At 46.1% G+C, this 576716-nt stretch overlaps 1 protein-coding gene across 1 annotated transcript; it reads right to left on the minus strand.

Annotated features, from left to right (window-relative positions):
* Nucleotides 1-57696: 57696 nt before the first annotated feature.
* FGFRL1 (fibroblast growth factor receptor like 1) lies at nucleotides 57697-371756 on the minus strand. Its single transcript, XM_086964243.1, has 7 exons — nucleotides 371382-371756; nucleotides 357642-357760; nucleotides 224037-224309; nucleotides 83721-83801; nucleotides 76787-77071; nucleotides 70449-70802; nucleotides 57697-59002 (listed from the first exon to the last, which is right to left on the minus strand). The coding sequence occupies exons 2-7, from the start codon at nucleotides 357700-357702 to the stop codon at nucleotides 58596-58598; spliced, it is 1461 nt and encodes a 486-aa protein (XP_086820369.1). The 5' UTR covers nucleotides 357703-357760; nucleotides 371382-371756; the 3' UTR covers nucleotides 57697-58595.
* Nucleotides 371757-576716: the final 204960 nt, after the last annotated feature.

A 576716-nucleotide genomic window follows, 5' to 3' on the forward strand; every position in this document is an offset into this window, starting at 1 on the left:
ATAAACCTCCCTCTTGGTTGGATAACTTTGAGACTAAAGTTTACACATTTTTTCCACCTACTTTTCTGTTGCTTTGTCAATCTCTGAGTGGACTATTTTAGCATATTTAGAGCATCTGTGTTCAAGAGGCAATAAGTGCAAATGTTCCAATTCCCTTCGACACTGAAACAGTTGTTAAGTTCGATTAAAAACTAAAGTTCACACAACTCATTTCAGGGCATATTGATGAAGGTCTGCACATCAGCACACTGTGCCTTTTATTGCTGTTTGCACGTAATTGCAGAGGTGCGCCTGCTGCCTGGCGCCTGCCGCTCCCACGGGACACCACCGTGGAGCATTAGTGTGAATTATATCACTTTAAATGTTGGTCCCGGTGCCACAATGTCATGTAAAAGCTTCCAGGAGCTCTACTGTTATGCGCTATAATTGCAAGCACCACATAAACCATTCTGAAAATCCGTTCACGGGCCCAACTCCAGCATAAGAACCGTATCATTTGGAGGTCGCACGCTGCCCGCTGAATGTGGCTTTTCTGGAGAGCCCGTAAAATGTCACTGGCCCGCTGTCAAGAAGCCGTAAAACCCGGCGTGCAATTGTCAGGAGAGTGTGCTAAAAGCAGGAGCTGAGACTCTTTCCACATTTTCAGACTACCGGAAAAATATGTTTTTTAAATCTTTTCTCACTTCTCGATGCTGCTATTTTAAAGAAGGTGGCGGGAGTGGAAAATAATGTCTTCTACCTTAGGGCCAGATATGGGCCGTTTGGGTTTGCATTTTTCCATGCACTAATCCTATTTTGCGAGTCTGTAATCTATTATCGACTCGCAAGATAGGGTTTGCGAGTCGCTGTTAGGAAGGGGTGTACCAAGGGCCTCCCGTCCTAATAGCGAACCGCTAGGGCATGTACAATAGTTTTTCAACCAGAATGCAGTTGCAAAACAATCGCAGCTTACCACCTGTTTTCAGTAGGTGGTAAGTCTGTCGCAAACAGGAAGGGGTTTGCAGGAGTCCCCTTTCTCTTTGTGACTGGGAGCTAAAACGTTTTTTAAGAGCAGGTAGTATTCCTATGGACCACTGCCTGCTCTTAAAAAATTCAACAGAAACGTGGGATCTAAGCTGAAAACAGTTTAGTAAAAACATTTTTTGGTTATTGCAGTGATTTTTAAGGAATATAAATGTATTTTCAAAGTTGAAACTAAGAAACTTTTCAGTAAAAAACTAGCAATGTTATCCTATGGAAGGAAATTAAAGTCACAGGTAAAGTAGGTTCTCGTTACTTTTGTAATCCAGTACTGGACTCCTAGGTTTAGCACTGGGGTCTCTACCTAAGACAGGTAAGTAATTACGTTTTAGTAGTTGGTACGATTTTTAAGGAATATTTGTAGTTTGCAAAAATAGACAAGAAATTTCACAGAAAAACAGTCAAATGGCTTCCTATGGAAGAAAATTCAGGTTACTAGTACACATGGTTAGGATTACTTTTGCAGTTCAGTACTGGGCTAAAAGGTACAGTACTGGCTTTTATCCTGATCACAGGTGAGTAATTCAGAATTCGTTATTCGGCTGATTTATGTGAATATTTTAAAGTTTCAAAACTTCACACTTGGAAGATTTTTTGAGTCAAACCAGTCAATGTTATCCAACAGAAGGAAAGTGAGTTATCGGTTTTCAGGTGAGTACTCGACTGGTGAAGTTAAGGATCTGGGCATAGACTCAGGGGTCCCCCAGGGTCAGGTCGGTACAATTGGAACACCCTCAGCGGCACAGGGACAGCCGGGTGCAGAGGTAGTTAGGCCCAATTTATCCAATGAGAGACAGGGGGCCTTCGGTTGGTGGCTGCTGGCTAGCAGGCCACGCGGCTGTAGGAGCTGGGCTCCTGGTCACTTGCTCAGGGCAAATGGGGAAGTAGTATAGGACAATGATTGCACTGCCAGAGGCACTCGGGTGGCTGGGTACACAGTGCTTTTGAGCCGTTGAGCGCTCAATGTTATTCAATGGAGATCTTGAAAAGGAAACAAAGGCTGCAGGCTCGGGATGAAGGATCTTCTGGAGAGACCAACACTTCGAGGGGTAAGTTAGGGTCTTGAAGGATAGGTAGGCACCCAGGAGTTGGGCTCATGGGGCCGTGGTGCGCTGGGTGCAGGGGTGTCTTTTGAGGTCGGAAAATCTGGGCACAGTTGGAGGGGTCCCTTGTCCTGAGGGTGCAGGCATTGTCGGGGTCGTGAAGGAGGGTGCTTGGGCACTGGATTCCAGGTCAGAATCGCAGGGGGGACGTCCTCAGGGTCTTGATTCACTCCAGTACAGGCCAGGCTTGGCGGGTGCAGAGTGTGCAGGGTTTGCGGTTCCGGGTTGATGCCAGGGCTTGTTACTTGCTTTGAGCACTACCACTGCTTGTGGGAGACCCAGGTAGTCAGAGTCACAAGGCAGTCAGGTCCTCCGGGGTTTTTGAGGTTGCTGACCACTGGAGACGCCGGGGTTTGGAAGAGGCAGGTTCGAGGGTCAACAGGCCGGTAGGGCTGGGGCCAAATCAGTTGGTGTCTTCCTCTTTTTAGCAGCTGCACGGCATGTCTTCTTGTTCCTTGTTCTTCTTTCTTGTTTCGGAATCTGGATTAAATTTAAGGGCGTTACAGGTAGGGCAAGGGCAGGGAACAATGGGTTACTACTGATTACACACAGAACAAGCAGCACACACACATAAACATACACAGAATAGCAGCCCAGACACACCAACTCACACTAGGTGCACACAGAACAGCAGCACAAACACACACACACTTGGTGCACACAGAACAGCAGCAGCACAGATACACACACACACTAGGTGCACATAGAATAGCAGCACAGAGACGCCAACCCCCACTATGTGCACATAAAAGAGCAGCACAGACATACAACACTTGGTATACATAGCACTGATAGTGGCACTGCTGCCTGTTCCTACAGGATACACCCCAGCGCCAGGCCTCCTGTCGCTGTTACTCACGTTGCCCAGTGCTGCTGCTAGAGCACTGTTACCCCCGTGGTGAGAGTTACCAGATCCGAAGAGCAGCACGCACCATTTGCCTAAGATAAACAGTGCGAAAGCGAGGCACACTCGGCTGCTGTTTCCCTCAAAGAGTGCAATGATCTCTGGGTGTGCCTCGCCACCAGCCGCTACACAGTGCTAAGAATTGGAACACTGCTCACCCCCATAGCCCCAGTTTGGTGCAGAGACAACAGTGGACTGTCCAAATAGGGCTCCGAGGGGCGGGGACAATGACTGGGCGGAGGGGTGTGCACCGTGTGTGAGAGCACACAAATAAGGGAACAGCTCTGTGAGAGGGGGAGGGGTGGGAATTATACATAACACTGGAAACATTATTAAGTATGCAGTACTCTTTATGTCGAACCCACAAAAAAATAAACGTCTGAGTTAATTATAAATAAATAAAGTTAGCGCGGTGTCCCTAGCGGGTGCTGCGCTCATAACTTGTTGGGACGGGTGACTGTGTCCTTACAGATCCTCGTCTCTCAAACCCCAGATCAGCTCCTGCCTTGACTGTGTCCGGTGGATCTCCCTCCTGTGTCTACCATAGACCCTGACCCTTTCCCATCTCCACCCCCGCGCTGGGCCGCACCTCAAGGTAAACATAGGAGCCTGTAGCCTCCGTTCTGCATCTTGTTTTGTTGTGGAATCACCGCCGACCAGCTCACCACCGCCCTCAGCCATAACCCTCCCACCAACACGACAGACCCCAACGTAGCAGCCCGCAACCTCACACAGTGGCTCACCAACTGCGCCGACAAACTCGCACCACTGAAGAATCCTCCCAGCAGACCCGGCAGCAGGAAAGCCTCGTGGTTTACCAACAACCTCAAAAACTTCAAGAAAACCTGCCGCACCCTCGAGAAAGCCTGGCACCACGACCAGACATCAGAACACATGAGCGCCCTCAAGAACGCCACCCGCAAACACCACCAGCTGATCCGCACCACCAAGAAGACAACATTCAAAGAACGACTGGCAACAACACCCACAACAGCAAGGAACTCTTCAGCATCGTTAAAGAGCTCTCCAACCCCAGCATCTGCAACAGCGGCATCACACCCTCGCAAGACCTCTGCGACTCACTCGCCTCGTTCTTCCACCGCAAGATCGCCGACATACACAACAGCTTCGGCGCGCTGACCACGCACCCAACCACCGAACCAGCGCCCCCCACTACCACCCTTTGCACCTCGACCCCTGTCAGCACCGAAGACACCACCCACCTGATGAACACCATCCAATCCGGCTCCCCTACTGACCCCTGCCCACACCACATCTTCGACAAAGCCGACTCCATCACCGCACCCCAACTCCGGAACACCATCAACAGCTCCTTCGCATCCGCCACCTTCCCAGAGAGTTGGAAACATGCCGAGCTGAGCGCCCTCCGGAAGAAACCCATCGCGGACCCCACGGACCTGAAGAACTTCCGCCCCATCTCGCTACTCCCCTTTCCAGCCAAAGTCATCGAGAAGACCATCAACAGACACCTCTCCGCCTTCCTCGAGACCAACGGATCCCTCGACCCCTCACAGTCCGGTTTCCGAGCAAACCACAGCACCGAGACCGCCCTCATCGCAGCCACCGACGACATCAGGTCCCTGCTCGACAACGAGGAAACTGCTGCCCTCATCCTCATGGACCTGTCAGCAGCCTTCGACACCATATGCCACCGCACCCTGATACAGCGCCTCAGCAACACCGGAATCCAAGGAGCGGCCCTGGAGTGGATCATCTCGTTCCTCGACGGAAGAACCCAGAGAGTCCGCCTCCCCCCGTTCCGATCCGCGGCCACCGAAGTCATCTGCGGCGTTCCGCAGGGATCCTCACTCAGCTCCACCGTCTTCATCGTCTACATGAGCCCTCTCGCAGCCATCGCACGCCAACACATCCTCAACATCATTTCCTACGCCGACGACACCCAGCTGATCCTCTCCCTCACCAACGACCCCGCCACCGCCAAAGCCAACCTTCAGGAAGGAATGAAATACGTCGTGGAATGGATGAAGATCAGCCGTCTGAAACTGAACTCAGACAAGACGGAAGTCCTCATCCTCGGACCATCTCCCTCCGCCTGGGGCGACTCTTGGTGGCCCCCTACCCTGGGCATCGCACCCAAGCCAACGGACCAGGCACGCAACCTGGGCTTCATCCTAGACTCCTCCCTCACGATGACCAAGCAAGTCAACGTCGTCTCGTCATCCTGCTTCAACACTCTGCCCATGCTCCGAAAGATCTTCCGATGGATCCCCACCGAAACCAGGAAGACGGTCGCCCAGGCCCTTGTCACCAGCCGTCTGGACTACGGGAACACCCTCTACGCTGGACCCACAGCCAAACTCCAAAAAAGACTCCAGCGCATTCAGAACACCTCAGCATGACTCATCTTGGACATCCCTCGCCACAGCCACATCTCTGCCCACCTGAAAGACCTGCACTGGCTCCCCGTCAACAAGAGGATCACGTTCAGACTCCCCACCCACGCACACAAGGCTCTCCAGGACACAGGCCCGAAGTACCTCAACAGCTGCCTCCCATTCTACACACCCACCCGCCAGCTCTGATCCGCCAGCCTCGCCCTCGCCTCCGTCCCACGAATCCGCAAATCCACCGTCGGATCAGATCCTTCTCCTACCTGGCAGCCAAGACATGGAACTCCCTCCCCACTCACCTGACCCTGGAAAATCTCTCCTTCAGGAAACAACTCAAGACCTGGCTGTTCGAGCAGTAGCGACCCCCCCCCTCAGCGCATGAGACCCTATGGGTGAGTAGCGCCCTATACAAATTCTGTTGATTGATTGATTGATTGATTGAATTTAAATATGCTGGAGTTAGAGAGCAAACAGCTGCATCTCGTATTATCAGCAGAGAGATGCCCCCCACAACGTTTACATTTGGAAGCCGCTTGTAAACTGCGTGGGTTATAGTCAGTGCGCAGTTGCCCCTCGGTTGCTTATGTAAACCATTAAGAAGCCAGTGCCTTCAGTGAATGTCTGCTTATTTAGAAACACCACTGCAATTCGATAGATTTTAGCATTGGCTAGTTGGATGCACAGAGCTGCGTGTTTTCTGCGATGTCAACAAAATGTAATGGTCTGGGACAAAGCACTGGAGGTAAACAGGCAATATGACCGTAATTAGGACGGTCGGCATGCCTCGTGAAAAACTCCTCACAAACGGCTCACAGACTAATAAATGAGGCTTTGTGGCCGAATGAAACACAGTGAAAGAACAAGTCACAGGGGCAGTCTGAGCTGGGGAGAAGCGTGCTCAGTGTGCCACCGCTGCTGAAAGTTGTACACATCACAATTGTCAATGAAGTGCGCTTATCACATTACAATGAAGGAAAACTATGAATAACCAGCACCGCCTCTCCCCTACCTCCTCAACCGCCGAGGAACGCGCAATGACTGCAAAAATGCTAACAAAAAAAAAAAAATTGGCCGGAAACGCGAGAATGAATCCCGCCCCTCCCGGACTGGTGACCTGACTCATGGTTGCCATGGCGATATTTCAGAGAATACGCTTGCGGCACCGTAAGTCATGTCAAGTCAAGTCAAGTCAAGAGATTTATATAGCGCGCTACATACCCGTAGGGTCTTAAGGCGCTTGAGGAAGGGTGGGGGAATTACTTGTCGAATATCCAAGTTTTAAGTTGCTTTCTGAAAGCTAGGTGGTTCTGAGTAAGGCGAAGGTGAGTGGGAAGAGAGTTCCAAGTTTTAGCTGCCAGGTAGGAGAAGGATCTACCTCCCATGGTGGTTTTGTTGATGCGAGGTACAGTGGCAAGGGCTTGGTTGGAGGATCGTAGCTGACGTGAGGGGGTGTAGAAGGACAGTCGTGTGTTGAGGCATTCGGGTCCAAGTTCGTAAAGTGCTTTGTGTGCGTGGGTTAGGAGGCGGAAAGTAATCCTCTTATTTACGGGGAGCCAGTGGAGGTTTTTCAGGTGACCAGAGATGTGTTCTTTACGCGGGATGTCTAGTATGAGCCTGGCTGAAGCGTTCTGGATGCGTTGGAGTTTTTTCTGGAGTTTTGCGGTGGTACCGGCGTATAGGGTGTTTCCGTAGTCCAGGCGGCTCGTGACCAGTGCGTAGGTGACCGTTTTACGAGTTTCGGTGGGGATCCAGCGAAATGTTTTTTTGAGCATGCGAAGAATGTTGAAGCAAGATGATGAAACGGCGTTGACTTGTCTGGTCATCGAGAGTGAGGAGTCCAGGATGACGCCCAGGTTCCGTGCGTGGTCTGTCGGGATTGGTGCTTTTCCAAGGGCCTCTGGCCACCAAGAGTCATCCCAGGCGGTGCCTAAGATGAGGACTTCTGTTTTGTCTGAGTTCAGTTTCAGACGGCTGTGCTTCATCCACTCGGCTACTTCTTTCATTCCTTCGTGTAAGTTGGTTTTGGCGGTGTTAGGGTCTTTGGTGAGTGAGAGGATCAGTTGAGTGTCGTCAGCGTAGGAGATGATGTTGAGGTTGTGTTGGCGAGCGATGGCCGCAAGGGGGCTCATGTATACGTTGAAGAGGGTGGGGCTGAGAGAAGATCCTTGTGGCACGCCACAGATTACTTCAGTGGCCTCTGACTTGAATGGTGGGAGGCGGACTCTCTGGGTTCTTCCGGTGAGGAACGAGGTGATCCATTCCAGTGCTTTTCCTTGGATTCCGACGTTTCTGAGGCGCTGAAGAAGGGTGCTATGGCATACTGTGTCGAAGGCAGCGGAGAGGTCGAGGAGGATGAGGACGACTGTGTCTCCGTTGTCCAGTAGAGTTCGAATGTCGTCTGTTGCAGCGATGAGTGCGGTCTCTGTGCTGTGTTTGGCTCGGAATCCGGACTGTGAGGAGTCGAGGGATTTGTTGGTTTTGAGGAAGGCGGCAAGCTGGTTGTTGAAAGCTTTCTCGATGACTTTGGCCGGGAATGGAAGAAGCGAGATGGGGCGGTAGTTTTTGAGTTCGGTGGGGTCAGCTGTGGGTTTTTTCAGAAGGGCGCTGAGTTCTGCGTGTTTCCAGCTTTCCGGGAAGGTGGCGGAGTTGAGGGAGCAGTTGATGACGTCTCGGAGGTGTGGTGATATGATGGAGTCTGCTTTGTTGAAGATGTGGTGAGGGCATGGGTCAGTTGGGGATCCTGAGTGGATGGAGTTCATCAGGCGGATGGTGTCCTCAGTGGAGATTGGGTTCCAGTCGTTAAGGATGTTCAAGGGGGGTGAAGGTCCTGCAGAAGGTTGGGTGGGTTGGTCTCCGGGTCGGTTGTCGAAGCTGTTGTGGATGTCTGCGATTTTGTTGTGGAAGAACGAAGCTAGGGAGTCGCAGAGGGCTTGGGAGGGGGTGATGTCGTTGGAGTTGGCTGATGGGTTGGTAAATTCTTTGACGATGTTGAATAATTCCTTGCTGTTGTGGGCGTTGTTGTCTAGTCGGTCTTTGAATGCGGCTTTCTTGGCAGACCGGATTAGTTGGTGGTGTATGCGGGTAGCGTTTTTGAAGGCGTCCCTGGTGCTACATGCCTCGGTGTCCCCCCTCCTCCTAAAGACCAAATAAAGAGCCTAGGAATCTGGCTTGATAGAGCGCTGGATTTCTCAGTCCAAGCTACCAAAACTGCCTCCATTTGTGTGGGGCTAATGAAAATGCTCCGCAAAGTGCTCCCCCTACTTCCATTTCAGGCGAGAAGGGTCATGGTCCAGGCCCTGATACTCTCTTGCCTGGACTATGGAAATGTTCTATATCTAGGAGCCCCGGCAGCAGTGACTAAAAGACTCCAAGTTACCCAAAACCGTGCCGCCCGTCTATTGTTTAACATCCCCCGTTGGCAATCAGCAAGGAATGCCTTAAAAGAACTCCATTGGCTCCCAGTGGCTGCCAGAACACAGTTTAAGGCCATGTGCATTTGGCACAAATCTTTCCATCGAACTGGCCCGGCAGTTCTGTACCCCCTAGTGTTACCTTACTCACCATCCAGAGCTCTTCGCTCGGCCTCCTTGCATCTGGCTACCATGTCAAAAATCAAGAAAGCCCGCTGGGGCGGCCGCTCTTTCACTCATACAGCGGCGAAACTATGGAACTCCCTGCCTCTAACCCTTAGACAAAATAACAACCGAATGTCATTTAGGAGAGATTTAAAAACCTACCTGTTTTCAAAAGCGTACTAATTCACCCAGTAGCCCGACACAATAATCAGTCTAAAGCGCTGCGAGGCCTCCGGGTGGTTATGCGCTATATAAATGGAATTTTTCATTTCATTTCATTGGTGCTGGTGTTTGTGTCTTTTTTCCAGGTCTTCTCGAGGGAGCGACAGAGTTTCTTCAATTTCTTAAGATCATCGTTGAACAAGGAGGCGTTTTTGCTGCCTAGTTTGATTTGACGTTTTTTCAACGGTGCTAGGATGTCGGCGCTGTTGGATAGCCATTGAGTGAGGTTAATGGCTGCTTGGTCGGGGTTTGAGGAGTGGGCGGGGGGGGTTTAGAAGAAGTGATGAGGAGATCTGGTCGGTGGTGATTTTGTTCCAATTTCTTCGCAGGGTGGGTAGAGGATGGTTGTGGATTGTGGTCTTATTGTAGATAAAGTGAACGCAGCTGTGGTCCGTCCAATGAAGAGCTGTGGTGTGACTGAATGAGACATGTTTGCTGGAGGTGAAGATAGGGTCGAGTGTGTGACCTGCAATGTGGGTGGGGGTAGTGACAAGTTGTTTGAGTCCGAGGTCGGCGAGATTGTCCAGAAGGGTGGTGGCGCTGCTGTCATTGCTCTTTTCCAGGTGAAAATTGAGGTCTCCCAATAGAATGTAGTCCTCGGAGGGGAGGGCGTGTGGGGTGATAAAGTCAATGATGTCATCACTGAATTGTGCACGGGGTCCTGGGGGCCGGTAGAGGAGGGTGCCTCTGAGTGTGGTCTTGGGGTCGGTGTGGATCTGGAAGTGGAGGTGTTCGGCGCTGGCAAGGTTGGTGTCTGAGCTGGTTGAGATGCGGATGGAGTTCTTATGGACGATAGCGATGCCTCCTCCTGTTTGCTTGATGCGGTCCTTACGGATTATCTTGTATCCTTCCGGGATGGCAATGGTGATGTCTGGGGCTGAAGACGCGTTCATCCATGTTTCTGTTAGGAAGGCGACGTCCAGAGAGATGGTGTCTAGTAGGTTCCAGAGGTCGATGGCGTGTCTGTGGACCGAGCGGGTGTTGAGCAGGATGCATTTTAGGTGGTTGGTGTCAGGTCTCTGTTTGGTGTTGGTGGATGAGGAGTTGGTTTTGGTGCTGTCGAACTTGCAGGAGTTGCAAGAGAAGGGTGCATGGGTGTGTCCAGGAGCGGCTTGGGAGCAGTTGGAGAGTCGGCCGGGGTTAAGAGCTAGGAGGGTGGAGGCGTCGTAGGTAATGCGGGAGGGCTGGGCATTGCGTGGACCAGGGGGACTGGCGCTGGGCGCGGTCCAGGCGCGGACGGGCGTAGACGGGCTTACCTTTGGCGCACCTTCGGCGCGTCCGCAGCGCGTGGACACTGCGCGTTGGGACATCAGGCATTAATGGATAGTGGATGGGGCGGAGCGTGGGAGGGGGATCTGGGAGGCGGGAGCGAGGGGGAGGGACGGGCTGCAGGCACAACAAAATGGCTGGGGAGATAAACAACAACAGGACCGGGAAATGCGAGCTGGCGCCGGAACACGGGCACAATAGCAGTTTCAGTTAAGTGAAAGCAGTGCGCAGCTTTCCTAGATGCTATATGCAAATCAGGCTAAACAATGCGTATTAAAACACAATTCACGTAGTAATCACACTTTAAGCAGGGTAATGCTGAGCGCTACGCAGACAGAGCGGGTGCAGATCTAATTAGTGCAAAATCAATAATGCCAGAGGTGGGGGAGCAGCGCTACGATACCACAATCAGCGCTATGGTTCCAGGAGGGAGGGTGGAGCGGCCGCCTCACACGGAGTCAGGCAAGTCACGGAGGTTCCTCAGCTGAGACGAACCTGGTATCTCGTGGGTGGGAGGGGGATCTGGGAGGCGGGAGCGAAGGGAGTCCTCAAGAGGCGGGACCACAACCGGACAAATCACCCAAAGAGGGGCATTGTCCAATGGCAGGCCTCCGTTCTGCGAGGCCGGCCAATGGCAGAAGGGGCGTGGTTTCATGCCCCCTCTTGTTTACAAGAACTCTTGCCTGCAGCAGCGCATGCGCTGCAATACAGGCTTCGACCTAAAAAGGTTAAAGTGATGTTTTAGTTTGTTGCAATAATTTGCTACCTTACATTAAAAAACTATAAATTCACTGAAGAAAAACAAAGGTGAAAGTAACAATATAAATAGGTGAAAATGTCAGTTATAACATCCCATTTTAAACAAAAAAAAACACTGAAATTCACCAGTTATAGTTTTCTGAGCCAACTATGATTTGCGCTCCGCCATGCACTGCTCAATACCTCATATATTACATCACTCATGACATGTTCTATGAGATCATTGATGACAATTTCCTTGTGGAATCATAATTCTGAACATCCATATTCGACGTATGAACACACTGTGACTGACTTAATTACTTGCCGTTTGTGGAGGTAAGGCCAGCAAGAACAGCGCTAATTAAAAAAAGTGAGGTAGCTACATTCTGTATGCGTGAGTTTTGATTAGCTGTTCATGCGGTGACATGGCTTAACAGATTGGCAACCTTGGTATACTTTTATATGTATTATTACAGCAACCTGCCAACAGAGAGAAAGCCAGTGGGACCACAAATGGCCACAGTTTCTCGAGGCAAGCAAGTAAAGAAACAGACACCCAGCTTTTAATCGGATTCAGATATGTGAATCACTGCTAGACAAACATATTCAAACACATTTGTCTGTTTCCACTGGCTTGAACTGGGAACTTTTTTTTTTAATGAAATTGGAAGCGAGTGCAAGAAAAACTGAATATTACTTTTTGAGGTTTATTTTTACAGCTCCGACTAATTTTAGCTGACTAATTTGAAAACATTACTTTCATTTTTGTGCACACATAATAATAATAATCCACATTTGTAAAGCGCGCACAATCACCCGTAAGGATCTCTAGGCGCTGGGGGCCATCAGGAAGATTAAGCAAGCTGGTGCTGGGCTAATCTGCCGCCGGAGCCGGGGATCGAACCGTGATCCGCGTCTGTCGCCGAGGCCGCGGCGCCACACCTCTCCCACACATAATACATTCCATTAATACTGGGTACCCAATAAAAGGTTGTTGAAGTTGGTGTAGCATTCTTCTGTTTATACACTGCTTATAAATTACAAATGGTTTCAAATTAATCCAGTGGCCAGTATGTGGGATGGGGAAAGCTGATGTTATCTCACAGGTTTTATAAAGCGCACAGCTGCCCCAGCAAAGTGGCGTCTCAGCGCTGAACCTTAGCAGAAGTTGGAGGGATACTGAAGGATAGCAGGCCGTATAGCATAGGGAAAAGATGAGTTTTAAGGGCTTTGCGAAAAGCCATGTAGTTGTTAATGCTACGGGTGTGCACCGGGGGAGAGTTTCTGAGTTTTGCAGCCAGGAAGTGGAAGGAGCGTCCTCCCGCTTGCTCTTTTCTGACCTGAGGGACAAACGCCACATGCTGGCCCATAGATCGTAGTTGGTGGGTAGGTGTATAGGATGAGAGCAGGTACGCCAGGATACCTGGGGAGGAGAGGTTCAAGATTTTATGGGCAATGCAGAGGGACTTGAACCCAATGCATTTCGCCACCGGCAGCCAATGTAGTCTGCGGATTGCGTTGGTCGTAGGGCAGGTTTTTGGGGAAAGGTTCGGGCGGCTGCATTTAAGCCCTTTGTAGACGTAGAATTTCAGCCTTATTAGCCCCCAGGTAAAGTGAACTGGTGTAATCCAGCCTAGATAGAATGGAAGCCTGGATGATGATTTGACGGACTGTGGGATTAAAAAAAGAAACAGCAACTGTTTGAGCCCTCGCAGGAGTCCAAAGCAGGTCCCAGCTACTTTTTGAGTTTGGACCTGGAAGCTAAGGGCCGAATCCACCCATTCTCCCAGGTTTTTGACCATATGTTGAGGGACAGGTGCACAGCCCAATGTCACAGGCCAACAGCTCTCACTCCACAGCTCTGTGTCACTCTCCACTAGCAGAATCTCGGATTTGCTAGGATTTAGCTGGAGGCACTTGGCAGTCATCCACTATGCAATGGCAGTGAGATCACTCCTGAACTTAAGTGCATCCTGTGTGGAGTCATCAAAGAGTGCTACTACCAGCTGGGTATCATCCGCATATGATTCACCGTTAGTCCTCTACTACTAGCAACTGCTGCTAGAGGTTGAACATAAAGATTGAATAGAGTTGGGCTCATCGCTGAGCCCTGTGGAACCCCTTGTTTGATAGTATGTGTCAGGAACTTAGGGGGGCGGGTGGCAGACACCTGAAAGGTTCTCTCATAGAGAAAACAGACAAACCAGCCCAGGGCCGGACCCTCAATGCCGGCCTCCTCCAGACGTTGCAACAGAATCTGATGGGATACCGTGTCGAACGTGGCGCTGAGATCTAAAAGTATCAGCGCCGAGGTAAGACCAGCATCTAAAGCCTCCCTCAGATGTTAGGTTACAGCAAGTAGAGCAGTCTCTGTGCTGTGACCCGGGGGGAAGCCATTCTGAGAAGGGTCAAGCATGTTGTTGTTTTCCAGGAATCCTGTCAGAATGGAATTGATGTGGGCATCGCCAATCTTGGACACCAAAGGCAGGAGAGAGATAGGGCGAAAGCTCTCTGGTCTAGCAGTGTCCAGTGTGGGTTTCTTTAATAGAGGAACCACCAAGGCTCGTTTCCAAGCCCTGGGGACAACCGCCAAGGAACGGGACATATTAATCAACTGACAAAGGGGTGGAAGGAGCAGAGGCAGAGATTGAAGGAACTGCTCGGGCTTAAGAGAGTCTGCAAGGGAACCCAACTTAACTCTCCTGCATAGTGTACACAACTCATCTCAAGAGATCGATGGGAAAACAGAGAGTGTGGGGGTGACGAGAGGCCTGTGAAGAGGGCCTGGACTGACCGCAGAGTGGGGGAAGGCTCTATAGATATTCTCAACTTTCTTAATAAAGAAGGTGTCAAGGCCCTCGCATTGCTGGTCAGTACTGGTATTGATAAAATTCCCTCTGATTACACTTGCCTCTTAGAAATAATTATTATATGTAATATAATCTTCTAGTTTGTAGTAAATCTGTTTGTATGATCAATACATGTCTTGGACCATGTAGTGGTACTGGATCTAGTAGAAATTGTTTATAACTGGTCAAAGTGAATTTTTACCAGTAGAACTTTGAGCTAGTCAGTTGACACAGCTGTCTAATTTTCAAGACTGTTGATCGCCAGAAACCAAGGAAACCCCCACCCAATCCCTTTCGAGATTTCCCAGAAGGTAGCGAAGACAGGAACCCAGAAGAAACTAAAGGATTGACTTCCTGCTGCCTGTAGGTTCCCACAAAAAGGGATAAAATAATACATGTGAAAGGGTGTCAGTGGTGCAAATGCATTTACTCTCACTTTTCAGAAGCAGTGCCAAGACGCCTTATGGTATTCGAGGGCTTTATAAAATTAAAATCAAATTTAGGCCTGGAGAAGGTTTTTATTACAATGCATAAGAAATGTTGTTGTGAAGTTTGCTTATACGCATAAAGAGCCACCGACTAGTCAGCTTGCCACCAGCACTGGAATGGATGACCTCTGACATTTCCATGGAGATCATGACATTCCAGGATCAAGCTGGCATTCTTTAAAGACATAGTTTAGCAACACATTAATAAGGGTGATTACAACACAACCCTTATACAACAAAATGAAAAGGAAAAGAACAAAACACAAAGAAAGAGGAAGAACTGACATAAAATAAACTATGGCTACATAAAATGTGACTAGCAAAGATTTGAGTCTTAAATTTGGCAGGAACTCTCCTGCATCTACTCACGGAAAACCATAAGGATGGGACTAGTAAAGAACATAATCCTTAAATGTAATAGGTACTCTCCTGCATCTATTTGAGGAAGACCTACACATACCACCATCCCAGTAACCAATGTCCCTAGGAACATTGGCATCCGAAAACTTGGTAACAATGGCACCAGAAGACCCTCCAGCAAATCTAACAGGTCTAGACATGCTCCAAGTACTATGTGTTGACTGGCACAATATTGTTCTCGATGGCTGTGATGGAGTAGGGACCCATAAGGCCAGAAGTCCCTTTACAGCTGTGTCTTGCCTTTTTCACAAGAACTTGATCCCCAACACACCACTTCTTCCTTCTAACAGATATTTTAGCATCAGATCTCAATTTATACTTTTGCACACAGGTGACCACACTGGATTTAACTTAAAATGAGCCATTCTTCCCCTCAACGCCTCAAAAGGAGACCTCAGTGTGACCATATTGGGAACAGTCTGATGAGTCCACCACGTTTCCCTCAAATCACTTCCAAAGGACAGCCTGGAGTCAAGCACCCACTGTGAAAAGCTTTTAACCACCCTGTTCATTCTTTCCGTTAAGCCATTGGCTTGAGGTGCAATCAAAGCTGTCTTCTGATGAACAATCCCAAAATATTTGAGAAAGGCATGCATCTCCTGGGACGTAAATTGCACTCCATTGTCAGTGACCAAATATTTTGGTACACCCTCACACACAAAAACATCCTTCAAAAATTAAATCACAGCTATGGTATTAACAACACTCACACATTTAGTCACAACCCACTTGGAGGTGTAGTCCACAAGTAAGAGTACAAATCGTTTGTAACAAGTCAAAAGCGCAAACGGACCAATTATGTTCATGATTGGACCATACCATCTTCGGAACTTCAACTGGAGACAAAGGAGCATGATTGGTAACATGAGATTTATCATTGGTGGCACACAGCTGACAATCCTGTTTCCAGTTATGGAGCACTGAGAAGAAAGAAGTTGGGAGCTTTAAACCCATAGCCTAGACAGCTCCGGAAATGATTGCACCCAGCTGCTCTTGTGTGGTTCTGCCCAGTTCGCTTCTACTGTTTTCAGGTGCTGGCCCAAAACGCAAGCTCCTTTTCCAAGTAACCATCTGCCATACTCTCCACTGGAATGGGTGAACGGTTAACTTTCCCATCGATGGATGACTGCAACCTTTGCTGCCAAACATTTGAGGTGACAGACTGCGGAGGCTCCTGTCAAAAGCCTCGTAAGAAAGATTGTTTAACAAACAGAGACAAGCACACAGCACTACGCAGCATTTCCTGTTCCTAAGGAAAATGCCTTGCTGACATAAATTGAATCAGAACTGCAGCCTGATATATGAACGTTTTTGCACTCGTAAGGCCACAGTGAGAAAAACATGTTGGGTCACCAATGGATTTGTGACTAGCAATCTGTACAATGGCAGTACTTGCAAATCATATAGAGAAGGTAGTGTGAAAAAGGCATTCTTCTTCCTGACAACCAACAAGTATATGTATGAATGTTATGGTATGAGATCTTATGGAGCACAACTGTTGCTCACTGCAGGCGTCCTTGCACTAGTATTGTTTGAAACGGTTACTGTTGTCCCATGCCACTGATGGGATACGTACACCGAGATGAGGGTAGAATCCATTCAGAAAGGGGAAGCTGTGAGCGAGTGACAACAGTGGCGTAATATTAACCCATGCAGTGCGGGGTTCCTGGGGGTGCCCTTCGGCACTGTGCATGGGCACCGGGCCATGGCCAGAGAGCTCCTGACTGGGTCTGACCCCTCCGCCCTCATGACTGGGTCCGGGTCACCCCACACCCCTGATCCCAATCCGGACCTCTCTGGCCAAGGGCCCAGTATCCATGCACAGCGCCAAAAGCACCCCCAGGGCACCCCTTACTGCTGGGACTAATGTCACGTCACTTTTGTCACTCGCCGATGGCTTCCCCTTTCTTAATGGATACTACCCTCATCTGGGTGTCAATATCCCATCAATGGCATGGGACAAAAGTATTTTACAGGAGGGGGTTCCTCAAGTTTCGTTACGCCACTGAGTAAACAACTGAGGATCTGTTCAGTCCCCTCCCAGTGAGGGCAGCTCCTTTTAGAGCAATCCACCTCCCCATCGTTGTAGCATGATACTGCAGCTTTGGCACTGCCCTCTTGTTCTAGACTTAGATATAGCATCAACGGAATCAGCAAAGTAGTTCTGTCCCTCACACGTTGCCTTCTCTCAGCTGAAGCTAAAAGTTCCTTCTAAACGTTCAAAACGTTTGGAAATTGCTTGCTCCTGATCACCTGTACTTATCTGAACCTGGGCGTTCAGGTGGAAGCCAGGGTCCAACGAGAAGGTATGCCAACTTCAGACTATCTAGTTAACCGGTGAAGGGAGCAATTTTTCTGGCTCCCTATCTAACTTTGAGGGCCGGCAAGCAGTAGATATGAATTGTGGGATAAAAAAAGATATCCTAATTGCAGCTAAGTTATTGCAGGAGGAATGGGGCCTGTGTGCATACAGGTCACATCAACAGTTGTAGTTGGTCAAATCATAGGATGGAAGTATATTTACGTCCATAAACAGATTGGGGTGACACTGATGGTGGGCTGCTCCCAAGACAAAGGATGGGAGGCTGGTCTCTAATCTCATATAGGGAATACATACTGTCCTCCAAGACAAAATGACCCAACAGTACACATCACACCCTCTCTGAGTAGGACAACTGTAAATGTGTGTGTCTTGTAAAGCACACTGCTACCCGGAGGCGTCCTAGTTCTATAGACCGCTGGGGAACCCGTCCTGGCTTTCCCTGTGAGATGTTCCCTCCTGGGTATCTCCAAGGTGAAACCAGGCATCCCCGGCGTTTGTGGGGGGCCGTTGTGGAGATGAGGCAAGCTAATGCCCAGAGTTGCCGAGTGTGATCCCTGGTTAGAGTAGGCACCGAGGCGAGAATTATCGAGTCCGCTGACCCTGGTTCAAGACCCCCCCGCGTCTGGAATTGAACCCTGGTCCCGGGCCGTCCTCTGCTTCTGGGTCTGCCGCCTCTAACCAGTGAGCCACACCACTCCATACTGTCGACATGAAGGTGAAGGTTAAGAACCCAAGTTATGGGGGACGGGACTTTTTTCCACGCAAAGTAGCAGAATCCTTCCCAGGAGTGCAGGCAAAAATTTGAGCAAGTAATCTCCATATATCATTAGCGACCCTCTAGTCTGCATGGAATTTAGAAGTCGAGATAGGAAAACACAGTGGAGGGTCTCAAGGATTCGGAAGTCACTGGGGGAAAACAGAAGAGGGCAGGAAAGTTAAGAAAGACGAGGTTTCGCTTCTTTCTGCACAGTACCAGGACTTTTATCACTAGAACACACAATCATCCCAGGCCTCTGCATACACAACTAGATTAGTGTGAGGCTAGGACCAACATAATAAACACTGATACCAAATATTTGCAAGCAGGCACCCAAGCCACAGAAACATTACTGAACACCATACAAGGGACATACCCAAACCATTATCTTGTTTCTGCCCAAATCGGAATTAGAACGGGATCCGTAAAGGAGCCATACGAAGCCAGTCTGAGGAGGGTATATTCTCCATAAAGAATGGTCTGTGAGCATGCATGATATTTTGGGTGAGTTAGATATTGATCTTCAGAATGTAATTTCCATCTACCCTTAAAGCATGGGCACTAGAAAAAGAACAGAGGGAAATAGCCCCTGCTTACTTTAGAATCCAGATATGGCTAAGGGAGGCCAATATCCAATAGAATACAGGGCAGCATAGGGCTCGGAAGCCGAGAGTGCTTGAAGATCACATGTGAAAAGCTGAAACAGGCCATTAGTTGAAAGTATCTATCTGCATCTTGCCAATTTGGTCCAAATTATTGGGACACTTCCCTTGACTAACTCACAGCAGCAAAGGTGCATTAGACAATAAAATTGTTATCTTTCGGCTTTGTTTTGTTTTGAGGAAAACCTGCGGCTCAGAATACCAACTAAATAACTTCACCAAGAAAACATGTAAAAAAAAACTAAAAAACTTATCATCAGAGTAAGTTAGTTCTCTTTGAGGTAATTGCTGTCTTTATTTACTAAAAAGAGGTTACTTTGCAGGGCCTCAGAGGTTGAATATCCTGAGGTGTTCAGCTTCCACATGTGTGCAGAATCACAGCCACTAGTCTCTCCACCTTCCTGACTGTCCTCATATCCTCAGGTGGATAAGGACAAGTGGGCTAACTTTATGGGCCATGCAACACACAATTAGGTGTATACTGAGTGCCCCTTGCTTGTTATAACACAGTACCAATTTGGTGTTGCACTAGAAAATTCCTTCTTTGGAGAAATTATACAAAAAATGTGTGAAGGAGATTGTTTCCTACATTGACATTGATGTTGCACAGCTGGACTTCCTTTAACTGAGATCCATGTGTTAATAGAGATGTTGCTTTGATCGTTACTTTTGCACTCCATGAAGACAGCATTGAGGTGAACATAAAGGCATGATTCAGATCAGAAACACCCTTCGATGGATTTGATTCTGTGTCCCAACTACTTAAGACTAATGAAGGAGTTGGGGCCTTGCTGAGATCTTTTGAAAGCAAATTCATTTATTGAACCCATTCCAGGTGGTGTACTGACTTGGTGAACCTTTCCTGACAATTACTATTGCAATACAAGTGAGAATCAGTTGAACCACATGTACTGGACCAGTATTATGATGCCTTCTGTGATACATGTGAAAGCCAGCGGATATACAAACTGGGTACAAGTTGGTCAACATAATCAGCCAGCCAGGTAAATACATGATAGTCTACTAGATTTCAAACATTCTTCCCAAATACCTCAAGAAAAAATAAGATATCATACTTTTCTAATGGTTGGAATTGTTTAACTTAAAGAGGACTGGGACAGGAAATGTTCTTTTCCACAACTATGCACCAGAACAGGATGCAGAGAGCTTCATCTTGTGACACCCTGTATTAGAAAATATCAAATAAGAACTTGGCTTGGCAGGGTGTTCAGGGGTATTACCAATCTGGTTACAGGGTACTACTTACTAGACAGTGCATGCACTGTGTACTCCTGGTTCGGGAAGCATTTGCTAGGACAATGTGACTTCAAATTAATCCGAGGCTCTGTCCTTACAGGTATGGAAAGTCATGGCAGATGCTAGTCGTCGTTCTCGTTGAACACTTTCTGTTCATTTTATGAGTCCGGTAGTCATTGACTTTGAAGGCTATCCTCCTCTTACACCAAACCTGTGTGACCATAGGCTTTGATTTCTTGAGAGCCCATCAGCTGTTTTCAGACAGTGAGGTATGAAGGTGGAGAACATTATGGTATCAGTTTGTTGTTTTCATGTTATAGAACCAAAGGCCCCACCAGATGGGTATACTCGGAGGTCAATTCTGATGAGAGAAGCCTCTGGGTCACACTGGGGTGGAATGGTTTCTAATGCATGTTATCGGAGAGGACACTCATCCTTTATGGACGCCAATCCAACTTTTTGTGCTTTGCCTTGAGTTCACCAAAGGTTTCTGACAATACCCCTTACATTTTTTCCTACCTTCAATAGATACTGTGTGTGATCCAGTGCTTTTGGTAGATTCAGTCTATTTGAAAAACTCTTAATAGATTCGTGTGAAATAACAAAGATGCATTGTGTTAACGCCATCTCCATCCGACAATGTCTCAGAAAACATTTAGACTAGAAGAGGATGGGTCCACCAAACAGATAATATTATTTGGATTTATTTTTTGCAGGAAGGATATGCAGTTGGTGCATGTGCTTGCTACATCAAATTACTGATTCAGCTGCTCATGTTCCAGTGGTGAACCCTATAAACTTCCAAATCCTTCAAGATGCTAAGACACAGCACTTTAGGAGGTTATACACAGCTGCTTATTGCGTCTATTAAAATAGATGAGGGGTTCGTTTGCTTTGAGATTTGGCTTTTGCTTTGATACATTTCTTCCCAATAATTTTAAGATATCTTACAACTCAGACACAACTGCTTTGAGGGTTGAGAGGACGCAACATCAACGTTGCTCCCTTTAAATGCTAACAGGAGGTTGGTTTCCTTTATATCTGGTTCTGTTTCCATGATGTTTCGTTTTACTGCCAATAGGGATCACAAGTAAGATGGGAGAATTCGGCAGACAGTGACAATACAACATCTTTATTTCTGGATCACCGCTTTATTTTTTTTTACTTAAAACGTTCGGGAACACAGCAGCTTCACTAATGGTTTTCTTGCCAGAGAGACACACTTCATTTTTAATTTGAACTTTCAGCTGCAAGGACAAGTGGCAAAGTAGGTGACTCCACATTGTAAGATCTTATCTGCAGTATTCTGCATAAGTAAAACTATCAGTGACCTTCCTGATCTGGAGACATTATTAGAGCATTGAGAAAGCGGAGTACCATTATCAGTTATGTGATGTAACCACAGCAGGAGATCCATTGCTTCAGTTAGAGATGCTCAGTGTGGCTACTCAAGAAAGAGCTCTGCTGCTCCCATACCTTCCCTTAATCTATTCTGTCTAGGTGCCTTGTGATCTTGGTAGGTTGTCCTACTTTGTAAATGATGACTTCATCAAGTTTAGGTGGGAGACTCGAAATAATGCTTGCTAAATCTAAATATTCAATTAATCTTGCGTTAAATTTCACAACTCTCTTTTGGAAGGAGGATTGATTCAGGTTACAAGCTACAGCAGTATTTATAAGCTGTACCATAGAATTTATAAAGGGAGGGCAAAGCTTGCCCTCATGGTGATGTACTTTCGATCTATTAATATGCTTCAGTGCTTAGTACAGAATTCAGAAGCTACAGGAGGTAAGGCGTACCATAACGTATTTGCTAAGGATTTTATCACCTAATCCATAACATCACTTTAAATATAGTAAATGAGCAACACGAGGTGGAATACCTGACTTACATGGAAACTTTTAGGGGCAATTGGAGCCACTTTTCACCAGAGAAGAAGACTATCAGGGTCTTGGTTCAAATTCTTTGGTGACAGATGATACCAGGCAGCAAAATCATGATATTGTTTTTAGACAAAGCATTTGAGTGGGTTAAGGTAGCAGATGTGCTACATAGCTCCTTGCTTTGATCAATCAATGTTTTCCCAGGACTGGCTGTGGATCTAAACTTAGTGATGTAAGGCATACTCTCACTACATTTGAATGAATCTTAAATTCAGTCCAACTTATGTAGTACTAGACATGTGAATGATTCTGTTTAAGAGCTTGATTACAAATTATCAGAAATGTGATCCAATCAATATGGTGAATGCCAGTGCTGATGAAGGATGCCTGAACCACTATCTGTGTCTCATTTTCATGGATCGTCATCTAGGGAATTTACCAGTTATAATAGCAGACTTTGGGAGAAATGTTCTGGTAGCTTCTGCAGACAATGATCAACACAATCCAATTTTTGAAAGGAAATGGAAAGCCAATTATTTCTCCCATAGTAAAAAACATAAAATCCACCAAAAGCAATGTTTTTCAGTTATGGTAATATGAAGGGGAAAAACCAATGTAGGTACTGTCATATGTTTTATGCATGGCCCATTGTCATTTTCCCTAATTGTACATGTTGTAGGCTACATTTTCTTTTGTACACGTTACGATATAAGCATGCTTGCTTTTGTGCCACATTGTACTTCCATATGGAATCCACATATGTTTTCGTGTTCTGTTCTTTTACTGGGATTTAGTTTGAACACCACAGACATGGTCATACAACAATGCCCCTTGTTATTCTCTCTGGTCAGGCACTAGCACCTAGACATAACACAAGCATGCATCTACTGTTTATGAGCACAAGTTTTGTCATATAACCAAGCACAGGAGTTGAAGTAGACACGCTGACACGGAGCGAGGGTTTTGGACAAGATTGCCAAATCAGCTGAGATGTAGAACGTCAATCTGTGTATGCTACGGTACAGGGTCCACCACTTATCCCAGAGATCTTTGATAAATAATCATCTAGCTTCAGCAGAAGAGAGGGGGTTTAGGATATTCTGTGTTTTAACATGGCATCGCTTTTTATAATATATGGTTTATTAGAACATTGGAATGTTGGGAACTCCATTGCAGACAATAGAGTGCTCCCTGCTTATACGGGCCGGTAAAGGCCCGCAGAGCAACATTCCAATGTTCTACAAAAGCTTCTCGAAGTTCGATGGCATTTATATCCCCTCGAGCTTCAAGAACCCTTTGTTTAATTTGTTAGAACATTCTGCCCTCTAGTGGCAGAATGTTCTAATAGCCTTATAGCCCTTCGTAGCAGGGCTATACGGCTATTAAAGTCCCGCTGTTTTGTTAAAGTCCCTCGCCTTCGGCTCGGGCCTTTAACGATTCAGCGGGCCTTTAATAGCCAGTATAGCCCGCTACGGCGGGCTATAAGGCTATATTGACCATGCTAACAGTATTTTTAGTATGCATTTGTTTTCTAATTATGGCACGAGTACTGCATTTTAGGACACAATAGCTTGAATAAATGTTCTAAGCTTGCTTTGTGTCTGTTATTTATTTTATTGTGGAAAAGTACGATTGAGTGTGAAGGGGTGTGCCCTGTTACTGCAATCCCTGAGGGAATCGAGTGTGTTGTGTTCAAGGGTGCCAATTCACTTGTTTCTCTGGTAAGGGTAGGAGGGCAAGTGAGGCACTATACCTAGTCGGGCTCATAGGTATTGACTCAGTCCCTGCATGCCAATGTTATATGATCCCAAGCATAGTTCTGTTCCAGAGAAGAATCCCTGCAACAGTACCTATTCACCAGCCTGGAAAGGTGAAAGGGCTGATTTGGAGGAGAATGTAGTTAATGGCAAATCCCCCCCCCCCAAAAAAACAGATATTTTGTCCATGTCGTTATGCTGCCCTGTTTATAGGGTTGTTGAAAGTGGTGCTCTCAAGAGTAGAGCCAGTCAGTTCTAGCAATAGTAAGTATGCCAGTGTTATCTGGTTTGAAGGTTCTAGTAACAGACCACAATTTGGGGCTTCATTTCCAGCATCCACATTTCTGACGACAGTTCCATCATGTCGCCATGGTCATAATTTCCATGAAACTGCTCCTGTCATGCAGGCAGGACAAGTTTTAGAGGAAAAATACCCACATCGGACAGGCATCTCTATATGGCAGCTGCTGGGGAAGTGCCTAGACTACACTGGGTTTTTGATAGGTGGGCTATCAAAACATAAATTATGCTATATATGTCCTTGAAAGCAGTTCTGGATTATTATTGATGAATAGTGGGATCTCGAGTATGCTATTTGCAATCATTCCTCCTCCCACGCATTTTATGATAAAATCACACTCCCATGAAGATTGAAGCTAAAATAAGCCATACCCCTTCCTCTGTTTTCCAAACCCATATTTATTTTGATGTCCAACCAGGTGCCACTTTACCATAAGCTAATTCAGTTCAGCCACAAGTCATATGATGAACTCACCAACTTGATCCAGTTCATTAAGTCTTTTAGTGCTACTTAGAATGTTTTGGACTTCAGTTATAATTTCTGTGAATAATATTCACTTCTTTGAACTGGTGGAGTTTTTCCCATTATAAAGACATCAGCAGTCTATGGATGTACTCTCAGTGTCTTCTTAAGCTCTAGGCAAGGACGAGCCGGAACTATCTAAAGCTCATCCCGACAAATGCAGAGGTCACAGCAGTTGATGAGGAGGAATCTCCCTCGAACCAATAAATATCTAGCGTCTTCAAATGAAAAGAACATCCACACCAGCTTCAAATGTAAAAATAAATCTAGATATGGTGCTGTGGGCACTGCTTTCCTTGACTACCCTGAGTCTCAGTGTAGTCAAGACTTTATTCATGCACCTTCATTTGTTGAAAAAAAGAAACATTTTCTTAAATTCATTCTCACAGTAAAGGCTGTAATAGCCTTGGTGCTGTCCTGCATCACGGGAAACATATCCTGAACAAAAACAAAGAGGGATACTGTTGGTCAGGCAGTGTAATGTCTGAGAGTGAACCTGGGCTCCAGAACTGTTAAAGGAGGAACTTTCTCCTCACAACTATAGTTAAGTCACTTCCCAAAAAATTTCATTTTTTTTTATTTTAAGGCAAATGTTACTTACTCTGTAAGTATTTGTTCTTGGCATGTAGTGTTGTAGATTCACATGCTGTTCATATTCCTGCCATCTAGTACTGGCCCAGATGTGTGCAAGTTGTTTTTCTTCAAAGAAGTCTTTCGAGTCACGAGGTAGTGTGACTCCTCCTCTTGCTGGTAATGCGTATGGTCATTGGATCCATTGTTAGACTGTTTTCCCACACTGCAGGTGAGGATAGAATGTAAAGCAAAGTATTGTATACGGAGATCTCCATGCAAAAGAAGGAAAAGAGATAGTAAGAGAGACTGCAAGGAGGAGGGTGGGTGCATCTGAATCTACAGCACAACATGCAATGAATAGATGCTTACAGGATAACTAACATTTTCTGTTCGAGGCATGTGTCGCTGTGGATACACATGCTGTGCATAGACAGTAAAGCAGTCCTCCAAAAAAGTAGTGGCTTGGCTGTTGGTGTTGCAGCAGACTAAAAGAGTGTTCAGAGCACTGCCTGACCAACATTAGCTTGTTGGAATACTAGCACATCCAAACAGTAATATTTTGTGGAAGTGTGTTGAGGTTCCGTGAATTCTGAACCTGGGTCATAAAGGTCGTGGTTCTGTTACGATTTTGGTAACAGCGAACCGTAAACAGTGAGTTCAGCAAGTATGAGTGTTTTCATCATGTTACACCGATGGATTCACTGTGTATTTGAAGATTTCGTTCTGAACCATGGGTTCCATTTTGTGCATGGCAGCCATTTTGTAGTTGCCCTCACATAGGCTGATGACTTTAGCTGACTGCTGGATGACCTGAGTGAACTGACCCTGTTGCCTGAAGCTGACCTTGTTAGACCAGTTTCTTGCCCAGTAGCTGATCAAGATTAAGGATCAGAGCACAGGAGATTGTAAAGTTTGGTATGCACATACACACCCCTTATCCTACCTCTCATCTGTTTCTGTTCCCTCTTTTTATGACCTGTTTACGATATGGGTTGTGGTGTTCTATTATGGGTTTGTCCAGCATTGTGTAAGAAGGAATATTGTTTTTTTTGCATGCTTGCATAAGCTAGGACTGCCCCTTACTTTTGTGCTGAGTCATGTTACCCAAAACATATATAAGGCCTCTGTTCTCTGTATTCCGCAGACTGCCTCATTCAATTGCTAAGGCAGCTGGGTGACGTAGCCTCACTTAATTAAGTTTAATAAAGATGTCTTTTTCATATTTCAGCTTCTGTGCCAAGTTCTTTATTGATATTAGTAAGACCCCTGAGAATGAAGATTTTCTTTTCCTCAAATGGTGCAGCCAACGCGGGGCTCATCAGAGAAGTGACTTTCTGTGGGAGTGATCTTGTCGGGAGACTGAAATCTACTGAGGAGGACAGAACAGGATTCTACTAAGAAGGTACTCTGTGCACAGGGATTCTGGAGATTCTTTGTTTCTGCAGCCCAGTATATTTCTGATCTTCCTGATTTTGATCCTCCACATGATGTCACTCCTGACTAAGAACCTTTTTGGCGTGAGTATTATAAAAAGACCGTTAGGTCATGCAGAACTTGACAGTTAGAATTTGGATAATGTTTTGATTAGTAAAAGTAAGAGTTAAGTATAAGTGGGTCGCTCCCAGTCCTTTGTTCTTTGGTTCTGTGGTTCTTTGCTTAGTTTGTTTGGTCCTTAGTTTTATTTGAAGATTGCATTTTTCAAAAACCGAGGGTCTTGTATATTTACGAGTGTATCGATAGAGATAGCCCCTTGAAGTTTAAAGCTAGATTATTGAGCTATAAGATGCCTGATCTTAGCAAATTTGAAGCTTTGTGTTGGCCAACTTTGTATACGTTTGGATTAGCCGGCTTCCCCTAAAGGGAATATCTAAATAGGTTAGATTTAAAAACATATTTCTTCCTTGGTGATTTTGTATCCCCAGGGAATTAAAATATGACATAATACAAAACAAGGATCCTTTGTTCTGCGCAGTTTTATGAACGAAGATATGCAGAACGATTTTGTTTGGTGTTCTGCTAGCCAAAGCTAGTGAATTGAGTGCATTTTCACTTCTTGGACATACATCAGTCTGTTGGGCTGTTTTTGCAGTCTTTTGGAACACTATTGAGAAACGTTTCTTGTAAATATGACTTACAACTAGTATTTGCAAATGGTTATTGATTTGTGGGTCAAATATGTGTTTAAATGTCTATGTGGTTTTTCCATTAGTGCAACTTCTGTAAGTGAATAGCGATGACGCTATTCACGAAATGCATGGCGCGCCGTATTGTGTGTCCTGAGTGTTTGACCCCTTTCTGTTTATGTCTGAAATGAGCTCAAATGTGTGTTTGTGTTTCTTTTTGATGTTTTCAGTCTATTAAGCAAAATGTCTAAATGCTTAAAAACTAAAATGTAAATCCACATTCACTAGGAATAAAAAGCCCCCAAAAACGAACTTGGGTGTTTTGCGAAAAATAAATAAACCTACAGTATTTTTCTTAGATACATTGTAGTAGATATTAACAGGCAAATATATCATCTGAATACATTGGACCTTGCTGTATTGCACTTGCATTTTGAAACTTGAAATGTCTTAGTTTTAGTTTTAAATAGACAGCCACCGTGCTTACGTTACAAACATTAAGAGACAAGCTAAATAAATAGGAATATTTATTCAGCCATGACTTTGCCCTCAGTTGCACAGGTACATTTTACCATTTCAGAATGTCATTTTAAAAAGGTTCCAAAACTAAGGTTCATTATTTTGTATTACAGGAAGGCATTTCAGTTAAGGGTTTTCTCTCTTTAAGCATTTTTTGTAAGCATATTCGTGGGTCTGTTGCTAAATAAAATTGTCCTTTTTAGAAAGACAGATAAAAAGTAGCGCAAACATTTTGTCATGTTATAAGTTAGGCTTCTGTGCTTAGGCTTATAAATGAATACGTCTAAAATGATAGGCAAGGGATGCAGCTCGCTTTTATATGTGGAATTATCAAAAATGATTGGGTTTATTAAAAATAATTAATACATTTTGAAAAATAATTATTAAAAATAAGTGCTACAAACTTCGTTTTTTACTATTCATGAAGCTTAATGCTCATACTGTGACCTCCTAGCATTATAATTTAATTTAAGTTGTGTTGCACTGCATAATGAGAACATTAGCATATGGAATTTCACTTAGCGCAGGCGTACAAAACTCATTTTTATAAGGATTTACATGGGATATGTCTAATGTCCAATATCTGCAATTTGTAGAGAACATTCTGAGGATGATTAATATGTAAAACAATTATAGGATATTTATTTTTAAGTGCCCCTAACATCAAAGTCGAATTTGGGTAAAATAGACCATTTAAAACAGCATTCTTGCCATTTATAATAGCTTTAAAGTGCTTTAGGTTTCAGTAAATGCATACATGTAGGTATAATACAAATTTGCAGGTTGTCCCCATTTTGGGGTTTTCCTTTTAAATGACCCAGTGAGATCCATTTAAGGTAGATGAAATGAGTATCACTGCAACAAGCATTTGTTCTAAAAACTGGTATGTGTGTTATTAAGGTTCTGTGAAGTCACACTAAGATGCTATCTTTAGTTTCCCTGTAAACAATGGAAGAGGCTGTCATGTTGACATTTGTGACCTTTTAAATTAGGGCCTTGTCTCTGTGGAATGCAGAATGACCTTGCTAAACAGGCCTCTGAAAGGTGGGATTTCTGGTTTCTCCACAAGAACATCAATACAATTAAAGAACTTAATTCCAAAGGGAAAATATAAAACAAGGTTTCTTTGAAAATCCCAACATCATGTTAAATGCTCTGCAGAACTGATACATTTGTATCTCTGCTCTAAAAAATAATGTCTGCTAGTTGCTTTTATTTGACAAAAAAATGAAGGACTGCATTAAGTCTTAGACAGAAAATAAGACGAAGTCTTTTATTGAAATTTTGAAGGCTACATGCCCAAGTGAGAACAAATTGTGGCGCAAAGATAACATGGAGTGTCAGTGAAAAAATTTCACTTTTGGAAAGTTAAAATGGCTTAATGTTGCAAGCTGACTAACAAGATGGTAACAGTTAAGTAATGGAAATTTATTTTTGTGTCTGTTAATGTGTATCATGTTTTGTCTTCTGATTACAAGTTATAAAGGATATTTGTTTGTTATGAGAAATGTCTCTCTTTTGTGTGTTGTGTATTTCTTTTTCCTTTTGCTTCTGCTCACAGATCATTCATGGATTGTTCTGGGTGATTTTAAGGCTGACAAGACACGTGAGTTTGGTTGGTTGAAAAGAGATGTGTTTTTGAGTAATTTCTTTGAAAAGAAATGTTTGTGCATTTTACATATTCTTGCATTTTATCCTTTTATGAATTGTTCCTGCTGGTCCTGTGTGTCAGAAGTGACACACAGTAAGTTGCATTTGACAGCCAAATCTCCACTACCTGTTGATCTGCTGTCAAAAAGGAGGGTGAGGATTTTAAACCGGACAAATTAAGAAGGCCCGAATGGCCCGAATATTGGGTTTTGGGACATGGTATTGTGCGTCACCGCTCATTTACATATGTTATTGTTTTGTCTATGCTTTTTGTGCTTGATGCTTGATATACAGCAAGTATATCTGATGGCTTGACATGTGCGTTATGCATGTTTTAGTTTTATGTTGCTGCTTTTGATACTATTACAAGTTTACCTGTGTTGTGAAGGGATATACATGACGATGTGTATCGCTACACTACAGTTGGGTTGATTTGCTAAATTTCACAAATATGATATTTTCATTTTTGTGAACACGACACAGACAACACTTCACCAGTGTATGTCAAATTTGGCTATAAATAGTATTCAAGAAAAATAAAAGAGATATACAGGATCAAAATGTGTCACTTGCTCCCTCTTCCCTTAAAGGAACAGGCAGCCCTAAATGTATGTATCCTGATTGGACGTAAGGATAAAATTATAGATCTGTGACTCTTGTACGTGGTGACCTAATTTCTATATTACATTACTCAGTTTTGTTCTGCTTCCTAAGTAGTGTATGGCTTTGTACCATAAAGGAAACCAGGTTTCATTTTTTTCCCTGAAGAAGGAACTGGAACATTAGCTGAGGTTACCGTATATGGTGTAGCGGCCAGCGGTAGAGTTAAAATTTTAAACTATTGTGATTTTGTTGTGTATCACTCACACTCTTGGTATTGTGTCACATGCTTGACTATCACCCAAGTAATTTCTTGTTCTTCCTATACATTTTTCTTTTGTCACTACTCCCCTGACCAATGTCGCATCATGCCTAGTTATTGGGGATTTTAGCTGTGACCTAGTCCCATTTCTCTTTTCCATATTTCTTTCAGTAGTCAGCTTTTTTATTATTATTGATGTATTGTTCAGGTTCACACTTCTAGATTGCAGTAATATACCAGAGACCCCCATATTATATATAATTCCCTTTTGTATGACCAGACTTTTTTAAAGAATTTTCTTTAGACTTAATCATGTCGCTATCTACCCTTAGATGATGGAGGATATACTTTCACACGGAAAAACCAATTGAAAAGCCTAGAGGCACTGTTTTGCCTACTGCCTTTTTATTTGTATTGCTTTTTGAAAATGACAGTGTATTCTAGACCAAAATTGTCCCATGGCGTGTGGCCATTCCTTTGAAGATCGCAGGCCACCTGTTTGCAGTCCCCTTGTTATACAATGAACTGTTTAAAGCATTGCACTTGCTCCATCAGACGGCATCGGACATCACAGAACCAGAATTTCAGTGCAAAAGAGCGCCTGTCATGTACTGGTAACCTCTGACAGTGTGCAGTCCCTTGAGCCCCTTAATTTCAGTACAAAAGAGCGCCTGTCATGTGCTGGTAACCTCTGACAGTGTGCAGTCCCTAGAGCCCCTTGGCCTGAGTTTTGGCCACACCCCCCTTTTTCCTTTGCTCCAATGGAAGTGCAGTGCACCGGCGGATCCAAGATTGGCAAAAGGCACTACATTCTGGTGCCCATGAAAGAGCAGCCTGAGCGACCTCTGACACTGAATGATGAGTGTTGGAGCCTGAGAATGGTCCCGGGTCTGCACGAGATGATCTGTGCCCTTGATCAATGGAGAGCACACTACCTGTAGTGCCTGCCGCAAAGGAGAGATACTGGTGCACTGCCTTGAGACATTGAGACTTTTGAATGAGCTATGAGTGTTTGCCAGGAGGGCACTCCAACGGAAAGGCTTGAATGAAGAGGCCCATGCGGAAGAAAACAACAAAAGAAGATTTGATGGACAATAGAAGCCTGCCAGAGAGGCTTTTTGAACGGACTCTGTGCATAGTTGGTTTCACAAGAGGTTTCCGTGTGATTGTATAGACTAGGTGTTAGGAGACTGATACTTATTGTTTGGCTGGCATTGTTTTAAAGTAGTATTCTGTTAAGTAAAAGCAGAATAAAGTCCATTCTCTGTGGAAGAGTATCCCCTTTTCACCTCAGAGCATTAATGAGGGTCACCACTGTTTCACCTGAACATACAAAAATTACTGAAATGCATAGGCGCCCTAGAAATGTTGCTTGATAGTTTTGGGATTTGCTTTCTGCTTGGGGTTGTGAAAGATTATAGTTTCGTTTGTAATAGTGGTCACTACTTTCCCCTGTTGTCTATATGTTCTTAATAACGTGTTTTCTAGTGTTTTTTTAAACATGACGTTGTCTTTTATGGGTGGGATCGTTTTTTCTACTCAATTGACTTCTGTACCCACCTCCCAACCTGTGTCTCTTCCTACTATTACTCCTTTGCATTCTTTCCATACTTTACCTGACCATGAACTGGTTAGGAGGTCAGAGTTCACTAATAATTCCTTTGTACAGCTTCTGCACCAACACCAGTTAGTAGTGAACATCACTAATTGTTGGGTGTGTGGTCTTATGCCACATACTACAGATAGAGGTATTCCCTATTTGGTCCTGCCATATGTGGCCTTTGTGCTACTACGTGTGTAAGGAGACCTGTCCCGAGAGAGTTGCTATGTAATAGGATTATGCTCCAGCAACATCTTGATGATCTGATGAATATAGACCTGGATTCAGATTGACGCGAGTTTAGGTTATTGCCTATGCAAGGGCAAAAGGAGGGTCTGAGGTTCCGTGAATTCTGAACCTGGGTCATAAAGGTCGTGGTTCTGTTACGATTTTGGTAACAGCGAACCGTAAACAGTGAGTTCAGCAAGTATGAGTGTTTTCATCATGTTACACCGATGGATTCACTGTGTATTTGAAGATTTCGTTCTGAACCATGGGTTCCATTTTGTGCATGGCAGCCATTTTGTAGTTGCCCTCACATAGGCTGATGACTTTAGCTGACTGCTGGATGACCTGAATGAACTGACCCTATTGCCTGAAGCTGACCTTGTTAGACCAGTTTCTTGCCCAGTAGCTGATCAAGATTAAGGATCAGAGCACAGGAGATTGTAAAGTTTGGTATGCACATACACACCCCTTATCCTACCTCTCATCTGTTTCTGTTCCCTCTTTTTATGACCTGTTTACGATATGGGTTGTGGTGTTCTATTATGGGTTTGTCCAGCATTGTGTAAGAAGGAATGTTGTTTTTTTTTTGCATGCTTGCAAAAGCTAGTACTGCCCCTTACTTTTGTGCTGAGTCATGTCACCCAAAACATACATAAGGCCTCTGTTCTCTGTATTCTGCAGACTACCTCATTCAATTGCTAAGGCAGCTGGGTGACGTAGCCTCACTTAATTAAGTTTAATAAAGATGTCTTTTTCATATTTCAGCTTCTGTGCCAAGTTCTTTATTGATATTAGTAAGACCCCTGAGAATGAAGATTTTCTTTTCCTCAGTGTGCAGACCAAGTAGCTGCTTTACATAACTGAGCTATTGAGATGTTTTCCAGGAAGGCCAGGGGCTCCTTTCTTCCGAGTGTTTTTGGCTCTAGGGAGGAGTAGGCATAGTCCTCTTAGCTTTAGCATAGCATGTCTGGATGCATCTAACGATCCATCAGGAAATGTCTAAATTGGATAGTCTTCCCTTTATGGGGTTTTGAGAAAGTAACAAAAAGTTGTTCTGTCTTCTTAAATGGTTTGGTTCTGTCAACATAGTACATGAGGACTCGTTTTACATCCGAAGTATTGATAGCCCGTTCTGCAACTGAATCAGGTTGTGTGAAAACGACAGGAAGTTCAATGGACTGTTTAAACTGGAAGTGAGAAACCTCCTTAAGGAAGAAATAGTGGTTGGTGCAGAGGACAAACCTATCCCTATGAACTTGGAAGAAGGGTTCCTCAAGGGTTAATGTCTGTAGCTTACTAACATGCCTGAGTGAAGTGATAGCAACCAGAAATGCCACCTTCTGAGAGGAACTGAAGGGGACAGGATTGGAGGGGTTCAAACGGAGGGCCCTTGACTCTTGTGAGTACAATGTTGAGATTCCATGCTGGGGCCGGTCAGACCAAGGTAGGAATCACCCTCTTGAGACCCTCCATGAAAGCTTTAATGACCGGAGTCCTGAAGAGAAGAAGTGTTATCTATTCTGACTTTAGGCAGCCACAGCGGCTAGGAGTAGTCATATGGAGGTAAATGCTAAACCAGAAACCTGCAATTGGAGTAAGTAGCAGACAATGTCCTGCACTGTGGCTTTAAAAGGATCAATATCTTCTGAGGGCCAACAGTACACAAATCTCTTCTATTTGGCCGCATATCAGGCCTGAGTAGTGGGTCTGCACACTTCCTTGAGCATGCTCATGCATCGGCTATATGATTTCTTCGTTTTCTAAATTGATTGGCCATATAAGCAATCATTTACCCCCGGACTGCTGCCTTAAAGCCTCCCCAAACTGCAAAAACACCTGCAGTTCCCTCATTGACCCTAAAATATTCTTGTATCCATTCCCTTGTATCTGCAACCCATTGTTGATTTGAGAGGCGGAGTCGATCCATCTGCCACCTGGATCTTGTTCCTCTCTCTCCTTCAATTTATAGGTCCAACTTAACCAAGGAGTGTTCTGAAAAAGAGTTTGCCCCGATTTCTGAGCTAATATGTTTCAGGACACGAGAAATTAGAAATAAATCAATTCGAGAATCTGTTTGAAATTGACTGGAACAGCAAGTATATTCAAGTACTTCCTGATTAACTTTTCACCACGGATCGATTAACTGACAGTTTTGTATTATTGTATCTAAAACAAAATTTTGTCTTGGGTTTTAATTGTTTCTTATTTTTGTTGGAAGTATGCTTTATCAAATCTTGAATATAATATAGTAGTTGACCAAATTCAACATTACCCCATTCAATTTCACTGTGACCCATAACCATCGTCCATGAAGATCCCTCTGGACTTGAAGAAACTCCCAGTCCAATCCCCTACCAAAATATAAAGCCACCCCTCTCATTGCCAACCCTGCAGAGGCAAAGAACACTTTCGAGAAAGCTGTTGGTACAAACAGTTTCGGTGAATTTACTTTTACATTTGCAAATGAGGCCAATCATCTTATTAATGCTCCATATTTTTGTTTGTTCAAAATTCCATTGACATTAACCGAGATAATTTGACATTTAATACCCATCTCTATGATTTAATCCTTAAAATCATAGTACTTATTTCAAGACCCTGTTTTCCTTCAACCTCAACATTGTGCTTCTGCTTTTTTTTCCCTACAATCGCCCCCCCAGCACCCTCCCTTTGACCCAATCTCCCCCTTCCCAAGAGATGTGGCAGAGCCCGCGGGCCACATCCCCCACCACTAAAGCCGTCCCGTCTAAAGTAACCTGTGTGGTAGTCTGAACTTCTATTCTATTCTATCATCCAGAAGAAATTTCACTCAGCAAATCCTGTGCTTCCTCTATGTTAGTGAACATGTGAAATTTGCCTTTGACTATTACTCGTAGCTTCGATTGCGGAGCTATTGAGGCCTACGCGCCCTCAGCCTCAAAATGATAAAGCATTTTAACAAACTCTTTGCGCCTACGTCCGGCTGCTACCGACAATCAGCCAAAACACCGGCAGCTAGAGAGTTTGTTACTAGCAAATTGTCTCTGCTACATTGCCTTGGTTAGAATCTTTTCTTTGATCCGATAATCTGCAAAGTTAAACAAAATAGTGCGTGCAACCTTTGAATTTGGTAACGGGTGAGCGGGGACTCGATGAGCCCTTGTTATGATGAGGTCTCCAGTAAAGTCAGGCAAAACATTTTTCTTAATGAAAGTCTCAACCCATTGAAGTGTTTTGGACCGTTCACTCCCATCTGGCACCCCAACTATACTTAGATTTGTACACCGGGAATGTTTTTTTTGTTTCTCAAGCTTATTCTCTAGGGCAACTTTTTACTTTTATGCTTCGCTCACTCTCTGATACATCGTGGTCATTTGATCTTCCAAATGTGCAATCCTAGACTCCGCTTCTTGAATTCTAGCTGAGAACCCGGCCACTGCTTCCTCAATTTTTCCAAGGCGCTGGTGAAGGGAGGCTATTTCATTCATTTGAGATATCTTCATCTCCTGTATTTCTTCAAAAATGCAATTCACCATGTCCTTTATATCCATTTGACGAGTACTCTCTTTTCTGGCGCTTGTTCCTGTGAATTATATCGAGTTCTCAAATTTTTCTTTCGGTTGTTGATTTGGGGTCCTATCATTTCTAATCCTCCTTTGACTGGCGACTGAGTCTGGGCCGGAGACTGACTCGGACACTGTATTGTTTGTTGTGGCAGACTTGTGTCTTGTAATGCTATCTGGAGCTGGGCCTGGGGCTGAGAATCCATCAGGGTGGTCTTACCTTCAGGAAGGAAGCCTTTAATGCCTTTTCTTCCGGAATAATTGAATGGCGTTGAGGAAATTGCGCATTTCTGATAGGGCTGACTAATGCATCCTCTGTCAACGCCTCCAGGAGTTCTTGCGGATTAACTGGTACTTTTCCCGGTAGACTGCATTGCTTTTCCTTTTACAAATAATGGGAAGTCTTTAACGTTTGTTTGACCTTCCTAGTTACCTCGGGAGTTGCATTCAAAACCTGCTCAGCCTCTGAATTTATTTGCTCTTCCAGGCCTCCCTCCTTCGCCTTCTCAACACCTAGATCTTTCACTCTCAAATCCTGCTGGAGTTCTGGCAGGTCTTCTTCCGAGCTTTCAAAACTTGAATTTATGCCAGATCGCTTTAAATTATACTCAGCTTTAGCTGCGGATGATGAGCCTTTGATTGAGCCAGTCGTGTGCTGGCCTAAAGTCCTGCAGCAGAGTCCACTTTAACTGTTAGATTTAATTGTTTCAAGTGTTTTCCCATTTTTACTTTTTTTTTCTCTCCGTGTCTGGGAGCCTCTCCCGGTTATCGTGCTTCTAACAGCTTTTCAAGCCCAGCCTTGTATTCAAATTGTTTACTCAGATTTTATCCCTCTCTTTGGCCTCACTCAGCCTAGCCCCTTTCTAAACAAGCAAAAAATCCAGAGAGAAAAAAACAGTCCCCAGCACACGAATACAGTCTAGCCGCACAGTCAACCAGATATCAGCCCTTATTAACAGCGCCTCTTCTGCCTCTGCAATTACAGGAAATTAAGCTGGCTCATCTCCGCAGCGAAACGATCTTTACTAAAAAATGCAGGCGTAAAGATTACAGAAAGCTGTTGGTCCGTGGCCTCCCTCCACTCCTTTGTCTCTCCATTCAATAGTCCCCCAGGCACACCCAGCCTTAACCTCCAGCTACAAGCCGCAATCAAAGGCGTCAGCAGAGACGGACTCCAGCAAACTGGCAGAGAGCAATTATCTCCGGACGCTGCATACGCCGCACATGTCAAGACCAGCCTCCTGATATTCCAAGGGCAGTTGCATCCACACATCCGCGGTTGTGTCTACCACCAAATCGCCGCTGTACTCTTTAGAAGGTGAGAAACCATTCCAGTTTCTACCTCGATTCTCCTCCTGTCCACTCCACGCTCCAGTCGGTAACTCAAACTCCATTACAGGGGGGAGGGGCAGGCGAACACCTGTGGCTACGCGTCAGCGGGAGTCGCCTTAGCCCATCTTCCTCAATACTGACCTTGTACAGAAGAATGCCTCTTTGCGGGGTGGGGGCTAGCGGGAAGTATGCTTGAAAAAGCAAAAAAAGAATTGAGAGACTTTTTTTGCTGTAAGAAATCAATTGTTCAAGCACTTTTTTACAACGAACGTATGAAGAAAGTCAAATAGTTGGCAAATTGTTAGCCTGGTCAACCAAGGCTAAACAGGAAGCGGCCTTAACTACCGAGATTATAGATCCCAGGACTGGAGCGATGGTGACAGAAAAGGAGAAGATTGCCCAGGTATTTGTGGAGCATTATGATCAGCTGTATGCCACTAACTACGGGGTCAGCCAAGAGGCAATACAGCACTGTTTTGAGGTTGTAAATCTCCTGCTCCTGCCAATTATTCAGGCTAAGAAACTTCAAAATGATATATCAGGAATGGAAATCATGGCATTCCTGGATAGTATGGCGGGAGCAAAAGCCGGCGGTAATGATGGGATACTGACTGAATTTTATAAGGTTTTTTGTAAGGAATTAACACCCTTTTTGATAAAGCTTTTTAATTATGTAAAGGCAGGAGGCAGTATTCCCTCCACTTTTAAAGAATGCATTATTGTAAGCTTTGTGAAAAAAGGGAAAAATCCCAAGGATATCAATCCCTACAAGCCGATTAGTCTACTTAACACAGATTATACATTTTAATGAAAATCTGGGCACACCGCTTTATCCCGATAGCACAAGAAGTGATCCACAGAGACCAGACAGGGTTTATTGCAGGGAGGTTAATGTCGGCCAATACAGGCTCTCGACTTTTTTAATAGTAACTGAACCCCTGCACTTGTCATGATGGTAGACGCAGAAAAAGCGTTCGACCTGGTTAATTGGGATGTGCTTTTTTACAGTCTGGGCAAGTATGGGGTTCCCCCCAGGTCATTAAAATGCTGTGGAATATTTATCAGATGGCTCAGGCTCTGGTATTTATTAATACTAACTTAGCAGGGGCAATAAATGTAAATTTTGGGGACTAGACAAGAGTGCCCTCTATCACCTATCTTGTTCACCTTTTTTATTGTACCTTTGGCCACTAAGATTCGAAACAATTTGATAATTAGAACTCCAATAGAGGGAATAGCAAAATTAAAGTGGTTTGCTGATGACATCATCCTTTACCTTAAACCTGAGAGCCAGAACATTGGGCAGGTACAAGCATAATTTGCACAGTTTCAACAGATTGGGGGATACAAAATTAATCAAAATAAGACTGAGATCTTAATTATGAGCATGGAGAGTGATTTTCTTCCTGAAAATTATGAAAAATAGGACATTGGTACCATCTTTTATGCTCCCAGCAAGATTCAATGTTGGTAAAAAAAAAAATTGGAAAAGGTCACTCAGGGGACATATTGTACGTTTTTAGATTGGGATTGGCAAGCCATTTCACAGAGCTGCTAATTTTAAAAGAATGGCCTTTTTGTCTCGAGGGATGGCTTATTATACTCCCAAAGCACTCCATAAAATCTACCCAGAAGTGGAGAATAGATGCTTCCGTTGTCAGGGAAAAGGGTGGGAGATTGGCTGCATATTTTGTTTTACATGCCCCAGGCTAGTACAATTTTAGGAAAAGATCTTCTTAGCAGTCAGCCATGGGATCCAGAAAAGGCTAGTTCCTGAAATTGATGTAGCCCTCTTTGGAATTGCTATACAAAGGGGGACCTTAGCAACGACAAGAGCTGAGGAGACATTTACAGCATTCACCTCCCTCGTAGAATGTTCCTTGATACTACAGAATTGGAGATCTGCAAAAGTACCTACCTATGTGGATTGGCTAAATAAAATGAAACGCATAAGGAAATTCGAAGAAGCATATGCTAACAGAGTAGGTGCTTTTAAAAAGTTTACTGCCGTATGGAAACACATGGTGAAGATAGAAAATACAGAGGAAGAAGGATCTGACACTTGAGTACAACTCCTGCTTAAAATATAAGGGGGTGGCTTCACATAAGAACTTTTAAAAGGGATAAGCGAGAAAAAGGGGACAAAAAAAAGTATTACTTTGGAGAAAGAGAATTCACTTTAATGTAGTTCAGTAGGATGAGTAACTAAGGTCGATGAAGGAAATTTGCACTAGATGCACTTAAGCACCGCACTTTTTCACCAAGTCGGGGTATGAATTTTCGAATTTTATACAAATGTGTATTTAATATGGTTTTATCTGGACTATGTTAATATGCACTTTATAGTATCCATTTTATCCATTTGTTTCTGAATACCGATCAATTTTTCTTAAAATGCCCTGTTTTTATCAATCGTTGTTTTTCTTCTTAAGCTTCTGCTTAATAAAAAGTTTTTTGTTTTTTTTTAAATGAGAATGCTCTCGCATTCAGGTGGAAGATTACGGTACCAAAGTTCTAGGACCTCAGGCTTCAGAGCGCAGGGTTGAGAGACCTGGGGTCTGGGTGCCTGATTTCTCCATGATTCTGTTTGAGAAGGTTTGGCCTGTTGAGGAGCCTCCTGTGCGGACCTAGAGATAGTTCGAGCAGAGTTATGAACCAGGGCAGGCGGGCTCATGTGGGAGCGCCCAGGATGAGAGTGAGGGACGTCTGCCGAAGCCTTCAAACCACAAACAAATATCCCTGACCAGTTCATCCATAGAGCATTGCAGCTTGACTGTGGATGCCAGGAAGTGAAGTTTGGGAAGCTGTTGCAAACAGGTCTATTTGTAGGAAACCCTATTTCTAGAATAAGCAGAGGAGGACTTGTGGATAGAGTTCAGTTTCAGATTCATCAACTTTTATACAATTATCAATTGAATAATCATAAAAAGTACATGTTAAGAAGTTTTAAACACATAAGTGAAAAAACGATAAAATCGCAGAGAAATTAAGTCACAGTGAAAAAGGCATTTTAAAATAGTGAAAAAGTTTTTACAATTTTTAACAGTTCTAATTTAGCTAGAAATATTGCGACGTAATGTTATGACTGCTTTAAGAAAAGTCACTGTAAGTTTGGCTTCGTGTGGCGATTTTAAAGATTGCAAATAAAAGAATGCTGGGTAGGATTGTCTGAGTCCACTAATTCGAAGAATAGGGATAATCCATGTTATCCTTGGTAGTTTATAATATTTGCAGAAGAGGACTACATGGATCGTGGATTGTAGGGAGATTCCGTCACAGGGACACCTCGTCAAGTTACGGGACCAATTTTGCATTTCCGGAAATGAAACCAAACGGAAGAAAACGTTAAAGCGTAGTCTTGTAAGTAAAAACTTTTCATAGTTGGATAAAAAGTACGTCAGGTAGGACTGGATACATTTTCCAGACTGTTGTGCACAGATTATTTCGTTTTGTGGTTTAATAATCTCTGCCTGGTTTCGAAGGTCCCTCAGATGGTCCAAACACATTAGCTTTAGTTGCTTCCTGGAAATATCTTCCACTGAGGGAGGTTCTTTGAAGTATTGTTCACGGTCCAGATCTTTAAAGAAATTATATATGTAGTTTAGCCACGGGATATTTCGCCAGTTTGTCAGGCCTAAGCAGTCAGTGATGAGGGAGCGAGTAAGATGGCTTTCGGGATTGCACCATATTCGATGCCACAGTAAGATGGGCTGGCATCGAATGGTGTCAATGATGTATTCCATACCGAGCTCCCGGTGTGAGGCTAATATCGGGGAACTTTGAGGGAGGGCTAGGATGTACTTTATAAAAGCGTTTTCAGTGATCTGTAGCTGGTCGATACGTCCATAGCCCCAAATTCCAGCTCCGTAGGTGGCCACACTATGGCATTTTGCATAGTATATGGTCAGGAGTTCAGGTGGAGCTGGTTTTCCCAATTTCCTCGAGAAGGAGGTTAGTGCTGAGGTTGCACGGCGAAAATGAAGATTTCTGGCTTTGATTGCCTTTTTCCAGTTCATTGCGTCATCCACTAGGATGGCCAGGTATGGATAGACCGGGGTTTTTTCCAATTTGTTGTTATTAACCGTTATGGGTTTGGAGTTTTTGATCCTAGGGCCGATGTTCATTGTGAAGGTTTTCTTGATATTGATTTTGAGACCGAGTGAATCCATAAATGTTGTGTATTTGTTAAGTTGTAGCTGGAGTTGATTTAATGTCCGTGCTAAGATTACTGAATCGTCAGCATACAGGAGGGTGGGTATCGGACGATGGTTTATCTGGGGCAGATCCTGGCTCCCTTCCAGCATGGCCTGTTCAAGCCCATTTGTGTAAAGGTTGAACAGGAAGGCAGCCAGTACACAACCCTGCCTTACTCCCTTCGTTATTTGAAAAGGTCGTGACAGTTCGCCGCTGGTACCAAATCTTACTCTGCCTTCAGCGTTTGAATAGAGTTCTCTCAGGAAAGTTAATATCGGGGGATCCACACCAAGGTCAGTTAATATTTGCCAAAGTTTCGCATGCTGGACGCAGTCAAATGCCGCACTTAGGTCGACATAGACGAGGAAGATGTTACCTCCTTTGGCGTGAGCATATTTGCCAGCTAGAAGAACAAGGTTGAGGGCCTGCTCCACGGTCCCGAGCCCCTTCTGGAAACCGTATTGCAGGTCGGTTATGATGTTATTCTCCCGGGCCCAAGATTGTAGTCGGCCCAGGAGTAATCGACCTGCAATCTTACCCATGGAGTCCAGAAGGGAGATTGGTCTATAGCAGACGGGATCGTTGCGGTCACCTTTTTTGAAGATGGGTAGTAAAATTGAGGTTGACCACGAGTGAAAAAGGCCGGTTGAAACTACTGCTGACATGACCCGTGTGATGATTTTTGACCAAAAGTCTACGTCGTGGAGGAACAGGTCCATTGGAACCCCATCGGGGCCAGGGGCCTTACCCGTTTTTGAGGCCCTAATTGCTTTTATGATTTCGTTAAGGGAAAAATGAATCTTAATTGGATAGATGTTATTTTCCGCCAGCCGGGCTTCCCGTGTTGGATTGTTTACTACGGGGTCTGATGATGTTCCAAAGATTTTTGCGAAGTGGGAGACCCAATCGTCCTCAGTTATTGCCACGTCAAGATGTTCAGGGTCTGTGCTATTGTCCAAAAAAGGAGATCTAATGGTTTGCCAGAATGCAGTGCTGTCTTTCTTTCGGGCACTATCGTGTAAACGTAACCAAAGATCTTGTTTGATTTGTTTTTTGCGGTCTTGCCGAGCAGAGTTATAGCTTTTCCTCAGGTGAGAGATTTCCTGGGGGTCTCTCGTAGGCTTACGCAGAGCTTCTTTGAGGGATGTGAGTGCCTTCCGACAGGCGGTGTCGAACCATCTCGTGGTGGGGGACTTGATCTTGTTTTTTAGGTTGACGAATAACTCATCCCTTATTGCTTCCTGGATGCTTTGGAAGCAACTTACAATTATTTGAGGCGGTGTCTCCAGAGACATACATTTGGATAGCCATTGGTCTGTTTTTTCGAGGACCCTCTGCGTCATCTCTTCCGGGTCAATCTTTGCCCATTTGATTGTGTACCCGTTCAGTTTGTTCATGGACAATAGATGTTGATTTAGCAAGCTGGGCTTTGCAGGGTGTGATCCTGACCGTTTGATGTTGATTTTCATGCTGAGAGGATAGTGGTCGCTTATTGGGTTTGACCCAATTTCAAAGTTTGTCAATTGCCCTTTGAGTGAGTTTGAGGCTATTATATAGTCTATGATTGTGGAATAGCCTCGCCCATGGAAGGTGGGTAAGTAGTCCTGCTGCGGGTCAACCAGTTCATTGACATAGTCCATATCTAGGGAGAATAGGATTTCATTAAGTTTGTTACCGCATGTCGAGTGGGCGAAGTGAGGAGTAGGATTCCCAAGTTCATTCTGGAGACCACAGTTTCCATTTTTGTGGTTTGGGCATAAAGGGAAGTTGAAGTCGCCGCCCCAAATGAATTGGATTGAAGATATGGGGTTATCGATTTGATGTGCGGTTAGGAAAGAAGCTATCTCTTCTAAGTTTGACCAGCATTCAGGGGTACCAGAGTTATTGTAATAGTTTATGAGTATATAGTTATTGTCTTTGGGTGATGTTATCTGCATGATTTGTAGAATTTGGAAGGTAGATGATTCCTTTAATAGTTTCACGCTGAGGGGAAGAGTATTAGCAACGTAGGTCGTGAGCTCCCCTTTGGTCTGCCCATGTTTCCAGGTACTGCAGGGGTGAAAAAAGTTTTATAACCCGCAAGATGTAATGGGATTGTGCACCAGGTTTCTTGCAGACACAGTATCTGATGTTGCTTTGCTGTGTCGAGCCATGGGGCCAGTGTTATTTTTTAGGTCAAGCCTGCAATGTTCCAATATGCAATGGAGAAGCTCAGGTTTGTGGTGTCTGCCGAGACATGTGGTGAAGTTGACGGGATGTTTGCGATCTGGGTTTCAGGCAGTTGTTGTGGTTGGACCTGTGAAAGTTTGACGGAAGCTTTAGAAGCTACAATTGGCCGGTGGAACAAAGCGGAGGTATTTCCGTCTTCATCTGGGAAGATTGGGTAGGTAGCTTTGTTGAGAGTACTTGGGAAAGTAGTTGGTAGTTCCTGGAATGGGTTTTTATGGTTGTCAGGAGAGGGCTCTAATGGTTCTAGCTGCTGTATTAAATTAGTTGGTTGTGGTGTGGTAGTGGTGTTTGTATGTCTAGGTTCGGCCCTGGGTGGTCAATCGACCATCTCTAGACAATCGAAACGGTTTTGTGTTGGAAAGCCCTGCCATCCTTCATACGATTGAAAGGGTCTGTCTTGCCGATATTGCCTTGGCCGTTCTCTCGGGCCATATCTGCCACCGAGGTCGTATGCATTTCTGCCTCCATGGTCGTATGTATACTCCGTCTGGTTCCATGGCTCTTGATTCCATGGTTCTTTGGGGATCTGGTGCCAGGACCAGGGTGGGGTATTACGATGTTGTCTCGCTGGAGGGTAGAAGAAAGAGAGATGTCGAGCATCGATCCCCCCCTTTTTTTCCAGCGAGGGCCAAGTGCAAATGTAGTCCACTGCGGAGGGGTCTCTACAGGTTACTATGATACAATCTCCGCGGGTTGATTTTTTTGTTTTGCCTACCCAGACTACCCTGCGGACTGTGGAGATCCCTCCAGAAAGATGGGGTTCTAGAGGTCTGTTAATGCTTAACCATTGCATGGCCTTGTTTTTGAGTGACCATGCAGTTTCAGGTGCGTCATCGGTTAGCTCTGGTACGCCTGTGAGTACTATTGTGTAGGGGGTGGCTTCCGGAGGCAAGTGGGCTGGACGTCTAGTAGCTGGTGTTTTATTGGTGGTGTTTTTAGGAGATGGCTGGGGGGGCCGCTGGTTTCGGTGAAAGAGGTACAGGCTTTTTGCGGGATGAGCTTTGCTAAAATTGTTTGTGGCTGGTCCTGGAGTATCTACGGTGGCCGGATCTATGCTTTGAGTTTGTTGGTTTGATACATCAGTGGTTTTGCTCCACTGTAGTTGAGGCGTTGTAATTTGCGGATTTTGATTCGTAGTGTTTTGTTTGTGACTTTTTGGGGGTAGGGTAGTTTGATTTGGGCGTTTTGATGCCTTGGGTGCTCGCGCTTGAAAGTGTGTTTAAGGGGGCTGCGGAGGATTTCGCTTGCCCTGTGTTTCTATGCGCGTATTGGTGTCGAGGAGTGTTGCAGAGATTATGGTCAACTGGGCTTCTAAGTTTCTAATGCTGAGTTGAATGGGTTTCAGGTATTGAAACAGAAGGTCTTTTGTTGTGGTCAGAACTTGCGAGGTGACTTTGCATGTTTTGCAGAGGTTGTCGGTAGCCTCATTTGAAATTGTCAAGTGAGTGGGGTTAGGTACGGGAGGGGGTAGTATGTTTTGTTGCGTTGTGAAGTTTGGGTGGGTTGTAGCATGGTCTGTACAGGGAGCTATGGTTGCTGGATTGGCTGCGATTTTCGTGGTATATTGTTTTGGGATAGCTCCTTCCCTTTCTCCTTGAAGGTGCAGGTTAGTGTTTGTCTGGGCTTCCTCCTGAGTTTGACAGGCCGCCAGATCGGGGGTTGCCTCCAAGTTGTCCGAAGTTAGTGAGAGGTCAGACTCAGACTGTGTTACTGAGAGATCTACTATAGATGGAACTGTGTTTATATCGGGAGCTGACAAAGTCACAGGAAGGGAACAGTTTTGGGAGTTGAGATGAATAGGAGAGGTGGCATTTGCTATGGCGCCCAAGGAAGATCGTTTCGCATTCGCGTTCATGAGGTCTAGTGACACTCTCTTTTCCATGAGGGCAATACTCTGATTGATTACCTCATGGGTCCGTGAGATGAATAAGTCAATGGGTCCTGTTATTTGAGCTACCTCCTGAGCGTGTTTGGATTTGGTCTTTGAGGTGCTCCTGGTTTTTGGCGGCATGATGAGGTCTGCTGGGTAAGGTTTCAGTGATGAAAGGGAGGTGGCCCGGTCCGGTCGCTACCGGGCACTAACGGGCAACAACGGGCCCGCCCTTGGCCCGGGCTTCGCCCCGGGCTACGACCCGCGCGCGTCCCGCGATGCGCGTTACTGGCCTTGATTAAATCAGTGAAGGGAGAGAAAGGGGGCGTGGCACTGGGAGGGGGCGCGGCTCACGCGGGAAGAGGAAACAGCTGATGGACTTGACGCTGTTCCTCGCAGTCCCGGGGCCGCGCCTCTCACCTCCTCTGCGGCCTCGCGGTGGCTTTCTCCTCCCTCTGGCAATGCGGTGATTTTTGGCAAAACGAACAGCTACTCCTGTAGCGAGATGCAGGTAACAGACACTGGATCACTGGGTCACAACCTCAAGGCGAGCGGCTCCCGCGCAGCGGGGGCCGCGAGAGGTTTTGAAGGCCTTGATGGGGTCGGGCACTGGGAGGGGGCGCGGCTCACGCGGGAAGAGGAAACAGCTGATGGACTTGACGCTGTTCCTCGCAGTCCCGGGGCCGCGCCTCTCACCTTCTCTGCGGCCTCGCGGTGGCTTTCTCCTCCCTCTGGCAATGCGGAGATTTTTGGCAAAACGAACAGCTACTCCTGTAGCGAGATGCAGGTAACAGACACTGGATCACTGGGTCACAACCTCAAGGCGAGCGGCTCCCGCGCAGCGGGGGCCGCGAGAGGTTTTGAAGGCCTTGATGGGGGCGGGCACTGGGAGGGGGCGCGGCTCACGCGGGAAGAGGAAACAGCTGATGGACTTGACGCTGTTCCTCGCAGTCCCGGGGCCGCGCCTCTCACCTCCTCTGCGGCCCCGCGGTGGCTTTCTCCTCCCTCTGGCAATGCGGTGATTTTTGGCAAAACGAACAGCTACTCCTGTAGCGAGATGCAGGTAACAGACACTGGATCACTGGGTCACAACCTCAAGGCGAGCGGCTCCCGCGCAGCGGGGGCCGCGAGAGGTTTTGAAGGCCTTGATGGGGGCGGGCACTGGGAGGGGGCGCGGCTCACGCGGGAAGAGGAAACAGCTGATGGACTTGACGCTGTTCCTCGCAGTCCCGGGGCCGCGCCTCTCACCTCCTCTGCGGCCCCGCGGTGGCTTTCTCCTCCCTCTGGCAATGCGGTGATTTTTGGCAAAACGAACAGCTACTCCTGTAGCGAGATGCAGGTAACAGACACTGGATCACTGGGTCACAACCTCAAGGCGAGCGGCATAGTCAGATTTTCTGCCATCCATTCTCATACCTTTCCAGTTTCTCCTATCATAGCAGAGCTAACCAGTTTCATGACGGAATCTTGATGGTGATGAGGGAGAAATCAAAATGTGGTGCAATTTCCACTGCCAGTGTGGGAAAACACCTAGATCAGCCAGAGTGAAATATCAAAATTCTGCCTGCAAAATGTTTTCAGCTTCTAGAAAAGCTTGCACGATCTGCTCTGATTGCCAATTTTAGTAAGCTCTCACCTAGCAACCAGTGTACGCCGGAAGTCCCACCCGTGGCATGCCGGGAAAACGGAGCACTGTGGTTGGTGGGATTTCGTATCGGTTGCCTGGAGACGGCGAAGCTTACCCGGTAGAAGGCGGAGGCAAAGGAACGCGGCGAAGAGGAATCTTTTAGCGGGTTGGGATTTAGACTCGAGTGCTCACTCATGGAATTGTTGCCGCATTCTGCTGCGGTCAGGCAAATTCGTTGTCCATCCTCAGAAGGTACTCCCTAGGAAATGGATTTTGTTGCGAAGAGCCCACTGCCAAATGCTCTGGGATAGCTGTGAGAGTTGTGGTAGGCGTGGCCCCCCGGTTTATGAAGATAATACATGGCTGTCTGTAGGACTTGGCCCTTTACCCAGAATTTTTCGCTTTTTATTCCTTTAATTTAGGGTGCCCCCTATTTTAACAAAAGGGTATAGGCCTTGTGTAATGGAGAAAGCCCTGTGTAATGTTAAACTAATGTTAAGGTGCAGGTGCTTTCTTCCCCTAACATGGCTGCCACTGACCCCTGCTACTGCAGCGCGGTCTTTGTGGGCGCATTCTAGTGGCCAGGAGCTGGCTGGAACCCTCAAACAATGTATCTATACCAGCCTGCCCATAGCCAGAATGGTGGAACCTCCTAGAACCTCCTGGAACCTTCTGGAACAGGTGAGGTGACACCAACTGCCACTACCAACTGTCAACTAGCACTATAGAAGGAAAGGGAGGGAAACGTTCCTGTCAGATTGAGGGAACACTGACCTGGGGCAGAACCTACGCAGGAGTTCTAGGCAGTGGGGCCTAGACAGGGACCTATGACACTGGGAGTGACAGGGCCTAGGTGCTGCCTTCCAAGTGTTGAGGGATCCTGAACTTGCCCCCTGATCTGGCCCGGCGGAAGGGGAACCCAGGGACCACTTGAAGGGAACTGGCTGAAGAGATTTGATATCAGCCAACAACTCAAACACCCCCCCCCCCCTTCTAGGAACCCAGAGACTGCTATTTACAATGGCGCAAGAAAGATAAAGTGCCAAGATGAAACCAAACCACCACAGGACTATTGAGAAATCAACCAGGTATTGGCGCTGTGTCGCTCCCCGCGCTCCCTGACGCCACCTGGGACCCCTTTTGCTGGTTTGCCACTGTTGTGTGGCCTGCCCTGTTGGTCCTACTGATCTGATTCCAACTTAAATGAACTGTCTGCTGGCTAAGCGCCCCTATTCCCTAGCGCTAGCATCCTGGACTACCTGTCCTGCCGGTGCTGTCTGAACTGTCTTATCTATGGGAAGGGCCCCTGCGAAGCACTGTACCAGAGAAGCGCTATCTCCAGGACTGCCATATTCCCTTACCCTACAACTGACACCAGAAATCCATTACCAGCGCTGTGAATGGGTCGCACTGTGTACCTGATCCCTGAAACCCACTACCAGCGCTGTGACTGCGAAGCGTTGTGACCCTGTGAGCTCTGCTGCTGCCTGGGGACCCTTGAGGTACTGTGAAGTGCTGTACATCCAGCATCTGGCATTAATTTCAAGCGCTGCATAAGCGAGGCGCTGTGGGCCCAGGACCTGAATTTGCTGCCTGGCGCTGTGTCAGAAAGCGCCCTGTACCCAAGATCATTGCCGCTAGTGTGAGCGCTGAGGCTGTGGAGAGCACTGTGAGGAAGAGTGCTGTTATGCCCCCAGAACACCTCAGCCAGTGCGAGCGCTGTGGAAGTGTAGAGTGCTATGAGGAGAAACTGTAGTTGGACCCTGTTGGCCCTGATCAGGCCCATAAAAGCATCTGAACTGGGCCTGGTCCCATTTAAGAATTAACTCCCGGTTAGGGGTCTATTATGGCCCTGGTGATTCTTGCCACTGAGAAGGGTTAACAAGTTAAGGGGCTGCTGGGCCACTAAGGTTAACCCCGGCCTGGGAGTAAAGTTAAGTGCTCATTTTGGCCTTATACCGGGTTAGTGCTGGCTAATGCAATGGTTATCTTTGATGCCAGGTTTATTCTTGATGCAATATCTCCTTGCTGTAATGATTATTCCTGATGAATTGGTTATTGATGCTACAGTGATTAATAACTTGCTCCCTTTGCTCACATAATGAAATGTTGACCCCCAGTTAAATGCAAAGGTTATCCTGGCCTAATGAAATGTGGGTTTTTGCATAATGACATGTTGCCTGATCTTTAAGGAAGTGTTTTCTACTCCTGCCTGATTTCAGGGTCTCTGAAACATCTACATTTATATAATAAAATGTGTCTGCATAGGGAAGGGTTATATGCCAAGTGCAATGTTCCTTAAGTACAACTCCAGGAAATGTTTAATGCTGGGTAATGTAACGTTTTAACCTTTATTGAAATAAGTTATTGCTAATGAGAGTATGGATGGCTCTACATGAAATGTTGTTCTCACCTGCGAACAGGATACTTCCTAATGAAAGGTCCCTACTAGATTAAGGGGGTGTTTACCCTGGTATTGGACTGTTTTAGAGGTCCCAAGGCCCACAGTTTATAGGCCTCAATTCATAAAAGGTTAACCCCCGATTAGAGGATGTAATGGAATGCCTACAGTACCATGATGAAGAGTATTAGCGAGGGCTAGGCCCAAACCCAGGGATTATCCCTATTTCGCCTAGTGTCCTGCTCAGCCTAGGCCTTATGCATGGTTTACCTGTTATTAAATGTTTACTTCTGCTCAGAGAAGTGTCTACCTCCTGGATGAAATGTTGGTGCATAACTAATGAAAAGTTCTACTTCAACTATGGAACTGCTTAATGCTCATTCCTGCAGGGAGTGATTCTTAAAATGGTTAAACCCGCACAAGGGGATGTTTATTCTTAATGAAATATTTTCTCCCATCTAGTGCCATATTTACTGGAAGCCTACAGTTATTTGTTTACATGTTTTCTGCTGTAAAACACTCATCCTTGCTTGGTGAAAAGTGGGTAATATGCCTACAGAACTAATATGATGCAATGTCATTTGGTTGCCTTTGTGATGTATTCCTTACAGGTGCTGATAAGAAGCAAGGCTAAGGTCAGGCCTGTGGTTATTTATTGCTGAATATGTAATATTTAATATTCATCTTATATTGCATATCTATTTATCTAGTCTCCAGTGACAAGTGTTGAAACATATGTAATTTGAAGAAAAACTAACAAGTAATTGATACTGTAATTTTTGTTTACCCTGACTCTGCTCTAGATAAAAGTTATCTAATTTTTATACAAACTAACTGGAGTGGTGTCACTCATTGCGTGCCCATTTTACTGTCTCAGTGGTTGCGTGTGCTGTATGGTCGCTTTACACATAAGCTTTCGGATGCCTACCCGCTCGTGCCATGCTACCCTTGGGGAGCTGGTGACCCCAGTTTCAACACTGTCATATTGTCTGTCTGGACAAGAACAACCTTGCCTATCAGGTGATGTAGGAAAGGCTTTAATGTTAGATGAATGGCAATAAGTTCTAGGTAGCTGATGTGGAGAACCCGGTGTTTGGGTTCCCACTTTCCCTGGACAATGAAATTCTGTAAGCGTGCACTCCAACTCATAAGGAAGACCTTCATTGTAATGGTCCCCTGCCGAATTGGGCCAAGGAATGTTCCACAATTTCAGAGAGAGACAAGTGCAGCAGCCAATCAATATTAGATCATCCCAATGACCTGTCGCCTGACACCACTGTTGTGCTAGGCATTCCTGCAACTGACGCATTTGTAACCTGACATGTGATACTTTGGCAATGCAGTAGTCCATGATGCCTAGGAGGCACATGTTCTGACTGTGACTTGTTGATTTGGTTGAAAAAGAGGGAGCAGTGTCTGAAAAGAGTGGATCCTGGCAGAGTTGGCATAGGCTATGCCTACCTCTGAGTTGAGAATAAGCCCCAGGTAGCATTGTATCTGAAGGGGTTGGAAGTGAGATTTTGTTGCATTGACTGTAAACCTTACCTGGTGAAGAAGGTCTATTGTGATCTGTGTGTGTTCACAGCATTGCTGGTGGGTAGCACTCTTGATTATCCAACCATCCAGATAAGGGAAGATGTGGACGCCATGTCTGCGCAGGTGTGCGGCCACCACTGCGAGGTGAACACTCGAGGTGCAGCAGTAACCCCAATGGGGAGGACATTGAATTGGTAATGTTTTCCACTAAAAGAAACCTGAGATATCGGCAATAAGCTGAATGTATTGGTATGTGGAAATAGGTGTCCTTCAGATAGAACAATGTTGTGAATCACTTTGCTGGAGAAGCAGAATGACATCCTGGCGAGTGACCAAATAAAAGTGCTCTGAAAGGATGTATTTTGTTAAGTGGTCTGAGGTCCAGAAAGGGTCAAAGGACCTGTCCTTTTCGGGTATTAGGAAATACTGGAAGTACACTCCCTTGCCCTGCTGATGGTAGGGGACAGGTTCTACAGCCCCTTTGAGAAAGAACACTTTGACCTCTTCTCTGAGGAGCCTTTGGTGTTCTGTGGAGATGTGTTTGCAAGGTGGAATGGAGGGAGGCACGGAAGTGAGCTCCAGCTCCTCCATCTTTTTCCAGTTGGAACAATCATGTCTTGAAAAAATCAATCAATCAATCAATCAATCATAACACTTGTATAGCGCGCTACTCACCCGGAAGGGTCTCAAGGCGCTTGGGGGAAGGGGTCCGCTACTGCTCGAACAGCCAGGTCTTGAGTTGTCTCCTGAAGGCAAGGTGGTCCTGGGTCAGCCGAAGGTGGATGGGGAGGGAGTTCCATGTCTTGGCCGCCAGGTAGGAGAAGGATCTGCCTCCGGAGGTGGCTCTTCGGATGCGTGGTACGGCGGCGAGGGCGAGGCTAGTAGACCGTAGCTGGCGGGTGGGCGTGTAGAAGGTCAGGCGGTCGTTGAGGTACTTGGGGCCCAGGTCGTGGAGAGACTTGTGTGCGTGGGTGAGGAGCCTGAATGTGATCCTCTTGTTGACGGGGAGCCAGTGTAGGTCCCTCAGGTGGCCGGAGATGTGGCTGCGTCGGGGGATGTGTCGGGCGGAGGCGTTCTGGATGCGTTGGAGTCTTTTCCTAGTAGAAAAAAGGCTGATTGAATTGGCGATACGCCATTGGTTGGCCGACTGCTTGGCCACCCTATAGCATGCAGCATCTCTGCGCTTACTCTCTTTTTCCAGTGGTGTGGCATCCCACTGGCCTGGGAGTTGGTTCACTTACAAGCAGTAGGGACCACCAGAGAGTCGGGCGGGAGCTGTTCAAGAATGTAAATAGTACAGTATGGGAAACTTTATATTTTTTATCCACCCTAGAAGTTATGACCATGACCCTGGCTTGGACTGGCTCCTTAACGATGTCGGGTGTGTGTGGCACAGCATGCCCTTTAGCATGGGAAGGTACTGAATAGAGTGGTGAGTGGAGGACACGGTCTTGAAAAAGAAGTATTCCTCTAGTCGCTCTGAATGAAGATCCACCTTATGAAATAAGGCGGCCCTACTTATGAGTTCCTGGTACGACGTGGAATCATCCGGAGAGGAGGGACTAGCAGGGTAATGGTCTGTGTCCCCCAGTGGGTCTGGGTCAATGGAGTTCCATGGATCACCCCGCGCAGGTGGTGTCAAATGTGTTGTACCCTCCCCCATGCTCTTCCCATGTCAGTGTGAGGAAACCCCGAGGTGATATTAAAGGAGTCCTCAGGAGAAGTAGTAGCAGATGGGGAAGGTGATGGCTGAGAAACGGGGGGAGGGAATGGTTGGGCATGGGATAAGGGACTGGTTGCCTTATCCCCTTTATTGTTCTGCTTTGGTGGAATTGGAATGTCCAAGGTGTCCTCGGAAGACAGCTGGTATTTTGAGAATGGAACAGCAGGCACAGAAGTGCGGGAAAGGATTCGGCCCATATGAGGTGGATGACCTGATATTTCTGCCTTGAGTCAATTTCCACCTGCAGGTTGTGGAGAATCAGTGTGACTGCGCTGATGTGGGTCTTGCTGGTCGATGCATAAGTCTTCGTCTCAGAGAGTGACTTAGATTTGGGCGCTTAGGTTCTGGTCAGTGTCAAGACAGGTGTGGTTGGGGCAGTGTCATTGCAGGAATAGCTGGTGCAGAAGTAACCAGTCTCAAAGGCTTCTTCGGCACTGAGCCATAGCTAGGCGGAGCGTCCAAAGTGGTTTTTTGGTGCCGACCATGGCCTGATGGCAGTGGTGGTACGAAAGCCTGTCTCTGGTGCTCCAGAGTGGCTGCGTGTCCTTTGGCAGAGGCAGTGCTTAATTTGTAAAATATTATGTTTTCGAGCGAGACAGCTTCTTCATCTGCAACTGATGGTGGTGGATGGTGCTTCCATCGACAGCCTCAGGACCAAAGAGGACTTTGGTATCGTAGCCACTCCTAAGAGACAAGTCAAGTCGATGTGTCCAACGGCTGCAAGGAGTCTTCTTGGAACGAAAGGGGAGCAGGCAACATAGGCGGTCTCCTGTTCAGGTGAGAGACACAAATTGCAGGTCTGATGGTGATTTGTCAGAGGATATTTTACATGGCAGCAAGGACAATATTGAAAGGTATCCGTCCCATCATTGTTGCGACATGGTGGAGAGAAGCGACCGAGAGACTGGAGTAGGTCCAAAAGGGCGAGGACCGAGAGGGGCCTTGGTCGACCCCGAACGAGCGAAGTAAACAAACGTTGACCCGAGACAGGGAGTATAGTAGACGTGATCGATATACAATACCAACGGAGGGAACAAAATGGTATCAACTGAAATACAGCACCGCAACGGTGCTGACCCACAGCACACGTCCAAATCCAACAGTGGAAAGAATACAATCTAACAATGGAGCCAATGACCAGGCACATATCCCGCAAGAGGAGGAGTCACACTACCTTGTGCTTGAAAGTCTCCTTCGAAGGAAAACAACTTGCACACATAAAGGCTCAGCATCTACAGCCACACATGCCTCGTACATAAATGTGTATTTTTATTCAATGCAGTAACTCTACTATTTGCTGTTGGTAATGTGGTATAGCATGTGACGGTCTGGAGCATCTCTTTCTTTGCAGGCTCTCTGGCAAGACCTCCTTCCCTCTCGCATTGTCCTTTTATTTGAGGTTCACCTAGCAGACCAAGTTGATAAATGTTTGCACTTTCTATATAGTACCCTAGGACAAGGATCTCCAAGACAAATCTTCCCTAGAGGACCTATTGATTCATTCATTCTAGGCTGTTGCTGGACTCAACCACGCCCATTTCATAATACTGAGAGGATAGGTAGGGAGGGTTCTCCTGCATGACGCCAAGTCATACCAGAAAGAGAAAGCAGCCCCTACCTATCCAAAGGTTAAACTAATTCCTACTAGCGGCAGGTACCTTTCCTGACCCTGCCTGGCCGTCCAACTGCTAGAAGGATGGTGCATTCTGGAGTCCACTTGGCCTTCCACTGTACAATAAAGCCGACATTCGAAGTGTTATTCCTCACTTTGCACCTTCAGCAAACAAACAGCATGAGGTCTTTTTAAATTCTGAGAACTCTTGGCCTGACATCCTAAACCCCTGGCCCCGATCACAACCGGCCTGCCCCGCCGCTCGCAGTCCCAGTGGTTAGAGCTTAGCTGACAGGCTGCTGAGAAATAGTACCTTAGTGAAAACAAAAGGACGCCAAACAATACGCAAGTTGCATGAATATTTATTTTTCCAACAAAAAAAGTAGCATGTTTACCTAACAAATGTGCCAACAGATTGTCTGCAGAGCGTGGGTTTTACGAACTCGAGCAGCGGTGACCCATCGCGGTGCTCGGACTGTGGCCTGCTGAGCGTAACTGCGCCAGCCTCATTAACAAGCATAACAAGGACTGCACAGAACCAGGCAAACACAGACAGAGCTGTGCTCAGAACAGTCTGAGAAGGTATTGTTACACGGGCTCCCCTCGGCGCGGTAACAAAACACGGGCAAAACCGCCGCTATGGAGCCGACATTACTTGCAGGCTCGGAGGTGTCCAAACACTGCTGAGGAGTCATTCTCACTCAAATCTGTATTGCTTTACTTGGTGCCCTAATGCAATAAAATCGTGGCTCGAGCGGTTTTCTCACCAAATGGTATCAGCGGTGAGAGTGAGATGGATTGCCTCTGCGCCTTCTAGCTTCCCCCGCCCCAGGGCTACCTACAATCCAGGTGGGCTGCAGCTTGTGTGCGTCCACGTTCATGTACTTCCAGGCGACCTTGCTATGCTTTTCTAGCCAATGGAAGAGCCAGCAGTTGGACAAAGCTGGTGACAAACTTTCCACGTCTACACTAAATATGCTCTAATGGTTTACGGCAGGCTCATCTATTGAAGGATTATACAAAACTGACTCCCCGTTATTTCTGTTTGGGATTCTGGAAGTAAGGGCAGCTGAGCTTTGACTTTTAAATGTGGGCTTGACTTGTACATGCCAACTCTGCCCACATTCATTGGGTACAGGCAGTGCTTAATTTGAGCCGGTGGGGCACAACACATTTTTCTGCGTCAGACTTTTGAGAGCAAGAAAGGGAAAGACAGAGCTGAAAGACAGAGAAAGAGAAAGATGGAAAACCCATCTTAAAGGAGGAAAGCAGGAACCAGCAGGAGTGAGATAAAGGAGCAGGGTGGTACCTGTTGGCGGATTAAAGAGGCTTGAGGTGGATTAAAGATTACGCATCCTAGGTATTGGGGCACTGACATTTAATTGCACGGGCTTCTGATCAGAACCTTCGGCACCGGCACTCATTCTTTTACAAATTAAGCAGTGGTAGGGAAATCAGAAATAAGACTTGAGAGCCACACCGACTGACCTCCATCTGGGCTAGCACTTGTGCAAAGGCAGACACCGAACAGAACATTTTTAAAATGATACAAAGGCAGGGACTTTAATGCAGGCAAAGAAGTATCAACTTAAATGATGACAAAAAGAAGCTTCAGAACACTTTATAGTTTCCAAAATAAAACTAAATATGGCAATATTTCATTTACAACGCTCTATGCAGGAACGAGTGATAATATACAGGTGTACACAGCTAGATGCAAAGGGAAACACAATGCAGTTAAAGTGGAAGAATTATCTGGCATTTGGTGCCACACGGTAACCAAAACTGCTTAAACATGTACAAAAGTTTTTTTCTCAGAAATCTTTAGCAAAAATAAAATCTTATAAACAGTTTCTCAGCCCATGTTTGGAATTTAATTGGTAAAAGATGGCAGAAAAATGACATTCTAAATGTGTGTGGAAATGGCCCGCCGTTGTTTGATGACCACGGCTGATCAAAATAGTGATAGTGAAAGTGGGGGTGTCCACCCCTGAGTGTGACGGGAATGCCCAATCGCTGCAGCTCTATGGCGTCCACAAGGAATGAGCTGCGGCTTAAATAATGTGTCCGAAGAACCTGGTAAAGCAATCCATTCAGCAGATACTACAGGTGGGCTAAGATTTCACATATTCATAGATGCTCGAGTACAAAGAATGCAGATCGGGCAGCTGCCTAAATATATATATAATATATATATATATCCTGTATATATACATATGCATGTACAAATTTGTGTATGTGTGTTGAGGACTTCTACACAAAGCTAAATGCATACTCATTCATACATAAACACTCTCACGCATACACACTTAAGTACAACTCAACAATTTTCTCATACAACACATATACAAATTCTCCTTTTTTATACTTCTAATGACCATGTGTATCTGAGGTTATACAATGTGTTGAGACATTTGCTATTCTTTTGTAAATGTTAGATAAAGCTTTCACCTTAACAGTAAGTGGGCGGCTGTACAAGATTGTCAACACAGAGAATACAATAATTACGTAAGTATATCTTAACAATGTATACATATAGATGACTTTCCTGTTGAAACAATAAAGATTTGATGAGTATGGTACAGTGCTCAGATCTGGAGCTCAACACGTAGAAGAACCTATCTTTATTTTTTCATCAAAAAATATTTATAGAAATGCTTGTTGTGGTGAAAATATTATATATTTCTTCTGTTTATCAAAATAAATTAAATATACTTGGCTTTCCTTTAAAATCTATATAGATCTATTACACTTTTATACTTGAAATTCTTTCAGTCTTGTCAGCAGAGGCACTGTTGTGGTGGACTAGCAAAGAAGGAACTGTGTCAGAGGTGCTCATTGTGTGCCTAGTAGGGCCGGATCCAGGTGAGATCTCCAGGGTAACCGCGGATTAACTAGTTGAGCTCCAATCAGATACTGAAAGTCTGGCATGGTTTTCCGCCCTCCTGGACCTGCATTGGACAATCTTTAACATCACCTGTGAAGATAATATCATATACTGAAGAGAGCACAGTGGACGCTGCTAAACTGTGATGTCACCTAGTGTGGCTTCCGCATATGTCCTTCGTGCATCCCACAGTGACCCTGGATGGACAACCCGCATGAAGGGTGCCGGGCCGCTGGAATCACTGGGCACAGGGGTACGGCAAAGTTTGCTAAAGAGGCTGTCCGTAGTCTTTGTTAGTCCTCATGGCAGATTGGATTTTTCCATCATCCGAGTATACCCAGCAGTCGGTGATGGGAATTCTGCAAAATCACTGGAAATTGCAAATATTCGTAACCAGGAAAAACACCAGCGGGTGAACAGAATGCATTTGTGTATAAAACATTAAGTCTACAATATTTAATGCCATTGATCGAAAGGGCTCAGGCAGACTGATAAATCACACAAGACTGGAGGTTGGTGGGTTTGTAAATGTCACTTCAACCTGTATTGTGTGTGTGTGTGTGTGTGTGTGTATGTATATATATATATATGTATATATATATATATATATATATATATATATATATATATATATATATATATATATATATATATATATATATATATATATATATATATATATATATATATATATATATATATATATATATATATATATATATATATATATATATATATATATATATATATATATATATTTTTTTTTTTTATTTTTATTTTTTTTTTTCAAATATTATACATATATATTTATCTCATGGGAGAACAACTTAAGTCAAATGGGACCGGATTCATGTCAGATTTAATGGTATAACACGAAGAAAATTAATTCTATTTAGGTTCATCACATGTAAATTTATCTCATGTGGTTGCCCTAAAAATCTGTCATGGACCCATCCCTCCTAGTCACACATGGTACACCCCTGAGATATAAGGACTGTTTTCTTCTGTCCTTGAGCGATACAGCTATCTTTTAAAAACATGCACCTTTAGGCCTTAGAAAAACGCCCTTTGTGGCAGGACAGGTTCATCCATTTTAAAAAATAGCAATAAAAATGGATAAAAAGAATCAGCAGTTAATAAGTAAATGACCTCTTTGTAGGTCCAATGTCCCTACTTTCAGCAAACTTTCATCCCTTTCAAAAGAGTAGACCAAAGAAAATTTGTTCCTCCAAATTTTCTATTGAACTTGTACCGCCGGTAATTTACATGGGATGAACGTATCCTTTGTAGGGGGCAGAGGGTTGATGTCCAGTCGATAGGCTGTAAACAGAGGGGGCAAGAAGAGACGCATCTATCTGGATGAAACCACAGTGGCCAGTCTGGTTCTCTATTGGCTACGGTAAGGGTAGAAGGCCGGAGCAGGGGCTTGGCCTTAAGTCTTGGCCTGCGGTCTTTCCCATTACTATCCTGACTTTACAATAATAACAGACAGAAACAGAGTCTAATCTCTTCCGTGTACCAGTCTGGACCTCAGCATTCCTTCATATTTCCACTCCAATGGGCTGGTATCTTGTTGGCGCTCTCAAATGGCAGTGTAAGCTGAACCAAGCAGTCTCTGAGGTACCATTGACAAACACAAGAACTAGGAACATGGCTGCTTCTCAGCACTGGTAGTGGATGTGCTGGTGCTGATGAACTTTGCCCTCCACATGCGAGTGTGTGTGAGTGTGAATGTCTGTATATAGCTTAGGGTACATTTTTGAAACAATGCCAGGTGCAAGAGCAGTTCCTTGGGCTAGCAGATGCTGCTGCTGGGCCACGTACTCCTCATAGTTTATGGAAGAGACGCAGTCTTTGTCGGGGGCCTGCGGTAGGCAGACCCGCTCCCTGGGCGGCGGCCGGTGTATGGTGGCGGTGGCAGGCGGGGAGCATGGCTTCTTCTTGGTCTGACACAGCCACAGCAGGATGGTTCCGAAGATGAAGACGGCTCCGGCGGGGATTCCGATGATAACCGGCCAAGGTAGGCTGCTGTTGGAGGTCGTCACTGTTTCACTCGGGGGCTTGGGATCTGCAGGTCATGTTTTCAAGACATTTAAAAAAAAAGAAAAAAAAAAGTTAGATAAAATCAGGCAAGTATGATTAGAAACAGATGCCATGCACAAGATTGTCTTTGTTCAGGCTTTTGCAGGTTAGATCCCTGCCAGGTGTGAAAGAAGCGGGAATGCAGCTAAACCTTTAGTTGTTTCAGCAGGCCCCTGAAGGATAGTTTCATATGTGAAAGGCCTGCTAATGTTGGTCTTTTCCTGCTACATAGGCCCAACAATGTTTGGGCACATACAGCCACATGCATCATTGTAGAAATTTGCGATTCCTAAATTGCGAAAATTAAGGAATCGCAATTTAGGAATCGCAAATTCCTATGCATCAAAAAATCGCATATTTATTTGAGATTCCCTAATTTTCCTTATTTGCGATTCCTTAATTGCGAATCACAAATGAGGAAAACGCTCTACATTGATTCCTATGGGCCTAGAGGCCCATAGGAATCAATGGGAAGGCATTCTCATTTTGCGAATTCGCAATTAAGGAATCGCAAAATGAGAATGCAATTTTAAGGGTGCAGGGGGGGGTCCAACGGACCCCTCCTGCACCCCTTGAATGTCATGTAAGTACATTTTACTCACACACATGTCCCAAGGGCATGTGTGTGTGTAAAATGTAAGTTTCAAAACTGCATTTATTTGCATTTTTGAAACTTTTCGCAAATTACCATGAAGGTGTACTTCATGGTAATTTTTCCCTTTAAAATTGCGAATTCGCAAAAAAAAAAATCATGCATAGCATTTAAGTAATCGCAAAATTTACGATTTCTTAAATGCTATCGCAATTTGAGAAATCGCAAAAAACTTGCGATTTCTTAAATTGCGCTTAATGGGAAATGATTGATGCATCCCAAAAAGTGATTTTGGAATCGCAAACGGCCGAATTTTGCGATTCGCACTGTTTGCGATTCCAAAATCGCTTGATGCATGTGCCCAATTGGGTTTATTAATTCTATCACTGGCCAGCGAGTCTAGCTTCTTAAACTAGGCTGCCACCAATACACCCCTCAAAGCCAACAACTTGGAGATCCGTGCTTGCTGCTTCCCTTGTGCACACCTACTGAGCCTATATCTAACATAATAATAATAATAATAATAATAATAATTATAATAAGGCATTTATTAAGCGCACAGGGTAAAAGCGTTCACCGGCAGTTTTTGATAGGATGGCAACCTGGACTAGTATCGATTCCAAACATGGAAATAGCCTTTCTGCGAGCAAGAACTGAAACAAAGAATAGTAACAAAGAGAAATATTGTATAGGTCACAAACCATCTGCAAAGAACTGTGGGTGGTGGAGTTTACTGTTTTATGGAAGCAAAACACTGCTGTGAGCAAGCAATGGGGAGTCTACTACAAGCCTGCAACTCAATCTTACGTAAAGAACAGCTGTTGCTGGGCCATGGCATTCAGCCACGCAGATAGGCTGCATATCTCCACTCAGAAGTATGTCAGTCCTCCCTGCACTAATACTCTTGGGTCATTCCATACATGGGGATCCCGCACATTCCTCTGTCAGCAGCAATAGACCTTACAACTACCTGTATAGAAACTGAAATTATTATTCTGAGAATGAAGCACTAGGAATAACAGGCCCAGTGGAAGGAAGCCTTGATCTACCTGGTTGAGGAGCACTAGATTCATTGGCGGCTTCTCCGTTAAGGCAGAGGAGCCTCGCCCTACTGCTCTCTGAGCAGTGCAAAAAGGAAAATTAAAATGCTAATAACACAATATTATTATTTTATTTTTAAGTACTGTACCAGTTTTGGGCGAGACTGTCATCATGGAGCAGGGAGGAGGAGTTGTGAGCACCATAAATGTGCATGACGGTTTGGCTGGCCGTCCTAGGATGGCCAAACCGACATGCGCACTTAGCATTTCTCCACCTGGCTGTGTTGTACAGCCGAGTGGAGAACAGTCCCAGGCTCTCAGGCACTGTCTGAGCGCAAACCAGGCCACTCAAACCAATCACGACACTGCTGCCATGCTGGTAATGCTATTACCAGTGTTAAACAATGTCCGGATAGACCATTCGTGGTAAATTAATATTGAAACAAAACCTTGGATGGCACTTCCAAAGTACGTGTGATTTATTTCACTTGTCTTTAGAAATTTTTAAGAAACGGTATGTCCTAAGATTCTTTTCATATCATATGTCGGACAACACTTTTTGTTTTGACACATAAAATCACATGTTGTAATATTCAAAGAATCATAGCTTCAGTCCACGAATAATTAAATGTCCGACTAGTGGTAGTTCAAGCCAGGACTGGTCGCTCAGTTCACATTGTATATTTTGTATGTTAAATGTAAATGTGTCTCAATGTGTTTCACTGTGTTGTTTCACTATTTAATCTATGTATGATGCTTTGAATATTACACCATATGATTTTGTTTATGTGTCAAAACTAAAATGTAGTCCGACATATGACAGGAAAAGAAGGTTAGGACATGCTGTTCCAAGAGAAAAGTGAAATAAATCACACATACTTTGGAAGTGCCATCCAAGGTTTTGTTTCAATATTCATTTACCACGAATGGTCTGTCTGGACACTATGTTAGTTTAACACTAGCTGTGGGGTCTAGTCTAGGTAGTATAAGGACCCAAGCCTGTTTTGCTAAGCAAAGTAATGCTATTACCAGCATGGCAGCAGCGTCCTGATTGGCTTAGGGGAACGTGGGAGCCTGTGTTCTGCCAGGAGTCAACAGGAACAGATGAGGATGGAGGAAAGGCGGCGGCTGGCAGGTAAGGGATTTCCCCCCCTTCCCCTTCCCCCACCCCCACCACCTGTTCCCCAGCAGCCACAACTTAATATAGTACCAAACACACGTAGGATATTAAGGCAAAGTGATTGCACTCTGGAACTCTCACAACAGAAGTGGAAGTCAACAGAAAGGGTTTTCGTTACATAGAAAAATATTCCTAGTGAGCAACTATACAATAGGCGCAATTATTGATAAGCAAATGGCTTCACATGGTTCTATGTTGCATTTCGCAAAAGAATTTCAGGAGTATGCGTGGAAGGTTTCCAGGTTTTAAAAACATTTTGGAGACTCTCGTTGATAGAGGTACTAGTACAGAATCCTTAATGTCTGTATTAATATACTGTTTCACTCGCTGGACACTTACTGTATGGCCTGGGACACTAGAAAGCAAAGTCCTCAATCAGACATTTAAAAACACTGAATAATGCATATGAACACAAAACCTTGGCTGGGATCTGAATCAGAGACAAAATATGAGCTATCTGAAAAGCAACAGTAACTACTGACCTTCAAATTCCAAGGCGATGCAAAAAGAAGCCTTTCAGAAAAATGTCATTGTGGCTCACTGTAAATAATGATTTCAGAAATGTCGTGATTTAGATACTACATGGTGTATTTTCTGGCACGGGGAGTGATTTATACGTCAGAAAGAGTCTTGCATGGAGCGAGGAAGGTCACGGGGAGATTATACAAATATTTTGTATGCCGCAAGGCGGCCACATGACATTGACTCTACTGAAATAATTTACTTTAACATTTACATTAGAACTACACTGTTGAGTCCTTAGCTGTCGGGAAAGTTTGATTTGATTTGATCAAAAGTCACCATGAAAGTATTAGGAAACATTAAAGAAGAATCTGCATATTCAAAAGGGGTCAGGTTGCTCTAGATTCACCCAGTTTAGTAAGGTACAGTCTTACACCACCCTTCACTCAGAAGGAATAGTTATTTGCTGCTCAGACTGTTTCCTGATAAACAATGGATTCTCTCGAAATTATGCGGCAAGAAAGGACAGTTATGCCAAGAAACGCAGCGCATTCTGTGGCAGTATTATTTCACGTTTAGTACAAGTTAATACTGTCTAGGCAGAAGTTTCACCATATTAGTACCAGTTTAGCACCTTACTGCGGGACTGCAAATCTAAACTGACAAGAAATTCTAATGGTCGTTCACTACAATGCAGTATTGCTATTATTTTTTTAATACATTTGTATCCTCTTGAACTAAAAACAAAACTTCCTTTTGCTGAATTTTGAAAAGTATGCAGCAGGTGGAATATGTGGCAAGTGTGGTAAATCCATAATTAGGCAGCAAGAGCTGCAGCCATAGACTGGAGTGCTTACGGTGACCCTCGAGGATCTACAAGGCTGTGAAACTTCTGTGCTGGAGAGTTATGCAAAGTGTCATTTCTCATTGCCTTGCTGAGGAGTGGGCGAAGACATCACACGCAACATGCTATTCCAGGTTGCATGATATACATCGCCGGCAGAGGGAGAGAGCGCCATCGGATACTCCAACTGCGATACATCTTTACTTTTGTGGTACTCCTCGAGTACTGAACATTAGCGGTGGGCGGAATTTGCGTAGTCGCGCTATGCAAAGCTCTGCGAAACGGTAAAAAATCACCGCGAGCACGCGAAAGTTCCGGAAACACGCGGAATTGCTTGTTCCGCGCATTGGCAATGCTTTTTTCCTGTCCGCAAACGCTGTTTACGTGCTCGGGGAGAATTATCTCGCGAACACCCCTTTTGAAAGCACGAACAAACAAAAAATTATGCAAAGCCGTGGAATGCGGAATTTTTGGCAATTCTGCGTTCTCCGCAGAACGCCAAATTACCCAAGTTCCGCGAGCGGAACGGAATTTACCGCCTAGGCCTACTGAACATCCTGTCCTAACGTTGCAATGCTTGCTGGGAGCTGGGGATCGCATGCTCGCAGAATATTGTTATCTCCAGAAGGAGAATGAAAATAATTGAGATCACGTACAGCCACTTCCTCCTGTTTTAGCATTTTCATTTTCATATTTCTTACAAGAAGCGGATACGTTTGCAGAAGGGTTCGTTAACCTGTGTCATAAATAAAGTTTGTATGTGTTTTTCACTGTTACAAAAACAGATTTAGAAGAGGAAACATCATTCGTCCAACTCCCCCCTCTAAGACGTGGTGTAGTCTGTCTCCCCATACTTACATGAGGAGTGGAGAGGGAGCACGCATGTCCCTCTGGCGTAGCCACAGATCTGAGAAATCCCTAGGAGACAGAATTCTAGCAGGTCTCAAGCCACATGCTGGAAGTCATTCACCAGACGTCAACCATCTTGTGCCTAGTACAGGGGGGCAGGAAGGAGAGAGAGAGAAAGAGAGCGAGAGAGAGAGACAGAGACAGAGACAGAGAGACCGAGACCACGACATAAGCCATCCCAACCAAGCAGCCATTAACCTCACTCAATGGCTAACCAACAGCGCCGATCACCTAGCACCTCTGAAAAAACGTCAAATCAAACTAGGCAGCAAAAACGCTCCCTGGTTCAACGATGATCTTAAGAAATCCAAGAAACTCTGTCGCTCCTTCGAGAAGGCCTGGAAAAAAGACCCAAACTCCAGCACCAGGGACGCCTTCAAAAACGCCACCCGCAGACACCACCAACTGATCCGGACTGCCAAGAAAGCCGCATTCAAAGACGACTAGACAACAACGCCCACAACAGCAAGGAATTATTCAACATCGTCAAAGAGTTTACCAACCCTACCGCCAACTCCAACGACATCACTCCCTCGCAAACCCTTTGCGACTCCCTAGCCTCATTCTTCCACGACAAAATCGCAGACATCCACAACAGCTTCGACAACCAACCCGGAGACCAACCCACCCGACCTGCTGCCGTACCGTCTCCCCCCTTGAACATCCTTAATGACTGGAACCCAATCTCCACTGAGGACACCATCCGCCTGATGAACTCCATCCACTCAGGATCCCCAACAGACCCATGCCCTCACCACATCTTCAACAAAGCAGATTCCATCATAGCACCACACCTCCGAGACGTCATCAACTGCTCCCTCAACTCCGCCACCTTCCCGGAAAGCTGGAAACACACCGAACTCAGCGCCCTTCTGAAAAAACCCACAGCTGACCCCACCGAACTAAAAAACTACCGCCCCATCTCGCTCCTTCCATTCCCGGCCAAAGTCATCGAGAAAGCTGTCAACAACCAGCTCGCCGCCTTCCTCGAAACCAACAAATCCCTCGACTCCTCACAGTCCGGCTTCCGAGCCAAACACAGCACTGAGATCGCACTCATCGCAGCAACAGACGACATTCGAACTTTACTGGACAATGGAGACACAGTCGCCCTCATCCTCCTCGACCTCTCCGCAGCCTTCGACACAGTCTGTCATAGCACCCTTATACAACGCCTCAGAAACATTGGAATCCAAGGAAAAGCACTGGAATGGATCACCTCGTTCCTTTCCGGTAGAACTCAGAGAGTCCGCCTCCCACCATTCAAGTCAGAGGCCACTGAAGTCATCTGCGGAGTACCACAAGGATCATCTCTCAGCCCCACCCTCTTCAACGTATACATGAGCCCCCTCGCGGCCATTGCACGCCAACACAACCTGAACATCATCTCCTACGCGGATGACACTCAACTGATCCTCTCACTCACCAAAGACCCTAACACCGCCAAAACCAACCTACATGAAGGGATGAAAGAAATAGCCAAGTGGATGAAGCACAGCCGTCTGAAACTGAACTCAGACAAAACAGAAGTCCTTATCCTGGGTACCTCCCCCTCCGCCTGGGACGACTCTTGGTGGCCAGAGGCCCTTGGAAAAGCACCCATCCCGACGGACCACGCACGGAACCTGGGCGTCATCCTGGACTCCTCACTTTCGATGACCAGACAAGTCAACGCCGTTTCATCATCTTGCTTCAACATTCTTCGCATGCTCAAAAAAACATTCCGCTGGATCCCCACCGAAACTAGGAAAACAGTCACCCACGCACTGGTTACAAGCCGACTGGACTACGGAAACACCCTATACGCCGGTACCACCGCAAAACTTCAGAAAAAACTCCAACGCATCCAGAACGCATCAGCCAGACTCATACTAGACATCCCGCGTAAAGACCACATTTCTGATCACCTGAAAAACCTCCACTGGCTCCCCGTCAATAAGAGGATAACATTCCGCCTCCTAACCCACGCACACAAAGCACTCTACGAACTTGGTCCTGAATGCCTCAACACACGACTTTCCTTCTACACCCCCTCCCGCCAGCTACGCTCTTCCAACCAAGCCCTTGCGGCTGTACCTCGCATCAACAAAACCACCATGGGAGGAAGATCCTTCTCCTACCTGGCAGCTAAAACCTGGAACTCACTTCCCATTCACCTTCGCCTCACTCAGAACCACCTAGCATTCAGAAAGCAACTTAAAACATGGATTTTCGACCTGTAATTCCCCACCCTTCTCTAAGCGCCTTGAGACCCTCTGGGTATGTAGCGCGCTATATAAATCAACTGAATTGAATTGAATTGAATTCACCAGACCATTTTGTGCCTAATAAAGGCAGAGACAGAGAGAGAGAGGAGAACCATGGCATAAGACAGTCATTAGACGACAAACTATCCTGTGCCTAATACAGAGGGAGAGAGAGAGGAACCACAGCATAAGCCATTCATCCGACAATAACCATCTTTTGCCTAGTAAAGGGAGGGAATAAGGGAGGGAGGGAGCACCATGGCATAAGTCATTCATCAGACAACCATCATGTTCCTAGTAAAGGCAGAGAGGAGAACCACAACAAAAGCCATTCATATAACGACAACCATCTAGTAAAGTCAGAGAGAGAGAAGAACAATGGCATAAGCCATTCATTCGACAACAACCATGTTTTACCTAATAAAGGGAGGGAGCACCATGGCATAAGTCATTCATCAGACAACCATTTCATGCTAAGTAAAGGCAGAGAGAGAGGAGAACCACGGCATAAGGCATTCATCTGACAACAACCATCTTGTGCCTAGTAAACATAGAGAGACAGAGAGGAGAACCATGGCATAAGCCATTGAGACAACCATTTTGTGCCTAGTAAAAGCAGAGAGCGAGAGGAGAACCATGGCATAAGAAGATGGCAGTGTCTTCTGCTCAGATATGGAGCTGCTGGTGAACGTCCGCAGCACGAGTTTGTAAGTCCATGCATTTATGAGCACAGCTGTACACGGGTATCAAACTTCCAAAGCTAAGAGGAAGGATGGCTGCAGCCTCTCGCTGGAAGGACTTCTTAAACATTGAGGACAGCTGATCCCAAGTCTGCACAACTGGGCTACTGGAAGGCTTGCAGTAACCTCATAAAATGCCAATTAATCTACCACAGAGGACCTGCGCGTTGTCTCTACACCATATGTATTTATTGGAAACAAGTGAAATGTACATAAACCAAGTACACTTAGCTGGCTCCAGGCACATCACAGCTGCAATCTGTTCTGCTCTGCTGCTGGTATATGCACAGCGCCAGTCTATGAACAGTATGGCCTTGTGCTCTCAACAGCCTGTGGCAACCTTTATTAGATGGATTCATGTAGACTGTCATGGTGTGCTCAGGTAGGTGCCCTGGTGTTGCACTTGGGTTTCATTCAGTTCTAAGTGCATGATGCCGGTGTCGGATAGGCATGGCTAGAGGGCATTACTGACTGGTTACACCCTCCTTGCCCAGCCTATGAACTAGCAGGAGATATTCTGAGCATTTGATTGCTGGCCACATGGAATTCTTAAGCTAAATTGCATGTGCATGCAGAGTTCTATCTAATGTATGCTTTGAGATGTGTATGTCTTCATAATGGGGACTGATGTTACAGTACCATGTGTTAAAATGACACAGCATGTGTAGGGGTAGACTCAAAAACTGCTTCGATGTGTCAAGCTAATGCCTTATAAGGACATGATACGACTGTGTGTATACACACATATGCATTTGTATATGTTACATGCAGAATAAAAGTAGAAGACTTGTCTGTAAATGCTTCTTCCAGTACTTTGTGATTAGAATGGCATTACATGTTTTAAATAGGGATGCCTATGGAAGAAGTATATTGGAGCAAAGTGACAAAACACACCATGGCAACTTCGGTGCCCTTGTGACAGCACAACTGTGTTAAATCTTGCAACTCAATACAATCTGTAACATTTAGTGTTTTAGGTCAAATTGGATAAAGATATCAATTATAATCAGAGCTCCCGGTTTTATGGTATTTAATTTTTAACATTTCCGTCTGTAATTATCCATATTTATTTTATGGCCATTTTATCTGTATTTATACATATTTATTTTGTATTTTGTCTATAAATGAAGTTGTAAAACAGTACATTTCCATATTTATTTAACTGATAGGGCACACACTCAAACTTTGGTGTCTGCCGGGATTTAGCTATGTAAGCTGCTAAATATTACGTAACAATACATCCACTAAATATTAGCATTATACACGAATGTATGTTGACATATGCCATGATTTAAAGAAATGTCATCCTGTTTTTTAATTTGCCATGCTGTACATTTGCTCAGCTTTTAGACTACAATTAAAGAAAGATAGCAGGGAGAGTCCCTTAAAAGATGCACTATTTTCTGTATTTATCCACTTTTAAAAATAAATGCAGATAGAAAACATATTTTTTCTGTCTCTATTTATCTGTAAAAATGGAAAACAGGGAGCCTTAACTATAATGGAGATATAGTACATAAGGGTTAGAGGACATCAACTGCAGCCCAACGTCTGTAAATTAAGAGGTCCAAGAAAGTAGGAAAAATTATGGTGGTGGTTTGTGCTTTATTATAATATAGGCTTTACAAGTGCAGTATAGATCGGCACTGCGTGAACTAGATCTGCACCATTCACAATATGTTTGCTCCACCTGGATTATTTTTGCACAGAGGCAGAAAGCTGAACTGATACAATTTAGTTTTGAAAAGTGATAGTATGAACTCTACAGGACTAAAAACATAATATATTACTCATTGCATATTACTGTTTTGTACAGGTTGTTCGCTACAAAATGGCAGATTTCTTCAAGTACTTGATCACAATATCAAAGAGAGATTTCTTTATGGTTTAGGGAAGGAAATGCCTTGTCACCTTTTCATATGTAGAAAACATACTTTAGTAAGAAATTTTAGGGACCATTTTGCTCTAATTTCGTGCATTAAATTAAGAAAAATGACGTATAACTTTAAGAGCATTTTGAGGCAGATACCTATCCTGCATGGCTCCTCCCTCTTGAAGTATCTTTCACTGCATCTCTGTCTTGACCCCAACTGCTGCAAGCTGGTAGTGTTGTGTGTTTCCAGCATGGCGCCTTGTAGTTTTCACTATTTTAGCCAAACTGTGCACGTTATAGGCCTCATTTTTCCTTTGCACGTTAGTAGATAAACACGCTCGCTTTTGTGCCACATTGTACTTTCACACAGATTTAGTCTGAACACCACCAACAAGGTCAAAACAATGTCCATTGTTATTCTCTCTAACAAGACACTAGCACCTAGACATAACACAAGAATGCAGCTGTTTACGTGTACACATGTCCTATTATATAGATGAGGATATGAGCCAGGAACACACACATGGAGCAAGAGTTCTGAGACAAGAGCACTGCGTCTGCGGAGATTTAGAGTGTCCATCTGTGTATGCTAAGGTAAGGGGTCTGCCAGTAATCTCAGAGATCCTTCATATATAATCATTTAGCTTTAGTAGGAGGGGAAGGGGGCTAGGTCAATCTGTCATATAAAATGACAGGGCTTTTCATGGAATATGGATTAATAACCATGTTAACACAATTTTTATTATGCATTTGCTTTTTTAATTGTGGCACGTATACGACAAATCAGAGAACACATCTGTTTATGCTAAGGTACAGGGCCTGCCAGTAATCCCGAACATCATTCATATATTATCGTTTAGCTTTAGTAGCAGGGGAATGGGGGCTAGGTCAATCTGTCCTATAAAATGAAAGGGCTTTTCATGGTATTTTGATTATTACCCATGTTAGCACAATTTTTATTATGCATTTGCTTTTTAATTGTGGCACGTATACTGCATTTTAGAGAACAATCGTTTAAATAAATATTCTAAACTTCCTTCGCGTCTCCTGGTTATCTTTTTGTGGACAAGTACGAGTGAGAGAGCGAAAGGATGTGTCCTGCTTATCATGATCCCGGAGATGGTTGAGTGTTGTGTTTTGGGATGCCAGTTTACTTGTTTCTCTGGTAAGGTTATGAGGGCAAGTGAGGCACTATAGCTAGTCGGACTTGGGACAGAGAGATATTGAGGTGGCATGGTTACACAGTCCCTACATGCTGATGTTCTATGGTTCCAAGCATAGTTCTGTTCAAGAGCAGAATCCCTGCAACATGAGTAGTGCATACAGAGCCTAAAACGGTGCTCCCCTACACAATTACAAGACCCTTTGTACTCTCATTCTTCGTTTCCCTGTCTCTTCCAGCACTCTCCACAGCCCATTTAGTGGCCCACTTTCTATACAATATAGTACAACTAATAAACAATAACAAAAACCCACTGGAGAACGATGTCCGATCTTATAAATGTTGTGCTAATAGATACAACAACGAAAGGGGAGTGATGCTCACCTGGCAGCACTGTCAAGAAGGCACTTCTGAAGCTGTAGCCCATGGTGTTAGCCCCAAGGCAGATGTACATGCCAGCGTCTTCTTCTTTTGCCCTGGTTATCATGAGTTTATTTAGGTAGGAACCGTCAGGCCGAGACCAGACCTCGCCTGTGGGTAGCACAACAAACTTTTGTCCGCCAACGTCGATGGTGGAATTGTACTTATTTTCTGTGCCATACTCCACTCGCTTGAGCCATTGGATAACGGGCTTCACGTCGCTGCGGACCTTGCACTGGAACGATGTTGTCCCGCCATAATCTACTGTTGTGTTGACAGGGTGGGTGCCCGTAAGAATGGGCTTGGATCTCGTCCTCTCTAAAAATAAAATATACATACAGTTGCTTTATTAAATTGTTAAGCAAAGGAGCATTGCTTCTTTGAGGATCTGTACTCTATGGCACAAATTTGTAACATACTAATTAATCTCCTCCATAAAAACAACTTATGGAAAAAATACAACACTTTGATGGAAGTGTTGTGAAGATCAGAGAAAAACAGACCTGGTAATTCCAGACAGCATCAAATAGAAAATGATACAAGATACACCATATAAGGACATACCATTGTCACACACTTCCTCAGGAAATTAGGGAGGGGTTCTGACATCCTTCCCAACTACAGACCGTACAGTGCCTACCCTGAACAGCCAATGTTTTTAAGGCACTCATCATCAGGAAATGTCTTCCCAAGAGGAATCTTTTACTACCATGCTATCAGATGGACCCCACACTAATTAATGCAATGGAAAAATGTCTTGGATTTATGGACCAAAACATGTGTGCTGCCTAATGCTTGCTTTCAAGGTAGTGGCCAGATAATTTAGTACTCCTACTTGAACATACAACCAATCTCAAAAAAAAAAAAGTGAGTAAACCTGTTGCTGTCACCTGTTCATCCTCCTTTCAAGCATTGTTCTCCCTTCTAACTAGACATCCGTTCAATTGCCCGTCTCTTCTCGTTCCCATCCCAAATCCATCCATTTCACCATTATATAGATATCCCTTTCATCCTTTCATTCAACTGGCCATCAATATCTCCATGTATCCATCCTTTTGCCCTTCCATCCATTCACTCCTTCACCCATCAATAGTTTCACTCTTCCATCCATTCATTCTGTTACCCTTCCTTTCCCCCTGCCTTTCTACCTTTTACTTTTTCTTCCTCATTCCTTTCACTAGTCAATCCATCCACTCTTCCTTCCTTCCTTTCTCCTCCTGTGCTTCACTCATCTTTTGCCTCTCAATTTAATTTTACTTTCCTTTCTCTTTTGGGCACTTTTTATATTTGACATTCTCTGTAAATTCCACTAATGTCATCATTTCCTTACTTCTCTTTCCCCATTTTCTTTCCTCTACAAGTTAGTCCATCCCCTACACCCATCTTTCATCGTTTTCCCTAACAGTGGTGCTTTCGAGCACTTTGTCTGCAGACCGAAGGGGCCCACTAACACACAAAAGCACAACCTATTATGACGCATGCATGTAGCCTATTCTCTATTATTGTATTTCTTCATATTTCCCACAACTCATTTACAAGTTCGCAATCTCTCCTCCTTCCTCTGAAAGTCATACTTATGCAACCGAACAATACCTGTTTTCTCTAACTCATCTATTAATCCCACCAACCATGTGGATGAGCACATTCACTCCCACTAATGGCTGCACCTTACCACCATTAATGTCGTCCACCATAAAGAAACTGGAATAACTGCATGGAATGGTTGGCTTTGAGGACACAAAACTAATCCCAATAACTAACAGTCACCAATAACACTGGACTAACACTAACCTTGGGTTCCAGAGCAGCGTGCTGCCCCAGTAAGGCACTTCGCCGCCTCGTCTAGGATAGAAAGAGCTATAAAAATTAAATTACACTAGAAATGCTTTAGCAGAATTACGTACAGTGCTTAGAAACTGCAGAAGTGTGGTATGAAGCACTATGTAAAAGAAGTGATTATAATAAATGCTGTTTTGCTAGATGTTCTCTGGCAGAGGGCGGGCTGATGAATACATGGAGGGCTGGCCCCAAAGCCCCCACAGACATGGCCCCCACAGCAAGGCAGCTGTCTCCCTGGCATTAGCACAGAGAGCACACAAGCTACTGCAGCCAGGAGAAGAGCCCAGGGATTAGGAGACAAGTCAGAAGATGGGACTGACGCGGGGAGCTTGAGGCAGTGGCTCAGGAAAGATCAGGATGAGGAAATTGAATAAAACTTGGACAAGCTCGAGCCCAAGGATAGATTGTGAAAGGAGGCCGGGATGGGGTTTTCCTACTATTATGTTCTTTTTCCACCCATTTCAAGCGATGGTTCCGATTTTACCGGGCAGATGGTAATGGGGAGCAAAGGCCCCAAGCATGGACTGGATCTTAAAAAGCCAGCTAAGCCTGGTCTGTGCAAACTGCGCTCCTCGGTACTGTCTGCTGTGGAAGAGGTGAAAATGCCACATCTGACATTAGGATGAGGGCTGATTCATGCTGCTGTCCCTGCTCCTGTTTTTAGTGTAAACACATGTTCCCAGTATCTCCCCACAGCTGCCTCTCTATGGGTACCAGATGTTGAACAGGTTTAGGGATACTACAGACCGCAGCATTAGTGACATGCGCTTTCAGTTTGTGTTCTCCAAGAGGCATGCTCCGTCCAATCTGAAGATGTCCAGGTATACTGGTCCAATCGACCCATCGCAAGGTCTATCCATCCCGTCTGACCAATTCCTATCTTATCCCTCCAGAGCTACCAGTTCAGTCTACTCATTCCTGAGCTTACACATCCAGTATGCGTATCTTCCCACCTACCTTACAGATGGCTCATCCTTGAGTGTACCAACCCAGTTTACCAATCTTCGGGTCTACCTATGGTTGCAACCAAAAAATTTAAAATGTAACTATAACTCTAGTTAGACAAGGTGAGACCTACTGGCTTCGCCAATGCTTGTTTTTAATTGCTCTTCTTCTGCAGGTCTCCTGAGAATGCCCTTTACCTCGGTTCTCTCCTCTGTTTGACTGGTTACCCTCCCTTCTAACCACTAATTCTTTTTCATTCCATTTCTTAGGTCTGGGTTTGAATGTGTAGCTATCAAACCGCCCTAGTGTTAACTATATCAACACAAACTGGGCTTTGGATCTACCCTTTTAAACCACTGGCATTCTTCGACCAGTCTCTTTCAGTCATTAGCAGGTAACTTTGTCAATCCCGTCCTGGTCACTCCCTATCTTACCAGTGCTATTGGTTGCTTGAATTTATCTTTCCATCTTGACTCCAGGAGGGTATAGTTAGCAACTAGAGCCCTTTCTGTCCATTCTTGCTGGCTCTATCTCGAGTGTCTCACTTTAATATTCTGACACTGCATGTGTTACCATACTAAACCAATCCCTATGGGCTTTGAAATATAGACACATCCATTGTGTGAAACGCTCATACTCATAAAACCTGGATGAGAGAAGACATCATCCTTCTCAACGCCCTCAAGACAACATTCGTAGTCCTATCCAATTTCAGCAAAAATATAATTGAACCATTCATTCTCAATGCATGCAATATAGATGACTTCTCTCCCATTCTTTCTCCCTTTGTGAAATGCTTAGGATTCACACTGGACCAGAATCTCACGCTCACCATACACATAAATAAAATTACTAAAACTGCCAATTTTCATGGACATAACCGAAAGTAAATTCGGCACCTGATATTACCTGAGGTCTTATGACCTCAAGACTTGTTATGTTATATTTATTTATAGTGTGCACGGCTACTCACCAGAGTGTCCCGGCGCATGCATTGGAAAAGGAAGCTGAGGCCTAGCAGTAACTAGAAGAGAAGGGTTTTTAGTTTCTTCTTGAAAATTATTCAATCCTGGAGGCCGCGCAATGTCAACGGCAGTGCATTCCAGCCAAACCAGCTATCCGGACAAAAGAGCTCCCGCCCAGCCTTTGGCGGTTAAACCTGGGGGTCTGCATCAATAACTGAGAGGAGGAACGCAGCTGTCTCCCTTGGTTGTAAAAAGCAAATCTCTCTGTAAGTAGATGGGGTCAAGACCATAGAGGGCCTTATGAGCAATGGTCAGCATTTTGAATTTTATCCTAGACTCCATTGGGAGCCAGTGCAGGGTGTGCGCGCACACTACACCTATTTGACAGACCCAGTAGGAGTCTGGCTGCCGAGTATTGGACTACTTGCAGTTTCTTTAGGAGGTAGCCAGGAATACCCACAAATAGTGCGTTAGCATAGTCCAGACAGGACAAAATCAACGCACGGACCACCATTTCTTTGGCAGATCTAGGGAGAAAAGGAAGAACCTTCCTCAGTGCCTTCAAGGTGCCAAAACAGGTCCCCACCAGCTTCTTAACCTGTGTTGAGTAGTTCAAATTTTAATTGAACCAGACGGACAGATTTTTTGTGGCGTTTCTCTCTGCACTAGGCAGGGGGAAGCCAGGGGGCCACAGTCCCTCTCTGAAGTTGGCAGGAAACAAACCGTATAAGAGGACCTCAGACTTCTCCTCACTGCACTTCAGCTGCACTTCAGCGAGCCAATGAAACACAGAGGATAAGCAATGTTGTGCAGCAAGGACTGAGTCATCGTCCCTGCCCCAAGTGAACAAAAGCAGAGTGTCATCAGCATAAGCCATCACCTTAGCTCCTAGTGATTCCGCTAGATGAACCAGGGGAGTGACATTGATGTTAAAGAGAAGGAGACTAAGGGAAGACCCCTGCGGGACACCAGTGTCCACCTGCTGAAGCACCGAAGCAAACGGAGGAAGCCAGACCAGCTGAGACCGGCCCTCCAGGAGGGATCTGATCCAGCGCAGCACAGACTAATAAACACCCATCTCCGAGAGGCGGTCAAGAAGTAGGGAGTAGGGCACCGTGTCGATTGCCGCCGAGAGGTCTAGCATAACTAGAGCTGCTCTCCCGCCGGCGTCCAGGCACTCCTGGATCGCCTCCGACACCTCCAGCAATGCCGACTCTGTGCTGTGAAAAGGCCGGAAACCAGATTGTGCCGGGTGCAGCAGACCCGAAACCTCCACATGATTGGTAAGTTGATTCGTAACCACCTTTTCGCAAACCTTAGCCAGGCTAGGCAGGAGCAAGATGGGACGATAGTTACCGGGAAGCAGCGGGTCAGGAGAAGGCTTCTTAAGAACAGGAAGAATTTGTGTCTGCTTCCAAGACGATGGAACCACGGCCTCCCGGAGAGACATGTTAATCATTACATTTACTTCGGGATTAATGACATCCGCAGCGGCAGCCAAGAGTCTAGCAGCGCAAGGGTCGTTTGGAGAACCTGACTTCAAGCCCTTAAGAATTTTGAGTGAGCAGGCCGGATCGATTGGCCACTGCAGACCCCCTAGAAGGGGCCGCAAGAGTATCTTGGATACTGCGTATTTTATCCAGGAAAAACTTAGAAAGTGTTGCACCAGGACCCCAAAGCTGGCGTGGCATAAGCCTGAGCAGTGGGGGACATGAAACTTTGCACGATCGCAAAGATTTCTTTTGAATTATTGTTGGCCAGGTCGATACGTGACGTATAGTATGGGCCTTTAGCGACCACAATGGCAGCATAATAACTTTTTTGTTAGGCTCTAAGAGCGAGATTAGCTTTAGAGCAGTAACCACTGGAGCGCCACACCCTCTCCAATACTTTGCAGTCGTTACTTCGTGATGTCATTTTGTCTTGGGTGCCAGCTACTTTGTCTGTCTAACTCAAAACTGTCTTTTATTTGGCTGATCCATTCATCAAGGGAATATGATCACATCTCTGCCATACCGATAGACTTCCATTGCAATTAGAACACAATTCAAAATCTGCTGCCTAGTTCACTAAGCATCCGTAATACCAGCCCACCACAATTCAACAAATTACTAAACATTTTTTAGACAAACAAGAAAACTAGGGAGTCGAAGTTCTCGAATATTGGAAGTTCCAAGATGCAGAAAACCAATACCTCAAAAACTATTTTTCCCTGGCAGAACCACCAAGGCATGGAACTCTTTACTCTCAAAACTCAGAAAAAAAAGCATACCTGTTCAAACAATTCTTGTCCTTGATTTAATTCACAGAACAATAACAAGTGCATTTCTACCCGAAAAGGCACTGTTTACTATGGTTATATTTACAACTTGTTTGACTCGTTTGATCATTTGCCACAGGAGCTGATGTAGCCTTTCTCTTTGATGTACGAGGCCCTAACGCCTATTGGTCAAGGTGTGCTATATTAGAGGGAAAATAAACTTCTAATTTCAGAAAACTTTGCCTTCTGTACTGTGTTTGCCAAATCTCTGAAAAGACCATGCCCATACTTACGGATGACTTCCACTTTGTAAGTAGCGTTGATTTCTCCCACTTTGTTGGAGACACGGCAGGTGTATTTTCCGCTGTCCTCAGGCTTCAGGTTCTTAAGGTTCAAGGTCCACTTTTTCTTCTTATTTTCACCAATTTCTTGTGGTGTGAGGGGTTTGCTGTCTTTTAACCAGGTGATGTCTGGTCGTGGATTCCCACTTGCAACACATTTTAGGCGGACCGAGCTTCCCACTGGTCGAGCGATGACCCTCCGTCGCATCTTAGTTGGCTGCGTAAACCTAGGCCGGGCTAGAAAGAACAATAAAAATGCATAATGGTCAAAACTGACAACAATATAGACTGTTAAGAGGATTATTAGCATGCCTTACTAGTTGTACAATATAGGTCTATAATGTCATTCAGCATTTCCCAAAAATTAATGGCTTAGATTTGCAACAAAATACCAAATGCCAGTTATCTTCCCTAGTAGGTCATATTGCATGAACCTATCATCTGAGTGCAGACGCTTCTTAACATCAGTAACTGTAATGCAGCAGACATGAAGCGTGGCGTACAAGCATCTTTCAAAGACTGGTGTTGCACTTCAGGAACACCTCGCTCATATTACTTCTTATTAAGTATGTTTACATCCCGGAAACTAACCAGGGTGTCAGTATTACATGGGATACATTTCAGAGGGTGAAGTGGACTCACACATGGTAGCAGACTAGGACTGTGAAACAGGAAGTGATGTAATTCACACAGGCTGACCTCAACGCCTTATGATGCCAGGAACAATATATAGCGAAAACGAGTTGAACATCAAGTTTGGCTGGATTACATATGAATATCCAGCTATCACTCGTGCACTGATATGCCTCCGACTTGTGCAGATCATGGCCTATTCCATGTCCGAGTGCTCCATTAACTTCAAGGCAACCCACTACTATCAGTGCCTCCCAAAAGCCCTTGCTCTTCCTCCTTCCACACTCATCCTCAACAGCAAGTGATGAACTGCTTTATCACAATGTGCCAATAGTAGTGTGCCATCTTATGCTAAACAATGCCATAAGAGAAACTTCCTACTTTCCATTAGCAGCCACAAGCACAAGCGTTGACTCCCAGTTCCCCAACATTCTCCACTTGTCCTGAGTGACAAGCCGAGGTCTAATTCAATGACAATATGCAGCCAATCCATCTGCCTATTTCATCATCTTGAATACCACTTCCGTCGATCAAGGCAAGATTTCTCTTTAAGAGCATGTGTCTCGACCATCGCACTATCCATCCAAAAAGCCATTACTTCTCTAAGCATCTTTATGTTCCTTCCATAGTCGTGAAATCAGCTTTGCGACATCTCAAATTTGTAAAGCCAGGATGGTCAGCCACACGTTTTGTCTGTTTCAGCAACGAAACACTGGAAACGTCTCCCTCCGAGTCTTTTTGATAATCATTTTTTAATCCATAAATATTTTAAGATTTGACTTTACATCTCTAGTTGCTCCATATAAAGAGTCTGGTGGCTCTTCTCAGCTTTCCTCCTCAGCACTAGGACATCATTCAGGGTACCCGAGTGCTCTAGGAATACCTTCATCATCACCATCAGCACTACACTATCTAGAGCAACCCATCTCCCTATGCTGGCTAACACGATAAGGCTTACCTTAAACCCTGATTGCACCACTTCCACTTACACGCGCGTTGCCAAGTTTACTATACAAGTAAGTAATAGAAATATCCCTCCCTTGACGCAGTTTCAACCCTCAATATGCATAGCATTCGGCCTTCTAGAAGCTCCAAAATGACAACTTATCCAACCACACTACTTAACACCAACCCCATCTAACCTGGCATCTCTTTATAGTAGTGTTCGACTGGCCTTTTCCCATTCTTTCTTTTTTGCTGGTATAGTTTGGATTGATGTTATGGCTTTCGTTTACTTCTTTTAATAATTGCCTACAGTATTTTTGTAAGACTGCTAACAGACAAATAAATGTAAAGGCACAAAAAATTTTCATTTTATTTGTTCATGCATTTAAGTGAGTAAAAGGATATTCATAACTCACAAGATCTTGTGATTTTTTGAACTTTCTACATTTCCTCATACACAAAATTCCCACACAAGAGCACAGGACGACCTGTTGCATAGGACATAATTGCCACATTGTCTTTACTAACTTCAGTCTCTATTACGATTTGGATAATAAAATTGCAATAGATCCCTCCAGTTCACTACATTGTTTCAGGGGGGCTCCCCAAGTTCTGAAAAGATACTATGAGTACAGAGTTCTCTCCTTTTTGCTGCTAAAAGCCAAGTGACATCTTATATTCAGAGAAACTTTGCCAACATTTTGATTCAGGACATTTCCTACCACAAGGCACCCAGAGCCCACGTCTCGAGGCCTTGGCTGATGACAACAGCACTGTAGCAAATCCCCTTGGACATAAAATGAAGGTTTGTTTTAATTTAAAATCCATAAACCAATATCTGTAGATTACCGACTGCCCCTCTCCTGCTGTTTACAAGTGCAGTCATTCTCATGAAACCAGGCTCCTTGTAAGAGGGACCCGAACCTGTGTAGGCCCGTGGCCATTGGGCTAGAACCCAATGTCCCTTCCGCTGAACTCACTGTGCTCCAGCATCACAGAAGGAACATCCCATTACCTCCCTACGCTCTTCCATACGCTGGCACTTGGGACCCTGCTTGCTTCATATCATATCAAGTGCTTGGTGGCCACAGCGCAATGCGCGTCCCGCCTCTCGTGTGTAACCTAATGAAACCGGGGGGTCGAGGAACGGCTGTAAGAAGAGCAGCAGCTGAGGTGGCAAGTGCGAGAAGCGACCCATTCCACAGGGGCTTGATATGCCGATGAACGGGCGAGCCCTGGATCGGGTCCAAGGCAGCGTCCCTGTCTTCAAAGCGCGCCGCTCATTCCCTTGGGAGCGTGGAACTGCATTACCCATTAGCACCTCCAGCACCAGCCACAGGGCCAAACTCCAGCACCCTGAATTCATCAATCACAAAAAACTAAAAAAAGACCCCACTCCCTGCATGACCCCAACAGAAGCTGTTCCAGCTGGGCCTTTTCAGAGTGTGCTACATGGCCCAGCTCCTGGTAATGTCACCATCTGAATTCGACCAGCAAGTCTAAGAGAGCTTTGCCCCTATCCGCTCTGGTAAACAGATAAAATAATCTTTTTCTCACATTTGTGACTTTTGCGCTATTGAAAGCATAGGTGAATATGAAGAGACAATGTTTTGAGCACTGCAGTTCTGCAGCTTGAAAGGTCAATGATAGGAGTCATGTTTGCAGGCCAGATATGTGTCCACACTGGCATGCATATTTTGGTGGTCGGTATCCTAACAAAGGCATCCTCTCACACGGCCTGTCCTTCCTGTGCCCCCTTTTTCCCTCCCAGAGCCCAAAACTCACAGAATCACCTTAGCTCCAACATGTTTTGCAAGTAGAAAGCCATAAAAATTGTTCTCAATGCTTAAGGCCTTTTCCTAATATCTTAAGCTACCAGTTTCCGGTAAAAAATTGCAAAAAGGCTATCATCTTCGACAGTCAATTGCATAGCAGCTATATACATTTAGTCCAAGTCCTTGCCTGCCCACTGTATGAAAAGTGGGATTTGCACCAGTAAAACCACTTATTTCACATATTTAGATGACTCGGAGTGCTGCTCAGAGATGAATCACAAAGAGGCAGATCAAAAATTGTTGCTTACCGTTATCTGGAAAGCCAGAACGTAACCTTCGTGACATTAGCAAGGAATACAACGCTAACCATACTTTCCATTAAAAGAAAGAAATGCAAACATTATTTTCCAGCCCCAGCAGCAAACTTTGATATATTTTGAGAATGAGACAAGATGTTTCTCAAAGTGATAATCAAGTGTGGAACAACATGTCAGACCTAAGCATCTCACTGTGAAACCTAGGTCTGAAAGAACTACTCAGATGGGGAACCCATGTATGAAAAACTTCTCACTTGTGTGCAAGGACTGCTCACTGTGGACTCAACCCTCTTACTGGCAGACCTAAAGAGGACAGAACTTCTGACTGAGATCCTGGTGCAGACGGTATTCCACCGAAGACAGAAAATCTGACTTTGATTCTTGCAAGGCGGGCACACCGCCAGTATGGCAGTCGTGCCGAGCCCCCACACCCGGGGAGGCTGGGCGCGCCACGCACAAGAGTAACGTGGCACCCTGACCTCTCCTGAGCCCCACACGCGATTGGCTGACCATGCGTGAACCGGAAGCACTTACAAGTGCTTCCAGTTCCGCGTCCGGCCAACGTCGACCAAGCCGGTCAAAACTGGCTTGCCTGACCGTGCATTTAAAAGGCTGGGGAGCAGAGCGGACAATCTCTTTTTCGCCGCTCCCCAGCTTGCAGGTCACATGATGAGTCAGGGCCTCAGTCGGAGGCCCCAACAATTCTTTTTCCCCACCCACTATCCCCTAAAGCAAATGTATTGTGTGATCAATATGTTTTCTATTTACAAGAAGAGTAATTTAAGAGAGTGTACTTGATTAATGCTTTGTCGCAATGTTGATATTAAAAAATTTGTTCTTTTTCTTAGCTAAATTGTTTCAATTTTCAGAATAATGAATTGTGTCATATTTTGTATGTGTTTTCTTTGGTCAAGCTGTAAGGTCATGATTGATGAGCATAGTTTTCAGTCCTTAGCGGGCATAACCATTGTCAAATGGGAACACCCGAGGGGGAGACAGAGGGTCTCTCATGGAACTCCAGGGGCGGTTACAGCCGGTAGGCTGGAAGAGTGCGGGGGTAAGGGAAGTTTCGCTTCCAGTAGGCTGGTTGGCAACCCCCGCACGTGCATGCGCTCAAGAGCACAAGGATGCATTAACTGCAGCGCCCCTTTAGGGAGTTTAACACTGAGGGCGCAGGGGGGACCGGGGGAGGTATCCATCCAGTAAGCTGGACCCCCTGTGCAAGGTCACTCCCGTAAGGAGTTTGGACCTAGCTTGATCGTAATCTGGGGCCGCCAGTCATTGACCTTGCCGTAGGCTCTAACAGGGATACGCAGAAAGAGGATATTTTCATCACTACTAGAAGCATGTTAAGGTAGGCCAATTGACATCTTGTACCTATAAATGTATTGGACTTTCTGTGTATTGTACATAATGTAAATAATAAGGATTTCAATGTTTGATTATTTTGTGTAATAAAATACGGCATGGGTTATTACTACGACCCCTAATCCAAACAGTTGTGGTGTTTGCACTGTTTGCTTTGGAGGAAAGCACGGTTGCAAGCCTCCATGGGAGCTGGTAGGGTCCCCATTCCAAAGGGTCTTTGGTTTATTAGGGGGAGGGGATTTTAGGCAGTACCAGACCATATGGTGCAGATGGTATTCCACCGAGGAGAGAACCTCTGACTGTGGGATCCTGGTGCAGATGGCATTCCACCGTGGGGCAAAGGTGTGCATGGCTGTGCTAAAAATAAATATCTCAAGGCTTCACTTTTATGGGCTCAAGTCGTTTAGACACCTAAACCTGACCCACAGGCACTCTGGAAGTTAATTGCAGGTTCTGCTGACTATTTACCAAGTCTTTACTATCTTTACATCAACACTTATGGACCACCGAATTCCACTGGTTGATAATACCATTCCTACTGATGTCGGTTTTTATACAGGACTGGATCCCTCCTTGTTCTTCTATGTATCCCTACCACAGTGTTTTCAGGCTACCACAAGGAGATCAACAGTGTTTTACAAGACCCCGAAATAAAGTAAATAAACTGAAATTCAACAAAATTTACCTATAAAAGATTGCAAGCACATCCAAGACTATGGCTGATCAATGTAAAAACAGGACGAGTGGGAGTGCTGATATTGGAACAGGTGCATGCACCAGACTTTCAGCAGAGATCCCCTGTGTAAGAAGGAGCTGAGCAGAAGCAGTGAAGGAGCGCTTAACAGAATAGGAGCCTTGTAAATGTATTTATGAGGGTGCTGGGAGTTCCCACTGCATTATTCATGCAACAATAAGACATAGTTTCCATATGTGGCCCTTTTGAATTCAGTTGTGCCTGGTGTTTTTTTGGTATTAGCTTGTGTCTTGAGGTCTTACAATCCAGGCACAGGTGGCCACATCCATGGAAAGATATGAAGACCGGTGTCTCCAGTGTGATACACTCATGGAATAGAAGCCCACTGAGACTATCGAGATGGAAGAAAAGAGCCAACATCAGGAACTGATAATCTGAGAATGAATGATCTAGCTGCCACTTCAGACCCTTACTCTACAGTCGAGGATAGGAAAACGTGACACTTTATAAGATAGTGTACCAAGGCCTCCTTGTCCAAATATTACAAGATTGATTGGATAACTACACTGACATTCAAAGTGCCCTTAACTGACTACACCACACTTAGGACAATCTCTCCAATCACAAGATTGGCGGACTTACTACACAAACATGCAAAGCCACCATCACAGACTAAACCACCTCTTGGATAATCCTTCCCCAGGTCCCGACAGTTCCATCATGCCAGTTCGACCAAATGGCTTTTTTATTTCAGGTCTACTGTCCATCCTGTCAGCTCCCCATATCAAATAAACTGGGAGACGTTTAATTTAGGTTTTAAATTCTAAATAATATATTGATTTCAGATCCCAAAAATTGGCAAAGCTCAACTAGTCTAGTCAAATATGGAAGTATTAAGAGACACTGCATGGCAGAAATAGTAAAGCACCAAGGATACAACCAGTGACATAATATTCCTCATCTTTCCATAAACCTTTGTGCTGTTTGGCGGTAATTAATTATTATTTAATATTTGAAGAGTCTTGGCCAGTGACTACGGCTGAAACTTAGAATGCCACCTCTTTCTGTCCAGTGCAGCTGGTTTGATATAATTTAGTAACTAGGCGCACCACAGCAGTAAAATCGCAAACATGAAACACCACGGGCATGCTTACCCCACTGCTTGCCAGACAAGTCCTCGAATTCCGCAATAGAGCCTTCTGGGGGTTGGCTGTCCTTTCCGGCACTAGAATCATCTGCAAAGAAAGGGAAACAGAAATATTAGAAACGTTCATGCCAGCTTTGCCCACAGTACAAGCTACAACTTATGCATGTTAGGAGCTGGATACATAACAGTTCTATGTGCAAATATGATTCTAGGAGTTCAAGTGTACATACAAATAGTCAGGTGGAAATGTGCAGGCCTACTGTATTAAAAAAGCATGGGGATAACTGCAAAAAGTTCTGTGCCGAAACCCAAAAGACACAGACCTAGGAGCAACATTAAAAGTTATGTGCACATATTGCACTAAACAGACAAAAAAACACAGGTTCCCTTTTCGTGTGGTCTGGAGGAAGAGACTTGCGTCTCTAGGGGGTTACAGAAGGGGCTTGGGGTGAGCCAAAACACGGATTAAAGGTGTTCAAGGATCGACAAATTCACAATCAATTTCAATCTCCATTAATAAACATCATTTTGCTTCTCTGAACATAACATAAGGTAATGAGGATGTAAACACTATTTGTATAAAAAGGAATTCTTTATTTATTATTGTATATATTGTTTTCTGTTCATACCATTTTATAGGGCAAGTACATAAATCTATACATTTAAAAATATTAAAAAACAATTACTGTAACATTTTACTCCACAAACATGAAAAATCAAATTTACAGTTTAAAAAGGTTCTTTCGATGCAACAAATTTATCACACAAACAAAAATTGACTTGCCCTATAAAATGGTATGAACAGAAAACAATATATACAATAATAAATAAAGAATTCCTTTTTATACAAATAGTGTTTACATCCTTATGTTATGTTCAGAGAAGCAAAATGATGTTTATTAATGGAGATTGAAATTGATTGTGAATTTGTCGATCCTTGAACAACTTTAATACGTGTTTTGGCTCACCCCAAGCCCCTTCTGTAACCCCCTAGAGACGCAAGTCTCTTCCTCCAGACCACACGAAAAGGGAACCTGTGTTTTTTTGTCTGTTTAGCACCCCTTCCCTTTTCAACAAAGGGTTTCTCCTTCCCAGATTTTGAAGTCACATATTGCACTAACCAGGTGATTTTTTTCCCCGGCGCACAAATGTATTGTGCTGGGAAAGAACACAGGATTGAGCTCGAAGCATTGCATCTCAGAATTCATAATGGGGAGGTAATACCACACCTGGGAACCTGCACCCTCGGCTATCCCTTTTTTCAGGGCACTGCTGCAGGACTCAAGTGTCTGCCAGCTCGGAATGAGGGTGTCCACGTCAATGGTCAAAGCACACCCCAAGACCTACTGCTAACAACCTATTCTTTCTAGGTCTTCTAAGACATTGGGAAGTCCATCAAACATAATTATGATTGGCCTCTTAAAGACACACACACATACACACACACTTGTCACAGCTGCAGACAGTCCGGATGCCAGCACACACGGGTCGAGTGTTCATATCACAATATCTCAGACCAAATGGGTCCGTGACCTTGGTGGTACTACCCACAACACAGCTAATATTTACCATTCTACAGTGGCCTCGGTGGCACTTTTAACGTGTTCAGCATGATTTTTGCACATAGAGCCTTTGTGCTTCTAAAACCTAATAAACTGCAATATCTTTACTTAATCTTTGCTGGGGCAATAAAAGGTGAGGCAACCTTAGCAGAAAGAACAGCTTTTCTTCAAACCCTGAGCTGTCTGGTATAAAAGCCAGATTACCCATCTCTCTTTAAAAGAAACATGAATAATGCCATGTTGGTCTTCAGAACTTTTCAAAACCGTATCAAAGGCCCGGAGAACAAAATCCTGACATATCTGCTGTCAGGCGAGCTTTGAAAGCACTGTGCAAACAACGAATTTTCTGGGAGAAGCAAAAAGAGTTGAAAAAAGGACTGTTGTCCATTTTTAATGCCTCGGTTATCTGTGAAATGGACAGGCAGGCTTGACTTGGGGAGGAGGCATGCAGGCCCGTCAATGGCGCCCTAATCCTTCTAGTGTGGGGTACAAAGGGCGGCGTGCCCATCCTTGCTCGCGCCTCATGTTGCAGTATGTCAGGCCATGTACATGCCCCACCCTCCCTGTGCACACACGCATACACACAGCAACTGACTGGCATTCTCCACATCCCTTGGCACGCCGCCAGGCCTTTGATGTGAGCCGCATAGACCGGCTGCCTTTGATCCTTTTCAAGATGCAACTTTGCTTGTTATCCAGCCAAATCCCAAACCTGTGCAGTGAATGACAAGGCGCAGGCCGCCTCCCACAAAATGTGGGTGGGGTGGTGGGGTGTCAAGGGCCGCTGCAGACAAACATTTCTCGCCTTGGCCAAGGGCACATGCCTGCAGCGCCAGAGGCCTGGCAGCTGCTTGGGCACTAAAGCCAACAAGGGCAATAGACCCCAAATCCACTGATTTCGAAGAAACAGAAAGTCCCTAACTGGAGGGCAGTGGACCCCTCAGGCTCCTGGGCTGCGGTTCCACTGCACCCTCTGCACTAGATTGCTACGCTCCGGCCCCGCAATCCTTAGTCTTGTCCTTTCAAGTAGCGGGTTTCTGGGGAACGAATAGGACTCCATAGCATACATAGAACACGGGTCCCTGGCAGCCCTGTATAGGGGGCATTGTTGCATCAACAGGAGGTGCAAGATTTCTAAAAGTGGAAAAGGAGAGAAGGGGGGACATCAAAATGTCACTTTGACAAGGGTATGAAAAACATTATAATGATCGTGGACCGTGAATACTACAAACAACTCTATTTGTAGTTCTTTTGCGTTCCTCCACTTTCAGGACCAACTGCCCAAACCATCGACAATACATGTGTGTTTTTATATAGCACGTGCTTTCACCAGAAGTGTCAGAGTGCTTTACAGTAGAGCGAAGTTAATGACATAAGGAATTCAGAGTAACTTGTAGTAGGTGACAATACTTATATCTACTGCAGTTACTCCTGGTGAGAATTGCATATTAACAAGTTATATATTCACTTAAGATAAAACATTAAGAAAAGGAGGAACGATTCAGGTCGCACAAGTACATATTTACAAAATTGAGACGGAGGGTCGTAGTAGCTCTTGCAAGTGTCATGTAAAAATTAGTGTCACGACTTGGGAAGAGGGGGCGTGAGCCTGGTGGTGGGCTTGGAGAGGATACTTATTGATAGAAGTGTCTTTGGAAGAAAAGAGTTTTAAGGTCTGTTTTGAAAACCTGGAAAGGATGGTGGTGCGAAGGTTTGGAGGTAGCGAGTTTCAAATTACAGCAGCATTGCCCGAGAAGGATTGTGCCATTAGATTTTCCCTTTTAAAAGTTTGTTTGAGCAGAAGATTTTCAGCTTTCCGTAAAGGTCTATTGTGTTCAAACAGAATTCTCCAGTCGTGGATTTAGGGTTTAATGCAACTTATCACATGTAAAGTGAGCCCAGACACTACAGTTGTCTTGCAGTGGAGTTGCAAGCATGCTTGAACGACTGGTGATAGGCAGTGCATGTCTGCCATATGTGGCATAGAGGGAAAGCCGGATGGACAGAATTCATTTGAAAATGCTAGTCCCACGTTTGACAAGTTACAGTTGATGGCACCTAATCATCCACAATGTCAACTGCACAGGCATGGATGGGGGGCGGGGAATGAGATTTGCTGGTCAGGAAGCACTGCTAGTTGTTGGCTGCTGTGTCTTGGGGAGGCCAAAATAGTTATCCAAAATGGCCTAAAGTGCATTTTGTTACAACCAAATGGGATTTTGACTACGCACTCTGTGTTGTTTTAAACGGTGAATTTTTTAAGAAACAGATTTCTGGAGTGTAGTTGGTGCAGGGTGTGAGTACCCTTCTGAGCCTCAGGGTCAAATAAAGAATGTCAATACGTGTTTCCTGTGTCACAGGATTCACAATCACATCCGCACTCTCTAGTATTTTCATATATCGGTGAAAAAATTGTTCAATAAATTTCTTTACTCGGTTGTTTTTTCATTCATTTCATTTAATTCTCATGAAATTTTCAGTGTTCATTTCTCATTATCCTTTTTGTTTCAATCATATGATTATAGTCATCATTGGAAGTAAATGTTTGAGCAATTGACCATCTATGCAATTTGCTTGTCTTAAACAAAATCGGTACACTATTAGTAAAGGAATGTATTTTGGTTTTCAGACATAAAGTCCCCTGAGGAAGAGCTGTGTAGCTCGAAATGCATCGGGCAATGTATAAAATGATGACTATAATCATATGATTGAAACAAAAAGGATAATGAGAAATGAACACTGAAAATTTCATGAGAATTAAATGAAATGAATGAAAAAACAACCGAGTGAAGAAATTTATTGAACAATTTTTTCACCGATATATGAAAATACTAGAGAGTGCGGATGTGATTGTGAATCCTGTGACACAGGAAACACGTATTGACATTCTAAAGTGCATTTTAACATATGCAGGTTCTTATAGGCTACAGATCAGTGATTATAAAACATGTTCTAAATGTTTATAAAGTAGTAAAAAGGAATCTAAGGCAGGCATTAAAGAATGTCAAGGTGTACGTCTACCATGGAAATTAGCTATTGCCTTGATTCTGAACAAACATTCCGGAATGCTCAGTCAGTGTTAGAATTGTCACGTTGGCTCATCTGCGGCGGATCCAGATGCCAAGTCCATGGCAGTGGGAGTTTGGACTGCTTCACTGGGCGGATATCAGAGTCAGCGTATGAGATTGCCTCAGTAGTGTTGTGGATGTCCTACTGCAACCCTGATCCAAATGCTTCATGCTTGCTGGTACCAACTCTAGCATAGGAGCATCATTTTGGGAGTGTTCAGGTCCCTAAGACAACGCTGCCCCCACAAATATCAAAGAAGAGATCTTGGAGTGGGAGTCTGTAAACTCTTCTATACATACATAGTGGTGATCTCAGGAAACACAGTATAAAAACAGAGCGCTGTATGGGAAAGGTGCTTCTCAACTGCTTTATTACCTGGGAAGTTTACTGGACCATTCTATTCTATTTCCTTTTATTCCACATATGCTCTTAACCTCTCTTGTACTGAAATGGCCTCTGTACTTTAGACTTTTTTCCACACTCACTCTTGTTTCAGATTATGCCTTATCTCATGTTTTCTAACCTGCCTTTTATTTGCTGACCTTCTTTCCTGTGATTCCAACGTGATGCATGATGGCTTCTGTATGCCGAACTTGTGAAAAGAACAACCTGCATCATCTGATTTCGACAGTCATCGCCATGCATTCTGTATCGTTCTTGCTTTCTAATTGCAGGCTTCCATCATCCCTGTGTGAGACACTGTAGTGACCAACCCCTTAGTTAGACAATGTTCCGTTTTAGCTCTTTGTGAAACATCCCAATGTGCTAATAATGCAAGACAATGTTTGTTTGGATCTCCGGTGAGACCCGGTCCAATTCACATGCTGTGCAAGACCTATTACGGAAAGATCCTTACCCGAGACAACGCTCTCATACCCCTATGAAAGATATTGTACTGGCCTATCGCTACATGTGACCGTTTGCTGCCCACTCCTTATTTTGTCATATCCCTGTGAGAGAGGGTGCAAGACATTCTTCTGTCCTATTCCTGTGTGAGACATTGCTCTGTTTTGTCTATTGTTGTCCTATCTTTCCCTATGTGATACTATGTCCTTCCGTACAAATCATTCTCAGGAACTCTTGTGACATGGCAGGAAACATGCCTGGAAGGGTCAAAAACTATAACACAATGGACACATTCTAAGCCATATAAATATATATCAACATAAATCAGGATTTGATGCTCGGTGTATTATTTGGAAAGCTCCTTTGTTCAATTATTATCACTAACGTATACCTACAAGGGATTCATTCAACTACACATTCATATTAATTTCTGCATTCAATGTTAATAAGCTCTGTCTAGTAGCTCATGGTTCAATTTCTTCAAATATAATTTCAGTTATTTCCAAATGAGCAAATCTTCAAAAGAATTTTTAAACACAGGTATATGTATTCAACAAGTAAATTTATATTAGCAAAACAATTTGCAAAGGTTCCAAAAACAAATATAAAAAGTATTCAATACAAAGGCACAATGTAACTATAACTTTACAATAATTTTGATTTTACAGAAACTTCTTTGTGAACACCTTTTCACAACAATCATAGGGAAATGTGACTGACTAAACAGACAGCATGTCCTTCAATCCAATAGTACAAAAAATAGGTGTGAAGGTTGACGTTTCGGTCTAATGTGTGCATCCGCTAGACCATCCTCAGGACTTTATGTGCAATGATGAATGACCCTTCAGTAGTGATGTGGATAAAGTTAATTCTGTGGTCCACAATCAGATCGAGTGGTGGCTCAATAGCCTTCCACTTGTAACAGCATTAAATGCTGGCAGTTGTGAAGCTACAACCTTAAATGTAGTAATTTGTCAGCCCTCTAGTCCAAAATATGCATCAGTCTGTATTCCAACGAGGCTCATTTAAACCGACGTTGCCTAAACAGTTGGCGTCTCTGTTCAATGGCAACTATTTTGGTTATTAATTGATTCTTCACATAATAAAAGTGCCCCTTTCATATGCTTCATAACATTAGTAGCTTTCTTAAGGTCAAGTGGACGTTAGCCTAATTTTTTTTCAGTACGTTCAGTGTGTCTTTTTGCAGCAGTAATTTAATTTTTTTAAATTAGTAAAGATCAAACACGCTGAAACCAGCGTATCAGCAGAAAGTCATGATAACCATCCTGCATATGTTCCTTGGCCTCCTTTTGAAATGGAGTCCCCAGAAAGGTATCTGGAGGAAGTGATTCTTGTATATCAATCAACATAAGAGTGTCAAACAAATGAAAACAAAAATCAAGAAGGAAAGCGGGAAGCCAGATATGCAGGTAGTCAGTGTGGTAGTTTATACCGACTGTAGGTTCCCAATTAGTAAAGGAATAGAGTGCATGTGCTTAGTGTGAAAAAAGGACCCTAAGGCCCCAACTGAAAGTTGGTAGCCAGTTGTCTTCATTGGGCCCCTGATAGTTTGAAAGAAACATGAAGTAGTGATTGAAAAAAGTGCTTTAAAGGGAGTGTAGGCTACTCATCAAGCAATTCGTTTTATTGAGAAGGTAGCTCTGACTCTGTTAAAATCAGTGAAAGAAAGGATGGACTGGTGATTGGTTGGGTTAGTTTGAACCAATAAGTCCTCACAGTGGTGACAGATAAACAAAGATGGTCAACATGTTTCTGCTTAAGAGCCTAAGGTCAGCTCAGCATTCATCAGGACCAGAACATACATTCTTACTCCCTAGTGGACACTCACTAAGGTATCCTAACCTAAGGAGTAGAAAAAGGAAGAAAGGACTAATACAACCTGATTTAGTAAAAGTTCATATGGAGAAATATATCCAGAGGTCTCGCCTCATTAAGGGAGACGAAAAATCTGAAATATAAAAAGACAAACAAATCTCTTTTGTATGTAGTTGTTATGCATATCCCAATATTAATTTAATCTATCAGAACAACCGTGCACGTGTATTCCATATTGTTGAAATCTTTTAAAGAATTATTCTTTTTATGGTTAAAGTCGAAAGAAAGTGATTCTTGGCCATCTACTCAACCACCCCCATCTGTTTATTCTGGCAGTTTACACTTCATGTCTTCAGGGTCAGACGTGGTCCTAAAAGCTTAATTGGTTATGGCATGGAACCCTTGGATCTTTTGCTGTTGGCCGTTCCAGAATGCGTCAACGGTCCCTCACAAACATGAATGCACAAGAAGAAGTTGGTTCGATTTCATCTGTTCATGGCAAGATGCTTGCCCGTCAGAGACTTCCTGATTTCTGCAAAAGTTGGATACTAGGGGAGCTCAGGAGATAGATGCAGCACAGTCCCTACTTCCCTGTAAGACAATCATAGGTTTGATGAAGCCTAACGGCCAAGATGCTCAGTAGAAGTTGGCCTCTGCTCAGAGTCCGTGGCCATCTTCTACTATGCATCAAGGAGAATCTTCGATTCCGTCACCCATAGCACAGAAGAGCTGAGCTGACCCCAGTCAGTTTGGACCCCGTCTGTATTCTTCATGCTGACATGACTACAACAGCCATTCCACAGGCACAACACACAATCCACTTACAGCACCGGCGCGGGCAAGTTCAGACTGATATTTTACATATGTATTAAAAACAGACCTGCCTGGGCACTAGCGCTAATAACCGGTTTTAGATAATATTGGTACGCTATAACACCATCTAAGGCGCTGTGTAGCTTTTTTGATTCTTTATGCACTTTCATCAATCGGCTGTTTATTGTTGGCTGTGTGTGGTCGATAGGAAGCCTAATTTAGTACTGGTTCTGATGGTTAGGGTGAAAATAAAAGGTAAGGGTACTTATAGTGTGCTGTGTCGAAGGCACTACTTTAACCACATGGCTGCTGCGGGGATTTTTGCGCTGTGCTGGAAATTGCTCTTTTGCTGCAGATATGACGAGCTCATCTCGTCATCAGCACACGACACCCGTGGGTGATGACGAGCTGAGCTCGTCATCAGCAGCGAAAGGGTTAAATGGAAATGTAGATGGGCAGTTACTCACTATTCAAAGTACCTGTTTGCTGTCAAGTAGTGCCTGGACTCTCCCATTAAATGTATGGTAGCAGTGCTGAGAAGTGCAGGTACTCTCCCTTTCAACTCATAGAAGTGCGGGTCCTCAGAACCGGCCCATTTAAGGCACTGTTGAAGGACATTGCATTCATACACGTGCGTCAGGGGCTGTCGGGACGCAGGTGTGCTGTTGAAAGAAGGCGGGAAGCTCAGAGGGCTCGTGGGCTCCGTGTCTAGAAGCGTGGCACGTGCTGTGTTTATCCGCATGGGTTGGCTCCAGGAAGGAGCGGCGGGCAGGCGGCAGGTGATGCTCGCCTCGCGCACCGTCGTACGCACCACGCCCGTGCTCGAGGCAGGCGCGGGCCCGGATGTTCCTCTGTTATCTGCGGCGCGAGACGCTTTCACTCCTCACAATGCGAGGCCTGTGGCAGCTTTCCCTCGCAAGAACCAGGCCCGGAGGCTTTGAAGGCCGCGAGCTTGAAAGAGCCCGTCCCACAGACAGCCCAGCTTTGCATAAATAAACACGGCGACCTTTGAACTGAAGCCCGGGCCGAGGGCGAACTTCAAAGTCAGGGGGTGGGAGAAGGGGGCGCAGAATGAGATCCGCATTGATCCATCACTGATGCAGTCCTCGGAAGGGATAAAGGGGTGCGATGAAGGAGCGGGAGAAGGAGACAATGATGCAATCCACGGAGGTCTGAATGCATATAGAATAAGGCTCCTTCTCCCGCAGACCCCGCCCCTCGGACCCCAGCGGTGAGAATAGAGCGCGTTTAAAAAAACAGGGCAAGACATCCACTGCCGTTACTGCGCCCACGAGAGCGGTCTTTGGAAACCCTCGAAGGGCAGGCGCTAGTCCTGCGAGGCCAGTTCAGGGCTGCATCCAGAAGAGGGCAAGCCAGAGAATGCAGGGGAAGTGCTGACCCAGGGCCCGGCTCGGCTCCAAGAGCCTCTACACAAGCAGAGCCGGAAAAACATCGCTCTCGCATTCTCCCGCCATCTCCCTCGTCGTTCTCTTTCTCCTTTTTCCACATCTACCAATCTCTCTTACAATTTCTAACTCCGTTTTCCTTTTTCTCCCCTTTGTTTCTTTCGGGCTACACGTTCTGTGCCTTGGCTCCGTCGCATTCATCTCCCTCTTATAACCTCCATTACCAGCCCCCTTGCAAGAAGTCCTTTATTTCTGCCCCCTCCCTCGCCCTCCCCCGCATGCCATCACTTTATTCTACAAGCCCCTAAGCGCATTAGAGAAGGGGGCTTTTGATTTTTCATAGTAGAAATGCAAATAACCAGCCTCGACAAGTCCCTCAATACTGACCCCTTGCGCTTTGAGAAAGCTGTTATAGTGTGCTGAGGGATGCATAGTCAGAAGAGGCTAGGAAGGCTCGGCTCGCTTTTAGCTCGAGGCTCCCAGCTGAGCCAGAGCCAGACATCTATGGCTTGAGGCAGGCTCTAATCGTATGTGGTTAGACCACATCCAATTGTATATTTCGTGACTCTTTAAAATGAGTGGCATCGAGGTGGGAGAAAGTAATATATGTTCTTTACAGTGCTATCAAACACCAAAAAATGTAACACACACCATATGTTAGAAGTGTACAGGGTGCGAGAGCAAACCTGGAAGGCTGCTGGATACCACAAATCAAATACAAAACAGCAACAAAGTGAAACAAAAGGAAAGCAGGTATATGTGAGTTTCTGAGTTTGAACATTTTACGCCTGGCTTAACAGTTCAGCTTGACATAAAGACTGATTGTTACGGATTCTTTAAACTATACCTAGAGAGAGTGGGCTTGGGCTCTTCACAGGGGAGTATGCCTCCCTCTTTTCATGCGGTTGTCTTTCTGATGCATCTTACAACTTCCTTAGGAGCACTCACACTGAACTGCATGAGTTCATCTGAAAAGTACACATTCTTTATCTGATACATTCCTACGGTTTTGGTTTTCACTGCAGCAGGCTTTTCTTCGAGGGGCGGCTCCTCCATAATGGCGGGGGAGTGCCACCCCACTGCCCAGAGCGAGCAAATAATAACTAAATTGATAACACAATGTTAGCATTTTATTTATCTCTGCCGGAGCCGCGTTGGAGTCCAAGTAATGAGTATAGGGTGAGGTGCGGCCAGGCATGCCAGGGAGGAGGATTAGTGTTAACTTATAAGTGCGCATGTCAGTTTACTGTCCTAGGCCGGCCAAACAATTATGCATACTTATGTTTCTCCAACCCAACTGTGTTGCACAGACAGGTTAGAGAAAAGCCACAAGCTCCCAGGCACTGTCAGATCAGCAAACCTGGCCACTCAGACTAATCCTGGCACTGCTCTCATGCTAGCTATAGCATGAGTGATACAAAAGGGGATGATGGACGGAGCGTTTGAGCAAATCAAACACTCAACCCCAGTCAACTGATCTGGGTTTAATCCATCACCATTCTTTAGCTCACTCAGCCACCCCAGTTCAGACATGGCCATATGCAAATCAGTCTGACCCTGTGCCTCATGGGAACAGTCCAGCCTGAACTGCCAAGCCATGTCTTCCCTGGACCGGAAACAAGCATCCTGGGACCGGTTTCGGATTCATAATCCTCATCAGACAGGCTATCTTGAATCCATGCTCAGACGTGAGTCCCTTGCTCACTTTGCCACTGGATTCAAGCAAGCCTGGCTGAAGACGGCTGTAATGCCAGAAACCGGTCCTAGGAAGTTTGTTTCCGGTCCAGGGAAGGCATGGCTTGGCAGTTCGGGCTGAACTGTTCCCATGAGGTACAGGGTCAGACTGATTTGCATATGGCCATGTCTCAACTGGGGTGGCAGAGTGGGCTAAAGAACAGTGATGGATTAAACCCAGATCTGTTGACTGGGTGTAAGTGTTTGATTGGTTCAGATGCTCCGTCCATCACCACCCCCTTTTGATTTGCTTTGTTTGCCATAAGTTGGCAGGGTATGCTCAGACGTGAGTCCCTTGCTCACTTTGCCACTGGATTCAAGCAAGCCTGGCTGAAGATGGCTGTAATGCCAGAAACCGGTCCTAGGTAGTACGTTTGCGGTCCAGGGAAGGCATGGCTTGGCAGTTCGGGCTGAACTGTTCCCATGAGGCACAGGGTCAGACTGATTTGCATATGGCCATGTCTCAACTGGGGTGGCAGAGTGGGCTAAAGAACGGTGATGGATTAAACCCAGATCTGTTGACTGGGTGTGAGTGTTTGATTGGTTCAGATGCGCCGTCCATCACCACCCACTTTTGTACAGCTATAGCATGAGAGCATTCGGAAACCGATTGAGGTCAACGTAATAACTCCGACTTTACCACGGCCATTGTGCCCCCGTAACTTGTAGATACAACAAGCTCGGTAACTTAGGGACCGGCACCGGCGTTTCCGATTGGTGCCGCCCTTCTCAAATTCTAATACCACCCGATTAGGACCGGGTCGGAATTATCACCGGTTCACCGACAACGCTCCTGATCATTGATATCAGCCCTGAAGAATCACAGCCATATGTTGTGACGAAACACGTGTCGGCTTGATTTATGTGCGCAGTGATTCCCAGGTCGGGAACACTGTGGTGAATAAAAACCCTTGAAAACTATACACTTTGTCCGGTCTATCCCTACGATCATTACGTTTAGACAAACCAGTCTATTTATACTGTTGTGTGCTCTGGACTTTTGCCTGGGTGTGAGTGTTTGATTGGTTCAGATGCTCCGTCCATCACCACCCACTTTTGTACAGCTATAGCATGAGAGCAGCATCTGGATTGGTTGTGTGATGGAAAAACGCTTGTCTCAACAATGCATGCCTTAACCATGCGATCTAAACCCGGACTATGTCTTTACCACGTAAGCCTTTCTCACGCAATTTTGTGGTAAAGTAATGTTTGGTAAATGGGCATTTAAGGTAAAGATCATACTCCTGTCCCTCTGCCCTGAACCCTAAAAACACCCTAAACCTAAAAATCCCTACGTCCTCCCGGCCCCAGCCCAACTGCCACCTCAACCTGAAGATTGCCCCTATCCTGTCCTCTACCCTGAGCCCCACAACTCAGCCCACTTAAAACTACTCCGACCCTGCCGAGGTCCTGTCCCACCTCCAATACTTTGCGGTCCCTACATTGGTTACCAATCAAAAGTCGAATCCACTTTAAGGCCCTTAGCCTTGCCTTTAAAATTTTAAAAGGATCGGCACCTGAGATCCTCAATAATCTCTTATCCGCCTATGTCCCGACTCGCTCTCTCAGATCTCTTGGGCAATCCCTTGCGGTTATCCCGCGGTTCAGGCTTAGCCGGATTGGCGGTCTTTCTTTTCGTGTGAGAGCTGCGGCTCTCTGGAACTCCCTCCCTTTGGAAATCCGCCTGTTAGAGGATCTATTAGCATTCCGTAGGGCCGTGAAAACTCACTTGTTCTAATTTCTCTTATACTGACTTCTGCACTTTTCTGTTTCCTTTTGCGTTGTGTTATGGTCACCTTTTCCTTGCGCCAGGACGCTCCTTAGCTGGAGCATCTGTGCGCAAAATAAATGATAATAACATAACATAACCCTAGCCCCCTCCCTGAGCCCTAAAATAAGCCCCCACCCCTAAAACCTAACTCCACACCCCCTGCCCAACTGCTCCCTCAGCCTTAAAACTGCCCCTTTCCTGTCTCCTGCCCTGAGCCCTAAAACTCCCAACCCTCCCACCCTGAAAACTACCCGACCCCCACATCTCCAAAACTACCCCAACAAAAATAATCTACCCCCACCTCCGTCCACAGCCCTGAGCCTTAAACATCCCGACCCCCGTTGTCAATGTAAACTACCCTGAGCCCCTACTAACCCTTAAAATTACCCCACATCCCATACAAACTACCCCTACCCCCTCAAAACCCGACTTACCTCTCCGCCTCATCCCGATTCTTCCTCTTCCTGCTCTTCCACCCGGCAGCAGCAGCAACTAGGCTGCGCATATGCCTGGTCAAGGCATATTCGTGGTTTGGACGTGCGTGGTGCGGCCTGCGTGGTTCAGCACAGCCTAGTTCAAGCTGCGTGGTTAAGACTGTGTTCCGTCTGGATTGGGGAGGGAGCCTGTGCTTTGAGGCCCATCCACTTCCGGTCCGGACAAGAGGAGCTACGAGGCGCCCTCCAGCGGGAGCAGAGGGCAGGTTAGTATTTTTATTTTATTCCCCAACCCCTCCCCAGCCGCCCTACCACTTTAGATAAGCGGCAGCCTCCGCTGCTTTTCTTAACCCTTTCGATGCTGATGACGAGCTCAGCTCGTCATGATGCACAGTTGAGCTGTGCTGATGACGAGCTGAGCTCGTCATAAATAAAGTAAAACAGCAATTTCCAGCACACAGCGGGAAAACGCCTAGCAGCCAAGGTGTTAATGTATTAGTCACGAGACATATATGAGTCATACGTACACAGAGATACACGTAATTGCGAACAATCCAGCTGTTTTAAAAAAAAAAGAATTGGCAGCGGTGTGCTGTAACGCATGGAAACAGGTACACACGAACACATTTTGAAAGCATTAGCACATTAAAGTCAGACCAATTGGCGTTGCCAGGGCTTGTTTTGTGTTAGTGAAGGGCGAACGGCAGCATGCCAGCACTGAAAGGTGACTGGAGGCACAGAATATATGCATAGCATACATTCACATATTCCCCTAAGCAGCAATGACCCGCGAACATAAAGCGTTACAGAGGGAAACAAATGGCTCCGGATTCCCTCAGAAATTACATTAAGGTTCACAAATGCCAACCTGGACAAAGAACAAATAAACTAAGCCCGCCAGTATTAACAGCAAATAGCCGTGAAATGCTAAACGCTATTTTTCGCGAAAGAGGCAGAAAGTTTGTTGGCAGATGGTGAGGGCGTTTAAAGCAACATTGTATCCCCGGGCAGGCCCCAAAACAACCCAGCAAGACTGCCATTCAGCCGTCGCCCCCACATGCACAGCCCTCGCTTGCTGCCCGACTTCCGCAGAGCTCCGTGACTCGGAGACTGGGAATTAAAATGATTAAAATGCTGATCGGTTCTGCGCGGCCAGGCCTATTCTTTTGCACAAAAGCCTCGTTTGAAAATGTTTCTCCAGCGGTCAAAAGTCTATAGCGACCGCGGCTGCCTTTGTGCCGCGCTCGTCAATGGGTCTCTGTCTGGGCGGCACAGCCGGCCTCTCTCTGGACCAGGTAAAAAGCCTTCCCAGAGGAACAAAACCGGAAGAGTCACATTCCCTGGGAAACCCAGCTCAAATTAAAGGGGTTCGTTAGTCACATTTCGTTACACTCAGCAGACATGGGCAAGCCCCTATGGTTGACTTTTGTTTAGAATTCCAGAACACTAAAGCAACCCAGCATTGGCCTGTCGTTGTCGGTCAGCATTAAGCTTTGCCAATATTTGTTTTGTCATGATTTTTGTAAAATGTATAGTTTGGGAGCTGCTGGAACCTTGCCAATATGTTAAAAAATATGACTGAAAGCAAAAAACCTTTCTGGACTCAAGAAGAACACATTGCAGTCCTTTCCATGTAAAGGAACTGCCCTGAGTGTGGAAGTGCTTCTTGTGAAAGTGCCGAATGCGGTCAATCACAGTAAAGTTAGTCAATGGCTGAAGTGGACTGACCCACTGCCCCAAGCAGTAGGGAGGGAAGAAAAACATGAATGACAGCAGCAAGCCAATGGTTGAACATGGCTGAAAGTTCCTATAACTGAATTATACTTATAATTTTAGTAAAATCTAAATGTCTCGGCTAATGCCAAACATAAAAAAAGAAGCAGTACGAGTTGGGACGTTTAATTCTTTCATAGGTCTACAAGTTTCAACAAATGCCCCTAATTCAATAGATTGATATTAGGCAACACCAAAATGCATGCAACCCTTCCAGCTCTGAGGCGAACAATGAAATGTTTTTATCAAGCCAAAATTATATTTTGCTGTTTGGACACTCCATTTCTTCTCACAACGAGGGCTTCTGTTACAATGTGGTGCCCTCTTGTGGCCACTGTTGTGGTGCTGTGACCATAATGTGTTACCAACAGCCCTCTGTCTGGACCATGATGAAGCTGCTTCCAATTCACTTTCTGTTCAGCTGTCATGGGTATAGATCCCTATGTCACAGATGAATGGCTACTAGCTTTATAAATCAATGGACACCATTCAGCTCTAAAAGGTCACTCAGAGTTGAGGTGACTTACCCCAGACCAAGGCTGAATGAAAATTCAGGTGCCTTGAACAAGGCCTATAAATGGATAAAGTTACTTACCTGTGGCAACGGTTTTGAACTTGATGCTAGTCTAGATTCGCAATCTGCGCATTATTCCGCCACCTAGGGCCACATGCATCAAAGTCCGTTTTTGCGATTCCTTATTTGCGATTTTTAGGGAATCGCAAATAAGGAATCGCAAAACGGGATGCATGATTGAAATTGCATAAAATTTGCGATTTGGTAAACATCACAATTTTTACTGAATCGCAAATATTATGCGAATTCCAAATTGCGATTTCGCAATTCCCATTGATTCCTAAGGGCCAAAAGGCCTATAGGAATCAATGGGAATTGCGAATTCGCAAATTGGAATTCGCAAAATGTTAATGCATTCCATTGGTGCAGGGGGGGGGTCCAAAGGATCCCCCCTGCACCCCTGAAATGTATTTTGAAGTGCATGTTTCAAACACACATGTCGACATGTGTGTCTGTAATATGACAGTGTTTTAAAATGCATCTTTGGGCATTTTGACACATTTTCGCAAACTACCACGAGGTTCAACCTCGTGGTAATTTGCACCCCCTAATTGCGAATTCGCAATTTTAAATGTAATCATGCATTGCTTTTAAGGAATCGCAAATTTGCGATTCCTTAAAAGCAATCGCATTTTTGGAATTCGCTAAAAATAGCGATTTCATCAAAAATGCTTGATGCATCCCAGAAACCTATTTAGGAATCGCAAACGGCCGATTTTTGCGATTAGCACCGTTTGCACTTCCTAAATAGGTTGATGCATGTGGCCCCTAGTGTGTGACTACAGAAAAACAAGTTTAAAAATAAGCTCTGTTTAGGGCATCAACAATATGCAGTCTGTATGGGTCACAATGATTTCAAAAGCAAGTCTTCGATATCCCACTGCCTGACAGCAATCCTCACACTCTATGCTCTGGTAACAGATTCAAAAGCATCTCTAATGAAGATTCATTTGAAACATCAATGAACCGGAGACAGGAGTTTTTGAAGACAAGTCTATGTTTTTACAGCTTACACCTGAATAATAACACCATGAACTTAATAGGTGTAAGGCCGCCCTCTGAATTGGTTCCTCTTGAATCAACTCTGGGTTCTCACTAGAAGCAATCACTCAACAGTTAAACTATTGAAGCTGCAATATTTGTTCAGCAACCACTGCCTTTGGAGAGCAGAATCTGGTGCTGTTGGCCTTGTGAGTGTGGAGAAGACTGGGTGTGGTCTGGGTGTCACCCTAAGCACAGGCAGCATTAAATGCGGTTGTCTGTACTGCTTAATTTGTGAGGAAAAAAAAAAGAAAGTGCCAGGGCCTTTCTCGGGAGGCCACAGAAGCCTGCACCGCCCACTGTCCCTGCCAATGACAGAACCAACACATCTACTAACCACTGCACTCAAACTAGTGTGACAATTCAGACTATTCCAGGCCACCCAAAGTTATGACATCAGCTGCAAGCATTACTCATTATAATGTATAGTGACTGTTGTTGTGCTCATCTCAAAATTAGACAGCGCTACCATGTGGTGGATTGTCATTAGAGCTGGTGCTGACAATTAAGTGCTAGTCCTGAGCACCAGAAACCACTAGCTCAAATTAAGCACTGGTTGTTTGCAAATAAACCAGCATGATCTGAGTGAGACAACGCCTGTGAATGCCAAACAAAAGTATTTTTGGGTACAACCTCACAACCACCAGGCAGGTAATACAGCAACAAAATACCTAAAAAAGCGGTAACAGAGTTTTCAATTACAACTTTATATTTAGTGGCTCTGAATGTTAAAAAATTGTGTCAACTTAAATCTTTGGTAAAGAGAATCAGGGGCTAATCTTAGAGACAGGACTCCCATATCTTTCCAGGACTGAAATCCCAAATATATATTAAGAGCAACAAAGCAATGGCCTATCCACATTCGCCTATTTAGCAAAGCCCTGCACATCATATATGCTAAAGAAGCATGACAACGTGTGCCTGTGTGACCAAGTACTGAATTGACAAGGAAACATAACTGAATGGAAGGTCTCTTATTCACAACACTGCTGATCGTTACACAGAAGACACCACAGTCTGACTATTGGCGCTCACTGAATAAGTCAGTTACGTCGAGTTCATTTTATCAAGGCTGTGCTCGCCATGACAGGATTTACGTCTTTCACTAGAGGTGTCTCACAGCTCTGCAGATGACATTCCCATACATGGAGCATCTTGCTTCAGCAACTTCCTCAAGGGCAGAAACGTCTGGACATGCAGAAACCACCGCGCAGTACTGAGCTCATTACAGATGCCTTACATAAGACTCTTTAGTCAATTAAGAGAATTAAGGCTAATTTGCAGTATCTAGGAGGTCTAATCAGCCAGTGGACGTACACCACTATTTATTTATTTATTTATAGAGTTTTATATAGCGCTGGCTAGACCCGGAGGTACCAGAGCGCTTTACATGAGAATCAACAATGTAACAGAAAAAGTTCAACAATTACACAATAAATCCCAAAAAATAAAAGGGAGGATAAGGGAAGAGATAATACAGAGAGACGAAAAGAAGTCTGTATAAAGACCGACTGGGTAGGTGATGACCAAGGAGGGAAACCACGGCCCATCTCCCCTATACCTAACCAGGTAGCTCCATCGGGCATCAGACAAAATAGTTCAGTCTCAATACATTGAGAGAGGGGCGAAAGAGAGACATAAATAGAGGGAGGATACGACAGGAGGGACGAAAGGAAGTGTAACAATGTGGTTTAACAATATAACAGAAAAAGATCAACAACTACACATTACATCAAACAATCAGGAATACATTAGGAGAGGAGAGAAAGGAGAGAGAAAAAAGTGGGGGGGGTAGGGGAGGTGAAAAAGTGAGAAAGTGAGATTAGGGAAGAGACAACCCTAGAGATGAAAGGAAGTCTGTCTAAAGACCGACTGGGTTTGTGACAACCAAGGAGGGAATCCACGGCCCATCTCCCCTATAGCTAAACCAGGTAGCTCTATCTACATATTGCTCCACTACATATGGTAACCAAACTGTATCTTGAAGAATGTACATAGACACAGTCGCTGATACATGTCAATACCTTTCATGTTTTATAGATCTGCATGGATTGCTATTTATAGTAGTATGTTTGTGTGATGGAAGACTAAGAGGATATTCAGTACCAGATAAGTACTACTGTTCCAGTCAGCAGAACCTCTGACGCACATCTGCAGCACGTTGAACAAGAGCTGGGACTCAATCTTGCATGTACTGAAATCCCTACACTGGCTTCTCACCGTTACCCATAGCACCTGCTAACGTAAAGCCCCCCACATACCGCAACATATTACAGTATCACTGGATGCTTCCTGTGGTCCTCGGTCGGTAACTGTTCCAGAACCCACTGCAGCCAGAGTATGGGTCCATCGAAATGTAAACTACGCAGGTGTCATTGCCATAACTTTGTGTTATGCTTGTTAGGTTACATTACCGAAATTACACTATTATGTTACTTCGCATTATGTGGCAAAATTATAGCGTAGGAACATGGGTACAACGCAAACAACTAGAACGCGAGTGACTGTTGTTCGCAGCTCTTGTGTTTTTTGCACTGTTTTTAATGTGAAAGACTTCTTCTATTCCAAAATGGACACAAAGGCACATTTTGTGTGTAAAATATAGCGCTAAATGTCAGATCTGCATTTCGCGCAATTAGGTGGTTTTCTTACACTTTGGTGCAAAAGACGCAGACACATTAAAGTCGGAGAACCACCCCTATGGGCTGCATTCATTCCAATGATCATTGACAATAAAGGAAACCATCGAGCCTTACGAAATCAGCGCAGAGCGCAGCTTTTTTCAATTGTCTTCGGCACACAAACTCTTACTGCAGAGCCCAGACATGATGTCATTTGCAGAGAAACACTGTATAGAGCCATTCATTCACTCACCCACCCTGGCTGCTTCAGGGTGATTCTGAGTGGCACATTATAAATGTGGTGTTTACTTGTGACTAGAATGGTGCGCGATCGGAGTGTGTGGTTAAGGTCCACGTCTACTGAGCCCAGTCGCTTGCAAGTAGCGAGGAACTCGCCACCGGAATAAACAAAAAGCGGCTATCTTGGGCAACATTCATATTTGTTCATCCAGCCCGACCTCTCGCTTGCGGCTTGGAGGAAGGCAGTTTACACAACGACGACTGGCGACTTAACCACCAATCGTGGAGCCTTTGGGAGTCTGCAAGACCACAAGGAAGCGCTTGTGTGCGTACAGTAGTCACAGCTACCTAATATTTGTTTTGGATTTGCCCTCAGCTGAATGCTACATCGCTATAAAAGACAATTATACTCCATTCTCTCATCACATCACTTTTATTCTTATAGTTAGGATGTGCCTTTAAAAAAAAATTGCGCACAAAAGGAGATAGGTCCCTGGCGGGGCTGAGGGAGGGCTGGACCCTTTATAAATCTAACACAGACAAAAATGCCCCCTTCTCAGTCTACTTATAGTCTAATCTCAACTGGGACCAAATAAACAATTTCATTAAATCTGGTCCGGTATATTTATTTATACCTCTTAGTCATATGATTTCATACAAAAATTATTTCTAATGGCAGAATAAGAATGCACAATACAAAGGATTACTTGCAGTCTTACCCAATCAACAATTAACATAAAACATTACAAAAAATATCCAAGAGAATAATATCAACAAAACATCCAACGAACAATACAAATTACAGTTAATCGATTTTGCAATATACTAAACCATTTCTATAATCAAACTTATTTTCCATAAGAAAACTGATTCATAACAAGAGCAACAAAACATGTATCACTTTATCAAACAAGGCACTAGATGTTAAAATTGGCTCTTGATGGATTTGCCGACGCGTTTCAAGTTCGGGCCATGAATCCCCAAACCATCATCAGGGCTCCGTTATTCTTCTGTATGTTCCTATGTGGATGACCTGTGGTAACTTCTACTAATGGATACAATCCTTCCTTCAGGTCTCAGGTGGAACATTTTTTTTTTTTTTTAAAGAAAATCTCAATCTGAGCAGGCTTGCGATGCAAGAAGGGGCGGAGGATTATCTGTTTCTTTTGTACTTTAATCCTGTTGTGTAATCCACTGTAGTAATACAGGTGAGTTACTTCGTCTTTTCATCAATGGTGGCCACATTCACCTGTTTTAAAATAGAACGAGGTGCCGCCTCTCGCCCCCGTCTGCCACCCCGTCCGGGGCTGCACGTGTATCGGGCTCGCCTTTCTTTTAAACACGCGAGTTCCGATTATTCCAAGAATTGATCGCTCTGTTAGTGCGGTCTGCTTCTGCTGCATAAAGCAGGTGCCTCTCAATCACTCCCTACTCGTTTGTGACGAGTAGGGAGTGATTGAGAGGCACCGGACGGGGCGGCAGACGGGGGCGAGAGGCAGCACCTGGTTCTATATTAAAACAGGTGAAAGTGGCCACCATTGATGAAAAGACGAAGTAACTCACCTGTATTACTACAGTGGATTACACAACAGGATTAAAGTACAAAAGAAACAGATATTCCTCCGCCCCTTCTTGCATCGCAAGCCCGCTCAGATTGAGATTTTCTTAAAAAAAGGTGTTCCACCTGAGACCTGAAGGAAGGATTGTATCCATTAATAGAAGTTACCACAGGTCATCCACATAGGAACATACAGAAGAATAACAGAGCCCTGATGATGGTTTGGGGATTCATGGCCCGAACTTGAAACGCGTCGGCAAATCCATCAAGAGCCAATTTTAACATCTAGTGCCTTGTTTGATAAAGTGATACATGTTTTGTTGCTCTTGTTATGAATCGTTTTTTTTAAGGAAAATAAGTTTGATTATAGAAATGGTTTATTATATTGCAAAATTGATTAACTGTAATTTGTATTGTTCGTTGGATGTTTTGTTGATGTTATTCTCTTGGATATTTTTTGTAATGTTTTATGTTAATTGTTGATTGAGTAAGACTGTAAGTAATCCTTTGTATTGTGTATTCTTAGTCTGCCATTAGAAATAATTTTTGTATGAAATCATATGACTAAGAGGTATAAATAAATATACCGGACCAGATTTAATGAAATTGTTTATTTGCTCCCAGTTGAGATTAGACTATAAGTAGACTGAGAAGGGGGCATTTTTGTGTGTGTTAGATTTAAAATAAAAATGGAACACACAACTTGATATATTCAGCCGCACCACCAGCTCCTGGGCTCTCTGTACATGGTCAAAGGGCTAGGCAGCTTAATGTCTCCTCGAAATGGTGAAAATGTGGCGTTTAGAAGATGGAAGGTGGTAACTGCATTAGGAATGAGCCCGGAGCAGCCATGGTTGTGTAGGAGCGCACACAGATCTTGCTGTGTCATGTGATCTGCTCATACTAGTAGCTAGTTTAGCATGCACATGCTGTAGACAGGAAATGACGTCACATGTGTAAAATGGCAGCTAACCCAAAAGGCCTTGACCCTAGCCGGCATGCATTGCTATCAGGCTGGCCTGTTGTTTCATGAAGGGGTCTGCACTGAGCTGCACAGGCTGGTATTGTAACAACATGCCCACTAACAGAATCCACTGAAAACTGGACATGTAGTGGGCCAGTATTTCCAGATGCTTCCTGTCCTAGTGTGAGTGAAGTAGCGCAGACTGCATAGGAAGGCGTAGCAGGGGGTGCTGGCTTCAAGCCCAGTGTTCATCTAAGCCTTACCAGCCATCCTACTTCAGCCCTCTGTTTTGGCTATTTTTACAACTAGACTTACATTAGAAACGCTCATTCTTTCTACCACATCCGACTGGTTGCTTGATCCCGCTCACTTCTCAGCCTTTTCTTTGCATGTACAAGTACCAGGCAATCAGCCTGGTAAATTAACTTTCTAGAGCACTTTTGGAGGGCTAGGTTCCAAAAACGAATTTAGCAATCAAGTGCTTTTTAAATCGTTGCTTAATTAAGAATGTGAGACAGTACTCTATTGGTATTTTGGCCTTGCTGAAAATGATTAGTACTCATAGCGCTGATTGTGTCTCGTCACTGCACTGCCCAGGGCTCAGTGAACCAATTACACCCTTTCATTTCCCTTGAGGCGTACATTAGTACTCATAGCGCTAACTGTGTCACGTCACCGCACTGCCCAGGGCTCAGTGGACCCAATGACACCCTTTCATTTCCCTTGAGCCGTACATTAGTACTCATAGCGCTAACAGTGTCACGTCACCGCACTGCCCAGGGCTCAGTATACCCAATGACACCCTTTCATTTCCCTTGAGGCGTACATTAGTACTCATAGCGCTAACTGTGTCACGTCACCGCACTGCTCAGGGCTCAGTGGACCCAATGACACCCTTTCATTTCACTTGAGCCGTACATTAGTACTCATAGCGCTAACAGTGTCACGTCACAGCACTGCCCAGGGCTCAGTATACCCAATGACACCCTTTCATTTCCCTTGAGGCGTACATTAGGACTCATAGCCCTAACTGTGTCACGTCACCGCACTGCCCAGGGCTCAGTGTACCCAATGACACCCTTTCATTTCCCTTGAGCCGTACAGTAGTACTCGTAGCGCTGACTGTCTCGTCACCGCACTGCCCAGGGCTCAGTGTACCCAATGACACCTTTTCATTTCCCTTGAGCCGTACATTAGTACTCATAGCGCTAACTGTCACGTCACCGCACTGCCCAGGGCTCAGTGTACCCAATTACACCCTTTCATTTCCCTTGAGCCGTATGTTATGATGTTGTATTATTGTTATTGTGCTGTGTCCCTTTAATGCCGTGAGGTTAGAGCTACAGAATGTATGATATGATGTTCTATGTTCCTTGAGTCAGTTAGAGAAGAGCCTTTGGATTGTATGCTGCTCTCCTGGAACTCACCTGTTGTATTCCTATACTACGATTTTATATTGAATAAATACTTATTCAATCTACCTGGACTCATCACTTCAATTTGGCGACGATGTGTGATGCTGAGCCTTAGCAAGGATTAATTTTTTTATTTTTGTCTCGTTTTGCTGTTCCTACAACTTTACGATCCTTTGCCTAATTGACTATCAAGTTTTGAGAGTTTAAGGAATCGAGTGCCTTCAGTGTGCCTTGTGCTTCGTGGGAAATTCTTCACTGTGTTGCGGTAAGACTCACCCTCAGTTTAATGTACGCATTGGTGACCGTTGAATCCTTGCTCGGCTGCATTTTTCTAAGCGGTGGCAGGATTCGGTACGGGCTGTAGGTTCCAGCATAGACGCCTTGTTCATCAGTTCTGTGATGGAGTTACGAGCAATACGTATCACGTCAGTGCGACTAGACGTGGGTCACGCTACGTATCCTTGACCCGGCGGCCATATTTGTTTTTTTTTTGGTTGTTTATTCAGAGGAAACGCCGGAAAACGAACAAGTTTAGAAACAAGTTGGAACGAGGGTTGAGAATCGCTACAGTGCAAAGATCGTAGCATATTGGTGCTTTGGTACAACAGGTGAGACTGTGGAGTGAAAGCTAAATTATACATAATTTTTTTTTTTTGTTCCTTTCTTTCATTTTTTTTCCTGAATGTTTTAAAAGAAACTACAACAACAATTGTTTTTTTTAAACAAGTGCACTGTGTATGGAAGAAGGAGACTCTATCCATAGTGGAGATATGGCTCAACAGAATTTCTCGATAAGTTCTCCTGAACCATTTTGGGTTTCTGGCACACAGCCTAACATCAAATGGATTGAATGGAAGGAGTATTTTATTAACTATATCGAGGCTGTGGATGAGAGTAAAAAGATGAAAGCGGAGCAAAAGAAGAGAAAAGAATTTTGTTGCATTCTTTAGGGCCTATTGGATTAAAAACACATTCTTGCATGAGTAAGCAAGTGGATCCTGATTTAGATGTATTTGAAAATATCATTAAGGATATGGACAAGTATTTTGCCCCGAAAGTCTGTATTGGAGTCATTAGACACAAATTCTGAGGAAACAGACAAAGAATGAAACTGTAGATGAATGGATTGATGATCTGAAAAAGTTGGAGATTGATTGCAAATTTGGTAGACTACATGATTATTTGATATGTGATCAGCTGGTGATGCACAACAATAACACCAGGTTGCAAGATAGATTGTGGGTTAATGTGGACGCACCTTTGGATGATATTGTCGCTATTATGAGGAAGTCAGAAATGTCAGTGAGGTGTGCAACCGTGGTAAAGGAATCTGACACGGTCAAAACATCTACAGCCATTTGTAAAATTCAACCACCAAGTAAAAGTTTTCATCAACAAGCGCAAGGAAAATGGACAAATCAATCAACAAAGTTCCAGAATAGAGATAAAGGGGTGGAAGAGAGGAGATGCTATCGCTGTGATAGTAGGACACATCTGGCCTTTAGTAAAAATTGTCCTGCTTTGAAGAAGAAATGTGGAATTTGTGGACTGATAGGTCATTTTAGTAAAATGTGACGTAGACGATCTACTGTGAAATATATTTGGGATGAAGAGTGTGGGGTGCAAGAAGAAGAGTATCAAGGGGAAATGTGCATGAAGAATGTGAGGGGTAGCTACGTTTTTAACATCACAGAGGAATCCTTGGAGGGTAAACCTGTGTGCGAGATATCCCTGGGAGGAGTTTTAATTAGTGTGTATGCAGATTCAGGATCTCCATACACCATTGTCAATGAGGAAGTGTGGAAAAATAAGTTCGTTGGGAAGCTTGGACATAAGTTGAAATCTGTCATGTAAGTTATACTAGACAAAGAATTGAGATGTTAGGATTCAGATGGCTTATTTTCGTTTTTAAAGGAAGAACCACAAGTGGGAAGTTATACATAGCGAAAGTAGGACCATCAGTGCTGGGATGGTTTGATCAAAAGAATTTAAATATTATTTTGGATCCTAACAGCAAAGAGAAGGTTTTGGTTTTGGATGAATGCAGCAAATTGAGTGATAAAGAGTGCAGAAGTTTTCCTAAGGTTTTTAGTGAGCAGTTGGGAATGTTGAAAGGCTTTGAACACAGGATTGTGTTGAAAGCTAATGCTGAACCAAAAATACATAAAGTACGACCAATCCCTATGTTAATAAGGAATGAGGTGAAGAAAAAATTGCAGGGTTTACTTTCAAAAGGTATAATTGAGGAAGAAGAAACATCAGAGTGGATTTCTCCGATCGTAGTCGCGAGGAAATCTAACGGAAAAATCCGTTTGTGCATTGACTTGCGCCACTTGAACAATAATATCATTGTGGAGTAGTTCCCGTTACCAAAGATTAACGAAATGGTATCTTCCTTAAGAGGTGCTACATGGTTTTCTACGATCGACCTTTCTGCCGCATACCACTAGGTAGAATTGGAACCCGAGTCTAGGAGATTCACGGCATTTATCACGCAGTTTGGTTGCTACCAATTTAAGCGTATGCCGCTTGGGTTAGCGTCAGCTGCGGCAGTCTTCCAACCTCTTATGCATAGATTGTTTGGTGACATGGACATGTTTTTTTTTTTCAGGATGATATCTTGGTGGCGGCTGAGTGCAAAGATGTACATGATTCTAGATTGGAACTTGTGTTGAGTACCTTGCAGTCAGCTGGATTAACGGTAGAGTTACCCAAATGTAAGTTTGGCCAAAGAACTGTGTCTTATTTGGGTCATGTCATTAGTGAGGAAGGGTTCAGACCAAAACCTGCGTTGGTGGAGAATATCGTAAAGGCATCAGCACCTACTTCCAAAGAAGAAGTAAGAGCATTTCTGGGCATAGCAGAATACTGTGCAAAGTTTATTAAGAATTTTGCATCCAAGGTACATAATACTCGCTCTCTGCTTAAAAAGAATATGAAGTTTGAATGGAGTAGGGCATGCGAGGATGAATTCAGTCAGATTAAAATGGACTTACAAAATGTGAATTCGTTGGCAAGTTTTGATCCTAATGTGGAATGTTTTTTGACTACAGACGCTAGTGATAAGGGTCTTGGAGCGGTTTTATCACAGAGGGGGTTAGATGGTAAAGAAAAGATAATCTTGTTTGCTTCCAGAGCTCTATCTCCAGTGGAAGGAAGGTATCCTATCATTGAGAGAGAGGCGTTAACTTGCGCATTGTTTTTGGAGCACTTCAGGGCCTTTGTGTGGGGTAAGCCTGTGGTTATTCGCACCGACCATCGGCCATTAGTTAGGATTCTTTCTAGTGATGGTATCTCTGCAGCTTCAGCAAGGCTGGCTAGGCTTTCTATGCACATGAAGAAGTATATTTCCAAGATGGTATATTTACCTGGAAGGGAAAACCTCATTGCAGATTGTTTATCTAAGTTGCCTTCACCGTTAGAAGAGTGTGTGGATGATCCTTGGGGTGACTATACGATTGCCTTGGTACGTGATTCAGGTGCTCCAGCTATTTCTAAGGAAAAATGGATGGAAGAGCAAGCAAAGGATCTCATTTTGAAGGATGTGATGGATTACATTTGTAAGGGATGGCCTAAGAAAAATATGGTGAAGGGCGGTTTAAATGCATTTTGGGAAGTCCGCATGGAGTTATTTCTTGAAAAAAATGTGCTTTTGAGGGGTGGTAGAATTGTCCCTCCTGTTTCTTTAAGGAAGGAAGTGCTGCAATTATGCCATGAAGGGCATTTGGGATTGCAAAGAATAAGTTAATAGTGAAAGGCATGTTCTGGTGGCCAGGAGTAGACAAGGATGTTGAAAATTTTGTAAGACAATGTGAAGTTTGTAATTCTGCAGATAAAACTCTTAGAACCTTGAAAACTTCAATGAGTGAAGGGTTAATTCCTGATCTTCCTTGGGAAACGGTGGCAGTGGATATCATTGGGCCCATTAGTGAACTTAAGGAGTATAGGTTAGTGGCCATTGATTTATTTACCAAGTGGCCAATTGTCAGGTTTGTTAACAAAATTGACACATCTACGGTTCTCAAGTTTTTGGACAAAATGTTCATTATGGAAGGTCTACCTGCCTGTGTCTTAACAGATAATGGAGTACAGTTTTTGTCTAATATGGCAAAGAGTTATTTTGAGAAATGTGGTGTCAAACATAAAACATCAGCCTTGTATAATCCAAGTGGCAACGGCGCAGTAGAGAGATTTAATAGAGTAGTGAAATGTGTTATTCAGGCTTCTGTTAACAAGGGATTGGAGTGGAAGGTGCAGGTACAAAAGGCTGTTTGGTCATATAGAGTTACATCACAAACCAGTACAGGGTTATCTCCGTTTATCATGATGAGGGGGAGATTGCCTAGGTGCAAGTTTAACCCTGATTGGCTGTTTGATTGCAAGGTTACTCAATGGTCTCCGGTCAAAGTGAAAAATGATTTGCTGGGTGTTCATGCAAAGAACAAGGAATTTTATGACTGGCATCATGGCACAAAAGATGTAGAGGATAAAGTAGGTGACTGGGTACGTGTTAGAAAACCTTTTAAGGTATCCAAAGGTGAGAATCGTTACGAGTCACCTAAGCAAGTAGCAGAGGTTTTGAGGAATTCAGTGAGGCTTTCAGAGGGAAGAGTGTGGAATCTTAAGAATATTGCTATTAATCCTGTACAGAATGAGAATATGGGTTCTCCTGAATTCATGGGTCAGGATGATTTTGAATGGATTGAAGATCACTTTGAAAACAGCTATTTGCAGTTTCAGTTAGCCACTGATATTGGAAATAGTTCAGACTTGATTGATGTTTCTGATTCTAATGACCTTTCTTCCTGCAGGAGGGGGGAAGGGACAGGTGATGAGAGTTCTAATGCAGAATGTGATTCTAATATAGCCAATTCTTCTCATGGGAAGAGAATTAGAGTTTTACCTGGTTGGCTTAAAGAATTTGTCATGTAATGATTTTTATTTTATAATGTGATTCACTATTTTGTCATTTTAGAAATTGCTTTATTTTCTTCCTTCCTGTTCTTTCTTTCTTTTCTTGTTTTCTTATTGATATTCTTTTTTCCTTTTGTTATAAGGAGGGGGGAAGTGTTATGATGTTGTATTATTGTTATTGTGCTGTGTCCCTTTAATGCTGCGAGGTTAGAGCTACAGAATGTATGATATGATGTACTATGTTCCTAGAGTCAGTTAGAAAAGAGCCTTTGGATTGTATGCTGCTCTCCTGGCACTCACCCGTTGTATTCCTATACTACGATTTTATATTGAATAAATACTTATTCAATCTACCTGGACTCATCACTTCCCCGTACATTAGTACTCATAGCGCTAACTGTGTCACGTCACCACACTGCCCAGGGCTCAGTGTACCCAATTACACCCTTTCATTTCCCTTGAGCCGTACATTAGTACTCCGCTGACACACATTGTTACCGAGGACAAAGGCAGGCCAGCGATGAAAGAGCTCACATTTCCGGCATGAAAGGTGACAGATTTGAAGAACCTTAAGGCACTTGTACCAACATGACAACTAACACTTAACAATGAAAGAAAGTGTGCGAGGGGGGAGACTGCAGGAGATGGAAGAGCGGCACGGCTGAGCTTCAGGCCTCTACCGAGGGAAACTGGCTAGTTACAAAATGGCTGATGGTGGATTATGTGGGGAATCTAAATTGATGAGATAAACGCCGCAGCCGCACAACTGCATAATTCCAGTGGCCGTGGCGATATCGTATACCTCAAATCTGGGTTTGCTTTAAGTCCATGGGAGGTTTTACGTTTATTATACTCATGTTACATAGCACCACATGTATGTTTGTAGTGGTATTTATACTGACCTAAGCTACCAGGGGATGTACAGACCACTCACTATATAAAAATATACATCGAGAAGCTCTTTTCACATTTGCATTAGATCGTGTACCCACCAGACATATTCGAGTGCGAGAGACGGCGAGAACGGACTGTTGCATCACATGTGAGCAGCATCAATCCCCATCTCACCCACCTACCCCACCATCAATCGTTAAGGCATCTTCACTATAAAAAGCGGGTGGGAGAGCGAGTGTGGGGGTGTCACATAGCGAGAATGGGGGGTCGAGTTTGCAGGAGGAAGCTTCAGGGGGGAAAAAACGTACTTTTCCACCGGGTCCAGGTCCCTCGTCTCTAGTTTGTCTCCTGCTCGCGACTTCAGGAACAGGATGCCATGCTCCCACCCATAAGCCAATCATAGCGCTGCAATGCAGCGTTGTGATTAGCCCGAGCGCTGTGACACAGCGCTCAACCAGGGGCTATGGGGATCGGCATGTTCTCAAGCAGGCTGTAATGCAGCCTGCATGGAGAAGGGGAAAGTGTGCAGGACTGGGTTGAGCGGCCCGAGAGGGCCGACCAAACAGTCATTGGGCATTAAGGAGTGGACAAACCACTCCTCCCCTGCCCTGCTCCAGGAGCAGAGCAGCCCTGAAATAAAGGAAACATGAAATGATAGTAACTTAAAGTTATCATTTTATAACTCCTTTTCTTTTAGCACTGCTCGAAAGCAGTGGGGCGACACTCCTCTGCCATAGCGGAAGAGCCGCCACTGATAGAAAGGGGGCTTGTGGGTCCAGTGGCTTTGATAGCACCACAGCGTGATCTGGATTACGGCTCAGTGTCCCAGCCACTGGGGCAGTGCAGCAGTGGGGTGTGTGTGTGCTGTTTCCAGCAGCACGTCTGCCCTTCAGCGGCTTGGTCTGAAACAATGGCCACTTTACAACTCACGGTCAGGCTCTCCAAGACTCACCCTCCATGTAAGTGTAGTCATGACCGCCTTGCAAAAATGTGAGCTGATAATCACAGGCTGATAACCCCATAAGAGGACGGGGAACATCCGAGAAGAACAGCCATGGCAAGATCTTATTAAGCACTCCGAGACTCGACAAGCACCCAACTCTTACAAACTACCTATCAAAATCCATTTTTATTGGCTCTCATTTGTAGCACTTCAGAAACACCAGAATTATGTTCCCCAAAACACAAGGTTAGCAGAACTAACATCACACACCCCTTCTCTACCTGATGACATCACAGGAAGAAACATCACAAGACGTTGGAATCCCGAGGACACCTCAAGTTCTTTCTGTGGCTCATCCAATGAAGGAGAACAATCCTCAAATAATTGCAAAGCTAATAAATCATGACGAAATATAATTGAAGCAGATACATTTTGACAAAATGATGCCAATAAGGATGAGCATATGGATTGTGGCTGGTGACCCTGCTATCAATGGCTCTGCCACAAAATGCAAGGCCGGGATGGGAGCATTGAACGGAGTGTGGGTGTCTCCACCTAAGTGTCTGACATGAAGCTATTGGCTTGTTTGAAATGAAAGGGCCTAAACCTACAAAGCTGTTTTTCAGAAGGGAGTTGCATCTGATCTCTCGTTTTGTTTTGACTTCTTCTTAATTTCCAAATGTAACACTTGCTCATGGAAAAAAAGCTTAGCGACTCAGCCACAATCATCAATAAATGACTTCATTTCCTAAGATTCCTCAAGGTCATCAGCGGACTCCATGTCAACAGGGTCATAATTATCCAACCGATTTTTTTACCCTGTAAACTGCTGAAATAAATGCATTTCTTTCACATGCACCAACTTTGACATTAATACTTCACATTATAGGTTCACTGAGAAGTAATGAAGAAAAAGGGGGATAAGTAAAACTACATTTTTGTGTAAGATCACACAGTTTGGTTAAGCTGGGATTGAGCCTTGGTTTTCTGGTTTCACTTTGTAGAAATAAGTCACTGAGGGTATCTATCTATCGGTCTCTGCTTTTGACCTCAAATGTTAATGTTCTGTTTTTAACTTGTTTAGCAGACAGAGCTAGTGTGGCAGGCAGAAGCCACATAAAAATAGGCTCGTATTGGGCTCGAGGTCCCAAGAGGACCTCAAGTAGAGCCAGAGCCAGGCCTCTGGCCCGAGCTTAAAGCGGCTCGACCACCTTTAGTTTGGAACTGGAGTCATATGCTGACGTGTAAGCTGAAGCTGTGACTGAGGTTTTTAGCATGGCAAGTCTTACTTCACTTCACCAGCTACTACATATAGGAAAGTAGTTTGATAAAGCAATGAGGTCGACAGCTTGTGCTATCAACAACTCATCCGTGGGAGAGTAGGACCAATCACCCCCCAAGTTTAGACGACCAATAATATTACATTTCCTGCAGCTGGCTACCTTCCAGCCATCCAAAGAACAGCTTCTTGTCTCTTCGTTTGGCCGGCCATAGCTCTACGCCTGTTATAACTTTTTGTAGCTCAAGTGTTTAAACGGATGGCCCATCTTTGTCCAACAACAGCAAAGCGCGAGCCACAATGTCATACCGAATGGATTACTGCAGCAGGCGATACCTGTTTTCTTTAAGATTTAGCAGGTTGAATGGCAGTAAGATGTATGAAGCGCAACAAAAAAAGCACAGAGCGCTCGAGACTGTATACTCGTGAATATGTGGTTCTTTCAAGAGGTCCGTTGTTAAATCGTTTCTGCAAAGATGCATGTTTTTTAATGTAATATAATGTAAAAGGCTCGAATGCAATGCTTCTCACAGTTGTAAGCGTGTGCCCGTCGTTGTTCTAGCAAGAGAGTGTGTTTGTTCCTGTGCAAAGAGACCTTTTGTTGATACAATCATCTATGAAATGGGCTGTGCCTGCTCCCTACAGCCGCATTTAATTTCCGTAGGTTCAGTCACTCCTCGGCAGGTGGTGAATGCTACCAGAAAGAATTCCTAGATTCGTTGACAAACACAGAGCCGGTACCCCTGAGGATGCTGGAATGGATTCTCCCATTACTGCTGTAAAACAATTCCAAAAATCCCATTCTTTGAAACGTGTAAAGTTATATTCTCTGGAACCCACTACCAGCCAAGACTCGAAGCATCCAGGAGCATATACACTTCAGAAGACAACTGAACACATGGCTATTTCCAAGACAGCTACATCATCCCACAAACCTGGGACAGAATCTGCAATGAGAATCACACCTTCAAGAACAGTCCACAGTTTACAGCCAACACATGTGGAAGAGCCTAGCCAACACACAACTTTTTATACACAGGTGAGTTATGAAGGGTTGACCAATAGCTACCCTGGGTATTATACAGTAATGCCAATTCACAAAGAACCCTTCTGACCCCCAATAATGTCATAACACTCAACAGTCGGCAAGCAACTGTTCATAAAGGCTGCAAAACCACTCCCTTATACTGCACAATCCTCTAACATTCACAAAAGACAGATCTGCAACAGGTCTTCGCCATAGCCCAGTACTGTACCAGGCCATACACTAGCCATTACGAACGGAACAGGCATGGATTAGCCGAAGAGTTGTCCCATACTGCTGGCCAATCGAAGGACTCTATTCTAGCCCAATACTGCAGCTCCCAACTCCCTACATACTATGACTTTTACATCACATAATCACAATCCGATATGGGACGATAGCAACAAAAATCCATTCCAGCAGATCTCCCTACCTTTCCTCTCCTCAAATGCCTGCGCGGGATCCTAAACTTTTAAATAAAGTATCTTAGATTGGACCACGAGTGCAGCGACCAGCAGACTCTGATCGTAAGAAAGACCACCAGGGACCTGAAGAGCTGCCAAGAGCTGGCAGCTCCCTGAAAACCATAAACTGAGTCCACCACTCAGAACCCTTCATCCACCCAATGGCTAAGCACAGGTCCCATAACACAATCAACACACCTCGGTCGTCAGTATGAACCGCATGGAAACACTGCTCACATAGGTTCAAAAACAAAGACAACACCCTTCCAGCCATACACCCTACACAGCGTAGCATGCTGCCTCTGTAGGCAAGCACTTAAGTGCCCGCCATAGGGTACTAAACACTATGTGAATGTCGCAATATGATATCCTGACACATGCTCCTATCTGGGGATTTCTGATTGGCACACGCAACCCCAATCGCTATAGTGTACGTAGCAAATGATGACGTCACACAACCATATATATAAAAAAACAGGCTATAAACTACGTCTTTGGGTGCAACACAAAATAAGTTCCACTACAAAAACAAGGACGGGCCTAGTGGCTTGTAATGAGAGCCGGCAATGGCACCGGGGATGCCAAGATATACCTTCAGTGCCCACTTCCTAGCCTGATGGGGGAGGTGGGTTGAATCTGCCGGCTCTAAAAATGTATGACCCAGTCCTAGTCTTTATAGTGGCAAAGTTAAAATGTTTGCAAAGCCGAGCCGTGAACCGACCAAGAGGCGAAAACAATGCGACATTGAGAAGAAAAGGCACTGCAGTTCAGCGGACAACAATATTTGTGTAAGCCGCCAGTGCGAGCTGCCAATTAGAATGTCACGGCTGATCTATGGAGGGTCTGGAGGAGGGGGGGGAACCCCACAAGGACAAGCCGCTCCCTTTGAAATACGGGCCCAAAACACTGCTGCATTATTCCGCAGACACATTCGTCTTGTTTTCACTTTCACTAGGTCACGGAGGGAAGTGACCTGATTTATTTTAACAGCACATTTTCGACATTATTGGCCCTGTCCCCCTTCAAGTTCAGGCGCCCGGCCTTCCCTGTGCTCCGTGTGATCACCTGGGCCGGTCTGTCTCATTCTAGAAGCCGGACAGAACCAAAGAAGGGGAAAAGAAGGGGGGGCTCGGACTTTTAGGGGGGGACTGGAGTTCTCCGACAAGTGGGGGGACTGTTCAGCTAATCACAGGTTGTTATAGGATATTCAGGGGCGGCTCCACCGCTAAGGTGGAGGAGCGTTGCCTCACTGCCTTTAACCAGGGTAAAATAGGAAAAAAAAAATGCTAACGCAATGTTATCATTATTTTAGTTTTCTGAGCTGGGAAAGTTTTGTGGGGCGGGGCTAGGCTGCGCAGGGGGAAGGAGTGGTGGCACCCTCCTAAGTGCGCATGAATGTTTGGCGGGCCCTCTGGGGCCGGCCGGCCACGGATTAATGCGCACTTTGCATGTTCTCCACCCAGGCTGCATTATAGCCTTGGTGGAGGACAGGTCCGGCCTATCCTGCTTCATGTTCCAACAGAAGCCCGGAAGAGGAAGGGAGGCGCCGGCCTGTACGGAAGTGATTTAAAAAAAAAATGTCTGCCCCCACACCCTCCTCACTACTGGTTTGTGGGAGCAGCTCGACTGTTTAACTTCCGGGCCACAGTTCAAGACTGATCAGGGCTGTACTATGGTACAGGGGAGTTAAAAGAGCATCTTCAATTTGAAGCTGGGCTGCTCATTTTCAAAGAGCATTTCCACTAATATTTAAATTAATCTTTTAATTTAAAACTCTAGATTGCCCCCAACATCTTAGAACGATAGATAAATAAAAAACATGTCGGACCTATCATGCGTATGAGTGGCATGTGTGGTGACGCATGGATATACGTCATTATGCTGAGACGCCATCCCATGATACTTGCGCGCATACAAGTCATCGTGTTTTTTTTCCTTTCTTTTTTGCAGATGTTGAATGACATTAAATAGCATCGGTAAAAAGCATTGGCAAAGCCACTTTCTCTGCATTGGCAGAGAAAAGACAAGATCTATTGACTTTGCTTGCAGTTTTCAAAATGTGTTGAAATTAGTGTTTCAAAATATGCCTGTGGGTGAAAAAAGACTCTCCAACTATTGTGCAATACTTGCTAGGCTTCCTCGCTGGAATATGAGATGGGCTTTGAATAATTTACTTCAAACCACAAAACTTGCTCATTGTTCACAATAATTTCATTAAAAAAAAAAGCAACACTTCCTGGGAAACAGCACACATTTCAACTTGGCTCACCTTGGAAGGAAAACACACAGCAGTGACAAAACTCGAAAACTGCTCACCTGCTAAATAATTTAATACCACACTATACGCTATATTTCCTTTTTTTGAATGCACAACCAAAATACTGGATTTCCCAGGAATAAGAAAGAGATCCTACTTCTGAAGACCCTGCCTGACATTCCTATCCAATAGTAACCAACATACATTGTAACCTAGCCTTCCTGGCCATAGGTCATAGCCTTATCAAATGGATCTTGGGATACTGACTTCTACTGTCCTACCCAAGACAAGCTGTGCCTGGATGCACGGTAATGCAATTGGACAATACTGTAAAAAATTAAAAATCTAAAATCTAAAACATTAGTTTGGACACATTCACATACTGTCTCTTTAATATGAAGCACACCTGCACGAAACATTCTATGTGAGTGCCTCAACCACCACAACACTATTTGATGGTATGCTCCACAACACCCATAAAAATAAAAAAATAGTTGCTCTGGTCAAGACCCTCTTCCCAATACTCCCGGGCCAAAGGTAGCTAATCACTGGCTTTTTTCAACTCACAAGTTCTAAATTATTGTGACAAATTTGGGGTCAATATTGTGGTGTCTTTGCAAGAAAAACACGGAATGCCCACTGTTCATATAGAACAGATGCAACTTCTTAGAGGATATTAGAACTATTTGTTGGTTGGTGTGAATGTGCTAAATGAGGACACAGGACGCTCTGATCAACTATACATTAACTTTATCATGCTCTTATCCAGGGTTTCTATAACTGAAAATGGCACAGGTTCACATCAAATAACAAATTAGGGATTGTTTCTCTTAAGGGATGTAACTGAAGGGACCATTATTTCTATATTTTTAGAAAGATCTTATTTTTTTGTATAGTAAAAAGGTTATTTTCGACCAAATGTAACTTTACTAATACGTTTTTCCTCACTTTCTTCATGTAAAAATTAGTCCACTTTTACGCACTCCAAACTAAATTCCTTCTTTTCAACAATTGATTCATCCTCCTCACTAGTGGATATTTTTTCAAGATTTAAGTCCTTTTATTCAAACCTGAACGTTTTTGTTATTACAGGCTGATTCGTTTTTTGAAACAAACGTATTCCTTTTTAATGTTCACAGGGAATTAAGGGTAAACTGAATGTTGGAATATTCTCAATTTGCCACTGCCAATTGATGGCCCAAATCCCTTTGATGCACTTTTTGCCAACTTAATTTTGCCCAGCCATGCACGAAAACCCCCAAAAATAGACCTTCCACTCAGTGGCAGGTCCGACGTTCAGCAAATCATGTCTCACACATGTAAGGAATACCCTTTTCAAACTTTCTAAACAATTTTACAGTCAATAACACTTGTCAGATTGGGCAAATATGATCCACTAACGTAACCTACTTCTTTTTGTACTTATGACTCCTTATCGCATGTGCCTCCACCGTACAGCACCACAGTGAATGCACGCAAGGCTTCATAAGCTTTGACTCGCTAACGTTCTCTAAGAGCACACAGCCGAACCTTGGTATCAATTGGGCCAGCTGCTGCCAGCCCATCTCCAACCAGTTCATCAACCACACTGCTGCTCAAAAACACTAGTCCTGACTTTGTGAACCTCGATAGGGTGGGTCTCCCACTGCAGAAGGTTTACTGGTGGAGTAAGTGGAGACAGGACGCAGAATTCTCCTTTGGTGTCTTGTGCACATTCTGCTCTACAGCTGCGGACCGTAACTTTAGCAAACATCAAGGAGAACAGGAGGCTTTGCTGAATTAAAATATTTAGCATACTGGCCAGTCATCGTTCCCTTTGAAACTAATACCCGTCCAGGATTGGATAGCACGAAGACTGCTGAAGTCTTTCCATACCCTGTCCGGTAAAAAGAGTTCAGAGAGGAAGACACAGTTGGACTGTGCCTGCGGCAAGTTGAAAGAGAGTAGTGTCAGCGGGCTGAGAGCGTGCAGGCTTTTCCATGTACTCTAATGGACTTTCATTGATGGTGTCCCTTTTCAACTTGATCAAATCACAGGAGATTACACAAGTATTTACGCGCTGCAGTAGTATGCAAAATGTGCTATAGTTAGACACGGAGATACATAAATATTGACAGCGGAGTAGGACAGGCAGACACATCTAGTCTTCATATTTCCCTACAGCGTGGTAGATGTGGACTAGTAGCTTAACTGCAGACTTTAAAACCTGGGCACCTCTAGCAACAGTTGTTGACAGAAAATCATGTGATTCTGTTCAAATCACGTCATCGCCCGGTGCCTAAAACGGTAAAGATGCAAAATGTAATGGAATTGTAAATGTGAGGAACATAGAGTAATCACAATTTCAAACAACACACCAAAGGGTCAAGGCACGGTAGTCCTGCACTCGTCAACACAAAGTGACAAGAGTAATTGTGAACTATACCTTGGTGCAGAGAACCAGAGATGTGACCCCCTACACCTTTAGAAAGGAAAATGATTTTCCAAACACAATTTTCAAAGTGGTTCAGCACTCAACTATCTAATCAAATATGTGTATGAAACATTCTTTTAGTCCATATTGTACAAATATGAGCAGTGGGACAATTTCGATACAAACAATAAATGTAGGAGTCGTTCTTTCTTCTTAAAATCCTTTTTTCTTTATATTTTCTTTAAAATCACAGCCTGAAAGCGGTAGCCAACGCGTTTGGTCCACCTGGGACTTCTTCAGGGCTCAACAGGCAAAAGGTCTTCTTGCATGTTCTTCATGTTGTGCCATATAACAGGAGAATTTCTATTTCATTGTCATGTGGAAAATAAAACAAATACATCCAACCACCTCAAATAACAACAAGCCTACATCAAAAAAACATTCCGGAGGCCCTCATGGATAAGAGGATGCAAGGCCCTATTACAATCCTCCGACACAAGCGAGCATTTACCAAAGCCAAACTGGAGGGCATTAAAACCATGGGCCTATTAGGTCTGGCTTCACAGCTCAACTGAGAGAAAAAGAAAACTAACACTAAGAAGCATTACTGAGAGAGGGGGTTTGGCTCCCCCCAAATCTGGATTTCCTCGGGTACTGATTTGGTTGGGTAGAAAGTATGTGTTTCCTTTAGAAAAGTGCTTTATTGTACGTATTTGACTTAAAGGAAAACGTAACCGTTTCCATGCGTCGAATAGCCCCCGGCCGTCTGACGTCATGGTGGGCGTGGGTGGAGGACGGCCACGCACGCGTGGAATTCTCCGGCACTGCGGGGGAATTCCGGCTGCAGCGAAGCGGTTATACTCCATGCTGCATAACCTTGTTGGGTATAGTCGCAATCCAATAATCAAAGCTACAAGTCTGGTCTGTTTATTATGAAAAGTTATGACAATAAATAAGTCACCCTTACTGCCTTTATCATCAAAAGCCTTTGTTAAAGCAAATAGACCCATCATGGTGAATTCTCTACAAACTGAGTTAAAGCTTGTAGACAGGTATTTTGCTCAATGGAATCTCACAGATTACCACAGTCGGCAAGGGTTTGGTATTGATTACCTCTGGGACCTGCAGTAGATTTGCACTTTGAAAATTGTTGTTATGCTGTTTTAGAAAGAAATGTATATTATTTTGCCAAATGTAGTTTTTTGTGTATTTCTAATTTCATGACTATATACCAACAGTTGCCTTAAGGGAAAGCTTATAAAGAATACATTCAGCCCGAGTTGAGTATGGTGACAGGCCAATGATAAAGGTTGTAGGCCTAACTGGTGCACTGAAAAAAGATATGTCAGAAATCATAGGTCTAATCTTTTATTATGAAAACTTACTAAAACACACAAGACAAAAAGACATTGTTGTGACCCGAGTCTTACAAGCGGCATGCCTTGTAACTACTTAGATAGCGCTACTTCTCATTGCAACTCAGCTTTGTTGTTTTCTCGACCAGATACTTAAGTGATTCATGATATTTGTTGATATTTCTAAATGAGTGAATGCTGTTCTGCTATTTTTGCATGTTTCTCGATATTATTAAATGCTGAGTAACTATATATATGTATATATATATATATATATATATATATGTTTTTACTTTTAAAGCACTCTAACAACATACCTGTGCAATATAAAACTACAAAAACAGAATAAAAACCAAATATAAAGGCAGACTATGCTATTCTGCAGGCACCGGTTCGTTTTTGAATTTCGTTATTTAACTTGCTTCTTTCTTAAATGAGAAACATTTATCCACAAGAAGAGTTTACCTTTCCTCAGACACCCTTAAAACATGCTTGGGCTCTCTCGCGAGAAGACCCACAACTGCCCAATAGGTGTAGGACTTCAGTACTCATGAGTGAAAACTCTGCCTGTTGTTGTAAATCAGGATACAATTCGGAGTGGTGAGTTTTGATTCTTTCTGCTCAGTAGTCTGGCTCACATTAAGGGAGAGTTTTGTGAATCAGGCCCTATGCATCGGAAATGAAGACCAATCCTGAAAACAACACAGCAACTCGAAAGGAGCAACACCCGATTCAGTAAGTCGATGCATGAAAAGGGGCTTTACAGAGAAACAGGCAATTGGTGTGTTTCACTATACATGGGAAGAGAACTATGTACCAATTGTTAACTAACAGTTTTACAACATTATGTTATAAAGATTTATAAAGCACATGGGTGCCCCAGCAATAGGGCTTCCCAACGCTATAAGACTGTTTCAAGGTACGACGCGGTGAAAATTAAACCGGGAGAGGGAAGCACTGTCAGTGCCTGGGAAAAGATCATGGTTGCAAATAGCCAAGTTTCATTCGGTTTCCTAAAACTCCAATGGCGCCGCGTTTTCCTTAGGTAAGTGAGCAAGCTATTCCATAGGGCCGAGACCAGGGCCCGAAGGACCATCCTCCTGATCTTGTTCTTTTACGAATGTGATATGAAATATTTCAAGGTTCCTCTCTTCTAAAGGGTTAAACATATTAAGAAACACAACAAACAGAATTTTCTCGTGGTGTTTTTAAAAATAGGTGGTACTATTACTGGGCCAGTTGATTTTAGAAAGTCCATTCTAAAAAAATGAAACCTGTGACCAGCAGATTATAAGAAACAACGTTATTCATCTGCAAGTCGTTTTGTAGCTTGGCGCTGTAAAAGATTCACATGAGGTGAATAATTCTAGTTATGTAGTGTTTGGTCGCGGAACATGATAGTGTTTTTCCTCCTACATTTATATCGTGGGCATCAGTCTTAGGTATGCCTCAAAGGATTCATAAGGATACGGACTCAAAGCCCACAATGCAACTGGCCACCATTTTACTCCTCTTACAGTCGGAGACTTTGAAGTTTTGAATTTCTCTTTATTCTTCTTGTTGCACAAGACCTGTAATGGTATGTTCTGTGCTGTTAATAATCAAGACTGTTCGATGGTGTCACTGAGGACACAACACGGTTTTGCACCTATAAATACCAAGCGTAAAAAGCAAAAATACCACTAACGGTATCTTTAAGGGAATATTTAAATTGGAGTACCACAATTGTATAAAGTTACTTGATCAGTTGTATTGGGCCTCTCTTTGGCCACAGTACTGCTCTCTGTCTGGCAACGTTCTTATTAAGTATTATTGGGGTACTTTATCCAGTATATATTTGGTCGGATGATTCAAACTGCAAATAATCACCACCAACAAGGAGATTAATTTGACTGTTAAAAACAAACATTTTTCAGGCTTTCTTTGTTCCAAAAGAGGTCTTTTTATTACATTTACTAGCCAACCCCTCAGAGCCATTCATCATTCCCCGGAGCCCCGAGCTTCTTCCAAGTCATGTGATATGTTGAACAACTTGAGCTAGTTGGAGAGTAAAAGGTTCACATTTTTAATTCAAGAAGTACAAACATTGCGGATTCATGATTAGGCCAGGATTAGGACACATACATTAGAGAGTACCTTCTAACACCAAAAGATTGGAATATATCATAAGCCAGTTTTTGAGATGAACAAAGCACTGCTGCTTTCATCCTTGGGGCAATCCCCTAATATTGTATTCGGTATTCTGGTGAAGCTGCCAAGGTGGTGGTACAGGACTCAGACAATGGATTCTTCAGGGTATTATGGGATGAATTAGAGCATCAAGGTAACAGTTTGCGCTTTCATCCTCCCAAACATGGTCGCCAAAATGGCATGTTGATTGAGCAGGTGGGCATGGAGATCCAGGCTAGATCTGACAGCCCAGACTCTGCGTGATATGCATGTGAAGCAGGTGGCTGCCTCTACTTGACAAACTACAACCTTACTCTATGCACAGCTAGCCAAAAGTACATCATGTGTTTTGTTCACTACCCCTTTTCTTGTTATCCTATGGGGAAACGATTAGTTATGACACGGTTTTCGCTACAGACTACTCGGTACTTTGTACGATGCCATGGTAAAAAAAACGGTTTCAATCTCCCTTTCAGAATAAATAAAAAAAATCCCTCTTTCTTTGCACAGATTTCGCGGCCACATTCCCAGCGAATCTTTACAAATGCCGAACAGGCTTTGCGTGGTGCATGAAAGAGAGCTTAGCTGTAAAATGAGAAAAGAAAGAGTTACAAGGAAGGAATTAGCACCGCAAGTGAATAATAAAGGCGAGACTGTTACCTAAAACATCTCGAGTCTTGGAGGCAATTAGTGCCTGGTTGGGACGGAGCACAACTTCAAAAGCTCCCAGATTCTGAAACACTTTCACCAGGTCGAAAGTGTGGTGCGCTCACAGCAAATGCAGGCAACTGTTGTCTGACAAGAGCCTCTGTTACTCCTCCTTTCTCGGAGTATGTTTTCAGGGGCCCACGTTCCCAGGCCCGAGCACTCCTAGATTAATTGGTTCATGACTTCCCTCCCACCCGATGCGTGCCCTTTCCCCCGCCCCGTTTTCCCTTTCTTTATCCAAGGTAGGCTTGCACTGGTAAGCCCAGCTGATGTCATAATGAACTGGCAGCGTGACAAAGAGGGGGTGGAGAAATCCCCTCTTAAGAATGGCATCCCCTACTTACAAGATGCCCCACCGCGGGGAGGCCATTAAAGGCCCTGAAGAAAGGGGGGCACTGGGGAGAAGGTTATTAGAGGCGGGCCCCACCCTCCAGAGGCCACATCTAGTACCTTTTCAGAGCGCAGCCCCCAACACGGTTAATCCCCCACAGCTTAATGAACTACAAGCTTTCCTTTCACATGGACAAAAGTTTCTCTTCTTTCTTGGGCCTAATCACAGACAAATGATCCCCGCCATGGTGTCCTTTCGAATCCCATTGCCGTTCCTGATGCGGGCAGAGGGCTGCACCTCTCTGGGTGTGTTCCTCTGCATCGCCCAAAGACAATAAAGCTACGGATTGGAGGTGGGGGTGTTTCACAGGGTGGGGCCTGCTGTCTCGGGCCGGGTCGCAGCCCCTCCGTTCCCTGCTTTGAGTGCATCCCATTAGAATTTGCCTCAATTTGTTACAACTCAGTCAGCTCTGACGATGCCTTCTACTGAACCCTGCCAGGCACATAACATGCCGGAAGATTTCACAAAATGTGAATGGATGAAATCTCATCATCTAAGTCCTTCTTTTCTTAACTTCCAACTCTCCACCGCCTGCTCAATCATGGCTGGATAGTCTGAACATTCTTCACAACAAACCTTCCATTGCCAAATCCCTAGGTGTCATCCTGGACAAAAGACTCAACCTCCATTCCCAAATCCACACTATGGCCAAAAAGGCACATTTTAAACTGTGCCTTTTTGGGGGGATTCAGCGTTTCATTACAGAGCAGGACCTGAAAACTCTGGTTCAATCTTTGGTACTCTCCAGACTGGACTACTGTAATTCTCCCCTTGCAGGCCTTCCCAAAACCCACCTATCTCCTCTAAGATCCATCTTGCATTAAGCGGTGCGTTCGTCTATGGGGCCCAAAAGATACTACGATATTACACCCATATTGATTTCTCTTTGCTGACATCCCATTGAGGCCAGGTCATTATGTAAGACTGCTTACATCACCCAGAAAGCCATACACACTTCCACCCCGGATTACTTGCCCACAAACTCAAATTATCAGGCGGCCCCAGAACTTCATGCAATGGAGAAAATCTTCTGCTCAAACCTCCAACCTTCAAAAGGGAGAGACTTCTGGCACAATCCTGCTCAGGTAAGGCAACTAGAATTTGGAACTCTCTATCTCCAAACCTTCGTACCACTGCCTCTTTCGAAATTTTCAAAACAGTTCTTAAGACTCTTCTCTTCCAAAGACACTTCGGTCAATAACTCTCCTCACCAAGCGCCCCACCAGGCACACGCCCCCTCATCCCAGGTCATGTTCTTGATTGTTCATGACGCTCACGAGAGCCACTTTGTCCCTCTATCTCATTTTTGTACATTTATATTATATATTTGTGCAACCCTAATCGCTCCACCTTTTCCTATTATGTAATTACGAGTGAATCAGTAATCTATTAATCTGTAACTCTCATCACGACTAACTGTTGTACACATAATAGTGATACCAACAACCATGTCACTCTTTCCTTATGTAATTTACTACGCTCCGACACCTCTGGGTAAAGTATGCGCTATATAAGAATACATAAATAAAGAAATACATTTGGGTTCCTACTTCGGTTGCTATTTCCTATGGGCTGTGGTCTTTCTAGCTCGGATTTGCTTGAATGCCTTCTGAATGCCTTTAGGAAGTTGCCATGTTATTGTCACTGGCTAGCACTGTTGTTTCTTGTGAGACCCAAACTCCAATCATTCAGTCTTCCACGAGTGTCTAAAAATTGTGTCTCGATTTTTGGGCTTTCTGTCGGTTCACAGCACCTGCTATGGCCACTGCCAAGACATTGCTACTGGCTAGCACCTTTCAGGTTTCACACAGTATGACTTGGGTTGCTTCCTCTGTGATCAAAGCCCTGCTCGCCCATTTTTACCTGAATGCCTTTGGCATGTCTTGATTTGTTCTCATTCTTCTGGTTACCGCTGTCTGGTATGTTATGACTATTTCTTTGGCACTGCCACTTACTAGCAATTTTCAGATTGCACAAAGTAGCACTTGGTTCTGTGCATGGGCTGTTTCATGTGAGATTCAATCCCAACTGGGTCAGTTTTCCCTGTGTGTTCCCGGTGTGTTTTGATATGTCGTCATTCTGCTACTGCCCCTTACCTGGCATAAACACTGCCTTGCCGTCGACGGTAGCTAGCACCTTTCTGATTTCACAAAGTATGATTTGGTGATGTCTCATGTGAGATCCAATTCACATTTGCCTGAACACCTTTAGAATGTGGTTTTATTTGTTGACTCCCATTCCATGATGTGAAAACAGGCAGGCGTTGCAGTGCCGTTCATCAAGTATGATATGGGTTAGTGCTTACATAGCAGTTTCTTATGGACTTCAAGCCCGTCTCTTTCCATTTTTCTTCAATGCCTTTAGGTTGTGTCTTGATTTCTCATCATTCTACCTACTTCCAATCACACTTATAAACACAGCCATGCATTGCCACTGACTGGGAACAAGAGAGCAGATGTGGAAGGAGAGTGTGAGGGAATTGAGGATAAGAGAAATGGGTAAAAAGACAAATGAAGGTGAAACAAGAGGAAAATGAGAAGTGACCATCCTTCTCAAAGAATGGAGATCCTTTGGGATTCAGATTTTTGGAGTCTTCCCTCTCTGTCCTTGAGAGTTTTAGTTGAGAAAGTGTGGACATTTTACAGTCCATGCCTTTGTGGTTCGGATAGACAATAAATACCTTCCTTGTGAAGGTCCTCAGAATGAAGCCTCTTTTTGACACAGGCTCCACAAGGCCTGAAAGTTACTTTTTGGATTTAGCAGATGTTGTCTGAAGTAGTGTTAGATAGTAAAAGCCACAAATATATGGAAAGTGTTTCTAAACAGCAAAGAAAAGATGAAAATATCACTTACCTGCGAGGCAAATGAGCCTGACCACAGGGGACTCCCTTCACACATGTCGTACAGTAGAAATTTGAAGGATAGTAGCCTCTCAGGTTGTGGGCTTCCGAATGATTGTCTTTGATTAATTGAAGTTTGATTTATTTTTAATTATGTAAATAGGATACTTAAAGCCTTTGTTGCCGCCTTATGGCTTTGTTTTGTTTTATTTATGGGGCTACTTTTTGTGTATTTTAGTGGTACTCTCGCTCAACGATAGGGATGATTCAAGCATATGAATTTATGAAAAATCCAATTCTGGGAAAGGAGGATTTCCACTATAATAAATAAACTTCCATAATAAGTCCTATAAACTATGTCCGATTTCATAATAGCGGATGTAAAATGCAGTCTTAATAGTCACGAGGTATGCTCCTGCCCCCAAGATTCAGGCAGCAAAATATGCCAGTAGAAAAAAGAAGCAGGGTTCTTTACTTGACACTTATCTTTTTTATCCTGTTGTAGGAAGACAACAGTAAAACCCATTATTAGGTTACACACATATAATGTTAATCTAGGTCTAACAGTTTAATAAAGAGGGAACATAAGTGCCAACATACGTCAGCATAACCTTGCTCGAGCTAGAGAACCTAAATTAGAGAACCCACGAATAGGAAACTACTATGCAAGCCGCGAATACTAAAGGACAGATATAGCTATAATTGAAGTTAAAGTACTGTTTAGAAAACGTGGGTTTGTTTTTCCAAATGCCAAGAAATACCATCACGCATTCACAATTCACCAAGCAAGATATTAGTTCCCAACTAACATTAGGGAAATACCAAAAAGAGAAAAAGTAATTAGAGAGATATCCTTTCCTGTTTTAAATGCGCAAACAGACTTGTACACAAAATTATGCATTCAGATATGATGCCCTATATGAAAAACGCTTTTAGGTGTCATGAGAAAACAGAAGCAAATTTCAAGCTGCCAGAGCCTCCACTGCGGGACAGTCTATACATCTTTGTGAAAAACAATCGCATCTACTGCAAAATCTGGCTATCCTGTAAAATAATCACTGCCCAGCAATTCCTGCCCAAACAAAATAAGATATGCTCCTTATGGGTCTGAAATTCATACATAATCTTCCTCAAGAGAAAGCATGGACTTATCTGTCATTAAGCAACTATCTTAAGAAATGGGGGGAGGTAGGACCAGTTTTCCAATACAGGTATTAGCATAGGATGCTACAAAAAAGTTTAAGGGTAAACATATATATACACAACACCACCTCTTGTTAAAACCAACGAATATTCGGGAAACTGAGTATGTGACAATATTCCACAAGCTGAGCAATCAAAGTAATTACAAAGCATAACTAAAGTAAATACAACTTTACAAACAGTCCTCAATCAGTAAATAATTATTTTAAAAAGCTACTAGACAACCAATAAAAAACGAAAAACATATTTGGCCTATTAGAGAATGGGAAATGGAGGTGCCAAAAGACACAAGGGTAATACGTACACATATGTACATTGTGTACGTATTACCCTTGATAAAAGATACCAAACAGAAGTGCAAATATGAGCCTACCATCAAATATGATTTTCACCTAAATAGATTCTTCTTAATGATGCAGCTAAATGGCCACAGGCATAGAAAGGAAACCAGTTGTTTAATAGTGGCAAAGAAGACCACCTGGATCATCCTGCAATCTGCAGATTGATGCATGGATATTGGGCATAGCTAATGCTAATAGGGCACGGGTTGAAACATTTTTTTTTAACTAGATGGTCAAATGGATCTATTCAAGTCAATAAGGAGTTAAGTCCAAGAAATCTATGATTATTAGTTTAACGCTGCTAATGTAAATTTGTCACACTGTTACATAATTCATAGTACCACTTCTCAATTTCTTTATGTAAAAAAATGTAGGTAAACTACTTTTTTAAAGTTCTATATTTTATAGTTGATCCATCTGTGTTACTATTGTATTTAAAGACAATAATTCTCTAATATAATGCTTTAACTAACACCAGTGCAGTATTTTAGGTTAACATTTATAGTCTACAGCTTTTAGAACTAATCTGTTAAAACTTTAGTAGAACTAGCCCGACCAAACAAAGTATTTTTGTTAAAAAAACATTCAAATGTAAAAAAAAGTAAAAATATGAAAAAGTAAAAAAATTAAATTAAAAAAAAAAGACAAATTCTGTCACTGGTTCAGTTAAATACTCTAGCTCAGTCATGGCCATCAAGGGTCTCATTTGCACCAGGATTTCAAGATAATTACTGACGACATAAATGATTCCAATTTCAATTAATTGTTTGGAATCATGGGGACAGCCAAAAAATAGTCATTGATGCTGCCTATGACTATCAAAGATTAGCACCTCTGGTCTAACAAACTTCTGTTTGCTCAAACGTGGGCTAAAACGTTCCCCTACCACACAGGTCCACTAGACACTTACCACGAGTTTGCACTAACAGATGCAGTGAGCATATTGTCAAACAACAATACAGGAGGATTTAGCAAACGCATAGAATGTCTTACTCCATAGGCACACTAATTTTAAACATGACTTTAAATCACAGGATATAGATCTCTCTAACCTATTCAGCAATCACAGCTGTCACGGACAGCCTCTACTAAACCATGTCAGATGACTTTCAGAGGGTCATGGGGCTTGCAGGGGTTACTGGGCCCAACCGTAGGGGTTGAGGCCTTTCACTCCTGATGTCTTGGGGCTCGACTTACTATGGATTCTGAGAAACTGGGCCAAGTACCCCTTCCGACTCTCAGGCTTAGCATGGTCTGGGCAGTCCAAGGCTCCCTTGGGTGGGGGCGGGTGTCGATACATATTAGTGAATACCGGGCTCAAATTAAAAATGCACACAGCAGCAGCAACAAATCATTGTCCAGACAAATACCCTCTTTTGTGAAAAAAAGAGAAATATTTTATTTATACCGCAAAACCACACAAAGGAATAATACAACATTCACACACAGTTACACAGCCTTCCCCTGAGATCTGGGCTCCAGTGTCTCTTTGGTGATTCCATGTCCCACTCAATCTTCCTGTTAGCGATCGTGGATAATCCTTATTCAATGCTGGTAACAACCAGGGTATGCCCCACAAGTATTCCGGGTCTCAAAAGTCCATTAGGACTATGATTTAAAGTCAATAGTGTTCCAGCTCACAATCCACGCAGATCACTTAGATCGGAACAACAACATCTGACTGTGACGCCTACTTTTTGTAGAGCCCGGTGTGGTGGTCGCTCATTTCAAGTGCAAGTTGCCTGTGCGTGGAACATCCTGCCATTACCACTCAGGCAGGCCATGTCTTTGCTGGCATTTAGGAAACAGCTGAAAACCTGGATGTTCCAACAAATACCTTAACGTACGGCCCCTCCGGACTCAGAGTTTTTTATAGGTCTCCCGTATCTCCTGTCTTGGCGCCAGGACACTGTTGAATAGCTATGCCCTCTACAAATCCTTGCTTAACATTAACATAACATGTGCTCGTTCCCCTGGGGCTGTCAAGCCCGAATAAAGTCTTATCTGCTCCGGCAGAAGTGAAGTCCAAGAGTGCACCCGCAGGTTTTCGCAGCGGCTCCAGATGTTTGCATTCAAACTTAGAAGCTGCATTCAGTGGGTGCAGGTTCTCTCCCTCGAGGTCGCTCTCCTGAAGCAATCAGATGTTTCCTGCGGGGCAAGTGTTCATACGCTCCCGATTTTTTGGGAGGGGGAGATGAAGTCTACTATGATCCTGCTCTTAGTCCCACTTGGGTGGCGGTGCTCCCACGGTGTCCTCATGCATTCAATGGTGTTGAACTAGTTGCAGTCCTTGTTACTGAGCAGTGGTGAACTAAGGGTCACCACTGCTCAGTGTCCTTGAGCTCTGGACTAATTAACTTGGCAAAGTTATTCATGGCTGCCCCTCCTGACTCAACAGTATTGCCCACTGGACCTCGCTCCCACCAATGCACTCCTCGTCCTCACAGAGCATACTGGTCTTGGCAATCAGACAGACGCTGGTGCTCCAGAGCAGGTGGTCTTGGATTTCCTGGGTGATGAGCCCTAACCCATCAGGCAGAGTAGCAGGCCTTCGCTCCCAATCCTGGTCACAGGCAGACGTCCTAAACAACTTCTCCTTCTCACCCAGTCAAGTCTGGTTGCTTGAAAGATAATACTTTTGGGGTTCTCAACCTCCCCTACTAATAGTCAATTTCCAGACACCAAATGTGATTTAGGGTCGGAGTATTTGAAGTTTTTTGTTGGGGTCATTCTTCCTTTGAAGTGCTTATGCCTCTGCTCCCTCTTACTCTTGAAAAGCCGTCTGTCACAGCAGGGATTTCTCTGAAGCTGACAGCCCCAACAACACAGGCTTTGGGAGGGAGTAGAGTTCATACCTGGATTTCAGCCACAGTGATATGTACATCAAAAGGTTAACCCAGGGCTCTCAGACATACTCTTTATGATTCTCTTATCAGCCCAACCTCACTCCTGAAATGGGCCTAGGCACCCTTCCGTGTGACCTCTCACTTATTCAAAGAGCACCCGTTGAAGGGTACAGGCAAGCCTGGTCCTGCCCTTCCTAGTGTGTGTCCACCCAGCTTACAGGAATTCAGCATCCATAAATCTGTCTGGAGGCACCTCTCTACCTCCACTCCATGTTTCACCATGCAGACCTGGATCTCGAAACATGGAACCTGGAGTCCCTTCATGAATTGAACCATCCAAGGGCACACCTACATCCAGCGCCTGTATACAGCACACGTACTGCACAGTACTGTATCTTCCAAGTACTGCACCATTCAGAGGCACACATCCATCCAGCACTTACATTTAACATGCACGCACTGCCCAGCACTGTATCCTTTATGTACTGCATCACTCACAGGCACACATACACCCAGCTCATGCAGGCATCCTGCACAGCTCTACATCCTGCAGGTACTGTACCACTCTCAGGCACATGCACCTCCAACATGTGCAGACACCATGCACACATTACTAAGTACTGCCTTCTGCCTCTACGGCGCCATCCCCAGGTACACATACACTCAACACACAGCAGTGGAAAGGTCCTGGAGCAGTCCAGTGGCTGCACCCCACAACCAGCCCAGTGGTTGTTTCCCTGGGTTACTGCCAGTGTGCCGCACAGAGTTTTTACAGAAGGAGGGCATGCCCGGTGAGTATACTGCATGTACAAAACATGTCAAGAAAAACTCTGGCCCCATTGTAGTTTTTCTTCACATCAATAGAGAAATGACCTGCTTTGTTTCTCTCACAATAAAAAACAAATCACCTTAGAGGCTCTGCGGATTACCTGTTTGCTCCTAGTGTTGAAAGAAAGGAGCGCAGCTCCTCTCTCTCTCTCACCTGCCTGGCACTGCGATGCCTCCCAGCTTGTAACACTGCGCTTCACTGTGGAAGCATTGTCGGCCAAGGGAGGCCGGGCTTCAGAAGCAGGAGTCTTACCTGCAAATCCGTCCATTCAGGACACTCCCAGTTAACAAGATCAGAGAGAAAGGCAGGTGTTTAAAGACCAAACCACAAGTGTTTGATCACAGCAGGGTTATCGTGTATAAATAATGTTACTCCTTTCATGCCTGCCGGTATTTATATAAGCACTGTTTCGTCTCATCCTCCTGCGGATGTAGGAATCATTTTTAGTAAGAGGCATCTCCCAAAAGGAACACTGGACTTCCATGAACTACAAGTCTATTCCTGGTTATTCGGGTTCTGGTCCTTTAGACGGTGATGTCACTTCACAAATAAAGCAATATTACTTCTTCTGGTAAATAGTTCCAACTTGTGCAATGCAATGAAAGAAAACCACTACCGACTCTGCAAAAGTAAATCAAGGGAATGATAAAGAACTGAAAACTTCCACCCCCCTCAACTCAGGGTGTGAGTTTATGTTAAGAATGGGAGGGACGCAGCACCACAACATCTGGATCAAAAGGCAAAATGACATCCTTCGACCTGCTTGCCTCTCCGCGAACTAAACCTGGTGTCTTTGGAAACTGGTAAATGTGTGCAACGCATAGAATACTGCACAAAGACGAGTGTAATCAAACACCTTTGGATATTGCCTTGAAGAAGTGCATACATTGTCTCCATAAACGTTTCACCCCTTGCAACACCTTTCTAGATCCAGCAGCCAGGCTAGACATGATACCTTCGGCCAGCCTTTGCAAGAACATGCCTTTTGTATTTGGCCCAACGCTGCTGGCGCTAATGAAAACATAACCTGCTCTTTGCTAGATAGTCCTCGGTGCATGGCGTCATCTCAAGCGATGCCACTTCCTTGGATCAGCAGTGGCTCTCCTTGCATCATCTCTGGGCCTGCACAGCCCTGGCAGTGCCAAATGCCACGCTGCTCCTATCTTTGGGGGATTATTCGCATTGCTGGAAAGCCTGTAGTGACGTGCCAGCTGGGCTGTAATGTGAAACATACAGGCGCAGTGCAGTGTACGTGGGTCCAAATAAAGAGCCAACACCGACGTGCTGGCATTTATGTCATGGGGGTATAGCCCACACCCTAGATAATGCAGTACAGGGGCTCTTCCATGGGTAAGAGAAGCGAATACGGACAAGATCTGGCAAAGCAAAAAGCTCTAGCATGCTTACTGAGTCAAGACAAAAACACTAAAAAAAACGTGTGCTAGAGTGATAAAAGACAATTGCCCTACAAAGTATCTATTAAAAATGTAATGCGTTATGGTTCATTGTACTTCTGAGATGCCAAACCGTCCTTCAAGCATTTCAATTCTAGCATTTTATAGGAGGCAGAATAATAAATCAAACAGCCGGTCGCACGTGGTAAAAGAAATGCTCCTCTGGGTGGGACCAAACCCCACGCGATATAGATCTACTTTTGAAAACCTGGTAGCAGACACCTGAGCTGTCAAGTCAAACAAACAGAACACTATTTCACAATAATTTTTATCTGCAAGAATAACTATATCTGGAGTATTTTGCTCAGGAAAACTGATTTCCATCTTGCCTTGTCCTCCATCCCCAAATAGTACTTCTGACCAGATGTACCAACCCGCACCATTACCAGGTACAATTGGATATATCATTAATACCTCGCCCTGCCTCTACCCACTTAGTTTGAAGGACTGTGCTGAGAGGTGCACACTTAAGGTCGAAGTTAGAAATATACAAAAGCCAGTTTCCAACTGATACAGTCCAAGATCTTGTATTCACTACTTCGTGTCTGAGCAACCGCAAACATGCTTCAAACTTCATGCTACTAGTGCCTAAACGAGAACAGCCATTTCGTGCTGCGCTGTGGTGATTCTCACCACTACTGAGCAGCACTAAATCTTCAGGCGTGACTTCTTCTGAGGCGTCAAAGCGTGGTAATGTGCACTCAGACCTTGTAGTTTTGCAGCTTACAGAATATTAGACTAAAACCATGATCAATGAACTGGCCACAGCTGGCTACTCACATTACATTGTTTCGCTGGAGCAAAAAGAACACATGTGAGGTACTGGCGTGTTCTCAACGTAAATCGAGTGGAACACCAGATCTGGGGACTTGGCCAAACGGCCCCTTTGACATTGATATCCTTGCGCCCTATTACCAAGCGCCCGTGCATGAAATGCAATCCCCCATCTGAATGGCAGCATCCCCTTTCAGAGACCACTGCCTGTCGGAGAACGGATAGAGGTGCCTATGGAAGGTGACAAAGAGAGCCTTTGCTGAGGACATACACCTGTGCTGCCGACATAAAGAAGGTATTAAGAACCAAAGGCTTTCCCCATTCATTGCAAGGCCTAGATCGCCATCCACTTCTGCCCTAGCGACCGCCCTCTTTTAGAGCGAATAAAGTTTCCTTTGTGCACCAGTTAACAATGGATTTCAGCCTACCTCAAACTACTCTAAAATGTGGACGTAAAGATTGCAGCCCTACAAGCGTGACGTGCAGTAGAGCACACAGCCTAGGTTCAGTGTAGAAGCTGACATCCGATCTGAGGTCTTGTGAATCAGATCAGCGGCATTGCTGGTAGGCCACTGGTCAAGCATCAGTGTGCTGGTATGTCAGTGGGTGAAGCAAGCAACGTCCTCTAGACTTTCAGCCAACCCCGGGGCTTCAGGCTGAGGAAGGCAGCGTCCTGCTTTAGTTACCCCCAAAGCGTCAGTCCTTAGCATCCTGTGGGGGGATGTGGGTGTGTGTTAAACTACAGGTGTAATCTTTGCAAGGAGCTGGTGGGAAGCACAAAAGATGGAGGAGGAGAGTTGAGAGACTAAAGGAGAGACGGTGAGGCTGCCTTAAGGAGGATATTTTGGGACAAACGAATACAGAAAGTGGGCATTTCCCATGGAAAAGGATAGCATCCCCGACTTCTGCTGGAATCTAGTGTGTATGGTCAATGAATTCAACAGGTCTGCAGGGGGCTCCATTTTGAGTAGGCAGCGACGGGGAATGTATTTTTTGAGGTCCATGTGTTCGAGGAATAGCCACATAATAACACAAGAGCGCCTAGATGTACAGGCCTATCAAAAAAGTGATTTCGCTTCACCATAAAGTTTCCCGAAGCAAGCAAGCTTCTGCCAGACAGCACAATAAACATTTATTGCCACACCGCGGGGTAGATTTAGAAAGCGTGACAAACACACGATGGTGGCGTAGCCACTTTGACTTTGTAATGGCTTGTACACAAAGGCGTGCCTATGTCCTCGGGAGCGAGAGGAGCCGGCGGAGGGCGGGAGAAAGGCCCTGTCACTCCGAGGGCGGCGCGCGGGAGGGAGGGGGCGCTGCCTGCAGCTGGTGTGCATTTGATCTGGCGGCTCCCTTTGTGCGCCCCGGCTTTTGTTTCAGGCGGACCTGGAGCTACTAATTGTTGAGGGGCCTATTCAGCGCGGGCTCCTTCCCATGTTGCACCGATGGGAAAAAGCGCGGGTGAATAGAGCCGACTGCGGGCTCGCCTGGAGAAGGCGCTCTGATCCTGCGACGGCAAGTCCGAGGCCCGTCGACACGCGCGAGCGCCGAGAGGCGGCGGCCGCGCCCCGGTCACCCCCCTTTCGCAGAGTTCAGCCATCCGCGAGGCTGAGGGCACATGGCTGTCAGAAGAGCCGCCCAGAGGTGCCCAGATATGGACGAAAAACATCAGCCCCGGTGGTAAAGTAGCAAGAAAGGCACGGCCTCCCACGACAGTGTCGAGGAACACCCCTAAACACCTCTTAAATGCTGATCTTCAGCACAAGCACCCCCAGAAGAAAAGCTGAAATGCACATGTATTGCCAATACCGGTCGTATGTATGCGTTAAACCACCCTAGCTGCACTTCAGATCGTTGCACAAGGCCTGAAGTTCTTTATTCTACTAATCCAGCGATGCACTGCCACCTCACTGCACAACCCAGGGCTCGAGTCGGGGTACCACGCGGGTGGACGGCGTCCCCCCCCACTTATTTTAATTTATTTTACCGGGTGGACGCCGTCCCCCCTGCAAAGATGCCCTTGCTGAGGTATAAAGTTTATTCTTGCCATTAAGCGCATGCAAAACATAACCAATATAAAGATGGAGAGGGAACGCCCGGCGGTCCCACCTCTGACTGTTTCCGATAGAAGCTGTAGCTACGAGTACAGTAAGCACATGTGAAGCTTTTCACAAAGAAACGCTACATCCCCTCCCCACCCTCCGCCTTGGAAGGGCTCTTTGAACAGCCTACAGGTTCGGCTTTTTACGTTTTTAACTGACTCACTAATGTGTCAGACGTAGGTGACGTATGTAATGCCATGTTAACAGATGTGTATAGAACTGCTCAAATAACATTGCAAGAGTTGATTCTACACCCTGCAAGAAACCATTGGGTCCACGGCGCTAGGCTGCCTGTGAAATTACAAACATTTTTTGTTTTTTATTCTTGTTCAAAATACATTTTCAAATCAAGGCTCTCTTTCTTCAACATATATGTACTGCACTATAGGACTAATTGACAGATGTGTTTTGGAAGTGCAGATGTGTGAAAGGAGTGCTCTCATTTTTACCTTTCGTGACGCCACTTCCGGTTGTGACGTCACTTCCTGTCTTTGGGCGTACCCCCACTTCTTTATTTAGGACTTGTGCCCTGGCACAACCTAAACGCATCTACTTCAAAACCATACCTTTTACCTGCCCCCAGTACAAAGATATTCTGTGTCCTGCTTCACACTGTTATCGGAGAACCTACCTAGCTCGCACACTTTTGAATACAAAACCAGTTAGGAATAAGCCTGAAAAGTTCCACTACATGGAACTCCGCGAAGAGACAAAAACTCAGTGGAGCTCGGCAAGTGGCAGAGTGCAGCACAAACCACCTTTCGCGCTGATCTTCCTGCCGCTCGAGCAGAAATTCTATCCAAGTGGCAGCTCACTTTCGCCAATTTACCGCTGATGAGCGCGAATGGGGGAAAAACGCTGCACTAAGCGGAGCGGAGTTTTCTGAACTCCGCAGAGCATGGAGTGCAGAAAACTCTGTAAACTCTGCGACCGGAGCAGAGTTCAACACCCAGGCCTAGTTAGGACCCCTCCACAGCCTGATCATTCGGAATAGCTCTTGACAGCTACCGATCAGTGCAAAATATATCTGGTGTCTAGTCTACCTCAAAAATCGTGTCTGGTCTTCTGCCCTGATCCAAAATTGAGAGCCCTGCCCCTACCAATCCATACCCAAACTTGTATCAGGCTACTCTTAACCACATCTAAACATCTACCTGGGATTCCTTCTCGATTCACCCAAAGCATACCTCTGGGTCAAAAACAGATCTGGCGATTTATGCTCATTTAAAACACAAGTCTTCCATTACAAAAGTCCCTATTAGTGGGAGCACGAGATGGTAAGGGCATCTGGGCTTTCTAACAAAGCTGTTATGCAGCATAGTCCAGGGGTCATAAAACACAAGCGAGGACTAGATAACTGAACACTTCTCCCACTCCCCCCAGACGGAAACGCACAATCCAGTGATCTTTGTGGTAAATACTTTGAGTCTTATTTATTTTACAAACCTCAAAAACCTAGCATAGATACAAAATTAAATGAAAGTACCAAATCTAAAAATTACATTTCCAAAACAGGCTAAATTCAAAGAACAATGTTAAAATCCAAAGAAGGAAACATCAATTTACTATGTACACAAATATGACTCAGAGTGGAGATGCTAGATTACGGGGTCCAGGGATCCCAGTTCCAGATAGTATTGCCCAATAAGTAAGTTGATAGTTTTGGAGGAGATTCGCTCGAGGCACTGGACCTCTATGGCCTCAAAAGATAGTTCATGGAAAACGTTGCGAGTTGATACTCTCAATTTATTTGATGTTGGGATAGTCAGAAAAACCTGTTGAAAAAGCTTATTTTGTTTATTTTTTAAATAAATATTCTTTCAGTGATCCACCACAGAAGTTACATCCTTATTTCTGTATGCTATTATTTTTGAGATCGTATTGGTAAATACTAACAGCCGACACGTGTTTCGCCCGATGGCTCAAGTAGGCCAGGGCTTTTTCAAGACTTATATTTTGAAGTAGTAGCACATCACAGATGTATTTTATCAGGGTTTTAAGTTTGGTAGGGCTTCACATTTGTAAGCGTAAAAATATTTTTGATCTATGTCAAATAGTCGTAGTGCAGGGACAATCCTGCATTGGTTGACACCAGTGGGAAGAATCAATACAATCTCAAAAATAACAGCATACAGAAACAAGGATGTAACTTCTGTGGTTGATCACTTTAAGAATATTTATTTACAAAATTAACAAAATAAACTTTTTCAACAATATGACTCAATGATTTTTCTGACTATCCAACATCAAATAAATTGAGGAGTATCAACTCGCAACGTTTTACATGGCTCAGAGTGGAGCTCTGCTCAGGCATGGACTCACATCTTATAGTTCTGCCAAGCATATTTATCTTGGCAACTCGCACAGAGTTACGTGAAATCCAAAATATTCTTCCTTTGCCAAAAGAATATTAATAGTGTGCTTAAGTAGTTATACCGCCATCATGCACCGACATTTTGGGGTCTGTACTGGGCAACTGTCCCCAGGCCCTCCAGAGTGGACCCGTCTGAGGTAGGGACATGTAGGGGAGTCAGAAGCATGGGCACCCCTGTACTGTGTCTTAAAACGAGAAACCCCTTCCACCTATCTTTGATTTGGCAACATTTGCTACATGCAAGGCCTAAATGTGCCAACTATGAGATGTCATGTTGCACAAGATCACTGAAAAGAAAATCAAGCAACACTAAGCATGCCACCATACAAATACCAAAGAGGGGCACTTAACATACCAATTTGAAGCAGACCAGAACTAACCAGCCTACAACAAAAGGCTTGGAGGGTGGACTATAGAAGATGCTCCCCGAACAAGGAGCAGGAGATCTCAAGGTCTAAAGGTATGGTAGAGGTAAAAGAGGACAAAAACTGTGCTGAGGATTTATTTCCCTTCTATTGTGTCTATCTGACAGCTTTTTGCCCTCTGACACATCAAGGTAATGCCCCATTTCTGCATCAGGGGCTGTCCCCTGAGGTTCAGTGGGCCCCACCCTTCAGGGGGTCTCCATTCACTCTAAAGCCGATGGATAGCTGTAAGATAGAGGAACTTCGATGGATCCTCATCACATTCTGGTGAGAGCCCCATCATTTTGGGTTACACAACTCCCCAAGTCTAATCACAGATACAGCCAAGGTAATCCTACTGAGCGCAAGAACACACAAGGCATGATGAGCTGATGCCACCCATGCTACACTATAGCCCTCCTAAGCTAAAAACTTTCAGTGTTACTTGGGGCCCACCGCGACTTGTTACGTCCAGGAATGCAATCCCCCAAGTTTTATTCCCTGCCAAAGTCATTGAGAAAGCAGTCAACAGTCAGCTCGCCGCCTTCCTCGAATCCAACAAATCCCTCGACCCTTCACAGTCTGGCTTCCGAGCCAAACACAGCACCGAAACCGCCCTCATCGCAGCAACAGACGACATTCGAACTCTACTGGACAACGGAGAAACAGCTGCCCTCATCCTACTTGACCTCTCCACAGCCTTCGACACAGTCTGTCATAGCACCCTTATACAACGCCTCAGCAACATCGGAATACAAGGAAAAGCACTGTACTGGATCATCTCGTTCCTTGCCGGAAGAACCCAGAGAGTCCGCCTCCCCCCTTTTAGATCAGAGGCCACCAAAGTCATCTGCGGCGTACCACAAGGATCATCACTCAGTCCCACCCTCTTCAACGTATACATGAGTCCCCTCGCATCCATCGCGCGCCAACACAACCTCAACATTATCTTCTACGCAGACGACACCCAGCTGATCCTCTCCCTCACCAAAGACCCAAACACCGCCAATACCAACCTACACGAAGGGATGAAAGAAGTAGCCGAGTGGATGAAGAACAGCCGTTTAAAACTGAACTCGGACAAAACAGATGTCCTCATCTTAGGATCATCCCCCTCCACATGGGAGGACTCATGGTGGCCACCGGCCCTGGGAACCGCACCCATACCAACGGATCACGCACGTAACCTGGGCTTCATCCTGGACTCCTCCCTCTCGATGACCAGACAAGTCATCGCCGTATCATCATCATGCTTCAACATCCTACGTATGCTCTAAAAAATCTTCAGTTGGATCCCCACCGAAACAAGAAAGACGGTCACCCATGCACTGGTCACAAGCCGACTGGGCTACGGAAACACCCTTTACGCCGTAACCACAGCCAAACTACAGAAAAAACTCCAACGCATCCAAAACGCCTCAGCAAGACTCATCCTAGACGTCCCCCGCCAAGCTCACATTTCCGGTCACCTGAAAGACCTCCACTGGCTCCCCGTCAACAAGAGAATAACGTTCCGTCTCCTCACCCACGCACACAAAGCCCTCTACGACCTAGGACCCGAATACCTCAACACACACCTGTCCTTTTACACCCCCGCCCACCAACTTCGATCGTCCAATCAAGCCCTCGCCGCAATTCCACGCATCCAAACATCCACCATGGGGGGAAGATCCTTCTCCTAGTTAGCGGCCAAGACCTGGAATTCTCTCCCCCCCCACCTCCGCCTTACACAGAACCAACTCTCCTTCAGAAAACAACTAAAAACTTGGATATTCGATAAGTAAAGTACCCCCATCCCTAAAGCGCCTCGAGACCCTCTGGGTGAGTAGTGCGCTATACACATTTTAAACTTGAACTTGTGTCAACCCAAGAGACAGTATGTACACTGGAATTTTGAGCAACCCACTGCAAACTCCAAGAATCATCTGTGTGGTGGAAGAAACGGTATATGTAAAAATGAATCTTTCAGTCATAATTTCATCAGGATGTCACCAGCCTGGATCAGAGGTTCAACTGCCTGTAGCATCACCATTCGGAACAGAAATGGAAGAGGAAACTCTTCATAAGGCTTGCTGTTGGCCAAAACTAGATCCTACAACCGTGTGCCTTACCTCAAAACAGCTGCTGTCCTTATGAAGAAACCTGTCCACCTCTGGGCACTTGGAGAGGGGCCTAAGGAAGGGAACTAGTGCTTTGTGCTTCTACATTGTCTACGCTGCCATTTCCATGAACTGGATTCCAAAAAGTTTTGGATAGCGGACGAGAGGAAGGAAGAACAATAGTTACTTACCTGTAATCTGTGGTTCTCCAGTATTGGTGTCTTTCATAGATTCACATGCCTGAATCATTCCCCGTCGTCGGAGTGGGAGCCCACGGTACATAAAAAAGTAGTAAAATATACCCTTAGTACATAATAAATAACCATATACCCAACCAGGAAGTAAAGTAGCCCCAGCTACAGAAAAGAAAACTTCCACAGTAGAACCTGTCCATGTCATTATGTATGGACCAAACTGCAGCCAATCAGGCCACAGCTCCCACCAGCATGCTCTCCCCAGAGACCCAGGCTCTCAGATTTTGTAGCACCGGAGTGTACCGGAGTAAGTATAGATAAACCAGCCTGAGTGAGCCTCTGAGGGGAGGTGGGTGGGTGCATGTGAATCTATGAAAGACACCAATACTGGAGAACCACAGATTACAGGTAAGTAACTATTGTTCTTCTCCAGTATTAGGGGTGTCTTTCATAGATTCACATGCCTGAATCAGAGTAGTGAGCAGTAATAGTAACGACATATACATAGCTCTTGGACGCCAAAGCACATAGCAGTAATGCAAGAAAAAAACACAATGCAGAGCAATAACACAATAGGCGTCAAAGGAGCAAGAGGAGGTGGGATAGAAATAGCAGAGGCTCACCTTATTGGAAAAGATTACGCAGGACTGCTCTTCCCACCGAGGCATCGGTATCGCTTGAAGAATCCAGACAGTAATGCCTCGTGAACGTGTGCCTGCTGGACCAAGTTGCAGCTCTGCAGATATGCAGGAGAGGCACACCAGCAAACAAAGCAGTCGAAGAAGCGACTGCTCTCGTAGAATGTGCTCTGGGCACGGTTTGTAAAGGTTTACCTGCCTGTTGATGGCAGAGCCCTATCGCTGAAGAGACCCATCTAGCGATAGTTTGTTTTGTCACTGCACTGCCTTGTCTTGGTTTGCCATGTGCAACAAACAGTTGATCAGTCTTTCTGATGGCAGCTGTCCTGGAAAGATAGAATTTAAGACATCGTTTGATATCCAGTGAGTGTAGAGTTCGCTCCGCTGGTGTCTGCGGATGTGGAAAAAACGTTTTAAGTATGACTGGCTCATTCAGGTGGAAATCTGATGGCACTTTGGGTATATACTTCGGGTTGGTGCGCAGTATCACCGAATCATTTGTGAATTGCAAGAAAGGTGGTTTAGATGTAAACGCCTGTATGTCACTGACCCTTCTGGCCGATGTCAAAGCCAGTAGTAAAGCAACTTTCCAGGTGATGAATTTTAGATCAACCTTATGAATTGGCTCAAAAGGATGGCGCATAAGTTGAGCTAACACAATATTCAAGTGCCAGGATGGAGGAGGCCTACGTACTGGTGGAAACATGCGGAATAGACCTTTAAAGAATTGCTGGATAATTCTTGAGGAGTATAGAGAAGTCTTGCCGTCCTGTCGGTATCTGGATATGGCAGCCAAGAACACTTTAAGCGTAGAGTGCGCCAAGCCCGATTTTGCAAGATGTAAAAAGAAGGGCAAAATTTTGTCTGGTTCAGCATGAATAGGATGTAAATCCATAGTTTTGCACCAGGCACAAAAACGCTTCCATTTAAGCTTGTAAGTTCTGTTCGTAGAAGGTGCCCTAGCATTGTTCAGGACGTCCTGGCAATCCTGAGGAATGTTCAAATGTGCGAACTCATGGTGTTGAGGAGCCAAGCTGACAATTTTAGAGAATGAGGGTCTGGATGATATATTTTGCCGTCCTGAATTGTCAGAAGATCCGGAATTTGGGGCAGCTGAATTGGTTCGCACTCTGAGAGGAGAAGAAGCTGTGTGAACCAGTATTGTCTGGGCCACCGTGGAGCAATTAGAATTATACGACACGGTTGTCTCCTCATCTTGTTGATGACCTTGGGAACTAGAGGAATCGGAGGGAAGGCGTAGGCAAAGATTTGTTCCCAGTTCATTGAGAGAGCGTCCCCGCAAGAGTCCTTGTGAGGAATCCAGCTCGCGAAATGGATGCATTTCTTGTTGTGGTAGGTCGCGAATAGATCTAGATCGGGGCGACCCCATCTTTGGAAAATGCGATCCAGTGCCGGCTGGTGCAGCTCCCACTCGTGAGTGCTGCATTTGGCTCTGCTTAGGGAATCTGCTAATACATTGGCTACTCCCGGGACATGTACCGCTGCCAGGGTGATGTTGTGTGCGAGGGCCCAATTCCAGATTTCCTGAGCTTGCTGAGACAAACGGGCTGATCTTGTGCCCCCCTGTTTGTTCAGGTAATGCATGCTCGTCGTGTTGTCTGTTCGGATTAATACGGACGAGTTTGACAGAGTCGCTTGAAACGATTTGAGAGCGAGGAAGATGGCCCTCAATTCCAATAGATTGATGTGCCATGTCTTCTGTTGAGTGCTCCATTTGCCACTGATTGCCATCCCTTGAAGGTGAGCGCCCCAACCTTCCAGCGAGGCATCCGTGGTGACGATGAAACTGGGGGCTTCTGCTAGAAAGGCGCAGCCTACTCGCAGGTTGTGTTCTTGAGTCCACCACAGAATTGCCTGTTTCATTCGAGGCGTTAAGACGATGACATCCTCGAAGGAACCGCGAATTTGTACCCATTGGTGGCCGAGTTCCTCTTGTAGTGGTCTCATCCTCAGACGACAGTTCGGGGATAGGAGGATGCACGATGACAACATCCCTAGGAAAGATTTGAATCTTCGAACTGAAACGCACTTTTTTACGAGGAGTGCCCTCGCCAGTTCCTGGATCTTTGTTTGTCTTTCGTTTGAGATGAAGACTTGAGCTCTTTCGGAATCCAGAGTCGCTCCCAGGAAAGACGTCCTCTGAGACGGTGTTAGGTTCGATTTTTTGAAGTTTATCGAGAAGCCTAATTTTTGAAACAGGCAAAGGCATGTCCGGATATGACTGCTTGCGGTGGCATAGGAATTGGCCTTGACAAGGCAGTCGTCCAGATATGGGTAAATCTGGACACCTTGCAACCGTAAGTGGGCCGCCACCGGTGACAACATCTTTGTGAATACCCTCGGGGCTGAACGTAGCCCGAAGGGTAGGACCTTGAACTGAAAATCCCTGCCAGCCACTCTGAATCTTAGGAACTTCCTGTGCCTGGGGAAGATGGGTACGTGGAAGTAAGCATCCTGAAGGTCCAGGGTTGCCATGTGGTCGCCTTCCGTCAGAAACTGGAGGATCTCTTGGAGTGACAACATTCTGAAAGTCAATTTTTTGATAAATTTGTTGAGGGCACGTAAATCGAGGATGGGGCGCCACTCCCCCGATTTTTTGCGGATCAAGAAAAAACGAGAGTAAAAACCTTTTCCTCTCTGATGTTGTGGTACTTTCTCGATTGCCCCTTTCCGAATCATTGTATTGATTTGGACAAACAGATCCCTGAGATGTGCTGGGGGTGGTCCTTTTGGGGGCGAATTTGGAGGTGTTTTCACAAATTCTAACATGTGACCTCTTGAGATTACATCCAAGACCCATCTGTCTGTTGTAATTTTGGACCATTGAGAGTAATGCAGGGATATTCTTCCTCCAATTTGTGGCTGGTGTAGGCAAAGTGGCGGCAGGACGCTGTTCTCACTTTTTGTTGGCGTTGTCCCTACCCCGATAGGTAGTCTTACCTCGGGACTGTGTATAGGTATTCCGTCTTTGACCATAAGGTTGTTGTTTGTAAGGCTGGTACCTCTGGTTGCCTTGGTTGTTGGAATATTGGCGTTGCTGGTAATAACCTCCTCTGCTGGAGAAGTTACCTCTCCCTCTTGCACCACGAAAGGAAGATTTACGGTACTGCAGAGTACCTAAAGAACGTGCGGTTTCTGTATCCTTTTTAATGGACTGCAAGGCCTCGTCCACATGTGTGCCAAAAAGGAACTCGCCGTCATATGCCATATTCAACACCTTGGCCTGAACTTCTTGTCGAAAGGACGTAGATTTTAACCATCCCTCTCGTCTGAGCACTGCAGCTCCTGCCAGTTGTCTGAATCCTGTGGCCGCCACGTCCACTGCTGCGTCGATAATTTCAGAGGAAGCACATTCGCCTTCTTGTAAAATCTTGGTGGCCTCAGAGCGGTCCGGCTCGGGCAGCTTTTGGATGTATGGCGAGATGTCAGACCACATCTGTCTGTCATATCTACCGAGAATTGCTAACGAGTTAGCAGCTCTAACCGTGGTGGCCGCAATAGTAGATACCTTTTTACCAATGGCATCGAGGCGTCTTCCGTCTCTGTCCGTTGGGATGGAGATCTGAGTTGAGGGGTTCCTAGCCCTCTTCTGCGCTGCTTGCGCGATGACTGAGTCCGTCTTTGCCTGGCCGATGAGGCAAGCAGGTGAAGAGGCGGGCGCCCTATATTTCTTGTCGACTCGCGGCAATACCGCTGGAGAAGAATTTGGTGTGGCCATTATCTTAAGCCCCTCCTTCCAGATAAAGTCTATGATGGGGATAGACCAACTTTGCCTTTGAGATAAAGTCTTAAAATCATAAAGAAAGCATTCATCTTGCTTTGCTTCCATTGAAACCAGAAATCTCTTGGTAGCTTTGTCCATAATTCTATGGAAGTTCGCTATATCCACCGGTGGTGACTCAGCCTTTGGTTGTTCATCCGGGGATGGTGTATCTGCTTGATAGTCTTCATACTCCGACGAGTCCGATCTATTCAACTCCCCTTCTTCATGAGTGTCCTCGTCCGAATTGTCATCATCCTGTTGGTGGGGAGATAATGGTGTGGTAGGCCGGGTATTCTGTGCCTCGTCAGCCCTATTAGATCTTGCGCCTTTATTCACTTGAGGCTGTGGGGAGGTAACCTGAGAGTCGCCCGACTCCGAAGGTGGGAAGCGGCGATAATAATCGCTCAGCATATATTGCAGATTCTCATAAAGTTCTATTGGCATCTGCATCCCTGGCGCAGGCGTGTTCACCAATGTAGGTGTCTGAATACGCTGTTCCTCATCATCTTGATCTTTGACATGTATCAGCAAGTCAGAAGGACTCTCAGCCGCTTGGAACATGTCATCGCCAGATTCTGCATCAGAATCCAATAGCCTGTCTGGCATTTGGAGTGGCGACAATGGCGTGGATTGAGATGACCTCTTTTGCAATAAAGCCGCAGTTGTGGCTGGAGATGGAAGAGGTATGGCAGCGCTCTTTGCTGACCATACTTGCAGGTCTGTACAAGACGACAACTTAGGTGTAGGTGGATTGTCTTGCAATTGTGGCAAATTCGAGCTCTGTGTCGTCGCTCTGGATGAAGGCTCTTTCGATTTCAGAGGTGGTGTAACCTTCGTCGACGAGGTGGATCTTGTCGTCGACGAGGGAGCCGTCGACGGAGCAGTCTTCATCGTCGACGGGGCCGTCGACGGGGCCGTCGACGGGGCAATTCTCACCTTCGTCGACGACGCTCTCGTCGACGCGTCCGTCGACGGGGTCTTTTTTGTCGTCGGTGGGTCCGTCGACGATATCTTCGTCGACGATGGCGTCGACGATAGCAAGGTCTTCTTCGTCGGCGGAGCAGCCGTCGACGACGATGAGGGTGTCTTCGTCGACTGTTTCAGTGTCGTCGATACCTTCCCGTCGACGAGAGGTGTGATAGCCTTCGTCGACGAAATGGGACGTATCTGAACATGAACAAAAGTTGGAGAGGAGGCTGAGGACATCACCATAGTCGATTTTGGTGAGGAGAAAGTCAACGTAGTAGTCACGGCGGAGGCAGCCTGACTGGAACTCGGCAGCGTTGATGGTGCCTTATGTCCAGGTCTCACAGGAGACACCAAAGACTCCGTTTTCTTCAAGCTTGGAAGCTTAACAGATTTCTCAGAGGATTTCTGAGCCTTAGAAGTAGAAGGCTCCCCAGTCTGGGAGGCGATTTGGTGTCTCGTCACCTTAGCCTTCGGAGTAGGCACAGCACCCTCAGCTCTCCTTTTCTTAGACCCCTTAGTAGACTCTGAGGCGAAACTTCCTACCTCAGAAACTGTGTCATCTTTGTTCTTAAGCTTCTGCAGCCACAGCAGTAGGCGACCCTCTCTGTCCCTGAGGGTTTTAGGTGAAAATTTTCGACAGATGCTACACTCCTTAACCTGATGGTCAGGATACAAACAGTAGATGCAGCGAGTGTGAGGATCTTCTTTAAACAGTCTCGCCTTTCCACACGAGTCACAGGCCCTGAAAAGGGACTTAGAAGTAGACATTGTAGTAGAAATAAACTCAATAGAAGAGAAGAAATGAGCAGAGCTCAGAGGGACTCCCTATCACACGACGTGCGGTAAAAAATCTGAGAGCCTGGGTCTCTGGGGAGAGCATGCTGGTGGGAGCTGTGGCCTGATTGGCTGCAGTTTGGTCCATACATAATGACATGGACAGGTTCTACTGTGGAAGTTTTCTTTTCTGTAGCTGGGGCTACTTTACTTCCTGGTTGGGTATATGGTTATTTATTATGTACTAAGGGTATATTTTACTACTTTTTTATGTACCGTGGGCTCCCACTCCGACGACGGGGAATGATTCAGGCATGTGAATCTATGAAAGACACCCCTAATACTGGAGAAAAAGAAGTTCTTGTGTTAACTGTTAGTGCCTAACCATACACAGGGGCCTGGCAGCAATGATGAACCCTGAGGCCGCAGGGACTGAAGGAAAGTCAAGCGTACTCCATCTGTTATTCTACATCACTCAGGAACAGAACCCATCTTATTGCTTCTAAAATGGTCAAATAACTCTGGAAAGTCTCAAGGCCTCGAATGGAGGACATATGTGGCCACAAATTAAAGAGCATGGAGAAGTTCATGGCTTAAAAGCGGGGAGGGAGGTAGAAAAGATACTGTGGGTATCACTGGATAATCCACTCAAGCGCTGCAATTTGAGAAATCTTCCCTCTCTGATCCCCCACTGCCCCCCTCCCTCCCTCATGCAAAATTGTTTATAACTTAGAAGGTAAAAAATGTAGGCTTGGACGCAGGGGCGGCTGGTCCAAAGGGGCGCCGGGGCAGCGCCCCACAAAAGAAACTGCTTACTGCAGTTTGGGCAACAGAAATGTAAGCAGACGAATTGACAGCTTTAACAAATCGTCTGTTTACATTTCCGGCCGGCCGGTGCTTCAGGGGTTAAAGTGCGCATGTCTCCTGCTCTCTCCTGCGCACGCAGGTGAGAGCAGGCTTCCAGAAGATGGTCTAACTGCGCATGTGAGTGAGGAGCGTTGCCCCTCACTCACATTCACACACCATTAGGATGCTGCGCATGCCCAGTATAGTGCATGCGTCTGTAGATAGGTTCCTGCCCGGGCGGTGATGCGTTTTGAGCAAAGTCGCCCCATGCCCTATCAAATGCCAGGGTACGAGGAAACAAGGGTCCGGTGGGTGGGTGGGTGGATGGATGGGTGGATGCATGAATGGATGCAGGATGGGTGGATGGATGGGTGGATGGATGGGTGGATGGATGGGTGGATGGATGGATGGGTGGATGGATGGATGGATGGGTGGATGCATGAATGAATTATGTATGGATGCAGGATGGGTGGGTGGGTGGGTGGATGGATGGGTGGATGCATGAATGATGTATGGATGGATGCAAGGTGGTTCGGGCTCGCTGCGGTGCAATATGCAAATTAGTTTACGCCTCACCACTTTCAAATGTCACCAGCCGCCCCTGCTTGGACGTTAGATTATCGACAGAACAGAACTGGAAGGCAGGGAGTCTCTGGACACAGACTACCGTCCAGAGACAGGATGACTGGTAAGGCCGGCGTCACCCACTGCCCTCCATTACAGGCATTGACTAGCGCCCGGCGCGCGGGCCTCCAGCCCAGGCGGGGGTCGCGTCAGCGCCAAGCGGCGTCCTGCGCACGCGGGCATCTGCTCGCAGCACTTGACGCAAATGACGCACGGGAGGCGCGCGCATCTCTACGTGTTGCAGCTCGGCTGACAAGGGTCAGAGGTCAGGGAGGCCCAGTTAACCATAAGTATAAATATGGAACAAGCAGGGGAGGAATGCTGGTAATGAGGGCAACCGAATCTCTTTGATGAGGAGCAAATGGGCATGTTTGACTGCCCCGCGCGCTCCCCGAGAGTGCTCACACTACGGTTAAAAGGCTTTATTTCACTAAGCTGCTTTTTGACAGATCGACTTGAACATGATATATATCACATCCCCCAGGGGGACATGCGAGTACGCTTCAATGTGTGGTTTAGCAAAACGGTTGTGACAAATAAGAGGTACTTTACGAGCACTTGATCAAATCTGGCGGCGCACCTCCTTCGTGATGGATGCCCGGGGCAGGAGGCACGAGGATCACCGAACCGGCCTACTATCTGTTTTCAGGGACGCGCATGTAAACGCTTTTATTCAATTTCAAATTGGCAAAGATGCTTAATTGCAGAAGTTATATGTCATGAGGGATGATTTAATTTTTTTTCAATGCGTGAGCCTACCTACCATTCGATGGACTCCACGGAGGTTAAAATGAGAACGTGATGCTGAAACGTCTCTTTTTTTATTTTTTAGAATAGTACTACTTCTGCACCACTTCGGCAATATCTTATTATTTGAGGTTTACCTCAGCTTTCGGCCTCCTGTCTAACTCGGACATGTACTGATAGGTACTGGAAGTACCCACTGATCGCAATAGCTGCAGATCCTAGAAATGAGGCACAAACGGTCTCCCAGGCGCATGTAACCCCACACACAGGGACAAACACACTGGTTAGTAACACCGTCGCACCCAGAGACACACTCCAGAAACACGTATATTCAATCACACATTCCCAGACACACGCTCAGGTTCACACACTCTTTAAGAGACTCTCACCGGAACACAATCCCAGCCACACTCAAAGGAACTTACTCCTAACATGCACTCTCACAGACACATAGTTCTAGACATGCACTCGCACAGTAAAAGATTCCTAGACACACACTCTCACCGACACGTACTCCTAGACATGCACTCTCACAGACACACAATCCTAGACATGCACTCGCACAGTAAAAGATTCCTAGACACACACTCTCACAGACACACAGTCCTAGACATGCACTCACACAGAAACACATTCCTAGACATACACTCTCACAGACACATACTCCAAGACACAAACTGAAAGATCCACTCTCACCAGCACACACTACTACACACAATTTGAAAGACATACACCTGGAGGCACACTCACTAGGCACACATTTACAGACACATTTAGAAGCGCTCATATGCAAACACTCGCACCAGCACACACTTGAAGACATGCTCCTAAAGATGTATTCTCACAGCCACACGCTTCCAAACATAGTCTGCAAGATACCACTCACAGCACTACACTCTGACACACTTTTGAAAAAGGCACTCCCACAGGCACACACTCCCAGACTCAGACATCTGAGAACAAACATTGACAAAGCCAGTAGGCTTCACCTATGCGAAATCTATTGGCTTTGGCAAAAAATGTTTTTACATGTTGACAGCAGCACGAGCTGCTGTACAACGTGGTTTACAGTATAAAACAAGCATTGGAAATGCAATAGGTCTTGCAGCATTAGAGTTAGTGCTTTTAGAATTGTTTATGGGTTTTTTTGTAAATCTTTAGCATTTTTGTTTCCTGTAGCCAATGCTAAAGAATTACAAATAAAAAAAGCCATAAACAATTCTAAAAGCTCTAACTCAAATGCTCCGAGACCTATTGCACTGTGTGAGGGTGAGGGGTTGAGGGTGAGTGAGGGTGAGGGTGGGTGAGGGTGAGGGTGGGTGAGTGAGGGTGAGTGAGGGTGAGTGAGGGTGAGTGAGGGTGAGTGAGGGGTTGAGGGTGAGTGAGGGGTTGAGGGTGAGTGAGGGGTTGAGGGTGAGTGAGAGTGAGGGTGAGTGAGGGGTTGAGGGTGAGTGAGAGTGAGGGTGAGTGAGGGTGAGGGTGAGTGAGGGCGAGTGTGAGTTAGGGTGAGGGGTTGAGGGTGGGTGAGGGTGAGGGTGAGGGGTTGAGGGTGAGTGAGGATGAGTGAGGGTGAGTGAGGGGTTGAGGGTGAGTGAGGGTGAGTGAGGGTGAGTGAGGGTGAGTGAGGGTGAGTGAGGGTGAGTGAGGGTGGGTGAGTGAGAGTGAGTGAGAGTGAGGGTGAGTGAGGGGTTGAGGGTGAGTGAGGGTGAGGGGTTGAGGGTGAGGGGTTGAGGGTGAGGGGTTGAGGGTGAGGGGTTGAGGGTGAGTGAGTGAGGGTGAGGGGTTGAGGGTGAGTGAGTGAGGGTGAGGGGTTGAGGGTGAGTGAGGGTGAGGGGTTGAGGGTGAGGGGTTGAGGGTGAGGGGGTGAGGGGTTGAGGGTGAGGGGTTGAGGGTGAGGGCGAGTGAGGGTGAGGGGGTGAGGGGTTGAGGGGGTGAGGGTGAGGGGTTGAGGGTGAGTGAGTGAGGGTGAGTGAGGGTGAGGGGTTGAGGGGGAGGGGTTGAGGGGGAGGGGTTGAGGGGGAGGGGTTGAGGGTGAGTGAGGGTGAGGGGTTGAGGGTGAGTGAGGGTGAGGGGTTGAGGGTGAGTGAGGGTGAGGGTGAGTGGGGGGTTGAGGGTGAGTGAGGGTGAGTGAGGGTGAGGGGTTGAGGGTGAGTGAGGGTGAGTGAGGGTGAGTGAGGGTGAGTGAGGGTGAGTGAGGGTGAGTGTGAGTGAGGGTGAGGGTGAGGGTGAGGGTGAGTGAGGGAATTTCACGGTATATTAATCTAATTATTATACCAACCAAACTTCACAAGCACCACACTACCCAAAACACACCTTCTCAAAACAATCTTTCAAGCAATGACCTCAAGCGATGCCTCGAACTGGAAAAAAAATACGTTTTCCTTACTCTAAATATGGCCGACCTGAATGTAATATGCTAGAATTGAAATTGCCCAATTAAAAATGTCCGCCGGCGTCTTAGACTCTGCTACGGCAAGCCAAAGCTGCCAAAATATAAATGCACTTAGCCGCCTGCCAGTTTGACAAAGTTCACTGAGGTAAAGTTATGAGCGCAAATTAAACAAAAAGACATTTTTTTTTCTTAATTTGCCCTAAGTAGGAGCTGAATGGAAAGCCGCCCCCTTGTAACGCAGTAACTTTGCATGGACAGCTCGCATGGTCAGTCATGCGTTATCGACAAGCAAGCAGTCTGCAAACGCTGGTATCTTCTACGCGGACCAACCAAACTTCACAAGCACCACACTACCCAAAACACACCTTCTCAAAACAATCTTTCAAGCAATGACCTCAAGCGATGCCTCGAACTGGAAAAAAATTACGTTTTCCTTACTCTAAATATGGCCGACCTGAATGTAATATGCTAGAATTGAAATTGCCCAATTAAAAATGTCCGCCGGCGTCTTAGACTCTGCTACGGCAAGCCAAAGCTGCCAAAATATAAATGCACTTAGCCGCCTGCCAGTTTGACAAAGTTCACTGAGGTAAAGTTATGAGCGCAAATTAGACAAAAAGACATTTTTTTTTTTTAATTTGCCCTAAGTAGGAGCTGAATGGAAAGCCGCCCCCTTGTAACGCAGTAACTTTGCATGGACAGCTCGCATGGTCAGTCATGCGTTATCGACAAGCAAGCAGTCTGCAAACGCTGGTATCTTCTACGCGGGCTCTTTCAGTAGATGCTCGTGCTGCCTGCCATTAACTCTGCTGCTCCACTCTGCTTTTTTAAAATAACATTCAATCATGTATACCGCCAGCACAAAATCTAAAATTATGGAATACACAATATTTTGTTTAAAACTATATACAGGGGTGGGGTGGGGGGAAGAGAAGATGGCAGTGAAGGCGGGAGGCTGTCAGAGGGAGCCTGGCTGACGAGCTGGGAGAGAGGGTGAGAGAGACGGCAGGATGAGAGAGAGGGTGAGAGAGACGGGAAGATGGTAGGGGGGGTGAGTGAGACGGCAGGGTGGGAGAAAGGGTGAGAGAGAGATACCAGGATGGGAGAGAGAGATGGGAGAGAGGGTGAGTACAAGACGGAGGGAAGAGAGGGGAGTGGGGAGGAGAAATGCGACACGGCGGGAAGGGGAGGGGGCGGAGCGGGTAAAATAAACAAGACGGAGGGAAGAGAGGGGAGGGGGGAGGAGAAATGCGACACGGCGGGAAGGGGAGGGGGCGGAGCGGGTAAACAAAGACGGACGTGCACGCGCTTTTAAGCTCAATGCGCATGCGCATTGAGCTTAAAAGTCACGGGCACTGCAAGGAATCGCCACGATTCCTTGCAGTGTGGATAAAGAGTGGATAAGTCCCAATACTCTCGCCTTGCTCGATGCGCATGCACATCGACAGGCGAGACCTAAAAAAGCACGATGACTGAGTCAGCACTAACACACTGCACAATAGACCATGCTGCTGTGTAATGTCTAAAAACATTGCAGAGGGCTTAGGGGTTAAAGCAACAAAAAGGTGGAGGGTGGGAAACACAACAGAGAGTGGGAGGAGGGGGTGGGGGTGGGTTAAAAGCAACGGAGACGGCAGAGGGTGGGTTAAAAGCAACGGAGAGCAGGAGTAGGGTAAGTGGTGGGGTTTTAAAACAACGGAGAGTGATAGGAGGGCGGGGTGAAGGGGAGGGACTGCCAATATATGCACTGTCTAAGAGTGCATGTTGAAAGTTAAATAAATAAATAAAAAAAAGAGTGCCTGCAGCCAGTGGAAGGACACTGGCAGAAGACAGGTACTTGTACTTAGTCCATGCTCCACGACATGGACACACAGTGAAACCCCCTCCAGAGGAAGCTGAGTTAATGTGGAGGCTCTGAACCTTGAGAATCAATGAAACAAGAGTGACCTGGGAGCCAACCAATGACAAGTAAGGTAAGTAAATGGAGGGTTCAAAGCCAGATTTTTTAAATTTATTTACAAGAGATTTTGCAAGCGGTAAAACCTAAAAATGGCAAGTGCAGGTATATAACGTGTAAGCTTTTTGCACCATTACGGTCTCTGCTACTGGATGTAGCTTCCACCAGGAATAGGTCATTAAGTGGTTAATTGCTGCTGCAGACATTACCCAATACAGGGAAGACTGTGTTGATGCACAAAATCCAAAGATGGTTCCTGTAGACGGGTAATATTTCGTTTCACTGCACAATGAATGCAAAACACACAAACAACATTTTTACAAAAAAACGAAAGTAATGCCTAAAGTTGAGGCAATTTTTTTTATCAGTTGTTTAAACAGCGTGAGCTGGTACTGACTCCCCAAAGCACTGTATATAGTATGTTAAGCCAGTGGTGCGCCGTTTAAAGATGGAAGGCGACCAATTGTAAGTAGTAAACAAGGTAAAGGAAAGAACAATTTCAGATGGGTCTTTCATATGCACTGTTTATGTCGGGCGGAAGGTGGAGGGCATAGGATATGCATGCACGTTTAGGTTTGTATTTCCATAAAGCCCAGCTCTGTTTTGGATTCCCTTTTCTTCGCTGCTGAAAAAATGCTAAATAAATCCATACCAGCAGACTGTGATTAATCTGGGGGACCACGCTCTCCATCGGGCACGTACCTATCGCCACATGATTTTCATTAGCTCCTTCCTAGTCACAGATGCAGAATGCATGTCGAGGAGAGAACTTTAATGGAAAGTGAGTGTGAACCTGCTGTTCGGATCCGTGACGCCTCCGCACAGCAGCCGCGCTCAGGTTCCACCTGTCACTCAGGGAGGTGCTGGACATGTGCGAGAGCCTTCACCCTCCTCCCAGCTGGGAGACATTAGCATTTGAAAACAATACGTCTTATTTGTGATGGAAACAAGCATCTTTTCATTTTAATGTCCAATTTTGCTTTCCTACATCTAAGAAGCACTTCATATGCGAGAAAGATGAACAGGTAGAAAAAAATGATGGCGTTATTTAAGGATTGTTTAGCTTTAAAAAGTGAATAGTCATTACTGGAATACATTGTGACCTTTCCCTCAGGCTATAATAGTGAATAAACCAGTCGGTCTGCGGTCTGCCCGTGTTCTTCTGTCAGCCATCATTAATCCTGGTCCTGCACAACAGACATGGAAGCAAGAATCAACTTCACTTACTGTTACCCCACCTAGCCTGCCACTTTCGATCTATTCAACAAGCCTTCCAGTCTGAACACCAAATTCATAGATAAACTCTCCAACCTCATCACCCGCTAGATTAAGAACAACTGTATGAAACTGAATACCAACAAGACCAAAATCATGACCTTCAGGAAGAGCACTTCACTGTGGACTCCGCCTGGTGGACAATAAAGCTAGGACCGATACCCACCACCACCGCCCACGCCAAGAACCTCAGGATCGCTATCGACAGCAGACTCGGCATGCCGACCCAAATCAACACTGCCTCACGCTTCCAAACCTTGAAGATGCTGAAGAAGATTTTCGAATGGCTCCAAATTAGCATCCAGGAAACCATCACGCACGCCCTGATCACAAGCAAGCTGGTCTACGGGTATACCATCTAAGCAGGGATCAACAAAAAACTCACCAAAAGGCTGCAGACCATTCAGAACTCAGCGGCAGAGTCACTCTCAACCTCCCACACCCCACTCACATCACACCACATCTGTAGGAGCTCCACTTGCTCGCCATACGCAAACAAGCACAATTCAAACTTCTCAACCGCACTTTCAAGGCACTACATAACACTGGGCCAGCATACCTTAAAAATCGCATTGACTTGACAAAGTTTCTAAACACTTCCACTCGTCCGGACTCCTACGCGCACAAATCCTAAGCATACGGAAAAACAGATTAGACAGTCAAACCTTCTCCTACATCACTCCTAAAGAATTGAACGACCTGCCGCTACACAGAAGAGCCTTCTCCTCACTTCTTGAAGTCCACCAGAAACTCAAGACTTTGCTTTCAAGTAGTCCCACTTGGCCAAGGGTTTGGCTAGACTCACACCTGCTCAGCGCCAGGATACCCTCACCAGGTTATAGTGCACTCTACAAATCAGTAGAAGATAACATCACCGCCACATCCATCCAGCACACTCACACCAACATCGTGACATCAACCTCCCAGATAACTCTAGCACAAAGAAATCAAAAGAAACCCCCTCAACCTCATTGAAAGATGCAATGTGGTGCATTTACCCAGCAAATATAATTCAAAGGGCACATCTTCAACTTTTCTACACAAACAAATGATCAACGGAATGCTGAATAAATCGTACGTTCACCCCCAATCAAGAAATCTGGGTTAAATCCATTGTTCTTTTGCACACCATGCCACCCCAGTTTAGACCCAGAATTATGCAAATCAGTCTTGACCCTGTGCCTCATGGGAACAGTCCAGCCCGAACTGCCAAGCCATGCCTTCCCTTCAAGCTTCCTAGGACCGGTTTCTGGCATTACAGCCGTCTTCAGCCAGGCTTGCTTGAATCCAGTGGCAAAGTGAGCACTCCCTGACTAGATTCAGTCAGATTTCTTCTATGCTTTTGACCCTGTACTGTGCTGCCTTTTTGCTACACCATCGCTAAATTCCACATACATTATACAAACATGCAGAATTTGCCAGCTTTGTAAATGTGCTGTTGTCTCTTCTTGTCCATGTCCTTTTACCCTAGATATTATGCATCCCTTTTTCAGAAACCTATTTTAACACAAGAATGTGGGTACTGGTGTTGGCTGAGATGAACTTTACATCTGTTGTAATGAGAATATTTAAAGTAGAACTTCATTACTTAAAATATTTGTACAATGGATGGTGAACGTTTTAAAAACAACGTTTATGTATATTTTTTTTATTTAATTGAATAAATACTTGAGGACATTCTTAAGGGTTCAACCCGCATTAAAAAAAATGAACTTCAAATACATTTTCAAGTGTCAGCAACATATATACGGACATAGCGATTAGAGGAAACATACCTTTAGTGCTGCATTTTCTCTAATTAGACACAGTTTCATGACCATTAGACATAACAAAATGTAGTCTAAATGGCTTCTTAGCAAAGAGATATCAACGCTGGTCAACGTGATTTCCTCCCAGGAAGCGAGAGAGGGAAGGAAAAACAGAACTCCATGAAAGCTGAGCTTGTGCTTGGAAAAAATAATAGCAGTCGAGACTAGTGGGGGCCTCGCCGGAGAAGCCTGGAGTAAAACGTTCTGCCCAAGATGCCAGAGTCAAAAGAGTTTCCACCAGGAGCCAGTCTGAGAGCCGGCTGAAGACAAACGTCTTGCAGCCTCCGCTCCCGTGCCAAGGGCTTAGCACAACTCACCTTTCAGTTATGTTCCCTTAGGAAGTTCACAAAAATAAATGAATACCGTGCAGGCCTCGGGCGGCACCAAACCATTTCCAACCTTTCTGCCAAGCTTAGGTGGTGTGCACATTTCATGCTCGGATTTTGATAGAGACGTAAGGGGCTCCAACATAAAACAACTTGTAACTGGACTTCATGGTCTATGTACCCAGACAAATTAAATCAAGCTGCCAATGCTCGTCAGTCCAAATTACTATTAGAAGCAGAAACTATTTGTTGTCGATGGGGAGGCGAAGCCACAAAAGTCTCCTTTCATTTTACTGCTAATCTCTAGTGAAGGTCTTTTCAGAAAATATCATAAACCCAATATTGCAAAGTGCACAGAAGGCAAAACATGCACCAATGCAACCTTCCTGATCAATGGAAAGGCCCTGATAGCTTCTTTTGAAAGGGCCTCGTCTACTCTAACGCGAGGCACAATGTAACCCTGAACGCCACTGTGTACTGCTGTGATGTCACAGCAATGTGACTAAAAGAGAACGTACTCCATTGTAATGCCACAGTAGTGTATAATGAACGTGCCTGAACCCAACAGTGATGCCGCAGGAGTGTGTAACAAGTCACAGCACAACATAGTAATGTCACAGCAGTCTACAGGTTGGTGCCTTCTATGATCTTCTGTTCCTTATTTGGGTATCAATGACCGGAGAGGCAGGTCCTACAGCAATGCTTTTAACACCTCCAGTAATGGAAAAGCCTGTAGGGTGGTAAGAAAGGGTGCTTCATGATCAGAACCAATGCTACGATGCTCCTTTCAAGGGATTTGACAGAGATCTGGGGAGATAAAACTGTGGCAAGGCAATAGGTTCGATTTTATGGTGTAATGATAGATGACTGCAGGCATAAGGGTGATCAGAAGTTAGCAGGATGGCAAGCATGATTTTGATGTAGGGGATAGTGCCGTACTCGTAAGAATAATGCGAAATTTGGAATTTCTTAAGAAGTCACGAGGGAGGTGGGAAAAGGATGACAAGTGAGACCAGGTATAGATCCCTTATAGTTCACCCCTGATTCTCCTCATGCAAATCTACTAAATACTGGTCCAGTTGAACTATCTACTGCAGGAGCGAGGAGGATGGGGGTGATACAAGTGATCAACCTCATTGTCTATGACATACACACACAACCCTTCCTTGGAACATCTCCCCAGTGAGGACGGTGATCACTCTGCAGATCTACACATTATGAGTTAGCGAGCGTGTGTTCAAGTGAGAGGGTCTGTTTTTAGTCCTGGGTGTGTTGGTTCCTATTTTATGTGAGGTTTTGTAACAAAGGGTAAAATGCTGAAACCTGAGATAGTTACCATGGGGTAATATAGTTGCTTAATTGAATGCCATGCTATTAAAGAGACTCGAGATTAAGGTATTATGCCATGGCACAGTGGCAGCATTGGAACCATGTTAACTTCACTGCACTTGGACTGAAATTAATAGTTTGCTCTCCATAGTGCAACCAATGTATTGAAAAACAGCAACAGCAAGAACAAGGAAAGCAACAGACAGCTGTGTGGTGCACTTATTCTTGGAAAAGTGATATTTCATTCAGAGCGGTTTATGGGCTGCCGTAATGAGTGGTCTGACAGTAAGGAAACCGTGACAAAAACACAGCCAGCGACTCCCTTTGTCCACTGTTATCTTCAATAAAAGAGCAAAACAACAACTGGGCTGGTTGTAAGAAAGATCCCAGTGCTCAAACATGGCGCACCTAACATGCTGCCCGCTAGGTAACGTTTGTGTCTCAAAGAGGATGAACGGTGGAATGGCCGACAGGCATTTCTACCTGCGTCCATGGGCTCAACTGCATATTCATGCAGTGGATGCATTACACCATTGAGCCATTAGACCCAGCCCATGCCAGGGCACCCCTACAGTGGCTGTTACCAAGTGACGTCTTAAAGCATGTGCATGCTGGGAAGGTACCCTGGGGCCCACCAGCATAAGGGCCCCATGCAGACCAGACTTTAACACTAAACATTTTTATTTCTGTGAGTGGTTGTGTAGGCATGGCCTAGTGCATTGCTTTGCCTAGGGGGCTATAATGCTGTTAAGACGGTCCTGCTCTTAAATTCAACAAGACAACAAGATTGACCTTTAAATGTAAAATGTATAAATTAACATCGACTTTTTGGGGAATTCTCAAGGATATAAGAAAGATCCGCCCATTCATACCTACGGATGCGCTAAAAACAGTGGTAATAGCGTTAGCCATTTCAAGGCTAGATTATGGAAATGCGCTATATACTGGGCTGCAGAAACAGCACTTACTGAGACTCCAGCGAATGCAGAATGCAGCAGCTAGGCTGATCCTGGACGTCCCAAAATTTGAATCGGTTAAGGATCGACTAAAGGAGCTCCACTGGTTGCAGGTGGACAAGAGAATTATTTTTAAATCACAGTGCTTGGCTTTCAAGGCATTGCAGGGAAAGGGACCCTTGTTCCTCAGAACACCTAAAGAAATATGTACCAGCTAGAAATTTAAGATCAGCGCAATCCCATCTATTAGTAGTACCAAGGTATAAGCAGTTGCGCTGGGGGGGAAGAAGTTTCATTGTAGGGACAGGTAAGGTGTGAAACTCTCTCCCCCTAAAGATTAAAAATAGCAACTCCTTGATGAAGTTCAGAGGCCAATTGAAGACCTGGCTATTTAAAAATTAATCCTTCATCTCCTATGGCATCAGTCGGTTACTGAGTTTCCTTTAGATAAGGTTAGCGCCAAGACGCCCTAGGGCATATGTCGCGCTCCATAAAACGCAAAATCAAATCAATCAAATCAAATACAAGTTAACTTTTAAATAAAATAAAAAAAAAAAATCGCCCCATGCAGTAATATATGGGGAAAGCAGTAAAGAGACAACACACAGAAACTATGCCTGCCCCAACAAATGAAAGTGGAAGGAAATGGAAACAGGTACAACTCATTGGGGTTTTGCTTCACAATTAAGGGACTGGTGGGAGTTCTAAGAGATGAGGAAAGAATTCATGATCAAGTGAAATGTTTGGAAGATAAAACCAAGCTAGTGAAGGAGCAGACGATAATACACACTGACCAATTATAGGCCAGCACTGGTGATGAATGTGGGATTAACAAATCCTTCTAGATTCAGGTCAGGATTTGAGAGAGCTGCCTGTGGAGGTAAGACATCAGACATTTGGAATTTTTGGAGGAGTCACAGGGGCAGTAAAAGGGTGGTGTTGGAAAATGAGGCATTATCTGTGAGGCCTGCACAAATAACATGACTACATGTGTCCTTCACTGGGAACCAAACACCCAATTGTAGCGCCCGACTCTCAGAGGGTAGCGTTGCAGAGCAGTCTGAGGCTTACTCAAGGGAGTTGGTGTGGGCTAGTAATCGCCATTTGCAGGTGCGCAAAAATAACATTCAATAATTGATTGTCCAGTCTGTACTTTGCTTTATAAAAGTAAGAGTACATTTATTAAACACACGCACTACTCAATACTAGGCAACAATTTACAAATATACATAAGCTGTTGGAATTACTTTGTGACATTGCATAACATCTCCACCCCTCCTGCAGGGGGGTGGGGTCTAGTACCACAACTCCCATGTATGCACATCTTGTCCCCAATGCAATTAGTTGAACATATCCTGGAGCGAGGGGCCTGCGCACTGGCACCATCCCAGTGGCGTTCCCCTCCCATTACCTCAACAAGCATTAAACAGGGATACACCTGCCTTGATGACACATGACCCTGACCAAGCACCTCCTACTGACCCTAATGTATACACCTTTACATCTTAAGGGCTAACAGTCTGTGGTCTTCACCTAAGCGCAGCAGCAAGACTACATGTTTACGCACACTTTAGAATGACAGTACTCAGCACATTTGGATATCCTTAAAAATGCATTGCAATTACAGCCCCTAAAGGCATCACAGATGATCACAGGATTAAGTTGTCACCAGCGCAAGATCACTCCGGGGGGACCTCAGAGGTGTACCAGTCATGATCTCACTCATAGGCTCAATGCAGGATATGCAGGGACAATGACTAGTTATGGTTAGGAATGGCTAGGTATTAGAGTCTATGTTAAGGTTAGCCATCCAACATTGTTTACAATACTGTATTGGGTGTTGCGGGGCTTTCGGAGTATTATTTTGTACAAAATATATATAAATTTTATTATTTGATGTTTTTGTGTGTAATAAATCCTGTCGGAGTTTTATGATTCCTAACCCAAACGTTGCTGAAGGAATGTGTTTGTGTGTAGTCTGTGCCAAAGAAGGGTGATGGGGGAAAGGGGACCCGGGTGAGGAAGAGACTCGAAGGGTGGTCTGTTTGCAGGTCAAGGGGCTGGGACTCTGCAATACCTGACCATATAAATCTGCCATAGATTGTCCCTAATGCGAATGCAGTGGAAAACCCCAAATGTTGGTAATAGGCTTATATAACTTCTGTGACACAAACATTTACAGCAGCAATCCTGGAGGATAGAGTCGGTATCTGAAGAATTTCAAAGGTGCCCAGAGAGGCAGGAGGTAGCTGTAGCAAGCGAACTTCGAGTTGACTTGCCCTCTTGTCGATGCTTTGGACCTCAGCACCAGAGAGACACCCCCAGCCAACGAACATCCCACATATCCTGCCTCCACTCAGCAGGAGCTCCCTTCGCAGGCTCCGGCCAAAATGTCAATAATGCCCTGCATTGCCCTGTATACAAAAAATGATGGGAAAAATGCTTGAGTTATTTCAGTCTCTGGGAATACCTTGGGGCCGCATCCAGTCCATCGTGATTTTGCACACCATGCCACCTCAGTTTGGACCCAGTCATATGCAAATCAGTCTTGCTCCAATGGGAATAGTCCTCTTAAGGCGACACACACTAAAGTATACTGTGCAGTTTCAAAGCTGGTACAGGTATGTCCAGACGTGGCTCCTGTGCACACTGTGCCACTGGAATTAAGCTATACCTGGCTGATGAGCCCCAACTAGGGCAAAACGGGTCCTGGATTGCTTGAGTTCCTGTTCAGGGCGGACCTAGCCTGGCAGTTGGGGCTGGACTGTTCCCATTTTACTTGGATCTTACTAAATTTATATTCATAAATAATACACACACATAAAGGTGCTTTAGCAAGCCCTCATCATCCATTGGTCTGTTGCCGAGTCATTCACAAATTTCTCTCGACCAATAGAGTATACAGCATTGGGTGATGGGTTAGCAGCCCATGACAGCTACTGGCTATCTTCAGTCTGAGTGACTTGGATATCTTCAGTCTTTGCATTCTGCCCTTTCACAAGGAGCGCATCCACAAGAGTTGTTTTCAGTGCCACAAACTACTATGTCAATGTATGCTTTTTGCGACAATAAACCATGACAAAACAAGCATTGGAAAAGCCAAAAGGCTAGCAGCAAACAACAGACTAGTAGTTTTGCCAGTAACTGTTCCTTCAGGGCCTGCAGCATTTGTATTCTTCAGCAACAAAACAAGCCCCGATTGGAGGAACTGTACGGGAAATTCCTCTCTGCCTGTGCCATTGTCTAGCCTTTCCCAATTAGCAACTGTGCTGCCAGAGGGCAAAGAGAAGAAACCGGAGTTCTACACATCTAGCAACATTTCTTTTGATATACAATTGGCAAAGCAGAAGAAATTCTTAGAAGGTCCAAGAAAGATCAAGTCTCTCTGAAACACCAACATCTCTCGCACTCTTGAGCTGACCAGCCTTGTATTGGAAAAGAGTCTAATTAAGTGTTGCATTTGTACTTTAAAGCAGTAATTGGGAAGGCCAAAAAATAACTTCCGGATAAAATAATGTGGCATCTCCTTGTGGTCCTTAAAATCATGAACAGGGGCGATTCCTCAGTCACGTGACTTGAAGAATGCTATGTGCCAATAACACAATGAACACCCCAATGATCTCACCCATATGTAAAACCCTCCAAGTCTCAATTCATCCAGGACTGTCCTGCCGTCCATCCTGATGTATACACACTTCGAGGTGACCAGCTCTCCTGAGATGGTGCACAGGCCGCCCTTCCTGAAGAGCGCCTCCAGGCCATAGGGGCCTGCACAGACACTTACAACCAGCCAAGTGATGTCCCTGGCCTATAAATTAAAAATCAACTCCTCGTAGCCCCTTCTGAGAGTCTGGCTTGGCTACTCTGCGGCCAGTTGGATGCAGTGTGCCTCAAGGGCTCTGCAGTCAGGGTCTTTGAAACCAAAGCACCTTTTTGGTGCGGGTGGAGTTTGTAATGACACATTTACCTAACATAGCAAGGTATCCATTAATCATACCACATCTTCGCACAATGACCCAACCACACTGGTTGAAAGAATCCCTTCAAAAAGAGATGCAGTGGGGTACATACAGCAAGCAATGCAATCTAAGATGCAGGTAGTGTACTACACAACTGCCAAAGAATGACCTCAAATAACAACACGACGTGAATGGAGATCATAGGACTGGTACATGTAATAATGGGCGTGTACAGTGCACACTCTAGAGGTGTGACTATCCCCTTACTCATGGAGCTCGTGTTTTCTTCGCCCTAAGCAGAATGAAAGGTCGATAGGGCACGCAGCCATTCCAGCCGGTCTCCCACAAGCTTTCGGACGGACGCTCAGGAACGGGGAAACTGACGTGTGTGATTGCCGCAGGCGCGGTCCGTGCAGGTAAGCGCGGTGGGGCGGGGTGGAAGCGACATGCCACGGGTTAGTAAACATGAAATAAATCAATAAAACCACTCACCTTGCGCTCGCCGCATCGATGAGGTGAGCGCAAGGTAAGTTGTTTTATGTTTACTAACCCGTCGTGTGTCGCCTTCCACCCCCCGCCGCGCTTACATGCACGGGCCGTGCTTGGGATTACGGGTCCAAAGCGCCGTTCGCACCCCCGCCTGTCATTTGCGATCCAGCGCCTGCGCCTGAACCTGGGAGAAGAAGCACTCGCTGCTTCCCCTGAGAAAGTCGGACAGACTGAAGCCTTCGGACTCGGATGCCCATTTGTCATGTACGGATGCCTTTTCTTCCTCCCTTCGCTGCCGCTTCCCCCTCCCACTCATGCTCCACCGCGGCCGCCCCGGCCCCTTCCCGGGCTCTTTGTGCCGGGCGCATTGTCCGCTGCTCGCCAAACTGGCCTTTTTTCAGGCCCATCAATGCATGACGGGCCGGACCGCGCCCCCTGCCCACAGACACATGCCCATTGAGGGTCAGTGGAGTACAAGGGAAGACAAATTTACCAAGCTGAGCTGGACAAAGTCTTCATTAGCACATGAAAGGCGCGCTGGGGTCCAAATGATCCGGTCCTGGCGCAGGCCCAGCGCTGGGACAGGTGGTGTCCAGGCCGAGGCTGGCACAACGCGGCCCGAGCTGTCGGCCATTTCCAATGGGGTCAGATCGAGGCACCTGCTGCTTCGGAGGCCGGGAGAGGAGACCCCGGAGGACGCGGCCCATTCCCGAGAAGGGCAGAGGAGGAAGGTGAAGAGTGGGGGTGCTGGAATGTTACGGAAGACAAATGGTCTGCAGGTGACCCCGATCTCCAGCTGACCCACTGAACGTCTGGGTCGATGTCACGCTGCAAACCCCGGAGACAACAAGCTCCTTTGATGCTTGATCGGCAAATGCCATGAACACGGCGGCGCAATATGAGCCACTGAATCGCGCCTTTGACGGTAAAACAAAGCAGTTCCATCAAAGCAACCCATGTATGGTAGGGCAATGGAAGCGCTAGGGGGTCCTGGCAGCGTATTAACAGGACACCCTGCATTGTCTGTGGACTTCATGTCAGCCAGCTGGAAGTCCACTATAATAGGTTGACTAGGTACCATGCATTATATGCAGAGCCCACGTAGAACAGATGGAAGTCCCCTATGATAGGTTGACTAGGAAACATGCATTACTCTCACACCCCGTATGGGCCAGCTGGAAGTCCACTATAATAGGTTGACCAGGTACCATGCATTATATGCACAGCCCACGCAGAACAGGTGGACGTCCATTATAATAGATTGACCAGGTACCATGCATTACTCTCACACCCCGTATAGGCCACATAGACGTCCATTATAATAGGTTGACTAGGTACCATGCATTATTCTCACACCCCGTATGGGCCAGATGGAAGTCCACTATAATAGGTTGACCAGGTACCATGCATTATATGCACAGCCCACGCAGAACAGGTGGACGTCCATTATAATAGGTTGACCAGGTACCATGCATTACTCTCACACCCCGTATAGGCCACGTGGACGTCCACTATAATAGGTTGACTAGGTACCATGCATTATTCTCACACCCCGTATGGGCCAGATGGAAGTCCACTATAATAGGTTGACCAGGTACCATGCATTATATACACAGCCCACGCAGAACAGGTGGACGTCCATTATAATAGGTTGACTAGGTACCATGTATTATTCTCGCATCCCATGTGGGCCTGGTGGACGTCGACTATAATAGGTTGACTAGGTACCATGCATTAATCTCACACCCCGTATGGGCCAGGTGGACGTCCACTATAATAGGTTGACTAGGTACCATGCATTATTCTCACACCCCGTATGGGCCAGGTGGACGTCCACTCTAACAGGTTGACCAGGTACCATGCATTATATGCACAGCCCACGCCGAACAGGTGGACGTCCACTATAATAGGTTGACCAGGTACCACGCATTATATGCACAGCCCACGCAGAACAGGTGGACGTCCATAATAATAGGTTGACCAGGTACCATGCATTACTCTCACACCCCGTATAGGCCACGTGGACGTCCACTATAATAGGTTGACTAGGTACCATGCATTATTCTCACACCCCGTATGGGCCAGGTGGAAGTCCACTATAATAGGTTGACTAGGTACCATGCATTATTCTCACACCCTGTATAGGCCACATGGACGTCCACTATAATAGGTTGACTAGGTACCATGCATTATTCTCACACCCTGTATGGGCCAGGTGGCAGTCCACTATAATAGGTTGACTAGGTACCATGCATTATTCTCGCATCCCATGTGGGCCTGGTGGACGTCCACTATAATAGGTTGACTAGGTACCATGCATTATTCTCACACCCGTAGGGGACAGGTGGAAGTTCACTATAATTGGTTGACTAGGTACCATGCATTACTCTCACACCCCGTATAGGCCACGTGGAAGTCCACTATAATAGGTTGACTAGATACCATGCATTATTCTCACACCACGTGGACGTCCACTATAATAGGTTGACTAGGTGCCATGCATTATTCTCGCATCCCATGCGGGCCTGGTGGAAGTCCACTATAATAGGTTGACAAGGTACCATGCATTATTCTCACACCCCGTATAGGCCACATGGACGTCCACTATAATAGGTTGACCAGGTACCATGCATTACTCTCACACCCCGTATGGGACAGGTGGAAGTCTACTATAATAGGTTGACTAGGAACCATGCATTATTCTTGCATCCCCTGCGGGCCAGGTGGAAGTCCACTATAATAGGTTGACTAGGTACCATGCATTATTCTCGCATCCCATGTGGGCCTGGTGGACGTCCACTATAATAGGTTGACTAGGTACCATGCATTATTCTCGCATCCCATGTGGGCCTGGTGGACGTCCACTATAATAGGTTGACTAGGTACCATGCATTATTCTCACACCCCGTATGGGCCACGTGGACATCCACTAGAATAGGTTGACTAGGTACCATGCATTATTCTCACACCCCGTATGGGCCACGTGGACGTCCACTATAATAGGCTGACTAGGTACCATGCATTATTCTCACACCCCGTATGGGCCACGTGGACGTCCACTATAATAGGTTGACTAGGTACCATGCATTATTCTCACACCCCGTATGGGCCACGTGGACGTCCACTATAATAGGTGGACTAGGTACCAAACATTATATGCACAGCCCACGCAGAACAGGTGGACGTCCATTATAATGGGTTGACTAGGACCCATGCATTATATGCACAGCCCACGCAGAACAGGTGGACGTCCACTATAATAGGTTGACTAGGAACCATGCATTATTCTCACACCCCGTATGGGCCAGGTGGAAGTCCACTATAATAGGTTGACTAGGTACCATGCATCATTCTCACATCCATGTAGGACCGGTGAACGTCCATTATAATAGGTTGACTAGGTACCATGCATTATTCCTGCATCCCCTGCGGGCCAGGTGGAAGTCCACTATAATATGTTGACTAGGTACCATGCATTATTCTTGCATCCCATGTGGCCCAGGTGGATGTCCATTATAATAGGTCGACTAGGAACCATGCATTATTCTCACACCCCGTATGGGCCAGGTGGAAGTCCACTATAATATGTTGACTAGGTACCATGCATTATTCTTGCATCCCATGTGGCCCAGGTGGACGTCCACTATAATAGGTTGACTAGGCACCATGCATTATTCTTGCACCCCAAGTGGGACAGGTGGACGTACATTATAATAGGTTGACCAGGTACCATGCATTATTCTCGCATCCCATGTGGGCCAGGTGGATGTCCATTATTATAGGTTGACTAGGCACCAGGCATAATCTGCACAGCCCACGCAGAACAGGTGGACGTCCATTATAATAGGTTGACTAGGTACCATGCATTATATGCACAGCCAATGCAGAACAGGTGGACGTCCACTGTAGTAGGTTGACTAGGTACCATGCATTATATGCACAGCCCACGTAGAACAAGTGGACGTCCACTATAATAGGTTGACTAGGCACCATGCATTATATGCACAGCCCACGCAGAACAGGTGGACGTCCACTATAATAGGCTGACTAGGTACCATGCATCATTCTCACATCCATGTAGGACCGGTGAACGTCCACTATAACTGGTTGACTAGGTACCATGCATTATTCTTGCTATCCTTGTAGGCCATGTGGATATCCACAATAGTAGATTGACTACGTTCCATGTATTATATGCACAGCCCAAGCAGGACAGGTGAACATCTATTATAACAGGTTGACTAGGTACCATCCATTGTCCGTGCATGCTACATGGGGAGGTGAAAGTCCACTAAAGTAAGTTGACTAGGTACCCTGCAATGTCTGCACATTCCTTGTCAGCCATTATAATAGGCTACCTAGGTACCATGCACTGTCCACATATCCCACGTCGACCAGGTGCAAGTCCACTATAGTAAGTTGACTAGATACCCTGCAATGTACACACACCCCATGTCGGCCAGGTGGAAGTCCATTATAATAGGTTACCATGGTATCCTGCTTTGCTAGCGCAACCCATGTCAACCAGTTGAAAATCCACTATAATAGGTGGACTAGGAGCCATGCACTGTTCGCACATCCCACGTGGACCATGTGTAAGTCCACTATAATATTCAGGCCATTACAGGTAACAGTAACCACAGACACATGTAAATATCTGCGCCAGTCATAAGAATTTCAAGACACAGAATATTCTAAAGTATAAAAAAAAGCTCAGAGTCCTAATGCCACCAAAAATTGGTTCAGCAACAGAAGGCAAACACGTGGCAGAATACCACACAAAATATGGTAATTTCTAACAAGTATCCTCGTAACAATTTCTCCTGGACTGTGATATGTAGTCATGTAACAATATCTCTTAAACTGCAACTTCACTTTACATCATGGTGCAACCATGTCTATTGGGCTGGAATTGCTCTATTACAAAGTGTGCAGGGCCTTGATACACTGTCAATTTTTCGTGGACTGTGATGTTGCATAAAACACATTACTTTACCATGCCCCGATGACTGTAACATCCATGTAACTGACATCACTATTAGTCCCTATAACAATGTCCGATGGATTGCGACGACACAGGAAGATAGCCCCAGAAACGTAACATCCACCTAACGAAGCCTCTTTGATAGACATGGCTGGCTCTCCCAAAAACAATGTCCACTGGATGGAGGCCAATAAAGATTATAGGCTCCATGGATCATTACTACTGTGAACAATATGCCCCCTGTAAATATTCAAGTAGAGTTTAAGCAACCTAACTCTAATATCCACCAAATCAAGAAATAAATCATAAGTACCAAATTCTGTGTCCAAAGATGTGATGATTTAAAATTAAACGACGGTGCGCTAGGTGAAGGACACAGCGGCCCAGACTGGTGTTGCTGGATTTACTTGTGAAGGTTTTCCCAATCAATGCAAAACATGGAGGTCTCACTTACAGCAACGGAATATAGACATTTACATGGGACCAGGGGAGCATTGTGCACGTGTGGATCAGCGCTCCTGGGCCTGAAACAGTGTCTGCATCCTGGCAATCTGGTATGGAAGCCTGCAGGGGACGGCATGCCTCTGTACCACTCTGCCAAGCGCGAATATCATGAAGCGCGCCCTTAGGACCCGGGCCCCCCGGGCCACGCCCCCGGTCACGTGATCATGGGCGGCCGGTCGCCCAATCGGCACTCGGTCGCCCAAGTACTTCCGGGTCAGGCACACGTATGTCCGGCTGGGGTGTCGGGGGGCGGAGACCTTTGCCCTATTTAGGGTCAGGAACCTTGGCTTCTGTCTCTCTTTGCCCTCTGCCACCCCAGCTGACGACCTCGCCGGGCGACTCCTTTTTCCACCCCCTACCATTTTACTTTCAATTTAAATTCCCACCCACCATCCCTGTTGCTTGGAGTTGGAGGGGGTGGTTTTTTGGCGGAAGAGAGACCTGCGATCAGTGACATTGACTAACACAAGGGACTGCCTTACGTACTCCATAGGCCAGCACTGAGGGGGGAGACGGTAAGCTCTTCGCTGGGAAGATGTGACCACCGGCTGGGGAGGCTAGGGCGACAGATCACGAGCCTCCTGGGTCCCTGGGCAGTCCGGTGGTCGGGGAGTGGGCCCTGGAATTGGCGGACAAGGATCAGAGGGTGGGGCCCACTTCTCTTTGACGCAGGTGCGGTGCACCTGGCGTGGTAGGCTCAGTGCGAGATGCGAGCCAGAAGGCCCCTTGGTGCTGGGGGGCGATGAGATAATTTTGCATTTATGATTTTGCAGTTATGAAGATGAATATTAAAAGTGTCTGTGATGATGATGATTATGCATGTTACTTTGCTTTTGTCATGTTTATGATATGTTGAAATTAAACATGGCCTTTTTATAACCCACTCAATGCTTTGAGGATTCAATTGTGGGTTGGTGTGTCAACTAGGGGGGCCGGGGCCATGCTGGGGGGATCCGGGTCCTATTTGCAGAGTAATGTCAAAAGACCACAGCAGCTTCCTTGCAGCCCTTTACCATTCTTGCATCCAGGGAGCAGGCCTATCTCTTCATGCGGATTATGTGGCTTGGTGCAAACAGAACAAGGGGCGTATGTATGGCCAGTGCTACAGATGGAACTTGGGATGTTTACATGCACATCACGACAAATGGAAGGTCATCTGGTTTCAATGACCAGGGTCACAGATATGCTCTCATTCTTAATGGTCGCAAACAGAAACAAGCCCCCCAGTTTCCTTCCACTGTCCATTAGCACACAACCCAAATAATATAAAATACAATAAAACTGACGCCTCTTCACTAAGGCCCCGGGGAGCTGCATGCTGGCTCACAGTGACTAGACATCAACCGGATTGCTGGCTACCACTGGGGTTCACTGATAGACAAGTCATTGAGGTGGTATATACATCCCGAATGACTGCAAAACCAGTCAACAATTTTTCCAGAGACCCGAGTGTCACAATTTTTATAAAAACCGCACCGCAAGAACCGTGCTGTGGGGTCGCTGTGATCAGTGACACCACTTGCCATGATAGCAGCCTACTTCTTTCTTGTGATAAAAGTGGACAAGGTGAACAAGTCAAAAGGGAGTCCTTTTCAGAGTAGGGCTAAAGCAGATGCGGCTCCCATGTTACTCTATGCTTTAGTCCTGGTACAGTCACACATCTGTGTATATTTGTACATATATAGATGGGCAGGCTACCAGCATTGTTTACCTTCAGGGTCTCATGGCTATAGGAACACGCATGTTTTCATGTACAGAAATAACTCTTGCACACAGGAGCGCAGGCATGTGAAAACACTATAAAAACTACTAAAAAAAGTAGACTGCAAAAGGAAAGTTCATGCGCCGATCGCTACCTACAAAAATGTCGACGTGCACTTATTCCCGCCATAAAGAACTTACTCCCAAACACACTTGTATTAGAGTCAGTTTAGAAAAATACTGGGTCACACAACATGCAAGAGGTGTTTTGGCCAACTTCGGTTAAACTCAACAGACTGACATTTTTGTAGGTCGATATTTTAGAATAGTTTGATTCTTGCGCTCTAGGTTTTTGAGTCTTTAGGTACTTTTGCTTTTGGTGTGCTGCCTGCATTGTGTAATCGCACTGATGATGCACATACTTCACAAATAAAGTATACTGGGACCTTCCTCAGGCCCCCAGTTAAGGGAAGTATCAGGAAAAAAAACACAATATAAAAATGGTTCCTTGTGAAAAAACCACACTTTAACATATAAATAACCCAAGCAAAGTATTAGTGTAATTTTGCCCTTGATTCCATAGAAAGCCCCTACATGCGTAGCATAAGGATGTGCCCAATATTCATGTTGCAAAACTGTGCGATTCCAGAAAATCTCCAAACACTACTCGTGCATGGGTGTGCACCCTGCACTATCTAACCTTGGTGGTGACACGTGGTCTCACGCAAATGCAGCTCTGCACACATCATGCCAATGTTTTCAATGTGGCCGACTGTAAAGAAGTCCTGACTCCACAATAACTCAACCATGAGTATGTGAAGTGAAGTCCTGGGTCAATGAGTAATGTCATAGGAAGGTGTGTTCGAACGACAAACACACTGCAAGACAGAAATCAACAAACCACTTTACAATGTTTGCAAGATGCCTTTGACTAAAAGACTCCCACGTATGGGACATTTTAAAGTAAATTTACACTATGCTTGTTAGGAGAACCCCAAAAACACTATTATAGAACTAACCACGATTCAAAGAACCGAATCTGACTTATTCTGTCCAAGTTTAAATAGTTCCCTAGCCAGTATGTCATCCAGGAGGCAGGTTAGATTCCTCCATTTTACAGCCATCTGTTAAAGAATACACACATCATTACGAAGCAATGGGGTAGTATTGCGATTTCTATACCTTTTTGTCCAGTCCAATCCAGGTCTCTTTTACTTAGTTCTTAAATACCGGTGCTTGGTCCGAGTCTAAACCCTGACAAAATGTTTGCATCTAAAGGACCAAATGTAAATAGATACCACACGTTTTACTCAGGATCGCACCACACACTCATGTGCAATAGCCAGTGGGAGAACACAGATCCAACGAGTCCAACGTTATCAACTTAATACTAGTCCATTAGCCACTAGCCACATGATCCCCCATCCCATCGTGCTACTAGCCCACTAGTTGACTTGTCCTCCTACAATGCCAGGGCTACTTTTTGCACAGCTCAAAATATGCATAGGGAAAAAAAAGAGCCGAAAAAAGGCAGGGAGAAAATCATGAACACTCATCAATCTTCTGGGCACGTGGTGGCAACATGTTGTGGCCATTAGGAGGTTTTCTGGAATGCTTTCAGCTGGAACCTGGCACTCTCCATCTAAAGTCAGATGCTGTTTCTTAAGGAAGATTTGAGTTTTGTTATTTGTGGCTATGAAATCAAGCTTTGTAAGCTGCAGAGAGTTTATTTTTCCCCCAGTGTGGTTTTGGAGCATGTTCATAGGTAAACTATGCTGTGGAGGTATGCACTGAACCTTAGCGCCAATGTTTTACCCATGACCTTTAACGCCTATGGAGAAATTGGCACAGCAGTTGGCAAGGAGGCTCCTTTCTTCGGTTTTTCATATCCTGAGCTTGAGTGTGCTCGTTTCTTGCAGGTCTGTGACTACTTTCAAAGCAAAAATACCACTGAGAGGAGGCGGGCATTCAAACACTACAACTCCCCGCAAATTACAGATGTGTCCTACACAAACGTTCGCAACACAGCATAACCCATCGTTTGTTTTTTCCAAATAACTCCCCATAGCCAAACTTTCCAGGTTGTTGGTAACAGATAGCCATCACCTGCTGCCTGGGTGATGGTACATTTGAAACAGTTATAGGTCATTTTTGGGTGACTCTCAATAGCAACAATTTGCACTCTATAACCTAAGAAGACAAATAACGTCTTACCTAAGCTCCTGCACTATACAACCTTACATCACCAGATGTATAAAAAGGCGTTGACCACATCATTTTCATCTAAAAGTAATCGGGTCACATGCCACCAACAGTGTAGACCCCCGTTGACTGCCCACAACATTTAGGATAAAGGGACCCATCAAGTTTGTATCACACCCAAGTTTGTATCTAAAACATAATGGCACATGCAGCGGAGTGACACATAATGTTGGCTCCCCAGTAGTCTACTGGCTATATAGAACTCATGTACAAACATGATGGCATAACTTATTATTTGTAGAACACCTTACGATGGAACACCGTTCTATTTCCATGACACACTATAAACCCACCACTTCTGCTCTGCCAAAGGATTTCAGGCTGATCAAGTAGGCTGACTTCTGTGCAATCTCGATCACCCTTCCTCTATTACTCACAGTGCTTAGAAATAGAGGCCCTGCAGCAATAGGGCCTTCTTAAAAGAGAGAAAATCATACTTGTAAGGATGAAAGGCTGAGTAAGTGGTGCTAGGATTTGAACCTGTTATTTAATTTTTTTATATATAGCACGAGCTCGACCCGAAGGTATCAGAGCACTTTACATGAGCACCAGTTCTGTTACACAAGAACACATTCATTTTTTAGGCATGTAGAGATTAAGTGATTTGCCCAGAATCACAGGATGTTGAGCCGACGATGAGACTCAAACCCAGTTCCCCAGCTTCTAACTCATCAGCTCTGGCTGTTACACCACACAGATCTCAATAGTGAGTGTATCACTGAGCTATCTTGACAGACTGGGAAGTCCCGTGTTGTCACTGCTGCTCCATGTCCACTAAAGTTATAATGTTCACGGCGCTAATTTACAAGCATTATACAGTTATTATTTCAAAAGTTTCCTTGCAGATGAATCTTGCCCATGAAATGTATGTGGAAGTGTGATGATATTGCCACTCCATATACCATATGGGTAAATCAATAAATAGTAATATTCTTGAGAAACAGATCAAAAAGCCAGAATGTCTTTTAGATTAGTACTTGGAGCGTGGCATGTTCCATGTAGTCCCACTTTTTTAGGACGCATGTTCAGTGATCTATTTTTGAGTATCAAAAAGGTATAACCACTAAGGATAGGACAACTGATTTTGACATATGATCAAACACCGTCTCTGTACTATGAAGATTTTCTATGGTATAGACATTTGAGTTCATTTTGATAGATGTCCAGCAAGACTTACATTGCAATTTTCAGACTCACCACTGATGGTGTGATTGAGATCCATTTAGAGGTGAAGAGATTATGAAGTAGGGATGGAATGCTCAAATTAATCTCAGCCATTGCTGATTGCTCTTGGTCGAATCCCAGTCCACTGTTTTATTTGCTGACCAGAACATCTTAGACCGGGACTAGCCATTTGTAAATCAACCTTCATCATACTCCAGAATGAACAGTCCTGTCCGAATCATTCAAGCATTCCATCCATCACTTTTTGGGGTTTTTTTAATCTGATGATTTAAGTGCGACAGGTATGTCTAGACGTTGTCCCTTTCTCACTGTGCTACAAGACTCAAGCTAGATTTTGTTAACAAGGCCTAAATAGTATGAAATCAGTCTGGGGTTGCTTGTGTTGCCATACAGAGGGGAACGGATCAGGTAGGACCAGTTCTATTGGAGCAGAATCAAGGCTGATTCGCATATGGCTGTTTCCTGTACAAGGTGGTGTGGCTGACCAAAAAACAATGGAATGGGATGTGGCCCTGAGTAAATACCAGTGGCTGAGATTAATTCAAGAATTCTTCCCACCACTTTTTTTTGACTAACCCACTTTAAATTGGGGCATACTAGGCAGTTGTCGCAAGTACTTAGAGCGAGGCCTGCGGCTCCAAATTGCTTCTACAAACAGCAAAACGTGCTCATGTGCCAGAGACACTTTGGGGTAAATGATTTGCGACATTAGAAAATCCTTCACCAACTGGCCTTGTGCATTTGACTTGACAGGAATAAAATGTACCATCTTCTAACAAGCATATGCGTAATCAATGTCAGCCATCATTGACAGCGGGTCAACACCACTCAAGCTTTGAAGTTTCACCACTGGTTGCCAGTAAAATGCAGAATTAATTCAAACTGCTCTGCCTCGTAGGCAAAGCCCTGACGGACTCTCCTGTTTACTTTTAAGACACAGCTGAACATACAGTTCTTGATCAGACACACAAGACTACCTCCCTAAAACTGTCTCCTGCTTCACCCTGCACAAGACACTAATAAGAGGCTAGGGTTCCTGATCCTTCAACTCACCCTTCCTCTGTACCTCTGTGACATAGGGACATCAGAAAGAAGTTCAAAATCCTGAAGACTCAACTCTAGTCTCGGACTAGGCTAAGCTTTGAGGCCCTCACAGTGACAGGTGCAGAACTTCTGCACCCGGTAGTACCAATACCACAGGATGTGGTATTTCCGAGGTGCACGATTACTGGCTATTCCAAGTGTTTCATAGAGCAAGAAATGGCGTGCGGTACTCATACTCGTATAGTTTCTGCAATTCCAAGCCAGTCTGCCTGAAAAGATCTCTCACTGCTCCTTCCTAGTGAAAAGTGTGCATGATAAAGGCAGAGGTGTGCAGCACACCTCTTAAACAACAGTCGACTGTAAACACACGTGCTATATTCCTAAAATAAAGCAGTCATTTCCTGCAACTCCTCTTTCTTGTTATGCTACAACTGTGCAAAATCATCTCTCCTCCCTTCTCAGTAACACTTAGAAACCACTGAAATGTATTGCCACAAAAAAGCACAAAAGTAAACCAATAAATTAAAATTCCAAATCAAATAACAGCATGACATGCAAGAAAAGATGTCTTCATAAAGTTGTATTTATTACAGAGAACTGCAACATGCAAATGACCATTTCCAGCAGCCCATAACACATAGGTCTGAATGTGTTTCCATACAGTCATCTGAAGGCTGAAATGAAATTTTTAAAGCCGCACTCACTCATTCTCCTCTATATACGGAAGAAAAGAGAACTGACAGTAATTAGCCGGGCTCATTAGTGCTCCTCGTGTAATTTCCCTCTGATCCACCAAATCTGTTTGGCTGATTAATTGAAGAGGCCGTTTGATTCCTCTAATCTGCGGCCCACACACATCAAAAGATCGCTATGCCCCAATTAGGCAGAGAGTTTGTTTCTGTTTAGCAGGCTGAGTGAGCCTTGTAATCATGCAAGGAACTTTTTTTAAAAATTTCATTGAAACTGAACAAAAAGCAGCAAGAAGACCAATTAAGGACTTTGCTGTGTGAAGTGAAGTCATGTACAATCTTCATATTTCGAACTTCTGAGACTGGAGCCCTGTTGGCTCCTGTGAAGCATACTGTGCTCTTTTTGAAAATGAAGAAATAAATGAAATTAAGCCTTGCATCACAGGGCCAATTAGCCGCCAACTCGGCTAGGCCCTTTTCTAGCCAGTAGGGCCCATTGGTGAGCTCCCCCCACACAAAGAGGTTACCAAGAGCAACGGGGTGATGTCCTACTGACACCAGAGGCAGAGTTTCGCTTTGTAGACCAGAGAAATACTTAAACGCCTCGCCCAGTGGTGAGTTTTTTAGTCAAATATTTGCTTGGCCAATGGACCTCATCCGGCACCCTTGAAAGAAGCAATTCCCCGACCCTGTTTTTGCCTGTATTCTATATCCCTAATACACTTCCTGAGACGCTAGAGAAGAAGGCCCACTATGCGTCATTTTATATGACCATGAAAAGAACATACAGTATATTAGCATTGGTTACCGGCATGCGACTGCAACAGCTGGGATTTTCTATGTATTTAAAGCATCTCAACTTTTTCCTAACTTTTTTTAAATGCATAGAAACCACCATTTTCAAGTATATGTGCCTACTGGCTAATGCAATGTATGACAACTTGAACCTAAACCAGCTTAATCCCAAACACTACTTGGTATTCAGAGAAATTATGGCCAAATAACAAAGATGGGAAAAATAACACCAGATGCATCAACATGCCAAGGGCTGTAGTTTAAAAAAACAGACAGGTTGTTGGGGTCACAAACAACAATATCCCGTGTGGAAGCTGCAAACCAGATTTCCAACAAATCAATGCCACACATAGCATTCCTTATAACAGGAACTTCTAAAAACTGCATACTTGTTATGGTTGCTTGCACAGCAGTGCATGCACAATTAAGGGGGGGCCCCGCCGAGGTCTCAGTGGGTAAACGGAAAGAGACTGTCTACTGCCTTCAAGAGGATCTCTCTGGCCAGCCTTGACATCTCTCAAACAGTGCACCACATATTCTAATTTGGTCATGGTCCGCGACGTCTGTATCTCCTTCCCTACCTTAGTAACTGCTGATCGACGGCTTGGGCAAGCTACACACAATGATCATCGCTCCCTGCAGAGACTTCTACCTCTTCCAGACCCTGACCCCTCGGTCCTTTCCGGCACCCAGTTCACCCCTGTCCCACCCTTTGGAGCAGACACACAGAACTAGCTACCCACAATGCACTATAACTGAGTCCAGTGACTTCAACCTCCTCCCAAATCTCGTCTCTCCTTCACTGCCCACAGTCGCCTCTTCCCCACCCTCTGGAGCAAACACACAGAGCTAGCTACCCACAATGCACTATAACTGAGACCAGTGACTTCTACCTCCTCCCAGATCCCCTCTCTCCTTTTGTTTCACATTGCCAAAAATTACTCAACTGTGTACAGATATTGTATGAGTGTAGTTGTGGTGAGATTGTATGAATTGGTGTGATTGAAGTATGATTGTATGTATTTATTCTTATCCAGGGGCATTTTGTAGACATTCTTTCTTAGAATTTGTTTCTTATTTTTTGGATTGTGAATAATCACTGCTATAAAACAAATGTACTTGTGAATTTACAAATCCATAATAATACATTACTGTGTCTTTTTATAAGAAAATATGATAAATAACAATTTATAAAAATGAAGTTTTTTGAAAAAGTTTAAGAATGCAAAAAATGAGATGAAAAAGAATATGAAATATTTTGATAAAATAAAAAAACAATGAGAAGAGTTGAGTTGTCACTGTTGCGTCTTTGATGTTTGATGTTTAATGAAATGTATACCAACTATGTCAAAAGATGAAAATATGAAGGTCTGTGAAGGAAATAGATAGTACTGCGTTCTTTTCAAATCCCTTGTCCCCGACCTAGATTCACTGTAGAGGGGGTCTCCTTACTCTAATCGAACCACCTTCTGGAGCAGACACACAGAGCTAGCTACCTACAATGCACAATAACTAAGACCAGTGAATTCTACCTCCTCCAGGATCCCCTCTCTCCTTTACAGCCCCCAGTACACCGCTGCCCCACCCTCTGGAGCAGACACACAGGACTAGCTAGCAACCCACAATGCACTATAACTGAGTCCAGTAACTTCTACCTCCTTCAGATCCGGATCCCTCTCTCCTGGCCCCCATTCGCCTCTTTCCCAGCCTTTAGAGCAGACACACAGAGCTAGCTACTCACAATGCACTATAACTGAGTCCAGTGTCTTCTACCTCCTCCAAGATCCCCTCTCCGCCCCCCAGTTCACCCCTGTCCCACCCTTTGGACCAGATACCCAGAGCTAGCTACCCACAATGCACTATCACGGAGTCCAGTGAGTTCTACCTCCTTCAGATCCTGATCCCCTCTCGCCTTCCCGGCTTCCAGTCCACCTCTTTCCCACCCTTTGCAGAAGGGACATAGCGGTAACTACCCACAATGCACTATCACGGAGTCCAGTGAGTTCTACCTCCTTCAGATCCTGATCCCCTCTCTCCTTCCCGGCTCCCAGTCCACCTCTTTCCCACCCTTTGAAGAAGGGACATAGCGGTAACTACCCACAATTCACTATCATGGAGTCCAGTGAGTTCTACCTCCTTCAGATCCTGATCCCCTCTCTCCTTCCCGGCTCCCAGTCCACCTCTTTCCCACCCTTTGCAGAAGGGACATAGCGGTAACTACCCACAATGCACTATCATGGAGTCCAGTGAGTTCTACCTCCTTCAGATCCTGATCCCCTCTCTCCTTCCCGGCTCCCAGTCCACCTCTTTCCCACCCTTTGCAGAAGGGACATAGCGGTAACTACCCACAATGCACTATCACGGAGTCCAGTGAGTTCTACCGCCTTGCTGCTCCTGTCCCCTCCTTTCCTTTCTTGCTCCAAGAGTGCCTCTTTCCTACCCACTGGAGCAGCCACATAGGGCCGGCTACCCAAAATTAACGATTGCTTCATCTATTTAGGTATTGGCATTCTGGGGGAGGGACATCAGTAGTGCTCCTATTTCACTCCCTCTCTCACCCGAACAGGAATATAATCAGTTTCCTCCCAGGGTCCATCTGAAGCTGCAACCCATTCAACCTTACGAAGCCTTTCTGTTTTTTAATATGTTGGAAACAATAAAAGTGAGCTGGCTAGGCCAGCCTACTCTCCGTTGAACGATGAAACACACAGAACATTCTTTATACTCCCCTTGCTGCCATGAGGATGGTGACATCACCGCCATTTAAGGGGCCTGTGGGCCAATAAAAACAGTGCTTGCTGACCAGAAGCCCCATTGCAGGGAATGTTTTTGGAACCAGCCTCTGCATTCCTGCAAGTCCCTTGCTTCCTCCTCTAAACAGATCACGGCCCAAGAATTCCTTGCATTTTCTCTCCAGTGTTTCTTTTGGGCTCGCGACGGCAGTGCAGCTCTGTTCAAAAGCCCGAATGTTCTGGAGGCAGAATGCGATGTTGAGGCAGGCACCGAGGCCTCACTGTTGTCCAGTCTAGAACTTCTTCCATTAGGCACAGCTTTAAGACCTGCTGTACACGGGACATATAAGAGGACCCTGTAGACTCTATGATGCAGGAAGCCTTGCCTCCCTCTGAGACTTCCATGCCAATCCTCAGGGACTGCCTGATCGACCCAAGGTAGGATGTTCAGCCGAGATCCAGAAGGACTGGGTCCATGTCAGACTTTAAGACTAACCATGGACTGTTAAAATGATCAACATTAAAAGCATGGCACTAGGGTGGTGGCATTAGGCCTGTGTGGAGGAGGTTCACCCGCATCTAAAGCGGGCCATCATATCTTAAATGACAGCCAATGAACCAGTGATCTGCTGCATGTGTAGCAATGATCTCTGCAATGAGGCATGAACTCGCTGAACTAAGACCCCTCCTCAATATACACCATTAAGCGTCTAAGGGAATACGTGAGGCCGAAAAGAGTGCAGCTGCACTTGAGAACAAGATATGAACCAAGCAGCAAACCTCTGATTTTGCATCTATTTTCAACAACTACACCTTAAGAATTTTAATGTAGTCATGCCCTGTGTTGAGCCATATTATCTCTACAGAACGCATGCCTCATAGGGCTAAGGGCGCACTTCCAGGCACCGGCCCTTTACGTGGAAGATGTGCACTTGAACTCAACGCATGAGACACCTTTGGCCTGTTAAGGCACAGGGCCTGCAGGGAAGGCTGTTCCTTGTAGGAGAGTAGGGTCTGCAATCCTATGATCACCCAGATTTTTTGCTTTTGTTTCACTGGTTTACGACTTTCTCTGGCTGTGGGCCCGCTAATCAGACCCACAGCCTGGCTGTTCTCTTTCTAAATTACGATATGTACCCTAGGTGCATTTACCAATTGGTACTGGGCCACCTTATCAGACCCCGTAACGCAGGGCATAGGTGTACCCAGGGCCGCCAGGGGCTGAAGCATGTATTATGCCACCCCTGGCTGGCCTCCTAAATTTGACACAACTGGCTGCACGACAGCTGGGGCGAAGACGTGTAACCACCCTTCGCTTTAGGTATAGTAGCTCTATATCTAACCCTACAATGGACACCCGAGTCCCTATCAGTCACTCCTATGGCAGGCCTTAACAATCCTGAAGGCAGAGTGCGTGGGCTCGTGTGAGCTAGGTTCAGGCCCGAGCCGAGCCCGGTTGCAGCTTGCGGAATCAAGACCCAATAGCTGTTCCATGATAACGCGTACCATATCGGTAACTCCAGTGTCGCGGTATCAAGGCATGTCGAGTAAGGTGTCATACGAATCGGGGTGCTGCCCTCTCACCAATTCTGGCGATGAGGTTAGCATCCCACCCTTCTAGAGGGACACGACATGTACGTAACTGTAAACCCCGGTTAAAGTTAACTGAAGCCTCAGCTCCACAAAATGGATGCTGCCACCACAGACATGAGTCTGACCTCCTGCTGCTGGGAGTCCTTCCAGCGAGGAGCTCTTGGACAAAGGGTTTCCTGTCGAGGGCGCTGTTCGCACCGTCCCAGACAGGGTTTGTGTATTCTGGGTAGGTAGGGCTTTGGCGAGAAGGTGACTGCGGAGTGGCACCCCGGTGCTCACTACGCATCTGCCGGTTAGAACCAGTTCCAGGGGCGACAGCCCTGGCCTGGGGAAAGTCCGGCAGGGGAGAGGGGCGTAACTACCCCCCTTCCTGGTCCCACCCTTAGGGCAGGACCTAGTCATGTACCCACCCCTTTCTTTAGGATAAAGACCGGAGCGGGGACCCTTCCAAATTAGATCATCTTTGAATCAAGAACTACTTTCTACGAAAGGACACTCAAGACTCTTCTCAAGATTTCTCCCTTGTGGCTAAGGAGTAGTCACCCTGCATCAGCGGGCACCATCTAAGAACTCTGCGGTTTGCTGCAAGTCCTTCCTCAAGGATCCGACGGCCCAGCTCGACGAGAACCGGCTTCCCTGGCACCTCTGACCTCTACCCACGTCATCAGCTCAGCTGTGATCTGTGGGTGCGACGAGACCTCGAGGGACCGGCCATCATCAGAACCTGCACGCTCTTAAAAACCAGCACGACCATCGAGGTAACACTCTGGTGAGTGCTCTGGGGTCCGAGAAGCCCCGACCCTGAGCCGCTCTAGCACCGAAGTGCAGTCTCCCAGCATCTCCACGATCTGCGTGGGGCCCTTCTGCTCGCTGCTCAGCACGTTGTCTGGTCACTCGCCGCTGGCTTGTGCCCTTCTGTGACGACATCCGAGAATCATCACTGCTGGTCTGGTTGCTCCAGACTGGCCCTTGCTTCCATCTTTGCGAGAAGCACCCCAGACCCTCCTGGTCCACTCAAGACGCCATCTTAGGCCCACCACGTGGCCCTGAGATCTGCCAAGGCTTGTTGCCCCATCCTGGGCCCAGCGACGCCGACAGCATCATCCTTCGTGGGACAGCTCGCACCTCCACCGTGGTCGCCGACAACGCCTCCTGGTCCGTGAGACTGCAGAGCCTAGCGTCGCCCACTCACCTGGTCGAGGTGACGGCCAACCGGTGCCTTCCTGGTACCCTCTGACTACTGGCTAGTAGTACGAACTTGGTCCCCTCTGCTTTCAGGTTTCATCAATCTCCGATCCAGGCTTGGATCTCTACGAACTATTCAGCACTGGTCGCCGGCCAGCAACTCCTTTCTTCCGGCTCCTGGCTCGTCAGCGAAGACCCCGACGCCTGTAAGACTTGTGCAGCCGCAGCCCTCGTGGCTAGGTAACTCGGCATTTCGGTGCCTGCATAGCCTCCTTACTCTAGGGTCCCGAGTCCCTCGCTTCCGACTTGCCTTATCGGGTCCGCCCGAGACCTTAACCTTTCCGTGTCCCCGGACACTTGTTTTAATTGTGCACTTGAAGTATTTGCTAAAGAGATTTGGTTTGTGCTTAGTACCCTGTCCTCATAAAGAGTACAGGGCTGTTGTGATTCTTAATAAATATCCTGTTTATTTTCATAACACTTGTGTGGTGTCCTTTCACTGGGTGTTCAAGGGGTACATGTGTGGTAAACAGCTGGCTTAACACGCCCTCTCGAGTCTTTAGCCTTAGACTGCTCGTATCCACGCTACTAGGATAGCTGGTCTATAGGTTGACTTACAACCAAACACCATAAGGGTCGTTGGAACGATACATAGCGGTCGCTAGAATAGCGAACGTTGCATATCGGGCCAACTTCTCACATTGGTGAGCAGCGGTTGGGATTTGAGCTTGCTGTTGTTTTACCACACGTATCCTAAGAATATCTTGTTGAAAGATCGCACAAGTACTGTTAGTACATATAACTAAAGCTTAGAATACTCTGAGTTCTACTGAACCAGCTGTTGTAGCTCCTCAAGGCTTAGCACACCTTGGCTACAACTCTTAGCAAGGGTACAGTAGGTAAACACGTAGTGTAGGTAGGTGCATCACTTACACCACACTAGAAACAGTATGTCGGACAAAGGAGGAAACTCTGGGTCTCCCCTTGTGTCAGTTGACCCTCCACAGGTCATCCCTTCAGGATATACTGTGCTGAGCTTCAAGGAGTTAAGACGACTGTGTCACTCCAGGAAGATTCAGCAGGGGTCTAACCCCACAACGTCCTTTCTGATTGGTCTCTTGGAGACTTATGATGCCAGAAGAGCTGAGAAACTTCGTAGCTCTTCTAATCCAGAAGGAGACATGCCTCCCCTCGAGGGAACCCGGGACGATCCTGACCTCATCCACCTCGCAACTGAGAACGAAGATGTGGAGGAGGATGAGGATGAGGATCTCTCAGGGTATGAGGCAGATAAGGGACAGGTAGAAGTCGTCAGACTAAGCAGATCCAACTTAAGCAAACATGATAGCGGTACTGGGGGACCCCTGGGGCCACTATCAGGTCAGCTTAACATTGGGAATGGACGAGCCAGATCTCTGTCAAGAGGCTCTGGCAGATCCCTTCAAACCAATGGCTCTCACAACTCGTCTCAGAGAGGGATGACGTCCCCTCAGAGGAGAGTGTACGAAGCTAAGGAAAGGGCAGCCAATCTAAGGATTGAAAGGGAAGAACTTGCCCACGCCAAAGAGAGGCTTGCCTTTGCTAGAGAGCAACAGTTAAGTGGGGCAGTCCCCACTGGTGGCAGCAATGTACCTAGTAATAGGGAAAAGAGTTTCGATACGAAACACCTTGGTAAGATAGTGCCCCCCTTTAAACAAGGGGACGACATCCACAAATGGATTACTGCTTTGGAGAGGGCCTGCACTGTGCAGGGCGTTCCCCAGAGTCAGTGGGCAGCTATCTTGTGGCTCTCCTTTGAAGGAAAAGGAAGAGACAAGCTCCTCACCACAAGGGTAGAGGATGCTAACAATTACCAAATCTTGAAAAATACACTCGTTGAAGGGTTCGGCCTAACCACTGAGCAGTACAGGGTGCTGTTCAGGGATACCCAGAAAACGCAGTCTCAAGATTGGTCTGATTTTGTCGATTGTGCCACTAAGGCTTTTGAGGGCTGGTTGCTGGGCAGTAAGGTTACTGATTATCAAGGATTGTATAATTTGATGATGAGAGAACAAATTTTAAACAATTGTCAGAACCAGTTGTTGCATCAGCATCTTGTCGACTCGGATCTGACCTCTCCCCAAGAATTGGGAAAGAAGGCAGACAGATGGGTTCGTACAAGAGTTAAACAGAACCAGGGCCAGAATCAAGGTGGTCAGAAGAAAGCAGACCAGAAGGGTAAAGATTCTAAAGGGGAACAAAGTGACCAGAAGTCTTCGACAGGTCCCCAACAACCCAAAGAGGGTGGGGGTCAGGCTCCCCAAAAGAAGAAAGAAGGCCAATCCAAAAGATGGTGCCAGTACTGTAAAAGTAAATCTCACTGGTTTAGTGAGTGCACCAAGAAAGGAGGAGGGCAGACTCCTGCCACTGCAGCCCCTAAGGCACCTGTGCCCCCTAGTACAGTCAGCAGTGGCAGTGCGCCTCCCAAGGGTTTAGTAGGGTTAACCCTGGGTTCTGAGGGGCGTGACAACTTAGTTGGCACACTCACTCAGGCTGTCCTTGTCAGTACAGGGGACGCGGACGTATCCCCTGACGTAAGCCCCAATACTTTGGGCAAATACCGACAGACGCCTTTCATAAATGGAAAGATGGCTCAGGCCTATAGGGACACTTGTGCCAGCGTCACCATGGTGACGCCTAACTTTGTGGACCCTGGACAGATCATGCCAGGTACAGAATTCCTGGTGACCAATGCAAGCAATGTCACTACCAATCACAGTATGGCAATTGTAGCTTTCTCCTGGGGAGGGGTAACTGGCCAAAAGAAGGTTGTAGTTAGTCCAGACCTCCCAGTGGATTGCTTGTTGGGCAATGATTTGGAGTCGTCACAATGGTCAGAAGTGGAGCACCGGACTCACATGGAAATGTTAGGTTTGCCAGCACATGTGTTCGCTGTGACTAGGTCACAGGTCAGGAAATGCCCCACTGAACAGGTGCTGGATCCTGGAACAACGGACCAGACACCTCCCAAGAAAAAGAGCAGTAGGGTTAAGGCTGCGCCTTCCCCCTTGCCCCAGGTCGAGGATCAAGTCTCAGAGGAGGCTGACCTACAGGAATTGAGGGAAACTGAACCTAGGGAATTCGAACTTGATCAAGTTGAATCCTTGGGTTCAGGGGGACCCTCAAGGGAAGACCTGGGGAAGGACCAGTTAGACTGCCCTTCTCTTGAACCCCTCAGACAGCAGGCTGCTGCTGAGGCTGCTGGGAACGCCACAGGTACCCACAAGGTATACTGGGAAGATGGACTCCTGTACACTGAGTCAAGAGACCCCAAGCCTGGCATGACCAGGAGGCTGGTTGTACCCTTGTCTCAGCGTGGTTTCCTACTTACCTTGGCCCACGAGATTCCCTTAGCAGGTCACTTGGGCCAGACGAAAACGTGGGACAGGCTTGTCTCACACTTTCACTGGCCTCACATGAACGAAGATACCAAGGAGTTTTGCCGCTCCTGTGTCACTTGCCAAGCCAGTGGTAAGTCAGGTGGCACGACAAAGGCCCCCCTTATACCAATGCCTGTGGTGGGGGTACCCTTTGAACGGGTGGGGATCGACATCGTCGGTCCCATGGAACCACCTACAGCATCAGGGCACAAGTTTATACTGGTGGTAGTGAATCATGCCACCAGGTATCCTGAAGCTATTCCCCTTAGGACCACTACAGCACCTGTTGTGGCAAGAGCCCTAGTTGGAGTGTTCTCCAGAGTGGGCTTCCCTAAGGAGGTCGTCTCCGACAGAGGTGCAAACTTTATGTCGAGCTACTTAACTGCTATGTGGAAGGAGTGTGGTGTTAACTACAAGTTCACTACACCCTATCATCCACAATGCAATGGGCTTGTTGAGAGATTCAACAGGACCCTAAAAGGGATGATTCATGGACTACCGGAAAAGCTTCGGCGTAGATGGGACGTCCTGATCCCCTGCCTCTTGTTCGCCTACAGAGAAGTCCCACAGAAGGGGGTTGGCTACAGCCCTTTTGAACTTTTGTACGGGCATCCTGTAAGGGGACCCCTGTGTTTGGTGAAGGAAGGATGGGAGAGACCTCTCAAAAAGCCTGCAGCCAACATAGTGGACTATGTGCTCGGCCTCCGCTCGCGGATGGCTGAATACATGGAAAGAGCATCTGAAAACCTTAAGGCCAGCCAAGAACTCCAGAAAGCTTGGCATGACCAAAAGGCTGTCTTGACTGTTTATCAGCCCGGACAGAAGGTGTGGGTGCTGGAGCCAGTGGCCCCAGCAGCACTCAAGGACAAATGGTCCGGGCCCTACACCATCCTGGAGAAAAAGGGAGAGGTCACCTACCTGGTCGACCTGGGAACTCCCCGGAGCCCCCACAGGGTGCTTCATGTCAACAGGCTAAAAGCATATGTCGACAGGAAGGACATGAGTTTGCTCATGGCCCTAGATGAGGGACAGGAGGAGGAGAGCGACCCTCTCCCCGACCTGCTCACTCAGAACCCTGACGATGGATCGGTAGATGGTGTTGTCTTTTGTGGCAGCCTCTCCGAACATCAACAGAGAGACTGTAAACAGGTTCTTCAGTCTTTCAGACATATGTTTTCTCTAACACCCAGCCAGACCGATTGGTGCACCCATGAGGTTGACACTGGTGACAGCCTGCCCGTGAAGAGTAAAATCTACAGGCAGCCTGATCACGTTAGAGACTGCATCAAGAGTGAAGTGCAGAAAATGTTGGAGCTGGGAGTCATTGAACCCTCGGATAGCCCTTGGGCTAGTCCCGTAGTTCTAGTGCCGAAACCTCACACCCAGGGTGGTAAGAGAGAGATGAGGTTTTGCGTAGACTACAGGGGTCTCAATGCAGTCACTAAGACTGACGCCCACCCAATACCAAGGGCAGACGAGCTTATCGATAGATTGGCTTCGGCCAACTACCTAAGTACGTTTGACCTGACAGCTGGGTATTGGCAAATCAGGTTAGCTGAGGACGCCAAGCCTAAAACCGCATTTTCAACCCCTGGTGGGCATTATCAGTTCGTGGTGATGCCCTTCGGTCTGAAAAATGCACCTGCCACCTTCCAACGGTTGGTGAATCAAGTCCTTACTGGGCTGGATGACTTCTGTGCGGCGTATCTTGACGATATCGCTGTCTTTAGCTCCACCTGGGAGGATCACCTGGTCCACCTGCGGAAGACGTTAGAGGCACTGCAAGCAGCAGGTCTCACTATCAAGGCCACCAAGTGCCAGATAGGGCAGACACAGGTTGTATACCTGGGCCACCTTGTAGGTGGAGGTCAGGTTCAGCCACTGGAGAGCAAGATACAGTCAATCAGGGACTGGGCTCCTCCAACCACCCAGACTCAGGTTCGAGCTTTCTTGGGCCTGACTGGATACTACCGGAAGTTTGTCAGGAACTATGGTTCCATCGTGACACCATTAAACGAACTGACAAGCAAGAAAATGCCAAAAAAGGTTCAGTGGACAGCGAGCTGTCAAAAAGCATTCGATGACCTAAAGCAGGCCATGTGCACGGCGCCTATCCTCAAGAGTCCGGACTACTCCAAACCATTCATTGTCCAAACAGATGCTTCTGAGTTGGGTGTGGGAGCTGTTCTTTCTCAACTGAATTTTGATGGTCAAGACCAGCCCATTGCTTTTATAAGCAGAAGGCTGACCCCTAGAGAGAAAAATTGGTCAGCTATTGAGAGGGAGGCCTTTGCTGTGGTTTGGGCCCTGAAGAAGCTGAGGCCATACTTGTTTGGCACTCACTTCAAGATTCAGACCGACCATAAGCCCCTCTTGTGGCTAAATCAGATGAAGGGTGAAAACCCCAAACTGCTTAGGTGGTCCATTTCCCTACAGGGGATGGACTTTACAGTGGAACATAGACCTGGTACTGATCATGGCAATGCCGATGGGCTCTCCAGATATTTCCACTTAGAACAAGAAGACTCACCTGGTCAAGGTTAGCTTATTGTTCCGACGTTTGGGGGGGGTCATGTAGGAGAGTAGGGTCTGCAATCCTATGATCACCCAGATTTTTTGCTTTTGTTTCACTGGTTTACGACTTTCTCTGGCTGTGGGCCCGCTAATCAGACCCACAGCCTGGCTGTTCTCTTTCTAAATTACGATATGTACCCTAGGTGCATTTACCAATTGGTACTGGGCCACCTTATCAGACCCCGTAACGCAGGGCATAGGTGTACCCAGGGCCGCCAGGGGCTGAAGCATGTATTATGCCACCCCTGGCTGGCCTCCTAAATTTGACACAACTGGCTGCACGACAGCTGGGGCGAAGACGTGTAACCACCCTTCGCTTTAGGTATAGTAGCTCTATATCTAACCCTACAATGGACACCCGAGTCCCTATCAGTCACTCCTATGGCAGGCCTTAACAATCCTGAAGGCAGAGTGCGTGGGCTCGTGTGAGCTAGGTTCAGGCCCGAGCCGAGCCCGGTTGCAGCTTGCGGAATCAAGACCCAATAGCTGTTCCATGATAACGCGTACCATATCGGTAACTCCGGTGTCGCGGTATCAAGGCATGTCGAGTAAGGTGTCATACGAATCGGGGTGCTGCCCTCTCACCAATTCTGGCGATGAGGTTAGCATCCCACCCTTCTAGAGGGACACGACATGTACGTAACTGTGAACCCCGGTTAAAGTTAACTGAAGCCTCAGCTCCACAAAATGGATGCTGCCACCACAGACACGAGTCTGACCTCCTGCTGCTGGGAGTCCTTCCAGCGAGGAGCACTTGGACAAAGGGTTTCCTGTCGAGGGCGCTGTTCGCACCGTCCCAGACAGGGTTTGTGTATTCTGGGTAGGTAGGGCTTTGGCGAGAAGGTGACTGCGGAGTGGCACCCCGGTGCTCACTACGCATCTGCCGGTTAGAACCAGTTCCAGGGGCGACAGCCCTGGCCTGGGGAAAGTCCGGCAGGGGAGAGGGGCGTAACTACCCCCCTTCCTGGTCCCACCCTTAGGGCAGGACCTAGTCATGTACCCACCCCTTTCTTTAGGATAAAGACCGGAGCGGGGACCCTTCCAAATTAGATCATCTTTGAATCAAGAACTACTTTCTACGAAAGGACACTCAAGACTCTTCTCAAGATTTCTCCCTTGTGGCTAAGGAGTAGTCACCCTGCATCAGCGGGCACCATCTAAGAACTCTGCGGTTTGCTGCAAGTCCTTCCTCAAGGATCCGACGGCCCAGCTCGATGAGAACCGGCTTCCCTGGCACCTCTGACCTCTACCCACGTCATCAGCTCAGCTGTGATCTGTGGGTGCGACGAGACCTCGAGGGACCGGCCATCATCAGAACCTGCACGCTCTTAAAAACCAGCACGACCATCGAGGTAACACTCTGGTGAGTGCTCTGGGGTCCGAGAAGCCCCGACCCTGAGCCGCTCTAGCACCGAAGTGCAGTCTCCCAGCATCTCCACGATCTGCGTGGGGCCCTTCTGCTCGCTGCTCAGCACGTTGTCTGGTCACTCGCCGCTGGCTTGTGCCCTTCTGTGACGACATCCGAGAATCATCACTGCTGGTCTGGTTGCTCCAGACTGGCCCTTGCTTCCATCTTTGCGAGAAGCACCCCGGACCCTCCTGGTCCACTCAAGACGCCATCTTAGGCCCACCACGTGGCCCTGAGATCTGCCAAGGCTTGTTGCCCCATCCTGGGCCCAGCGACGCCGACAGCATCATCCTTCGTGGGACAGCTCGCACCTCCACCGTGGTCGCCGACAACGCCTCCTGGTCCGTGAGACTGCAGAGCCTAGCGTCGCCCACTCACCTGGTCGAGGTGACGGCCAACCGGTGCCTTCCTGGTACCCTCTGACTACTGGCTAGTAGTACGAACTTGGTCCCCTCTGCTTTCAGGTTTCATCAATCTCCGATCCAGGCTTGGATCTCTACGAACTATTCAGCACTGGTCGCCGGCCAGCAACTCCTTTCTTCCAGCTCCTGGCTCGTCAGCGAAGACCCCGACGCCTGTAAGACTTGTGCAGCCGCAGCCCTCGTGGCTAGGTAACTCGGCATTTCGGTGCCTGCATAGCCTCCTTACTCTAGGGTCCCGAGTCCCTCGCTTCCGACTTGCCTTATCGGGTCCGCCCGAGACCTTAACCTTTCCGTGTCCCCGGACACTTGTTTTAATTGTGCACTTGAAGTATTTGCTAAAGAGATTTGGTTTGTGCTTAGTACCCTGTCCTCATAAAGAGTACAGGGCTGTTGTGATTCTTAATAAATATCCTGTTTATTTTCATAACACTTGTGTGGTGTCCTTTCACTGGGTGTTCAAGGGGTACATGTGTGGTAAACAGCTGGCTTAACACGCCCTCTTGAGTCTTTAGCCTTAGACTGCTCGTATCCACGCTACTAGGATAGCTGGTCTATAGGTTGACTTACAACCAAACACCATAAGGGTCGTTGGAACGATACATAGCGGTCGCTAGAATAGCGAACGTTGCATATCGGGCCAACTTCTCACATTCCTCACCCGCAGTCCAAGCTTATCCCTTCCTATAGCCCTCTCCTACAATCACTGCAGACGCTCCAAGGCCACAGCGCCCTAGACTTACCCTGCCTTCTCTGAGGGAGGTGCTCTCACTTTTTTTTTTTTTTTTTAAACACAGAGTTTAATATCCATGTGGCCAACTGCTTACGTGGTGCGGAGTCAATACACTACAGGTGTCTGTCCGCTTTGTTATAAAATAATTCACATGTACATACGCTACAAAGGGAGACAGAAATGTATATCTTTCACATAAGCAATAATACCTTGGAAGAATGTAAACCTTATATTCTCTTGAGGACTCTTTCCTGCAAGGATGTACCTGCTTCAGCCAACTGTTGGCATTCAGTGCGAGAGAGAATTCTATGTACAGCGGGGTTTAGCTATAAGCTGGAATTTACAGATTTCAGTACTCCTTTTGTGCATGCATTTGGACTGAACTCTATTTCCATGCGTACCCATCCTGCCCTACGCTTACCAGCAAGGACAGTCCACAGGGCTGAGTAGGGAGAAAATAATGCAAAATTGACTTTCTTGTTTTTTTTTCTATTTATATGAACAATATATTTCGATGTGGTGCAATTCCTTTCCCTACATTACTTATAGGATCATACCTTCACCCAGGCTGCACACTCACTCAAGCATTTACGCAATTTGTATAAAAACATTGAGAATTGATGAGAAAAACCATACACCCAACCCCCAATGCTTACAACTGTTTATATGGTTGGCCGTAAATTCAGACTAATAAATTGGAACAAATAACAAATTCTGATTCTGTAAATCACGGTTAAAGATTTCGGACCACAAAATATATATAGATTTTTTAGCACTTATTTATAAACAGTTTTGCCATTTTAAAACAGGTGTTGCAATCACCCGATTTCACTGTATACAAGAGACACTTATATGGACTAAAGGTTTTATGAACCTGGCCTTGAGTTTCCAAAAGTATTTCAAATCAAAGGCTGCGCCTGTAGGAGTTGTAATACTTTCCTCTGATAAGTCTATTGATATTTCAGCATAAAGGTCTTACTTTTTAATCTGTCAATTTCTGTAAGAGGCAAACCCATAGGAGATGCAATTCACCCAAAATTTCAATGCTACATGTTTTGACATAAAATCAGACATTGGAAGGTGGTGATCAGGAAAGGATCTGGAGAGAGATTTCCGAATATTCACTTGCGTTTTCATTTTTCATAGCAGAGTAGGTGCTTTTTGCTGAAAATGTGTATATCCAGAGTTTCGTTTTCTGCCTTAAGTGTGCTGAAATCCCTCTCTAAAGGTTGAGCAGTTTTAAGATCAAAGGTAGCCTAGATTTCTATTCTATCTTACAAATTATGTATTTTGCAGGGATGTATGATGTTAGCACGCATACTATTACCACGCATACATTTACAACGCGGTATTTACAACGAATACCGTTGCAACGCATAGCGCTTTGAGGTGCTGGATAGTGGTAAGTATAATTTTATATTCCAACTCCAGTCCCCGTGGACACTAGGGAAGGTGTTGGATATAAAATTAAACTTATTCCCTATCCTAGAGCGCCCCCAGCGCAATGCGTTGTAATGGTATGCGTGGTAATGCCTGCGTTGTAATGGTAGTGCGTTGTAAAAAATGCGTGCTAAACGTTGTATACCATTTTGCAGTTTTCTGTACTCCCCGTATTTGACTGTAGGATTGTGCAGATAAAATAAAACTGGACATAAAACAGCCATTCTGAAAAAAAAAATGGCACAGTGGTGCACTATATTTAAAAAGTATTTAGAAAAAGTGGAGTTTTCCAGGACTGGCCCGACTTTTTGTTTGATTAGCGACAATCTGGACCATAAAAGCTCACTCTTTCTCAGGTTATATCAAAACGAGCAGACAGCTCCTATTTGCACACGTGGCCAGGTGAACACGCGTGCAGACTGAGGATGTGCACCCAATCGACAACAGAATTGTACTGTCTGGCATACCTGCGCTAAATAGGCAACTTTCTGAGCTTGGATCGCACAGCACTAACAATTTATAGACCAGCCGCACCCAACTCTACCAGTCCATCCAACTAAAGCTCTCAACGGGCTGGTTCTATCCAACCATAGCTACAAGATTACAATCCCATGTAAGTATATGATTAGTTTCATTAGCTGCATTTGTGCTTACTCCTTAGGAATAAAGGGTCTTTGGAAATCAAATGTTAACCTTTTTTTTTTCTCAAAGGATAACCTAACTGAAACCGAGAAATATGTATGCGTGTTCGCTGAAGCCCACCAGCTATGACAACAATTTGCAGTAGAATTTAGCACTAAAAATATGATGCCAACCTTTTCCCTTCTCCCACCTTTTCCATTTTCCATTTCCAAAGCAGAATTCCGCATATCAGCAGTAAACCAACGAGGTTCCTATTCACAGCCCTTCTCAATGTTTACACAAAGGGCAATGTTTAGAACTAGTCACTAAAAAATATGATCTTTTATTGTAATTCCAAAACTGGGATTTCTTGATATAATATGTAGCATCTTAACGAAGGCCCGGTAAGACGTTCCAAGGCACAGAAACATATTGAGCACATTAAAGAGCTACAATAAGCAATATAACAAAAACACAGAGTAGTTCAATGCTTCTCGTGAATGCACCCTACACATAGCACTTCTAGGAATAAAATTCCTAGTTGCCCCATCTTTTTTGGAATCATGAATGGATCAAAACATTAACAAAATTGTGTACTAGAAATCTGCCTATTTTGTTAATGTTAAAAATACCTGTACTCACCAATTCACACGTTGCACAATGTTGCGCTTTCCTTAGATTTGCTTGGTTATTACACTGCTTAAACTACATCAAGAATGTGCTAAGAAAGTGAAGTTTGTGTATGCAATATATTTGGTGTGGAACCTGATGGGTAAGCATAAGAACTCACACACAGAGAAACACGATTGAATCCAGATAGAAAATGGACTACCTCTAATCCACGTTTCACTCTAAATAATTATTAATCCTGGTTTGTGCCCTGCAGATCAATAAACCGATGCAAACTGGAGTCATGTGTTCAGTATGAGCTGCACGGCTGTGGCTGTTTCGTCCACTTCCTTTTAAACATGGGACTCCACAGTCAATGTTCCTAGACCTGGTGACAGCAATCCTGTTCGCCATTTATTCAATAACTAAAATAAGAACAGGTATATGTCCCTCCACATAATCCGACATGGGTTGATAGGGCAGCTGTCAGACATACATTTTGCTTACAATATACTTAAGAGTGGCCTTTAGGTCTACCCCCTCAACAGCTGTTTTTTGACAGCTCTTTCGGCCATAGGCTCCATTCAGAGAATATTACTGTCTGGCCTGATGTTACTAGCTGTTAGAGTGTATCCTTCGGCCTACAAATCAATGCTTGCATTGAACTGCATAAGGAACTACTTTCTAAGCACTCTGTTGTCATCTGCCAGCCCCCTCCCACCCTCCTGTGCCTCTCTATTTGCCTACCCTGCTGCCAGCCCCTATCAGGGGTCATTCCAGCCCTACTTCGCATCAGTTTCACAAACGTGCTGTTGGATTTGTATTTCCATTTCATAGAAATGAAAGGCCTTAATTGTATAGTTCTTTCTTTTTTCTAAGCCATAGGAATGACAGGTCTATTATGAAGGGTCCCATGCCATCCGAGCTTTGTTTGATGCAGGAACCAAACACCACCTAATCGAAGGAAGGGGATCATTCGGTGTAGACCCTGCGTTTCTGTGTTTGGTTTTAATGTGCTCAGACTGCGTGCGTTAAGAGCAATAAACCCAGACCTGTTGGATGTGCTGTACCTTGTTTTTGAATAAAAAATACTAGCAGTCACAGTATAGTTATCCTACATTGTTATATGATTTGTTCCCCGTTTTAAGCCATTTCTCACACCCTCACCGCTACTTCCGGGTAGCCGGCCGTGATGCTACTTCCGGCCTGGAAAGGGGACACAGAGTCGGATCAGCAGCTACATACAGCTCGTGTTTGCACTGCACCGAGGCCAGATGGAGTAAACAGGGCTGCCTGCTGAAGTGACCTCTCAAGCTGCTGTTATCATTAGACCTCTGTGACAGGATGACACAAGTGAACCAGTGGCGGCCGGGGGAAGGGACCCCCGCTTTCTGTGGACTTAGGCCGAGCTCCACAAACGAGTTCCAGATGTGGGCTTTAATTGTCACACACTGCTCTGTTTGATCAGCGGGAGTTCATGAGGCTGGTGTATAAATCAATCTGCCAGGATCCTGCTCTCTGCCAGCTTCTGCCAACAAAAGACTCCCAGAGAAAGGAGGGCAGTAAACCCGGGGAGCAAAGGGGTCTCATCACAATCACAGCACCAGGCGTAAAGTCCGTCCACGCATGGTTGGAATGTGCTCACATTTCCTTGGCTGATTCGCTAACCTTCCTTACTAAGGGTAGAGAAACGTACGCATGACCAAGTTACCAAGCACAAGTGAATGCAGCTCACGAAGTAGGCTGACATGCTCAAAGTGCCCAGTTCGTACTCTACACAGTGCGTAAAGTGTACATGTCTAGAACAATGTCTGCTTTATCTTTTCAGTGGTTATTTTTCCAATGTAACTTATTTTGCCCAACCACGCCGGTCTCTTTCCTAAACATGCCAGCAGGGCCAGACTGGGAACCCAAAGCAGTCCTGGCAGTTTTGTCTGACCAGCCCTCGCATGGTGCGTAGTGAGCTAGCCTGGCCACTACACGGGGAGTCTGGAGTGGGAGGGGGGGTGCAAGTATGAAGCAGTGGCAGGTCCTGAGGAGGCTAGAAACTAAAGTGAGTTGATTATGCTGGCTTGCTGCTTTTGTTGGTTATTGCACCGCTGCAAAACTGGCCCAGAGTAGCAAAACTGGGACCCCACCCTTCCAGCCTCACGGCTGCCTTGTCAAGCCAGTCCGGCCCTGCATGCCTGAGAATAGTGGAGCGCCTATTACATTTCATCGAAATGCAAGACCCTGAAAATACTCGTATTCAGAATGCACTTTGGTTGTTGCAATAGTCTCGGTTTCATGAAATCTGTCATTTGTTTGTCATATCTCTGTGTGCTTGCAATGTAAGCGCATTCTCTTAAGCCAGCCCAACAACTGACAATCTGCTAAGCGCTTAACCGTAGAAAGTACAGTTTGGAGGCAACTCACTCTCTACACAGGCTGCCGATTTTGGAGCTGGGGAACCAGGTTCGAGTCTCGGCGTTGGCTCAACATTCTGTGATTCTGGGAAAATCACTTTGGCTTTATTACAAGTTTGGTGGTCTAACCGCCGTAGAACGCTTCCACCCCCGCCAGGACCCCAAAGCACCGGCGGTCCGAAGATCGCCATATTACAAGTTGACCACAGGGCCGGCGGTGTGGAGGTGGGAATCTTGCTGCGTTGGTGAGTACTTTATCCAAATATATTGATGCCTGTTTGTGCATTTTGACTGCATATGTGTCGGATGCACACGTATGCATGCTATATGTGGAAAAATACCATATAGCCATTACTGGGGTTCAGCCCAAATGTGGGCAGTCCTGGCAATGGGTATATGGTATGAAAAAGACTCACCTGTACATCGCCACACACAGGGTCGTAATCCTCGGGGTGAAGATGCTGCTGAAAAGGAGGGACCTGGAGACAGGGATCAAAGTTGGACTCTGCCTGCCCTATGGTGGCTGCCTTTTCTCGATCGCGGACCCGGCAGTCAGCGCTCAGCTGGCGGTCTTCCCAAAGCCAATGTGCCCAACTAGTAATACGGCAGTTAGACTTCGGAGCTCTCTACGGTTGGACCACCGATAAGGCGGTCCACAGGCTCGCTGAACTCATAATAAGGCCCTTAATCTCCCTGTGTCTACCAAAATGAATGTGTCCTTGTGTAATGTAGCTGGTACTCATGCCAAGCGCTACAATACCTTGGGGTCGAGTTTGCGCTACATAAAACTACAAAAAATTTAAAAAAGTCAACCTTCTGGAAATATCGTCCCCACACACCTCTGACTAGAAGACGGCTTCTTATGACTGCCCCTCAGAGGCTTACTCTCACTGGCTCTCATCAGCCCATGGTGCTGCCTCCCGAAATTAAAGTTTGTCTGCTTTGTCAAAATGCTCAGTGGCCGCCAGAAAAAACATGCAGTTGTCAGAAGTCCCTACAGACAAAGCACAAACAGGAGGCTGAGCGGATACGAAAAAGATGGAAGGCCAGATTTGGGGGATTTCTCAGGAAGGGGAGGAGAATGGGGTGGGAGGTAAGAGAGTGACAGGCAGTTGTGATAACACCATCCACTCCCATTTTTTTGCAGTTTTTTACTAGCGCAAACTCGACCCAAAAGTATTGCAACGTTTTACATGAGCACCAGTTACATTACACAAGGACATATCAGTTTTTTGTAGGCACAAGAAGATTACGTGATTGCCCAGAATCATATGATTTTACCCAGCTTCAAAGCTGGCAGCTATGGAAGTTACACCACATCTTACTCTCTTCAACCCTCTAGCTGTTCTAGCACAACATACTCTCCCTTCACCCAATGGTCAAAGTGCATTAAAAAAAGTATGGGCACTGTGATGTTGCATGCAATGGGGGTGGGGCCAGTGAGCACGGAGATGGGGTCAAAGGTGTGGCTAAAAAAATAATATGATTCTGTATGTTTTTTGGTCTTTCACCATCAGATAGCTACATATACAATAACGAGCAGCTTGAATGAAAAATACATTTAAAAAGATGTTACTCAGTGGGAAATGCACTGTAGTCCATTATGAAACCTCTGGGTACACGCAGACCTCTGCAGTGCTTAACTAACAGAGAGCCACAGACTTAAATCTTGGTTGGTGCAATGGAGAATAGTGGCTTGTGTATTTTTAGTGCCTCGAGGTCACAGCCTGTAACAGGAAGCACTGTGAATATGTAGGTTATTATTTTAAACTTTCATTACACACAGTATAAGATAGACTGTTACAAAATACGCAAAAATAAAAAATGGTACTTCCAAAATATAGATTTTTGTAATACCCAGACTGCATGCAATACAATTTTTTTTACATAATTGTCCCTTCAACTGTCAGGGGTAGTAAGCGCTATATAAATACAAATACAATTAAAAGCATGCACTTCATTGCTCAGGTGATAACTTTGCACTACTATTCAAAAAGAATAAATCTTTGTCATTGAAAATCTTCGAGGGATTTGCTCAATTAAAGCCAGTACCAGCTCGCAATCAGCCTTTAAATCTGCAGAATTACATTTTTGAGCACATTAGCATTCCAGGCAAGCAGGCACCCTGGCAGGAAGGCTTGTTTAGCTGTCTTCCCTGCTTCGGTTTCACACCACAGGAGTGACGCTTAAGCTGAAGCATTTAAACTATCGGAATTAACCATCCCGGGACGGTTGTCTTTTTACAAAAAGTAGGGGAACGGTTATTCATAAATCAAAAAAGTATTGGCACATCATGCCCCTCTGATCCTGCCTCTTCGATCTCTGTCTTCAACCCACCAGTAGAAAGCAGTCTCTATTTAAGGCCTTTGTGTAAAAAGGCACGATACTATCTTTTTTATTTTAAAAAAACCCCAAAAAACACGTGGCTTACAAAAGAGATCCGAAAAACAACAACACAAAAACATTTCGTACTTGTTGGGTACCAAAACAGCATATTAGCAGAAAAATAAAGCACTGGCAGGAAAACAATGCTGAAAGTGATAACAGAAAAGGAAAAAAATGGTAAGGCGTTAAACAATTTTTTTTTTAATATCTACGAGTGAAAAAGTGCCATTCAAGGTTAAACCTTACCAGGAGGTTCCCCTATCCTGCTACCCTTCCTCTGCAGTCGGACCACGCATACCCTGTACGCCACGTGTCTGGGCGTTCTGGACTAATGTGGTAAACCAGCAAAGTATGGGACTCGCTAATTGGCAACAACAAACAATGGTGCAGAGAGGGACTGTAGGCAAAGGAGATATTTCATTTGTATTTTTTTATTTTGAATGTTTTGTGCAGGGCTTCATTTCTGGTTAACCCACGTGCTCCAAAGGGTCACCTCAGGTGTTGAAGCATTGTGCTTCTTGAAGAAATAAGGAGCCATAGTTAGTGTCGGCGTATGCCCCCTTGAAGTTAGGAGTTTAATCATAACTTCAACAAAATCTTCCCATGAGTTTTTAAAGCAATGGGTTTACGGTCAGCCTTCATTTTTTACAGGTTGTTTTGTGTTATATATCGTTTACATGGACGTGCAACAGGTGTGCTATTCTATGAGTCGATTTAATGGTCTCACTTTCGATAACACAGTGCCCTGTAGGAAAAAAGACCAGTAAAACCCTGTGTAGATCAAGGCAAGAAGGCAGCCCTATTGCATTTTCCTCCCTTACCTAAATCCAAACAAAGGCTTTTTCTGATGTTTTAGAATCAATCAATCAATCGGCATTTGTACAGCGCAGCGCTATCACCCCTTGGTGTATCTGGGCTCTGAGAGTCCTGTGTCTGCATTGAAAAGTCATGTCTTGAGTTTCTTTCCGAAGCCTGCCAGGAAGGGTGCCATTTGGAGGTGGAGGGGTAGGTCGATCCAGGACTTGGTGGCAAAGTAGGAGCTGACGCCACCCTTGCTGCGGCTTTGGCGGACGAGGGGGGGATGTGCAAGGGCGATTGAGGCAGAGTGCAGGTGTCTTGCAGGCAGGTGGAAGTTCAGTCAATGGTTGATGTAGGATGGTCCTTGACCGTGTAGGCCTTTCTATGTGTGGGTGAGGATCTTGAACTGGCATCGCTTCAGAATGGGAAGCCAGTGGAGGTTTCTGATGTGGTGGGGTGGTGTGGGTCTGTTTTGAAAGGTCCAGGATCAGTATTGCTACGGTGTTCTGTATGATTTGGAGTTTTCTGAGGTGCAGGATGGAAATTCTGGCATAGAGGGCATTGCGGTAGTCAAAGCAGCTGCTGACGAGGGCCTGCGTGATGGTCTTTCTGGTGCTGATTGGGATCCATCTGAAAATTCTGCAGACCATGCGAAGGGTGTGGAAGTCGAAGGAGGTGACTGCATTGACTTGTTGTTTCATGGTCAGTTGACTGTCAAGGATGACATGATGCCCATGTTGGGTGCATGGTCTGCCGGTGTTGGTCCGAGTTCTGCTGACCACCAACTGTGGTCCCATACAGAGGTGTTCTTCCAGCAGATCAGTACTTCTGACAGACCTTTACAGACATACCCCTATCTGTAGAAAAGGAGGAATAGGATACGGCTTGTGGTGAAGAGCAAGGCAGGCGGGAGACAGGGACGTGGAACTGGTGAGAGGAAAGGGGCAGTGTAGATCGCACAGAAGGCGGGGGAGGGAGGATAAGCGAAATCAGTGGTGAGGGAACGGGTTGCAGAGAAGGTGCTGAAGAGAGATAGAGAGAGAAGGGTGGTGGTGAACGGTGCGGGGGCTCGGGTGGGACAGGTGGTTAGGGAGGGGTAGGATTGAGGCAAGAGAAGCAGAAAGGGTAGAAGGGGGTAAGGGGGCAAGAGGGAAGGCGGGCTGCAGCCCTGGAAGATACAGCGTGTATGAAGAGTGAGAGACTGGAGGAGCGATACGGGAGGGAAGGGTGGATTGAGGCACAGCGAGCGGCGAGGCACGGGGGTACAGGGAGCCCGAATGGACACGAGGGGGCAGGATGGGGATGGGTGGAGACAGATTAGGTATCAGGTTTGAGGCAAGTGGTTTAGATAGGTGGAGGGCAGTGAGAAAGGCATCTGCGCCTACGCTGCTTATGAAACCTGTAAAAGTTGATTTGTTCCGATATTGTAACAGCTTACAAGCACTTTGTTTATTTTCATCAGCTGTGTTAGGTTTTCGTTAAATCCTTTGTAGTGGCTCACACAAAAAAAAACACCTTCCTTTGTTTCTATTTCTCAAAACAGCTACATAATTAGATTGATTATTTCATGTGTCTCTGCTTGTGTTCGTCGGAGAGAGCACGCCAGATAAATTAGCACTTAGCAGGGCCTACGAAGGCAGATAATATGCCCTTGTGTTTCCTACGAAGCCGTGTTTGACATTTGGCGCTGGCTAGCAGAACTCCATGCCCCTGGTAACAAGGAGAGTTGGCCACGGATCTGGCTCGGCTCTGGGAGCCCGTGCACGAGCCGAGCCATGGAAATGTTTGGCATGCAAGAAATATATAACGAGGCGGAAAATGGGCAATAGGGTAGATGGTCTCTTGCCAAACATTTCCATGGCTCGGCTCGTGCACGGGCTCCCAGAGCCGAGCCAGATCAGTGGCTAACTCTCCTTGTTGCCGTGCTGGCTCGCGCACCCCCGGGTGGCGGCCATGTTACCGTGGGGAGCCGCGACGCTCCCGTGATGCCTCGCGCCCTCGGCCACAGCCCAGGCCTCAGAAGCTGGCAGACACCTTGAAAGCAGCGAGGCTGACAATGGAAACAAGCAGCGCTCGCATCGCTCGCATCGCTGCTGGAACCTGGCAGCACTTAAGTAGCCCAGCAGAACCCGAGTGTTAAAAAACATAAATCTGTCATCATTAACGGGGCCAAAGGGTCGCCAACCTGCGCACAAAGCCAGAGCACTGTGCCTAATCCAGGGGCATGGAGTTCAGCACAGAGAACGCCTTTCACAAACTCGTGGCGCGGAGAGATGGATGGGCGACTTCACGCCTCCCCCCAGCGCCAACGCAGAGAGCCACGGAGGCTTCCAGCTCTGGCCGGTCCAGTTCCTTCTTTTCCACGTGCACAGCCAACAACATGCTTAATAAACAGTGGAAACCACTGCCCCAGGGCCGCGGCGGCTCTTCAACACAACTGCCGGAACAGTGGGTTTACTGGAAAGAATTATAACACGGAAGGAGCTGTCTCACAAGGCACTAGAATCCAATCAGGACTTAGTGTCAGCACACGACCGTGCTGACAAATTCAAATACTTTAACGCTCTTACTAGATCTAGACTTAAATAAGACAAAAGAAAGGATCTATTCTTCATCGGGCCAGGCACCAATGAAAGTGCGGATTGACACACAGGCCTTCAAGGCGATTACAGGAATCGGATCCAGAAAGAACCGGCACCTGCCATCCTTGCCCGATCCAACAGGGAACCAAAGAGAAGGACTTTGGTTGAACAGTCTACTCAATCAGGGCTCCTGCTAGGTGTCTCTTGCCTATAGGGGCACCCCATACAAAGCACCAAGTGACCTGCTTTTTCTCCATGTTCCACAATCTGACTAGAAGTGGACAGAGTAGTGTTTGTCTGTTCCCACTTATAACATGGGATCTCTTCCCTTGTGCTTTCAAATAAAGCTTATATCTTGCAAAAATTCTTCCTGCAACTTACAGTGGCAACAGCTAGAAAAACTGCATGCAACACGTCTAAAGAACGCAGCGCTCCCTACCAGCGAGTACGCGGTGCAGGCATTCCCTGGCAGCTGCCTTCAGACCCAAAAGTAGCCCTGCCACTTGGCTGGTATTACTAGTGGCCTCGCTTCACGACTAGGAATACATCATTACTTGGCATGTACTTATAATTAAATGTGTCATGCAGAACCTCCCTCTGTTAAGTATAAGACCTAACCTCCTCCTGGCCAGAGTGGGAAAGCGAGTGAGGAAAAGCTCGCCTGCCAGAATGGAAAGGGGCGCAGAAAAAGAGAGAGACAAGAGTGGGGAACAGAGATAGGAGTGAGCATGTGTGGGAGGATACTTAAATTGGCCAAACACCGACCTGTTTCTGTACTTAAGACACAAATATTCATTAAGTCAAATACTAAAAAGAATCTTTTTTGGTTTGGATCTATTGCTTAAGTATTAGGTTTCCTGTCCAGCTTCTAGGAATATTTGTATCCAAAATTAGAGGCCAGGAGCAGCAAACCAGACAGCCTAACTAAGTAGGTGACAAACACACCAGAGAGAATATGAAAGGGTGGTAATCTCTGCATTCACAAAATGTACTCAAGCCACAGTGGATATGTGCAGCTATTCCGGTCTAAACCTTTATTGAATTTTTTATGAACTCTTTGTGCACGGATCATGTGCGGTCATCTTCTCTTGGCTAAACTCACTGAACACATCCAGGACCCTTTATTTAGATCTAATGGTATCACATAAGAGGGCAGAACCAGTAGACAGCCGATCAAGAATAGACGGGTGGAAGAACTCAAATGGGAGGGTGATGATGGGGCTGTGATCTTCTAGACAAGTTGCTGATCCCGGAATCTGGAAATCTAAGTTGTTGTCTAGTTTTTGTACTTCACTAAAATATCAGTTGATTCTGGGCAAATGGCAACATCTCCTGCAGCCACAAACTGCAAACGAGTCATATAAATACAAACTGTGCAGTGCTCTCTGACACTGTGCCAACTATAAGCTCCTACCTCTTCATCCTGATATTTATACCGTCATCTCACAGTCCCCAGAAACAGCACACTTGTACATTAAGTGCCTCACTTACAAGATGAACCTACCGTTATACAAATGCTTGCTGTAAATTAGTACACCGTTCTTTGGTCCAGGTCAAATCAAAGCCCACAACTAAAATAAATAATAAACTTGATATTGCAGCAACAAATCAGAAAAAAACGCCACCCTATGTTTCAAACAAAAAAGAAATGTGCAACTACAGAAAAGCATTTCAAGAAGATGTCCCAGAGATGATGCTCGAGTTTACTGGTACTCCTGCACCTTCTGCAGTCTGATTGGTTGACATATGGCTGTCAAGGGCAGGTCAAGTGTGAAGCTTTAATAGTCACGCCCGGCATCACACTGTGCACTTCCTCGCACAATGGAAAATAAGGCTGCAATTATTAGCAAGGTTGTATGTACCAAGACATACACTAGGCCAAGCATCTGTAGGGCATTCTAGGCTAAATGCCTCCACATGTTCTGCATGCCGACAATTTTTAATGGCCGTAACTACATATTGCAGATGCCTACAGCAAGACTGAGCGTGCGGACAAAATTATATATACATATATGTATGAATTTTATGCTTGCGTCCGTGGAAAAAAAACCGGTCCATTTCGTTTAGATTGGAAACAGGTGTTGGCACCTTTTTAACATAGCTTCCATGTTACAGCTTCTCACACAAGCGGGCACCAGAGCTCCGTCAGAAACAGGGGGCCTTTGTGTTCGTAGCACATGATGGAATGATAAACGCACTGCACTCACAAATCAAATTAAACTACCAAAAAGTAACAAAAGGCCTGTAAAAGAAAGAACATGAGCTTTGTAATTCAGAATATCAATTTGGTTTATCACTCCATGGTGAAGAAGGCAGCAGTACCACGAGCCACAAATCCAGTGCCCCAGCCTTGCTCCTTTCCTATAGAATTTTCCAGAGAATGCTTGTTGGGGATAACAGTGAACATAAGCTGTGGTTTCTAGCTGGAGTGCAAAAACATGCAAGTAAAATCTTTATCACTAGTCAATCACTGTCATAGTCATCTGATCCTGCTGCCCTGGGAGTAGGAGTTTGGCCTGTTTACCATTTTGAACTTTCAGGGGTGAACATTTGTAGAAGAAACTGTGGGCCAGACCACTGTTCATTTATAGGCAGCACACATTGCCCTACAATAGGTTAACAGACAAATGGCAGGACTAATTCATTAAAGCCACTTGTCATTGCCTAAACATCATTTACCCACTTGCTAACCCCAGGATATGCAAGAGGGACTCCACTGTATGACAGGTACAACCTGCTACACAATGGGTTACCCAACACTTGTCCCTGGAGGACAAGTCCATGACTACTGCTAGCTTTCACACTCCCAGCAAAGGGGAAGTATACGTCTTCTTCACTACCAGCATTCTGGCAGGTGCTCTCTGAACATAAAGGAACAGTCCCTTCTTAATGGCCTTATAGCTGATAACTGATCAAGAGCCTTCATGTCACTATTGTGACGTACTGTGCTATAGAATCAAACTGACCCTTTTCTACACATCTTTTAATTCACGTATTCTGCCCCACACAGGTATGTCTAAAAAGAAAATGGAGCCAGAGGAACCCAGAACCAGAACTTTCAGTGAATAGTTTGAAGGTCCAGGAAAAACAATTTGCCATCGACCGACTGGAATTTCCTATAAGATCAGATCAGTCAGAAAGAGATGGACTTCGACCATAGCATAATACTGTAGATTTGTGTTGAATCATAATGATTTTTTACAGCCACAACTCATTTTACAAATCCCCCACAAAAAGGTTCCTCCAGAATTTTGGCTCAATTTACCTAACAGAAGCTTTTGCAGACCAAAGAATGAGTTTTACATTTCTATGGTTCCATGTGAACAACAAGCACATACCCCAGCTATTGCATTGGAGAGACACAGAGGCCTGTATTTCAGATCCTGTGTTGTAGTAAATACAATCAGCAATAAGGAGCATTTGGTAACATTCACTAGTTCTATAAATAAAAAAACATGAGATGCGGGACACAGCCCCATAACATGAAGACTCTGGTAACAGCTAGAGAACGATCGAATTAGGATCTGTACACGTTCTACGCGGCAAATGAAAAGCCACCAGCTGCAACAGCCTGCGACTGTGGCTATGGGACATAATTCGGTCAATACATCTTGGGCAAATTACATGGTGGAATGAAGGATCAGCAGGTCTGTGCTTTCTCCACCAGACAAAGCATGAATAGGAGCGATTACTAAACAAGATGTTAGCCCCACTCTGAGGAAATTAAACCAGACTCCCTATGCCTAGTACACAAGACCGTGTACAGGAGATGACCATTATTCCTTTCCTCAATGTCACATGCTATATACATCAACTCACAGCCTATGTTTCCCTGAGGCAACCTTGATCTCCATTCCAGAGGCAACAAAGAAATATGAAGCTATTTTAAACTCTGGAGAGTAGTTGAAGTATTGCTCTAACAACAGTAGCCTGATTACTCGCCGTGGCCCTACAGTACAGTGTCAAAAGCCTATGGGCATGAGTTCTGCATAACTTACTACAAAATACAGAGAAAAAAAGTCATGTCATTCTCTTGGACTAGCATCTATAATAAACTCTTGCGACGGGCACTAGCAGGGGCCAGACGGAGACAATGGGTTTCTACTGGTTAAAGATCACCGTGATAAGGGAACGGAGCCCCTCCCACACATCTTTCTTTATTTTCCCATAGACTCCTCTCCATGCACCACCACTTGAGATCGGAGTATGTAAAGCCAGACTGAAGTCAACATATGATCAAGTTGAGTCAGTTATCATGTGTGGACCCTTTCAGTGCATACTACCAAATAGACCAACTGCATGCTGCTGTAGTGGGGTACACTTACCACCTGTCTAGCTTACTACACACATGCACTACATTTTGGTGTCTTTGAATAACAACTGATCACAATGTGAAAGCTAACATTAGCTAACAAAGCTACCAGCCTCATAGGATACTCTGACAGCCAAAGTGCCCCTGTAGCCCAATGCTGAGCCCGTGCGGAATGGTTCAACAGCAGCTCAGTTGCCTTATGTCTTCTTGACGTGTGGATGTTGAAAATTTCACCTTCATGCCGAGCTTTACAGAGCAGTGCCCATACCATTCAGACACTGCTCTGTCAATCACATTTACACTATGGTGTACATTTGTGCACACCACGGACTCCAGGGGACCCACTGAGAGCGGCAATTAAGGTAGCCATGGGAGGGAAGGAGGTCTTAATATCCTTTATACTGCGTGAGCTTTCTGTGTGAGTGTTTGACTGATTGTGAGTGTTTAACAGCTTGTGTGTGCGTTTACGCGTGAGGGAAAGTGGAAGATATAGAATCTGGATAGCCTACGAAGGTGTTTTAAAGAAAGTGTGCGGACTGCTTTGTATGTGCATGTATGTTCTTTAAGATGGGGAATGGATGAACTGGGTATAATTCCAAGACATGTCCAGCAAGCAGCAAGACTTGCAGAATCCATCCGTTGTACTTGGTGAGTTCTTTTAGGCTGTCCTGTCACTGTGGGCACCAAACCCCTGTTAAATCATCAATCTGAAAAAAAATGTGGGCTGTGAGCTGAGATTGCTTATGTGCCAGAAGACACCACAAGTCAGTCTTGATTATTTGAGGCCTTAAGCATATTTCCATGTGTTACGTAGGATAGGTAGAACCAGGACCCTAGAAGTTCCTGGATGGTTGTGGCTTCAAGCAGAGGGTGGCAGATAGTAAGTATTCTGTAGTATGGTGGCAGTAATGCATGAATAGTAATACTGTTCAAAGAATGTGATGTCATCTTTAGGGATAACGAGCTAAGATAATGAGATGTGCATAGTGTTACAAAGAATCTACCCCAGAATATTTATCTACTGACCTTCTGATACTAACTAACAACGATATAGGAAGACCAGGAAAGAGGGAGACATGATTACATATCTATCTTCATGCTTGGCTGAGCCACGCCTTGGCTGGTAGATTCGTGACTCATAACGAGGGATAGTTGTGATGTTTGACAAACCCCCTTCCAAAACCTAAACATTTTTGCCATTGACTGGTTTCCTTAGTGCTTAAAAACCATGAACTAACACATGTCCCACCCATCACTGCCTCTCCTCTGCTCCGCACACCCACTGCAGATCCAGTAGGACACAGTGCTTGTCCAGTGAACAGCAATGACCTAAATTAACAGACTAAAGTACCAACACCCAATACCCCACAGTGCGGAGATCTCATTATGCTGGCCTACAACACCATGCAGGCCCAACATAACCCACAGTGATGACCAATTTGCACTGTTTCTAATTTGTCAAACTCATTCTGAGGGTTCTTTCACATGGTCTGATCTGGTCAGTTCATATAAATAGAATAGGATGCATGAATATGCCCATTGTGTATAATAAGAAATGAGATTCAGCGCTTTGAATGAGGATCTCTTGAAAACTATGGTGCTAAAGGAGGGACGGCGCCCAGGATTGTACAAATACTGTTTGGTGTTACCTGGTTTAAAAGAAAAAAATGGTAAAGCAGTAGTCAATGAGTGAGCATTTTGAAGCTGCTACGCCAGGTTTTCCCCTGCAATCTTCTTTCATGTAGTAAAGATAGGTGGAAGGACATTGACCACTTACATTACAGACCCCCGATGTATACATGTCAATATATTGGGAATACCCAAGAGTTAATATTAGAGAGAAACATTTAAATTTTATTTTTGGTTAGCTTTCTTGAGAATGAAGGAAAAAGGATGAAAAAGATAAAATATAATTCAAAGCTAAAAGTCTCCTCTGTTTCACAAGTTTTCGCATGCATGCCATTATGAACTATGTGCTATTCTTCGTGAGCTCATCCTGATCTTTTCGTGGTCTGTGTTCTCTGTGAGGAACAAGGTACTGAACAAAGATGTGAAATTCCAGAGGCAAGGTCTGATAGGGCTGAACCAGGACCCAACATCACTGGCACAAGTACCTTGGTGGCCCAACATCACTCAGTGCGGACCTAAATCACAGCAATGGCTCATGACATCAGACAAGGAAGGTTAAAAAAATCCCACAGCGTTGAGCAGTTTGAAAACATTTCTGGCCAAAGACCACGCAGAATACGTCGACATCACTTTAAGTGCAATGGGCTGCATACATATTTTAGTGGGTAATAACCGCAAAATGGCTATTAGTTATGTCACGTGCAGAGGGAAATTTGGAATTACAAACAAGGACAATGCAAGTACAAAATGAATATACATCCAGATGGAAGAAGTGCCATTGTATCATATCCCACCACTAGCCCCGACCACTAGCCACACCCGTAACTCAATTTGATGAGTACCTGCACTTATTTTTTTTCCATTTAAAGCACAGCTTTTAGGTCAAGTCCCCATTCTCTGAAATAAACTCTGATTGCAGATGAAAACCTGTCTTCCTCTCGCCCCTTCTTTGGAAAACTTTGGTGAAATGTCATGTTCTCTGTGCATACATCGTTCAATGCCTAAAGATAATAACTGGAGACGTGACGACACTGGGTGGTGTCTAAACAGGACTGATATGGTGAACTGATAATCCATGCACACTTCAAACTGGATCCCTTGACCAGAATTTACTGAATGTTGCAAGTAGCTCGTCTAGCTGCCTTGCAGATCTGAGCATTAGGGACATGCTCATGAAAAGCTACAGAAGCTGCCAGAGTTCTGCTTAAGTGAAGGGAAGCTTGCCTCTTAAATCTCACAACTACTAAAGAAACAGGACAAAATTTAAGAGATACGCATTTATAGAAAACGGTTTACAAATCATTTCACCGACTAAGTAACTAGCAGTCTATGTATTTAACAAAGCGCATAGTTTTTTTTTGGTCTCAGAAATTCATGTTAAGCATCAAAAATTAGAATTTGCATCATTATGTTTCTCCTTGAAGCCCCACTACAGAACTGTTGGCCAGCACTGTTAAAACTCTGTGCTTTCATGGGAAGTGGAAAGAGGATCATCATGGTGGCAGGCAGCACTAAGCCACAGGCATAAAGAGGAGCAAAGTGGGCTAGCACAGGCAGGGAAAACACAAGCCATGCAGACCTTTTTCTCTTCCCCCTCGGCACCCCAGCTTCCTCTCCAACTTCAGACTGAAGAAAACACTGTAGAAATGTGTGTAGTTAATGATTAGGGAGTGCAACCCTTATAACTGCTTACAGATTTCTGGCACCGCTATCTTTATTGCACCCTGCGGGAGCAGATGCTTGTGTGTGTCTGGCGGTTATAGGATAATTCACTAGGATAAATACATATTGCATTTAAACCCAGGAATGCTAATACAGAGTAAAGATGTTTTTCTTCCTGTGCAGTGTTCGGCTCCGCTACCGGAGTCCCAAATGGTGTGGTAAGCCACAGAACCCATTACTCTTTCCTCCTGGTAAATGCATAGTTGTATTCGTTTTTGTGGATAATCTGCTTATTCTACTCTCCCTCCCATCTCCGTTATTATTAAGTGTTTTAAGGATTATCTCTTTGGTGAGTAGGTGCACACATTGTTGGATCAACTTGTGCACTCGGCCCGATACATTTCCTACGTGTACCGCATAATTCTTCAGTTGGGCTGCAGAGCATGGTAGGCACTTCTTGTTAAAGACAAGCCACAGGTGTGGTAACATGGGTTACACATTATGCTGCTCCATGCCTGCCCATTCGTTCAGCTCTTTACAAAAAAAGAAACAAAATCATCAAATGTGGTTTAACTGGCTAATTTTTTTTTAACTTAGTGTTCATAGATTTTATTAAGCCACGAATGCAGCGTTTCGGCTCCCTTTTTTGTGAGATCAAAATGAGAAAAGATGGACAGTAAAAGTGTTTGGGACTACTCCAGTCTTGGTTGGCTTAGCAGATCAAAGCAGTGGTTGAGGATTTGTCAATGCATCCTCCAAGTATGAGATTAGTGGAGTTGGAGAGGTGTGACGAGGAAAACTCCAGCAACCTGTTTTTGACAGGGTTATATGAAGGGCTGTCAGGTGGTACGTCTTAGATGTCTGGTCAGAAAAAGATGTCCGATAACCACTTTATGTGGGTTGAGGCCTCAGAAAACCTTATGAGGGCTAAGAAGAGGTCTTCAAACACCTGCGAAACATCAATAAATCTGTTTCCTGGATTCATATCTTGTAGAAGAAACTCCCAGCATTATATGCATCGGACATGCAGAGATCACATGCTGAAGCACTTGTAATTTTTAATTGTTTGTGCAGATGGACAGGAGGCTAAAGGAAGTAGACTTCAAGCTCTGGGTCAGTTTTGAAGGCTGGAAAATGTTTGAGAGGTAGTGCTCGGAGCACCAATGCAGCGATGACGGTACTAGTAATTGGTTATTGCACAGTGACCTTTATTGGCAGTCAATGGCAGTCTTTCAGGGCAGACGTATTATGATTATAGTAATGTTGGCAAACATAGGCAAGTAGAATGAGCATAGTCTGTGGGTTTATTTAGTAGGCCTGCATACATGGAACGAGAATAGTCTAAGCCGGGCCCAACCAATATGAGGCTCTTAAGTGGTATTTTGATGTAACTGTAATAATTTGCGGACAATTCACTTTATACAGAAGACAGTGTACACCAAAAACAATGCTTTGGGACCTGTCCCTTGTTCAACCACTACTGACAACCAGGGAAATGCTGCAAAGTCAATTGGGCATGGTGCCACCATGGTGTGGTTGTGGAGAAGAATCTGGCTGAGGGGGGATTCAGAACAAGAAAGTGGGGGCCGATTTCCCCTCTAACCCTCTGCAACCCACATAACAATCTAAAAGAAAAGGAACATGGATATTGTCTGACACAAACAACTTATGTGGTGCCCTTAATTACCTCTTATATGACCTTTGTTTCCAGTGTCACCTTGACAACATGGAGTCCAGCTCATTTTGCCTTTCACACATGATTAAGCTAGCTGTCTCCAAAAGTCAAACTCTTGATGAGCATGGCCTACAAATAATGATGCTGCGAAATTTCTCTCCACATCACATAGCATTTTACAAGCTCTCTTTTCCAACACAATATCAACAATATTGACCGACATGATGGTCTGATAACCTAGCAGCCCCCGTATATGCTCTAAGAAACCAGTAATGTACGGAAAAGTCAAACAAATGGTACGGTCTAATTCTAAACTTCCATTGTGAAGATTCTCAAGCTATCTCAAAACTCAACCAAATCTTTTTTAGCTACCAAATGTAAAACAGTTGAATAGTAGATAAGCGCATTTTTGAGGGTATTTTCAAAAAACCACAGTGAGGGTAATTATTCAGCAAGATGTAACCATGCGCAGAAAGTCACGAGCTGTCATAAATACAGTTGTCCTAAAGTAGAACTTCAAGTTGCACCTTTTAACACGCTGGCCTGTTGTTGCTGAAAGAGAACACAAAAGCTCAACCCACCAGCACTTGGCAGGTATCACCCACTTTTTTACTTCTCTTCACCCATTCGACAAACTAATGTCTCCACAGACTTTAAGAGGTCGCCCGCTTCTCAAACATGTATAACCCTACAAAACGTGTTCATTTTTCATTTACCTTAATGACCCTCTTAAACACCTGACCTCACACACATTTTTGAGTCCTCCAGGGATTGACAGATATGCAAATGGAACACTCAAACATAATTTTAGGTGACACTAATTACAGAAGAAATAAAAAAAAAAACACACACACACACAAATCAAGGATTTATTAGTGGTCTGTTCCAGAAACAATTTTTAGTGGTCTGTAGGTGAGTTTGCGGCTCATTAAAAGTGCCAAATCTGCTATGTTTACAATCTTCTTGAGCCCACCAACACTGAAACTGGTGTTGTGGCACCAAGAGAGGATGAAAAGCAACTAACTGAAAGAAATGTTAGTTACTTGAGTGGGAAGTCAGGTTTTCCAAGCCTTTTGGAAAGAGATGGTAGGTACCACATATGGCAGATGTCCTTTAAAGGTGATTATTCTCAACTGGACCCAGTAACAATGTCACCAGAAAATTCTGTTTCTGGTCTTTTACTACGCTTTTCCAAACATCTGCATTCGGGTAGCTCAATCTTAGAGGTCCAGTAGAAGGAAACTACAATTTTCAAAAAGAATTAGTTTGTTGAATGAAGGCCACACACTGGAAACACAGCGATCTGGTTCCATGAAGTCCTCGTGGCCTCTTTTTACCAGACTCATTTTACCAAGATGAGGACATTCGGCCCCTTGCATACAACTGGTCAGGACTTTAGTCTAAACATGGGCGAAGGAAAAGATTCGGTGCCTGAGCCAAACAAACGACAAAGCTATCGAGCCCAGCTCAGCACTTTTATCATTCTACATCTTTTAACACAACAACCAAGATGGCCGCCACACTATTTTCTCCACGGTACCTAGCTCCTGCAGTAAAGTCTGTTCATTAGTCTGCCTGTTTTCGTTCCTACTGTAACGTGTTATTTCCAGAGGCATGCCTTCTGGGAGCAGTTACACACGGGCATGCTTGCTGGGATGATTTTAGTCCAAGTTAGACTCCTGGAGGAGAATTACATAAAGCCTCCAGTTCACAAGGTCGCAGTGAGTAATGGTGTTTGCGCTCTCCGCAACATAAACAAATCCGCGCGCCATAACTTCAGCATTTATCCTGCGGGCTGACAAGCTGTTGGTTTTATAACACTGCGGCATTATTTCAAGTAAACAAAAGATCCTCCTCATGGCGCAGATTTTCAAAGGGAAAAGTCGCAGCATCTGCCAGACGCATCAGACGCCCTTGTGAGGGCCAACTGGAAACCCGGCTCAGAACCAGGAAGCCGGGCTTTCACTGGTCTCCCAAGCATTCAAATGACCGTGGCAGTTCTTTTAAAAACATGCCTTTGGTGAGGAGTTTAACACCTGGAAGCACAGCCACTCGCAGGCACACAACCTTCAGCACACACAAACACTGCTTCCTTGCAATCACAACTGGCATTTCTGTAAAGGAAAACCATTACCCTGAGTGAGGGACTTCTGTAACTACAATAAGCCGCCCTTTTCTACTAACATTCTTGTAAGCAACACTGCATGACATAACACTAATGTATCGAGTTCTTTGTAAAAGCGGATATATAGGCAGAGCAGACATTCAACACGTCACTATTTAGAAAATGTGCTAGGTCAAGTCAGAGAGGATGGGTTAACATTGCCGTTCAGGACTTCCGGTCACAAGACACAGTTCCTTTCCTGGTCGGGTAGTTCCTAAAATCCAACCATAATGCTGGTCGCACAGGTTCCTATTTCTAGCTTCCACAAAAATAAAAAAAAACACTGAGGAAGGAATGCGTGCGCCAACTGAAGAGGTTGAGGTTACACTAAAAAGAGCATGGGGCTTTCCCCAAAAGTCTCCTCATATATGCTATTATCCTTTTATATTTTGCATACATTCCAACATTTTGGAAGAGGAAAGCGGGAGATTTAAAAAAAAAAAAAATAATTGAGAGAATGTATTTCTCCCATTGACTTCTATTGAGGGCAGGGCCTTAATCGGATCTATTGTCAAGTGTGGAACTTGCAAGTTTGCTGCTGCCAGGTCGGATTTCAGAAAAGCAAAAATACACTTTTTAAAACTTGACAGGAGCACGGAGAAAAGCGCTATGGCTGGCAGAGAGAGCGTGAAAAAAATGTTGTGCACCAGCCTGTGGGAGCAAGTTATTGGTGGTGCATACTCTAAATCACACAAGACTAGTCCCTGTTGGCTGAAGCTCGAAGAATCAGGTTTTTGCATGCAGGAATCAGGAGGCGGGAGACAAGCCTTAAAATCGGTAGTCTCTCGCCTGATTTGGGAGGGTTGGCATGTATAATTTTTGACTGATCCATTACATACTTACCATTGTCTTATGGCGTGCACCTGTCTCGTTCCTTCAAAGTGGAGACGAGGTTGGGATGCCCTGCAAATATTGGGAGTGACCAGTGAGGAAACCCACGGCCGAAGTTGAACATTCACAATGAGATGGCGCATGCGTTCAACACTGCACAGCTCAGGAAGCGGACACAGAGGTGTGGTCTGCAGTATGGCGTGTTCAGCCATCATGTCTGTGAAAAGATTTTTTTCCCCCCATCACAATGAGTACATTCACGCCCAGGAGGCAGGGCTGACATATTTCATCATAAGAAAAAGGCAGTAACTTCTATGTTGTTTTGGGAAAAGTCCATTCCCTGATGCTCAGAGAGTGCTAGTAATTATTGGACAAATTGATGATCTCTCTGTGCATCCAATGACCAGCTGTAGGAAGGCAACACATGGCCAAGGAGGGACAGGAGCCACAGAGCTAGCTCTTATGCGAAGGCATGCAAGTTGAAGGCACCATGCTGCAAGATACGGGACATGTGCAGCTATCCAAGACAATGTTCAGCTATCCAAGCCAATCAACAAATCCAGTGAACCAAAAACCGAATACATTGGAAGCTGTTAATAAAATTACATTCCTTTGAGAATCTACGTCACTATGCTTGGAAGCAAGATGGAGAACGAGCAACTCGCTCCCTCCTAGCTCTAGCTATTCTCCAGCCATGACCGACGAGAGGTAGTCAGAAAGGCAGTTAGGAATGCGATGCTACTCCGGGTGGAGACCTTGCACCTGTCTAAAACTGCAAATTACCCAACAGAGCGCACAGGAGATGGAGGTCCATGTCCTGCTCGTCTCAGCCACAATTGTCTCACGGAATGCACGTTGGGCAGTCAGCGCTCTCAGCTGCATTTTGGCACGGCGTCTCTCACGGTGGAGCATGCCGCCAAAGAAAGGACAGAAGTTGTGGCGCCACCACAGCGTGCAGCCGGACAAGGCTGCCTGAAAATGGATTGCAGCAGCACAGGAGTGAGAAAAGCAGAGGCAAATGCCCACAAGGACTCAGAAATTCGTTCTCAAGCTACAGCATCGAAGAAGGTACTTAATCAGGGAGACCACCAGTGGGGGCAGCAAGTGTTAACAACCCAGCCACCGCCCTCAATTGCAGATTTGTTAGTCCCAGCAAAAGTGCATACTCGGTCACTGGAAGAGCTCTCTTGCACTCCTCTAATTAGGCTGAAGAGATACAAAGACGCATGGCTGTGCAGTCAGACTACAGGAGCTAGAGTTACTAGCTACTACACAGATCAGTGTGGGGTGCCCAGTGGTGGAAGGATGCTCCTTGAGTCTTGTGATGACAGGTCTGAATGTTGTCTCGTCTGGTACAGGCGATGATGTGACCATGGGGGAAGAGTGTCTCTGGTAAAGTGCATCAGGGTTTGTATCCCCTGACACAGCTTCCGTGCTCATCACTGACCCTGCTTCCTCCCTGGGGCCTGAACTTGATATGGAGATACAGAGCCTTGATCGGAGAGTGTCACTCCTATGGCCCCTTGATAACGGCCTCTACAAATATAGGCCTGTAAAGATAGTATCGGAGGATTACAAACTTTGGTGGGTTCCCCCCGACTATGGGAATAAATTCTTCTCACTCTCCGATGGTCCAGAATCCTCCAGCCCAAGTCTCAGCGATCTGGTCGATGACCTACACTCCTCCACGTCAGCGGTTAGCTCAAGCAGCACACTTGACGAGCCTTGTGTCACATCCAAACAAGTGAAGCATTGAAAAAAGGCAGGGGGAAGGGGGTCCAAAGAAGGGAGTTGAACTGGAAAAACGGGTCCCATGTGTCCTGGACCCTGAAATGGGATTATTCTGCAAATCAACAGGTTTATTCTGAGGATCTCACTCAGCAAACAATATCACCTTCTCAAAAGGGTAATCAACTGACTTCCTTTAGAAGGATCGGGAGAGCCTCCGCTTGGGCTAATCTATAACTTCATAAAACAACTTCAAGAGGAAGCCCATAATGACAGTCCCAGGACGCAATTAGACACAAAAGAACTGCAAGGGAAAATCAGGAAAGCTAACAAAGCCTGTGTAGAAATAGGGGATATGATTTCCTCAGTGGAAGAGCATGCTGCAGCACTGGAACTCGATGCTGGGCGCACTTAAAGGTCAAACTGATGTTCAACAATCCCAGATGACGGAAATACTCTGTAAAATGGAGTATTTTGAAAATAGACAGCGAAGGAACAATCTGAGATTTATGGAACTTGCAGAGGGAGTGGAAGATAGCAATATTAGGGGCTTTGTGTTAAATCTGGGCCTTCCCTGACCAGACCACATGGAAAAGGGACTTCGAGGTTTAGCATGTACATTGCTTTCTTAGCATGTACATTGCTTTCCACTGATGCTTAAAAACGTGGCGAGCAAGCCGATAGACCCAGAGCTATCATGGTGTACTTTGGGGGTTATTTACTCCGGTAAGCAATGTTCGAAAAGGCTCGGCCTGAAGCCAAAAGGAGTTATAATGGTCATACCTTTTTTGCCCAGCCTGATTTTTGTCCCACCACGGTGGAGAGGAGATGGAAGGCTCAGACAGCTCATTAAGGCATTTCAGGATCTCGGGTGAGGGATTCTTGTTGAATCCAGCCCAGTTGAAGGTTAATTTCAAGGGCAAGACTAAGACATTCACTTCTGAGGTGAAGGTTAAGGAATATTTGAATGACCCAATGTTGACTCCTATTCTTGCTGATGAGTAAAATTGAAAAGTTTCCTTGGGCAGGTCTGATCATAGCCCGCTTATATTAGAGATAGCAGTGATGGGACTGGGCAAGAATACACAGGATTGGTCTTTTGAGCAGGCACTACTTACTGGCTTATCTGGCACATAAGTAACTGGAATTTATGGAGGATAACAAAGGGAGAGCCCCAGTTGGGGTAGTGTGGGATGCTTTCAAGGCTTGTGTTCGGGGAAGACGCTTAGCTTCAGCTTGAATAAGAAAGGAAAGAGAAGCATTGGCTGCTGAAGATGAATAAGGGTCTGGGGAACGCCGAATCACAATTCATTTTGGCAGCATCTGAGGGGCAGAACATTGAGGGGGCACAACACAAAATGTCAGTTTCTAAAGCTTTGATCAATGATACATCGGCAAAAAGGCGGCGAATAGATGCTTTGTCTGGAAGAGTGAGTGTTAGGAGTATAGCGAACGGATGGGACACCTGTTAGCCATTCACACTAGACAAAAAGTGATGCAAGGCGAGCTAACCGAACAGAGGGATTCACAGGGTGGCCTGGCACTAACTTAGAGGGGATACATAAGGTTTTCCGGGGTTGTTATGAGAGGGCCTAGAGAGAGAAAGAGGGGCAGGAAGATGGGGATTTATTGTAGTATCGGAAGTCAGTCCCATTTGCTAAGTTGAGTGCCGAAGATGAGGATTTCTTGGACACTCCTCTGTCTTGGGGAAAAAATTCAAGCTGCCATAAAAAACCTACCCACTGTAAATATAGTTGTGCTCTTGAAAAAAGGTAAACCTTCACAAGAGCCAGGGTCTTACAAGCTGTTTACTCTGATCAATAGTGACACGAAGATATATTCTAAAGTATTCGGCATGCACTTGAGTCAAATTGTAGGTAAGGTTATTCCCCCAAGAAAACATGGCTTTATACCCGGGAGGGGGACCACAGATCACACTTACTGGTTAATTACTATCCTGGACGCCTCTGCTGTTTCTGCGTCTGCCCCCCATGGGGTAACACCGAAAAAGCGTTTGATAGGGTCTCCTGGAAGTATTTATGGACAGCCATCGGTCAGTTTGGAATTGGGTCTAGATATATCAAGGCAGTAAGATCAGTCTATTGTAGGCCCACTGATGTGCTTCAGCTGATGGTGGGGCTAGTCAGGGGAAATTCAAAGGGGTACAAGACAGGGGCATCCTTGTTTTTTTCACATTATATATTAATCCCTTAATTTGGAAGCCAGATACTAATCCCTCGATAGTACCTATGCAATATCATGGGTGGGAAATCTCTGGCGCCAGCTTGAACTTTATTAGGCTCGGCAAACTAGCAAGCATGACATTCTAAAACCACATTTGATCTACATTACGCGCCCAGAAAAATTGCCAAGTGGGGGGGGGGGGTTTGGTTAGTACTTGCTGTCCACGCTGTCAACATCCAGGTGCAGATCTGATATATATGTTTGGTATCTGTCCCGCACAAGAACCGCTTAGGAGTGACATCACTAGGTTCTTTGACACTAGGTTAAAAGTCAAAATCATTTTAACTCCCCAGCTTATCTTGCTGGGGGTACATGGCGGCTTCCTCTCAGCTGTTCACCCATGTTGCCATGGTTGCAGTCTTCTCTGTATTGCACCAGCCTGGCCTGAATGCACCCCCAACCTTCCACCAATGGCTAGCACACTTGATAGCGATGTATAATCTGGAAATGTTTCTGTATGTACGAAGAAGCAGGAAGCCTAGCAAGAAGGAAAATGGGTTTGGGCTTCTCTTTTAGACTAGCGTGCTAGCCAATCTCACGACCCAATCACCAACTTAATAGGATTACCAGGTAGCATGATACTATCCCAAAGCAGCTTTCTTACAACCGGCATGATGGAATCTGTAATAATAATATCCATTAAAGAGGGTCACACTTTACTGTATGTGTGGTTTAAGACCTATTGGTTTACGTGAGGGATTTACAGCTACCCAGGAAAATAAGTATGGGCATTTTATATCGCACTGCATGCACTTTATGGTTCAGTTGTACTATATACCGCTATATGATGGGGATTGAGGGTTTTTTGTATGATGAATATAAAGAATGCTTATCTTTCTTCAATTTTATCATTCCTCACTATAATCCTTGGTATGTATCAGTGGTATTATCCTCTTGTGTTGATTTTATGATAAAATCTGCAATAATAATATTTAAAAAAAAGAGAGAATCTACATCACGATGTAAGAATATGTTTTAGCCACTACTCTACAGAAACAAAATCTTACCGAAAATGGAACACAATCCTATGCCCTCTTGTCTGTGGTGCACCGATTGTACCATATAATTAGTGAATTACAAAACTTCTGTTGCCTTTATTTTATTTGCAAGATTTGGAAACTAAATTATATATTAGCTCCTATCAGCAGCAAAGTGTTACCCATCAACCAAGCAGTCAAAGAGGGCGGCAAAGAGGTGTAGCACTTGTAACATAAAGTCATTAGATCACATGTTGGAGGAACTCTGTCTATAATTCACTATGTGGGCTTGGTGCCACTTCATCATCATCACCTTTATCTTAACATAGAGCCAAATGGAAGAATCTGTGCTCATTTGTCCACTCAATAGTTCTGTAAATTGCTGGAGTATGACTCAATAGGCCATGATATCTTGGTCAAAATTACTAGTTAAAGAATGAGATACGATTCTCACTGCTGTGGCTGCAAATTGTTTAACACTCTAATAATACTATAATATAATAATATTTTTCTCACTCTCTTGTGGTTCTTTTATGGGACTTTTGAATATGGTGAAAGCCCCTAGACCTCAAGTGCAGCACCTTATGAATGCCTACATATCGAACTGATACAAAACCAAGGCCATATCACCGGAGTTTAAGCCTTTAAGTCTGTGCAGGAAATTGAATCTTGAGCCATGGTTTGCTTTTAATGTTAGGATATCCGATTAGGTTCTAGATTTACCAAGAAGGGCGCCAACAGGAACTGGCACCAATTCTACACTCTGACAGGGTCTAGATGGCTCAGCAGTTGCAAAGAAAATGATTGAGGAGATCAAACGTAGATACCCTGTTTGCATAATTAATAATGAGAACAAGGTGGTCGCCACCATAAGTGGTCAAAAAGAAACATCTGGTACCACACACCTTGTTTCTCATGGCTCTGCTAGACTATCTGTGTGGGAACTGAAAACACTAGCCTGGATCTCCTCTTTCTTAGTGAATTGTGATCTCATGGTCACTGTGGCTCCTTACTGCTCTTCTACTAAACAGCTTACGCGTGAGATGCTGCAGAGATCTGTTCTAAATCCCACCCTGTTTAATCATTATGTGGCTTCTTTGACAAGACTCATTCAATCTTTCAATCTGACTTGCATGATCACAAAATTACTGGGAACTCTGATACGAAAAGCAGAATTGTTCATTGGGGCCTCATGGGCTGAATCAATTTGGATGACAACTTCCTAAACTTAAATTCTGGAGGAAAAGCTGTGGTTCTTGGTGGCCCTCCTATCTGGTCTCATTGTGGTAGCCAGAAGTATTAGGATATTATCTCACAGCGAAGAGATTTATAAGAAAATGTGTAGGTCTGCTTTGGTGACGATTTATCCTTTAAAATGCAGATCTCTAAGGTCTAGTCATCGTGCTTTTATCATCTCAAAATTCTGAAAATGATTCTTCATTTTGTACTGGTGAGTTCACATTTTAACATTCCGCAAGCAGATGTTGCCTCTCATTTGGACCATGCCAAAGTCGTGTACTTAGGTCTTAATAATTGGTTCAAAAATGCTACCCCCTATCTCTTGATTTGATTGACTAAGACCAGTTCTATTTCCGAACACTGGATGAAGCTCTCTACACGTTGGCTGTTTGTGAACACGTTATTTTTAAGAGCGCCTATTTCCGTCTCAAAAATCTTCAAAACAAGAACCCATCTGTTATTTCTTGGTAATTTCAAGCTTAAGGACACATGCTTTAGAAATATAAATAAATACCCAAGTAAGAAAAAAGTTATTCTTATCGTAGAGAGCTGATGGGTTTTAAAATGTGCTGAAAAGTTGGAAAATGTGCTTGGCTGCAAGTATTTCTTACTTGCAGTAATTGGGGAGGGATTTGAAAGATATTTTGGGAGGTATGCTTAGTCCGCAAATAACTATTTGCATGAAACTTTATGCAGGAGACTCAACACCTGAAGGATAAAGCAATCCAATTGGGCAGTGAAGAAGCACTTTGTTATTAACTGTCAACCATCTGCGAGTTATGTAAATTATGGAGAAATCAGTAACAATTGTTGGATACAGAAATGTAACGAACCAGGCTATATTGTAATATATGTTGATGATATATCACCAATAACTCAAGCAGAGTATGGATGTTAATGATGGTCAACACTATATGCTCCAACATCTCTTTACAACGAAAAGCAACATACATTTAAATCCATGACCATATGAAGCAGAACTGCTTTAACTCACCAATAACAATTAGGGTGTAATTCACGTTGACACTCCCAAAGCCATTGGTGGCTTTACAGATGTAGGTCCCTGCGTCTTCACTCTCAACTTCCTTAATCTTCAGACCCTGCTGGAGGACGCGGAACCTGGTCCAGCCACTGTGGATGTTCCGTCCACCTTTCATCCACATGGTAAGAGGAGGCGGGTCCCCAATGACGGGGCACAGTAGCTTAATGGTTCTTCCAAGTCTAACAGATTGTCGGTGGATCACTTTGTCTGCAATTTGTGGTGGTCCTGCAAACAAGGAGATAAAAGATTGCTTTTTATTTTTTTTAACATTCCTAATGAATTACTTCTTTAGTGTAAAGATTATGGCACGAAAATAGTTTACATGTCTGTATAACACTCAGAGATCATGAACAATCGCTGCATTTTAATGTTTAATATCTGATGTACCCGTCTTCTCATATTTCACTCGAAACTCTCTCTCCCATTAACAGGCATCCTGTCACCATCCACTGCTCTGTTCTTTGGTGTACTTGTTGTACAGGATTTTAGTGTAAAATTCGCAGAAAATCAATAAGTACAATGTGAGAATATTTTGGAGAAGCTGTGAATCCGTAGGCACCGATTTGTGTTTAAAAGGTTTATTTTAAAAGGCTACATTTCTATCTGAACCCCTGTGCCCCAATGTCAGGGACTCGGCACATGACTATCGGCACCTCCTACATGGAGCAGGTCCTCGTGCCAGCTCCCCCTGCGACAGTTCTCCTGCCCAGCTTGCCCGCAGTCCGCTACCCTCTACTGCCGGTCTACCTCCTGCCCTGATTTTGTGCCTTCTCTGCTCATATGTCTTTCTTGCGTTCAGTTTTGCTTTTCTGCTCGTTTTTCTGCCCTCTGTTTTGCCCTCTTCTGCTCTGCCTTTTCTGCTCGTTTTGCTACCCTCCGTTTTATCTTTTCTGCTTGTTTTTTTGCCCTTTGATTGGCCTTTTCTGTTTGTTTTTCTGCCCTCCGTTTTGCCTTTTCTGCTTGCTCGTTTTTCTGCCCTCTGTTTTGCCCTTCTCTGCTGGTTTCTTCCTTCTTCCCACCGTTTCCTCAAGGCCTGACTTTTCAATGGAGACCTCACTCCCAGACAACCCCAGGGGTGACAGTGCAGCGCTCTACAAATGTTGATTGACTGACTGATGAAAAACAAAAACAGAGGAGCCTTCAAGCCTGTTATAAATGGCTGTTTCTATTGAGATAAAAGTGTTGTAGTTCAGCATCTCTTTTTTCAGAAACACTCTTAGGTATGAGTTGGAGAAACATCTAGTTTGTAGGTCCATTGTGCAGAATCCCTTGCAGATTCCTCCCACCCTCCAAGTAGAACGTGACTCATGGCCCATTTTAAATCAAACAATGGTCCACTCAAAAGTATTCCCTGAATGGGTCATGGGTCCAGCGATTCAGCCAATCGGACTGGCAAAACAGCAACGGTTCATGGTACATTTCGGTTGAGCAAGGCAGCTGAAATGTATGAAAACAGGAAGACCCATGATTCAAGTTAGTTTCTTTTCTGCTGAATATTTCGACTGGAGTAGCAGAAACCATATGAGTGCAGGAATGTTGTCTGCCATGCTTACAAGGAGCAAAGTGGCTACATTTCTGGTCAATCAATCCTACATTTAAGAACGCTGGTGCATCACCCATTGAGAGAGAATGAATCTCAACAGCAGAGATAAACCATAGACATGCAAAAAATAGATTTTTCTACAATAATTTGGGTCTCAAATAAACTAAGCGAATACAAATTCTAAACATACTATGCAAAATCATCTCTTCATGTAAATTCCAGTGGACGTCACTGCATATAGTTGTGATGTAAGGTTTTTTTCTGTACATTCCACGTTAAAAAAATACCAGCTGGAACAATTATAAGTCACTAGAAACCCAAAACAATTTCCAAAATGCAGCAGGAATTAAATGGATTTTTCCCAATTAGTTTGATTATAGATCCAAAAGCATATGTTCTTCCAACATAATCTGAGAAAATACATGTCTGAGATTTCCACCAGGTTGGCCATTTAGGAGGCAATACTGTTTTGTTGAATGAAACACATTAAAAAACAATATGCTCATTGTACCTAAATGTGTATAGGTTGAGACAGAAAAAAAGAAAGAGCAAGACAAATCCATATGTACGAGTACAGCATTTATCTATATTTTGTTCGCATTGTTTCTTCTGCTACCACTACTACTGAACCCAAAGTCGCTTGTTTTAGCACAGTGTTCTATTGACATGGGCATGGCCAAGAGGTGTGCCTGAGGCGCACAGGACTGGATCTTTGTTTTTTTAATTAAAAATTCAGTCCAAAAAAGCCCACTTAAAAAGAAAAAACTTTTATAAACACAGGTACAGGCAAAGGTCCCTGGTCCCCAATATTTAACCCTGAAAAACCTAAAAAAAAGTCACACCCAGAAGGAGATGCGCTTTAGAAGAGTTGCTAACGCTCTATGGGAACATGCAACATCCAGCTGACGAAGGGATCCCAAACTGAAGACAATTTGTGAGAGTGAAAGGGAGTGTGTTGTTAAGCACAAGGGAGGAATGTACTTTCCTTCAAAAGAGGGAGTGACTTCCTCACAACAAGAATGGTGAAAATAAAATCCGGTCCAGTTCTAGAGAAGGTGACCAGGCAAAATTAATCTTTTCCCCTCACTCCTTTAGTTCAGGAAAGACTGTAAGACCAACCTCTTAAAAGAGAACCTCATTCACCAATAACAACCCCCAATACTGTATGATGCACCACGCTGACCCCCACTTCCATCCTTAAAGTTTATACAGGATGTTTATCATCTCCACTCCTCTGCAAGAGAATTCCTGCGATTCCAGTCATCAGTTCTTTCCCAGGTTGGTTCATACCATACAAATCAAGACACTTATAAACATGTACAAGCTACCCTCAATATCTCTGCTTTCACTGTATCCTGGTGTACCTCTATCAGCACTCAGGGCTCTACATACACAGCAGGCACAGTGAAAAGCAATCCGTTTAGGTTTCATGTAGTTATCAACAGTAGTATATTTGTGTGGGCTCTCCGCCATCTCAACCATGTTTCATTGCATCAGCAATGTAAACAATGTGCTTGCCTCAAGAAAGCAAAACTCTGGACCACACAGCATGGCTTTCTCTGAACCACAGAGGCAAACAATTACAGCAAGCCACCTTATCAGAAACTCCCCAAACAGACATGGTCACATGTGCAAACAAAAGACAGAGTACATGGCTGGAGATGGGCACAGTGCAGAGGAGTTAGAACCTGGAGCTCTTGAAGACAGAGCAGCCAGTTATTGGAAGCAGCACTCTTGCACATGCAGGTTATTAACCAGTCAAACCAGGGTGATTTTTTTCTGGTATATGAGCCTATTAATCAGATCTTCTATAATTTGTTAATTTCAAATACTACTCTCAAGTATTTGGAGGGCAAGACGTAAGCAAAAATTAGCAACTGACACATGAAACAGGACTGACAAACACCTGAATGAGAGAAAATTCGCAGCAGGCTCTATCCCAGTGAGCAGTCAGTTAGGCCATGTCGGATTCATAATAGGGCCTCGTCTACTGGAGAGCAGGTAGAACTGTTGCAAGGCAGGGAAAGGGGGGAATAGCTATCAGTGGTGCAGCAGTGAAGTGGCACCAGGGCCCAAATGCCTGAAGAGCCCCAAAGGAACCTCATTACTATATTTTATGATCCAAAAAGCAGTCAAGGAGATACATTTGTCTTTCTTATTCCAAGCCTCATGGCACCTGAGCCACATCAAGGCAGATACGTTATGTGCCTCATTCCTGATGGCCCAGGAGGTGGTCCATCCTGAAGTATTAAATGGGCATTTCTTTTTTTTTTACTCCCAACGTGGTTGCTTGTGGCACTCTGCTGTAAAAAGTGTTTAACTAGAACTGAAATCCCACTCATTCACGGGTCGAAGTCAAACCATGCTACGTCCATGTAAATTCGTCTTAGAATATCATGCTGTGTCAAATTACACAAACCCCACAGCAGGCGTCCTGTTTGCACACTGGAGGGTTATCGCGGTGGGAGAGCTAAATCGTCTGCTGTATTTTTGTATCCCCTGAGCACATGCGTTAGGAAGCTAACTTCAACAGTTAAACTTTATCTCCCCTCCACCCATTGTACGAGGACAAATGTGGTCATTTAATGGGCTGCTCAGAGAATATGAGCAACAGGAATCTCAACATTGCCATGCTGCAAGAAAGGAAGCATGCTCCACCTGTCTGCAGCAGCAGCAGCTGGGACGCATCCAACTTGTGCCCCACTGCTGTCCACCACCATGAAGTCTAGCAAGCGGCGCCACTTGGCCCCACAAGACCGCATATGTCACGTCAGAGCTTTTGACTGTTCTTCTCAAGCAGCAGCAGAGAGGCGATAGAACACCAACAATTTCCAAATAGGCAACTTTAGTAGACTGCTTCAGCACGTTTAACTTTACTACAGCACCTTTAATGAAAGGGAACTAATAGCACAACAACTAAGTGGGTTACTGCATTGTTTGGCCTTTGCATTTTTCTAACAGATAATTTAAGCTGCAAATCCACAGCATTTGCTAACAAAAAAATGTGTACAATACAAGACCCACAAGCCCATCACTTACTGTTCCTGCCATCTGCATTAAATATTGTCTAGCTGGAGATATCAAGCTATGAAAGTGTTTTTTTTTTTTCATTTCATTTCAAAAAGACTATTTCGGTTCACAAGCCTCAAAAGTTTTTTTCATTTCAAGGGATGTAACAATATTTGAAAAAATACAAAACATATAAACATAGAAGGCCAAGTCAAAACAATTTATAAAATTCTAGGGAGATGTAGAGCTCGACCTCAATTCCGACAGTTTGATCTGAGTAAGGGTAGGAGATAACATAATAAATGTCTTAGGTGTGATAATGCATTGGCTAAAACTAAGCAATCATGGTTTGGGCTTCACACTATACAATTCTCAATTATACAGCGGAGGTGTAGGGAGTGGTCCCTTCCTTCTCATGCATTACTGAAAGTGATGTGTGAATTGGTCATAATAACCACATTTATCTTTACTTTTTCCAGCATCAACAGGAGTTTTCTAGTGCCCAAACACTGACTTGTGCCATACCTCCTCATGGCCTGTATAGTCGCGCCAATCTGAGAGCGAAAACAGGCTTATAGCGTAACAAGACACTCACTGGAAACACCGAAGAGACATCTTGAGTTAGGGCAAGAAACGCGGCTTGACACTTATTTCGTTTGTTAGCAGTAAAATAGCTTGTTGTGTTACAGGTCAAACGTCTGAATCCTCAACATAGCATTTCAACCACTTAAGGATAATAGAAGAAGTTTAATATAGTTGAGTAATACTTATTAGTATGGTCATTATTAATATAATTACAGCACCTTAAGAAAGACGAAAACGAAGAGACAGTGCTTATGTTTGTGATTTTTTGCCTATTTTTCACGGTGCTGTACTGTTCTTCGGCCTTGGAATAATAATGCATTTGCCTGAACAATTGGCAGTCCATGTGTGGCTGTTGCAGTTGTCTTTAAGATTAACGTGGCCCTGCCTCTCTCCGCTCCCCCAGCCGCCCGTCGTTTCCCCCAGTGACATAACTCGTGAAACATGTGATTTCAGCAACGCATTCCTGCCTGGCCTTGAACCACTTAGAATTCTAACCTGGGGAGGAGGACATGGTTCGTTCCAATGGGCCGTTCTGCGGCCTGACTAACTGGAAGGCTCCCTTAAACTTCACATATGGCGAGCATACTGGGCCCTGCTCTGGGTCCTGGGAGACCATTTGCCCTAGTGCAGTTCAAAGCGAACTTTATTAACACATTAAACATAATTACACAAGAGGAAATTCCAAGGAAGGTTGGACAGCTTGGACAGTTTTCTGGAATGGTGCGTAATTTATAATATCCACATAGTGTACTGTGGAGTTTAAGAAGATGCAAGGTAACTTTTAGGAGCCCCAGGGGTTATGTTTGCCTTTATTACTTAATACAGAACACGAAAATGTTCTCTAAAGAGGAGGGCTTTTTGAAGCACTGCTTTGCCAAATTGGGTATGCTGTTTTGAATCACAGCACCCTTTGGTTGTAAATGAGCAGAGTGGCAGGTTTATTGCTTGAAAGTATTAAGACATACCGGCCTTCACCCGGAGTAGGCCCAAGGGCAGTGTAGTCAGCATCCAACAACATGACTACTTTTCATATACCTCTTCCTGTCTGAGGCAGAATCCCATTCTGGTTCTACCTTGTTTAGAGGAACTCTTACCGCCTATCAGATAAGAAATCACGCCATGGGAAATAAAGTTATTTGTTACATATCACATAATTTAGTCAAATGGGAAAGCCACAATTTGAACGAAGGTTCCACAGTTCTAAAGGTCACGATACAACCAAGACCTCACCCATTTAATTTTGCAATATGTAGCCAGGTTTGGTGGTTTGGAATACTACTGTGCCCACTACAGCAGTCTCCAATTGACCACATTGCCTAATGTTTACACCATTGTTGTCCACTGAGTCTTATCCTTCGTTGTTGAAATGGTTATTATTGAGCTGGGTACCTAACTATCAGGGTTTAATAAGTCCCAGGTGTCACTGCACCTTGCACAACTGACGTCTGTGCCACTACTTTCAACAGTGACAAGACAGCAACACCTGGGAGAATGTGCACTTTACAAATATGCATGTTACGTCACAGTGGCTTGTCGAATTACATCAGGGGTCTGTATGAAATTACTGTATCTTCTCATGCTAATTGTTTTTTTAATCACTATAAACGGTAGTTGATCGTTCACGTTTTTACGCACCTCGGTGCAGTAATTTGGAACTTGTAACTAAGGTAAGTCACAATCAAGAGAATGAAAGTGGCAAGAAATGTACACATACTACTTATGTTTTCAGCAGACCTGATTAGGTTTTGTTCTTCGGAAAACATACTCGAACAGTTACTTCGGCACCAGAGTGAAACATTATTGACTTCAAAGGCTGGGGTGAGGTCAGGTAGCCACAGGTCCAGGCAACGGCAATATTTGTTGGCTCCAACTTTTTATTTACAGTTGCAAATCACTGCCGTCATCGACGCAGTTTACCAGAGCGAACCCTCTGAATGTGCTCTTAAGTATTTTGCCACCGACTGTGAAGAGGCCTTCCAAGCAGCTGCTCCTCGGCCTGTGGGCCGGCTCCCCGCTCGCACAATATCCCTGCACCGATTTCATTTCACTCACTCAACGATAGGCCGCCCGCCCGCCCGCCAGCCTCTGCAACGATAAGCGCCAGCCCAGACGGCCCCGGGCCGTGTTTGTAAACAGAGATCAACGCGGCAGATTCGGACCACCCACCCGCCTCAAACGTTGTCATCTTCGGTTATTGCTTCGGAGTCCAGGCACTCCGGCATCCCCGGGCAATCTATGCATCTCACTTATGACAAACAGACCGCGCATGTCCTTGTCACATTAGAGCCCGTGCGTAATGAGCGCGTGCGGCAGCCATGACAGGCGTCGGTGACGTCTTCTAAACGGCGCTGCGTAAGACAGCTGCCGTCTCGTGACGTCCCAGAAGCCTTCGCGCCAGCACCACTAGCAAGGCAAGCTGCTCACGTTTATGAGGTCAGGCATGTGTCAGACTTAACCTGGGCCCACTGGATAATATGGTTATGGGAGAAGACAGTTTAATAAGTAAATTACCTTCTCCTGATATTCGGGGCATTACAAAGAAAGCAAGAAAAGCTGGAAATTGAATGTGTCACAGCTTATGTCTGCAAAGAAAAAAAGAATTGGCGCTGGATATGGGCCTGATTTACAAAAGTGGTTTCCTCTCCTAAAAAAAAAAAAGTTATGTGTGTGTGTATATATATATATATATATATATATATATATATATATATATATATATATATATATATATATATATATATATATATATATATATATATATATATATATATATATATATATATATATATATATATATATATATATATATATATACATATACATACAAAATCTCAACGTAGGACAGATGGACCTGATTTCCTAACCTATCCCCTTGGTTACGATGATCTTAGAAGACTGCCATTTCTGCCTTAAAAACATTTTGTAACCTTTTCTTGAACTTACAAAATGTTTTAAGGCAGAAAGGGCAGTCTTCTGAAATGTAAAAACTCGATGAAGTCTTCTTAAGAATGTCATTGGCGATCACCCTACGTAAAAGAGACATTTCTCATGTCTTAAGACAGTCTTGTAAGCTTTAAATGAAGCCCAGTACTCAAAAAATGTTGGTTATGTTACCAAATAAACTGACTTACTTTCATGTTATATTGTCCTGAATCAAGCACAGTGCGTGACGTGAGGGCATAGTATTTTCTGGATGTTGCGCCATTTAGAACAAATCGGACCAAGCTCCTTGCAGTCTCCTTTAAGAGGCACTTTGGACAGAAACCATAATTGTGAGTTGCTAGTTCAAATTCTTGCACTGCCGTTTTAAGCAGAAAGGTGCAACTTTCTTCAAATGCAAGCAGTTATATCAAACATATTAATTCTTTTGCACAAATGAAACATTTTAATACACAGGAATTGAGTGTGCTGAGAGACGAGCACATCGTCACTGGCGAATCCTCATAAGGGCTGACATAACAAATCTCAGAAGCTTTGAAGCGTAGCTCTCAGGATGCCGCTTCTGTTCATTATGCAGCCCTGTTACAGGAGAATACTATTTAAAAGAGCGTGTCAGCTCCAGCCATGACAAATATGTGCAGGTTTCACACATGAGCAATGTGTGCAAGTCTAATCATGAGTTATGTTTAGTGGTCCTGTGAAAAATGATGGCAACTCTTGTCACCAACTTTGTTTAGAGTCTTTTCAGGAGATACATGTTCAGGTTCTGGCAAGAAATACCAAAAGGCCTGGAGCAGAGCACGAGAGTGATGCCTAACGTAAACAAAGAGGGTGAAGCCTGACATAAAAAAAAGACAATGAAGACTAGTAGGAGCCACGAGGGAGGCCTGACAGAAGCAAAGAACCCAACACCTGACATGGACTAAGAGTGTGGTCTGACATTAAAAAAGAGACTAAAAAGACTCAAACCTGATATGAGTAAACGAGGAAAACAACAAATGGATGGAAATGCTTCAATTGCATGTCAGCAACAGGTAATTACTCTGGATATTATTTCCTGCCATCGTTTTGTTGCTTATAGTACCATTACAGACAAGTAACAAACATATGAAAATGCGAGAGTGCCACTATTGCTTGACCTGCTACACCACTTCCTCTCTTGGCAGAAATACAAGCAACCTGAGATGCATTTAGGGGATTTTCGTCAAACGCGCAGCTAGAGTTCCAGCAGCACAGTGAACTTTGGTGTCCACAAAGTGGTCCAGCAGTATCCAATGGACCCAGCTAAGCTGACCACTGCATGGTGAGTTTTGTAGAAAATGCTCACTCCAGTGTTCATTAAAGCCCAGGCTTTTGGAATGTCCTGAACGCTGAAAACCCCAATGAACCACATTCCAATTAGGAAGAAAGTAAAGAAAAAAGTCCATAACATACACTTTCACCATCAAATAGATCGTAACAGGCTCAAGCCTCCGCCAATAGCTGTTGAACTGCCCTACCCACGTTACTTTGGTACGTATTTCCTCTTCAGCCGGTATGCAGAGATTAGCTGGTCTATGCTTTTAATGGAAAACAAACTATGGCACTACAAGTCCCAGCATGCAGAGGAAAGTTGAATGACAAAAGCAGAACTGCCTGAAAGTTATACATGATTTTAGTTCAATGGGAAGCTGGCAGAGTGAACAAATGCTCATTGTTGGCTCTGGTGTTAGCTGCAGATCACATCTGAATCCCAGCAAGGGCAATTGAGCCTTCAATAATTCTGAAGTTGGTAAAGTGACTAAATTAGTTTCTAATAACAGCTGTTGCTAATAGTCATTAGAAATGGTATTTTTGACAACTGTGCCCTTCCACCCAAATCAGACAGGGTCTACCATTGTGCACTTCCCACCAACAGACATGCCAACACATCAAACTGTCAATACCAAGTCAGGAATGCTGAACAATACCTCATAACAAAACTCTATTGAGAGGTCATCTGTGTGATGAGCACCTCTTGCTTACATAAGCAGTTGCAAGAAATCCTCCAACCACCACGGGCCCTCCCACTGCCTCTTAAGTTGAGAAGAGTAGACATTCTGCAAAAAGCAGAGCTCTACAGTCAACCATAAAATAGGCACCTGCATGTAATAGATAATCAGTATAAGTGCAGGTCGTACATTTAGTGAGGTTTGGTATTATGAGTATACAATTTATTAATTTCATGTAATGTTATGATTTCATTGATGACGCTTCCTATGATCATGTCATGTATGATTAAGGCTCCCAGTTTTCTGTTTTTATTGATTTTTACATATAAATACCGACAGAAAATACTGTGTTTCCTGTCTGTAGTTATTTTTAAAAGCGGAAAAACAGGATGAAATGTCCTTAAATACAGGCATATGTTAACATATGTATTTAATATAATACTAATATGTACCTATGGGTGTAGAGTTTTCTCATATGTGGCTGCTTAATTTGCTAAAACTCGACAGGCTTCCGCATTTGAATGCACATCCAAGAGTTAAATACATGGGGAAAGACACCATTTTATGACTACATTTATTTTCAAAACACAAACGAAATATATATAGAAATACCAATAAGATCGCCCAAAAATAAATATGTATAAATACAGACGGAAATGTTTATAAAAAAACCATAAAACCTTTAGCTCCATGTATGATCACGTAGTACTCCTATTAAGTTTGAAACTCTGGGAGGTCTGTAAAAATGAACTATCATCCCTCATCACTAGTACTACATATATTTAAAGAATATAAATAAGAGACCCGTGTACACATGAATGAATTAACATTCAACATTTTGAACCTGCTTTTAAATTCCACTCAAAAATAAACATTCCCCTGCTGTCAACTGCTAGATCGGGGCAACTGGAGACAAAAGAAAACAAACAGCCAGAATTTTTTTAACATTAAAACATGCTCACGTTCTTGGGCTTGGCTGCAACGCATGGTACTGGGGGAACTACAAGGGCTCTGGCTGTGCACATTTCAGTCCCGCTGGAACCCTGACCCCCGGTAGCAAGGTTCAGGCCTGAGTAAAGTGTAACCAGCCCCCTGCTCTGAGGCAGCCCCTGTAAACCGAGGTTTGTTTACTTTGCCTTTCCTCTCGCTAGGCTTGGGATTGAGCTGGGAAGATCAAAGACGCTGAGCCGTTTTACAAGTCCAAGTGCACAATGAGAAAATCAGCTCATCTTGGAAACCTGCTAATTAGCATCCGTCTCTCAATAGGAGAGGACATTTTGGGGTTGACTCTAGGGAGAGGGCATTACTGTGTAGAGTTCGAAGGCATAGCACTTTTTACTGATCTATGTGTGACTGGTTAGTCCCTCTGTAAGATCCCTCCAGTCACATTAGGGGTCCCACAAGGTTCTTTGTTCATGCAGTCACTATCAGAAATTCTAATTTCATCCAACAACCACATCACTTGTACGCTGATGATATCCAACTTCACCTGAAAGTTTCCTACCCCGAAGACATCCGATCCCTCAACTTCACTCTCCATATCGGAAATTGGCTGTTGTGCAACCACCTCAAACTTAACACTCTAAAAAACGGAATTCCTCCCAATTGCACCACCTAATCAATCACCTATCGTCAACGAATGGATGAAATAACTAGCAGTGTTCAATTGCACCCCACAAATCATCAATTCAGCAAGATCACTGGGAATAACTCTTGACACAAACCTTAATATGCAGAAGCACATTAGGGCTGCCACTAAAAGAGCAAACCTCTAAATGAAAATATTAGGAATATTAAAAACCTTCCTCCCTCACAACGACTTCAAGTCTGCCGTCCAAACCCTACTGATCCCCAGTTTGGACTATGAATGTGCTACCCTTTCTGGTCCGCCAAGATCCAAAATAGCCCCATTAAGGGCCTCCCTTAACTCTGCTGCAAGGATCATCACGGGATCATAAGAAACAATCACATCACCCCTGATCTAAAATTCCTCAACTGGCTCACCTATGAAGCGAGAATTCAATTGAAAATTGATTGCAGGACCCAAAAAGCTTTACACTTCAACACCCCAAGATATCTCGCTCAGAAACTGGAACTTTCCGGCAGCGCAAGATCCTCTAGAAGCTCCAGCACTTTACTGCAGAAACCACAAAGATTGTTCAAAAAGAAAACCTACAACAGAGCCTTTTCTGGCATTGCGCTGCTAATTTTGATCTCCTCTCCTGCCCCCCCGAAATAAGAATGCACCCTTCCCCCACCTCTTTCAAGAAAGAAGTCAAACTTTTATTCATGAACAAATTTCTAGCCTAGACCTGAAGAACTCCTATCTTCGAGCATACTAGGATTTGTCAATGCATACTGTTCGCTTGTTCGGCTGCCGTCTTTTTGTTTTCTTGTTGTTTTCTCTGTTTCAGCATTGAGGTAACACCACCCGTATCTAGGATGTTGCCTGGTACTGTTCAATTCCAAACTGTGTCACTACTGTTATTGCTCACTTGGCATGCTACTCTCTATTTGTCTTAACATTTAATTTGGCACTACACTATCTGGGGTGTTGCCTTAGACTGTATTACACTAGTTTACGACATTATTACTAGTACTTGCTTTATATGTTTTTGTGTTTTTTGATCCCTCTGTCTCAACAATGAATTGTCACCATCTTTTCTAAAGAGTTAAATTGAACTGTAGTCTTCGAGATTATGAGAATATTGTTTTTTTACTTCTCTGCCCTTGATAATTGTAAAGCGATCTGATACCTGAGAGGGTCATGCTCGGCTATATAAAACTTTCCAAATGAATAAATATATGCTAATGAATAGGAAAGTGGGAGATTTTGGAAAAAAAATTCTGGTAAATGTTTTCCCCCCAATTGATTTCTATTGAAGCAAACACAATTTTAGATGGGAGATAGTCAAAATAAAGCCATTTTGTGTTAAAAAAAATCGTGAAGTTGCTGACTGTATCAGGTCTATTGACATGTATGTCAGTCCCGGTCTAATTTTCTTTATAATGTTAGGACTTGTAGTCATGGTTTTATACTGGCCTAAATAAGACTACAAGTCCCAGAATTCTAAGAATAAAACTAGACTGGTCGAACTAATCATGCACAGATCTGGGGAGTTGGTAGCAGAGGCCTCTGCAGAGCCCTCAGGCTACTAAGCACCATTGGTGCGTGGGTGAGCCAGTGCAAGCTTTCCATTGCATTGCCTTGCATTTTGGAACTTGCAGCCTAGGAATTTTAGGAGCTAATGCAAGAATGCAAAGAAAAGGACTGGTTCAGCTACTCACCAATGGAACTAGAAAACCAAATGCATACAAAATATATTTATAGAGAGAAAGAGAGCAAAAAATAAGCAAATGTGCCAATGTAATATGCTATTTCTTACTGAGGAGGGAAGGGTCCATGTTTATGAGAGGCGAAGCTTGGAGCGAGTAAGGATGCCACTCCCTCAGGGAGAATGATACATACCATTTTCTGTGGATCTGCATGACTGGGTTATGCCATGCTGATTTTTTCATGTGCAGCAGTTTTCCACAAAGGAACAGAAACTGCAGAAGGAGTTAAATCCATTCTGTTAAATGAAGTAAGCGTTGCCGCTGTTAATAAAGTTGCTTTCCGCTATAAAGTAATTGGACTGTACTATCCGCAAGGCATTAAGGAGTGTTTCACCTTAAGGCTGTACTAAGTTAATTAAAAGGTGCATGAAGATTGCTTTGCTGTGATAAATGGGGCAATGAACGTTTATTGATACGATTGTTCCAAAAGACGTGTTTTATCAGTCCATATTTACCTTCATTAGCATGTCATGATTACTGTTTGCACAGATGCACCTAGTCTAATACGTCATTTATTACCATTATTGCAACAATTTTGGTTAGGGCTCATGACTCTCAGAAGCAGGGCCGCAAGTCACTCACCACACCTCTAAACTCCCTCAACAATAGTGATTAATAATCTTCTGTATGGATGGTAATTAACCTTTGCTTATATCCCAGCACAAGGTGTTAAGCACACGTAATTGAATTAAAACATATTAAATAGGCCTAAAGAGTGGATTTTCTCAGTAAAATGAGGTCAAAAGGAGTTATTTTCTCCATTTTTGCGGCTATATTTTGGTATTATTGTGAAATTTGATTTTTGCACTGTAAGAATTAATGTGTCTGCAAGATTATTTGTATAATTGGTTCAAATAACTAGCGCTTAGATACCCCTGGGTGATAATGCGCTCTATATTTGTATATTAACATAACATAACATAACATGTAACATGCTTTCCTGGACCACATTTATTTTCCATCGGCGTGGTATGAAGAAACGTTACACACACTTCACCTACTGTGCATCCTGCACAACATAGCTACAAAATAAATATACGGGGTCACCCATGCAGCACTCAAAAGAAAGAAGCTAACAGGAGCCCAATCACCCGGGGACCAAAAAAAGAACAGGAAGTGTGAGGGTTCAAAATGTATTTGATAAAATAACGGGCAGATCCTTCAATGGAAATAAAAAAAGAGGCTTGTATAGGAAGTGCCTGAAACTACAAATGGCACTTTCGACTCATAGAATGCAGTGGTAGGAGGAGGTAGGAAGAAGGCCATCAGTGAATATTACTAGTAAGCAGTGCCAATAGAATTATGTGATTCGGATGCCACAGTGTTTTCTGCATCATTATGGATTTGCCGCATTTGAGATCCCGAAGGAGATCGCTCCCCTTGCTGCTTGCTGCTGGTATCGTAGCACTGCTCACACCGCCTGTGCCTGTGCCTTATTTGCTGAACAGTTATCACTGATTTATATAATTAGCGCTACTCGCGCTGCTTGTGCCTCTAATTTCTGTAAATTGGTTATTTTGGCGCTGCTCGCGCTGCTTGTGCCAGAGCCCCGACTAGGATCACTGTTTTGGATTTAGATATTGATTTTGCTGGCTGTGCTGTGCCCTGACTCGTCACGCTCGCATATTGGCCTGCAGCCATCTTGTTGTTGTTGTGACTACCCCCGCTCTCCGCCCCGCTCCCCGCCTCCAAGATCATCCTCCCTCGCCCCTCCCACTATCCATATATGACAGATGCATTTACGCGCAGCGTTCACGCGCAGCGGACACGCCCCATGCGCGCCGAAGGTGCGCCAGTCCGCGCCTGGACCGCGCCCAGCGCCCGTCCCCCTGGTCCCCACCACACCCAGCCCTCCAGTTTCACAAATGATGCCGCAACCCTCCACGCCCTCGACCCCGGACGAGCACCACAATGCTGCAATGCCACCCCAGGACGTACTCACGGCCCATTCGCCTGCCTCTCCTGCAAGTTCAACTGCTTCAGGACCCTCACCAAATCCACGTCCCCCAAACACAGCTCCGACTCTAACCGCCTAAAGTGCATCCTGCTCAACACCCGCTCGGTCCACAGACACGCAACTGAACTCTGGGACCTACTCGACACTGCGTCACCTGACATCGCCTTCCTTACTGAAACATGGATGAACACATCATCGGCACCCGACATCGCCATAGCCATACCGGACACTTACAAGATTATCAGTAAAGACCGCACCAATCAAACAGGAGGCGGCATCGCCATCATTCACAGAAACACCATCAAAATCACAACCAGCTCCGACGACAATCTTGCAACCGCCGAACATCTCCACTTTCAGATCCACACCGACCGCAGGACCACACTTAGAGGCACCCTCATCTACAGGCCTCCAAGCACCCGCACTCAATTCAGCGATGACATCACAGACTTCATCAGCCCACACGCCTTCGCCTCCGAGAACTACATTCTTCTAGGAGACCTCAACTACCACCTTAAAATCAAACACGATAGCAACACCAACTCCCTTCTGGACAACCTGGCCAATCTCGGACTCAAACAACTTGTTGACACCCCCACCCATGTAGCCGGACACACGCTCGACCCTATCTTCACCTCCAGCAAGCACATCTCCTTCGATCGCACTACAGCTCTCCATTGGACGGACCACAGCTGTGTTCACTTCAGCTACAAAACCACCCTGACCCACAACCGTCCGCAACCTATTCTCCGGAGAAACTGGAACAAAATCACCTCCGACCAACTCCTCACATCACTCAACCAATACCCTCCCACCCTCTCAATGGACCCAAACCAAGCGGCCACCAACCTCAGGCAATGGATTACCCACAGTGCTGACGAATTAGCACCCCTGAAAAAGCACCAGATGAAATCATCCAACAAAAAGGCTCCCTGGTTCAATGATGAACTTAAAAAATCCAAGAAGCTATGCCGCACCCTGGAGAAGATATGGAGAAAAAACCCAACCTCCGACAACATGGCCTCCCTCAAGACAGCCACCCGCAAACACCACCAACTGATTCGATCCGCCAAGAAATCAGCATTCAAGGATCGTCTCGACAACAACACCCATAACAGCAAGAAACTCTTCAACATCGTCAAAGAATTCACCAACCCCACCGCAGCATCGAACGACATCACTCCCTCCCAAGACCTCTGCGACGCGCTATCCTCCTTCTTCTACAACAAAATTGCCGACATCCACAACAGCTTCGAGAATACTCCCAGCGATCAACCCTCCCCACCCCCCTCAGATCCTACTCCGCCAACTAACAACCTCAGCCCCTGGAACCCAATCACCACTGAAGAGACCATTCGCCTCATGAACTCAATCCACTCTGGCTCGCCTACCGACCCCTGCCCCCACCACATCTTCAACAAAGCTGATTCCATCATCGCACCCCATCTCCGTGATGTCATCAACTGCTCTTTCAACTCCGCCACCTTTCCAGAAAGCTGGAAACACGCCGAACTCAGCGCCCTTCTGAAGAAACCCACAGCAGACCCCTCTGAACTTAAAAACTATCGACCCATATCCCTCCTCCCATTCCCGGCCAAAGTCATCGAGAAAGCCGTCAACAGCCAGCTCGCCGCATTCCTTGAATCCAACAACTCCCTTGATCCATCTCAATCTGGGTTTCGAGCCAAACACAGCACCGAAACCGCCCTCATTGCAGCGACCGACGACATCCGAACACTCCTGGACAACGGAGAAACAGTGGCCCTCATCCTACTCGACCTATCCGCCGCTTTCGACACAGTCTGACACAGCACCCTTATACATCGCCTCAGCAATATCGGCATACAAGGAAAAGCCTTGGACTGGATCATCTCATTCCTCGCTGGGAGAACGCAAAGAGTCCTTCTTCCCCCATTCCACTCAGAGGCCACCAAAGTCATCTGCGGCGTACCTCAAGGATCCTCACTCAGTCCCACCCTCTTCAACGTCTACATGAGTCCTCTCGCCTCCATCGCGCGTCAACACAACCTCAACATCATCTCTTACGCCGATGACACCCAGCTAATCCTTTCCCTTACCAAAGACCCCAACACCGCCAAAACCAATCTTCACGAAGGCATGAAAGAAGTAGCCGAATGGATGAAACATAGCCGCCTAAAACTCAACTCAGACAAAACGGAGGTGCTCATCCTAGGATCTTCCCCCTCTGCCTGGGACGACTCTTGGTGGCCTTCCGCTCTGGGCACAGCACCCACACCCACAGATCATGCACATAACTTTGGCTTCATCCTAGACTCATCTCTCTCGATGTCCAGACAAGTCAACGCAGTCTCGTCCTCCTGCTTCAACGTACTTCGCATTCTGCTGGATCCCCCTCGAGACAAGAAAGACTGTCACCCACGCACTGGTCACTAGTCGACTGGATTATGGTAACACACTATACGCCGGAATCACAGCAAAATTACAGAAAAAACTCCAGCGCATCCAAAACGAGTCAGCTAGACTCATATTAGACATCCCTCGCCAAGATCACATCACCGGACATCTAAAAGACCTCCACTGGCTTCCCGTCAACAAAAGAATTACTTTCCGCCTTCTCACCCACGCACACAAGGCCCTCTACAATCTAGGACCCGAATGCCTCAACACTCGACTGTCCTTCTACAAACCCACCCACCAACTTAGATCGTCCAATCAAGCCCTCGCTGCAGTCCCGCGCATCCGAAAATCCACCATGGGTAGCAGATCCTTCTCCTTCCTGGCTGCCAAGACCTGGAACTCACTCCCCACCCACCTCCGCCTTACTCAGAACCACATCTCCTTCAGAAAAGAACTTAAAACCTGGCTATTCGACAAATAATGAACCCCTCCCCTAGCGCCTTGAGACCCCCTGGGTGAGTAGTGCGCTATATAAATGCCTGAACTTGAACTTGAACAATATATCATCTGATGCATAAGCTACGTTTTTTTTAAAAAACATGTTCTAGCTCTAATGGACATAAAATTACTAAAATTGCAGCAACACGTGTTGCTGCACAATGGATGGCCCTGTGCAAAGATTAACTGATCACCTTTCAGTTGCTTATTGCTGTATTTGGGTGTTAAACCAGTACTAATGAGGTGCAACCTTGCCCAGACAATCTTAACACGTGTGCAACCTTGCCCAGAAAATGTTAACAGGTGTATAAATGACAAAATGACAAAGTAATACCTTCACAAAATGTGCCACAGGCCGTCACATAATGTGCCTTTCCTTGCTGCATTGTTTAGGCAGCTGTGACGCATAATTTGGTCCTCCCCATGCCACATAATTCCAGTGGCTCTGCCGGTAAGTAACCCACTTATACAATTCGATATGGAAGGAGCACAATTCAGACTTAGGCAAAGGACTGGGACAGAATACTGCATAGAACTAGAAAATATGGTATCAAAGCACGTGTCCGCCAAGGTCACTCGCCTATGGATACACCACTCACATGCCCTGCGACTGCCTTATTTATGTTGAATACACGCACTACAAGAAGACAAGTTGAAGCATATTTTGCTCCAAAACATCATCAGACCTCACTTAGGCGCCTATTAGGATGGCGGATGGACCTGCGTCCGTCCGCCACCCCCGAGGTGGAGGGACCGTCTGCAGGGGCAGCGGCGGTCCCTCCGGTGGAAATAGGATGTGACCACCACCCTGTCGGTCACATCCCGTATATTTAGCATTGCAGCGGGTGCTGCTTTAAGCAGCACAGGCCGCAAAGTTAAATATGCATGCTGTGCATTTGCATGCACAAAGCGGCAGGCACCTCACGGTGCCTGCCGCATTGTGCATGCAAATGCAGGGGGATACCATAGGTACCCCCCACCCCCCCTTCACCCTGGGGGCCCGCAACGGGCCCCCAAAGAAAAGACCGTATGCCTTCAATGCCGACCGCGGCGGAAAAGCGGCGGACGGTCCTCCCGTCCGCCGATGACCCCCCAGCCATCCTAATGTGGCAGGGGGTCTTTTCATTCACTGCATCGTTGAATCCACATCCTCCGGGCCGGCGGTGGCTTCCGCCGGCCCGGAGGATGCAGATTCACCGCAATCCTAATCGAGCCCCTAGTATGAAAGTGTGTTACTGGAAATGGTAGTCAGCAACAGTTCCAAAAACTCTTTTTTTCTGAAATAGGAGCATACATGAAAAATACAATTTTCCAGACAGAGCATCTATCAAGCTGGTGGTAATGAGGCTAATTGTTGACAGCATGAGTACAAAGGAGGAATGCCCCGCTGCGCCTGCACAGCGAAGATTAAAAAGCTGTCATCATAGTTTTGTCCCCTTTCCTGAAACCAGATGTATCACTTCTGCCACTGAAAGAGAAAAGCCCTAACGCGCTCCCAGTGCGGCGAGACAGCTGCTTGGCCCGCTGGCCGGCTGCCTCGGTGTATGGGGGACCCACTAGAGTCCACCACGCACCACCTTCCCGGTGACTACTTCGTAGAGAGCCCCACTCTTGCCTGGAGGGTCTAGGGTCTGCAACACGGAGACCCCGCGTCTCCGACCAACTTTGGGTGGAAAACCCCATAGTGCACTGAATGTCAGCAGTAACACGGCGGGCGTAGGGACCCTGAGGGGTGTGTGGCCCCCCTTACAAAGAAAAAGATATCTATTTGATGTACCCCACTGAAACCTTATTAATTCCTTAAAGGGCGCTCAGATTTCAAGCCTAGTGCCTTAAGTGGCATTTACAGAGGCCGGCAAAAGGTACATTTCTCCCCTTCACAGGCGCACACCACACAAAACAGGGCATTCATCGCTTCTAAATTTACATTTTTATTGGCCACCGTCCAGTGGCCAACGGGTTACTACTATAAGTTACAGTTTGTTTTCCTCAATGTACCTCCCCCACCTTCCTTATGGCACCATCTTGCACACTTTCCCACTGGCTTCCACGCTGTGCCCCCCCTCAAAGATTTTTCTCTACGGGCCTCAGTCCTTTCATCAAAGACACCTAGTTCCTGAACCTCTCCTTTCGCCAGTTTCGTTGGCCAAAGCCCGTGAACCATCAAACACATTCAACCACTCCAAAAATCACAGAGCAAGTTCTCCCAGAAAGTATCAGACCTGGTCTGGGGCCCCGCGCGGGTCCTGGCCTCCCTCCTCAGAAATAGCATGGCATTACCGCTTCTCTCTGGGAATGTGGCGCCCCTCCATTCATACTGCAAGGTTTGTGGAAGCCAGTCAGTCAGTCAAGTACACTTTATTCGATTGTTAAAATCATAAAAAGTATAAAATTCAATATACATACATTACAAATGCAAAAATACACATAGTTAAAACAAGTTAGCAGCAGGAATTATATAAAGTGCAATGGACTATAAAATTTCATTTCAATACAAGGAATATGAACAGTACAAATGTTAATAAATTCATGTTCTTGTTAAACGAGATTTTGTTCTTATCGCAGCCGAACAGGAAAGCATTCGGGGAGTCTTAAAGGACTGTGCAACTCAAGGGCTCAAAGTCGCCGGGACGCCTGGTTTCCAATTCTGGACTTAACATTGAAAACTACCATGAGTTAGGAAGTGAAAGGAAAGCTCAGGGCTGGGGACGTGGTGTCACCAGTGATAATGGGTCACCTGGTGGTAACCGTGTTTTATCGGAGCCCTCACTGTTGACCTGCGAGAGACCGTACCTTAACAGAACAGCTTCAGCCACCAACATTTGCAAATTCCCCTGGAGTCCTTTCCATCGCCATAAAAAAGTCCTTATAGCGCAGTAAAGCCTATATGACTATGCCTCTTCATGACCGCCTCTGATTTCGGTGCAATACATCAGTATTTTGATTTTCACACAACTAAGCGACTCATATAATATCCTAACATGCATTATGCATACTATACGTCACCAATGCACACACTGCCTTGTGTATGCAGAATATTCAGCCTCTCCACCAACTCAGAACCAAAGTCTGTAGGCCCTACAAAGTTACAAAACATGGCTGCCTTGATGAATGCCAAGGAAACGGTTCCATTACTTCCAGCACAGGTTTCCTCATAGGATGTAAATCTTCCATAAATTAGCATTCAAAACGTTCTTCTTGGATTACACAGTTGTTAACATGGAGGAAACATTTGTGACTGGAAATAAAGTCGTACACCCTGCACTGCTAAATGCCACTTTCAAGAACTCTCAACCTATGACTGATTGTGCCTTGTGCCCACTCTATTTTCAGACCAACGAGGCCAGAGTAATGCATTTCTTCTGTTCATTCATCGGGCCACTTAAAATCAATTGTGATCTCCTTTGAATTGTTAAACAATTGAACTTCTTATTGTGAGTTAGAAGGAGGGAAAAGAGCTCTAATTACACACTTCCCCGGTTAGCCCACCCACTTGTGTTCCTCTGTTAAAAGTATGGTGTCTGCAAGGTGCCACATTGAACCCACTTGTAAACTAAGTCTTTGGTGTTTTAACACCATAAAACTCCAGCTTTCAGCGCGAGATCCAGTTTCTCATACTGTATCCCTTCAATTGCATAGATGACTCCTATAACCAGCCTTACACCTAAAATATAGAGAATTCTTCTATAATGCAGAGATACTGTTTCTTAAATAAATGAACTCAGTTAGGCCAACCTCAACAACCTCTAATGCTTGATGTTCCAATTATTCCCTCCCATTCTCTCCAGGCGACTATCAGTCACTGACCCCATAGACCGTATATTGGGCCCCGGTGCAACTAACCCTACTGCACTAATGGTAGCTCAACCCTGGACTTCATGACATCCTCTAATGCTTGATGTTCCAATAATTCCCTCCCATTCTCTCCAGGCGACTATCAGTCATTGACCCCATAGACCGTATATTGGGCCCCGGTGCAAACACCCCTACTGCACTAATGGTAGCTCAACCCTGGACTCCATGAATTGCTCCAGGTCCTGGAATCTCCCCACCATGGGAACCAATGAGACTGTCAGGTAACAAATGACACGTAAGCAACATGCAACTGAGAAAGAAGCTTCTCTATCCAAACATCTTTGCTCTGGAAATATCTACTTAACATGACATCAGCTAGAGCTGAAAACCCATCAGCACGTGCTGCGTCCCAGATAACAGGACGCAATACACTGGCCAAGTGAGATGACCCACCGGGCTCTAGTTTCATGCCAGGGATCGACAAAAAAGACAATGGACACGATTCACAACAGAAAGTCTTAAATCTACACCTATAAACCTACTCCTAGGCCCGAATGTAGATGTACAGCTTTAGGCAATTCACAAATCTTCCCCGTAGTAACACTGAGAAAAATGCACTAGATCCAGCTTTTCAGCCATACGACTGGGTAAAACATTTGTCTTTTTTACAGGCTGGTATTCACCCAAAACACAATTGTCCACAATGTACAATTCCGCACTGGGATAAGCCAGCACCTCTAAGTAACTGCACTTTTTTATCTTTCTTTTCTTCACGTAGACAATATTTTGCCCACGGAGATACACTTTCTCCTTCACCCTTGGACGTTTGGGAGTGTTCTGGTCCCCTTCCCACCACCGAAAGGAATTTACTCCAGCCCCTGGTAAGAGTAAGTCTCCACCACTCATTTCCAGGGTGGCAAAGGTTGAGAGAGCAGTATGTGAATGCCCACAAACTCGCGTTTTTGGCGTTCACCAATTTTCAAGGTGAATCACCCCATTTAACCATCCACTCTCCAACCATTTATTTGGGATTTACTCCCAGGTACTATTAGGCTGACAGGGAGTAACATTTCACCAGAGTAAATGGATGCATGACTCCTAGGCCCTGGTTGTGCATTCTTCACAGTTATAAATTAAGCCATTTTTTCACCATAAACGTATTTTTCGACCAGCAACGCCTTCGATAAGTGGGACCTAGGCTTCCATACACAATGCGGAACTCTTCGACATCTCATCTCCACCACAGACCTCGAGGTAGGCGTGTTAGGGTACATTTAGTTAGTTATAGGTTAGACAAATGTTGTAAGTACACAAACACCAACCAGCGTTAACAATCTACAATGTTTTGCTTGAATACTGTCCACCCCTGGGATGTGTTGTGGGGAGTATAAACCACTTCGTCAATTGGCTTCTCTGGCTTGCTTGTTAATTTGTTAAAATCACAACTGAAGATCAAACCCAGCGAATGAAGAATAAATCATTTCCTGAACTTTGTTCCAAGGAGACAATAAAAACTCCCAAGTACAGAAATGTCCACCAGCAACGCACATATATTTGACGGAATTCACAGATAATTCTGAGTTAACGATGTTTGAACAAAGTTTATGTAAAGTTCGAGTTTCTCAAACAAAGATGGGTCCAGGGAGAGTCTGGGGACTCTTAGATGTCTTCCTCGCTGTGGACAGCTGGACCACATCAGGGGGACACAAACCTGGAATCCACAGCAGTGTATGAGCAGAGACTCTGCAGGCTGGCGGCTGAGAGGGTTTGGACACCCACACGGCCATGGTCCACCAATAAAGGACTTTAAACTTTGGGGGGAAAAATAAGAGGGTATTCTGACCCCCCCAATCACTGGAACCTTGAAGCATGCAACGCGTGATCTACCACAGCACACGCTACCAACATGGAGTCCGGGCAGATACAACACTGACTCTTAGGGAATGTGGGGGGGAAATAAAAAATGGATTCTCAAATGTGCCAGCCAAATGAACAACTGAGTACACACATTAGGAAATCAGGCATAGAACGTGTATTGTGCGTAAACGGTGATGACCAGCTCAGCATCCATGGCGAACCCCAAAGACGCCCATGACAAACCCATTCTACAAACGACTAGAGACCAAATGCGCAAACCTGATGTGCCACCAGACACGGTCATTAAGTGAGTACATTATGGTCAGCCAGCTACTGGTGGTGACATGCAGCTCACACACCTTCAGGGCACCTCGAACAGGTGTTAGCGAAATATTTAACTGCAGGAGAAGACCTATACTGACCCAAACCCAAGAGACAGGCTTGATCACCATGCTCGCTTGCACAAAACAATGTCCAGTTGGTTTGCACATTTGGTCATACTTCATTTTAGTTTTTAGTCCGGCCTTGAGCCAACCCTAGGCAATCTTCCGATGTCCGAACCAATGTCCTGGAGGCATTTTTCAGAAAAGTCTACAGAATAGTCAAGTGGCACATTTTCCTCACCTCATGCTACATACAGTTCATGTACCTAATGTTACATTTTAAAATACATGTCAAATGTCCAGAAGCGTGAGATTCTACTTTTCTCTGCACATTCTCCTAAGTCTCTACCGCCTGGCTTCCCTTACCACCTTAAAACAGTCAACTGGAATTTAATTCTAATTAGTGCCCAGCAATTTTTAGAAACTTTTTAACTTCCTTTGAGCAGGTGGGCTGTTCTAAGGTCGATTCAAACAGTAGTAAACACCTGAAGATCATTGGGAAAAAAAAGGTCTTACAGGTGAGATACACAAAGCTGTAATGTGGCCATGTGTCAAGTGTTCCATTTTTCATTTTTCCCATTTTTTTCAAACGCTTTCAGCGTTTTTGGCGTGCAAAAACTTTCTCCGCGCTCGTCTCATTGCGCTGCAACAATATCTACAAATACGCTGGACCCAGTTTCGGATCCACAAAGCTGCAGATACAGGCATCTCCCTTGTTTTAACGAGCTGATTCGAAGACTCTATCGTCCTATATTTATATATGTACCCACCCTCCTTGATGATCAAAATGTGATGTTCTGTGCAAACGTTAATCTCTTTAACCCTCACAATTGGGAACTCCTCGCTCTACTAGAATGCAATGTTCTTTATACTTATCCCCCCAGATTATTTTTCATAATAATGTGTTTTTTTCCTCCGACCGTTAGCCTTAGCTCAAAACATGCGATTACAACTCATTAACTCACTCAAAATCTCCTCCAAATGTCTAGCATAACTACTTCTGAATAAAACTTCAATCACAGCTGTAATGCCTACAACATTTAAATAAATGGATTATTTTTCAACGTGACACGCAATTATTCCCATACTTCCAGTAGCCCTTCTGTTTACTGAATGTCTTCTAACGTTGCTGATGTTTTTTTTAAACTTTGTTTCTTCAATATTTTACTCGGTGGGTGCTATCTCAGGAGAGAGGAAAAGTTCATGCTATGAATTCACCGAGTATGAGATGCACACCAATGTTTGGTCCATTGGCAATAAATCATGACATGGAATAAACCCCATGCTTCTGAGTGCTTTTTAGAATGCGGAAATAACACATTGAATAAAATGAATCAAACTATGGAAAAAGTATGGCGCCAATTAAAAACCTGGTTGTTCCACCAATAATCTCAGACTTCTAGGGCAGTCCTTCCTCATCTTTTTTCTCTTAGGGGGTTTTGTTGGTGCGACAGCGCCGGGACACACTTCGGAGTAGCCGTGCGCTATATAAATACCCCATAACATAACATAACAAACTGTAAGGAGAAAAAAATAAAAGAAATGAAGAATGAAACAAATTTGATTCATTGGATTTAATCCTGTATCTGGCTGTGCAGCTTTGTGGATCCGAAACTGTGTCCATCGTACTTGTACATGTGTCAAGTGTGACACCTTCATCCAGTCCTGGCCTATTAGCCAACAACCCTACCCATTGTAAGCGTGGATCACAGCATCAAATGTGCTGTTGACGGAAAGGCTAGGCTGGCTAAGGTTTCCCTAAATTATGTGTGACACCTTTTGTCAGTTCTGGGATTTTAGTCACAGGTGCTTTGCATGCTGGAATTTTTGAGCCCATACAACATTTTATTTTATTTTATTTGAGTTTATAAGGTGCAAACAATTACCCGGCGGTGTCTCAGCACTAAAGGAGGGAGGACAGGGGGAATGAGATTACATTTTAGTAAAAAGCCAAGTCTTTAGAATTTAGCAGGAACTCCAGAGAGAGGGGGGGAGATTTAATTGCCAAAGCAGGCTTGTTCCAATATTGGGTTGTGCAGACCAGAAAACTCAGTGCCACCCTAGGAGGAGAGCCTGTAGGGAGGCACCACCAAATTCATCTCTGAACTATGTCTAAGGGCAGGTTGGGCATATACCTGCTGAGTTTTTCGCTCAGGAAGGCTGGCCCTCGACACTGAAGTGCTTTATATGTTAAACGAAGCGCTTTAGAGAATTTTTTGCTGAACATGCAGCCAATGCAGTCTAACCAGAGCATGTGAGGCCGACTGGAATCTTGGACTTTTCATCAGCAGTCTAGCTGCTGTGTTTTGTAGAATTTGTCATTTTTCCAGCTGAACCTTAGGTAGCTTAACACAGAGACCGTTTTACTAGTCAATCAACATCAAATGTAAGGTTAGGTTGAGAGAAAGTCCTGGACTGGCTCAAAGTTTCCGGCAAGAGGCAACCTGACTGCTCTATGAGACAGACAACGGTGCATCTCCCCGAGTGATGGCGCTCTCTCTCTCAAAGCCTACAGCAACTCCCTCTGCGTAGCGCCAGGAAAGTGTAACCTTCACCGGCGGCAGTAGCTACAATTACATCTCTCAAATTTAAAGTAATCCCAAAAAATGCTTTTAAAATAAACGCAGCGAGACCGTGTCCCGTCTGGCGCTGATTAAACTGGACTTTTTTTTTCATAATCGGAAATATACATTTGAAAAGGGTTCCAAGTAATTTTTGTGCTTTATCCAGGGCTTAGGCCAACAATACAGGACGAGGACTTGTGCCAGGCCCAACACCAGCCGACCAAGCGGCAGCGTGCGTGCGTGCGTGCGTACGTGAGTGCGTCAGCGCGTCACGGGTGTTGAGGAACTAGAGGTGGACTGGAAAGAGCCAGGCTTCCCCTTTCAGCCGCTCACTCTGGAAAATTGCAGGCTTTAAAGAGAGGAAAGTCAAGCTCGCTGCTTGTTTATGCTAAATGTACTGTTAATGAAAAGAGACAACCAGCTCCCTCACTGGCCTCTTGCTTTAAACCTTTTTATCTACAGTTGTTTTTACGAAGATGCTTAAGAGGGCCAAGGTTCGACTTTGGGTGTACGGCTAGCGTGAGAAAGAGGCTGAGCGGGAAAGCCATAACCACAGGGCTCGAGGCGGGGTACCACGCGGGTGGACAGCGTCCCCCTACTTATTTTACCGGGTGGACACCGTCCTCCCTGCCAAACAGCTGGACTTCACTCTTTGGCCTCTCTGGGACGAGATCGGAGCTCACAGCACGCTGCTCATGCGCTGACTTCTCAGATGCAGTCGCATCTAAGAGGTGAGCGAGGGGAGGCAATGAGCACGATGGTGCAAGCCACCTTTCGCGGTGTCACCTCCTGTCGTGACGTCACTTCCGGTGACCGCGTCCACCCACTTCTTTTTTAGTACTTGTGCCCTACATAACCATATTTAACCGTATGGACGTGGACAACCGTGGATAACCGCAGCTGGACGCTGGTTTCTACGGCACTTATTACTGCACTTAGGCTCTGATCACAGGACGGTTACGCTGAATAAATTCAATTACCAAAGCGGAGACTCACCTGAAGGCATCATGGCTCTGAAAAGGCGATCAGAAAGGTAAAAGGAAAATGGTCCCAGGCAGATGGAAAAGCTTAACAAGGGTTGTTCTTTGGCCACCAAAGCAGATATATAAGAACTAGATGCATTTATTATTCAGGACCCTAAACAAGTTCCTAATCTTACCGTTATTATTGTACGTCCTTCTCAACAACCCAATACCACCAGGCCAAAGAGGCGTTATCTTGCCACACCCTGACTAATCAAAACGTCTGCTTTCACACTGAGGTTCAACCAAGTCCTCAATTCTATCCCTTCAAGTAGGTGACCTAGAATGGCTTTACACATGGAGCACCCTCCCTGTTCGCACCACACCCTCTCTGAACGACTTCAGGAAGGCACTTAAGACCATGCTCCTTCACTAAGACCTGCAGCACAGCACCTGGATACCCACTGGGGGTGATAAGTCACGAGCTACAAGTACTATTCAGTAGCGGCTGGAATCTATGGGGAGGACAGGGACGTCCGCCCCCAAAAATTAAAATAAAAACAAAAACTTACCGGGCGACCGTGATATCCTCCACTCCGGACCTCCATAGGAACCGGAAGCTGGAGCCTGGAACTCCCTTGACCAATTAAGGCACTGCTCTCATGCTGTGAGAGCAGCACCCTAATTGGAGGGAGCAGCCTCACTCGGCGCTCCTCAGCGTCCTGGAGGCCTGCACCGACTCTAACCCAGGTGTCTCGAGGCAGCTGGGTTAGAGATGTTTAAAGTGTGCATGTGTGGCTGGTTGACCACCTCAAGACGGCCGTCCAAAGGAATATGCACACTTTAAACATAAGTGAATAGACAGCCCACCCTCCACCCTGCTGCTGTTACTCAGGAGCGACCCCACTCCCGGCCTGACGCTTGGCTGGGAACTGGGATGAAAAATAAAATAGTAATAAACTACATTGTTATTTTTAATGGGATTTCAACTGGAGCGATGTTCTTCCGCTCCAATGGAGGAGCAGCCCCAGGTACTATTTGGTTGATTGACATCCCCCTAAACTAGAAGGCCAAGTTGGGTTACAAGTGCATCTCGTCAACCTCAGTGGAACTCACCAAGGGTCTGAGACAAGGGTGGTATGATTCTGAAGTTCCAGCCAGAATGCTCAAGAAGTATGCAAGAGCACAGCTTGGGAAAGCATCTGATATACTGAGGAAGGACTGCCACCTTCTGTAGAGCCACAAAATCACCGAGGGTGCACAGAGGGAGTGGGGAATAGTCAAGAAACTGACTCAACTCCCTTCCCTAACAGCCCATAAAAGGTGCCAGTGGAAACAACAAAGTCAGCATCTGATTGGTTGATCCCCATCCGAATGGCAGAAAGTGAGGGCAGGCAATGAAATGGAGGGGCAATTTCAAGAGCACCGATGCTTGCCCGACATTGACAATCTGTGGAAACCTTATATAAATATCAAACATCCTCATATTTCCCCCACCCCCACCCATCGAGATGCTCTCACACATCTGGATAATCTCACACCCAAAAGGTACCAATAAATTGCTCTGGCAACCATGAAAATCCAAACAGCAGTGACTCCCTTTGTTTCCTCTAGATGCTCCACGCCGCTTCCGCTTAGTTTCGCAGTCGGAATGTGGACCCCCTGCCACTTCGCATGACTGCAGCGGGGAGGCGACTGCTGGATCACGTGTATAGAGTCAAACCCCAAGTTACAAAATGCTAGCATGCAGGACACATGTCAATGCAAGTCAGGATTCTCAGCCTATTGAGATCCCTGGGCAATGTCAGTGGTACTGTGAGCCCACACCATGATACAGCCTCTTTACCTGCTTATAAAGCTAAAGAACAGGGCTGCATCATCAGGAACATGGTTAGAATTGTGAACTTTAAACATAAATAGTAGGTGGATGTATAAAGAAACTACAACATCGACAGGTAGGATTTTTAAACTCCACTGCAGATGGCCTACCTCTTAGGCCAAGGTAGCCTCCACAGCCAGACAGGAATACGTTTCTTTATACCTGAATTATTGGGAGAAAAGCAACTAATTTGGTGCCCGCTATAAGTAAACTGTCCAGTGACAGAATGCAGACGCTTAGTCTTAAATAATTGCGATGTTTTCTTGATGTGTGTCAGTCGACTGAGTCTTTAAATCAAAATGACCTTTCTGCATAATTTGAATAGAGTAAAATGACTTCTTTAATTCACTAATTCAAAGCACCTCATATTCCTTGGTGTAAATTCAGTGTCCGCGTAGAGGGGGTCACATATGAAACATGTCAACACGTGCACATTCACACTGACACAAGCACACACATTCACATGCACAAGGGCATAATTGTACAAACACACAAATATACACACACAGCCACAAAGAAACATGTTAATCATGCACACTATCAAATACTCAAAAAAATCACACCTCCAGGCCCTGACTTTCACACACGTAACCACACATATATATACACAAGTACAGACATACAAATGCAAAATCCACCACATGCAAAATCCAACACACACGCAAAAAAACAACACACCATACACAGACATGCACATATTCAAACATATGTGCACATTTTTACAGATATAAGCACAAACACAAAAGTAAACGATAGGCAGCCAAAACACATCTAATAAACAAGCATACCACACAGCTGCATAGTCTCGTGCATAAATATGAACACATTTAAACACAAATGCAACATTTTACACATATATACTAAAAAACTGTATAGGGCCAGAAGAAAAGAAACATATGTGCAAATGAGCAAACATTCAAACATACACACACACAACAAAAAATAAGAAACACATACATTTAAAACATGCTGCAGGAAACATTGAAAAACACATTTTTACTAGTGCACATATTCATGCTGCAACATATGCAGAATAAAGACAAGGAAGGCAAGTGTACACCTAGAAACATGCACACAGCATAAGACTAAAACATAAATAAGCACAATTCACATTTTAACAAAGCCACAAATACAGTACAAAATGAATGAAGGCAAGGCCACAAATCTGTGCACATGTAACAAAAAACAACAACAAAGCTGCACATTTAAAGCATACATAAGCAAGCAAAACTGAACTGATAAGAAGAATTTTCAGTTACAGGTTTGTACTGTCCTGAAAATACATCTGAAGCTCAAACATATTAAATAGTGAACTGATGGATTACAACGGTAATCAAAATGTTCAAAACCGTGTCTAAGCTTTTAAGAACGCTAAGACGTGAGGCGTTGAGTGTCTGTTGAGAGTGCATGGCTCCACTAGTGACTGTTCTTATTAAAGAGTTGAGTGTGGTCCAATTAGTCCCATTTACAGCACGGTGAGAATACAGAGTCCCACTCCACCCACAGCTTGGATAGACTACCTAATCCCACTGCTGCCTGGCCCTATCCCAGCCAGAGCAAGGTCCCACTGCGGCCTGGCTCTATCACAGCCAGAGCAAGGCCCCACTGCTGCCTGGCCCTATCACAGCCAAAGCAAGGCCCCACTGCTGCCTGGCTCTATCACAGCCAGAGCAAGGTCCCACTGCTGCCTGGCTCTATCACAGCCAGAGCAAGGCCCCACTGCTGCCTGGCTCTATCACAGCCAGAGCAAGGTCCCACTGCTGCCTGGCCCTATCATAGCCTGGATAGAGAGCAAGGCCCCACTGCTGCCTGGCTCTATCACAGCCAGAGCAAGGTCCCACTGCTGCCTGGCCCTATCATAGCCTGGATAGAGAGCAAGGCCCCACTGCTGCCTGGCCCTATCCCAGCCAGAGCAAGGTCCCACTGCGGCCTGGCTCTATCACAGCCAGAGCAAGGCCCCACTGCTGCCTGGCCCTATCACAGCCAAAGCAAGGCCCCACTGCTGCCTGGCTCTATCACAGCCAGAGCAAGGTCCCACTGCTGCCTGGCTCTATCACAGCCAGAGCAAGGCCCCACTGCTGCCTGGCTCTATCACAGCCAGAGCAAGGTCCCACTGCGGCCTGGCTCTATCACAGCCAAAGCAAGGCCCCACTGCTGCCTGGCTCTATCACAGCCAGAGCAAGGTCCCACTGCTGCCTGGCTCTATCACGGCCAGAGCAAGGCCCCACTGCTGCCTGGCTCTATCACAGCCAGAGCAAGGTCCCACTGCTGCCTGGCTCTATCACAGCCAGAGCAAGGTCCCACTGCTGCCTGGCTCTATCACAGCCAGAGCAAGGCCCCACTGCTGCCTGGCTCTATCACAGCCAGAGCAAGGTCCCACTGCTGCCTGGCTCTATCACAGCCAGAGCAAGGTCCCACTGCTGCCTGGCCCTATCACAGCCAGAGCAAGGTCCCACTGCTGCCTGGCTCTATCACAGCCAGAGCAAGGCCCCACTGCTGCCTGGCTCTATCACAGCCAGAGCAAGGTCCCACTGCTGCCTGGCCCTATCACAGCCAGAGCAAGGTCCCACTGCTGCCTGGCTCTATCACAGCCAGAGCAAGGCCCCACTGCTGCCTGGCTCTATCACAGCCAGAGCAAGGCCCCACTGCTGCCTGGCTCTATCACAGCCAGAGCAAGGCCCCACTGCTGCCTGGCTCTATCACAGCCAGAGCAAGGTCCCACTGCTGCCTGGCCCTATCACAGCCAGAGCAAGGCCCCACTGCTGCCTGGCCCTATCATAGCCTGGATAGAGAGCAAGGCTCCACTGCTGCCTGGCTCTATCACAGCCAGAGCAAGGTCCCACTGCTGCCTGGCTCTATCACAGCCAGAGCAAGGTCCCACTGCTGCCTGGCCCTATCACAGCCAGAGCAAGGTCCCACTGCTGCCTGGCTCTATCACAGCCAGAGCAAGGCCCCACTGCTGCCTGGCTCTATCACAGCCAGAGCAAGGTCCCACTGCTGCCTGGCCCGATCATAGCCTGGATAGAGAGCAAGGCCCCACTGCTGCCTGGCCCTATCATAGCCTGGAGAGAAAACACAGTCCTGCTGCTGCCTGGCCGGGCCTATCACATCCTGGATAGAGAGCAAGGCCACACTGCTGCTGCCTGGCCCTATCACAGCCAGGATGGAGAGAGTGCACTGTCCTACTGTTGTTGCCAGGCCCTATCACAGCCAGGATGGAAAGAGTCACTGCCCTACTGCTGGTACCAGGCCCTTTCACAGTCTTCACAGAGCGTACGGTCCTGCTGAGAAAGAGTGCACTGTTCTACTGCTGTTGCCTGGCCTTATCACAGCCTGTAGAGCGCACGGTCCTGCTGCTGCCTGGCACTATTACAGCCTGTAGAGTTCACTGTGCTGCTGCTTCCTGGCACTAGCACGGCCTGGAGAGAGGGCACGGTCTTGTTGGCCGGCCCTATCAAAGCCTGGGGAGAGGGCACTGTCTTGTTGCCTTATCACATCCTGTAGGGTGCACGATCCTTCTGCTGCCTGGCCCCATCACAGCCTGGAGAGAGGGCACGGTCTTGTTGGCCGGCCCTATCTCAGCTTGTAGAGTGCATGACCCTGCTGCTGCCTGGCCCTATCACAGCCTCTAGAGTGCACGACCCTGCTGCTGCCTGGCCCTATCACAGCCTGGAGAGTGCACTGTGATGCTGCTGCCTGGTCCTATCACAGCCTGGAGAGAGGGCACTGTCTTGTTGCCTGGCCCTATCTCAGCTTGTAGAGTGCATGACCCTGCTGCTGCCTGGCCCTATCACAGCCTGGAGAGTGCACTGTCATGCTGCTGCCTGGTCCTATTGCGGCCTGGAGAGAGGGCACGGTCTTGTTGCCTGGTCCTATCGCAGCCTGGTGCGCGTACGGCCCTGCTGCTCTCTCGCCGTGTCCTATGACAGCCCGTCTCTCTCCGAAGTGTGGAGGAGCGCCCCGCATGACCTGCAGTGACAGGCTACCTGCAGGGAGTCCACAAGCACACACTTAGGCGGGTCATGTCTCTCACAGCTCGCGCTGTCAAAGGTCAATTGCAGACAAGGAGCTGGCTGTTTTATTCCTGTGCCTCGGGGCCGCTAATTCCCTGTGAAAAGGTGGGAGCTTCCATCCCGGGCGGGGCACTGGAGTGCGGCCTTCAGGCCTTCCCATCACGGGGATTGGAACCTGCCAGCAGCGAATACCTCCATGGGCCAGTGAGGGCGGGCACTGGTCGCATGTCCATGGATGGGGGGCTCACGCGCGAGGCACATGGCCACACTGCATGCCCTCCGCCCGGCGCACGCGGGGCTGGAAGAACACATCGAGCGTGTTTGTAAAGCGCGGCCTGTTCACTCGCGGACATCTAGGCGCTGGATGAGAGACGTTAGACGCCAAAAACCAGCCCCAAGATGGACCCGGAAACAACGAACATTTTATCTTTAGCATTTCGAAAGATGCCCAAAAACTCACATCCCCACAGGAGCTTCAATAGGAAGGACAGTCAGTGGCCAACTTGAACTCGCATCAGAGATAAGAAGTGCCACGGGCAGGTTGGTACCGGCAGGTGCGAACTGTTGTTCTTACTGCAAGTATAAATAAACCTTGAACAGAGTCGATGGGGCGTTCTGCTCAGGTTTTTGTTTTGTTTTGTTTTTTATTTAACAAGAGATGCTCTCAGCGCCTATTTGCACTGTTTGGAGGCAGTTTGTCTACATCATTTCTAAATGTGTGTAGCTATTTGTTAAGTCCCATCAGGTTTCGTATATGTTTTACCTACAGGTTTTGTACAGCGTCCACCTGTCGAGCGACGGTATCATGGTCCTATAGGGAGTGAGCAAAGGGGAGTCAGGAACGTGTACCAGGGCCACCTCCACCTACATATAAAGCGGAAGTATGGAACAAAGACACTTTTGAACCGTAGGGGAAAGGATTGGAGAGAGGTCACAGGGAGGTACAGGCAATGTGGGCACCCTAAATCAATGCGGGGGCGGGGGAGGTGCCTCTCTCCCTGGGCTTTAAACCTCGCCATGTCCTAAACCAGCATGACAGTTCAGATATCAGTCCAGTGATTCTTAAGCTAAGGTTGGGGGACCCCTGGGGGACTGCAAGGCCTACTCAGGGGGGTCCGAGGCTGCTTACAAAATTAAATAATACTTACAGATTAATAAAGAGCCTGTAAATAAACAAGCAAAGCATAAACAGAATATAGTATGGACGACGAGTGACCTCAAATTAATTTAGAAAAGCTCCGACCTTCCCATTAAAATGTAAACGTTGATTTTTATATATGTAAGTTAGCTTGCGAAATAAATGAAATGTTTCATTATTTGTTGTGAATTGTTTTGTTGGGCTCCCCTGCTACCAGTAATAATTCAGTGGGGTCCCTGGGTTCCAGTGATGATTAAGCACAAAGAAGGTTAAGAACCACTGCGCTCAGCCATTTAATTATCTTCTAATAAAGGAACATAAAGCAAAAGAGAGCGGGTGCTTGTATGCACGGTAGCCTGCTTCTGTATGTGTGTCCCTGTGTCATCAATGTGTGGCTGCTTGCTGCGTGTGCTCGTGCACTCGCACTATACTAAATGTAATGTAAATTGATACTTGTATAGTGCACTACTCACCCGCAAGGGTCTCAAGGCGCTTGTACGAATACCGCTGTCTTTCCCCGTGAGGCGTCCACTCCTGGGCACCCCCAAGGTGGAGGCCAGGCATCCTTAGCGTGGAGGCCAGGCATCCTTAGCGTTGTGGGGGCCGTTGTGGAGATTAAGCAAGCTATTGCCCAGAGTTGCAGAGTGGGACTACATGATTGGAATAGGCTCCGAGGCGAGAATTATCAGGTCTGTGGAATTTTTGAGCCCAAGACCCGCCGAGGCGGGGAATTGAACCCTGGTCCCAGGCTAGATCTCTGCATCAGGGTCTGCCGCTCTAACCATTGAGCCACACTTCTCCAGCCTATTGGCTTTGTCAATGCGGGTTTTGAACGCGACCTCCAGGGCCACTGCCAGGCAGCAGCAGATGGCAGCAGGGGGCAGCCTTTCAACCCTCCCACAGATGGGCATCCCTGGCTGCACCGGAGCGCCCCTTCCTTGCCCCTCTTCCACAGGCCCGGCTCTGCCGGCTGTTGTGACTGCCACACTGCGCGCTCGGGCTCGGTGTTTGTTCAGGGCTGACAGAGGCCTGGAAACAAAGCGGCTACACGTTTTGAAGGCAGAAAAAAAGCACAGGAGCCTCGGGGCTTCCAACAGATGTCATCACAAGCCACTTCCTACAAATTAGAAAAAAAAGGAAAGTAACCCCTCAGGTTAACTGTGGGGCGAGGCCACACACGGCGCGGGGCAAGGAAGACCTGCACGGCAGGCAGCAGCAAAGCGCCTCGGTCAGATCACGTTCCAGGGCAGCGCCTTATTTCACCGGCCTGACTTTTACCTGCATTTCTATGTACAAAGCTTTACGGTGCAATCAGGGCTCTTGCCAATAGCTCCGAGGCGAGGCCATCCCAGCCTCATCTGCCAGGGCCGGCTGGCTGCGTGTGGTTTCAGACACACAAAAAAGCTGTCAGCTAATTAGCAAGGATTGTTCTCGTTCAGAAGTGAGAGCGCACTCGGCCGTCCGCCAGATTACATGCAGATTCAGCAGTATCCTAGCAGCCCTTGCGCGGTGCTACTTCTAAGCGCTTGCTCGGGTCTGGCAGAGCTGGGATCCAGCCGGCAGCAGGGGGCCCGAGCCCACCAAGCCCGGGTTTTCAAGCGACGGTCAGGGCAACTAGAGGCTCGGTGCCCGAGCTGCGGGCATGCTGGGGCCAGCGAGCCGTCTGGCTCCCGCGCCCCCGGCGTTGGCACTGGGCGCTGTGTGTGGGCACAGCCTCATGGAAAGTTATCACGTCACGACAGGAACACCATTCCGAGTCAATGGGTCAATGCTCCTGCTGGCGAGATAGCGTAGTGGGCTAAAGCACATGCTGCTACTGTGGTTACTCGGAGAGACTCGAGTCTTAGAGCTCACACGGTTGGCAGCCTTTAAAGGGCAATACACGTGAAAACACTATATTGGATAACCATGATAGCGCTACTTACCACCATAAAGCCATTGCAACAAGTTAAACAAATAAGAAGCAAGCAAATGTGAGTGACAATGAAGCCAACCAATGGTAAGCAATGGGCGGACTCTAAGCCGACTGTAAACGAACAACATGTCTTTCAACGGACAACGCAAGTGCTGTCCTTCTTGCTTTCCTTTTTCCATGCTTTCTCTTCTCTTCTTCCTTCAAAAACAGAATACTTTTTCTTCTTTTCACGTTGCCTTTTCTTTCTTTTTACACTTAAACTCCTTCTCCTTGTGCATTACCTAAAAGTATTTTTTTTAGATGTACTCAATCTTCTAATGCCATATCTCTGCAAGTTGCAATGTTTATTATATTTTAGGTTGGTTTTCTCAATAAACATCTTTACCTCAGGGAAGTAAAAACACCTTTGACTGGTGCTGGCCAGCGAGGAGTCGGGTGAGACCTAGACCGAATACTGGCTGAAGCCACTCCCTCATCGTTGCCTTGTAAATGGCGGATGGAAGTACATAGTCAGTGGGAGAAATAAGCGAAAATTGGTGTAGCCGGTATGTAGTTAACCCACTCTTTCTCTTCATGAGTACGGCTAAAGCGAGTCACTTGGTTAGCTGTAGGTCAGTTAAAGCTAGAGCTGGGGATCAAAGTCTGTGTATGGATTGCGCCTTATTATTAATAAAAAAATTGCCTAAAACTTAACTCTGATAAGTCAGAGGTGGTAATTTTTGGCACTCTATCTCCGCAATGGTCCCCCATCTGGTGGCCATCATCGATGGGCCAACCTCCGGACCCAACCAACAAAGTGAGGAACTTGGGAGTCATTTTTGACGACCATCTAAATTTCATGCCACGTGCCAATCAAATCTCTTCCTCAGCCTTCCATAAACTGCGGCTTATTAAAAAAATCCTGCCTTTCCTACCTGAGAGTGCCGGCAAAACACTGGTGAGTTCCCTCGTCTTGTCGACCCTAGATTACTGCAATGCTCTGTTTCTAGGTGCCCAGGAGAGAGTTCTTTGTAAAAAGCAGGCCATTCAGAATGCTGCCGCTAGGCTCTTAGGGCGCATTCCTAAACATCATTCGGCCACACTCACTATAAGACAGCTGCACTGGCTGCCAGTGAGAAAAAGAATCATGTTTAAATCCCTCTGCCTGGTTTACAAGGCTCTGAAAAATGTTGGACCCGCTTTCCTTGTCCAAAACCTTATCCCTTACCGTCCTCCAAGAACGCTACGCTCATCCTATCAGCATGATTTAGTGGTACCCCGAACCAAATCTGTCTCATGGGGGGCACAGAAGATTCATGATAGCCGCACCTAAACTGTGGAATACATTACCAGAATCGATTAGAACTAGCCCTTCCCTCTGGATGTTCCGCAAGCAACTAAAAACCTGGCTTTTCAACCAATGAACTTCTGCTCTTTGAGGCCTAAAACAATGCAGCAACTTCAGCGCCGAGATGCCCAAGGGCCGTCGTTCGCGCTTTATAAATGTTTTATAAATAAATAAATAAATGAATTAAGCGTCTACCACATCTTGGCCTTTGGAGTCCCAATTCAAACTTCCGAGAAATGGGCTGCATTTCATGTTGTCGGAGAGCTGGGTATGTCTTTTTCCAGAGTCTTGTATAAGCGTGGATAGAGTATGGCAGTGTCTACGCCATTGGGGACCTCGGCAAGGAAGATCATCGGGCTTCGAAAATAAAGGGCTGCGTGATGCGGCAGTACAATCCTTATAACCAAGGTCGTGCACGTTTGCATAGCTCAGGAAAGCCTACATCGACTATGTGCCAGCCTGTGTCGCTACGCAAACTGTCGTTACAGCCCTGTTGGATTACCCCTGGCACTGAATAGCCTCGTAGTCCAGCTACGTCTGGGGATTTTTTGAACCAAGTTAGATTCTCTGGTGGATGTCTCTTGGCTCCCCTAGGGGAAGGCAAAGCTGTCTTTGCAGCCATTGGAAGACTGCCTGGAGTCCAGAAAGGCGACTCTTCAGCAATAGTAGGTGGTGGGGGGGCAGTTGAATGTTTGGGCTATCCGTATATGTCCCATGGTTAGGTCATTTTCCCGGTCAGTTGCACAGACCAGGTCTAGGCAGAAGTTGGGACAAAACCACACTCATTGAATTGGGGCAGAGGCAAGGGCTAGCTGGGCAGGTGGCGCAAAGGGTGGGCAGGTAGACAGCCGAAAGCTACAAGCGCTGGGTGAGCTTAAACCTGTTGTAGGTGTCTGCCTCCAACTGCTTTTCTCTCCTTTGTATTATCCAGTTGGCGCAGTTGGAAGGTGTGAGGATTTGAAACAGCAACTGGATACCTGGTCGCCTCCTGTGGATGCAGAAGCTGAAGGGGTTACGGGAGTGCTTGAGTGGGGCCACTCGTACATGAGGCATTGCTAAGGTTCGTCTATCCAACAGGTGGTTACGCAGCCGGGCAAAGGAGGCAGGATGCCGGCTGACCTTTCTGATGGTCAGGGTGGGATGCACTTGGTCCAGTTGAGGATTGCATTGGGCAGACTCTTGCCCAAGGGTTTTTTCTATGCTCCAAGGGAATATTATGTTACATCCTGTCAACAATGCGTTAACAGAGGCTTAACATATAGAATTGGTTGCTTTTGGTTATCTCGGAGGTGAGTTGGCTCGGGGAGAAGTTTCCTTAGGCCGAGATAGCCTGGTCAAACATTGTTCCCAGGTTGCATTGGAAAGATGGTAAATTGGTTGGAGCCCTCGATGACTCTGTGCAGCTGGTAAACAATAGATGGGAAAGTAGTTTAGGTAGGGGGGGTATAGGGGAACATCCTTTACAACGAAACTATTACAACGCTGTACCATTACAACGCAGGTTTTACAACGAAAGTCGTTACAACGACTTTCGCTGGAGGGCACTCTAGGATAGGGAATAGTTTAATTTACTATCCAACACCTTCCCTACTATCCACGGGGACTGGAGTTGGAATAGTAAATTAAACTATTCACTATCCAGCCCCCCCCAACGCAAGTCGTTTTAACGACTTGTGCTGTAAAACCTGCGTTGTAACGGTACGCGTGGTAATACCACGCGTTGTACCGTCATACATCCGGTGGTATCTGATAAGTGGCCTGCTGTTACTGGATCCTAGTTGTGTTCGTTCTATCCTAGAGTTTTCTGTGTGCTAGAATGTTGGAGTTACAGGAGCGTGTGAGCTCCAGAACTCTATGGTGTCAGTTGCTGGAAGATTGCCCTGTAGATGGGATGTTTCTGTACATGGTGCAACTTGAATAAAGAAGATCATCCGGCCACCTCAAGGCCCCCTGTACTTCTTTACACTGGCGACGAGGATACGTTTACCCAGCTTCCCTTTGGTTTGAGCTCTGTGGCCTCTGTGTGCCAGAGGGCCATGGAGGAAGTTTTGAAAGGGCTGTCAGGGATTAAAATGTATCAAGATGACGTTCTGGTCTTTGGGTCATCCCAGCAAGAGCATGATGATAGCCTTAGATCAGTTCTGGAAAGATTTAAGTCCGGAGGTTTGATCTTACAGGAAAGTAAAATGCAAGTTTAACCTGTCGGAAATGGAGTACCTGGGTCACAAGTTTACTAAGAAAGGGATCACCTGGTGAAAACTATTGAAGACCTTCCAGTGTCTCAGTCTAGAGATGATTTGGTCACCTTTTTGGGGAGGGCCGAGTACTACAACAAGTTTGTCCCTCAGTTTGCCCGAAGCACTTCGGCATTGAGGGCTCGCTTGAAGAAAGGGGTGAAGTTCCTTTCGACTCCACGGTGCCAAACTGAATTTATGGATATTAAGTGGGCCCTGAGGTTCTATCATCTTTGCGCAGGAGTTCTCATGTCCGTTAAGCTCCTGATGCATTGCAGGACTTTGTTTTAGCCTAAGTGGTCTTTCTTATTTCTTTATGTTTTCTATAAGGTATTGGGTGGAAGGCGAGTGGTATCTGGTATGTGGCCTGCTGTTGCTGGGTCTTAATTGTGTTCGTTCTATCCTAGAGTTTTCTGTGTGCTCGAATATTGGAGTTACAGGAGTGTGTGAGCTCCAGAGCTCTACGGTGTCAGTTGCCAGAAAAGTGCCCTGTGGATGGGACGTTTCTGTACATGGTGCAACTTGAATCAAAAGATCATCTCGCACACCTCAGGGCCTGTGTTCTTCTTTACAGTAGGCTAGGTTGTCAGCTATTCCTGAGCGGTTGCTTTCAGGACACTGTCCACCTGTCAAAGAGGTCAACAAAAATGATCTGGAGAATTAGTGCATGTGGTTGGTTCATCCTCTGCGGCTCGGTGGGGCGGGGGGGGGGGGGGCAGATAGTAGGTGAACTCTACTGGCCTGTGGCAGGTGAGGTAATGATTGGTGGGACAATCTGGGCCCACGTAAGGTCCCTTTTAGACCAAAGTAACAGCAACAACGCTGGACCCTCCAAGGGGTGCTGGAAGCAAGTCAAAAGAAGGTTGCATTGGCATCGGGTAGTTTTTGGCACGAGACCCTTACCGGTCACCAACCCGCTCATATGCAATGGGCGCAAGCTAGCACAGGCCCTTGAGGGGAGGAAGATGGGTGTAGGGGGTGCCAGCGGGAGGTATCCCAGTGGGCAGGCGGGTCCTCTGCACAGGCACTCTCTTTATGGAAGGACAGTGGGTGGGGTCCTTCCAATGGGAGGGATCCATTCATGGCCATTTGATATTGGTCAAGTGGTTCTAAGAGGAAGGGTCCCAGGACCAGTCATGATCTCACCCGAGGAAGATGTTGTGATAGATGCACAGGAACACTCTTAGTTATGGTTCGATAACTCCTATGTATTAGCGACTCTGTTAAGGCTAGGATGCAACTCTGAAAGCAAAAATGTAAAATGATGGGTTACTGTGCATAAAAAGAGAGAACATGCATTTTTTGCTGTTTTGATGTTTTAATAAATACGGCCAGGAGTTTTGCGCCCTCAAACCCAAAGAACATGCTTTTGTATTCATGGTCTCTGATAAGGGGTGTGCAGGGGTTTCCCCAAGGGACATCGGCGACGACCTAACCATATGAAACCACTGAGCAAATGTGGCCTGGCAACCCTGCGCGAGGAATGGTTCCCATTTTAGAAGCACATCAGTTTTGTCTGCCACTTATCTGGTGGAACTCTGCTTCTCGTTACTGTAAATTAAGGACATCTGAAAGGCTGCACCAGTTCTCTCCAGCTCTGGAAATCATTATTGATGTGAACATTCAGGCGGCTCGGCACTTTAATGTTTGATGCGCGGATGCGTTTAATTTAATACCCGCGGGGTAAGGCAGGGGCAAGCTTCCCACTGAAAGCGCCTCAGTGATGCCACCTGCTCCTGAACAAGGGATTGCGCACACTTACCACTGAAAGTGCCTCAGTGACGCCATCTGCTCCTGCACAAGGGATTGCGCACACTTACCACTTACTGAAAGTGCCTCAGTGACGCCACCTGCTCCTGAACAAGGGATTGCGCACACTTACCACTGAAAGTGCCTTAGTGATGTCATCTGCGCCTGCACAAGGGATTGCGCACACTTACCACTGAAAGTGCCTCAGTGATGTCATCTGCTCCTGCACAAGGGATTGCACACACTTACCACTGAAAGTGCCTTAGTGATGTCATCTGCGCCTGCACAAGGGACTGCGCACACTTACCACTGAAAGTGCCTTAGTGATGTCATCTGCGCCTGCACAAGGGATTGCGCACACTTACCACTGAAAGTGCCTTAGTGATGTCATCTGCTCCTGCACAAGGGATTGCGCACTCTTACCACTGAAAGTGCCTAAGGCTGCAGTGATGTCACCTGCTCTTGCACAAGGGGTTGCACCTAGTTACCACTGGAAGTGCCTCAGGGCCGCAGTGATGTCAGCTGCTCCTGCATAAGGGATTTTTCACACTTCCCACTAAAATCGCTTTAGGGATGCAGTGACTTCACCTGCTCCTGCACAAGGGATTGCGCACTACGACTGAACGTACCTCCGGGCCGCAGTAAGGCCACCTGCTCCTGCACAAGAGATTGTGCACACTTACCACCAGGGCACAAGTCCTAAAAAAAGAAGTGGGGGGACGCGGACAGGAAGTGACGTCACGAAAGGTGGCTTGCACCATCAGACTCATTGCCTCCCCTCGCTCACCCCTTAGATGAGATTGCATCAGAGAAGCCAGTGCGTGAGCAGCGTTCTGAATGAGCTCCGAACTTGCCCCAGAGAGGCCAAAGAGTGAATGTGTGGCTCCATTTGCTCCAGTTATCGAGCTCCTGGCAAAATAAGCAGGGGGACGCCCTCCACCTGCGTGGTACCACGACTCAAGCCCTGCTTACCACTGAAAGCGCTGTAGGGACGCAGAGATATCACCTGCCCGTGCACAAGGGACTGCACACATTTATCGCTGAATGTATCCCAGGGACACAGAGGTAGGCGAGTCAACAAATTGACAGGGAGAGCCAAACCGGAGCCCAGGAAAGGGTCTGTTTTGGCTCTAAGAGCTCTTGCACCATCCAAGCCCTGGAAATGTTTGCCATGTAAATTAAGCAACAAACATCACATTAAACATCACAAAGTCACTTCAAATTTTAAAAAGCACGTCTTTAACATGAGGCAGCTTTGATATTAATAAGTCCCATTGTAGTTTAATTCACAGATAATGAAGCAAAAGTGTGATTAGCTCAACAACACATATGCCCAAGATCAAACATTATTGTGAAGTGGGGAAGCCAGGACTAATTCCAGGTTTTCAGGTTTAGCTTTGTAGAAACCGCGGAATAAATGAGTATCCATTTGTCCCTCTTTTTTTTTTACCTCAGATGTTAATGCTTTGCTTGTAACTTTCTGTAGGAGGGTAGAGCAAGGGTGGCAGGCAGAAGCCACATGAAAGCTTGGCTCATTTTGGGTTCAAGGTTCCAAGACCTACTCGAGCTGAGCCAGAGCCTGGCATCTGCTTCGAGCTTGAAGTGCCCACCCACCTCTAGCCGCAATCATGTCACCCGCTCGCGGTCAAGGGACTGCACACGCTCCTACAAGCAGAGTCTGGGGCTGGGTTAGATACTTACCGAACAGCTAAGGTGCATAATAGGGTTGAGTCAGAGCTAGCTGAAGTTGCCATATAGCTAGAGCCGACTATGGATATTCCATTTAGATGGAGCACCACAACGGTTTCAATAAATCAATCCGGTTTCTTATAAAGTGTGACTACTCACCCGCAAGGGGCTCAAGGTGTTGGGGGAGGGGTGGGGGGTCTGCGGTTCACTAACTAAGATAAGTGGATTGTTTGGAAAATAAAGGCAGGGTTATGATAATTGTGAATTGTTTGGAAAGAAACGTGGCTGCACTTTTTGCTTTATGTGCATTAAATCCAGTTACATACCACAAACCGCAACACCTCCCACCAAACAGTGAGTGACAAAGTGTTATTTCACAGGAGGCAGCAAACACAAAACTTTGAAAACTTTGACCAGAAAAGCTTGCATACATCCAGCACGGCGCAGATATGACAGGTCTCCAGTAGATTTTGTGGGCAAGGGCACCACGCATGGGCCTTTTCTTTCCACAGAGGAGAATGAAAGTACGAACACCCTCCTGCTTACTAAGAGGTGTGGGGGGGGGGGGGGGGGCAGGTAGGTGGTTATGCACTACAAATTCAAACGTATCACATTTCATGGAGGAACTTAATATGAGCACCAGGTGTAAGCAGAGAACTGCTACATTTATTTCATGTCTTTTAGTGGCAGTGTGGTGAGCATCAGAAGGGCAAGGGTGGCTTGCGTTGCATGGGTCAATCTAGCACACACGGCTGGGTAACTGAAGTTTGCAAAACATTTCCAAGTGGTTATTTCCAGGACAATCTTTATATCGTAATCGTCGGGTGAAATGTGCTATGTGGAAAGGTGTCGGGGGCTTGAGATAAAAAAAAAAAGTAATTGGCAAAGCCAAAGGGTCTCGCCTTTGGAACTGCTGGCTTTGTCAATATTTTTTCGTAATGCTTTAAGGCATCCTTGATGCTGGGCAGCATGGTGAAATTAAAAAAAAAAAGCATAACGAGTCTTTATGGAAGCACGTGCGCCACTCAGAGGCATGCCTACAAAATGACGCAGCTAGCTGGTTTTCTTTTCATTTGACGATGCAACTTGAAAGAACAAACAAAAAGATTAAAGAAGTGAAACGTACAACGACAGGATTTTCTAGACAGGGGGTGGAGGCAGGGAGGACACAGAATCAACACGAAAGAAAAGCAGGTGGGGAAACATCACAGGTGCTGGGCTCTGAAACAACACAGGGGTCGGTGAGAGCTGATTCAACACCAGAGGAAAGAAGCAACATTGAGGGAGTAAGTTGGGGAAGGAATATGGAGGGCGGAGAGGGGCAAATGGGCAAGAGATAGCAACGTGGAGGGGGGAGTAAAGCAAACAGGCACGAAAACCATTTGGAGCTGGGGGGTTAGAAGCACATGGGTGAGAAAGCAACGCTGGCGGGGAGCACGCAAGAGCATCAGGGAAGGATGTGGGGGAATAGCTCACAGGGGAGAGAGAACAGAGAGGGAAAAAGAAGCACACTAGAGGGACAGCTGGAAAACACATGTACTCTCAGAGTGCTTAAAAAAAGACAAAAAAGTAGCACCTGAAAAAGCGAGCAAGGTAAGGACACAATAATGCGTCCATGTTTCAGGGGAGGGACACACGCCAGAGTAGGAAGGGAAGCCCACACACCCTAACTGATAAGAAGCAAGCAAATAAGAGTTACAACAAAGCCAACCTACGGGTGGGCTCTAAGACAGAGACCACATGTGCTGTCTAGTTACAGACTGTTTGTGGCCTCGCTGACCCTTCTTGAGCCAGCCATAGTGGCTCTGTCATAACAAGCCCGGTTTGCCTCCGTGGCTGCATATTCCAAATCCCCCTTCACCCAAGTGAATTATTAGCCCACCTTAATCCCCGAAATTACAGCAGAAGACAAGTTAACAGAAGGGCCTCCGTTATCTCAAGAAGGATCAGCACATTGAGCAGGCCTAAACCCAGGAGATAATCCACCTGCCTAGCAGGCTCCAGCTAACGCCAACACCTCCAGGTCAGGCCCGCGCGCCTTTAGCCTCCACTTTAGGGCGCCATTAAATGACGTCAGCCAGGGCCTGGCCGCCATGCGCTCAGGGAAGCAGCCCTGGCGGTCTTGTGCGAGGGAGTCTGCTGCTCAGGGAAAAGGTTTACCAGAGCACCCCATGACTCCACCCCAAGCTGCCGCAGCGAGGGAGCAACCCAGTTGTTTACCCAGTTGTTTTCCTAAAACGTGCAGTCGCCAGCCAGAGACTTTGCACTCAAGCGAACGAGGGCCTGTTTGCAAACCTTTCGAAATATGGTCCATAAGAGTGGATCTTTTTTCGTTTTTCCCTTTTACTTTCACCAATTTGGAATCACATTTGAAAGGAAGGTTTGAATCCATCCTGCTCGGAAATATTGTAAAATTATAGCAAGTGGGAAAATAACGCAGGAGACCCTCTTCCTAATATCCGCTTACATCATATTCCTGCGACCTGTGATCTGCGTAAAGTGCGACTAAGAGCAGTTCAACTTTATTTTATTTCAGGAAAGCCGACAATGTGCAGTGAAGTGCTTTCTGTGTAGTGGGGAGTATCACGGCACAAGTCCTAAAAAAGAAGTGGGGGAACGCTGACGTCACGACAGGAAGTGACGTCACGAAAGGTGGCTTGCACCATCAGACTTATTGCCTCCCCTCGCTCACCCCTTAGATGCGATTGCATCAGAGAAGCCAGCGCGTGAGCAACGTTCTGAATGGGCTCCGATCTCACCCCAGAGACTGGCCAAAGAGTGAATGTGTGGCTCCATTTGCACCAGTTATCGAGCTCCTGGTAAAATAAGTGGGGGGACGCCGTCCACCCGCGTGGTACCCCGACTCGAGCTCTGGGGAGTATATATATTCCTTCAGTACAACTAAGAGCAGGGCCCCAGGTTACCCAATACCAACGCTACTAGCAGTGACTCCACCTCAGGGCTCCTGTTTCGTCCATCACTCTCCTCTTCCTATCTCTTTCCTACTCGTGCGGGTTCTTTTCCTTCTCTGCCTTGTCTCTGGTTTCCTATCATTTTCTTCTTTTCTCTCTTTTCTGATTTTCTCCTGCCATGTGCACCAGTTAAGCCCTAGACTCAAGAAACACCACAGTGTAGCAATATTATACAGATACATTTAAATGTGCAAATCATATCCGCCTTTGGGCTCTGAGATTCTTTTTTAAGAGGAGTTTGTGAGCTGGACCCCTTCAGCCAGGGCCGGACTGGCTACCGTACATTTCTGAATATACAATGCAAACAAATGGTTTTAAAGTATGCTTTTAACCCATTTGCTTTGCTTTCTTTATTTAGAAGTGCATACAGGTCCCCATCCACAAAATACGCCCCCACCGCAGTGAAATCACCCCCCAGCTTGGCCTCCACCAAAACGCCCTGTAGCCGATCTGGCTATGCCTTCAGCTCAGGTGAAGGCCCTGCACTTCCTAAAATGGCGGCGCCACGGAGAAGTAAACACTCAACTATAGCTGTTATTTGATAACATATGCAACAAGCTACCCAAACCTACTGGCTTTGCCAATGATTTAAAAATATATATATATTTTGACTGTTTACCATGTTTTATGTCTTGTTAAGCTCCCACCATGCTCATTTGGCGAAACCAAGTTTCAAGGTACGGGACATGTACATGCAGATTACTTTGCTCTTGCAGACCCGAAGGCTGTGAATTTCAAATATACAGAACACTCTGGGACAAGTGAATGAATGAATAATTTGTATTTATATAGCGCATGGCTACCCTGAGGCCTCCCAGCGCAGTGGACTAACGCAGATGTATACAACTCTGTAGATTACTGCAGTCATGCCTATTGTAGATCCAGGAGAGTAGAGTCCATGCCATATTTTCATGCTAACCACCGAGTGTCTACAGAAGTTCAATTTATATCTGATGTATGTACATATATCTCTTCTTTACCTATATAATAGGCCTGGATCCAACCTCACTGACCTATATGTATACAGGGTTTAAAGGAAGTGTATTATTAACATATGTAAGTGAGGTTCTCTAAATAATCTAGATGGTAAGGGGGTATTGAGGCATTCCTGCAAAAGAAGGCATGATTGTGTGTTTGCATCACACACTATAAATTGACTCAAAGTCAGGTTCATAAGGAAACAATTTAAAGTGACATTGTCAATCTCTCAACAAGGATTCATGCACCTAAACTGTGACTGGCAGGGGATGGCATCTGCAGGGGGGCACGCAGAAATCTGGTTTTGAGTTGACTGACTGCCCAGCAGGGACACAGGAGGGCACAGAGTTAAGAACCCGGACAAAGCTCTGTTCCCAGCCCAGATTCACCATGCACCAGAAGCATGCACGAGACGGACTCGTGTGTCAATCACTTTTCAATGCAGTCTGCGGATCTGGGAGGGTGCTACAAAGGCTTTGCTGGAGGGAGAGACCATCATAAGCCACTGTGAAAGAAAGGAGAGGAAGCAGGGTGGGGGCAGCCCCCAGCTCATAGCACCGTCCTTCACCAGGAAGACTTCAGCCATGAACTCTGACATGCCGGGAAGATCCCCCCCCCCGCATTCTGCAGCTGAAAGACCACAGGTTCGCTGGAAACGATGAAACCAGGGCTTTTGCAGATGACAGCTTAGAGATTCCTCACATTTTTATTGAGAAAAAAAACTCCTGGATTCTTCCTGAGCCCCATCATCAGGAGAGTGGTTCACACTCATGGGTTTCTCCAGGGAAAGCGCATTCCACTTTCATGCTAGAGGTGAAGAATTAACTTTTTAGGGTGGGGTTTAAAACGTTTTCCTCCCTTTCTTAGCAAATAAAAACATAATCATCTTGTAACATGTAGATCAGTTCAACTCCATAAAGGCACTTGATGGGTTTTCTGAGGTCCTGCTTATGCAGGGCCCACAAAACAGAGACCCCCATTATTTAAAAAATAAAACACTTACTGAGAGGTTGTAGTTTTACCACAATGAGAGGCCTAAATATGGAAGACAGAAAAAGTTTAGGAGGTAAGTGCATATAGCTAAGCATAGATTTACTATTGTTACTATTTTTAACTCCACGTTTACATAAATTGAAGATATATAGATATATTATATATCGTCATGATACATATAGTTGAGGTTAAAGTACAGAAAACCTGTACCTACGTATATAAACCTACCGGTCAATATTTTTGTCTTTAATATTTAGGTATCAATGTTGTGGTAAAAGGATATTTGCTATGTGATATTCCAGACCCCGCCCTACAGAGAAGGGTTTGACTCAAACACAAAGGGCACCAACCAGTTTAAGTAGTGTGGCTCACTGGTTAGAGGCGGCAGACCCGAGAGCAGAGGACGGCCCGGGACCAGGGTTCGATTCCCGGCGCGGCAGGTTTCTGGACCAGGGTCAGCGGACTCGATAATTCTCTCGCCTCGGTGCCCACTCTGATCAGCGATCACACTCGGCAACTCTGGGCATTAGCTTGCCTCATCTTCACTAACGGCCCCACCAGACCGCCGGGGATGCCTGGTCTCACCCTGGAGATACCCATTAAGGGACCATCTCTCAGGGAAGCCAGGAAGGGTTTCGCAGCGGTCGAAGCGCCTTGGGACCCTACGGGTAAGTAGTGCGCTATATAAATGCCAATACATTTACATTTACATACAAGTCTTTATTTGTAGGGAATCAATTCGTAGACTCAGCACCAATGGCTGAAAAATGACCCCTTGAAGGCTGAGCATCATCCTTCCCCAACACGCGTGTTCTCAGCAACTGTGCTGGTAAGACATGGAGGCTTGCTTCAACAGGTGTCTTGCATCCATTTAGCTGTAGGAACCAACTACCAGTATCAAACATGAGATTGCCTATGTTCCTTAAGGACCCAAAAGAAGGTACACGGTCTGTGACAGCTGAGATTACACCAAGCATCCCCATGGGGGGGAGTGATATATATATATACATACATATACATACATACATATATACGTACATATATACATACATACATATATATGGACTTCAGGTACCAGCATGCCTAGCGAATACTGCCCACAGAGGTGAAATAACTTTTGCCTGTGATTGGATGCATCGGCACCAATGGAAACATCAGGAGTAGTATGAAAAGTCCCTGCGTATACCAACAATGTTTTTAAAACACGAAGCTGGCAATGATTAAGGCACACGCCGAAATGCATCTGCCAGGTGTTTTAATTCTCACCTGTCAGGATGGTGGCAAAATAAATTTACCTGACCTGTCCAAACGCAAGTGTCGGACCCGTTTCTTGGCAAAGAGGCGGGATGGTGGAGGATATGTGTGCTTTATATACGTCCGTGGGTGTAGTAGATTTCAACGTGGTAGCTTTCATGTGTGATGTGATATTGTTTACTGTTATTGACTCTTTACTTTAGGTGTTCCCTGAATGACCTGTGAAATCAATAGTGTTACGACACCCCCTTGAGGTGGGTGACTTGCTACTTAAAAAGTAACAAATGTTGATGACAGATCAACAAACCATGCCAGGAACATGCCAACATATCCAATGTAGTGCCTCACTGTTACCTGCATTCATGGCGTTTAAATGCAAAAGTAACTTTATCTGTGCTCGCACCTAAGAGATCAAAAAAAAAACCATTGGAAACCACCATAACATTCCCAATGTTCGTTTAGATTCCTTCCATCGGGTCCTTTCGTATCAATAATGACAGGGGTCGCACAGATAGTTTAATGCAGTTTGATTTAACAATTCAGCTGGGCGAATCAGGCTGCGTTACAAATGCGCTTGGTTTGCTTTTAGTGGTTTGGAGTCCTATGGAACAGCTTCCGGGTCACAGTGGAAAGGGTCCTTTAGCAAAAGTGACCGAGGAAGACATGTATAAACTCTAGTGGGGGTACAGGCTGGTAAATGTAAAGCACTTCCCTCTGTTGTGTGGCTGCTGCCTACCAATATCCTAACTAACCTGTTGGAGTGGATGGACCCGAGAGTCTGTCTTCCCTTGGTCTGTCTTCCCTTGCTGCTATATGACGCCTTGAAAAGGGATCCTGAAACCGGCCAGGAAACCTAACTTTATCCAACTGAGATCTCGGTTTCAGCCAGAAGCACAGACCGCAGAGTTTTCCAGTCCAACTTCAAACAACAGTACACATGCATTAACCCCCAGAAAGGCCCACCGCAGCAAGCTCCGCTCCCTGCTCCCAGAGCTATGCATTTCAAGGAAGAGGAGATAGCAATCGTTTCAAAGAGAGGACCCGAGAGTCAGACACAGGAACCAGCAGTGAGAAGGGCCTGCATACAAATTCTACAGGTTATCAGCTCCCAACCTGTGCCGCAATCAATCCGGTGGGCCGATCCATTACAGGATGGACACAACAGCAGGACAAAGACTCTTTATTTACCTGCTATGGTTAAAGAAAAACGAATTCACTGGAAGGGCAGGCTGGAGCAAAGCGTAAGGCCTATCCGGTGTCGCTAATGTTCGCCTGGAATAGGGACACCGGGGTTTGAATGAGACAGCCTTTGAAGCAAGCTCGGCTGGCACAATGGACCGGGGCTGCTGTACCTGCTTTCAAGGATGGCCCAGGATGGGAGAGCAGGATCCTTATTAAGTCGTTTTTGGAAGGCAAAGTGATTCACATGCTAATATTCCAGATTAACAGGGTCAATGCAACAGCAAGGCAATACTGGTCCACCACTTGTGGTGCTGTGATCTAGGAGGCCAGAAGGCCCTTAAAAACTTCAAATATGGCTGAAATATTAAGAGGCAGATGCATATTATATATCTAGGGAAACGGATCGTCTTGCCCCTGCCCTACTGAATAATCTAATGGTGGCTAAGAAAGCTGTATATTCTGCTACGATTGGTATACTGCTTTTTCTATCAATAATAATACATACATTTTTCCTCTGGAGCTTGTCATCTAGAACAAATCATCAATTATGCAGGATAGCCAGGGCTTAGCCTATCTAGTATAGCGCAGACCGTCACATCAGGCAAGTTCTAGGGCTGAGTGTCTTGTGTCATGGAGAAGGAGGCCCCAGCATCAGTCTGTTGCACAACAGGAAAATAGCACCTCTAGGACTATAGCATCCCCGGAATACAGCAGCTCTAGGACTATAGCATCCCCGGAATATACCATCCATAAACAGAGCAGCTCTGGGACTGCGGCATCGCAGAAATATAGAAAACCCTAAGGCAATAGCATTCCCGGAATACAGCAGCAGCTCTAGAACTATAGAACCCAGAAATATAGCATCCCAGGAATATAAGAGCTCTAGGACAGTAGCAACCCAGGAATATAGCAGCTCTAGGACGAATGCATCCCAGGAATACAGCAGCTCTAGGACAGTAGCAACCCAGGAAAGTAGCATCCCAGGAATATAGCAGCTCTAGGACAATAGCATCCCAGGAATATAGCAGCTCTAGGACGAATGCATCCCAGGAATACAGCAGCTCTAGGACAGTAGCAACCCAGGAAAGTAGCATCCCAGGAATATAGCAGCTCTAGGACAATAGCATCCCAGGAATATACCATCCATAAACAGAGCAGCTCTGGGACTGCGGCATTGCAGAAATATATCAACTCTAGGGCAATAGCATTCCCAAAATACAGCAGCAGCTCTAGAACTATAGAACCCAGAAATATAGCATCCCAGGAATATAGCATCCCAGGAATATAGCAGCTCTAGGACAGTAGCATCCCAGAAATGTAGCACCTCTAGGACTATAGCAACCCAGGAATATACCATCCATGAACAGAGCAGCTCTGGGACTGCGACATTGCAGAAATATAGCAAACCCTACGGCAATAGCATCCCAGGAATATAGCAGCTCTAGGACAGTAGCATCCCAGGAATGTAACACCTCTAGGACTATAGCAACCCAGGAATATACCATCCATGAACAGAGCAGCTGTGGGACTGCGGCATCGCAGAAATATAGCAACTCTAGGGCAATAGCATCCCAGGAATACAGCAGCAGCTCTAGAACTATGGAACCCAGAAATATAGCATCCCAGGAATATAGCACCTCTAGGACTATAGCATCCCAGGAATACACCATCCATGAACAGAGCAGCTCTGGGACTGCGGCATCGCAGAAATATTTCAACTCTAGGGCAATAGCATCCCAGGAATATAGCAGCTCAAGTATGAATGGAGTCAAAGATTGTGTCTACAGTTTTGTGGGATGAGGAAGCTCTGGCATACATTATATTGTCAACTATGCCAACTGCAGTATGAAAATGTCAAGGTTTATGCAAGTAATATACACTTACTCATTAAATCTACTATAATAAAGGAATGTTGAGGTTCAGGCACACATTAAATCTAGATACAAGTCTAATGTATTTAGGATATTCAGCTTTAAGAATGCATTATAGCAAAAATGTACTCTACAGTTCTACAGGAAAGTCTGTGGCCCAACAAAGAAGTGGAAACAATCTGCAGGCCCATAGAAATACGATGGCTCAGGCACGCATAAGATTGTGAAATGCATTTACAGTGCCATGGGGATGGTCATGTGCGTAAAGCACCAGGATCAATAACATGGAGATCAACGGGCCCAACATTACGTCGCTGCAGTGTACAGTCACAAGATCGAGAGGATATTGGTTTTGCCCAAATCCTAGCATCCATCCAAACGTGCACCTGCCTCTGCGACTTTTAGATTCCCATCTGTGAAGGATTTACACACCTCAACTATGCAAATAGCAAAACGCTACTTAATGTAAGGTATGTTTCTACTCGCTCCATAGAAGGCCATATTCTTATCAGAGGCCCTGCACATCAGTCTTCTAGACCTGAAGGTCACCTTTCAGAACATACTTCTTCCTCTCTTCTCCATGACTTTGGCTCAGACACATCCCAATAATACCACTGGTATATTACACTCAAACATGCACAGTTGAAATCCCTCCCAGCCAGATGGCCATGTAAATCGGAAATGGCCATTTAAACAACAATGTCTCTCTTGTACCAGTGCTTCTTGTGGAAATGAAAATACACATCTGGCTAAAACCCACATGCTCTTCTTCAACGCACCCAAGAGAAGGCTCCGCTCCCCGACCTCGCCCTTGCCGAAACCCTTCGCACCCGCAGAGCCAGAACGGGAGGAAGAGCCTACTCCTACATTGCGTCAAAGACCTGGAACGAACTCCCGCTGAGCAGCAGACGATCCCACAATCTGCAAGCATTCAGAAAGAGCCTCAAGACCTGGCTCTTTGGATGAGACGGAGCTGCACAATATCACCCCCGCCCCACCACCCAGCGTATTGAGACCCTCACTGGTGAGTAGCGTGCTTCACAAATTACTGCTCGATTGATTGATTTATTGTCAAATTTAAGTGGGAAATGATATTCTTAAAATGTGGGCAGCTCTGAACCCTGACAAAAAACCATAATGCTTTTAGTATGAGTTTTGGACAGGCAAATGCCACCGTTCTTTTGTAACCCCTTATTTCCTGAACACGACGGAACAAGTTCTGCCAGTTATTCCTCTTTTAGTTATCTCTATAGCATTTCAGTATTTTTGTGCAGGAAGGTGGTTCCTAATTGTTATAGCCGCTACCTCAACACACAAATGACGGCAGGAATGTTATTCCTCATCCCTCCTCACACGCTTGACCTACTCCTTCAAAATGTGGCGAAAATCTTCCATGCTTCCCCTTCCAACTCAGACCTTAAAACATAGCTCCTGAATTTATAACATTAAAATATCAGCCTCAACTACTGAAAAGCTGAAGAGGATGGGGAAAATTTGACAAGGTTCAATAGAAAATGAAAATAAAAGCTTTGCTACAGATCAGCAGAGAGTATATGTTGTCAAACATGAATGCAGAGTACTACTTGTAAAAGGTAAATACCACAGAATGAATGAATGAATGAATGAATGAATAAATAATTTATTGTGTGGTTACTCAAAACCATTACATTAAAACCAAAGTACAAAGCTACAAAAGTTAAAAAAGGATCAGAGAAATACCACTGCCAGAAGAAAGAGTAAACGATTGGCTTCAAATCCTTATACATATTTTTCACAAATACATTTTCTGCTCATTTCTTTACTGTAGAAGGCATTTCAGATTTTTATATCAATCATGTGATTAGTTCACTTTTTTTTCACTTCATTCTTGAGCAGATGCATATTTTACTTAAGATATTTATGAAAAAAGTTTCACTTGAAGTCAGCTTCAACACTCTGATGTGTCTTTCCCTGCTTGGCAATGTAATCCTTTAGCTTGAGAACGGAAAGGAGCGAAAATGTTGTTCACCGCAGGGACTCCACGGCATCTACCCCATGGGTTCACTCTCAACATGGACTATCCTGTCTGATGTGTGGATTTAAGGTTATCCCTATGGGCGCTTCGGGATCCTCTGCTGTGGCAAAGTAAGGTTTGCATGGAGTACACAGGAAGGAGTTAGAAGCAGTATGCACAGGGTGTGCAGTTGCTGTCCACCAATAATTGAACTGATCATTAATCTGCCTTCGAACATTGGGGAGTAGATGAGCTGGGGAGTCTGTCTTCTGGTCTTGCTGCTCCGGCATTTAGCAAAATACTACATTATAAGACAAGCTTATGAAACTGGATGAAGACTTCTCCAAGGTTGTTCTTTGAGGACACAATTGAGTACTAAGCACAATGAATAACATATCTACCACTCAAATTACGTTCATGTTTCACTATACTAATTTTCAACACTAATCCTTTATGGGTTCAGGAGTAGCATGCTACTCCCCAAAAAGCACTTCAACACCCCATCAGGGATAACAAGCGCTATAGAAATGCAATTCTTTTTCCCTCTTCTAGCCCTCCGCTATCCTTCTCATTCCAAATAACTGACTAAATATCCACAACTCAAATTACTTTCATATTTCACTATACTAATTCACCACTAATCCGTTATTGGTTTCCAGAGTAGCGTGCTACTCACCAAAAAAAGCACTTCAACACCCCATCAGGGGTAACAAGGGCTATATAAATACAAACCTCTTTACTCTCTTCTATCCTTCTACTATCCTTCTGAATCCAAATAACTGACTAACCTATCCACCACTCAAATTACTTTCATATTTCATTACACTAATTTAACACTAATCCTTTATGGGTTCCGGAGTAGCATGCTACTGGCCGAAAAAGCGATTAAACGCCTCGTCAGGGGTAGTAAGCGCTATAAAAATGCAATTACAACACAATACAATGAGTATTGGAGTTACCACAGTCGATATACTTTTCCAATTTCTACTTGACTATCCCCATCCGCAACAAGGACACATGTGATGTCAGTGACCTTATTCTTAGAGGCTAGTTATGTTGGGAGGTTAATGCACTAATCAGTAAAGACCAATACTACGGGGGGGGTATTTCTACCCCATTCCAAGCCCGCACCATGGAAAAGGAGTGACTTTTATCACTTTCTGAACTGCAGAACTGAAAATCTGGTGGATTCTTCCCACATGCAAATCACCGCAGGCAGTGCCTGGTGAAATGGTAAAAATAAGTACACTGTTTGGAATTCAAATTCAGAGGGGACATCTGCTTACATACATTGTGATAAGTGTGGCTTTTAGAATGAGAGCTTTAAAGAGTTATGTCCTACACCATCTGGAAGTGGGATGGTAGCAAGATGTCGGAAAACGCCTGGACTACCAGCACAGTACTACTACTACTACTACTACTACTACTTTACACGCAGTGCAAAGGGAACATGGCCTAAATAAGTCATACCAGAATTTCGACTAGCAAGGAATACTGTATTGAAATACATTGCTAAACCTAGCTTATCGCATGTTCGCAAGTAGTGTTTTGCTATTTTGTGCACTGTCTCCCTCATCCTCACATCTGCCAAGTCACATATTGTAAAAGCTGGGTCAGGTCCTTTTCCAAATTTTGATAAGTGTAATCACTGCATTATCAAAACAATGGCTTAGAAGCGGATCCCCCCCTTCGAACTCGACTGCCTCCTCTTTCCTGGTGCTTACTCAACAAGGCCACTGATACAAACCACAAGGGTCCTTCCAGTGCTGGAATTTCCCAAATTAGAGCACAGATTAATTTCCTGGGCCTTGCCTGTGTGTGGTCATTTCATCCCATCAATCTCACAACCTACACAGAAAGAAAACAAGCCTGACACCAGGCAAGCCTGGGAAGAAAAGGGAGACACTTGGCTAATAGAAGACAAACAAACACCCACACTGTCCAGGGCTGATCAGCCCCTATTCAGTGGCACCGATACACAATGTGACATATCTTGATGGGGTGGAATCGCACACAAGCACAACCGCGGGACATAAAAACACCAGCATAATCTGGTTCTGCGGGAGAGAGCCCAGCACATCCTTAAGAAAACAGAGTTTAATTGCAGCGGCACTTCTGTTTGAACTGCTCGGGCCCCTTTCACCCTCTACACCCACCCCCTGGCTGTATTGTTTGCTTTTCTTCGAACCCGGCTCACCTCCTTGTCCCTGCCAACCAACATCAAATGTGAAATTAGCAACACCATTTTGGTCCTGGCGGGCTTTAGTAGACAATTTCAGGAACAAGGTCAGACAATGTTAAGCAAGGCAGGCAGGTCCCTGAGTGTACTCCTCACGGGGTTGTATGCTTCAGCACAAAGCTACCCATGTCCAGTCTTTGCCTCCAATTCAGTAATGAAATCTTGTGTAGAAAAAAAGTCAATGCTTTCAGAAAGCAGAATGTGCACAAGTCAATTGTTTATTTAGAGATTCTCACAATATTGTACACTTTTCAAAAAAGAAAAGCATACACTTTCACTAAACTTAATTAATTTGCTAATGTCTATAGGTCCATAAATTCATTTTTTGACATGCCTGGAATTAAATAAATGCAAATTATTTTGGGATGCCTACTGGGTCCGCATTCACACTTCGAATAGGACTATCTGTGGGGACTTCACCTCTGTACTCTCTTAATGTAATGTGGTATGGCAGTGGTTTTAATCACAGGCACTGTACCCATCTAAATGGCTGGTGGGCTGGATTGGAATCCAGGGTGGTTTGAATGACAGTCCACTACTCGATGACTCATCCTTAACCTCTTTTAAACACTGCCCCCATCTCCACTCTCTGACCCAGCTCAAGCCCCTCATTCTGATGTAGACTCCCAAATAACCCTTTCCAAACTCTTCCCTCATTCATCTTAATCATCCTATTAACAGGTGCGCATGTCCACCACACCAGATGGCAATTTGCATTTTCCCTCTACTAATCAATCACTACTCCACCTTGGGTTCTGGAGTAGTGTGATACTCGCCGAAAAGCATTGCAATGCCTTGTCAAGGGTAGTAAGCGCTATATAAATAAGATTTAAAATCACAGTTCTTAATCCCTCCTCCAAATTGTTCCACCAATGGGTCCAAGGAGTAGTAGAACTTGGCGCGTAGCACAGTCATTGATTGGCTTGATCACCGCATCCTGTCACAACACTGAAACCCCAGAGGCCTCTCTGGATTAAGGCAGCAAGTCCATCATGTGGATTAACATGGACACACACGACCGTCCAGCCTGATGCTGACCGGGATCCCTCTTTGGGTGCATTACACCAATGTTGATGTTCTAAAACGCCATGTTACTTCTCAGACCACTGCAGAAAGTAACAGATATGATTGTAGACAACTTTGCCACTGGCTTCAAGCTAGCCTGGCGGAGGGGTGTTACCCAGAAACCGGTCCCAGGATGCTTCTTTCCTGTTCAAGGAAGACCTAGCTTGGCAGTTCGGGCCGGACTGTTCCCATGAAGCGCAGGGTCAATACTCATTTGCATATAGCTTGGTCTGAACTGGGTTGGCGTAGTGAGCTAATGAACGATGATAGATTCAACCCAAATCTGTGACTTGGGGTGAGTGTCTGAAAAGTTTTAGCGATCCGTCCATCATCGCCTTGTGTCTGATATGATTGTAGACAACACATAAACTGTGGCTCTTCTTCTTTCAAATATATTAATCATATAGAATTGTTTATGCAAGATTCATAAGTGGTGAATAACACTGTTCACATGATCCTAAGAAAAGCCTTCTGCTACATCACGAGTTTCAAGTGCGGCAGATAGAGCTGATCCAGTTAGTCCAAGGAGAGCCTTCTTCTCGAAAACTTCTTAAACCTTTTTGCCCGCTCACCCTGAAGGGGCGCTCATCCACACATGACAACATTTAGTTAGAAGAACGTGGGAGATTTAAAAAAAAATTATCGCCAATTGACCGCTATTGAAACAGAAGCGATTTCAGGCGGGAGACTGCCAAAATAAAGCCATTTTTGGTTTCAAAAATCATGAGTCTCCCGCCTTAGTCGGGTCTGTTGGCACAGGTATGCCCATCAGGCGTTGCCAGCGGCTTTGTTCTCCATCTTCTGCTGAGGCTTGGAATGTGCTTTGCGCATGGTGCTGTGGTACTCTCATCGTTATAAGCCTTTCCCTGGTCTGTTGGTCCAAGTGGTGGTTGAACTGAAGCAGACAAAGTACCTTCTTGAACACATACCTAATTATTAGGAATACACTAGGAATCCATCAATCATTTCCTGCCATCCTGGGTGCCAGACTGTCGCACTCGGCTCTAGTCTCCACGTCATGTTCACCATCAGATTCCTCTTTGTGGCTCATTCTTGACGAGGGGTCCCAGTAATCTGGAGCACTCTCTATGCATCGTTTGATCCCTTCTCTGGACTCTGAAATATCTTTTTGATATTGTTTCTATTTTCTGTTCCAGTTGACAGATTGTGCTTTATTTCATGTTTGACATGTGTATGCTTTAGCAATCCATGTGCTACCTGAATGTACGAATTAATCACATTAATTGTTCGTTACGCTCACAAAAATACAGAGACAATTCTGGTAGACGTCTTAACTATCAAAAATAAATCACAATGGAAATGAGTGGCATGTATAAAAATAATCTCTACACTTTTTGTGTGAAAGTCGAGGCAGACTCTGCCCCTCCGTCTGCAACTTGACATTTTAGGGTTTACGTGGTTTCTCAGCACAAATCTAACATTGCTGCCAACTCTTCAAGAATGCCCTTTATGAGCTCACAGCAGGCACCCCCAGATGCCATCCCTCCCTCGCAGGGCGCCTGCCGGCAGGGCACACTGCCCCACAGCTTGTTTTGAAACAACAAGAAGAAACGCTTATCACCATCTCCCTGGCAATCAGAGGCCGGCTGGCGGTGCCATTTAAAACATTTAGCAAAACTTCTCAGAAGGCATAGGAGGAGACCTGTCACAGCCTCTGAAACTGCACTGTGATTGGCCAGTGGTCCTGGTGATGAAGGATGGGGCCTAGGGAGGACCCGGTGCCACCTTTTGGGGAGCCTCTTCCCCCCCCCCCGCCCCCGTTAGTGAGGTGAACAGCTCAAGTTAAAGTCTGCAGGGTGGCCAACATTTTGAATTATACTTTTTAGGGGGACGGGAGGGGGGCTCGATATCTTTGTGGGGGGGGGGGGGGTAGAGGGGGGGGGGGGGGGGGGGGTGTCCTGGGAACTGCCATGCAGTGCTTAATTCGTAAACAAATAAATGCCAGGGTTCTTGTCAGGAGACCAATGCAGCTTGCACCACACATTGACCCTACCAATGCTGCCAATGACAGTAACAACAAAACTACTAACCATCACACTCCTACAAGAGTGACAGTTCAGGCTATTCCAGGCCCCCAAAGCTACAAGAATGGCTTGGGCAGCAGGTAATACACATTTGAATGTATATTGAATTCACAATTAACTGCTGTTGCGGTCGTCTTTAAATTAGCCAGACAGCGCAACCTTGTGGCAGAATGTCAAAAGTTACGGTGTTAACGGTTAAGTGCTGGTGCTGAGCACCGGAAACCACTGGCTCAAATTGAGCACGGTTGCCATGCTTTACCTACCAATACGTGTCAAGAGTACATCATTCAAAGCTCTGAGGATTACAGCTGGCATTGCTGCATTTCTTCTTACTCATAGGCCAGCCAAGATGAGAGAACCATGTACAACAGGATCCAAAGATCCGTTGCTTTGTTTAATAACAGTGAGTGGGTATTTCTGTGGTGTGATTCCATCATAATCTCACATAACAGGTGCTATATCACCAAACTCAATGGTATTGCAGCACGTTTTCCAAACATCAACCACACTTTTTCTATTTTGAGTAGCTATTAGCCAATTTAACCCCTTCGCTGCAGGGTGTTTTCACCTGCTGGGGGGGGGGGGGGGGGGGGGGGGGGCGCGGTGCTGCTGTGCTTGTGACGAGCTCAGCTCGTCATGAGGCACAGTGGAGCTGCACTCATGACAAGCTGAGCTCGTCACAGCCACACCCATTTTGGAACGTTCAGCACAGCGGGGAAATTATCCCCGCGTGTGAACGTTCCAACGGCCGTGACGAGCTCAGTTCGTCATGAGTGCAGCTCAACCATGCCTCAGGACGAGCTGAACTCGTCATGAGCACCCAACGGGTTAACGATACTAGGCTTATTTCATTAGCAGCTCTGATCCCCCTCCCTAACTTTTTTGTTAAAACAATTCTAAATAGAACATAAATATCAGAATTTTAAGCAAGCGTGACTTTAGGCGTGATCCTGTTAGAGAGAGGTGGGGGAATTCTAAAAAGGTGTTCAACAATCACACGCTAACTTTGTCTTCCATGGACATCCTTGATGGACCTATCATGAACAGGAGAAGATCCTGTAGTAGCACGCCCCGAGACTGAATGTCCCACTGGCACTGACTGCATTGGTACTAGATTTTTAACAGAATGAGAAGTCAGGAGAAAGTTGAGGGGTGGGGGAGAACGGGAACCTAGCATGGAACATGTTCCAGAAAGTATGAATGAAGATGGATCCAATGCTTAATTTGTGCCAGTGTTCTGCACCGGCTTCTGTTTCTAAACATCTGCACCTACTAATCAGTCTACCACATGGTGGCGCTGTCAACCGTACTTTTGAGCAGCTTTCATTATTAACACATGGAAAATAGCAATATACCTAAAAAAAAAAATATGCTAGAAGTTTAACTAGAACATCCAACCCATCCTCAGTGATTGAGCTAACCTACAAAAGTAAGAAATACCACTTTTGTAAAAGTGTGGTGGTAAGAAAGCGAAAACTGGTATTGGCATTTAGCAGCAGGGGCTGTGTGGCTGGTGCCAGCTGCGGAGGACTCTGCAGTGCCCTGGCACTACAATTATTATACATTCCTTTTTGAAGAAGAATTGGATGGTATTTTCTACGGTTTTTTCACACATTTCACTCGATGCCTCCACTACATTCAGCTCGATGGAGACACTTGTATTCAAAGAAAATGACAATGTAGTTGGAGATATGAATCGTGTACTCGACTTAAAACTCTACGTAAAGACACCAGCAAAGGGCACAGCGATATGGAATGAGCTGTTGCAGGTTGCAAAATGTCTTGGCATTCAGACATCAATTTAACTCCTGCCTGCCCCAGGTACCACATACCCAATGCAGATTTGATACATATGTTCTGGGATTGCCCAGCAGCAGCGACATTATGGAGTGCGGTTACAGACACATTTTCAACACTGACAGGTCGAACGGAATTACATACATTGGAAGGGGTACAGCCTGGCCTCTATACATTAATGATATCCAAAAAAAAGCAAGCACTAGGTTCATAGACCTTTTCCCTTTCCTCCACCTTCTCCCTTTCCTGACTTTGTATCTTTTGTTCCATGACAAAGTCTGTGGTGCATGCAGGGGCCCACCACCGGCACAAATTAACAGCTGAAAATCTACAACCACAGACCAGAGATGGACAAAGCAACACAGGAACTCTCCCCCCCTCCCCCCCCCCCCCCCCCCCCGATGGTTGTTGTCTACCACCGTAGAAGTAAAATCGACACTCAACCCAGATGCCGTTCGGGCCTAAATTTAACATCCACTGAAAAATGTGAAAGGCTAATTCTCTCCATGCTTTCCTATGCATAAAAGCAGGAATTGTGTCCCATATCCCTTTCTGTAGGAGCCAGAGCGTTAGAATTCTCTAAGCTTCTGAACAGCTGCGACCAGGAGGGAGCTGGGGTCTGCGCCCCAGTTAATGGAAGACATTTTCCTTCACAGCATGGCCTAAAAGCACATGCCGGCTTCCATTTCAGACCACAGCCGCTCTTGTGTATATGTTTTTGGTCTGAAAAGTTTTGATTGGTGGTGGTGTAGGGTTTTGCGTTCAAAGCCCTCTGCCGGACCCAGCGCACCCTAAGCCATCACTTTAATGCACAGGGAGCGGTGTAGCTAAAATAAACAAGGATAAACCCCTTGACACGCCAATCACCGCTAATGCACTTTTAACTACGCATTAGACTTTATTTATATTTTATCAGAACTCTAACTGCACAGCAGACCACGCAATCAAAGCCTTCTCGGTAACTAAAACAGACATAGCAAGGCACTGTGTATGTCACCGTTGCAAGGTCTGTATACATTATGTTCAACAAATGCACAATTACAGATTTAAAAGAAACCGTGGTCTTGCCAGGTTTTAGCTTCTAGTGCACAGAGCCTCTGTGTCTTACTCGAAAGAATCTGAAGGAAAAACAAAAATACTTGGATGAGTCTGGGCCTGATTTCCAAAAGATTTACTACTTTCAGAAGGCAGAGCCTTCCCTCTATGTTTTATTATGGATGTAAATGTAAGAAAATCATAGCTTTCCATCTATACACCTGGCCAAAAAGCATATTTTCCACCAGCATATGCTCCACTAATTTTAATAAGGTGCAATTAACTATATTTTTTTACAAATGGGAACAAAAATGCGTACTCAACGCTAAATAAATAACAACTGATAGGCCTTCCGTAAATATGATATGTTTGCTACACCCATATATAAAAATTTTGAAAAGCAGTTAGGTGTGAGTTTTTTTTAGAGAGTAACAAAATATGTTTGAATGAGAGTGTGGTGGTTTCTCTGACTTTTTCTATTTTGGGTTTGGTTCTCTTCCAGCTCCTATGCCTGGGGGAAAAATTTCGAATATGGGGGTGAATATAATGTACGTGGCTCAGATAAACCGGGTTCTGACAAGTTCAAACGACCTATGCTTCAGCCTGAGGAGGACGACAGGGAAAGTCCTTTCCCAGCAGCGTTCTAGAGCCCTCCCTGCGGGTTACCCTTTCTCTGGGACCCATTTTTGACCATCTGTCCCTCTTGATGTGGACTTTAGTTCCTCCTTTTGTTCCAGTCTTCAATTTCTACAGCTTTGGACCACGGTTCGACCTTCTGTACTCGACATCGATTGCTACTGCTCTGGGCACCAGTTCAACCGTCTGTGTCCATCAGTCCCAGACTGACCCTCATCAGCCCTCCAGCTGTGGGACACAGTTTGGCAATCAGGGACAGTCTTCGGTTCGACATTCTGTGCCCACCATCAGTTCCTCTGGACCACAATTTGACAACCTTCGGTTTATTTCATCAATTTATCTTGCTGTGTGGCTCCCGTTCGGTCTTCTCTGCCCGTCATCGGCTCCTCTTGCTATAAGCCTCAGTGCATGTCATTGTTTCGTGATCATCCACCTCAAGCTCACCTTCTGTCCCACCCATCGGTTCTTCTTGCTGTAGACCCCTTTAAGACCTTCCATACAAGTCATCAGTTTCTCTCGCTGTGGAACCCAGTTCGACCTTCTGTGCCCATCATTAGTTATTCTTGCCATCCCAGTTCAACCTGCCATGCCCATCGGTTCCTTTCGCCGTGGGCCTCCGTTCAACTTTCTCTGCCTATCGTTGGTTCCTCTCGATGTGGACCACAGTACGATCTCCTCTGCCCGTCGTTGGTCCCTCTTAATGTGGGCCCTAGTTCGACCTTCTGTGCCCTGCATCAGTTCCTCTTGTTGTGAACTATAATTTGACGTTCTGTCCCACTCATCGGGATCCACGCAATCCACATATGAAGTTTATAGCTTGCACATTGCTTGCAACACTTAACACATGACTGGGATACACTGCGCACCCCATTTCTAAATGTGCTATCTAAAGCCACAGTACTCATTTTTATTGAGCTTAGAAAGATGAAAAGCGGAGTCTCCCACGCAAAATATTTCAACTTGCCACCTGAACGCGGTTGCAGCAGACACCAACTGGGCTGGCCTCCTCGCCCGGGATAGAAGATGGCAGCAGACTGCCAATTCCCATCCACGTGTTTACATTTTGCTGTAGATTGTTATCCTTTAAACATGGCGCTCGTTACGTCCTCCACGTCTGCACTGCATTACTGTCTAGACGAGATGGATTCCATGACAGAAGGCATTTGTGTGATGTGCAGGTCTCAGCGAGGACAGGCGCTGCCCTGGCCGGGCGGCGGATCTCCAGCCTGCGGAGGCGGCGCGAGTAATGGGCGCTTTATGCAGCTCTCCGAGCGGTGTTTATCGTGGGCGTCAGCGGAGATGGGAGCCAGAGTACAGTAGCTATGCAGCGGAGGGGGCCCCGCTGCATAGCTACTGTACTCAGGGGCGATAACAGCGTGAAACTTTGATCAACCGCAGAGTAGAGACGCAAGTTTATATCCCTGCCATCTGGAAGAGTATCGGGTTCGGATCCGGGCGGCGGGGGCTTCAGGGGCTGCAACCACACATTGTACCGGGGCCTACAACTGAACAGAAGTGTGAGGTGGAGGGCGCTGGCATGCACACAAGGAAGAAGAGAGCGGAACTTTCCAACTCTATCAAAGGCATCGGTCCCCAACAGCACTACTCCACGGCATGACTGGGACAAGAATTGCGCAGTTATTAGGAACGTTCCATTGTATGACCCTCAGCTTCTCCAGGGCGTGTGTCTAATATTGGCTAACTGCACCCTGGGCAGCTGCCTAGTGCAACCCACCCTTAAAGTAGTCCCAAGATCGAGTGTAACAGGTAGCCCCAATGGTGATGGGGGTACATTTTGCACGAACGTGCGATGACCTGCCTAAATACAATTTATGGGGTACATTTTGCACGATGGGGCACCATTTCACATTACAACAACAAAGGCCATCTTTTCCCACAGACTGCCAGTATGGAGACAGGTGCTTGCCCTTCCCTGGATGGACAACATATTACTATGCCACCTTCCCCTGATCAGGTTCCTTTGAAAGCCAGGGTTCAACACAGCTTCAACATGAGCACTGTGTCCATCGCTCACCCTACTGAAAGGCAAGACACTTCTGACGAAAACCTTCAGAAATGAGCCAAGATGAAAGAGCAGGTAAAAATCGATGCAAGAATTAGGCCTCAACTCAAAGGTGACATCCGCAAGCCCACCTTAAGGTCTACCACATATTTTTTGGTTAAAAAATGTGCCCACGACGTGTGGGTGATGCTCCACAAAACACGTGGAGGTTACTGGGGAAACTGCACTCCACAAACCCAATACTTGTGTGCAAAAAGGCGTCGGTGCAACATGTTGTTACTGAAAACAGTCAATAGTTAATAAAAGAGGATTTTAGTTCAGAGGTCCAGGAAGAGCAAACCACCTCCTGCATCCTTCATCCTGGGGTCATCCGTAGAAAATACGGATCCTAAAGAACCCACTTTCGGTTTTGTGTAGCGAGCAGCAATCAGGACAGACTTATGTATGCAGTTCTGTATAGGGGAACCCAGACTCACCACAGTATCAGAGAGCTTTACATACCCTAGTTATTGAAAATACAAATAATAAAGGATGGAAGAATATATAATTCTGAACATTGAAGGGGAGCTGGGGGTTTTGGCAGGAATCCTTCTAAAGTCCTAATGGCCGAATCACAGGAGGGGTTTTGGTGTGGGGATTAAAAAGGAACAAAAAATGTATCATGTATACTTAAGTTTCTGCGTGACCTCACAGAACTGGGACTCAGACTCAGTGAATTGTTTACAACACAGTTTCCAGGAGCCCCATGCTAGTCCATCCGTAAAAATTATCTGATAAGAGTCAGATCACACCGGAAGTGTTGATGGAAATGTAGGATTCCTTCGTCTTTGGCCATGTCCACTTGGTCCTACATCGGGCATCCCGGTCTACATATTGTCATGAAATTCCACACCATGTTTTTACAACACACAGTTTTGGAATTAGACACTTGTTATTAGAGTTTAATACTACTTTCAGGGCCCACCACCCTATCAGATGACAAATTACAGGCGGGATGAATGATGGGGAACGACGCGCATGCGCACAAGTTCGGGCTGAAAATCAAAATATTAAAATCTGTGCCCCGTTCTCCATACCGTTCGCTGCGACTGCATAGGCATCTATATAACTTTGATATTTAAATACAAAAACGGTGCTCGTTCTGCTGGACCACAAAAGCGGCACATTTAAAAGCATGCGGCCTGCTTCTTTTCGACCCCAAGCCCCTCTGTCACCAGGCGTGTGTTTCCCAACAGCTTATCTCGCTGTATTTCAGTTTGGGCCGGAGGTATGAGCTCCAGCACGGCTGGCATCCCAGCAATGGCGAGTTATCAGGCGCGCGGGGGCACGAGGCCTGGGCGCGCGCCCTAAACATTAGAATGAAGAGATAGGCGGAAGGCCGGCGGAGGTTGGGGCCGGCCGACCCGAGCGTCGAGAATCCCAGCCATGCAGGAGGGGGTTCGGTCTCCCTTCCCGCGCCGGCCTTGCAGGTGTCCTTGGAGAGAGACAGCTTCTGCGGTCATGTTCCTGTAAAGATGGCGGGAGCCTGGCTTGTGTGGAAGGGGCGGCTTCACGAGCGCGGAGGGATACCGGTCCCTTCCAATGCAGGGCTGCCTGCCTCGCCAGTCGCCATGTTGTCTGCAGGTGTCCTTGGAGAGTGAGAGCTTCCGCTGTCATGTTCATGTACCGAGGGCGTGAGTCTGGCATGTGAGGAGGGGTCAGTTTCATAGGTGCTGAGGGATACTTCTCCCCTCAGGTGTCCTTAGAGAGCGAGAGTTCAGCAGCCCTGTTCCTCTAAAGAGGGCGAGCCCCTCGCGGGTTGTGAAGGCGGCTGTTTCTCACAGGTGCGGAGGGATACCTTAAAGACCCAATACTCATACAGAGGCCAAGGAAAAAGCACAGCTGCAGGATGTTACAGCTATGAGCAATGGTCGTCATGTGGGACTTTTCAATTTTCTAAATGTTTTTCTAAATACAAAACAGACCTAGCTCTAATCGAGGCACTGGCGAGCACATCAATGACATGGTAACATGAAATAGAACAATAATAAATAGCACACCACAGAATCACGTTTTACAATCTATATATTTACTTTTTTTTTGTTGTTGCAGTTTTATATAGCACAAACTCGATCTGTAGGCACTGGAGCGCTTTACATGAGCACCTGTTACATTACATAAGAACACAATTATTTTGGGAGACACACAGCCGCGGCCCATGCAGGTAAGAGCGGGGGGGGGGGGGGGGGGGGGGGGGCCGTTTGGGCGTTTGGGGGTATTTCGACAGAAGATGACGAGGGAAAATGAATTATTTATTTAATTTTTCCTCATCATCGTCCGTCGAAATCCAGCCCCACTGCTCTTACCTGAACGGGCCTGCAGCTAGAGACACAGGGAGATTAAGTGAATTGCCCAGAATCACAGGATGTTGCGCCCACACCGAGCCTCAAACCTGGTTCCTCAGGTCTAAAGTCAGCATCTATGGCCATTACGCCTTATTTAAGGCACTGGAATACTTAATCCGATTACGCACATTTTTGTTTCGGTGCCGAAGCAAAAACCCAGTTCTCCAGGTTCTACTTTAAAACGCTCAGCCATAAATCAACAGATCAGAAGCAACACAATTTGGTACTTCCAATGGACCTGTGGCGCGTCTTAAACCCACTCACATCACAAGCAGCATTCCTACTGCTGGTGCTAGAACAGCTGCCAGCAACAGCCTCCCCGTGTGAACAATGCATTTGGAGCCAACAACATTTTTTTTTTCTCCCTTGAATTTCGGGACTCGCCTTAATTTGCCAGTCAACAAACGCAAAGTGAACTTATATGTATAGGGCCCCTTGTTGGAGACCAGTTGGAAATAGTCTCTCACGGTGTTCCACAGTGTAGAAGTGGGTGCTGCAGTAGATCAAAATAAAGAAGCAATCGGTGGAATGCTTGAATGAATCCCAATCATGGTATTTTACTCAGGCTGCATTCCATTCCATCACTTTGTTGCCCACAATCTCCTCAATCAGAAGCCACCCATGTGCGAATTAGCCTTGGTACGCCTCAAACAGTCCAGATTGAACTGCTAGGTCACGTCCCCTCTTAGTGGAAACACAAAGGACCCTAGACCAGTAACAGGTTTTATCCTGTTTGGGCTTCTTCAGTAGGTTGCAGCGTGAGTACTGTGTCACAGTGAGAAACAGTACTACATCTCTGCATACCCACTGCACCTCCACTAAGGAAAATAAAACAGTGATGGGTGGAATACTTGAACTAATCTCAGCCACTAGTAATAACTCAGATTTCATTCCAATCCATCGTTTTCTTTGCAAACCATGCCACAGGAGAAAATAACCAGCCATATTCAAATCAGACCTCACACTGCTTCAATAGGAACAGCCAAAGTCCAATCCCCTTTGATTAAAAACACAAGCGATCCCAGACTGGTTTTGACCTAGGGTACACCTCGCGTCCAATGGCACAGTCAGCACTGGTGCTTAATTTGTATTAAAAAAAAAAAAAAAGTGCCAGGGCCCTCCTCAGAAGGCCATCACAGCTTGCACCAACGATTGCCACTGTCAGCGTTGCCAATGACAGTACCAACACAACTAACCATCACACTCCTACAAGTGTGACAATTCACACTTCACCTGTTCAAGGCCCCCCAAAGCAATAAGAGTGGCCTGGCAGCAAATATAAGTTGTTTTAAATGCATATTGAAATAATTATCAACTGTTTTGCTCATCTTTAAATTACTCAAACAGCGCTACCATGTGGCAGCTGTCATAAATGCTGGTGTTGACAATTAAGTGCTGGTGCAAAACACCGGAAACCATTGGCTCAAATTAAGCACTGGAGCACCAGACCCACGTCTGGGCATGGCCCTCACACTTGGGGCATCACAGTCATGAAAACAAACGCGAGTAGTGTTGAATTATTGTAGTCATCTCAGCAATGGCTGGAGTTGCATTGCGGGCAAGACATCATGGTCTGGAATGGCCCAAGTAATTACCAGTGGGTGGCATTCATTCACGCCCTCCACTCGTCAGCATTCGCTTCCCTGGACTGGATGGAGATATCAGTGAACCTGCAGCAGAGCACACGCGTGTCCGCTCAGATCCGGGCCTTCCTGCTTACGTGTGTTCTTTCATTAATTTGTAATTGTATTTATATAGCGCGTACTACCCCTGACAAGACGTTTAAAAAAGCACGAATGATATGTGCTGGCGCTGTTTTCAGACAAACTCCTGTCAGCTTACTTCAATGTACAGCTTCCTATATTCCAGAGAGTTGTCCGACATTTTGTTTCTGGCCTCGTGGTTTTGTTCTTGATGAAGTCAGCAGAAAGCAGGTGTGGGTGAGGCCGGGCGGAGGGAGGGAGAGCGCTGCGACAGCTGTGAAAACAGGGAGGCCCACCGAGCGCCAAGAGGGGGGAAGGGGCTAGCGTTCACCCCTCACCCCCCACCCCTCAGACTCCCAGGAGCTAATCTGTCCCCAAAGTGACATATAACCGACCCGCTTTTAAGGTTACCTAAACCGGTGCACGTGAGCAATCAGCAGTTCACCGATAACGTATCTATCGCGATAAGCATTCCAACAGTGCATCTGTTGTGTCACATGTCGAACTGCGCAAAATCACGCCTGTAAGGCCACAGAGCTGGCCTTAAGCAAACACCATCAGGCCCAAAGGCAGCAGAACTAAAATACAGAATACGTCGCGGGTGATTAATTATTCGTTTATGGGACATGTGCGACCGGTGGCTGTCGCGGCCTTATTTGGAATGAAATCACTCAAACACACCCTCTGGCCTTCAAATACAGGTTCCTGCTCTCCTTCAGCCGGAACACACAGATTAAATTCGTTTATTTACACCTTTACACCGGTTGCAGGTTAAGCGCCTGCAACCGAGCCTGGGAGGAAACCATTTTTAATACAGCGCTTTAAAGCTGCAGGGCGGTGTCAGTAGGAGCTTGACAAATATTAGATTGTAAGGCGGGCGCGGATTGGTGCTACCTAAATACATGTATTACTGTCCTTTTGATACAGAGTAGTCCCTCTTCGTCATTACAAGGATAACAAGTCACGTTATCCCGGTTTCCAATCTTTAGTTATTAGAGACATCACCTTGTGACACTGCACGCTTGAACTATCTTCTATTTCACATTGATCTACTGGAAAGAAATGCAATTTTTGGACTGATCATTGGTGCAAATAATTGTGCAATTTTGCATTGACGCAGATCTGAGTGGCACCAATTGCAATCTTTGTCATCCAGCCTTCATACCTAGCAGCAACACAAGGAAAATCCGGCCTGTGTTTACCCAAGGAAGTCATTCCAACAAGGAGACGTTCTGTTTGTAAAAAGGGCTTTTATTGGGTTTCATAAGTGATTTTGCATGAGGCCTGCTCGCCCAGGTGCGCAGTTGTAAGAGGAGACGCGGAGAGGAAACGTAAGTGGCCTTACATCAAAGACCATGTCTAAAGGAAGAACTTTCATTACAAGGGGAAGAACTATTCGGCAGTTCCTTGTACATAGCCCACACCCACCCCACAGAAATGGGTACGTCAGGGCTGGGGCTAAGCAGATCAGAGAAGGATAAACGCTTTATACTTTGTGACACAAGACAAAGTACTTTTAAAGTTCAGAAAATTCTTCGTTCTGTTTACATATATTTTGTGTCACAGAGAATGGGCAAATACACGTATGTCTGTAATTTTCGTAGATTTATGTAGTTTGCGAATTCAAAAAATATAAAAAGAAAATGAGCACGGTATAGGAATATATGCAAATCTTAGACCCATGCATACTTAAGGTGATTGTTCGCATGGCGGGTATGACGTCAGAGTAGGCATGGCAGAGATGTGCAAAAGCATATTTTAGGAGAAAAAACTGGAGGGGGGGGGGGGTTCAGCGTGGGTAAAGAACTGTGCACCGTTTATAAAAATAAATTAATACAAAAACTAGAAAGAAGATACAAAAGTCTGTGAACCAGACCCAAAGTCATTATCTGGAGGATTCCCACAGTCAGTGTTTGTGGTAAGTAGGATGCACACATCAAATCTGTCCCTTGAATGCAGTGGTTGGAGGCCCCGCTCACAGCTGTTTCCAGCCTTACCCCAGACAAACACCTGCATAAGTCCCAATGCACACCAACATTAAGTATGCATGAATCACTAACACTGGTAGGCCTGCAATCTAAACGAGTGTGTTCTTTACGTTTGTTATTCATCAACATCTGCATACACTGCATATACGCACTAGCAGACTTAATATGCAAAAGTGAGCATCCACAAGGGACTGGTATTGCACATTTACAGAGGAGTGCAAGGTAACTGCAATGTTTCATCAAAGGGCACACAATCTACCTAAAAGTTATCTAAGCAAGAATATACAGTAAAGTAAATAAAAAATTCAACAATGCTCCTGACCGTGCATATGAACAATGCATAAAACGTATATATATATATATATATATATATATATATAGAAGCTCCAGAGTTGCCCATCAGGCAGGGATGCACTCAGACAAATAACTGCATGAAGCCGTTTATTAGGTACAGGCAGGAGATGGCATTCCGATCAAAGTTAACAGCCCCTCGTGTCGATTTAGCCTGACGCGTTTCAGAGCTTTAGCTCTTTCCTCAGAGGCTCGACAGTCCGGTAAGTGCTGGTTCTGACACGCCCCCAATTAAATGCTCATATGCATGTTCGCAGGGTTCGTTGGGACTTGTAGTGTCAGACAATTATTTCCTTCGGATGGATACTGCACAATTCACGCTGTAGTCTGTAGCTTAAAAGCCCTAACATGGGCCTCAGAAAGCAAATCCGTCCTTGATCCTGGTTATTGTCCCACAAGCGAGGCTCGGCTTGTCTTCCCGAACCCCGTGGCCCCCAAAGTTCACAGGGTGGTGCACTCCCTCGCGGCTGGGCCGCCGCGTGAAAATAGAAGCTCCAGAGTTGCCCATCAGGCAGGGATGCACTCAGACAAATAACTGCATGAAGCCGTTTATTAGGTACAGGCAGGAGATGGCATTCCGATCAAAGTTAACAGCCCCTCGTGTCGATTTAGCCTGACGCGTTTCAGAGCTTTAGCTCTTTCCTCAGAGGCTCGACAGTCCGGTAAGTGCTGGTTCTGACACGCCCCCAATTAAATGCTCATATGCATGTTCGCAGGGTTCGTTGGGACTTGTAGTGTCAGACAATTATTTCCTTCGGATGGATACTGCACAATTCACGCTGTAGTCTGTAGCTTAAAAGCCCTAACATGGGCCTCAGAAAGCAAATCCGTCCTTGATCCTGGTTATTGTCCCACAAGCGAGGCTCGGCTTTTCTTCCCGAACCCCGTGGCCCCCAAAGTTCACAGGGTGGTGCACTCCCTCGCGGCTGGGCCGCCGCGTGAAAATAGAAGCTCCAGAGTTGCCCATCAGGCAGGGATGCACTCAGACAAATAACTGCATGAAGCCGTTTATTAGGTACAGGCAGGAGATGGCATTCCGATCAAAGTTAACAGCCCCTCGTGTCGATTTAGCCTGACGCGTTTCAGAGCTTTAGCTCTTTCCTCAGAGGCTCGACAGTCCGGTAAGTGCTGGTTCTGACACGCCCCCAATTAAATGCTCATATGCATGTTCGCAGGGTTCGTTGGGACTTGTAGTGTCAGACAATTATTTCCTTCGGATGGATACTGCACAATTCACGCTGTAGTCTGTAGCTTAAAAGCCCTAACATGGGCCTCAGAAAGCAAATCCGTCCTTGATCCTGGTTATTGTCCCACAAGCGAGGCTCGGCTTTTCTTCCCGAACCCCGTGGCCCCCAAAGTTCACAGGGTGGTGCACTCCCTCGCGGCTGGGCCGCCGCGTGAAAATAGAAGCTCCAGAGTTGCCCATCAGGCAGGGATGCACTCAGACAAATAACTGCATGAAGCCGTTTATTAGGTACAGGCAGGAGATGGCATTCCGATCAAAGTTAACAGCCCCTCGTGTCGATTTAGCCTGACGCGTTTCAGAGCTTTAGCTCTTTCCTCAGAGGCTCGACAGTCCGGTAAGTGCTGGTTCTGACACGCCCCCAATTAAATGCTCATATGCATGTTCGCAGGGTTCGTTGGGACTTGTAGTGTCAGACAATTATTTCCTTCGGATGGATACTGCACAATTCACGCTGTAGTCTGTAGCTTAAAAGCCCTAACATGGGCCTCAGAAAGCAAATAACCAGGATCAAGGACGGATTTGCTTTCTGAGGCCCATGTTAGGGCTTTTAAGCTACAGACTACAGCGTGAATTGTGCAGTATCCATCCGAAGGAAATAATTGTCTGACACTACAAGTCCCAACGAACCCTGCGAACATGCATATGAGCATTTAATTGGGGGCGTGTCAGAACCAGCACTTACCGGACTGTCGAGCCTCTGAGGAAAGAGCTAAAGCTCTGAAACGCGTCAGGCTAAATCGACACGAGGGGCTGTTAACTTTGATCGGAATGCCATCTCCTGCCTGTACCTAATAAACGGCTTCATGCAGTTATTTGTCTGAGTGCATCCCTGCCTGATGGGCAACTCTGGAGCTTCTATATATATATATATATATATATATATATTTCTTAACTTTAGCTTCAGGAGACGAGGCAAAATAAACAAGCATGCATATCACATAATGTATGTTGTGTGCTCTTTATTTACGAGTTCGGCACACAGGTGGGTGATTTAGCAGCCTCCTATTGTGCACATGTAGACAATGTACCTACTGTATGCTTTACAACTAATTTCCCAGACCTCAGTGAATCGGCCTGAAATATCTAGTAATTGCCCATATTTTATAAATATGCAGCACGAAATACCACATTAATTACGATCCCTTTTTTGAGTCCTCCAGGTTGATATGATACTGGATTTGAGGAAGTGTGCTGCTCCAGGTTCTCCTCATAGCCACAGAAGACCTTCAGTGCTACTCGGCTGCGTCGCGGTGGACAAGCAGCATGAGCTCTACGCTCACAGATCATCAAGTTCTGGTAATTTTTTTGATGGTTAGGGGAACTAACACATTTCATACCAAAGGGTTTGAATTGAAATTCTTAAGCAGATGCAATGTATTTATGCTGAAATCGAAGTTTTGCACCAGGAGAGAAGCAATAAAGATTGCTTGTCTCCTGGTACCAAGGTTTTAGAACAATGAACCTCCGAGATCTAACCGAGGCTGGTCCCATCTCTTCTGCAGATCAGAGAGGAACTGAAGACTCATCCTTTGAAGGACTATTGCATCGACCATCGATGAAGGCTCTTCAGGCACCCGGCAACAACCAGCAAACCCGTACTCCATCATCTTTTACTCGTACACTATCTCGATTCAGGCCATGCTGCCTTCTATATACTCTGAAGATTCTCAGCTTTATTTACAGTCGAGAAATCAGAAAACATGAGGTATCGAAAGCGAGGAACTCGAAAACGTCAGCCATTTAACAGTACTGCCAACCTGTGTCACCATAGAGTGCAGAATACCAGAGGCTTACTGGGAGCAGGCAAACACTCTTCAGTGCTTCGCACATTCAGAAATCCCAGGGCAGTCTTGGTCCAATACTGCGTATACCCATGTTCTCCGTCGGTAGCGACGCACCGAGCCTGCTGTGCAGCATGAAATTGAGACAAATGCCACGAGCAAGAGAGTATTGGTTAGGCACTTTTGCTACTATAAGGCTGCTCCAGACAAGATGTAAAATAAGCTGGGTCTCTTAACCATGAATCACCCATAGGTTCCTTGGCTTTGAGAAGACAAATCTAGAAATCAATGTTCTCAGTAACGAGTAGCATTACTGTTATGTTACACTGGAGTCCTGCCTCTTGTTTAGATGACCTAATTTGAGTGCAACCTATGAATTTGGTCAAATTCACGGTCTGAGTGGTAGATAAAATGCGAATTAAGAGGAAGAACATTCATTATGTTAAAGAGGAGGTCGGGTGAAAGATGTCACAGTCGATCTCAAAACTACCATGGCTTTCATAAAAGGAAAGAACCTTCTGCCAGGCCTATTTTGAGGGCAGTTAGAGATGCATGGCTGGACACAGACATCCATTTTTTCTATATGCTGGATGGTGCCCCTTTAAGCGAGTCTGCAGCCTGAAAAAACTTTTTTCTTAAAAAGATCATGCAGAACACGCAAAGACTGCTGGGTGCTGATGCCACAGGTGGAACAGCAGATGCGCAGCGGTATCGCCTTACTCCTATGATTAGGGATCATGTTATCTTCCATGTCAGATGGCCCTGTTGCCTATTAAGGCCAAATGCTGCTATTCTGAACAGTTCTATGGAGGTGCAATATCCAGAAAAGAAGAAAAAAAAACATTCCTACCAATGGCAGCTGCACAGGGCGACTCTGCGCTCTATCCCATTCGCCATCAGGGAACTGACCCACAAAAAGTATTGTTTCTTGCTGGAGGACTTCACCGAGTCTCATCATAGCGCCATTTTGTGAGGTAAAGAAGACCCAAAGTGGAGTTTGATACAAAGGGAGGCGTCTCTATGTAGTGGTGTCCCTGATGCCGCTCCAACTGCTGTATTAAAAACGTGATTTCCTCTGAACTTCTGTGTTTGTAGCCAAAAGCACTAAACACAAACTAACACAGAACCATGAACGAATTACTTGAACTATATGGAAAAAGCACCACCTATGGAATACGTTTGCCGTTACTTTACAGACCAGCGATGTGTGCACATGCATCAAGGAAAATGCTTCTGCCAGGAGTCCCCAAACTTTTCCATAATCAGAGATACTTATGTTTAACGAAGATCATCCCGGGTTAATAATATTATTAGTATTGTAAAAGTGACCACATCAGACAAGATTGCATTAGTGGCCTCCATACGCAATATTAGCAGCTGTGATCCCCTCAGTGCATCAGGCAAGGTTGCCAGCAGAGATGCAAGAAAGGATTTGTCGAGGTGGAATGCCTCTAAGTGGATAATACCCAACAGCCATAGCCGCAATGCCCCGGTACCAAGATAATGTTATTAATGTCTGGCCAATATTTCAGGATCTATCACTGTGATGTCAGTTTTAAATATATATTTTTTTTAATGAATTCTTTTCCCTCAGAACATCAGCTTGTAATTTCTGAAAATGAGTACATTTTTATCTCAAATACACACCCATATATTAATTCAACTATGCAAAAGCTAATTCAGTAGGCTGGGCAGCACACAGGGGAGCTATTTATAGGTAGTTGGAGAGCTACCAGTAGCTCACAAGCTACTCCTCGGAGAAGCGTGTCTTGGATAAAGGAGAGCAACATCAGCTTTCAAAAAGGATTGTCAATAAAAACAGTTGCATGCCAACTTTTTGGGTAAATTTTAAACAGTAAGGCTTGTACTGGTTGGAACAACCTTTTTATTCAAACAATAATAAAGTATTACACTGGGAGGAAAGCTCAGAGCTGAATGCTAGCTGTTGACATATGGACTATTCGGAGGTCAGAAGCTTAAACCTCGTTTCAAGGCAAACTGAGCCTTCCATCATTCCCAGGTGGATAAATCGAGCACCATCAGTTGGGTAATGGTGAGACTGGTTCTCTACAATGCCCAGGGATGCGATTTAACGCTGTAAAAAGAAAGATGTGAGTATACTTACAGCAAGGAGCTTTTACAACCACATCAAATCTCCTACATCTCGACTCTTGCGCTCTCTCAATTGACAGACTCTTGTTGCAGTAATTGGACAGGGCAGCTGGGATGTAAATATTATGATGTAGGTTTTTATTATCACAAGAACAACAAAACAGACATTTAGCCCTGGAAAGAGAATTCAAATAGCACCATGTCTATAATGACATTTTTGGGTAAGATTGAGTGGCAGGCTGATGTAGAGAGGTAAGTTATTTTTGTTTTGCATGCAACAGGAAATGAACTTGGGAGACAGGTGGGAAAGAGGTACAATATGGATCCTATAAAACTGTGCAATAGAAAGAACACTGCCTTCATCAACTGGAAGAGTCATGCTGGTACTTAGTAGGCGCGAGGTCTTCCATTACTAGAAACTTAAATTCACCAACCTGGTGGGCTTAAATGGAATGTGGCTACCTCGTGTGGGGCGGACCCACCATCACACTGATAACAGTAGCATCTCCGAAGAATAAGAACCTGCAAGGACATGGAGGCGTAGGATATGAAAAGTGCCAGGGGGGTGAAGGAAGCATCTTTTACACTGTTCTCAGGCGTTCCATGTAATCCAAAAGGCAGAATGTAGCGGTTTAGAGAAGCTATTGCCAGAACACAGAAAGGGAGTGGGTAAACAAGAAAACTACATTGAGCAATTTCCAAAAATGGAATTGCACTCGAGCAAGCCGTATTTGCGCATGACTTGCAATACTTGCTTCTTTAACATTCCTCTGAGTAAAAAATACCATTATTGCTACTTCTATTAATATTGGTCACATCAGAATCAAAAGCATGTGCCAAGACGGAGTCAAAATACAACCGAAAAAAGAGGTTTGCAATACCAAATAATAATATTGATTTCAGAGGTAGTGAGCAAGGAAACGAGGATTCCTTTCACCGTCACATTCTACTACAATTCTGTTCTGGAAAGCATGGAATCTGTTCTAGACCAAAGGATCTCTGAATTCTGTTTATTACTAAATAATATATAGCCGAGTTTCATAAAACTGGTCTGCCTTCACTCTTGGTACTGGTCTACTTGAATTACAAGTACTGTATATCTGGTTTAATGCATATTGCCTTTATTGTGTTGTAGTTATTGAGTTAAAAGCCCTTCTGTGAGAAAGGTGGAGTAACATTAGCAGAAGCTCAACAGGCTTGTGCTTAGGTGGGGTTAAAATGATGGCTCATGAACATGTGCAGTGAGACTTAGCCAAGATGATACAACATATATCATACCACCATGTTCTATATTGATCAATAAATCGATCACTGTACTTCCTTTTAAAGTGGAAGATACAGAGACCTAGTCAAAAGAATGGGAAAGTAACCAAACCCGGTGTAACATTACTCCAAGGCTTCGACGCCAACAGGCAAGTGATGTTCTAATTGAAGTTGCGACCACAGTTTCCCGCAATCCACCTCTTGGTTACTCGCAGAGAAAGGAATTTCAGTGCAGTGAGTCAGTGCAGACATGACCTCCCGACATTCCGGAGGACACACACCCCGGCTGAATCAAGGCACAGGCAGAACAGGGCACTCACTGATAAAAAAACACTGTTGACCGAGACATTGTCCAGGTTGTACTTTCTAACCAGTGGCTTTGACAAGTTAAATAAATTCAAAGATTAGGTACAAAAGAAACCCATTTCCAAACATTGCCTTGGCGACTATGAAAGAAGTTAAATCAACGTACAGGTCACCCGCAAGCACAGAATACTCTGTCCACGTGGGGTTGATAACTCCATCGCCTGCAGCGAAGCAACCAAAAGGAATTGGAGAGGAGAAACTTGAGGGCAGAGTGCAATCATCCTATAGAGGAGTTAAGGTGCACCAGCTGCTGAAACATAGCAGGGCCAAGATTTTATCACAACCCCCAAACCTTCCTCTAACAATGCTTCTCTTAACTTTTCCCTAATCGCCCGAATCTTTCCATGTGCAGAAAACAGACACTTATTTTATTTCCCTTTTGCAGTCTACTGTTTCTTTAGTTCACAATAGCAATACCAAACAGTAATTATAATTTATATTGCCCTTGAAGTGAGATTCCAGTTTCGTTGGTCAGGGGCGGCCTTAGGCATATGCAAGCTGTGCACCTGCACAGGGCCACCAAACCCCAGGGGCCACCACGCCAATAAATATCCTTAATATAATAATCCTTTGAGGATGGATACGTACTTGCGTTGCGGCCCCTGGCAGGGTTTCGGCAGCGTCTGGATCTGTTCCACTTTCAAACACCCTGACCCCTCCTCTTCACTGGCCTCCACGCTCTGCCCCGCCGGACCCCCTCTTCCGGGCCCCCTACCTACGCTCCCTGCCCAGGGCCACCATGAGCCTAGAGCCCCCTGCAAGTACATTCAATGCTGTACAGACACACTGCGGTTTGTAAAAAGACGTTACAGGTTGGGATCCGTACATGTACCTCCCATGCCCTCTCCGCAGACACCCAACACTTGAGATCACCTCCTGGATAAAAGGACTACACATACATCTGGTGATTAGGTAGCAACAGTTTTTTTGTGGCAGAGACAGCACAAGATGCATTGAACCGAAACTGTGCCAGTTATGTTATGTTGGTTTGTATAGCTCATTAATCACTTGTGAGAGAGTCCAGGCACTTGTGCAGGTGTGTGATCCTCTCACTGTTTAATCAAAAAGCCAGGTTTCCAGCTTCTTGCAGAACTCAAGAACTGAGAAGGAGGCTCTGAGGTGTGGAGGGAGGTCCTTCTGTGTTTAGGTTGCGATTTAGGAGAAAGAGCAACCTCCTTCTGCGCTTTTGTGGATGCAGAGAGCGTGTGAGAGTGAGGCAGAGTGGGACTGTCTGGCAGGCTGGTGAAAGTGTAACAAGTATTCTGGTCCTGTGTTGTGTAGGGCTTTGTATGTGCGTGTGAGAAGTTTGAATTGGCTGAGCTAGTGAAAGGGGAGCCAGCGTAGCTTCTTGAGGTGTGGTGTGATGTGGGCGCGGAGTGGGAGTTGAGAAGGAGTCTTGCAGATGCATTTTTGTTGGTCTGTAGGAGTTGTTTGTAGATTCTGGCATACGGGGTGTCCCATTGAAAGGAAGTCCTAACTTGCCGCACAGCAAGACCGCTGTTGTCAATGAGAGGCAAATAGTGGGGCAGCTAAAAGCAGCCTAGGTTCTCTTGAGAACAAAATTAGTCCTTCAGGTTAACTAGCAACTCTCACCTTCCAAATAACCAGCACAAATAGGCTGTAAAGTAGATAAATTACAACAAATGACAATGGCCAACTTGGGTAAAAATTCTGCAAAGCTTCCTGAAACAGATATACACAGGTGTGTTAGCAGTAGTGGAGCGCTCCCTGTAGCGAGTACTGAACGACTCCCTGGCAATATGTTTACGCAACAGTTTATTTAGCTATGTCGCCCCAAGCATGCATTTTGCAGTGACATCACCTGGCTGAACTATCTATACATTATGCTTGGTCTTTGGGTGTTAAGGCAAGCCGACGCTGCTTTACCGCAGCTCTTGTACCATGGTAAAGCAACGTGCCCACCTGAGATCAGTAAGGAGATGAAGAACATTCGCACCATCACTGTAATTTTTTGAATCCAGCTACACAAAGTGCCTTACCTCATTGTTGGCTCAAAGCTCCTCGATTGCTTATTCCTTCCCCAGCAGGCACATGGCTTGCCAAATGCCCGATGACAGCCCAAGGGCCCACGGGCAGCGACAGAATATTGTCTGAATGAATCTGTCATCGCAGCCCTGTTGTACCTGTCATTACAGCTTGGTTCCCACCTCGCGTAGACACAAGGAACGAGTGTCACTCGCTTCTACGCAGCTCCTTTTACAGACAATCACCACAGGTCATGATCACTAACTTAGCAGTCAAAAAGCCAGACAAAGGGACCCCTATGTCTGAACTGCCAATTTTTTTTACCTCCATTAAGTACCCATTTATCTGCCCGAATGAAAAAAAGTCCCTTTTCAAGCCAAGAAGCTGAATCTTGGCTACTCAGAAAGCGGGATGACCTCAAGAAGTGTGTTCGGTTTCTTCAAAGCCTTTTTTTGTCAGTATTCCGCAGCGATTGTCAGTAAATGGCCGAATCCAGATTCTGGCAACGCACTCTGGATCCCTGAACCAATATGACTGTCCTCGCTTGCTTTTATCTCAAGAACCGGCTGCTAAATGCGACAAAACATTTTCAGATTAACAGGTTGAAAGGATTAGCTGGCATGTGGGTGTTCTGCTTTGACGGAGTTCGCATATGCTTTTAAGCTGTGTTTACAAGAGGCAATCAGTGTGTCTGTGTGAGGGCCTTCTTCTGCTTCTTAGATGAGACTGCTGGCTTCCACATTCACATTTTGGGTACCCACGTTCTGCTACAAAGACTGGCTGATAGTTTCGTGCTCACCGGTTTCTGAAGCCATTAAGCCTATTTTGATAGACTTGGCGGACACTACCATTGACCGTATCGCTTGTGCAAAGTGACTGATCCTTAGAGGTCTTCTCAGGAATTGCAAAGGGGTGGGCGGGTGGGTAGAGCTTATTTAACATCATTCTATACTAAAAGCCCTGCTGGACAGGAGAGGTTTCCTTCCCCCCCCAATACGTTAGTAAAATAAATTGCATTTATATAGCCCATACTTAAATTCATTGAAACACAGCCAACAATGCATCTCACAGGCTTAATTCAAAACTGTGGCTCCTGGAGTAAATTAGGCCTACACCAGGCATCTTTTTAAATTGTGCTGACAGTATCTCCAAGATGCTCATGAGCAAATGACCTTCAGAGACCTGCTCAACTGAGTTTGCTGGTGCACAAGTGTTTGAGAATCTCATAAAATGGTTGCTGTAAATAACATACTAGAGCCTAGACCGCTACTAATTTGATTTATTCTTGGTGACTGAGCAGATGACGTCCTATTTCCAGTTCTGGGCTTCACTGAAGAAATCATCACATCCTGGGAAAGGTAGTCTTCGTTCTTCTGACCCAAACCCACACACTACGCCATGCTGGCCCATGTAAGACTAACCTGGCGGGCACCATAATCTCCAAACCGTAAAGGGTTCTACAGCATGAACAAACGCTCACTACAAGTGGGCAGAGAGAATAGTGATCTGCATGCCATGAATGCCAAACACGTAGTAGTATGGTGGCAAAATAGCTCAGTGAGTAAATACTTGCGCAGACGTGTGTGGTGTGATCTGCAAGGCAGGAGTGTGCATTCTGGACATCACCTAAGCTGAAGACATTGCCCAACATGAAGTTGGTTAAAGTTATCTACAGAACCAGCAGAAGTGTGGCATGAAGCGCTACACGAAAGCTGTTGATAGGAGTATATACTTTTCTACACACCTATGCTCCACTCTTCCTCTTTTGGGGCTGTCAGTCAATAAGCTGATCCCTGCCTGCAGTGTCATACACAGTGCAGTCTTATAAAGAGAAGGGTAGGAACGGGGAGTAATCCCGGCCTCTCACACCTCATCAGTGCCCATGTTCTCTGCATGGTTCTGGGTGAAAACTGAATTAAACATACATTGCATCTCCATACATCAATATTTTTTGTCAATGAACGAATGGGGAAACTTTGCTGTTCCTCCAGATGTTTTTTTCTTTCAGGGAGAAATACCCCAAACCTTGTCTCCCTTTATTCTCCCTACCTTTTTGTGGTTCTTCATGCTTGTGTAACTGTTTTCCAGTGCGTTTTTTTGGAGTAATTTCACCTCTTCCCTGCTTCTCTTGCCACAGTTCGGTAGGAGAAACACTATTTTGCAAGTTTCCGAAAAAATACAGCTGTTTGAGCACTAACAATTACATCAAATGGCAAGCACTCCTTGTTTTTATTGCCATTCCATGTTGTTTCGAGTAGGTCCTCTCACTACACACAAAGAGGATGGAGACTCTGTACTTAAACTGTAAATGAAGATACCACGGTACTCTTTAAACAGCCTGCAGGTGAAGCCAAAAACCACCGCAGAAGAACCACATCAGCAAATTCATCCTGTCTCCTAAACATAAATGACACCAACAACAATCAACAATCAACTTGTTGGCCCTAGGTTGGCCCCTACCTTTATCACTTCAAAAAAAAAATATGGCCCCGCGACTGAGTAAGGAGCTAGTATTGGAGTATGCTTATGGTCCATTTAATCTACAAATACGAAATGAAGACCTTCCTATATGCCAGCCCAAAACATCTACGCTCTCAAGATCGCCCTCTGCACAAGAGACGCCACCGCAGACACAGCCAATCGGGCAGGGTTTTTATTGAAGGTAAGGAGTTTGTGTATGCTAACCGTGAAAAAGAGCTTTTGGTTCGGCTTATATTGTTATTATGGTTGGTGTTTGCAAAGAATAATAGAGAGGGAGTGTAAAATATACAAGGAATAGAGAAGCGCGTATATTTTTAGCACGTATATTTTTACTGTTTTTTTACTCAGAAATATTTTAAAATTCTCTTAATGGCACTCTTGTTTACTAAAAGTCACCAACCTTCTGATGTAAGAGAAGAGGCAGAGATGCAAGCGGGTCAGAGGTGTTCGTAGCAGGCAGGAGAATGGAGCAACAACACACTGTTGGCTACCTACCTTTTTATCACAAAGAACTACATTCTCCTATGCTTAACAGCCAAAAAGCGATGTACTACTATTTTACAAGGATTTAAAAAATAAACAATTCCAGCAACGTAGTGGCTGCCCATACTGTTCCTAACTGCATGTGCTTCTTTCCCTTTAAAGCTAGTTGCACAGTTTTAATTATACATTATTTTATTCAATGCCCGTTGATAATGTATGCGCTCTTTTCCAGCCTAGGATCAAACCACCTATCATAGAGCCATCCAATAGGTGGACCACCTATCATAGAGCCATCCAATAGGTGGACCACCTATCATAGAGCCATCCAATAGGTGGACCACCTATCATAGAGCCATCCAATAGGTGGACCACCTATCATAGAGCCATCCAATAAGTGGACAGAAAACTTTCACTGGAATGAAATCTGCTGGATTTGAATCCTTATCTTATTACTCTTGCTAACAAAAAGTCATTAATATTACTAGACGATCGAGCAGCCATAGCCAGGCCTGCGAAAGTAGCCTCACTATTATTTTAACTGATACAATGCAGGACCAGACCGGGGCCTTATTTCAGGGTCCCCACAAGCTATATAAATGAGTCACATTTAATTTTTCTAAACACAATTGTTTCTTATATGAATCCTGCCATTGATCCGGGCAATTGTCACACGCATATTCTATGGCACAAAGAGTTACATTTTCTAGGTTAACTGTGCCATAGTTAGCTCTGTTTGGACTTGAGTGCCACAAACAGCACTTACAAGCCTAGGTAAGGTAATAGAATTGCTTCTTCAGGTAGGTGATGCCAGTGCAATATTCACCGCTGTCTTGCATTATGAATAGCCTCATTTGGAGGCTTTGGTGCCATACTCTCAAATTTGTGCTAGGACCAATGACTTGTATCGGGGTATCTGTTGCAGAACAATCCATGGCCGATCTTTCTTATGCATTGTGCTCTGTGATTATGGAAAACAGATTTGTCTCCGCTTTACAACTGGACCACAAAATTATAAAGCAATTGTGGGAATCCGCAGTGGAGCCCACCAATGCCGTCTCTGTGGTCCTCTAGACCTTAGAAGGAAACGCTCAATGGAGCCTCATACATTTGGGCTGCACCAGCTCGAATCCACACAGTGCATAAGGCGGGCAGGGACGTCTCAGCCCACACTTGCGGTCTGAAGCTCTGCTAACATCAGAGGGTGGCTTTCATTATTTTTAAGCTTAAAATTAAACACGCAAAGACAAAGAACATAATCTGCTTTTAAGGCTTTTAACTCACAGGGTCTTTTGTCAAGTGATAAGTAGATTACAGCTCACACTCAAACACAAACGCATTCAGCCCTCCCCCGCCGCAGGAAGCGCTGGTAAAACGTAACCAGCTGCCATAATCCGCAGCTTTACATATACAGCCTAGATACAACTCAGATGACCAGCTCCATTGCCCCATCCCTAGCAGACAACCACATCAAATGATGCATCACAGAGGAAAACAGTTTTAACTTAATAATCTTTTTTCTTTATTTATATTAATTTAATAAGAAACTACAATCATGTTCATAGGAAAAATATATCAGTGCACCATTTGTGGCCCTCACAAGCTCTGCATAATAATTTATAACATAAAGTATATAATAAAATATTGTAAAAGGGATAGGGGGAGGCAGGAGGGGGAGGCTTTTTTTAAAGGCCCTAATTTGTCAGATTCACACAAACTCAAGAGCAGGAATCTTGGAAATTACCAAAAAAAATCATAGGTACCAAGGCATAATTCTTCCATTCTTAGTCCTAGTAGGGAGGCCTGTCCATCTAGGTTACAGCCAGTGTGCATTTGGATATTCCTCCCTTTTGTTCCAGATGAAAATGTCGAGAAATCCTCTCCCTTCCTGATAAATATGTCAAGTGTTTGGAGAACTTTCCTCCTTAATTGAGCTCTTTCGATAACACGTTTTCCAACTATTACGGTAGGAATTTCCACAAAGATTCGCCTTAGCAGATGTTCTCAGATGTCCCTTGAGCATTGGCAATACATGACTTGAGTTTTTTTTTAAAAAGGGGTAAAAATCCAACGATCCGATCTAGCGACCCAATCCACACTTCCCAAAGAATAGCAGGCGTTCACCGCAGACCCAGTAGAGACGGTTCCAGGCTAGATTTTGTAGATCTCAACCAAGTTCAGTTCCATACAGTGGATCGACTCTACTCCATGACATAGTCAATGGCCATCATGAAAATCGGACATCGATTAAGCCCTCTTATACTTTGACAGACACCACTGCCAAAGAATTTTGTTACATTCCACAATATTCAACTTTAAGGTCTGGTGAGAAAGAACTTTGCAACAATCTTTTACTTTCTTGATATTTCCTGTGCGGAAGTCTCATATTTTTTAAGTGGCTGAAAACCGAAGCCGCAAAATATATAAAAATGATCTACAGGAAACCGCATAGACCCACTAAAAATAGAAAATATATTTCCTCGAGATAGCGATGACTGCAATGGCCTATCCAAGAGGCACCAAGCAGTCCTTGGCCTGGAGGGAAGCACACCCTTGTATTTTCAGTCACGCTTGTAATGAATGATTTATTGCATTATGTTTTCCAAGGGCCATTACTTATCCTGTTTACACAACCTTACTGAACTGGCAAAACCTTGATGCTAAAAGCAGGTTAATGCTAAATCCAGTTGTCACAGTGTCGACCTTTCAAGAGATGTGCTTTTTAGTGGGGTGGGGGAGAGCTGGGAATAGTAGTTTAAAAATATGACTGCGTTCCTCCCACTGTGCCTTGTCCCATTTCACAAGAGATTGAGATAAGTGGTGGGAAAAGTTTCTACTCTAGTCTCACAACAATAAAAAGTCAATGTTTTCTGCTTTCCACTGTTTTGATGACTCCGGCCATTTCTGTTCTGGGTGAAAATTCTTATGTAAAACCTTTTTTGCAAGAAAATATGTCTCCAACATTTGCACATTTTATTTCTTTTCAGCAAAGTGAAAAAAGGATCACGTTTTTGGCAAGAAAAGGGCTAGATTTCCCAACCAGAAACCAATGTTTCGAATTGATATATTTACAGTACAAATAAGCTTCTTAAAGTTCACGAGTTTTTAACAAGCTTGTACAGTTCTCCACAAAATATCACTAAGCACAGTTTTGAAGCTTAGCATACCCCAAGGCACTGAACACTTGAATAATAAATTATCACCCCACAGTGTGCCAAATTCTGTATTTGTATTTTGTTATCTGTAACATGGCTGTTTTCATGGAGGTTGGATGGCTGTCTGCTACTACAGTTACCCTCTCTTGGGTTTCTTTTTCGTTTTTTTATGTTGCAAAATGTGTATATGTTTTCACTGTCCACGCCATTTTAATATTTTTTTAGTTCTCATGATTTGTACCTTTTCATAATGGGGCTCAATTGATGTACAGAATCTTCTGGTCTTAAGGGTAGGCTGTGCTTTAAAAATATTTAGCAAATCACTAACCAGAGACACGCAGTGTCAAGAAATTAGTGTACGCCAACGTTAGGAGCTCAATCCAAAAATATTTCTTCAGGAGCAAGGGAGATGCCTGCGAGTTTCTCAAATTTACAACAGCCAAATAACTATTTTAAAAAATGTTTGCACTGCAACAAACCTCAAAATGCCTGGAGCATCCCCAACGTGCACTTGAGAAAATCATGTTGAGTTCTATAAATACACAAACATCTGAAAGATGTTCCAGGTATTTCAGACATTACTCCAGCACGCTGGAGTATGGGTATTAGAAGGCTTGTATACAGGTGCTGTGCAACTTGTCATGTGTTCAAGAGGATCGCCTTGCAAACCGGCCCTTACATCAGTGGGAAAAAAAAATCCGTAGGTAATACATGCATTTGCAAACTATATGTGTGTCAAGAAAATGCAGGCAAACATAAGCTGGGTTGACTCATAATCATTAGCGGAATACGGGTATGCAATAGGAGGAAAATAGAGGTCCAAAAGGATTGATTTTAACACCTATGCTTTGTCTGGTATTTGTAACTCCAGTGTAACTCGCTGATTTCTGTAGTAGTGTCGCTCTGGATTTGCTACATATTAAAAACAAATAAAGAGGGCCAACCCAAAGTAGTTGCAACAGTGAACAATTTGCTCACATTTTTTCAACCGTACGTGTCAAACAATACTGCAGTCAGGCTGCACAGTGACAAGCAAATAAGTAAATATTGACCTACAATGCAAACCGATACATGTAATATGAATCAAAGTCAACATTAATTGATGCAAGTCAATAATTTACGATCTCACAGTCCTCAGGGCTTTTAAACAGTTTAAGAAGTCACAATATTTCAACTGTTGATGGTTCGATTCACAAGTATAAATCTGTTGGTTTTATCCAAACAATAACCCAACCATCTAGATACACTGTTAGATCAGGTAGAAACAGAAGGTTGACCATTAGGGGTTAGTCAATCGCGAGGTTATTCAACCAACACTGACTATCGTGACCATGCCAATACTCACTATGCAGCTTGCACATACACAGTACTATTCGGGCTGCATAAAAGGTCAGTCATGGCAATGTGATGCATGTGTACAACATACGTTGCAGAGGCTCTCACATGCCATGCACACACCTTGCACTAATAATATAACAGATGCAAAACCCACAACATGCACTATAGCCAAAGAGGTGCATCTGTTTCTGATCTTTTTCTGGTACACCTGCACCAGTGACTGTGAGGAGATGCTGTTGGACAGGCATAGGGCGGGGAGCCTCTGCAGATTCGAAACCCCATAAAACAAGGCTGATGGGTGGTACTTCAATTCATTTCATCTTAATTTGTGTAAAAATAAAGGAGCAGTCCAGGAAAATGGCAACGATTTAAGGCACGTGTGTGGGACATGTTTCTATAGAGACGCGAGTAGCGATCTGGTGGCCTAGTGACTCCAGCAGGCCCTGTCCGTTCCCCACACACGGCTCATGGGAGACCACGAATAACGACTAATTGGGTGTACACCTATACTTCAAGTGTGCATGTAGGGCAGAGGTGCACAATGCTCCGACTCCCAACCTGGACCTTCTGCAGTCTGTGAACAGGGGCAAGAGTGTACAAAAGCAGCGCTTGCACAGGCGGCACGCAAATTGAACTGCTCATCACACATGTGCAAAAGCTGTTTTGGCTCTTGCAGTCCAGACTGATTTGAGATCTCTTACTCATGGTATTGCAAGGGCTGACTCGTCAGGTTAGGGATCCCTCAAGGTCATGAACTTATAAGTATGTACAACTCCACCACATTTCAAACATCCTGGTATGGGATTAACACGAAGGTCGGAGCTAGGTGCCAAGATGCTGCCGACAAGCAGCAAGGTGGTATGGGGGCTACGCCATCAATGCACATGTAGGTGTAGGGCAGCTGCTCGAACAAGTCAGCCAAACTGCCTCCCTCTATAGTGCTATGCTGGGGAGTAAAAATATAACTATATTTAGAGTAGAACAAAAATAACATGATTTGATGCTTTAAATGGGCAGGTACTGGCCGGTCCAGAGTACCTGCTTCTATAAGGGAGAGTACCTGCACTTCTCAGCACTGCTGCCATATCATACATACCAACAGTCCCGAATCAGGCAGGAGACTCCCGATTTCTAAAGCAAAAATTGCCTTTTTTTGGGGCTGTCTCCCACCTGAAGTTGCCTCTGCTTTAATAGAAGTCATTGGGGGAAAATACATTTGCAGATTTTTTTTAAGCCTCCACTTTCCTCTTCTAAAATGTTGCAATATATTTCATGCGAGTACCAGCACTTCTATATTTCCACTTAAAGTGCTAATGGGCATTAAATCACACGAGAGGCCATCATTTTGGAATTATTACGTACAATGGGGCGTCGGGGGGGGAGGAGGGGGTGCACATTGCGGTGCAGCTAAAGTAGGTCTGGTGACGCGCTTTGCATCATCACGCTGCCGGTGCTTTCTGGCCTGGCCTCCACCGGCTCCGGGTCTTCGAGGGACGAGGGCGCCGCTCCCAGTCAGCCCCTGCACTCGCTTCCAGGCCCTGGCTGTGACCGTACTCCCAGGGCCTCGCATGCCGATTACACCGCCGTGGTGCTTGGCACCGCCTTCCACGGGCGCCTTATCTCGATAACCGAAGGCAGGGAGGGAGGGAGGGAGGGAGTCAAGGACAGCCCCGCGCGCGCCTTCCCGGCGCATCTCGGCGCTGCAAACAACAACACAAAAAGAGCGGGAGAGGCTGTGGCGACGAGGCTTTGCAGGCCTGTCGGGGCAGCCTGCGCCGCGCAGCGGCCAGAGATTTCAGGAGCTTTTGTTTCCTTAAAGCCGGCCTCAGACAACAAAACCTCGAACCACTTCCTTTCAAAGGACCTCGCGGAGAATGTCAGACAAGCATCCTCTTGAAGCCGGGAAGGCGCCAACCTGCTGCAGCACGCACATCTGTCGACGCCGGAGAGGTGGCCAACTCGCCCTGTGCGCGCGCCATGCAGGTTGGCAGTGCCGATACTGACGCCAACAGGGGTCCAGTCCGACCAGTCTTCGGCTGCTGGAAGGGGCAGTGAGCGAGTGGTCACACTTTGCACAGCCTGCAGCTGTCAGGTAGCCAGTAACATGGGCCACGGCATGCTGGGACTTGTAGTTTCACTTCCAGCCACTATGAGCATGGGCCTATAATTCGCAGCATAATGAACGCCATTGGCTGACAACTCTGAGGTGGTTGACACCTTCTCTCGTGACACTGGGATAGTCGATAAGAATGGAATAACGCATGCCAGGCCTCTCGCGTTTGCCCAATCCATGCATAATCAGCCTAGTGAGTTGCTTTTCCACTCTGGTTCTCCTAGTGCTTCTTTTTAATAGGATAATAAGGAAACGCCACAGAATGCAACGACGAAAACCAGGACTGGCTGAGCTACTCTGACCTTGCAAACCTGAGAGCTCTGTAATGCTTGCATTTTAATAAGCATTGGTGTGGTTCATTTTAAGAGCTGTTTGGGGGCAAAATCCAAGACACCGAGTAGACAATCTTAAATTAACGCAGACTAGAGCTGCTTGTAGACGTAATAACGCATGTTATACATTTGTATTGCACCATATGGCACAGGGTAGGGGGTGAAATGAAATATATACATTTGTTAGGTGACAAACTGTGGAACCTGCTGATAATTCTACAACAAAATAACTAATCACTATTTTCGTTGGAGTGTCTCCATTTGTTATCTTGGTGTAATTAAAGTGAGACTGAACACGCGCCAAGAATGAGATGCTCCTGATGTCCTAGGCACTTCCATTCAAGCACTATCCATACAAGCACTATAAACTTCCTTATTAGTGCATTGGCGCTGGAGATCATGGCTGAAGCAAGAACACCCAACTGGCACGCCCACCTGCCATCCTAGCACGTTCACCAGCTTTGAGTATACCACAGACATCTTGCAGAGGGGGTGAGCCACATGGCGGTCCCCAGGCATCTGTAACTTGTTTAACAACAAACAACCGCAATGACATGGCAAGTAAAAGAAAACTAAAGGCATCTGCTGGCTTATGAAGTGAGAATCTGCTTTGAATTCCTCAAAGGACATGCGACAAAGGTGCCTCGAGATCCAGGCCTTGTTTTGATTTAAAAAAATAGAAATAAAGCAGAGTGGACTTTCTTTAGGCCACATACATGGCTGCCACATTTCTGCGGTCATGTTTGGCGCCTACAATCAGTCCTAGATTTCTAGCCAACATCACTTTCCATCTGGGATTTTAATGTCTATACTTGAAACAGAAGTTGGACTGCCAGTCCCAGGATGCATTGTGCTGTTGGCTAAAAAAAAAAAAATGTTAACAGTGTCATGCATGACATGGAGCCATTTGTCTGCTATGTACATGCGATCCAGCCCAAGCTATCCTTTAATCTTCTCTACCCGAGGCATTTATGAAACACTAAAAACAGAATAATAACTCATACTTATGTAAAAACAAACTATTGTGGTGACTGCAATTCAAAACCTGCATTACAAGAAAAATCAAAGAACTTGTTACCTATATCAGGGAAATAGCTCAAACAGGATAAGCAGAATAGACACCGTATAAATTGAGAGGACCGCTACGTCTTCGCAGTGCTTTTGCCAGACCCCCTGCAACCTACTCAAGTAATGAACAAATCAAATTATGTTTTGTAGATCTTTTTGTAAATCTACAATTGAACTTTACAAAAACCTTTAACTATTCCACTTATTACGTCTGGTTGCTCACTTAGACCATAACTTTGTAAGGATTTTGCCTCATTCGTCTGAAGCAATCATCTTTCAGTTTCAAACTTTTAAAAAGTGGTGACTACATATTTTGACAGGAATGGAGCCATGCACCGTCAGTTAAAAGGGGTACAGTGGACATTAAAAAGGGCAGTGCCTATTTTCTGGAGGTGGTGGTTGCAGGTGGTGGGAGCTGGCAATCATCTTCTGGGAAGTGGGATGCATTTTTCATCATGAGGCTATGACGCAAAGCAAGAGAGAAAGGCAGCAGAGGGAGAAAGGAGTGGGAATAGAATGATAGGCAAAAAGTGAACCAATGAGAACGCAGGGACTGAAAAAAATGAAACTTCGAGAGGTATATACAGGGACAGGAAGTGGAAGATGGTGGAAGAAAAGAGGCATGGGGTGGAATCAAGAGCAGGCTGCCTTGGTATTCAGTCCTGTAGCCATTTAGCAGAATCGCCAGTGCACTCCTAGCAAAACCTTTGCGTCGCTGCATTTTTAAAACAAATTAACCACCAGTAAAGAGTGCACAGGGAGGAAGAAAAGGCACATTCACCAGCAGCTTTTTTTTTATTTCTTGCGTATATAAAATGAGAGCCCTTTCAATGGGTAACCTAAACCAAACGCAATCACAGAATATTTTTTATAAATAAAGACACCAGGGCCATAGTTCCATTTGCATCATGTAAGATGGCTACGTCTTAGGTTAAGACTAACTAATGTCTGATTTACGTCTCAAACCATCAGTCAAGCGGACTGAGCCTTCGAGAAGGCTGGCTCCAGATCCACATTGCTAACAATTATTCTAAAAGACTTTGTCACAGATGTTTGATCTACTTACAATCAAAAGTTACATTCAAAGCAGCAACTTAAAAGCCCAGCAAAGGCTGTTGATGGCACACTGCTTGCCTGGACGTAGAACTACCCTCGGGAGAAGCACCAGGAGTCCTTTTTTTATTTCTTCATTCCACTCAAAGCTGAATCTGTATCAGGTGACGGCTGCTCCTGGGAAGCGTGGAATATTCATATCAGAGCTCCCCCGTGGCGTTAAGAAGGTGCTTTCAAGTTCTCCTCATTAGCCATTAAAATGAGCGCCTTCGCCCCATGCTCCCTGGCCTACCCAGGCCGCGGTTCAGGGAAACGCTGGACTAGCAATAATGTGTGCGACAGAACTCACGCCAAGGCTCGCGCATCAAACGCTTCCTAGCCTGCCGAGAGCGAAGCAGGTGAGACGCACTGGCAAAGACTAGGGAAGGCAGCCAGTCAACAGGGAACCTCCTCGGCTCCATTGAAATCCAGCTGTTCTGGCTGGTGATCTACAAAGCCTGACCTCTTCGCAGCTGCAGGCTCCACCAAACACCAGCTCTAGAGCAAGGGCCAACTCAACAGCTGGGAAGCCAATAGCAAGCTGTTTCTTGATTGCAGCGACAAGATGTTTTTGTATGAAAAAGCTGAGATTTTTTTAAAACAAAAGATTAAATGGCAGAAAAAGCCATTACATGGTCAGATACTTTGATTTCATGCCTGCGTTCATACAACCTGATGAAAGTCTGAGCTCCGCCAAGGAGATTGGCACGTTTGAACCTTGAAAATCCCCACTAGAGACAGGCCGTGGTATGGATCCCAGCCTGCGCAGACGAGGCTTCGCTAAAGAAATTGGTCTTGCCCTATTTCACATTTAATCCTGAAAGTACAGCACTTTGTGAAGTTGGAAATGCGGTCTTTGTGAGTGGGCCAAAACCCTAAACCGGAGCCGAGCACTGAATTATGACCACTGCGCCACGGAGAATTTATCAATCAAAAACAAAAAATACACAAAACAAATTCAAAGTGACGAAGAAAAGCCGATTTGTTGGCAACAGGAGCAGGACCAGCTGCATAAGGCTATGATGCTCACTTTGTGAAACTCCACGCTAGACAGAGATCCTAGAGGGATTTACTCTAGGGGATAATTCCAAAAGAGAGGAGTGAATCTAGAAAAAGAGACTGCAAGAGAAATTCAGTACTGTACGGAATCTACTACTTTAATGGATTTTTCCACCCGCTTTTCCGTATTGGGTGGTTGATACCAAGTGGCACAAGGGGTGTTTATGGCATCAGTGGGCAGGAGTTAATGCCAGTAAGTTGCTACATTGGCTTGCACTAACTATATTTTTCATTCACATTAAGAACAAGTCAGCGTTGTGATTTCACAGAATCTTCTTTTCCTCATTTTTTTCCAGTCAGTTGTTATCAACTACCAGTGGTAAGACCAATTTTCAGCTTGTATTTTAAACCCCGACCAAAAAAAGGATCAGCACGCCCCGAATAGTATATTTAACCAGTATTTTTGGCTATGTCGCCAAATTCAGTCTTAAGCTTTAACCTGAAATTTAATACACAGACTTCATTTCGATTTTCTTAAAATATTCCTTTTATTCAAATCTTCTCTCTATTCTTATAGTAAAACCAATTCTCCACAAGCAGCCAATACAATTGCCAATGCGTTTCGTCTCTTACATGATACTTCTTCAGGGCTCATTAGTTGAATTTCTTGGGAATAGTAGATGCACTCATCAACCAGTCTGGTCTTTCAATGTATCCTAGGTTCATCTTCCCTCCTGTTTCAATATTCCTGTCCGTGTTTGGCATGTTTCCATCAATGACATCCAAACAGTCAAGTGGCAAAACCAAGCATGATGGACAACTGAGTTATTCAACAGATAACCCATTTAGCACAAGAAGCCACGTCTTATTCTGTTCTGGTCCTACTTCTTAGGAGTCAAATTAGGCTAGTAGCAAGTTTTACGGAGATGGCACAAGCTAACCAGAGCCCTAAGTCACTTGACCAGACGGTGCGAGCTGCAGCAGATCACTTTACCCGACTTTCATTCTTTTTCCTTACTTCCAAGTCCTTGGAGCACATGCAAACAAACAATTTGAGTAGGACTATCCATTGCAACGATAAAATAAGTGAGCATAGTTTGACCTTAGACAGTTTGGACAACTCTGGCACCAGTTTCTGGATCAGAAAGCTCCGTGAGCGAAGTCCTTTATGCCAAGATCTGTGGACAGCCTGTAGATTACGGGTTTAAACCACAGTAGGGCCGACTCTGCATTTCATTATTCAAGGTTGATAAAACAAGATGGGTAACAATAAAACCCGCTATTTACAGCAATAAAAACCACACAAAAACTTCTTTCACAACTGCTGTACGAACAGCAAGTTACTATGATGCAGATGTACCACGACACGCATAAAGTTAGGTATGAGCTGTGGTTTTCTCAACACCTCTGTGCGCAAAGAAGCAACAAAGGTCATAGGCAGGGTGCATGTTCACCCTAAGGGTTTTCCTACTCCTATTGACATATAATGCAAAGTTTGTTACCCTACTCCACATTTTGTAATCTTAGATGAATGAATCACTAGAGCTGATAGAAGCTGACTGTGAGCACGAGGTCATACAGACCTTAGTTCACACGGCCACCGGACCTAAAGCCACAGACAGTTTACCTGCCACGGCAAGTGGCATCTTAAAGGATGCGAGGGCTCCACATGCCAATTCCTTCCCCCCTAGCACTCACAGCTTAAACCTCTGACTTGAGGAACATGCACCGGAAAAGCCAACTAGTCTGAAAGTAATGTTATAAAGCATGGAAAGACAGACATGTTTAAATGTCCACAGACCATTTGTGTCATATCAATATGCAACCTGCTTCAGGCGCCACAAGCTAGGGGAATACAAAAAGGCCACAGAGAAGACACAGCAATGAGGCAAAAAATGCTGATTCATGTGTTTACATGTATTAGCACCCAAAAGCGTGACCTAGTGGATTTGCCAATGCTTGTTTGTGTTTCTCAGTGACATGCACTAAGTATAAAGGTATGCCCAGGCACGTGTCCTGTGATTGATGTCCCACAGGACTGGAGTTGTATCTCAAGAAGGCTATCCAGGCTGAAATTGGTACTGGGTTGATTGTTTTCTTATTCAGGAGGATATTCCGCTTAGCAGCTCCGGCTCAACTGTTCCATTGAAGCAAGGCTAACGCGGATTGGAAATGGCTGATCCATGCCTGTAGTGGCACAGTAACCAAAAATGTATGCACTGGAATGCGGACTACCCAAATTACAAGTGGCTTCGATTAATTCAAACATTCCACTCAGCACTTATTTCCTCAGTGGTTACAACTTTGGTCACTGCTGTTATCCCTGATTGGCTGACAGCTGTTGTCCCTTCTGTGGGTAAAAATGTGGGCAATGCTTTTGTCCCTCCTCTGCTGGCAGCTGCTGTTGCTATTACTGTCCCTGCCACGGAGGCAACTGTTTTAACAGTGGCTGTTGTTGCTATTGTCCCTGTTGTTGTGGTAGTAGGGTGGCTGCTGGCGTAGTTCCTTCTGTGGTTACAGATATGGTTGTTGCTGTGGTCGGTGAGCTTTGGCATCTGTTGTTGCTGCTGTGATTTCTGTTGCAGTTGAAGATGTGGTCATTTGGCTGGTCCCTGCCACACACTGACAGTTGTAGCCACTACTGTGGTTACAACTCACTGCTGTTGTCCTTTTTGTGGTTGCCAAGTATTGTCATGGCTGTGGGCCCTGCTATGGTGATAGCTGTAGTGAAAGCTTTGTCTCCGATGTAGCCCCTGCTATCGTTTTAGCTATTGTTTTAGCTGGTGCTGGTGCTGTGTTGTTATGTTATGTTATGTTACTTGTTTTGTAGAGCGCAACAGCTGCCCCAGCGACGGGGCGTCCCGGCGCTAGAACCGTAACACAATCAGCTGGCCACGAAAGAGGGACCTACGGGGAGGGAAAGAGATGGGTTTTGATCGATCTGCGGAAAGCTAGCAGATTATCCATGCAACGGATGTGGAGAGGGAGGGAGTTCCACAACTTGGCCCCCAATAGTTTAAAAGAGCGCCCTCCGATGCGACAGAACCTCGTATGGGGTATCAAAGCTAGGTGTTGCCCCATAGACCGAAGATTCCGTTTGGGGGTGTAGGGGATCAACAATGAACGGAGGAGCTCAGAACCTTCGTTCTTCAAGATTTTAAAGGCAAATATGAGGGCTTTGAACTGGATACGGGCTTCCATGGGCAGCCAATGAAGTCTGTAAATTGTCGCTCTTACTGAGCACCTTCTTGGGAGACCTATAATAGCTCTTGCTGCCGAATTCTGGATTCGTTGGAATCTTTTTATCTCAGCTTTGTTTGCTCCTAGCAACAAGACACTCGCGTAGTCCAGTCTAGACAAAATAGTAGACTGTACTATGAGTTGTCGTGTCTTGGAGTCGAAGTATCCTAAGATGGGGTATATAGACTTCTCAGTAGGCCAATACAAGTTGCGGCAACTTTTTTGATGTGCGACTGGAAACTAAGGGTCGAGTCCAGCCATACTCCTAGGTTTTTTACTAAATTTTTTGGAGGAGGTGCTGGGCCCAACGATTGGGGCCACCAGAGATCGTTCCAATTGTTGCTGTTTTTCCCCATTATCAGCACCTCGGTTTTGCCACCGTTAAGTTGGAGGCAGTTTGCTGTCATCCATTTGGCGACAGCAGTCAGTCCATCCCTGAAGTTGGTGGCATCAGGAGAGGGGGCCTCACTCAGGCTAATGACCAACTGAGTGTCGTCAGCGTACGACACCATTGTGAGGCCCCAAGTCTTAGCAACCTCCGCCAAGGGTTGCATATATAGGTTGAACAGGGAGGGACTGAGAGCCGAGCCCTGTGGGACTCCTTGTCCTATATCTTGTGGTTGAGAGATAAACGGAGGGGCAGATACCCTAAATGATCTATTAGTTAAAAATGACCGAAACCATTGAAGCGCCGAGTCTACAATTCCTATATTTTCCAGTCGTTTTAGTAGGATGGCATGGGAGACCGTATCAAAGGCCGCGCTGAGATCGAGCAGTATCAGCGCGGCACTTTTGCCTGTGTCCATAATTTCCCGTAAGCTTTCCGTGGAGGTGAGGAGCGCGGATTCCGTACTATGGCCCGGCCTGAACCCGTGCTGTGAAGGGTCCAGAATGTTATTTTTCGCCATGTACTCACTGAGTATTTTATTTGCATGCGCTTCCGCTAATTTAGCGACCCATGGTAACAGTGAGACTGGCCGGTAGTTCTCTGGTTTCGAGGGGTCTAGGGAGGGTTTCTTTATAATCGGAGTAACCCAGGCCTGTTTCCAGCAGGTGGGTACCGTGGCCGTAGCAAATGAGAGATTAAGAATCACCGTTAAGGATGGGAGGAAAAATTCCAAGTCACCCAGAAAGTGAATGGGTCTCATCGGGTCTGTGGGTGCACCCGACTGTGGTCGTAGCTTTTAGCTGTTGTTCTAGCTGGTGTTGGTGCTGTGGCAATAGTAGTGGTCACAGATGTTCTGTCTGGAATTGTGGCCCCTGCTATACTTTTAGCTGTTGTTCTAGCAGGTGTTGGTGCTGTGGCAATAGTTGTGGTCACAGATGTTCTGTTTAGGTATTGTTCTAGCTGGTATTGGTGCTGGGGCAGTAGCTGTGGTCACAGATGTTCTGGCTGGTATTGTGGCCCCTGCTATACTTTTAGCTATTGTTCTAGCTGGTGTTGATGCTGTGGCTGTAGCTGTTGCACAGATGTTCTGGGTAGTATTGTGGCCCCTGCTATACTTTTAGGTGTCGTTCTAGCTGGTGTTTGTGCTGTGGCGGTAGCTGTTGCTACAGATGTTCTGCTGGTATTGTGCGTCCTGCTATACTTTTAGGTGTCGTTCTAGCTGGTGTTGGTGCTGTGGCTGTAGCTATTGCTACAGATGTTCTGCTGGTATTGTGGCCCCTGCTGTACTTTTAGGTGTCGTTCTAGCTGGTATTGGTGCTGTGGCGGTAGCTGTTGCTACAGATGTTCTGCTGGTATTGTGCGTCCTGCTATACTTTTAGGTGTCGTTCTAGCTGGTGTTGGTGCTGTGGTAAAAGCTGTGGTCACAGATGTTCTGGCTAGTATTGGGGCTCCTGTTATTGTTGCTGTGGTCCTTTCTGTGACAGGAGTGATTGTCACTGGTGTTGTTGTTTTTATGGTGGCAGACGTGGTTAATGCCATTATCCTGGCTCTGTGTACAGCTGTGGTCACAGCCTGGGCAGCAGCTAGGACCCCTGTTGTGGTGGAGGCAGTGGGTGCGGTTGTCCCTGCATTAGTGGGAGCGGTCTTGTCTGCTGTTGCGACATCAGTGGTTGCTGCGGACATCCTTGTGGCTGTTGTCTTGCTCTGGTCTCTTCTGCGGCTTCATACAATCACGAGCCAATCAAATAGCTCCCGTACAGAGGCGAATGAACATTCCAAAGGCCCTCTCTTTATGCATTCTTTTCTGTCTGTCTTATGGCATGAGCTCTGGCACTGTTGAAATGATAGCACGGAAGTGCGTGCACTCATCCAAGAGTAAAAGTACCGCGCTATTGCCGAGTAGTGCCGGTACCCAGTTCCTGACAGCACCTGCCCATATAAAGCGCTGACTCCAGACCTAAAAATACAGGCCCCGAGTGAAAAACATGCCCCTTTTCTCAAGTCTTCACAGCACGGCAGAAACCGGCCTGCTAATCTCCTCTCGTCGCGCTAAAACAACACAGACTGGCTGTCTCCGGGAGGAGGCTGTCACGGGATACGCGGGGTAGGCCTGGGACCTCGCCGTGCACAGAAACAGGGCCTGCAGATGTCAGGCACGTCTTGTGCAAGACAAACAGACCCCGGAGGCTGGGCCTTCCCCTTCTCCTCGGAGCTCCTGCGCGAGGAAGGAAGGCGCTTCTCACCCAGAAGACGAACCTGCTGTGGTCTGTCTGCTCAGCAAGGTTAGCGCGGCCTAATCTGGGAGACGGCAGAGAGCCTGCAACTCACTGAGATATCTTGCTGACATCATCAAAGGGATCTTTCTCATCTGAACTAGAACAAAGCACACAACACAAATATCTAACCGAGGGAAAAGTGATGCAGCGAATGTTTGAATTCATCATATCAACTGGGAGTTACTCTGGCTGGAGGAAAAGATGAGAAGATGGACGAATAAGGGACGGAAAGAGTGAGGGGCGCAGGGATGGATTAAGAGAAGTGGGTGGAGAGAAAGACAGAATGGAGTCAGAGATGGGTGGAGTGAAGGGTGGCTAGAGGGAGGGATGGATGGATGGGTGGATGGATGGGTGATAGAGGGTTGGATGGAGTGAGGGTTTGATGCAGTGAAAGATGAGTGAACAAATGGGTGGAGTAATGAGTAGACACAGCAGTGAATGGATGCAGAGATGGGTGAATTGATGGCTCTACTGAACCCGCTAAAGTGCTAGAGTAAGGAGAGGTGTGGTGCAGCAGCCAGAGCGGCTGACTCCAGAGCGCCGGGCTTTTGGTTCGATCCCCTGTGACCAACTCAGCTCAGTATCAAGTGTCTCTGGGCATTAGCTCACTTAATCTCCCTGAAAACCCCCAGCGCCTTGAAACCCTTGGGAGGGGGGGGGGACATGTTTGCGCTTTACAAATAGAAATTATTATTGTTATTATTATTATTATGGATGGATGAACAGAAACAGGCTGCAAAGCTCTATACTCAAACTTTACATCCAGTAGCACCCAATCTATGGGTGGGTAAGAGCCATCATGACCGCTCTTGTAAGAAATGGTTGGTTGAAAAAGCTTCATTTGTACAAGACGTGGTGCTGGAAGCAACCAAGAGAGCAGCGGCGAACCTGACAACACGCAGTGGGACTTTCTCATCCAGGGCACTGGACAGTGCCATGGTCAATCATTTATGCCTGAATTAAATTTCCCTTAGGTCCAATTCATTTTGAAGGTGGAATTTGTAGAAGCCTGACATCAAGAGAGGGAAAATCTCAGAGCCTAGGACTTCTAAACCGTAAGTGCCTGTGAAAAAAACTGCAAAGTAGAGCAGAATACACAGCCAAGCTTTGGGTAGTTGGCTGGCAAGAAGGCAGCTTTAGGTCGCCTCGTCTATCATTTGGAACTTCAGGCTGAAAAAACATCCCTCTTATTGACAGCTAATCGGGCACAATTTCAGAATCTCAATGGGTATTTATTACACACCTTTCCGAATTATGTTAAACGTGCAAAAAAGGATCTCCTCAACCAATACTTTACCGACCAAGTCAACCAACCTAGGCATCAATAGCCTAATAGACCCCCCCCCCTTATACGTAAGTATTATGGCTTTGCTTATATCTTTAAGCATCCTCATGTCCTGTGATGTTATGCAATTTTTCTTTCTTTTCCTTTGTGTATGTAAAGCACTCTGATACCCACGGGTCTAGCTGGCGCTATATAAAACTTTATAAATAAAATAAATAGTGAAATGCTGTGGAAAGGGGTAAAAGATGGTAATTTTCAATATTAATAACTGCAGTCTGTAAATGGTTAATGTTATACTGTTTTTGGTGATCTATTGAATAATTATTATTATTATTATTTTTTACTTTAAAACTACTTGTTTCTCAGAGCATGGTATTATCTTCTTACTTCTATCACGTCCATCGCTAAAACGGCATTCAGCTGCAGGTGTGGCGGAGCCTATTTTTCTAAGAAGCAGAGATCCTTCACGTGTTTTTCTGTACGAGCCTTTGTGGCGTCCCATCAGTAAACACACTGAGTTGGTTCGCCATTGCTGTGACGTCAGGGCTTCGAATAGTTGGGTTACGTAAGGCGTACCGTGGATCGTAACGACGTACAGGCAGGCAGAACGCGCCAACAAAAGCGAGGAAGGCTTACAGGAAACATCCTCTGCAGCGGGGCTTATCTCGACTAGGACAGTAATTCAAAGTGAAATGTTATTACTGTTTTGGCTTCTTTCTGCGCCAGCAGGCGGAAAAAAAGACAATGGGAAACACCCGAGCCGGCAGAGTCAGCACTCCAGACTGTCAGAATCCACAGAAAGCACGTGCGCCCCCTAATAGGTCATCAGCTCCACCGCATGCCTTCAAGCATAGTTGGAAACAGCTGACAACCGTCCTACCGGAGACAACCCCGCTGTCTGACTCTGTTTACTTATAACTTTGTTCGACACAGACAAAATATCTGCATTACACCGTCTGATGTCTGCAAACACCAGAGGGGGCAGGAAATTTGCAGCCCCAGTGAAAACCCCCTGTATCGTCACTATAACGGTATTAGGGTCTGATTTTCAGGAAGGCAATGATGGTATTTCCGCCACAGACTGGCAGAATTCTCTGTCCACCTTTCGGTGTGAGATGCCACCCTATTGGAGGGGGCAGTTTGTTTTGGCCCTTTGGGAACACCCTTCCTCTCAGTCACAGAACAGGCACAGGAAGTGTCGCCCAAACATGGGTGGACCCTCTGACGTCATTTCCACTAGCATCCCTTCATTGAAAACATGGAGGTGCCAGACTGCAATATGAATTAAATCTCTCCCAATCGCTAGGGGAAAGTCCCAGTGCATCAGTGATGCTAGTTATGTGTTTTCTGAAACTAGACCAGACTTTGGGAGTCGGAGTATAGGCCTCACCCATGCCAAGAGTTCTGCATGCAGCAGTGGAATGGTGAACCGGTCCTCATGGTTCCAATCCCTGAATTGGTTCTCACTCTGTATGCAGGAGCTGTTCCTTGGGGAAAAATGTCTGCTATAACATCAGATATCTTTAAATTTGGCCAAACCTAACATGAGCATCTTAGTCTGTTCTTCTCATCACACAACACCGCCTTCAACGTGCACTTAAGGTGCTCTGAAATGCCTTTTAGAAAATTCCTTTTTGGGGAATACTGTTAAAACATCAGCTTTGCCTTCACTGACCAAAAATATCAAATATTGGGTCAATGTTTTCTGTATAGGTCACTATAATCAAGCTTGAAGGGTTTCTCCTCCATTATTAGTACTAACAGCATACGTTCTATGGTGCTGACTGTTCTTTCTGGATTCGGGTCTGGACAGCAGCAACTAAAAGCGTATGCATCGTGTATCTGTAGGGGATTTGCACAAGAGAGTGCACAGAGAGCCACAGAACACTGGCACAGATTCACTTTTCCCAAATTTACTAACTACTTCAATTACGGCCTAATTGGTGCATGAATACATCTGTTCATGCACCTAGTGAACCCTACTCATAAGTAACTTACGCATGCAACCTTCAAAAAAGTGGACATATCCAGTGGAGTGGCAATACGAATGCCAATTGATAAAAGTCAAGCAAGAAGCCTCGGTGGGCCAATAGGCAGCTTTCCGCGCTAGGCGGGTATATGGGTTCTGGGGTCATCTTGCCTTCAACAAAGCTCTAAGGGAGCCCTACAGATTGCTCACATTTATGTCTTGCTGTTGCAGATATAAAACATGAGCTTGGGTCCTGTGCAGACCATGGAAAGCTAGGATGTTCTCTTCTGAAAGACCGATAAATCATATGGATTTATTGCCTAATATGTACAGAAAGTCGTGTTGTAAAATGAAGAGAAGCTAAGTTCCCTTCCCTCCAAAAGACCTGGAGAATACTGGTCACACATTCTGTGATTGGTACTTGAAAGTAATATGGTAAATCCAATTAACTGGGAAAAGCCCCCAGAATTAAACTAAAGCAGTTTTATCTTGCATGTACTTGAGTAGAACATCCTGGGCATGGCTGGGCTTTCTGCAACAAATCCATAGTTCATCAAATGCAAACATAAAAAGATTCTAGTGAGATAAGGGGCGAGTTACAGGACCGCCTCCAGTGTCCACATGTGCTACATCCATGGTGACAGCATCACAGAGCGGTCATTCCCTCTCTTGGGCAGGATACAAAAGTCCTGCCACCTCCCAGTTATCAAGTGTCCACGGGACACCTTCGTCTGACCTTAACTGACAGTAGTACTAGGTTTGCGTTTCAGAATCTTATTTGTAAAGTCCCAAGTGAGCTGCTGGGGCAGCAACCTGGGTTCTGTCAATGGCAAGACGAAAGATGGGCAGGGAAAGAACTATCCTGAAAATCTGACTGCTGCAAAAGTCTGCAGCAACAAGGAAGCCATCTTAAAAAAACAAAGATGCATTAATGTACCCACATGCGGTCACTGTGGTGACCTCCTCAAGTGCCTTGCTCTATGCCATATCTTTGCTTGAGGGCCCCTCATCAAATCTTGCAGGCGGGCCTCCCTCTCCTTAATATATCCCTCACCACCAACTCTGCCTATTCCAACAAACACCTATCAATACAAAATTGAACCGCTATGTTTTAAAGGGTGTATTACTGTATTTACTGGTTTATGACATGGTTAACATAACGTGTATTTGTAAAGCACATGTTCACCCAGAAGAGTATCTTGGAGCTGAATAACAGATGTTTATTGTTATCCAACTCAGTGGTACTCATTTTATCGACTTCAGAAGGATGAAAGGCTGAGTGGACCCACCGGGATTTGAACCTGTGACCATGAGGACAAATACAGACCACTACAGTGGACTCATTAATCCACTAAGCCACCACACCCATTTATTAGTCCACTAGGCCACCAGACCCGATCCATGTGGGCTAATTGTTTATAAGCCCTTCTACTTTTACAAATGAAGGAACCCAGACACAGGCAATTTCCTCATGATCGCACAACGCCCATAACTTACAAATCTGAATTCAATCCTAGGCCCATTTGTCTAAATTTTGAAAAATAAATGGGAATAAAACTCTATCATTTGTAAAACAGCAAAGCAAGGATTAGATCTCTTGAAAGAAAAATTGGGAAATAAATTAAAGAGTATATATTTACATTCCACAGATTAGAAACCAGATCACAACCCTGGTTTTCAACTTCCAAAGATGAGGTTTTTATTATTACAAATGAAGAGGATGCTGTAGGAGGAGATCAGTGATAATGGAGCTCTGAGCCATCAGTAGGGTAACCTCCCCCACACTGCCTGCAATGGGGTCATAAATGGTAAGTTGGGGTGTCTGTTGTGGAGGGATGGAAGAAGCACTTGAAGCTTAGGTTTTAAGATGGGAGAGAAGGGAAATTCACGATGTTTGGACTTTGTCATATTCTCAAGGCCTGGAGATCAGGCGTGGCTCCTCCGCAACGGCGGATGAGCATCACCCCACAGGCTCAGGGCCAGCAGCAAAAAAAATAAAACGATATTTCATTATCCTTTTTATTTTTAAGCCACTGACTCAGCCAGCATGTGCAGAGAGGGGCAGGGCTGAGGCATAGGAGGGGAAAGGAGGACTGCTACGCCTGACCAAAACACACATGCGTACTTAGGTTTCCCCAGCACGGCTGTCTTGAACAGCCTGGTTAGAGAAACCCCACAGACTCCCTGACCTGAGCGGAGCGTCTAACCCACTCAGGCCAATTCCTGCGCTGCTTTGTAGTGCAGGGATTGGACAGGGAGTCTGTGACGTAGTCACAGGGACTGCTGGGACAAGAAGTCCCAGCACCGAGGTGCGCTGCAGGAGGCGGCCGGTAGCAGAAAAGTTTAACTTTTTAAAAATGTTTTTTAATTATTATCATGGTCCCTAGTCCCCCCTCTCCGGCGCCCCCTCCTGCGCGCTGCCCCCTCACTCTGCACCCCTTGCCCCTGCCCAACCACTTTTCTATGTGGTGGCCGCCACTGCTACAGATGTCAGCTTCACTTGGGGATGGGTTGGGGTAGAGCAGTGATACTCCAAGTAGGGCCCTCCCGACCTTTACATGTGGCTCCTGGGCTGCTGTTGACTTATCACTGACATTCAGAAAGCAGTAAAACGGGGAAGTATTTATTTACATGTTAAATAAAATAAAAGAAAAAGCAAAGAAAGTGTACTGCATCACATACAGAAGCATCTACATTTTTAAACACATGTTTAAACACATTGTGCAACATTCATGTAAAAATATGATAATCTTACAAAAAAATGTAAAAGTGTATTTCAATAATATACAGAGATGTTTCATCTTAGTGCATCATATTAGATCACTGCATTGACAGGTAGTTATTAAAAGTGATAGTCCCCAACCATGAACTTCATGCCTCCCCCGCCCGGACAATGCCATTAGTTAACCAAGAGGCAAGTTAGTTGTCATCTGCACCCGCTATGTAACCTAGGTTTTTATTCAACGAATTACAACATGATAGTTTATTAAATAAAAATACAAGAGATTTTGTACAGGGCACATCCTGAACGCAAGTATTTCAACGTGTTTTCATATACGATTTTGAACACATATGAGGCAAAGTGAAATTAAACAATTGCTCAGGATCACAGTTTGGTCAATTGGGGAAGCTGAGATCGAAATGAACCCCACCATTCACTCGGCACACTATGCAGATGCCACACCACAGACCAGAGCTGCATCTGAACTTGGAAGGTTATCACTCTTATAAAGAGAGAAATATAGGGCTTTTTGAATCATGTACCGTCAACAGTGAGCCAAGCCTAGAGGGCAAGTTCCATCCTAGTTCCTCTGCCTTCACATTACTTTTCAAGAGGAACTGCCCACGCCTGGTATCTTAAAGTTGGCACCAATGTAAGAGAATTCCTTCTGGGCAGAGGAAGCAACAGCAGAGGTGCTACATCCTTCTAAGTTTAGACTCAGACAAGAGCAAGAGAAGTGCACTGACTGAACAACGGTGTGATTGTGTCACATTCTCTTCATCAGGACGAGAACGATGGTGGACTCCAGGGAGTTTGATTTAGTGGCACCCTGATTACTGGGAGAAAACTGTATCTGAGAATCAGTAAAAATGTGGTGTGGTGCAAGATCTTTTAATTCCAGGAAAGGAGCTGCCAAAAATTAACGCACGAGTCTGCACCCCCCTATGTTGCAGTTAGGGTCTCCTCAGTAGCACTAGTCCAACAGCCTCTTCCCAGGGACACTTGCAGAGGCCAAAACTTCAGGGTTTTAAAAAGTGAGACGTTTTTGATGAGGAGAGGGGCACCAACACAATGGGTGGGACAAATCTAGATGAACGTTGCTGTATTTTGACAGGATTCCTCATCAATGGGCAGGATGCCACAGAGTGGTACCCAGTTCTAGCATCATTTCTGGAAATCTACATCTTCCTGGTACCAAACTTCTTCCACACAATGCGAGTCGTTGGATTGATGGCACGGTTACCACTTTGAAAACAAAACAGTTATGAATGAAATGCTTGAATTAATTTCAGCATTTGAGACTATTCATCTCAATTGTTTTTACTTTACCCATTTGCAACATGGAAATCATTTAGGGGTCGCAGCTGCGCCCTCTGGAGTGCCTCTTGCTACCCCTAGCACTGCCTTTGTGACCCTTGGCCTCAGATGTGGCAAAGTCGGTGCCAGGAACACAGGCCGCTGGGGCTCCACTCATTATTTTCTGTCAATTTATTATTACATTAATCGTGCAAAAATAAAATATATTATTCACTAATAGTGTAATAAAAACGGAGTACAACAAGCTGGAATATGCCCTTCCATGTCAGCTGACATAAGTAAATAATGCTTTTAAACGTATGTGGTGTGCGTGCTTGCAGGTAAGAGTGTGTTTGTGTGTGAGAGAGTGTATATGTGTGAATGTGTGTATGTTAAAGTATGTGCGTGTGAGTGATAGTGGAGGGTAAGGGGCGTGTGATGTCACTTCCGCTACCCCAGGCATTTAGGTGAATTGACGTCCATGATTTGCAACTTTGATACATTTACATGACTGATTATCATACACATAAATATACTGCTCTATGCTTACTAATGTTCCGTGCTCCAACACTACAACATTCTTCACCTTACAGATAACGTAAAATAATACATTTCTGGTTGGAAGGGATTCGAAGGCAGAGCTAGCCTTGGTCAATAGACAGTCGTGAGACCATTCCTGTAATGAACTTAGGGGTTAAGGGGACATGGAGCACATAGAGGGTTCTGACACACCATGCCTCACTAAACACAACAGACTTAGGCAATGCACAGTAGGAAGGGGCAGAATCAAAGATTCATTTGAACTAATCTCCTCACAGGTGCAGTTCACCCTTCCTGTGCACCAACCCCTCACTAGACTACTAAGGGAGTGTCAAGGAGAAGACTGGTTCTAAAAGACCCCTTTATTTTGTGTTCCACCAGCTGCCATCATGACCTTGAGGGTAGCAGAGGCAGTCCCAACGGTACTAAAGGCTGCTACCCTGGACACTACTCCCAATTGGCAACACTGCAGCAGACATTGCACTAAATGAAAACTTACCACATGTACCACACCGTGATCCTACATTCTAGGAGGGCCCAACCCCCTGATCAGTTATAAAAAGTTGACTTGCAAGTCAACTTCTTCTCTCAAGGGATGAAAAGTTAAAAATATAGCATCATGTACAGCAGAAAAAATAAAGGCCAGGGCTGACACATGGGTAGGAATGCAAGCAAACCTCTCTTAGGCATGACTGTTTTATATGGGCACAAACACAGCCCGCCCCGAGGCAGGAAGTTCAGCGCCTGTTCACAGCCTTGAGCAGGAGAGGAAACTTCAACTGGCGCATGCTGTAAAAATGTACAAAGCGTGGAAGCCTGGAAAAACCCTATGCAGGAGAAGGATTACCTTTTCCGAGCTCAGTGTAGCAATGGACCATGCTGTGGAAGGGACAGCTGAAAACTTTCAGAACCATCCAGTTTTGTCCACTCCTCAAAGTCATGCGACACCCCGCTACCTCAAGACTATCTGGTTTGTCACCAGCCTGTTGATCATACCTCAGCATTATGGATTCAATAGCAGCATTCCTATTCAATAGACTAAAATGACGCGGCATGTGATATTATGCCAGGATTGCAAGCCGCAGTGATGTGTGGAGTGCGCAGTAAATGGCCGCCTAAGGCAGTGGGTAATGCTACAACAGAGACAGGGACTGAACAATGTGTGTCATGAATAGGTAATACTTTTCCTGCGTAATTTGCTCCATTTTTGAGAAAGCTACATTTGCTACCTGTAGCTTGCAAAGTTTCCTGCAAGTGGGTTTTTATGCTAAAATGCTCTAACTTTTCAGCTATTTTAATTTGGTTAGAGAAAAGAAGAGTGCCAACAGCGTCCATTTCTAAATTTGCGAGGAGAACTCCTGTAAAGTGAACTTGTGAGAAAAGATCACTTCCCTTTTTAATGCCAACTGGCACTCACGAGGAAATATTGCTAACTTTACAGGAAAAACAACACCAGACCGTAAACACAGGAAAAGGCAGAAAACTGCAAACCACGGGTTAGTCAGTAATCGGGATCTACATGAGATTTAACTTGCATACTAAAAACTTCATACACACCTAGTTATGTGTGACAGGCTCAATGGCAGTCCATTTATTGACAAGGAAAAGTCTGCAGGAGGAGAGGGTCTGGCTGGGATTCAAGCCTGTAAGCTGCTGAGGATTGTCCACAGATCTCTGAAGTGGGCCTGTTAGTAGACCGAGGTATCCTAGTATGCATCATCCAACCTTTGGGGTGCCAGGGTTCATGTCTGTCACTATATCCTATGCGGTCATCAGGTTTGGATCAACTGTTTTAAAAGAGTGACCATCAACTCTTCCATGGGTAGGAAGCATCCTTGCTGACACACACCGAGCGTGGATACGTGCACAGTGAAGTCCAGTTCAGAGACATTCAATAAGCCAATGAAACTAGAGCTCTGCATAAGCGCACTTTGCAGGCAAGTAAAATAAAAACGTTTGGCTAACATGAACCCAAAAAAGAGACTGCACTAAATTACACCTGATCAATGCTAGTTTCAGGGATCTTAACGCCCAATCAGCCCTCTGAAATATGTTTTCCAAAACATGCAGACTCTGTGATTTGCTTGTCTAGGGTTTCAGACACTGAATCACACATACTGCACTCCCTGGGCCTGAGAGAGTGGGAGGAAGCGAGGGCCAGAAGCCAGGTCTTAAGATCAATGAATTCTCTTTCCCTATGCTATTCCTTGCTCTTGGTGTCCAAGGTCAAAACTTGGCCAAATGGCTCATGAAGAAAATCCATGACATAGGAGGGGGGGGGCATAAAAGCTATGGGCCTGCTGTTTGGGGAGGGGGTTCTGTATCCTCCTGGATCCTAGTCCAGGCAGACAGCAGCTCTTGCTTTGCAGACATGGTCACTAAACTGGACCAAACCCAGAGCAGCTGCAGTCTTCAAACACAACTGTATTGTTTGAATATCAGCAAACAATACCATTGTATGCCTGTCTGCAAAGAGCGGTGCGTAGTGTACCAAGGCTGCGTGACCTTGGTAAGCGTCTGCATGCTCAGGTGCTGGAACACATGATGCCAATAAGCCAGTTTCAGTAGCTGAACACCAGGGTGCAGTTGCCACCTAGTGTTCCTGGACGGCGGACTGCAAAACTCAGGCACTGTGGCTCGGTTTACAAGAGTACACAATATGGATGCCTGCAAGGCGGGACTGTGATGCAAGATTCGGCAGCAGAGCAACATACTGTGATAAAACACAAACCACCCTGTTCCATGAAGGTCAAGCTAGATCATCCTTTCTCCCGCCTGACATGACCCACCAGCTAATGTCAAAATTGCAATCACAATCAAAAGCACAACATGTATCCAATTACAAACATCTGCCACGTTTCTTAATTTAATTTGTAAATTTGACGACCATTTTAAGGGTTAATCAGGGATTCTGACAGCCTAATGGCTGTACACTTTTACTTTAAACATGGTGGAAAGATTTGCAAATGTTCCACCTTATCTTGGGAGGAAAGTAACAGACAACCAGTGTTAGATAGAAGAATAAATCCACCCTTCTATAGAAACACCGTGTTTTTGTTTGCTGAGCACCGAATGAGAGGACATTTCCACAACTGAGCAAGCCATGTGCCAGCAAGAGCTTCACAAGCATACCGCACAAGGATGTGATATTACACCCAGTAATTCTAGCGCCTAAACATCAAAGTACGCAGAATGTGAGAGTACAGCAGAGGAACACAGGGCAATCAGTAGTTAAAAGCAAGGTTCTACATAACCAGGCACAACCTGAAAGTGAAGTGTGCTGTTGGGCCAGTTACCTTAAATTTAAAAATGAATTCCGCTGGCGTGGACTAGGGATAAGGTGGTCTGCATTTGGCACAGTACAGTGAATACATGCCCCTGTCTCGCCATCAAAAGCTCCAGTAATCAGAGAGGGAGAAGTTAGTTGTGGACACAGGCATCTGGTGAACAAGTCTCAGAATTCGGGTGCTCAAGCATAAACAGGTCACCTCATTTCACATCCAAATAACTGACTAAGCTATCCACCACTTAAAATGTACTTGCATGTTTCACTATACTAATTCAACAGTAATCCGCTATGGGTCGCGGAGTAACGCGCTACCAGCCGAAAAAGCGCTTCGACGCCTCGTCAGGGGTAGTAAGCGCTATATAAATGCAATTACAATACAATACAATACTGCTTAGGTGGTTGCCCCGGTTGGGATGTCATTGCCGGAGGCGGTTCCACTGATATGTCGATGTTTGCATTGTGTGCATGTGATTTTGCATACTAGTGTGTCTACCACATCACTTTCTTGATTTTAAATTTGTACACATAGAAAAAATAAGAACTAAACACTTCGCAAATGTTGTGTGCTTACTTTTTTCCAGACAGGTGGGAGAAGAAGGCTAGGGGTGGGGGGGGGGTGGGGGGCGGGGGGAGTACAAATCTGATCACCACACACTCCTCATACACATTCTTGGGGGTCCAAATTCCACTAGGACAAGTCAGTGAGGCATATTTCTCCTGTATAGTGCTCTATTTTAAACAGCTTACGATCACTGACAAAGCCAATAGTCCTGGCTAGTTTGAGGTGTATGTCAGTTGAAAAGTTGTATATCTGGATGCAATTACAAAGCTCGCAGAGGCACCACAATACCAGTTGGGGTGCATACTATTGGAATCACATAACTTTAATTCCCAGATCCTCCTACCCACCACCCCTCTCCAGTTACCGGATCCCACCTCTACTGTTAATACTTGGAATAATGCTGTTCTCGCCAACAGGACTCCAAAGCCGGCAAGACCTAACCAAATAAAACTATTTTATCGACTTCCGCTGGGAACAAAGCCTCGTGTACCGTTCTCCCGTCATCTTTTGTTTTCTTTTCTCTTCTCCTTCCGGCGCAGGTAGCTCTTAGGGTCTGTGCGGCTGCATTAAACCCGTGACTCCTCTGCGTCTCTCGGGGAGGCCTGCCTGCACAAGCAGGGCATTGTTCCTCCTTAATGGACCCAGACTCTGAAAACATGGCTGCCCGAGAAGAGCCGAAGGGAGGTGAGGGGGGCGCAGAGAGGGTCTGCCTTTTAAGCACTAAATTATGGGCGCTCATTTCCGCTGGCTAAACACCGGTGATAAACCAGAGGGGAGGGCAGAGTAAACAGTGCTTAATTACAGAGCCAGTGAAAGATTCTGCCAAATGTCTGGCACGGAAGGCCATTTATTTCACACGTGTGATGTCCAGGGACCCCCAGAGCATGGAAGCCCGGCAGGGCCTGCTCAGCACAGTGTGAGGAAGAGCACTGAGCAAAACATGTCTGAACTTTCCACTGACCTCACCCCGGCCTGGATGGGCCTAGAAAACACGGGGGCTTTTTTTCAATACTTCACCTATAAAACCTTGGATGATGGGTACACCTAAAAAGAAGCCAGACTAATGGCCGTCACCATATATACAATAACAGCAAAAGAGAATGCTAGCAGGGACCAGTCTGGTCAGATACTCAAAAGAAAGGGGGAAACGTGTTAATAAAGTTATCCATGAAAAATACAAATATATGTTCACTAATGAAAAGGAAAACAAGTTTGGTTGGTTGTTTATTATTTTTCAGACATTTAAGGAGCCGGAAAACAGTCTGAGGCTGGTATAAGGTGCTGTACTAAGTTCTGGAGTAAGCCTGAGAAGTAGGGCTTTATTCCTCTTTGAGAGGCGGGTTCAGATAAATCCCATTTATTCGTATAACACAGCGGCGAGAAACTATGGAGGAGGTAGGCCTTTGTCAGGAGCACAACCAGGGGTGCTGGAACAATTTTCAGGGTAGGGGTGCTGTCATCAATGTTATATCACTGAAAAAATGTAAAACAACAGTTGATGGACAGAATGCAGAACAATGTCATACATTCACCCCAGTACAGAGATCTGGGCCTAAATCCATCGTTTTTTTGCACTCCACACCACCCCAGTTCAGACATGGCCATATGCAAATCAGCCTTGACCCTGTGCCTCGTGGGAACAGTCCAGCCCGTACTGCCAAGCCATGTCTTTCCTGGACCGGAATCAAGCATCCAAGGACCGGTTTCTGGCTATGAGCCGTCTTCAGCCTGGATAGCTTGACTCCAGTGGTGTGGAGAGCACGGGACTCACGTCTGAGCATACCCATCCCACTCAGGGTGACAAAATGCAAAACAACAGTTGATGGACAGAATGCAGAACAATGTCATACATTCACCCCAGTACAGAGATCTGGGCCTAAATCCATCATTTTTTTGCACTCCACACCACCCCAGTTCAGACATGGCCATATATCATTGAAAAATCCAAGCATCACCCAAAGAGCATGTGTAGCAAACATGCCACGCCAATTCAGCAGAAGAGTGGAGAGAGTGTGGTATGTAGATAGATGGTCAGGGTTGGATTGGGAAGGCGGGCAATCAGGCATCGGTTTGTGAGCCGGTGCCGCAGGATCAACTGGAGCCCGGTTTTTGGGCCTCTGTATCGTAAAGGTGTCGTTATTCCTCATGAACTGGGGTGGCATGGTGAGCAAAATAACGATGGATTAAACCCAGATCTGTGACTGGGGGTGAATGTTTTGCCAATGTGCAACATTCCGTTCATCAGCTTGTGTGTTTTACTGCTCACCCTATGTGGGAAGGGTATGCCCAGACGTGGGTCCCGTGCTCACTACGCCACTGGAATCAAGCTATCCTGGCTGAAGACGGCTGATAGCCAGAAACCGGTCCTAGGATACTTGATTCCGGTCCAGGGAAGACATGGCTTGGCAATTCGGTCTGGACTGTTCCCTTGACACACAGGGTCAAGACTGATTTGCATATGGCCATGTCTGAACTGGGGTGGCTTGGTGAGCAAAATAACGATGGATTAAACCCAGATCTGTGACTGAGGGTGAATGTTTTGCCATTGTGCAACATTCCGTCCATCATCTTGTGTGTTTTACTGCTCACCCTATGTGGGAAGGGTATGCCCAGACGTGGGTCCCTTGCTCACTAAGCCACTGGAGTCAAGCTATCCTGGCTGAAGACGGCTGATAGCCAGAAACCGGTCCTAGAATGCTTGATTCCAGTCCAGGGAAGACATGGCTTGGCCGTTCGGGTTGGACTGTTCCCATGAGAAGCAGGGTCAAGACTGATTTGCATATGGCCATGTCTGAACTGGGGTGGCTGGTGAGCAAAATAACGATGGATTACACCCAGATCTGCGACTGTGGGTGAATGTTTTGCCAATGTGCAACATTCCGTCCATCACCTTGTGTGTTTTGTTATTCCTCATTCAACTTCGGAAAACCAGCATGGTTATTTTGAGGTTGCTGCAGCACCTCTACTGCCAGAGCCTATGAGCACAACTGTGTCCCAGTCCCACAGGCCTCCGAGAGGTATGCACCGTCTGGTCGGTCACAAATTTCACAATTTTCCCTCTCGGCTAGTCCGCCTCTGGTAGCCGTAGGACCAGAAGAAAAAAACACCAGTGAAAACATGCCGCCTGACCCAGGGAATGGGATTGCGCAGTTTGAGTGCGGCGCGGGTTACTGTTCTTGGAAGGCCCTCGCCTGACCCCCCTCAGGATGTTAAAATAATCTGTAAATCGGAATCTGAGAGAGAAAGGAAAACATGGTGGTCAGTGCTGAAAGGCCTGCGTGGATTTTCAGGATAAAGATAGCAAACTCACAAATTCCCTTGGCTTTTCTGGGTGGCTGCACGCTGTCGTATGTTGTTTTGTTCATCCGACTAACCAATAAAATGAGGGGCTTCAACAGCATATCAGACGCAAACTAAAGCTAGTCTGTATGTTAAAAGATGACTAATGCTAATAATAATGGTCATTTGAATAGTTCATGACACAAACAATTTTTTTTCTTGTTTTTTTTTACATCTACTTTCTAGAATACTGTAAAAATATAGCACATAACTGGTACTACCATCTCACTTTGTTGAGAAGCACTCTAATGGTCTCCTGCCAGGTTAGCACTTATGCATTTAAGCCCATAAATACATATACAATATATATATATATATATATATATATATATATATATTTACTTACTTATCTGAAGAAACAATAACTGGTGCTGTTAAGTAATTTTATGGCCACAAGTAAAAAAACATATATTTTTTTATTATTATTTATTTATAAAGTTTTATATAGCGCTAGCTAGACCCGTGGGTATCTGAGCATTTTACATACATTACTACATTAGCAGAAATACTATTCTTGTTTCTGCAGGGTATATAATTGGTGAATGTCCAAAAAACACAATATTCCGTGACTAGATCCCACAGAAACCATTTGCAAATGGTCAAATACTATTCTCACATTGTAAAGAGCCTGGCAGGACTCGAACCCTTACATACCTGGGGGCACACACACCACTCCCCAGACACTGGACACCTCTCACTTTCCCAAAGACGTTTCGCCATACGGGTCGTCCATAACGAACTACATATTAGCGGTATTTTGTGGTGAGGTTACCAGATGACTTCAGGTCACCAAGGACTCGGTGCTCCTACCCTTCGCTTTTCTTTTAGAAATCGTTGTTTTCAGGTGTGTTAGTTCACTTGAATAAACTGAAGTGAGTCACTAACTACAGCTCCCAGAATGCATTAGGTTGTTTAAGAATATATCACATGACTGGTGCAGCGCATTCTTGGTGACATGGAGACTCCTGGTAAGCGTATAGTGAGGGTCGTAGTTGTGGGTAATTTAGGACTAATCATGATAGAAACATGAAGGCTATTACCTTTAAATGTGTTTTTCTAAATAGGTCTTTAAAGAGCGCGGCACTTTTTAAACCCGATATTGCACATTTGTTATGTTACACCACGACCCCAACACTCTAGGAAAGTACTGTACACAAACACCTGAAAACCTCTTTCTCCCACATGAACTCCTGGACATGTGACGTCACGACATACACGATTTAAATATACTTTTTCACTTTGGGGTCATGCTAGACAACTGTCCGTGGGTCAGTCTGGTGTCTGCAAAGTTGCAGGCGCAGCACAAACAACCGGCGCGTGAATTAAACATTTAACACCGTCCCCGGCAGGTAATGGATACACAAGCGAGGCTTTCAGCCAGGGGAGGGAGGCCTTCTCCAGGAATTCACACATGCCCTGGCAATTTGCTTTCTTCTTCCCAAACCCCTCGCCCCCTCACGCCTCATCAATCAGTACTCCTCAGGAAAAACAAATATCTGCCTGTCGCCTGCTGAGGCGGTAAACCCGGGCTAATTAATGCCCGCGGAAAGCAGGGTGAGAATATAGCGTTTACGATGCCCCCTTTGTCTGCGCCAATGTTCCAGGCAATTAGGGCCCTTTCCCTGCCCTCTGCTTACATTGGCTAATAGAGGGCGCATTCTGCCGAAAGCTGCTGCCCGCCTCCCTCGAGCCGAAGGCCGGGGTGCTGGTCACGGGAACCTGTCATCTCAGGGTACACACACGGGCCAGCATTCCTCCTCCACCCCCGCCCCCGTGTTATTGACGGCCTACCAAGTAAATACCCCGGGCCCCCACCTTAGATAACGCCTCTCGCATTCCCCAATCAGGCGGCCTGCACGTATTTCATGCTCGTGGCCGCAGTTGTGATTTTCAGGTCACGAGTTCGAATCCCGCCAAGGCCAACTCCGCTTTCATCCTTCCAAGGTCGGTACATTAAATTGGATGTCATTCAGCTGGATAATATTAAAGCCTTTTGTTTTTAAATCTGCAAAAAGACAGGAGTTCTGGAGCATGGTTTATGTGGAAACACCCAATTCATAATTTCAGAAATCTACAAATTCCTAAATTCGGTGAATTGTCTGGCATGTACAATCCTCAGTAGATCCTAAAATGTAGCAACGGAAAGCGTGTTCCCCGATTAGGGAGCAGTATGCATTGGGCAGCAGGGTCGTGTACACATACTGCTAGATGCATCAACCTTCGATTTTGCGAGTCCTTAATTGCGAAGTTTAAGGATTCGCATTTAGGGACTCGCAAAATCAGATGCATGTAGGATTTGCTAAAATATTAGCAATTCCTAAATATCCTTATCTGCGTCTCACAGGGTGCGATTCACAAATAAGGAATGACATCTCATTGATTCCTATGGGCCAAGAGGCCCATAGGAATGAATGGAGAGGAATTCTCAATTTTCGATTAGCAATTAGCTAATCGCAATTTGAGAATGCAATCTCAAGGGTGACGGGTGTCCAAAGGACACCCTGTTGCCCTTAAATTGACCTGGACACTGGTATTGCACACACACATGTCCCAAGGACATGTGTGTGTGTAACATACAACTTTGAAAGATGCACTTTAGTGCAGTTTTCACAGTTTTCGCTATTTACCATGAAGTTTGATTTCACTGTAAATAGCGACCCCTATCCGCGAAATCGCTAGCTATTTTACATTCATGCATTGCATTTAAAGAATCTCAATTTGAGATTCCTTAAATGCAATCGCAAATAGCGATTGATGCATTTGGGATGATGCGTCCCAAATGCATAAATACTGGTAGCAGAGGGGCAGATTCTGAGAATCTGCCCCTTTGCGAACGGTATTTCACTTGATGCATCTAGCTGTTAATCACACTGGGGCCAAAATGGCCACCAGGTCAAGATGCATGCAGCATCAGCAACACGTTTTTTTTGTCATGTTGTTCAGCATCGGCAACAAACATTAGCAAAACCAAAAGAATGGCCAAAGTCCTTTAAGAGATGAGACCCAATGGCTTGTCAATGCTTGTTGTTATTAACTGACATGGCCTCTGTATCACAACCAATGTGTCATTTCATTTTTCGGTAACCAGAAAAGTGCCCTACTGAATAAAGATTAATGTTAAAAAGCTCTGAAGTTATTTAGCATAATTGTGGATAAGGCGCAGCTTCCCAAATTAAGATTTTGAGAAGACATTCACTGCAGGAGCCATCTACCACAAGCCAGAAGGGTATGCCCAGACGTGAGTCCCGTGCTCTCCATGCCACTGGAGTCAAGCTATCCTGGCTGATGAGGGCTGAAAGCCCGAAACCGGTCCTAGGATGCTTGTTTCCAGTCCAGGGAGGACCTGGACTGTCAGTTCGGCTGGACTGTTCTCATTGGGCGCAGGGTCAAGACTGATTTGCATATGGCCATGTCTGAACTGGGTCGGCTTGGTGATCTCTTTACTGGGGTGAATGTATCACATTGTTCTGCATTCTGTCCATCAATTATTCTTTTTGCACAAGCCAGTACATGTCCAAGCCTAGCATGAATCTGCCACAAAGCCAACAAAAACTCAACCATGCTGGATGAGAATCCCAGACCAGCCTTGTGAAAGCAGAAGTACTGGTCTGCCAGGAGACCAGTACCAGTCTACTGGGAGCCCCTGCAAGCCTGCATGAGTGTGCTCCCAGTCTACCAGGAGTCTGCCCCAATATTGAGTGAGCCCCTCTGAGCCGTAGAATAAATAAGCGTGGACAACAAGGTAATTCCTTCGAGCACAGCCAGGTCTCCAGGAGAACATCTCTGTCTTGGCCGCCTGCCCCTACCACCCAGAAGACCACATCAACCTGCCACCATTGGCCATGAAGCGTCCAGTCCAACACAGCACTACATTCTAGGCTCTCAGGAGCCTCCCCAGCCTAATGCAGACTGAGAATGCCAGAAGATAACACATACGCCACGGGGAAACTCCTGTTTATAAGGGCATGACCCCCAATCTGTTAGCTTACCCCAGCACACCTATGGTGAGCTTAAGCCCGCTTACAGTCACTTTATCATGTTAGGAGCGCACTTGGGTCTACAGACGCCTACACCTGCCTGACGGCACAGCCCGCCTGATACCTTTCCATGTTTGCCAAGAGCTTGTGCCAGTCAGACAGCAAGTTTGTCCACATATTTCACCCTTCTCTGATTCCACCTTTCTATGGAGGCTCATGTTTATCACCTTTGTCTGCTCACACCCTCCATACACCAGACCACCCACGTCCCATCCGGGGTGCCAGTATGTATACCTTCTATAACACGCCAGGCCAGTCCCCTTCCGTGACTCGAACAAGGGATAAGAGGGTGTCCACTCCAGAGGTGAAAGGAATGGTTGCTTCTTCTGCATGGCCTCTCTCCCATCACTGCTGCTGGACATGTGCTAATAACATCACAGACATCAGAAAGGACCACTATGGCTCCCGCCGACCTCTGCCCTTGCCTTCAGCTTGGGCTGATTTACTACAGTCATGGTCAATTATGACACCATAATGCACACTCCTGCTGCCAGGGGGCTGAGTTATTGCCATGTGCTTCCCCTGCCTGACCTGGTCTCTACAGTTGGTTAAAAGCCCCTCTGTATTTTTTTTATTACAAATGGCTAACAGTCCCTCTGCTACAAGTGGGAGCCCGTAAACTCCACCCGGTTTAAGGTTTAATAGGAAAGAGACAAGAAACTAAAAGAATGCCCCTTACTGCTTTAATTAAAGGGTCTTTAGTGTTTCTTGTCCAAACACCCGCCATGAAAGGTTTAGTGCACATAACCTATGCGTTTGGCACATAAAATGGCTAGGTAGACTGGGATATCAAGCTGTGCAATGTTTTCTTTCTTACAACTTGAACACTTCTCCCCCAAAAAATGTCTACTTAAGCATAACCCTTGCCTTTCCCTGTGCACCAATCACAGCAGCCAGCCCTCTTCACTGAGGACATGAGGCTGCAGTACCATTAAACTGCATAATAGTACCTTTTACTGATACCTGGAAGCATCAGAAGACTAATTTAAAGCAGTGTAATTGGAATACATAATTATCAATACTACTGGGGGGTCTCACATGCCGGTACTGGGGAAATGTTACAGTGGGAAGTGAGCCTCTGACATCCTAAAGTGCTGGGAGTACATCTGTCCCAGCCTTGTACCCTCTCGACTCACACCTTTGCCATTCCTGCAGCTGCTGGGAAGATTTTGTGCAACACATTTGGAGCAGGATTCAACGTTTCTATCATAATTTTTGTTAACAGTGCAAAACCTTTTTTTGAATGTCTTGTGGTTCTTGAAATAGGCACTTCCAGGCTGCAGTGAAATGGTGGATCTTTTCAACACCCAAATACATAAAATAAATGGATAAAAAGAGGGAATGCCAGAAAATTTGATTATGCCCTATTTTGCTAATGTGGTAATTCCTGTTTTCTCCATTACCTGTTAAGGAAGCAGCATAATGGAGCAAAATAGATTTACCCCCTTTTACGTTGAGGCAAAACTATATTAACCAAACATCTTATTTTATTAGTTATAACTGCTTCATGCACTGCACAAAAGACTTACTCAGCATAATATAGAAGCAGATTATTTATACCAACCACTTATAATGTTATATTTTGTTAAAGAAGCCCACAGTGCGTTACTTTTAATAAAGTGCCCAGGTGTCCTGCAGTAACCTAGGTGCACAGGTGAAACATGTGAAATGAAATACCCCGCCAGGTGCAAACGATTCATAAAGTGACTCAGAAAAGGGTGGCGGACGTGGGCCAACGGGTAATTGAGGAAGAAAAGGGTTACTAAGTGATAATGGGATAAATGCTGGCCTAATTACAGCCAGAACCCCAGCAGTCTACCCAACCTGCCTGGTGATGCTGGTCACTGCCAGCATGCTGTGGCGGCGCTAGGATTAACAAAGGTGAGCGATTTCTCCACCTCAGTGATTACTAACATAACAAGGACTCCGCCTCTTACTCACAGCGGGGCTCCTTCTCAAGCTTTCTTTCTGTAAACTTCATCTAGAAGTGTAAACAAGCCCCAAGAAAATATAAATTATCTGCTGTGACTATAACCAATCCCTTGCAAATCCTATAGAACCTCCAGCTAGTGTTGCGGAGAACACCACAGCTCCTCTGGACTTTACGAGAGAAAGAACACAGCAAGACAACAGAGCCTTGAGGGTGATTTGATCGGCATTCCCACATAAAATGAAATCATTCAATTATGTATTCATACAGCGGGCAAGTCGACTCAGGTTCGCGACTGCGGCCGCCATTAGTCAATCAGCTGACAGGACACCCAGGTTTAAGTAAATCTCCTAAAGAGTAAATGTGCAAAGGAAGAGGGAAAACAGCCACTGCCTGCCAACACTGAAACCACTTTGGGTTCTAGTTACTCGAGTAAAAGGAAAATATCTTGAGAAGAATAATAAGCCCTCTTCATGCCTTCAGACTTCCCCGTTCATGGTTTTCGCTCTGGACTGAAACTTCACGGTGAGCACTCCATGGAAGAAATAGTCCACGGGTCTGTCTTAAAATAGCAGAGGTTGGGTTGTTCTCAGTACGCTGGGATACCACACGCAACAAAGAGTGGACTGTGTGATCGCACTCTGGGACCACATGCCACAAAGTTCATTCTTGCTTGGCTCAGGAAAGGAAATTTAGAAATATGGCTGACCTAAGTTCCTGGTGACATATTCGGTGCTATTATAGGCCAAGAAAATGCCTGCACGGATCTAAATTAGCTCTTGGGCACCTCCTTTAATAGCAGGACAAAATCTGTTCAGATCTGAAGCCAGGCCATTCCAAGTTGTGACAATACCACAACACTCTTGAGAACTAGAAGCCAGTGCCGTAAGAGGTACGTAGTCCAAGACACTTGGGTTGAGACATTTCTTATCCAAGAATGCGGTGTTGTGCTTCAACATAAATTCCCTCCCATGGTCCTTCATCCCTTTCTACAGTACGCACAGTTTTTTTAATGAACGCTAGCGGCCAGTGTGCGACGCATACACAACAAACTGAAAAAAGCTACACTAACGTCTGTCAGTTTGTGCCGACGGAGTGGTTGTCACATTTACGGACCAGGGAGTAGAAAAACCAAGATCTCCAATGAACTGTAAAGTCTTGCTGAGCATTGAAACAATGCCAGCATTAATCATCATCTTAAAGATTCATCTTCCAGCTTCATCAGTCCTTTGGACATATGCCCATGGTTCCCAAAGTTCTGAACCATAGGAACAGGATATCATCTTAACTGTTGTCATGTAAAAGAGCACATGCATACAATCGCTCAATCTCGAGCCACGAACCTCTTCCATGGCCAATGTGTTACCATTCCAAACTAGTGAGGGGGCTAATCTCAAAGGCCGCCTTTCTTGTAACTTCAGAGTTAGGAAAAGTGATGCTGGTCCTTAACTCGATGAGACGCTTGCATCTTTGATCTGGCGAAGGCGCTCATTAACAAGCTCACATTAAAAGGCAACCAGAGATGCGAGAATGAAGGAAGGAATTGCACAGTTCTTCAACTGGGTGGAGAAAATAAACTTTTCTATGATGCTCTCTGAACTGGAACCTTCAAATAGCCTGATTTTATAAGCCATTCCGGAAGAAAGTGTTTTCATTTCAATGAAACCCTTCATTGATGCTCAGAGTTCCCTCCCTCCCTCCCTCAGCCCCCAAAAAAGAAGCATGAGAGGAGTGTTTTCAAATACTCGCAAATGAACAACTTTGTTTGCTTTCCTTCATGTGGTGGAAACTAGATTTGCCCTTGAAGTGGCTGGCAGTCACCCTGCCAGCAACAGACTAATCTGCAACACACCAGCGGCCTTGATTATATAAAGCCAGTTGTTTTTTTTTTAATATGTGAATTGTTCTCACCCACCACCTCCCGAGAGGCTCCATGACTGCACATTAGACTCTCGAAGGAAGGCGCTGTGCTTTTCAATACTTTTTGCAGACACCAAACACCAACATTAACAGGTTTAATGCCAACTACAATGCAGAAAAGTGGTTTATGCATAGACATCTCCTAAAACCGGTGTAAATGCACGGTGGGCTGTAAGAAAAACCAGTAGGACCCCACTCAGAGTGACCCGTTACTTGGTAGGGTGATACAGCGCCCAGTAAATACCAAAACTTCAGGTTGGGATTTTTAGCGGTGGTGCATAGGACCCGGATCCCCCGGCATGCCCCACGCCCACCATAGAATCAACACCTTAAGAGAAGTGGTGGGTGTAAAAAGGCCATGTTTATTAGCATCTCATAAACATGACATATGATTATTAAACATTAAAATTCAGACATTAAAATTATGAGCACATTTATCAATTATTATTATTCAAAACATCTTCAGCAGTTTGTATTGTGTGTTTATTAAAATTCTATTTGCTCATAATTTCTTCTTCCTTCCCCCAGCACCACAGGGCCCTCTGGCACGCATCCCCCCAGATAGAACCTGGCAAATTTTGTGCATGTGAAATATGTGTTCTACTTGTAATCTCTATTTAGGCACCAACTTCCTTGTGTGCACGAATTTCAGTTATCTTGAAGTAAGTATAAATGTGTGTCATTTATTTCCGGTTGAGCGATTTACTGGAAATACAAACAAACAAAGCCATCCATTCCCGCAGGATCAATTGCTCATAAATGTAAGAATAAGACAATTTTTTTTTTAAATATGTGTCGACTCCCGGAAGAAAATACCTTCTTTTAATTTTAGATATAATGTATCCAGAAGATGATATGCAAATACAACATAACGATAAATTGAGGGTGGCGTGTGGAATATGTTGTTCATTTAAATTTGTACTAGGTCGCAAGTTACTGAAGGGCCATCTTTCAAAAGAGCCTTTAGGCTTTTTAAACAGACAATGCAGAGATGGCAAACACATATTCAATAGGCCCATCTGCGACGTCAGCCTAGACCAGTTGAAACCTGCAGCGGCTCACAGGATGTCGGCCAAGCCCATGGTTGGCTGAATTGATTTTGCAGCTGTGCTCGGCACTCAATAGAGGATATACTGCATTTCCTATTGTTTTGTCCTTTCTATAATAACCCGAGGAAACAATGGCGCGTGCATCCTACAGAAAAAGCTGGCATGAGGCGGGCACTCTACCGGCAGCGGTTTATCTTGGTGAAAGGAAGCAATAACACACCAAGCACACGCATGGCCCCAGCTTTATATGATGGAGAAACTATAAAAACAGAAGAGTACGCACAAAAGATAGGCTCCGCGCCTATACTTTACGTCTACTTCAATGGTAACCTAACCAGAAGCATCATGGGAAACGTTCTGTTGTACTCCGCTCAATAAAGAAGGAGGATACGGGTGCCTTATCTTGACGTGACAGGGGTGATCTACTCTCCTGGGGGAAACTTACCGGTTCATGGCCTCCATGGTGTTGTGCAGCACTTTTGGGAGGGCACCACTGTGACAACCTCAAGGTGCTATATAGTGTGCCCATTTTTCACCTGCACATAGGCAAGCCAGTCATGTCCATCAAGCAAAAGGTTGTGTGAACGAAGCACTGGTGCATTCTCTGGATGCAAAATTACAGCAAATAACTATTTCTTAGCTCTAGTTGAAAAATCCAAGCAATAACCACCGGCCAGATTCCCAAACATTTGATGCACCCAAGTTAAGTAACCTAAAAGTGGGGCATGATCATCGAATGTGCATAAACTGCAGTAGAGGCTTTTCTGAGATGGCAGGTTCAGGGGCAGAAAAGGGGCGTCCGGAGGGGTGCCCACACAAAAAAAAAACAATAACCCACATGTGTATATGCTTGTGGGTTTCCCTAACCTCCTGCACGGACATTCTCACTCTCTGGTCAAAGGTAAATCACAAGAAAAAGCTAGGCCTTCATGAACAATACATGAAAACCAAGCAACATGGCAAAAGAACATTAGTTGAAACTATACAGTGACATTTCAATGTAAAGGCAGCAAGATGCAAGCGCCGGTCAGCGGTGCCCAATTCAAGAAGAACATAAGGAGCTATCGAACAAAAAGTAGTCCTATATATGTATATCATATCAGATGGAGGCGGGCACCCACTTTCCCTCCCATATTGTGAATGATGAAACTAGATCGAGCCCAAAGCTGTACTTAAGATGACAATAACAAAATGCCATATCATGACCCTGTCTCCAGCCAATCAAACATGCCTTGATGTGGTGTCCATGCCCAGCGCTTACGAGACAATTACTGACAAGCAGCTGTATCAATCCAATTAGGACTGGTCATCTATAATCATCATAAAAATGATTCTGCTCTTCCCTGGAGCTCATGTCTAACTGGCAATACAATGCAATTCACACCAACTCTGTGAAACTATTGAAATATGAATTCAAATGTGTCAAAAACCTGCAGTTGTGCATTCTAGTAACCAAAGTGTTTTTCTATGGCCCAATCCTCATTTTGTTGACTTTAGAAATAGAACATCTGTGGACTTTGAGTAGGTGACCCAGGGGTTGCATGCAGGTGTGTGGAAGACGAGATCAGAGTCTGCTGACCAGGATAACAAAGCGTGGTCATGTGAAGAAGCCAAAAAGACTGGATCTTCACCCCCAACATCCTAGCCTTCAAACCACATCTCCATTTCACAATCATTGACATATACACAGACAGACAGAGACAGACGGATGGATGAATGAACGCAGCTACAAAGGTTAAGATACATGCACATGATTACCAACGTCAATCGTTTATTTCGTCAGTTATTGAAATGTAAATTAAATCAGAGAGGAGCTCAACACACAAAGGAAATGAAGTTCCAAAATCAAATAATGCTCCAAAATATTCAACCCCACCAGAGCTTTGGTTAAATACTTAAATCCCAGCAGCGTGATAATGTTTCGTGCAAGGCGTATGTACCATTGAGCTCTCGAAGAGCTGCAACAACATTCCAGAAACAAGACATGGCCCACCTGAACACTAACATTGAAACTCACTCAAAAGGCGCTTGGCCAACCCTATTGGTTTCAGCTTTATATAAACATTTATAAAAGAAACATCAACCAGTGAGAAAATGTACAATATTCAACTTCAATGAAACCCAATAAGTAGGTCACTCCAGGTTGCAGACGGATAGCAACTTCAGACCAGCCCTCTACCACACAGACAAAGACAACAAGTGGGGTTTTTCCAACACCAGAAGTGATTTCCCGAAAACAGATCAGGAGTCAAGGCTCCAAATACAGCAGAATGCCAGTAGAGTTGACAATGTGTCATCTTTCTTCTGATCTACTCTGAAAATTGCTGTCAGGAGTTTACCTAGCACAAAAGTTGCTTTTCAGAAAATAGAAAGAGAAAAAATTACAGGTATAAAAAAATGAGAAGGTAGTGGGAACAATGTTAGAGGTAAATATTATTTCTGTGAACCCGGTATGGCCACAAATTAAACTTGTCTGGGTTTGCTTGACTTTCCATTTTGAGTCGAAATGGCCTGCCATTTTGGACTAGATGGTCCATTTTGGGGAAAGGCCTTGAGGGATTTGCCTATGGGTGGTCCCTGTCTGTAATGGCAGAGAAGAGCAAAACACAAATGAGTGGAATGAGGCCCAGAGTGACTACAAGTAGCTGAGATCAACACAAGCATTCCACTCATAAATTCTGAAGGCTTTCTAAGGCACTCACAAGTGATCCGTAAGAAAGCCTTGGGCTAGCGATGAAGCAGCAGCAACAGTCAACGGTTGCATTGGATGTCCTTAGTGATGTTTGCACATGTGCAGTAAAACTTCTGAAGAAAGCCAAATGCGCAAATCCACACTAAAGCGGACGGATACGGAAAAAAAAAAAATCCCTGCTCGGAACAGAGAACAATGAAGACAGAAATCTTTTATAAGCAGCAGCCCACCACAGAGTGCCAGAGGAGCGCTGGCAAGTATTTGTGGTTGGCTGGAACCATATACACCCATGAGGTCATCAGGATGTGTACAATGCTTCCCTATAACCTGGTGCTGAAAACTGACTCTCCATTGTGGGCCAAGACTGGAGGTCTCCGAGCCTGCTCAGGTCGTAAATGCCTTGTACAACTTTTCCACTCCATTCACCTCCCAGCACCCCCCTTTTCATGGAGCCGCCCCTTCCCACAGCTCCTCACGTGTGCCGCAGAAAAACCACGGGCCCAATATCAGGTTTCTACCTTTTTTTGTCCTACTTGTTGGTGATAGATGGTTTTAATATGGGGATTAAGAACACTCGAAGTAAAAGTGAATTCTGTTCCACTGAATACTGTGCCTGGAACTTGAACAGGGCCGGTGCTAACAAAAGGCCTTACTAGGCAGCCACCTACGGTAGTACCAGCACATGGGCACTAGAGGGCCTTTGGACACATCAAACATGGCCCCCACTGCCAGGAAATGGGGCATCAAAAAAGTGACTTTGCCTAGGGCATCACCCCTCAGCTCGCTTTTGTCCAGGTACCGAAGTGTGTTGCAGCAGACACAAAGTTGTGTGGCTGGGGAACAATAGGCCCCACTTACAGGGCTGAAGCAACAAAACTTTACTGCGCTAAATGTATAGGTGGCCACTGTACTACAGACAAGGACATGTGTAGCTAAAGCGACAGCAGTGCAAGTGCCAACTCTACATGACATCAAACTCAAACTCGACCAGCACAGTCCCCTCTATCTAGCGCCTGGATACCCTCCCAGGTGAGGCACACGCTCTAAAAATAGTCATGACATACTATAACACACTGCAACAGCTACAGGTCGTTCCAATTCTAAAACAACAGGCTGTCTAAATACTATAGGCTTTAGTTTACTATGTCAAGATAAAAGGCGTCATTGCTAAATATACAAGGCGCCACGCTGCAAAGCTTCGAGGCACTGCTCTACAGATATTTCTAAGGTTTCTAAAAAAAAAGGTTCAGAGGGTCCCTTCCAGGACAAAAGTGCCTTAAATCAGTTTTGAGAGAGGCTGATCTTGAGGTATTGAACCTGTTATACCTCACTTTTTATGCACTGCTTCTGTGCCCCCTCCTTTTTATTAATTATCAAACATCATTCTTCATGCTGGATGGTAATTTTCAAAAATCATTCCATATTTATGTATTTTCTTATAAATCGAAAACGGACACCCAGTTACTGCCGCCGTACAGACTGCATCTAAATTTGAATGGAGGTGATATCGTGAACCAACAAATATGACTAGGGCATGATATCACTCTTATGAAAGCCTTGAAAAAGCCCTGGTCTGACTGACACTGTAGGGCGAAACACGTGTCGACTGTGCAGGATCTTTTCATGAATTTGGCTTTACATTCTGGATATTGGATTTATAAGAAAATACATCAAAAAGGAATGATTTTTGAAAATGGCCATCCAGCATGAAAAATGATTTTTGATAATTAATAAAAAGGAGGAGGCACATCTCACATAAAAGCGCAGCTCTACAGCTATAACGCCTCAAAATGTCGAAGACCGAAAGGCTTAGCGAAGCTACCACCACAAGGCCTTGGAGTGGGGTCTCCTGCTCTGGCTTCCGGACTTTACCCCCAAATCACTCGTCACTTCCGGCCAGGGATCACTGTGGACTTAGTAGTACTGTGTGTTCTTGGAAAAGCCTCACAGCAACCTGTGCCCCCATTGCTTCACGCACAAAAGCACACATTGCCCAACGGGAAGGCTCTTTGGGCTTTCTGCTGGCACCGCTGGATTCCGGGGCATCTGCTTTTAGCCCCGTTAAGCCAGGGCCCAGCTCCAGCCTGGCTAATGGGCCGGCTGTTTGCCTTCACCGCCGGGTGAAAGGATATGGGCCTCCGTGGGATTACCGAGGGCGAGGCTCCTGTGACCCGGAGAGGAATGCCACTGTTGTCTTTCACTCCACTCCGAACGCTGCAGCTTAATTGAGGATTTTTACACATGGACGGTAAGAAAAAAAAAAACATTCCCAAAAGTTCACCTTCAATTAAAGTCCTCGTTAGAAAGAAAAAAAGTACTCACGCATAGCCCAAACCTGACAAAAGCAGAGAAGGAAGGCAGGCAGGCGCCTTTTACCTGAACCCTCGGTTAACGTTTGCATTAAAAGAAACACAGAAGCCAGTGCAGGCCAAACGCAAAAAAGTTAAAAAACAAAGATTTTCATGTTCAATCTGACACTACTGCAGTCCAAAGGAAAAGGGGATTACATACATTTTCGTGTACAATCCAAATACAAGGTGGCATTATTTCAAAACAGACACACCCTGGCCAGTGGTGCAAGCTGGACGACAGCGAAGGTTAGTGGTAAAGACAGAGTATGAACGAGCGCTGGTTAGCAGTGACAGAGGGAGAGAGAATGAGCTGCAGGCGGGTAAAGCAGGGTCAGCTACGGTCTAGTGCTGAAAGCAGGGGGCGCTATATTCAGTCAGGGTAAAAAGAAATGTGACCCATCTTAAGTGAATGAGAAAAGGAGGAAAACGGAGCAGCTGTGAGTGGTAAGAGCAGAAGCACTCGGCTGTAGTCTAGGGTTGAAAGTAAGGGTCCTGGCTGTAGGTAGGGGTAAAAGCAGGGAGACCCGGCTGCGGTTATGAGCAAAAGCAGAAATACTCCACTGCGATTTAATGGCGAAATCAGGGTCACCAAGCCTGCACTCAGCGGTACAATCCTGGCGCTCCAACTCAGCGGTACAATCCTGGATCTCCTGCTGCACTCAGAGGTACAATCCTGGCGCTCCAGCTGCAGTCAGCGGTACAATCCTGGCGCTCCAGCTGCACTCAGCGGTACAATCCTGGCGCTCCAGCTGCACTCAGCGGTACAATCCTGGCGCTCTAGCTGCACTCAGCGGTACAATCCTGGCGCTCTAGCTGCACTCAGCGGTACAACCAGGGCGCTCCAGCTGCACTCAGCGGTACAACCAGGGCGCTCCAGCTGCACTCAGCGGTACAACAAGGGCGCTCCAGCTGCACTCAGCGGTACAATCAGGGCGCTCCAGCTGCAGTTAGCAGTAACAGTAACAGCATGGTGCTCCAGCTGCACTTAGCAGTAAAAGCACGGTGCTCCCGCTGCAGTTAGCAGTAAAAGCACACTGCTCCCGCTGCAGTTAGCAGTAAAAGCACACTGCTCCTGCTGCAGTTAGCAGTAAAAGCACACTGCTCCCGCTGCAGTTAGCAGTAATAGCACAGTGCTCCCGCTGCGGTTAGCAGTAAAAGCACACTGCTCTTGCTGCAGTCAGCAGTAAAAGCACACTGCTCCCGCTGCAGTCAGCAGTAAAAGCACACTGCTCCCGCTGCAGTCAGCAGTAGAAGCACACTGCTCCCGCTGCAGTTACCAGTAATAGCACAGTGCTCCGGCTGCACTGAGCAGTAAAAGCACGGCGCTCCAGCTGCACTTAGCAGTAAAAGCACTGAGCAGTAAAAGCACGGCGCTCCAGCTGCACTTAGCAGTAAAAGCACGGCGCTCCAGGTGCAGTTAGCAGTAAAAGCATGGTGCTCCTGCTGCAGTTAGCAGTAAAAGCACGGTGCTCCAGCTGCACTTAGCAGTAAAAGCACGGTGGTCCCGCTGCAGTTAGCAGTAAAAGCACAGCGCTCCCGCTGCAGTTAGCAGTAAAAGCAGTGCTCCCGCAAAAGCACAGCGCTCCCGCTGCAGTTAGCAGTAAAAGCACAGTGCTCCCGCTGCAGTTAACAGTAAAAGCAGGGTGCTCCAGCTGCACTTAGCAGTAAAAGCACGGTGCTCCCGCTGCAGTTAGCAGTAATAGCACAGTGCTCCCGCTGCGGTTAGCAGTAAAAGCACACTGCTCTCGCTGCAGTCAGCAGTAAAAGCACACTGCTCCCGCTGCAGTCAGCAGTAGAAGCACACTGCTCCCGCTGCAGTCAGCAGTAAAAGCACACTGCTCCCGCTGCAGTTACCAGTAATAGCACAGTGCTCCGGCTGCACTGAGCAGTAAAAGCACGGCACTCCAGCTGCACTTAGCAGTAAAAGCACTGAGCAGTAAAAGCACGGCGCTCCAGGTGCAGTTAGCAGTAACTACACAGCGCTCCAGGTGCAGATAGCAGTAAAAGCACAGTACTCCCGCTGCAGTTAGCAGTTAAAGCACAGTGCTCCAGCTGCAGTTAGCAGTTAAAGCACAGTGCTCCCGCTGCAGTTAGCAGTTAAAGCACAGTGCTCCCGCTGCAGTTAGCAGTTAAAGCACAGTGCTCCCGCTTCAGTTAGCAGTAAAAGCACAGTGCTCCCACTGCAATTTGCAGTAAAACCACGGTGCTCCCACTGCAATTTGCAGTAAAAGCATGGTGGTCCCGCTGCAGTTAGCAGAAAAGGCACGGTGCTCCCACTGCAGTTAGCAGAAAAAGCATGGCGCTCCAGCTGCAGTTAGCAGTAAAAGCATGGTCCTCCCACTGCAGTTAGCAGTAAAAGCACGGTGCTCCCGCTGCAATTTGCAGTAAAAGCACGGTGCTCCCGCTGCAGCTAGCAGTAAAAGCACGGTGCTCCCGCTGCAGTTAGCAGTAAAAGCACGGTGCTCCCGCTGCAGTTAGCAGTAAAAGCACGGTCCTCCCGCTGCAGTTAGCAGTAAAAGCACGGTGCTCCCGCTGCAGTTAGCAGTAAAAGCACGGTGCTCCCACTGCAGTTAGCAGTAAAAGCACAGTGCTCCCACTGCAATTAGCAGTAAAAGCACAGCGCTCCAGCTGCAGTTAGCAGTGAAAGCACGGTGCTCCTGCTGCAGTTAGCAGTAAAAGCATGGTGCTTCCGCTGCAGTTAGCAGTAAAAGCACGGTGCTCCCGCTGCAGTTAGCAGTAAAAGCATGGTCCTCCCGCTGCAGTTAGCAGTAAAAGCACGGTGCTCCAGGTGCAGTTAGCAGTAAAAGCACGGTGCTCCCGCTGCAGTTAGCTGTAAAAGCACGGTGCTCCCGCTGCAGTTAGCAGTAAAAGCAAAGCGCTCCAGCTGCAGTTAGCAGTAAAAGCACGGTGCTCCCGCTGCAGTTAGCAGTAAAAGCACAGCGCTCCAGCTGCAGTTAGTAGTAAAAGCACGGTGCTCCTGCTGCAGTTAGCAGTAAAAGCACGGTACTCCAGCTGCAGTTAGCAGTAAAGGCACGGTGCTCCCGCTGCAGTTAGCAGTAAAAGCACGGTGCTCCAGGTGCAGTTAGCAGTAAAAGCACGGTGCTCCCGCTGCAGTTAGCTGTAAAAGCACGGTGCTCCCGCTGCAGTTAGCAGTAAAAGCAAAGCGCTCCAGCTGCAGTTAGCAGTAAAAGCACGGTGCTCCCGCTGCAGTTAGCAGTAAAAGCACAGCGCTCCAGCTGCAGTTAGCAGTAAAAGCACGGTGCTCCTGCTGCAGTTAGCAGTAAAAGCACGGTACTCCAGCTGCAGTTAGCAGTAAAGGCACGGTGCTCCCGCTGCAGTTAGCAGTAAAAGCATGGTGCTCCAGGTGCAGTTAGCAGTAAAAGCACGGTGCTCCCGCTGCAGTTAGCTGTAAAAGCACGGTGCTCCCGCTGCAGTTAGCAGTAAAAGCAAAGCGCTCCAGCTGCAGTTAGCAGTAAAAGCACGGTGCTCCCGCTGCAGTTAGCAGTAAAAGCACAGCGCTCCAGCTGCAGTTAGCAGTAAAAGCACGGTGCTCCTGCTGCAGTTAGCAGTAAAAGCACGGTACTCCTGCTGCAGTTAGCAGTAAAGGCACGGTGCTCCAGCTGCAGTTAGCAGTAAAGGCACGGTGCTCCCACTGCAGTTAGCAGTGAAAGCACAGTGCTCCCGCTGCAGTTAGCAGTAAAGGCACGGTGCTCCCGCTGCAGTTAGCAGTAAAGGCACGGTGCTCCCGCTGCAGTTAGCAGTAAAAGCACGGTGGTCCCGCTGCAGTTAGCAGTAAAAGCACGGTGCTCCCGCTGCAGTTAGCAGTAAAGGCACGGTGCTCCCGCTGCAGTTAGCAGTAAAAGCACGGTGCTCCCGCTGCAGTTAGCAGTAAAAGCACGGTGCTCCCGCTGCAGTTAGCAGTAAAAGCACGGTGCTCCCGCTGCAGTTAGCAGTAAAAGCACGGTGCTCCCGCTGCAGTTAGCAGTAAAAGCACGGTGCTCCCACTGCAGTTAGCAGTAAAAGCATGGTGCTCCCGCTGCAGTTAGCAGTAAAAGGCTGGAGGAGAGCACATGGGTCAAAGCGGGTAGACCCACATCAGTTAGTGGCAGAGAGAGGGAGGGGCGCACATTGGTGAAAGCAGAGAGACCCAGTATCAGTTAGAGGTAGAAGGCGGGGGAGTGCACATTGGTGAAAGTGGGGTGCCCCAGTATCAGTTAGTGTTAGAGGGAGGGGGAGGGCACATTGGTGAAAGCAGAGAGACCCAGTATCAGTTAGAGGTAGAAGGCGGGGGAGTGCACATTGGTGAAAGTGGGGTGCCCCAGTATCAGTTAGTGTTAGAGGGAGGGAGACCTAGCAGCAGTAAGTGGTAGAAGGAGCGGGAGGTGATCTTTGGTGAAGGCAGAGTGACCCCGTATTAGTTAGTAGTAGAAGGCGGAGGGAGGGGGGGGGGTGCACATTGATACAGGGGGATAAAATAAGATAATTTTTTAATGCACAATTACTAAAAATCATTGCAATCGTATTAGGTTAAAATCAAATATAAAGTGCATAGTTTCCAACATTATATACAAAAAAACTTGTGACAGTGTATCTCATCATGATACAGGGAAGATTATAAAACACACTGACCTCTGGCAGAGGCGGAGAGCGCGACCAGCGCCAGGATGAGGAGGGCGACATGCAAGTCCATGTTCCAAACGTGAACCCCCAGAGGGGGGGTCGAGAAGCCGCCCCTCCTCTCAGCAGACCTGGAAAAACGAAAAGATTGCGTTCAGGCACGTGGGCAGAGCAGAAAAGCGAATTCAAACAGCGAAGCCCCGGGACCCCGTCTGTACCTGTGACACTCAAACTGTGCGACCCTGCAGCTCGCTGGCACTTTTATAGGACACGCGTGTGTAGTGAAATAAGTGAAGCCAGTCGGGGGGAGGGGGCGACTATGGGAACAGCGAAATACGGAAACGTGTACTGCTTTACTGTATGGACTGGGATACGTGAAATAGCAGCCAGAATCCGGTCGCCTCTGCGCGGAGTGTCACACGGCGCTGCACTCACTGCTCGTGTGAACTACGCCCGGTAGAAAGTGGTGCATTTAAGCCGCTGCCCCTGTGTACTGAGAGCAGCTAAGCACCTCTGCTGAAAGTAATAGAATGTACTATATGGTGCATTGTTATGGAGCGCCCACGTGGCCGGGGGGGGGGGGCGGTGCCACGCGCCGGCCCCGCGCTCACCCCGGAGCACGGAGGCTGCATTCCTGGATCTTGTAAACTCCCGGTGTGAACGCTCCGTGCCCGCGGGACACACAACATCGGAGCCGCCTCCAGCACACGGGCTCATGACAACGAGGGCGCGCCTGACAGGGGGGGGGGGGCACAGGAGGACGGTCGATGCTGCGCAGAGTGTAAATCCCGCACACGGCCGGGTGACAGCTCGGCGTCTGGCTCGCAACACGTGGGCGCGGGACACATTCGGCCGCGCGCACGGGTGCAGTCGATGCTGCGCACAATACGTGCGCCAAACGCAGCCCTGTCACCCAGTGGGAACCCTGTCCTGACACCCGGAGGGAACCCTGCCCTGACACCCGGAGGGCACCCTGCCCTGACACCCGGTGGGAAAACGCGGCACGGCCGAGTGACAACGCGGCGTCTGACCGGCAGCACGTGGGAGTGGGACACAGTCTGCCCACAGTACGTGTGCCAAGCCCTGGGCTGATACCGGTGGGCACTCTGCGCCGACAACCGGTGGAAAGCACCGAGTTCACACCCGGTGGAAAGCACAGAATTCACACCCGATGAGAAGCACAGAGTTCACACCCGGTGGAAGCCCTGTGGAAATCTCTGCGCCTACACCCGGTGGGAAGCACCGAGTTCACACCCGGTGGAAGCACTGGGCTGACACGCTGCATTGGCGCCAATCACGATGGGTCTCAGCTCGGTCCCGCGCCCGGGGGCTCACAGGGGGGGCCGGCCTCGCTACACACGCCGTCCATTCATGTCCGCGGGTCTCCCAGAGGGACCGAGCCTGGCACTGCGGCGGAGACGGCCAGCAGCCTGCCCCAGGACCCACGCCGTGCCACCTGCCTGGGGACAGAGGACAGGTGTGTGCGGGTCGAGGATCACCCGGGGTGTCAGTGAGACCGCCACTGATGCGGGCGGGACTCTGCGTACACACAGCGACCGGGGTTCCTTGGGCTGGGGCGCAGATACAGTGTATCTCAGGGACGGGCAGGGGATGGGGGCATACAGCATGGCGGCCCTGAGGGTCACCGGACCTGGGGTACACATTGTTACAGAGGGGCAGCGCGCGGGAGCAAGAAGGGCACAGGCAGCATACAGAAGGTCAGAGTACATACACGAGCACAACCGTGGGAGTCAGCAGTGTCCAGCCAGGGCTCAGGTACCCCAGGGGCCGCCCCGGGGACCACCTGTTATAGGACCCGATCTCGGGTCACCGACAGGAAGACCCGCGGGCGGACGCTGTCCTCCAGAGCACTTCCCAAGGTCACTTGGCGAAGAGTTGTGGTGGTATTACAGGATGTACAGACGACCCTGGGGTCACACATCGTTATTCATGGCTAATGTGTGTGCAGACTCAGCTCCCAGAATACACAGCGGTGGGGTATACCCACGCAAACTCGTGAGACCCCCAAACCTCAAAGGGGGGGGGGGTGATCCATCCAAAGGGGTTCAGTGTGCTGGAAGTAAACAGCAGCTGATAAACAACCTGGGAATAACACGGACACAGACACATCGCAGCTGAGGAGCACACAGACACATCGCGGCTGAGGAGCACACAGACACATCGGGGCTGAGGAGCACACAGACACATCGCGGCTGAGGAGCACACAGACACATCGCGGCTGAGGCGCACACAGACACATCGCGGCTGAGGAGCACACAGACACATCGCGGCTGCGGAGCACACAGACACATCGCGGCTGAGGCGCACACAGACACATCGCGGCTGAGGCGCACACAGACACATCGCGGCTGAGGAGCACACAGACACATCGCGGCTGAGGCGCACACAGACACATCGCGGCTGAGGCGCACACAGACACATCGCGGCTGAGGAGCACACAGACACATCGCGGCTGCGGAGCACACAGACACATCGCGGCTGAGGCGCACACAGACACATCGCGGCTGAGGAGCACACAGACACATCGCGGCTGAGGCGCACACAGACACATCGCGGCTGAGGAGCACACAGACACATCGCGGCTGAGGAGCACACAGACACATCGCGGCTGAGGCGCACACAGACACATCGCGGCTGAGGCGCACACAGACACATCGCGGCTGAGGAGCACACAGACACATCGCGGCTGAGGAGCACACAGACACATCGCGGCACACATTCACAAACGTATTATTAACACACTACGACCATAAGAGCACATTATTCACAAACGTATTAACAAAACCATGACGACAAGAATACACAACTAAACCGCCGAGATATTAAACGCATGCATTCGCCCACTACCACGACAGTAGAAGCACACATTCACCCACTACAAACACAAAGCCACGACGGTAGAAACACACATTCACCCTCTACAAACACATAACCACGACAGTAGAAGCACACATCCACCCTCTACAAACACATAACCACAGCAGTAAGAGGAAACATTCACCCTCCACAAACACACAGCCATGAGGAGCCATGAGGGTAGAAGCACACACCCTGTACAAACACACAGCCATGAGTGTAGAAGCACACACCCTGTACAAACACACAGCCATGAGGGTAGAAGCACACATTCACCCTCTACAAACACAAGCCACGACAGTAAAGCACACACCCTGTACAAACACACAGCCATGAGGGTAGAAGCACACACCCTGTACAAACACACAGCCATGAGTGTAGAAGCACACACCCTGTACAAACAAACAGCCATGAGGGTAGAAGCACACATTCACCCTCTACAAACACACAGCCATGAGGGTAGAAGCACACATTCACCCTCTACAAACACATAACCACGGGGGTCGAAGCACACATTCACCCTCCACTAACACATAACCACGGCAGTAAGAGCAAACATTCATCCTCTACAAACACATAACCACGACAGTAGAAGCACATTCACCCTCTACAAACACATAACCATGACGGTAGAAGCACACATTCACCCGCTACAAACACAAAGCCACCACGGTAGAAACACACATTCACCCTCTACAAACACATAACCACGACGGTAGAAACACACATTCACCCTCTACAAACACATAACCACAGCAGTAAGAGGAAACATTCACCTCCACAAACACACAGCCATGAGGAGCCATGAGGGTAGAAGCACACACCCTGTACAAACACACAGCCATGAGTGTAGAAGCACACACCCTGAACAAACACACAGCCATGAGTGTAGATGCACACCCTGTACAAACAAACAGCCATGAGGGTAGAAACACACATTCACCCTCTACAAACACGCAGCCAGGAGGGTAGAAACACACATTCACCCTCTACAAACACATAACCATGGCAGTAAGAGCAAACATTCATCCTCTACAAACACACAGCCATGAGGGTAGAAGCACACACCCTGTACAAACACACAGCCATGAGGGTAAATGCACACACCCTGTACAAACACACAGCCATGAGGGTAGAAGCACACATTCACCCTCTACAAACACAAGCCACGACAGTAAAGCACACACCCTGTACAAACACACAGCCATGAGGGTAGAAGCACACATTCACCCTCTACAAACACATAACCACGACAGTAGAAGCACACATTCACCCTCTACAAACACATAACCACGACGGTAGAAGCACACATTCACCCTCTACAAACACATCACCACGACGGTAGAAGCACACATTCACCCTCTACAAACACATAACCACGGCAGTAAGATCACACATTCACCCTCTACAAACACATAACCACGACGGTAAGAGCACACATTCACCCTCTACAAACACACAGCCACGAGGGTAGAAGCACACATCCACCCTCTACAAACACATAAACACAGCAGTAAGAGCACACATCCACCCTCTACAAACACACAGCCACGAGGGGTGAAGCACACATTTACCCTCTACAAACACACAACCACGCCGGTAAGAGCACACATTCCATCGTTGCCACGACCCTAAGAGCGCAAATTCACCCTCTGCAATAATCATAAGCATTCATTCATTGATCCAAAGTGATGGATGTAAAAATTCAAAAAGTACATGTAACCCGACTGTAAAACCAAATAATCAATCCTCTGAACTGGATACACAAAATTCAAACATGCCACTGCCATGGCAATACAAGCAAACACAAAACACTGCTGCAGCCATGAAATAACAACAGGCAGAGGGACAGGTATGGAACAAATAGCACCACAACTTTAGAAATACCAATACATCTAAACACACAAACACACTGCTGCAGCCATGAAATAACAACGGATACAGCTATAGAACAAATAGTACCACGACTTTAAAAATACCAATACATCCAAGCTGCAAATATGAAATACCATGTATCGTCACTAATTCAGTTATTAAAAATAAACCTAACTACTGCAGCCACAAAAATTATCTATCCACTGTTGCAGCTATAAAATAAAAGCACATTAATTAACCCACTGCTGAATCGAGAAAAAACACAGCAGATCTCCGACACAGCTTCAAAAACCCACCAACAGATCTACAGCTCCACAAAAAATCAACAGCTCCACAACCATATTTATAAAAACACAAGACTCGCAGTTACTAAAATACAGGTAGATCATGTAAAGAAAAATACACACCAGAAGCGCTACAGCAAGCACCATATGCAGCCTACCCCCTAGAACTGGAAATATAACCCAACCAGGAAAAGGGAGTAACAGATAGCAAACCCAACCAAGCCCCCACCAATACTGCCTTAGTCACGTGTCCACATAAGCAATTACACACAAACGGCCCTACTATTGTTGCTAACAGAGATGAATAGTGTCAAAGTCAAAATTCTTTATTCGGCTATTAAAGAAACTTAATAACCATGAAAGTACAGATAAAATCACAATCCAGAATCAACAATTTAGCAAATTCTCAAAAGTACAATAATAATAATAATAATTCATAAACTTGTTATCATAAGTCCATATACACATCATTATTTTCTTATTCCGCTCTCCAGTAAATAGTTCATCAAAAATTCATAACACCATTAATTTGCGTATTTTAAGAGCACTTTTCAAAAATGAGGAAATAAATACGACAGTTAAAATATTATCCAATTGCTGTACAGCTAAAAAGGCAGGGCGACAACGATTAACACACATGATCTTCAGTAGGGGGACAACTAATCTGCGTCTAGAATCCATATAAAATTTACAAAAGAAAAGAATATGCATATCTGATTGCTCTGATACATCATCGCAAGGGCATTTTGCCAGCTGTTTCGACCAATCATTCATTTTGGGGTAGCTAAATATGCGAAACAGTAGGTTAAATCTAAGACGGGTTAATAAAAACCTCTCATGTTCACTCAGTGTCAGCTTTAGATATGGCTGCATTTTCCTTGAAATAACCGTTTGTTGGTGAGCAGCCACAGTTACCTTTTTTAACTCTTTAAATGCTCTCTTATCCTGAAGGAATACCATACACATTTTCTGCAAGGATTTCCTTGAAATGTTAGCTAAAGACAATGGGTCATTAAAATAATGTACCATATCTAAATCCACAAAAAATTGCTTCACATACGACAGCCAGAAAATGTTGTCTTTCTTTTCCAGGCATAACACATCATTCAAGATTAGGCGATTTAACTGGCATTCATCCGTTGTCCAAACTCTATGCCATAACAGTATTGGGGCTGTCTTAATGATATCTTCTAAATATGGCTCCCCCAGTTCTGTATGACAAGCATACGTAGAGGCACTTTTAGGGAGAGCCAAGAGTTGTTTCATAAAAAGATTCTCCACCACCTGCAGCGATGTCACATTGGCAAACCCCCAAAGACCTGCTCCATAGGTCACTATAGCTACGCAAGTAGCCCTATACACGTTTAACATTTCCCCCGTAGGTTTTTTACCCAGTTTATGACTGAAATTTTTAAGAGCCGCTATAGATTTACAAAATAACAGCTTTCTAGTCTTAATAGTAGTATTCCACTTTCCAGTGTAGTCAAATAAAACTCCTAGGTAGGAGAAAGTTGGGGTAAACTCAACTGAAGTCTGGCCAATAAGAACAGCTTTCTTCTTCTTAGTTGCGCCTGTACCGCAAGTCATGGTGAAAGTTTTTGCGCAATTTATCTTTAAATTTAAGCCGTTCATAAAATCTGCAAAAGAGGAGACCAAGGCTTGTAGGGCCCGTGGGGTTCGAGCCATTAAAACCGCATCGTCGGCATATAACAATGCAGGCACTGGTCTTTCCCTCACCATCGGCAAATCCCTACATTCCTTTATCAGAGTTTCCTCAAGATTATTTATATAAAGTGTGAAAAGGAATGGGGCCATCACACAGCCTTGTCGTACACCTCGAGAAATAGCAAAGGGTGCAGTACATTCCCCCCCTATTCCAAATCTAACTCTTGCAGATGCGCCCTGATATAGTTCCCTTAAAAAGTTAATAATTGCTGTGTCTACCCCCATCTTTTTCATAACAATCCAGAGCTTACTATGTGATACGCAATCAAATGCGGAGGTTAAATCTACAAATGTTAAAAACAGACAACCCCCCTTAACCTTTGTGTATTTCTCTTTTAAAATATATAAGTTCAGACACTGTTCAGTTGTCCCAAGCCCCTTCCTGAATCCATATTGCAAATCGCTGATTATCCTGTTTTCTTCAGCCCATAGTTGTAGCCTATTTAAAATGACTCTACCAAAAACTTTAATGGTAGAGTCCAAGAGCGAAATCGGACGATAACAATGACAGCTAAGTCTGTCACCTTTTTTAAAAATAGGGACTATTAAAGATTCCTGCCAAGATGAAAAAGAAGCATACTGGAACGTGAAGTTAAAAACCCTTGCGAGAATCGGGGCCCATAACTCGATGTTATTCTTATAGAGGTCCACCGGTACCCCATCAGGGCCGGGTGCTTTGCCCCCCAGGCTTGCATTTATACTGGCACTGACTTCTTCTACCGTGAATTCATGTACCAGGGTATTCTTATGGAGGGGTGCTTCTCCATTAGGCAATTCATAAAATGTAGAGTCCGCTAATGCACCTTCCTCAGAATATAATTCACTGAAGTGTTTCACCCATTCATCTTCTGTTATTGCCACCTCTATTGTACCAGTGGTTTTATCATTCAAAAAAGGGGAATTTACAACTTTCCAAAAAGCTGCTATATCTCCACTCAACGAGGCCTCACACAGGGAATTCCAAAGCTCTTGTTTTAGGGCCTCTTTCCTCTTTCTTAGTGCCTGCTTGTAAATATATCTACACTCCTTAACCAGCACCCTATCTTTCTCTGGAGCGTGTAGTGCATGCTTCAGGTTTGAATATGCCTTTGTACAGGCTGCGTCAAACCAACTAACTTTGGTCTTTTTGGGTCCTTTTGTTTCAACCCAGAGCAATTTTTTAATTTGCTCAATGATCAAGAAAAAGTTGTCTACAACCTTGCCATCGTCCATATTTGGATCTGTACAAGCCTGAAACTGTGGTTTAGTATTCCTCACTAATTTTTTAAGAAAATCTGCAGGTACTACATTTGACCATTTTAAGGAATAGCCATTTTTCCTGGTCATAATGATATTTTCCACTCGTACATTAGGCGCTCTTATTCTACCTGAAGTGGTGTGATGCCTACGCAATATTAATCTCAGGGGATAGTGGTCACTCAGTGAGTTATCAAGGGTAGTAAATGACTGAAGCAATCCCCCATGTCTCACGGTTATAGTTATGTAATCAATAGTGGATGTAGCACCTCTACCACAAAAAGTGGGAACGAAGGGGCATTCCGGATTCACCAACCTATTTACAAAGCCCATATCGTTCTCAAAAAGGATCTCATTTAAAATATCTCCACATCTAGTATGTTCAAAATGTGGCAGAGCAGTTTCACTATCAAGCATAACACCACAGGTGCCCTTTTCAGCCCTAGAGCATGTTAAACAATTGAAGTCTCCCGCCCAAATAACACAGACGTCCCGATAACTTCGTGTTAGCAGCCCTTTTATATCCCTTCCTAAATTTTTAAAAATATTGTCCAATTCCTCTAGCGGAACATTATTATACAAATTGACTATGCATAAAGGACACTCTGTGTTAAAAGAAATCCTCAGGATATGATAATACCTGTTGTTTATAACAAACTCAATCTTAACATGAGCAAGCATATTAGACACGTAGGTACATAAACCACCCTTTGCCCTCCCATGAGACGAACTTATAGCTGGGGAAAAATATGTCCTGAACCCATTAACATGGTCTGGGGCTATAGTCCATGTTTCTTGTAGACATATAACCTCCTGACTGTTCACAAGATTAATCCAATTCTCGTTTCCCAATTTTGACCTCAGACCAGCAATATTCCAGCTCACCAAAGCCAGTAAATTCTCCTTCCCTGAACTAGCCCCAGTCCCCAGGTCACACTCTGCATCCAATATATCCCCTCCATTTTGACCTACATGTTTTATAGCACTTAAGCTCTGCTTACTTGACCAAGGGTCTATACAACCTCCACAGTCACCACCCTCTATCTGGTTTACAACTTTCTTAACTAGAACAGGGCTAGTAGTACATTTGCTCAGCAATGTTCCAGGGGAAGAGAGGTGTAAATCTGTTACAAGTCAGTCAATACCCTCCATCCCTTGTAGAGTCGAAAAACGGTTATATGTTGGGATGTTAAACCTGTCATACTGATTTTCCCAATTTTCTCCATGCCAGTAAGGGTATGTACTTGTTTTTAGAGACATCGAGGGATAAAATCTAGACAGATCCCAGGTTTGAATCCCTGTAGTCCCCTCAAATGAGTTCCACCCAAAAATATGTTTAACAGCACGCCTGTCTCTAAAGTTGACGATTATACAATCTCCTGATAAATCTTTTTGTGTGTGCCCGACCCATCCCACTCTACGCACAAAGGTGATTTCTGCTTGTATGTGCCCTGGGAGTGGTCTCTGAGAATTCAACCAAAACACTACCTTATTTCGTAGTTCTGGGTAAATTTCACCTCTTTCGCTTGAAATCTCTGGGACCCCCACCAATACTACTGTGTAAGGCATGGACTCCGGTGGTAAATCTATGCGTGGCTGTTTAAACTTTTGAGTAACAGGGCCCGTTTTTGCTGCATCTATTGGGGGATTTGCCTTAATTTGTAGTCCCCCTGATTTATTCGACCTAATCTCTTTGTCCACCCCTTCATTAACAGTGCTTTTTGGATTCTGTCCAGTATTTGCTGCGTCTATAGGTAGCCGTTTGGCTTGCTTACTACCCTCTTTTTCCTGAGAGTGTGTGTTATTTCGAGATTTTGGTAGGCCCTTAGCTATAACTGCTACATTAAGGGTTTTATCCACACCTGTGGTCTCCCCGGCTAAACCGTTAATCAGAAGTTTTTCCAGTATTTCCGAATTACCTAGGGCCAGCTTTTCTAAATCCCCTATTTTATTAGTGAGGTTTTTTAATCGCTCCAACAGTGGTAAAGTTAAGGATCTCAACAACTGCTCCATATAGAGCATAAAACCTACAGGATTTGGTGGTAACATATCAGCACTGGTTACATCACTTTCTCCAGGGTTATTAATTTCGGGCGCATTTGAATTGTCCACTGCTGCCTCCCCCTGTTGTTTTTGTACAGTTAGGGCTGACGTGTGTTTTTTACGTCTGCCATTCCTTTTTCCCATCTTTATATTAGTACATTTTTCATTACGAAAAGCACTTTTTCCCTGTTTACATTTTCCCCCATTGTTTTTTTGGGGGAGAGTCTCATTATCCCTGCTAACAGAAATTTCACAATTAGTGATCGATGAGGCATCGGAGCCCTCAAGATTAATGACATCAGTAGTAGGATTAGATGTCACCTCTGACAGTCCTGATGTCTGAAGTATGGGTGTTGTTGACAGTCTGTATCCCAAAGGTGGTGGTACAAGAGGCATAGTCTGTGATAACGGAGAGGCAGGTTTTCCCACTGGTCTTGGAAACTCTGCATAAGAGTCTGCGAGTAAACAATCTGAAATGTTCGCAAGCATATCCATTTCATTAGTGACCAATGATGGTAGACACATATTAGGGGGCAACGAGAGCCGTCTCTCCGTGCTTTCAATAGCGTTTACAACGACTCGGATAGTTTTCTGTAACATACGGTCTATGGCAGTCAAAGTTGGCAAAGGTGTGTTAAGGCATTTTTTATCCCTAGTACTTGAACGAGTAGCCATAGGTGTGTTCTTACCCATTTTTCTACGTTATCAATCAATAGCTATCTTTGATACCTGCAGGGGAGCAGCAGTACCTGGAAAGTCGTTGGATCATCCGAATCCTTATGCCAATAGTAAGGGGGGTGGCCCAGCCCAGCCACGGCCTGCCCCGGACGGCCACAGACGGCCCGCCCTCTGCCCGGGCTCAGCCCGGCTAGTCCCGCGCGCGTCCCGCGATGCGGGTGTTGCCGCGTACTTTTAAAGCGCCTCCGGGCGCGTTTCGAGGCGTGGATTCTGTGAGGGCACCTGGGATTGTTGTTCAGTGCCTCTCCCTCTCGGCTGCTACGCCCGATATCCTGCGGCGCCAGCAGCGGGGAGAAGCGTCAACAAGGCACTGACGGTGAGCAAAGAACTTCCGTGGGTCTCCAGCAAAGTATTCCTGGGATTCGTTAAGCCGATGAATAGTGGTTCTGAGGAGAAAGAACTACTTTTCACTCACGTGAATGTCAACCTGCAAAAATCATGGGCTGCAAATAATTATTACCCTGAGAAAGTATTTAAACAATGCTCCAATCATTGAATCAGCCTGCGTTTGTTACAGCCAGAAAAATCTTTTAACTCCAATCCCCAAAATTGGGGAGTAAAATATATTCCCATTACAAAACCTTACCTGAAACGCTGGCTCCAGGTACATACAAAGCAGCAGCAGCCTGAACAACAGTAGCACTGGGGTTATAAAAAGACAAGTAGGCCCAATCAAGCTACTGTAATACAACAGGAGAACTGCAGCAATAAATCCACTGGATGCTATAACAAGACCAATAAACACACTCACCGCTACCGTGGCTGTGCATCGACTGCCACTGCAGAAGTGTACAACACTAATCAGCTCTTGCAGGTAAGGACACACCAAGCACAGTGGAACACGTATTACCACAACTAAACATATGAACACCATGAGGGGGGGACACACAATACATGCCAATAGCGCATGGAAATAACATATTTGATTTATTTTATTTATTTGTTTACATTTGTAATGTGAACCAGTGCTGTAACTATAAAAACACCCATATACCAACAGCAAGCCCCACTCCTATGCCTACAAACACAACAACATACCTACAATTGGAACTTTTAAAAAGATGAATCCTCTGCTGCAGCTACAAATCAGGAGAATTGGACTGTTGTTACTGATACCAGGTGCACTGTTGTGTCTCTAAAAACACCAATATATCCACAGCTACAAACACAAATAGACTCACTTGTGGGGCTACAAAGCACCCATTGATACACTGCTGCAGGTATTTAAAACACCAATATAAATCCATACCTGCAGCTAAAAAACAAAGGCATGTTTACTGCATGGACTATGAAGGCGCCAAAAGCCACCGTTTTGGCTATAAAAGAAGCTACTCCGATGCCGTAACTATAAACAGCTAAAAGACCCACTGTCTGACTTCAAAACAGGCTCAGAGGCGCTATTAGTAGAGAAAAAGTGACCACAAATGGAGGAAAGCAGCCACCACAGAAGTACAGCCGGCTAAGACGTGCTACTGCCCGAGAAATTAACCAACTAAAAGATAACTGCACGTGGGGAAAGCGTAGTCACAGGGAGAAATCACTCGCAACGCAAGTCACCAGTAATGCCCTGCCCGACAGCGCCAGACCCACTGCTTGCACAAGCGAGAACTGCCCCAGAGCAGACAGAAGTCACCAGTAATGCACTGACTGGCAGTGCCAGTACCACTCTTTGCACAAGCGAGCACTGCCCCTGAGCAGACAGAAGTTACCAGTAATGCCCTGCCCGACAGCGCCAGACCCACTCTTTGCACAAGCGAGCCAGCCCCAGAGCAGACAGAAGTCACCAGTAATGCCCTGCCCGACAGCGCCAGACCCACTGCTTGCACAAGCGAGAACTGCCCCAGAGCAGACAGAAGTCACCAGTAATGCACTGACTGGCAGTGCCAGTACCACTCTTTGCACAAGCGAGCACTGCCCCTGAGCAGACAGAAGTTACCAGTAATGCCCTGCCCGACAGCGCCAGACCCACTCTTTGCACAAGCGAGCCAGCCCCAGAGCAGACAGAAGTCACTAGCAATGCACTGACTGGCAGCGCCAGTACCACTCTTTGCACAGGCGAGTACTGCCACAGAGCAGAAGTCACTTGTAATGCACCGCCTGGTAGCACCACATCCCCTTCTTGCTCATGCAAGCACTGCCCGAGACCAGAAGCCACCGGTAATATAATGCCTCACAGGGCCAGATACCCTGTTTGCACAAGCGAGCACTGCTCCAAGGGCAGACATGAACATTAATGCACTGCCCGTCAGTGCCAGATCCACCGCTTGCACAAGCGAACACTGCCCAAAGGGCAGACGTCACCAGAAATACACTGCCCGGCACCATCAGATCCACTGCTTGCACAGCGAGCACTGCCCCGAGGGCTGAAATCACCAGTACTGCCCTGCCTGGCACCATCAGATCCCCTGCTTGCACAAGCGAGCACTGCCCGAGGGCTGAAATCACCAGTAATGCCCTGCCCGGCACCATCAGATCCACTGCTTGCACAGCGAGCACTGCCCCGAGGGCTGAAATCACCAGTACTGCCCTGCCTGGCACCATCAGATCCCCTGCTTGCACAAGCGAGCACTGCCCGAGGGCTGAAATCACCAGTAATGCCCTGCCTGGCACCATCAGATCCACCGGTTGCACAAGCGAGCACTGCCCCGAGGGCTGAAGTCACCAGTAATGCCCTGCCTGGCACCATCAGATCCACCGGTTGCACAAGCGAGCACTGCCCGAGGGCTGATATCACCAGTAATGCACAGCCTGGCACCATCAGATCCATCGGTTGCACACACGATCACTGCCCCGAGGGCTGAAATCACCAGTAATGCCCTGCCTGGCACCATCAGATCCACTGCTTGCACAAGCGAACACTGCCCGAGGGCTGCGGCCCCCAGTAATGCCCTGCCCGGCAGACAGCGCAGTGCAGCGAGCATCGGTCCTGCTCGGGGCGGCGGATCGCAGCGCACCCTGCTCCAGGCAGACTCACCTTGTGCGGCGCAGGCTCGGTCCTGGGATCCCTCACTGGGCCATGGCGGGGGCGGTCAATCCAAGGGCGGCTACCTGCGGGGGCTGCGCGGACCCGGCGCCTGCTCGGCCTCCCCGGGGCGGCGCTGCCTCCGCGCCGACAGCGGGTCCACGGACAGCCACGGCCGGCCGGACAGGAGGCTGCTCCGCGCGCCTGCCTCGGGGGCTGCAGGCAGGGGTGCGTGTCCGGGTAGTGGGGTCCTGAGCGCGGGCTGCGGGGGCTGCAGCGGGGCGGGGGTGCACCGAGGGACTGCGGCACTCAGTCCCGGGCGGCAGGCAGCACTTTACCCGCAGGCTTTGTGTGATGCTGGGGACCAGAGCGGCGCGGCGAACCCCCGCCCCGCTGCAAACTTCCCACCAATCGCAGCCCTCGGGCCCGCCCCTTACTATCCTCGAGTGCTGTAACCCGTGCTAGCCCGGGGGCGCCTGGACAGACGGCCTCGAGGAGCGTGTGCCCGGCTGTCTGGGTGCCCAGGGCAGTGCCAGTGGCCGGCGCGTGCCCAGCCAGGCTGCAGGCGCCCGCAGCGATGAACGACTCTCTCAGTAAGTGATGCTGGAACCTGCACCCTTGTGCAACTGGGCACCGACGCCACTGGAGCCACTGTTTGCACCCCACTATCACTGCTCCCAAACCCAGCCCTGCAAAATGTAAACTTGGGTGTAGCAACGTCACGCGCACCCAAGGCTCAGGGCCTGATTGATGTTTGGGTGGTAATGGAACATTCTCGAATTCCTGGCCGAAGTGCTAATTACGGACCTGAAGCCACTGGTGGATTTGCCTCCTCCATATTGGGTCTCTGGTGGATGACATTCCTCTGGTGGATTCTCAGTCAGACCTGGCACTTCCGAGCGAAATGGTGGGATTTCCCATTCACCCGACTCTATATCAGGCCCAGAGTGACTCACTTATTTCGTAAAGGAAAGAGTGCCGGTGCCTCAAGTGCTGCTCCAAAGCCCACTGCCAGTGCTGGTAACAGGGTTGGATTGGGATAAAAAACCGCCCCGGGCCGGCTAAAAAAAAATAAAGTGGCCCATATTTGTATATTGTCTTTCCACAAAACACTGCTTAGGCGAAATTTTATTTAAAAAAAGAGGAAGGTGTGGGTAAAAAAAAATGCACGGATTAGTTTATACTGGTGAAACACACCTGAAAACAAGTGAGGTCACTAAGGCTCAGGCCCCCTGCCCCTGCTCAGTATGCATACATTATCGGAACAGCCCAGCGAGAGAAAGGGAGTGACAGCTCTGCCCGTTGATAAAAGGGAGGTAATGGACGCCCATCTGCCTCCAGAAATGCCACACTGGCACCCACTGGGCCGCTGAGGGTATTCAAACAATTCAGAAACCCATACAAATCGGCCCCCAGACTGCACAAAAAAGAAGCCCACAGCTGGAACTGGACACCGGCCCCTCAAGCATTGCCCGAATGCCTGCGTTACCAATCCGACCCTGGCTGTTAAGTGTCAGTACACAGACTAGAAGGCGGGTAGTCTTGAATCCACCTCATGCCTCTTTAATCCACTGCCAGATACTCTCTGCCTCTTTATATTACTCTTGCTGGTCCCTGCTGACTTCCCTTGAGCTGGTCCCCCCGAAATACGTGTCTGTGGCCCCCACTGGCAACCACCGGCTCAAACTAAGCATGGGTGTGCACCCAGTGGTCGGTTAATTTAAGAAATATAACAACGTAGGCAATTCGATACTTAAAGCTCTCGGGAGAGTGACAACGGAGAAAAGATCACCAAGTGTATCCAAATGATCATCAGTGACATGAATTTTATTAACAAAAAAGAGATAAAAACCATTAAAATAGTTGATTCTCAGATAATTTTAACCAATTTCACAAGTTAATTGAACCAACATTACATGAAATCACAATGCAATTAAAAATTCACAATTCAAATAGGGAAAATAATATAAAAAGAAAAAGATAAAGGTGGCAAAAAGATTTTCTCGATGCGCGTTTCGGCGACCAGCGCCTTCTTCTGGAGTAGCCACAGGTTATCTAATAACAAAGAATTATTAAAAACAACATAAGTGACCTGATTTTACAATTTTCAATCTATATTGACATTTTTGACACTTGCTAACAATTTGTCATATAAAAAATTCTTTGACTGAGATCGATTAGATTATAATAAACGTCTCCTCATGTCACTTAAGAACCATGTAGCATATAATTCAGACAGACAAACTTATTATGGTATTCAACATACTTATTTCCATTGCTCATTATAGTATTTATGTACAGATAACTCAAAGGACCCAGAGGATAGAAATTGGGACATATATGGCTTGCTTCTAGAACTAGCTTCTCAGTAAAGTTGACCTTTCATCAATGTTCTATTTATGGATATATAAGCTAACTGATTTTCACATCTATCCGTAGAATATTAACCAGTATACTTACTGCCTTTACAATTTTCGAAGTTAGCAGTTGTATTTTGTTGCTTATTGATAAAGGACGGTTTAACTACAAAAAAGGGATAACATAATTTGTAGTATAGCTAGTTCCATTCAATAACTATGTATTTCAAATTGGTAAGCAGTAGATGGACTGAAAGGATTTGCCAAGAAACTTACAATTTTAGATATCTTTTGTTGGAATATCTTAAATGTGCTTTGATCTGGCGAAAATAGCAGTGGCAATGCTTCTCGTACGGGGACCCTTTATGATTGGGGATCCTTTCTTCAAAGTTGAATCTATAAGTTCAAATCGATTTTATATTTGTTATTGCCGATTAATGTAACATTTAGATTTTCTTATATTCAGACATATAATGCCACTAATGTGGTAAGGGTACATTTTAATGACCAGATATAACCTACAGTTCTATTTCATTTAAACGTCGTTGATCAGTATGAAGATACTGCATGTATTTGGTTATAAAGAATATTACAAATGAAGCTGCACATTTATTAATGAACCATCCTATAAAGAGCGTAGGATCTAGAATGTTACTCTCCATTTTAGAATAAATAATGTAGGTGAATGCACAGGGATATACAAGATGTTAGAGGATTACCTTCTAATAAATTGAGAAGTCATTAAACTCCTGGTCGCAAAGGGAGTGGTCAGATGAAAATCCCTACAAATGACAAACAGTATGATATTTATGAGAGTTTTAGACGCTTCCTTCGCAAAATAGATATTCAATTGTTGATAAACTTTACAATACCTGATTTAAAATTATTCAATGCTTTAAGGCGAGGGCGTTCCTCCGAATATGAGGTTCACAATTAAGTTTCACACTGCGGGAATATTAACAAAAATTAGGTCTTATGTAAGAGACACCGGCCACATGATTTCTAAAATTGAGGACATTAACTTTAATCCCATCACTGATCTGTTAGTTACATTGGACGTAGAGTCCCTATATGGTAACATACCTCTTCAAGCAGCCATGAAAACCACAGAATGGTTTATTGTAAAACAAGAGATACCATGTCCGAAGGCTTTCATTCTCAATTGTCTAAAGATTGTTCTAACTGAGAACATTTTTCAATTTGGTAGCCAATTCTATCGTCAAACGAAGGGGGTAAGTATGGGGGCTTCGGTTGCCCCTTCAGTAGCCAATATCCTTATGGCTGCTTTTGAGCACAGATGTATTTACAACGAAATTGCCCCATTTTTTGAGTCGATCTCCCATTGGTCCAGATATATAGATGACATCTTTTTTGTCTGGACCAATGGGAGAGAGACCCTATCAGAGTTTCTGCTTTGGATTAATGCTGCAGATATAAATTTAAAATTCACAGCGCATATTAGTGCAGAAAAGGTAGAATTTCTAGACATTGTTATTCTGAATGATCAAAATCAGTTGAAAGTGGATCTATTTGTAAAACCTACAGCAATAAATACTCTCTTGCATTACAATAGTTTCCACCCCGCAATCAAAAGGACAGTATCCCCTTCTCTCAATTTTTACGTGTCAGACGCAATTGCTCCACCTTAGCAGACTTCGATAAACAAGCGAATGTGATGAGATCAAAATTCATAGAAAGAGGCTACCCCCACCGGCTGGTGAGGGAATCCTTTAAAAGAGCTCGATATTATGATCGGGACTGCCTATTGAGAGCAAAACCAGCCAAAGAGAACAAACAGATAGTCTGTATTATTAAACATTCCACAGTCAACGCAAAAATAAAACAAATAATCAATTCAAGCTGGCATATCCTCAACAGTAACTGTTCCAAGGATCAGAAATTAGCTAAACCTTCATTTGCGCATCGTCGCAATAGGAACATCAAAGATCGCATTGTACACTCTAGGTTCTGTAACCCTTCCAACCAACAGAGATTTGTACAGAAATCTATCCTGACTAGCCATTCCATCAAAGGTACAATACCCTGTTCTATGTGCAAATCTTGCAATAAAATAATTACAGGAGAACAGTTTAGCCACAGTGGACATACAACTAGGGCTAAACAACTAGGGAACTGCAAGACTGCTAACATAATATATTTCATCCAATGTCTCATCTCCTGGAAGCTGAGGGCTGCATATCTTGAAATGATCTGTGGAGGGTCAATAACAAGGGGAGCCACTGTGTTCTCTCCTGTGGTAGACATGCTTTCTAGTGAGGTGTAAGTGGTGCACTTACCTACACTATGGGTTTTCCTACTGATCCCTTGCTAAGAGTTGTAGTCAGGGTGTGCTACTCCCTTTCTACTACAACAGCTGGTTCAGTAGAACTCAGAGTATTCAAAGCTTTGTTATATGTACCTATGGTACCTTATGTGATCTTTTAAATGATATCTCAAGATTATATTTGGTAAAAACAACAGCAAGCTCAATTCCCAACCGCTGCCACCAATGTGAGAAGTTGGCCTGATATATGATGCTCACTAGTTCTAGTGATCACCCTGTATCAGTCCAAACAACCCTTATGGTGATTGGTTGTAAGTCAACCTTATAGACCAGCTATCCTAATGGTAGCATGGACAAAGCAGTCTTAGGCTAAACTCTTTTGGCATGTGAAGCCAGCTGTTTTACCACATATAACCCCTTGAATACCAAATGAAAGGACACCACACAGGTAGTTATGAAAATAAACTGTTGTGTTCTATCTAGGACCCCGATCAATATTGTGACCTCATGCCCCTATACGGCTATAATCAATACATTTCCCTATAATGGCATAAACGATCAGAGCCATATTTCAGTAACTCGTCTCTGCAGCTCATTACAGTACATGACACAGCAGAAGCCACTTCCTTAGATTCCTAGATAACACACCAAGTTCTTTCAACAGCTCAAACCCCCCAGCAACCTGGGAAAGCCCCGCTTGCTTTGTTTTGATTACTAATAGAACTCCTGCGAGCACTGTAAGAACGACCAGTTCTTAGTGACATCTTTATTGACGTCTTATGTCCAAAAACTTACGTCAAACTCGGCACCTTTCAGGTATAAATAATACCGACGTTGCCTTGAGCAAACACGGTGGTGGTGACTACTGGAGCAGAACAGCTGTCCCTTGCAGAGAGCCCAGCAGATGCGAGAAGCCCACAGACGCTGCCCCTCCTCCTTGATGCGCTGAGAAAGACGCTGTCTTTTCTCCTGCCGAGAAAATCCAGCTCTGGCGTTTCCAGCCTACCCTTGCGGGTGACTGGAATATCGAGTCCTGAGAGGAGATACCAGACCTCCAACATTCTAATCCAGAGGTACGGTGCTGACTAAACCCTTAGAGAGAATTCTTGAAGCAAACCCTTGGCAAAACCAACTTAAACTTAAACTGCTACTTACTTACTCCCTCCCACGTATTAGGCTTAGGTCAGGTACATTGGGGTAGGCGTTGTTAGAAGCACCAGTTGAGGACGTTAGCCATATGTATATATGAATGTATATATTTTATTCATTTTAACCATTTTATGGCTAAGAAACCATATCAATGCTTTTACAGTATTATTTGGTAATACTCCTTTTACTGTGCTCACTTTTTATAATAACAAGTCTTGCAATTGTGGCAATTCATTTCTCTTGCATGCGAAGGAAGACTGTTCAATAAATAATACCTTTTATTGAAAAACGCCCGTCTCTCTATTCTCTGCATACTGGTGAAAGTAATCCTGCACAACTGACCGAGTGAAATAGCTGTCTATTGTTTCACACAACTCTAGAGATTGACTCTTATTCTGAGGAGCAAAGTTGACATGTTTATGCGGTTGTTGGAAAACTGAATCCCTTCTTGTATGAGCCAGGGAAGCTGATCACTTCCTATTCAGTCAAGAAAGTTTCCAGTGACCTCTGAACTAGCTGGTACAAACCCAATTAAGTCTAACATAGTCAGTAGAGACCTAGAAGTCCGCAGTCCTACGTCTACACTGCTGTTTATGTTATTCCAATGCGCAGGGCCTTTAGGGAAAATACACTACATGGCGCCCAACGTTTGGTAAGGCGATAAAACTAACGCAAGACGTTAGAGTAACTCAGTCGTGCTTTTTCACACAGACCCTTTCTCCCGTAAATACTCCAATAGACGTCTGGAGTGGGTGAAAGGTTAAAATCCGCCTGAACTTAGTAGGAAGAGATTCCTATGCGGAGCTTCTGGTTTATTCAACGTTGAAGGATATAGTGTTCCAAAATATTGTGCACCTAATCTTTGTTTCCTTGAAACCTGATCTGCAACAAAAACTTCTCCAGTCGAATGGTAGAAGGTGCAGAAGAAACAGAGGCTTTGAGAATAGCAAATCAACTCCTAGAGGAAGACACAAGTCTCCTACAGACTGACCGGGATGCTATCATCATTCCGGTCAACATAAGAAAAACTATAACTTTAAAACTTATAGAAAACGGACTGACCTCACGAGGTGGTACTGTCATTTTCGTGATAGAGGCACACAAATATCGGCAGACAGAGGTATTCTATTCATAGATAAACTTTCCAGCGGCAAACGCTACAACGGACTAATTCCAATATTACAAAATAGAGGAACCACCGGATGAGTACGTTCCTTCCGGGGAGATTGAAATTCCATTAAAATACCAAGAGCACCTGCTCTGGTTTAAAGGCGCCCTAAAACACAATGATCACATCAACAGGCTCGGTCCACTAGGTAGACCAGGAGCAACGTGGCCGGTTCTAGCCAGCTACACACCACATCTGGACATTGAAAAAATGTCTCGCGAAGAGCTGTTAGCACAGCTAAAAAAATGAATTAAAATACATAGACAGTTAGTCCAATATGTAATGCGAACTGCAACAGTCCAAACAGCTGTTAATGTTCCACAGCTGACCCCTCATCAGGGGAACACAAATAAAATTACACCACAGAACATACAATCATGTCTTGGTAAAACACCCATAAAATGGGAAAAAATCCCTTTCTGGTTAGCACAGAAAATTACTCAAATAGAGGCAGTATTCCCGAATACTACTCCTATTGAGAAACACAGAATTCTGACTATCTGCCTTCCAATGGGGGTCGCACCACATGTGGAGGACTGTGACACTTGAGGTACAGTCTTTGCTTCCATTTACACAAAAACACATGGTGTTCCGTCCATGGCGGTAATACCAGATGTGCTGAAACAAATTCAGAATGAATACGGTCCAGAACCAGCTTTAACTCTTGGTATGAAATTACTGAAAGACTTCAAGCAGGTCTCAGCTATATTACTAGCCAACATAAAAGGAGAAGCAGCATCTGTGGCGATCCGCCAGAAATTGAAAGAAACGGATATAACAGATCAACCAATTGAGCTTGCCAGAATCATAGAAAAATGCTATGAAGAACTAGCTAGAGATAGTTTGGGTGGGAAACCAGTAAAACCCCAACTACTCGACAATCCTGAAAAATTATTTATTAAAAATAATCAAAATACTCCAAAGAGAAATTGGGATGGAAATAAACAATCCACTCCCAAAGAAAAAGTTTTCCAGCCCAGAGGAAGGTCTCCTCGGCGGAGGGAAAGAACTCCGACTCGAGAACACCAGTCTCCCCTGAGGGAGCACTCTGAAAAAAGATACAACCTTAGAAATAGGGATAACTTGAAAAAGCCTGATAGATATCAAAGTATTGATACACGTCCCTCTCGATCTTTTTCGCAGAAATCGGAAAGAAGAGGACGGTCAGACCCAAGGGAAGAGCACACCAAGTCCAAAGACAAGGAACCTGCTCAAAGTAAAAAAATGCAATTCCCGAGGAAGAAGGTAGCCAGTAATAGAGTAATCGAACATGCTGAGAATACTGAGGACACAGCTGAAAAACGGAGAGTGGGCACAGACAATGCTAGATAGTGCAGCAGAAATCAGCAAAGCTCGCAAGATCCTGATGAGTCATCTGGAGACAGTGGACACAAATGAATACATTCAAGTAGAAACTGCAGACACCAGAGTTAGCGAACCCCATAAGATATACGAAATAACACTGGGTATAGAGGGAGATAAGACTAGGAAAATAAGGGGTCTATTTTGGGATAACCTCTCAAAAGGCTATGACATCCTGTTAGCTGAGAAAGATTGGCCCCCGGAGTTTGTCAGGGAGTGCCCTCATGGCGAAGAAATGATTATGCCTGCCTTCTCGAATCACATTCCAATTCACACTAAATATATATATGCAAGGAAATGGGCAGTAGCCCAGGCACCAGCATTATATAAGAATCATGTAGGATGGGATGAGGACTCTCCTCCTCACAAAATCCAGTTAAAAAGTCAACCGACTGCACAAAGGCAGTACCCAATTAAGCAAGAAGCTAAAAAACAGGTCAGGGAGATTTTAGATCAACTTGAATACCAGGGGGTGATTGAAACATGCACCTCTCAAATGAACAATCCTTTGTTTCCTGTCTCCAAACCAGACGATTCGTATCGTCTAGTCCTGGACTACAGACACCTTAACTCGTGTTGCAAAACAGTTGCGGTACAGAACTCGCACAGTGCGGCACTGATGAATAACATAGTTCAGAAAAAATACAAAACAACATTAGACATATCTAATGGGTTCTTTTGTCAAAATATTGCACCAGAAAGCAGGTACTTGACCGCTTTCTCAATAATGGGGTCACAGAAAAATTTCTGTAGGCTTCCACAGGGGGTCAAGAATAGCCCGGGAATATTTTCAGCCAGAGTAACAGAGTTACTACAAATATATGATGATGAGGCATTATCCTATGTCGATGACATCTATCTCACAGACGACGACTTGGATACTCACTTGAAAAGGGTGAACACCATAATACTTGGGTTCGCAGCAGAGGGTTACAAATTCAACTTTAAAAAGTCACGAATTGCCCATCTGACAGTCTTATTTTTAGGATATTAGTTATCAAGTGAAGGAAAAAGCCTAGCGGACAACTCCTTAGAGAAGTGCGCTGTACTCCAAGCACCAAAAACGCTGAAGAACTTACAATCGATTCTAGGCTTCCTGAATTTCGGAAGAACATGCATATTAAACTATGCAGAAAGAATTAAACCTCTCTACGAATTAATAAAACCTGATTTTAAACCAATCAACTGGACCCAAAAACACACGGAAATTTTGAGATCACTGCAAACAGACATGTTAGCAAAAACAAAATTAGAAACACGTGACAACACACGAAACCTTGTAATCCGAGTCATCCCAGGAAGATGCGGATTCACGTACCTGACCTCTAATGAAGGAGAAACGGTACCAATAGCTTACAAATCACATTTGTATACAAAAGCTGAAATAAAATTCAGTTCAACGGAAAACATTCTAACTGCGGTTCAGACTGCTGTAGCAAAAGAAAGGGCCCTAGCACAAGGTAAACGAATAATAATCGTTACACCTATACCTGCCCTAGAAGCGGTAACAAAAGCGAGCATTCCAAATGCTAAAGCTCTGCATCCGAGATGGATCCAATGGGTTAATTCTCTTGCTGCAACAGACGTAGTATATGAATTCGATCCTAACCTAAAGGCACAGGAATTTTTACAATATGAATATGAATGTCCTCTGCCAATTGAAATTCTCCCTCTTGAACAATATGAATGTATCATATATGCAGACGGATCAGCACAACCCGCAGTTGGGGGTAAACAAGATTATAGTGTTGCGTGCGCGATTGTTAAAGGTTGTTGGCACAAAGGAAAATTTAGACCACTGGTCACTAAAACACAATCTCTAGGAGACTGTACAGCTCAGCGAGCTGAACTACTAGCATTTAAGATGGTGCTTGAGAATACCGATCACGAATTTCCCACACGTTTAGTGTGCGATTCATATTATTGCGTTCAATCTTATAATGAATACTTGCAGAATTGGGTTGAAAACGGGTTCAAAGATGCAACGGGTGGCACAATCAAGCATAAAATGCTTTGGGAACAAGTAGTTCTTTTACAGAAAGAACTCCAAAAGACTCACATGATACACACTCTGAGTCAACGTGATGGCGTTCACGTTGCAGGGAATTCATTGGCTGATGAAGCAGCGAAGGCAGCTGTCCAAACGGCTTCCGTAGCTGCTATCACCCGGTCAAAAAGAAAATAGACAGCGATATACTACAAGCTGTCAGTGCGTCAGTAAAAGATGATAGAAAAACACTCCCAAAAGGCTTTCCAGAAAAATACTCATATTTAACAGATACGAATAATGTTCCTTTTGCTCAAATCCCTGGAGTGGGGGATAGAGTAATTCCAAACATGGAACACAGGTTAGGACTAATTACAGTGGCACACGAAGGGCTTGCTTCTGCACACGCTGGCATTTCCGCCACAATATCATTATTAAAACAAAGAAATTGGTGGCCGTGCATGAGAATACAAACTAAGAAATATGTGCTTGAATGCGAAATATGCCAAAAAATGAAAGTATCAACAGTGAAACGACCAGCGCAGACACCCCTTCTCATCTCAGATAAACCATTAGCATGTGTTTACCTGGACCACTGTGGTCCCTTACAAAGGGATGGCAACTATAAATATATCATTGTCGCAGTGGATTCCTGTACGAGATTCATATGGATGTGAATAAACTGCAGGGGTCAAAACTGTTATAAAAGATCTGTGCACATACGCAATTGCCATGCTTCATTCTGACCAGGGTCCTGCTTTTAGCTCTCAAGCTTATAAGGAGGCCATGACCAGTATGGGCATTGGATTGCGATTCTCTTGTCCATTTCATCCTGAGGGAAACAGTGTAGTGGAAATAAAAAACCGAGACATAAAGCAATCTATAACGGCGAAGGTATTAGGTTTGGGTGATGGGTGGGTCAAACATTTAACAAGTGTCCAACGTAGTCTTAATAATTTGCCAAGAAATTCTCTAAAAGGTTTCAGCCCGTACGAACTATTGTTCGGAACTAGAATGTATGTTTAGGATCTTGATAGTCAGGCTTCAGTGGTGAAAGATAAAAATAAAGACTTTGACATCAAAGATCGTTTGGCTGTTTTACAGGACTTGAATGAAACAAAAAATCCTTAAGCAACATAAAGTTAAAGCAACAGCCATCTAACACTGAAGACACACCACCCGTCTCAGCAAGACCTGTCTGGATTCCAAAAATTGGGGATCTGGTCAGAGAGAAAATAGCGGTGAAGAAGGAATTTGGGCCTTCTTACAGAAAAGTAGTACCTATCTTAGCAATCAACGAAACAAGATCAGTAGTACTACCGCCCCTTGCTGGTAAAAAGGAGAACCGAGTTGTATCCATTGACCTGGTGAAACCACAAGCATGTGGCCTATAATCAACAGTAGGCCAAGTGGACTCCCAAGAAATAACAGAATACCCAAATTTGCAACAATCCAAGAGGTTCAAACTGAAAGACTAATCACATTTGACAAACCTGCAGTGCACAAAGTAGGACTATGCAATCATGCCATGGAACTCGTGCCTCTTGGAACTCAAATTGAAACAGTTCGTCATGAAACACCAGTCTACAATGATGTGGCATCAGAATGTGCTGATGAAAGGCAAATGGAGAAAACAATTCCAACAATCGACAGAACTGCATCTGGCTACTTCATCAACTTCGACAACTTTTCGGAAGATCAAAGCGACCCTGAAGTGACGCCAGAAACAAAGACTTTTAAAGAAAAGGCAACAGAACTCTTTTATCAAATCGAAGAAACCTATCTTATTTCTCCATGGTTAGAATCTTGGTTTGGGTTAGGTGTATTTTTCCTCCTGCTTTGGCTCATCATGGTACTTTGTTTGGGAAAATTCATTGAGGGAAAATACAGTTCAATGGACACAGCAAGTCAGAACATCAACTTAGTGAAACCTCACAAATCATCTCACGTCAAGAAAAGAGAACTATCATCAGTAAATGTCACAGCCATTCCAATACCCGGCGGGGTAGTGTGGGACAAGACTGACTATGAAATATATGGCCCGGTCGAGATCTTGAAATATTCTCACCAATTTAAGGTTTCTTTAAGTGACTTTGTAAAACCAAGTACATTCTCTGCTGATTGGGATTTTGAAAGTATAAATAATATGATGTCGGATTTAGTGTTGTCAGCAAAATTTACAGAACATGATTATTTACAAGGTTCATCTAATTATGAACAGATGTACTGTTTTTCACATTACGCAGACCACTATTTACATAAATCTGCTCAACCTAGAAATGTTTTTAAATATAACCAATGGGAACATTGTGCTACTCCACCTAAAAGTAGTTCAAAAACGTTTTATGAGAAATTCCAATACTTCTCAGGGTTTAACACAAGTAATGCAGAAACATTTTATTATAAACTGTTGGATAAAACAGGGACGAAAACCATGCTGACAAATACTAAATTGATATATTCAGAAGCATTTTATGAAAAAATGATTACATTTGGTTTTGATTTCTGTAAAAACAACATTGAAACAAAAACAATCTGGGGTACAAAAGATTGGCAGGTACAAGGCCTAGAAGCATTATTTCGAGCCTGCATGATCCCAGAACAAATATTGTTCTTAAATGACACAATTCAACAAACAACCTGTCTTGGCCTAGCTAAGATTAAAGACCTTAACAAACCGTCTATTCCAAAGCCAATACCTGATAATGCTACCACAGATATTGAAATAGACGTAAACCAAATTTTACATCTAAACAGAACACACCCTGAGTGGAAAAAGTGGTTAATCTGGCAAGAAGACACTAATAAATGTCAAGATAGATTCCTGAACAAAACACAGGGTTTAAAAATGACCAGACCAGACCCTAGATACTCCCAGAGACAACATCCAGGGATAGTAACAACATACAGTGTAAGGAAACTGTGCCTTGAATGGCTAGAAACATCCACACTGGCAGAAATTAAGCAACACTTATCTTTACTTAAAGATGGTGCTGATTTGTGCAATTTCATTATGGGACCACGCAAACAGCGTCAAAAACGTTTCATAGCGGCAAGTGTATATGCGGCATACAACGAGGCATGGAAAGTAATGCAAATTGAAACAGTAGAAAAAATACGAGAAATTGATCGTATTAATTTGGAAAAATCACTTTCTGTTGTGGACAATGGGTTAATGACTCTGTCCTCCAGAATATATTCACTGGACAGTATTGTATCATCTGCCATCGATATAATAGATAAAGACTTGCTAATGTTACAACATGGCCAGTCCCAATTACGTTCTATTGTACAGCTAGGCTGGACGTTGCAAAATCTTCGTTCAGGCTATGTGCCATGGCGTCTAATCAACACAACGTCATTGTTTTCTATCTTTAACCTCACTGATAAACAAATCAGTTTGGCACAGAAAGGAGCAGACTATACAATCCTGAGCATAGAAAAACTTGAGAGATTACCATTGACAATGTCAGAAAGACCTGTCATTGAATGGATAATACACAGCATTATTACAATTCCGATAACAATTTTCTGATTTAAAAATTGCCTTGAGTATATACCGACAGGCCAGTATGAAAGGTTGGGTAAAGGGTACATTAAGTCATCATGGAAATTACCATATACACACACATGCTACAGTGACAATGACAAAAATTTATTTCTTAGTGGTGAAAAATGCAAACATTCACTAAGCGGTATACTTTTGTGCCAGGGTATTAATTTACATGAGGCCTGTGAAGGGACTTCAAACAACCTTTCATGCCACCATCACGTCACACCTGCAACGCAGAAAGAGCCTTTCTTTAGGCAACTTTCTAACTGGAGTTGCATTCTAATAACGGACCACAGCTGTTGTGGCTTGGTGCCAGGGAAAGCATATCTCGTAAGCGTGACTTCCATGGTCACTTGCTGTATGCAAGCATTGTTTCCAAACGGCCCTGGAGATTCCGAGACTACGATTTGGCCTCCTTTGAATTTCTCTTCTATACGAATTGATACTTTAAGCAGAATGAAGTCTGTGCTTTTGCAGACAACAGTGCTCATTACGTCATCAAAAGAAACGTATGATCTCCAAGTTGCAAGGACAACATCGGAGATACATGAACTTTTCTCAACAAATTGCCCCGTGCATTTCACAGAAATGCTCAGCCAAATCCTAAATATGTCGGATGCCATTGGTATCTCAAACGTATTTAAGACAATTTTTTCGGGACTATAAACACCATTCAAAGCAGTTCTGGGCATTATTCCCAATTTTGTCCATTCAGTCTTTGGCGGCCTACCTCTACTTTTGGGACTCGTAGCAGGCATTTTATTTTTGACCCTTCTGCTCCGATATGGCAAGCCAAAACACAGACATGACTCCGGCAAGGATGGAAGAAACTATCCTAGCAATGCGCTACCTGGACCGCATAACTAAGGTCCTTGGATTGGCCCGGCTGAGAGATCTGAACATGACCTGGTTTCTTTCATTCAGACCTATATGGCTGACCTGCATCTTACCTGTGCTTCGATGTATGCTATGCGGAGAAGAATGCGTGTTAGACACCTGTCTTGCACTACCATCAGCAGTACCAATGATATCGATACTTTGCTAAGTCCTGTAACGGCTCACGCATCGTGTTGTCCCCAGCGGCTACCAATCCTGATGACGGCATTCGTTGAGACTCCTGCGCTACGACTAGGTGGCGGCAGTGAAGCAAAAAATGAAAGCAGCATCACCCAGGTATGGCCTTCTGTGAGCATTGATGTTCCAGACATCGGTGATAGCAATCATTCTCAAAACTGCCAGGTTACTGCACTATCGAACCTGGTCGAACTGTCACCTGAATATGTAGACCTATTCTTTGAGAGCCTTTCTGAAATGATGTTCTCCCCTGAACAGAAACAATAACTTTTTGGAAAAACATTCCGGCGCACAGCGTTCCCATGAACTCTGAATTCGGCCTTCAGTTTTGATAAAAAAAAGCTACTGAAAAGCATTTGGAACTCTATTTTCCCGCTACCCATGAAATATCTTTTTTTTTTAATCAGACATTTTTCAAAATATTTACCTTTTTTCTGGCACAAATACTTTTGCTTAAAGTAGAACTATTCATAAAGAACAGAGCTTCTATTTTTAGTAGATCTAGAGACAAAAACTCTACCTCGGCCTCTAGCACATTTTACAGCAATTGTATTTATATGTGATGAAATAGTCTCGCCCTTCTTTTCTGTATTAAGAGACATTTCATGTGTAATTTCACAAAATTGTTCAACTGATTACATATGCAATAATTTTTGAAGGATTACTATGCTTGAAAACGTACAGTACCTATATTCTCATGTATTTCATATACGCCATTTCAAATGCAATATGTATTTTGGGGTGGGTAGGAATAAACACGCATCTTATTGCTTTAGTTTTTAGTAATTTGATGGACATAAATTCGTGGAGTGGGTATTGTGTTCTATCTAGGACCGCGATCAATATTGTGACCTCATGCCCCTATACGGCTATAATCAATACATATCCCTATAATGGCATAAACGATCAGAGCCATATTTCAGTAACTCGTCTCTGCAGCTCATTACAGTACATGACACAGCAGAAGCCACTTCCTTAGATTCCTAGATAACACACCGAGTTCTTTCGACAGCTCAATCCCCCCAGCAACCTGGGAAAGCCCCGCTTGCTTTGTTTTGATTACTAATAGAACTCCTGCGAGCACTGTAAGAATGACCAGTTCTTAGTGACATCATTATTGACGTCTTATGTCCAAAAACTTACGTCAAACTCGGCACCTTTCAGGTATAAATAATACCGACGTTGCCTTAAGCAAACACGGTGGTGGTGAATACTGGAGCACAACAGCTGTCTCTTGCAGAGAGCCCAGCAGATGCGAGAAGCCCACGGACGCTGCCCCTCCTCCTTGACGCGCTGAGAAAGACGCTGTCTTTTCTCCTGCCGAGAAAATCCAGCTCAGGCGTTTCCAGCCTACCCTTGCGAGTGACTGGAATATTGAGTCCTGAGAGGAGATACCAGACCTCCAACATTCTAATCCAGAGGTACGGTGCTGACTAAACCCTTAGAGAGAATTCTTGAAGCAAACCCTTGGCAAAACCAACTTAAACTTAAACTGCTACTTACTTACTCCCTCCCACGTATTAGGCTTAGGTCAGGTACATTGGGGTAGGCGTAGTTAGAAGCACCAGTTGAGGACGTTAGCCAAATGTATATATGAATGTATATATTTTATTCATTTTAACCATCTTATGGCTAAGAAACCATATCAATGCTTTTACAGTATTATTTCGTAATACTCCTTTTTTGTACGCACTTTTTATAATAACACGTCTTGCAATTGTGGCAATTCATTTCTCTTGCATGAGAAGGAAGACTGTTCAATAAATAATACCTTTTATTGAAAAACGCCCGTCTCTCTATTCTCTGCATACTGGTGAAAGTAATTCTGCACAACTGACTGAGTGAAATAGCTGTCTATTGTTTCACACGACTCTAGAGATTGACTCCTATTCTGAGGAGCAAAGTTGTCATGTTTATGCGGTTGTTGGAAAACTGAATCCCTTCTTGTCTGAGCCAGGGAAGCTGATCACTTCCTATTCAGTCAAGAAAGTTTTCAGTGACCTCTGAGCTAGCTGGTACAAACCCAATTAAGTCTAACATAGTCAGTAGAGACCTAGAAGACCGCAGTCCTTCGTCTACATTGCTGTTTATGTTATTCCAATGCGCAGGGCCTATAGGGAAAATAGGAACTACACTACAAAACAAGATATTTATTAACTAACATTCACCTCTGAACTCTTTATGAGATCAGAGGGCTAAGCACATGACAAGCCTCTTAAGAAAAATACGTTAAGTTGCACAAGTTACAATGTTGCCCTAGGGGCGCAACAAACCATATACTGAACAAGTGGTATAAGGAAGTCGATTAAAGAAATGGTGCTGTCCAGAGGCCGTAGGATCGCTGGGACTACACTATCCTACCTTTAGGTAAGTAATAGGAGGCCCACAGAACGCGTGTGCAGAGTGTGAACTCACACGCGAGATGCGTAACAATGTCTATGGACAGTATAGTTCAAGAAAAGGTGAGTACGGACAATCCTGACTAGATATGACTAAAACTACTGTGAAACTGGACACTAGGAGAGTCAATCTACCCGTGAGCACCGAAATGCTCTTGTTACCTCACCCACGGACTGCGGGTGCATAGGTGCGAAGTCGTGTCGGGTTTCTGCGTTGAAGTCTATGGAGCCCGAAAGAAAAGATGCTGGAGGCGACCAGGAGGAAGATGTCCGGTGTGATCCAAGGGTGGATCAGTGGAGCTGAAGACCTGAAAGCAGAGGGGACAATGTTCAAAGTCACTAGCCAGCGACTGGAGTGGAACCAGGAAGGAACCAGAGTCTGTCGTCGCGATCAGGTGAAAATCGGACGCTTGACTCTGCAGCCACGTGGACCAGGTGGTGTCTTCGACAACCAGGATGGAGGCACGAGCTGGCCCATGCAGGCTCTCGCTGTCAGCGGTGTCTGATCCGGATTTGGAGTGAACAGGCATTGGCAAAGGCAACCCACGCGGTGAGTGGAAAAGACGTCTGGTGCGGACCAGGAGGGTCCGGGGTGCCTCTCTTTTGGAAGGAAGCAAGGGCCAGTCTAGTGCAACCATACCAGCAGTGTTGATGTAGTGCCCCAGCAACTGGTTTGAACCGGTGTATGCACAGGGCACCTTGTGTGCCCCAGGCATGTGTTATTCCTTTCTGCCCAGTCCTACCTAATACACAAAATCCTGTCTGGGGTGGTGCTAGCACCTCCCAAGGCAGGTAACCCTTTGTCCAAGCCTCCCTCGCTGGAAGGACTCCCAGCAGCAGGAGGTCAGACTTGTGTCTGTGGTGGCAGCATCCATTTTGTGATGCTGAGGCTCGAGTTAACTTTAACCGGGGTTCACAGTTAGGTACATGTCGTTTCCCTCTAGAAGGGTGGAATGCTACCCCCATCGCCAGAATTGGTGAGGGAGTAGTATTCCAATTCGTATGACACCTTACTCGACATGTTTTGATAATGCTATGCCAAAGTTAGCAATAACCGCGAGGTTATAATGCACTTAAGAGTATATGGTATAGCGTTATCATGGAAACAGCTAAAGGGCTTGGTTCCGAAAGCTGTAGACAGGCTCAGCTCATGCCAGAGCACTATCTCACATAATTCCAAACACTCTGCCTCCAGGATTGTTAAGGCCAGCCATAGGATTGACTTATAGGAGTATATGTGTCCATTTTAGGTTTAGATATAGGTATACTATATCTAAAGCAAAGGGTGATTACACCACCTTGCCCCAGCTGATTGATCAGCCAGTTGTGTCAGATTTGGATGGCCAGCCAGGGGTGGCATAATATATGCTGCAGCCCTTGGTAGGCCTTGGGTTCACTTATGCCCTGTGTACCTGTGGTACACTGTACAAGGACTTACAAGAGTGACCTAATACCAATTGGTAAATGCACCTAAAATACATGGATGTCAATTTAGAGAGATAACAGCTAGGCTGAGGGTCTGATTAGCAGGCCCACAGCTAGGGAAAGTCGTAAACCAGTGTAGCAAAAAGCAAAAACCTGGGGTGACCATAGGATTGCAGACCCTACTCTCCTACACATCAGATATGGTATTTCCAGTATAATTTATACTAAATTGTGGTGGAAATGCACTAAAAATAATGCTGAAATACAATGGCCCGAATTTGGTTCTTTTGAGGTACCTAAACTTACATATTTGGAAGAGCAGTTGCATAGACGGAAGGTGCCAACGAGTATGTTTGATTCCTTTGGTTTATGGCGAAAATAAATTAATGAGAGAAAAAGAAGAGCTCAAGCTAGAGAGAATAAGAGTCTCAGAAAAACTGCTCAACAGGAAATGGAGGCCCTTTGAGGGCGAGAAATAGAGAGAAATATAGAAGGATGTGATAGGTGTTATGTTGCCTCTCGTGGTGCGAGGGCAACCAGGTGGGTTCAATGTGGAGAGGCCTAGGGGCTAAATAACAACTACAGGACGCTGGGGTGGCATTGGTCACTTGCTCGCCTTCGTAGCCCAAAGTGGCGTACAAGAGTGCCAAGCTTACTTTTATTTAACACGGGTCACATGACCTTTTTTACGTTACGTGCATGCCCGTTACGTCACGGGCACAACACTACATTCCTCCCCAACAAACATCAAAACAACATCAGCATTGACTTTTAATACTGGATCAACTACAAGACCCCCCCACTTCGAGGTAAACATTATCATCTTCAGTCACAACCATAACAGGAACAGTCTTTCATGACATAGTCTTTCAGTCGGCACGATGGTTCAGGATTCCTTCACAAGTTATACTGGGACAGGCCCCGACTCTGCACCTCATAACCTTCAAAGCCAGACACGGACCCATGGTGACTATCCTCCAGCCAGTCTGTAGAGACATCCCGACCCCTTCAGCAGCTACCACTCTGCCAAGAGGACGGCGACTTGCCAGATGCTCCAGCTTCCTCTCGAGAAGCCATCTCCATCGCTTCTCCTTGACTTTCCCCAGCAGTTGACAGGATACCTTCATCGACCTCGGGCAGGCCCGAGGACGACCCCGGCACCTCCCCATGGTACTTTTTAAAATGAGACACATTTCGGGCAACAGTCTCTTGGTCACAAGTTGCGATGATCCTGGTCCCTTTGACGTTTACTACAGTCCAAGGTTCCCTTTCAAATGGCAGCTGGATCTTGCCAGTGGCAAAATGATTCCGGAGTAGCACCAAGTCCCCTTTTTCAAACTGTCGATGGCTTTCCTGCGCTCGTTGACCCGGGAATGGGTATCCCGACGTCGGGCATCAATCCGGGCGTCATTAGGTGTTTCCGGCTGCCAGTGTGGGTGGGGAGGTATGGAGTCCATGATCACCCGGCCCATGAGTAGATGAGCAGGGGCGACGCCAGTGGTGGTGTGGGGCGTCTGGCGGTAGCTCCTCAGAAAGGTGGAAATAGCCAGTTCTATGGACGGTCTTTTATCATGAGCAATTCAAATCACCTTGTTCAGGGTTCTCATAAACCTCTCGGCTTCACCATTGGCTTGAGGCCATCGGGGAGTGATTCGGCGGTGTTGAATGCCCAGGCTGTTGAGGTAAGCGGACAGTTCCTGCCCCTGGAATGGAGGCCCATTGTCAGTTCGCAGTTCTCGGATAAGGCCATGGGCTGCTATGATTTTCTCAATCTACGGTATCACCTCCGCAGCACTGGGAGAAGTTATTATTTCAACTTCGGGATATTTTGAATGTTCCATCTGGCAAGCTGCCAAAATCTAGACTGACACAGGACCATGGCGACCTCGGCCGAGGTTCTGTAATAACAGGTGCAGGACGTGGCGCTTCTCCTGTCACTTGACATGATGAGCAAGAACGAACAGTAGCCTCTACCAACTCATCCATCAATGGAAACCCACCTTGGTTCGGAGCCGGGATTTAGTCTTTACCATGCCTTGATGTCTTATGTGGGCCAACTGAACACACCGGTCTGTCAAGGACGTGGGGATCACCAGGCAATGACCCTTCACCAAACCTCCAGACGGGTCTTCCGTGAGCTTATCTCTGACATGATAAAGGCTTTCCATGATCAGCTGGGCGGGTATGGTTAATATTTTCCACTCCTCTTTGGCTTTATGCCAATTGCCGTGCTGGAGGGCTACCATGGCTCATTGTAGGCAGTCATCTTGGGAGGTTGCTTCCCCTAGATCACCCATGAATATGGGAATTGTGCATGACTGGGCCACAACACACCAGACATATCCTTCGGTGTCAGCCGCTTCCTCCATTTCTTGGGCCGTCGCTGCTCTGGGGTGCCGAGACAAGTAGTTTGCAGGATTGCGGGATCCTGGCTGGTACTCTACCTTGCAGTTATAATTTTGAAGTTGCAACATCCATTTCTCAATTCTAGTAGGAGGTTTGGTGGAGGTGCCGGAGAACAGAGCCACGAGTGGTTTGTGGTCACCACAAAAGGCTTGCCATAGATATACATGTGAAAGTGGCGACACCCCCAATGAATCGCAATGGCTTCTTTCTCAATTTGAGAGTTCCGTCTCGGTGAGTGATCGACTTGCAAAAGTTACAGGAGCCCAGTCATCTTCCTGCCGTTGTCTCTGCAGTAGCACTGCTCCCAGTCCCTGGGGCCCCGCGTCCACCGCTATTTGAGTCATCCTTCTCGGGTCAAAGAAAGCAAGCGTGGTGGCCTCTGAGAGTGCGTTCTTGATGTCTTTGAAGGATTTGGCTTGCTTGGGACCCAACTTCCATGGGACGGAATCCTTGGTAAGTTCACGCAGCGGTATGGTCAGAGTAGTTAAGTCACGGATGAACCTGCCACAATAGTTCACCATACCAAGGAAACTCCTAACTTTGGTCACACTGGCGGGAGCAGCAGCGTCCTTGATACCTCGGACCTTTTCCGGGTCAGGATTGACTCCTTCCGTGGAGAACGTATAACCGAAGAAATGCAGTTTCTTTTTCAAGAATTCACCTTTCTCCCGGTGCAGTGTGAGGCACGCATCCCGCAGTCGACGAAGCACTTGAGCAAGACGAGAGTTATGTTCAGGAAAAGACTTTGCATGGATCATAATGTCGTCACTGACATTGATTACCCCAGGGACGTCCATAATCAGTTCATGTATGATGTTCTGGAACACTTCTGCCGCACTGGACACCCCAAAGCTCAGTCGGGTATAGTGGTGTAACCTCACGTGTGTTGAGAACGTGGTGATATTTCGGGATGCTTCATCCAGCACCAGTTGATGATACCCTGACTGCAGATCAAGCTTGGAGAACCAGCACGCTCCAGCCATTTCCCCGATGAAGTCATCGATTGTTGGGGTTATGTGTCGCTCCCGCTTGATCGCGGCATTGGGTAGGCGCTTGTCTACGCTAGGCTGTTTGGGCTTGCGCTTGTGACCACAATTGGAGATACCCAGGGTGTGGGATCGGTTACCTTCTCGATGATCCCAGCGGCCTCTGTGGAAAAAGGTAGGGCTGATGACCTTTTTCAGAGTTGCCCGGCGTTAACCGCCTCTATACCCACTCAAGTTACCAAACAAAGAGGCAGGCGCTGGAGACTGGAAGGCAGGAAACAGAAGTTTTATTCCGACGGAGCAGAACACGTCAAATCAGACAACAGGGTATCTTCTCGAGGTGCTCCAACTGCATCTCTGAGGCCTGGCCTCTTATACACAAGTTTACTGCTTTATTACGTTAAACACATCTCTGTCACTACTTTGATGTAAGGAAAGACATCCTCGGAATCCCCGCTTCAGGCCCGTCCCCACACACATTTACAGTTGAAGTCCCCACCCCGGTCACAACAGGTGATGATTATCGCGCAGCTGGACATTCCGCCGATTCACGGAATGTATGTGGTCGATCGGATCTCATGGGGTGGGGGCTTTGATCAACTCATGGATCCTTTGATGGGGGAAGCTTCCTACTGTACAGGAGGGGGGGGCAATAACAGTATCCGCAGGGCCAGGTGGCGGCCTGGGAACGAGTAAGACAAACGGGCACAAAGGAAAGGGGGTTTTATCAAAGGATCCGGGACCATGAAAGGAATGGAGGGAGGTGTCGCGCTGGGAACAGGATGGGGTTCCGAGGCAGAGCTGCGCTGAAGAGGGGTTTATGACCCAAGGCATGTGAGGGCGGGGGCGGTCAGCGTGCGGGGGATGCTTTGCAAGGTCAGGAGAGAGAGAGAGAGAGACGCGCTGGCTATCAACGATGGGCAGAGAGGCCATGGTACTCAAAATGGCTGCCGCTTACGCGCACGAATGGGCTCGAAAAGGGGCAAGATGGCGCCAATAATGTTGATGCTGCGACCTAAGTTTTAACAGTCCTCCCTTTTCAACATATCTAGCCAGCTTGCCTACTCGATATCGATCTTCATTAAATTCCTAACCTCGGCATCATACAATGCTCCCATGCGTTCATTTCCAAAGTCCACAGTCTTAGGGCAAATACAATTTGTACATAATGAAGACAGAGGTGGCAGGCATTGAATTCCTAAGCATAGACCGCATATTACAACTACAGAAATCAGGATATTGGTAAACAGTCTCCAGCCCCAGTTCTTAACAGTACTCCAGAACCATCCACCAAGTGACCATTCTTCCTGCTCCTGGTGGACTTCTGAAGAGAGTCTGTGGAGATGTTCGATGGCTTTGTACACTGAGGGTGAATTGTCCGGTATATATGTACAGCAGCTGGACCCAATAATGCGGCATGCTCCACCACAGTCCGCAAGAACCACATCTAGGACAAGGCGGTTCTGGAGAGCCACCAAGCGGAATGCTTGAAGCTCGGCGGTGTTGTTAGCAAGGATACCAGCTGTGATGTTCATTGTTGTCTCAACTGCCTGAGTCAGATGTCGGATGGCACGGCTGTTTGCCATCGGGCCCCAGAGCGGAACAAGTCCCTTCATAGCATCGAGGAACTGTGCTCCTGTTGAGTCGGCTTGTTCAATGTCCTTGGCTCGTTTTTGTCTATGGTGATTCGCTGGAGCCACATAAGTCGGAGGAAGGATGAAGGAGATGAAACAAGTGCCCCCCCAGCCTTTGGGGAGCCAGGTGTAAGCCTTTGTGCCGCAAACGAAGTACATGTTTGGAGACGATACGAAGGAAGGTGGATCGGTGGAGTCCAAAGTTCTGGTAAAACGGCAAGCACTGCGGCCTACCAACTGTGTCCCAAGCCCTTCTATGCACATGTGGCCTGTGACGTTGATGACAGATAGAGCCACAGTCAGGGTGGCAGCCGTTCATTTCCGTAGGTAGGAGAAGGTGGGTCTGGTTGGATTGTTGAACACCTGTATTTCAATTCGTTCTTTAGCAGGGATGTCCATGTGGATAGAGTCGTTGGAGGTCTGCGGGCAGAAGTGAGTCTTGGTTTTGTTTCGCCAGACCTCGTGGAAGAAATGCGTTATGGTTTTGCTGGAGGTGGCATTGTCCTTATAGCTTTCTTGCAGGAGGATCAGCCAAGCAAGGCAGGAGCCATGAATTGAGAAGGGTGAAGGGATGAAAGGTATTGAATGTCCAGTGGCATGGGGTAGCAACCCACAGATCCAGCAGTTGGTGGCATTGGTGGCAAGATTGTGCTGGTGCAGCAGCTGTACAAAGGAGTTATTCCAAAACTCCTTTCGTCTCTCTCTGAGTTGAGGAGAGAGCAAAATCAGATGATGTTCCTTCATGGTGGTAGGCTAAGCAGTGGTCAGGAATGTTTCATGAGCAGGTGCATTCTCTTCCACAATCCAGAGTGTGGTCATGAGGAGAAAGCAGAAAAGGATTGCGATGAAAAGTGCAATTGTCTTTGAGCTGTGGATTCTGTTTGTTTTTGGGTTTCTGTAGTGGGTATTTCCAGTTGCTTCCATCATCTTCTTATTTGGCGCTTCCATCATCTTCTTATCTGGCGCTTCCATCATCTTCAAGGTGCTCGGTAGTGGGCAGAACCACAGACTTCGTTTAGCTTCTCTCCGGGTGACCCTTGGTGGTGTTTAGGTCACCGTTCTGAGATTTAACTTAGTCCGTGGTCTACTTAGCCGAAGCTCCCTCCTTTCGACGCAGGAAATACCCTTTTCTGGATGGCACAGTGGGATCAGAGAATTTTGCAAGTTCAAGTGCCTCGGTATCAGGATAGCAGTTCAGTGATGGTTGGTCCTTGTTCAGGAGCTCTTCTTGGTTGTCGATGCTTTCTGTTGTGGCCAAGGTCGAGGAGGCCTTTTTGCAGTGGTGCGCGTGCAGCCAGTGCCGTTTCCCCTCCACTCGAAGAGCCGTCCGGGTGGTGATCAGTACTTGCCAGGGGCCTGTCCACCGGGGTTCCAAACTCTTCGCCCGCTGAAAATGTCGGATTAGTACATAATCCCCCGGTTGGATGTCGTGGCCCGGACCCCTGGAAGCATCGAGGATGGCCTGCTGCACCTGCTGATGAATGACAGACAGAGTTTCAGTCAATTTATACAGATAATCAGACATTAGGACGTCTGGGACGTCATGAATGGAAGTCGGTTTTGGTGCAGACCAGACACTCATGGGTCGGCCGAAAACGACCTCGTAAGGTGTCAAGTGGTGTTTGGTGGGGGTGGAACGCATTGATAGCAATGCCAGGGGGAGAGCGTCTGGCCATTTCAGTCCTGTGGTAGCCACTATCTTGGCCAATTTTAGTTTTAATGTGGCATTGTGTCGTTCGACAAGTCCAGCAGACTGGGGGTGGAAGACTGCGTGGAACTTCTGCTTGATACCCAGCCCCTTTAAGATGAGCTGGATGACTTCGGCTATGAAGTGGGGGCCATTGTCGCTCCATAAAATTCGACAAAGGCCGTAGCGAGGGAAGAATTCCTTTAACAGTACTTTTGCAGTGGCCATAGCAGTGTTGTCACGGGTTGGGTATGCCTCCACCCACTTGCTAAATGCACACACCACAACAAGTACATATTTCAGGCCTTGACATCTGTCTAGCTGGATGTAGTCCATCTGCAAGACTTCAAACGGGTGATTTGGGACCCCAAACCCTCCCCGGGGTACTACAGTTCCTTTCCCGGGGTTGTGTTGTAGGCATATCAAGCATTATTGGACCAGACGTTTGGCGGAGTCTGTGATTTTATCATTTTGCCAAACTCTGGAGACAAGTTCAATCATGGGGGCTGATCCTATGTGAGCAGGGGAGTGTGCCATAGTCAGTGTGGGAATCAGGTATGAGTCAGGTAGCAACCATTTGTTTGTGTCTTTTGTCCGCCAGCAGCCTTCGTCGTCTTTTAATCCCACCCGTGCCCATTCAGTCAATTCGTGTTGTGTGCTAGCCATTTGAATGTCTCTAATAGTGTCCCTAGCGTCGGTCCATTTTTCTGCTTGTGACCTGGTCACGTACATACGTGTTGTCGTCCTATTTTCAGCTGTCGTTCGAGCAGTGATGTCGGCTAGTGCATTTCCCTGTCCAATAATGTCTGTCACTTTCTTGTGTGCCTGGCATTTGATGACCGCAAGTCTTTTGGGGAGAAGGACAGCTTCGATCAAGGCGGAGACTAGATCTCCATGTAAGATGGGGGTGCCGTGTGAGGTCAAGAATCCCCTTTCCCTCCAAAGGAGCCCAAAATGGTGAACCACCCCGAAGGCGTACTGGCTGTCAGTGTAAATGTTCGCTGTCGTTCCTGCTGCTAGGATGCAGGCTCGTGTCAGGGCAATCAGTTCCGCTGCCTGAGCAGATCGTTGCGTGATGCGGGCTGTCTCGACTACAGTTCGAGCCGTGGTGACTGCATAGGCAGCTGAAGTGGTGCCATCGGGGAGTTTGATGCAAGAGCCGTCCACCCACAGCTCTCCGTCGGGGTCAGGAAAAGCCGTGTCTCTGAGGTCAATTCTACTTCTAGTCTGTTCGTCCGTGAGGGTCACACAGTCATGCACAGGGGGCGCATCGGGATCATTCTCTGGTAGGGGTAACAGAGTTGCTGGGTTCAGGGTGGTGCATCTTTTCAGGGTGATATGGGGTGCAAGCAGAGTCAGTTCGTATCCAGTCAGTCGTGCACTCGTCAGGTGTTGGGTCTTGGTCTGGCTCAGGAGGGTGTCAACTGCATGGGGTACTAGTACTGTGAGGGAATTCGAGAGTACGATCCCCTCACTCTGTCGGATAGAGATAGCAGCGGCAGCTACAGCTCGAAGGCAGGCAGGTAAGGCTCTGGCTACAGGGTCAAGAGTGGCAGAGAAGTAAGCTCACGGCCGTTGCTTTGGGCCAATGGACTGGGTCAGGACAGATAAAGCGCACCCCTCCCTTTCGTGAGTGTAAAGGGAGAAGGGCTTAGTGTAATCAGGGGTACCTAGGACAGGGGCCGAACAAAGGGCATCTCGTAATTCCGTGAAGGAGGATTGGCATTCAGTAGTCCAAGGGAGGGGGGAAGGGACATCTTTGGCTAGCAGAGAAAGCAACGGTTTTACAATGAGACTGAAGTTTGGTAAACACTGTCGACAGAAGGAGGTGAGGCCTAGTAGGGAGCGAACCTGTTTCTGAGTCTTAGGGACAGGGGTGTCGAGAATGGTTTGGATCCGGTCGGGGGTGAGTTTCCTTCCGTCTTTGGACAGCAGGTGGCCTAAGTAAGTGACCTGGGGTTGGCAGAATTGCAACTTCTTTTTGGAAACCTTGTGGCCATTTTCCGCAAGGAAGTGCAGGAGTTGAATGGTGGCTGTGACTGCTAGTGGAGTGGTGTCAGCTGCCAAAAGGATAACATCGACGTATTGTACTAACACCACTCCATCAGGTAACTGGACTTGATCCAGCTGTCTCTTCAGGGCCTGGCTGTAGATGCTGGGGCTTTCCGTGTAGCCTTGGGGTGCTCGGCAGAACCTATATGAGCGGGCTTTTAGGGTGAAGCCGAAGAGATATCGGCTGTCTGGGTGGATGGGGATAGAGAAAAATGCATTTTTGAGGTCAATGACAGTGAAGGTGGTGGCAGTAGAAGGGATCAAAGTCAGGATGGTGGTGATGTCTGAGACCACGGGGTACTGGGGTACAACCACTTTGTTGATCTCTCGAAGGTCAATGATAAAGCGGGATGCCTTCTCATCTCCCTCTCCTTGTTTCTTGATGATGGGCAAGATAGGGCTGTTGCAAACGTTGCTAACCACTTCCTCTACCACTCCTGCGTCTATCAGTGACTGAATAATCTTTACCAATGCCTTCTCGCCCTCGGGCGATATCCGATATTGTGGAAGTTTTGGGAGTATCGCGTCCGGTCGGACAGTAATGTGCACTGGGTCAATCATCATGCGCCCTACGTCCGAATCTGTCTTGGCCCACAGATACGGAGGCAGAGTGTCAAGCAGGGATGTGTCAGTGTCAGTGATGGAAAACATGCGTCGGGAAGGGCAATGTCTAAGCAGAACGGGGTTGTCGTATAGGAAAACTCGAACTCCGTCTTGAGAACATCTAATGGTCGCTCGGAAGTGTTTCAGTAAGTCAAGTCCCATAATGGCGTCAGGGCTATTTGAGGAAAGCAAAAACGTGGTGTCAGTGGTGTTGTTTTCTAAGTCGAAGAGGATCGGAGCGGACAAAGGGTTAGTGGAGGGCGTTCCATCGAAACCTGTCGATGTTATAAGTGAGCCAGACAAGGGTGCCCTTGGAATCAGTCGTTTAGATAACGCACTACGTGTTGCGCCAGTGTCTACCAGAAATGGAGACTTTGTACCCAGGACCTTAGCAGTGACATAAGGGCCTTGCTGGTCAACATAGAGCTCGACTGGATCCCTCCCTTGCCCTTGGCAGTCCTATGCAAAGTCGTGGGCGTCATCGTAGTCAGATTGCTGGCACTGGTTCTGTCTGGGTCGATCAAATGTATTTGGTCTGCTTAATCTATCGTTAGTCGTGTCATTGCGGGCCCTCGTTGCTGTCCCCTATTTCTCGGTCCGCTTGCTATGTCCTTGGGGTCCTTATTTCTGATTATTTCCAAAAGAACCGGGCACTGGGATTTCCAGTGGCCGGATCCTTTACAGAAAGCACACTGGTCCTCTCTAATGTCTGTACGTCCAATGTGGGGAGTCGAAGTGCGGTCTTTGGGAGGTGCGGTCCTAGGGACGTTCGTCTGATAGTTTCCCTTGTATTGGTCTCGTCCTATAGTCACCCCTTGCAGTTGTGCAATCATCACCCTCTCTTTCAAGTCTTTCTTCTTTTTCTCTGTTGCTCTATCGTTTTCATTTTTCTGATGTTCGTAATATTGGGCCATCTGGAGGATAGCCGCTGGTTTGGAGGCTGCCCAACTACTCTCGCTGGCCTGCAGTTTCTGGGAGACCTCTGGTGACAAACCCTTAACATAATTCTGGACAAACAGATGGTGTCCGGTTGCAGTGGTCATGTCCTGGCCGCTGTAATCGGAGAACACCGTTTCAAACCGGGAGAAGTAGTCCGATACATCCTCCTGGGGTTTCTGACGACAGGCCGTTACTATCGACCAGTCCACTTTCTTTTCTGGAATCAGGGTTTTTAATTTCTGTACGATTTTATCTGGGAGGTCTAAAATGGATTTCAAAGGCTTCTGTCCAGGTTCTCGTTGTCTATCAATGCCATCGAGTTGTGACCAGGTATGTCCAAACAGCTCAGGGTGGTCGACTTTCCGGATTTGCTTCCACACATCAGCTGGTAGACATAACCCGAAAAACAAGTCGATGTCAGCCAGGGTCATAATGGTTGAACCTAGGGCTGTACCTAATTCAGTATAGAAGGCAGTGGGGTTTTTACGTAGATCAGGCAGAGATTTCCGGAACGTCAGAATATCTTGCCGATCCCATGGCTGGTAGACCCAGTTGTACACTACCCTCCCTCTTGCATCTTTGTGATTGACATCATCGTTAGTTCCTTCACCTCGTAGAGGAACCCAGTAAGGGGCAGCCTCTCGTATCGGCATCATGGCGTTAGATCGCTCAGTTTGTGGTTCGGTTGCTACGGATGTCGTGGGTTTAGCTTCAGATTCTTGTTCAGTGAGGTGGCGGAAAACCTCAAGCGTACGCGTAAGGAGGTCCGTCACATCACACTCACCCTCATCCCCGATATCGACCTTCCTGTACAGAGTCGTTAGGCTCTCGGGACCTTTGTCTCGATATCAGTCCTCGTATGCGTTCAAGACATGATAACACAGTCGTACGGTAAAATGTCGTCTGTGACTCCCTGCATACGAGTTGAACATATCCGTGATGTACTCTTCACCTTCCTTTCTTTCTACCAATGTCCTCGCTATCTTGTCAATCCCTGCTCGCTCATCCTTGCTTAATCTGTTTGTTCTTGCGGAACCAGCCTTTCGGGTCTCAGGGTCGCCTAACGTTGTCGTTTGTGTAGTATCTAATACAAGGAGTTCGGCCGGCACAGAGGCCATGGGGGCCGAAGCTGTGGCGCTACTCTCGTTTGTGCCTGGATGTAGTGGGTGCTGTGCTAAGGGTTGGGAAGTGGCATATGGAGGGGGCATATAGATAATCGGAGGACCTAACAAAAGATCATCGTTGGCTCGTTGTTTCAAGGGCAATTCAGGATAGAGCGTAGAGGGCGTTCTAACCGGACACTGGTTTGATGTTTCTACCTCTGGTTTCTGTTTGGCTTCCTCTCTTTCCTTAATCTCTTCTTCTAGTTTCTTAGCAGCTAGGTGGGCTGCCTTTCGCAGCTCTTTTCCCAACCTACTCTCATTTCTCTTTTTACGCTGTTCGGTTTCTTTGCGCCACATGCCAAGACTATCAAGCAGAGTGGGCGTTGTCTTGTGTTTCCCAAGGGCTGTTTCTAGCGCGCTTATTTTATCTTCATCAAAGGACCCTATCAGTGGCCACTGACTTTCTCGATCCTTTTTCGTATATATTTATGCCACAGCTTGCTATATGCTATAGCGGTCGATCCATGCTTCATGAACATGTCCTTATTAGGGGTGCCTTCCAGTGGAGCCGGATGGTTCATCTCTAATAAGCGATCCGGGCTAAACAGGCTACCAATCAGTGGGGAGAAGACAGGCATGACGGATTACAATAGGGACAAAAGTCTGCACTACCTATCTTATCACTGCGTGCAAAGACTAGACAGAATATTTCTATTCTTCGTTGTTTGCAGGCGGTGAATACCTCAAAAGAACCAATATCGAACAGTCAATGTTCGGTCAATCAAACAATCAATGGGGAGAATAAGTAGGCACGACGGGTTACAACGGGGACAAAAGTCTGCGTTACCTACCCTTTCACTACCTGCAAAGAGAGAACCTGTTCTTCCCTGTTTGCAGACAGAGAATCTCCAGAAAACAATCCGCGAACAATAGTTCGGGTTCAAACAATCAATCAGTGGGGGAGAAAAGATAGGCACGACGGATTACAATGGGGACAAAAGTCTGCGTTACCTATCCTTCACTGCTTGCAAAGAGAGAGCCTGTTGTGTCTCCGTTTGCAGACAGTGAATCTCCAAACAAATCAATCAAAAGAGTAATACTAGTATTTTCCAAACAATCAAAACAATCACTTCGCAATTCGTCGTGTTTACACGACCTTACCCGGACCGCATGGACAGTTTCTTGTCTTCCGAATCCAGCGCCCGATCGTCCTCTATTCTTCGTGATCCCAGTCAGGACCGTAGATCACTCGAGAGAGGTCTGCTCGGAACCAGTGAAGTTCGGATGATCGGCTGTCAGACGTGGGTCTATCGGACAGGAGCTCTCCCGATCGTTGCAGTCGTTCACTCTGTCGTCGGGACCTCTCCCACTGGATCCACGAGTCGCTGATGGGCCCCACGTTTGGGACGCCAATTGTGGAAAAAGGTAGGGCTGATGACCTTTTTCAGAGTTGCCCGGCGTTAACCGCCTCTATACCCACTCAAGTTACCAAACAAAGAGGCAGGCGCTGGAGACTGGAAGGCAGGAAACAGAAGTTTTATTCCGACGGAGCAGAACACGTCAAATCAGACAACAGGGTATCTTCTCGAGGTGCTCCAACCGCATCTCTGAGGCCTGGCCTCTTATACACAAGTTTATTGCTTTATTACGTTAAACACATCTCTGTCACTACTTTGATGTAAGGAAAGACATCCTCGGAATCCCCGCTTCAGGCCCGTTCCCACACACATTTACAGTTGAAGTCCCCACCCCGGTCACAACAGGTGATGATTATCGCGCAGCTGGACATTCCGCCGATTCACGGAATGTATGTGGTCGATCGGATCTCATGGGGTGGGGGCTTTGATCAACTCATGGATCCTTTGATGGGGGAAGCTTCCTACTGTACAGGAGGGGGGCAATAACAGTATCCGCAGGGCCAGGTGGCGGCCTGGGAACGAGTGAGACAAACGGGCACAAAGGAAAGGGGGTTTTATCAAAGGATCCGGGACCATGAAAGGAATCGAGGGAGGTGTCGCGCTGGGAACAGGATGGGGTTCCGAGGCAGAGCTGCGCTGAAGAGGGGTTTATGACCCAAGGCATGTGAGGGCGGGGGCTGTCAGCGTGCGGGGGATGCTTTGCGAGGTCAGGAGAGAGAGAGAGAGACGCGCTGGCTATCAACGATGGGCAGAGAGGCCATGGTACTCAAAATGGCTGCCGCTTACGCGCACGAATGGGCTCGAAAAAGGGCAAGATGGCGCCGATAATGTTGATGCTGCGGCCTAAGTTTTAACACCTCTAGCTTCTTGAGTTCCTCCTCCACCTGTGGTCTTAAGTGAAACACTATCGTCCGATGCTGTAATGCTACTGGCTGGACCGTAGGGTCAATGTGTAGATGGATCTCTTTGCCTCTGAAACGTCCTATCCCTTCATGTGCGCCGTGAGCAGGTGGAAATGCTTGCGGCCCCCAGCTCTCGTCGCCAATTGTTATGTTGCCTCTCGTGGTGCGAGGGCAACCTGGTGGGTCCAATGTGTAGAGGCCTAGGGGCTAAATAAAAACTACAGGACGCAGGGGTGGCGTTGGTCACTGGCTCGCCTCCATAGCCCAAAGTGGCGTACAAGAGTGCCGATCTTACTTTTATTTAACGCAGGTCACATGACCTTTTTTACGTTACATGCATGCCTGTTACTTCACGGGCACGACACTACAATAGGGAACACTGACTCAACGCAACAGGACAGTACATCCTACTGCCCCCAAATTGACAAAGATGATGCTATGCTGCTTTTTAGACCTCCCGCTTATTATGAGACACACCAATTGATACAGCCGCAGCCAGCAACCACCCAGAACGGCCCCATTCCTGACGCCCCAATCCCACCAGCTCAGGTGGTGATACCTGACCCAGAGGCTGAAACCCTTGCCCCTGTAGTTATTCCTAAAATCTTAAAATATGACAGAAAGGGACTCCGAAATGTGGTTAGAGATTCAGAGGGCAGTTATGATTCCAACCCAGGCGAGTATAAAAGGTCACATTCCCCTAGACTTAGGGAAGAGGAAAAGAAAAAAATTGATGTATAGCCTGCAAGCTAATTATCGACTGTGCCTCCCCTTCGGACATCCACGCCGCAGCAGAGGGCCAGGTACATTCGACAAGAAAGAGCTATTCTTTTTTAGAAAGAATGGCTTACCACCTTATGGCCAAACAGGAGGACCATAGGGTGGAATTATCGCTTGATTTCCGGAAACTATATAGACGCTTGCACGATAGGGAATCTACGGAAATGACAGAGATGCATTACTAGCAATGATAAAAACGACTTTACATTCGATAGTCAACCAGAGAGTATCGTTCAGATGCCAGTCAAAGGGTCTGCCCCCATCTATGTCCCTCCGCGGGGTACTGGAACAGTCCAAAATAACCCAGATGACCCGAACGCCTGCTCCAGATTAATGTTTAGATTTGTATATACTCCTTGGACAAAGGCTGAGATGTTACAGTTAAGGAAAGATATACCTGACATCAGAAAGAATTCTACGGGATTCTATGAGAGTGTCCAGCAGATACTGAACACTTATACCTTGCCCTAATTGACATCACTCAATTTTTTAGCCTTATATTGCCAGCCGAGCTTTGGAAAGCACTCAGATATGTTAATGATCAGGCAGCTTTCCTGGGGTACATGGGAAGACCTGGAAACACGGGAAACAGAGAGAAAACCAGGTGAAAGGCCACATGAAGACATATTAGTGCTGCTGAAAAGACTGTTAGCCAAACTAAAAACTCTTGCTTTAGAGAGAAAGGTAGATTGGACCCTTCTCAATGCTTGCAAACAGAATACTGATGAATCAGTCTCTTATTATTTTGCTAGACTAGGAAAGGCATATACCGATTTCAGTGGTCAGGATGTAGCGACCGAAACTGGTCGCCACCTGCCTATTCAGACCTTTGTCAAGGGGCTCTTACCAGCAGTTGGAAATAGGCTTATGGCCAGTGAAAGTAGCTGGCCGGCAGCAAGCCCACCACTATAGTGACAATGGCACAATATTACGAGGCTCAGTACAAAAACGCAGCAGAAGAAAAGGAGACTAAAAAGAAGAAATTAAAAGAACAAGTGTTGCTTAGTCAGTTAGAATCCCGTAATCGCCCTATAATGTCCGTCAGCAAACTGTCAGGTTCACCCCGAAAACAAAAAACAAAAAACACTCTAGTACAGAACCAGCAATCGTATCGATCTGGTCCCCAGTCTACTGATATTTGTGCCTTTTGCAAGAAACCGGGACATTAGAGGAAGGATTGCCCGATATTAGCTGATAACATCACCACAGGCAGAACTCAACCGCAACAGTTCAACACCCCCTCCAGACCCCAATATCAATAAGGAGGCAACAGGTTTGATAATAATTCAGAGCGTCAGGCTACCCTTCGGGACTATGCAGACGATCCTGAGATGAAACAACTGTATTGGTCAGCCTAGGGAGGTCAAGGATGGGGGAAGGACCCAGTGGAGGTACCTGTAGATTAACAGGGACCCTATTTTACAGCATTGGTGGCCGGCACTAAAGGATGTTTACTTGTGGATACAGGAGCATTCCACCGCACCCTGACCACCCCACTAATTCTGCAGGCTCCTCCATCCGGCAAACTAATTGCATCGACTGGGTTTGATGGTAAGCCCTCTGTGAACCCCCTTTCAAAACCGACCCCATTCTCTATCAACGGTGCGGACACTTCTGCAACGTTCTTGCTATCATTAGAATGTCCTGAGAGCCTTATGGGGTTGGATTTGTTAAAACATAACCGTGCCACAATCAGATGTTCCACAGATAATGTTCGAGTCATTCTGTATGACAATGTTTCCCCTTACCAACAGTCTCCAACTTCCTGACATTCAGGATGATTTAGCTACCATTACGACCACCTTAAGGGCCAATTCTGATAATGATGTAGGTATTATCCAGATGCTACCCATTCACATTACTTTTAGGGAAGGCGCACCCTTGCCTAGATTACCTCAGTATAAAATATCTAAAGAGGGAGTGCTCACACTACAAAAAATTGTAACAGACCTTATTCAGGCTAGCGTGGTGGAACAGGTTCCTTCCAATGTCTGCAACAGCCTAATTTTGCCGGTATTAAAACGATCGGCCACACACTTGATTGGCTTGCGAGCCATTAATAAGATAGTAGTACCACAATTTCCCGTAGTTTCCAACATAACTACTATCCTCACCATGATTCCACCTACAGCTAAAGTCTTTACAGTCATAGATTTGAAAAACGCATTCTTTTCTATCCCCATTCATGAAGATTCCTGTTTTCTTTTTGGCTTCACCCTAATAAACAAACCATATAAATTCTGTTGCGCCCCTCAGGCTATACAGAAAGTCCGAGCATTTACAGCCAGGCTATGAAAAAACAACTTGACCATGTTTATCTCCCAAAGGGAGTGTCTTTTATTCAATATGTAGACAACATTTACTTGGCAGTTGATACTACCCATTTGGCTCAACAGGCATCATTGCTGACCCTCAAATTCCTGGCTGAACATGGCCACAATGTATCCAAAGACAAATTGCAGTATTGTAGAAAACAGGTGACTTACTTAGGTCACCTGTTGTCTAAGGAGGGACGCACTCTTACACCAGACAAGATTCAGACTATTTTGAACTTTCCTACACCAACCACCCAGAGAGATGTAAGAGCACTGATAGGTCTCACCTCCTTCTGTAGACAGTGGGTCCCAAATTTCTCCCTCATTATCAAACCACTTCTTTCCCTGGTGACTAAAGATGTTTCTGATCCTATTCCCTGGACATCAGAGCATGCTCGCCTTACTACAGACTTTGTGTTTCGCCCCAGTATTAGGTACACCGGATTATCAGAAGCCATTTTTTCTTTTCCTACATGAACGGTCAGGTTGTGCCCTCTCACTTCTCTGCCAAATGCATGGTACACACAATCGACCCTGTGCTTATTTTTCGGCTGTTTTGTGTCCAGTCGCCCAAGCTTTGCCTACCTGCCTGTGCGCTGTAGCTGCGGCTGCTGTGGCAGTGCGCCAGACAGAGGGTATAATTTTGGGGTCCCCATTAACAGTTCTGGTATCACATGCTGTCGATATTCTGTTGAATAAAACCAAAACCCAACACCTTACTAGTGTCCGACTGTATGGATACACATTTACCTTGATAAATGCACACATAACTATTCAACGCTGTATCACTCTGAATCCCGCTACACTTTTACCCTACCTGACACCGACCCCCTCATTCAGCCACCCCATCATGATTGCATATTTCGAACAGAAGCAGAAACCAAGGGAAGGGTGGACTTTAAAGACACAGCCTTACCAGATGCAGAAGGCCACCTGTGGGTAGACGGTTCTTGCCTTAAACTCCTGAATGGCACCACTTCTGCAGCCTATTCTGTCACAACGGCACTTACAGTAGCTGAGACTGCCCGAATATGACAGAAATCAGCCCAAGCGGCAGAAATAACAGCACTTATGCGCACTTGCATCCTCAGTACAGGCATGACTGTAAACATCTACGCAGACAGCCAGTATGCTTTCAGGGTAGTACACAATTTTGCACTACTATGGAAAGAAAGAGGGGTTCACACTTCTCATGGGACGCCTATACAACATGGTGAATTGGTTAATGCCCTTTTGGAAGCCATCACTCTCCCTGCTAGGTTAGTGGTGATCAAATGCGCGTCACACAAGAAAGTTATGGACAAAGTAGGACAGGGGAACGCTCTGGCCGATAGCACAGCCAGAGACACAGCCTTAGGAATAATACCTGCACCAATGTACGTCCTAAAATCACAAGCTGAGAAATGGCATGATGCCAAACAACAGAATATTTACATACAAGAATCCGCTGCCACAGAAGAAAAAGAACAGAGGAAAAATGATGGTATGTTAGATGAGGAGGGATGTTGGGGATCTCAGGATACCCTTAAATGGAAACTAACAACAGCATATGTTATTCAATTACTTACAATGACACACTTACCTGCAGACATTGGGTTCCAAGCACATAATTCTACCGAAACCACACTACTGGGTATGACCGAGAGTTTGCGACACAGTGTCGACCATGGTGAAACATCTGCCCTCATCTTGCTTGATTTGAGCGCGGCGTTTGACACTGTGTTGCATTCCATCCTCATTGAAACTCTACAGTCCCTGGGAGTGGAGGGTTCTGCTCTTGCCTGGCTAGCCTCCTTCCTAAGTGGTCGCACTTTCCAGGTCTTTTCTGCCTCTGCCTCCTCTAAAATTTGCCCATCGGCGTATTTAGTTCCCCAGGGGTCAATACTCAGTCCCCTATTATTTAATATTTATGTCAGACCTTTAGCTACCATCATTGAAGAAGCTGGCCTCATTTTATACTCCTACGCCGACGATACCTAAATTATTTTCTCTCTTTCCAACAAGGAGGGCAATGACATCTCAGCACTGAAAGTGGGACTGACTCGAGTCTCTGAATGGATGAAGAGAAATTTTTTGAAGCTTAACTGTGATAAGACCGAGGTGGTGATATTGGGCAAGGGAAAAGACCTATGGGGCCCCCATCATTGGCCTACCGACATGGGTTCCATCCCTTTGCCCGTGGCCGTGGTACGCAACCTCAGGTTTCTCGTTGATGAGAATCTTACTATGAGACAGCAGGCCGTGAAGGTGGCCTCAATATGTTTTGTCATCTTGAAATGGCTTCAGAAGATTTTGTGGATGTTACCTCCTTCGACACAGAGAACCATGGTCCAGGCACTTGTGATCTCACGCCTGGACTATGGTAACGTTCTCTATCTTGGAGCTGACCAGAAAACAACTAAAAAACTCCAAGTTGTTCAGAACGCGGCTGCCCGGCTTCTCCAAAATGTTCAGAGGAGAGCTTCCGCCTCACCAGCACTTCATGACCCTAATTGGCTTAAAGTCCCTAGCCGAATCAAATTTAAAGCCCTGTGTCATTTATTTAAAATCAAACAAGGCTTAGCTCCTAAATATCTACAGGGCCTAGTTCAGGCTTATAAGCCCAGTCGAAAATTACGATCTTCAGGAAACGGCGATTTCGCCGTTCCCAGATTTAGGCTGGTTAAAATGGGAGGTCGTTCTTTCTCCCATTTGGGTCCAAAGATGTGTAATGCCCTAACCGTGACCCTGAAGACGGAATGTAATCTTCTCCGTTTTCGCAAGGGACTTAAAAGTTGGCTTTTTCAGCAGTAATGTCGGAGGTTCTTCTAACTGCAATATCACTCTGCTAGTTCTTCTCTAGTCTGTCCCTAGCGCCGGGAAACCCACTGTGGGTAGCTGTGCGCATTATAAGTTTAATAAAATAAATAATAAATAATAAGCCATGTATACGATGCTCAAGTAAGTATTAAGACCCCTGGCCTACCGATTTGTAAAACACTGTCTGACCTGTTTAAGATACAATGTACGAAAGGGAACTAAGGTTACGACAGCAGGATTTGCACTGCCCTCTGCACCTTTCGAAGTCCTCCAGATGAATTATATCCAAATGAACAGAGTTAACAGCTACAAGTATGCCTTGGTGGTGGTCTGTGCATTCAGTAAATAGGTGGAAGCATACCCCACCAAGGATAATAGTCAAGTCAAGTCAAGTCAAGAATTTATATAGCGCACTACATAAGTACTCATGAAGGAATTCTTTCCCCGGTATGGCCTTTGTAGATTGATGCAAAGCGATCAAGGATCACATTTCATCGGCCAGACAGTCAAACAGATTTTAGAGAGATTGGGAGTCAAGCAAAGATTCCACGCTGCATTTCATCCCCAGGCAGCAGGATTAGTGGAACGTTATAATGGAATCCTGAAGGAGAAATTAGCTAAGATAACAACTGAGACAGGATTGAATTGGGTAAACGCTCTACCTCTAGCTCTGCTGTCTATACGATCAGTCCCACATTCTAAGTCCCATCTTACGCCCTATGAGACAGCTTTTGATAGACCTACGAATATCTGGAATGCCCCATCTCCGAAATCCCTGACTGACCTTCCCCAGAAAGTGTTGACTGATTATCTGTATGAACTCACTAAAACAATCTCTTTACTCTATGAACAGTTCCGAGCCTCCGACACCAACAGATCTCAGGGCCCTGGCCTCTATTTCAAACCCAGAGACTTTGTTTTGGGGAAGAACTTTGCATGCACCCAGGCTCTGCAGCCTCACTGGAAGGGTCCCTTGAAGGTACTGCTGGTGACCAGAACGGCCTTGCGAGCACAGAGAAAGAAATCCTGGGTTCATGCTTCCCACTGCCGAAAGGTGGATCCCATAACTGAAGACAACTTGAAAGTACACAAAGAAATTCTGACCCACAACAAACCAATAGACTGTGACTTGGATTCTGAACCTGAACTAGAACTTTGTGATGAAGGAACAGACGGATACTACCTCCGATCCAAGGCTAAGCGGAAGAACAAGCCTAGCTCCAAGGGCCAATAGTACTCCATTGTCCGTTGCTGCTGGGCGGTAGTAAAATCTGACCGAGGGTCCTGGGTACCCCTAGTAGTGGTTTACCGAAACAGACATTGGTCAGTGAAGCAACCAACAACTATCGGCAGCTATTAGGGACATGGCAGTACTCTCTGGACACGTGTAGAGCTATTTTGGCAAGAGGTTACGATGATGGGGGACCAATCTCCCAAAAACCCGGATATATCACAATCCTCCCTATTCATGAGTACCAAAGACTACGCACCACCTTGGAAAATGATTATCAACAAGTGCCATCATCCAGGTCTGCCAATGTTTCCCTCGATGAGGAAAACAGTCAACTACGTGGGAACGGTATGGATACAGAGGTCGCATATACCCGTGGTACTACTACCACGCTGAAGAAAGCTAGAATGAGGGTTTACAGTACCACAACAATAGTACTGTTTTTCCTGACTACGCTTGCTGTTCTGTTCAGTGTAGTTTTCTAGATTATTGAAGAAACAGCTCCAGCCCATCATACTGTCCTGCCTCACATCCCACAACCATCTGAAGTCCCTGAACATTCACATGCTCTGTGGCCTGATTCTCACTTTTACAGACATTCTGAATTCAGTAATAATACTTTCATCCAAATGCTACATCAGTTTAATCAAGTTTCAGGTGCAGCTGATTGTTATGTTTGTGGACTTCTACCTCATGCAACTCAGCACACCATCCAGTTCATAGTGTTCCCTGCCTCGTCTGCTTATACTTGCGCTCTAATGTACAACTTGACAAACGTCTTTTCCTCACCTGATGACGCTGGCAACCTTACCACATTCCAACCCTTTCTTTGGACATTCCATCCACACAACAATACCAATTATAATGCTTCTGACTCGACGCCAATGCCACTATCATGTCAACCCCTATGCGAGATACGTGGGGTTACACTTTTGTTGCCATTGGAGCTAAAGCAGTTGCCATTTCTGTTATATCATGCACTAGTACATTATGTCTACAAGGTCAAGGAAAAATACTGGTAGGAGTCAGTCTATTCAATACTACAATGATTTATTGCAATTTCACCCTATATCTCCGCCTTCCTACAGGGTTGCATTTTGTGTGTGGAAATAAAGCTTACATGTGGTTACCTCCCGACTGGAGTGGTACATGCTACTTTGCTTTTCTCCTACTGCCGGCTTTCAACAGAGACAATATGTACCACCGCCAAAAAAGACAATTGCCAGACGTGGACAAGACAGACACCACAGGTCAACAGTTCTATGATGCTATGAAAGGACTGTTGGTGTTCTGGGGTTCTATATCCAACAACCTCAAAATCAGAAGACTAACCAGAGTCCTTGAAGCAACAATTAATGTGACTGCAGGAATACTGACCAACTACTCTGCCGAACTTGATGCAACCCGCATGCTTTGCCTTCTAAAAATTGCATGGTGCTGGATATCATCTTAGCAGATAGGAGAGGAGCCTGCCGCATCATTGGCACAAGCTGTTGTGTGTATATTCCTGATTCGTCACTGTCAGTATATGATGTTATCTCCAAGCTTCACCAAATTGCTTTCGAAATACGTCAAGAAACTGGAACTCCCTGGTCTTGGAGCACTGGACTCTGGCAGCTGCTTGTCTCCTGTGGTTGGAAAATGATAACAATCTTACTGCTTTCGCTAGGTCTCCTGTTCTTCTGCTGTCTGTGCATCCACTGAATCCACTGTCACCTGCTCTCTGTTTTATCTGTGCTATCGGATGTACACCACCTACTACGCCACCTCAACGCATCAAAGATAGTAAAATACTGTCTGCTAAGTTGCCATGTGCCCTACCATTTTTGACTACAGAGTCCATTTCACCTCAGATTTACTGACCACGTACATATCGACCTGCACCTCAAGCTGACCTTTTTACCGCACCCATGCTGAAATGTGCCAGGAATGTTGAGATGACAGATGACCTCGCCCGCGGGTTCCATTCCTGTTCCAACTACGCGGCAAGAGGCAGGTTATGTGCCTAAGGCTTAGACTGCCCCATTCCTGCATCAAGCTCCGTGACAAAGGGCAGGTGATCTGTATCTCCATGCCCTCAAGCTATATGGACTTTCTGCGTTCCTTCTCTTGCGAGGGGTGTGTCCACGTCCTACAAAGGATGCTGCATGCTCTTGCAAGTCGAACAGTCTCCCATTACCTACCTCCAGTGGGTCTCAACACTTTTCCATCTCTAGAGATTCCTGTGTGAAATTTATAAACCTGTGCTACTTCACTCCCATTAAGACCGCCTGGTTCTTCAGAGGAGTCTGTCACGGTTGTGTTCCTGCTCCAATTTTATTTATTTTATACAATCTATACTACTATTATAAAGAGAGAACAGTGTCCTTTGAGCAAGGTAAACTCGAAAAGTACACCACCAATCCAAACACCCAAGACATCTTTGAAAACCTCAAGGCAAGCAGAAGGGCATAGGCTATATAAAAATAAAAAATATACGTTCTTTAACAAATTTAGGAATAAAAAAAAAGTAGTCCCTTGCAAGTAGCGCCGGCCGCGACGTGCGTGATGACTTCGGGAGCGCGGGGAGGAGCGGCGTTCAGGAGCAAGAGGAAGAGCGGCGGACATGAGCGCGGGGAGGAGCTGCGGACAGGCGGGGAGGAGCGGCGAGCGGTAGACAAGCGGTGAGGAGCGGCGAGAAGTGGAGGAGTAGTGGAGCAGTAAACTCAGCAGCGCGGGGAGGAGCGGCGGCTGAGGTAAGTGAAGCAGCCGTGGGTGCGTACCGAGGGATGGGCGGAGGGGCGGACGGGGGCCATGAGTGCTCACAAGCCTTTTACTCAAAGTCGGGACGTCAGGGGAAACAGCGGACAAGAGCCGCGGGTGCGCACCGAGGAACGGGTGGAGGGACGGGCGGGGGCCATGAGAGCTCGGAAGCCTTTTCCTCAAAGTCGGGACGTCAGGGGAAACAGTGGACACGAGCGTGGGCAGAAGTGGCCAGGACCAACAAAACCAGAGCAAGGAAACACTGTCAGTACACTCTGCTGCTCCCGGCCGTTCTGCTGCGCCTCTCCTGCTGTGATGCTGCCCCCAGCCCCCTTCTGCCCCGGGCAACGCCGGGTCGGGCTGCTAGTATATATATATATATATATATATATATATTAGTCTTTATCCACAGAAATAGTAGGACTGTGCAGTAAAGGCGAATACCAAACATTTCTATCTTCATCGCATGCTAATTTTTAAGGTCGATGTGCCGTATTCACAGAATGTGGCGCACCCCTGTGTTTCCCATAGCACTGGCGCAAAAAATCTGACTAGCGCCAGTGCAGGCACCCTGCTGGGATGTTGCAAGGGTGCCTGCGCTGCAGGGGTGATTGTTTATGTGCAGGAAGGGGCACCTTCCTGCACATAAACAATAAATAATGGTGATTTGCTCTTTCGATGCGTTCTGCATTCTGCAGCACACATAGAAAGAGCAAAAAACAAGGAGAAATAAATAATTTATCCTCCTATCGCTATTCTAAGACCAAATATTCCCTGGCATTAAGTGGCTTAGTGCCACCTTGTAAATATCAAAAATGGCGCTATTCTACAAGAGCGTCAAAAAAAGTGACGTTCTGGTGACTACAGGGGCTTGTACATATGCCCTTTAGTGTTAGGGAAATTCAGACAGGTGTTCCTTAAAGTTCTGTTCCACTACAGCAGAAAAGTCAATACTGCATATTAGGGCAATGCAATAAACAGAAACACAGTGTGAATACGTTTTCCCGTCCCATTATCAATGCAGGAGAATGCTATCTCTTCAGGTGCCTAGAAGACCAGGACGCAGCCAAAGCCGATCCAGGGCTTGGAAAATAATAGACATGAGTCAATGTAGATGTGCACGAAGCATTTAAAAACATCTGTACAAAAGCATCTTTTGCAAAAAACACTTTTCAAAAACACCTTTTTCAATGACCTCGTTTTCCATTAACAACTTTAACAAATTTGAGGCTCGGGCAAAAAAAACCAAATCAAACTGAATTCTATTTACATTTAAAACACACTTTTTAAATTAATATACACACTTATATAATACCACAACCCAGTTTTAAAAAAAATACACACACACACACACATATATATATATATATATATTCACTGAAAAAACCATAGGTTTCACACCAGTTATAGTTAGGTGGAAATTTTACTCGCATTAAAAGCATTGAAATTCCCACGTTATAGTTAGTTGGACTCACTATAACTTGCGCGTGCAATGCACTGCTGATGACGTCACATATTACATCACTCATGACATGGTCAGTGACATCACTCATGACATCACTGATGACATCTCAAATGACATCACTGATGACAACATCCTTGTGACAAAGTGGCAGACCTCCCATCAGCATAAAATAACCTTTGACACACACATTCAAAAATAGAAACTAACATTTTCTTAAAAAAGGAGAAACCAATACCAATTACAACAACTTATTAGGTAATTCCAACATCTACATACACATCCACTCATTCACCAACAGTTCTATATAGTCACTCATGCATGTACTTACTCATTGTTAGACCTGTCTGGCTTTTTGGCGTAGTCCCTCCTATTTATTATTTATTTTGTCCCCTTTTTGCCCCTCATACCCTTGATAATTTTTGTCCACTGACTTTTTCTAGGTGTTGGCCCAGGGGATAGGTGTTCTTTTTCCCCCTCATAATTTTTCACCTCAGGCCCAGAGGCCTGTTCTGACAGGAAAAGTTGGAACCACACAAAATGGTGGCTACCAACTGCCCTAACTGTCACACTCAGAACTTGTCCATAGCCTAGCATAGGGCGTTCTAGAACCTTCTGGTCCATTCTGGACCACTGAGGGTCAGCCTATATAAGGCGGAATGCGGGGCAGCCATTTTGTCTACCTGTGAGAGTCAGCTGGAGGATAGGCTATCTTGGAAGGTGGGGAGAGGCTAGTGAGAGGGTTGATCTCCTGGACTGGGAAGCAGCCTAGTTAATCCACTTCTCTATTCCTCCTTTGGGATCCTTGTCTTGTCCCCGCTGTGGCTGTTTAAGGGAGACCCTGGGCGCCTGACTGACCCCTAGCTTCAAAATAGTGGGGTATAAACAGGAGAAGGAGACTGTGGCGCTGCGGAGCATAGTCCTCTGCCCAGTGAAAGGAATTCTGCTGTGATTCCCTTTAACAGAGGAGGGTTAATTCTGGTGGCCCCCCACCCTTTTATTCATCCCTCAAAACCATCCTGCCCTGGTTTCAGCGACTGTCCCTTCGCTCAATTACCCCATCGAGAGTCAACTCTCACCTGCTGTGGAGCAGTGGCCAGGAGAGATCGGCGCCGGATTGTGACTGGGGCAGCGCCGCCTCGGCCGGGTCCGGGACCCCTGGGGCACCGATCGCGCATTGGAATAGCCCCCCCCGGGATCCACTGAGCCTGAGAAGCCTTGCGAGGCTTTCCCTCATGAGCGGGACCCCGGGGGCGCCTTCTGCGCTTCTGTTGTGTAGCCGTGTAACACCCGGTTGCCAAGGGAAAGCCCGGTGAGACGCTACTAATTGGCGCCTTCGCGCATGCCTGTCCGATGCTGTAATCCCCGGAAGGAGGGGCAAAGAAGTAGGCAGGCCCAGGAGTGAAGCGTCTGCTCTTCGAGCGAGCGCAGTGGGCGGCGGCATCAGCAGGCGCTGCCTGTGGAAGTACCCGAGCGAGCGCTTCCGCGCATGCCCGCGGGAACAGTGGCCCCGCCGATCAACGCAAGTGAGGAGCGCCGGCTACCGCTGCAGCCCGGTGAAGTAATCTCTCCCTCGCTCAAGCGCCACATGGAAGAGCCGGCGCGAGCGAGAGGAGGGAAGTGAGGAAGCCATCCGCCTGCTGGGAGAAGCTGCCATAATCCTTTCCCCGCTCGAGCGCCGCCAGAGGAGCTGGCTCGAGTGGTAGAGGGGAGCTGAGGCCCTGGAGGCTGGTGAGCCTCGCCGGTGCTGGGCATATATATCCTGACACGTGGTTTTCCCCACTCGCTCTCTGGCAATACAGGACCTCCAAACCCAAGTAAGGAAGTGTACCGTAGGGGGAGACTGACATTAGAGATTATCAGAAAATAATCCAGACACTGCTAGTTTCTACAGCTGTGACACATAAAGTGGGGAGTATCTTGAGGAAACCCTCAATAACTTTGTATTAAGGAGAAGGGGTTGTAGGTGCTGTGGGAGACCAGTATACTGCACTTAGAAGTAACCTTTTCTAACTGAGGCTGGAGTCTGTTTAAATGCACTATTACTGTTGATTAATGACTTAACTTAGCCAATCTAGAAGTGCTGATTTTCTCTCCTTAAGTGAGGTTGTGAAGAGAAGTTGTCAAGGAGTTGAGCTGAATACAGTAGGAGCATAACTAATTTTATTGGAGTAAAAGTGTTACCTGCCAGTTTTGGTTAAGAGGTCTGATCAGATGTAATGTGCTGTAAATGCTGATTGACAACATGTTTTAGAACCTAAAAGTATAGTTAATGCTTCCATGACAAACTAAAGTGCTTGAACTGTATATTTTGAAACTGAAGAGCAGATTATATTATTTTTATAAAGCAGTACTTATTTTTCCACATTTTGGTGTAGCGTTATTTTTGTGTGTTATTGCGTGGTTTTACTGTTGGGTGGTCTGCAACCTTCACACTGTGCCTCTGAAATGTATGTCTTGCCCTAGGCCAGGCTACCCCAGGTTCTAACAGATTGGTGCCTAGCGGTCGGATTCTGACTTGGTTGCAGCTACTCAATAGTAATTCAACGTAATACACTAAACCTACACCAGGAGTTTTCTCCTTGCGGCCCTCCTAATTTGTCTTTTTGATTTTTCCAAATTTGTTCCTGGTGGTGGGTGGAGGTAGCTTTAGGTTGCCCTTGCAACTCTACAATTTCTGGTGTGTAATCTAGGTTTGCCTATCTCAAAATGGAGTTTGCCTTGGAAAACCTAGAGGTCTATTCGGTGGCACAGCTGAAAGTGTTCTGCCAGCAGATGGGGGTATTTTTCAAGCATGGTGCCAGGAAGGGGGAGCTCCAGACCAATCTTAGGGCTTGGGTGGAGGCACACCAAGAAAGGAAGGAGGAGGATGAAGGGGTAGACCAGGACACGGTGGGGGAGATAGATGGGTTATTCCACTCTGAGGGGGAAAACTTACTCCCAGGACCAGTGTCCTACTCCAGAAGGGGCAGTAGCGCCTCTGGGGGAAGCTTAACTGAAGCCGAGCTCACTGATAGGAGGGAGAAAAGACAGTTGAGATGGGAGTTGGCTAAGTTGGAGCAGGAGAAGGAGGAGAGGAGGATGGCCCATGAGTTCAGGCTGAAGGAATTAGAACTTAGAAGCCTGCAACGGGGGTCCTCTCCTGAGATGAATGGTGGCAGCGAGACAAAAGAGACAACCAGGGAGTCCAGACCCTACTTGCCGAAAGACCTTACAGCTAGCTTCAGTCAGAGGGATGACATAGCTAAGTGGCTGGCTGCTTATGAGGTCTCCCTGAGAGCTCATGGGGTGCAGGAAAAGCACTGGGGGGGGGTGGTTTGTACAAATACATGCCTCCTGCTGGTCGGGACACCTTGCTGGCCCTGGAACCAGAGGAACAAACCAACTACCCCGCCATGAAGCTGGCGTTGTTAAGGAAGTTTGGGCTTACCCCAGAAAGGTACCGTCAGAAGTTCAGGGGGAGCCACAAATTAAGCACCCAGAACTGGGTGGACTTCCTTGACTACGCCAGGAAGGCCTTGGAGGGTTGGGTCAAGGGCAGTGAGGTGAAAGATTATGAGGGGCTGTACGATCTATTTTTGAAAGAACACCTCCTCGAGAAATGTTTTCCCGAGCTGCGCCAACACCTGGTGGACAGCAAGCTGACCAATCCCCGGAAGCTTGCAGAGGAGGCGGACATCTGGGCAAGTACCCGGGTGTCCTCAAAGGGGACTGGAGGGGATTCTCAAAAAGCCGGACAGGGCGCCCCCCAGAAGAAGGAGGGGGGAGAGAAAAAGAAGGAGTTCTCTAAAGGTCCCCAAAATAATTTCCAAGGGAAGGGAGCAGGTTTCACCCCTAGGGCAAACCCGCCCAGAAACCCTAATCCTGGCCAAAGCCAGCAGCCAAGGGTTCTCCACTGTTTTGAATGTGGTGGTGTTGGACATTATAAGGGGGATGTCAGATGCCCAAAGAGACCACCCTCTCCCACCGGAGGAAAGTCACCGGGAGTAGCTAGTGTAGCGCTCGGGGAGGAGTTGCCCTTAGATAAGGGGGGTGAGTGGGCGGGTGTCACCTTAGTGTCCCTGGGAGAGCGGGAGATGGTTCCAAAGATCCAGGTGCCCCCAAATACTACAAAGTATGGGCAATGGGTCACCATCAATGGCCAGAGAGGGGAGGCTCTGAGAGATACAGGAGCCAGTATGACTATGGTGAGAAGTCAACTGGTGTCTCCAGAGCAGGTTGTTCCTAATGTACTCCACCCCGCCGCGATGGCTGACGGCAGAATGGGCCACTATCCAGTGGCTGAGGTTCCCTTTGAGTGGGAGGGGGTTGCAGGTTCACTTCGAGTTGCCGTAAGCCCTGCCGTGCCAGTCGATTGTCTGTTGGGGAATGACATGGAACACAACACTTGGAGAGAGGTGGAATACCGGACGCATTCTGCGATGCTGGGTACACCTGACTGGGCCTGTGCAAGCACACGGTCTGCGACTGCCCGGAGAGGGAGTTCGCCTGGGTTGGAGCCTGGAACAATGGCCCAACCCGCTGCTAAAAAGGGACAGACCCGGAGACAGGGAGAGCCTGCTCCGGCTTCCACACCCCATGTGACAGATCGGCCACCTGCGGTGATGGACCAGGAGTCCGTGGAGGGGAAGTAGACTCTCTGGAGAATTTACCCATCCCTGCTGAGTGGCATGTGGAGGGAGGTCCTACCAGAGAGGAATTCTGTAAGGGGCAGAGGGAGTGCCCCACCCTTGAGGGACTGAGGCGACAGGCTGAAGCCCAAGCAGCAGGTGATGTTACGGGACACTACCATATTTACTGGGAGGATGGACTCCTCTACAGTGAACCCAAGGTACCCTTGCCTGGTTCATCAAGGGCCTTGGTAGTCCCGCAACAGTACCGAGCCTTTCTTTTGGAATTGGCTCATGCCATACCCCTGGCAGGACACTTAGGCCAGGACAAGACCTTTGCACGGCTTGTCCTCCACTTTTACTGGCCTCAGATGAAAGTGGCGTCCAACACTTACTGTCGGACATGTGTTACCTGCCAGGCCAGTGGTAAAACAGGGGTGAAGCTAAAGGCTCCCCTGGAACCACTTCCAGTCGTTAGCACACCCTTTGAGAGGGTGGGCATCGACATTGTAGGGCCTTTAGATCCACCAACAACAGCTGGTCACAGGTTCATCCTGGTTCTGGTGGATCATGCCACACGGTATCCAGAGTCAATTCCTCTGAGGACAGTCACTGCACCTGTAGTGGCGAGAGCCCTAATGGGGATCTTTACCCGAGTGGGATTTCCCAAGGAAGTTGTGTCCGACAGGGGGACCAACTTCATGTCAGCTTACATGCGGGCAATGTGGAAGGAGTGTGGAGTGACCTACCGGTTCACCACTCCTTATCACCCCCAGTCGAATGGACTGGTTGAGAGGTTTAATAAGACCTTGAAGGGCATGATCAGAAGTCTGCCCGAAAGCCTGCGGAGGAAATGGGACGTCCTCCTACCCTGTTTGCTCTTTTCCTACAGGGAAGTGCCCCAGAAGGGAGTGGGCTTCAGCCCCTTTGAGCTTCTGTATGGGCACCCTGTACGCGGTCCTCTCAGCCTGGTGAAGGAAGGTTGGGAGAAATCTCCCAGGAAACCCCCCCAGGATGTGGTGAGCTACATGCTGGCCTTCAGGAGCCAAATGGCGAAGTTGTGGAAGCAAGCTTCTGACAACTTGGAGGCCAGCCAGGCAGTCATGAAGGAGTGGTATGACCACAATGCTCACCAGGTGGAATTGGAGCCTGGCCAGAAAGTGTGGGTGATGGAGCCTGGAGAGCTTAGTGCCCTCCAGGATCGCTGGACAGGCCCCTTTGAAGTGTTGGAGAAGAAGGGTAAGGCCACATACCTGGTGGACCTTAAGACCCCTCGACAGCCCCTACGGGTGCTGCATGCCAACCGTCTCAAGCCCCACCATGAGAGGCCCGAAGTCATGTTGATGATGGTGACTGACGGGGAAGAGGAAGCGGAAAGCGAACCTCTCCCAGATCTATTCTCGTCTCAAGGGAAGGATGGGTCAGTGGTGGGAGTGATTCTCTCTCCCACTCTAACTCCTGAGCAACGGGAGGACTGCCGCCAGATCCTGGAGCAGTTCTCTACGTTGTTCTCCCTTGTCCCGGGAAGGACTCACCTGTGTACTCATGACGTGGACACAGGGGACAGCCCACCAGTGAAGTCGAAGACCTACCGGCTGTCCGACAAGGTGAAGGCTAGCATCCATGGAGAGGTTGCCAAGATGCTAGAGCTGGGAGTTATTGAACCTTCCAACAGCCCTTGGTCCAGTCCGGTGGTGCTCGTGCCAAAAGCCGCACCACCAGGCACCACACCTGAACTGAGGTTCTGTGTGGATTACCAAGGACTGAACTCAGTGACAAAGACTGATGCTCATCCGATCCCTAGGGCGGATGAATTAATTGACCGGCTAGGAGCTGCCCAATATCTGAGTACCTTTGACCTCACTTCAGGGTACTGGCAGATCTCCTTGACAGATGGAGCAAGGGAAAGGTCAGCCTTCTCCACGCCTGAGGGACACTTCCAGTTCTGTGTGATGCCCTTTGGGCTCAAGAACGCTCCTGCCACATTTCAGCGGCTGGTGAACCAGGTCCTCTCTGGAATGGAGAGTTTCTCTGCTGCTTACTTGGATGACATTGCTGTCTTCAGTGGCAGTTGGGAGGACCATCTGCAGCATTTGCAAGCAGTTCTCCAGGCCCTGAGACAAGCTGGATTGACAATCAAGGCCAGCAAATGCCAGATTGGGCAGGGGTCGGTTGTGTACCTTGGACACTTGGTGGGTAGGGGGACTGTGCAGCCCCTGCAGGCGAAGATTGAGGCAATCATGGCCTGGGAACCCCCCAAGACACAGACTGAGGTCCGAGCTTTCCTGGGCCTCACAGGCTACTACCGTCGCTTTGTGAAGGGGTATGGCACTATTGTAGCGCCCCTCACAGAGCTCACCTCGAAGAAACAACCTCGACGGGTAGTTTGGACGGGAGCTTGTCAGCAAGCTTTTGAGAAACTGAAGCAGGCGATGTGTGCGGCACCGGTCCTGAAGGCCCCAGACTTCTCCAAGGAGTTCATTGTCCAAACAGATGCATCAGAACATGGCATTGGGGCAGTGTTATCGCAACTAAATGAAGAGGGCCTGGATCAGCCTGTAGTCTTCTTATCCAGGAGACTGCTTCCCCGGGAACAGAAGTGGAGTGCAATTGAGAGGGAAGCTTTTGCGGTGGTGTGGGCTCTGAAGAAGCTGCGGCCATACCTCTTTGGCTCGCACTTCCTGGTTCAGACTGACCACCGACCCTTTCGTTGGCTGATGCAAATGAAGGGGGAAAATCCCAAGCTGTTGAGGTGGTCCATCTCCCTACAGGGAATGGACTTCCGGGTGGAACATCGACCTGGAGTGGACCACGCCAATGCAGACGGTCTCTCCAGGTATTTCTCTTAGTGATGAGGACTCCCAAGGGGTTGGGTAGTTCTCCCCACTTTCAGCTGGGGGGACGCGTGTTAGACCTGTCTGGCTTTTTGGCGTAGTCCCTTCTATTTATTATTTATTTTGTCCCCTTTTTGCCCCTCATACCCTTGATAATTTTTGTCCACTGACTTTTTCTAGGTTTTGGCCCAGGGGATAGGTGTTCTTTTTCCCCCTCATAATTTTTCACCTCAGGCCCAGAGGCCTGTTCTGACAGGAAAAGTTGGAACCACACAAAATGGTGGCTACCAACTGCCCTAACTGTCACACTCAGAACTTGGCCATAGCCTAGCATAGGGCGTTCTAGAACCTTCTGGTCCATTCTGGACCACTGAGGGTCAGCCTATATAAGGCGGAATGCGGGGCAGCCATTTTGTCTACCTGTGAGAGTCAGCTGGAGGATAGGCTATCTTGGAAGGTGGGGAGAGGCTAGTGAGAGGGTTGATCTCCTGGACTGGGAAGCAGCCTAGTTAATCCACTTCTCTACTCCTCCTTTGGGATCCTTGTCTTGTCCCCGCTGTGGCTGTTTAAGGGAGACCCTGGGCGCCTGACTGACCCCTAGCTTCAAAATAGAGGGGTATAAACAGGAGAAGGAGACTGTGGCGCTGCGGAGCACAGTCCTCTGCCCAGTGAAAGGAATTCTGCTGTGATTCCCTTTAACAGAGGAGGGTTAATTCTGGTGGCCCCCCACCCTTTTATTCATCCCTCAAAACCATCCTGCCCTGGTTTCAGCGACTGTCCCTTCGCTCAATTACCCCATCGAGAGTCAACTCTCACCTGCTGTGGAGCAGTGGCCAGAAGAGATCGGCGCCGGATTGTGACTGGGGCAGCGCCGCCTCGGCCGGGTCCGGGACCCCTGGGGCACCGATCGCGCATTGGAATAGCCCCCCCCGGGATCCACTGAGCCTGAAAAGCCTTGCGAGGCTTTCCCTCGTGAGCGGGACCCCGGGGGCGCCTTCCGCGCTTCTGTTGTGTAGCCGTGTAACACCCGGTTGCCAAGGGAAAGCCCGGTGAGACGCTACTAATTGGCGCCTTCGCGCATGCCTGTCCGATGCTGTAATCCCCGGAAGGAGGGGCAAAGAAGTAGGCAGGCCCAGGAGTGAAGCGTCTGCCACTGAGACCGCCCTCATCGCAGCAACAGATGACATTCGTATTCTACTGGACAATGGAGACACAGTCGCCCTCATCCTCCTCGACCTCTCTGCAGCCTTCGACACAGTCTGCCACAGCACCCTTTTACAACGCCTCAGAAACATCGGAATACAAGGAAAAGCACTTGAATGGATCACCTCGTTCCTCACCGGAAGAACCCAGAGAGTCCGCCTTCCACCATTCAAGTCCGAGGCCACTGAAGTCATCTGTGGCGTACCACAAGGATCCTCACTCAGTCCCACCCTCTTCAACGTATACATGAGCCCCCTTGCGGCCATCGCTCGCCAACACAAGCTCAACATCATCTCCTACGCGGATGACACTCAACTGATCCTTTCTCTCACCAATGACCCCAGCACCGCCAAAAACAACCTACACGAAGGAATGAAAGAAGTTGCCGAATGGATGAAACACAGCCGTCTGAAACTGAACTCAGATAAAACAGAAGTCCTCATCCTAGGTACATCACCCTCTGCATGGGACGACTCTTGGTGGCCGGAAGCCCTTGGAAAAGCACCCATCCCGACAGACCACGCACGGAACCTAGGCGTTATCCTGGATTCTTCACTTTCAATGAACAGACAAGTCAGCGCCGTATCCTCATCCTGCTTCAACATTCTTCGCATGTTCAAAAAAACATTTCGCTGGATCCCCACCGAAACCAGAAAAACAGTCACCCATGCTCTGGTCACGAGCCGACTGGACTACGGAAACACCCTCTACGCAGGTACTACCGCTAAAATCCAGAAGAAACTCCAACAAATCCAAAACGCCTCAGCCAGGATCATATTAGACATCCCGCGCAACGAACACATCTCTGGCCACCTGAAAGACCTCCACTGGCTACCCGTCAATAAGAGGATCACTTTCCGACTGCTAACCCACGCACACAAATCACTCTACGACATCGGACCAGAATGCCTCAACTCACTACTGTCCTTCTACACCCCCTCCCGCCAACTACGCTCTTCCAGCCAAGCCCTCGCCACTGTACCCCGCATCAACAAGACCACCATGGGAGGTAGATCCTTCTCATACCTGGCAGCTAAAACATGGAACTCACTCCCCACTTACCTTCGCCTCACCCACAACCACCTAGCATTCAGAAAGCAACTTAAAACGTGGATATTTGACAAGTAATCCCCCTCCCCTCCCTAAGCGCCTTGAGACCCTCTGGGTATGTAGTGCGCTATATAAATTCTTTGACTTGACTTGACTTGACTTCGAGCGAGCGCAGTGGGCGGCGGCATCAGCAGGCGCTGCCTGTGGAAGTACCCGAGCGAGCGCTTCCGCGCATGCCTGCGGGAACAGTGGCCCCGCCGATCAACGCAAGTGAGGAGCGCCGGCTACCGCTGCAGCCCGGTGAAGTAATCTCTCCCTCGCTCAAGCGCCACACGGAAGAGCCGGCGCGAGCGAGAGGGGGGAAGTGAGGAAGCCGTCCGCCTGCTGGGAGAAGCTGCCATAATCCTTTCCCCGCTCGAGAGCCGCCAGAGGAGCTGGCTCGAGTGGGAGAGGGGAGCTGAGGCCCTGGAGGCTGGTGAGCCTCGCCGGTGCTGGGCATATATATCCTGACACGTGGTTTTCCCCACTCGCTCTCTGGCAATACAGGACCTCCAAACCCAAGTAAGGAAGTGTACCGTAGGGGAGACTGACATTAGAGATTATCAGAAAATAATCCAGACACTGCTAGTTTCTACAGCTGTGACACATAAAGTGGGGAGTATCTTGAGGAAACCCTCAATAACTTTGTATTAAGGAGAAGGGGTTGTAGGTGCTGTGGGAGACCAGTATACTGCACTTAGAAGTAACCTTTTCTAACTGAGGCTGGAGTCTGTTTAAATGCACTATTACTGTTGATTAATGACTTAATTTAGCCAATCTAGAAGTGCTGATTTTCTCTCCTTAAGTGAGGTTGTGAAGAGAAGTTGCCAAGGAGTTGAGCTGAATACAGTAGGAGCATAACTAATTTTATTGGAGTAAAAGTGTTACCTGCCAGTTTTGGTTAAGAGGTCTGATCAGATGTAATGTGCTGTAAATGCTGATTGACAACATGTTTTAGAACCTAAAAGTATAGTTAATGCTTCCATGACAAACTAAAGTGCTTGAACTGTATATTTTGAAACTGAAGAGCAGATTATATTATTTTTATAAAGCAGTACTTATTTTTCCACATTTTGGTGTAGCGTTATTTTTGTGTGTTATTGCGTGGTTTTACTGTTGGGTGGTCTGCAACCTTCACACTGTGCCTCTGAAATGTATGTCTTGCCCTAGGCCAGGCTACCCCAGGTTCTAACACTCATCATATGTACTCATATACCTATACATCCTGTTACACACTAATACTCATCCATATAGTTACTCACACACAAATTCACACATGCAAATAAACCATTTACTTGATTATACTGCTATATACACACCACTACACATACTTCTACAGAAACTGAAACATATTTACTCTCTTAAACAATCAATTATAAAAACACATACTCACTAACCCACCCATACACACAATCATCCACCCATACAGTCTTGCACACATACTGTCTTCAAAATACATACAAATAGTGAGTCACTCATTCATGCATCTGTGCTCTAAGTAATATCCCCCACCGAACCATACAGACACTGATACTGATACTCAAAAAAACAACTAATACTCCATATACACACTCATGTAGCTACTCACCAACCCATGCAGCCACTTATACACAAAGTGAGACACAGATACAGATATTTAAATATTTAAACATTACTCGCTAATATATGTATTCACTAAGATACATTTAATAAGTCAGTTAACCAATCAATTTTACACAAAAAAACATCCATTTAGACATTTCTTTACCCATTTATTCTTCCATCAACCTTTAGATATACATATATAAAAAATATATTATTTTTCAGAAAGATACACATTCACTGGATGATGTCATCAGTGATGTCATTTGAGATGTCATCAGTGATGTCATGAGTGATGTCACTGACCATGTCATGAGTGATGTAATATGTGACGTCATCAGCAGTGCATTGCACACGCAAGTTATAGTAAGTCCAACATACTATAACGTGGGAATTTCAATGGTTTTATGCGAGTAAAATTTCCACCTAACTATAACTGGTGTGAAACCTATGGTTTTTTCAGTGAATTTAATAGGTTTTTTAAATGCTAATTCCTAACTATTACCGGTGTGAAACCTATGCTTTTTTCAGTGAATATATATATATATATATATATATATATATATATATATATATATATATATATATATATATATATATATATATAAATATATAAAATTTCTATGGCAAAATGAAACCCCTCATTTTGTTCCTTTTCAAATTAAATGTATTAAGTGTTACCACTTTATTCCAATCAAGATGACTTCAGGTGTGCCATACTTTTGTCATAAGTAAGACTGTTAGCGTTCTAGTTGTTCTTTAGAACACTCTGGGACATTCTGTCATTGGGCTATAGTTGGGCTACATCTGGCTGATATTTGGGCTACATTTGGGCTCTTTTGTCTCTGGTGGCCATCTTGGGAGACTGCATATCAGAATTGTTTTATTGAAATATAAGAGGATTCGAGAAGTCACTCAAAATGTGCCCTAATTTTTCTTTCTGCAGCATTAATCATAATTTCTATGGCAAAATGAACCCCCTCATTTTGTTCCTTTGCAAATTAAATGTTTTAAGTGTTAACACTTTATTCCAATCAAGATGACTTCAGGTGTGCCATACTTTTGTCATAAGTAAGACTGTTAGCGCTCTAGTTGTTCTTTAGAACACTCTGGGACATTCTGTCATTGGGCTATAGTTAGGCTACATCTGGCTGATATTTGGGCTACATTTGTTTTTTTTTGTCTCTGGTGGCCATCTTTGGGCTACATTGGGCTATATTGGGCTACATTTGGGCTCTAACATATATATAGCCCAATGTAGCACAATATATATTTTTTCAAAGTTAATTTTCGTAAAAACCACTGGAGCACATTTCTTGAGACATAGCAAAGGCACATCGGGGTGCCAGTCCCTACAATTTTGCCAAGTTTGGTGGAAATCCATTCAGCCGTTCGGGCTAAAAGTGAGGTCGACCGCCCTATGGAAATTAACATGGGAAAAACATGTTTTGGGACCCCCCTTTTATCTCGGCCCCCGCTTGACAAATCCCCCCCAAACTTTCAAGGAAGGACCGGAGCTTTGCGAGGCAAATTTGAGGAAATTTTCAGGCAGATTCGTCAACTGGCGCCAAAGTTATTCACAATAGAATTTTGAGATTTTGCATTGAAAAAAATCCTAACTATAACTACCTACTGGCGACCGCCAGTAGGTAATATGTGTGTGTGTGTATTTTATTTAAATAGTTTTAAAAAATACAAATATATATATGTACATATATATATATATATACATGTGTGTGTATTTTATTTACGACTGGGTTGCTATATCTGTATATAATATATATATATATCTATACTACTATTATAAAGAGAGAACTGTGTCCTTTGAGCCAGGTAAACTCGAAAAGTACACCACCAATCCAAACACCCAAGACATCTTTGAAAACCTCAGGGCAAGCTATATAAAAATAAAAAATATACGTTCTTTAAAAAATGTAGGAATTAAAAAAAAGTAGTCCCTTGCAAGTAGCGCCGGCCGCGACGTGCGTGATGACATCGGGAGCGCGGGGAGGAGCGGCGCGTTCAGGAGCAAGAGGCAGAGCGGCGGACATGAGCGCGGGGAGGAGCTGCGGACAGGCGGGGAGGAGCGGCGAGCGGCGGGCAAGCGGTGAGGAGCGGCGAGAAGCGGAGGAGTAGTGGAACGGTAAACTCAGCAGCGTGGGGAGGAGCGGCGGCTGAGGTAAGTGAAGCAACCGCGGGTGCGCACCGAGGGACGGGCGGGGGCCATGAGTGCTCGCAAGCCTTTTACTCAAAGTCGGGACGTCAGGGGAAACAGCGGACAAGAGCCGCAGGTGCGCACCGAGGGACGGGCGGAGGGACAGGCTGGGGCCATGAGTGCTCGGAAGACTTTTCCTCAAAGTTGGGACGTCTGGGGAAACAGTGGACCCGAGCGTGGGCAGAAGCGGCCAGGACCAACAAAACCGGAGCAAGGAAACACTGTAAGTACGCTCTGCTGCTCCCGGCCGCTCTGCTGCGCCTCTCCTGCTGCGATGCTGCCCCCAGCCCCCTTCTGCCCCGGGCAACGCCGGGGTGGGCTGCTAGTAATTTTATAATAATCTTAATTCTCACCTGATTTCTGTCAGACAGGATGTATCAATGGTTTGTGGTAAACCAGTGCCTACACTTTTATATGTTGACAACATGGGCGTCAATTCACTAAAATGCCAAGGGTAGTGGAAGTGACCCCACACACCATTTGACCTTACTTTGACTCACACACATGCTTACACATACACGCATTTGCACACTCACTCTCACTTAAACACACGCTCACCCACAAGCATGCATACAACATATATTTATAAGCATTTTTACTTACCTTTGCTGGCAGATATAGTCATATTCAGCTCATTGTACTCCATTTTTATTACACTAATAGTGAATAATATTGCTCACTATTTGTTTAAGAAAAAAATGACAGAAAAACTAGGAAAGTGGAGCCCCAACCAACATCTATTAGAATGTGATTTTGCCTCCTCCGAGGCCAGGGGTCACAAAGCAGTCCCAGGGGTCACAAGGGTCAAGCCAGGGGTTGCAAGTGTGATCTCTGGCAACCCCTTAATGCCGCCTCTCCTTGTGACTCTGTGGGTTTCGACTCTGGTGGTGGTCCTTTGCCTCCCCTCAGTCACGTCTGCCTGATTATGCTGAATCTCTTGTGAAAAAGGTTCTGGCGTGAGGTGATTTGGTTTGATTTTCCTCCCTCCTCAGACTCTTCCGCACTCGTTACCTCTGATTCCGAGGTTTCCCGAGGCTCCACCACAGGTCGTTTCTATGATCTCAGGTCCCGTCTTGGGGCGTCGTATCTCTTGGCGAAGGTCAGTATCCTTTCCAGTTCGTAATCCCTGGTGTCCCTTTCAAACTTTTGTTGTTTTCTTTCCTGGATCTTTCTCCCGTAGGTAGTCAACCGTGTCTTAATTAGTTCTTTCTCTTCTATGTGTTTAGCACTATCCACGGTCTCCAAGATGCTTTGCTCAAGGGTTTCGATGTCCTCCAATGTTTTTGTGCGGTCACTCCACTCAAATTATAATAATATCTTCAGCATCCCCTGTGAGGAACCAGCAGTGTACTCTACCCATTCATTGAGCAACTCCGGTTCTGGGTTCTCGTACGTAGGGAAAATGTAAATCCACAGGCCCCTGGGTACCCTATTCACCTTCATATAGTTCTGTAGACTGGTGGCTTCCCACCATTTCCTTATTTCCATTTTGTGCAGTCTTTCCAGTTGTAGGTACTTATTTTTCAGACTCAGTTGGCCCCTGCTAGATGCAGCTCCTTCACCTCGAGCCCCTTATCCTGAGCGATTCTTAAAGCTGTCCATTGCCACCTCGCGCTGGGCCGCCTCGCTAAACATTTAGTGAAGTTAGCTAATTTGCCTTATAACTCTCTCTGCTGCACTGTATATATTGAAAACAACGTCTCCTTACCCCACCGAGTCCACGAGAGGTCCGCTTCTCGGAGGTTCAGGTACTCCGGCTTGTGCAACGGTGCGGGTACTTTTCCCGTACTCCCAACGCTCCGTGATTCTGCCTGAGGTCACCGCACTCTCGAACGGGCGCTCCGGTCCTGCGGTGGCAGGGCCGCCCATAATATCCAGCTCCCCACACCAAGTACAATGTACCAGCACTCACGTTATTTAAATCTCTTTACAGATTTATTGGCAGAAAAATAAATGCGTTTTGGCAATCCTGCCTTTGTCAATGTCGGCTGGCACTGTTGTCATGGCAATATTTCAACACGTGATTCAACACTGTTTAGATAACGGGCAAACAAATGATTGCATTACTGCGGGCGCCATCTTAGAACATGTTTGGAACTTGTAAAATTCATTACTGGCTCTATAAACAGACTATGTATATTACATCATACACATTTAGTGTTACTGAAAATCCCTTTGTGAAATTGATTATAAACAATCCTATGTACAATATTTACACACAACGTTTTGTATATATACATAATCTCAGTCTCCCCCCTGATCGCCTTGATCTGGTGTTCTGCTTGCAATTTAGGGGTGCATTGATCAATCAGGCACCTATATGAGTTCACCCCAATCTCGCCCTGAATGGGTTTATGAACCTGGTACATGTAGGCTGAGGACCTATTGAGAACCCCAATTGCGCAGCGGTGATCAAATTTTTATCATGCTGTGTGTGTGTATGTATATATTTATTCACTGAAAAAAACAAAGATTAGAGGGACGTTATAGTTAGTCTGATATTTCACTTGTACAAAACCAAAGCCCTTATAGTTAGATGAGGCAACTATAACTTGGGCCCCCGCAATGCACTGCATATGACCTCACATTACAGAGTGGACTACATCCCCCAACCAGTAGTACGCCAGAAGGTGTGTTTGTAGAGCTAGTAGAGAAAGGGGGGTGTGGCCTCCAAAAACCACTGGGCAATCCCACTGTGTAGGACTTACAGGAGGTAACAGGAGGGATAGTTGGCCCCAAGGACATCCCTGGGGGCCAACTACCCTTCCTGTTACCTCCAGTAAGTCCCACACAGCAGGATTGCTGAGTTCTGATACCAGGCCACACCCTCTTTGTCCACAACTGCATACGCTCCCCTTGACATGCTCTTGCTTTGGGGATGAAGTCCCCTTCCCTGCTGGAGGTCTCTAGGGGCCAACTAGCCTACCTGTTATCTCCAGTAGGCTGCACACAGTGGGATTGCTGAGAGGTGGTCTCAGGCCACTCCCCCTTTCTCCTCCACTCTGTAAATGCACCTCCTGGTGCACTGCTGCTTGGAGAAGGAAGTCCACTTTAGTCCTAAGGTCCTCAGGACATAAGGGGATCTCATCGCTCCACCAGCAGTGCGCCAGGAGGCGCGTTTGCAGAGTGGTATAAAAAGGGGCATGGCCTCCTACCACCTCTCAGCAATCCCACTGTGTGGGGCTTACTTGAGGTACCCGGTGGGCTAGTTGGCGCCTAAGCACCCTTGTCAGTGACGGGGACTTCATCCCCCAACCAGGAGCACACCAGGAGGCACTTTGGCAGAGTAGTGGAGAAAGGGGATGGGGCCTACAGCAAGTTGCAGGTTTGTGTATTTTTTTTAATTTAGGAAAGGGGTCTGTTTGACCCCCTTCCCTTGGCACTTTTTGGGCCCTGGGCACCCCATACCCCGGGGTCTGACCTATTTTTTATTTTTATTTAATTAAAAAGGGAGGGAAGCCGTGTGGCCCCCCCCTCCCAAGGCCGATTTTGGACCCAGGGACCCCATCCCCTGGGTCTAGGCCTATCCTTCATTTATAATAGATTGAGGGAGGGGGGCCGTGCAGCCCCCTTCCCCAGGCCGATTTTGGCCCTGGGGACCCCTTCCTGTGGGGTTTGGCCTCTTGTTGGGGGACTGCAGAGGGAGCCCAAAGGTCCCTGTGGTCCTTGTCAGCTCCGCTACTAATTTGCCCACAAGCAATTCTGCTTCCCTTCATGGAAGCGAGAGCATTTTAAATGCTCTCGCTTCCATGAAGCGGAGCAGTCTTTGCTATGGCATGGGGGAGCTTAGGGAGGTGGTGGTCACCTGTGCTGTGTGGGGGGGCTTGAGCCCTCCACACTACATTTTTTAAGATAGCCCTGGGGAGGTGCTGGTACCTGTGGCGGTGTGGGGGGGCAGGAGCCCCCCCACAATTTTTTTTAAAAGCCCTGGGATATTTGGCGGTCTGCAGTGTTGTTTGGAGGCCCGCTTGGCCCCCCGCATTTAATGAATATAGTCCTGGTGAGGGGGAGGGGGCAGTCTCTATTATTTGTAATTGCCCCCTAGGAACTGGCCCACCCAGGGTGTAAAGCAAACGAAGCAGGGGAGACCGTGCTTCGTTTTTTGAAAAAATGTTCATTGGGATTCGCTCACCCAACGTGACTCATGCTGAAAGTTAAAAAAAAAGTGGACCAGGGTGTTTTTACCCTGCCCCCTTTTATTGATTTTGAACCTTTTTTCCCCTTTTTTCATTTATGACTTGGTTGAACCGAGTCACAAGATAACTGCCAACACTTCCTAGTTTGAAGTGTTGGTAGCAAATCAGATCGCAAGCTCCAGATATATTGATATCTAAGAAATGTTTACATTTCTCAGCAACTGCCTAACAGATTTACAGCATTTAACTAAAAGAGTGCTTTCTGGACCAAGAGCTACCTTTTTGTCAAATTTGGTGTCATTATGTTCAGCAGTTCGGGCTGTAGCTGTGTCTAACTTTTCCTATGGGAGTTAACATGGAGAAAACGCGCTTTTACCCAGCCCCGCTTGACGAATCACCCCGAAACATTCAATATTGGAGCTGACCTGACCGCCCCATTAGTTTTTAAAATTTCACGAAGGTTCGTCAAGATATTAGCAAAGAAAAAACTATTTTTCAATAGAAACAATGTCCTAACTATAACTACATACTGGCGACTACTGTATATGAATGTACCCCGAAACCTTTCTTCCCTTGGAGGCTACTGCCATCACACAGTTTCAGAAATCTGTCTGTGGGTAACACAACAGGATTTTGTACCACAGTACTACATGGAACTATCATTTTGTTACTACTTCTCAGGTCTTGGACCACCATCCATTTGCTGCTCATTTTTTAGGCACATCACAGGTGGATTACAAGGGCGGCCTAGCACCTCTTATAAGATGCGCTGTTCATGTTCTGAATTACAGGCTTCATTCACTCCTCTGCTTCCTGTACAAGTTTGTACTGAGGAATTTGATGTTAAACTGCATTTCACAGTAATTTTTTACTGGCACTGCACATTTATTAAATCGTATTTTCTCTCCTGTAGAACTCCACAATTCTTCTTTTACTGTGTGTCTTAAATCAATAGGTTAGCCATTTTTGTTAAAACTGAAAACAAATCAACATTTGACTCCTGTGATTTTATATTAAATACAGAGTCTTCCTCCTGAGTTTGAATTGCGACACCATCCAGTGCACAATAGAGCACACAATTCATCTTGCACAGCAGATCTCTACCTAACAGGTTTTCATGACCGGTTTCACAAATTATAAATTGATGATTATTCTCTAATGACCCAGTTTTTACTGGAACATGTGCTGAAATCTGATTAGTAAACTGTTTGTTGCTAATGCCTACAACTTGGACTTCTTTTCCTAAGAGGGGTAGGTTTGGAATCGCCATCGGACAAACCAGGAAGGGAACAGCACCTGTATCGATCATGAATAATACTGGGTGGCCATTGGCCTCACCTTCTACATGTGGGCCACTTTGATCTACCTCTAGGACTTCACCAAGTATGCAATTTTCCTCCCCCTCAGGCACCATCATTTCAAATCAGTAGCAGATGCTCCGAGCTCTGGAAAATCATTATTGATTTTTACATTATTTTACTGGAGACGGGCATTTTGTTTAACATATTGTTCTGCTTTACTGTAGCCACAGGCCTATTCACATTGAATTGCCTGATTCTGAATATTTTGCATAGAAGTATTTTGGTCTGGGACCATTAACTGTGACTGCCGCTGAGCATTCTGTGTCGTATGATTTGTGCTCTGCTGTATTAGGGGGGCAACATAAGTTTGAATTTGATCTGAATTCTCATTTCCAGTGTTCAAGGCACCAAAAATAATGAGGAGTACATTTGTTAAGCATATTAATTTTTGCATTTATTCCAGAATTATTCACTAACCCTCTACCTCCACCACGAGGAACCACATTCTCAGCTTGTATAGATGACAGATTTCTTTGCAAACCTACTCCTAGCATACTCTGATTTGCACCAGAATTTGCACCATCAACAAAATTATAACCAACACTCAAATCCACTATATTATTTCTATAACTTCTCTGCAAATGCTTTATCTATGTGATCATTTATTTTTTCTTTAACTTCTTCTGCTTAGTGTCAAAACAGTCACTACAATATTTCTCATATTTAAGGACTTTATCAATACTTTTAGGCTGCCAGCACATCACAAAAGCTGGCATGAAATCGCTAATGACTTCCCTTGCTGGATCTTTGGCTCCACGTTACTTTCCATTAATCTTAATTAATTGATCATAATACGCATGCACTGACTCTTTTAGCTCTTGAGTAGCTCTCATAAGTTTTGACCAATTCACTTATTTCTATGGCACGTTTTGCTACAAATGCCTTTTCACTTTCTTATATTTCTCCATGACAATAGCAGCTGGAACATTTTAAGGAAGAGTTCTTGGAGATTCCTCTGTTGGCCAGTTTACTGCTGCATTGAATTCAGACCACACATCCTTAGGACAATAATTTCAAACAATGTATTCAAATCCACCCAAAGTACTTTCGAGATCGTCACCAATCGTTCCCCCTCAGTTTTCAATTTATTGGACTCTTTGGAAAGTTTTTCCTAAAATGCAGAGATCACACCTGTTCCTGCACAAATTCCCCTCCATGAACTTCTTGCAAAAGGATTTATTACATAATTGTTTCTATTTTGGGTTCACACATACCAATATAAATTTCTCTTTCAATTTCAATCTTTTTCCTTTGATACTTGCTTTCCCTTATCTTTTTCCTCTTATATTTCCCTGTATTTTTCTTAAATCTGTGCAATCTTTTGTGGAATTGACTAAATCTCTGATGTGTGATTGAAGTCAATAAACCCATTTGCTCCACTTAAATTCTGCGTAAATTCCTTTTTTACATAAATCGACTTTATATTCTTTTAATAAATCCTCGAGCTGGCTATACGCTTCACCTGCACATCTTCAACTTCAACTTCAACTCATCTTCATTGTATGTTTGTTATCTTTCTATGCCAATTGTACCCTGCAAACTTTCTCCAAATCCAATCTTTAATTAATAAATATTGATCTCCCTCCTTTCTGGTTCACTGGTTTGCTCTGTAGTGTAGTAACAGTTGCAGCTGTAGGCATAACCAGATCTACAATAGATTTAATGAAATTAGTCGGAAAATTCCCACTAGGTTCTGCTTCACTCATAGGTGTAGTCGGCATAGTTGCAAATAGAAGTTAGGAACTCACAGGGATTGGGATTCATGGGGCGGCTCCATGCCTCGTGCCCGAGCTTCTGCTTTCACCTTGTGAGTTGCGGGTGGCTCCAGGGTGGTATTTTCTATGCTCCCTTTTGGAGCTACCAAGAACCTTGTTTGTTGTGGTCTCTTGGTGTTTGCATTTGGACCTTTGGCACCAATGTGAGGTGGAAGGCTTGTGGTAGTGATGCCTTTGTCTGCTGGGGAGAGAGGCTTAAGGCGAGTTGTGGGATTACTATTTTTGGTGTGTTTTGTGGGCAGGACACTAACTATTTAAATGAAGAAAAAAGAATTCACAGACAACATGCTTTTATGATTAATCAAGCTTTCGTAGGGGGCATTTTAATAGTCCAGTGCATTATGTGTGCACTTTATTGTTGAGTGAAGTTATCCTGTCTTACCTTAATGTTAGCATTGAAGTGAAAATCTTGCCATGCTAGGATTTGGGGCCAGATGTATCAAGACTTTTTGAGCTCGCAAACCAATTGGCCAGTATGCGAACAGAAAAAGCCTTTCCTAATGTTTTTTGAGATTACCTAAATTGCGAATGCAAATAGGGAGTCGCAATTTGCGAATCCCTAATGCACGTCTAAGAAGCCTTTCCTAAATGCAAACTGTGCAATTAGGAAACTCTAATTACCATCAACTTCAGGTTGATGGTAACCATGTGCGAATGTTGAAAAATGCATTTTTCAAAGTGCCATGTTGCCAGCCACGGCCCTTGGAGAGAGTTTTGGTGGGGCGGAGAGGTGGGGCGGGGGAGGGCCAGGGTGGGGGGTGCTAAAAACTGGAGTATGGATAATTGAAGGTAAGTAAACAATTCAATAAATAAAACGAATTTCGTAGCGCACCCTGCATCACATTTTGCAATGTTTTTTTCTGCACATGCACATGGTGGGAAGAAAATGTCAAGAGGTTATAGTTGTCCATAAATCTGAAATGTAATTCTGACTTTTGGCATTTCTGCCCTCATTTTCTTTGAATATTGCGTTTACATTTAAGAACTGTAATGCAAGGTTTTTGCCTAATCAATTCAGGTTACTAGTCAGCTCACAGACGCTCCAACAGTTTTGTGTGGCATTGTTTAAAGCCCAAACTAAGGTGGCTCGACCTATGACCTCTGCCATTGCTATTATGACATAGAAATGCAGTATAATAATCTTTCCATTATTTTTCATGATGGGATTTTTGCAGATTCGTCATACTTCCACACATATACATGTTCATTTAGTTCATGAATGTGTACTAATATAATGCTCAGACCTGTTGATTAAAGGATTTGTGTTCTCACCATTTTTGTTTTGCATTTAGGTTTCTCATGGAAGTAACAGTACATTTATATTTCTTAGAACTTAGGGGCACATGCATCAACAGATTTTGCATTCGCAAACGGTGCGAATCGCAAAAATCGGCCGTTTGCGAATGCAATATCTGAAAATGAGATGCATCATTTTTTTGTCCATTTTGGAATCGCAATTACTTTTGCGATTCCTTAAAAAAATGCAAAATCAATTGCGATTCCTTAGAAACTCGCAATCCTTGTTGCGATTCGTTAAAAAATCGCAAATTTTGCGATTCCTTAAAAAAATGCGAAAAACGGAATCCATCAATTTTCGCACATGTCAGTAATTCTCAGAAAACACATTTAGGAAGTGCAAAAATAAGAAGAAGTGAGAGCAGGTGGTAAATTTTTTTTTCAAACCAACACATGTTGAAATGATTACCAACTTATAAAAGGGACCTCAGAATGACTCTGGATCCCTTCCAGGATGGCAGCAGCAATTTTCCTAGCACGTAGATGGCGGATGAGAGCAGCAGGGAGGAGGAGAAGAGAACTCAGTGAAAGGGTTTTCAGGTTGCGCATTACTTTGCTTGGGCAGACACAGGCTGACATATATGATAAGTATAGACTGAATGCAGACACTATCATTGATTTAATTGCAGAGTTGGACCCCTTACTGCAAAGGCAGACGCGTAGAACTCAAGCCATACCCACCCATGTGCAGGTTTTATGTTGTCTACACCTTTTAGCCTCTGGCTCCTTCCAAGGGGTAATAGCAGTTGCAGGGGGTGTGTCACAGAGTGCATTGTCTAGATTCTTCAATGACTTCCTGAATGCAATGCTCCATAGGATAAATCACCACATAATTTTCCCCTCAACGCATCAGGAGTTAATGCAGACCAAGTTAGACTTTTATAACGTGGCACACTTCCCACATGTCATAGGATGTGTTGATGGTACACATGTCCCCATTTGTCCACCAGCTGCTAATGAGTAAATTTTTAGAAATAGAAAAAGTTACCACTCTTTAAATATACAAGCAATCTGTGATTCCAAAGGAATCATCACTGACTTAGTTGCCAGCTACCCAGGTAGTGCCCACGATTCTTATATTTTCAAGCATAGTGCCATTCATGATCGCCTACTTGCTGGAGAATTTGGAGATGGATATTTGTTAGGTAATTATTATTTAATTTAATGCAAATTGTAATGATTCTGACATCCATTGCAATGTCTGTGATGTTTTACTTACATATGTCATCTATCAATGTAGGAGATAGTGCATATGGATTGAGGTCTTACATTCTCACTCCATACCTGAATCCAACTACCCGCAAAGAACAACTGTACAACAAGGCCCATATCTCAACACGCAGCATAATAGAGAGGACGTTTGGGGTCATGAAGTCCAGGTTCAGAATACTGCATAAGACTGGAGGAGCCTTGCAATATCGGCCTGATGTGTGTTGCAAAATAGTTGCAACATGTGCAGTGTTGCACAACCTAGCAACTAGGAGAGGCCTTGAACTACATGAGGATGATTTGCTACCAAATAATTTCAACCAGCCACAACAACGACATGCAAGAGTTCATGGACCGGACGCAGCGGAAGGGAGAAGAAGAAGGGAAGAAATCACACAACATTACTTTTAATAAAAGGTAGGAAACATATTTTGATGCTTCAAAAGGTGAACACTTTAATAAACCATGTTGCACACAGTAGTAGTTTGAATACAAATATTCAAAAAAAGACTTTCTTAAAAGATAAACAATTCAAGAAATTGGCCTAATGTAATTCTTAGTCCATATCATTGAACATTGAAAATGTGTAAAATAAAATTCAACAATTACAAGTAATCACTTCTTCCTGCCACGCAAACCTAAAGCTTTAGTTTTCACGGATTCAGAAACCATGCATGGGGAAATATACATTTCTTTTCCTCTTTTACTACGCCTTTCACACACGTCATCTGTGTGTGCAGCAACACTGGTTCCTGCAGATTCATTGATCACATTGCCTTCAAAAGCTGTATTCTTGCTGTCATCAGTTGGCAGCACATGATCCCCTCTTTTAATATTTTTCAATCCTTCACATAGTTCAGCACAACACTTTTTGATGCCCTTTTGCATGCGCATTGTGTGTGTTATGACACGTGCATTGCTGCTGGTCACCCTATTCAGAGCCCGGGCATATGTGTGCATACTTGCAACAGCTCTCAAATGTCTATTGCAGTTGGCAATGTTTTGACTGTGAAAAATGTCAGTTAATGTGACTAATGCATTTGCTACACGCTCTGAATTCAGATTTGAGGCAGTATGTGCACCTTCAATGACCTTGCATAATGTTTTCAAGCTCTTATTGATTCCACTCATGTCTTCCACTATGTGCCTCATTTGTCCCTTTATCACTCTCAGGTCTTTCCCCTGAAGACGCTGGACTTTCAATAATTTGAGTTCTACTGTACTAGCATGGACATCATCCACTGTGGAGTCATTTGGATTTGTAGTGCGAGGCCTTCTTCGGTAGAATTCTTGGATTTTTCTACGACCACTGAAGTTTTTTTGGAAGTGGCAGCCTTCTCAGAATCTTCAACCACATATTCCGTGACATTGGCATCTTGCTCAGACTCTGATTCAAGTACTTTCCGCACTGACTTTCTGATTTTTTTAACATGCACAGAGGGTGAGGAACTCATGGTGTTATTGTCTGAATGGCTATGTACATCCATGCTGTTGTCATCAAAAGGGTTTGCCTCATTAGCCTTTAGTACATCTATAATTAAAAAAATGAAGCATGAAATCAATGTAATGTCTTCTCAGAAAAAAGATTTCTAATAAAGACAATGTTTTCCAGAAGAAGGACTCCTTTTAAATCTTCATTTACCATGTGTGTAACAATTATTTGATAGGCAAACTGACAATGTACATATTGCATTGATGAATAATGATTTAGACCAAAAAACTACAACTCCCATGATGCATTGCACTGTTCAATGAAATTGCCTTTTACACTAGTGCTATGCAAGTTATGATGTAACAGAAGATTACAATTATATGTTACTACATCAAACACATGACTAAATACATCCTGCAGCCCAATTTAAGTTGAGTTTGCATTTGACCAAAATAATTGATCTTACCTTGAGAAGTGCCAGCATGCTCAGAGGTGTCTATGTTGGTCACTCCAACAACAGCTTCTGCAACAAGTGTCCCCTCAACCAAATCCTCAAGGGGAGTTGTGACCTTATTGTCAGGGGAGCCACCACCAGTCTTCAAACTACTCTTCATTCTGGACGCTATACTGTCTTTTGCTCGTGAGCGTAAATCGTACCAACGCTTTTGTAGGTTGGTGATGTCCCGGTGGGCAACCCCCACAGCATTCACTTTAGCCTGTATGGCTAGCCACACTTTCCTTTTTGCAGCCTCAGGGACCTTCAAAGACAGCTTTCCAAACATCTGGTCGTGGTGTGAAGTCACCTCCTCAATCAGTATTTCCAGTTCTTGCTCACTGAACTTGATTTTCCTTTTTCTGACTTGTACATCCTGACTGGCAGTTTCTGGCTCCATTTCTCCAACAGCAGCACTCCAAAACACTCCTCCACTGCAGACAAACAGAGCTGAATGCACCAACTGCCTGTTTTCAGTTTGAATCTGCTTGGCAGGTGTGTGCAATTAGGCTCCTGGCTTCCTGGGTGTGGCCGGGCTGTGATGCATGAAAATGCGAATTAATTGCGAATTCGCATTTTGCGATATCGCAAAATGCGAATTCGCAATTTATTCGCATAAATTAATGCGATTCGCACATTTCTGCGATTTTTACCGAATCGGTAAAAATTCGCAATAATGATGATGCATTCCGTTTTGCGATTCGGAATTTGCGATTCTCTATTTTTCGCAAATTCCGAATCGCAAATCAACACATTGATGCATGAGCCCCTAATTCCTGAGCACATTCCCTGTGCACATCTTGGGAAGCTCTAGTGGCAACGGCACATGTTTTTCTTCTGCTACCAGTATAATAACCCATTGTTTACCCACATAGTGAACAGATTGACATACAGAGAGGAGACTTTCCAGCTGGGACTCTCTGCAGAGGACAAATGAACACTGTCCTTAAGCTGAAAGGATATGATATACGGGCGGTGCTCCCAGCAGATATCCCAGAAGGGTGTTTTTTGGGCTACTTTCCCCACTGTGGCAGACTGTAATGTAGGATTTATGAGACTGATTTTTCAAAATGTTGGGAAAATATTTGTTCCTTTTTTTGTACATCTTTGCTTATCCTCTAGTAATCAATCGTTACTATAATTGTTACACATTTGGTATATATTACGGAAAGACACACCCTATGTTTCTTACTGACTTCTTGGAACATTATGGGGTGGACCACATGCCTGCTGTTTTCTCCATACCAGCGCGTCTCACATAATCAGGCCTACTGGAATAATGCGGCAATAGAGGGCCAAATTATATGGTAAGGTTGAGTAAATTGCTCTACAAGAAAAGGCAAATTATGTGGTATTATGCAGCACATTTTTCATAGTATAGCTTCATTATTTTTTCAATTTTAAACTTTTTAACACTGTCTGGACATTAGTTGTACCTCTTTAGTATCGGTTTAACACCCAAATATAGCAATAAGCTACAGAAAGGTGACAAGGCAAACTTTGCAAAGAGCCTTCCCTTGCATGGCCACAGACGTTGTAGCTTTTTTAGTTACATATGAACCATTTAAGCTAGAAACTATTTGTTTTTGTTAAAATCAGCAGATTATGCAGAGGATCATGGATTATGTAGCAAATGCGCAAATCGATAATTATGTGAAAATCGCTTCAGTCACACAATCGCATAAATCCAGTGGCCCTGCACAAAATAGATCACTGACTTTTTGTTGTCTCTCCACCCTGGTCGCAGAAATCCATAGCAATAGGCAGCGAAGAGAAATCTATTGGGTTGTCCATACATCTCTTTAAGCATATCAAACCTTACACGAAAAGGTCTGTGTGTGTTACATTTGGAGTGAGATCTCGCAGTCCGCCAGCCCCAAACAAGTTTGTAAGCATTTGTTGCAACATTTTGATTCAATTGAATGATTATATGAATGATATCCAACCTCCATCTGATACAAATGGTGAACGTTAGAGATTCAGTGATGATATTCTCTCTAAAGCATACAATCTCTCCAAAGTACGCATACATAATGGAATTCAACAGGGCAACCCACTGTTACAAATGCTATTAACTTTCATAGAATTTTTCTTGTCCTGGTTAAGACAATACCTTTATATGTACAGGACATCGTCAAATTTGTATTAAAACAGAACACTAATATTTAAGTGAGAGTTGGACAATGTTAACCCCTTATCTGCTGAGGCTTCTTCATCCCAGTGCTAAGCCCTTTTTTTAGGTTGGAGCCTACCAGACAGCACAGCTGTCTGGTTTGCTAAAGACATCTTGGGGACATTCAGAAAGATGACCTAGGGATGCATTCTCCCCGTTGATTACCACTGGCTTTGTGGTTTGTAACTCACATTTTCTGTTTTTTTATTTGCTGGCTTTATTTGCTTTAAGCTGTAAAGGAAGTTGCCCGATTAGGGTCACCCGAATCACTCACGACCACCTCTCCGCCTACCCAATAAATGAAGAGTCGGTCAGACAGTAGAGAATACAACCAATTAGTTTATTAGCAATACACTGCAGCAGAGCCCAGTCTGACTAGTCTCCTGAGATTACTGCCGAGGGACTGACCCCCGTCCACACTGTAACACAAAATATACATTTCCAACACCTCTAGAGTCCTGCCCACACTGGGATTTTCCAGCTCAGGCCATGGTGAACAAAGAGGGCATACAAGGATGACCCGTGGCACAGGGCTGGGTATATGCTATCTCGACCCCAAGGCTGCTTGGCCGGTGCCTTCCATTCTACTATGTGGGAACGGGTCTATCTAACAGCAAAGGTATGCAATAATCGATAGTACATTCATTAGCGCAGCGAAGCATCAACCTTGAGAAGTACAAGCTGGAGGCGCAGGGGCAGTCTTTCTGCTGAGGCAAGCATTATGAGACAGAAGCTCGATCTCAGTTACAGAACAAGATGGCGCATATAAAGATGGCGCCAGGAATGCTAACTTAACACAGAATAGAGTTTGAGCACAGCAAAGGGAACATTTAGATTCTGTGCATTACGGAAATAACATTTCAAATCTAACGGACCCTCCTTTTAGCATTCATGCTAAGCTTTATTGGCGCCATCAGGTAAGGGCCTTTACAATTCTAAAGCGGTGAAAAGAGAAACATTTACATATAGACTACCATTGTGAACATATGAACTGTCTATTGGAACTAATACTGTAAAATGTTAACTCATATAATCAATATTCGAAAATACCCTCATCAATACTCAACAAATCCTGAATACCCTGCTACATCATAGCTTTTGCATTAGAATCACACCTTGGGGTCCTTGGACGGGCCTTGAACATTGATACACAGCAGGTACAACAGGCAGGGAGGCAGTGTACACACAGACAGCATGTCAGAAAGATACCTGCTATGGCAACCAGGAAAATAAGAATTTTCTAACCCCAAGTGGTGAATAGACCCCAGAACCATCCCGTGAATGACCATGTACCATTCTCCTGGTGTATCTCAGAGGCTATTTTATGCAATTTCTGTATAGTAGCATACACAGTGGGGGCATGGTCAGGGATGTACACACAACAGCTACTGCAGATGACGCAACATGCCCCACCCCGATCAGCTAGGGTAACGTCTAAAACCATACGATTTTGGAGGACAACAAGTCTCGTAGCCTGGACCTCTACTGTGATACTTGTCAAAATTCCTGCAGTCACATTAGTGACTCCTTCCGCCACTCTAGTGGGCCGTCTAATATTAAGACTATTAGCCATAGGGCTCCAGAGTGGTATGATGCCTTGCATTGCGTATGTGAACTGCTGCAAGGTGGTGTCTGTCTGATCTATGTCACCAGTGCTAATCATTCTCTCAAACCAGAGTACATGGGCACCTCTACGCTGTAGACGATGGTCCTTATGGTAATTGGGAGGGGCTATATAAACAGGTGGCAAGAGGTAAGAAAGGTAACATCTTCCCAACCACCCTTCAGGAAGCCAAACATGACCATGAGCTTCACAAAAATAATAGACATTAGGTGGCGGGATCATGGGTGGGCTTATTGTTGCTCTCAAGATATAAGTTTTGCATCTGCTCTCCCCCACCTCTATTTCTCCAGCCCTGTGGACACAGAAAGGAGCCATGACATCCACCACTGACAAGGCTATCATCTTATCTTCAATAACATTGTAGGTCTGAAAGGACTGGTAGTATTCTGATACGTTGAACTGTGGGAAATTGTCCCTTTCCACCTAAGACAAATTTCCCTTCCTCACCCCCTTGGATGCATACATGCATGAGCTCAAGAACAACCTGTCAAATGGCTCTCGGCCCATGGGAGCACCAGTGGGTACTCTATACTGGAAACGTACAATTCAAGCAATGCAAACCACCCCTCACAACTAATAACATATGACAATGGCATAGATAGCAAGTTATAAACAAAAAATAGAACCGCTGCACTCCTAATTAAACTGAGTAGGTCAGCTGGGTAAACTGTTAATCGTTGTTAGGGTGCTCAAGGCGATCACCTCCTGTCCAGTGAGGCGTAAATCAAATCAACTGTGGTGAACCTTACAAGTGTAAGGGTATAGACTTGAGCACACCTGTAGGCAAAATCAATTGCTCCGAAAAGAAAGTCTTCAAAGGTAGTGGAATGGATATTAGGATTTTTAAATCAATCAGTGGAATTGGTCATATTCCATCATATGATTCAAAATACTGTTGATGAATGGCTTCAAGTGGTAACAATACAATCACTCGTGTCAAAATGTATTCTATTCATAATTTCGTAGGAAAAACCCCAATGCATTTTGAGCCATAGGCTCTTCTTCAGCGGACATGCATCTAGAACAAAACAAAGGAGGAAGGAATGTAACAAGAGGCCCGAGATAAAAATGCATCTGAATATAAAAAGGGTGTGCACAGTGATGCGACGCAACCGTCGTGAAGCAGGGTGACCAGTGGAGCTGTAAAGGTGAGCAGTTGTGGTGCAGAAAAAGGAACTAAAGTACTGTGCGGCAACTGCAGAATAAAAAGCGTCTACGAAGAGGGGATTGAATTACACCAAATGTCGGTGATGGCGCTTGTACGAGCAACAAAGAAACCAATAGTGGAGTGTGTCAGCCAAACCTATAACACACAAGGAAAAGGGAGAGACAGCTGAGTCACTGTGTTGCTGGATTTCTGGTTTCCGTTTGTGAGTGAGAGCGGGAGCGGGAGCTACCAGCTACGAGGTGCTACGAGAGAGCCGCAGGGGCAGAGAGCAGCGAGCTGCGGTGAGCCGGAGCCGTGACGTGGTTATAGCCGTAGTCGGGGGCATTTCCGTTTATGAGTGAGAGCGGAGAGCTACGAGAAGCAGAGGCCCGCGGGAGTGAAGAGCTGCGAGCCGCGAGCCACAAGAGCAAAGAGCCACGGTGAGCCAGAGCCGGGCCATTGCCGGGGAGGTTCCCGTTTGTGAGTAAGAGCGGGGAGCTACGAGAAGCAGAGACCCGCGGGAGCAAAGAGTAAAGAGCAAAGAGCCGCTAGCCGCAAGAGCAGAAGAGCCGCAGAGAGCTGGATCTGGGGCCGTAGTCAGGGGGAAGAGGACAAGTGGCAAGTGACAGGTGAGCGAAGGGGTCAGAGCGGATACAGGCAGGCAGGGTCACCGCAGTCTGTTTTTCCCCGAGCCACCGTGCCACTGTGCCACTGCTGCCTGAACCACCGGATGCGTTTGGTGGGTGGAGCGGAGCGGAGAAAGGTGGAGCCACCGCCATTTGGGAATACCCCTACAAAGTGATTGATGCTATTGGTCCCCTGCTTGAGCTGCTCAGCCATCTCCATCGCTGTTACCATTGACTGTAACGGAAGTGGGACAGAACGGAGCAGTGCACTGAAGGAGAAGTGACAGAGAAATATAAATATAAATATAAAATATTAAATAATGTTAAGAAACAATAAGAAGCAAAAGGAGGGCGGTGATCTGAGGTGAGCTGTGGAGAGCTGCTGCGTGGAGAGCTGCGCACGGAGGAGGATACCGTTTAGAGGTGCTGGGGCAGAGCGACTAGGACGATCAGAGGAGTGGCTACGCCCCCGCTTCACCCCCGCTTTCCCCCCTAGTCAGCATTACAAGAGCTGCATGAACTCCTGCATGAACTCCTAAAAAGTGTTTAATGGTGTTGAATAGATTTGAAAAGACCAGCTATAGAACACCGAAAGAGTAGTTGATGCTCTGCAGCGCCATTTTATATATTATGAGTGCTGTTTTATGATATTCTTTTTTTAGTCGCAGTGGTCCGTGAACGTGCAATTTCTGATATCCTGCCAACGCTTGCTATTTTTGTAGTAAAGAGTTTTGGGAGAGAAAGGTAAGCGGAGTCAGCAGCAGATTTGACTGTACCTGTGACTGTGTTGTGGTAATTGTTGTACGGAAAGCAAAAGGAATATATCAAAGGAAGGGGTAGCCTGACCAAATACGGTCAAGTATAGAGTGAATAAGAATAAGGATGAGGTCTGGTCGACAGCGTAGGGGCCTACCAAAGCCTAAACAAAGTCAAACGACCGAAGAATCTACAGTTGCACCACCTCAACTGGAGAGGTGTATGGGAAATGGAGAAAATATGGAAAATAGCAGTGGCAGTGCCAATATAGAGGGGAATCTGTGTCAGCAAGCAGACGAGAGGGCTTTATCTGCATCTTTTAACAAGGACTCCATGAATTCTCCATATTTGGCTCAGCCATCTATAAAGAGCTATTTCTTTAAGTACCATCAAAAACAGTCTGACAATAATAAAAGAAATATGATCGAAAAGTAAGGTCTTAGTGGGAATGTTAATGTCAGTACATTGTCCTCACCAGTACCGTCATCACTGTGTAAAAAAGGAGAAAAGAGTGATTATTCTGGTGAATTAATTCATTCAAATTTGTCTGAGAAATTGAATGCTGTTGCAGACAGCCAGGTCAGCCAGGGTAGGTGTTCAACTGATGAAGGTGCTTTAGTGGAGAAGGTGCTGTTTTCTTCGTTCCAGCCATCATTTGTTGTTGGACAGCAACAGGCCCAGGCACAAATCCATGCTTGTGTCTCTACTGCCGGTCAGGTAGAGTTACAGCTGGTCAATGATCTTCACATTACCAGTCAGGAGATGTGTTATAAATCACCAGTTGGGTGTAGTAAAGGTGTGGATGTAGTGTGTGATATGTCTTCCTGTAGGACACTGAATGAAGATAAAGATGTGATTATGACAGATCTTGAAGTTGGAGTTGGAAATCCGGCTCACAAGGATGAATTTATTGAACCGATATTGGTTGCAGAGGACTTGCTTCCTAGCCCAAATAGCCATTTTGTTAAAATTGATAATGTAAGCCTATTTAACCTGGATCAGTCAAGTATAATTATGGATTATAATTAGATTTAAACGGCCACTTTACCCCAGCTGATATATCTTTATTAACTAAACTTGAGGGGAATGCTCAGGCTAGCCCAGGCGATTTAGAAAAAAGTGTGGCTAGTCCTGAGCAGGGCTTATGGGAATCTATTGTATATACCATGGACTCAATTACTAATGCGCTTAATTTTCATTCTGATAAATTAGATGTTCAGGTAGATATCTTAAACACACTAGCATCTCATGTAGTGGGTATTGATACAAAACTCCTGCAATTAACTAGCTTGATAACGAAGGTGCAAGCAGATAAAGAGAGCCCGGTTATAATATGTACCTGTGCTCAATTGATTGATAACATTTCTGACTTACCATCAATAGTAAGTTTAATGGTGCATGAAGTAAAACGTTTGTCGGGCAGAAACGATCAAGGTAATGAAGAAGCTATTGATCAATCTGGAAAAAAGAACATCTTAGGCAGCACGGCTAGATCAGGGGTATTGATGCAAGACAATTCGATTTTACAACAAGAAGATGTATACAGTAGAAACAGTATAAGCAGTTTAGTTAATGATGGTAAGACTCAACCTGAAAATGACGAAAGTAAAATGCAAGCTATAGAGAAAGCTTTAATTAACCTGGATTGTAGTATAAATAAAGATTGCTCGGTAATAGGAGATGTAACCAGTGCACATCCAGTGTCAATTCAAAAGTCAAGCAGTCTGAAGAAGTCAACTCAAAAGTCAAGCAGTCCGAAAAAGTCAGGCCCTAATCAAACTCAGGAAATAAGTGTTCCTCAGAAACCAGTGATTCTTTCAAAAAGGGCAAACAAAAAGGTTAAGGAATACAGATAATAAGAAAATGCATGACTTACAATCCCCTAGTAAGAATGTTTGTGAAGACCTTAAAATTTCTGAAGAACCTAAAACTAAAACAAGATCATATTTTCTGATTTTTGGTTCTAATAAAAATTCGGGATTAAATGTAAAGGAAAATTAAATAAAGGATTGTGTCATCAATAAGGTTGGGCAGAATGAATCTAAAGTGAGTACTGGCCCTATAGTTGAATTTTCAAAAACACTAAGGAAAAACTATTTGGAGCACCTTATAAATGAAAGGGAGGGTGCTCAAGTTGATCAATTAAGTTTTAATCAGAAATCGGTATATTGAGTGAGAGTGGAGAGCTACGAGAAGCAGAGGCCCGCGGGAGTGAAGAGCTGCGAGCCGCGAGCCACAAGAGCAAAGAGCCACGGTGAGCCAGAGCCGGGCCATTGCCGGGGGCGTTCCCGTTTGTGAGTAAGAGCGGGGAGCTACGAGAAGCAGAGACCTGCGGGAGCAAAGAGTAAAGAGCAAAGAGCCGCTAGCCGCAAGAGCAGAAGAGCCGCAGAGAGCCGGATCTGGGGCCGTAGCAAGGGGGAGAGGACAAGTGGCAAGTGACAGGTGAGCGAAGGGGTCAGAGCGGATACAGGCAGGCAGGGTCACCGCAGTCTGTTTTTCCCCGAGCCACCGTGCCACTGTGCCACTGCTGCCTGAACCACCGGATGCGTTTGGTGGGTGGAGCGGAGCGGAGAAAAGTGGAGCCACCGCCATTTGGGAATACCCCTCCAAAGTGATTGATGCCATTGGTCCCCTGCTTGAGCTGCTCAGCCGTCACCATCGCCGTTACCATTGACTGTAACGGAAGTGGGACAGAACGGAGCAGTGCACTGAAGGAGAAGTGAAAGAGAAATATAAATATAAATATAAAATATTAAATAATGTTAAGAAACAATAAGAAGCAAAAGGAGGGCGGTGATCTGAGGTGAGCTATGGAGAGCTGCTGCGTGGAGAGCTGCGCACGGAGGAGGATACCATTTAGAGGTGCTGGGGCAGAGCGACTAGGGCGACCAGAGGAGTGGCTACGCCCCCGCTTCACCCCCGCTTTCCCCCCTAGTCAGCATTACAAGAGCTGCATGAACTCCTGCATGAACTCCTAAAAAGTGTTTAATGGTGTTGAATAGATTTGAAAAGACCAGCTATAGAACACCGAAAGAGTAGTTGATGCTCTGCAGCGCCATTTTATATATTATGAGTGCTGTTTTATGATATTCTTTTTTTAGTCGCAGTGGTCCGTGAACGTGCAATTTCTGATATCCTGCCAACGCTTGCTATTTTTGTAGTAAAGAGTTTTGGGAGAGAAAGGTAAGCGGAGTCAGCAGCAGATTTGACTGTACCTGTGACTGTGTTGTGGTAATTGTTGTACGGAAAGCAAAAGGAATATATCAAAGGAAGGGGTAGCCTGACCAAATACGGTCAAGTATAGAGTGAATAAGAATAAGGATGAGGTCTGGTCGACAGCGTAGGGGCCTACCAAAGCCTAAACAAAGTCAAACGACCGAAGAATCTACAGTTGCACCACCTCAACTGGAGAGGTGTATGGGAAATGGAGAAAATATGCAGCGGCAGTGCCAATATAGAGGGACATCTGTGTCAGCCAGCAGAAGAGAGGGCTTTATATGCATCTTTTAACAAGGACTGCATGATGTCTCCATATGTGGCGCAGCCATCTATAAAGAGCTATTTCTTTAAGTACCATCAAAAACAGTCTGACAATAATAAAAGAAATATCATCGAAAAGAAAGATCTTAGAGGGAATGTTAGTGTCAGTACATTGTCCTCACCAGTACCGTCATCACTGTGTAAAAAAGGAGAAAAGAGTGAATATTCTGGAGAATTAATTCATTCAAATTTGTATGAGAAATTGAATGCTGTTGCAGACAGCCAGGTCAGCCAGGATAGGTGTGCAACTGATGAAGGTGCTTTAGTGGAGAAGGTGCAGTTATCTTCGTTCCAGCCATCTTTTGTTGTTGGGCAGCAACAGGCCCAGGCACAAATCCATGCTTGTGTCTCTACTGCCGGTCAGGTAGAGTTACAGCTGGTCAATGATCTTCAGATTACCAGTCAGGAGATGTGTTATAAATCACCAGTTGGGTGTAGTAAAGGGGTGGATGTAGTGTGTGATATGTCTTCCTGTAGGACACTGAATGAAGATAAAGATGTGATTATGATAGATCTTGAAGTTGGAGTTGGAAAACCCAGCCACAGGGATGAATTTATTGAACCGATATTGGTTGCAGAGAACTTGCTTCCTAGCCCAAATAGCCGTTTTGTTAAAATTGATAATTTAAGCCTATTTAACCTGGATGAGTCAAGTATAATTATGGAGAATAGCCTTACTACTAATAGATCATTGTTAGTTCCAGGTGTCGGCTGCATTGAGAAGATTATTTTTTTTTTATACATTTTTTTTATAAAAATTGAGAAGATTATTAATATAAATGAGCAATGCAGCTTAGATTTAAACGGCCAGTTTACCCCAGCTGATATATCATTATTAACTAAACTTGAGGGGAATGCTCAGGCTAGCCCAGGCGATTTAGAAAAAAGTGTGGCTAGTCCTGAGCGGGGCTTATGGGAATGTCTTTTATATACCATGTACTAAATTACTAATGCGCTTAATTTTCATTCTGATAAATGAGATGTTCAGGTAGATATCTTAAACACACTAGCATCTCATGTAGTGGGTATTGATACACAAAATCCTGCAATTAACTAGCTTGATAACGAAGGTGCAAGCAGATAAAGAGAGCCCGTTTATAACATGTACCTGTGCTCAATTGATTGATAACATTTCTGACTTACCATCAATAGTAAGTTCAATGGTGCATGAAGTAAAACCTTTGTCGGGCAGAAAAGGTCAAGGTAATGAAGAAGCTATTGATCAATCTGGAAAAAAGAACATCTTAGGCAGCACGGCTAGATCAGGGGTATTGATACAAAACAATTCGATTTTACAACAAGAAGATGTATACAGTAGAAACAGTATGAGCAGTTTAGTTAATGATGGTAAGACTCAACCTGAAAATGACAAAAATAAAATGCAAGCTAAAGAGGAAACTTTAATTAACTAGGATTGTAGTATAAATAAAGATTGCTTGGTAATAGGAGATGTAACTAGTGCACATCCAGTGACAATTCAAAAGTCAAGCAGTCTGAAGAAGTCAACTCAAAAGTCAAGCAGTCTGAAAAAGTCAGGCTCTAATCAAACTCAGAAAATAAGTGTTCCTCTGAAACCAGTGATTCTTTGAAAAAGGGCAAAAAAGTTAAGGAATACAGATCATAAGAAAATGCATGACTTACAATCACCTAGTAAGAATGTTTGTGAAGACCTTAACATTTCTGAAGAACCTGAAACTAAAACGAAATCATATTTTCCGATTTTTGGTCCTAATAAAATTCGGGATTAAATGTAAAGGAAAATCAAATAAAGGATTGTGTCATCAATAAGGTTGGGCAAAATGAATCTAAAGTGAGTACTGGCCCTATAGTTGAATTTTCAAAAACCCTAAGGAAAAACGATTTGGAACACCTTATAAATGAAAGGGAGGGTGCTCAAGATGATCAATTAAGTTTTAATCAGAAATCAGTAGATTGTATTAATTACGATCAGGGGTATGAATTATGCTTGAAACCCATTAATGATGTAGCGGTCGAACAAGGAGACCAGATTTCCATTCATCGGCAAGGTTGTAGTAGGACAAAACAGGTGGCCCATTCAGGTATGCAAGATCAAATAATAAAGAAAGTTAAAGAAGCTAATCCCTTGACAGATATTGTTCTTGTGCCCTGTATTGAGAACAGGTGTCCTACAGGTCTTGTAGACAAAGAGGATATAGAGCCCCCAAACTTGCTGTTTGATAAGAGGAGAGAAGCCTTCTGTCCTCAATATATAACAAGAGGTCCCCATGACATTCTAAATCGTGGTAACATCTTGAAACTGTTACATGCCATTACAGACCTTAAAGATGTGGTAACCGAGGATTTGGAAGCGTTAGAGTTTAGTAAAGAATGGGATAACCTTGACAGGGAGGCAACAATCACAACCTGGCTAAATACTGAAATTGTTGATAAAATAATGGCAAACGGCGTAACATTTGAGAAGTGGGGTATTAAAGTTTGGAGACCTCAAGGACCGCGCTATCCAATGTTGATGATCCCAAATATGTCACCTTATACACTGATTCAAAAAAAGGATGATAAAAAATAGTTACGCCAGCACAGGTTAGAGTACTAAAAGGGGTGTCAGGTCCATCTATGGAATTAAATGTAGCTTATGGTATTAAGATCAGAAGAAGTCAGTACGGTTTTCGAACATGTGAGGCGCTAAAGAAAGTCCCAAAATTTGTAGATGATTGGAGTTGGCTCCCAGGAATATTAACAAATGTAAATCCTGGAAAGAAGGACTGATGCCGACCTTTGTCTGAAGAAGTTTCAAAAACTCTGCAATTTTGTTCTTGGAACACTAATGGTCTAAAATCATTAATTGTGGACCCGAATGTAATAGATTTCCTGAAGGCTTTTAATATATTAATATTTCAAGAAACATGGAGCACGTGTAGTGAACCTTTAATTGGTTATTTTGAATGCTGTAATGTTGCAACACGTGAAGCCTACCTGGGTCGCCCTTGTGGTGGTATATCTATATATGTTTCTTTGAGCCTTAAGGTAGAACACTTTGAAATTGATCTCCAGGTAAAATGGCTGCAGTGCATTAAATTAATAGCTGGTCATTCTATTATTTTTTTTAACGTTTATTTAAGTTGCAAAAAGAAGGTTAGATCCACACAAATCACTCAGCTATGGGGAATGGTAAAAACATATTTTGATCACTTAGACTCAGTATTTATTATTTCAGGTGATTTTAATATGCATTTTGTTGCTTCTAAAAAACGGATAACTGATTCAAAATGTTCAGCTCGATGGATAGATTGTGAGTTTAAAAAATACAATCTAAAGATTATGCATGACTCGGAAAATATCCTGACTTTTAATAAAGCAGGTAGTCTTTCTGTAACAGATTATACAATAATGTCTGAAAAATTATATCATTTAGTAAGAAGCTATCAGATAGTACTGAGGATTGAAAGTGACCACAACCCTCAAGTGGTTCTCTTTGATTTAGCTCTTGATTACATGCCAGAAACTAGAATCCTGAAAACAGCTCTTACAGCTTTTAACCTTAAAAGGTTAATATGGAATGAACAAATGGAGGAAAGCATTCTGGGAGTCCTTGCTTGTTTAATACAAGATGTGCAGTCTGCTTATGATGATGGGAAAACCATGGTTTAATTATGGTCATATTTATGTGACGAACTGCTGGCTAAATTTGTTAGGGATTATACGCCCAGTGGAATAACCTTGAACCCTAAGAAACTAGGGTGGTATTCTTCTCAATTACTATATTAAAAAAGAAGGCCTAATAAAGCAATAATATTACTGTACAGGAATAAAAATAAGCTATCGTTTTTTATTATATCTCTTAAAATTATAGAATTAAAACAGGGTTATAAGAAGGACACTTGGAGGGCAAAGCAAGCTCATTATGAGTCAACACGGGCTAAGATACATTATGCGTGTAAATCCAAAGATCTGCGGTAATTTTGGATAACCTTGAGAACGGTAATAATAGAAGCAACAGTGCTAATGTAGATGAAGCAAGTTGGGTGAACTTTTTTTTTATTTAAAAATTGATATACAAAGCCCACCGTATGACAAGGGTAATAATAATGGTCCTACTAGTAGTTATAATACAGAAAATGGAGAGAGGCAGGACAGTACTCAACTTCAAGGTAGTGTGGATATTGAGCCCTGGTCGCTCGATAAAGTAAAAAAAGCGATAAATAAGATCAGATCCAATGGAGCGCCCGGGCCAAATGGTATTCTGAATGCCATATTTAAAGCTAAATTAAGGAATTGGCGGGAGCTATTAATGCTCCTGTTTAATGAGGTCCTTCAATCAGGCCTCATTCCGTTATCATGGCACGGAAGTATCATTCAACCAATATATAAATGTGGCCCCCAGGATAATCCGGCTAATTATCGCTTAATCACACTTACAGACGTAGATGCAAAGATCTTTGCTAGTTGACTGCTGGAAGATTTAGAGGCATGGGCCATAAAAGAGGAGTTGATTCCCACCTTCCAAACTGGTTTTAGAAAGGGAAAATCAACTCACACTAACTTGATTTTATTAAAACTATTAGGTGAAAAAGCAAAAACTAGGAAGCAAAGACGGTATGTGTGCTTCATAGACTTAAAAGCCGCCTTTGATTCTGTGCCGCAAAATATTCTTTGGTGGAAGTTAAGGAACTGGGGAATATCAGAAACATTATTAAAAATTATTATATTATTATATTTGAGGTTCTGTGAATTCTGAACCCGTTTTATAAAGGTCATGGTTTCGTTACGAATTTGATAGTAGCGGACCGCAACTAGTGAGTACAGCAAGTACGAGTGATTTCGCCATGTTACACCGATGGATTCACTACGTATTTAGGGATTTTGTTCTGAACCTTCGGGTTCCATTTTGTGTACGGCAGCCATTTTGTGGTTGCCCTCACATAGGCCGATGACTACGGCCGAACGAGTCTTTGGTACACGTATGCTTTAACTGACTTCTAGATGACCTGAGCGAAGTGACCTCGTTGCCTGAAGCTAACCTTGTGAAGCCAGTTCCTTGTCCGGTAGTTGATCAAGATAGAGATCAAAGAACAGAACATTGTTGAGTTTATTACACATGCACACACCTTTGTATCTTGCTTCTCATCTGTTTCTGTTCCTACTTTTATGGTCTGTTTATGGTTTGGGTTGTGGTCTTTTATTATGGGTTTGTCCGGCCTGTCTGAGCAAGAATGCTGTTACTCTTAACCGGGACCAAATCTAGATGCTCTGCTAAACCAGCCCTCAAAAGCCTACACTGGCTCCCGATTAAGGAAAGTATCACCTTTAAGACCCTTTGCATTTCACACAAAATAATGCAAGGCAGAGGCCCGCCGATCCTGAGATCCCTCGTCAAACCCCATCAGTCTAACAGACAACTCAGATCAGACTCCCTCTCCCTGGCCAGCGTCCCCAGAATAAAAAAGGCCCGCTCTGGGGGGCGATTGTTCTCCTACAATGCTCCAAAACTGTGGAACTCCCTTCCACTTTCCATCCGAAGAGAACACAACCTACTTGCCTTTCGTAGGCAACTAAAAACATGGCTCTTCCCATAATACTTCACCTTTTCTTCCCCCTCCGGAACTATAGGTCGATTTACAGCGCTGGGACGCCCCAGGGTAGCTACGCGCTTTATAAATCCGCATTCAAATTCAAATTCAAATTCAAATGTTGGGCTTTCCCGTGTAATTGATGGTGGGCTAGACAACTGAAAAGTGGGTCTGTCGTCATGCGATGCCTTTTGAAATGTTACCTTTGATTGGACAATTCGTAAATAATGGGTGTTTGTCAGGAATGTGATTTTTAGCATAAAAGACGATGTCTCGCAATACAAAAATTGAGCAGTTTCTGACGAACCTACTTGTGTCGTACTTCGTAGAGTTCTGTTCCTGGTTGCAGCCAATAAATTTGATCTTTGACGTCACCGAGAAGTATCCCGTGTCTCTGTATTCTAAGACAGGTGAATCCGAAGACTTCAGGCGTTTCCCCTGGCGCTGCTGGGTTCTAAAACCCAGTTCTTCATATTCTGACACTTGGGTACAGATCAAAATTGGCGACGGTAAACATACGACCCGTCGTTTGGCTACAAATGTCGGATTGAAACAAGGCTGTGTTTTGGCTCCTTGCCTTTTTAATCTTTTTATGGCCGATCTCCCAGCCCATTTAAAAAATGTTAACTTGCATTCGCCTTCGATTTATGGTAAAGAGATTAAGTATCTGCAATATGCAGATTATACCATTTTAATGAGCCAAACAGTTATAGAGTTGAAAAGGTTAATTGACTCATTTAACTCTTATGTCACACTAAATGGGTTAACAATTAATAAAAAATAAAATAAATAATGACTGTGGGAAAAGGCAAATCGAGAATAAAAGAATGGAATATCAAAGGCCTGGTAATTGAAAATGTTAAAACATATAAATACCTGGGCATTACTTTTGATGATGGATTGATATTTAGGCTGCACTTTAACAATCTTGAAGCCAGGGGTTCCTCTCTTGCCTTTGCCTTTAGAAAAGTGAGAGACAAATTATCATGCCCTAATTATGAACATCTAATGAGGGTGATGGGAGCTAAGTTAATTCCATCCCTGGACTATTGCTCGATCATCTTTAGGGGCAAAGGCGAGAAAATACTGGAGGATATAGAAATTAGGAAATAAAAAGTGGTTTTTAAGATTCCTAAATCCATTAGTCGTGCCAATATAAGATTAGAATTTGGGTTGAAGAACCAATCACTGGCACGTCAATCTACTTTTTTAAAGTCCTTATTATCATTAGTCCGATCAGAGGACGGATCTTTAGCAAAGCTGTGCTGGCACGAAATTTCAGAAGGTGAATATTCGAGGAATTGGTAGTCATATTTAAATGAATGCTTATGCAATTATGATTGTTCAAAAATAGAAGATGAAATGAGGAGTAAAATAGTTTTTAAGAAAGAAGTGAATCAAATGGCTGCACTACTAACTACTATAGCGGATAAGGAGGACTTAAGGAAAAAAAAACATTTTTGGACAATAGCTAACTTTTTTGGTAGGTTGTCGCCCCAACCCTATCTGTCATATCATTTAAGACCTTTGATTAAGAATACATTTATGCACTTAAGGTTGGGAAGATATCCGACAAAAGATGGATTACCTAAATGGGAGAATAAATGGTCATCAAGTTTCGGCAGGCTCTGTGAGCTAAGTGTGGAAATGTTAATGCATATTGTAACCTTATGCCCAGCTCTGGCAGATGCTCGGAAGTCCATCCTTAAACCGATTTTTAATGAATTGGGAGTGAGAACATGCAGGAATGCAATTATCGCCTGTTTAAGTGGGGACAACATCAAACTCATTCATCTCTTTGTTAAGTTCATCAATATTGCGGAATTTTTTTTCATACAATTGATGGTCCAAGCAAATTAATTCCATGGTAAAATAATTTAGGAAAAGAATTGGCTTGGCAATAAAGCTTTTAAAAAATATTTTTTTTCTTGAAAGGGAGATCGTATTATTTATTTTAAAATGGTATTTAGTATTGCCCTAGAACAGTGGATGTTATAATAAGGCATTGTCAGTGTCATTTAAATTCCCTTGTATAAGTTTTAATCAATGTTCACGTTACTTAATTTTATTGTAAGGATTCTATTTAAGTATGCATTATGCACTTTGCTCTATATCAGGGGTACTCAATGTATGGCCCGCGGGCCAGTAGCGGCCCAGCAAGCCTTCAGTGGCGGCCCGCGGAGCTTGAGACACATCGCACCTGTGTGTTTTTTTTAACTTCAGCAAACACCTCGTGGAGCAGCAGTGCTTAATCAGAGAGACTGCTCTGTGGGGACCGGGCGATTCCAGCCACAGTTAAGAGTGGAGTTGCAGGGGCTCTAAGAGGTGAACAAAGCCTCATTAACAAACAAATGGTCGTTTAAAGACCTGTGAAGTACTGGGGTGCCCGGGAGGCTGTGTCAGCTAGGCTGACACAGGGGAGAGGGGGGCGAGGGTAAATGGGGGGGCGAGGGGAGAGGGGGAGGACAGCAGGAACTGAGAGCCAGGTGTGGTGGGAGGGCAGAGCAGGGAGTGTTAGCCCGAGTGAGGGAGGTGGGAGGGCAGCAGGGAGTGAGAGCCAGCTGAGGGAGGTGGGAGGGCAGCAGGGAGTGAGATCCCTGTGAGGTGGGAGGGCAGAGCAGGGAGTGAGAGCTAGGTGAGGTGGGAGGGCAGAGCAGGGAGTGAGAGCCCGGGTGAGGTGGGAGGGCAGAACAGGGAGTGAGAGCCCGGGTGAGTTGGGAGGGCAGAACAGGGAGTGAGAGCCCTGTGAGGTGGAAGTGCAGAGCAGGGAGTGAGAGCCTGGTGAGGTGGGAGGGCTGAGTAGGGAGTGAGAGCCCGGTGAGGTGGGAGGGCAGAACAGGGAGTGAGAGCCCTGTGAGGTGGGAGGGCAGAGCAGGGAGTGAGAGCCCGGGTGAGGGAGGTGGGAGGGCAGAGCATGGAGTGAGAGCCCGGGTGTGGGAGGTGGAAGGGCAGCAGTAAGTGAGAGCCCGGTGAGGTGGGAGGGCAGCAGGGACTGAGAGCCCGGTGAAGTGGGAGGGCAGCAGGGAGTGAGAGCCCGGTGAGGTGGGAGGGCAGCAGTGAGTGAGAGCCCGGGTGAGGGAGGTGGGATGGCAGAGCATGGAGTGAGAGCCCTGGTGTCGGAAGTGGGAGGGCAGCAGTGAGTGAGAGCCCGGTTAGGTGGGAGGGCAGCAGGGAGTGAGAGCCCGGTGAGGTGGGAGGGCAGCAGGGAGTGAGAGCCCGGTTAGGTGGGAGGGCAGCAGGGAGTGAGAGCCCGGTGAGGTGGGAGGGCAGCAGTGAGTGAGAGCCGGGTGAGGTGACATAGGGCAGCAGGGAGTGAGAGCCCGGTGAGGTGACAGAGGGCAGCTGGGAGTGAGAGCCGGTGAGGTGACAGAGGGCAGCAGGGAGTGAGAGCCGGGTGAAGTGAGACAGATAAAGATAGAGACAGATAAAGACATATACTCTCGGCCGAGCATTGACGCCGAGGGTTGGTTTCTGGCTTTGGCGGCCATATTGGGTGTGGGCTGTGCGGGGACGCGCTCTAGTTGCGCTTAAAAGGGGACGGTCATGCCTCCGTGCAGCGGACGCGTACATCGGACGCGCCGGACCTGCGCCGGAGTCGTGCCAGAGTCCTGACCGTCTGCGCCCGTCTGCGCACAACCGGGCACTAGGGCCCACCCCCCTGCTCGTCAACTGACATACTCTTCGGGTGAGCTACACCAGCTACATTCTAGCACTTTTATATTACCCTCAGCCACCTTAGCTAAGTTAAAAGAGTCTGGTATACTGTCCACTGATAGGAGTTCTACGGGGCGTCATCCCAGCCTGAGGTTAACTAGTCTGAATACCAGATCACTACAAAAACACCACCTTGAAATTTTTACTCTTCTTCAAGATAAAGACATCGACATTCTAACTCGTACAGAAACGTGACTGGGAGATAGCTTCCTACCTGATATCATTGCCTCCCTCCCTAATGACTATGATGCGATTTGGCATAATTGTGCCGACAATGCCCGTGGGGGTGGGGTAGCAATTCTTTTAAAAAAACACTTAACAGTTACTAAATTAATGGCAGAAACAGTGGACCTAGCTGACATACTTAGGGTGAAGATTACACTGAGAAACACCTGCCTGGTCATCGTTACAGTCTACCGCCCACCAAAATCTTCTGCCATGTTTAATGACCTATTGACCCCAATTATTTCAGATATATGTACACGTTATCAAAAGGTCCTAATAACTGGAGATTTTAACGTCCACTGGGACAAATTATGTAAAGATGGGGCAACGCGACTGCTGGAAAATACTATGACCCCACTTGGACTCAAACAATTAGTAGAGGCACCCACAAATATTAAAGGTCACACCCTGGATCTTATCTGGACCTCTGACCCGGCTGTAGCGCTGCTAACAGATATTCTACCCTGCATGTGGTCAGACCATTACATGATAAATTGTGATATCCCTATCAATGGCCATCTGCTTCAACCTCCACCCCTTAAATCCAAAAAAGTTCGACAATGGAGGAAAATTGACTCAGAAACTCTGTCGGACATTCTTCTTAAAAACTCACAGTTTTATGATACGCATGAGGACCTTGAGGACCTTGATCAGGTATATGCATATCTTATGCAAAATCTTGGTCAGGCTATCGATCAAATAGCACCTGAAAGAAACCAAAAGATAAATAGAACGGTACACGGAGCCCCATGGTTCAATTCCTCATTGAGGGAACACAAAACCAAACTTCGCTTTTTAGAGAGACGCTGGAGGAAATCAAATAATCTCATTGATAAAGATCACTATAAATCGTTTCTTAAATTGTACAAAACCTGTATTCGATCAACCAAAGCAGAGTACTATGAATCCCGAATTAACAACGCGGACAATGTTCAAAAAGAAACCTTCAAGATCTTATCAGAGTTGAGTAAGAAAGTAGAAAGATCAGAATCTCCAATTGATTGTAACAACTTTCAACATTACTTCCTCGACAAAGTACAAACTATTCTGACTGATATCAAGAACACCTCCGGCAATCACTCTCTCTCCCACATCCTCAATTCCTTCCGCCAATACATACCATTTCTAAGTTTCCCCCGATTGATTCTACAGTCTTAGCACAGCTCATGAATCGAACAAAATCTGGCTCCCCTGCAGATTCATGTCCCCCCAGCATCTTTCGCATGGCGCTTCCTGCCCTAGAAAGTAATGTTGTCTCCCTACTAAACAAATCATTAGATTCCGGCCAGCTTCCAGACAGTTTTAAAGAAGCACGAGTTAGGCCCCTAATAAAGAAGTCGGGGGCTGATCCCATCAACCTAAACAATTATAGGCCTATATCTCAGCTTCCTTTCTTGTCCAAGATTTTGGAACAACATGTTCTGATATCTTTGTCATCATTCCTGGAGTCACACCATCTACTCCACGAACGTCAAGCAGGTTTTCGGGCTCATCACAGCACCGAATCGGTGATGCTCTCGGTGCTTGATGAGCTCAGAGGTATGGCTGACTGTAAAAAAACGAGTGAAGTGTGGAGTCCACCAGGGATCTGCCCTGTCCCCACTCCTTTTCAATCTTTACCTACAGCCTTTAATTGATTCTTTGGTAAGCATGGACTGTAAAACTTTTAACTATGCGGATGACACCCAGCTGTTACTCAGTATCGATAACACTGCATCTGCACAGACCCATGCTCAAAAAATAGTTAGTCATACGGTGAACTGGATGACAGCAAATTCGTTGAAGATCAATCCTGAAAAAACTGAGGTCCTGGTGGTCTCATCTGAAGCGTCTCCTTGGGGTGATTTGTTTTGGCCGCAAGATCTTGGCCCGACCCCTAAACCCTGTTCCAACGTAAAAAGTCTTGGCATTAAGATCGACCATGAGCTGTCAATGGTCAGCCTGATCTCCTCAGTGGTTGGGACCTGTACTAACTTAATTAGACAGTTACGTAAGTTAGTCCCTCTTCTTTCCCCCTCCACGCTCCATACAATTGTCTCCGCCACAATCATCTCGAGACTAGATTACGGGAATGCCCTGTATTTGGGGCTCGCCAAAACACTGATAAATAGAATGCAAGTAGTCTTGAACGATGCAGCTAGGCTGATCTTTAGGCTACCTAGACGCACTCATGCATCACCGCTGTTATGTAAGCTACATTGGCTCCCCATAAAACAACGGGTGGAGTTTAAAAGTTTGTGCATTGCCCATAAGGCAATCTATGGTCAAGCACCAGCTTACATTAAAGAACACCTTGGAGTCTATAAACCTACACAATCACTAAGGTCCTCGAACACTCAACTGCTGTCTTGTCCTCGCTATAAACTAGCTACGAAGGTTGGCAGATCTTTCTCAGTGGTGGTCCCACAGGTTTGGAACAAACTCCCTGAATCTCTTCGTAAGGAATCTAACTTGCTGCAGTTCAGGAAATCTCTAAAAACACTCCTGTTTAGAGATGCCCTAAGCTCTACTTAGTGCCATGTTTCCATGCATCTGTTCCTCCGTTAGCTTAGTTTTCTTCTGTCAAAAGCGCCTTGAGACCTGACGGTGATTTGGCGCTATACAAGCTGTAGTAAACATAAACATATAGAGACAGATAGAGGCAGAGACAGATAGAGACAGGGACAGACGGAGCTAGATAGGGTCAGAGACAGGGTCAGACAGAGACAGATAGAGGCGGAGACAGATAGAGATAGAGACAGACAGCGATAGAGACAGAGACAGACAGCGATAGAGACAGAGAGAGAGACAGACAGAGAGACAGACAGAGAGAGAGACAGAGGGAGAGAGGGAGACAGACATAGGGAGGGATGGAGACAGACTGAGAGAGATAGACAGAGGGAGATAGACAGAGGGAGAGAGGGAGACAGACAGAGGGAGACAGACAAAGGGAGGGAGACAGACAGAGGGAGACAGACAGACAGACAGAGGGAGGGATGGAGACAGAAAGAAGGAGACAGACAGAGGGAGGGAGACAGAGGGAAACAGACAGAGGGAGGGAGACAGACATAGGGAGAAAGAGGGAGAGAGGGAGACAGACAGAAGGAGGGAGACAGACAGACAGAGGGAGGGAGACAGAAAGACAGAGGGAGACAGACAGAGGGAGGGAGGGAGGGAGGGAGACAGAGGGAGGCAGAGGGATAGAGGGAGGCAGACAGAGGGAGACAGACAGAGACAGACATACAGAGGGAGGGAGACAGAGGGAGGGAGACAGACAGAGGGAGGGAGACAGAGAGAGGGAAGGAAAGAGAGGGAGGGAGAAAGAGAGAGAAAGAGAGGTAAGACAGAGAGAGACAGAGGGAGAGAGACAGAGGGAGACAGAGAGAGAGGGAAGGAGGGAGCGAGAGAGAGAGATAGAAGGAGGGAGACAGAGAGAGGGAGGGAGAGATAGGGAGAGAGAGAGAGAGAGAGAGAGAGAGATAAAGAGAGATGTGTGTGTATGCTGGTCTGTTGGCTCAGTGGATGAACGCGTCAGCTGCAGGGGCCTGTGTTCAACTTCATGGTCAAAGTTTTTTTCTTTTTAACCCGTCCCCCTCCACCACTGACCCCGCCTCCACCGGTGCGGCCATCGGCCACAAACCACAATGTAAATTTGGCCCGAGAGAAAGTTTGTGAGTACCCATGCATATATAAGGGTTAAAAGTTGTTTGATGAACATTGCTATATGAGTTTAGGGTACCAGTCGCTTAAACTAATACGAGGACTTTGTTGATAAGTATTGAAGACAATTGCATTTTGTTTTGTTGGTGTGAATTGTTAATGGCTAACTACTGATACTGTAAATATGTTGTCACTATAAGCCATTACAGCTCATAGATTGCATTACATTAACTACTGTTGTTGTTATAACATCTGCTGCTAACACATTGCACTTTAGTTGGATGCTGTTGAAACAGTATTTTTTTTTGCTAGCATATGTCACTTTAGTAAGCATAATGCACTTAGTTGCTGTTTACGAATGGACAATAGCAAAATATTTGCAATTATATTATTTGCTGCTAACATATGTCACTTTAATCAGATGCTGCTATAATGTTATTCGCTGCTAGCATAAGGCACCTTAGTAAGCATAATGCATTATTCATTTTTATAAAGTTGTTAATATTCTATTAAAATGTCATTTATCTTCTCATAATTGGTGGATCTTTCCTAGAATGTTAATAGCTTTGTGTATATATGCTTATTTGTTTTTTGCTTTTTCTTGTTTCACTTGTTTGTAATGATTTTAATTAATCAACAAATAAACTACTACTACAAAAAAAAAAAATAAGCTGAGTCAATAAACCACAGACGTGGCAATCGACCCGCGTGGTCGGAAGTGTTAGTATGTAGCAAAAGTAAAAAGTGTGCCGGGTGGAAGATGTTGGGAATGGCTCGTAAGTGATACAATAACAAGCCACAAGCAATATCATTATGAAACGTTCTTCGTGTGCATTCGAAACATAATAAAGAACTGTGCCTATTTAGTATGCTGACACACTCCACTATTGTTTTCTTTGTTGCTCATAGACGTGATACCGCCGACATTTGGTGTAATTCCATCACCCCTTCGTAGACACTTTTTATTGCTCAGTTGCTGCACAGTATTTTAGTTCCTTTTTCTGCACCACAACTGCTCACCTTTACAGCTCCACTGGTCACCCTCCTCTACGACGGTTGCGTCGCATCACTGTGCACACCCTTTTTATATTTAGATGCATTTTTATCTCGGGCCTCTTGTTATATTCCTTCCTCCTTTGATTTGTTCTAGATACTTGTCCCCTGAAAAAGAGCCTATTGGGGATTTTCCTACGAAATTATGAATAGAATACATTTCGACACCAGTGATTGTATTGTTACCACTTGAAGTCATTTATCAACAGAATTTTGAATCATATGATGGAATATGACCAATTCCACTGATTGAATTAAAAATCTGAATATCCATTCCACTACCTTTGAAGACTTTTTTTTGCAGCAATTGATTTTGCCTACAGGTGTGCTCAAGTCTATACCCTTACACTCGTAAGGTTCACCACAGTTGATAGATAGCAAGCTCTCACTTCTATGAGTTACTGAGAGCAACAACCGACATACCCAACATTTTGTCTTATTATAAGCAGTGTGCGTTTGATGCAACGTCTAAATGAACACATTATCTTTTGAGGCGCCAGAGTAACAAATATATGCTCGGGGGGAAACAGGCGTAGTACCAATTAAAGTATGCACAGGATATTTCTCCTCAAGAAAGTAAGTTACCTCAAGTATCAAAATCAAAGAAATCAGAATAATTGCTACAAATACAACTTTACTTTTCACAGAGCAGGAGTACCAGACAGGCCCATCCCGCTCAGGATTCGGAGCTGCGAAAGGCTGCTCTTCCCTCTGAATGGGGCGACCAAAGGGATACATTCTTGTAAAACAGCAGAAAAGAATTACACTTGGAGCCAAGCTGGAATAAAAACAAGAAATTAAGACAATATATGGTTCGTTAGACGTAGGCGCTGTTGAGCACCCGCGGTGGAGCTGTTTGTCTAGCTCGGATCCAGAATTCAGATCTCACGTTGCAGGGCAAAATAACTTCTCCACAGAAACACAGTTTGTTTGACCTGTTCGGTGACTGTCCGAACAATACTTCAATCTCCCTTTCCCTACGCTATCATTGGTCCACGGGCAGGATACATTCACCCTATTCTTTAGCACTTCAGTCCATCCCTACTAATCAGATTTTCTCTTTGGTGCACTGCTACTCTTACGGGGTGCAAATTGTACCTCAACACTCCAGGCACAGCAGGGTAGAGAACAAGGGTTCAGGCTCAAGTGGACCAATGGACAAAGGGTCGGACTCTGACAGGTCGGTGGATTGGGGCTTAATCACAGGTGGGCCAATAGACTGGGGCTCCTGGATGGCCTTCATTTGAGGTGGCACCGCCTCATTCATCACTGCATGACTCTCATCCTCTGTCGGTGCCCACGTGAGCCGGGCATCTGAGAAGGGAATGAACCGTGGCACCTGCTTCGTCTCACAATCCTCAATCCCGTCTGCCACCCACTGCTCGTAGGGCAGTGGGAGGGGCACCCTATTGCAATGGGTGCTGTGTAACCAATTTTTCCAACCGACGACCTTCACCACTGTCTTGGTGGCCGGAAGGACCTGCAGGGGTCCCTTTCCACTGTGGCTCCACGCCGCTCTTCCGTAGAAAATTCTGGTCCGGTATCCAATCGCCTGGTCGTATCTCGTGACCCCCGCCCTCTGGATTTTGCTGCAATGTTTCAGCGATCTGTTGGTGAATAGAACGCAAATTTCTAGTCAACTCGTAAAGATAGTCTATAAGCCAGGGGTTTTCTATGTCAGAGAACCTACAAGGTCACGGGACGCCCCAGATATTTGCCAGGCATCCAAAAACGACCTCATACGGGGACAATCCTGTTCTAGAGTGAGCTGTCACTCTAGAACAGGATTGACATTAGTGTTAGAGGGAACACATCTGGCCACTGCAATCCTGTGCTCTCTTTGATCTTGCGGTACAAAAGGGGGTGGTGATGGACAGAGCATCAGAACCAATCAAACACTCACACCCAGTCAACAGATCTCGGTTTAATCCATCACCGTTCTTTAGCCCACTCTGCCACCCCAATTCAGACATGGCCATATGCAAATCAGTCTGACCCTGTGCCTCATGGGAACAGTCCAGCCCGAAATGCCAAGCCATGCCTTCCCTGGACCGGAAACAAGCTTCCAAGGACCGGTTTCTGGCATTTCAGCCGTCTTCAGCCCGGTTTGCTTGAATCCAGTGGCAAAGTGAGCAAGGGACTCACGTCTGAGCATACCCTGCCAACTTATGGCAAACAAAGCGGTACAAAAGGGGTGGTGATAGACAGAGCATCTGAACCAATCAAACACTCACACCCAGTCAAAAGATCTGGGTTTAATCCATCACCGTTCTTTAGCCCACTCTGCCACCCCAATTCAGACATGGCCATATGCAAATCAGTCAGATCCTGTGCCTCATGGGAACAGTCCAGCCTGAACTGCCAAGCCATGCCTTCCCTGGACCAGAAACCAGCTTCCGAGGACCGGTTTCTGGCATTTCAGCCGTCTTCAGGGGGGGCTTGTTTGAATCCAGTGGCAAAGTGAGCAAGGGACTCACGTCTGAGCATACCCTGCCAACTTATGGCAAACAAACGGTACAAAAGGGGGTGGTGATGGACAGAGCATCTGAACCAATCAAACACTCACAGCCAGTCAACAGATCTCGGTTTAATCCATCACCGTTCTTTAGCCCACTCTGCCACCCCAATTCAGACATGGCCATATGCAAATCAGTCTGACCCTATTCCTCATGGGAACAGTCCAGCCCGAACTGCCAAGCCATGCCTTCCCTGGACCGGAAACAAACTTCTGAGGACCGGTTTCTGACATTTCAGCGGTCTTCAGCCCGGCTTGCTTGAATCCAGTGGCAAAGTGAGCAAGGGACTCACGTTTTTAGCATATCCTGCCAACTTATGGCGAACAAAGCGGTACAAAAGGGGGTGGTGATGGACAGAGCATCTGAACCAATCAAACACTCACACCCAGTCAACAGATCTGGGTTTAATCCATCATTGTTTTTTAGCCCACTCTGCCACCCCAGTTCAGATATGGCCATATGCAAATTAGTCTGACCCTGTGCCTCATGGGAACAGTCCAGCCCGAAATGCCAAGCCATGCCTTCCCTGGACCGGAAACAAGCTTCCAAGGACCGTTTTCTGGCATTTCAGCCGTCTTCAGCCCGGCTTGCTTGAATCCAGTGGCAAAGTGAGCAAGGGACTCACGTCTGAGCATACCCTGCCAACTTATGGCGAACAAAGCGGTACAAAAGGGGTGGTGATAGACAGAGCATCTGAACCAATCAAACACTCACACCCAGTCAACAGATCTGGGTTTAATCCATCACCGTTCTTTAGCCCACTCTGCCACCCCAATTCAGACATGGCCATATGCAAATCAGTCTGATCCTGTGCCTCATGGGAACAGTCCAGCCTGAACTGCCAAGCCATGCCTTCCCTGGACCAGAAACAAGCTTCCGAGGACCGGTTTCTGGCATTTCAGCCGTCTTCAGGGGGGCTTGTTTGAATCCAGCGGCAAAGTGAGCAAGAGACTCACGTCTGAGCATACCCTGCCAACTTATGGCAAACAAAGCGGTACAAAAGGGGGTGGTGATGGACAGAGCATCTGAACCAATCAAACACTCACACCCAGTCAACAGATCTGGGTTTAATCCAGTACTATTCTTTAGCCCACTCTGCCACCCCAGTGCAGACATGGCCATATGCAAATCAGTCTGACCCTGTGCCTCATGGGAACAGTCCATCCCGAACTGCCAAGCCATGCCTTCCCTGGACCGGAAACAAGCTTCCGAGGACCGGTTTCTGGCATTTCAGCCGTCTTCAGGGGGGCTTGTTTGAATCCAGTGGCAAAGTGAGCAAGGGACTCTCGTCTGAGCATACCCTGCCAACTTATGGCAAACAAAGCGGTACAAAAGGGGGTGGTGATGGACAGAGCATCTGAACCAATCAAACACTCACACCCAGTCAAGAGATCTGGGTTTAATCCAGTACTGTTCTTTAACCCACTCTGCCACCCCAGTGCAGACATGGCCATATGCAAATCAGTCTGACCCTGTGCCTCATGGGAACAGTCCATCCCGAACTGCCAAGCCATGCCTTCCCTGGACCGGAAACAAGCTTCTGAGGACTGGTTTCTGGCATTTCAGCCGTCTTCAGCCCAGCTTGCTTAAATCCAGTGGCAAAGTGATCAAGGGACTCACGTCTGAGCATACCCTGCCAACCTATGGCGAACAAAGCGGTACAAAAGGGGGTGTGATCTTGGCCATTTTCAGCTTTAGAGTACCGTTGTACTTCTCAACCAAGCCTGCTGACTGAGGGTATTTCACCACATGAAACGTTTGCCTAATGTGCAACCCGTCGCACACCAATTGGTTGACCTTGGCATTGAAGTGGCTGCCATTTTCACTCCAAATCAAATGGGGCAAACCAAAACGTGGGAAGAACTCTTTCAAGAGTACCTTCACCGTCGCCATGGCAGTGTTTTCTTTGGTGGGGTAGGCGTCAGTCCATTTACTAAATGCACAGACAACCACCAACACATATTTCAAGTTATTGACTCGTTCCATTTCGATGTAATCCATCTGGAGAACCTCGAAAGGGAAGGAAGACATTGCAAAACTGCCAACAGGAGAGGGGGTACCCTTCCCAGGATTGTGCATCAAGCAAATCATGCAGTACTTCCCCAGGTGGGCTGCAACTTTGGGGGTATTGTCATTCCGCCAAATGGGGTCCAGCAGCTACAAAATCCCCTTGGCACTAATGTGTGCTGGCACATGTGCCCTGGTAACCACAGGGAGGACATATGCATCTGTTAGCATCCATCTCTGCTTTCCGGACTTGTCAGTCCAGCACCCATCCTCATCCAAATTAGCCGCGCTCTCCTGCCATATTGCTAACGCCTCAATTGTCGCCTCACTCTGAATCTCTTTGACATTGTCCAGTGTGTCCTCAAACATCTCATTTTCAGGCACCCCTGTAGCTGGTCGCAAGAGTCCACACACTAGTGTTGGACTGAATTCTTAATAGAAAAAATGTGTGAGAAACAAGTGACGCCTCACGGAAACACCACCAACGGGGTAACTGGTATGTAATTTCCAGACAAGCCCCTGTCTCATCATCGGTAGTCACTTGCTTCTCAAAGAAAATAAGAAGAAAGGAAAGAAGTGTCCAAAACAAACAACAAAAATGGTGACAAACAGTGGAAAGCAGAAATCTCTGCTGGTGACAAACACAAACATAAACAAGTGCCTAAAAACACAGCACACAGTTCCCTTAACCAACTTTATTTATAGGGAGGTGATTATTTCAGGACTCTTTTCCATTGAGGCCGGTTGCTGTCTCCCCTTGTGCTGTGGGCGGACCAGTTCCATCGGTCTCCCCAGGGTCAGTCCTGACAGACTTTCCGCTTATTTCAGCTTCTTCGTCACTGACACTTATGGCCAATCTTAAATCGGGTTCACCGCTTGACACATTTCCGGCCAAATTTCTGGCGAAGATGGCGACAGTGGTAAATCCGCTGATGATTCCTCTTCTGAATCTCTCTCTGAGCCAGGGTGTGGTCCCACCGGCCTGGAAGCAGGCTATGGTCATTCCCCTTATTAAGAAGCCTGGTTTAGATCCCAAGGTCTTGGCCAATTATAGGCCTATCTCTCTCCTTCCTGCAGTGGCAAAGATCGTGGAGAAGCATGTGCACACTGTGCTTTCCAATTTCTTGGAATCACATGACCTGCTTCATTCCACTCAATCGGGCTTTCACCCCAATCTTAGCACTGAGACGGCGCTGCTGGAGGTGTCCGAAGCCATCAAGGAGACGCTGGACTCGGGTGGCAGAGCCATGCTGATAATGCTTGACTTGTCGGCGGCCTTTGACACCGTCCCCCATGAGGGTCTGCTTGTCAGACTTCATGAGATCGGTCTGAGGGGGACGGTGCTCAGCTGGTTTAGATCTTTCTTGGCTGGCCGCCGACAAATGGTCTGGGCCTCCTTCAGCTCTGCTGAGATGCCGCCATTGGGAGTCGGAGTCCCGCAGGGCTCTGTGTTGAGCCCGACTCTCTTTAACATCTTTATGACTCCTCTGGCGGCATTGGCTGAGTCTTTCGGGGCCCAGATCGTATCTTATGCCGACGATACCCAGTTGCTCTTTACCTGCGGGAAAGGAGAGGATTTTGATGGAGAGAGTATCCGAGAGTGCCTTGGGGCTGTTTTTGAATGGCTCCAACTGAACAGCCTCATGTGCAACTCAGATAAATCGGAGGTACTCTTCTTCGGTTGTCAATCCGATCCAGACTGGCAGGTATGGTGGCCCGTTGACATGTCCCCCCCGGTGCGCTCGTCTCAGCTGGCTAAGAATTTGGATATCAAAATTGACAACGGCCTGACTTTAAGATCTCAGATCCTTGCCCTTACCGGCACCTGTTTTGGTCTCCTCCATATGCTTCGGAAGTTTTTCCCTTTGCTATCTGAGGACCACAGGAGGACTACGGTTCAGGCCTTGATTGGTTCAAGATTGGACTACTCCAACGTCCTATATCTTGGACTGCCGGAATATCTCCTGCAACGGATGCAGGTGTTCCAGAATGCAGCAGCGCAAGCCATTTTTGGCCTGCATAGGCGGGTCGGAGTCTCCGGTCTGCTGCAGTCTCTCCACTGGCTGCCTATCCGGAAGCGGATAGTTTTCAAAGCCTTAACTCTTGCACACAAGGCCCTCTATGCCTCAGGGGCTAAATACCTCCAAAGAAGGCTCACTTTCTATCGTCCGCTACGATCTCTGAGATCAGAGTCGCTGTTTCTTGCTACTGTCCCTCGTGTGAAAAGGGCCCGAATTGGAGGTCGCTCCTTTATGTCTCGGGCTCCACAGCTTTGGAACTCTCTGCCCCTGACATTGCGTAGTACCTCAAATCTGCTGGCTTTTTGCCTCTTAGATTCCCTCTTTTTGCTGACCCCGTTTCTTCTAATGTCTGTGTTGTGTTTGTCTTTTTCAGGCTGTCAATAAAGCGCCGGGACACTCTTTTGAGTATTCGAGCGCTATAAAAGACATAAGTAACATAACATAGCATAACATTATATGCTGTTTGTGTTAAAAAGGCTGGTAGCTATTCATGCATACCATTACCTAATGCCAGTGCCGCCATGTTTCACTGCTATAACAACGTAAGCAGTTTCATCAGGGCTGCACTCATATGCTGCCACTCCACTTTTGGACACTAGTTCTGTGTGCACCAGAGTCAGCCAAGTTAGTCATACCAGCCGCTCCAGTATCAGAAAGGTACCAGGGTACTCCAATAGTGAGTTTTCACCTTCACTTAATCTTAAGTTTTCGTAATACCATCGGGAAGACGCTGTTCCTCCACCGTATTTTGGGTCACAATATTTGTTGTTCTGTGGTACTGTCGCGGAGAACAGGTTTGTCTTTTAACGTGGGCGGAGTACAGTGCATCATCTCCTTGTAAATTGTACAAGAGAGTGATTGGTAGCAGTATATTTTGACTACCCCTTCTTTAGAGTCACTGATATGCCTTGACGCCTTTGGACTGGGTCTGTTGTTGTATTACAGGTTTTGAGTGGAGGGCGACCCTTTCCTTTTTCCCTCTTAGCTCCTATTAAGAGTCTGACTCCTCTAGCTGCACCTGCCACAAACATCCTCTTCATTTTAGTCCGTGCAAGGTGATCTGCAAATGCATTCCCCCTCCCGACATCATCAGTTATTGCCTTATGAACACTGCACATCACTATTGCTAATTTCTTAGGGAGTGCCGAACTGTCAAAAGTCTGTGTATTAGTGGGCTATTCTGTATTCTCATTCCATTGGATGTTGGGAACCCCCTCTTCCCCCAGAGCTGCCCAAAATTATGAGTCACACCAAAAGCGTAGTGGCTGTCAGTATATATATATATTCACAGCTGGTCCCTCACTCAACTTGCAGGCACGAAGAAGGGCCACTAACTCTGCAGCTTGTGCTGATTGATACGGAACTTGTGATGTCTCAACTACAGTGCGTAGGGTGGTGATAGCACAGGCTGCTGTTGCCGTGCCATCTGGTAATTTAAAATAAGAGACATCGACATATAGCTCCCTTTTGGGTTCAGATAGGGGAAACATCAGCCAGGTCTACCTGTCCCTTTGTCTCTTCTTCAATACGGAAGATGCAATCATGCATGGACGTCTCCTCACTCTCAGAAGGGAGGGGTAGTAAACTTGCTGGGTTCAGGGTTGCACATCTTTTAATGGTGACATGTGGTGCAAACAAGGGTCAGCTCTTAGCCAGTCAGATGTGCACTGCTAAGGTGCTGTGCCTTTGTTCTGGTCAAAAGTGTGTCCACAGCAGGCGGGACCATGACTGTGAGATCAGTATAAAGGGCGAGCCCTGCCGATTGTCGGATAGAAATGGTCACAGCCGCGACTGCTCTCAGACAGCTCGGAGGGCTCTGATGACGTTGTCAAGCAGAGCAGAGAAATGCTCACACAGCCTTTGCTTACCTCCAAAGGCCTGTGTTAAGACAGAAAGCGCACAGCTAGCCGTTTTTGTATACGTACAGCACAAACGGCTTCTGATAGTCTGGAGTGCCAAGCACAGGTGCAGAACAAAGCGCTATTTTTAGTTGTTAAAAAGCATGCTGACAGTCATGCACCCAAGGAAGGGGTTCATGCACATCTATAGTAGTTAGGAGCAGGAAGGGCTGCCTTAGTAAAGCGAAGTTTGGGATCCAGTGGCGACAATACAAAGTAATCCCGATAAAGGTTTACACATCCCATTGCATCTTAGGGATGGGCATCTTAGTTATAGCAGCAATGCGCTCAGGTGTTAGTCTCCTTCCCTCCTTTGACAGTAGGTGACCTAAGTAGGTGACCTCCTGTCGACAATATTGAAATTTAGAAAGGGGCACTTTATGTCCATGATGGGCCAAATGTAACAATAATTTACCCGTTGCATCCTTGCAACCTTTTTCATCGTCTGAAGCTATCAAGAGGTCGTCCATGTACTGCAATAGGACATTACCTGAGGGAAGGACGAGGGAGTCCAATTGACTTTTTAGGTCTTGTAGAGAGACCTATTGCAGTCAAACCAGAAAGCTGAGTTCACGATGCGGATTTGTAGAAGTGCACGTGCTCTTGAACGCGCTTCTATCCCCCTGCCTTGCTCTTCAAAGGCTCCCATTACCATTTGCTCCTACCTCCCCACCCACTGCTTCACACTTCACGGCCGCCAGGCCGTGACTCGCATTTCTGCCCAGCCCCCCTCCCAGCGCTGCCTTGTTTTAAGAGAGTGCAATAAGCTGATGCCACACTGAAACATCACTGCCAGAAGTCATGTTAGAATAACTGTATTCTTGTGGCCAGACGAGGGAAGATCTGACCAGAAATGCATTTCTTGAACCAAAGCATTCACCTACATATCTTGCAGTTTCCTTTCACTTCAACGCCTGTCTCGTATACTTTTTCCAGGATCTGACCACAGATGTACTTTGATCTCTGCTTTCAACCTTATCTCTGTGTCCACAGCCTTTAGATCTGACCTTGGTGCAGCTTTTTATGACATTTGGCTGATCCGCTGTGGTTGAAGTTTAAGATTAGCTGAGTGTGCATAGGAGATGGTCTAGAATGTACATACTCAGTGTTCCCGGAATTCATATATTCCCTACTTGATCTGTGAGGGATGCTGCTCTGTTGCTGCTTATGGTGCAACTATTGTGTGCGCGCTGCAGTGTTGCATTGTTGCTGCGTGTGGTGTCCCAATTCTGTCTGTAATGTACAATGTTCTAGGTTTGGCAGGTGTGCATCGTTTCCATGGCGAGGCGCCCTGTGTTTATAGCGCTTCACTGCGACTCCGTATTGTTGTTACTAAATGTGGCGTAACTGAAAATGAAGTGCCCATTGTCCTTACAATGTGTAGAGGGGCACCGACTTTCCCATGGCTCGCAGTGCAGCTTACAACTGAGCACTATAACTTCAAGGCGCACTTCGTATATATGTGTTTTTTGTTCCTCAAAGCAGGAAATCTGTACAATAACAGCATTCCTTGTCGAACCTTAATAGTGTGGATTGTGTTAGAAACAAGTGCTCCATGTGCGCCGCATTTTAAAAACACACACTACTCTTAACACAAGAACGTGCTGCTTTCTGAATGTTACATTTATGTTCAGCAGACAGTCACAGTGGGGCTCACTGCACGGCGCTGAGTAATCTTTACAAAAGGTATTTACAAAAGTTTAAGCTATTACCATTATAAATTACAATCACTTTTATTTAAGTATTAATTATTTAAAAAAATTAAAAGCCATTGTTATTTGTAATATCAATACATCTAAGTCACGTAAATAGAACACATGTTGCATTACAAATGCTATAGGTGTCACATTTGCGAAAGTTATAACTATTGGCATTGTAAATGGCAAAGCTATTAATTTAGCTATTTTCAAAACCAACACATAAATAAAAAAAATTGTCATTTACAAGACCAATAGCTCAAACTTTCCTTATACGAGACCTATTGCATTACAAATGCTTGTTAAAGCTTGGCAATAGATACTAGGGCTTTCAGTATAGCCCTGAAGAGCCCAACAGGATCTAAAACGTCTTCCGGCCAAGGAGAACCCAAACAGATACCTGCTATCTGGATGTATGGGGATGCTAAAGAATGCATTCTTCAAATCAATGACAGAAAAGTATGTAGCAAAGGGAAGGATCATGGTCAGGAGAGCAGTGATGCCGGGGACAACAAGGAACCGAGGGACCACAGTCTTATTCACCTCACACAGATAAATCACAAAGTGGTAGACATCGGTGTGATCATCTGAAGATCCTGATAGTGCCCATTTTAAGATGCAAAGAATAGGGCTATTGCACACATTCACAGACGTCTCCTCATCAACCACAGATGCAATCAAATCCTGTATAATCTGATGCAGCGCCCCTTCTCCTGCCTTTGGTATCTTGTACTGGGGAAGACAAGGCAGAACAGCATTGCCTTTAACTCTGATGGAGACCGGAGATATCTGCAATGTCCCTACATCTGTGTCACCTGTAGCCCACAATGTCGTCGGCACCTCCTTAAACTCAGCGGTAAGGGGTTCATCCTTTGACAAACATTGCTTAAAAAATTTACCACATTGGATCCTATCATCATATACACTCCATCTGGAGAGCACATAATAGTCGCATGTAACTTCTTCAACTAGCCAAACCCATTAAATTCTCTCCACAATTAGATGTCAATAAAAAGGGCGAATCTACGGTAAAAGGACCAATAGTCAGGGACAGGGGTTCAGAGATAGGGCTCACAACCGGTATGCCTGAGAAGCCTACCAAAACGTTATTTTATCCAGACAGTGCTGCCCCGGGGACCAGTGAATGAGAAACAGAGCTATTCATTGCGCCTATGTCCACCAAGAATTTTTTCGCTCAGCCCTGCAGATCAGCAGTAACATAGGGTCCCCACTGATCCACAGGGATCTGAACTGATCCCTCACCCGGCCCTTGGCTGTCCTACCTGTGTACAAGTCCTGTCACTTTGTCCAAATCATAATCATCATGGTAATACTGTCGCCCCCTTGGATGATCAAAATAGTTCTGCTCAGATCGACCTTGCTGTTCCTCACCTCCCCGGCCACCGCCATAGCCACCTGCTCCCGGCCTCATCCTCTGGATCCCTGTCCCCTCTGTGCCTCAGCCCTTTGCAACAGTGTCAGACACTCACTATGGCAATGCCCCCGCTCCTTACAATACGCACACTGGTTTGGGCCCAAGGGTGTACAATTTCTGCTAGTGCGGGGCAGCTGCCGGGCCGGACCAATGCCCCATCGTCGACCGTTGCCCCAGGGCACCTGTTGCATCAATACCTTCATCTTCAACTCCTTATTTTTCTTCTCTACCTTATCCTTCTCTTTGTTCTCTCTGTGCTCATAATACTGGGCCATACTTAAAATTACCAATGGGGAGGAAGTAGTCCAAGTGCTCTCCGAAGCCTGCAACCGGTTCGCGATCTCAGGAAGCAGGTTTGTAACAAATCTGTTAACAAACAATAGGATACCTACCTCCATCTACAAGTCCTGTCCGTTGAAATCCAAAAACAGCCCTTCGAACCTAGTGAAGAAGTCGGATACACTTTCATCTTTCTTCTGGCGACATGCTGTTAACTTATCCCAATATACCCTTCTAGGTGGGATCAAGGAGTGCATCTACGTGATAATTCGGACTGGCAAAGCTAGTATCTCAGCCTTAGGCTTCTCGCCAGCCTTTCTCACTTTGTCCCATGCCCTGATCTCATCCCAAGTGCCACCCAACTCCACTACTCGGTCCTGCATGTGCACCTGCGGCCAAATATCAACCGACACCAGCAAACCAAAAAACATCTCAATGTCGGCCAGCGTCATCACTGTCGAGGACGCAGCCTCTGTCAACTCTTTGTAGTAAGCAGTCAGATTTTTCCTAGGGTCGGGCAACTGGGTCTTAAGAGACAAAACCTCACTCTTTTTCCAAGGAGTATAAACCCACTTTTCCTGGAAACAGGCCTCTACTCGCTGCCTGATGACTTGATCCTGCCCATTTCGAAGCTCCAGTATTTCGGGGTGGTAGATGGGATGTACTTCCCTCATCAGGAAATGAGACACTGCAATCGGACTGTTTTAAATCAACCTGCCTTGGTATCCAATCAACGTGGTAACATTACTAAAAACGTCTTAGGGGCCATGCCAGCTGAATATACACTGTCCCGAATATCATAAATAATTTGGGGGGCAACACCATTAAAACATTGCTCCCATAGCCCAATCAGTGTAGCTGACATATGCTTGAGTGCATGCTGTTGCATGAACGGCTCATAATCTTTCAATACACTCCTCACATCCTCCACACTGTAAATCGGACTCCGGGCCCACTTGGAAGCCTTGTCAGCCACCATCTTCCTCTCTGCATCACCCACATCAGACCAAATTAACATTCGCCCCATTCTTTCCTTAGCAGCCTCCCGATCTCCATCCTCCAGTCCCCGCACCTGCATCCCAGTATTCAAAAAGGGCAAGGAAAGGGAGTGTGGGGAGGACACACTCGTAGATGTTACGGGAACTGGGGACACTAAGCTCTGTGTGGTGGCTGTAAGCGAGCGAGGCTGGGAAGAGCCAGGGGCAACAGCAGATCGGCCTAAAATTGCTGCAGGCTCAGCTGATGGAGCCGAAGAGGAGTTGAGGGATGCGGCCGAGTCAGGGACAGGGGAACCGGAGGCAGGAGCATGGGAGGCGAGGTGCTGGGTCGGCAGGGCTGCTGTATATGCCCTTTGTGGGGCATAAGGAGGTGTGGCCGCATGTCTAACAGATCATTCACAAAGGGATTGCCTTCTTCAAGCGTGATATAAGACTTATCACATTGCGATCTAAACTTCTGGTCAGCACACACTATGCCCTTCTCTATCTTCTCTCTCTTGTACGCTATAGCCTTTTGTGTTACTGTCTGCGTCTTCCCTCTCTGGGACTCCTTCTCCACTCTTATCCGTCTTTGCTTAGCTTCCTTTTGCTATACCTGAAGATAGTCAAACATTGACTATCTGCTTCTTTTTGCAAACAATATGTCCAGTAAGAAATTCAATTTCTGTTCATCACAAGAACCTGTCAGAGGCCCCTGTAACTCTGCGTTGTCCCTCATATATTTGTGCAATAATGTACTAAACATAATGGGGCCAAGGCCATGCTTCACATACATGTCGAAGTTTGGGGTGCTTTCTAGAGGTGTAGGCTGCCTCTCTTCCAATCGAGCATCAACAGAACAACAATGGCACCTCAAACAGCAGAGCTTGCTAAAACAGGGCATCTTCAATAATAAAGAGAAACTGATTAGCTATTTGTACCCAGCAAGTGACTTGCCAATTCCTTCCTACAGGTCCATCCTTGGACGGCACCGAATGCTCTAAGACCTAAAACCGGTCCGTAGACCACACCAATTCTTCAAATCAGACTCCGTATCACAAGTCCCAAACACTAGTCAAACCCCAGCCATTTTTAAAAAAAAAAGCCGAATTACCAAGTCACCTGGCAGAGGGTCCACAGATACCCTGTTTTTCCAAAGCGGTCCGCAGACCTATCAAGTTCACAAAAAAAACAAGAAATGGCCTCCAGACCAAATCCAAGGTATTCAAGACGGCGCCATATTTACCAAGAATCGAGACAAACTCGGTCGTGTGGGGATCCCCGATCCGCCCGTCCAACCTGACGCGACCCCGTTCTCCACGCCTGGTTACGGGTGAGGATGGGGCACCCAATGGAGTTCCTGTTTGGGCGCCAAATGAAGGAAGTGGCCTGATTAGGGTCACCTGGGTCACTCACGACCACTTCTCGGCCTTCCCAATAAATGAATACAAACCAATGAGTTTACTAGCAATATGCTGCAGTGGAGCCTATTCTGACCAGTCTCCTGAGATGACTGCCGAGGGACTGACCCCCGTCCACAAGGTATCACAAAATATACATTTCCAAAACCTCTAGATTCCAACCCAAACTTGAGTTTTCCATCTCAGGCCATGGTGAACAAAGAGGACAAACAAGGATGAGCCATGGCACAGGGCTGGGTACATGCTATCTCGACCCCAAGGCCGCTCGCCCGGTGCCTACCATTCGAAGATGTGGGAACGGGTCTAACTAACAGCAAAGGTATGCAACAATAGATAGTACATTAATTGGTGCAGCAAAGCTTCAACCTTGAGAAGTACAAGCTGGAGGTCCAGGGGCAGCCTTTCTACTGAGGCAAGCATTATGAGACAGAAGCTCGATCTCAGTTACAGAACAAGATGGCACCAATACAGATGGCGCCCTGAATGCTAACTTAACACGGAATAGAGTTTGAGTATAGCAACAGGAACATTTAGATTCTGTGCATTACGGAAATAACATTTCAAATCTAACAGCTGCCAGCTAGAGTTCATCCCTCTGGTTGCCCAAACCTTATTTACTCTATTCTTCCATGAACACTTTTTCTTTAAACAGGCCTTTAAATCTTGTCTTATCTTGTCAGATTTGCTATGCCTTCAGAGATAGAGGTCAAATTTTAGGCTGTGTCTTCCAGGGAACTTGGTGTTTATTTTTCTTTCTCGACTTCGAAGTGAGAGGATTTATGTGACAATCATGCTGGCTACTCTGGATCTGCTTGAGGACGGCTGTATAATGTTATTTTTTTTCTAGCACACAACAAAATGTAAATGTCTGTAAATGAACTGTGCTGACAATCAAATCAATACATGGTTGATGAAATTTCCACACATTATCGTTTGTGCGCTACATACTTTTATCAGTAAAACTGTGCAAATGTAATGGTACTTTCAATCGAAGATGTGTTGTCTGGAATGGCAGTGCACTACCATACCATGCCTACTCCACGTTACCCCACTCTACTCTACTCTGCACCACTCCACTCTATGCCACCCTACTCGGCAACACTGCACGCTATGCCACTGCACTTTAAGTCAATGCACACTACTCTGTACCACTCATTTGTATGCCAGTGTACTCTATGCCAATCCCCTCTATGCCACTCTAATCTACTCTGCACCATAGCACTTTACTCTGAATCAATCGACTCAATGCCAATGCACTCATCGTCACTCCACTGTACCCTGCACTACTCTACACCACTGCACGGGATACCAAAGCACTCTAGACCACTTTACTCAAACAAATGCACTCTATGCCAATCTATTCTGCACCACTGCACTCTACGCCACTGTACTTTTCGCCACTGCACTCTGTGCCAATCCACACTACACCACTTAACTCAAAACCAATGCACTCTATGCAACTGCACTCTATGCCAATCTACTCTGCACCACTGTACTGGGCACCACTGTTTTTGGCTCTATGCCACTGCACTCTACACTGCTCTACTCTACACCATTGCACTCCATGTTACTTTACTCTGCACTGCTGTACACCACTATACTCCACACCTATGCACTCTACGCCACTCTACTCGACACCACTGCACTCTACGACACTCTACTCTGCAGTACTGCACTCTCTCACACTGAACTGTATGGCACCCTAATCTATGCCACTCTACTCTCTGCCACTCTACTCTATGCCACTGCACTCTACACTGCACCACTCTATGCTACTCTACTGCACTCTTTGCAAATTCACTCTACATCTGTCTACTCTACTCTACTCTGCACCTCTCTACTCTATGCCAGCACAATCTGCCCATTCTATTTTGCACCACTGCACTCTTTGCTACTGCAGCCTACACCACTCCAGTCTTGGCCACTCCACTATGCACCACTCCACTTATGCCACCCAACTCTGTGCCAATGCCCTCTATGCCACTACTCTATAATACTCCACTCTACTCTGCCCTTTACCACTCCACTCTATAGCAATTCACTCTACTCTGAAACAATCTACTCTATGCCACTGTACTCTATTTCACTGCACTTTATGTCTCTCTACTCCACTCTGAGCCACTCCACCCCCAGCCATATCAATCAATGCTGTGCCACTGCACTCTACGCCACTACTCTATGCCACTGCACTCTACCCTGCACCACTGCACTCTACTCTGCACCACCCCACTGTACTCAGAAACAATCTACTCTATGCCACGACACTCTATGCCGCTGCACTCTATGCCATTCTACTCCACTCTGCACCTCTACACTCTGTGCCACTGCACTTCGTGTTGAGTCACTCTACACCACTTCACTCTATGCCAATCTAGTCTAAACAACTGTATTCTACGCCAATTTACTCTACAATACTATACTCAAAACCAATGCACCCTACACCACTTTATCTACTCGAACTACTTTGCACCACTGCTGTTTACGTCACTATACTCTACAACATTCTACTCTATGCTCCTGCATGCTACATCACTCTACACCACTGTGCTCTGTCAGTGCACTCTACATTACCCTATTCTACACTGCACCACTGTAACTCTGTGTCACTGTACTCTGCACCACTCTATGCCACTGCACTCTACACACTTGCTCTGACACTGCACTCTCCATGACTGCACTCTATGTCACTGCACTCTACAACCCTGCACTCTATGTCACTCTACTGCACTCTACACCACTGCACCACTCTATTCTATGCCAATGCACTCTTCGCCACCCTACTCTGCATCACTGCACTCTATGCCACTGCACTCTACCCTGGACCACTCTATGCCATTTGACTCTACGTCACTCTACTCTGCAACACTGCTCTCTCCACCACTGAACTCTATGCCACTCTACTCTGAATCGCTCCACTCTTTACCACTGTAATCTATGCAAATCCACTCTAAGCCACTGTAATCCACTCTGCATCACTGCCCTCTACATCACTTCACTCTACTCTGAAACAATACACTCCAATCAATGCCACTCCACACTACGCCACCCTATTCTACACTGATGCACTCTATGCCATTGCACTCTACACCATTGCTCTCTAAACCACTTTACTCAAACCCAATACAATCCATGCCACTGCACTCTATGTCAATCTACTCTTCACAACTGCACTGTACGCCACAATACTCTATGCCACTCTACACCAATGCACTCTACGCCCTTCTATTCTACACCACTGCATTCTCTGCCACTGAACTCCATGCCACTCTACTTTATGCCACTGTACTCTCCCCTACTTTACTCTATGCCACTGCACTCTATTCTGCACTGTTTTACGCCATTCTTCTGCACTCTATGCCACTCTAATCTACTTAGCACCACTGCACTCTGACACTGCATTCTACGCCACTTCACTCTACACCTCTCTACTGTACTCTGCACCACTCTATGTCAGTGCTCTCTACTCTACTCTACTATGCACCACAGCACTCTTTGCCACTGCACTCTACACTACTCCAGTATAGACCACTCCACTCTGCAACTCTGCATTCTAAGACACTTCTCTATACTACTCCACTCTACCCTGAACCACTCCATTCTTCTTTGCATCACTCCACTCCACACATCTTCACTCTACTCTGAAAAAATCTACTGTACACCACTGCATTCTATGCCACTGCACTCTACGCTGCGCCACTCTACCCCTCTAAAGTTTACGTTATGCCACTGTACTCTACAGTACCGCACTCTATGCCAATGCACTCTACATACACCAGTTATCCCTAAGCCACTGCACCGCTACACCTATGCCAACTGCTTTGTACCACTGCACTTTACACCACTATAGTCTACAGAATTCTACTCTATGCCACTGCACTCTATGCCACTGCACACTATGTCACTCTACACCATTGCACTCTGTGCCACAGCACTATATGCCACTCTATTCTACTTTGAACCACTGTTTCGAACGTCACTGCTCTCTGCACCACTCTGCTCTGCAGCACTCTATGACCCTGCACTCTATGACCCTGCACTCTGACACTCTACTCTTCATGGCTGCACTCTATGCCACTACATTCTACTCTGCACCACTCAACTCTATGCCACTCTACTGTACTCTACACCACTGCACGCCACTCCACTCTCTCACTCTACTTTACACCTCTATGCTCTACCGTGCACTACTCCACTCTACCCTACACCACTCCACTCAATGCCACTTCACTCTACTCCACTCTGTGCCATCCCATTCTACGTCATTGCACTCTACGCCACTGCAATCTACTCTGCACCTCTCTACTCTATGCCACTGCACTCTATGCTACTCTACGTCACTGCACTCTATGCCGGTGCAATACTTTAGTCAAAACCAATGCACGCTATGCTACTGCACTGTATGTGGAGTGCACCACTGTACTTCACTCCACTTCACTCTAGGCCACTCTACTCCACTCTGCTACACTCCACTGCATGACATTCCATGCCACTCCCTGATACTTCACTCTATGATGTTCTACTTTATTAAACTCTGCTCCACTGACACTCTACTTCACTCTATGCCACTCTACTGTACAGCTCTCTACTCCACTTTATGCCATTGAACTACTCTACACCACTCTACAACGCTCTTTGCAACTCCCTGTCACTCCATACAACTTCATTCCACTCTATTCTATGACACACTACTACACTCTACTCCATTCTACTCCATCCCACTTTACTCTATGACAATCTACTCCACTCTCTGCCACTCTACTCTGCAATACTCAACTCCACTCTACGCAACACCCTGTATGCTACTCCACTCTGCTCTATATCACTCCACGACAATCCATGCCACTCCACTCTACAACACTCTACTCAACTCTGACTCTGTACTCCACTCCACGCCACTCAACTTTATGCCCTTCCACTCTATGACACTCTACGACACTCTACTCACTCCACAACACTCCAAACACTATACGCTATTCCATGATGCTCCACTCCACTCCTCTCCATGCCACTCAACTCTACTGTTCTCCACTCCACGCCACTCCACAATACTCCACTCTGCTCCACTTTACGACACTCCATTCTACGCCACTCTCCTTTACCCTACTAACTTTTAGCCATGCTGAAAAGCATCCACTCTGGTGTACTACAGTGCTAAAACATATTGGCAAAACCAATAGCTCTTGCATAGGCAACACCTATTGGCTTTTCTTTGCTTATTTGGCTATTTGGGGTACTTCACGCTTAGGCCTTCATAACTTTTTTCCTCATAAAGTATCTACATCAAATTTGTATTCTTTGTATCCAACATCCTGGGGATTGAAAAGGTACTCAGGGTTTGTGGATGCCCCTGGAGGGAAACGAGAAGATACAAAGCCAAAACATAGCAACATTTCTAGTTTTTTTGAAAAATAGTAAAAGAATGCTCTGCAAAAAAGTGTCAGATTTTTTCTTTAAAATGCCACCAATTAAAAGTTTCCTATGCTAAAGTCACCATCTTTCCAGCTTTCAGGAACATGCAGAGCTGATTAAAAAACATTTTTTTACCACAGTTTTGACATTTTTGAAAGATGTAGACCATTTTTACTCATTTTTGAGCTTTCAGCCTACTTTCAATTTGTGGTAGTAACTAGTGTGAAACGCATGGGTGAGTCTAGAAAGCAATAGATTTGTTAAAAGCAGACAAAATTCTGAATTCAGTCTGGGGTAATTTGAGAAGATCTCTCAAGGTTTCTAAAGAAAAGAACATAACTGTTGAAATAATGAAAATAAGTAGGAAAAATGACCATTTGTGACATTTTCATCTGTAACTTCTTGTCACGAGGGCTGATTTATAAAGGCGATATACTATTATGTCCGTTTGATCTTTCTGGTTGCAAGAAAATATAGGGATTGCAGGTTGTCAAAGAACCCAAGGCATCCAGAGATAACAACTAAGCAGCATCTTACCACGGTTTTTCATTGTGTACAAATATAGAGCAATTCAATATGGTAAAATGCAAAGAGTGAAAAATGGGTTTGAAGGAAACCTATGTATTTCTGCAATGCACACCAGATACATACTGAGTTTAGCACCCTAGTTATTTGTACATCTCTGAATTTGTGGGTATCCATAGTAGCATGTGATAAAGCATTTTTCAAAATGTCTTCTTTCTTACACACTGGCTTACATTTGAAAGGCACAGATGCACAGAAATCCAATGGGTAATAGCAAATCTACTATTATGTGTATGAACATGTCTTCTGATAAAAATGGTACCTTGCTTGTGTGGATAGGCCTAGTGCCCGCATTAGGAAAGGGCCCAAAGGTACAGTATAATACCTCGACTTCGGGGCGTGGCTTGCACGCCGAGGGTGATGGCGGCGTGAGCCCCGAGCTCTGCGCCTATTCCCCGCACTTATCCTGTCTTCTGCTGCAGGGAACCCAGCGCTGCGCCTGGAAAGCATCGAGCCGGGCGCTGACATTGGTGGGGCGATAGCGGAGCGGTCAGGGGGCCGTTGGGAGGACCAGCCTCCGCCGGACCACGGAGACGCCAGAGCCGAGCCGGGAGAACACCCAAAATGGCGGCCGCAGTGACAGACTTGTAACGTCCGGCTGCTTGGACCGAGTGCTGACGCCTGGGGGTGAAGCCGAGACCCGCCGAGGATCGGAACTGGTGGAGAGGTGCCCCTTCCCCCCCGGAGTCCCTGAGGAGATCTCTCCTAGAAGCTCCGAGGAGCAGCGAAGCGGCCGCGAGTGAACGGCCCGGGGAGGCTGCGAGGAGAGCGCTGTGCGCTGCGGACACCCTGTGACCAGACTGGCGCGGCTGGGGCCCGGCGAACCGGAGGGATCCTGAATGCTCCCCCCTCACCCCCTGAACTACGCGGTAAGCTGTAGCACTGAGCAGCCCACAGGCGGGGTGAAGAGAGACGGGAGAGAGCGGCGAACGATTGGGAGCAACCTGGGTTGATCACGGCGGAGGCAAGCACACCAGGGGGTGACTGGGATTGCCTGCTGGGGGGCCCTGGCCGACTCCCGCCACGAGGGCTAGTGAGCCTCGCCCCCGGATAGCGGCGGACGGCCGCTGGGAGTGAACCTTTTCTCTGCGGCGTTAGGACATCGGAGCCCCACCACCCACGGCCCGGGGCACTACGCACATATCCCCTCGTGTCTGTCCCCTACCCAGCGACGCTGACTGCAAACGCTGGATGCCCGGACAGGGTGAATTGGCCTTGCTTTGCGAGAGTTCGCACGACGCTGAAGAGGCAGTGTGAAGGGCGAGTGCTGGACTGAGCCCCGAGAACACACGTAGGCCACTATAGGGAAGCCAAGAGGCAAGCAGGAGGAAGCGGCGGCCTCGGGAACGGCGGAAGGAGACATGGGGGAGCCTGCGGACCTGAAGAGGCTACAAGATCGTATCCTGGAGGCCATAACAGCAACGAGAGAAGCGCTGCATAACGATATTGCGCAGGTGGCGTCGGGGCTCGGCCTGCTCCGTGCCGACCACGACAAATTGAAAGACAGGGTGAAAGAGACTGAGGGGGCCCTGAAGGTCCTGGCTCCTGCCCACAAAACGCTTGAGGGAAAACTCACGGAGGCTCTAGACCGGATTCAGGTATTGGAGCGACGAGCAGAGGATGCGGAAAACAGAAGCCGCCGCAGCAACGTGCGAATCGTAGGCGTGCCGGAGAGCGAAGGGGGGACGGACCTGGTGGCCTACTGTGACAATTGGCTAAGAACTGTAGTGGCACCTGAGGGCCTGTCGCCCTTCTTTACCCTGGAGAGAGCACATCGGGTCCCATCCGGACCACCCAAACCTGGCCTGCCACCAAGACCCATTGTGGCTAAACTGCTGCACTACAGAGACAGGGACCTGCTTCTGCAAAGAGCCCGAGACGATGGCCCGTTCCAAATCGCGAACAGTAAAGTTACGCTGTTCCCGGATTTCACGTTCGAGACGCAGAAGCAGCGGGCTTCCTTTCTGACGATCAAGAAGGAGCTACGCACAGAGGGCATCCAATACTCCTTGCTATTCCCTGCCAGACTTCGAATTGTGGTGGACGACAAAGCGATGTTTTTCAACCTGGCTGCAGACGCTTGGGACTGGTGGGAAACCTACAAAGCGGGCACGGATGGCGCCAAGGTTCGAGAGGAGTGGGAAAGGGAGCGGGAAAGCGCGCCGGAGGGACCGCGCAAATCGCAAAGACTGCGCAAGCGACGTCGCGGAGCCGGGAGACCGACCGCTTCGCAAACAGAGGCTGAGCGCAAGGCTGCGCTGCAAGCAGTGGTCACAATTGGAAAAGGGGGAGGCCCTCAATCCAAACGAGGCACGGACACAGAGACGCATGTATCGGCCTCGGGCTCGGAGTCGGACCTGTCGGGGGTCCACGATGCCAAAGACCCGGTGGTTACACCGCAAACAGCAGAAGAAATCCTGAACATCTGACTTGAGCCTGATGGGTAGAGGGAATGGGCCTTGAGGGGGTTCACCCGATTAACGGGAGAGTTAGCTCCAGGCATGGGCGCTGGGTGACTGGCTATGCGCTGTTCTCAGTAGTGGGGGGATGGCAGCGGGCCTGGGTCATGTAGCCCCCTCTTGGGCGAGGCCTCGCTCCGCACGCCCTTAAGGCAGTTGCGGCTACGGCCGTGAACTAAATACTTGGGGGTTCTGAGTTAAGGGAGTTTGGATGGGGTCTGGTATCTCGATATTGGGGCCTGTTCTGGGGGGAGGGGAACACCACAGTTGGGGTTTGGTGATGGGGGGGTTTTGCAGACACAGACCTCGAATTTTTTAGGGGCTGAACAGTTGGGAGGTTCTGTTTGGGGACGGGGAGGGACCATCATCCGCAGGAATGTGTATAGGGAGGGGGAGAAGAACCGTGACTTATGGGACAATGGCTAACTCGAATGTTTTTAAATGCATGACCTGGAACGTGAGGGGCCTACACACGATGCAGCGCAGACATAAAGTGCATGCCTACCTACAGAGGAGAGGGATTCACATAGAGCTCTTACAGGAGACACACATTACGAAGCGGGAAGGGGTGGCATTACAGAGGAGATGGCGGGGGCAGGTTTTTCACACCTCTTACTCGGCCTACGCAAGGGGCGCTCTGATCTGGGTGAGGGCGGGGACGCCTTTTCAAATGACTAGACAGCTGATAGATCCAGAGGGGAGATTTGTAGTAGTGGAGGGCAGATTGCGGGGTAAAGCTATTGTTCTATGCAGTGTATATGCCCCGAATATAGACCAATTAACCTTTTATGCAAGCTTATCGGGGACACTGGCGCACTTCCTGGTGGGTCCGATACTCATGGGAGGGGACTTTAACTCCGTGGCGGATGTGCAGCTAGATAGGTCCCACCCACCCCTGAGAGACTCCCCGGTACACCGCGTAGCCAAGAGTAGACGGGACTGGGAAAAGAGTTGGGGGTTAACTGATGCATGGAGGGCGCAGCACTCAGCAGACCGGGACTACTCGTTTTACTCCGGGATACATGAACTCCACGTTAGACTGGACGCAATATTGTGCACACGAGAAGTGCTCTCGCAAGTTGCCTGGTCGGAATATCTGACGAGAACGATCTCAGACCACAATCCGCTTTTAATTCACTTAGACTGGATGACGGAAAAGCCTAGGGTGCCAACCTGGAGGCTCCGGCCGGAGACTTTAGAAGACCCGATACTCGGGGCGGCACTGGAGGAGGGGTTGACACAATACTTTGCCAATAACGAGGGTTCCACGAACTCTAGGGCAGTGGAATGGGACGCCTTCAAAGTGGTAGTGAGAGGACAGTGCATCACACAGTTTGTAGGCACGAGACGGGTGCTGTTGACTGACCTAGAGAGGGCAGACGCCAAACTGAGGGTAGCGGAGAGGGACCGACCAGGCCGGCCGGAGCTGCAGGGAACGGTTAGCTCGGCCAGGGAAGCGGTGGCGGTTGAAGTAGAAAGGCTACGGGCTTACGATCATCGGGCATACGCGCTGCGTTCTCATGTAGAAGGCGACCGATCGGGCACTTTGTTGGCGTGGCTTGCTAACCCCACGAAACGCTGCTCCCCTATCTTGCAAATTGCCGAGGAGGGGGGAAGTCTGTCCTACACCCAGTCGGCCATAGTGGACGGCTTTCAAAGATACTACGAGAAACTTTATAGTAGCACCCCGGGCGACCGAGGGAAGGAGGCAGAGGCTTTCCTGGATGACCTCACCCTACCGTGTCTAGAAGACGAGCAGGCGAAGGATTTGGGGAGAGACATCGACTTAGGGGAAATTAGAAAAGCTATTAAGTCCATGGCCCGCAATAAGACGCCAGGTATAGATGGTCTGCCCATTGAATTTTACGGAAAATATGTAGACGCCTTAGCGCCGCGGCTTTTAGCTGTGTACAAAGAAGCGAGAACCACGGGTCGACTCCCCCCATCGATGCGGGAAGCGATAGTCATCCCGCTACTGAAGCCTGGCAGAGAAGGCAGCAGTCCAGCTTCCTATAGGCCGCTCTCGATCCTCACAGCTGACTATAAAATCTTAAGCTCTATACTAGCATCGAGACTTCTACCGCACATGACCACTCTGATCCACGAGGACCAGAACGGCTTTATCCCTACCCGGAACACAACGTTAAATATTAGAAGGCTTATCCGACTCATGGAAGAACTGCGAGAGGGGAGTGGAACTCAATGCCAATGCACTCATCGTCACTCCACTGTACCCTGCACTACTCTACACCACTGCACGGGATACCAAAGCACTCTAGACCACTTTACTCAAACAAATGCACTCTATGCCAATCTATTCTGCACCACTGCACTCTACGCCACTGTACTTTTCGCCACTGCACTCTGTGCCAATCCACACTACACCACTTAACTCAAAACCAATGCACTCTATGCAACTGCACTCTATGCCAATCTACTCTGCACCACTGTACTGGGCACCACTGTTGTTTGCTCTATGCCACTGCACTCTACACTGCTCTACTCTACACCATTGCACTCCATGTTACTTTACTCTGCACTGCTGTACACCACTATACTCCACACCTATGCACTCTACGCCACTCTACTCGACACCACTGCACTCTACGACACTCTACTCTGCAGTACTGCACTCTCTCACACTGAACTGTATGGCACCCTAATCTATGCCACTCTACTCTCTGCCACTCTACTCTATGCCACTGCACTCTACACTGCACCACTCTATGCTACTCTACTGCACTCTTTGCAAATTCACTCTACATCTGTCTACTCTACTCTACTCTGCACCTCTCTACTCTATGCCAGCACAATCTGCCCATTCTATTTTGCACCACTGCACTCTTTGCTACTGCAGCCTACACCACTCCAGTCTTGGCCACTCCACTATGCACCACTCCACTTATGCCACCCAACTCTGTGCCAATGCCCTCTATGCCACTACTCTATAATACTCCACTCTACTCTGCCCTTTACCACTCCACTCTATAGCAATTCACTCTACTCTGAAACAATCTACTCTATGCCACTGTACTCTATTTCACTGCACTTTATGTCTCTCTACTCCACTCTGAGCCACTCCACCCCCAGCCATATCAATCAATGCTGTGCCACTGCACTCTACGCCACTACTCTATGCCACTGCACTCTACCCTGCACCACTGCACTCTACTCTGCACCACCCCACTGTACTCAGAAACAATCTACTCTATGCCACGACACTCTATGCCGCTGCACTCTATGCCATTCTACTCCACTCTGCACCTCTACACTCTGTGCCACTGCACTTCGTGTTGAGTCACTCTACACCACTTCACTCTATGCCAATCTAGTCTAAACAACTGTATTCTACGCCAATTTACTCTACAATACTATACTCAAAACCAATGCACCCTACACCACTTTATCTACTCGAACTACTTTGCACCACTGCTGTTTACGTCACTATACTCTACAACATTCTACTCTATGCTCCTGCATGCTACATCACTCTACACCACTGTGCTCTGTCAGTGCACTCTACATTACCCTATTCTACACTGCACCACTGTAACTCTGTGTCACTGTACTCTGCACCACTCTATGCCACTGCACTCTACACACTTGCTCTGACACTGCACTCTCCATGACTGCACTCTATGTCACTGCACTCTACAACCCTGCACTCTATGTCACTCTACTGCACTCTACACCACTGCACCACTCTATTCTATGCCAATGCACTCTTCGCCACCCTACTCTGCATCACTGCACTCTATGCCACTGCACTCTACCCTGGACCACTCTATGCCATTTGACTCTACGTCACTCTACTCTGCAACACTGCTCTCTCCACCACTGAACTCTATGCCACTCTACTCTGAATCGCTCCACTCTGTACCACTGTAATCTATGCAAATCCACTCTAAGCCACTGTAATCCACTCTGCATCACTGCCCTCTACATCACTTCACTCTACTCTGAAACAATACACTCCAATCAATGCCACTCCACACTACGCCACCCTATTCTACACTGATGCACTCTATGCCATTGCACTCTACACCATTGCTCTCTAAACCACTTTACTCAAACCCAATACAATCTATGCCACTGCACTCTATGTCAATCTACTCTTCACAACTGCACTGTACGCCACAATACTCTATGCCACTCTACACCAATGCACTCTACGCCCTTCTATTCTACACCACTGCATTCTCTGCCACTGAACTCCATGCCACTCTACTTTATGCCACTGTACTCTCCCCTACTTTACTCTATGCCACTGCACTCTATTCTGCACTGTTTTACGCCATTCTTCTGCACTCTATGCCACTCTAATCTACTTAGCACCACTGCACTCTGACACTGCATTCTACGCCACTTCACTCTACACCTCTCTACTGTACTCTGCACCACTCTATGTCAGTGCTCTCTACTCTACTCTACTATGCACCACAGCACTCTTTGCCACTGCACTCTACACTACTCCAGTATAGACCACTCCACTCTGCAACTCTGCATTCTAAGCCACTTCTCTATACTACTCCACTCTACCCTGAACCACTCCATTCTTCTTTGCATCACTCCACTCCACACATCTTCACTCTACTCTGAAAAAATCTACTGTACACCACTGCATTCTATGCCACTGCACTCTACGCTGCGCCACTCTACCCCTCTAAAGTTTACGTTATGCCACTGTACTCTACAGTACCGCACTCTATGCCAATGCACTCTACATACACCAGTTATCCCTAAGCCACTGCACCGCTACACCTATGCCAACTGCTTTGTACCACTGCACTTTACACCACTATAGTCTACAGAATTCTACTCTATGCCACTGCACTCTATGCCACTGCACACTATGTCACTCTACACCATTGCACTCTGTGCCACAGCACTATATGCCACTCTATTCTACTTTGAACCACTGTTTCGAACGTCACTGCTCTCTGCACCACTCTGCTCTGCAGCACTCTATGACCCTGCACTCTATGACCCTGCACTCTGACACTCTACTCTTCATGGCTGCACTCTATGCCACTACATTCTACTCTGCACCACTCAACTCTATGCCACTCTACTGTACTCTACACCACTGCACGCCACTCCACTCTGTCACTCTACTTTACACCTCTATGCTCTACCGTGCACTACTCCACTCTACCCTACACCACTCCACTCAATGCCACTTCACTCTACTCCACTCTGTGCCACCCCATTCTACGTCATTGCACTCTACGCCACTGCAATCTACTCTGCACCTCTCTACTCTATGCCACTGCACTCTATGCTACTCTACGTCACTGCACTCTATGCCGGTGCAATACTTTAGTCAAAACCAATGCACGCTATGCTACTGCACTGTATGTGGAGTGCACCACTGTACTTCACTCCACTTCACTCTAGGCCACTCTACTCCACTCTGCTACACTCCACTGTATGACATTCCATGCCACTCCCTGATACTTCACTCTATGATGTTCTACTTTATTAAACTCTGCTCCACTGACACTCTACTTCACTCTATGCCACTCTACTGTACAGCTCTCTACTCCACTTTATGCCATTGAACTACTCTACACCACTCTACAACGCTCTTTGCAACTCCCTGTCACTCCATACAACTTCATTCCACTCTATTCTATGACACACTACTACACTCTACTCCATTCTACTCCATCCCACTTTACTCTATGACAATCTACTCCACTCTCTGCCACTCTACTCTGCAATACTCAACTCCACTCTACGCAACACCCTGTATGCTACTCCACTCTGCTCTATATCACTCCACGACAATCCATGCCACTCCACTCTACAACACTCTACTCAACTCTGACTCTGTACTCCACTCCACGCCACTCAACTCTATGCCCTTCCACTCTATGACACTCTACGACACTCTACTCACTCCACAACACTCCAAACACTATACGCTATTCCATGATGCTCCACTCCACTCCTCTCCATGCCACTCAACTCTACTGTTCTCCACTCCACGCCACTCCACAATACTCCACTCTGCTCCACTTTACGACACTCCATTCTACGCCACTCTCCTTTACCCTACTAACTTTTAGCCATGCTGAAAAGCATCCACTCTGGTGTACTACAGTGCTAAAACATATTGGCAAAACCAATAGCTCTTGCATAGGCAACACCTATTGGCTTTTCTTTGCTTATTTGGCTATTTGGGGTACTTCACGCTTAGGCCTTCATAACTTTTTTCCTCATAAAGTATCTACATCAAATTTGTATTCTTTGTATCCAACATCCTGGGGATTGAAAAGGTACTCAGGGTTTGTGGATGCCCCTGGAGGGAAACGAGAAGATACAAAGCCAAAACATAGCAACATTTCTAGTTTTTTTGAAAAATAGTAAAAGAATGCTCTGCAAAAAAGTGTCAGATTTTTTCTTTAAAATGCCACCAATTAAAAGTTTCCTATGCTAAAGTCACCATCTTTCCAGCTTTCAGGAACATGCAGAGCTGATTAAAAAACATTTTTTTACCACAGTTTTGACATTTTTGAAAGATGTAGACCATTTTTACTCATTTTTGAGCTTTCAGCCTACTTTCAATTTGTGGTAGTAACTAGTGTGAAACGCATGGGTGAGTCTAGAAAGCAATAGATTTGTTAAAAGCAGACAAAATTCTGAATTCAGTCTGGGGTAATTTGAGAAGATCTCTCAAGGTTTCTAAAGAAAAGAACATAACGGTTGAAATAATGAAAATAAGTAGGAAAAATGGCCATTTGTGACATTTTCATCTGTAACTTCTTGTCACGAGGGCTGATTTATAAAGGCGATATACTATTATGTCCGTTTGATCTTTCTGGTTGCAAGAAAATATAGGGATTGCAGGTTGTCAAAGAACCCAAGGCATCCAGAGATAACAACTAAGCAGCATCTTACCACGGTTTTTCATTGTGTACAAATATAGAGCAATTCAATATGGTAAAATGCAAAGAGTGAAAAATGGGTTTGAAGGAAACCTATGTATTTCTGCAATGCACACCAGATACATACTGAGTTTAGCACCCTAGTTATTTGTACATCTCTGAATTTGTGGGTATCCATAGTAGCATGTGATAAAGCATTTTTCAAAATGTCTTCTTTCTTACACACTGGCTTACATTTGAAAGGCACAGATGCACAGAAATCCAATGGGTAATAGCAAATCTACTATTATGTGTATGAACATGTCTTCTGATAAAAATGGTACCTTGCTTGTGTGGATAGGCCTAGTGCCCGCATTAGGAAAGGGCCCAAAGGTACAGTATAATACCTCGACTTCGGGGCGTGGCTTGCACGCCGAGGGTGATGGCGGCGTGAGCCCCGAGCTCTGCGCCTATTCCCCGCACTTATCCTGTCTTCTGCTGCAGGGAACCCAGCGCTGCGCCTGGAAAGCATCGAGCCGGGTGCTGACATTGGTGGGGCGATAGCGGAGCGGTCAGGGGGCCGTTGGGAGGACCAGCCTCCGCCGGACCACGGAGACGCCAGAGCCGAGCCGGGAGAACACCCAAAATGGCGGCCGCAGTGACGGACTTGTAACGTCCGGCTGCTTGGACCGAGTGCTGACGCCTGGGGGTGAAGCCGAGACCCGCCGAGGATCGGAACCGGTGGAGAGGTGCCCCTTCCCCCCCGGAGTCCCTGAGGAGATCTCTCCTAGAAGCTCCGAGGAGCAGCGAAGCGGCCGCGAGTGAACGGCCCGGGGAGGCTGCGAGGAGAGCGCTGTGCGCTGCGGACACCCTGTGACCAGACTGGCGCGGCTGGGGCCCGGCGAACCGGAGGGATCCTGAATGCTCCCCCCTCCCCCCCTGAACTACGCGGTAAGCTGTAGCACTGAGCAGCCCACAGGCGGGGTGAAGAGAGACGGGAGAGAGCGGCGAACGATTGGGAGCAACCTGGGTTGATCACGGCGGAGGCAAGCACACCAGAGGGTGACTGGGATTGCCTGCTGGGGGGCCCTGGCCGACTCCCGCCACGAGGGCTAGTGAGCCTCGCCCCCGGATAGTGGCGGACGGCCGCTGGGAGTGAACCTTTTCTCTGCGGCGTTAGGACATCGGAGCCCCACCACCCACGGCCCGGGGCACTACGCACATATCCCCTCGTGTCTGTCCCCTACCCAGCGACGCTGACTGCAAACGCTGGATGCCCGGACAGGGTGAATTGGCCTTGCTTTGCGAGAGTTCGCACGACGCTGAAGAGGCAGTGTGAAGGGCGAGTGCTGGACTGAGCCCCGAGAACACACGTAGGCCACTATAGGGAAGCCAAGAGGCAAGCAGGAGGAAGCGGCGGCCTCGGGAACGGCGGAAGGAGACATGGGGGAGCCTGCGGACCTGAAGAGGCTACAAGATCGTATCCTGGAGGCCATAACAGCAACGAGAGAAGCGCTGCATAACGATATTGCGCAGGTGGCGTCGGGGCTCGGCCTGCTCCGTGCCGACCACGACAAATTGAAAGACAGGGTGAAAGAGACTGAGGGGGCCCTGAAGGTCCTGGCTCCTGCCCACAAAACGCTTGAGGGAAAACTCACGGAGGCTCTAGACCGGATTCAGGTATTGGAGCGACGAGCAGAGGATGCGGAAAACAGAAGCCGCCGCAGCAACGTGCGAATCGTAGGCGTGCCGGAGAGCGAAGGGGGGACGGACCTGGTGGCCTACTGTGACAATTGGCTAAGAACTGTAGTGGCACCTGAGGGCCTGTCGCCCTTCTTTACCCTGGAGAGAGCACATCGGGTCCCATCCGGACCACCCAAACCTGGCCTGCCACCAAGACCCATTGTGGCTAAACTGCTGCACTACAGAGACAGGGACCTGCTTCTGCAAAGAGCCCGAGACGATGGCCCGTTCCAAATCGCGAACAGTAAAGTTACGCTGTTCCCGGATTTCACGTTCGAGACGCAGAAGCAGCGGGCTTCCTTTCTGACGATCAAGAAGGAGCTACGCACAGAGGGCATCCAATACTCCTTGCTATTCCCTGCCAGACTTCGAATTGTGGTGGACGACAAAACGATGTTTTTCAACCTGGCTGCAGACGCTTGGGACTGGTGGGAAACCTACAAAGCGGGCACGGATGGCGCCAAGATTCGAGAGGAGTGGGAAAGGGAGCGGGAAAGCGCGCCGGAGGGACCGCGCAAATCGCAAAGACTGCGCAAGCGACGTCGCGGAGCCGGGAGACCGACCGCTTCGCAAACAGAGGCTGAGCGCAAGGCTGCGCTGCAAGCAGTGGTCACAATTGGAAAAGGGGGAGGCCCTCAATCCAAACGAGGCACGGACACAGAGACGCATGTATCGGCCTCGGGCTCGGAGTCGGACCTGTCGGGGGTCCACGATGCCAAAGACCCGGTGGTTACACCGCAAACAGCAGAAGAAATCCTGAACATCTGACTTGAGCCTGATGGGTAGAGGGAATGGGCCTTGAGGGGGTTCACCCGATTAACGGGAGAGTTAGCTCCAGGCATGGGCGCTGGGTGACTGGCTATGCGCTGTTCTCAGTAGTGGGGGGATGGCAGCGGGCCTGGGTCATGTAGCCCCCTCTTGGGCGAGGCCTCGCTCCGCACGCCCTTAAGGCAGTTGCGGCTACGGCCGTGAACTAAATACTTGGGGGTTCTGAGTTAAGGGAGTTTGGATGGGGTCTGGTATCTCGATATTGGGGCCTGTTCTGGGGGGAGGGGGAACACCACAGTTGGGGTTTGGTGATGGGGGGGTTTTGCAGACACAGACCTCGAATTTTTTAGGGGCTGAACAGTTGGGAGGTTCTGTTTGGGGACGGGGAGGGACCATCATCCGCAGGAATGTGTATAGGGAGGGGGAGAAGAACCGTGACTTATGGGACAATGGCTAACTCGAATGTTTTTAAATGCATGACCTGGAACGTGAGGGGCCTACACACGATGCAGCGCAGACATAAAGTGCATGCCTACCTACAGAGGAGAGGGATTCACATAGAGCTCTTACAGGAGACACACATTACGAAGCGGGAAGGGGTGGCATTACAGAGGAGATGGCGGGGGCAGGTTTTTCACACCTCTTACTCGGCCTACGCAAGGGGCGCTCTGATCTGGGTGAGGGCGGGGACGCCTTTTCAAATGACTAGACAGCTGATAGATCCAGAGGGGAGATTTGTAGTAGTGGAGGGCAGATTGCGGGGTAAAGCTATTGTTCTATGCAGTGTATATGCCCCGAATATAGACCAATTAACCTTTTATGCAAGCTTATCGGGGACACTGGCGCACTTCCTGGTGGGTCCGATACTCATGGGAGGGGACTTTAACTCCGTGGCGGATGTGCAGCTAGATAGGTCCCACCCACCCCTGAGAGACTCCCCGGTACACCGCGTAGCCAAGAGTAGACGGGACTGGGAAAAGAGTTGGGGGTTAACTGATGCATGGAGGGCGCAGCACTCAGCAGACCGGGACTACTCGTTTTACTCCGGGATACATGAACTCCACGTTAGACTGGACGCAATATTGTGCACACGAGAAGTGCTCTCGCAAGTTGCCTGGTCGGAATATCTGACGAGAACGATCTCAGACCACAATCCGCTTTTAATTCACTTAGACTGGATGACGGAAAAGCCTAGGGTGCCAACCTGGAGGCTCCGGCCGGAGACTTTAGAAGACCCGATACTCGGGGCGGCACTGGAGGAGGGGTTGACACAATACTTTGCCAATAACGAGGGTTCCACGAACTCTAGGGCAGTGGAATGGGACGCCTTCAAAGTGGTAGTGAGAGGACAGTGCATCACACAGTTTGTAGGCACGAGACGGGTGCTGTTGACCGACCTAGAGAGGGCAGACGCCAAACTGAGGGTAGCGGAGAGGGACCGACCAGGCCGGCCGGAGCTGCAGGGAACGGTTAGCTCGGCCAGGGAAGCGGTGGCGGTTGAAGTAGAAAGGCTACGGGCTTACGATCATCGGGCATACGCGCTGCGTTCTCATGTAGAAGGCGACCGATCGGGCACTTTGTTGGCGTGGCTTGCTAACCCCACGAAACGCTGCTCCCCTATCTTGCAAATTGCCGAGGAGGGGGGAAGTCTGTCCTACACCCAGTCGGCCATAGTGGACGGCTTTCAAAGATACTACGAGAAACTTTATAGTAGCACCCCGGGCGACCGAGGGAAGGAGGCAGAGGCTTTCCTCGATGACCTCACCCTACCGTGTCTAGAAGACGAGCAGGCGAAGGATTTGGGGAGAGACATCGACTTAGGGGAAATTAGAAAAGCTATTAAGTCCATGGCCCGCAATAAGACGCCAGGTATAGATGGTCTGCCCATTGAATTTTACGGCAAATATGTAGACGCCTTAGCGCCGCGGCTTTTAGCTGTGTACAAAGAAGCGAGAACCACGGGTCGACTCCCCCCATCGATGCGGGAAGCGATAGTCATCCCGCTACTGAAGCCTGGCAGAGAAGGCAGCAGTCCAGCTTCCTATAGGCCGCTCTCGATCCTCACAGCTGACTATAAAATCTTAAGCTCTATACTAGCATCGAGACTTCTACCGCACATGACCACTCTGATCCACGAGGACCAGAACGGCTTTATCCCCACCCGGAACACAACGTTAAATATTAGAAGGCTTATCCGACTCATGGAAGAACTGCGAGAGGGGAGTGGAACTCAATGCCAATGCACTCATCGTCACTCCACTGTACCCTGCACTACTCTACACCACTGCACGGGATACCAAAGCACTCTAGACCACTTTACTCAAACAAATGCACTCTATGCCAATCTATTCTGCACCACTGCACTCTACGCCACTGTACTTTTCGCCACTGCACTCTGTGCCAATCCACACTACACCACTTAACTCAAAACCAATGCACTCTATGCAACTGCACTCTATGCCAATCTACTCTGCACCACTGTACTGGGCACCACTGTTGTTTGCTCTATGCCACTGCACTCTACACTGCTCTACTCTACACCATTGCACTCCATGTTACTTTACTCTGCACTGCTGTACACCACTATACTCCACACCTATGCACTCTACGCCACTCTACTCGACACCACTGCACTCTACGACACTCTACTCTGCAGTACTGCACTCTCTCACACTGAACTGTATGGCACCCTAATCTATGCCACTCTACTCTCTGCCACTCTACTCTATGCCACTGCACTCTACACTGCACCACTCTATGCTACTCTACTGCACTCTTTGCAAATTCACTCTACATCTGTCTACTCTACTCTACTCTGCACCTCTCTACTCTATGCCAGCACAATCTGCCCATTCTATTTTGCACCACTGCACTCTTTGCTACTGCAGCCTACACCACTCCAGTCTTGGCCACTCCACTATGCACCACTCCACTTATGCCACCCAACTCTGTGCCAATGCCCTCTATGCCACTACTCTATAATACTCCACTCTACTCTGTCCTTTACCACTCCACTCTATAGCAATTCACTCTACTCTGAAACAATCTACTCTATGCCACTGTACTCTATTTCACTGCACTTTATGTCTCTCTACTCCACTCTGAGCCACTCCACCCCCAGCCATATCAATCAATGCTGTGCCACTGCACTCTACGCCACTACTCTATGCCACTGCACTCTACCCTGCACCACTGCACTCTACTCTGCACCACCCCACTGTACTCAGAAACAATCTACTCTATGCCACGACACTCTATGCCGCTGCACTCTATGCCATTCTACTCCACTCTGCACCTCTACACTCTGTGCCACTGCACTTCGTGTTGAGTCACTCTACACCACTTCACTCTATGCCAATCTAGTCTAAACAACTGTATTCTACGCCAATTTACTCTACAATACTATACTCAAAACCAATGCACCCTACACCACTTTATCTACTCGAACTACTTTGCACCACTGCTGTTTACGTCACTATACTCTACAACATTCTACTCTATGCTCCTGCATGCTACATCACTCTACACCACTGTGCTCTGTCAGTGCACTCTACATTACCCTATTCTACACTGCACCACTGTAACTCTGTGTCACTGTACTCTGCACCACTCTATGCCACTGCACTCTACACACTTGCTCTGACACTGCACTCTCCATGACTGCACTCTATGTCACTGCACTCTACAACCCTGCACTCTATGTCACTCTACTGCACTCTACACCACTGCACCACTCTATTCTATGCCAATGCACTCTTCGCCACCCTACTCTGCATCACTGCACTCTATGCCACTGCACTCTACCCTGGACCACTCTATGCCATTTGACTCTACGTCACTCTACTCTGCAACACTGCTCTCTCCACCACTGAACTCTATGCCACTCTACTCTGAATCGCTCCACTCTGTACCACTGTAATCTATGCAAATCCACTCTAAGCCACTGTAATCCACTCTGCATCACTGCCCTCTACATCACTTCACTCTACTCTGAAACAATACACTCCAATCAATGCCACTCCACACTACGCCGCCCTATTCTACACTGATGCACTCTATGCCATTGCACTCTACACCATTGCTCTCTAAACCACTTTACTCAAACCCAATACAATCTATGCCACTGCACTCTATGTCAATCTACTCTTCACAACTGCACTGTACGCCACAATACTCTATGCCACTCTACACCAATGCACTCTACGCCCTTCTATTCTACACCACTGCATTCTCTGCCACTGAACTCCATGCCACTCTACTTTATGCCACTGTACTCTCCCCTACTTTACTCTATGCCACTGCACTCTATTCTGCACTGTTTTACGCCATTCTTCTGCACTCTATGCCACTCTAATCTACTTAGCACCACTGCACTCTGACACTGCATTCTACGCCACTTCACTCTACACCTCTCTACTGTACTCTGCACCACTCTATGTCAGTGCTCTCTACTCTACTCTACTATGCACCACAGCACTCTTTGCCACTGCACTCTACACTACTCCAGTATAGACCACTCCACTCTGCAACTCTGCATTCTAAGCCACTTCTCTATACTACTCCACTCTACCCTGAACCACTCCATTCTTCTTTGCATCACTCCACTCCACACATCTTCACTCTACTCTGAAAAAATCTACTGTACACCACTGCATTCTATGCCACTGCACTCTACGCTGCGCCACTCTACCCCTCTAAAGTTTACGTTATGCCACTGTACTCTACAGTACCGCACTCTATGCCAATGCACTCTACATACACCAGTTATCCCTAAGCCACTGCACCGCTACACCTATGCCAACTGCTTTGTACCACTGCACTTTACACCACTATAGTCTACAGAATTCTACTCTATGCCACTGCACTCTATGCCACTGCACACTATGTCACTCTACACCATTGCACTCTGTGCCACAGCACTATATGCCACTCTATTCTACTTTGAACCACTGTTTCGAACGTCACTGCTCTCTGCACCACTCTGCTCTGCAGCACTCTATGACCCTGCACTCTATGACCCTGCACTCTGACACTCTACTCTTCATGGCTGCACTCTATGCCACTACATTCTACTCTGCACCACTCAACTCTATGCCACTCTACTGTACTCTACACCACTGCACGCCACTCCACTCTGTCACTCTACTTTACACCTCTATGCTCTACCGTGCACTACTCCACTCTACCCTACACCACTCCACTCAATGCCACTTCACTCTACTCCACTCTGTGCCACCCCATTCTACGTCATTGCACTCTACGCCACTGCAATCTACTCTGCACCTCTCTACTCTATGCCACTGCACTCTATGCTACTCTACGTCACTGCACTCTATGCCGGTGCAATACTTTAGTCAAAACCAATGCACGCTATGCTACTGCACTGTATGTGGAGTGCACCACTGTACTTCACTCCACTTCACTCTAGGCCACTCTACTCCACTCTGCTACACTCCACTGCATGACATTCCATGCCACTCCCTGATACTTCACTCTATGATGTTCTACTTTATTAAACTCTGCTCCACTGACACTCTACTTCACTCTATGCCACTCTACTGTACAGCTCTCTACTCCACTTTATGCCATTGAACTACTCTACACCACTCTACAACGCTCTTTGCAACTCCCTGTCACTCCATACAACTTCATTCCACTCTATTCTATGACACACTACTACACTCTACTCCATTCTACTCCATTCCACTTTACTCTATGACAATCTACTCCACTCTCTGCCACTCTACTCTGCAATACTCAACTCCACTCTACGCAACACCCTGTATGCTACTCCACTCTGCTCTATATCACTCCACGACAATCCATGCCACTCCACTCTACAACACTCTACTCAACTCTGACTCTGTACTCCACTCCACGCCACTCAACTCTATGCCCTTCCACTCTATGACACTCTACGACACTCTACTCACTCCACAACACTCCAAACACTATACGCTATTCCATGATGCTCCACTCCACTCCTCTCCATGCCACTCAACTCTACTGTTCTCCACTCCACGCCACTCCACAATACTCCACTCTGCTCCACTTTACGACACTCCATTCTACGCCACTCTCCTTTACCCTACTTAGTTTTAGCCATGCTGAAAAGTATCCACTCTGGTGTACTACAGTGCTAAAACATATTGGCAAAACCAATAGCTCTTGCATAGGCAACACCTATTGGCTTTTCTTTGCTTATTTGGCTATTTGGGGTACTTCACGCTTAGGCCTTCATAACTTTTTTCCTCATAAAGTATCTACATCAAATTTGTATTCTTTGTATCCAACATCCTGGGGATTGAAAAGGTACTCAGGGTTTGTGGATGCCCCTGGAGGGAAACGAGAAGATACAAAGCCAAAACATAGCAACATTTCTAGTTTTTTTGAAAAATAGTAAAAGAATGCTCTGCAAAAAAGTGTCAGATTTTTTCTTTAAAATGCCACCAATTAAAAGTTTCCTATGCTAAAGTCACCATCTTTCCAGCTTTCAGGAACATGCAGAGCTGATTAAAAAACATTTTTTTACCACAGTTTTGACATTTTTGAAAGATGTAGACCATTTTTACTCATTTTTGAGCTTTCAGCCTACTTTCAATTTGTGGTAGTAACTAGTGTGAAACGCATGGGTGAGTCTAGAAAGCAATAGATTTGTTAAAAGCAGACAAAATTCTGAATTCAGTCTGGGGTAATTTGAGAAGATCTCTCAAGGTTTCTAAAGAAAAGAACATAACGGTTGAAATAATGAAAATAAGTAGGAAAAATGGCCATTTGTGACATTTTCATCTGTAACTTCTTGTCACGAGGGCTGATTTATAAAGGCGATATACTATTATGTCCGTTCTGGTTTCTGGTTTCTGGTTGCAAGAAAATATAGGGATTGCAGGTTGTCAAAGAACCCAAGGCATCCAGAGATAACAACTAAGCAGCATCTTACCACGGTTTTTCATTGTGTACAAATATAGAGCAATTCAATATGGTAAAATGCAAAGAGTGAAAAATGGGTTTGAAGGAAACCTATGTATTTCTGCAATGCACACCAGATACATACTGAGTTTAGCACCCTAGTTATTTGTACATCTCTGAATTTGTGGGTATCCATAGTAGCATGTGATAAAGCATTTTTCAAAATGTCTTCTTTCTTACACACTGGCTTACATTTGAAAGGCACAGATGCACAGAAATCCAATGGGTAATAGCAAATCTACTATTATGTGTATGAACATGTCTTCTGATAAAAATGGTACCTTGCTTGTGTGGATAGGCCTAGTGCCCGCATTAGGAAAGGGCCCAAAGGTACAGTATAATACCTCGACTTCGGGGCGTGGCTTGCACGCCGAGGGTGATGGCGGCGTGAGCCCCGAGCTCTGCGCCTATTCCCCGCACTTATCCTGTCTTCTGCTGCAGGGAACCCAGCGCTGCGCCTGGAAAGCATCGAGCCGGGCGCTGACATTGGTGGGGCGATAGCGGAGCGGTCAGGGGGCCGTTGGGAGGACCAGCCTCCGCCGGACCACGGAGACGCCAGAGCCGAGCCGGGAGAACACCCAAAATGGCGGCCGCAGTGACGGACTTGTAACGTCCGGCTGCTTGGACCGAGTGCTGACGCCTGGGGGTGAAGCCGAGACCCGCCGAGGATCGGAACCGGTGGAGAGGTGCCCCTTCCCCCCCGGAGTCCCTGAGGAGATCTCTCCTAGAAGCTCCGAGGAGCAGCGAAGCGGCCGCGAGTGAACGGCCCGGGGAGGCTGCGAGGAGAGCGCTGTGCGCTGCGGACACCCTGTGACCAGACTGGCGCGGCTGGGGCCCGGCGAACCGGAGGGATCCTGAATGCTCCCCCCTCCCCCCTGAACTACGCGGTAAGCTGTAGCACTGAGCAGCCCACAGGCGGGGTGAAGAGAGACGGGAGAGAGCGGCGAACGATTGGGAGCAACCTGGGTTGATCACGGCGGAGGCAAGCACACCAGAGGGTGACTGGGATTGCCTGCTGGGGGGCCCTGGCCGACTCCCGCCACGAGGGCTAGTGAGCCTCGCCCCCGGATAGCGGCGGACGGCCGCTGGGAGTGAACCTTTTCTCTGCGGCGTTAGGACATCGGAGCCCCACCACCCACGGCCCGGGGCACTACGCACATATCCCCTCATGTCTGTCCCCTACCCAGCGACGCTGACTGCAAACGCTGGATGCCCGGACAGGGTGAATTGGCCTTGCTTTGCGAGAGTTCGCACGACGCTGAAGAGGCAGTGTGAAGGGCGAGTGCTGGACTGAGCCCCGAGAACACACGTAGGCCACTATAGGGAAGCCAAGAGGCAAGCAGGAGGAAGCGGCGGCCTCGGGAACGGCGGAAGGAGACATGGGGGAGCCTGCGGACCTGAAGAGGCTACAAGATCGTATCCTGGAGGCCATAACAGCAACGAGAGAAGCGCTGCATAACGATATTGCGCAGGTGGCGTCGGGGCTCGGCCTGCTCCGTGCCGACCACGACAAATTGAAAGACAGGGTGAAAGAGACTGAGGGGGCCCTGAAGGTCCTGGCTCCTGCCCACAAAACGCTTGAGGGAAAACTCACGGAGGCTCTAGACCGGATTCAGGTATTGGAGCGACGAGCAGAGGATGCGGAAAACAGAAGCCGCCGCAGCAACGTGCGAATCGTAGGCGTGTCGGAGAGCGAAGGGGGGACGGACCTGGTGGCCTACTGTGACAATTGGCTAAGAACTGTAGTGGCACCTGAGGGCCTGTCGCCCTTCTTTACCCTGGAGAGAGCACATCGGGTCCCATCCGGACCACCCAAACCTGGCCTGCCACCAAGACCCATTGTGGCTAAACTGCTGCACTACAGAGACAGGGACCTGCTTCTGCAAAGAGCCCGAGACGATGGCCCGTTCCAAATCGCGAACAGTAAAGTTACGCTGTTCCCGGATTTCACGTTCGAGACGCAGAAGCAGCGGGCTTCCTTTCTGACGATCAAGAAGGAGCTACGCACAGAGGGCATCCAATACTCCTTGCTATTCCCTGCCAGACTTCGAATTGTGGTGGACGACAAAACGATGTTTTTCAACCTGGCTGCAGACGCTTGGGACTGGTGGGAAACCTACAAAGCGGGCACGGATGGCGCCAAGGTTCGAGAGGAGTGGGAAAGGGAGCGGGAAAGCGCGCCGGAGGGACCGCGCAAATCGCAAAGACTGCGCAAGCGACGTCGCGGAGCCGGGAGACCGACCGCTTCGCAAACAGAGGCTGAGCGCAAGGCTGCGCTGCAAGCAGTGGTCACAATTGGAAAAGGGGGAGGCCCTCAATCCAAACAAGGCACGGACACAGAGACGCATGTATCGGCCTCGGGCTCGGAGTCGGACCTGTCGGGGGTCCACGATGCCAAAGACCCGGTGGTTACACCGCAAACAGCAGAAGAAATCCTGAACATCTGACTTGAGCCTGATGGGTAGAGGGAATGGGCCTTGAGGGGGTTCACCCGATTAACGGGAGAGTTAGCTCCAGGCATGGGCGCTGGGTGACTGGCTATGCGCTGTTCTCAGTAGTGGGGGGATGGCAGCGGGCCTGTGTCATGTAGCCCCCTCTTGGGCGAGGCCTCGCTCCGCACGCCCTTAAGGCAGTTGCGGCTACGGCCGTGAACTAAATACTTGGGGGTTCTGAGTTAAGGGAGTTTGGATGGGGTCTGGTATCTCGATATTGGGGCCTGTTCTGGGGGGAGGGGGAACACCACAGTTGGGGTTTGGTGATGGGGGGGTTTTGCAGACACAGACCTCAAATTTTTTAGGGGCTGAACAGTTGGGAGGTTCTGTTTGGGGACGGGGAGGGACCATCATCCGCAGGAATGTGTATAGGGAGGGGGAGAAGAACCGTGACTTATGGGACAATGGCTAACTCGAATGTTTTTAAATGCATGACCTGGAACGTGAGGGGCCTACACACGATGCAGCGCAGACATAAAGTGCATGCCTACCTACAGAGGAGAGGGATTCACATAGAGCTCTTACAGGAGACACACATTACGAAGCGGGAAGGGGTGGCATTACAGAGGAGATGGCGGGGGCAGGTTTTTCACACCTCTTACTCGGCCTACGCAAGGGGCGCTCTGATCTGGGTGAGGGCGGGGACGCCTTTTCAAATGACTAGACAGCTGATAGATCCAGAGGGGAGATTTGTAGTAGTGGAGGGCAGATTGCGGGGTAAAGCTATTGTTCTATGCAGTGTATATGCCCCGAATATAGACCAATTAACCTTTTATGCAAGCTTATCGGGGACACTGGCGCACTTCCTGGTGGGTCCGATACTCATGGGAGGGGACTTTAACTCCGTGGCGGATGTGCAGCTAGATAGGTCCCACCCACCCCTGAGAGACTCCCCGGTACACCGCGTAGCCAAGAGTAGATGGGACTGGGAAAAGAGTTGGGGGTTAACTGATGCATGGAGGGCGCAGCACTCAGCAGACCGGGACTACTCGTTTTACTCCGGGATACATGAACTCCACGTTAGACTGGACGCAATATTGTGCACACGAGAAGTGCTCTCGCAAGTTGCCTGGTCGGAATATCTGACGAGAACGATCTCAGACCACAATCCGCTTTTAATTCACTTAGACTGGATGACGGAAAAGCCTAGGGTGCCAACCTGGAGGCTCCGGCCGGAGACTTTAGAAGACCCGATACTCGGGGCGGCACTGGAGGAGGGGTTGACACAATACTTTGCCAATAACGAGGGTTCCACGAACTCTAGGGCAGTGGAATGGGACGCCTTCAAAGTGGTAGTGAGAGGACAGTGCATCACACAGTTTGTAGGCACGAGACGGGTGCTGTTGACCGACCTAGAGAGGGCAGACGCCAAACTGAGGGTAGCGGAGAGGGACCGACCAGGCTGGCCGGAGCTGCAGGGAACGGTTAGCTCGGCCAGGGAAGCGGTGGCGGTTGAAGTAGAAAGGCTACGGGCTTACGATCATCGGGCATACGCGCTGCGTTCTCATGTAGAAGGCGACCGATCGGGCACTTTGTTGGCGTGGCTTGCTAACCCCACGAAACGCTGCTCCCCTATCTTGCAAATTGCCGAGGAGGGGGGAAGTCTGTCCTACACCCAGTCGGCCATAGTGGACGGCTTTCAAAGATACTACGAGAAACTTTATAGTAGCACCCCGGGCGACCGAGGGAAGGAGGCAGAGGCTTTCCTGGATGACCTCACCCTACCGTGTCTAGAAGACGAGCAGGCGAAGGATTTGGGGAGAGACATCGACTTAGGGGAAATTAGAAAAGCTATTAAGTCCATGGCCCGCAATAAGACGCCAGGTATAGATGGTCTGCCCATTGAATTTTACGGCAAATATGTAGACGCCTTAGCGCCGCGGCTTTTAGCTGTGTACAAAGAAGCGAGAACCACGGGTCGACTCCCCCCATCGATGCGGGAAGCGATAGTCATCCCGCTACTGAAGCCTGGCAGAGAAGGCAGCAGTCCAGCTTCCTATAGGCCGCTCTCGATCCTCACAGCTGACTATAAAATCTTAAGCTCTATACTAGTATCGAGACTTCTACCGCACATGACCACTCTGATCCACGAGGACCAGAACGGCTTTATCCCTACCCGGAACACAACGTTAAATATTAGAAGGCTTATCCGACTCATGGAAGAACTGCGAGAGGGGAGTGGAACCCCACTTGCCCTCTCGGTCGATATAGAAAAAGCGTTCGATAGTCTACAGTGCGATTATCTATATACAGTCATGGAGCGCTTCGGGCTGGGCGGAGGCTATATCCGTTGGACGAAAGTGCTTTATACAGCGGCAGTGGCGAGAGTGCGGGTTGGATCCCTGGTGTCCCAACAGTACCCAGTGGAGAGGGGCACCCGGCAGGGGTGCTCTCTATCCCCATTACTGTTCGCATTAGCGATTGAACTGCTGGCGGTGGAAGCCCGCAGGGGGCGGTACTTCGCAGGCGTGCAAGCTAGTGACGGGCGACAGTTTATTTCGCTGTACGCCGATGATCTCCTGTTGTTCCTTGACAACGACGCAACAGAGCTCGATGGTGCGGAGGAGTTGCTGGGACGTTTTGGCGGCCTCTCGGGACTAAGGGTTAATGGGACGAAAACGTGCCTCTTTCCATTGAAGGAGGACGCGGCCCGCCCAGAACACAGACCGCTACTTCATTGGGAGCCGACTTGTCTCCATTATCTTGGAGTTTACGTTTATCACACAGCGACGGCTTTGTTCGAGGGCAATGTGGAGAGATGCGTCAGGGGGCTGAAGGGTAGCATGGCATTCTGGGCCACGCTTCCGCTGTCCATAGCTGGTAGGATAGCACTGTTAAAAATGGTGGCCCTCCCGCGGCTGCTGTATTACTTACGAACGCTCCCGATCTGGATCCCCAGCTCCTTCTTCCGTCGACTTAGATCCCAGCTAACTACCTTCCTATGGGGGAAGGCCAGATGTAGAGTGGCGCTGGCGACACTCACCCGCCCAAAAGATGAGGGAGGCTTGGCGTTCCCAGATTATGAGCTCTATTATCTAGCTGCCCAGTTGCAGATCTTTACGCAAGAGGTAGCTCGGGTTTACCGGGGCCCAGAAGATGGGCGACTGCGGGGTACGCCACGACACATACTAGCCTACATCGCTCTGGGACAGAAACTTGCCGCCCGGGACATATCCCTTGAACAGGATACATTTCGGCGCTGCTGGAACCGAGCACAGAAGCGAGCAGGGATTAAGCACCCCTACGCCCCGGAGATGCCACTAGGCATGTTGACTGCGCTGCCCCATGGAGCCGATTGGTCCCGCCTGCAGCAGTGGGAGGAGGAGGGAATACAGGTGGTAGGGGATCTTTTCGAAAACGGGGAGCTCCTCCCGTACTCGGCCCTCCAGGAACGATTTGATCTCCCACGCGGGGGTTATCTGCTTCACGCAGCTGTGATAAGAGCAATGCAGAAACACTGGGGACTGGGACTGGCGGAGCCGGAGACGGCCATGGCGTGCCAATACACCATGATGGCGGCGGGAACGGTGAAAGCGGTGTCTTGTTTATATAACAGAATGCTCCACGAGCACTTGCCGCCCCTCGATGTGCTGAAACTCAAGTGGGAGACTGACCTGGGCAAGCCCATCCGGGACACGACGTGGGCACAACTGGTGCGAAGGGCGCGTAATAGCACAAGGAACGCTCGATTTCAAATTATCCATTATTACATACTGCACAGGGCGTACATGACCCCTGGGAGAATCCTGAGATACTTTGGCGCGACTGATGCGAAATGCCCCCGCTGCGCGGCTGAAGGAGCCGAGCTGGTGCATATGCTCTGGTCATGCCCGGCCCTATCGGACTATTGGCGGTTCGTGGGTGAGTCCATGAACGAGGTGACGGACCGGACTGTTGACTTTGATGCAGCGGCGTGCATCCTGCATTGGTTCCCACATACCCCCAAAAACAAGCTCTCAAGCAAATTCATAGATATGGGATTGATGGTAGCCAAGCGTGAGATAACTAGAAACTGGAAGGCAAGGACGAGCCCGACGCATAAGAGGTGGCACAACGAATTTCTGAAGTGGGCGGCCTGCGATAGCACGCATAGATATCAGATGGCGCGTATAACTGCTAATGAGAGAGCGCTAGAACAAGCAACGGCCTGGGAGGTAATGGTACAAGGCCTCAGGGATAGTGGAATGGTGGATGACGGGGAGGACCTAGACGTGGCCGGGGACAGCACATTACAATAATCTGGAGATAAGAGAACCGGTAGAAGGGAAAGCCTGAAGCCCAAGGTTAGAGGTACACATCGAGAGGCTCCTGTGCGGATGGTGGGTTGGGGGTGGGGGAGCAGGGGCAGGGGGGGGGGGTTAGATTCTTAGGACTGGGGGGGGAGTTAGGGGGGGAGTTCAGGGTTTCCTTAGTTGAGGACGGAAAAGTAGGCACACACACAAATCCGAGACAATACTCCTGTGGAAGAACAACCAGGCATGTGGGTGCGGAACCACTGCTGCCGCCCGGGCCCCGGGATGTGGGCCTGCAGGCTGTGTAAACGAGATGTTGGTATACCAGACTGTGGCACTGTGATTGATACTGAATATGCGTAACTATTGGCCTGCGCAAAGTGTGTTTACAATAAAAATTACTTTAAAAAAAAAAATAATAATTAGGAAAGGGCCCAAAAAAAACATGGACACATCAGATTTTTCCACTGAAAGCTGACCTTTTTTTTTTGCAATGTGGGTAGCTGTGGATTTTTGGCCCTAGCTCAGCTGGCACCTACAGAAACCTAGCAAACCTGCACATTTTTTTAAACTGGACAACCGGGGGAATCCAGGTTGGAGTGACTTGAGTGGCTCCCACCAGGTCTTCTAGTCCAGAAGCACTTGCTAACCTCAAATGTTGACTACAAACAAACTATCTACTCACATATATGTGTGGGAAAGCTACGGAATGAATGAATGAATGATGGGAATTCATAAAGCGCAAACAGCTTCTCCACCAGGAGCATACCAACGCTAGGTCCAGGTAAAAAAAAAGCAGAACCACTAGACCTTCCTGTCTAAAAGGAGCAGAGATAAAATTCACAAGTCTTAAAAAAGATGAGTTTTTACATAGGCTATGAAGATCGCCTCTGAGGACATGTTCCTAAGATAGTCAGGAAGCGCATTCCACAGTTTAGGTATCAGAGAGGAGAAGGATTTGCCTCCGGCTCTGGATTTATATATGCTAGGGATGCATAGAAATTTTTGGAAAGTAGACCATAAATTTCTGTGAGGTTGCTACCTTTTAATCTTATTTTGAATATAACTCAGGTCTGTCAAATTCACAGGACTAATGGTAAATAAAGAGTGCTTTAAATTGCATTATTTGGCTGATAGGAAGCCAGTAAAGTGTTTTCAGCCCCTTTCGGATTGGGTTGTATTGTGGATTGTTCAGCACAAGACGAGTCACAGCGTTCTGAACCCATTGTAATCTGTTTACAACCCCTGAGGAGTCCCAAGTAGCAGGACAATTGCATAGTCCAGTCTAGATGTAATTAAGGCATGAGTGATGCATTTATGAGTGTTATCTGGTAGAAATATGAACATTTTCCTAAGTGATTTCAGTAATGCAAAACATATTCCGACCATGGCTTTGACTTGTGGCTTTAAAGAAATTGAAGTATCAATTTTAACTCCCACGTTTTAGCCACAGTGGTTGGGGCTGAGGGTATTCCCAGCTCTGATGGCCAGATTCTCGACGTGTCTAGTGGTAAGGATGTGCCAAATACTAAAATCTTGGAACTATCCGAGTTCATACAGAGGCAGCTCTTGTGCATCTATTCTGCCACTGCCAATAGACAGCCGTGAAAGTTTTGTAGAACAGAGTTGTCCAGTCATTAAAGGCAAACATCAATTTGGTATCGTCTGCGTATAACACAACATTAAAACCCAAGGGTTGTGCCACAGCACCAAGGGGGGCCATATACACTTGCATGGGTGGGCTGAGGGAGCTCGACTCAAAAGCCCCTAAAGCGCTACATGGAGAGAACAACAATAGGGATGGCTGCAGGTTTTGGGGCTATGCTGGGCCGCCATCCAATGGGAACCTACGAACCACCAACATTTTTTAAAACTAGACACCGGGGATATTCCAGGGCGGTGTGCCTTGCATAGATCCCACAAGGTTTTCCTACCCACAGTGCCTGCAAACTTCAAACTTTGCCTAAAATAATGTATGTTCCTTACATTTCTGTGATAGAAACTTCCAGAAACAGCAGGAATACTCCAAATGCCTATCACCCAGCGACAGCCCACTTTTCTTGTTAAAATGCTGCCTTACTTGTGTGTCTGAGACTGGTGCCTCTGTCACGAATGGATCAAACCAAGGTCAATGGAAGTCCCTTGGGGGCAAACCACTTCTCTGCCATCTGGGAAGTCAAAAATACTGGTTTGTCAGTTTTGCGGTGTGAGTATGGCCTAATGTCATAGTATGATGCCTGCACCCCTTCTTTTGTTCCAAATGCAAAGTCCCTGGTGTCTAGTGAACTTTCTACCTCTCTGGGGGCAGATTTGGGAAAACCTCCCTAAATGGGACAAACCTCCTATCTGCCCCCAGGGGTATGAAAAATACTATTGCCCCCGGAGGTGTCAGATTAGGGTAAACCTCCAATCCACCCAGGGGGAAGGGGGCAGGAAGACTATCACATTTTTGGTGGTGGGGCATGGCCATGCCCATGGTAGGCAGCGTCCCAATGTTTTTTTCATACACATTCCCTGGTCTCTAGTTGGCTTTCTGTCCTTCCCAGAGAGGCAGATTGGAGCAAGCCTTCAATCTGTCCCGCAGGAAGGGCAGACACACTGTTGGACTGCTTTTTGGTGTGGGGCCGTGGTCATGTGCATGGTGGGAGGCTCACCTATATGTTTTATATTTAAAATATTCCCCGTAGTGTCTAGTGAGCTTTCTCCCACCACAGTGGGGGGAGGGGGGAAAAATGGGGGGCGGCCACCCCTATCCACTCCGGGGGGACAAAAAGAATGATGTGGCCCCTGGTGTAAAGGGCCCTATGTCCTGGGGGGCTACCCACAAAACATTGTGTGGCTAGAAAAACCCTGGTGTCTAGTGGGCGTTATATCACCTCCCCAGGGAGCAGATTGTGGGTCAACACCCCCTAACCACCCACCGAATGGAGCAGAAAGGCTAATGGGGTCAGGGGGAGAAGTGGGGCTGCTCCACCCCCAAAAATATGAGCAAACAGGAAAACCCTGGTATATAGTGGGCCTTCTGACCCTCCCAGGTAGCTGGCTGGGGCTGAGCACAATTATCCACCCCAGGTGGATTTGGGATTAACACCCCCTGCACCCGGGGGGGGGGCAGAAAGGTTGACAGGGTCCGAGGTAGGAGGGAGTGCAGGCCCATGCCCAGGGAGGTGGCTCCATCCCAAAAAAGAACAGCAAAAAAGAAAGCCTGGTGTTTAGTGGACTTTCTGCACCTGGGGTCACATTGGAGGTGAACATCCCCATCCACCCCCCGGAAGGTGGGGAGAGAAAGGCTAAAGTGGCCCCTGGTGGGAGGAGCACAGGCCCATGCCCGAGGGGCGATCCCATCCAAAAAATAGTATGCCTAAAAACACCCTGGTGTCTAGCTGGGGCCGATTGAGGGTGAACATCCCCATCCAACCTCCGGAAGGGAGGGCAGAAACGCTAATGGTGCCCAGGAGAGAGGGCACTGACCCATGCCCACGGGGGCTCTCCCTCCCACAATAGACAACCTTGGTGGCTAGTGGATCAATCCCTGCTTGGGTTTGCCCTCCAGCGGAGACCCCCAAGCAGGGATCCGCTTGGGAAGGATATAATTTTAAAGGGGAGATTTTCCCATTTCCAGTGATACCTGCCTCATTCAAATCAGTGCTGAGGTGGCTGATTTATGTCCCAGAGCACTGATTCCATGAAAGGGAAATGAGCTGATTGACTCATTTCACCATTATTTTTAATGGAACTGACATCAGTGCGCACATAAAAAAAAAAATAGACCTGTCCTACTGGGGAAGCTCTTCCCTAGAAGCCGGAGTTCTAAACTCCTAAAAGGGAACTCTCTGGTGCAAGCACCAGAGTGTCCTTTTCAGCTCTCTTCGGTGTTGGCAAATGGCCCATAGATGCACTGGGGAAATAGTGCGGGGGCTGCCGATTGCCGACACCACTCACTTTCGTATCCCGTATGCAGGCGTACCTAGCCCGACGCCCAGCAGGGGGGGGGTCGGCTCTCTTCGTCCACGAAAACGGGGATTGCCTGTCTCAATACCAGTGTAAGGCAGTCTTTGGGTTGGCCCTGGGGAACCTGGGACTGGGAGCAGCGGGTTACTCTTCTCATTCCTTTAGGATTGGCGCCGCAACTTTAGCGGCCGGGGCGGGTCTGCCCCCCATCATGGTGAAAGGTGTAGGTCGCTGGACCTCTGATTGCTACAAACGATATGTACGGCCTGAATTATTGTAATGCATATGTTTGCAGTGTCTAACGGTTCCATCTCTCTCCTTTTGATTAGTATGCCCGCTTCCGTGGTATGGGTAATCGGGCACTCTTTTGTGCGTCGCGCGGAGGTGCGCTTGCAGCGAAGAAAGGTGGTGAAACCGGCCGCATTGGGAGAGACCGAATTCGTATGGAATGGCATTGGAGGGATGCGGATCCGACACTTGAGGCGGATCGTCGAGGAGCTCAGAGCACGGGAGCACAAATCGCCGGATTGGATTATTTTGCATTTGGGAGGCAACGACATGGTCGACAGGGGGCGCTTGGCTGTCAAGGAAGCCCTACTAGCAGAGTTTGCCTGGCTGGGACATGTGTTCCCATCAACAAAACTAGTCTGGTCTGGCATGATATCACACAGGGCATAGGGCCCAGGAGTGCGTCCTAGATCTTTGAACGTCTCGGTGAGGCGATTGAACGGCGAACTAGCAAGGTTGTGCTCAGTGAAGGGCCGCTTTCGCTACCTCCAGCACCGGATGATTTCCGGAGAGGCAATGTACCACCAGGATGGGGTGCATTTGTCGGACTGTGGAACTGATACGTTTATCCAAGAACTCTGGTCATTTATTCTGAACGCAGGTGGGGAGGGTGTCAGACCTGTGGGCCTTGGCCACCCTTGTGGCAGAGAAGAGACCTGCGATCAGTAAATAGTGGCTAAACAAGATGGATGGGAGCCCGCTTGCCGGGCTCCATAGGCCAGCTCTGAGGGGGGATATGGCAAGCTCTCCACTGGGAGGAAGTGACCACCGGCTGGGGAGGCTAGGACGACAGATTTCGAGCCTCCCGGGCGACCCTGGGCAGCCTGGTGGTCGAGAGGTGGGCCCCAGTAATGGCGGACAAGGATAGAAGGGCGGGACCCACCACTCTAAGGGGCAGGTGCACGGCCCTTGGCGTAGGATACCCAGTTGCGAGATGCGAACCAGATGGTGTTCCTCCCTTAGGGTTGGGAAGGTGATGGAGCTGATATGCTCATGGAGCTGATATGCTCATAAATGTAGTTATGTTATAACTTGTGATTTTGATATGCATGTTATTGCTTGTCATGTTTATACAATGTGTGAATAAACATGGCCTTTTTAACCCCACCTGAATCTCTGGTGATTTCAAATGTGGGGATCTTGCATGTCTAGGGTAATTGGGCGGCGGGGGCATATCTGGAGGGTACGGGTCCTATGACAAGCGTGGAGAATCACGACGGGCGCACTTAGGACCCGGCCTCTCTGGACCCCGCCCGCTCCTGGTCTCTGGTGGTTGGTCGGGCGGACGGCCCAATCGGCGTCCGGCCGACCCATTTCCGCTCTGGCGATATCGCGTGACCTGAGGGTCAGGGGTGGAGACTCTGGGCCTATTTAGGGTCAACTCCCTGTGACTGGGGTCTCTGTTCCCGCTATCACTCCTGGATACCTGACTGCTCACGCCGGCCCCTGGCCATTCTCGAGATCCAGGCCGGCTTTCCGAAATTCCCACCCACCCGTCCCTTAGATTAATGGTTTGAGGGGTGTTCTGCGGAGAAGAGACCTGCGATCAGTAAATAGTGGCTAAACAAGATGGATGGGAGCCCGCTTGCCGGGCTCCATAGGCCAGCTCTGAGGGGGGATATGGCAAGCTCTCCACTGGGAGGAAGTGACCATCGGCTGGGGAGGCTAGGGCGACAGATTTCGAGCCTCCCGGGCGACCCTGGGCAGCCTGGTGGGCCCCGGTAATGGCGGACAAGGATAGAAGGGCGGGACCCACCACTCTAGGGGGCAGGTGCACGGCACTTGGCGTAGGATACCCAGTTGGGAGATGCGAACCAGATGGTGTTCCTCCCTTAGGGTTGGGAAGGTGATGAAGCTGATATGCTCATGGAGCTGATATGCTCATAAATGTATGTTATTGCTTGTCATGTTTATACAATGTGTGAATAAACATGGCCTTTTTAACCCCACCTGAATCTCTGGTGATTTCAAATGTGGGGATCTTGCATGTCTAGGGTAATTGGGCGGCGGAAATCTGGAGGGTACGGGTCCTAAAGGGCTAACATTGGACATTCGAAAGCTTTTTGTCTGAATTCTATTTTACAAATGTCAGCCCAAAGAAAATTTATAGAGGCAAATTGGATTTGGCAAACCAAACCATATGAAGGTATTGCTTTGCATTGATAGGTTCTGATTTGTGGCTTCTTCCACATTAATGTATTTTATCTTAAAAGTGCAGTATACAACTTTTAGTTTATTCCTTTGCTCTTTTAAGGCAAGAGATACCCATTTTTCTCCTACCCAAACTCTTTCATTTAGCTTTTTCTCTCTAATTTTCTTTCCTTTCGCTCCCACTTCCAAAGTATGCGAACCTGGCCACGTGGCCCCCCTCCCTTTGTCAAAATAGCCCACTGGAGGTGGTGATCCCTGGGGCTGGGGGTCCGCAACGAATAAAAAAAGTATGTGCCCTGGGGAGGTGGTGGTCCCTGGGGCGCATGGGGGTGCCTGCCTCTGCATCCAATTAACAATGCCCAGGGGAGGTGGTGGTCCCTGGGGCAGTGTGGAAGGCTGGGACCCCCATTCATTATTTCTTTAATACACCCCGGGGAGGCTCTTTCTGAATCAAAGGCTACCTTTTTGCCAAATTTGGTGTAATTCCGTTCAGCAGTTCGGGCTGTAGCTTTGTCTAAAGTTTCCTATGGAAAATAACATGGGGAAATCTTGTTTTGGTACCTCCCTTTTTTCTTGCCCCCGCTTGATGACTCACCCCAAAACTTTGAAGACAGGAGCGCCTCACTGGTTTTGAAAATTTTGCGAAGATTTGTCAACCGGCGCCAAAGTTATTGGGAAAAGAAAAAATGCTTTTTGAATAGAAACAAGGTCCTAACTATAACTACCCACTGGCGACTGCCAGTAGGTTATATATATATTTATATATATATAAAAAGGAAGTGTAATGGCCATAGCTGTTGAGTTCAGAGTTGGAGAACCAGGTTCAAATCTCTATCTCGGCTCAGCATCCAGTGATTCTGGGCAAATTACTTAAACCGTACCTACCATAAATATGTCCTTAACTGCTCATGAAAAGCTCTGGTGTTGATGATTAAGTGCTGGTGCTGAGCACTGGAAGCCACTGGCTCAAATTAAGCACCGTGGGCCCGATTCACAGAATGAAATTAAGACTAAATCCTAAACTTACTACAATTTGGTATTCACAGAATGCACTTACTACTAACTGGTATTCACAGAATGCACTTACTACTTTCGGGATTCACAGAATGAACTTACTACTTTTGGGATTCACAGAATGAACTTACTACTTTTCGGGATTCACAGAATAGACTTACGACTACTAACTTTACGTCCGCCGCCGGGCCGTAATTTCCGCCACCGGGCCGGATTTTACGGCACTTTGGCGGACTTTACGGCACATTATCGCAGACTCCGATTACGGGCCGTAAAGTACGATTACGGGCCGTAAATTACGATTACGGGCCGTAAATTACGAATACAGGCCGTTGGTCATGTTAGCAAGGGGAAACACCTGGCCAGTTCACCCATCCCCCAACATGGATCAGTTGACACACAGCAGCCAATCCCAGCCAACAGCTCCATTTTGCCATGGTGTATGCTGCCACTGCCTACCATCCCCCCACCACGCTCCAGCTGAAGCTAAGTAACACTAATTGACCAGTACCACAAAACACATAAAAGCAGCACACAGTGAAGGAACAGGTTTGGACACAGAGAGACTGTTACTACAACGCTTCCAGTGCCAGAAAACATGGAGATGAGAAGGAAAAAAAATTCACAGCAGAGGAGACCACCATGCTAGTGGAATACATAGTAAGGCACCACAATCGCCTTTATGGGCTACCACCATATTGCACCAGTGGGGCACAGAAGCAAGGACTATGGCAGCAGATAGCCACTGCTGTCTCAGCCCTGGGGGTGGAGAGGCGAACTGTACAGGACATTAAAAAAAAGTGGCAGGACGAAAAGCAGAGGGTCAAGGAAAAATACTCCAGGATAGAACTGCACAGAATCCTCCCTGCTGCATGCCCTGGACCCCGCATCCAGCTCACCTCACTGGAGGAGGATATCCTGACAACAATACACCCCCACATGGTCCATGGGCTGCCTGTCAGTGATGTCCGCCACGTGGTACCAGGTAAGTGCAATGAAAAGAAAATGTGCATGAAGAGATTGTCTGTGTTACACTGTTATAGTGATCATGGAAATTGTCCTAAGTGCATATAAATATATGGTTAGTCAGAGACTCATGTGTCACCCACTACGTAGCACCACAACTCCCAGAATACTTTGCATCAGAAAAGGCTCATACCCCCCCCCACCCAATTAAAACATATGCACAGTACTGATGCCATACATACACAACCCAGCTAATTCAATAACTGTACATATTGACAGAAAATGTGCAATGACAAATGGAAATTTAAAATTAAGTTAAATAAATAAATTAGCTAAAGACAAACATTAGCAGGGAAGCGCCAGTACCAATGTGACATGTGACCAATTCAACCCTTGCGCAAACACTCATGTGTCTTGTACATATGGTGGTGCACTGTGTTGCAGTGATAGACAGATGTGTTTTGAATCTGATGGTGTCTAGGGGGGGCTTTGCTGAAGTTGTGTAGCAAGAGCGTTGCAACTGCCCATACCTAACGTGCTGTGCCACTCCTTACGTCTGCCTCAAAGGTTGCGTTGCAGCAGCCTCTGATAAGTGATACTGTGAAATCATGTAGATCAGTGTTTCCCAAACTGTGCTCCGCGGACCCCCAGGGGTCCGTAACACATTTCCAGGGGGGTCTGTAGGCAATAGTTTTAAAAGCACAGAAACTTTCTTGTATAATTAGCAGCTTTCCAGCAACAATGAAAGTGTCAAGAGAATGCCAGTGATTAATGTACCTGCTGGAGTATGAGGAGAATGTTGTTCAGTGGCAGCTGTGATTTAAATAATGTAGCACAGAGAGTAAAATGTGCCTACTGCAAAGAACGTATAAAATGCATCTTAAAAGGCAGTATTGTATGTACCTAGGTTTGCGGTTACTGTTTTTGTCACAGAGATTCTTTTGTTACTGTGCACTTCATGAGTGACAATCGTAATCTAGCAGAGGGACCTATAAACTGTCATCAAAGAGCTGCTTGCAAACTGCATGGTACCAGTTAGTAACTTATATTTTATCCCAGTTATTAATTATCCTGATGCTGCTAAAAAGAAATATTTGGATGGAAAAAATGTTTTTATGCTAAAGTCAATGCTAGCCATTGTGTTCTGCTCTGAATCCTGAGTTTGTGCTTTTCCAGACCAAGCACTCTTTAAACATTTTATATGCACACTCATTTACATGTACGATTCAATGTCTCTATATGTGTGTGATGTAAAGTGCTCTGACATTCTATATTGATATGAAAGATGCTATAAAACAAATGAAATACATTTGACAGAGGGCCTATTACTTCAATATAAAACACTAAGGGCCAGATGTACGATCGGTTTTAATGCGCGAACGGGTTCGCTAACCCATTTGCACATGCAAAAACCTATTGGGCCATGTACATAGCCGATTTCGCGAGTTGCAATTTGTTTGCAACTCTCTAAATAGGTTTTGCAACTTGCTATTTGGAAGGGGCATTCCCTTCCAAATAGCGAGTCTCAAAACCATGTACAAATGTTTGTGGTCGCAAAACAGTCACAGGGACCTCTGCCTGCCCTTAGAAAATGTAAAGAAAACTTTTCATTTTCTTTATTCTTTTTATTAAATGCATTGTAAACAGGCAGCATTTTTTTTCAAAACTGCTTTATTTAAAAGCACTCCCCGACATGGTGGCCTGCAGAGCCCAGCAGGCCACCATACCTGGGAGGGCTGGCATTCCCAATGGGCTTGCAAATTGCGAGAGGCTCAATAATATTAATGAACCTCGCAATTTGCGACCCCATTGGGAATCCCAGACAGTGTTAAACACACTGTTGTACATTTCATTTAGCGACTCGCTATTTGCCACTCGCAATGTGTCGCCAATTGCGAGGCGCTAAATGAAATGGCCGCATATCTCGCCCCAAAATCCTTAGTACTTTCAGTATTTGTTTTGTGTGCACACTTGTGTATTTTTCTCAAATTACTGTTTAAATGATTGAAATTTAACTAATGCAAATTGCTTGGGGGTCCCCGGCTTCCAGTGGAAACTCAATGGGGGTCCTCAGGAGTCAAAAGTTTGGGAACCACTGATGTAGATTACACTGACTCACTTGGACGCGGCATATCCCAAAGGAGTGCACACCCTGCCTACCTCCAAGCTGACGTTGCGCAGGGCCTCACAACATGACGATTCACCATAGTAGCGTCACGTTGCGAATAATCCTAAATGTGTTGTCTGTTGTACACCACTGTTGTGTCACAGAAGTGATCCAACAGCAGTGTAAATTTTTTTCCTAGGGGGTTGTAAACCTGCCACAAAAGTCTCCAAAAAGTACATCACCCTGTGCCGGCCTAAATCACAAAGCAGATGGTGAGAGTATCCTCTGATGTGAATATGTCCAACACCTATCCTGTTGTCCAATTTCCAATCTGCCACGCCATTACATCCCCAACCCACCACTGCTCCTACCTGCCCCGTCTGCGGCAGTTCCACGCAATACTGTTATCACACAGAAGATATGGGAAAATCCCTGAAACATTACACAAGCACATTTCCCATTTGTCTACTTTTCTCTCTTCTCACCCATTGACACATCCAGCCAGAGCACCGACAACTTCAGTAGCAGAGGTCACCGCATCGCATAGGAGGAATCGGCAACGTACCGATGAAGGCATGTCAACCACACTAACTGGTAAGTCAAAGTGGACAGGAGATGGTCAAAATGCATACATCGTCAGAAGACAACAGAGGAACAAATAGTGCCCAGCTATGTAAGTCAACCATTTATGCTACATTTGCTGCATTACAATTGGAGTTGTCAATGAACATTCACCTTTAACATATGACATTTGTGAACAGCGAAAGACAAATTATAAAATGTCTTGCCTCATCATACCTTTGTAAATGTGGTACACAACATGTATTACACCAACAGACCCAGAACGGGGAAAGCAATCCTGTAATCAAGGGCCACAACAAGTCAAAAGGGTGTACACACCATATTGTAATAGTATTTGTAGACCTAATCAAGAAATAGCATTTGCACCGATACGGAAATGAAGACCAAACGGGGAGATACCAGTCTTTGTAGTATTGACAATGCATACACTGTCCAACTTCTAATCTTTCATACATACTTTATTCAGCACAGTCCACACAGCTGATTATGTACTGCGTACATTGGATGGATAATTTCCGGACATCAACAAAACACGATAGTGGACTTTACCTCTGGATTCGTAGGCATGTCATTGTGATATAGGTAGCATCAAGGTAGTGGGCCCAATCTAAGTTATATGTGGGATCACTCATTACATAATGTATGACACACTTCTGCAACGGTGGTGACCATGACTGCTTGTGCCCGTCCTGTGCCAGAAATTCAATGCATCACGTGTGCCAGCAGGAATATAAAGTTGCCAAACAAACTTATCATTGTAGGTACAATGCGGTTCTCCCATGACCTCAGACGCCCACTGACTTCTGCTACTAGGTTGGACTTGACATCTGTCCAGGGACCACCGACTGCTCCGGTGCTGGGCCACGGTAAGTCAAGCTTGCTGAATGCTTATTAATTGTGCCTTTCACCTCCACCGTAAGTGTTGTACGACACTGTTATCCTGCATCACAATATGCTCACATAGGGCATTTGAACACATGGCCGATCAGACCCTGGTGGCAAATGAGATGCTGACACAAAATGTGTGCCAAGTGTGTGCACAATGGACATACTATAGAACAATGTGTCATAAGAAACGTCCAAAACACAACAGGCTTGCAAGTCAATGATATGCTAAATCCCTAGCAAAATTAACATGGTCAAATCAATATGAAATTGGCATGGCTGAGGCACACACTGGTGCCAGTTGTGTACCTGTGAGATGGGTGTAGGGTCTGCTAAGGTGAATCTTCATGCAGTTACACCTGCAAAATGATTTTGCTGAAGAGCAACAGGATAATCCAGTGCAGGTGGGAAGATTCAAAGCTTCTCACCTCATCTGCAATGTGTGATCTAAACCAAATGTTGTCTTCTGCTTGCCTCCCTTCTACCATATTCACATGTATAGGTGAGTGTATGAAATATGAGGTTTGGATGTCTGCTGCACACACAAGACACTATCTGTTGTCATGTAAGTAGTACCATGATGTTGGAAATGGAGCATGGGAACAGAGAACACTCAAAGGATGGACATTAGTAATCTGTGTTCTCTCATTCAATAATGAGCTGTGTGACCTCATGGGTAGGGAAGCACAAATGGGCAACATCAGGCTCCTGACAATTGCAATCTCACACATGAACTCCTTTCTGACTTGTCAACAGACAACATTACATTACACCCATGAACATAGTCAGTCACAATGGTAAGGGTGAAATCAGTAACCTTCTCATACAAGTCCGTCAGTTGATGTGTCATCTTATTGATGTCAGTGCCGCATGGCTGTAAGCTTGCAAATGCTGCTTGTGGGCAGGTGCCCACATGTTAAGTCAATGAGCTACACATGCTGCACAGCGTCCTTGATTATCCACAAATGGCTAATGAGAATGTAATTTGTTCTCATAGCTACAATCTGTTGTACGAAAGTATGGACATGTATTTCTCAACACAGGTGCTGACAGGATGAGACCACTGCAGCGGACACCATCCCAGGGGATGCATGACATCCTGGCTGCAGCTGTGAAACTGCCACGCACCTGTCCCTCAGGTAACTCGGGCATGAGGAGTGTCAACAGCTTAGATTACAAAGCCATTACACAGATCGAGATCCCCTTCTACATGGAATCAACAGTTGTTGATTACAAATTGAAATACAGACCAGGAGTGACACATATGCATGTCTGTCATTTGGTGAGGCAGATTGTTGAGAATGTTGTTTCTACCCTCTACAGCTATGTCTACAACAACTATGGTGAGATAGGTGTAGCAGGATACACCAGGAGGGAACGCAAAGGGACAGAGAGTTGTGGCTGGAACTGGTGAGTTTGCTAGTATCATGTAGATCTCCGTGTAACACCTCAGGGCTATGGTGTGAGCGGCCATTTGTGGTGGTACCCAAACCTGATCACATGATCCTCATCTGCTGATGCAAGGTGCAGTAAATACAACCCTGGTGTTGCTGCACATGTAATACCTGGTCAATCACCAATACAGTTGCAACCTCTGTGTTTCAGATGATGCTGAGTTAGAGGCTGACAGACCGACAACCAGTGCTGGCCGACGGGAAATCCGAGGGGAGAGTCCATTGATCCTCCAGGTAGCAATGTCGGCTGCAACTCATGCCCGAGAGGAGGAGGATCAAGATCAAGAGGACGTTGCCTTTGAGGAGGATGATGAGTACATTTTCATTGACTCCAGGGATGACAATACTGACGTCCCTGCCTCACATCCTCTGACAAGCAACGCCGGTCTGCCTCCTCTCAAACCATCAATACCACAGCATATATCAAAACAGCCACGGCTACCACACATTCACTCACAGACATCACTCACTCACAGCCTTCACGTCCTGGACTGACATGGTGGTTCCCCTACCCACTCTTCCCTACGCAGTGAATACCTGCCATTCTCTCCACCATCTGTGGGAAGTACCAGCCCTGTTGTGGACGAGGTATCCCCTGGGAACCCTTCTCCTGCCCACAGACTTCTACCTGCCACCCCCCCTGTTGTTGGACCTGCTTATCTCATCCCTGGCAGACACCAGCAAAGGGGGCCTGCACATGACGATGGTGGCCAGTGGGAGCAGGACTTCTTCCGACAGGAGGCAGATGTGAGGCAGGACATTCGGGCCATAGGGGCTACCCTGTCCGACATTTCTGGGTCCCTGCAGGACATGGCCCAATTCCCTCAGGTGGTGGACAGGGTGGGCCAAGCTTTGGATAGGATGGATAGCACTTGGCAGGAAATGTCTAGAAATATGAGAGACCTGATATCCATCCAAAGGGAAGAGAGTGCAAGACACCATGCCTTGGCCATGAAGATGATGGAGGGCATGGCGAGAGTGATCCAAGTCTACCTTCACGGCCAACGCAGGGAGGGGAACAATCATGTCAGTCTGTAGGACAGCACATCCCCTCACCTGTAACACAAACTGCACAGCACCACAGCCAAGGTAAACAAACACACCTGCACCCTGAAAAGTCACTCCCACCACCCCCACTACCTGCCCGAACACCACCAACCTCTGCACAGTCACTCCCACCACCCCCACTACCAGCCCAAACACCAGCAACCTCTGCACAGTCACTCCCACCACCCCCACTACCTGCCCAAACACCACCAACCTCTGCACAGTCACTCCCACCACCCCCACTACATGCCCAAACACCACCAACCTCTGCACAGTCACTCCCACCACCCCCACTACCTGCCCAAACACCACCAACCTCTGCACAGTCACTCCCACCACTCCCACTACCTGCCCAAACACCACCAACCTCTGCACAGTCACTCCCACCACCCCCACTACCTGCCCAAACACCACCAACCTCTGCACAGTCACTCCCACCACCCCCACTACCTGCCCAAACACCACCAACCTCTGCACAGTCACTTCAACCACCTGATCAACCAGCCCTTGTCCAGCCACAGACACCTAATGTGCAGACACCATTGGCACCTGCACCTCTTGATCAGCTTGGACAACACCCACAGACACGAAGGCGACAACCTCAACCTCACCCCTCACCGCGTTCCTCCCCTCCACTATTGCGGAAACGCAAACATGCCCTCCATTGAAATGGCTTATTTGTTTTGGGCTCCTTAGGAGTATTTTGACAATAAATATCTACTAAAGTAATATCCTGTTGTGTACTATGTCTCTTCTGACGATGTAGGCATGTGTGTGTGTGTGAGACAGGTACAAGTGTAACACATCATAGCAACACGTTGTAGTGTGCATAGCATATGACTTACTAAATATGTGTCTATATTTGGGAATAGACATTCAAAATGAATTCAAACTAGTCAGACAAAGTATAATTCTGCAAAGTTATTTATGTAGGAACACAAACAAACCGTCTGTTTGGAAGGGAGAAAGGAAAACAAATGAGGATCTTAATGCAGAAGGAGAAGGGAACTTGGATTTGGGAGGGGCAAAACAAATATAATACGTCAGGTAGCGTCATGGGAACCAGTCTATTCACAAGGGGAGAAAGAAATCTTCGTCCAAAACAATGTCTCAGTCCAACAGTCAAGTGTCCAGGGGCACAATGTCTATATCCTCAGGGTCGGACACATCCACACGTCTGGCTGATGCAGGAACAGGCACCACACGGGAACGTGACACACGAGGAGTATGGGGGGAAAACAGTGTGGGGCAATGGACAGGGGGACACATTGACGGTGGTATGGGAAGGCACTTGGGAGATGAAAGACGTAATGGCTGTGTTCAGGGACTGGACTTGGGTGCCGAGGTTGTCCAGAGATCGGACTAGGTGCGCTTGCATCGAGCGCATCTCCAGACACACCTGTAGCAAGATGCGAGCGGACTTGTCAGATTGACCCTCGACCATCCAACTCAAGTCCCCTGGCACAGCCACAGGAGGAACAGCACCGGCACTGGGGGTGGGGGGGAGGGGACACATAAGGGACGTGGTGCCTCAGGTCCGGAGTGGATGGGTTTGGCATGCCGGCTAAGAGGAGGGGGACAGGTATAAGGGGATTGAGCAGGAGCCCCCGATGGCATGAGGGACTCTAGAGGTACGGTGGGGCAGATGGCAGGCCCAGATTGACGTTGGCCTGCCCCAGGGACACCTCTTTGTGATCCACTGGTGATGTATGTGTGGGTGAGGGGCTATCCCCCACATCATGGTCCGAGGTGTCCGGTCCTTCACTCCCCCTTCAATGTCCACAGCCTCCACCCGGGACATAGTACCAGTGTCGTGTTCTTCTTCATCCCGGGTGGGTGAAACCCTCTGGCCTGCAGATGTTGAGGGCCCCCCCCTACTCTTACTCCTGCTCCTCCTCCTCCTCCTCCTCTTCCTCCTCCTCCTCCTCCTCCTCCTCTCCTTTATCGCTGGTGGAAAGAGGGTTTAGCCGTCGCCGAACTGATGGCCTTCTTCTCCGGACTTGTTCCTGCAGATCTCCTGTCTCATCAACCGTGCCTGCAGAAGTGTAAGCAAAATCTTGATGTGGTGGTTGTTCCATGCATGAGCTACACATACAAAGAATAGCCTAGGTCCGAATTTGTTTATCTCTGATCACACTGTACAGTTATCAGGGGGCGATTTACAACTTCTGGCGCATCTCCGCTGATCAACAGATGTGTGTCTGATGAGTTGCAACACATCAGCCCACCCGTGCGTCACCCCTGATGGACCACATGTACAAAGCGGCACACCGTGGCGCTTGGGTGGGCAGATGTGTGATGCATCCCCGGTGGAAGAGCCGGGCTTTGCTGGAGTGGCGTGGCAAGTGCGAACCCGCCTCCAGCAAGGCTCGGGGGTGCCCGATCGCTAACATCCTGCGGCAATCCTTACACGTGCTTCAAGCAGGTGTGTAGATTTGACTTCGTTTGGCCCTAATAGTGACTGAGTGAAATCTTGTAGTTTCACTCAGCTACTTTTAGGATGCGATCCTGCACCGTATGCGTCATGTTGTAATAATCCAGCAGCATGGCGCTTTGTGTGCTCTGCCGCTGCGTCACTAAAGTGACCCGATGGCGGTGGAAAGAGGCGCAAGTGCCTTGTTGATCTGCCCATCAGTCCTTATGGACTAAATGGTGGTTGGGAGCAGACTGCCTCACAGTCCCAGCACAGTTTGCCCCTTTGCATCCGGGTATATGCTGTGTACAGTTCTAACTAACTCCTGAATCATCTGTGTTTGCTGGGAATGCTGCCAAGTTACTCTCAGGTCACAGTAACACTCACAGGCACACAGCAAACCAAGATGATTTACTTTGCTCTATCTGAAACTGCTGCTCTCTACTGATGTAGCGCTCATTCCAGGAACACGTGTCTAGGGATATACAGCAAAGTCAGCAGCAAATTTGGTGTATGACTCCAGATTATTCCAAAGTAAGTTTGGAATGTGTACTGCATTTACCAGGATGCAAAGGGACAAACCATGCTGGGACTGTGAGGCAGTGTGCTCCCAACCCCCATTCTGTCCATGCACTTACATTACATGTATGCACACTGTCATATACTGATTTGAGTTTGACATGGACATCTCATGTATATTATTGTGGCTTGCGCAACTGTATTATCCAAACCTTAACCTTGGCATTGTTGTGATCTGTGTGTCGTGTCACTGCTGCATGTGCCAGTTTAACTACAAGTCCACCAGAGGAGAACATGAAGTCAAGTCAAGTCAAGTCAGAGAATTTATATAGCGCACTACATACCCAGAGGGTCTCAAGGCGCTTAGAAAGGGGAGGAGGATTATTTGTCAAATATCCACGTTTTAAGTTGCTTTCTGAATGCTAGGTGGTTCTGGGTAAGGCGAAGGTAAGCGGGGAGTGAGTTCCATGTTTTAGCAGCCAGGTATGAGAAGGATCTGCCTCCTATGGTGGTCTTGTTGATGCGAGGTACCGTTGCGAGGGCTTGGCTGGAAGAGCGTAGTTGGCGGGAGGGGGTGTAGAAGGACAATCGTGAGTTGAGGCATTCTGGTCCGATGTCGTAGAGTGATTTGTGTGCGTGGGTTAGCAGTCGGAAAGTGATCCTCTTCTCGACGGGTAGCCAATGGAGGTCTTTAAGGTGACCAGAGATGTGTTTGTTGCGTGGGATGTCTAATATGATCCTGGCTGAGGCGTTTTGGATTCGTTGGAGTTTCTTCTGGAGTTTAGCGGTAGTGCCTGCGTAGAGGGTGTTTCCGTAGTCCAGTCGGCTCGTGACCAGAGCATGGGTGACTGTTTTCCTTGTTTCGGTGGGGATCCAGCGAAATGTTTTTCTGAGCATGCGAAGAATGTTGAAGCAGGAAGAGGATATGGCGCTGACTTGTCTGTTCATTGAGAGTGAAGAATCCAGGATGACGCCTAGGTTCCGTGCGTGGTCTGTCGGGATGGGAGATTTTCCGAGGGCTTCCGGCCACCAGGAGTCGTCCCATGCAGAGGGGGATGTACCTAAGATGAGGACTTCTGTTTTGTCTGAGTTCAGTTTCAGACGGCTTTGTTTCATCCATTCGGCAACTTCTTTCATTCCTTCGTGTAGGTTAGTTTTGGCGGTGTTGGGGTCTTTGGTGAGTGATAGGATCAGTTGGGTGTCATCCGCGTAGGAGATGATGTTGAGGTTGTGTTGGCGTGCGATGGCCGCGAGGGGGCTCATGTATACGTTGAAGAGGGTGGGACTGAGTGAGGATCCTTGTGGTACGCCACAGATGACTTCAGTGGCCTCGGACTTGAATGGTGGAAGGCGGACTCTCTGTGTTCTTCCGGTGAGGAAGGAGGTGATCCATTCAAGTGCTTTTCCTTGTATTCCGATGTTTCTGAGGCGCTGTAGAAGGGTGCTGTGGCAGACTGTGTCGAATGCTGCAGAGAGGTCGAGGAGGATGAGGGCGACTGTGTCTCCATTGTCCAGTAGAGTTCGAATGTCATCTGTTGCTGCGATGAGGGCGGTCTCAGTGCTGTGTTTTGCTCGGAAGCCGGATTGTGAGGAGTCGAGGGATTTGTTGGCTTCGAGGAAGGCGGCGAGCTGGCTGTTGACAGCTTTCTCGATGACTTTGGTCGGGAATGGAAGGAGCGAGATGGGGCGGTAATTTTTGAGTTTGGTGGGGTCCGCTGTGGGTTTTTTCAGAAGGGCGGTGAGTTCAGCGTGTTTCCAGTCTTCCGGGAAGGTGGCAGAGTTGAAGGAGCAGTTGATGACATCTCGGAGGTGCGGTGCTATGACGGAGTCTGCTTTGTTGAAGATGTGGTGAGGACATGGGTCTGTGGGGGATCCTGAGTGGATGGAATTCATCAGGCGGATTGTGTCCTCAGTGGAGATTGGGTTCCAGTCGTTAAGGGTGTTCACGGGGAGAGAATGTTCAGCAAAAGGTAGGGTGGGTTGGTTTCCGGGTTGGTTGTCAAAGTTGTTGTGGATGTCTGCAATCTTGTTGTGGAAGAATGAGGCTAGGGAGTCGCAGAGGGCTTGAGAGGGCGTGATGTCGTTGGAGTTGGCCGAGGGATTGGAGAATTCCTTGACGATGTTGAAAAGTTCCTTGCTGTTGTGGGCGTTGTTGTCAAGTCGATCCTTGAATGCTGTTTTCTTGGCCTTTCGGATTAGTTGGTGGTGAGTGCGGGTGGCGTTTTTGAAGGCGTCCTTGGTGCTAGTGGTTGGGTCTTTTTTCCAGGCCTTTTCAAGGGAGCGGCAGACTTTCTTGGACTTCTTAAGATCATCGTTGAACCATGAGGCTTTTTTGCTGCCAGGTTTGCTTTGACGTTTTTTCAGTGGTGCTAAGGTGTCGGCGGTGTTGGATAACCATAGGGTGAGGTTGGCGGCGGCTTCGTTTGCGTTAGAAGAGTGGGCTGGGTCGTTTAGAAGGAGCGAGGTGGAGATCTGGTCCGTGGTGATTTTGTTCCAGTTTCTTTGCAGAGTTGTTTGGAGGTGGTTGGTGGGTTTTGGCTTGTTGTAGGTGAAGTGAACGCAGCTGTGGTCAGTCCAGAGGAGGTCCGTAGTGTGGCTGAAGGAGACATGATTGCTGGAGGTGAAGATGGGGTCGAGTGTGTGACCTGCGATGTGGGTGGGGGAAGTGACCAGTTGTTTAAGTCCGAGGTTGGCGAGGTTGTCTAAGAGGGTGGCGGTGTTGCGGTCGTTGGTCTTTTCGAGGTGAAAGTTGAGGTCTCCCAGAAGGATGTAGTCTTTGGAGGGGAGCGCGTGTGGGGTGATGAAGTCCGTGATGTCTTCACTGAATTTTGCGCGGGGTCCTGGTGGTCTGTAGAGGAGGGTGCCTCTGAGTGTGGTCTTGGGGTCGATGTGGATCTGGAAGTGGAGGTGTTCGGAGTTAGCGAGGTTGGCGTCAGAGCTGGTTATCTATTATATCTGGCGTCAGTCCAGATATAATAGATATTGGCCATTGATATGGATTTGCAGCTATTTAACGTCTGGACAAGTGTCATCTGCTTTGTAGCGTTGTATGGGACAAGACAAATGTGGGTCACACATCCACGTGGGGTCTGGAGTACTCCTCTAGCTACATTGTGTGTCTAGCCTTTTGATGTCCCCACACATCTTCGGACAATCCAGTGCCACTAGAGGCCCAATGTAGGTAAAATTGATTTACGATTTTCAATTACCGAATTTTACCGATTCGGTAATTGAAAATCGGTAAATCAATGTGGTGGACATGTAGGTATTTCCAGATGTGTAAATACCGAATCTGTCACATTCGGTATTTACCGATTCTGTAAATACAGAATCGGTATTTACCATTGATTCCTATGGGCTTCAAAGCCCATAGGAATCAATGGGAAATACCGATTCTGTATTTACAGAATCGGTAAATACCGAATTTTGCAAGGGCGCAGGGGGTGTCACTTTGACACCCTCTGGCACCCCACAAATAGGCATGTGCGCCATGTGGCACACAGACATGCCTTAAGGGCATGTCTGTCTGTCACATGGCTAGGTGTGCATGCACACATGTGCATGCACACCTGAAATCGGTATTTTACCACAAAATAGGATTGTGTGGTAAAATACCGATTTTGTAGGGCCTTTGGGACTCAGAAGAGTCCCACCTACATCTGAGATTTACCGAATCGGTAAAAATACCGATTCAGTATTTTACAGAATCGGTAACTTTACCGAATCGGTAAAGTTACCGATTCTGTAAAAGTGTGCCCCTACATGCCAAATCATGTATACCGGTCGGTAACGGCCGAAAATACCGATGTGGTGGACATATAGGTATTTCCAGATGTGTAAATACCGAATCTGTCACATTCGGTATTTACCGATTCTGTAAATACAGAATCGGTATTTACCATTGATTTCTATGGGCTTCAAAGCCCATAGGAATCAATGGGAAATACCAATTCTGTATTTACAGAATCGGTAAATACCGAATTTTGCAAGGGTGCAGGGGGTGTCATTTTGACACCCTCTGGCACCCCACAAATAGGCATGTGCGCCATGTGGCACACAGACATGCCCTAAGGGCATGTCTGTCACATGGCTAGGTGTGCATGCACACATGTGCATGAACACCTGAAATCGGTATTTTACCACACAATAGGATTGTGTGGTAAAATACCGATTTTGTAGGGCCTTTGGGACTCAGAAGAGTCCCACCTACATCTGAGATTTACCGAATCGGTAAAAATACTGATTTGCTATTTTACAGAATCAGTAACTTTACCGAATCGGTAAAGTTACCGATTCTGTAAAAGTGTGCCCCTACATGCCAAATCATGTAAACCGGTCGGTAATGGCCGAAAATACCAATTTTCGGCCGTTACCGACCAACCTACATCTGGCCCATAGTGGCTTACTTGACTAACAAGGTAGTGCAGTCCACCGCTGAACAGTGGTGGGCGGTTGTGACAGCTACCTGTACATGTAAAATGTCATACAGGCCACTGAGGGTGAGATGTCTGTCAGTGGACACATCTTGCAGACCTATGAAAACTTGTGAGTGATGCAAGGATCTCAATATCTGTCTTGACTCGAAGGCACATGATGATCTGTCTCAATTGGAACACAACGCTACAGGTGCAATGCTAATCACAACATCCAATCCCCTATGGCCTGCCATGTGCAGACTGGACAGTCTCTGTACCATCGCTCATCCAATGCACACATCCGTTATGATAGACTTGGTACAATTGTAGTGGTGCTGGCAGAGCAGAATTCAATATGGATGCATGAGTGTGGCTCATTTGCCCAGTGGTCATGAGAAAATTATGACTCCCAAACTGCACTCTGGCCTGTATAGTCCATATGCCACAGTGTGCCTCTAGAAACTTGGTGACTGCTGCTTGGACATGGAATTGGCTAATGGAGGCATGGGACACACAATGGTACAGCACTGTTTCACTCACATCATACTCTCAGACTCATATTGCATATGATGCACTTACTAGGTCTATGCTGCTCTTGCTCCTCCAGCTGAGCATGGAGGGTCGGCCACGCTGCTCGCAGGACCCTCCTGTACAGTGGTGAGAGGCGAGGACGATGTACATGGTGCTGGGAGGACAGGCCAGCCAGCTCCGTAGCCTTGTGACGGGCCCAGCTCTTCAGGTTCTCCCAGCGCTTGCGGCACGCCCTAGCCCTCCTGGTGGCCACTCCCACTGCACTGCAGCGCTCAGCGATGTTGGCCCATAGCCTGCCCCGGGCTGCAGTGCTCAGCTGGTGCTCAGGGTCCCCATATAGCTGAGGGAATTTCTCCAGCACCCCCTCCACCAAGATGTCCAATTCCCTGTCTGAGAAAAGGGGGGGCTCTCTCCTCATATTCCTCAGCCATTATGGGGAAATTGGTCAGATGAGAGCAGCAGGATGCCTGAGGATCTGATCAGTGATAGAGGATGACTCAGAATGACCACAAAATGACTGCCAAGTACTTCCTGTGATGTATTTCTTGTCTCCCACTTCATGTATTACCTTGCCTGTATGCAATGATGTGTTCTAGTTTATTTTTGTAATTTAAGGCCCGAATTTGTAGTTTCCGGTTGCGGAGCGTCGTTTACGCACACGCGCATTACGATACAACACCGGAAACTACGATTTTGCACCGTAACTTGCGAAAATGACCCGGAACACATTATATCATACAGGAAATGTTATACAGGTAGTGGGAGACAGGAAATACATCACAGGAAGTATTTTGCAGCCATTTTGTATTCATCCTGGGCCATCCACATTCAGTAAACAAATCCACTGCCATCCTGTTGTTCTGATGTAGGGGAAAGAGAAAGGAACATTCAGGTGTGATTCAAGAATATGTATCAAAAGGGGGAACAGATCATTTCATGTCATTTATGCACTGACAGGGGGTAGGGGGCAGACAACATCCATCCCACTTTCCTATTCTCATACTTTGCATTATGGGACATGTAGTTCATATTGAGTACTCAGTATCAGAGTTGAATGAAGTGTTATGTAACATTGGTGTGGAGAAGTGGAGATATGTCAGATACATTTGGGGGCAGCTATACGACCCCTGTGTTCTCCAATTGCGCCACAGTAGCGTAACTTTAGTGGCCCAGCAGCGCTACGCCAACTCCATGCTGTGGGGTATCTTCAACGTGACGCATCTGTGAAATGTGTCATATTGTAAGGCCCTACACCGTAGTTGTGCGTTCCTGCACAGGGGTGGGGCGTTCCAGCACACATACGCCTCCGAACAGTGGCAGCGTGAAATGTCCAAAATTACACTTAGTCATTTTCATGGCCATGCTGCGTCACAACCCTGCACCTGCTTATAGGAGGCCTAACAATTGATGCAGCATGTTAGGCATAGGCCCGCCGCTTGCCTTGCTGGAGCTGCGTTGCGCTTGCGACCCAACTCCAGTGGTGCTTAACCTTTATGACAGCATATGCTTCACGCTTCTGTCTATACTTGGCCCACAGCGCACAGCTTTGTAAATGCGGCACAGCCATGATGGCGCAAGGGATGTCTGCTGTGAGGCACAATTACTGGGGCATCCCTGCTGATATGCAGAGATGCAACTCTTATTGTAAATCTGACCCATGGTGCATGATTCTACCATGACATTATCACTCACATTCTGGGCCCATCATTTGTGGGGGAGTAAATTCTCTAGTGGTCATATGCCTGAGTATGCAACCTTTTGTGATTTGGTGACCCATCCTTATGAGGTCCAGGTATGTCTCTCAGGACATGTATTGTTTGTCATCAGCGTGAATAGTTTGTTTAAGGGATGTCCACTACGCTGATCGCTGACATGGGCACGTGACCTGTGGCACAATCCACCTTTTGACTTCTGACAGCAGCTGTGATTTGCATGCAGTTAGTGTGGTTTGCAAGGTCGTCTCAGGGTGGGATTTATGGACACTGTTGTGTCTGTCCACATTTCATCATTGACAACAGACAGCAAACCACATGTTGTCCGTGGCACTACAGGTTGCTCATGCGAAATACGTGGCAACGAGCTGATCACGGACTTGCATGCCCTGACGTCGGTCATGTGCAATAGCCCCGGTCTCCCACATTCAGAGCTAGTCGAGGTTCGAGAGGCATGTGTAAGCCATGCATTAGAGCAATGTTGTGCAAAACACAACAGGCTAGTATGATCTTCCACATGACTACTGGGGAGTACAGAAGCACACCCCCTGTACGATCGAGACATCTGAATCGCGACTTCAACAGACCAAAAGTGTGCTCGATGATGGCTCGAGTACGTATATGTGCCCTATTGTACCTACGCTGAGGTACAGTGTTAGCACGCCTGTAAGGGGTGAGGAGATGTGGAGAGAGTGCATACCCAGCGTCGCCTGAGGAGGGAAGAATGGGCAGTTGTTACCATTTCACTCTTTGACTTTCACAGTACATGATCTATACGTTCATACATGCAGTGTCTGTTGGGCCATGTTTCTTATTGTACAATCGTTACTATTGGGGGGCATTCAGACATTTCAATGACGCATATCACTCATTTTCAGTGCTTGGTACTTACCCAGTAGCCACATGTTACCAAATTCTCCAGCAGCCATACGCCGAGCAAGAGGTGACATGCGGAATATGAAGCTGTCATGTGTACTGCCTGGGAACACTGCATGCACATTGATGAACCTTCCACTGGCATCACAGACTGCTTGAACATTGATGGAATACCATCTGTGTCTGTTGCAGAAGATGTGGCAGGGTGGCTGAAGGGCCATATGGGTGCAATGAATTGCACCCAGCACACGTGGGAATTGTGCAAGGAGATAAAAATCTCTTGCTGCCCTTTGTCTCATGGCCAGTGTATATGGCATTTTGATGTAGTTGGGGGCTCTATCAGTGATGCATCTCAGTACCTGATGCAGGCACCGCGACTGGCTAGCCTGGGAAATGCCCACATGGTCACTGGTGACCCTCTGGAAGGACCCAGTAGCAAAGAAGTTGGGGGCAGAAAGGATCTTGAGGTATGCTGGTATTGCATGTGAGCAGCAGGTCACAGAGTCTAGTTCCTGCTCCCACTCACATACCATTTCCAGGATTACTTCAGGTGGGAAGCGGTACCTGGCCCTTACATCCTGGCTGGACATTCCAAATAGGTTGATCCTCTGCCTGTAGATCCTCTCTGCTCTCCTCCTCCTCCTCAAGTAGTTTTGCCGCATGGCAAGGGGTAGTGCAACAAACACGTTCAGTGACATCCTGAAAAGGGATTGTTTGTGTCTGCTCTGCATTCATACATGCTGCAGGGCTGGGACTGGCTGCTGTGTGTCAGCTGATCCATGTTGGGGGATGAGTGGACTGGCCAGGTGTTTCCCCTTGCTAACATGACCAACTGCCTGTATTCGTAATTTACGGCCCGTAATTATAATTTACGGCCCGTAATCGTAATTTACGGCCCTGAATCGTACTTTACGGCCTATAATCGGAGTCTACGATAATGTGCCGTAAAGTCCGCCAAAGTGCCGTAAAATCCGGCCCGGTGGCGGAAATTACGGCCCGGCGGCGGACGTAAAGTTAGTAGTCGTAAGTCTATTCTGTGAATCCCGAAAAGTAGTACGTTCATTTTGTGAATCCCGAAAGTAGTAAGTTCATTCTGTGAATCCCGAAAGTAGTAAGTGCATTCTGTGAATACCAGTTAGTAGTAAGTGCATTCTGTGAATACCAAATTGTAGTAAGTTTAGGATTTAGTCTTCAAGTTCATTCTGTGAATCAGGCCCAACGACTACATGTAATCCCCCCTTCCAAACATTTCTGATGTAAGCCCCTTAATTATTAGACACATCACTTCTGTTCAAAGAGCATTCCAATTTCAATATATAAGAATTACTTAAAACATCACAGGTTAATTGCTCCCTCCTCCTTTCCCCCTTTATATCTTGTCCTGAATACTCCCCAGCTTCCCCTGATTCTTTGTACAGCTCCCCTTTGCTCCATATTTAGATCTGTACTGTATAGGTACCTGTAGATAGATAGATGCACATTTGCACTATTCCAACAAAGCCACTCCTCAATGTGTGCACTTACATGTGACCCAAACAAACTTAAATCACAACCAAACAACATACAAAACTCTTTTGAACCTCAATCAGACAGTGGTCTATTCAATCCATATGAAAAAAGAGCCATACGCCAACAATGTAGAATCCATTCAACCTCCATTTCCTGGGCTATGACTACTAACAGTGACAACACAGGCACTTCCCCACTAGCATTCCTTATTGCTCATCTCTAGCCTTTGTAGACCAATCCTTACTTGTACTTCTTCCTACATGAATTAATTCATAGCCATTCTGTTCAATCTCCCAAGACTGACCATTCTTGATGATCTCAACTCTGGCTTTACCCAACCCATAAAACCTGCGATTTTGTCATCTCTCCTGGCCCAATCTCTTCGTTGTTTCTTGTGCCTTTCCATGTGACCTTAATTAGGCATAAACAACTGTACAAAAAAAATAACATCACATCCTATCACATAACACACAATGACTGGTAACACTTATATAACATGCACCTCCGGCTGGGTTTCTTGGCCCCGGTCTGATAAGTGTTGCTGAACTAAAGAGACTGGTCTTCAATATTTTCTTAAGGATAGTACAGGCGGAAGAGAGAAAGCATTAGCTTTTGTGACAAGGAGTTCGAGATGGTGGTGACCTGAACCAAAAAGGACTATCTGCCTAGCGTGAAAAAATGAAATATAGGCATCTTAAGCAGGGCTTTATCTTTGCACCATAGGCTCTAGGCAGGGGGATGGGACATATTTTAGCAGTCGTCTAGACTACACTTAAAAGGGGTGTTTTAGAAAACAACCATGGATTACCTCATCAACATAAGCTGGTGAGAAAACCACTCACTCAGCAGGCCACACTGTTTAAGCCACTTCCTTATCTGAAGCCAACCTCACATGACTCACTAGAAATCTACACAGTACTAAATGGACACAGGTCACCTGCGTACAACCACAATTTAAGACGCCAAGACTGGATCCACAGGGCCTAAACAAGTATATGTCAATATAAACTAGACTTTCTGTTGTAAATCATTTCTATGCATATTGTTATCTATGATTGTATTTCCTCTCTATGCCCTCACCTCACATATTCCAGAATGCCTATTTGTTCTGACTCGACAACTGATGTTCCACAAGCTTCAGTTAGGAGTCTGGTCAGCAGGTGTTGGGTTTGCTGTTCCTGTCCCTCTGAAATAAACTAGCGTTACTTACTTGAAGAAATGCCTGCAGTCTTCTTTCAACATTTTGGTGACGAGGATGGGATCTTAGTTCAACACAGAATCTCAATTTTCTGTCCGATTTCTTCGTAATTACGACCGGAGACACCCAAGAGGATGCCTCAACAGGCTCTATTACACCACTCTGCAACATTTCATCTATCAAAGATTTCACCTCATGTCTAATTGAGAGTGCAACCCTTCTTTGTTTGTGTTGAACTGGCATACTATTTTATTTTAACTGGATAAGGTGTGAATAACCTTTAATGTTTCATATAATGGTACTACAATAGTGTGCAAAATGGAATATTACAACAAGTATCAACAATTAGTCTATCAGATTACTTTTCTGGCACTCAACTTCCAGTAGCCCACAGTGAAAGCCACTCAGAAACAAATTTAAACACACATAGAAGGAGCGTCTCAGTATATAGGTTATCAAGCATAATAAAGCCATGCAGTTCATAAACCAACAGAAAAAGTACCAAGCAAGCTTCCTTCATGTATTTGTTCAGTTCTGTTTATTGTGGTATTCCAATCAATTTGATGAGGATATCCACCATGAAGATGTTCACAATATTTGCGCAAATGAATCTTGCACTTACGAGTGGAAACAGATTTTATTTTAGTTGAATCAAGAATATATGTTGCGTACATAGACGGGTGAAGTAGCTTTAGTATTGGTTTGTTATACTAAACAGGAAACACTTAGAGTCTTTCCGGTGCGGTAGGATAGAGGCGGGTAAAGTAACTTTAGGATTGGTTGGGTGCACTTAACTGGATACACATAAAGTCTCTCAGGCGTGGTTGACAGGTGATGACACTACATTAGTGTATAATACATGGAACAGGGTAGAAATGAAGTGTTTGTATACTGCGGAGCCAGGCCGGTCTAAGACGAGAGGAAACATATTATATTTTAGTTGAATCAAGAATATATATTTCGTACAGAACCGGGTAAAGTAGCTTTGGGACTGGTGAGTTATACCAAACAGGAAACACTTAGGCCCCCATTAGGATGGAGGGCGGACTTTGCCCGCCTGCCATCCCCGTGCAAAACGGGACCGCCTGCCATAGGAGCGGCGGTCCCGTCTTGGCAATTAGAATGCGCCTGCCTCACTGGCGGGCGCATCCTGTATTTTTACCATTGCGGCGGGTGGTGCTGAAAGCGCCGCCCGCCGCAATGGTAAAAATGCAGGTTGTGCAGTTCAAAGCACAACATGACAGGCACTGCACGGTGCCTGGCACGTTGCACTTTGAAATATGCACTCCCCACCCCCCGAAGTCCCTGGGGGTCCGCAACGGCCACCGCAGGGATTCTCTGCATGATTTTCCGTGGCGCATTGCCGCCACGGAAAGGCATTCAAATTTGGCCATCATAATATGGCTGGCGGTGTCTGACACCACCACCATATTATACCTTTTTCACCCCGGTCGCCTTACAACCGTGGCGGAAAAGCGGTGGACGGTCTTACCGTCCGCCGCGGTCCCCCCGCCATCCTAATATGGTGGGGGGTCTTTAGAGCAAGGATGGCGGGCAGATCACCCCCGCCAGGACGGCGGTGGCTACCGCCAGCCTTGCGGGGGTGATCTGCCCGCCATCCTAATGGGCCCCTAAGAGTCTTTCCGGCACGGCAGGACGTAAGCCGGTAAAGTAGCTTCAGGATTGGTTAATCACACCTAACTGGAAATGCTTAAAGTCTTTCAGGGACGGTTGGTCGGGTGAAGATGCTTTTTGATTGGATAATGCTTGTAACAGGATAGAAATACAGAGTTTCCGGTATTGGGGATACAGCGGACATGCGGTTGCTTGAGGTAAACAAGAGCATGGACCAGAGAGGAAGCAGAGGTGGAGCGATTGATAACAATTTGGACTGAGAAACATTGCGAGGTGATTGGCCAATATGAAATATAAATAGCTCTGTTCACAGTGAGAAAGTTACGGCGGGATTTATCGAACCAGGCTTTCATGGAGTAAAGATGTTCTTCATGGATGGGTGGAAAAATAAGGTGACATCTCGAGACTTTGGAACGTTTAAGGGATGAAGTCATGTTGGTGGATTGGAATATAAATCATATTTTATATTTTCTTTTTGGGTTAAATCATAGGCAACAACTACAGGCAATATGGATTAAGGATTACAGAAGAAGCTGAGGTGTAGGACTAAGCAGTGCCTATGGAATGCTAAACAATTTCATATGATAGGAGCAAATTAAAGACTAAGGTGAGATGTTGTTGTAGTGGAGAAAGGGTTAAAATATAGGAACTCCTGAGATGTGCTTAGTTCTGGCTTCTGGGGCTAACATGTAGAAACGAACAATGGGATTCTTAAGTAGGGGATCTGAAGAAGTGTTTTTTGTGTTTTTTGTACACATCAGGCCCAAGCCACATTCGGTCTGATGAAAACTGAATTTGGACTAATGGAAGAGTAGTAGTTTTTAATCAGGTGAGAAAAAGTTTATTGTAGCAAGGTGGATTTTTATTATGCAGTATTAGTAATCACAGTGTATCTAAACAAGGGATTCCTTTCTTTTAGATAACAAGATTATTCCTTTAAGAAATTAAGGACCCTAAAAACTTTCTAATTAACAGAAGCCAAATTGAAAACATTGGATTAATAAAGACTTGCATCACATAAATTAGGTGAGTCATGAACAAAGTAAAGGGTTTTGAGCCTGGAATGGAAGTTTCTTTTGTATATAAAGCAGGCATCAATCATTGTCTATTGGAAATTAGTTTGATGAATTGGAGGTTAATAGTGAACTAAAAGGTGCAGGTTTGCATGTTAAGTTCTAAATTGGGATATTTGAATAAAATAAATACATGTACTAGATGGGAATAAGGATCCCGAGACCACCTTTCAGAGGTTTTTGTGTTTGGAATTTGTAACAATATAGATTGTTATATAGGCAGGTTTATGGTTCTTTGCACTGAAATGGTGTAGAATGGTATATAGGCAGGCTTCTCTATGTGAATTGATTATGTTTCTGTAGAAATTTATTTTTATATTAGTTTTTTCATTGCAATTTCAACCCTTTTTTTTTACAGCCCTGATAATGTCCCGGATGGGACGAAACGCGTAGGCTGTGGAATATGTGTTAACAGTGCAAGAGTCATTTGGTTGTGGAATATGTGTTAACAGTGCAAGAATCATTTGTACAAATATTGTGATCATCTTCCTGGTGGATATCCTCATCAAATTGAATGGAATACCACAATAAACAGAACTGAACAAATATGTAAAGGAAGCTTGCTTGGAACTTTTTCTGTTGGTTTTTGTGCTGCATGACTTTATTATGCTTGATAACCTATATACTTAGATGCTCCTTCTATGTGTGTTTAAGTGAATAACCTTTAAATTCACCTAATTTGTCTTTGAAAACAGGTTTGAATTCACTTAAAATATCATCAACCGAGTGATCCTCAACAACCATTACCTGATTAGGAACTCTTGGGTTAATGATAATATGTAAGTCATATTGATGAACCCAACCTAGTATAGGAGGTACATCAACTGAGACATAGACCTTACCCATGGTGGAGCTATTTTGAAAAACAATATTTGACTCAAAGTAACCAACAATGTCAATGGTTTCACCCTGAAAACCTCTTCGAGAAATGTCACTTTTGCCCAACGTTTTGCTACTCCACAGACTGTCGAAAAGTGATTGAGGGATAATTGTATATCTCGACCCAGTGTCAACCATGAGGGATACTTCACGTCCATCAATTGTGAACATTGCTTTGGGTCTGTTCTGTCTATCATCCTCTCCAACAACATCAAAGAGAAACCAAAGGGGAGCATGCAATTGCTTTTGCTTCCCGTACACTAACTTCGTCTGAACAGACCTATTCTGTCATTCAAAAGGAGGCTCTAGCAGCCGCTTGGGATGTGCAAACTTTTCCCACATATTTATGGGGCACCAAATTTCATCTTAAAACAGACAATAAACCGTTGGTTCGCATTTTGTCTCCTGGTGGTGCGATTAAGGGTTCACCCAGGTTAGCTAGATTGGCAGCCAAACTCCAGGAGTATCATTTTGAAATTTCACATATTCAGGGTTGGCGCAACTTTCAAGCTTACTGTCTATCTAGACTTTCAATCAAAGGTAGAGACATGGGTAAAGACTCTCTTCCTTTGGAAACTGAAGATGAAGCTGATGCTTGGATCCATGCTGTTTTGTCAGTATGTGAAGGATCTTTCACACATGATGAGTGGTACAAAGCCATGCTCAATTATCACATTTTGCAAGAAGTTATTCGCATGGTTAAAATTTGTTCAAGACGTGAAAGTTGTTTACATGTAGCTGTTCGGCCTTTCTTAAAGGTACTTGATGAATTATAAACCTGTGGTGATAATGTTCTTATGAGTGATGATAGGTTCATTCCCCCTTTTGAGCTGAGGACTAAGTTAATAAACATTGCCCACGAAGGTCATCTGGGACAAACTTTGACTCAGTACAGATTAAAGGCCAACTTTTGGTGGCCTGGCATAGATTCTCAGGTGTCTTCATGGGTTAAAAAGTGTCCAACATGCAAGGAAGGGGAAAAAAGACTTAAAGTTGCTGTTGGTTCTTCCATGGGAAAATTGTCTTCTCCTAATATACCGTGGCACACTATTTGTTTAGATTTGGAGGAACTACCATTTACTCAGCGATTTGCAATTGTATCTATCGATGTTTTTTCTAAATGGCTCAATGTAGATTTTGTAAAAGACATCAGCACTGAGAGTACAATAAAACATTTAAAATCCCTCTTTCAAGAAGAAAGATACCCCAATGTCATTGTCACAGATAATGGAACCGAACTTGTGTCACACAATATGTGTTCTTTTTTATCTTGTTGTGGAATTTCACATCATCGTACTTCCTTATACAATCCACAAGGAAATGTCTTATGTGAGAGAGTCAACATACTTGCTAAAGGTACGATTCAGTTGGCCCACTCCAAGGGTGTTTTAGCCATTGATCTAGTTCAAGACATTATCTGTGCATATTGAACAACAAATCATGGTTCTAACAAGTCACCTTTTGAAATCATGCGTGGCAGGCTATCTAGCACAAAACTCACTCCCTCTTGGATAAAAGAATTAGGGCTAGATGTAGGTAAATAGTATTTACCGATTCTAAAATACTGAATTTTACCGATTCAGTATTTTAGAATCGATAAATGCTATGTAGCAAAAAAATTGGTACAAATTACAGAATCAGTAAGATTCAGTATTTACCGAATCGGTATTTACCGATTCGGTAATTGCCATTCATTCTTATGGGCCTGGAGGCCCATAGGAATGAATGGCAATTACCGAATCGGTAAATACTGATTCAGTAAAATGGGGAAAGAGTCAAGGGTGGCAGGGTGTCACATTGACACCCTGTTGAACCCCTGAATAATGCTTGTGTGCACATGTGGCACACATACATGCCCTAAGGGCATGTATGTCTGCCACATGGCACTGGTGTAAATGCACAGATTTGCATTTACAGAGGTATTCGTTATTTACCACCAACTAATAGTTGGTGGTAAAGAACGAATCCTCAAAAGCACAGAAGCACTCTTTGAAGTACTTCCTACATGTCATTTACAGATTCGGTAAATACCGAATCGGTTAATGATGATTCGGTAAATACCGAATCGGTAAATACCGATTCTGTATTTACCGAATCTGTAAATTGGCTACCTACATCAGAAAAGCCTATTACCGGTCGGTAACGGCCGGAATTCGTTAATTTCGGCCGTTACCGACCGGTAATAGCCTTCCTACATCTGGCCCTTAGTCTCTAAGGGCCAGATGTAGGTAAATTTTATTTTCCGACCTCTTAAATACCGAGTCATACCGACTCGGTATTTCAGAGGTCGGAAAATAAAAGTACCGAGATGTAGGTAAATGCAGATGTGCAATTACCGAATCGGAAACAGTCGGTATTTTCCGATGCGGGAAATACCGACCAGTTAATGCCCATTCATTCCTATGGGCTTTGAAGCCCATTGGATTGATTGGGCATTTACCGGTCGGTATTTACCACATCGGAAAATACCGACTGTCACAAGGGTGCAGGGGGTGTCACTTTGACACCCTCTGGCACCCCCAAAAGAGGCTCGGGTGCCATGTGGCAGGGATACCTGCCCTAAGGGCAGGTCTGCCTGTCATATGGCATAGGTGTGCATGCACACATGTGCATGCACACCAGAAACGGTATTTTACCATCAAGTAGTATTTGATGGTAAAATACCGATTTTGTACTGCTTGTGGGACTCAGAAGAGTCCCACCTACATACCAATTTACCGGAATCCGTAATGATACCGACTCGGTATTTTACATACTCGGTAAATTTACCTATCGGTAAATTTACCGAGTCTGTAAAATACAGGGACCTACATGTCAAATTGCTCTTACCGGTCGGTAACGGCCGAATTCGGCCGTTACCACCCGGTAAACGCCTACCTACATCTGGCCCTTAAAGTGGTGAGTTAAATTCTCAGAATAAAGTATCACTTTAAGTTCACAAATTTCAAAAGGAGACTATGTTAAAGTAAAACCTGGCAGGATTTCCAAACGTTTATCAAAATTTAGAGGCCCATATTGTGTTAGCGAAGTATTTCCAAATAGCGAGAAATGGAACCTCAGAAGAGTTGCTTTATATAAAAAAAAACTGTGGTTTGCAAAGATGACATTTCACATAAATGTGTTGATTCTTATTGTAATAGTGGGAATAGTGGCTACATGTTATCTTCTATAGTAGAGTCCACTTCATCTTCTTTTCCAGCTAGCAGGAGATGTGATGGTGGAAGTGATGCTCCTGACACAAGCAGTTTTTTTTTTGAAGACCTTTATTGGCATTAAAAAGTAGTACACAGCTTAATACGCCTATAACCTGCGGAGGCAGGCCGGCAGCCATACCAAGTAGCGATTTTACATCCAGTTACTATGTAAGATGGAACATTGATTTAACACAGCATGTCGCCTACAACCCGTCTGGGCCGGCCGCGTTGTAAAGTGCATGAAGCTGTAAAAGAATATGTTATTTCGCAGGTAAATAACTAGTTAATAACAAACATTGAACAATTGAGGTCCCATTTTCCTCTTTTTTTTTTGTTGAACTCTAAACCTTTCATAGTGGAATATGAAAACAAAGGTGGTCTGCCCCGGCCCACAGAGTGTCCACCATACTTAGTATGTGGCTCAAAGGATCTTTTAGCGCAGAGCAAGGTTGTAATGCTTCCCCTTACGGGGATCCGTGTGTGCTAGAAGTGGGTGAACTCTGCCGCTTAGTGACCGACATAAATGTTGTGGGGGGGGATAAGTGCAGTTTATGATCATGTCTGTGCGTTGGAGTGGACGCTACGTGCTTGAAGGCCATGTTTTGTGCGGTCTACATATCGTGTGGAGAGAATAGCGTATGAGCCGGGAGGGTAGTGGCACGCCTCCCGAACACTCAAGGCAGGTGTAATGCGCTGTTACATATCCGTTTTATTATGCTTATGACATTGAACAAAGTCTATGTCAGTATCAAAACCCCATGTCTTGTAGTGTACTTAGAGGGCGGGGGAGGGGAGTCCAACAGCGTCAGCCAGAAGAGAATCAGCCGTGTCAATGGGCGCGGAGGATCGTGCAACGTGGCCCGTGTCCTCACAACTATCAGGTGCGGGCTCCTCCTCAGATAGTGCCCAGAGAAGTTAAGCAGTGAGTGGGCCCCAGAGGTCTTTAGGGCGTGATTTATGAGGTAACAATTCGGCATAATTATGTAGTTGTTCGTGCCAAGTTGACATTGTAGTCAGCCATATTTTGAATTTGGGGGCTCGACCCCTACCCCATCTACAGGCTACGTGGTGTTTCACAATTAGAAAGCAGAGCGCGAAAAATTTCCTGTTTTTCTTAATCGCCGGGGCAGAGTAGCCTAGCAGATCAATTTTGGGACAGGGTTCGACCGCCACCCCTATCATATCAGACATGGCTCCGAAAACTTTAACCCAGTATGAGGCAACAGCCTGGCATGACCACGCCAAGTGGATGAAGTCTGCTCCTGGCCGTTTGCATCTGAGGCAGCGGTCATTATCCCGGAGACCAAAGCGGCGCAGCTTAGCAGGGGTATGGTATAGGCGATGCAAAAACTTAAAGTGGACCAGTCTGAGGCGGGCATTACCCATTACTGAATTCGTGTGTGAGCAGCTTTCCTCCCATTGATCGTCCGAGAGTGGGGAATCTAAGTCCTCGTCCCAGTCTCGCCTCGCTCTGAGATCTGGAGGAGTAGAGGCTGCGTACGCATGTTTGTATAGCATGGAGACTACATGTTTCGGGGTGTCACTCTGAAGCAGAGCATGTAAGGGTGCCATGACTTCCAGCTTGTCAGGGAAGCTGGGTGTGACAGATTTAATATTTTGTCGTAACCGTGTGTATAGGAACGTGTCCATGACGGAGGGTGTATGTTCCCCAAAAAATTGAGCTGCAGTTCGAAACTGCCCCTGTATGTATAAATCCTCCCATGTGTGAAGAGCTAGTTTGGTGAGCATTTTGCGGCCAATTTCTTCACAGGTGATGCTCAATCTGGGGTCGTGTGCTAGGGTCATGCGTGGGGAATATAAAAATGCAACATACAAGCGCTTAGCTATTCTACGCCAGGCCAGTACCGTGCAGTCCACTGTGGAGGGGTCACGGTCAGTAATAGGGGCCTCCGAGTATAAATAACCCGATGGCTTTTCAGGCCTTATGTATCCATCTTCCACAGCCAGGTGGGGAAGTGTGGCTCACTGGTTAGACACGGCAGACCCTGAAGCAGAAGTTGGTCCGGGACCAGGGTTCAATTCCCGACGCGGCAGGGTCTTGGGTCAATGTCCGCTGACTCAATAATTCTCGCCTAGGTGCCTACGCTAACAATGGGTCCCACTCTGCAACTCTGGGCAATAGCTTGCTTAATCTCCACAACGGCCCCAGCAGCGCTGGGGATGCCTGGCTTCACCTTGGGGGTGCCCTCTCACAGGGAAAGCCAGGACGGGTTCCCCAGCGGTATACAGCGCCAGGACACCACATAACGAGGTAACAGTGCGCTTTACAAGTATACATACATTACAGGTGCGCCATGAAGGGAGGTGGATGGAGCCAGTAAGCTGCAAAGTGGCCTTGCATGCAGTCATAATACAACCGGAAGTTTGGTACGTCGAATCCACCTTGGTGATATGGCAACATGAGCGTTCTCAATCTCATCCTTGCCTGTTTCCCCCCCCCCATATAAGTCTAGACAACTGGGAATCAAGGGCGCAGAAGAAGTACGAGCCGGGATTGTACAGAAAATTAGTGAAAAGGTATAGCATCTTAGGGATGATTACCATCTCTATCAAGGATATGCGTCCAGCCCTGGACAGCGGGAGGTGGATCCATTTAGTAACGCTGTCCGTCACCTTGTCCAGGGCAGTACCGTAGTTCGCCCTAATCAGGGCTTCACGGTTCCTGGTTATAGTGATTCCCAAGTACTTTATCTCGTCATTTTCCCATATCAGTGGGTAGTCGAGTGGGAACTGGAGAGTGTTGTCTGTTAAGGGGAACAAGGCAGATTTCGACCAGTTTATCTGTATCCCCGCTATGGCTCCAAATTTGGTTATTTCGCGCAGGAGGGGATTCAGGTTGTCTTGCGGCTTGTGAATGTATAAAGTCATGTCGTCCGCATATAGTGAAATGAGCAGTTGTCGTTCAGGGTAGATCAATGATCGATGATTATGATGTTGCCTAAGTTTGGCCGCAAGGGGTTCAATAGCTATTGCAAAGAGTACTGGGGATAGTGGGCAACCCTGAGGAGTGCTCCTATGTATTTCAAAGGGGGCTGATCGAGATCCATTTAGTAGGACTGAAGCATGCGGTTTAGTATATAATAGTCTGATCCAATCTAGGAAGCTAAAGGGAATTCCCATCCGTTCCATTAGTGACAGTAGGTAGTCCCATTCCAGGGAATCGAACGCCTTAGTGGCATCCAGGAAAACCGCTGCAGCCTCGCATCTGGGGTTAATATCCTGAAGTACAGCCTGCAAGGTGCGGAGGTTGTGGGAGGTCGCGCAGTTAGGGACAAATCCTGCTTGGTCTGGAAGTACCAACCGGTCCATCAGGAGATTCAGGCGTGACGCCAGGACCTTTGCTAGTATTTTAACGTCAGTATTTAATAAAGAAAGAGGTCTTTAGGAGTCGCAAAATTCTGGTTGTTTGCCCGGTTTAAGAAGTGATGTTATCAGGGCTTCACGCATACTAGTTGGCACGAGGCCTTCCTCGAGAGCTGAATAATACACCTGTTTAAGTATAGGGGCAAGCAAATGAATGTAGGTTTTATAGAAGTCTATTGGTAGGCCGTCTGACCCTGGAGCGTTGCCAGATTTCATGGACATGATGGCGTCCTTTATTTCATCCAGCTCTAATTCTTGGTGTAAGAACTTCTGTTGTGTGGGACCCATCCATGCTATCGCAGTGTCCTCAAGGTATGTGTGCAGGTCTAGTGGTGATTGTCTTTGGGAGGTGTAAAGTGTCGTGTAATGGCCCGTAAGTACACGGAGCTGTCCAGGGAGGTCTCTCTGTGGCACCTTTTGTTCGTCGAGCAGGGTAGTGACATAATTGTGGTGTCTGGGGGGCCTAACAGCCGACGCCAGCGCCCTCCCAGGCCTATCTCCCTCACCATATGTGCGCGCTATGTAGGGTTTCCCCAGGAATTTACATTCTCTATCTGCAGCCTCGCTGTATTCGTTAATTTTTTCTCGTATCTGAGCCTGCCTTTCGCGTTCCTGCGCCCCGTGAGGGATATTCCGTTCAAGAGCGCGTATTTCAGTTTCTAGCTGACGTAGTTCACCTCGAAGGGATATGAGGACTCCCCCTCCCTTGGAAATGCACCATCCCCTCACGGTGACCTTAAAGGTTTCCCATACAGTAGTGAAGCTTGAGACAGAGTCAGTGTTACGGTCAAAGAAGTCTTTTATGTCTTGCTCAAGTTCCACTCTAAAGGCCGAGTCTGTGAGGTGTGCAGGGTTGAGGCGCCAGTTCAAGTAAGGAGAGACGTCAAGGGGGACGCGCATGGAAAGCAGGACAGGTGAGTGGTCAGAGAATGTGAGGGCAAGGTGCAGAGTTTTAACCACCCAGGGAGTGCGGCCTGCGGTCAGAAAAAAATAATCAATGCGTGCCCAGGCGGAGTGTACTGCCGAGAAGTGTGTGCCTTGCCGTAGGGAGGGGTGTGAGTGTCTCCAAGCATCTGTCAAGTGATGGTCCTCCACAATGTCCAGTAAAGTGCGTTGGGTATGAGTATAATGTATTGACTTCGGGTGTGATCTATCCATCGCAGGTTTCACAGCAGTATTGAAGTCTCCTCCCAGTATGACGTGGGCTATGCCTAGAGTTTGAATCTTGCCCCACATTGTAAGAAGTGCGGATGGGTCATCTGTGTTGGGGCCGTAGTAACATGCAAAGAGTACCATGTGAGAGTGTAGCTTCCCCCACACCATACAGTATCTGCCACCTGAGTCCGTGTCCGAGCCCGCTGGGGTAAATCCCATCCCTTTCTTTATCAGGATTGTAACTCCCCTAGCGTAGTTTGAGTAAGATGAGAAAACCCTGCACGATGCCCACCTTGATGCAAATAAAGGGGGGCCATTAGGCACTAAATGTGTTTCTTGCAGCATAGCTATTGATACTCCATGTCTGTCTAGGTATCCCAGTATTTGTCGTTTTTTTCTAGGATTATTAAGTGCGCGTACGTTCCACGACACCAGCTGAAATTGGAGCGCTGGCGGCACAACTGTTACATCACCCATCCCCACAGTGAAAGCGAATTATGGCATGTATTTGTAGCATTCAAATTCAGACAGAAATCAGTGAGCATTCTAACTTGATCATTTTCCAGTACTTTCCCACATTCCCCCACTGCCCTGGGAATATCTGCAGTAGTTAACCCAACAGAATGGAAACAGACTACCTGTCCCCCATTGCTGGCAACCCCAACTGGCCGGAATACAATTAGACCTTCAACCCAGTATCGACTGAACATAACAGTGGTATGTGGCGTATCAAGGGTTGTAGATTTGAAGCTTAGCATCGGCCCACCCACACCGGCAACCCCAACTGGCCGGGCCATTAGTCCCCACCCCCCTTCCCTGAACCCAAATAGAACCAAAGTCAAAACAATCATTACAGTTGCTCTCGCCCTAGAAGGGGAAGAGGCGTTTAGGGGATCGCCCATTAGGGACGGAATCTAGGGGCGCCAGACCTGCCCTCCACCTCCTTACTTGCACCCACTTGCAACCAGGTCAGAGCCCAGTCGGCCTATGTGGGACGGAGGTGGGTGATCAAGCACTCAGGTATGTCTCAGATCGATGAGAGAATAAATCAGAATTGGTACCTCACCGGGATCAGCAGCGTCCAGCCCAGATAGGTGCAGTGTCCGCCATCTCTACGAACAGGATAGCATTGTCATGCATTAATCTTGTTGGGACATCGGAGATTGCGACCCTGAGCGTCTTCTCTCCCTCTCATCCCTTGTTCGCTCCTTTCTGTGCTGCTTAATAAAGTCCTCCACCTGCTGCGGATTATGAAAGAAGTGTGGTGTTCCTTGGTATGTTATTTTTAACTTTGCTGGGTAAAGGATGGCATATGGGATCTCATGGGTCTGGAGTTTTTTTTTCACCCCCGCGAATTTGCGCCTGGCGTCTTGGACTGAGGGGGTAAAGTCGGGAAAAAAAGATAGTGTTGTGTTCCCATAGGTCACATTTCCAATTTCCCGTGCCCGACGCAATACCGCATCTCTGTCCCTGTAATTTAGGAAGCGAGCGATGATGGGCCGCGGCTGGGCTCCAGGAGGTGGCCGCGCAGCTGGAGATCTGTGGGCCCTTTCCACAATGAGGTGTGAGGAGAAGGATTCTTTCCCAAATAGTTCCACAACAAGTTTCTCTATGAATATCTCCATTCTCCCCGTGTTGGTGGACTCCGCAAGGCCCAGGACTCGGATGTTATTGCGGCGGGACCTCGCATCTAAATACTCATTCTTGTCCGCAATTATCTTGAGCAGTCTTTCCATTTGCGTGACTTGCTTGTTGGTCGAGGTGGCCCCGTCTTCCAGCTCAGAGATTCTGTCCTAGGTCTCTTTTATGCAGGTGTTATGATGTTCCAATTTGGCCACAACACTATCCATGCGAGTGTTCATGGCGTCTATTTTGGTATCTATTGATGACAGGCTTTGCTTCATGCTGAGCAGAAGGGTTTTCCAGTTCTCATCCTGGGGGGCCGAGGCGGTAGGGCTACCCTCTGTCTCCGGCGTTGCTTTGGAAGTTTTTTTGGATTCAAAGGGTATTTTGGACTGTCTAGCATTGTTGCGGCCCATTTCTCGCCGGGGCGTCCGGGAGGTCGCAGAGGAGGAGGAGGCCAGGATGGTGTCCGGTATGGAGAAGGCGACGGCTGACGTGGGCAGAGACGCTGGCGTGGAGCAATAGCGGTTCAGTATCACAGGTAAGCAAGAAAGGGGGGCTCACACCCACCGTGCACCCAAGGCGATGTGGCAGGTAATGACTTTAGCGGTCGGTCTGCAGCGGTCTCCGGCAGAGGGTTGAGTAATGCGGTCTTCTCGGGCGTTGACCATGCGAAGGAGGGTGCTGTGCAGGCGTGGAGAGGGATTAGCGGGGGGGGCAGCAATCCCTTTAGGAGGAGTGATCACAGTAGTTTCTCCGGGGCCAGATAGATGCAGCCGTCAGGTAGCATAGGAGTATAGGAGGGCCAGCCTCGCCAGTGAAGGCTCACTGTAGCTTTATACAGGCCTTGCTGTTTCTTCTAAGGGGATATCCCGCAGCTTTGTGTTAGTTTCGGCAGATCCGGTGAACAATGCACAGCAGGAGCTCACTATCCAGCTCACACCAGGCAGGCCGCAGCAGTAGGCCCACGCACATGCGGGAGATTGGCCCCCCGTGAAGGAAACAGTGCAGTCCGGGGTGGGGGGGGTAACTTAGCGTACCAGTCGCTAGTGTCCAGGTTCTCGTGCCTGCCGTCCCCGGCTTAATTGAGCCGCCGGGTACGCACAGGCCGCAAAGCCTCGGGGTCTCGTGATACGCCTCCCCATCGGGTGAGGGAGATCAGGCACGCGCTGTAGCCAGGCGGGCAAGGGAGACCCCTGGACAGTCCTGTACAGGGAGGATCCGTGGGTTTTGTGCTAGGTGATGAGCCAGCCGGCCCAAGAAATGTTCCACTCTCCTTGCCCTCGATCGGGCCCTCCGCAATGATACTCCTCAGGAGCGTGAACGCGGGCCTAGCCTCAACAGCGGGACGGTTCAGCAGATTGCAGGCAGCGCTCACCTCTGTGGCAGACGTCCCGGGGCCTCGTGGTGTTGGTCTCGCTGGATGGGCGCGAGCCGCAGATCAGGGGTAAGCGCCACTCGGGGGTGTCGTGTAGGCCTCAAAGCACCGCCCTTTCCTGGTGGGCGGCCCCGGCGTTAAGCAGGTCTCGTTGCTCCTCCACTGCCCGCTCCGGAAGACACGGCGATTTGCCAGGCTATTAGGGGGGCAGTCGGCACAAGTTTGGTACCGCTGTGCTCAGGACAACTCGATGGACCCAGTGGTGTGGGTTTTGAGCAGATTACGTCGATCAGGATACTGCAGGATAGGAGAGAGTGCCCGGTCTGGCGAGAGCCTCACTCCAGTGCGGCCATCTTGGTTTGGCGCCACCTAGCGCCCCTGACACAAGCAGTTCTTGTCTTTCAAACAATGTTACCACTGATTCTTCAATTTCCCATAATGTTTCTTTGCCTGTTATTTCCAGAATGTTAAGGTATCATAGATCACCAGCTTATCTTAATGATAACTATTGTGACTAATATACCATGTGATTTTTATTGTTATTGTTATTTCACCATCTTTTACTTTATTTTTTTTTATTCGTTTCTGTTTCTAAAGGAGGAAGATGTGTTGTAATTCATTTCTATGCATCTTGTTATCTATGATTGTATGTCCTCTCTACGCCCTCACCTCCCATATTCCAGAATGCCTATACGTTCTGACTCGACAACTGATGTTCCACAAGCTTCAGTTAGGTGTCTGGTCAGCAGGCGTTGGGTTTGCTGTTCCTGTCCCTCTGAAATAAACAAGCGTCACTTATTTGAAGAAGTGCCAGTCTTCTATAAACACTTTCCCAGCAGAACTCCCTGAAGGGCAGTCTACATGCAAATAATTCCTCAAAAGCCACACACTTCTAGAACAATCCTGTATTAATGCCCACTCACTCAGATGAACTTAAAACACCTTAATTCCCATAGAAATAGCTCAACAAACATGGACATAGCAGCAACAGTCATCTTCTTTCATCTACCAGCAGCTCTGTTCAGTGTAAATCATTCCTCTAAATAGCCTGCACTTCATGGGAGTTAAGGAGAGAGCATTGGTTGAACATTCTTTACCTCTCAAATAGCAAATGTCCTTTCCAGCCCCACTAGACTCCAAAGCATGCCCATTTTCCTTTGAAGAGTCATCTAGATGCACACTGGTGCTACTGCTCTTCAATAAACACCTTCGTCCACTAGCACCCTTTCTAACATCTTTTAGATTCAAATGCACCTCTTCAATGTAATTTTGTTTTCAATATTATTTTACTCCCCATATTTTACTTATTGGTCTTCTACTTTGCTTCTTCGGAAAATCATATATGTTCACTTCACAATGTGAAAGGTTGAATTTTTTTTTTAAACTTTATTTATCATTTTTCAAATAATAAGACAATGATGTATCACTTGTTACATATCATGGTGGGTAGAGTATGTCTAAAATGGAAAGCTTGTGTACAAAACACAAATTAATACATGGTGAGTCGTTCGGGCAACTGACAAACAGTGAGCTTTACAATTGGAGAAGTATGTGAGATATAAGGCTTAGAAAGGGAAGATGGAAAAGAAGAGGAATAAAAAAAGGCATATACAACTACATTAACATTACCTCCTGCATGTGATAGCATGACAATCAGCCCCCCACAAAGAAAAGTCTCAAGGGGCAAAATACATTTGAGTGAATAGAAAACAGATGCATATTATTTACAATTGCACGGCACATCAGCCAACCCCCTCAGGAACTATGTGACTTTCTAGCTGAGACTGACGGTCAGCAGTGATCTTGGCAATGTAGGAGCGGTATGGCCCCCAAATATCAATAGGTCTGGACGAACTGGGGACCTGTGTAGAGTACTCCACACAATTAGTATTGCAAAAAGCCATGCTCCCGTGCCACGACTGCAATCTCGGAGGCCGTTTATCACACCATAGTAATGCAATTTCCCTCTTTGCCAGCAAGAATCCCAGTGCAGAAAGCTTTCGAACAGTGCGTGGGAAGTTGACAACATAGCCCGGCAACGCAATTTCTTTGGTGGGGACCAGGTTCATGCATAAAATGTCACTGAAAGTACGGTGTACCTGAGACCAGTATTCATGCAGAAGTGGACAGGTACAAGAGAGGTGGGCGAAATCGGCAAAGGGGGTCCTGCACTTGGGGCAGGGGTGGGGACGACTAGGGACTATTCTATGTGAAGGTGCTGGGGTGTGATATAACCTATGGAGAAATTTAAAATGGATGAGTTTGTGTCTCCTGTTCAAGGAAATTTCTTTCGTAGCTCTGCAGCACTGTTCCCATTGAATGTCTGAGATGGGTTTTCCCAGATCCCCCTCCCACGCGGCACGAACTTTAGCGTTCAAAGCGGGGATTGAGACACTGAACAATTTGTATAATTTAGAAACCATGTGTGCCCCCGATGGGTGTTGGATGAGGAGCGTAAGCGGGGGAGCAGAGTCAGGAGCCAATGGAAATGTAGGAAACGAAGCCCGCAACATGGATCGTAATCTAGTCAAAACAAAGGAGTTCATGAACGAGCGTTCAGTGAAACAAGGGTCCTCATGTGTTGAAAAAGGTCACCAATAGTATGAATGTGGAATTTAGCCAATGTGTTTTTGACAACTAATTCCCCGGTGATCGGGAACCAAGAAGCATTGGGCAAAGGAAGGGCTGGTGAATACAACTGGTCCTGGCCAAGATACCTCCGCAGCCTATCCCAGGCCCAGCAGGTTGACAAGACAGTCTGTATGTCCTCGTGGGAAGCCTCTAGGAAGAACAGTAGAGAGGAGTCCAGGAAGGACCAAATCCGCTTTAGGTTTCAAATACAAAATGCGAGCATCTGGGTGGAACCAAGCATATGCGTAGGAACATTGTGCAATTAAAAAAATAAAGATAAAAATCGGGAACGCCAAATCCTCCTCGTTCATATGGGAGACTCAAAACACGCCAGGTGACACATGGATTTTTGTCTCCCCAGACTAAGCGCAGCAACAAAGAGTGCAATTGGGAAAAAAAACTTTGATGAGAGGTATTGGGATATTATTAAAAAGATATAGAAATCGAGGGAGGACAACCATTTTAATTATGGCAATTCGCACAGCCATAGATAGAGGGAGGTGAATCCACCTCTCAATCTGGCTCTCTAGTAAACAAACCGCACCACCATAATTTAGTCTAATGATGGCGGCGGTATCCAGATGGATATGAACACCCAAATGTTTGACTGAATAGTGACTCCACTCAAGGGGGAAAGGGCAATTCCATGCGGAAGTGCTAGGGGTTGCGGAAAAATCACTGATTTGTGCCAATTGATGCAAAGACCAGAGAATTTGCTAAAGCGAGTTATTTCCAAGATAAGTGGTTCAAGATTAATGTGAGGCATCCTGACATATAAGATTGTATCGTCCGCATACAGAGAAATCAGGAGAGGACCAGTACGGAACTGGAGCCCCCGGTGTAGATGCTTTTCTTGAAAATGGCGGACCAGAGGATCCATCGCCAGGATGAAGAGTAGTAAGGATAAGGGGCATTCCTGACGTGTGCCTCGCGATAAGGAAAACTGCTCAGTAATAGTGCCATTAAGGCGCAGCCTGGCCGTAGGTGAAGTATATAATAGCGACACCGTGGAGACGAAGCATTCTGGCATGCCCATGCGTCTCATGATGGACAGGAAGAAGGGCCACTCCAAGGAGTCAAAAGCTTTCTCAGCGTCAAGAAGGATCGCGGCAGCCGGAGAGGAGGGGTCTATAAACAGCAAACAGGGTCCTCAGGTTCAAAGAAGTGGAGGGATGTGGCACAAAACCAGACTGTGCCGGGATATGATAACCTCCATCAGTAATGAAAGCCGGAAGGTGATAACCTTTGCCAGAATCTTATAGTTGAGGTTTAATAAAGAGAGAGGTCTGTATGAGTTGCATAATTTGGAGTCTCTGCCCGGTTTGGGAAGAAGAATAATGACTTCTGGACGTGGGAGGAAGACAGCCCGTCTCAAGTGCCTCGGCATATCCTTCCACTAATCGTGGGACTAAGGCCTCTTTGTAGGCCTTGTAAAACTCGGCAGAAAAGCTGTGTAGTCCTGGCACCGAAGAACCCCTTAACGCATCAATAGCTTCGACTATGCTATCTTGAGTGATGGGCGCAGCTAGAAATTCTTGCATGTGCTTTTCCAGATAGACCATGGCGATCTCGTTGAGGTAGTCACCCTGATCCCTCAGGTCGCCCGTCAGTGTGGATGTATATAAAGTTTTGTAATAGGACAGGAAGGTGTTGTAAATTTCTGGCGTGGAGTGAAGGAGCTCACCCGGTGGACCATCAATTTCTGTGATGTAAGACGAGTTATAAGGGGGGTCCAGCAGCTGCACCAGTAATCTGTCGGGTCTGTCGCCTTCCCCATTCTGACGTGCCATGAATTGTTTGGTAAGAAATTTCAGTTCCCTGTCTGCTTCGTCTCTAAATTCCATCAATAATGAGAAGCGTCTGGCTTCCCTCTCACTGGAGGGGGTCAATAATAGTTCCCTATCTAGCGCAGCAATGTCTTTTTCAACACGGGACAGTGTGGAATGAATGTCCCTCAACACACCAACATGTTTAGCAATGCAAACACCACAAATTTTCGCTATGAACCCCTCCCACAAAACCGCCCAGGAATCCACCGACCCAGTGTTGAGGTCGAAATAGTCCTCAATTGCCTGTCAGACTTCCTCTGTACAGACGGGGTCAGATAGTGCCCTCCTGGGAAATCGCCACTGTTTCTCATATCCACCCAATCTGGGGACCTTTCATTTAAGAACTACTGGGGAGTGGTCTGACAGTGTGCGAGGGAGTGTGAGGAGGTTCTCCACCCAACCAGCCACCCCAGGAGAGAGGAGCCAGTAGTCAATTCTGGTCCAGGTATTATGAAACCCAGAAGGATGGGTATAGTCAGGAAGATGTGGGTGTAGCCTCTCCGCGATGTCAATTAAGGAGAAGTGTGTGCATATGTCAAGCAGGACCGGGCGTGATCTAATTTTAGTGTCGGGGGAAGAGGACGTACTGTCTCTAGTGGGATTCATCAATAGATTAAAGTCACCCCCTACAATCAACAATCCAGGTCCGAGCGTGAGAAGGTGCACCTGCAGGTCTTGGAAAAAGGAAGGAGTGTCTACGTTGGGGCATAGATCCCGACCAATATGGGTTTATGTCCCATAAGAGTCCCACTGACTATCAAATACCTGCCCTCTCTGTCAGTAGTAGTGTTGGAAAGAGCAAATGGTACTCGTTTGTGTATAATTATGGCTACTCCTCTGGAATATCTACTATAGTTAGAAAAAAAACGGTGTACGTCCCAGCTTCTGGCGACCTGAGAGGAGTCAGAAGAGGACAAGTGTGTCTCCTGCAAAAAGGCGATATCAACGTTGTGTCTGGTGATATAGTTGAGAACTTGTTTAAATTTTTTAGTATTATTCAGCCCCCGAACGTTCCAGGACATCAGTGAAAGCCCGGATGACCCGGGCTGAAGGCCTAACTTGGCCATGCGAGAGTCAATATCAAAGATAATCTGAAGCGTACGCTACTCCATCTCAATCTAAGAGCATAATAAACAATGTAACAATCATAAATGATAAAAAACAAAACCTGCCCCCCACCCGCCACCCAGCCTCTCGTCAAATCCCAAGAGGCGAACCCACTGGACCACTTTAGCGCAACATCGTAATGTGCATGACACTGACCAAATGGGAAAGCAATAAACAATTCCAAAAAAACAACAAAAATCAAGAGATCAAAGGCATCCGCCATGGGGGCTGCAACGCCTCGTCGGTCAGGCAGACCCATATGACAAGTCACGAATGAACACAAGAAATGTACGAAATTGTGCAACACAGCAAAAGTAAAAGGATATGAAGTAATGAGTCGTCAGCCAGTTCCCGGGTCTGTGAAGAGTTCTACGCTGTTTTGGGAATTGCCCTGCACAGGAGAAAGCAAACTAGAAGCGACAGCTGCGCCCGATCCATTTTTCTTATAGTTCTGGCAGAACTCCGGCGCCTCCATGGGAGTGTCAAAAATGCGAAACCTACCGGCAACATCCACTTTTAGTCATGCTGGATAGAGCATACCATATTTAAGGCCCAGGTTCCTCAGGGTAGCTTTGATGCCATTGCACGTACGTCGCACCTCCTGGACCATGAAGGTGAAATCCGGAAAAAAAGACAAGGTACTGCCCTGCCACTGGATCTCACCCTTCTCGCGCGCTGCACGAAGAGCAGCATCGCGATCACGGAAATTCATGAGCCTTGCAATGATGGGGCATGGGGGTAGGCCAGGGCGAGAACGGGGCCCCAGAGATCTGTGGGCCCGCTCCACCACAAACCCCTGCGTGAACACTTCTCTGCCAAACAGATCAATGAGTAACTTTTCCACGAAGATATCCATGCGTCCAGTTGAGGTCATCTCTGCCACGCCAAGGATGCGGATGTTATTGCGTCGGCTACGTGCTTCAAGGTCCTCGTTCTTAATGGCCACATCTTCGAGGATCTTCTCCACTCGCTCTAGATGTTTCAAGGATTTTGATGCGCCGTCCTCTAGATCCGAGACTCTGGACTCCACCACATCCAAACATCGGTCGTGAGCCTGCACCTTAGACCCCATGTCGGCCAGTTTTTGCTCAAGGCTGTCGAAGCGACTGTCAAGTGACTTGAAACCGGCCCTCATCTCACTCATCATGGCAGTGACCAAAGAAGTCGCGTCAACCCGGTCAGTAGAATCCACAGCGCCCGTGGAGGAGCCAGGGGGGGCATCAGTGGTAAGGAGGGAAGCTTTGTCAAAGCTTAGCTTACGTTGATTTGGATCCCTCTTCCCCATGGTGCGGAAAGGGAGGTGACAGGCAGCGGCAGAACAGCAAAGTGGCGGAGATAGATGACTTTACTCACGTGGTAGGAATCAGGGCACAGCGAAGTAACACTCAATGTCACAATCGAACAACAGGCAAAGTTTGTGCTAGAAACGCAGGTGGTCAAAGTGGCGTAATGGGAGCACCCATGATGGAGCAGGTAGGGTCAACACCAAGGCCCACGAACAATGCACCATCCGGCCAGGAGACGGCTCGGGTGCACAGCCGAAGCGCCAAGGGCCAAGGAGCGAAAGTAGAAGGCCGCGTCTGCCCATGGGGCGAAAGCTTCAAATCCCAAAAATGGTGCAGCGATGGGGGGAAGCAGGCTCGCCCCAGGACCACTCTCCGGCAGCCACTGAAGTCTCCCCATGTGCGCGGCAGCCGTCAGTATCATCCACCAAATGGCCGAGATGGGGTCGTTGGGAGACCGGAAAAGGAGGGTTGTGCAGTAGAGGCCGCAGAACAGCCGGGCGTTTGCAGCCGGATCGTATGCAGGAGGGCAGGCGCGAAAGGTAGTGCTGCGGCTGGGGCGGAGGCAGAGAGGAACAGGCGGGGCCGCCACAGGGCAGGGGAGGCACTCACCCCCACAGGGCCCGCCGCCACGCCCCACCGCGGCCCACAGAGCACCCGTCCCAGACCCCCCCACCCACCAGGGAGGACCGCAACCGCAGGCCCCGGTTCGGGACCGCGCAGAAGGCCTGAGAGCCGAGAGCACGTCCCAGAGGCCGGGAACAGGACGGCCCAACCCTGCAAAAGACGGGGGAGAGAGGGGTTGCACCGAGCACCGCGAGGGAGCGCAGCAGGCAGCACGGGCCCCACAGGCGCAAGACTCACCAACCGGCCGGGCGCAGATAGGATTTCCAAGGGAGAAGGCAGTGAGGCCCTCGATCCCCTCCGCCGTCTTCGAGCCTCACACCCTCGCAAAACACCAATCGGGCACCAGAAGGCTGCAGATAGGGACTGCTGCTGGATGGAGGAAGATTGCTGGTCTCAGGAGTGGGTTAAATCATTGTTAATTGGACATTTGGAAGCCCGACCAGCAGAGCTTCAAATAGAGGCAGCCATCTTGGTTGCCTCTGAGGCCACGCCCCCGTGTAAGGTTGAATTTTTAATATGGCATTTTTCTTTGTGTGGTTTACAGTGCATCCACATCTCTTTCTCCCTTTCGTGTGTCTTGTTTGTAGTTTAATCCCTCCTCCCCTTGAGCCCCCGTTGGTTCCTCTACTTTCGCTCCATCCATTTCTTTAGTTACTCTGTTTCTACATCTCCTCCTCCTTGTTATCTTTTACTCCCTAATTTTCCCTTACAGTGGGTAATTCTCTGTACCTGTTTTTTTACTTCCAGTCTCCTTTTCTTGATTTCCGTTTTTTCTCCATATACTCCAAATATACTATTTTTTAATTCTGTGTTTTTAGAAATGCTGAGTATTTTTTTTTCTCTTGGTAACTTCCACTTTGAAGTATTACATTTAGAACTGGTCATTTTTTCAGCATTGAGATAATAAATCAGATTAACCCGATGCACACAAATCACACTTCACATTGACAAATAACGTTCACTGACAGCACCTGCATCAATCGATCCATGGTCAGAAAAGCTGTTACTTTAAACACACTACCCCTTTCTCTGCACTTCACCAACTACTCACTGCCTGCTCCAATCCATAAGGGAGGTCAGACTTGGATTGAGAAAAACAACTTCAGTCCTGGAAGCAGGCAGTGGACAAGAGATGTATTTAGCTTCTCCCAGGATGGGAGCAGGGGAGAAGCAAGGCAGACATTAGGGGTGGAGAGATCCAAGTTTCAGTCAGAAGAAGATATTGTTTTAGACATTTTCACACAAGTGATGGTGCGGCTGGAGAAGTCTTGAATCCTGTCTCTGTAGTGCTTCAAGTCAGAGACAATGAGTTTGTTTTATAGGTAATGCTGCATTATTAGTGGAGAGTGTGTATTAATGTTATAATGTGAGCTGATCGCTTCACCTCTGGAATTATTTGATCAACCAGATGAAGAATGGCCTTTAATGGGGCGATGGATTATTTAGGTAGGCAGATGAGCAGTGCATTTATTTCTTCTGGAAGCCAGATTATGAGTTCAGGGGAGCCACATCCCTAAGTTTGATACCGATCCACTCAACGGCCCATTTGAAGATCAGGCTTGTAAAATTGCTTCAGGCTGGCCTCAACCCACGTCACATATAAGGCTGGCCCCAACCTGCGTCTACATATAACGTTGGACCCAACCCGCATCTACATATTATGCTGGCCCCAACCCACGTCACATATAACGCTCCCACCTGCCAGGAAGCATCTTGACCCTTCTCTTGGTCAGCCTCACCACCCTTCTCCCACACCACCACCCCGCATCAGGTCTCCTGCTCACATTTACGAGCTGCTTAGAACAGGTAGTAAATGGGAGTGTTACTCCTCATTCAATTGGGAATTCTATGTGGAATGGTAGTCAGAAAACTGGGTCTCCAACCCGTAATTGCACAGTGCTGGTGTACACGGCCGCAGAGTTTCAAAACCCATTCAGTGCAAAGCAACTCATAATCGGCCTATGGGAACTATTAGTAGTGAGTGTACCACTTTTCTGCATTTTGGAGCTGTGATCAAATGCTTTATTTTCCATAATAGTTGTAAGACACAGATTTTACATTTCACATATTTCACTGTTGCGGAGACTTGTTTTTGTAAGGTCAGATTGGAGGCCAATGATTTATCCTCATGGACAGATCTAAGGTGGATCCTGAAGATTTTTTGTTTGGCTTGTATGGGGGCGCACAGGAAAGAAGTCCAAGAAAAACTGTCAATTTTGAGTATATGAAAAAGTTCTTTATTTAGTATTATTTATTCCTTTAAAAGCAGGCACAGTGCAATTTGCAACAAAATCAGCCAACGCGTTTCACTCCCTACCAAGGAGTTTCTTCAGGGCTGAAATCAAAATAGATAAAAAAGAGACCTCCATAAGTTTTACATTTCATAAATAGGTCTTGTTCCTAATCATTGTTAACAAACATACATCATTACCATTCTAATTTAAAAACACATTGCAGAAAAATACACTACAAGAGATAATACAGTGACCAATACAAAAGGAAACACCTACAACCTCAGTGCAAAATTCATTATCATAAGAATAGTGATTTCTATTTTTACGTAATTTTTAGCGTGTATTTTAACGGGAAACCAGATACCAGGGTTCACACATTGTAATTTAGGGTTTTTGACCTGGAGTTTTGTCACCCATGATTTACCCACATGGGTGCAGTGTGTTTCTTACTCCATTTGCTTAGCACTTATTTTCTTCCTAGTCATAGATAGTTTGGAATATGTAAAGCAAAGAATTAATGTCATTCCTTTTCCAACCTGTGAAGTCATAGAAGGGGGAACGAGAGAAGGGGCAACACATGATTGGAAAGGGAGTAGACAAAATACCCCACATAGCCATATGGCTCAATCAAACCATAATCGTAACGGTTCATCAAATAATTTTTTTCGAATTAAATGAGATTTTTTGAATGTACAATTAAGCATTCAAACATGGCGCCCACTTTGGGGCTCTATTACGTTTCCATATTCGTAAGTGCGAGACAGAGCAGAAAAAACTCTTTTCGTAATAACTTTTCGTAAAATTTCCCGTATATTATATTGAAATAACGCTATTGGCACTGTGGGTTATAAGGCAATTTTCGAATGATATGACACTTCATATCCAGCCTTATGAATAATCGGCCCCTCATGCCCAGTTGTATTTATATTTAACCATTCAAAAATGGCGCACTTTTTCGGACTAGATCGATCGTCTTAAATGGGGCAGTTAGACCTCGAGTGCGAATGGCTTTTAAAAAATAGTGAAAAAATGACACATGCGGTAGCAATAAGGATTGCAAATGGAATTATAGTAAGGTTTTAGTAATAGCAGGCCCAACATGCTTCTTTATATATTAAATCTACCATTCTAATATGGCGCCCAGTTTGGAGCTACTTTATCCTCCTAAAACGTGACTACAATCGCTTGAGGGGGAGGGCCGAATACAATTAATGAGTATTGTTCTCAAATATAAGGAGATGTCAGACATGGCGGTCCTACCTTGGGACCATCCATACCGTTACTTTGACGCGGACAAGGAAACTTTCTTAGGTAAGAAATATCTTTCGGGTTACACCTTCGTCTAAGTTCCACGGGATAAAACATCCATAACAAGATTTAACCCGGGAACTAGGAATGTACTACCTATTAGGCGGAGCCGAGCCGGGCGGTCGTGCTCCATCTCGGCTCCCGGCTCCGGCGCTGCTCGGGAGCCTGGTTTGGCGGTTCCCCAGTGGCCCGTGGGCTGTTTTCGGCACCCATATGAAGCGGAAGATGCAGGGCACCTGCGGGGCTGCTCCGATCGCCCCTGGTGCCGCTGCAGCGGCTGGATCGGTGAGGAGACGCGAGGAGAGGACGGCCACGGGCAAAATGGCGGCCGGAGCCCTGATGAGAGCGCCGATGACCTCAACTCTCTGTGGGAGGTACGCTTGTCGGGCGAAATCGGAGGGACGCAGGGGCTGCCTCTAGTTGAGGATAGTCTCCGCGGGCCTCGGTAGCGGCAAGACACCGGGGGCGGCCCCGGTCACAATCTGCCTTCCCACGCCTGCCTGACCTTAAAATGGCGGCCGGGTGCGACTTGCAACTATCGGTCGGCGCCGCTACTTGACCATCGGCCCCCAGCGCTTACTGCACAGCGCTCTTTACACTTTTTGACGTTTTGTCACTTCACCTGGAGAAATGTACACTGCCTGCTCGGAATTGCCGCTGATGTCCAGCACTTGTCAAGACGGCTCTGCACCAAGCACGTCACAGAGTGTGCCAAAATGACAGATCAGGATGTACTCTGCCTGCTCGGAATTGCCGCTGATGTCCAGCACTTGTCAAGACGGCTCTGCATCAAGCACGTCACAGAGTGTGCCAAAATGACAGATCAGGATGTCTGAATAGAGGCAGCCCCGGGAAAAACAGAACAGATAGAAAATTCATAACTCCAAACTACATCAATGCGACTTCTGTCAACATCATGTCAGGCGTATGGAAAAAAACAGAACAGTTCATTTATGATATGAAAGAAAGGGGGCGGAGCCGAGCCAGGCGGGGACGCACCTGCGGCTGGCCTCCAACTTCATCTCCCACCTGGGCTTCCACCTTCTCTCCTGGACTTCTTGTCTTTTGTTCTGTCCTGACCGTCACCCTGCTGCTGTTGTCGGACAGTTTCTCTGGACTCTAGCCCTCCTCCCACTCCCTCATCCTTAACCCTTTTCCCCGTGGATGATCCTCAAATGTTTCTTCCCTTTGCTTCATCTCCCACCTGGGCTCCCACCCTTAGAGTGTTTCCAGTCATATCCCTCCTGTGCAGATAGAAGATAACTCTAATGACTAGTATCCTATGTGACTCTTAGATTGTATCCATGTGTATGCCCTCCATGTGTTTAGAGTTATAGCTGTAATGACTAGTCGCCTGTGTGACTGTTGGAATATAGCCAGATGTATCCCTTCCCCCGTGTGAAGAGATAACCCTACTCACTAGAACAAAAGAAACGCGCTCCTGAAATGTGTAACGTAACTGACTCTATGTAAAGTGCTTTGATAACATGTAACGGAACGGGTGCTATGTAAAGCGCTGTGATAACCTAATCGGTTCAAGTTCCTGAAATGTGTAACGCAACTGATGCTATGTAAACTGCTGTGATAACATGTAACGGAACTGGTGCTATGTAAAGCGCTCTGATAACCTAATCGGTTCAAGTTTGCGCTATAGAAAACTCTAAAAATAAAAATAAAATAAAAATAAATAAAAAAAATAAAATATTACCATTCTGACTAGCTTGAAGGGTTGAGCTGCTCCGCATGCTAGCGCGTTTAACTGAAAAAGTGAAACTATTAGCAACATTGGGCTCTTTTCAAATAAACGCGCTGTCCAAATTTGATTTTTACATTTTAAATTTCGAGCGGTAATTACTCAATTGCAATTGAATGTGAACTTGGGGACTATGGGGGAATGCCCGACTGTGTTGGTAACCCCTATACTTAAAAATGTTAAAAAATGCTGGAATTGTACGTTGCGTCTACACAAATTCGGTTATAGGATAGGAATGCTGGGATTTGTAGTCCGTGGTCATAGTAGATGACTAAAATCAACAAAAAAGAAGTTGATCTCCATAGTAGTTAGAAATGATGCTCACCGTTACTCTGTTTTAGTATAAATTTAGATATTCCGTTTACTGTTGTGGTTTTTTCATATTAGGTTCACAACTTTTGAACCAACTCTTGACTGTGGGAGAAGGAATTGATACGCCTTCCTTCACCAGAATCTTAAGCACCGGAGCGTGATACGTCGCCATTATGGGTACCCTACACAATTACACTGTGAGGTGTGCATGAGACGCTTTAAATATGCATGTTAATCGCTGTTAATACAATCTGAGGGAGATGGTAATAATTTTTCCGTCTATCCATATAGGTTCTGTTAAGGTCCACGAACAACTTAGGGTGAAAACAAAGTACTTGCACACAGCACTACTGAAACAATAGGATAACTAGGTCAGTATAACGGGCGGGAGACAAGCGTTTTTGAAGTGTGAATGTTAGATGTAATACTATTTTGGGTTCCCTAGTAAACCAGGCAAACCCGTAGGAAATCGTAGACTCTTCTCATGCATATAAAGTATATTATGGAACATTGTTAGATTTATAAGCACAGGTGCACCACATATAGGAATTGTGTAAACTAGGTCACAAGTAAGTATGGGCGGATTTTGCGGATCCACGATCCGCGGATTTTGCGGATTTGCGGATCTGCGGATTTGGGGCGGGGCTTCCATGCGAGTGCACATGCCTCTTGTGTGTTTGAGAGGTCTGAGAAAGATCAGTTCAGCAGATGAAGAGAAAGAAACCCTTGGTCACAAGAACAGCACGGGTATTGTGCTCGTGAAAGTCAAGGATGCAAAGGCCTCTATCCAGCATCACAGCTGATTTTCCACGGTAGATTTGTGAAGAAGGCACACCTGCCTCGACGACGCTCACGATTGTTTTTGGGCTAATGAATGAGTCACTGAATTTGAGCATCAACTAGTTCGAGCGACCATGTGTGTGTTACTATGCAATCGCCCCGAAGGGCGCAGGGGTCCCTTGAGTGAGCTGTCCATCATAGTGGGTGAATGGCGGGAAGACGGTGCAAACCGCGAGTGTGTGGGCGGGGCCAAACGGGCAGGGCTACCATGCAAGTTCACACATGCTTCTTGTGTGTATAAAAGGTCAGAGAAAGATCAGTTCAGCAGATGAAGAGAAATAAGCTCCTGGTCACAGAAACAGCACGGGTATTACGCTCGTGAAAGTCAAGGATGCAAAAGCCTCTATCCAGCATCACAGCTGATTTTCCACGGTAGATTTGTGAAGAAGGCACACCTGCCTCGACGACGCTCACGATTGTTTTTGGGCTCACAGAAAGGGCATGTTGTAAATATTTTACGATGGCGCCGGCAAGCTGCCAGCGCCATCCTAAAATACTTACTAAATTAGCTTCAACAGGAAGCTCTAATAGATAAAATCGAGCACCTGCTTTATTTTATCTATTAGAGCTTCCTGTTGAAGCTAACTTAGTAACTATTTTAGGATGGCGCTGGCAGCTTGCCGGCGCCATCGTAAAATAGTTACAACAGGCCAGGCTTAAACTTTTGCCCACGGAATAATCCGCCGCTCGCGGATTTGCGAATTCTCGGTAAATTCGCGGGAGTTCGCGGATCGCGAATTTACCGAAAATTCGCAAAATCCGCGAGCGGAACGGATTTTCCGCTCATACTTAGTCACAAGTTGGATACAAGATAAACCAATAATCAATTCCAAAAAACGGTTTCTATCAAAAGAGTCTTTTCTTTATTAGTTCATTAGTCAAAGAGACACAGTCGACGCGTTTCGTCCCATACGGGACTTCTGCAGGGCAAAAATTGAATGAAAAGGGTTCCTTAGGTGTAGCAGCAAATCGTTAGAGATGAGCACGTGCGAAGCCAATAGTTGTGTTGTGTACAGACTCAAGATATTTATAGATGCACGTTATGTTCACGAGGGAAACCCAATTTCTGTAAGTATAACGACGAACGGCAGAATTGAACTGGTCTAATTTCCAAGCAGGGAAAAATGTCTGTATAAATCCAAAGATAAGAAGCCTCGATATATTTCCTAAAGTGCTGAGCCTTATAATAATGGCTCCGATCGGCTATCCTCTGTTCAGGACCCGATAACAACCGGGGATCCGTGGCCGACTCGCGGACAAAGAGTGATGACCAATATACGATCCCCCTCTTGCCTTTTCCAGTACGTACAGCACGGCAAGAGGGGGATCGCATATTCGTCATCACTCTTTGTGCGCGAGTCGGTCACGGATCCCCGGTTGTTATCGGGTCCTGAACAGAGGATAGCCGATCGGAGCCATTATTATAAGGCTCAGCACTTTAGGAAATATATCGAGGCTTCTTATCTTTGGATTTATACAGACATTTTTCCCTGCTTGGAAATTAGACCAGTTCAATTCTGCCGTTCGTCGTTATACTTACAGAAATTGGGTTTCCCTCGTGAACATAACGTGCATCTATAAATATCTTGAGTCTGTACACAACACAACTATTGGCTTCGCACGTGCTTATCTCTGTAAATGTATTGGCATTTATATAGCGCACTACTTACCCATAGGGTCCCAAGGCGCTTCGACCGCTGCGAAACCCTTCCTGGCTTCCCTGAGAGATGGTCCCTTAATGGGTATCTCCAGGGTGAGACCAGGCATCCCCGGCGGTCTGGTGGGGCCGTTAGTGAAGATGAGGCAAGCTAATGCGGAGAGTTGCCGAGTGTGATCGCTGATCAGAGTGGGCACCGAGGCGAGAGAATTATCGAGTCCGCTGACCCTGGTCCAGAAACCTGCCGCGCCGGGAATCGAACCCTGGTCCCGGGCCGTCCTCTGCTCTCGGGTCTGCCGCCTCTAACCAGTGAGCCACACTACTTCACTAACAATTTGCTGCTACACCTAAGGAACCCTTTTCATTCAATTTTTGTCCTGTAGAAGTCCCGTATGGGACGAAACGCGTCAGCTGTGTCTCTTTGACTAATGAACTAATAAAGAAAAGACTCTTTTGATAGAAACCGTTTTTTGGAATTGATTCTTGGTTTATCTTGTATCAAACTTGTGACCTAGTTTACACAATTCCTATATGTGGTGCACCTGTGCTTATAAATCTAAATGTGTTCAAGTTCTGTATAGAACTATCATTGTGATGGTGGGTGGATATCGGTGTGCACACTCTTCCCTTCCTCAGACCTAAAGGGATATTATTATCTTGGTTATTGTGGTCAGGTGCATTGGTAAAGAAGGTTCCACTATCCTTTTGGCTTCTTTATATTATGGAACGTTCTAGTTCGCAACCAACAAACCTGTTGGGGTGGCGGCAGGTAATGGCATTACTACTTTTTTACCCCTAGGAATTCAAGCTTTTGGGAAAAAAAAATGTTTTCACGTCTCTGGAGGATCTGGGCACGCGCTACCGGTTTACATATTACTCGGTAAGCGTAGCCACTTATAATATATCTCTATAAGAAGGATGAGGAGTTTTGGACTACATGACTATCAACGATAGTGTACACAATGAGTATGCAAATGGGTAGGATAGCTGATACGCTTGGTGCGGATACCCTATTTTGTTGTTTCTCGCATATCTTCCTTTCCTCTCTCCTCATCTTTTCTTTCTTTCTTTTCTTCTTTTTTACCAGCACTGTTTTATGCATTTATCTATCTACTTTTTATATATATACTCCTTGACCCAACCTTGTTTCTTCTTTTCGTCCTACTACAAACCTAGCCACAAAGGTGAATTTAGGTATAGTAATAAAAGATAAGTATGTGAACAATTTGACCAAGGACTGTTTTTCATATTGACATCAGTTCATACAAGTGTAAGCCTACTCCAGGATGCGACTTATTTGATGAACCGTTACGATGATGGTTTGATTGAGCCATATGGCTATGTGGGTTATTTTGTCTACTCCCTTTTCAATCATGTGTTGCCCCTTCTCTCGTTCCCCCTTCTATGACTTCACAGGTTGGAAAAGGAATGCCATTAATTCTTTGCTTAACATATTCCAAACTATCTATGACTAGGAAGAAAATAAGTGCTAAGCAAATGGAGTAAGAAACACACTGCACCCATGTGGGTAAATCATGGGTGACAAAAACTCCAGGTCAAAAACCCTAAATTACAATGTGTGAACCCTGGTATCTGGTTTCCCGTTAAAATACACGCTAAAAATTACGTAAAAATAGAAAGCATAATGTTTATGATAATTAATTTTGCCCTGAGGTTGTAGGTGTTTCCTTTTGTATTGGTCACTGTATTATCTCTTGTAGTGTGTTTTTCTGCAATGTTTTTTTAAATTAGAATGGTAATGATGTATGTTTATTAACAATGATTAGGAACAAGACCTATTTATGAAATGTAAAACTTATGGCGGTCTCTTTTTTATCTATTTTGATTTCAGCCCTGAAGAAACTCCTTGGTAGGGAGTGAAACGCGTTGGCTGATTTTGTTGCAAATTGCACTGTGACTGCTTTTAAAGGAATGAATAATACTAAATAAAGAACTTTTTCATATACTCAAAATTGACAGTTTTTCTTGGACTTCTTTCCTGTGCGCCCCCATACAAGCCAAACAAAGTACCTGTGATCTGGAAAACATAGCGACGCCAATTAGCAGCTGACGTTGAGAGTGGCTGCATAGAAACTTACAAACCTCTGGAACTGGGTTTTAGGTGCGGCATTGCAAGGTCCGCTGCTACAATTTTTGTGCATAACAGGATCCTGAAGATTTACCTGGCTGGCCTTCGGTATGGTCTGTCTTATCATTTAAATGTTCTGTCCACCCATTTTGAGTTATGCATTATACATCTTCACTAGGGATCCTACCCATATCTCAGTGAAAGTATTTAGTTGATCAATAAATCTACACATGATCTAATCAAATTCCACGGTTTGATATATTTCTTTCAGCCAAGTCTCAACAGTTGAGGTTTAGTCTGTTTTCCAGAGTTGCAGAAGCCATAGTTTTGCTTGTGCCTAGTCTGTAACACACCATCTTCCTCTATGCTCAGTAATATCTGGCTATTCGGGTGCACCATGTAGCAGTACTTTGCTCATGTTACGCGGGGTAGTGATTTTGGTAATGCCAGTTATTCCAAACTTTCTTTTTGTTTGTTTTGTAATATTTAGTGGGATAGCCTTCTGGTTCTGGTGCTTTTCATGTGGGTAGGGCATCTACGGCTCATCTCTTCTTTTTTTTCAGTTTAAACGGAGAAAAATAAGATAATCTGAAAATCTCCTAGTAATAAATATTTCAGCTGTTTTCTCTGTTTCAAGAGTTTGAGCTAACTCTGACGCTTAAATTATCGAATCAATGAGGGAGAAAAAACGCTCCTCATGCCCTTGGGAGTTAGAAGCCGCTGCAGGGCTGTAGCTTCAAGGGTAGTGTTTTGAGTGTGTCACCCCCCATATATATGTATTATTTAGTAAATAGTTGGATACAGGAGCTTTCAGTGGGGTATGGTAAGGTGTCTGATGGGTTTCACATGGGATTTTGATTTACCCACTCAGAGAAAAACAAACACCGCACACTACGCACACGCCTCCACGCTACAGGGATCCGAGTCAAGGCTCTGGATTGGACCACCTCCTTCCTCTCCGGCAGGACCCAGAGCGTCCGCCTCACCCCATTCCGTTCCAAAGCCTCCGAGACAATCTGCTGCGTACACCAGGGATCCTCCCTCAGCCTGACGCTGTTCAACATTTACATGGCCCCGCTCGCACAAGTAGCCCGACAGCACAACCTCAACATAATCACCTACGCCGACGACACTCAGCTGATCCTCTCCCTCACCAAGGACCCCATCACCGTCAAAGCCAACCTCCACGAAGGAATGAGGGCCGTTGCCGACTGGATGAAGACTAGCCGTCTGAAGCTGAACTCGGACAAGACGGAGGTACTCATCCTCGGCTCCAACCCCTCTGCCTGGGATGACTCCTGGTGGCCGACGGCACTGGGGGCAGCCTCGACACCCACCGGCCAAGCATGCAACCTGGGAATCATCCTCGACTTAACGCTCTCAATGACCAAGCAAGTCAGCGCCATCTCCTCCTCCTGCTTCAACACCCTCCACATGCTCTGCAAAATGTACAGATAGATCCCGACAGATACAAGAAAGACAGTCACCCAGGCCCTTGTCAGCAGCAGACTCGACTACGGAAACGCCCTCTATGCTGGAGCCCCGACAAAGCACATCAAACGACTACAACACATCCAAAACGCCTCGGCACGACTGATCCTCGACATATCACGCCACGGCCACATCACCCCCACTTGAGAAACCTGCACTGGCTCCCCGTCAACAAGAGAATATCCTTTAAGCTCCTCACCCATGCACAAAAGGCACTCCACAAGACCGGCCCGGCCTACCTCAACAGACGGCTCTCCTTCTACATCCCCAACCGCCAGCTACGCTCCGCCGACCTCTCACTCGCAACCGTCCCGCACATCCGAAGAACAACCACCGGTGGGAGATCCTTCTCCCACCTCGCCGCCAAGACATGGAACACCCTCCCACTGAGCCTACAACAGACCCAAGTTGTGCTGACCTTCAGGAGGATACTCAAGACCTGGCTGTTCGATCAATAGCGCCGCCTCACCCCCAGCACCTTGAGACCCTCGCAGGTATGTAGTGCGCTTTACAAATGATTGATTGATTGATTGAACCACATTCTTGTATTTTGAAGGTCTTAAAACATAGGTACTTTACAAAATACTGTCTTTTAAGTACCCCTCACAATCCGCACTCTTTTCCCTTTCCATTGCTCCTTATGGACTTTCTCATGTGCTGCTCCTCATATAATAGTTAACATGATATGCCACTACGATTGTCTGAAAATCAAAAGCTCACACCCCCCAGTCTTACAGACCAAGCTATGCCCCTGAGCCTCTGACGTCTATAATGATTGACAGAAGACACAGAAGGTCTTTAAGATGTCTATGGGTGTGTCAGCAAGGTGCCCTAGTTGCTGTGGATTGTGGGGATGGCTTATTGCTCTTCTATTTATCTGAGTATGGTGGCCAATAGGAACCCTGCCTTCCCCCCTTTCATTGTAGCGCAGGCCGATGGGGAATAATGCTTTTTCTGCATAAGATGTCTGGAGCGAGTTAAGACCATGTTGTGTTCTGAGGGGAGACTGTACAGTCCCATGCGCAGGTTTATGCTTATACTAATATGTGAGGTGTTTAATTCTCTCCTAGTTGGGACTTTTGTAGGGCAGAATACTTCCTACGCTGGGCCAAGTTCCTTTTTTTTTCCTTAATACTGGCTTTCTCTGCTGCTCACGTCATTTGTTTTGTTAATACTGTAACTTCATTATCAGCGAGGTATGAGATAGAAGACGTTTGCAGACTTTTCTTATTATCTCTTGACTTATAATAAGACATGTTGAGCCTCTAATTACCTCCAAGTGGCTTCTGTAACCCAAGATCATTGTATGTTGTTACCTCGCCTTAGTCAAAAATACTACAAGAAATTATGCCAGAGTACATGATTGATTTTCGGTAAGAGAGTGTGAGTCACCAGGTAATAATCAATTTGAGTACGGATGCCACGTTCCCAAGAAGTGAATGTGTAACCTTTGTCTTCGGGCCTTGCAAACACAGAGGATCGAGTTAATGAAAAATCTTGTGTCGTCCCCTAGGAGGTGCCAGTCTTTGGGACTATAGGTGGTTTGATGTTTAAGTCCGGGCGTTGAACTCCGCTCTGCTTGCGGGGTTTGCAGAGTTTTCTGCACTCCTCATTACGGGACCAGAGTTTTTTCCCTCGCTCGCGTTCATCAACGTCAAGTTGGGGAGCGCGAGCAAAGAAAATACACCTCCTGGCGAGATTTGTCCTTGTTCGCGGTCGTTATCATCAAGTTGGTGAGCGTGAGGGTGGAAAATCAACCTCCCAGCAAGATTTCTCACGCTCACGTCAAGAAACCGCCTGCTAGCGTTGAGAAAGCTGCTGCTCGAGTAAAATTCTACTTGAGCGGCAGAAAGGAAGTACCGCCCGCTTGCGCTGTGCATGATGCTGTTCACAATAATTGTACAGTGCGGACAAGTACCTGGCACTGAAAATCACAGTGAACTGCATTTATCTAAAGAAACTTCGCCGCTCGTGCAGCTCTGCGTAGTGTGGTGGAGTGTTTTTTGCACTTCGCAGAGTTCCGCGTACCGTAACTCCGCGAACTCTGCCCAGGCTTAGTGATGTTGTGATGTTTCCTCCTAGGGGTCACATATACATCAACTCCTCGTGGTGTCTTACTAGTGAAGTAGTGTGGCTCACTGGTTAGAGGCGGCAGACCCGAGAGCAGAGAACGGCCCGGGACCAGGGTTCGATTCCCGGCGCGGCAGGTTTCTGGACCAGGGTCAGCGGACTCGATAATTCTCTCACCTCGGTGCCCACTCTGATCAGCGATCACACTCGGCAACTCTGGGCATTAGCTTGCCTCATCTTCACTAACGGCCCCACCAGACCGCCGGCGATGCCTGGTCTCACCCTGGAGATACCCATTAAGGGACCATCTCTCAGGGAAGCCAGGAAGGGTTTCGCAGCGGTCGAAGCGCCTTGGGACCCTACGGGTAAGTAGTGCGCTATATAAATGCCAATACATTTACTACGAGGCATGGATAGGAGTGGCACATTCTGGTTAATTGTTTGAAGAAGGCACTTTTATCTCCTGTTGGAGAGTTTATCAATCCTATTGTCAATGTTTGTTGGTGGCCATGAAATGTTATAGATTTAGTGACCATTAGCGTCCAGCTATGTCTGAACCACACAAATCGGGAGTCCTATAAGAGTTAGTAGGGCCACTCATCTTTTTTTACTTGCCTTGGTGGCAGTGTCAAGGTGTTCATGTGAGGGAGGTACGCAGTAGAAACACTCCTTCCCCACCCATTCCCACCCATTCTCTTTTACATTTTCAGCCTGCAACAGTGTCAGGTGTGTCTTTTGAAATAGGGCTATACCTGCTGAGAGCAATTTAAGATAACAGTGGGCCTTCTTCCGTTTTATGTGGTGCATAAGCCCATTAAAGTTTAGCAAGGCGATCACTAATCCACTGCTACGGTTTATGCTGGTCTGTTCTTCGGGGTCCGTTGCAATGGTAGACGGTCAAAGTTGGGATTGCCTACAAAAGGAGAGATGGGAGTTGAGAGCTAAGGCATGTAGTACCTCTTTGCGTACTTTTTGCTGAAAAAATCGATTTGCAATAGGGTGGCAAATGGCAACTATACTCAGTTGAGAGGTGTCCATTGGTGGAGGCTCATCAGAACCTCTGGATGTAACTTTGATCGGGTGAGTTACAGGTAATCCAAGTGAATCTGTTGGATTAGGACCTGTGGCCCATTCCAGAGTCTGACAGAGTGAGTCATTCTTCTGGAGGGCGGGGGGGTGTATGTAGGGGTGAGCAGTCGGAGGGGTAATGTAAGGTTCTAGTGTGATCTCTTATGTGCGTAACCGTTGAGCATGAACTCATTCAGCTTTGTGACACTAGTGAAGATAGCAGGTATTAAGAATCAGCCTTGGTAGGAGAGGCCGATTAGGATGATCCAGCAGAGTGGTATGATCTGTTGAGAGATCCCTGTATTCTCCCTCTACCCTCCACCCCTACTGCAGTTCCTGTGCAGGCGGTAGTGTAATATGCACAGTTCTCTGCCGGTAAAGTTAACTGGGGTGGCACAACTAATGATGTATAGAGTGGTGACGCCATAGGCAAAATAAACTGTCAGGGTTCAGGTGCTGTAGTCGCGTTCACAGGAGAGTTTTGAAGAATCTCCTTCCTGTCCAGGTTTGTGCTGTGATCTGAAGTTGTCTCTGGAGGGTCCTGATGTCACCATGCTAGTATTGTCCTCCTAAGGTCCAATTTCCTGTAACTTCCTCAATGCATTTTCTCTCTTTAGTCAGTGTGTCTAGGTCAGCTCGACAACAGAATTCTGGTCACCGACGGGACATGCATATATCTGAGGGGTCTGGATATCTAGATATCCTTCCAAGCTGACTACGTCAGAGAATTCCGATCTGATGTCCTTTTGTGTTATCAGCATTGTAGCCAATTCCTGCCATCTGAAACCTGTTTCCATCTTTTTAACTCTTGCCTTCAATGCCAAGAAGTGTTTCCTTTTTTCTTCCTCTCGGCCCTGGCAGGAGGTATGCTTAGTGCCCTGGCTGTGAGGAGTATTAACAGGGAGGCAAGAGGATGGGGAACTTACCACCCCCAGAAATTGACCTGGCTAGCAGTTCCTTTGCTCCCTGGTTTGGGCCTACTTGCTCTCTGTCCACCAGGGATGGGGCTCTCATGACCAAAGTTTTGCTCAAGGAGGGAGCCCTATGCATGCCCCTTTCCCAGGATAATTAATTGAAGAAACATGCAGCGACTTTCACCCACGGCTGAGATCTTTTAAGAAGTACAGCAGAGTGAGACCCACCTGTTTATAAGGTCCGATCTTCAACCAGCCATATTTTTCTGATTTTGGTCATCTTGTGCTTGTTTTGCTCCTAGTGGCGAGCTCCAGCCACAAGAAATATTTTTGACAGGCCTCTTGGTTTCTAAAGGGCAAGCTTTGTTGGGAGCTTGGGTTTCTGGTTCCCTGAAGCAGCCGTCTCTCCTGTTTGGCTCCTGGTGCTCTTCTCTTCCTGGCATCTTGCACAGTCTTTCCACTTCCAGCTAGCACCCCTCCTGGCTGCAATACCAGGACCCAGAGCCTCCTGGCTGTCTGGAAGGGCTTGGGAGTACAGGTCTTCCCCCAACTGTTCCTCAGGGGGCAAAAGGGCACCAGTGCCACTGGCCTCTGGAGAGACCTATCTAGTCCTTGGGGTCCGTTGAGACAGAGGGGGTGATTAACATGGCAATGGACTTCAGTCCGTCCGCCATTGTGTCAGGGATTGGGACCGCCACCTACAAGGTATTACGATGCCACCGCCACCCTGGCAGTCACATCTACTATCTTTAACATTGCAGCGGGTGCCGCTAGCTGCAGCACCTGCCGCAATGTTTAAAGATGCACAGTTTACATTTACCTGCACTACGTGGCAGGCACCGCGCAGTCGCTGCCATCTGGTGCAGAGAACTGTAGTGGGGCCAGATCCCTTCCGACCAAATCTACAAAGGCGAGCCTATGTAGCCAGAAGTGGAGTGATAGTACACTTAAAGGCAGATTTAACCTATATGTATAATACTGTGAAAGCACTACAGATTTTCCCATAAACCCTTTTGACCTATCTGTGAATGCCACCTAATATTATAATATCTACCCCTGGTCATAACCAATCCCTGCAGGGTCCCTACTGTGCCAGGTTACGCATGCGCAATTACAGGGCTGTGAACAACGGTAGATTCACACAGACAACTGGTACAAATATGCACAAGCGTTTGTACCTGTTTTCACGTGTAACCAGCCAGGTGCCCCTTACCCTAGTTGCACTGCAGCAGCCTTATCTTAAACAGCTTACACTGGTGGTAAAAATTCTCAGTCCAATTACCATGAAGGTACCATGAGTGAGACTTAGGTAATGAGACTC

The sequence above is a fragment of the Lissotriton vulgaris genome, chromosome 3_2 (assembly GCF_964263255.1).
Source record: "Lissotriton vulgaris chromosome 3_2, aLisVul1.2, whole genome shotgun sequence".
In the NCBI taxonomy this organism is placed as follows: Eukaryota; Metazoa; Chordata; class Amphibia; order Caudata; family Salamandridae; genus Lissotriton; species Lissotriton vulgaris.

Excerpts from the sequence above, each read along its gene's own strand:
- FGFRL1 (XM_086964243.1), bottom strand. The coding sequence starts at position 357,702 with ATGGACTTGCATGTCGCCCTCCTCATCCTGGCGCTGGTCGCGCTCTCC. Across the intron at positions 224,310-357,641 it reads GCTCTCCGCCTCTGCCAGAG|GACCACCACAAATTGCAGAC; the intron begins GTCAGTGTGTTT and ends CCTTGTTTGCAG. Across the intron at positions 83,802-224,036 it reads TTACACCCTAATTGTTATTG|ATGATTCTAGTGCCGGAAAG; the intron begins GTGAGTTAAAGC and ends CTTTCTTTGCAG.